Source organism: Carassius carassius, chromosome 27, assembly GCF_963082965.1.
Source record: "Carassius carassius chromosome 27, fCarCar2.1, whole genome shotgun sequence".
NCBI lineage: Eukaryota > Metazoa > Chordata > Actinopteri > Cypriniformes > Cyprinidae > Carassius > Carassius carassius.
Window position 1 is genome coordinate 28,205,917 of NC_081781.1, and position 576,716 is coordinate 28,782,632.

Consider the following 576,716-nt stretch of genomic DNA (forward strand, 5'->3'; position numbering starts at 1 on the left):
TCCTCATTTTTCAATGGCATCATCAGTGTAATGCTAAATCGTCACAGAAGAGAGTTGGAATACAGAGCGCTTTTACTTCTCAGGATTTTAATTTGATAATGCATATCCACACGTGGGAGTAAAATATTTTACATACAACAGAGCTCATTGGTACATTTAAGGCAAAGAGGTACACATTTCACTAATTTCTAGCAATCTGCTTGCATTGTTAACGTGAGAAAACTGATGTTCTACAAAACAAGCTTTAAAAAAACCTTTTTTCCTGCTGCTGAAAATTAGATCACTTAGAGCCAAATCACTTTCCTCTGTTACATCATTTGAGTTTCTCGGTGAATACTTCAACTTCAACCTTTATCAGATTAAGAAACATTTTCAATATTAAAATGTTTATGTAAAAAAAAAAAGTATTGGTTTAATGCTCCCTCAGAAAAAGCTGGCTCTTTCAAAAGGTACAAGTATGTAGCTGCTGCAGCTAATATAAGGTCTAACTTTTTAAAGGGTACCACCCCAGTGACTGCATTTGTACCTTGTTTTCTGCGAGTGCATATATGGATACATTATTTGCAGTTGGTTTAGTTCGAGTCATCAGGGTCACTAACCTTGTCCTCTAGAGTTTGACTCACACTTTAGTGCCCCGATTGTGCAACAGAGGGATACACATCCTTCCCTCACTTCTGTCTAATTCCATTATGACATAACATGTTCAACTTCTTGTCCAGGCCCTTGTTATTTCTAGACTGGACGACTACAATGCTCTTCTGGCTTGACTTCCATCATGCACAATCAATCGTTTACCGCACTTCACAAACCCGAAAGGGCCCACGTCACACCTCTCTTTATCTCACCGGGTGCGGGACATTGATGCTTGTGTATAGAACAGCCTCAGGCTCAGCACCCACCTACTTCCACTCACTTTGACAATCTACACTTCCTCCAGACGTCTGAGATCTATGAGTCACTTTGGGTAAAAGTGTCTGCTAAATGAATAAATGTAAATGTTTGGTGAGCATCAAATCAACATATTAGAATGATTTCTGCAGGATCATGTGACACTGAAGCCTGAAGTAATGATGCTGAAAATTCAGCTTTGAAACCGGAATAAATAGCATTTTTTTCATGTAAACTATGTGTACTGTAATATAAACTGATGGGACTGACGGAGTTGGGGGATTGAGAGGTGGGAATCATGGGTGGGTGAGTTTAACAGATTTAGTGTCATCTTTCAGACTGGAGGGTAAGATAATATGTATCGACCATACTAATCCTCTGATCCCTTACTCCTTCCCCTCTACTTCCCTTCATTTAACCCTCTTTTTACCACTTACTGTCTGCCAGTTCTTGCAGTTTTTTTCTGCATTGGTTTATCCAGATTACAGCTAATGCCCATGTTTGTGTGGTTGTTTTGAGGGTTTCAGGGTCAAACACAGACACTGTCACCAGACGAGCGTAATTAACTCCAGACAAAACATAACAAAACCTTCCAGGACAAGAATGGTGTAATCTTTTCTTTTTTTCATAAATAAGTCTGCATATCTGGAGGTTGGTTGGTCATTCAGTTCTTTTTTTCCCCACTTCAGGTACAATCAGGACCATAAACAGCACACCGAGGAACCACAAATATTTAAATTCAAATTATATTCAGAAAGGATTAATTAATTAATTGTGTTTAATAGTTAAAAAAATGGTTATAGCTTTAGACCACATAAATAGCAATAGCCAATAGTTATTATAAACAGTAAGCCTATAACCATAAAGCTATAATAATGTTTAACTTTAATTTTAAAATCACTTTGCTTGGTGAAAAAAATAACAGAGATGAGACTAAAATAATAAATTCAAAAGATGAGATGATTTCACTCTCTTAAATATCAAACATTTTATTCATGGCTTCTATTTTGACACAACAGGGTTGAACAAAAAGTGCAAAAGAATGTACATTAATGCATGATACTTTAATTTCAGTAAAAGCATATATAGTGTGAGTGTGTGTGTGTGTGTGTGTGTGTGTGTGTGTGTGTGTGTGTGTGTGTGTGTGTGTACATCCTAACACATAAGTGATGGACAGAAACATGAAATTGGCTGTTAATCCAAAGTAAAACAATCATATAAATATCAAATGAATGCTGTATTTTATCAAACACTGTTAATCTGTGGATTAATCTGCAGTAAATGACTGAAAAACATCTTTTGCTCATGTGTGCTTTTCTTCTCTTAAAGCTGCACGTCTTTACGCAGGTGGGAGGTGTGTCTACATTACAGACAGTTTACCAGATCAGTCAAATCTGCTAATCTGACACCAGATTACTGTGGTAGAATCAGCCTCTTAATCCAGTGAGGAGTCTGTTAATCACACACAGACACGGCTGCATGTCCCATGCACAAACACAGACGCATATCTAGATTCACATTCATGCACATGCACATAAAACACACACACACACACACACACACACACACACAATGCTCTTGCACAGCTGCAAAATTGCTGAAGTACACTATTTTTGTAAAAAACCTTATATATTCTTCAAAAAGAGTTGAATGAATTACTAAAAAGTATTAAACGCAACAGACTGTTTGACAATCTGACAGGTCAACTTCTGATTTGACCAATGCATTAGTTTAAGGCAGGACTATCAGTTTCTCTGCTCAGTGACAAAAGAGGGGAGTACTGACAAAACCTGCTCAGTTAGAGTTATTAGTGGTGCTTGTGTCACTATTATCAAGTCACATACTTGTTCATACTCTGTGTCATACTTTGGTCGATGAAGCTTCAAATTGGAGATGTGTTAATATTGCGTTGCTCATGTGTTCCTGTGTAGTTCTTCATTAGCGATGGAACAGCATTCAGAAGTGTTACCGAACAGTTCTTAAAAGCCTCATTGTTTCTTCGTGTGAAGAACAGCGATGCTTGGGCTGGGAAGCGTGTGCATGTAATTCACTCTAGGATGAATCCCTCTTCGGTATTTTCTGGGGATGCTGCAGCGACTGGGAGTGATGGATGAAATAGTTAATCTGTAGCTTGTGACAGTGTTAGAGTGGATTAGGACATGTATCTGCAGGATCAGATGGGGACACAGCGGTGGGGTGCTGGAGGGTCGGCTTGCTCACTTTGGAATATGCATATATATAGTTTTGACATAAGAATGAATTTCTGAATAAAAAACTTTCCATTCTGACTGGCCAAATTTGCTTGGCTTTCTCTCCTTTGCATACCTTATTTTTTCTCATTCCACATGACCTTATCTGAGGTTATGTTTGGGGTAAAATCAGGGCATTTGCAGCTTTTGGTTACTGAATATAAAGTAATCCCAATTCCATTGTATGTATGTATGTGTTACAGATGTGGTGGTGCTAAACGTAAAACAAAGTGCAAGAGGAGGATAAGGAATAAATGAGGAGTTTACTGACGATAACGAAGAATACAGACAATATTAACAAGATAACATTTAGCATACAAGTCACATACTGTGTATCAACAACGATAAACATCGACAATCACGGACAAGGGAGAACTAAACAGACCAGGTATTTAAACACACAGGTGATGAGGGAACTGGGGACAGGTGAGGATCAATCAATAAACTAAAACAAGAAAGGGAAGATGACCAAATAAGGAAACGTGACAGTTTGCCCCCTCCAGGAATGGTGTGTCCTCGCACCGCAAGAGGAATACCAGCGGAGGGAGGGTGGGGGTTCTGGAGGCGGGCAAGGAGCAGGCCAGGAGCAGGTGACGAGGGAGCAAGGAGGTAGGGACCAGGGCGGAGTGGATGGAGGGAGGAGCCAGGGAGGAGCCCGGAGCAGGAGGAGCCAGATGGTCCACCAGAGACCAGCCAGGATGGAGATCCACGGTGGAGTCGATGGCGGGAGGAGCCACGGTGGAGAAGCGGCCGACGACACCAGGGGGCCGACAGGAGGAGACTGCACCGGTGGGTGAGGAGCCCAAGATGGAGCAGCACAGCCGCAGAGCCAGGGTGACGTCGAGGATCCGGAGGGCCTAGGTGGAGCAGAAGGCTCTGGCGACCAAGGCGGAGACGGGGTCCTGGAAGACCGCTGTGGAGCCGGGGTGACGGAGGATGACGGTGGAACCAGAGGGAAGGAGGAGCCTGACAGAGTCGGAGGGATGAAGTGCCGAGGCGGCGGATGGTCGATGACTGACCAAGGTGGAGCCGGAGGGACGAGGGAGCCCGGTGGAGCAGGTGGGATGAAAGGCCACGGTGGAGACGAGGGAGCTAAGAGCCAAGGCAGAGCCGCTGGGTCGAAGGACCGAGGAGGAGTCCAGGGCTCGGAGGCTGGAGGCGGAGACAGGGCCTTAACATGCCAAGGCGGAGCTGGAGACTGGCAGTCCAGCGGCGAACCATCGCGCCCAGATGGCGCGGACTGAGGGTGAGCTGCGGGACTGACTGGCACCAGCAGGGATGACGAGGAACTGGCTGGTCTAGGAGGAGGAGAGAGAGGAAGGATGGGAGGAAACACAGGAGGATCAGGGCTGGACGGAACCAGCGGTAGTGGAGCAGAGGGACTGGCAGGTTTAGGAGGAGGTGGGAGAGGGAGGCTAGGAGGGAGTACAGGAGACACAGAAAATTCAGAGCTGGGCGGAACCAGCGGAGACATAGGAAATTCAGAGCTGGGCGGAACCAGCGGAGACTTAGGAAATTCAGAGCTGGGCGGAACCAGCGGAGACCTAGGAAATTCAGAGCCGGGCGGAACCAGCGGAGAAACTGAAAATTCAGGGCTGGGCGGAACCAGCGGAGAAACAGAAAATTCAGGGCTGGGCGGAACCAGCGGAGAAACATAATTCATAGCTGGGCGGAACCAGCGGAGAAACAGAAAATTCAGGGCTGGACGGAACCAGCGGAAATGGAGCAGGGGAGCTGACTGGAGGAGGTAGGAGAGGGAGACTGAGAGGGTATACAAGGGGATCAGGGCTGGATGGAACCAGCGGAAAAACAGGGGATACAGGAATTACCTCTATAGACCAGTCCATAAGATCCATAAGTTGCTCCATATTTCCCAAGACCGGATACAGCTCACATCAGTCGCAGGAGTGTAGGCAGGGCTTTCCTCCACGCCCTCGATATCCACGAGGACTCCCACGATGCACGGTGTTGCCGGCTCACACACCTGGTCAGTCGCGCTCTTGACGTCCTGAATCGGCTCGGGCTCTGCGGCTGCAGTGGGCTCTGGCTCCGTGTGGCTTGATGGTGGCTGGCTGGTCTCTGGGTCGGGATTGGGGCTGGAGATATCTTCTTCGGCGGTGCTGATGGTCCACGAAGATCCATTTTTCCTCCAGCACCCACTCCACAAAAGCGGCGAAATCCTCTCGGGGACCGTTCGCTGGTAGGCGTTCCTTACTCTGGTGTAGAAAAAGTTAGAGAGCGAGCGGTCGGGGAAGTGAGTAAGGCAAGCCAGATCTAAAAAGTCCCTGGTGTGGTCCTCCAGCGAACGGTCCAGTTGCTCCAGGCACAGGAGACAGACTGCTGGGATGGCTATTCCGGGAGAGGAGGAAAAAAAAGGCAAAAAATAAATGAAAGAAAAAACGCCGCTAATATAACTAAACTGTTGTGGTCCGTGATTCTGTTACAGATGTGGTGGTGTTAAACATAAAACAAAGTGCAATAAGGAATAAATGAGGAGTTTACTGACGATAACGAAGAATACAGACAATATTAACAAGATAACATTTAGCATACAAGTCACATATATCAACAACGATAAACATCGACAATCACGGACAAGGGAGAACTAAACAGACCAGGTATTTAAACACACAGGTGATGAGGGAACTGGGGACAGGTGAGGATCAATCAATAAACTAAAACAAGAAAAGGAAGATGACCAAATAAGGAAACGTGACAGTATGTATGTATCTAAATTTTACAAGAGTACTGCTGATTTGTAGTTCTTTTCCAAAGCTATTATCAAGGGATATATAAGTCACTTAAAGGGACAATAAGTAACTTTTAGGTATTTTATTATCTAAAATCAATATTTTTATTCATAAATATGTCCACAATGGTGTACAAATACCTATGCCAATGTTTAAACTAATCCTCGTAAATGAAGAATTTATTATCTTTATATACATGGGACGGGTAGGTCGACGGAGGCTTCCATGTAGTTCCGCCATCTTGCAAAACTATAATAGCAGAGAGGGACAAAAAGTACTAAGCCAACGCGTTTCCACAACGCGTTTTCGGTCAGAGCCAGAAACGCAGGTGCAGAGCAGTGAGAGACGCTTGAAACTGCACCGGCAAGTTTAAAAGTCTGGATTGCATTCGCGCCACAGGAGAAGAAAACATCGTCGCCAAAACGAAGTGCTATTAGAAGACATCCTGTCAAAGCTTTTTGGTACATATCGCCTACCGTAGATGCAACACGCATTTGAAAAAGCGAGGCGCTGGAGAACAAAATTAGTTTGAATGCAAAATACAATTTCACCACTAGATGAGAGAAATTCCTACTTAGAGTCCCTTTAAAGAAATGTATTTGAAAAATTAGATATCAGATCTAAAGATGTTTTTCTAATAGTTTTTAGCAATCCTTTTCACTGTATGTATAAATTTGATAAACCGTTGGCTATGTCATTTTATTGTAATGTCCGTTTTAAAAGTAGTTTACAAGAACAGGTTAATTGTGTGTGTGTGTGTGTGTGTGTGTGTGTGTGTGTGTGTGTGTGTGTGTGTGTGTCAGAGAGATTACATATCTCACTGTATTACTCCCAGTGTCTAAATCAGATTTACTCAGACATTATTACCACATTGATTCCTCAACGAGACATTATTAGGACCTCAGATTAACAACTTTAGCCCCCCAGGATCACTAAAAGTGCTAGTTTGGCAGTTTTTGCCCACCACTAACCCTCTGCAATTACACTGTGCTTAACAAACCAAACCACAAAAACACAAAAGCTTTGCCATGCACAAGACAGAGTATTATTACTTCTAAATTATTGTGCATTGTATAACATTTTTATTTTTATTAAATTTTATTTTGCTACGATGTGCAGAAGTTGTACTTATATTGGAATAAAGTCATGATGTATGATAGTTTTGACATCTAATAGTTGTATAATATACACTAAGATGATTTACTGTCCTGTGACTGCCATCACATCATACAAGTGGATGCATCATTCATTCATTAAAATTTGGGATTGCTTCAAAATGAAGATATCATTGTACTGCTTATACAGTTTTTGCCTAATCTTCCTGATCCTTTGTAGAATTGTTTACGGCTGTTGTTCTGAAAAGTCTGATGTTTCAGTCGGTGCAGCAGGTGGCAGCATGTAATGACTCCAGGAGCTCATCAGTCTGTCTGTTTGCTCTGTGAATAATCATATAAAAACTGCTTATGTCTGATATACATATATACACATGCAGGTGTGACTGGTCATGTGGCTACAAAAACACCAGTACATTCATGGATAAATTAACTGTACAATTTATTTATGTATTTTTTATTTATTTTTTTAAAGTTGTAAGTTTTGGAAGTCAACATTTTACATCCTAAAGTAATGGTTTTGTAAAAGTCATTGTCTATATGACTGAAAAAAAAAACATTTTTCTATTGTTAGTTTTATAATTAGATTTGCAACGTTTTATTTTAAAACTTTACAGGAGAGATTAAAGAAGTGTGCTGCTCATTTGACAGTTTACCATTTTGAGTATAAGTTGACTGGTGTAAAACGACAGGAGAGAGAGAGAGAGAGAGAGAGAGAGAGAGAGACGGGATGGGGATGGGGATGGGGATGGATGGGGATTTGGTGCGGGGGTCAGATGGGGGGGGGGGGCTCTGTTAGTGGCAATCACACACTCACACCAAACACATGCTCTCACACTGACACACACACTCATATACACACACTGGCAGGAGTCAATCTGTCAGTCAATACCTCAGGATGTGTCCACATGAACACACGGTAAGAAAAATGGGCTTTTTAAAACAAACTTTTTCTTCCGTTGTCTCTCCATTTCTCCCTCTGTCGCTCTGTAGTTGTGCTAGTTTTATCCTGACACTCTTTTGTTCTCTCACTCTTTTATTCCACTCTCAAATCCTCTCTTTTCCCACTCTATCTACTCTTTTAACCTTTCTATAAAACTGAAGACCATCTAAAACAACTGAAAGTAAATCATTCTCTTAGCAGCTATCTAAAATAATGATTTAAATACTGCTTGTTTCGATTTAAAAACGGTTTTATACGTTTATTAATGCTAATATTTCAGTTTAAGATGGAATTACAAATGAATGTTTAATAATTGTTGAAAAAATAATAATTTTAATCTATTAAAACTAAAAATTTCTGATTAAAATTAACTCTTTTTATTCAGGTTTGTAGTTTTAGTAGTTTATATTCTAACCTCTGAATTAAAGGTTGCCTACTTTGCTTAATATTAAGTCAAACAGATTTATTATTCTTCAAATTTTAGCACGTTAATTTCAAATTCTTTATGAAAGGTTTCAGTCATTAAAATGAATTCCTGCCTAATGTCAAGATGTTTCTGTACTAAAATGTTTTTTTATTTTTTATTTTTTTATTTCCTCTAAAGACAAGATATAACAATTGTTTAACGCAACCCTGGGCAATATTGGAATTTAAATTGGGAATTATTTGAAGTTGTAATGACTTTATTATTTATTAATTTGTGTTATCTCAAAATGCCACAGTGTTTGGTTTTTAACACAAAATGCTTCGAATGGTGCTTTATAGAGAAGATGTGTTAGTTGGTCTTTGTCTGTTACCCTATAATGAATACTTTGACCTGTATTTCATCAGTCCTGACAACATTAAATATTGTTTGAGTTGTACATTACACTTGTGTTAAGGAGCAACTGTTCAGTGGAATAACTAGATTGATGGATTAAGATTATGGGATTGGATTTAGGCCTTTCCTCTCTTAATCTGAAACAGTTTGCAACCCATACATCAACAGGATACATAATTATCCAATAAATGAAAAGCTGTTTATCACAAATGTTCTGTAATTTTTCATGATTTTTTTTTCTTAAATTGCTTTTTATGTTTTTATTATTTAATAAAGGTGTCACTATCAGCCTACACTGTAATATCAGGCCAGGCTTGGGAATCTTCTTGTCTAATGTGACATACTGTAACCTTCCAGAACATCAGTCAGTATGTTAGTCATTTCCTGCTAATGTAGTCCTACTATAACTGCTCACAGATTACCATATGTAACCCTGGACCACAAAACCAGTACCTGAATAAATAAGCTTTCCACTGATGTACGGCTTGTTAGGAGGACAATATTTGACAGAGATACAACTATTTGAAAATCTGGAATCCGAGGGTGCAATAAATAAATAAATAAAATAAAAATATTGAAAAAAATCGCCTTTAAAGATGTACAAATGAAGTCCTTAGCAATGCATTTTACTTATCAAAAATTATGTTTTGATATATTTACGGTAGGAAATTTATAAAATATCTTTACTTCATATCCTAATGATTTTTGTCATAAAAGAAAAATCTAACATTTTGACCCATACAATGTATTTTTGGCTATTGCTTCAAATATACCCTTGCTATTTCTGACTGGTTTTGTGCTCCAGGGTCACATAAAGTATCTGCACCGTATAGCTGGAGAAGACTAATGGCTAATCACGATTTTTCTCTCTCTTTTTCTTTGCCAGTTTCAGCTGATAAAACTGGAAGCCTTCAGTTCAAAGGAACAGTTATTTTAACAACTGAGTCTCATTTGCCACATTACTGTTTTTATCTCTGTGTAAAAACTGAAGTCTGTTGTTGTTCGCCTTGAAAACTCAAAGACAACAACTTCCATACTTCCTGTCAACACAGCAATGTCTTCGTCTCTGCCGCTGCCCTCTTTGCCTCCAAGCCCGCTGGCCATGGAGTATCTCAATGACTTCGACCTGCTAAAGTTTGAAGTGAAGCCTGACACCCCTCCTCCGACCTGCCTATACCCCAAACCAGGTGTCCAAGAGACGGCTGGTTCCCCGTATGCTCCTCACCCTCCTCATGACTCCAGCCTCAGCTCCAGTCCCTACACCTCCCTTCCTCCATCACCCACTCTCAGTGACGGACACCCGCCGCCATCTGCATCCTCCTCTTCCTCCTCTCTCTCGTTCCCACTGTCCATCTCCACTGGGTACATGTCAGGCCAGAGCTCCGGATCTCAAGGAAACCTGGACGGGAGCCCAGCGGCTGGAGGCCCCACGCCGTGTTCAAACCCCACCTCCTTGGAGGACCTGCTCTGGTTGGCTGCACTGCAGCAGCAGTTCGGTGGGGAGCCTGGAGGTGCCGCGTCTCTGCTGGGAGCACTTGGAGGAGTGCCGGATCGAGGAGATCGGGATCGAGGAGGATTTCTGGGATGTGAAGATGCAGTGGAGGCCCTGCTGAACTCTGCGGCAGCTGCTGTAACTTCACAGGTATGATCTAAGATATTTGGACCATGTATTTGTTTGTCACAAGAGAGTGAAGAAAATCACTTCTAATTTTGAGCGCCCTCTTACACAACAAGCGCAATTCGGCGCCAGGCGCGACGCGAGTGTTTCTTTCTAATTTCAGCCCAATGCAGTTATCATTTTCATGTCCGGCACGTTGTTTAATTTGCACCTATTTGTTCGCCCGTGGGTGTGCTGGTCTGAAAATGAGATGTATTCAGGTACATTGATGGCGGGGTTGCTATTTAAAGCAATTGAAATAGACTGCTAAAACCTGGTCTAAAGTCAATGACACAGTATTATTATAATGGATAGTCACTGTATTTATCAGAATTAGCCTACCTATTTGCAGTTGCAGATCCATTTCCTTGCTAGAGAAGCACTCCGTTTTTTTGCTTGCAAATTTCGCCATGTAAATAGCTAATCAACCATGGCGCTAGCGCAACTGGCTCTTAAGGGGAATGGGAGATGAGACTCTGATTGGTTAATTGCACGTTATGCCCAAAACATACCCATGACTCATTAAGAGAATAGGGACAACCCCTTCAGACCATGCAATGGGTGCGCCGATAATTTTTCCCATCGTTAAACTAGCAAAAGTGGATTCGGACACGCCCTAAGTGCACTTGCGTCATGCGCTTTAGACCATGCACTTAGATCGTTAAAATAGGGCCCTGAAGCTCAATTTCAGACACCATTCCATTCCAAAATGTGTTGAAAAACACAATACATAAAGCAATGGATGTACATGTTGTATTCTTAAGCCCAAAGTATACTTTGTACGTTTTGTACGTGTATGCTAGCGTATGCGTAAAGTCGAATGCACAGATTTTGAAGTATATTTCATTTGATAGAATGCATGAATGCAGGCAGTCGACACATCTTAGGAGGCAGATGCTGTTTGGGAATGCAATTTTGTGAGACGGTATTTATATACGGTATTTAGGTAGGTAATTATACAAAATCATTTTGATGATGTACTTTTGCTTGGGTTATTAAAACAACATTTGCGATGAGATCAATCCACTGGTTTGTCTAGTTATCCAATCATATGATCTGTTAAGGCAGTATATTTATTGCGTATAAAGGAACTCATTTGGTAAATGTATTTCCATTATAGTTTATGCGCATGATTTCTTATCTTATAGGCCAGGGGTTCTCAATCCTGGTTTAGGAGCCACCATTTCAACCATTTCAGACAATCAACACTTGTTTCATTAGCTGCATACCAAGTTCACATCTTGGAGTCTCTACTAATGATCCCATGACCTGATTCTGGTGTTTTTGATTAGGGAAATACACAAAACTTGCATTTTTTCACTGGTCACAAGAACCACTGGCCAAATGTGCAATTTTTATTGTAAACTCTTTCTAATGTGCTCTTTGTAATATCTTTGCATCTCCTCCGCTCTTTCACAGTTCCCAGTTTTGTCCCAGAGTTCGAGCAGCAGTCACATGGGTGACTCTAGCAGTGACAGCGGTGTTGATGTTGCTCTTAACAAACCGTCAGACATGTGTCACCGGCCTATACTGGTAGTTTCTTCCAACCCTCCATCTCTCTCCAATGTCAACACATCCACCAGTCCCTTCTCACAACCCCTCAGTCCACAGAGCCGCCTCCATCACCCACACCATCCAATGCAAGGCTATTATCATCATCATCATCATCATCATCTGCAAGTCACTCAGGTACTTCCAGTCACTAATTCATCCTCCTAAAATGGTTGTCAGCACAAGTCACATGCATGTACTCAACAGCGATCAGACTTCTTCAGCAGATACGTTCCCAAAATCATTTTCAGCTTTTCAGGAAACACTTCCAAAAGTGTGGAAAAATTAGAAAACTTTTATTTGCAAATGTTTATTAGAGAGTGTTAAGAAATATAGTTCTGAAAGTGTACTTACTTTATTTGCATGTAAGTGGCCTTTACATATTTAGGCATAGTAACACCTCCACCCAAAAAAAAAAAGGATAAGGAAATTCTGTCATCACAAAAGAAGATATTTTGGAAAAGTTGATAACCAAACAGTTGTTGGTGGCCACAAAAATAAATGAAAAATGTATTAAATACTATGGAAGTCAATGGGCTACCAGCAACTGTCTGGAACATTCTTCAACATTTTATTTTGTGTTCAAGAGAAAAAAAGAAATTCATTTTGAACAACATCAGGATGAGTCAATTATATCAGTTTAACATTTAACATTTAATCATTTAGCAGATGCTTTTATCCAAAGCGACTTACAAATCAGAACAAAAGCAACAATCAGACCAACAAGAGAACAACAACAGTATACAAGTGCCATGACAAGACTAGAATAGAATAGAAATTTTTGGGTGAACTATACCAATGCTATCTCACAACTAATTAATACGTATTTTACAAGGTGGCTAATTCATACGAATTCGTATGACCTCACTTGTACGATTCTGTACGATTTGTCTAGACCCCAGTGAAAGGTAGGTTTAGGGGCGGGGTTAGGTGTAGGTCATTTGTACAAATTCATACTATTTAGCCACCTCATTAAAAAGTATGAATTGCCATGAGTTAGGCTGACTATATATTATACGAAAGTATATATATATATTTTTAAATATAGTTTGAAGATCTAAATACAATTAAGCACACTGTTTTTTCACGTTTTGCACAAATTCAGTGAGAATGCTTTACATTTTAAACTATAAATGGTTGGGGTTTTGTTTTGAAGTGTGTTGAAAGCAGTTTGATGGATGTGGATGGTGAATGGCTGTCTCTAAATGTGGAGCAGTGCTATCAGATTATGGTAATATATACTATTAATATGATGTAATCCTGATCACTGTCACTTACACTCAGTCAGATTATGCTGTATGGAAATGTGCAGCCAAAATCACAAACACACACAACACTACACCTCTAGGCCAACCATTTAACATGCATAAACACAAAGCTCATACATTTTAGTTTAATTGTTATGTTATCCAACATGATGTCATGAGAAAACAGTATAGTCCTATAGCATACTAGCATAGTATTTATTATTTAGTTTGGTTGCAAGTGTAGTTTGTTTTGCCTAGTGGCTTTTGTGTCACTGCTAGAGTTGTGTTCAAACCAGTTGATATCAACAACATAAGCAAGTTCATTGATAGTTACTATAGTGTTGATTGATTTTCAGTTAAGTAGTTTTTGTTGCAGTTGAAACATTATTGATAACAAATAAATCCAGTCTGCCACCAATTTGCCAAAACAGTTATGAATTGTGAGTTTGAGAATGACTAATTTTTAAAAGGAATATATCAATAATGCTTCAGTTGCAACCAAAACTACTTCACTAAAAATGCGTGCATGCATACATATATAAATATTGTAGTAAAAAAATAAAAAAAAAGAACTTGCTCAGTTGTATGACTATTGCCATTTTATTTTTTATTATTACTGTTGTGGTTATTATCTTGTCATGTTTTTTACAGTTGTTGATATCAACTGGTTTAAATTCTAATAGCACCACAAAAGAAATGAGGCAATACAAACTACATGAAATAAATAATACCTCTACATGACTGTGATGTTTTCAACTGACTGTTCAGTACATCAAACATTTCTACCGCTGTGTACTAATCATTTATCTGTTATTGTCCACGTGAGTGTTTGATGAAGCTTTGAGTTTCATTATAACACTTTGTGTCCATTCCATAAAAAATATCTCAGACTTACCTCTTCTTGTCTCCTTCTCTTTCAGTGTGGGATGGATGAGCGTTTTTCCGATGAGCAGTTGGTAAATCTGTCAGTGCGAGAGCTGAACAGACATTTGCGTGGGGTAAGCAAAGATGAGGTGGTCCGTTTGAAACAGAAAAGACGGACGCTGAAGAACCGCGGTTATGCCCAGTCCTGCCGTTACAAACGACTCCAGCACCGGCACGCGCTTGAGTCCGAGAAGCACATTCTCACACAGCAGGTACACTCTCAAGCACTGAAATATGACCGGAAATAGACAACACAACACAAACAACAAAAGTCAATTGTAACCAGTGTTGGGGAAAGGTGCTACTAAAAGTAATGCATTACAATATTGTGTTACTCACTAAAAAAGTAACTTTAAATGAAGTTCCAAACGTAGGTTCGGGAGGAGCCTGATCATTCAGTCCTGTCAATCCTCATTACGAGCCTATATAAGCAGCTCTCATTGCGCCACCCAGCTTCAATTCGTCCAGCATCCCTCCACCTCCCCATCTCCACCTCTATTTCTCTTTTTCTCCCTTTAGGTAGTACCTCAATGGGGGGTTGAACTAGGCGCTCAAGCTGAGCCTCGGGTTCAAACCTCCATTGAGGACAGCAAGCCAAGTTCATTTACCATTAACCATCAGGACTGGATGGGCAGGCGAGCTCATGAAAGTAGCATAAAGTAATGCATTACTTGACTAGTTACTTAACAAAAAAGTAATCTGAATACATAACTTGCGTTACTTGTCATGTGTGACCCCCAAAATTATAACATAACTCTCTTAGTAATCTGGAAAACATTTTAAGACTATTTTAAAGTCCCAATGGAATTGTAATGGAATATTGCCTTTTATTTTAAATTATTTATGTGTATGTGTATTTCTTTTTTTATAAACTTTAATCAAAATCATTCAAGTCCAAAACAAAATCAAGTCCCAGTCTAAACTTTTTCGCATTCAAGAAGCTGTTTTACTCAGATATATAACAGTAGTAAAGTTAAATTCGAAAGTTAATATCAGTCAAAATGATTTTAGTTTTTAAAGTCTAGGATTTCTCTCTGTTTTGGTTCCTCTAGCTGGAGCAGCTGCAGTGTGAGCTGTCTCGCGTGTTGAGAGAGCGAGACACATACAAAGCTCGTTACGAGAAGCTCATCAGTTCCAAAGAGACTCAGCCTTCCCATCCCAACACCTCGCCTTCTCCTACTCCTCCGGACTACTTTTTGTGACAACATTAGCATTGTACAGAAGAGAGCTGAAGGAGAGCTGATTATTGTGATGGGTGAAAGTAATTCAAAAGAGCTGTGAATACAACTCAACTTAAAATAAGCTATTAAACCAAAGCAGGTTGATTGTGAGGTGGACCTGGATTGTGACATAATGGCGCTTGTGTCGTGCTACTGCTGATGGGATTGCGTATTTGCCCATCGTTAGCTTGTGTAGCAGCAGCATGATTTCATTAGCATTCATAGCTAATCAGACACAGAAGGGTTCTAGCATATTTTGAGTTTTGGATAGACACTGAAATGTACAGAATAAAAGTAATGACAGCATTTAAAATGTATTTTACGTATTTATAATGAACACTCAGAGAATCATAAACTTTTGAATTAAAGGCATGGGGATAGGTGGATTTATAATAAATAAGATTTATTAAATATGTTGGCTATTTCTTATTTTTTTATTTAACACATTAACCAATTTTGATATTATATTGGTTTCGTTCTATGAATCAATAAATAAGTAATATTTTATATCTTTGATGATTCAGCCATAAACTTAAAGGGACAATTCACCTAAAAATGAAAATTCTGTCAGCATTTACTCACCCTGATGTTTTTCTAAATCCACATGAATTTTTCTCATTGTCAGTATGGAAAACAATACTATAGAAGTGAATCATCAATCATCAAATGTTTGGTTACCCACATTCTTCAAAATATCTTATTTTGTGTTCAGCAGAAGAAAGAAATTCACACAGGTTTAAAACAATGTCGGGGTGAGTAAATAATGGCCGAATTTCCATTTTCCGAGAACTGTCCCTTTAAGCCTTTGAGTTACTTTTATTAGGGCTAATGCAGTGTTCATTTATGAATACATTTGACTTGAAAATAGGATTTTCCATAATTTACCAGTATGTAAAAATCAAACTGGTATACTCATTTGTTAGAGGATAAATCTGGTTTACTTGTGTAAAATAATTTACAGTTTAATTGCTGTTAATATTGATATTGTACAGTTTTAGTATCTAAATGTACAAAAAAAGAAAATGTGTGCACATTTTCTGCTAATACCTATGAATACGAATGAGATCACCCATGGTAGCACAAAAGGCTTGGTATCTCATTGTGTTGAGCTATTTGTCATGATGAGTTTAGTTCTTACGAGAGTTTCATTAGCAAATTTATTTGGCATTCACCAAAATGACTGTTAGAGATATAAATCTATGAAGAACTGCTGAATTTTTGAGCAAGAATGCAACACATGTAGAATCTATGTGTATAAGCCATCTGTGTGATATTTTCATAGTAGCTACTGCAACTCACTGAAAAGTAAAGCAATCAACAAACAAACACAAACCAAACGAAAATCATTACATAACTATGAGTGGCTGTGTCTTTGGAAGTTACATCTTATGATTAAGTTAAGGGTGTAATTTAACTGTGACACCAAATTCATTTAGCAATTCACAGAGCTGGTCACTGTGGGTGTTAGTAGATGACTATTTAGACGCAGACTTTTCTAGGAGGTTTACTTGGCTCGCCATAGGTTTATAAATTAAAATGTATCAGGCTATTTTCATTATTTATTCACAGTATTTATTCATTGTTTGTAATGTGATAATTTTGTTCATTTGATAGTGTGTATTAATTTCATTAATATTTTGTAGCAGGGTAAAACATATTATAAGAAATATTATATTCATTATGCTCTGTTTGTAGTGGTTTCTTATGAAATAAACATACTTTTACCATTAATGATTTCGCCAAGGATTGTGGACTGTACAACTGACTCATTCATCTTATGTGTCACGATGTATTTTATTTTATTTTATTTCATTTTACTTTATTTTACTTTACTGTTTTCCCTGAGGTCCACTCATAATGTTCATGAAGTTGACTGACCAAGACATGACCATTTTCAACGCTTTTGGAGCTTCTTCTCATTTAAAGAAATAGTTCACCCCAAAATAAAAATGTACTCACTCTCAAGCCATCAAAGATGTAAATGAGTTTGTTTATATATAATATTTTAGAAAACATAAACATTGCATCTCTTTGCTCTACAATGGATCCTCTGCAGTGAATGGGTGCCATCAGAATGAGAGTCCAAACAGCTGATAAAAACATCACAATAATCCACAAGTAATCCACACCCCTTAACATCTGGTGAAGTGAAAAACTGCGTGTTTGTTAGAAACCAATCCACCATTAGAGGATTTGGAAAAAGTCCATCTCCTGTTGTCCTCTCTCATCAGATAGGATAGGTCCAAGGTATCTTGGAGAGTTGAGGTGTCCAAGTCGCAAGATCTAACTACTGGGGTGCCTCAGGGCTCAGTACTTGGACCACTTCTCTTCTCTGTCTGCATGGCATCTCTAGGTTCTTTCATTCAGTAAGATGGCTCTCCCTGCAAACAAGCCTGCACTGGCCCTTTAAGGGCCCAGTTAGGGCTGCCAGCACAGGGCCCCTGAGAATTTGCTCATTGGCAAAACGTTGGCCCCTTAGCAATGGCTCACTTAGCCTCCAGGAAGCCTTAGCACTGTTTTATTGAAAATATTAAAGTTTGAAGTCACCGTTATGGAGATAAGCGCTAAGTGGGCCCATCAAGGCTTGTTTGCAGGGTCTTCATATCATATCAGCTATGCTGATGTCACTCAGCTCTACCTCTCATTCCATCCTGATGATCCAGCGATAGCTGCTCGCATCTCAGCTTGACTAACAGACATTTCTTGCTGGACTAAGGGCCATTACCTTCAACTCAACCTTTCCAAGACAGAACTGATTGTTCAAGATCTGGTTCTGTTCTATATTGCAACACCCTCTTGGCAGGCCTTCCAGACAGTTCTATGAAACCACTACCAATAGCTGCTCACATTACCTAAATTCACTACTTCAGACTTACATGCCCTCTAGAAGCTTGTGTTCTGCAGGTGAACGGTGCATTGAAGTGCCATCCCAAAGAGGCACAAAACCGCTTTCAAAGACTTTTACCTTTACTGTTGCCTGCTGGTGGAATGACCTGCACAACTCAATCCAAGCAGCTGAGTCCTTAGCCTTCTTAAAGACACATCTCTTCCATTTACGCTTAACTCTCTACCACTTTTTTATTCTATAAAATCTTTTTTCCATTTTGACTACTTTTTTCTTTTTCTTTATTATTTAAAAAACCTTACTACATGTACTGTGTCAAACTAACTAAGAAGACAAGTCACAGCATTTACATATTATTGCTCTTTTGTTGGTTTAATCGCTTCTATTGTCCTCATTTGCAAGTTGCTTTGGAGAAAAACATCTGCAAAATGACTAAATCAAAATTATGGTGTAACCATTCAAATATGACCAGCCCACCAGATCCCATTATGATATATTATTACCAAATAATGAATCAAATCTTTTTATCAACTTGTTTGTATTCAGTTAGCACAGATTTTGTATTTCTTTTTGAATCTGATTGATTGTTGGTCTGTTTTTTGTGTGAACACTGGTGAAACAATCAACAGATAATGTTTTTTTGTTTTTTTCACTCAAAACCTGAGTTCAGATCAATGAGGCCTACAATCAATAAAATACAAAAAGAAATACAAAACCTGTCCTCACTGAAAGAAAACAAAGTTAATAAAATATTGAATCCAGTATTTCATGGTAATATAGCATAATGAGAGATTCACAAGCATTTTTTTAAAGGCCTGTCCTTTTTTGACCAGGAACATCAAATTCGGTAAAATATTTTCAGCACAGCACAAGGGTTAAAGTATATTATTTACAGAATAAGTACTCTTTTTAAGGTAAGCTAAAGTGAACTTAAATTTAACAAGGGATAACTCGACAGGTCTCAAAAGAAAACCTACTCAAAACAACCTCTGCTCAGCACTACACTGTGTTTTATTACTGCATGTGTCCAAAACCTCTTAAAGAGGTGCTCTTAACCTTCTTAAAGATACACTAATCAGATTAACCACGGCCATAGCATTTATACGCTAAGAAATACAGTATAAGTCGAACTAAATGAATAAATAAGAAAATATTTGGCAATATGTTGGCAAGTAAGATGAGTAAAACCACCCTTTTAAATTTTTTGCAATTCAATGTGAACGAACCACCAGACCAGCCAAGAACACACTAAGATCAATGGTGGCAAGTTTTGCAACAAGCAGCATTTCTATTTTCTTGTGTTTAGTTGGTCAGTTTTTGTAAGCTTAATTTCCTGTCCATCTCTTTAGTTTCAAATGTGTCTCTGCAATTGTTTCTTTTCCACCGCTCTCTCTTTGTGTCTCTCTGTGAATCTGACCCTGGATGAGAGTTGTTTAGGATGAGCTCACGTTTGTCCCTCCTCCCTCTTTCTCTCTTTCTGTCTCTCTCGCTCTCTCTCTCGGCAGAGCACAAAGCCACGGGGATTATGGGTATAATAGAGCACGGGCCGCTCTCTGCCGGGCCTCATTGTCTATGAGAGGGGCTCAACTGTGGACAGAGCATACACACACTCACCCCACTGCTGTGCTATACACACATATCTAAACAACCACACACAAAACACACAAACACAATTTTTTTTCCAAAATTAAGTATACAATAATAATAGACAGCAAAATCTATCAATAGTAAGCTTACAAATAGCTTGTATGCTGTACAGAAAAGGTACAAAGCTGTCAATGGGGCGGTAACCTTAGGTACAAAAGCTATAAAAGGTACATTTTTGCACCTAAATGGTATATATTAGGAAACTTAAAGGTACATATTAGTTCTTTAAAAGTGCATTTTATCTAAAGGGTACCAGCCCTGTGACAGCTTTGAGCCTTTTTCCTGAGAATGTGTCGATAGCAGACTATTGTGGACTTACAAATTTTGAGAATTTATTTCCATTTCAGCCTCTAATTAAACTAATTGTTTTAGGATTTTTAAAAAAAAAGTCAAATATAGATGAAAAAATGAGATATTTAAGATTCTACACTATTTCTTTTCATAATGTAATAATGTAAGATGCTCAGATTGTTTAACTGATACTGATCTAACAATCTTAATGAAAAATAAACATAAAATAGTTCAAATGTTCATGGTTTTCTTCTTTTGTAGCATTTCGTTCCCTTATCACAGTAGCAGCTTGAGGTGACAAGGCAATCTGACCCTTTTGCACAAAAGACTTAATATGGTTAATGCCTCAAATTTGATTGAGTGAATCTGGGATATTTCTTATTCACTTTAATTTTGTATGCACTCATACAATGTCAGGATAATAAGGGATGTTGGAGCTTAAGAAAAGGTATGATATCTTGACCCCCACACAATATGAATGACATTCATGTAGAAATATGATTTGAATGGTTCTCTGCTGCTCCCTGCTGTTAATGTTGATTTAAATCTGCTGAAACTCATCTTATTTGACCGATTTTACTTCAATTTTTGTGGTCATTCTTAGGAATTATCAATAACTGTTTAAAAAAACAAAAACATATATATATATATATATATATATATATATATATATATATATATATATATATATATATATATGCAACTTAGAAGCCAAGAAAATATTTAAATCATAGCTAACTTGTGATTTCTATCATATTATTATGTGTTCGAATAATATATTAGAAAATGTATAATTTATTATCATAAATTTGTTGTTTTTAAATGTGTACTTTTATTTAAAAGGGATCTAAAATAACAGTGACAGTATTTATAATGTTACAAAAGATTTCTGTCAAATAAATGAAAAAAAAAATAATTATGGTAGGGTGCATTTATAAGAAATGTCGAGCAATTAGCCTACAAACAAGCAATATTCATATGTATGCTTACTATATGCATAAAACAGGTTGGACATAATGTTGTTTCTTTCAACTGATAAACTCAATAAATAATAAATATTGTGTGAAGAACATTTTAAAAGTCTGAAGAACCTTTTTTCCACTCTAAAGAACCTTTTGGAAAGATCTTGCGGATGTTAAAGGTTCTTCATGGAACCGCTGATACAAATAAAGAACTTTATTTTTCTTTCCTTTTTTTTTATGTAATATACTTTTGTCTGATTTGTGATTGCACACTGACTTATTTGTCGCATTTTATGAACTGTAAACTAATCTTGCCATTGATGCATTTTTTTCAATGTGCAGAATAAACAGAACCATATTTTGTTTACAAATATATTAAATTAAATGAAAAAAAATGCTGTGCATCCTTTAAAAAAGGCACCTGAGACAGGAGTTTTGACAACTATGCATCCCAAATCATAGCAAGCAATTAGTGAACAGAAATATGCATCCATTATTTATAAGTTAGCATTCTCCAGACTTTCAGATTGTGTTTTACTTTCTACTTACATGACATGCACTTACATGCAATTTATCGTGGTTTATTACCTGTTTTTATACAGTCTATGATAAAAACAAAAATTCTTATAGCCAAATATTTATGATTTCATTTTTTTTTTGTACTTATTCATGAGTTACGAAAAATATCATGGCCATTACAATCTAGATAAATACTGATATTTAAGAAGAATATGCCAAAGCAATCGCATTTACTACGTTTTACTGCACAAAAGTCTTGGCGGAAGTGACTCAATAGCGCTTCATTGTGCAGAATAATTCACTTTTAACCGTTTGGAGTTTCACAAAATCTCATGTTTTACTAAATGCATTTTAGTCGCATAACTATCTTTGAGTTATTAAGCTTTTAATACCGCAGTCAGACGGCTTTTTTTCTTTGAGGCTGTTTGCAGCAGGATTTCTGCTCACTTGGACTGCAGATGGACTAAAAAACACACACACAAGGCGATATCATTTGACATAGATTGAGTTTGAGTTAAACTGGAATGTGAACTCATGAAATCAAATGTGAAATATTAAAGTGTTTTAAGTGTTGAAGTGACAGAAGTCTCTGAAGTGCAGTGCGCGAGATTATACTCGCTTTCAAGGGATGGACCAATATGAATCATAAAAAGAGTCTATTTATTGAAGGTAAGACCGGAGCTTTGTGTATTTGTGTTTAGTTGCACCTTTTATGGTGTTTAAAAGTGCTGTTTTGTCTCGTTTTGGTGTGTAAATATATACATATTATCCGTCAGATGTCATTGTGTTCGCGTTAGCGCATGAGCTAACCGAGCAGCTGCATTCACTCTGCAAAAATATAAACGTCTGACAATATTAAACAATAAATATACTTCAGTTAAAGTGTAGTGTATAACATATGTGTAGTGTAAAGGTCTGTCTCATTGCTAAGGTGTCTGTTTGAGTCTATGGATGCTAAAACAGACTTAGGCCTGACGCTATGCGCCGATATAAACAAACTTAAATCATTGAAATATATCTCAACGTAAAATTACTCATTCCAGCTTGTCATCAACAATAAACATAACTGTATTTATGCATTCGTCTCCGCTGTCTTTAGGTTTCTTAACTGGTGGGCCTTCAACCTCATGCTGTAATGTTCAGTTATTTATTAAAATGTTGTTTTCCTCTCATATGCGAATGACTATATTCACCTGTTTTCCATCATAATGCCATTAAAATACGTAAAAGGAAAGAATTACATTTATGTTGACTACTCTTGCATAATATCCCAAGATATTTTATAGATAATATCAGATATTTTATAGTTTCTAATTTCTATGCAGTTTTCAAGTCTGAAAAGTGGTTTTAGAAAGCCTTGATTTTGTTAGTGTTCATGACAAAATGCGGTTGTTCACCAAAAATAGCGTTTAATTGATTAAAAAAACAGTAATAGTGTAATTGATATTTGACAGAAATAATGTTTCCCATATTAAGAAATATTCTCTGTAGTAGTTCCTTCTGTTTCTCTGGATCTAAGGATTGTCTGATGTGTTCAGAAACAGGGACTTAAATTACTAAAATGTTGCATTTTCTTCTTGGTTTGGTTCACTTTCAAGGTAAAATTTCAGCTGATGCCAAAATGCATGAAACAAGATACTTTATACAAGTCTTGTGTGAGTAAAACGTCCTCTCATTAGTCAGAGTACAACTTTGTTTCTCATGGCATCATCCATCGAAAACTTAGTTTAGAGGGCTTTTTGTGAATGTAGCCATCATTCCCGAAGGCAAATGTTATATAATTAACCAGTTAGAGCCTTCATCGGGACATTATTCTTGATATGCACATTTAATTCCTTATTCAGCTGTTTTCTAAAGATGTGTACTGATGTGTTTGATAGCTCTGGATCAGTATGAGGACAGGGGAGATGGAGGCTTTAAGCAGACCTGGAGGTGTTCTCTCTCAGATGATAGTGAAGACCACAGCAGACACGAGTAAGGTCCTTTAGCACAGTGTCTGAAGTTCACTTGTGAGCGTTTCCACTCCATTTCGTGGTCAGTCTGCATGACGTAGTTTTTATCATCAGCACAGTACTAATACTTTTTTGATACTTTCCTAATAGTAAAAGCATACAGTTGACCAGAAGATAAACACACCATAAAAACATGATGTGAAATGGACTTGCAATATAATAAGTGTTGGGGAAAGTTACTTTTAAAAGTAATGCCTTACAATAATGCGGTACTCCATAAAAAAGTAACGAATTACATTACTTGGTTACATTTTATGGAAAGTAATGCGTTAACGTTACTTTTGCGTTACTTTCGTGTTACCTTTTCAAATATGAGCAGGGCTTAATTGTTTTGAATATAAGAAGTTCTATTTATAACAAATGTAAAAGCCCTCAGTAGAATAAACCTCAGTTAGTTACTTGAAAAAAGTAATCTGCTTACGTAACTCACGTTACTTGTAATGCGTAACCCTCAACACTGAATATGATAATGTGACCGGAGACTCAAATCAAGCACTCCAGGTCAAGCAGTCAAACAATGCAAACTCTTTTGTATGGTTTTTGTATGTAAATACTTTCTGGACAGGCAGAGCTGGGTATTAACCGATTGCATGTGATCTGGATTACATAACCAGATAAAAAAAATGAAGTACTTGTAATTAATTAAATTGCATTTTAAAATACTCAGAATCAGAGTATAGTGACTTTTTTTATTGATTAGCTACAAATTATTCACTCAGTGGCAATACATTATTCAAATTGATTGATGCTGCCTGATTTTTCTTTTTCATCTTTTAAAATGTTTCTTTTAGAAATACCCTTTAATGTATAGACGGTTTCATCGGGCGCACGCGCCTGGACCTAAGTTGACTTCCGGTCTGTGTTGTGTATATCAGTCTGGCTGCAGTACCTTCTACAAACGCAGTTAAAGTCAAGGTGATGAATAGACTGAAGTTGGGCTCAGGTGGTTGTGCTGCGGGATGTGTTTCCCATACATTTATTTATTTTTGGAGACTCACCACAATTTTAAAACTGATCGATTTTCAAAAAGACTTTGTTGAATAAACATGAGTAACATTACGTACTGCACGTTTAATAATAATAATTCCTTACATTTATATGTTTAAATATCAAAACGAGGCACAGGTGTTTTTATATCGCTGTATTTCTGAAGGAAGACTTGCATGTTGTATGCCTGATAAAGCAGCGTGTGAGCATACCAGCTCTGCTTTGTTTACAACTGTTACTGGGGAAACCTCTATTTCTCGCGCTTTATGTCTATGCTTTAAAACATCTCCTGCTGGCAAAGATTGAATTTGCATTTTCATTAAGTCCGCCTGATCCACGCGGCAAACATATTTTGTTTGTTATCAAAAAATATCTACTCTAGAGGGACTTGGCTGTTGTTATTGATTCTATTTGGAAGTCTACCGGAAGTTAAGTTAGGTCCACAAAAGCGTGCATGCGAAGTAACGTTTGTTTATGTTGTTGCCGTTGAAACCGTCTATATACCTTCACAAAGTCTTCCATTTTTTGTGAACGTTAACACAAAGACCTGTCACTACTCAGGTGCATGCAGAGGCCATGCAGCGTTTGACCACTGGATTTGCAAAAATCATTCCAGTTTTAAGAAGTGTTTTCTTTGCATTTCAACACTGCATCAACTACTGATCACTCAGTTGGTTATTTTGACTTTCAAACACATTGAAATGCACAAATTCACCTTATTTCTTATTGCCATGTAATGCAGTGATTTTTGCCAGCCGAATCTCTTTCACCCTTGAGTACCCTTGAGATTTTCAAATAAATATTTTAAGAATTATGTATCACAATTGCACGTTCAAGATTCTCTTTGCATTGGTTATTGTTCACATGACATGCAGGTTAATAAATTAAATATTCACTTTTTTTAGTAAGTGATTTGATGGATGTTATTTTAAAAGATTTTAATTTGACATTTTTTATGATTTTAATTATTTGATTTTTTTAGTAAACTCACAAACCCCCTGCGGTTCCTTTACTAAACCCCATTTTGGGAAACTTTGATAATTAAAATGCCTAATATTTAATGCAATAACAATGAATGGAATATATTTTATCCTATTAAATTCAGTGTTATAAATGAGTTTAGTCCAAAGTAATCAAAAAGTAGTCTGATTATATTAACTGAATTGTGTAATGTAATGTATTGCTTTACTAACCACGGTTTATGTCAGTCAATTTGGAATCAGTAATGGACTACAATTTTTAAGTTATCTCCCCAGCTCTGTGGACACTGGTATCTTAGACCAGGTATCTTGGTATCTAAAAATGCAGCTTTCACCTTATAAAAACACTTCTTGTGTTCCAACCCCACAACTGTCTGTGTGTCTGGTTTTTCATAGCAAATACGTGAATAAATGGCCCCTAAATGTGTCTCTTGTTTTCCACTAGCGCCACCCTTGTGACCATGGAGCGAGTGAGTGGCCAGCAGGAGCTTTCCCCCGAGGGAATGAAGGTATCCACAATCTTCCTATCCCTCTCATATGATCCATTATCTCTCATTTCTTTCAGTTATCTGTCAGTGGTTGAGCTCCGGTCCTTCCTGTTTCTCTTTCCTGATTCACAGAGGGTGCGTGTTGTTTTTCTGCTGTAACAGACTTCTACCATAATTACATCTCATGGTGCAATATGGTGTGGGTGGTCTTCTCAAATTCTCTTATCACACAGAATCACGATCCATGATCTTCCCAGTTTTGAGAGGCACTATCATGACTTAAAACGCAGTACTGCATTAAGCAACCAAAATTACTTTTTACTTAAATGAAGACTTTTGAAAATGATGTGATGGCTGCACACATTCTCTCTGCGTTCCTTGACGACCTGTAAACTAACATCATGCTAATTGTTGTACCCATAGATATGTATAGGTAGATTCCCCTTTCGACCGCTCCAAGACACATCCGCCATCTAAATAATAGGGAATCTACCTATACATATCTATGGTTGTACATTTATTAACGTAATGGTGACATATGTTCTCGTTTCTGAAACGCAGTGAAAACGTCAGTGTAGACCAGGATCGTTTTCATTTTAAAACGCAGTTTTAAAGCTAAAACACACTAATGTAAACAGTAGGGCTGAGACAATAAATCGATGCATTGCAAATCGAGAAATGATTCTGCAGGTTGTTCTCTCTTGAATCCTCTGAGCTTAGTTAGCCATATTCTGCATGCTTCCAGCTCCTTACACACGCACCACTTGAACCTAAAGTAATCAGTCATAAAGTTCGAAAAGGTTGAACGAATTACAAGGATGTTCACAGTGGGCTGTGTTACCTGAATCTCACATCATAAAAGCCAATGTGAAAGTACATTTAAACACAATACTCAGCAAAACGCGCAAGCACTGTTTCTCTTGAAAAGGAGCAATAAGAAAATTTGCAAAAGTGCAGATGAGTGGAGAAACATAGTCCTTGATTTCCCTGTGCCTTCATATAACATCATCACTTTGCGGGATTTTGGGGGGAAAGGACCCAAATTGTTAGCAACAAAGTGTAAAGCAAACAATTTTCTAGAATGTCATTATATGATGTAACATATTTTAACATTTAAAATGACTGCAATAGACCAAGGTTGAATTAAAATGCTAAATGGTATAATACAAGATTCTTTTGCCCATATGAAATAACTGTGGTCAGTTACATGTTAATGAACTCCAGTGTGATGCTTGTTAGGGTTGGTCTGTTATGTTGAGCTGTGACCTTATAACCTCAGCAGTCCGATCTGTCTTTGGCAGACTCCATCCATGAAGCGCTTCAATGCTAATGGGTCAATGGAGACTCATGAACGACGTCCAGATCAATTAAAGCCACTCAACAGAACCGGCAAGCCCAGGTATTGCAATTGTATTGTGTGTGTGTGTGTACATGTATTTGAGTTGCATGATTAATCTTATATAAATGTCTGATTCTCTCAATTATTTAAGGATAACATATTTGCCCTCTGGGTAATATACTAAAAACAATTCATTTTCAGTTGACATTTTTAGTTATCTTGCATTGGTGACAAGCTTTCACTGCCAGATTTCAAGAGTTTACATCCCCCAATTGGTGCTTTTCCCTTAAGAAGATAGCACTTTACTTAAATTCACAACCTGGCAATAATGCACATGAACTAATGAGCTGAAAACAACGGCAAACATTCAAGTTGGAGTTTAGTGATCTGCCCAAATGAAAGTGTAATATGTTTTCTTTCACGTGGTCAATTGCAGTGTTGCGGTGAATAAATCTGTAAGCGAACAACAATTGCAATTGCTTTATGCACATACAATTTTATTTGTGAAAAAAGGTTTGTTTAGCTATTCAGAGAAGCTTCTTGTACCATTTTTCATAATGTAAAGAGTGTGTTAATTTACATGATAAACACAATACTAGGGTTGTGATGGTGAGGAAATTTTCCAACCTGTTAATGGACTTGTGACAACATTAATTGAATGAACAGTGCTCTCTTCCACCCTCAATACCCATGGCTGAAGTGCCCTTGGACAAGGAACTTGGATGGGTTAAATGCAGAGCACCAATTCAGAGTATGGGTTACCATACTTGGCAAATGTCACGACTTTCACTTCCCCTTCTCACTTCACTTTCACTTAGAAGTATATTTCATGTACAAGATCTTTTGAATCTTCATTTGGTTATTACATTTTTTCTTCACAAAAAGATTGTTTTTAATCCTGTTATTTATATTAAATGTATATACTCATGCCCTGTGTTGATGTTGTTGATGGTCCCTCAGTGAAGCAGCTCACTCAGCGAGTGTGTCTCCGCTCCCGAGTCGAACCAGCTATCTGATAATGAGTCCAGCGCCGTCCCAAGGAGTCATGGTTCAGGGGCGGCTCTTCCAGCATGCACAGTTCTCTGCTCCAATCAGAACGCTGGAGCAAAGGTATGGTGCTGGATGAGCTGACTTCACCCAATAAACAGGCTAACTCATCTTCAGATGATTGATATAGATTGAGTGGAAATACATGCATTGGGAGTAATACTGTCTAGTTAACAGTAAGCTGTTAGTAATGCCATTTTCTCAAGAGCAGGTAAAACATAAGACAAGCCTTAGCTTTCTTGGCTGCTCAACAACAACAACAACAACAAAATCAGGTGCATTTGACCTTGCTGTTAGGAAATATAACCCAATCCTGTTCTGAAATGCATTTTGTGGCTTGCCACATACATTATTTTGCATACTCTGTAATGTAATGTAAAGCGTTTTCTCTTACACCCTAAAGGATTCTTCCAGGTTCAGTACGTCAAGCTCTACCCTGAACATTTGCGCTATAATGTTGATTAATAAAATAAAAATTTTCTTTCCCTCCAAAATGATCACAAAAAATGTTAATAGAGCTTCATTTGTTTGGAACCCAGAAGATCGGCTGTGACATTTCTTGAGTGGATCTGATGTATTTCAGAGTCCTTGTGCTGTTTGCCAATGTTTCTCTCCTGCAGATCCGATATGATCCAAAGAGTTGAGCTGGACCGCATTCTTCTCACCTGTCCCCAGACTCCAGGTGAGCAGATAAAGAACTATTGAGTTGTCTGATTTGATTATTTACAGAAAGCAGAAAATATCTAACAGATTAATGTATATCTTCCTATGGCACTGAGAGAATAAGCACGTCAAAATTCAGAAACTGACTGTCTGGTTACTGGAGTTACTTTATGAGCAATCAAGTTAGTACAGTGTTCATTTTGGTCATTTCAGTTAAGTTAGTAGTGATTAATCTGAGATGCCTTGAGTCCTGTGGGGATCTTAGAAGCACTTGATCATATGAAGATGAGTTGAAGTACATGGCTGTTGTTCATCACTAGATTCAGAAGACATCAGTGTTAAGAGGCTCGTCCATCAGAAACGGCGGCCAATGAACGATAGTCCTGTTCCTGTGGGCAAACCAGTTGAGGTGAGACAATAGCTCTGCACATTCACTGCCTCTGCATTCAGATGAGGGTAGTTCAGAAGTCAAATGAGGGTTTCTGAAAGTCTTAATTTGCCCTACCACCAATTAGGGCCCTAAAAAGGTCTTAAATCAGTCTTAAATGAATGACATTCAGGCCAAACGTTGCATGCATTGCAAATTGTCTTTAGTATTTTTGACTTTCTTTTCGAAAAGATACCCAAATAGCTTTTAAACAATGATGCATTTACAAGAGTTGCAAAATGAAGACATTGTCTTGTTTTCTTTGAAACTGAACAAAATCAGCTTATGCTTAAAACAAGAAGGCAACAAATGTCAGTGGGGTATAAAAACCTTTTCATGTGAATGTGAATTTCATGTTGATTTTTCTAAACCCACTGGCAAATGTTTTTGCTTTAATTGTAAACTCTTTTTCTTTTCTTTTTCACATGAAACATTGTTATTTTGCTGCTTAAGTAAATGTATCTTGATTTAAGAATCTTTAGACATTTGCACTTGGCAACAAGACACAAATTCTGAAGAGCATTGCTTTTTTGCTATGTAATCAGAAGACATAGTCAAAGTTATTTGCATATTTTAGCAATTGAGAGCAAGAGGTATTCAAGCCTGAAGTGATTTTTTTGTTAGGGTTAGGATATAAATGAAATGAATGGAGACAGTATTTTCAAGTTTCGAAGGGTTGATTATACAACTTATGGTGTCCTCCTGCTTATATTTAGAGAAAATATAGACCTTAGTCATAGGGCTGGACGATTATGGCCTAAAATCAAAATCTCAAATAATTGAACATTTTATCTCGATTACAAATAATGAACGATTACATTGTTTCTGTTTTGTTTTTTTACCCTCATAGTTCAGTGACAAGGTTTGTACTGTAAATATGATTGACTATCAGCAGTTATTTTATCTATGTTCGTAACATTTCTTACTAGGGTTGGGTATCGTCTGAATTTTATTGATTCCGATTCTTATCGATTCCAAGATAAAAAATCCAATAAAAAAAAAAATTAAGTCAAAGATTTAATGTCAAACATGTAATTCTGTCTTTTTTTTCAAAGCATTCTCTTGCAGCTGAAGAACATGAGCAAAATGCAAGAGGAATTTTGCCTGTGCTTTAAAAAAAATACCATAGCAAAAACAACTGGGTTAATATACATTTCAAATATTAAAGTGTTAAAGACAAGTAAACAGTCAGTAATAAGATAGGAACAAATAAATCAATTAGCAATATCAAAAATAAATACAACTAAACAAAATTTCAGGTACAGAAACTGTATTTAAAAGTTTAAAAGCACTGCATAGTTTTCTTTATATAAAATATATATATATATATATATATATATATATAAAATAAAGATTAATCAAGTAAAGTTATTAAATATATTCAGTCAAGATCAGTGAATGATTTTCTTTTCTTCTTTGATTAACATTAATGACAGGCAGCACGTTTATTAGGCTGTTGTCTATTCCAGTCATTTTAAATGTTAAAATATGTTACATCATATAATGACATTCTAGAAAATTGTTTGCTTTACACTTTGTTGCTAACAATTTGGGTCCTTTCCCCCCAATCCCGCAAAGTGATGATGTTATATGTTTCTCCACTCATCTGCAATTTTGCGAATTTTCTTATTGCTCCTTTTCTTGTTGTCTCTTTAAAGGTCCCATGACATGGATCATTTCCTTTTCTTTAAATGCTTTTTTAATGTTTCCTTAGGTGTACTTATATTGTTAGTATGATTTTTACATTTAAAATTTAGAAATAAAAAGCATTTTTATATCCTGATAATAGCCCTCTGGCTTGAATGCTCTGTTTGAAGGGGCGTGTCTGCTGTGAGACTCTGAGTAAACGACAAGTGTTGTGATTGGCTGACATCTTTGCATTCGAAATGCGCATTACATGTGGACCCCTCTCAAATATATATATATATTTACTATTACAGCGGTCGAGATTAACGAATCGTGGATTTGTTGATTATATAATTATTTTTTCGATCTTTTCCCATCACATGAAAGGCTGCAGTGATGAGCATTGAGCAGACAGAGTCTGTTTATCGCATGAATGCAGTCATCTCGTCATTATTGCAACAAGTTTTCTCTCACAAAATGCTTTCACCACAACTAACAGCAAACACATGAATACAGTAAGAGCTTTGTTGTGCAGCATAACAGCGTCATTCGTTGTAACGGCAGTTTGGGCAAGAGTGCGGATAATATATACTCGCAATGTGTGACAGCTCCGAAAAAAGGGAGCGTTCTTTGATCGCTCTCTGTAGTTAAATTACATTTAAATAACAGATTTGTTTCATGCTACTAAGAGAAACAAGGTGAAGTTGATCGTTTAGTCACTGGCTTGATTCACTGATGCATAAACAGTATTAAACGATTTAGAAAGAAAGTCTGTGTGAACTTGAATGATTAACTACACATCAGAAATCACTGATCACAGATCAGGCATTAATGAACACTGTTACTCACTGTTTGTGGCGGTGCTGTCGAATCCATATCATAAAAGTCTGTTTGTTACGCCTGTGCTGACATTGCGACTGAATTATATGTAAATATTTGGGCGGGCAAAGCAGAGAAAGGGGAGGTAACATCTCTCCTTATAACGTCACAAGGAGGAGATTCAAGATCAGCGCGGTTGAGCTTCCATTTTCTCAAAGGCAGAGAAAGATAGCAAAATCTCGATTTACACCGATTAGAATTTCTAGAAACTTGGGGACCATATACAGGCTAGGGGAACTCAATGTAATGTTAAAAAACCTCAAAAAGTGACATTTTCATGTCATAGGACCTTTAAGCAAAAATGTGTTTTCTTTCTCATCTTTTTATGTTCATGTAAGACAAAAACGGCTGTGTTTATGATGATATACTGACGTAGTTTTTTGTATATTGGTCGAAAAATATGAAAGAAGTCAGTTTCGGTTCGGAACAACCTTTTCTAAAATATGAAATATGCGGAACGGTCCGAGAACGGACACAAACCAGGAACCCACAGCGCGACCGCCGACCGCTGCTCTTTGTGCACGTGCTTGAGCTTCATGTGCGCTGCACACAAACAGGGCACAAATTCTTTCCGTTCCTGCACTTAATCGTTTTTAATCCAATTGAAATGTGAACGTAGGAATCGTTAAGCAGAATCAAAATGCACGCGCCTTATCATCGTCATGTGGCTACACACGGGGTAGTATGCTCTTAAGGGGGAAGTATTAATAGGAATAAAAAAACGAAATAACCGACATGGGAAAATTACGTCGGTTAGAGGTTCTGAATTTCGTTTCGATTAGTTTTCGATTAATCGTCCAGCCCGACTTAGTCAGTTATTCGTCATATTGATAAATACAGATATGAAAACAAAGTGGTGAGGGATCGACAGAGGTTTTTTACCCCCGGAAAGCCATTTCCTCAGGTGAACAATCAGTTTGTTGTTAAACAACAATACAGTAATCTGTTGAACAAACTGTACTTCAGTCCCTCACAGGCTCGTTTTTATTCCTGTCAGAAATTTAAAACTGTATCACCCTGTGTTTTCTTCAATTTATTCCTTAGATTTTTTTTTACTTGTTCTTAAAAAGGCCTTAGTCTTACATTCACCTTCGTAAAACCTGCAAATTTGTTTTTGTGTTATATTAAGAGTAAAAGGTGTTTGCATATTTTCTGGGTCTTTCCAGGTGCAGCAGTTCCTTCAGCCTGATGATTACCTCACAGTTTGTGGTAAATGTAGCCAACCCAGTGAGGACCATGTAAGATGTGACCGCTGTGGATATATCCTACCTGCGGAGACTCTGCCTCTTCCTGCTGTTACATCAGCGCTGCTCCCTCGGCCCTCCATTCACTCGCAGCCGCCCACCCTTCAGATAAGAACCTCTGGGGGCTGCTCTCAACAGATAGATGTTGTAATGAGTCCATCGGTGCGGATCATGCATGGAGGTATGCTGCTTCCTCACAGTGGAAGACTCGTCGTCACTTCTGGAGGCTCGGTGTGTAACGGATTGAAGCAAGCTGGCGGCAAGAAACATCAGATCACCAAACCATGTGAATTAAATGACCCCAGTAAGTCACGCTTTTACATCACAAATCACATTATGGTACAAATTATCAACATTTCAAACATTTGTTGGTTAGGTTTAAAAGTATTGGGACACCCTCTTCTAATGAACAGGTTTGACTGCTTTAGTACCGATCTTAATGTTTAAGCATATAATTATATTCTAGTGAACTGTGTGCTTCTAATTTTATAGCAACAGTTTGGACAGGATCCTTCTCTATTCTAACATGACAATGCCTCTGTGTATAAGGCAAAGTTTAAAAAAAGAAATGATTGATTCAGTTAGTGTGGAAGAACTGGACTGGTCTGCACAAACCCATCTGAACATCTCGGGTGAGAATTTAAATGCTGACCTTGAGCCCAAAACGCCTCACCACACACCAATGTCTTGTACAGATGGATTCAGTCATTTTAGACACTTCCAAAACTGTTTCAACAGAGATGTATAAAAAAAATTTCCATCTTTGTTGCAGCAGTTTTGGAAGTGTCTGAAATAAGATATTAAAATTTGATGACGAGTTTTTGGGATTATGACTTTGCTTTCTGCAGACCAGTTACGTTTTTTTCCAAATTTCAAAAAGGGACAACATTTGGCAGGATATATGATTTCATATATAATAAAAATCTGTCTTTTTATTATTTATCTGATTAATTGAGGAAATAATAGATCAATTGATTAATTGTAATAATTGTTAGTTGTGGCTCTAACATTATGTCCCTCTACAGCTCTCAAATATAATTTGTTCTGCCACATGTGCAACTTTGGATGTCATGAAAAGTAATGGGATGTTATGATTATCAATGAAATTGCAATAGAAATGTCAAATGCAATATTTCTTTGTGCCTTTAGCTGACTTATAACTGTCAAACTAAAGATTTATATAATATAGATTTATATTTTGTTTTTATAGCATATTTCAAGAAACCCAAGCATGAAAAGAAGAGCATACAATTACCGTATTTTCTAGGGATGCACCGAAATAAAAATTCTTGTCCGAAACCGAAAAAGAGCAAACCAAGGCCGAAAACCGAAACCGAAGCACCGAAAGAAATTATGCCAATTATTCCATTGCATTTATTGCTATGACTGTGTACTAACTTTACTAAAATTAAGACATTGCAACTGCATAAATTAATATTAAAGTTTCAAAGATAATTACAATTGCATAAATTATAAAAAAAAACATAAAAATACATAATTACAAATTATGCAAATATTTATTAAGCACATTGCAACAATGCACAGTATAAAATAAAATTCAAACTAAAAATGTATCCCACTCATGTGTATATTAAATAATAATGTACAGGCCTACTGGCCTGCAGAAAGGTTTTAAAATGAACTGTTCTCTCATAAAAACAAAGTGCATTTAGGTGAATTGCATTTGAAATTGTTCTCTGTAGGACTAGAAAGTGCAGTACTTCTCCAGTATAGGCAAGAGGGTTATCACTTCTGGGGATGGGGACTTCAGACAGATAACCATCTAGCTGTTGAGCAGTTGAGCTTGTCATCTGCCTGACATTTGAGAAATATTTGAGAGAGTGTATTTAAATAGGGCCAGGGCATAAATAAACATTTTTATCAAATTAAAGCAGAAATCTAGCAGAAAATCTAGCAGAAATATGGCTACAATCTGATATTATGTATGTATATATATATGTGTGTGTGTGTGTATATATATATATATATATATATATATATATATATATACTGTAAATAAACAATGGCCAACGTCTTATTATTATTTGAGGCAATTTCTTGCAGAATTTCACTGAACATATCAGACAACGAGGGTGCATGCCCAGAGACGAGTCTTTTTTTCTGCGCTCTGATCTCAGTCTCCTGCACTTGGCGCTTCTCCGTCTCCACGCGGGTTCTCCGCATCCAGCGCGGCCTGGATCATTTCATGTGCGCTCTGCCTTATTTCTGCATCCAAGTAATGGTCTTTATAACGTGGATCAAGCACATTCGCGATGAAGTGCAGAGGATCCGAAATAGTGTTGGGCAATATGGTAATTTTTCAAATCGTCATATCGTCGGCCCATGAGATCGACGATACACAATATTATCGAGCATGGGTGGAGCAAGAGAGAGACTCTTTTTTCTTGTCATAGCATAACTATTGGGTATTTTAAACCACGCAGGTGCGAGAGAGAGAGCCTATGGAGTCACCAATAATAAAAAAAAAATTACTTTCAAACATACTGACTGATTTAACTAACGTTAAATATAAAAATACTGTATTTAAAACAGCTAGTTCATACATAGTCGGACGCACCTGTCATATCGCATGTCCGCATCTGCGCACGGAAGTTATCAGTCTAAATGTTCTGCAAAATCAGTCAACGGTGAAAATCAATAGCAGATTTCATTTAAAGTCCAACAGTTTAACACTAATATTGGGCATAAACGAACATTTAAATATAAAGTATTTAAAACAGGTAAGTTGATATATTTGTATTAAAGTTGAATTGAACTGATGCATCAGTCATACAGCTCTCTGGACCGCGCGCCTCATGACGAGTCTGACGCACCGTTACAGAAACAAGAATGAGATGCATTCTAACATAACTGTGGCATTAAACTCAGTTAGTGAGGGCTTGTTTAATATATTGCACATACAGTATATAGGCCGTTTAGATTACTTGTTAAAGTGCAATTAAATACCTTTTATCTGCAGACGATGTACATCTGTTTGTGGATGGAGACTTTGTAACGGCCAAAACTATGTATTTTGCATGCATCACATTATAGTGCGATGTGCATGAAAATAATAACAAGGCGGCAGATTGAACTTATTATCCATAGTGGTTCTCACGTAGTCCTTCTACGTCATCACCACATAGTGCGTGTTATAAGTTAAGTGATCAGTCTTTAAGAGAAGGACTACGTGAGAACCATGCACTATTGATGATAAATTCGCTCTGCCGCCTTGTTAATTATTTTGTCTTTACTTTATTTGTGACACCAAGAAAGAGTTAATCTCTCATGTATGAGAAGAGCGTGTTGCCATTTACCAGCCATTAAATGTGTGGGACACCAACTCTTTGTTTTCTATCTCTTTCATTTCATGGAGTTAACGAATTATCTGAGTCAAAGCGTTACAACTTCACCGACTATATGCTGCAATCCTCCTGCGCGTGCGAGGTGTGTGTGTGAAATGCGGGCAGTGAAATTAAGTGAAATAGTTGGGCAGTTTAAAAGCCGAATTATAATAAGCAGCCTAATAAAAATAAAAATAATAGTTATTATTACTATAATCTAATACATTAAATAGGAAAATGAGCCTAATATCGTCTTGATTGTCGACAGAGAATTCTGCTTATGTCGATATCTCTGACGATCGTCGATACACGATACTATTGTCTATCGGCACAACCCTAATCCGAAAAGATCTCAGTGAGACGTGTGCTAACAGACTCCATAAGACTGTACTTTTCTTTGTTTTCACTTCGTGGTCCGTCTCAATCTCTTTGTTAGGAGACGCTTAAGTTCTGCGAATAAAGGAATAAGAAGAGAGAGAAAATCTTCGGTGGCCGAATATTCGGTGCATCCTTAGTATTTTCCGGACTGTAAGTCGCACTTTTTTTCATAGTTTGGCTGGTCCTGCGACTGATAGTCAGGTGCGACTTATTTTTTCAAAATTAATTTGACATGAACCGAGAGAAATGAACCAAGAGAAATGAACCGAGAGAAAACATTACCGTCTACAGCCGAGAGAGGGTGCTCTATGCTGCTCAGTGCTCCTGTAGTCTACTCTGAAGACATAGAGTGCCCTCTCACGGCTGGAGACGGTAATGTTTTCTCTTGGTTCTAAATAAATGCGACTTATAGTCCAGTGCGACTTATATGTTTTTTTCCCTCATCATGACATATTTTTGGACTGATGCGACTTATAAACATTAAATAAATCCTACTAATATTAACTATCACAACTTAAATATACTATATTAAGATATATCATGTATTGTTTATTTGTGACTATAGTGAGTTAAAAAGCATTTTTGATCATGCTTAGCCAAAAACTGAAGGATATGAGATGACACCAGTAATCCAGAATCTGTTTGCATGTTTTGATGAAAATGCAGTTGTGCTGTCCAGTGACAAGGATGAAGAAAGTGATGATGTCAGCAGCAGGGGGATCGGTAACCGATTGGACAGCGCGTCGCCACGACCTGCGGACTCTGCCCACTCGTCTCCTGCTCCCTCCGGTGGTCGGGTGGAAGCAGCCGTTAAAGCAGCTGGTGAACATGAAGACCCTAGCAGTGACTTTTTCACACAGACAAGCCAGAGAAACCTGGTGCCCAGAAGGAAAAGCATGAGAGATCCAGTAAGCAGTGTTACGTCTTAATGCTGTATTTTGGTCAAGTAAAATCAGGGCTCAGTATTTCAGATTTACACTTGCCCCGCCAACTGCTACTGACCAATTTTTTCAAACATGTGGCACATGAAAAATCAGCAGAATTTGCATTAATTTACTTTATTTATTTAATTAATAATTATATTAGTAGTAGTAGTTCTATCATTATTACATAGTGATATTTCTGTCACAGTTTAAGTTAAATCAAACTTATATTTTGACGGGTTGCTGTGAAGATCTTTAAGTTTCTTTCTGTTTGTATACAGTAGGTGAACAACCTAAATGGGGTTTACCGCCGCGGCGGTAACTGTAATTCAGTCGCGTGTTAAAATCATTTGTGAAACTACCGCTAGGTGGCGCAAAGGGACGGATTGAGAAATTAATGTTATTGTAAAATGAGATAAAAGGACGAAGTAAAACAACAATAACATTAAGATATAACATTGTAACATCTTTAAAAAATATTAAAACATTTACAGTGAGTTCATTTCAAAACGTAGGATAGTCTTAGGCTACAGTCTACTCATCAAAAATTTAAAGAAGACCTTTACACAAAGGATCATATGCATACTATTGTTATTAAACAGTAAATAAATATAAGGCCTATGTATGTATATACACTCACCTAAAAGATTATTAGGAACACCATACTAATACTATGTTTGACTCCCTTTCGCCTTCAGATCTGCCTTAATTCTACGTGGCATTGATTCAACAAGGTGCTGAAAGCATTCTTTAGAAATGTTGGCCCATATTGATAGGATAGCATCTTGCAGTTGATGGAGATTTGTGGGATGCACATCCAGGGCACGAAGCTCCCGTTCCACCACATCCCAAAGATGCTCTATTGGGTTGAGATCTGGTGACTGCGGGGGCCATTTTAGTACAGTGAACTCATTGTCATGTTCAAGAAACGAGTTTAAAATTATTCGAGCTTTGTGACATGGTGCATTATCCTGCTGGAAGTAGCCATCAGAGGATGGGTACATGGTGGTCATAAAGGGATGGACATGGTCAGAAACATTGCTCAGGTAGGCCGTGGCATTTAAACGATGCCCGGTTGGCACTAAGGGGCCTAAAGTGTGCCAAGAAAACATCCCCCACACCATTACACCACCACCACACGCCTGCACAGTGGTAACAAGGCATAATGGATCCATGTTCTCATTCTGATTACACCAAATTCTGACTCTACCATCTGAATGTCTCAACAGAAATCCAGACTCATTAGACCAGGCAACATTTTTCCAGTCTTCAACTGTGGTACTTCTAATTAGTGGTCATATTTGGCAATTTTCAAATATCGCCATTGGCCGATAAGTTTTTCTGCTTGGCCGATGTGTTCGAGGCGGGACTTTTATTTTGATGGCGCTAAGAAAGACAGTGCCCGAGTGCATAGCTCACATTCTCCCTCTTGTTCGCTGTCATGGTTAACAGTTCTGTCTAATACAGACAGAAGTCTGTCTAATAATCAGAGAGAACGCTTAAACAACGGAATTTATGTATACAGAGGAGTATTGTAATGATTGCTTTTATATTATTAGTAATAGAAAGGCACACATTATTAGTATATCGGCCGATATTTGGCATTTTCTAAATATCGGCATCGGCCGATAAGTTGTTCTGCTTGGCCGATGTGTTCGAGGCAAAAAGGATTGTAACGATTGCTTTTATATTAATAATAATGGAAAGGCAAACATTATAATACTTTCTCGTTTGCCGTCAGCACTAAGCAAATAGACATTTATATAATTTAAACAAATCTTTAAATGGCTAATGAACATTTAATATCACAAACTTTGCAAACTTATTTGAATCCAGCTGTGAGATCTTGTGAAGTGTGCATTTTTATCCAGCATGATCATGTATTCTCTGTGTGACGGTCGGTCCGTGTGAATTGAATGTTTTAAATTTTAAAGTCATGATTTAAAATTATGCTGCGCTTTATGCATTTGCCGACTGTCATTCATGTCATTTTCACTGTGTGCTGTATGTAAAATGAGTGTTACCCTGGCTTTATTTGAAAAATATAATTCCCAATTCACCCAAACTTCCAAGAATACTGAGTGCCCTGTTGTTTTCAGTGTTTGCTTCCTTTCTAATTATATTTTTATTAAATAATTATTTATTTGTGAAAAATACTGTCATCTAAAGCATAAGAATGTTTATTTTACACATGTATTTTTTGAATCCATTGTCAAACGATTTCAAATTTCTTAAATACAAGAACATTGTTTTTATAAATAATAATTATATATATATATATATAATTGCTCATGGTATTATCACAGTATACAGTCACATCACAATATTGGTAATTCATAATAATACAGTATAACAGGTAAATAACTTTTTTTCTTATTAAAAAAATAACTGAACATTTAAATAAAGCAATACAGAAAAATAGATAAAGTTAAAAGTTTTACACAGATTAAAGTGTAAAAGAACTATAAAGACCCATAGGTATCACTTTACTATTAGACCTCATTAGTTACCCATTAACTTTAAAAATGAGTAATAGCTACATTTGCTACAGAAGTAATTTATCTTTGTTAAAAAATATAAGTATTAGCTCATGTTAGCTCATTAAATAATACAGTTGCAGCTTAATATTGGAATACCTAAGATTAATGAATGATCAGAAGAATTTTTCATTGGCAGTTTGTTAACTAATGAAGCCCTAATGTAAAGTGTGAATTAACAATAATCAAAACACTTTCAAACAATTTCTTGGGCATGTTAGACAGTCCAGATTAAAATGAAAAAAAAAAAGTTTATAAATAAATAGCCTATTAATTCTAAATATTTAAGTATTAAGCGAATATCACAAATCAGAATGGCTATTTAAAATTATTTAAATATTAGGGATGCACGATCATGATTTTTCATGGCCGATTCCGATACAGATTTCCGATTTTTTTTTTAATAGGCCAAACTGGCTTTTGGCTATTGAAAACAATAACCGTAACCATCTGAAATTAACGGCAGTAACTGCACAGTAAGTAGCCTTCATTCAATACAAACATAGATGCTACAGACATCAGCATTTAGCTTTTGTTTTTGAATTGGGTTGAAACTACAGAGAACTGGCCTTAAATTAAAAGATTAACTGTCTGTAACCAAATTAAAGGCAATAACTGCATAGTTCTAAAGTCCAAAAAACACAATCAACACACATTCAATAAGAGGTTTCTTAATCAGCATTCAGTATTTTAGTTTTTAAATTTGGTTTTAAATTTAAAACAAGGTCTTTACCAGTGAGACTAAATAAAAGTATGCTATATAAATACATTATTCCAAAATGTTAAAATCAAATAATGTTGATGAGAATAAAACAAAGATGCAAAGTTTCATTCATCCAATAAAAAAAAAAAAAAAAAAAAATAGGGAAATGATTCACATCTATATTTTTTTACTTGAGCCAATGAAAAATAAATAAATATTGTCTCAAGTTAAAAAAATATATAGATGTTGTGAATCATTACCCTAAAATGTTTTAATTGGATGAATGAAACACTTCTTTTCAGTGTGCTACAGCAGGTGATTTTTAATCAAATTAAGTCGATGTAATTTTAAGGTAAAATAAAAATAATCATCCTATACAGAACTGATGATTACTTTCTCTCATGTATGTCGTCTATGCAAGTTCTACTTTACAAAAAAAAAATACTTTTCAGTTTTGTCACAGTTTAGTCCTTTTCGTTTCTCATCCAACACGTGAGAAGTTGAGCTGAACATCGCTTCACTGTCTCCGCTTGTGCAGGACAGGTACAGAACACTGGAGGAAAGGGAAAGGGACTCATATTTTATGCGCCAGTACAACAACGGCTGTTCGCTTCCTGCTATTTGTGCCTCAGACATGTAGCTCTGCACTTCCAGTGCTGAACGGCTGCCCGTGTCCTGCGCACAGATTTCGAAATACTTCCACACAAATGACAAAGCGAATGATTACAATGTAGTCTGTGCATGCGGGCGCACTTCCGAAAAAATCGTCCGGAAAAAGATCAAAAACCAGCCGATTACTGATCACGTATTTTAAGCAAAAACCGGCCGGTTCCGATTTATGGCCGGTCAACCGGTGCATCCCTATTAAATATGTTTTAGAAAGTAGTGCAGCTGCTTTATTTATGGGGTTTCCAGGGTAAGGGCTGCATTTTCTGCAGTTAGCGCCACCTGCTGTCAGAGAGTGAATGTGCTTTCATTCAGCACATCTCTCACATGTTCCTCCATGTGCTTCTCATCCGTGCTTGTTTACATCAGAGCACACTCTCTTTCAAGCAGCATACAGCTGTGTTGTACATTTTGACCAGTTGATTTACATTTACTTTTAATCATTTAGCAGACGCTTTTATCCAAAGTGACTTACAAATGAGAGCAATAGAAGCAATCAGATCAACAAGAGAACAACAACAGTATACAAGTGCCATGACAAGTCTCAGTTAGTCTAGTACAGAACGCATAGCCAGGGTTTTTTATATTTATTTTTATATATATATATATATATATATATATATATATATATTAGTATATATATATATATATTAGTATATATATATATATATTAGGGGTGTAACGGTACGTGTATTCGTACCGGACCGTTTCGGTACAGGGCTTTCGGTACGGTGCACGTGTGTACCAAATGACCAAATGCAATATTTTGTTTGCGGAACATATACATTTCCCTGTTTCCAAACAAACATATTAAGTGGCGGAAGTCTCCGCGTTCAGCGCAAATCCCGCCCTGCAGCTGATTCTAAGGACGGTGACACACTGGCTGCGTGGCGTGAGCGTGGCGTTTCTGCTGTTTGTCAGTTGCGTGACACCTGCTTCGCGTTCTCTGTGTCTTTACACACCAGAATCTTGCCTGACGCGCTGCTGCTACTGTAGGTGACAAAGAGGGAGACCGCCGAGGCGCCGACAGACCAGGATCTTGTCTTCACTACAACAATATCTATACTTCATGTTGAGCATAAATATAAAGCCTACTGATAAAGGACACCGTCAACAGTATTGACGGTGTTTGACAGGTGCAATATGCCAGTGTGTCACCGGCCTAAGGTTTTCAAAAGGCATCACGCGAGTGTGAACCACTACAACTAGGAAAAAAACGATTGTAATTCAAACGCAGCTCCCGTCGGCATTTAAACAGACCTTTGCTCTGAATTCTTATCGGTCCAACGCAATAACGAAATATGAGCAGGTCTAAAAACTGAAACTAGTGATGCTGCACTTTACACTTTGGACAAGTTATATATATTTTTTAAATATGAGCAGGCCTACAAGCTGGGATTGGTAATGCTGCACTGTAATCATAGTTATTTATTTATATTTTTCATATTTTATTATATGATATTGGTTTGAGACTGAGAGTATTTTATTTAGTGGAGAACTTTGCAGCAGTATTTTATTTCTTATTCTTTTTTTAATTTATATATATTTTATTAAAAAGTATTTTAAAAAAGTGTAAACAAATTGTTAAAAAAAGTTTATAGTAATAAACAACCTTCAGTTTAATGTTTGTATTTCTTTCCCTTACTGTACCGAAAATGAACCGAACCCTGACTTTAAAACCGAGGTACGTACCGAACCGTGATTTTTGCGTACCGTTACACCCCTAATATATATATGCATGTATGTATTTTTTATTTATTTATTTTATTTTTTTATATGAAAGACAAGAAAAGTGTTAGTATTAGTTGGTAACGTTCCAGCGTTTTTAGATGTTTCTTGAAAATGAGTAAAGACTCGAATGTACGAATCGAATCAAACGAATTGAGATTGGGAAGTCATTCCACCAGCTGGGCACAGTCCTAGAAAAAGGTCTGTGAGAGTGATTTTGAACTTCTTTGGGATTGCATTACAAGGCGTCGTTCACTTGCAGAGTGCAAACTTCTGGAGAGCACATAAGATTGAACTAGTGAGTTTAGGTATGTTGGTGCCATGCCAGTGGTCGTCTTGTAGGCAAGCTTTTAACCTTGAATTTGATGTGAGCGGCTACTGGTAGAGAAGAGTAATGTGAGCTCCTCCAAGACACACTGAAGGATCTGTCAGAGAGGTAGGACTTAAACCACAGGAGTGCGGTTCCAGAGATGCCCATCTTTCTGAGGGTGGACAGGAGTATCTGTTGATTAACGGTGTCAAAAGCAGCGGACGAGTCCAGTAGTGAGTACTGAGGATATTGAAGCTGCTCTTGCCAGTCACAGGGCTTCAGTAACCGAGAGCAGGGCAGTCTCAGTTGAGTGGCCACTTTGGTTGGTTGCTGTCCAGGAGGTAGTTCTGTACAAGGAACATAGAGAGCTGGTTGAACAAGGAAGAAGGGATTGCAGTTTTCTAGAAGTGCTGGATTTAGAGATGGTTTCTTAAGCAGTGGGCTTAACCGAGCCTGCTTAAATGCTGAGGGAAATGTTCCAGAGTGAAGAGAGGAGTTGATAATGTGAGTAAGTGAAGGTATGACTAAAGAGATCGCTTAAAGTGGTAGGATGATTAAACAGGATAAGTTTGGAAATGTCCATCTCTGAAAGTGGAGAGAAGGAGGAGAGAGAGTGTGCATTGGTCGTTGTGAAGTTATCCTCAGTCTACGGTGTGGAGAATTGGTCACTGATGGATCTTGTCTTATATATGAAGAAAACTGCAAAGTCGTCAGCTGTAAGAGTCGATAGAGGAGGAGGTGGAGGCGGATTAAGAAAAGAAGAGAAAGTTTTGAAGAGTGTCCGAGCGTCACAACAGTTGTTAATTTTCTTGCGATAGTAGGATGTTTTAGCAGTGAAGACATTTACAGAGAAGGAAGAAAGGAGAGTCTGATACACACTGAGGTCGGTAGAGTTTGTTGATTTATGCCATTTCCTCTCTACAGCCCTGTGTTTAGAGCGATGTTCACGGAGAACCTCAGACAGCCAGGGGGCAGATAGGGTGGTGTGTGCTGGTCTAGACCACAATGGGCAAAAGTTGTCCAAGCAAGATGTTAAAGTGGAGCAAAGAGTGTCCGTAGCACTGTTCGTGTCCAAAACTGAGAGAGTGCAGGAAGCGAGAATGAAACCACAGAAGATAGGCGAGATGGAGAGAGGGAGCATAGGTTCTGTCGAAAGGTGACCAGCTTTGGAGTGTGTGCCGCTTCAGGAGTAAGTGCTAGGTTAGCAGTAATGAGGAAGTGGTCTGGGGTGTGCAGTGGAGCAACTGAAGAGATCCACAGCGCGTGTAGATGAGGTCCAGTTGGTTGCCTTAGTGGAGAGGGCTGCGGGAGTGGCAGTGTCTTCAGGTTTGATCCAAGTCTCAGTCAGTGCCATGAGGTTGAGACCGGAATAAGTAGCAATAGAAGAAATGAAGTCTGCTCTGTTAACAGCAGACTGGCAGCTCCAGAGACCAACTGGAATAGATAGTGTAGTAGTAGTAGAGGTCAGAGGGACAGGCCGTAGATTTGTCGGATAGCCCTTCCTTCGATGTACATTGTGTCCTCTCTGAGTGTTAGTAGTGATAGTAGGGATCTGAAAGCACATAGTGACTACAAGTGACCTAAATAAGTACAAGCTATACAAAAAGTAAAGAAAGGGGAGAAAAGCAATACTCAAGTGCCTTGTCGGTGTCCTTGCACAGTGGAGTCGCGCAGGTAGAGTCGATTGTTTTTACACTCGTCGGTCTTCACACGAGGGCTGCTGCTGCCATGGTGAAAACTATCGCTTTTATATTTGCCTGATTACCTGTGATTGAAGTCAGCTGGCCACGCCTCACTATTTATCAGACCGAAACTGGGCAGGCCCGCGATGAAACCAAGCCCCACTTCAGCACGTATTTACCAGGGTAAGAGACACAGTAAATAAACCAAATTTTCCTAGCAACGACGATCACGCAGTAGTCTAATGAGAAAACGAGGCAAAACACTTACAAACTCCTGTTCTTATCTGTTGCTCGACTGTTTCCCAGTTGATGGGAATAGTATTCTTAAAATGCATTCCAAATTCTGAATAATTTGTAATGTATAATTATTCACGGTATTTAGAAGTGCCCACGATAATAATATTGTGCATATTCATTACCGTAATATATCACATTACCGAATACCGGCACATGTCTATTGTATGTGGAGTGTGTAGGTATATATTATATTATAAACCTGTGACAAAAATATCAATGACATGTGGCAGATAGAATGGGATAAATGTCATGAAAATAAGTTATATTGAACAAATCCTAGTGTAAGAAATTTCATTCTTTTTTTTTTTTTTACTAATTTTAAATTTAGATAATATGAACAAGTTGTTTTTACAAAGGTGTCTTTTAGGCCATACGGGATTTACACATGGATATTTATCAAAAGGTGAAGAACCACCATCATGCCTTACTTGCCAAACTAAAATGACTGTGAAACATTTGATTGGATTGTACTGTTTTTAATGTAAAAAGACTAAAAGACCGTTTTTTCAGAGGTGTGTATAACTGATTTGTTTATAAATGTATCACCTGAGTGTATTTTAGATTTTTTGTCTAGTGTACATCTGAAATCTCTTTTATAACCTTTTGTTAATTGTATACCTTGTATAATTTATTCAGAGACCACCATGAAAATAGCCTTGATGCTGGCATGGCGTTAAAAAGTGAATAAATAAATAATATATGTAATGTATTATTCTCTTGTAGTTTGGGAACACTGTGTGTGAAGATCCATCTCCTAAGAAGTGGAAAATGGATCAGATGATGAAGCTGAGCAGTATTATTCTGGGCTGCAGGAGCGTAAGGATCGGTACTCTGCGCAGGATGGTCACCAAACCTGTTGTGGTGAGATCAACCAAAAACCTGATTCATATCACCTGCAGGGTCTGCAATTGAGATTTTGTTGTTTAACCATTTTTTTTTTTTTTTGTATACAAAATGATCTTCTTGCCATTTATTGCTGTTAGTTCTTGAACATCTAAATTATTCTGCTAGTTATGCAGCTGATATGTCTGTCAAAAACAATCAGATAAGTTATTTTTTGGATGCTCTCTACATAATTGTCCATAAGTGAGATTGCTTGTTTATAGTTTTACTGGAGGTATGTTATAACTATTCACCTGAATTAGAGTTAAACCAATTGTGGATTTTACAGATACTTGGGGCTTAAAGTTCTCCATCACGGTGACCGATTTCCGGCGTGCAGCGTTTGGCTGTGGAAAAAAATAATCCTACATTAAAAAAAAAAAAATCTTGTTTCGAGTCCATGGGTTCACCTACCAATGGTATGAAAGGAGCAGCTTTCACTCTCAACCAAACTAACACTACTAGCCAATCAGAATGTTTTGCTCTTATAAACATGAGACACACATAATAGTATCACTTGCAGAGTTGCAGCCCTGATGAATGGAGAAGCACGACTTTGTAAATTTTCTGCCCCTATATCTTCAATTTTGTGATCATTCTAAATGCATTTTACAAGACTGAATCACACAGTGAAAGAACGCACTATAGATGCCCTCCTGCCCATTATTTACTGCAGTATTTTCCATGGAGCGATTTTGTTGTATTTCTTTTACTCAGTAATTAATGTGTTTTAAAATGTTGCTAAGTACAATACTTCAAACAAAATATACTTAAGTAAAAGTAAAATTTAATATTTTAAAAATTACTTTAAAAAGTAGAAGTACACAAAAAAGCTACTCAATTACAGTAACGTGAGTAAATGTAATTCGTTACTTTCCACCTCTGGTAATGGATTAAACATAATTTAATCACGCTGTAAAGTTAAATGTCACCAGGCCGTTGGCGCCCTCTACAGGTATTTGGTTTAATACATAATGTAGTTAAGTTGGTTATGTTCATATTATGTATAGGCATATTAAATTATGTATTTTGACAGTGTTGTTCAATACAATCATGTAATTTCTTGGTTTTGATATCATATTTGAGCCAAATATTATTAACTCATCGTTTGTTTAAATATATCTAGTTATACTAAAGTTTTTCACTTAGGTCTGTTTCTTAAAAATAGTATTCAAATATTGACACATTCTGGTGGACCAAGTATCTGTACTTTGTCTCATATCGTGAGCTAAATGTATTGTCACACACATCGTGTCGATGAGCAGTGATATAGCTCATAATTTTCCAAGTGTATGATATAGCTTTCCTTCTTCGGGTCAACCATTTATTCATGATAAAGAAAATCCGTTTGAATAAAGAAAGCAATAACTTTGCCATAGTATCCTTTCAAATGTTAAAGTTGCTGCAGTCATTGCATGTGCTGCCCCGCCGCGCCCTGGAAAAAAGTTAAGGCTCAGGTAACTAATCTGTCTAATATACAGTAGTGATAAATCAGATGATTTTTCAATAATATGAAAGTAAACCATGTAAAATAGTGCATAGAATAGAAAAAAAATAATGTGACCAATAGGTATAAGTAAAAAAAAAAATATATATATATATATAAATGCAGCATTCAAAGAATAATCATTGTAAACTATTGTTAAGATTTTTTTTTCCTGATAACCAATAGTTGCTTTCTGTTTGAGATTAATCGTTAAACCAGTAGGTCAGTCAGCCTCTAACATAAATGTACGTTACATCTAGTGTACGTTTTCTTTGTGAGAATTGTATTAATTGTGGGTTTTTCTCTTCTAGTTTACAGTGGAAAATATACAGCTGGAGACAGAAGGTAAGATGATGCTTTAAAAAAATTCAAGTAGAAAGCAATGTTACACGTGGTTCATTCATTTTGTGTAAAATAAGACCTCTTGAGTTGTGATTTGCTTGCTGTGGTGTTGTGTTTGAAGGTGCTGATGTGAGTATGTTGGAGAGTGTTTTCTTGCGGTCGTCGGAGCTGACCAGATGTGAGTGGTGTACCGTCAAGAAGCTGCCGGTCCTGTTTCTGCAGACCACAGATGAAGAGTGCCAGCGATTACAGACTCAGCTGCAGATGTGTCAGGACGAGGGAGGAGTGTGGTACGACTGCAGCGGCAACAGTGAGTACCAGGACCTTACGTCACGCTACGCTCTGTATAAAGCTAGATCTCCTTAAAAGCAAAGTACTCCCAGTTTAGGAGCACCTTCTAATCAATAATTAAAAATTCTGATCAAAAATGTACCTTCCCATTATGAGGTTATATTTGGCTCCTTTAAATGATTTACAGGCAATTTAGTTTTAACCTTTTGTAATGGCATTTTTCTAACTTTATTGTCATCTTTTATGTCAAATTCAAAATTTTTTTTTTTTTACATTTCTAATTAAAACAACAGAATGAAAACAAGTAGAATAAGATTAAGTTACCAATCAAATGAAATCAGTATTTAAGAAGCCACAGAGTCGGCACAGAAAGGTGGCTTGTAGGTGCTTTTCAGACATTTAATGATTCTCAGAAGGTCGCATGACTGCAATTATATTCATAAATTCATGTTGGGGTTAATGTTTTTAATAATATTTTAATACAGAAATATTAAATGATTGAAATAACTGAAAAAAAAAAAAAAAAAGCATATATTCAAACAATTTTTGAAAACGCCCCTTACACTCAACGTGCCCTTACAATAATTTTCATTCATATAAACTTGTTTTGACCAAAAAAAAAAAAAATCTTAGACTTCATCTTTTAAGTTCATTGGAAAAACGACTCAGAAATTTCTGAGAAAAGCTCAAGCATCATTTCTTTAAAAATGATACTTGCTTAAAGTTTCACCCAATGTAGGGCTGCAGAAAATACTGTTAAATATGACAAATGTTCTGTGCGTCTATGAATGAATGTGTCGTTTACTGCACACATGCTGAAGTATTTTCAGCCTCTGCCGCCTCATTATACACTAAGTAGACAGCCTAAAGGCCCTTTTTACCGCCGCGGGTACCGGCCCCGCAGTGTCTGTAAGGTGCATTTGCAGTTATCAAACAAGCGCATCACAGCACATTTTCATAAATAGACGTCGTTTTTGCCTCGCTGTGTTACATTTGACGGCTTCTGTCACGGAAAATGAAAGAAAAAGACTATAGTTAAAATATTTAATATATTAAAAAAATTTAATATTCACAGATGAAAGTTTGGTATTTATGAAGTTATGTGCATTTATTAGAACGAATTCAAGCAGGATAAATGTCAAGCCTGTGTCTGAGTCTGTGCTTATATTTTCTCTAATCTACATGGTATTAAACCATATTTTAGATTTGATACATTTAAAAGGTGTGCAGTATTATTTATATTGTATGAATTATGTGTTATATTATTCAAAAGAAATTGTGGTTTACTTTGCATCGGAGCATTAAAAGTGGTAGCCTATTTTAGGGGGGTAGGCTACATGGATTAATATGCAATGTCAATATTTTCATATATTATGCCTATATTTTAATTTATATTTTAAAATTCCTTTAATAAAACAACATGCATTTTTGTTATTCGTTACATGTCCTTTATTTTGACAGATAACTTCTTAGAAAAAAGACATTTGTCTGTAAACTGATTAAGAAATTGTTGCATGTTTAAACGTGAAGCGCTGTATAATTTTGTTCACATTAATTATGCCTAATTAGCCTAAAACAAGAAACAAATAAATTAAACCTGCATGATTTAGCTAAATCTTTGAAACTCTAATAAATGGACGGATTAATAAAACGTCCTTATGATTAAACTCAAGTTCTCTCATTATAATCAACAAAATGCACAAAAAAGAGCTTCATTAACTGACTAAAGTGATTTTAAAGGGAGCCTTCTTTACTTGCTTTTAGTGCTGGGCGATAGCATGTGGCCTAAAAAAAAAAATCTGATTTATGATTTAAATCGATTTTAAAATCAATATTCAAATGACAAAGAAATTTTTCAAAACAAGTTTTAATATAGTTATAAACTTATAACTGAGACAAGATGATAAAACAATTGTGATGTTATTACCTTAATGCTGGAAAGAACTTTATTTTATTTTATTATTATTTTTTATTATATATTATTTTTATTATTATTTATTTTTTGTTAATACTAGCCCATCAGCTGTGCAAATTTTGTTTGTGAGGAAAATAACAGTACATTTTTGTCAGTTATTTTATCTATTATGTCTATTGCAGTCATTACAACCTGATCAAGCCATAGCTAAATATTTTTAACATGAATTCTTGCTGAATATGCAGTTGAGCCACTCTGAACTACGGGAGCCTGAGTGGTGCGTCAGTGGATGTTAAAAAGAAAACCGATTTTCATTCAAACAAACCGATGTAAATAACAAATTCGAGTTAATTGATAAAATCGATTTATCACCCAGCTCTACTTGCTTTCATATTATTTAATGAAAAAAAAATGTAGCTGCATTTAAATGCAGGTGTGTAAAATATGTGCAAGATTTGCACTGCACGTGTGATGGTAGATGTGCAGCTTTTATTTTTATTTATTTTATCTTCATTACAAATCTTGTTTGGTTTCATTTTGGATAATTGCATGTAAAAAATAATTTACGTTGTAATGCAAAATGTGAATTAATATCCATATGCAAGTATTTTTGCAAAAATTATTAATGCGCATTAATGACAAATTAACCTCTGATTAGTTGAATATAACAAATGAACGACTAGAACTAGAAAAATCTTACGTGGTGACAGACCATTTTTTAGTCTATAACCAAAACAACAGTCCTATATAATCCGGTTCAGCAACTTTGAAAGCCTCATAAGACACTGTCCATATGAAAGAGCAATTCACACCTTTATCTCGACCCCCACAAGACACACATAACTAACCCCAAAAACCCAACCCCCTCCAGCTGAACAGAATTCGGTCTGTGTTTTGGCTCTGAGGAACGGTGTGTTACTGGGCTGAAACATGCCTGCACTCAGCAGCACTACTCTTTGTATTCATTATATTCTAGCAGCCCATATTATTATTTTCACAAGACCATAATGATAATAACAAATCATCAATTAATAATTAATCATTATTTTACGAAAATCATTGTTATTTGTGATCGTGGATGTTTGCGGAAGGCTTTCAGACCAAGAGGAATCCTCACAGCGCGCGGGACTCTTGCTCAGTGAAGCAGCTTCACTGTCTGCGGTTTGACTTTACTGAATCAGTTTGAGGCGAATACAACTTATTGATCATGAGCCCAACATTTAGCAAGCAGGAAAACATTCATTCTACCTGAAGGGAGACGTATTTCATTGAGCTAATGCTGTTAAATAAAGACAGAGAGAGAGAGAGAACCAGAGAGAACCAGTCTAGGGCTATTCTTAAACTTGGAGCTCATTATATTGAAGTACAAATCCAAACACCAGAAATGTTATGCATTTTATGAATAATGAAATGTTATGAAAAGTATGCATTTTATTTATTCACATGCAGTATGGTTGTTGGTATTTAGCAGTTAAAACCTATTTTTAAACTTGAATTTAAATACTATTAAACTAATTTTAAAATATCAAGGAGTTTATAAATTAAAAAGGATAAAATGTCACAGTGCATGTTAAATAGCCTAAATGAACTTGTGTTAATAATATATTTAGAACTAACAATATAATTTGATTTTTTTACATGAAAAACTCCTGTATAAAATGGGACAGCAACCTTTATATCAAACATTTTTAAATCGTCCACAGCTGAGCAACGCGAGAGGGGGATCTGCGACAGATTGCGTGAAGTGAATGTGATGAATGAAGTCATTTTCAGATGCAATGTAAAAAAAAAAAAAAAGCCTAGATTAGGCCCATGCAGGCTCTGCTCTGAAGTATATAATACTTATAATTACTGTTAACCCAGAGTAACAAATTTTAACGGATTAATCGCCTTTTTTCATTTGCTGCATATTTTCTTTCTTTATTTATTTTTAAACACGCTTAAAAAAATTAAGTTTGTGAGAGAAAAAAAATATATGAGTCGTGTATAGGTTTCATTTTAATGTATTAATCACTTATTTTCATTTTCTGCATTTTTTTTTTTTTGATATTATATAATTAATGTATAAATTGCATTTTATACGTTTAGAAATAATAACGGCTGGCCTAATAATGTTATCATGTACAAACAGGATATATTTAGTTCCCTTCACTATACAACAAATCCTTTAAATTTAACAAATATATCAGAACAAAACAAGAATTAAAAATATAGAATTCTAATGGATAAATATAATTGCAGTATATAATAATATAGGCTTAGCTATAAACAAACAAATAATAATAATAATTTAAAGCTAAGCATAAGGTAAGGTTGGGCTTTCTCATTCTCTCACTCGGGAGAAATCCGTTTCCATATTCGTGATGTTGCCCATTTGAAGCTTAACTATTATTCATGAGGTAAAATAGGCTTTGTAGTTCACGCTTTTCAGCATCGATGGAAATAAAATCATAATTAACAATATTTGGAGTAAGTGGACCGCTGCGAACACTGAAGGTCTGGTGAATGTCTGCTGTTTCCAGTGAATATGTGCACGAGACACCAGCGCAATCAAACAGCTGAAACAGAAAATACTAAATTTTTGGACACACAAAAGGCATAATTAAAAAATGCAAAGTGTTAGTATTTTGAAAAAATCAAGAATAAAAACAGAGTTAATAATAATTATTGCTAAATGCTGGACCGTTCCCATTTCGCTCTGCATATGGAACCTGAAGATAGCCCAATTAGGCTGTCTACCTACTGTAGTAGTACACAAACACAAACTCTAAGAGTCACTTCTTGAGCATTTTACAGTTTCTTAAAAAAAAAAAAAAAAACTATCATGTTCATATATACAAACAGAAAGAAACTTAAAGATCTTCACAGCAACCCGTCAAAATATAAGTTTGGTTTAACTTAAACTGTGACAGAAATATCACTATGTAAAAATGATAGAACTACTACTACTAATACAATTATTAAAAAAGTATTTTTAAGAAATGTTTACCCAACAAATTATTTTAGTAGAAAAATGTAACTATACAGAAAAAAATAAAATGGTAATAAATTCATATTCTTTATTAAATCAATTAAACTGATATTTTTTTTCATTACAATTAAATTAAACCATCAATGGAAACACAGAATTTGGTAAATGTAAAACATTTAAAAGGGCCTTAAAATGTTTTTTTTTTTTGACTAATGAAATCTAATTTAACCATTAAAACTGTTCTGAGTGAATGGGAAAAAACTGAATCCATAAACGGAACTTAAATGGATTTCATTGGGCCCTACTGATGAAGCGAAACTCTGATTTTAAGATCTGACTTGCTGACATAGGACACTGTCCAAAACTCTTTCTTTTGGTAGTGATTTTGTTTCAGTAGCACTTTATGCTCTTGGTTTCTTTTGGTTCTGTTGATTATGTTATTGGTTGTATTTGAACTTGAACATCTTACTACTTTCTTTTTTGTTGATGCTCTCCAGATGATGAGAAGTATATTGTATTGATATTCGAGAGCGGCCCCTCATTGCAAGAGCAGATTATTCTGGAGGATATCCTTGCTGAAATCAGCAGAAACAATAATCTGTCAGATTTCCCCAAGATGATCAGTTTTGAAGAGGCCAACAGTCGACTGCTTGAGTACAATAAAACCTCCGTAGACCAAGAAAAGGTGATTTATGTTGCGCTCAGTCAGGATAATTATGACTTGATGTGTTTTATACTCCTGTATGAAAGGAGCCAATGTTTGTCCTTCACCTCAGGTTAAAGAAGTTGGAGCTGCACCTTGTGCATCGACGGGTGTGCGAACACGCATGTCTGCTCGGCTCCAGGAGTACTGTGAAGAGGACGATGAGATGACAGAGCTCCAGCCAACCTTCACTGGTCCTATCATAAAGTAAGACTAACCCAACACATCAGTTGTATCTTCATGTGTCACATGGCACATTTGTTTTCAATTTTTTTTATGATTTGGCACATTGAATTTTTTTTTGATAGCTTAAAGGTACAATTTGTAAGATATTTGAAGTAAAATATCCAAAAACCACTAGGCTAGTGTTATATATTTTGTCCAGCTGATTACTAATGTTTTCAACTACTTGTAAATCATGAGAAAATCCCCATTCTAAACAGTGACACGGGGCAGTGCAGTCGCCTGTCAATGACGTTAGTTACCCTTTGTTACCGCCTTTAATGACGTAGAAAACACATGACAACAGTGTCCTGGACAAATGCGGAAGTAGCTTCGCGACAAACTTCAACTAGAAAGAGATGCCGATATCGCTTGTGTTTTCCTCGACTGGTGAGTTGTTTCGATTTGTATCTTTACAGAAAACATATGCTATTATAACGATCAACAAGATTAGTTGGGGCATATACGCCAAACGCGGGGCATCGTGTCTCTAGACCCGCGGGAGGACACGTCTGATCCATCGTCCTATCATGTCTTTGCATTGACTTTGTATGTAATCTACTCGCGCAAATCATTGAACTCGTGTTAAATCCATGATTTATCTTTCCGTCTGATTGATGGCTGTCAGCGGTTGGGTAGAAGACAACAAATCCCATTATTCTATGCTCCTCCTTAGCGTCAACAAACCACGCAATTGTTATTGTTTTGGTAGTGCGTCCTCTCGCGGCTGGTCCTACAACCTGTACCTTTAATCAGGCCAGTTGGTCAAATTTTCACTTCCCACTTACTATATTCTCTGGCTTCAACATTTAATTTCAGCTTGGCAAAAAAAAAAAAACATGTTTGATCAAAATGTCTTTATTTGATTTCGTAGTGAAGATGACAGACTTCTCTCTGCATGACTTCTCCAATCAACAACCAACTATTTTTTTTATTGAAAATAATCACAATGCTTGATTATTTCCAACAACCTCAGTATACAGTATATAGTGCATCATCACAAAACTTTAGCATTTGCATGTTTTGAAGTGCATATTTAAAAATTCAAGACATTAACGTTTATAAGACATTAACATTTATTACAATACAAGGTTGCATGGGTGAAAAACAATAAAAGTTATGCTTTTTTTTTATTGTGGGCCATTGACAAGTTTGAGAGGCCAGCGAAAATTTTAGCTGATGTAGAGATGGCCAGTAGAAAAAAAAATCAGGAAATAAAATATTCTATACATATATAGAATGCCAAAGATATGTTGAAGTTTGTGTTGTTTTTGTTTGTTTCTGTAGGTTGTTGGTTTACCCCCCGCCGCCTGCTAAAGGAGGAATCTCTGTAACCAATGAGGACCTCCACTGTCTGAACGATGGAGAGTTTCTCAACGACGTCATCATCGACTTTTATTTAAAGTCATTATCTTTATTTCAGTCAATATTAATTCTTGTGACCAGATATAAAAAATAAAAAAAAATTATAAACCTCATTTTGTAAGTGGGCATAAATTCTGATCTGATAATCATGTACTGTGTGCTCCTAGATATCTGTTTTTGGAGAAGTTAAAGAAGGAAGATGCTATCCGCAGTCATGTGTTTAGCTCGTTCTTCTATAAGAGACTCAATCAGAGAGAGCGGAGAAACACGGTCGACACGTCCAACTTACCGTGAGCTCACATCGTCATCTCAAAGATTCACATTTCCTTGGAGCTCAGTTATTGTGCTGAGATCCATTTCAGACGTGACTTTGTGATGTGTTTCAGCATACAGAAGAGGAAACACAACAGAGTGAAGACATGGACACGTCACGTGGATCTCTTCCAGAAAGACTTCATCTTTGTGCCCATCAATGAGTCGTAAGACACTGTTTATTTATCTCCATTTATCCATTGATCACGTGAGGAATTGGCCATAATAGGGTTAGGTGATATATATACAGGGGTAGACACGATTAACCGGTAGAAATTTGTCGCGGTTATGCACTCATGTCAAGTTGTGATGTGCTGTGGTCACGAAAATGTATCGTTTGCACACATTTTTAAGCATTGCTGTTTAAGCCGTTCAAATGCAAACAATATTGCTGTCTGTGAGATTTGAATCCGCTGCTCAAGTATTTTTGTTGCTTTGTTGGCCTTGAATGGTTAAATACACATATGAATGAACATGCCCATCTTTGCAAGTATCCTCAGAAAAACAGTCATTTAGGTCTTAAGGGAAAGTAAACTTAAAAAAACGTTAAAAGTATTACAATACCAGGAAGGAAGATTGGGTTGTTGATGTATGTCTGCCATTCTAGCTCTGTCTGCATGTACAACCCGAATTCCGGAAAAGTTGGGACGTTTTTTAAATTTTAATAAAATGAAAACTAAAAGACTTTCAAATCACATGAGCCAATATTTTATTCACAATAGAACATAGATAACATAGCAAATGTTTAAACTGAGAAAGTTTACAATTTTATGCACAAAATGAGCTCATTTCAATTTTGATTTCTGCTACAGGTCTCAAAATAGTTGGGACGGGGCATGTTTACCATGGTGTAGCATCTCCTTTTCTTTTCAAAACAGTTTGAAGACGTCTGGGCATTGAGGCTATGAGTCGCTGGAGTTTTACTGTTGGAATTTGGTCCCATTCTTGCCTTATATAGATTTCCAGCTGCTGAAGAGTTCGTGGTCGTCTTTGACGTATTTTTCGTCTAATGATGCGCCAAATGTTCTCTATAGGTGAAAGATCTGGACTGCAGGCAGGCCAGGTTAGCACCCGGACTCTTCTACGACGAAGCCATGCTGTTGTTATAGCTGCAGTATGTGGTTTTGCATTGTCCTGCTGAAATAAACAAGGCCTTCCCTGAAATAGACGTTGTTTGGAGGGAAGCATATGTTGCTCTAAAACCTCTATATACCTTTCAGCATTCACAGAGCCTTCCAAAACATGCAAGCTGCCCATACCGTATGCACTTATGCACCCCCATACCATCAGAGATGCTGGCTTTTGAACTGAACGCTGATAACATGCTGGAAGGTCTCCCTCCTCTTTAGCCCGGAGGACACGGCGTCCGTGATTTCCAACAAGAATGTCAAATTTGGACTCGTCTGACCATAAAACACTATTCCACTTTGAAATAGTCCATTTTAAATGAGCCTTGGCCCACAGGACACAACGGCGCTTCTTTCACAGATTGGAGAGCCTCTGCCCATCTTTACTTCTGAGAGACTCTGCTTCTCTAAGACAAAGCTTTTATAGCTAATCATGTTACAGACCTGATATCAATTAACTTAATTAATCACTAGATGTTCTCCCAGCTGAATCTTTTCAAAACTGCTTGCTTTTTTAGCCATTTGTTGCCCCCGTGCCAACTTTTTTGAGACCTGTAGCAGGCATTAAATTTTAAATGAGCTAATTAAGTGGATAAAAGTGTAAAATTTCTCAGTTTAAACATTTGCTACGTTATCTATGTTCTATTGTGAATAAAATATTGGCTCATGTGATTTGAAATTCCTTTAGTTTTCATTTTTATTAAAATTTAAAAAACGTCCCAACTTTTCCGGAATTCGGGTTGTACGCGATGATGATGTATTCCGTCGGCGGGAACAGGCTGCACAGATGAATGCAGATACACATGTTGACAGGCAGGAAGGAAAGCGGATTAAAATGCTTGGACCGAGCGTTTTGATTGGAAGAACATTTCTCGGTCCTGCACCTTCCACAGAATATAAACATACAGATAAACACATTTAGACCCCATAGTGCTCAGAGCCTCCGTGTGCCACTAACCGTCCCCCAAAGTCTTCTGCCCCAGGCAAATGTGCGAATCAAGTGGCCACAGGCCTGTAAGACAGCTGTCTGGAGGCAGTTCGACGAAGACATCGACAAGGTGCTTGAAGCAACAGAGAAGGGAGATGTGGATCGAAGGCTGCAGGCAATGACGACCATCATCTCCAGCCTAGCTCAGGAGAGGTTCGGTGTCGAGGGGAAGCGATCGACTCCAACCACCTACTCCATAAACCACAGGGCAGCGAAAATCCACAAAATCCGGCAGGAGTTGAAGTCCCTTAAGAAGCAGCACAAGGAAGCCAGTGAGGAGCAACGCCCCCCCCCACCCCCCCCCACCCCCTGAAGGAGTTGAGAGCTGTCTTGAGGAAAAGGCTGATGACCTTGCGCAGGACAGAATGGCACCAAAGGCGCCAAAAGGAGAGATCCAGAATAATAGCTTCGTTCATTGCCAACCCCTTTGGCTTCACTAAACAGCTCCTGGGACAGAAGCATGATGGAAAGTTGCTATGTTCAAAAGAGGAAATTGACCAGCATCTGCGCAGCACTTATAGTGACCATCACCGGGAGGAAGAGTTGGGTCAGTGTAGCATTCTTGTAAATCCACCCCCCCCCCCCCCACCAAGGAGTTTGACAGCAGGGAACCACTGTTAAAAGATGTCCAGGAGGTTGTGCGCAAGGCACGATCTAGCTCTGCCCCTGGACCAAGTGGAATACCTTACCAGGTCTACAAGAACTGCTCCTTGCTACACAGGCGATTCTGGAAAATCATTCGAGTCATTTGGAGAAGAGGAAAGGTGGCACAGCAGTGGAGATTTGCTGAGGGAGTCTGGATCCCCAAGGAAAAAGATTCCAAGAAGATCAATCAATTTAGAATAATCTCATTGTTGAGCGTGGAAGGAAAGATCTTCTTCAGTATAGTAGCAAGGTGTCTGACCAACTTCCTCTTAGCTAACAACTACATAGACACATCTGTGCAAAAGGGAGGAATTGCTGGTGTCCCAGGCTGCTTAGAACACACTGGAGTGGTGACTCGGCTCATCCGGGAAGCACGGGAACATAAGGGAGACCTTACGTTACTGTGGTTAGACCTAGCCAATGCATATGGCTCTATCCCCCACAAGCTGGTCCAGACCACCATGACCAAGCATCATGTGCCACATCACATTGCAGATCTGATCTTGGACTATTACAACCATTTCAGGATGCGAGTCTCTGCAGGAGGTGTGACATCAGATTGGCACAAACTGGAGGTGGGAATAATCACAGGCTGCACCATCTCAGTGATCCTATTTGCGGTGGCGATGAATATGATTGTCAAATCGGCTGAACCTGAGTGTCGAGGGCCCCAAAACAGAGGAGGGGTCCGCCAACCGCCAATTAGAGCATTTATGGATGACTTGACAGTCACCACAGAGTCAGTGCCAGGAGGAAGGTGGATACCCCAAGGACTGGAAAAGCTCATCCGGTGGGCACGGATGGAGTTCAAACCAACCATGTCCCGTTCGCTAGTGCTGAAGAAGGGCAAGGTCACAGAGAAGTTCCATTTCAGCATCAAAGGGGCAAAGATACCATCACTGTCAGAACAGCCAGTGAAAAGCTTGGGCAAGGTTTTTGACAGCAGCCTCAGAGACTCCGCATCAGTCCAGTCAACCTGCCAGGAGCTGGGCAGCTGGTTAAGAGCAATAGACCGTTCTGGCCTCCCCGGCAAGTTTAAAGCATGGATTTACCAACATGGTGTCCTGTCAAGAATACTCTGGCCGCTACTTGTGTATGAAGGTCCCATTTCTACGGTGGAGACCTTGGAAAGAAAGGTCAGCAGCTGTCTCAGGAGATGGTTAGAAATGCCCAGGAGCCTCAGCAACATTGCCCTCTATGGAAACACCACAATGCTCCGGTTGTCTCTGAAATCCCTGGAAGAGGAGTTTAAAGTGACTCGGGCACGCGAGATGGTGATGTATAGAGACTCCAATGACCCAAAGGTGGCCCAGGCAGGAGTGCTGGTGAGGACGGAGAAAGTGGAGTGCCCAAGCCGCTGTGCTGGATGCACAGGCATGTCTGAGGCACAAAGAGCTTGTGGGAGTGATGGCCCGAGGCAGAGCAGGCTTGGGGAAGTTCCCAACACCTCCTCGACATAAAGAATTGAAGGGGAAGGAGAAACGCAGCCGAATACAGGAAGAGGTCAGAGCTGCTGTGGAGGAAGGAAGGATGAGTAGAGTAGCTGGAATTGGGCAACAGGTGACCTGGACAAGGTGGGAGCAGGCCATGGACCGCAAGGTCACCTGGACGGAGCTCTGGCAAAGCGAACACTGGAGCACATTCTGAGTTCCTGCCCAACAGCGCTTGGCCAGGGTCGGTACACTTGGCGTCACAACCAGGTGCTGAAATCTATTGCAGACACCATCAGCAAAGAGATCAGCAATGCGGCCGAGGGAGCAACACCAATTGCTCAATCGCATTTGTTAGGGCAGGAGAACAGCCACAAGCAAGGAGGAAGGCACCAGCAGGGATCCTGGAATCAGCCAAGGACTGGAAACTCTCTGTGGATTTGGAGAAGCTGCTGAAATTCCCCCAGCACATTGTCAGCACAACTATGAGGCCAGATATCATTCTAGTCTCAGAGAGCACCAAGAGATAATCATCATGGAGCTGACTGTGCCATGGGAGGACCGCTTGGGAGAAGCCCACGAAAGAAAGATGACCAAATATGAACATCTGGTCACAGACTGCCGAGCAAAGGGCTGGAAGGCGAGATGCATGCCTATCGAGGTTGGCTGCAGAGGATTTGTGGGGCGCTCCCTTCACAAAGCCTTTACTGCGCTGGGCATTACAGGAACAACAAGGAGCAGGGCCATTAAGAACATCACCGACGCACCCAAGAAAGCCTCGAGATGGCTCTGGATCCGCAGAGGCGCACCATGGGGGCAAGCGAGTGCTACCTGAACACAAGTCGCGGTCTCATCAGCCGCGGCTGGGTCGCCTGGGCGAGGGTGTCTGATGTTGAAAGACTCGAAACACCCGAGGACCTCAGGTAACATCACTGACGATGTGTTCAGGTGCATCTGAAGATGTGAAAAAACACTTAAGGAATGTGAAGAGACTTTCACCCAGCATAATAAAAACTGTTTCTGAAGACAATCACCTACTGCACCTTTAAAGGGGAAGCTGCCTGTTATTCCTCCTGTCTGTCTGAGAAAATCTCTCACTGCTCTTGACTGAATCACTTTTGTAACTTTAATAATAAGAAACTTACTCATTTACACGGTGAAAACTAAGTGTTTTTGATTAGTTTATATTGTAGGTTTTTATTGTCCTGTTGCTTATTAATTAGTTACTTTTTTGTGTGTGATATTGAAACAGAGTGTGAAAATTGACAAGTTCTGAAAATTCTATTGCATCAAAAACTTTATCATAAAAACCTTATTAAAAGCAGAAATAACTATATTATGATTAAATGTCGTTATTGTGATAAAAATGGTCATATCGCCCACCCTGAGGAAGAATGCATGTTAATGTCTTTCATTGTAATTCAAATGAAAGTCTTGACAGTACAAAGTCTTTCATCGGTTGCCTCCTGTGGTTTAGGGAAGGGTGTTGCCTGTAGTATCAGATAGTGTTATTTAAAAACTTGTGGTTTCTTAATAACTTGAATGTTATACTTCAAATGCTCAGATGATAGGAAAATCAGTTATGAAATCAACTTCTGTATGGTTCAGGGGAAAAGAAAATTGAATTAATTTGACTAGTTATTTCACACTAACATGTCAAACTGTCCTTCAAATGCATTGTGATTCATATTAAATCAGCTGCTGAAGTGGTGTGTGTATTGTCATGTTTTTATAATGAGTCTCCTGATCTGTCTTTCTGTGTCCATCTAGTGCACACTGGTATCTTGCCATAATCTGTTTTCCGGGACTGGAGATGGCTCATGTTGAGCCAAACCCACTGTACCAGCCTCAAACTCAAGCCCAGAGCGCTGTTGTCTCCACCAGCCCACCCACTGATGGAGGTTCGGATGAGCTGGATGACGTCAGACAGCACACGGCCGTCCCACACAGATCTGAGGCTGATGTGAACAGACAGCAGCAGTACACAGGTCAGCACGTGAGCCACATGAGTGATTGAATGCAGACTGCTGCTGTGTCACTGCTTGATTTCTGTTTGTCTTATACTCTAGATGGTTTACACCGAATAATCGAGTGTTATGGGACAGATGACTCCCAACACTCAGATGACCAAAGCTCATGTCAGGTAAGTCACTTCAGTTTGGCTAAGTTGACTTTTGTCATGTAGTCATCAAAGTGAGCTTATATTGTAGGGATGTATTTTATCTGTGCAGTGCTAAAAAAGATTTATAATTTAAATAAATGCTGTTCTTTGGAATTTTCAGATACATTTTCAGAGAATTTTCAGAAAATGACCACTGTTAAGCGGCACAAATGTTTTCAACATTGATAATAATAATAAAACGATTCTTAAGCAGCAAATCAGTATATTAGAATGATTTCTGAAGGATCAGTTGACACTGAATACTGTAATGATGCTGAAAATTCAGCATTGATGAGGCTTTAAAAAAAAAAAAAAAAAACCTAATTGACCACAAAATTTTGAATGGTACTTTACATGCTTAAATGTAAATGTAGGTTACACATGCAAACTGCTTGTGACAAGGCAACAATGGAACTATTTAGGGGAGAAAAAAAAAATTTGTTCACGACATTGTGTTTATTTGTTTACATGGAAGGTTGTGAGGTCATTTAAAGCTAACTAAAAGTAGTGAGATTGCATTCAATTGCCGCGTTTCCACTGTCGAGCTTAAACCGGGCATGCTGGTGCGTGCCAGCGCCAGTCGCGTTTCCACTGTCACTTCCGGGGCTTGATCGTGCCTCGTCGGGGCTTCCTCAGGGCCAACGGCCAGGGTTTTTTGGCCTGATGAAAACCTTGGGCCAAAGCGGTCCAGCTGGGGCTAGAGGAGTGGTTATGAACAAAGGCGGAGTTTCTCTGCGTCTGGAGAGCGTCAGCGCGGATCCTTTCAGAAAGATAACCGCTATAACACCAGCGTTAAAGACTTTTTAAACTAATTTGAGCTCAAAACTCTCTTAGAGAGAGTTCAAGTTTAATAACTTGATCCGATTTGGATTATAATCACCATACAACGCATAAATATTTAAAAGCGATGTAAAAGACTATGCACGCTAAACATTAAGAAATCAGACGTCAGCTTCTTATTCTCTATCACAATTGTGTTTTTATTTAGTAGCATATTTTATCTGTCATAAGTCTCGTCTCGAGAGTTTAGCTCCGCGTAGCATATGTCATCAAAATATAACAATGATTTTTGTTCGGGTGCTTTTATAAAAATAGAGAACGTCTGCACTGCGGATCATAACAGAAAGCAGCTATAACACCAGCATTAAAAACTTTTTTTAATAAGTTGAGCTCAAAACTCGCTTTCAGTCGGCAGCGAGTGTTTGAAATAACTTGATCCGATGTGGATTATAATCACCATACAAGGCAAAAATATTTATAAGCGATGCAAAAGACTATGCATGCTAGGCATTAACATTACCATAGTAAACATGGTAAATGTGACCGTTTGAATTATAAATTAATAAAATGATAAATTAATTAATTATGATAAATGTATCACTTATTCTATAGTAAAACATTGATGCTTTTTAAATTTAATATATAACAAAGCATGCAAACAAATGGCCGCTTTTATCATGTTCGTGTGTAATCGCGCATGTTCCAGTGATTTATTTTTTATTAGTTTTCTGATAACTTCTCTGTCGGTGAAATGATGGGTTTGCATGATGTTGTTTCTGAGAGGCGTGTAAAGGGCGTGTTTAAGTGACGCACAGCGGTGCTTCAGGCCCTGACTGTGGAAACCCTGCGCTATTCTGGCCTCTGTGCTACTGGCCCCGCCCGGCCCATTTTAAGCCCTGGCTCGCACTGGCCCGACAGTGGAAATGCGGCTATTTGGTGATATTTCAGTTGGGTTACTGATTTCAGATAACCTTTACTGGAATACACAGTTCAGGTTATCAAAAACAGGATGTTTTTGAAAATACTATTTTCAATTATCAACAACAATGTACTATTATGGTGTAGTGTGTGTATTAGATTTTGACAAGAAATTTAATGTTTGGAAGATTTTGGGGAGTTTTGTCTGTCTCTTTTACATGTTGCTATCTCGGTTTTCAGGACGAGTGTAGTGAAGATGACAGTTTGGTCGATGAGTGTGGGAGCTTTGACAAAGCAGAGTTGACATCCAAACCCACCATCTGCAAACAGTAAGAGCAAATATTCCTCAAATAATTTGCTAATTCATTATATGAAATAATTTGATTCAATATAACTTTTTTGAACAGAGTGAATCAGTTACATCAAATCAGATTAATTGGTTAAAAATAAATTCTTGAACTTTAATTACACGTTAGCTTTGATGACCCGATATTAACCCTGTTTGTTTACCGTTTGAAAGCTACATAAGAGTTTAAACTAGAGATGCACCGTTAAGAAATTTCTCAGCCAATACAGACGGTCATTCAGAATGATATCTGCTGATACCGATGCCAATAATTTAGTTTTATTAAAGTTGTAAGAATAAATCTCTCCCAACTAATGCTGTAAACTATACAGAGAGCCCACCTCCATTTGGTACATTAGAAGTTAAATAGTTCAACCAAAAATTAAAATTTTGTGATCAATTACTTACCCTAAGGTCCTAAAAAAAGTATTCGCCAAACATTTACAGACTCACTTGGATAAAAAATAATCTGTATGAATCATTGGATTTTTACCTCAGTACAGAAATCGCTCTTCTAAGAGTATTAAACAACCTCCTACTTGCTTATGATTCGGGTGCTCTCAACTTTCTGGTTCTTTTAGATCTGAGTGGAGCTTTTGATACTGTTTTCCATTCTGTACTGCAGATCTATCTCGTTTGTTGGAGATTGGTATTACTAATACTGTCTTACAGTGGCTGGGTTCATATATCTTAGACAGGCAACAGTTCATTAGCATTGATAAATCCAAATCTCATTCTGTCACTTTGAGTGCCTCAAGGTTCTGTCCTAGGTCCACTTCTGTTCTTAAACTATGTGCTTCGTCTGAGTCAGCTCATCCGGCGCCATGGTCTGAACTTCCACAGTTACTGATAGTTAATGATATGCAAATCTATTTTACCATACAGCCCAACTCTGTTTTCTTCTTTTACATCTTGCTTACATTATCTCAAAGTATGGATGACACAAAATTACTTAAATACTGAAAAAAACTGAATGTCTGTTAATTTGCCCTGGGTTGTTTACCATTTAGAATTTTATTCCAATACAGTTCCTATTTTTCAGCACTCGTTGTCATGTTATTAAAATCCTCAGGCCTTGTATTCTGATCATGGACTCCCTGCGTGGACCAACCAGGTCGACTGTGGTGAAAACATTACGCGAGTAAGCTATTGCTCTGACACAGACGAGTAAAAATAAAACCTTTAATTTATTATGATTTTCTGATCACAGGTATTTTTGCATGCGCTTATTCAACCAGTAGTTATTTATCAGTGATAATCATGGACAGTCCGCATGAGTTTTTAAACAATAACGAGAGTGGCTGTAAGTTTGCATGTATGCTAGTGAGTGTTTGTCCTGGTGTTTGTGCAGGTATCTAGAGGTGGAGTGGGAGGTAAAGAAAGGCTCCAAGAGGAGTTTTGGGAAGGATGTGATGAAGGGCTCGAGTCCTCGTGTGCCCCAGCAGGATAACTTCAGTGACTGTGGAGTTTATGTGCTGCAGTATGTGGAGAGCTTCTTTGAGGTGAGAGGACTCATGGGAACTGTATATCTAATAGTGGACTGGACAGCATATTCTGGATCCCCCAGAATAGAGTCTGAAAGATTTCAAAAAACTGCCAGAGCTTCCTCATTTTCTACACTTTCGTTGACACACATCCCAGACATCCTGGTAAAGATGAATGACATTGCAGTGTAATAGTTTCACATTAAAGCTGATAGGTAATTCAGGTCTCACTTTAGATTTTGGATCAATTCTAAAGGCTATTGCACAATTAGTCCGAAATCTTTGCATAATTTCAAAAATAAATATGACTTCACTTTGTGTCAATCACTTTTACACACTGCCTCCTAAACTTTCGTCCATTATTTTTTTTTTAAATTGATCGGGTTCCATTTTCTGCATTTTTAGCATCCGTAGCAAGCATTTTTAGGGATGTTTTGACAATTTATAGCCACCGTTCAAGATAACAAAATCCAGAATGGCGATTGTCATCCACCTCAGCTCGCTGCACAAAGCACCGTAAAGATCATTGCACACTGATTTCACAGAAATTGGGGGTCTTCTTTTTATTTAATATGTGGCTCTAGTATCACTAGCAAAGCATCAAAATGAGCCACTGACATCTTGTAAGTGAACTTAAAATCACCCGTGATAATCGCTCTCCTTCTTAATAAGGAGATGGAACTCTCCTAACTCTCTATATATCAGGATTGGATTGAACCAATATGTCCTTTCTTTTTCTCTTTTTAAGACGCGAGAGGACAACAAAATCAACCTCGCTGCTTGAAGACTTGAAGATTTAGCTAATTTTTTACAATGGATAAATAGGCATCGGACTCTGTGTGCAAGGTTTCTGAGCATGACCAATTTTAAGGATGACGAATACGAAAATTTCAGACCTTTTCTATTAACCACGATACAATAGTAATAGTAAGATAGTTGTTACATTTATGTATTGGGTAGGTTTAGTAGATCTAACATATGGTCATCCAGAATAAGACACTAATATGTGCTTCATAAGTACTAATAAACAGTCAATATGTTAGTAATATGCATGCTAGTTAATAGTGAGAATTGGTCCCTAAACTAAAGTGTTACCAGAAGTTTCATAAAACAGTGTCTGTCGCCAGCTGTCAAGTGCAGCTATCGTGGGCTGTGAAATAATAACAATAATTTAAAAAAAAAGTTACAAGCTTGTTTTTTTTTTTTTTGCAATAGCACAGTTTTTAAGGAGTTATCTTAACCAATATCAGAATTTTGGCAGAAGTATCGTTTTTTTTTTTTGTACCAAGATAAAAGATTTTGTAAAAGAGTCATTAAAGGAACCAGTAACCATAGGGGCCGTTTACACAATGTTTTCAGCCAAAAAACTTTGTTTTTTGACTGTTTACACAATTAAGTTTTTGAAAACGGCACTGTTGTCTTTTCTGTGTAAACACCAAAACGGGAATCTTTGAAAACGGATGATGTCATCCTTGTGTGTAGTACGTGTTAGGTATGTAGGCATACACAGTACATGTCGATTTTAAAGGCAAACGCGAACAAACATACACAACAATGGTGGAGTACATGGTACTGTTGTTGCTGATCAAGAGTTTGCTAACCCTTCTTCAGGAAGGTGTTGATTTACTTCATCTATTTTACAACCAACAGAGGAGACTCATCTTATACAACATATAATCATCACTGCCCTACAGGTACTGTTTACTAACAATATGACAGCGCCAACTACTGGCCTGGCATATGTAATACAGCGTTTTGGGCCATTTAAGAGGATGTGTGTAAACATGAATCATTTTGAAAACGCTGTCGTGTATACGTAAAAAAAATTTAAAATGCAAGGGACAAACTTTTCCATTATTTGACTACACTGTTGTCATGTAAACATAGCATCAATCTGAATGGAAACCAGTATTGAATTTATTACAATTTCTGTTCATAATAGCTCTGCACACATGGACAGTGTGTCAGCTGATCAAAATCAGTAATTCAACAGTACAGGGCTGCAACAACTAGTAAAGAAGAAAACTGACAACAAATTTGATTATTGATTGCACTCTGAACATGGAAAACATCTGTCAGCTAAACTACTTTACACCAGTGAAGTTGCGGGAAAAAGTAAATGACACAAGATGTCCTAAACGTGAAGCACTTTGAAAGAGCATAGAGTTTAATATGATGGATGCATGTGTTGTTTCTTGCTTTTGAGGCTTGTTTTCCTCAGCACATTAGCTTGCATTTTAAGCTTGAATCCTTCTCTCTAAATGTAAGAAAGTCACACATTTCTATTTTTGCATAAAGGCTCATCCTGACAGAAAATTTCTGTTAAAAAAGTGATGGCATGCATACAGTATTCACATCAAACAGATGAAGCACAATAATTATTTGTACATTTTTCTAAAGCATTACTAGTTTGACATTTAATGCAGGTCTAAAATTTAGCAAGTAACAAGTAATTACTTTCAAATGGTAAGCAGTCAGTTTAAATTGTAACCGCTATTTATTTCACACAATGATCAGTTGCTCATAGCCGACATGAATACATTCACTATACTTGTTTTCAATCACTTCAAATTGCACATCATTTGGAGGACAACATTGGGCAGAATGTAGAATAATTGTTTTTTTTAATAATGTATTAAACAAAGCAATGTCCTACAGATGAATCAGCTCTACAACAATGCTGTGTAGTACGTTATTGATGACATTTTTCTCCACTCACGTTGACTTGTGTCAGCAATGAAGTTGCTTCAGGGGAAGAGACAATAATGCTGATGAAAGAACATAAGAACAGACACTTTAGTGACCCTCATATAACTGAACTGACTGTTTAGTTGGCAACTAATGCAATAATTTATTCATTTGTTTTTTTCCCCCCAGAAACCAATTCCAAGCTTTCATCTCCCAATTAATTTATTGGATTGGTTTCCCCAGCAACGGATGAAAACCAAGCGGGACGAGATGAAGGAGCTCATTCTGAAGCTTCAGACTCAGCAGCAGCTCAATCTGGATAGCTGTGAGCAGACACACAGCCCCTGTGAGGATACCTTCGAGTCACCTGATCTCATCCCTCCAGTCAGCTCCTGAGCTCCGCCACGCTGCTACGCTTTCACCATCATGACTCAGAAACACTAAAAGCCAATCAGGGCCTTGTGTGATTATACGCTGCTGGACAACTCTGACGTTATTTCTTATGACCTTCTTATAGTTTTGAAATTTAAAAAGAAGAGCGTTTTGTTTTTTATTTGCATCGAATAAATGGTACATATACATAAGCTAGGCTTTTTTCTTTCACTCTGCTGCCTTTTGAGTTTCACATCTCATTTACGGTCGCTTCGTCATTTCAGTTTTGCACCATCTGTAAAATAAAGTTTGTGTTCATCAGTGATTGTTTACTCTAATGTGCCTAGAGGGTTAAAAACCGTATTGTTCAATATTCTGTTAGCACTTCATACCTCTTTTGTGAAAATCAGTATCAAAGCAAACTTTGTATCAACAAGAAGATAGAAATCGTTTTTCAGTGTTCTACCGTTCAAGAGTGCACATTTGTCTTGGTACAGTCTAATACAACAATATGAAGTGTCAAAAAATGTGATGAATATCTTGTTTCCATATTTGAGCTGATTCACAACATTTGAGGTCTCGAGGCACTTTCGCATGATTTGTTTTTACGTTACATAAAGCATACACTGGAGAAGGTCAGGTATTGTAATGCAAAGCTCAAAGTTCAGTGATTTTGAACCTGTTTGCTGTAGACTTGTAGCCAGTGGAAGTCAAGCATTGCATGATGAGTTGAAGCCATGACCCGAGTCATGCTAATGAAGCCATTTTATAAGCATCAGTTCCTTTTTGATAAGTATTTGTGTCCATATAGTCCAAAACTGAAGCATGCCATTTCATTTAAAATACTGGTTGACGTCCTTTATAATGACAACTTTCTGACTGTAGCGCCAACAAAACATCTGTTAGAGTCAAAGAGGACGATAGTATTTCTGGAGAAAGCCATCTTGGTAGCTCATGAGCGCTCACCAGCCTAAATGTTGTTGTCCAATTATATCTGAATAGTAGTTTTCATAATACACATTGTTTCAAAATTGCTTTAGAGAAAATCATGTTAATGTTTATAATAAATCCTTATAGTTGCATTTAGCAGATTAGAGCTGGGAGAGAATATAGTTAACGATTTGCAATGATTCAAGCAATCACAATTTTTTCACAGAACACATGTGATAGCAAGTATATTATGTCAACCTGATCTCATGAAAGTGTGTATCAATAGCATGAGTTTATGTTTCGATTTGGCGTACTGTTTATATGTAGGAATTGACAGAAATTGGATTAGGGTTGTGGTGGAATTGATGCGTATCTTATGCACACACACAAAGTAAATTTTTACCTATCAATATCACAATTTTGTGTTTTTATTTGGCGTACTATTTATATGCATTTTCATGAGACCGGTCTCATTATGTAGCTTAAAGGGGTCATGGGATGCCCATTTTCCACAGGCTGATATGATTCTTTAGGGTTTTAATGAAAAGTCTGTAACATAGTTTGGTTAAAATTTCTCAATGGTAGTGTAAAAAACACCTTTTTTACTAGTTTTTAAGCCGTTTTGTAGCATTTTCCTTTAAATGTTAATGAGCTCTGCTGACCCCGCCCCTCTCCTCCAAGCCACTCTCTGAGCGAGGCCGGTGACACACTGGCTGCGTGGCATCTCTGCTGCGTGTCAGGAGCGTGGCGGCTGCCTCGCGTTTTCTGTGTCTTTACACACCAGAACCATGCCTTACGCAGTGCTTGCATGCTGCTGCTGTAGGTGGATAGAGGGAGGCCGCCAGACCAGGCTCTTGTCTTCATGACAACAATATCAACTTTTCTTTTACACACCTACACCTACGCCTACTGATAAAGGACACCGTCAACAGTATTAACGGTAAAATTATTAATGTTTGACAGGTGCAATATTTGAAAATCGATAATTTATTTTTTTAATTACATTTATATCTGAATTTATGTCAACCTATAGACTTTCAAATATCAAAATGTCATGAATTAATATGTATTTGTGTACTAAATGACATATAAACATATTTTCCTATTATATTTTGCCTGGAAACGCTTCCAACACGCGCGCGTCGCGTGAAAAATAGGCGTCGGTTCTATTTCTAGCATGCACGTGTTTTGCGCGCGGGTAGGGCCGCGCCTCAGACGCGCGTCTCACGCAGGCAGTCTGCAAGCTCTAACCTGTTAACATGGGAGCCGAATTAAAAACGGACACGCCACGCAGCTGAGACGCTTGCGCCACGCCTCCTGAGTTTACTTTAGTCCATTCATCAAGAAGCTTGCTAATTAGCACATTATTAGGAAAGGGGATTTGCAAAGATTCAAGATTGTAAAAAAAAACAAAAAACTTACACTCACTTCTTCTGTAGGTGAAGCTGGATCACGAATGAGTATGTACAGTAGATCGGGGGCGCATTCCCTTCAGAAACAAATGTAATCTATTGTGTCTTCAGCGGATTCAGATGTCGGGAGTAATTGACGACTGCTGTGTTCATTATTACATCCAACAATAGAACACCTCAATAGCTTAGGGTCATTAGTCTCACGTAGCCAGACCTTCAGACTGACGGCTGAAGGTATGGAATCCATCACAGCTTTCATTGGCCAAGGCCCACTCATGAGGCCATTTGACGGACATATCCAACAACCAATCACAGTTTGTTTCATTCATCGTCACGTTTCGCGGCGTGGAAATGTCGCCACAATAGACCAGTGTGTGTCAAACTCTTGAATGTTTTTTAAACATTCTATGCTATGAACTTTAAATATTTCACATACTTTTGAAAATCCAGCGTTTAGTTGATCTTAATAAGCGCTGTTCGTCACAGTAGTAAACACGATGTCTTTCTTCTTTCGTGAGGGGGTTTGGTGCCACAGTATCTTTGTTTCCAGGTGGAACGTTAAAGAATGCGACACACACGTCTCGTGGAAATCCTGTAGAATACAACCAGTCTGATAACGACTTCGACACTCCTGAAGTGTTTGTGTCCCATATGCATCATCCATTTAGCCAGCGGTCCGTGGGCGTGATGTCTGCCCTTATTTTTCGTAAGGGTGAGGCTGAGACTAAGGGGTCATTCTTGTCTACATTTGCTCCAACAGTGAAACAGGACTGGAGGACTGATGACAGTCCCTCAGGGCAGGTCTAAGGTAAGACCAAGCGGCAACCTTGGTCCCAAACCAACATGGAAGTGACTAAAACTGCAAATCATCGATTGGCTCCTGGAGGCTGGCTACAAAAGGGAGTCAATCCCATAGCTTAAATGTTTAAATGCAAATCTTGAATGCCTACTAAGACTTGCATGTTTGTGCATAATGTTTTGACCCTGGATGCTTTACAGATGGATAATCATTTTTCACTTATATGCTGGAAACATCATAAGCATTCAAATTTTTTTGTTGGTCCATACTATAACCATGGAGAGTCATCTCATTTATTACCAGTAGAATATGGAGTGCCACAAGGATCTGTCCTAGGTCCTCTCCTATTTTCAATATACATGTTGCCCCTTGGTAATAATATTAGAAAATACGGGATTAGTTTCCACTGTTATGCTGATGATACTCAACTATATATCTCAACAAGACCAGATGAAACTTCTAAATTATCTAAGCTAACAGAGAGTGTTAAAAAATTTAAAATATTGGATGACAAATAATTTTCTCCTATTAACTTCGGATAAAACAGTTTGCAACTAGACAGATTTATTATTACTTTCTCTACAGTCAAAAATCTGGGTATAATATTAGACAGCAAATTGTCTTTTGAAAAACATATTTCAAAATGTTACAAAAACAGCATTCTTCCATCTTAGAAACATCGCCAAGCTACGAAACAGAGGAGAGCCAGAGCCCCACCCCCCATCGTGTACACCTTCTACAGAGGCACCATCGAGAGCATCCTGTCGAGCTGCATCACTGTGTGGTATGGCGCCTGCAACACATCCTGCCGAAAGACTAAAAAGCATCCACAACGCATAGTGAGAGCAGCTGAGAAGATTATTGGTGTCTCTCTCCCCTCCCTCCAGGACATTTATGGAACCCGTCTCACCCGCAAAGCCCTCTGCATCACAGGTGATCCCACCCACCCGTCACACAGCTTCTTCAGTCTGCTGCTATCAGGGAGGAGACTGCGGAGTCTCCAGGCCAGGACCAGCAGACTGAAAGACAGCTTCATCCACCAGGCTGTCAGGAAGCTGAACTCCCTCCTGAACTTGCCCCCCTCCCCTCTTCTGCCCCAGGCGCCACTGAACTATGTACCTCCCCCCAACTAATATACGATTATATGCACCAGTCACTTTGTGCAGTATTGGTCTGCTCACTACCTCATTCTCCATGGAACTGACATCATTCCACTACCACATCAGTCAGTTAAATAAAATAACTGCTCCTGAGCCCTTTGTCACTGTAATCAGACTTAATAAGCTTTTGTTTTTGCACTAAAAAAAAACTTTTATCTGCACTGTTGTTCACTTCATTGATTTGCACTCTGTCTGCCTTTTGCCTTGCGCTGCTTTATTTAACTTTATTATTAATGTTATTATATGTCTTTTTTAACATTCCCTTATTGTATAGTTGTAACTACATTTTATATTTTGATCTAGATTTTTAGGCTTTAATGTTAATGTTATCTGTGTGCACCGGGGGTCTGACACAGTAACGCAATTTCGATTCTCTGTATGTATGTACTGTACATGTGGAAGAATTTACAATAAAGCAGACTTGAACTTGAAACATGTTACCTGTTTCTGATGCAGAAACATGCATTCATGACCTCTAGACAGGATTATTGTAATGCAGTACTAGGTGGTTGTCCTGATTCTTCAATAAACAAGCTACAGGTAGTACAAAATGCAGCGGCTGGAGTCCTTACCAGGTCAAGAAAATATGATCATATTACCCCAATTTTACAGTCTCTGCACTGGCTACCTATTAAGTTCCGTATCAGTTACAAATTATTATTGCTTACCTACAGTATGGTTTAGCTCCTGTGTACCTAACTACCACGCTACAATCCATCACGCTTCCTAAGGTCACAAAACTCTGGACTTTTGGTAGTTCCTAGGATAGCAAAGTCCACTAAAGGAGGTAGAGCTTTTTCACATTTGGCTCCCAAACTCTGGAATAGCCTTCCTGATTATGTTCGGGGTTCATAAACAATCTCTTTTGCCAAGCATTCAAATAATGCATCTCATAATCTTGTACTGCAGGAATATCTGATCAAATGTGCATTATTATTCTTTAGCTTGGGTTAAACTAATTAATTTTCCTTTGTTGGATCAGCAGCTATGTTAATGATGTCTCTATTTGTTTATCTGTTTCTGCTGGGATTTACATCCCGTGGTAACTAGGATTTACACAAGCTCCAGTCTGGATCCAGAACACCTGAGAAGAGATGATGCTGACCCTCAGATGATGCCAACCCTGAAACAACAACAGAACCAACTAATATTGCTATAAATGTGACTGCATCATATAATTATTGCTGTTAATAGTGTTCATCGTCTGGTATACTATGTGTCTTGTATCAAATTTTCAAAGAATTGCATATGCACCTAAACTGAGTCACCACTGATAATCTAATATTAAATATTGTAGAAAATTTATTATTTGTAAGGTTGCTTTGCAATGATTTGTATAGTAAAAAAGCACTATACAAATAAACTTCAACTGAATAAATGTATCCTTTATAATAATAAGTCAATTTATATTGTCATTATTTTTAAGTTACATTATCTGGAGATTTTTTCAATGTCCAAATTTTGTTTATATTTTATGGGGCAAATTATAATCTATATAAAATGAAAACATTTACATGTGTGGAGATTTAATTTGTTAACATAAAGTTTGAGTACACTGGAATATATTCTATAAAACATGTTTAAGTTTATTTAGATATTGTTTTAAAATATATAAAAATGTATATAAATGTAATATGTTAACAAATATTAGAAATTAATATATGGACATTTATTGCAAATTAATATATTTTACATAGTCTGATATCTATATGTATTTACATGTTAACGAAAAAATATGTAAATATTTCTGAAAAAAATATTTACATATATTTAATATATGTTAAAAAATAAGTGTCTAAAATCTATTAAGTATATTTACATATATTGTATCAAATATATTTTCTTCTATTTGAAAAAAAAAAAATATATATATATATATATATATATATATATATATATTTATATATTATGTGTGTGTGTGTGTGTGTGTGTGTGTGTGTGTGTGACTGTGACTTATGTATGGGTTGCTACTGAGTGACATACTCAGCAGACACACACAAACACACAAAAACGTCGTAACAAGCTTTATCGAATTTTAAGACATGACAAATAACAATTAATTTTATCAAGGCCATTCATGACCTCAAAATGTTTCTCAGTATGCATCTTTCAACTAACACTTCATTTGAACTGTATTCAAATAAAAATATTATTGGACCTTTAAGTTAACAAAAGTAAAAAAAAATACATCATACATCACACAAGTAACTAAATGACACGATTTCCGTGACTTCACCCTACTGGAGATGTACACAGAATGGATGTGACACAAGTGAATTGTGGGTTTGTTACTGATGAATAGCCTCTGAAATCCAATAACACCAAACTCAGTATCAGTTTATAAGAAGGTATGATTTATTTCATAGCATTGAATGTTTAAATAAAGACAACAACAGCATCGATGCAGCTTCAATTCAGTCAGTTTATGTCATCGGATAATAAGGTGCTTTCTAGAGGACCTTATTCTCCATTATCCTTATTACCATATTGGCCCCCTGCAGCCACACACCAGACCTGGCAGGTGCCCAAGCAATTACTGATGGCTTCACACGCTTCCCTCATCTGAACCCCGGATGTGCACGTGAAGAAGTACCATGATTACACTATACACCATTATTCCTAATTTGTTTCGTCATGTTTTTATATGTGAATATTACCAAACACTACTGACTAGTGTGTGTAGATGGGTGACTGTTGTCATTGTTGTAAAAAAATAAATAATAAAATAATAATAATTAATAAAAGCGAAAGAATATGTAGGCTAATTACTTTGGACGTTTTTTGATTAATTTTTCATTTACAGGCAATATTTAATGCACCCAATTTATTACACGTCGTTTTTTTTTCAACTGCTCACAAATAAAATCTTTACGTGTCACACAAAACATTAAACACGATTCTCTATCACGTAACACAAAAAGTGTCTTGACCCTGATCCTGTAAATGTACATAGGAGCTCATGAAAGAAGAGCTTCAGGTTTGGAATAAGTGTGTATATGATATAACCAAAAATAAAAAAAATATGGCAAAGGTGTTTGCAAAGCAAGGCAATAAATGTTTGCTTTTGAGATGTGTTTGTGATCTTTTGAACGCAGTGCTTCATTTCGCAAGAGATGTGAGGTATTTTGCCTTTTTGTGTGTGCAATTCTTGAATTTAAAGTTTAAGGGGAAAAGAGGCAAAGTTTTGAAAATGTGTGAAAGCAGTTGAAAAAAAAACTAGTATCGACTGCATACTTTCTTTTTTAATTGGAAAACACTAGAGTGCGCTGTTTTCCATTAATTTCAACCAACAAACAAGACATTAAAGATCAAAAGCCCTACTGTTTTACATAATTTGTAGTGTCAGATACTCAGAAAATTCTGTATGTTTCATTTAGCAACAGCCTTTTCCTCGCGGAGGTGAATTCACACGGGACGGAGCCCACACCGCAGGCGCGTGACGTCACAGAGGATCAGCATCCGGGACACCGGGACTGAGTTCATCTGAATGCCTACACACTTCACCGACGGACTGCACAGGCGGAGAGCGACAGAGGTGAGTTTCGTCTGTGCACAATGTTCGCTTTCGCTTTTTTTTTTTTTTTTTTTAATTCCTTGGAAGCAAGCGGAAATTGGATAATTGCTGGTTTTGACAACGAAAAATAGCCCAAATATAGTATTGTGAGACAAAGCACAGTAAATCATCCTAGCACTAGTGTATTCTGTGCTGTGTGTGTGTTCATGTGAAAGTGAGCGAGTGCTTTTATGCCACTGTTATGTCACACCACTGTGAACATTTGCTGATGGTCAAGACACCGCCAGCCATCAATGCATCTCTTTACTTTAGTGTTTATGACCATTCATTAGGCCCTTACTTTTAGAAAACAGATAATATTTCCTGCTCCCTCAGAGCTCATTTACCTTGCAAATGTTGTTGCTGTGCTTGTGTAAGGTAATTCAAATGGTCATCCCAAAGCAAACTTTCACTTCCATGCACTGTATTGAATTGTATTGTTTTAAAATTCTATTTTATTCTCCTGAATGTTCATAAAAGCCCGAATGCATCCTTGGACGTTGTTTAGTAGGTCATCTTAACAGTAAATTGCTTCTGCTGTGTCACAAGAAGTTGTAAATGCCCTTTGCTCCTTGGGAACTTTTACATGTTCTGCGTCCCTTAGGTTTGACTGTCACACATCCGTCATTGTGTATGGAATAGATCATTTGGGAACGGCTAAAAGAAAGCAGATATGTTGTTATGCTCTGGTTGTCCATTATAATGAAAGAAATATGAGAAGGACGCACACAAACTGTGTGTGTGTGTGTGTGTGTGTATGAAACGGTCTGACCACAGTGACACACCTACAGGTGCGGCTACCAGAGAGTCATGACTCACTTCACTTGCACTTTAAAGACATTTCTGTCATAAAAGCTCTCGAGGGATTGGCATGGTAATGTACATGACAATGTTAATGTGTTTGGTCTTGGTACCGTGACTTGCTACTGCTAATACATCCACAACATGCTGCTGTGAGCATGTAATAAATACTGCTGCTGTAGATATAATATACATGAAATACCCCCCACCTCGCATACATGCATCACCTCGTAGCAGATCTATACAAGTGGAGCTGGGGAAGGTGGAGGGTTTCTGAAGCAAGCTGCAACTGTTACGGCAAGCACTAGTCTTATATTTGAATTAGAGCTGCATGATAAATGGCATGCGATATTTAATACGCATCTTCTCAGTAAAATCCGGTTCTGCAATCTGCAGTAAATCTCCATCACGTGGGTGGTTTCACATGGTGCAGCATTTACCACACAGAGCCGTTGTTCACTGACAAGCTGCGCAAAACCATGTTCATATATGATCGTGGTTTAGCACAGCTTGTCAGTGAACAGAACCGGCTTTACTGACAAAATGCGCATTAAAGTCCGCTTGAACCGGAAGTTGTTGCCGACTTTATTTCAGTGTATTGACGTATTTCCAGCTGAAACAGAATATTGAATAGAGGGCATGGTTTTATGTTTGCGCTCCTCCTCTCTGTCTCTCAGTCATAGCAAACTAACAGTTGGAGGGGTGTGTTTTAGGATATTCTACCCAAGCAGTCAAACTGACGTCATCAGAAAAGGTATGCCATTCCAGAGCGGAAGTAACTGTTCAGATTTTGATTAAATATTAAGAAGACAATATATTTTTTTCGGACTTTAAGTACCACATGCGATTTATCGTACAGCCCTAATTTGAATGTTGAGCAGCGAAATCATTGGCTACCGATACAGGAGAGAACCAATCAGCTGTGCCATGTGATGATGATGTCATTAGGTCAGATTGAGTTAGACCTATCGGACTGCGCCATCTAGAGTTTCATGCCTATTTCTGTCAGTTTTTGCCATAATTGAATCTGTAGGCCTGTAATCATCTTGGGAATTTCCACATATGAACTGTGTTGTGTTGGTTCTACATATTTGAAGGACTAATAAAGTAAAAAGCCCCTAGAAGCAGTAGTTTACAGTGAATTTATAACAGCTTAGGGCCATTGTCTGCATCGTGCTTAACAGCGCCCCTTAGCTGTTATAAATTCATTCATTCATTTGTGGACACTCTTAATACATCATTAACCCACAAGTGTACCACTTGTCCAAGGATTATGGGACCTCTGCTACTATGATATTACCTTCTTGGGAAGTCGTGGCCTAATGGTTAGAGAGTCGGACTCCCAATCGAAAGGTTGTGAGTTCGAGTCCCGGGCCGGCAGGAATTGTGGGTGGGGGGGAGTGCATGTACAGTTCTCTCTCCACCTTCAATACCACGACTTAGGTGTCCTTGAGCAAGGCACTGAACCCCCAACTGCTCCCCGGGCGCCGCAGCATAAATGGCTGCCCACTGCTCCGGGTGTGTGCTCACAGTGTGTGTGTGTGTTCACTGCTCTGTGTGTGTGCACTTCGGATGGGTTAAATGCAGAGCACAAATTCTGAGTATGGGTCACCATACTTGGCTGAATGTCACGTCACTTTTCTCCTCTGTACTATTGACATTCATTATTCATCTTTGACAGCATTCAAATATATATGCACTCTGGGTAGAAGATAACATAGCAGCTCCCCATTGGTGGCTGCTGTCCTACAGAGTGGTGGGACATTTTTATGACAAGTTTTTGTATGTCTGTAGATCACTAGACACACCTTCACTGAGCCTCAGGGTTAGTACAAACTGAGATGGCTTTTCGTTTCACTGCACTGGTTTCTTATGTCTTATGCTAAAGAGTGGATGTGTTGTCGGAGAACTTGATTTGGGGTACAGATGTAAATTTACTTTCCCTAGCAACAATTTTTTTCTCAGGGTTGCGAGATACACCCTTGCAATTTTGACTTTTTTTCTCGCAATTCTAAATGTATCTCTCATAAATGTGAGATATAAACTCACAATAGCAATTTATCAAGAAGGGAAAAGATACTTATCTTACAATTGCGAGTATGCAATATCAATTTTAAGATTAAACATGTATCCTTTGTGGAAAATAAATCCCAGAATGCATTGTCACAAGATCTGTGTAAAAAAGAAAAAAAGTTGAAGATGGAATGGTGAGAGAATAAATAAAATTACAGGCTACCGATTTCATTCAGTTCAGCAAAGTGAATTGAGTCTGTCGTAAGTTTAGTGTGCCGTACAGACAGGGTTCCTCACGTAGAGTTGCTATCTAAATAGGTCACTTGTGAGCTTCCATGTCAGTGGATGACTACAGCCTGCTCAGGCAGCTTCTGAAACACAGCATTATTAGCTTTTGGAGCAAAGCCACTGTGTGTGAAAAGCTTTGTGTTGTGCTAAGCAGTCCACCTCACTGCCAAATCACATAATGGTGTAGGAAATATTAAATGTGATCTGAAAGGAACTTAAAACTGATGTGGTCATGTCATTGCTAAGATAATTTGCATAATGAATGACGTTCATGTGTTCACAGCTTGGGGACTTTTACTGTATGATTAACTGGAACTGGTTGACCTTAGACAGAAATGACAGCAGTGTTTGTGTAGGTCTCATCAGGCTTTTGTGTGTGTGTGTGTGTGTGTGTGTGTGTGGATGAACAGACCGGTTGCATATGTGACCTTTCTGCTGGGAAACAGGTTTTGGTGCTTCAAACTCTTGATGATTAGTAGAACTTATTATTCTATAGTCTATGTAAAGAAATAAACTCATTAACCATTCTTTGTCAAAAATCTAGCACACTTGATTTAAGAATAGCTTGTCTGTCACGCGTGTATCTTGCGGTGTAGAAACCTCTGCCACTGATTAACTTTTTTACCAGTGCTGTCACACCATGGTCAGGTCTTTTATACTAGTCTGAGAGTTTGACCTGTGATCGCATCGCGGTAAATAGTCAATCTTTAAGCCGGCGTGAAAATCACTGAATATTTCAGCTCAGATTGAACTAATATGGAAGCAGCTAGAAAGTTGAATAATGTTGTGCATTGTGTTGTCTAATGAGCTCCACCTGTTCTGTTGTCATTGTGCTGACTCCACCTGGACCAGCCTTCATATGTGTTCAGTCTGACTCCATCACTGCATGTCTGATAATCAAGTACTGAAGCTCTTCTGATCTTAATGCAGTTACTGGAAAATTAGTATAATATAATGTCAATTCAAAGTCACAAACCCTATTTGTAAGTTATATATTATATTATATTATATTATATTATATTATATTATATTATATTATATTATATTATATTATATTATATTATATTATATTATAAATTTAAATAAATGCAAACAAATTAAATGTATTATTAATAATAATCATATATATATATATATATATATATATTACATAAATTAATAAATTACATTAATTAAATTAAATAATTGTATCATATTATTTATTCTAAAGTTCTAATATTATTCTAATATTCTAATATATCACTGAATTTTTTTTTCTTTTTTCTTTACCATTCTTAAACATATATAATGTAATATACAATATAATTTAATATATTTTTCTTTCACGTTATTTACTGAAAAATATGCAAAAAACTATTTTCTTTACTGTTCTTAGCTGAAAAACTAAAATATGTAATATAATGTAATATAATACAATATAATATAATGTAATAACAGTAAATCACAGAACTACACTTCTAAGAGCTATTATATTTTATAATATAAATTATATTGTGCTGTATATATTATATTGACATTACATTTGAAGTGGATCCAAAAAGTCGATCAAAGTTGTTCTAAGACATTTTGGTTTTAGGTTTTAGGACAACTTTGATGAAAGGTTTTGATCCACTTCAAATGTTGACTACTGTATATTAAAAGTCGTATACTGTAAAATTCAGTTCAGATATAGTTTTCTTAACTTTTTTTTAGGAGAAAAACACAAAAATGTGTTTGGTGCTTTGGTAACATTTTAATTAAAACCTTTATATATAATGCATTGAAAAATAGTTACGTCTTGTCCAATTGCATTAATAATTGTAAATACATTATAAGTTAATAGATTATAACACATCAATTAATTGTTACACTATACATTTTAAATAAGTTTTGACCGATATGTGTTTTTCAAGGCTGATGCGGATACCGATTATTACAGATCAAGTAGACCGATAACCGATATTTTGAACCGATATATATATATTATATATATATATATATATATATATATATATATATATATATATATATATATATATATATATATATATATATATATATATGGCTGCTGTAAAAATTTAAATGAATGTCAGAATTAATAATAACAAGGGCTCTGACAAAAAGTGCCTTCTCTAAGTGTTGATTTTTGTCTTCCTCTGTGCATCTATCTGCAATAAGGGTAATATAAAGAGAGAGGTAAAAGCGGGGCCACTGTATGTTTCATGATTAAGCTTATGAATACTGTACTACAGCTAAACAGCTTGAAGAGATGTTAGTATTTGGCTTCAATAATTTACATGTTAGAAATATGTGTGTAATAGCATAACCTCTAATAATTCCTCATTAATTATTTTCTGATGGCTAAAACATAACCCACAATAGTTGAGCTGAGTATTCAACTCATCATCTAATGCACATCAATGGATTAACTTAAACATTTATATAATAAGTGTAAAAGATTGTCTTCATAGTTATATTGCAGAAGTTGTTAAGAACTATTTCCAGAAACTATAACACTAATAGCTTTTTTACAGGAACACTTTGTTCAATAGTCTTTTAAACTGTCTCAATTTTTGTCACGCTAATCTTGGCCTATGTGACACTAAATTTCAGTTCGTTTTAATTTACTGTACAGTGCAAATGAAGGCATAAATCAGAGCGTCAAACTCTTAATATTTTGGCAAACAAAAAGTTTACTATTAAAATTAAAACAAAAGAAATGGTGAAAATAATAATAAAAATAAAAATTGTGTGATTTATTATTTTAAACAAAAGTTAATAATTGTGGTAGTAGTCAAGGGTTAAAGCAAAAACAACAACAAGCTAAAAACCTTTTGACTGAAGATCTTTCCTCAGCCAAACCCCATTCCAGAGCCATACCTGTGACACACACCCACTTTAAGAGCAGTGTTTTTCTCCTCTTAATTAAAACAAATAAATAAAATTTAAATAGCACCTTTCGATCAATAATCAAAAATTCTGATCAAAAACTAGCCTTCCTAATACGAGGTGACATTTGACTCCTTCAGGTGACTAACAGGTGTACTCTCTTTTTACCTTTGCAATGGCATCATTTTCATCTGTCAAATTAAAAAAATATGTTTATTCTTTTATTTTTATTTTATTTAAAACAAAATAAAAGGAAATAGAATAAGACACTAGTTATAAATCATATGAAATTAGTATATATTTACATTCATACATTTTCCAAAGCGACTTACAGTGCATTTAGGCTATACATTTTTTTTTTTACCAAACAGTATTTGTAATATTAATACTGTCAACGAGTATTTTTTTTTTTTTACCAGTATTAATAATAAAAAAATAATTAGTTCTACAGAGGTGCCACAGACATTTAATGAGGCAGAGTTGGCATGCGTGCAATTCAATTCATAAATTCATGTGGAGATTAATGTTTTAAATATAACATTTTGAATACAGAAATATTAAATTATTTAAATACCTGAAATTATACCTAAAAATGAAACTGAAACCGCCAACAGGTTGCGGCAAGTCACTGATTTCTGATTTCACAGAAATCTTTGATAGCGACAGAAAACTTGAATCCCCGAGTAGTGTTATGTATATCATACTGCACCACAATAATGTATTTCTGATCATTTCTTTAAGCTAACCCAAACTTATATTTTGACGTGTAAATGATATGACGCTACTTTTACTCAATTGAAACTGACAGATGCTCATGAAGTGACTCTTCGAGGTAGTCTGAGCAGTTCAGATGTTGTTCGTGTTTATGTCCTCATGTAGTTAGACAACAGAAGCTGAAATCACTTTTGTATGAGGAGAAAACAAAACCGTGCGTCTGTGCAATTTACATGCACAGAGATACACATAACATGTTGGATTCATATTTAAATTGTATTTTTGCAGCTTCATATTTTCAGATACTAGTCCATATTGCAACTCTAAGTGTACTGACCAACTTTGATTAATTTATCCAAACTTATTCCATTTTATATGACTGGATTCCACATTCTGTTAGTGGCTTGTGATTTATTGCAACTTGAGCATGGTCTGCTGCCTTACCTTTGAGACACAACTGACGCTCGATCACTGAAGCAGCTCCAGGTGCAAGTGCCTTCAGAGTGAGAGTGACTTCAGCATTGATTGGCCAGACTCGTGACTCCCAACAAATCAGATGGGTGGTGGGTGGAGATTGCTTTAGGTCACAGAGTGGTGAGTTCTGTTCTGCATCAGAGTCAAATAGCGCAACTCAAAATTCATCAGAAGTTATTATATCGGCAAATCGGTTTTGAAAATGACCGATACTGATAATCATAAAAATGGCGATAATAAGCCACTAATTTTAAATTTAGTTGTAATTATGTACGACAGGATATAAGCTTTATGTATTAAAACACACGTTATGAATAATTCTAATGCATTATAGCCTTTGATAACCCCTTATAAAACATTATACATATAGGCTTAAATAAAGTTACACCAACTCTTCTTCTAAGATTTTGAATGAGTTTGTTGGAGAAATATTGTTTAGGCACAACAATGTGTAGCACTACTGCGCAGCTATCGGACAATTTTATGTTTTTTAATTTTATGTAATAAGTTATTTTCAGTCAAGTCTTTGTCAGAAGCAGTTTAACTGTCTTTGTTGACTTTGATGGGAGGAGTTCTAAACATTAGCTGGACTTCTTTATTGCTAGTGTTTTTGTGCGGTGGACAGAGTCCTCTCATGATCTCATGCACGGTGACAGTGAGCTCTCAGTCTGCCAGCTTGCTCTCAACAATCCAGATCTGTGTGCTGTGAGAAAGAGTGGGCCTGCAGTCAAATAACTCCAACTCAAACTGTTTCAGAGCAGCAGTTTCTTTCATTTACATTTATGCATTTAGCAGACGCTTTTATCCAAAGCGACTTACAGTGCATTCAGGCTAACGTTTTACCTATCATTCTTCCCTTGCTTTCCCTCTCAGGCCTTGAGACAGTTTGTTTATCTGCTGTCAGATTATTATCATGTTTGAATCATGAATGGAGGAGTTATTAGTTGTTTTAGATATCCATCTTGGTTTAGGAGAGTGATATGTCATTATTTAAAAATTAAAAACCAATGGTTGAATTTATTGGTGACACATTGTAATAATGTTTAATTAACTAACCCTAACAAATTAAATGTTGTTTTTCATTTAAGCTGTATTCATAATATGTGGTTTACCATTAATGTAAATTAATTTACAAATTAGGTCTGCACGATTAATTGAACGTGATCATGCACATCATGTCAGTAAAGCCGGTTCTGTGATCAGTAGTAAATATCCATCACTTGCTTTCAGGTGGAGCAGTGTTTACTACAGCGAGCCCTAGTTCGGTATTCTCACATAGCAAACAACCAATCACAGTTTGTTTAGTTTATTTTTAATTTTCGAGGAGTGGAAATGTCGCCAATAACACACCGATGTGTAAAAATCTCTTACATATTTTAAAGATTCTATGCCACAAACTTTAAATATTTCACATATTTTTGAAAATCCAGTGTTTAGTTGATCCTGATAAGCACTCGTCATCACAGTAGTAAACACGATGGCTTTCTACTTTCGTGAGGGGGTTTGGTGCCACGGTATCTTTGTTTCCAGAGAGAGCGTTAAAGAACACGACACAGACGTCTCACGTGTAGAATTCAACCAATCCAATGACGACTTCGACACTCCTGAAGTCTTTCCACTTTTGGGTCCCATACACATCATACGTTTAGCCAACGGTCCATGGCTGAGACTGAGCCTACTAGTTCACTGACAAGCTACGCAGAAAAATTGCAGACGATATAATCATACAATTATGAAATCGAAGAAATTGTTTGCGATAATGACAGCTGTTTGTGTACCTTCTCTTGAGCTACGGCTCTGTGCAGTGTGAGTAAATGCTGCTTCATCTGAGAGCACGTGAAAAGACTGCATTTAATAACATGTTTTTACTCCAAACTCACTTCACTTCTGAGTGTTTGAAATAAATTCTTCTGTGAGATGATATGTGGCTTCTTACACTGAATAAGGTACACAACATATTTCATAGTTTTCTAAGCAGTTATATAGGCAATGCATTTTAAATATACTTGAAATATACTATGAAAGCAGTTACATTTTCTGTTTATTCAGCTGCAGTAGGGTTTCTTCTTCGGGCGTATTAGGAGTTTTCACCCCGAGAGCGCCCTCTGGCCTTTAGATGGAGATTTACTGCGGATCACAGAACCGTGCTTCTCTGAAAGATATGCACGACAATCGCAGCTTCTGTCTAATCCTGATTTCAGTTTCATTTTTATTAATCAAATTAACCTATCACAAATATAAAAAATAAATAGACTAGTTCTCTCTTGTTGATTCAAGCAGCATTCTAAAAAATGGCCCTAAACAAATGCTCCTTATACGTTTACATTTACATTTACATTAATTTTACTTTTGCTTGATAACCAAATATCTCTTTCGCATGTAGTTTACAAAGCATGAAGGAGTAGTAGTAGTAGTTTTTGGGGCAAACCATACAAATTTATTTATAAATGGTATATATCAGTTTAGAATGATTTCTGAAGGATCATGTGACACTGAAGATTGGAGTAAATTTGCAGAAAATTCAGCTTTGCTTCACAGCAATCAATTACATTTTACAATATATTCACAAAGAAAAGATTACAGTGTTTTAATAAATATTCTATCTAATATATGCAGCCTTTAACAGTCATTTTGCATTATTGACACACTGTTTTCCTAATGAATGTTGTTCAGTTGCTTTGACGCAATGTATTTTGTTTAAAGCGCTATATAAATAAAGGTGACTTGACTTGACTTCACCTTGCTGAGGAACCCTCTATAATGTGAGTAAATCACAGGCATGTGTGAGGAAGTGTTCCTTCTAGGTGTTGCTGTCTGGCCGCTGTCTGGATGGTTGATAGGGCATTGCTGCTTATGTTGCTGGTGCATTTTGGTTGGTGACTAGAGTAAAGTGAGACTGCCAAAGATATTGATCTGGCACTTGTTTAACTTATTCAAACAGTCTGAGAGACTGAGATGTGTGGCTACACTTCTTCCTCTAGTCCTGAGATCATGTTGCACTTCTCATCCTGAATCATTGACTTCCTAATCCATTCTAATAGAGTGACATAACCTGACCGCTTGCAGCTTTCTCTAGTTGCAAACCAGTTAACATCAACAAGGTTTATGATGCATGGAGAAAATTAGGCTTCACATCCATCTTAAAGGTAGTTGCTTGGCTGGAACAAGAACCCTAGAGTTTTACAATCTTTGCTCCTGGGAAAGACAATAGTAGTTTTTTTTGTTTGTTTTTTTATACTAAAAAGCCTTGGGAAAATAACATCATGATAGTGCCCATTGGCTGATGACACCACAAGAACGTCCTCTAGCGGGGTCCCTTGGCAGCAGACAGGGACAAAATGAATCAATCTCAAGCTGTAACATTACCAGTAAATAGTGTTTTCTGTTAGAATGCAAAACAAGATTACATTCTGAAACTGATGACGCTTTTACTAAAGTCCGTACTGTACAGTTTGGTTTGACGTCATCAACGTCCTTGCCTGTGTGAATAGCGCAGTTTTGCATTTACCGGTAAAAACTATATTTTATATTTACCAGTAATTTTACAGGAATTTACTGGTATTACTGCATGAAAGGTGCTAATGTCATTACAATATAGCATAATAGGGTTGAAGATGCCATCATCCACCCCACCCCCACCACCGCTTTTTGAATGTACGATCACTTTTTTAGTTTAACTATCACTTTCGTTTCGTCACTAATTAATTTCGCGTCTCAGTGTGCACGGCATTTTTTTGTAACTTTCCATGCAGCTCCGCATCCGAAGATGCACAAGTTCAGGGCGATTCTAGCAGAACATGTACGTCAGTGTCGGCAATAGTGTGAAAACAGAAGCAGTCTGATGTGAAGCTCAAACTCCATCATGTGCTATTTGACGCTGTCAAATAGTTTTATCCAAGGATTTTTATTTGAAGTACGTTTTCTGTTTATTGTACAAAAATTGAATTCATATTCATTTAGATATTGTTTATTCACTATTTGCTTAAAGTTGTCTTGTGTTTGATGCGAAATAAAGCCAATAGTTTAAGATTGTTTTAAACAGTTTGTACGTAAAGAAATGATTAATTCATCAACTCATTCATCACGCGAGAAGTCTTGTACTGGCAAATGAGTTCTTCTCACCGGTGATTCCCGATGGTTTTAGAGGACAAGCGCACGAAGTCAGCGGAGGCTTGCGGAGCAGAGCCAGACGAAAGTATAAATCCTGCTAACGCTACACGAACTGCCCCCGCGTTTGCCCATCATGGTGATGTTTCACTGTACACATCATCCGATGCCAAATTTGTAGATATCACCCAACTAGGGCTGGGATAAACGATTATTTTTTAAACGATTAATCTAGCGATTATTTTTTCAGACCGATTTGATTTCGATTATCTCCCCATTAATTGACTACTAACAATTTATACATGTTGATTTACATATCTGAATGAAAAAAACATAAATTCCTTAACATTGCAATATATGTTTATTGCTCTTAAAATTACAAAATAAAAGACTGACTAAGAATGCATTACTTTGCACTTGTATAGAGATAGCATTCAATAAAACCTTGAAGCCTTGAAAACACATAGCTTACTGAAACAAGCTTACTGAACACATAGGACCTAGCTTACTGAAAAAAGAAGTTCTTTCAGATGAAAATAACAACAACTTGATGTCTAGCGTTCAATAAAAAAGGTCACCCAAAATACTTGTTTAGAGCAATTGAAAGAATACAGTATGTAAATGTAAACTTGAGGGCTTTAAGCTAATACAGAGAGTGTTTTTACAAAAAAAAAAAAAAATTAACAGTGGGAGCCAGCAGCCTGTCATGGAGAAAAAAAATCTCCGAATGCTCCACGTGAACTTTGGCGTTCCGCCCTTTTTCTATCGTGTCTAATGATTTTGGTTAATATGCACAAGGGAAGGAGAGAGCAAGAAGCGCTCGTGTAGTTTGAAGACTGTGAGTGCGTGAGCGCGCGTGAAACTTTGGCGTTCCGCCCTTTTTCTATCGTGTCTAATGATTTTGATTAATATGCACAAGGGAGGGAGAGAGCAAGAAGCGCTCGTGTTGTTTGAAGACTGTGAGTGCGCGCGCAGCCGGGGCTCTCTCTCGTACGCGCCCTGTCACTGTCACTCACCGATCAAATAAGGCTTTGACAGCCGCCAAAAAAAAAGATCAATGCAGAAAAACCCCTGGATTGGTTATATAACGTTGGACAGAATGTTGATCCGGCCATCGCGTATATTCAGCGCACATAAGGTAAACGTTTTGCAAACGTTTTTTAGAGAAATAAAAACAGGTCGACGAATCGATGCGCATATTTTGCATCGACGTATTTTTTGCGTCGACGTCATCGATGACCTCGACGCGTTGTCCCAGCCCTACACCCAACCCTACTGCATAATCATACAGCATAAGATACTTTTGATTGACGTTTTGAAAAATTGTGAAGTTACAATATTATGTATTTATGATTTTGACTGTCCCTGCTTGTACTTTAAGGAAGCAAAGTGTTTTCATGAATAAATAATTTTTGTTATTCCAGTTATTTATGAGAGAGCAATTGTGACATTGTAAAATTTGTAAATATATATGAAGAGTTCAGATGCAAAAGCCTCTAAATGCTGTTTGAAAGTTTCTTCTAAAATGTATTTTTCTTAGTTATTTCACTTCACCAGAGGGACTCACAGAGAGTCCAGAACAGGAGGGGGGGGGGGGGGGGGGCTCCGTCCCATATCTAGCAGCGTCCGGCGCCCTCCATGCCACTTCCGGCCGAAACGGGTGTGGCCTAGCCCTATAAAGGGAGCTCGAAAAGGCTGACTCACCTGATTTTTCATCTCTTCAGCGAAGCTCATGCATCGTTGGATCACGAGAAGAAGCAAGCGCCGTCAGATAGCATCTCAGCGGGACGAGCTATTCCTGAAGCCGCTGGCCAACGCCGCCTTCCACTGCCGTTCCTGCTGCGCGTTCCGGCGCCCATATCCTTTCTATTATATTCAACTGTTTTTTTATGCGTGTGTGTGTGTGTTCGCCCTGCGACACACACTCGTAAAAGAGCTTGCGTCTTTTTTAAGATGCCTTCTTGTGGTTCGTGCAGAGCCCCACTCAGCGAGCGAGACCGTTACGTCATCTGTGTCTCCTGCCTGGGTGAAGATCATGCAGCGCTCGTGTTCGCTGACGGCAGATGCCCTCACTGCGATCTGTTGCCAATGGTGACTCTGAGGACTCGCTTGCCTTTTTTCTCTGAGCCTGCATTCTCCGCTGCGCTGAGGCGCTGTAAAAAGCGCCGCTTCCACCGGATTCCGGAACCGTCTTCAGCTCACCGAGCTCGCCGGTTCGCCCTGCTTCACCGGCCTCCCCTGCATCGCTTCCCGATGGGCAGCGCCCGCTGTCTGCTGCCGCGTCTTCCGAGGAAGTCGATCTCAGGGCCGCGTCGGGGGAAGAGGACACGTGCTATCTGCTAGCTTCGGGCAGTGAAGGCTGGGCGAGCTCCAGGGATCTCGCGCCTTCTGCTCAGAAGCCCAGCAAACGAGCTGACATCGAGAAGGAGCCGATGCGAGTGCTCACGCTGGCCGCGACGAGCCTCGGCCTCGAGTGGTCTGCACCAGCGCCCCCCCTCTCGTTCCCGGCTGGATGGTAGTTTCCTTCGGATGAGCGTACTTCTCCGAACTCAAAGCCCGCCTCATTTCTTCCTGAGCTTCACAAAGAGGTGGCAAAGGCTTGGAACGCTCCATATTCAGCACGAACTCGTTCGTCTGTCTCACTAGCATTCTCCACACTGGATGATGCTAAAAACAGGAACTACCAGTCACTTCCGCCGGTGGAACAGGCGATAGCGACGCACCTTTGCCCGCCCTCTGCTGGACGGCGGACGAAAGCGGTGTTGCCATCTAAAGCCTGCCGCATGACGTCATCTCTGCTCGCGCGAATCTTTCTGCTGCTGGGCAGGCTGCGTCTACACTACACACGATGGCTGCAGATATTCCAGGGTGATCTCCTCCGTAAGCTGGACGAGATGGGACCTGAGGCTATCTGTCTCACGGATTTGAGGAGTGCTGCGCTACTAAATCCGCTGCACAGGCCATGGGACGAGTTATGGCTTCCGCTACGGTGGCTGAGAGGCATCTATGGCTGACGCTCTCAGACATGGCAAGCGTTCCGGTTCTGCAGCGAGTCGTGCTAGACCGGCCCCGCTAAGCTCTCAGCCACACCCCCCGCCTCCTGCTGCTTCATCGAAGCGCCGGTGTACGAGTTCCGCTGTGGCCGAGCTCTCACCCAAGCGTGCCGCTGTTTCAGTTCCAGGAATGGTGACTGTCTCAGCGTTTTCTGCAACGCGCAAGCCTGCACAGTTGCCCGCTTGCCTGCACACAAAAGCCGTTATCACAACAGAAAAAAAAAAAAAAAAAAACGTCATCACGGCTACCCAGATATTACCCGGAAAAGGTGTCATTTCTGGTGTCCCGGCCACGGCCGATGGTGCTATAAATGTAGTGGCGATGCCCACTGCTCAGTGCCCATCTCCACATATAAGCACAGCCCTTCACACAGGGCTTGCGCCCATAAAAGCGACTTAGGTCGATCGCGCACACTACATATCAACGTGCCCACTCCTCAGTGCCCATAAACACTGTCACACACGTCATGTGGTTTCTGTAAAAACAAAACCCGTGCACGTTCGTTCTGCCCAGGCAGAAAGCGAGTCTAAAGCAGTAAATGTGCACGCTTACAGCCCACAATTACTCACAGACAGCACGAGTCCCACGGGACCCGCTCAGCCCTCCCTCACTCGGTTAAGCACCGTGGAGGGGTCGAGGACGAGCGATCTGCCCGCTGTGATCAGCGCGCTCCCCGCCTCAAATGTCACAGGCTTAACGCCCATGATAGAGCACATCGAAGCGCTGCCTTTGCCCAGCCAACAGAGCGCGCTTCGCATCCAACCCCTAGCCATTCATGCAGACGCATGGTCAGCGCTTCCAGGGGTTTCGGATTGGGTGCTAGACATTATAAAGGGAGGCTACTCGCTACAGTTTTTTCGACGCCCTCCGCGCTTTTTAGCGCGCATCGAGACTACGGTCAAAACAGAAGTAGCACACCTACTTCGAGCCGAAATATCAAAACTGTTGAGCAGAGGGGCTGTAGAGCCTGTATCTCAAGCTCAAAGCGAAGGGGGGCTGTACAGCAAATACTTTCTAGTGCCCAAGAAAGACGGGGGTCTCAGACCCATACTGGATCTAAGACAGCTGAACAAAGCATTGGCGAAACGCAGTTTCAAAATGCTTACAACCAGGAGACTCCTCGCGCATATTCGCAGAGGAGACTGGTTCATGTCGATAGATCTGAAGGATGCGTATTTTCAAATACAGATAGCGTCGCGTCACAGGCGATACTTGAGATTCGCCTTCAAGGGCCAGACATACCAGTATACAGTCCTGCCGTTCGGCTCGTCCATGGCTCCTTGTACGTTTACGAAGTGCATGGACGCAGCGCTCGCTCCTCTCAGACTCAGAGGCATGCGAGTGCTGAACTATTTGGACCACTGGCTGATTCTGGCTCAGTCACGATCAGAGCTCATGGAACACAGGGCCATTTTACTAGATCACCTCGAGAAACTTGGTCTCAGTGTCAACTGGACGATGGGTTCGCTGAACCCCAATCAGACGATACTGGTTTTGGATATAGCTCTGGACTCACGCTCCATGACCGCGCAGCTGTCGCCACAGCGAGCGTTGGGCATTCAGCGCGCAGCGAGCTCTCTCCGCTGCGGCGCGACCTTTCTCGCTCAGAGAATTTCAGAAGATGCTAGGTCTCATGGCCTCAGCATCAACAGTTCTTCAGTTGGGCCTGCTCCGCATGCGCCCCTTGCAGTTCTGGCTGAAAGCGCGAGTACCGCGCAGAGCGTGGATATCCGGTCAGTTGCGTCTCAAGGTCAATCAGAGCTGTGTTGCAGCCTTGAAACCCTGGACAGCGAACGACTGGTACCAATCAGGTGTAAGCCTGGGGACTTCCTCGAATGTGAAAATGGTGTCGACGGACGCCTCCACTTCAGGATGGGGAGCGCTGCTCGAGGGCAGACCGTTCTTTGGCCTGTTGGCAGAACGGGAAAAGCTCCAACATATCAACTGTCTGGAAATACTGGCAGTAGAGAACGCGCTGACGCGCTTTTGTCCCCGAATCAAGGGCCGCCACGTCTTAGTCCGTTCGGACAACATGTCTGTGGTGTCCTACATAAATCGCCAGGGCGGTCTCAGGTCCCGAAACCTGTACAGGTTGGCGGAACGCCTCCTGGTTTGGGCTCAGTGCAACTTGCGCTCGATGAGAGCAGTTCATGTGCCTGAGCTACAGAATCTGGGTCCAGACAGACTGTCCAGAAACAACATTCCCACGGGCGAATGGTCTCTACACCCACAGACAGTCCAGCTTTGGCAGGGCGGAAGTGGACCTCTTCGCGTCCCACGAAAACGCTCACTGCACCGCATTCTTTTCTTAAGAGCGAAAGCAAGCTGTCACAAAGGTGCCCGCGCTGCCCGCTCTATGCTTTTCCCCCCGTCTCCCTCCTTCCGCAGGTGATGGAACGGGTGACGGAAACAAGATGCTCAGTACTGCTTGTAGCACCAGTTTGGAAGAACCAACCATGGTTTCCAGATTTGATGCAGTTAGCAGACACTGCCCTGTGGCCAGTGCCGTTGAGGAGGGACCTCCTCTCGCAAGCCAGGGGCTCGATTTGGCACCCTCAACCGGAGTTGTGGTCCCTCCATGTGTGGGCGCTCATCGGTTACCCGCTGATCTCTCAGTGGGAGTGCTAAATACTATCACTCAGGCTAGAGCTCCGTCGACTCGACGGCTATATGCCTCAAAGTGGTCGGTATTCTCCAGCTGGTGCACAGCTCGGGGACGTTCACCCCTTAGTTGTGAGGTGACGGAGGTTCTCTCCTTCCTACAGGAGCTGTTGGATAAGGGCAGAGCCCCCTCCACGCTCAAAGTTTACGTGGCGGCTATCGCAGCGTTTTCTGAGACAACGCTCGGTCAGTCAATAGGAAGGAATGATTTGGTCATCCGCTTCCTTGGAGGAGCTAGGAGGCTGAATCCTCCCAGACCTCCGTCAGTCCCTGTATGGGACCTCTCGACGGTTTTGGAGGCCATGAAAGGTTCCCCTTTCGAGCCTATCCGAACGATTAGCTTCAAACATCTGTCATTCAAGACAGTGTTCTTGTTGGCTCTCGCTTCAGTGAAGCGTGTGGGTGACCTGCACGCGCTCTCGGTGAGTCCGACGTGCTTGGAGTTTGGGCCTAATGACTCAAGGGTCGAACTCAAACCTAGGCACGGTTATGTGCCGAAATCCCTCAACACGCCGTTTCGGGCTCAGGTTATTTCCCTGTCTGCCCTGTCGGTGTCAGGAGAGGATGGAGACTCGAGTCTTCTTGGCCCCGTTAAGGGCTTTAAGAGCTTATGTGTCTTGCTCCGCTGTCTTTAGACAGACTGAGCAGCTGTTTGTCTCGTTCAGTGGACGTTCCAAAGGAATGGCTGTTTCGAGGCAGAGCCTATCCAGATGGATAGTTGACGCCATAGCGTTAGCTTACGCTTCCAGGGGCCTTCAGTGCCCACTGGGCGTCAGAGCACACTCCACAAGAGGCGTCGCCTAGTGGGATCTCCTTACAGGATATATGTATGGCGGCAGGATGGGCCTCGCCGTCTACATTTATCAGGTTCTATAACCTGGAGGTTCACGCCCTGCAAGGGCTGCTGTCGGTATAGCCGAATCAGGGCCCTGATTGGAACTCTGAGATCGCAAGCGCTATGCTATGCTGCCGACTGTTATATGGGCAGTATTGCGTAAGACCCGCATTACCACATTGGTCAGGCCTTGCCTTGACTGTGTGATGTCATATTGCCGCGCCTACGGACGCTGCTAGATATGGGACGGAGGGCCCCCCCCCCCTCCTGTTCTGGACTCTCTGTGAGTCCCTCTTGTGACTGTGCACTGTAAATCCTGGGCGTTGCTTCCAGGTTTATTGGTGTGTGATCCCTGCGCGCACGGCGCTTTACATGGGGTTCCCGTAGCGTCTTAGCTAAGACGCAGTACGAGAGAACTCCCATAAGAGAACGTACTCGGTTACTAACGTAACCTCGGTTCTCTCTAGAAGAGGGAACGAGTACTGCGTTCTCTGCCGTGCGCACAGTTCACTCTGGTTCGCTTCGACGATTAAATAAATAGGGTGACTCAGCCTTTTCGAGCTCCCTTTATAGGGCTAGGCCACACCTGTTTCGGCGGGAAGTGGCATGGAGGGCGCGAAGCACCCTCATTGGTCTGATGTTGCATCAGCTTGCGCTCGATAGGCTTGTGCAGTTGCCGCAGAGCAGCCAATGAGCGAGCAAGCCGTCTCGCCTATGGCTGTGTGCTGCTGCAAATGCGCTTTACAACAATTCAAAATTAAGGATAATTTTTTGCTTCAGTATTTAGTGAAAAGAGACTTTTCCCATAGCGTCTTAGCTAAGACGCAGTACTCGTTCCCTCTTCTAGAGAGAACCGAGGTTACGTTAGTAACCGAGTACGATCTCTAGCACTAGCTTGCTCTATTCTTTTTTTATTCCATCTGTTTTGTTTTTATTTATTATATTATTTAAAATCCCATGCTACGTGTACTGTGTTAAGCTAACTGAGACTTGTTATAGCACTTATATATCATTGCTATTGTTGTTGTGTTTGATTGCTTCCACTGTCCTCATTTGTAAGTCGCTTTGGTTAAAAGCGTCTGCTAAATGAATAAATGTAAATGTTGCAGCCTTATGTTAAACTGCTTTAAATCACATTTTTTCCCCCACATCAATCAACAATCCATACACCATAATGACAAAGCAAAAACAGAACTGTCAAAACTTTGTAAATTTATATATATATATATATAAAGAAGTACATTGCATAAGTATTCATACCCTTAACTTATTACTTTAGCTGAAGCACCTTTACAGCCTCAAGCTTTTTGGGGTATGACACAACAAGCTTTGCACATAAGAATTAGGCAATTATCTGCCATTATTCACCTCACTTGTTCACTTCTCAAGCTCTGTCAGGTTTGATGGGGGCAGATGCCCATTTTCAGGTTTCTTCAGAAATATTTGATTGGGTTCAAGCCCAGGCTGTGGCTGAGTCACTCACGAACATTCACAGAGGTGTTTATAAGAATCTTGTTTCTCAGAGTCTGAGGGTCCTTTAGGTGCTTTTTTGCAAGTTCCAAGTGTGTTCACTGAGGAGAGGATTGAGTTTGGCCACACCACCATAAAGACTGGATCGGTGGAGTGTTGCAGTGATGGTTGTCCTTCTGTAGGTTTCTCCCATCTGCATACAGTAAATGATCATGGAGCTCGACTAGAGTGACCATCAGGCTCTTGGTCACAGTCTAGACAAGGCCCTTCTCCAACAGTTGCTCAGTTTGTCCAGGAGGCCAGCTCTAGGAAAATTCCTGGTTGTTTCACATGTCTTCCATTATGGATAATGAAGGTTACATGATTCTCTGAACCTCAGAATTTTCACATATATCAATGCTGGACAACGATTATATTTTTTAATCCCGATTAATCGCATTGTTATGCACAAAATTCAATAATTCAAAAGTAGGTCACTGTGCTCTTTTTTCATTTAAAATTACTGTTATATGAACAAAAGCACAAAAACATTTGGTTTGCAAACACTTTAAACAAATAATGTGCTTTTTTACAGCAGTAGGCTATTCCTTTTACGTTGTAGCAGTTAAAATATCTCTTAGAACATTACCTAGAATATTAATGTAATCAAAATAAATATAAAACCAAAGCTATTTGTCACTGACAGCGTCAGTTAAGTTTACTCTCACAGCGTAGGGCACAGTGTCTTCTCCACATGATGTTAACCACACAGAAATTTTACTGTGTTTGTGGGCAGGCAAGTTAGAGACCTAAAAAGTGGGTAGACATTATGCAAAAATGTTACTTTGTGATGTAGAGCCGTAACAAAATAAGATTTTAATTCCTGACGACGCATTTCGGCGATCGTGAGCCGACTCTTTTTTTTTTTTTTTTGACAGACGATAACTTTTATCTATCATGTACTGTTGGCTTCACAACTTTGCAGATAGTTTATGTTCACATCTACATGACACAGTGCATGAAAGGTAATATTTGAAAATGGGGGCACTTTAATGCGTTGCGTGATAACGTTATCTTGCCCAGCCCTAATATATATAGGAGGAAGAACTTCTGTTGCACAAACCCCAGACTTCAACTCAACTAAACAGCTTTGAGATTAATTGTAACGCTGAGTGCAAACCAAAACCGTGGCCTGAATGGAGCAGAGCTCTGCATCCATGTTCAAACATCCGAGTGAAAGGTCTTCCCAGAAGAACAGAAGCTGTTCTAGCGGCGAAGGGAGGATTCATGCTTGTTGCCATGCACACATTTAAATATATCTCCATTGTATTCCATTGTTGACAAAATAGCATAGAATATTACAATGTGTAAATTAGGGGTGCACGATATATATCGGCCGATGATTAATGCGCATCTAGTCAAGCTGATAATGAAGGTGGTATTGCGCAGCTTGTCAGTTAACAACGGCTCTGTGTAGTAGCAGGTGCTCTATGTGCAATCACGCACCTGATGGTATTTACCGCTGATTAGAGAACCGGCTTTACTGACGAGATGCGCATAAATCATCGGCCGATATATCTCGTGCACCCCTAGTGTAAATTACAGAAAATAGACTCCAGTGAATGTCATGCTTTTTGTTTCTGTCCACGGTGTTCATTTTGATGAGTTTCTGTACCTCACAGTTCATGGTGGAGACGTGCTATCAATTTTAAGATATGCTTGGCTGTTTTTATTGATTTATAGGAGCCAAAATCTGTTACAGTCATCTATCTGGGTCAGTTTGATTAGGACTTTCATTTTGAAGCAACAGGATGAAATATATGTTCTTATTAAAGATGCTTTAATGTATGTCAGGTTATAATTTTGTGTAATTTCTGGCATTTGGTAAATGCCATTCAAAGTTGTGAACAAGTTTCTGAATGAAAATGAGTAAACCCAGACATGTAATGTCATTGACCCATGTCGTTTTAGTTGTTCATTCTTATAAGAATCATTGAGACAATGTTCTTCTTTTTTTTCTTTTTTTTTTTGTGAATAACTCTAATATTCAAAAATACTTTTAAAATAAATTTATGCAGTGACATGAAAGCTGTTTTTATGTTTAAAAAAAGCTATGTTAAAATAATTAAATTAGAAATACAATCAAAATTTGTGCACCACATAGTTGTGCGTGTATGTGTATTTCTCATATATATATAAAATAAGTATTGAACACGCCACCATTTTTCCCAGGTAATAGATTTCTAAAGGTGTTGTAGACACAATTTTCATTTTCAATTTATTTGTTTAGTTTTCTTTTTATGTATGGATTACTTGAGTTGATACCAACATCTGGTGAAAATTTCAAGTCAACAACACCTTTAGAAATATATTTACTGAGAAAAATGGTGACGTGTTCACTACTTATTTTACCCGCTGTATGTATGTGTACCTTAAACGTATTTATTTATGTAATGTGTTTTCATTATGTTAAACTTGAAGTACTAAATGAACTAAAACTAATAAATAAAAGTGAATGCAAATCATATAGACATAAAAAACAAAGTAATAAAAATGCCAATCACACAACAAAAATACTGCGTCAAAATACTAAAGTAAAAACTGGTATACTGGTAAAGTAAGACTGGTATATTTGGATATGTTATTATATTTTCTTGTTATTTGAAATGAACATTTGGCACATTTGTGTTAAACTAGATTTTCCCCTTATCTTTATCATGGGCATTTTTAAATGTCATTGACTCATAAATGGAAATGATTATACAGCAACACGAGACCAGGAAGAAATGATGGGTTCAGTTTGCACAGATCCAGTTGAACTCAATAAATTTTACAACATTGACAATAAGTTACTTTGTGAACTTTGGCCGTATTTTTTGTCTTTTTCTAACCTTGAGCTTGAAGAAAAGAGTTGGTCCGGAAACATTTCACAGAGCTTGTGTGACTTTAGTTTTTTAAGTTGAAATGACACAGAGAGTGGATGTTATTGAAGTCTCCAGGTGGCTCTGGACGTTGATGAGGGTGCTGAATACAGTGTGTTGTGGGTCAACAAGTACAGCTGGCGGGTGACTTTGTAGTGATCTTGCTCTGATGTGACATTCACGGACCCTGAGGCTGTTTGCACTGCCAGACTGGTTTCAGGAGAAATGATGGTGGACTTACACAGAAGTGTCTACTCTGCTCACAGTTTGACAGCAGGGATCTAATTTCAGGTCCATGTTTTTGACCTGGATGTGGGCTGATACTCTGGGAATGTGACCTACCTGTTCTGGGTGACCTTCTAGTCCCTGAAGTCATCATACTTTTTAACTGTGAAAACATGGCTAGTTATTGTCTTGACACACCTAAGGACAAACCTAGCCTATATAAATATGCCCCAGCTCTCCCACACTGACATTGCTCAGATCCAGTAGCTGCAATGATTTCTCTGACTGGTCAAGCTGTAGTAAGCAAGGCAGCTGAGTTATACGACACATTATGACAGATCTGGAGTAGATCAGTTAGCTACTTGACTGACGGATCATAAATTAAAAACAGAAATTAAAGCTTTGTGGCTTTTAGTCCATATTTCTTCCAGTCCATATTTTTTCCAAAACATCCAATGGGAGTTTTAAAGATTCATATTTCAACCCTCTACTTTGTGAGTAAATCACTCGCATATGTGAGTAAATCTTCTCTCTGGGCGACTAAATGATGTCTAATATTAGCCAGGGGCTAATAAATTCCAGTTTGTTAGTTGGAGACTAAGTATAAGTTTAGCTCAGATATATTTTCACTCGCTGAACCCTGTCTGACTGAGCGCTTCAGAGTTTCTCTCTCCGTCAAGCTATCTGTGATATGTCTCAGTTCATCTCAATGGATGCACACTGTACCTGTGTTTGACGTACCGTAAACTCTACTCGCCGTCGCTTTGGTGAGAGCGAGAGAGTCTTACATACGTGCAGAATTGAAGCACTACATGTAAATGTTAGGGGAAAAACAATTTCCTACAGACATCAGTGGTATTGGTATCAGTGATACTTGCAGTCAGTCTTGTGATTTGTGATTGGTTGACAGATTTGTGTCCGAGTTATGTGATATCTCATGTGATATCTAACAAGGATAAATTGTAATTAATATTATTAAATAAAATCAATGGTAATTTTCCAGCACTTACCAAAAGCTCAGATTTTTATTTTATTTTTATATTTTTGATGAGGCGCAATTAATTGTATGATACTACAAACACTACATCATTTTTGAATGAAATTTTGCACACAAAAAAAAAAGTTATAATTTCACCTCACAAATGTACATTTCAATGTGTAAGTGCATATATACTATTTTTCCTGGTTCTTTTTTAAACATTTTGATATTTCTAAAAAAAACATATCAAACATATCATCTCCATCGATGCTTCAGGCTAAAATGTTCAGTGTTTGTCAGTATTGTAGACCCAGTCATCCTCTGGCATGTCATGCATTCTGCTGTGTTTCTTCCTCAGCGGTGAAATGGATGATGGGAAGCCGGTGTGGGCGCCTCACCCCGCGGATGGGTTCCAGCTGGGCAGAATTATCGACATCAGTTCTGATAGTCTGACCATCGAACCTCTCAACCAGAAAGGGAAGGTGAGCATGAGCGTCTGCAAAAATACACAGTGTCACCGCACACAAGTACACAAACACACATGCTTCCAGTTACACAAGCTGTTATTATAGTCTTTTGCATTTAATATGTGTCAGAATGTAGGGCTGGGCGATATATCTCACGATATGATCATGCACATGTAGTCAGTAAATCTGGTTCTGTGATTAGCGCTAAATCGCCATCACCTGCTTTTAAATGGAGCGGCACTTAATAGAGCCGTAGATCACTGACAAGCTACACAATATCACATTCATTATCGAACGCGATTCATCTGCGATGATGAACGTGATATTGCGTAGATTGTCAGATTGATTTACCCTATATCCAGGTTATGTTAGTTAATAAAATTTTCAGCATGTAATTTGTAATCGATAATGGACTACTATTTGTAAGTAATTTACCCAGAACTGCCAATCAAAGTCTCTAAAGTCACATGCTCCAAAAATGAAATTATTTGTATTGTGCCTTTTTGGTTAATTATGTTTTTTAAATATCCCTTAACTTAACTTATAGTCACAATGAAATGGAAGCAACCTACAGACCTTTCTGATGTAAATCTGAGAGAAAGAGATTGTTGAAAAAAAGTGAGGCTGGGACCGTATTCTATTAATCTGTTAAAATATTGTAAAGACTTCAGCAATTTGACAACCAAAAGAAGATGAAAATAAATTTGTGACAAACAACTTTTTATAATTATAATGGTATAGCTCTAACCCTAAATGAAAACAAGTGATTAATATCAGTAGTAGTAAGATATTATTAATTGAAGGGTTTTTTGTTTGTTTTTTTGTAGTCTAATGATCAGAAAAAGTTAATAAAACGTATACTGCATTGGTCCATCTCTAGCGTACATGCATAATCAAGTGAAAGTAATTACCTAGAAAATTAAATAGCAAGTTACCTTAAGTATGAAAAATTACAGCAGCTTTTAGATCAAACATCTCCCAACATAACCTCCTGCCAAATCCCTCGGTATGGCTCTGGTCCTTGGCCAAAGCCACCTCAGGTGCAGCTGGTGAGGTGGGAGGCAGCTCAGCACAAATGTCCTTAGAGGAAGAACAAAACACTATTGCACCATGAATTTGGATAAAAAAAAGGAATATATATATATATCACTTACCGCCCAATGTTGTCCAACAAAACAATACATAAAGACTATGAAAACAAATAAAGTGAGTGTAACCATGTAAGCCTTTATATTATGTGCAAAAAAGGTTTAAAATCACATCTCATTCTAACATTGTGATGTTGCAATCTAAAAACTAAAATAGGGGTTTTAAAGTGGAAGTTAAATTCACTAAACTAAAAATGAAAATAAATGAGAACAAAAAAAAAACAGATTTGTGTTAGGCTATTTTGATTACGCCATTACAGTCAGTGCTATCATAAAAATAATGTCTTGTACAGTAGGTTTAAAATTCTACATCACATTTATTGTCCAACTACAAATATTTCAGCGAAATGAATATTTTAATCAGAATTATTGTGCTCCTATTTAATTGAGCTCTGTCTGTTTGCCACACAGCGGCGCTCGTTCACTGAAGTCTATGAAGTTTACCGGAAATTGCCAAATCAAAAGGCTCATGCACTTCTGACAGAATTTTTTTTTTATATTTCAATGGCTTTCTAACATTTACAGATGGAGAATACACCATTATGCATTCATGAAAACAGTATATCTCAAACACATTAAAAAGCGCGAGTAGCCTAGTTTATTTGTCAGTTGCACACGCAGCCTTTCTGTCAGAGCATATGATGGGCAGAGCCACTTAAACTAATATGCGAAACGAAACTATAAACTATGTATTACAAATTTTTAAAGGCCTTAATATGAAGCTTGTCACATGTTTAGAACAAATTGGATTATGCACTTTCTCCGCAGCAGCTCAGTCTGTGTCCTCCACTATATTTTCAGATGCACTCGTATCAAACTACTGTATTACTGTAACTATTGTCCCTGTGGCTCAGTGGTAGAGCATTGCGTTAGCAGCATAAAAGGTTGTGGGTTCCATTCCCAGGGATCACATGTTAGGTAAAAAATGTTAGCCTGAATGCACTGTAAGTCGCTTTGGATAAAAGCGTCTGCTAAATGCATACATTTTTTTTTATCTATATTGATATAAACATAATCGCCTCATATCGAATCGCTTATAAAGAAAATATCGATATAAATATAAATAAATAAATATATGCATTTAGCAGACACTTTTATCCAAAGCGACTTACATTGCATTCAGGCTAACAATTTTCTCCTAACATGTGTTCCTTGGGATTCAGATTATATCAGAGGGTTTAAAACCAGTTTTATTGAAAGATATTCGTAAAACTGGATGGCAGTTATATAACAATATCTGTATTTCTTAGTTTTAATGTAGAGCAGTTGTTCTCTCTTGGTTTTGTTTTAGATTTCAGTAGAGAAAATTGCACAGTGAGTTATGAAGGAATGACAAGATATGACAATTGGTTTCACCTCATTTGATAACATTTATAAGCTTGAGCTTATTGTTTGGCAATTGTAACTTTGCAGAATTACGGCTAGGTGCATCTTACTATTTTCCCTTCTGTGCGAACAGACCTGACTGCCAATTTTGAGCTTTTACCCATTATGAAACACTGAAAACATTTTTTCATGCACAGCTTTGTAAATCTACCGCTCCATGGCATAATTCACATTTTATCTAAATTTGAGAATGTGAATTTGTAAAGAAAGTAAACTTTTCTAAATGTATGGTGGCAAGAAAATAAGATACTGTACCTCAAAATGATGACAAGAAAACATGTCTCTCTTTTTGATTATAAACCAGTACTTATAATAAATCAATTGGCATTTTAAATTACATATTCTAATGAATCCTTCATTCACTGAACTCCCTGAATCCATCAGGACGGTTAATGAATCATTATAAGACTGACATCTGAGCTGAAAGTTGTCATTGCTTATAGCCTTGTCCATCTTGAAATGTTGGAATGCACATCTTGGAGCTTTATAAAACTTTATGTAAAAAAAACTTTAATCATTACTGGCTCATTGTTCATCTGAATGTAGTTTTAATGTTTTATTTGAATATATATCTTAAATAACGTTGTCATATGAACAGTTACTTAATGTTTTACAAACCTTAAGTACACAAAACTTAATTTCAAGACGGTCGCCATAAAAATAATGAGGGAAGGGTTAACGGGAGAGATGGTTCTGTAGAAAACGCAGGAAGACAAACGTGACCTATGCCTCAGGCTGATAATAAAAGTGCTCACTCACTTACTAATTGTCAAGGAACACTAGTGAAAATCGTAATTAAAAACTATATTCCCAAATTAAATTTTGGATGATTTAATAGCTTTTATTAAAATGCTTTTGACTTAAGAACAAGGAACTAATAATATGATCTCATAATGAATTTCCTTTCCTGTTCTGTTTCTGTCAGAAACATTTTTGCACTTCACAGATTCTTTGCAGAATGATTTAAACTCTTCGGATGAATGCTTCTGTTTTCAGAGCCACTGCAAACACATCCTGTTGCCCATATGGAGTCTAGCCTTCTCTGGAGCTTGACAAAGATTACAGTAGCAATAACTCTGTGTGTTTGTGTGTGTGTGTCTTCACATGTGACAACTACAAGACAGTGTTGTGCGCAGCATTACATCTAGCCCATGTGATTTGTGTGCAGTGTGATGTCCCCAGGATGTGAAAGCACAATGGGCCGCCTGTTGACACGCTACAAATGTGTGTGTGTGTGTGTGTGTGTGTGTGTGTGTGTGGTACACACTACTGTCTGATAGTAGAACAGAAGCATGGAGGTGGAATACGTAAAGCAGCAACCTTCACTCTTGTTTTTGACGTGTTTGCTATGTAATTGCTTTTCTCTAATCGCACATATTAAAGGGACACTTCACCCAAAAATTTAAAGTGTCACTCACCCTCATGTTGTTCCAATTCTGTAAGGCTTTTGTCATCTTTAAAAAAAAACAATTGAAGATATTTTTTAAGGAAACCTGAGAGATTATTGCCCCTTTATTGACAGGCCATGCAACCAAAATTTGATGCATCAATAATTCATTAAAAAAATTGTTAATTAAGGTCTTCAGAAGAGACACAATGGCTTTAATGATGAACAGATTTAATTTAATGTATTTAATTATATTTAAATTAAACCACACACATACATAAAGCACATCAAATTAATGCTGTAACCATGGCTTTAACATGGGGGACCAGTGGAGGGTCTCACATGTTGCATTACATATATTACAATATCTTTATTTGAGTTTAGAAAATGAACATGAGTTTTTTGTTCGGAAAGACATGAGGATGAGTAAAGCATGAAACTAACACAAGTTGTCATGTTTTCAGCATGCTGTACGTTTAACATTAATGTCATTGTGTTCCAGAATTTTCAAGCTCCTGTCAATCAAGTCTTCCCTGCTGAAGATGATGTCAACAAACATGTGGAGGACAACTGTAAGTGTTACTGTGTTTGAAATCTTCATGGTATGTTTTGGATAAAATGACTGCATTGACTAATGATTTCATCTGTATGTTACAGGCTCACTGATGTACTTGAATGAAGCCACGCTACTAAATAATGTCCGTGTGCGCTACAGTAAAGATAAGATTTATGTGAGTATTTATTCTGTTGCAAATGTTGTCATGAAGATTCTGTATGTCCCCTGTGCTTCATGTTATTTACCCTATATGGCAAGATGTCTTGAGTACTGTGGCTGAGAGAGCTCAACTCGCTGCAAATGAGAAAAAAGACATGCAAATGGAATAAAAACACCTGCAAATTAAGAAAACATCTTCATCAGTTTGACTAGCAACATAACCAAATACAGAAACGCGCTACAAATGCTCGCAACACAACCAAATACAAAAACATGTTGCAAATACTCAAAACACAACCAAATACAGAAACGCTTTGCAAATACTTGCAACACAACCAGATGCAGAAACTTTCTGTAAATTCTCGCAAAACACAACGAAATACAGAAACATTCTGCAACACAATCAAATATAGAAATGTGCTGCAAATAATCGCAACACAACCAAATACAGAAACATGCTGCAAATACTCACAACACAACCAAATACAGAAACGTGCTGCATATAAAAACGGACTGGTGAGTCTGAATGAACTGTTTCTGTTATAAAAATGTTAGTTACTGTACAAACCAGCTCCTGGCTGGCTCGCCAAGATGTAACGGGTCTTTGGGACCTGTTAGTCAATATTATGTAATTAATATTAGCTATAATAAGTTGAATAGGTAGCTATGGAAATAAACAATATAGGCTAGTTAAACACAGAAGTCTAAATTCAGCTACAGGAGCTGGTGGTCAGTAATACAGAAACATGATTTTAAATTTGGTGCAGCTACCATGTATTGAAAAGTGATTAAACAAAAAAAAATTTATAACCAGAAATAATGAAGGAAAAAACATAGGGAAAACTAAATATTTACAGACTGCAGTTAAACAGAGTATAATCAAGTGCACTTTGAAGTTATTGTTCAAGTAAGATATGACAACAGAAATTACAGCAAATACCACACACAAGAACAAAAAGAAAAAGAGGAAAAAAACTGTCCCAGCGATGTTTGGTTTCTTGAAGACTAACACGACAACCCACAAGAGTTTTATGAGAATTTATATTAATAAGTCCATTGATTATTGTCCAGGGAAAGGATGTGCATGTGGGACGGAAGCGCTAGTCTATGGAGACGTGTGTTGGGGACAGGCTGCAGACAACCTTCCTACCAGACCACTAGGATAGCTGTTCAGTAGATGCTGCTCAGATGTTAGGCTCCTAGCCATAGTAATTCAGCTCGCCATCATTCATCTCTAGACAGAGAGAGAGAGAGAGAACCTGGCCTGAGGCTAATTTGGAACTAAGTTTGCATTAAACTTTAGCCAATTCCACACTCAAATATCATTTCTATGTGTACACAATTCTAAATCATTACAAAATCATTAAATGTACAAGCTACAAATAATAAACATTAAGTGCCTGACAACATAGTCAAAAGTGCAACATTAAAGTTATATTGCCTGCACAAAGTTCAAATAATTAATCCAACAGTACTGTAATCTAATTTTCATAATACATGTTAACACACTTAGTGCAAACAAATATATTTATAAAGCAAAAACAGTGGCAGACTTCACAACAGCATAAAAGGAATCAACTAGAGCAGCCAATGTTAAAGCTAACACTAATGCTAATGTTCAGCTCTGCTAACTTAATATGTTAGCCTCTAGCAAGTGGTTCATTCATTCGTTCAGATTACTCACCAGTTCCTCTATGTAACATAACCTGATGGCGGTGACGAATTCCCTGCAGCCAGTTAAGTTGTTCTAAAAGTTACAATGATATGCTTAACTTAAAAGCATGAATTGAGCACAAGAGTGAATAGTTTGTATGACACAGACCTGTCCACAACTGTCGATAGGCTTCCCCACACCTTTGAGTGAGGAAGACGCCACAGTCTGATTAAACACCTGTGCTCAATTGCGTGATTGGCTAAGCACAGTCAATTGACTGGCACTACTCCACAAAGGCAATTTAAAGGGACAGGGACAGCAAAACCAATATACAAACATTTAATATATATTTTGACAGATTTTAACCTGGGTTACACTCACAACACAACCAAATACAGAAACGCTCTGCAAATACTCGCAACACAACCAAATACAGAAACGCTCTGCAAATACTCGCAACACAACCAAATACAGAAACGCTCTGCAAATAGGTGAGCGCTACCATCAGTCCTGTATCATGCCAACAGTAAAGCATCCTGACACCATTCATGTGTGGGGTTGCTTCTCATCCAAGGGAGTGGACTCGCTCACAATTCTGCCCAAAAACACAGCCATGAATAAAGAATGGTACCAAAACACCCTCCAACAGCAACTTCTTCCAACAATCCAACAACAGTTTGGTGAAGAACAATGCATTTTCCAGCACGATGGTGCACCGTGCCATAAGGCAAAAGTGATAACTAAGTGGCTCGGGGACCAGAATGTTGAAATTTTGGGTCCATGGCCTGGAAACTCCCCAGATCTTAATCACATTGAGAACTTGTGGTCAATCCTCAAGAGGCGGGTGGACAAACAAAAACCCACTAATTCTGACAAACTCCAAGAAGTGATTATGATAGAATGGGTTGCTATCAGTCAGGATTTGGCCCAGAAGTTGATTGAGAGCATGCCCAGTCGAATTGCAGAGGTCCTGAAAAAGCCGGGCCAACACTGCAAATACTGACTCTTTGCATAAATGTCATGTAATTGTCCATAAAAGCCTTTGAAACGTATGAAGGGCTTGTAATTATACTAAACTAATATTTATGTAATTCTCAAAACTTTTGGCCACGACTGTAGATATGCTCTGCAAATACTCGCAACACAACCAAATACAGAAACGTTCTGCAACACAACCAAATACAGAAACGTGCTGCAAATACTCACAACACAACCAAATACAGAAACGTGCTGCAAATACTCGCAACACAACCAAACACAGAAACGTTCTGCAACACAACCAAATACAGAAACGTGCTGCAAATACTCACAACACAACCAAATACAGAAACGTGCTGCAAATACTCACAACACAACCAAATACAGAAATGCTCTGCAAATACTCGCAACACAACCAAATACAGAAACATGCTGCAAATACTCGCAACACAACCAAACACAGAAACGTTCTGCAACACAACCAAATACAACCCGAATTCCGGAAAAGTTGGGACATTTTTTAAATTTTAATAAAATGAAAACTAAAGGAATTTCAAATCACATGAGCCAATATTTTATTCACAATAGAACATAGATAACGTAGCAAATGTTTAAACTGAGAAATTTTACACTTTTATCCACTTAATTAGCTCATTTAAAATTTAATGCCTGCTACAGGTCTCAAAAAAGTTGGCGCGGGGGCAACAAATGGCTAAAAAAGCAAGCAGTTTTGAAAAGATTCAGCTGGGAGAACATCTAGTGATTAATTAAGTTAATTGATATCAGGTCTGTAACATGATTAGCTATAAAAGCTTTGTCTTAGAGAAGCAGAGTCTCTCAGAAGTAAAGATGGGCAGAGGCTCTCCAATCTGTGAAAGACTGCGTAAAAAAATTGTGGAAAACTTTAAAAACAATGTTCCTCAACGTCAAATTGCAAAGGCTTTGCAAATCTCATCATCTACAGTGCATAACATCATCAAAAGATTCAGAGAAACTGGAGAAATCTCTGTGCGTAAGGGACAAGGCCGGAGACCTTTATTGGATCCCCGTGGTCTTCGGGCTCTCTGAGAGACTGCATCACTCATCGGCATGATTGTGTCAATGACATTACTAAATGGGCCCAGGAATACTTTCAGAAACCACTGTCGGTAAACACAATCCGCCGTGCCATCAGCAGACGCCAACTAAAGCTCTATCATGCAAAAAGGAAGCCATATGTGAACATGGTCCAGAAGCGCCGTCGTGTCCTGTGGGCCAAGGCTCATTTAAAATGGACTATTTCAAAGTGGAATAGTGTTTTATGGTCAGACGAGTCCAAATTTGACATTCTTGTTGGAAATCACGGACGCCGTGTCCTCCGGGCTAAAGAGGAGGGAGACCTTCCAGCATGTTATCAGCGTTCAGTTCAAAAGCCAGCATCTCTGATGGTATGGGGGTGCATAAGTGCATACGGTATGGGCAGCTTGCATGTTTTGGAAGGCTCTGTGAATGCTGAAAGGTATATAAAGGTTTTAGAGCAACATATGCTTCCCTCCAAACAATGTCTATTTCAGGGAAGGCCTTGTTTATTTCAGCAGGACAATGCAAAACCACATACTGCAGCTATAACAACAGCATTGCTTCGTCGTAGAAGAGTCCGGGTGCTAACCTGGCCTGCCTGCAGTCCAGATCTTTCACCTATAGAGAACATTTGGCGCATCATTAAATGAAAAATACATCAAAGACGACCACGAACTCTTCTGCAGCTGGAAATCTATATAAGGCAAGAATGGGACCAAATTCCAACAGCAAAACTCCAGCAACTCATAGCCTCAATGCACAGACGTCTTCAAACTGTTTTGAAAATAAAAGGATATGCTACACCATGGTAAACATGCCCCGTCCCAACTATTTTGAGACCTGTAGCAGAAATCAAAATTGAAATGAGCTCATTTTGTGCATAAAAGTGTAAAATTTCTCAGTTTAAACATTTGCTATGTTATCTATGTTCTATTGTGAATAAAATATTGGCTCATGTGATTTGAAAGTCTTTTAGTTTTCATTTTATTAAAATTTAAAAAACGTCCCAACTTTTCCGGAATTCGGGTTGTACAGAAACGTGCTGCAAATACTCACAACACAACCAAATACAGAAATGTGCTGCAAATACTCACAACACAACCAAATACAGAAACGTGCTGCAAATACTCACAACACAACCAAATGCAGAAATGCTCTGCAAATACCCACAACACAACCAAATACAGAAACGCTCTGCAAATACTCGCAACACAACCAAACACAGAAACGTGCTGCATATACTCACAACACAACCAAGTACAGAAAATGCTGCAAATACTCGCAACACAACCAAACACAGAAACGCTCTGCAACACAATCAAATACAGAAACGTTCTGCAAATACTCACAACACAACCAAATACAGAAACGTGCTGCAAATACTCGCAACACAACCAAATACAGAAACGCTCTGCAAATACTCGCAACACAACCAAATACAGAAACGCTCTGCAAATACTCGCAACACAACCAAATACAGAAACATGCTGCAAATACTCGCAACACAACCAAATACAGAAACGTTCTGCAACACAACCAAATACAGAAATGTGCTGCAAATACTCACAACACAACCAAATACAGAAATGTGCTGCAAATACTCACAACACAACCAAATACAGAAACGTGCTGCAAATACTCACAACACAACCAAATACAGAAACGCACTGCAAATACTCGCAACACAACCAAATACAGAAACGCTTTGCAAATACTCGCAACACAACCAAATACAGAAACGCTCTGCAAATACTTGCAACACAACCAAATACAGAAACGCTCTGCAAATACCCACAACACAACCAAATATAGAAACGCTCTGCAAATACTCACATCACAACCAAATACAGAAACGCTCTGCAAATACTCGCAACACAACCAAATACAGAAACGCTCTGCAAATACCCACAACACAACCAAATACAGGAACGCTCTGCAAATACTCGCAACCCAACCAAATACAGAAACATGCTGCAAATACTCACAACACAACCAAATACAGAAACGCTCTGCAAATACTCGCAACACAACCAAATACAGAATAGCTCTGCAAATACTCGCAACACAACCAAACACAGAAACGTTCTGTAACACAACCAAATACAGAAACGTGCTGCATATACTCACAACACAACCAAATACAGAAACGCTCTTCAAATACTCGCAACACAACCAAACACAGAAACGTGCTGCATATACTCACAACACAACCAAATACAGAAAATGCTGCAAATACTCGCAACACAACCAAACACAGAAACGCTCTACAACACAACCAAATACAGAAACGTTCTGCAAATACTCACAACACAATCAAATACAGAAACGTGCTGCAAATACTCACAACACAACCAAATACAGAAACGCTCTGCAAATACTCGCAACACAACCAAATACAGAAACATGCTGCAAATACCCGCAACACAACCAAATACAGAAACGTTCTGCAACACAACCAAATACAGAAACGTGCTGCAAATACTCACAACACAAACAAATACAGAAATGTGCTGCAAATACTCACAACATAACCAAATACAGAAACGTGCTGCAAATACTCACAACACAACCAAATACAGAAACGCACTGCAAATACTCGCAACACAACCAAATACAAAAACGCTTTGCAAATACTCGCAACACAACCAAATACAGAAACGCTCTGCAAATACTTGCAACACAACCAAATACAGAAACGCTCTGCAAATACCCACAACACAACCAAATACAGAAACACTCTGCAAATACTCGCAACACAACCAAATACAGAAACGCTCTGCAAATACCCACAACACAACCAAATACAGAAACGCTCTGCAAATACTCGCAACACAACCAAACACAGAAACGTGCTGCATTCTCACAACACAACCAAATACAGAAACATGCTGCAAATACTCGCAACACAACCAAACACAGAAACGCTCTGCAACACAACCAAATACAGAAACGTGCTGCAAATACTCACAACACAACCTAATACAGAAAAGTGCTGCAAATACTCACAACACAACCATATACAAGAACGCTCTGCAAATACTCGCAACCCAACCAAATACAGAAACATGCTGCAAATACTCACAACACGACCAAATACAGAAACGCTCTGCAAATACTCGCAATAGAACCAAATACAGAATAGCTCTGCAAATACTCGCAACACAACCAAACACAGAACCGTTCTGCAACACAACCAAATACAGAAACGTGCTGCATATACTCACAACACAACCAAATACAGAAACGCTCTGCAAATACTCACAACACAACCAAATACAGAAACTCTCTGCAAATACTCGCAACACAACCAAACACAGAAACGTTCTGCAACACAACCAAATACAGAAACGTGCTGCAAATACTCACAACACAACCAAATACAGAAATGTGCCTCAAATACTCACAACACAACCAAATACAGAAATGCTCTGCAAATACTCGCAACGCAACCAAATACAGAAACGTGCTGCAAATACTCGCAACACAACCAAACACAGAAACGCTCTGCAAATACCCACAACACAACCAAATACAGAAACGTGCTGCAAATACTCACAACACAACCAAATGCAGAAACGCTCTGCAAATACCCACAACACAACCAAATACAGAAACGCTCTGCAAATACTCGCAACACAACCAAACACAGAAACGTGCTGCATATACTCACAACACAACCAAATACAGAAAATGCTGCAAATACTCGCAACACAACCAAACACAGAAACGCTCTGCAACACAACCAAATACAGAAACGTTCTGCAAATACTCACAACACAACCAAATACAGAAACGTGCTGCAAATACTCACAACACAACCAAATACAGAAACGCTCTGCAAATACTCGCAACACAACCAAATACAGAAACATGCTGCAAATACTCGCAACACAACCAAATACAGAAACGTTCTGCAACACAACCAAATACAGAAACGTGCTGCAAATACTCACAACACAACCAAATACAGAAATGTGCTGCAAATACTCACAACACAACCAAATACAGAAACGTGCTGCAAATACTCGCAACACAACCAAACACAGAAACGTTCCACAAAACAACCAAATACAGAAACGTGCTGCATATACTCACAACACAACCACATACAGAAACACGTTGCAAATACTCGCAAAACAACCAAATACAGAAATGTTCTGCAAATACTTTTAACACAGCCAAATACTGAAATTTGTTGCAAATATTTGCAACACAACCCAACATAGAAACACTATGCAAATATGCAGTTTAAGGGAATCGCAACAAGTGACAAACATGGCTGGGACACTTGTGTCGACTCTCAAAGGTGATATTTTGTTTATTTTAACATCCTTATCATGTGATTCCTTCACTTTTTTCGATATTATTAGCCTACATAAGCTGACAAAATACATAATTAGTGTAACTGTGAAACGTTGCATTAAGGTATGTAAGTTGGCTAACTTTTACTTTCCAAAAATTAACCATGGTTTTAATATAAAACCAAAACAAACCATGGTAACCATTTATAAGCTATAGTTTAGTAAAAGTTTACTAACCAAAGGGTTTTTTTTTTTTTGGCGTATTTATTACCATTTGTACACAATAAAATCCTGAGTGTTACTTACTATGGTAAGTGTAGCAAAACCATTCATTTTCGTAAAGGTTCTGATGCATTCTACATTGTGTTTCTGTATTTGTGTGCTGTGAGTATTTGCTGCACATGTGCTATCAAAATGAAGAATGAATGTTTTCTTTATTTCCTGTTGTGTTTTTTTTATTATTATTATTATTATTTGCATTGATTTCTTGAGTTATAGTGTTGAGCTCTCTCGGCCACCGTACTTGAACCCACGGTATAATTTGCTTGTTTTCCTATGAAAAGTAAATTTTATAATCAGCACAGTCCGCTTATATCTGTGTGCTGCCTGATTTTTTTTTTTCTCTTTACATGGATTTGTACATGAACAGCATTGCATGTGCAAGTTATTCAACGCTTCTATGTATAGTTTCACTGTGTATTGCACATACATAATCTAGACGTGTGGTGAATAGCGTATACGTTAAAAGTTTGTGAAACGAAGCAGCATGCAAAACAAACAAACAAACAAAAAGCCTAGGCTTCAATATACCCAGGCCTTTAGTGTCACCAGAAGATCGCTTCAACTTGTGAACAAGTGAATTTACTAAATGAGTAAAAAAAAAAAACACTATTTATATTATTAAATAGGCCAATAAATGCTATTTTTTCTATTAATTTTTATATTCATTTATTAAAAAATACACCACCATTCAAAAGTGTTTATAGGATAATTATTTATTTTTTAATACAATTTGATGCAAAGATTGAAATGTTTAATTTCTACATTAAAATTAAGATGATAGAACAGTCCTGTTATCATAATGAAGAAAAACGCCTTTGTGTTGCAGACGTTTGTTGCCAACATCCTGATTGCTGTGAATCCATATTTTGAGATTCCCAAGCTGTATTCTCCAGAGACCATTAAACAGTACCAGGGCCGATCGCTGGGCACGCTGCCTCCTCACGTCAATGCAATTGGTAAGCAAGGCTGCAAAATAAGCATAGACTGCTTATGTGTGGGTGGGCCTACGTTTATGCTAAATTTAATGCAGAGGCAGTGAAATTAAAGCTTCTCAGTCATGGTCAAAAATATATACTACTAGCTTGTATAAATGTTAATATTCCATGTATCTGTTTGTATTTTTTTGTGTTTTTATTTGTTATATTTAGCGGATAAAGCTTATCGTGACATGAAGGTGTTGAAGATGAGCCAGTCCATCATTGTGTCGGGAGAGTCAGGAGCCGGAAAAACTGAAAACACCAAGTTTGTTCTCAGGTATAGAAAGGTCTCAATATTATATACTGCATCATTAATAAAAAGTTAATAATATAAGTGTCACGATCGGTGATACAGGAAACCAGAAGATAGAACCAAGTGCGGGTAAGTCATTTATTAGGGGTTAATCCACAGAGAATAAACAGTCCAGACATGAGTCGAAAACCAGAAGAGCAATCCAAACATAAACTAAACAAGAAGACAAGACAAGGCAAGGCAAGGCAAGATGACGGACATGAATTAACATCAACATTAAACAAGGACTCCGTAACACAGACTCAGACAGACTGGGTATAAATACACAAAAGGATAATGGGGAAACTGGAGACAGGTGGGGAACAATCAATTAACTAAACAAGGAGGAAGGTGACCAAATAAGGAGACAGGAAGTGATAATATGATACACACCGTGGGAACCGGAGGACACCTAGTGGAAACCCAGGGAACACAACCCAGATACTGTGACAGTACCCCCCCCCTCTACGGAGCAGCTCCCAGATGCTCCAAGACAGACACAGAACAGAGACCAGGAGGGAGGCGGACAGGTGGAGGCTCAGGGGGAGGGACGGAGAGTCAGCAAAGAAAAACATGGGGAACAGGCACCAGAATGTAAACACAAAACAGGAAGACCAGGAGGGAGGAGGACCGGAAGAGGTTCAGGGGGAGGGATGGAGGACCAGACTAACAGAAAGGAACGTAGCAGAAGACCACCACGTCCTTGTGGTCGAGGCCAGAGTCCCCCAGGGCGGAGCAGAAGACCACCATATCCTTGTGGTCAGGGCGGAAGGCCCCCAGGGCGGAGCAGAAGACCACCACACCCCTGTGGTCAGGACGGAAGCCCCTCAGGGCGGAGCAGAAGACCACCACAACCGTGAGGTCAGGAATGAAGCCCCCCAGGGCGGAGCAGAAGGCCACCACCCCAGTGTGGTCAGGGCGGAAGCCCCCCAGGGCGGAGCGGAAGACCCCCACAACCGTGTGGTAAGGTTGGAAGGCCCCCAGGGCGGAGAAGAAGACCACCACAGCCATGCGGTCAGGACCAGAGCCCCCCAAGGTGGAGCAGACCTTCGTGCGGCTGGACCAACAGGACGACGAAACTCTGGTAATCCCCTGGTGTCATTACTGGACTCCAGAAGATTGGTGCTGGCCTGACACTGCTCATGAAGATCATTGGTGACTTGTATTTGTACATGAAGATCATTGGTGACTTGTATTTGCTCATGAAGATCATTGGTGACTTGTCTTTGCTCATGAAGATCAATGGTGACTTGCCTTTGTTCATGAAGATCAGAGGTGACTTGCCTTTGTTCATGAAGATCAGAGGTGACTTGCCTTTGTTCGTGAAGATCACCGGTGACTTGCCTTTGTTCATGAAGATCACCGGTGACTTGACTCAGTCCATGAAGATCACCGGTGACTTGACTCAGTCCATGAAGATCACCGGTGACTTGACTCAGTCCATGAAGATCACCGGTGACTTGACTCAGTCCTTGAAGATCACCGGTGACCAGCCCTGACTCTGGAGGATCCGCGGTGACCAGCCCTGACTCTGGAGGATCCGCGGTGACCATCCCTGACTCTGGAAGGATCACCGGAACCTGACTCGACTCTGGAAGGATCACCGGAACCTGACTCGACTCTGGAAGGATCACCGGAACCTGACTCGACTCTAGAAGGATCAGCGGAACCTGACTCGACTCTGGAAGGATCACCGGAACCTGACTCGACTCTGGAAGGATCACCGGAACCTGACTCGACTCTGGAAGGATCACCGGAACCTGACTCGACTCTGGGGAGTTCACCGGAACCTGACTCGACTCTGGGGAGTTCACCGGAACCTGACTCGACTCTGGGGAGTTCACCGGAACCTGACTCGACTCTGGGGAGTTCACCGGAACCTGACTCGACTCTGGGGAGTTCACCGGCACCTGACTCGACTCTGGGAAGTTCACCGGCACCTGACTCGACTCTGGAGAGTTCACCGGCACCTGACTCGACTCCGGAGGGTCAGCTGTGACTCTCATCCTGTGCAGCGGCGCTGGGCAAGCAGCCATCTTGGGCCATGACTCTGGACAGATGGCCATCTCGTACTGTGGTGCTGGGCTGGCGGCCATCTGGGGTTGTGGCGCTGGACTGGCGGCCATCTTGTACTGTGGCGCTGGATCGGTGGCCAATTTGGGCATTGGCGCTGGGTTAGCGGCCATCTTGTGCTGTGGCGCTAGGCTGACGGCCATCTTGGGCTGTGGCGCTGAACCGGTGGCCAATTTGGGCATTGGCGCTGGGCTGGCGGCCATCTTGTACTGTGGCGCTGGACCGGTGGCCAATTTGGGCATTGGCGCTGGGCTGGCGGCCATCTTGGGCTGTGGCGCTGGAACGTTGGCCAATTTGGGCATTGGCGCTGGGTTAGCGGCCATCTTGTGCTGTGGCACTGGACAGACGGCCATCTTGTGCTGTGGCGCTGGACCGGTGGCCAATTTGGGCATTGGCGCTGGGTTAGCGGCCATCTTGTGCTGTGGCGCTAGGCTGACGGCCATCTTGGGCTGTGGCGCTGGAACATTGGCCAATTTGGGCATTGGCGCTGGGTTAGCGGCCATCTTGTGCTGTGGTGCTGGGCTGGTAGCCAGTTTGGGCAGTGGTGCTGGACTGGCGGCCATCTTGGGTTGTGGCGCTTGGCTGGTTGCCATCCTGGGCAGTGGTGCTGGGCTGACGACCACCCCGCCGGAAGAGACAGAAGTGGCTGGGGCATCCCAACAAAACGGATGCTGCAGTTAGCGCACAAATTCCCAGAATTCCAGTGTCTCTAACTGCGCCATCTCCTCCTGAGACACTGGATCATCCAGCCCGCCATTAAAATAGTCTTTTAGGGCCGAATTGTTGTAACCCATGCCCTCGGCCAGGGACCAGAACACCTGAGCCAGAGTCCCCACTTCATTGCCCTCTTGGCGGAGGGCGATCAACCGAAGATACTTGGCTCGCCGCTCCGCCATCTTGGCTGGGGAATGGAAAAACAACATACCGCTGGTTCCTAGAATGACGGAGTCCTTCTGTCACGATCGGTGATACAGGAAACCAGAAGATAGAACCAAGTGCGGGTAAGTCATTTATAAGGGGTTAATCCACAGAGAATAAACAGTCCAGGCATGAGTCGAAAACCAGAAGAGCAATCCAAACATAAACTAAACAAGAAGACAAGGCAAGGCAAGGCAAGATGACGGACATGAATTAACATCAACATTAAACAAGGACTCCGTAACACAGACTCAGACAGACCGGGTATAAATACACAAAAGGATAATGGGGAAACTGGAGACAGGTGGGGAACAATCAATTAACTAAACAAGGAGGAAGGTGACCAAATAAGGAGACAGGAAGTGATAATATGATACACACCGTGGGAACCGGAGGACACCTAGTGGAAATCCAGGGAACACAACCCAGACACTGTGACAATAAGGCTAAGCATGTCTGTGTAATCCTTTATTCTTTACTTATTTTATTAATTTACGCTTTCCTCTCACAGGTACTTAACTACATCTTATGGTACAGGTCAAGACATTGATGAAAGAATAGTTGAAGGTACGTTTGAAAGACTTTACTATACTAATATACATTTGTACTCCACTATACTGTAATTACAGTAATGGAAAATATAGAAAATAAGGCAAAGAAACAACTATTTTCTGTTTGTTTCTAGCCAACCCTCTGCTCGAGGCATTTGGAAATGCCAAAACTGTCCGAAACAACAACAGCAGTCGCTTTGGGAAGTTTGTGGAGATTCACTTTAATGAAAAGGTTTGTTTTGTACAAAATCCTCACTACAAACACAAAACTGTGAAGCTTTTTAAATAAAAATGTACAATTTTAGCTTATCAATGACTATTACAAAAACACCCATGACTAAAGGATCCCTGGAGTCCCCGCAATAAATGAAATTACAAAAAGCTATCAAACACAAGAGAAAACACTCACATATATAAAAAAGGGCCCCCACCTCTCTATCATGCTCCAACTGCAACAGTTGGTAAAATAGGAGCCAAAATAAGCAGAACACCAACCAAGATCACAAATGAATCAGACTTAAACATAGTATCTACAACAATTGTCTAGTGTACCGATCACCACGTGTAAAGCAATATAGTTAACATTATGCCAGCTCTACGTCAAGGACACCATGAAAGCAGGGATCCCATGAGTACAGGCTTCAGGAGACATAAATACAGCAACAACCACTCTCATGATCAATCATGTCATCCCTCATTAGCCTCTCCACCTGTAATCAATACAGCTAGAGCGTAAAGACGGGGCGGATACACAACAGTTGTACGCAATACACACCCAAAATTACTATTCAAAAACATCCACAAATAACTCTTGAGTTTGGGATGAAATCTCACTATTAACTTACCATCAAAAGATGCTAACAGTTTAGGGGAAGGAAGTGAAGATGAAACCATTGCAGATTGCCCTTAATTATGCAGAACTTTAAGGCTTATTATAATTTAAACGGATGAGTTATAAAAAAAATTCCACCCCCTCACAGTTGTCATGAAGGGCAAAATTAGCTATATAGACCAAAATCATTCTTTGCACCAGGCTGTAAACATGTTTTTTTCTGCTGTAAAGTTGGGCATTTTAACATGAGGAGTCTATGGGATTGACTCCCTTTTGCAGCCAGCCTCAAGCGGCCAGTCGATGAATTACAGTTTTAGTCACTTCCTTGTTGGCTTCACGAGAGAGAGCGGGGGGTTGCCGCTTGGTTTAAACTGATATGGCTTTAAAACAAATGATTTCAACACGATAGACATGATAATTAATACCAATCACATGTTTTTTTAGCAGAGTATCTGAGTGACGACCTGTAAAGGCAGCCCTATTCTGGAAAAGGGGACGGGGACTTGCAGTTCATTTGCATACAAAGAGACATGCTCTAAAACAGCCTGTTTCTGCTTCCACTCAAAATAGACATTTTCAAAATTATATAATAAATGATCTGTGAGGTATTTTGAGCTTAAACTTAACAGACACATTCTGGGAACTCCTGAGACTTATTATTACATTCATATAACATCTTGTAAAAAGGGGCATGATAGGTGCCCTTTAATAGTGAGAACTGGTCCCTAAACTAAGTTTATGTTGTACACAGAATGCAACTCCATATGATGTTGCTGTTGTTGCAATTAATGTGACAAATAGTGATGCTGATGTATGGATTTGTACATTTAACTAGTTACATGTTTACTTGAACGCTGATTTGTTTTCCAGAATGCAGTAGTAGGTGGTTTCGTGTCCCATTACCTGCTGGAGAAGTCCCGTATCTGCACGCAGGGCCAGGAGGAGAGGAACTATCACATCTTCTACAGGCTGTGTGCTGGAGCTCCTGAAGACATCAAGGAGAAGTTTCACCTCAGTTCTCCAGACTGCTTCAGGGTTTGTGAACTCTGTGTCTCATCAGCCTTACACTTTAACTTCTGTAGAATATCCAGTGAGTGCTTTCACAGACTCAGTAAAGACATTAACAAGCACCATGGCATTTACTTTGACATGTTTCAGTTAGGGGTGCTCCGATCAGGATTTTTGAGGCCGATCACAGAAAGTAGTAACTGCCGATACGATCACCGATAGCAATTTTTTAAAGCCTTATTTTTATAATGCCGATTATCGGCCGATAGTGATCGGTTGCTGATCAATCGGAGCATGAGTTTCAATTTAGGTTGACACATTTATGAGTGTGATCATCCAAAGTGCTGAAAAATGTAGATTAATTCTTGACTGCCTGCCAGATGTTCTTTTTCTGAACATTTCTTGTGTACATTTTCTATTTAATCCAGTATCTAAGTCGAGGATGCACAAGGTACTTTTCTACCAAGGATTCAGACAAGCTGGTACCTCAAAACCGCAAGAGTCCAGAGGTAATGCATTTATTTTCAATTCATTCTCTGTATAATCTGAGAGACTGCCACCAATTTGTTTTCATTAGTATGAATAGGGAAGAACTGATTGTGGACATCAGGCAAGACACTACAGACAAAAACATTGTTGGTCACACTTTATTTTAAGGTCCAATTCTTACTACGGTATTAGCAAACCATTAACTGTGACTTTTGCCTCAATAAACTTCTAATTTGCTGCTTATTAAGAGTTAATAAGGTAGTTTTTAAGTTTAGGATTTGGGGAGGATTAGGGATATAGAATATGTTCATTCAGAAAATGTGCTTTATAAGTAATAATAAACAGCAAATATGCTAGTAATATGCAGGCTTCTAAGCAACTAGTTAATATTGAGAATTGGTCCCTCAAGTGTTCCCACATTGTTTTATCATGCATTGGTTAATTTTGAGATTTTGGGCTATTTAGATTTTTATAAACTGTTGTTTCAGGCCACTGGAAAGAAAACACTCAAAATACACATTGCAGTTTATCAATTTGTGCCTGTACAACATGTGTCTTTAAAGGCCGTTTTCTCAAAATGAGTTTTTTTTTTCTCCTGCACAAATCCAGTTTCATTAGTTTTATTCCTGTTTACATTCTGAAGGTTTTTACAGAAGGATTTGTACATATTCATATTTTATACAAAGTTTTTTCTAAAAAATATGGTGATTATTATATTGTATGTTTTTCTGGATGTATTCTGTATAATGTATATATATAATGTATATGTATGTTTTGGATTATGGGACAGTAGGTGATTGGTGTGGTGGTAGAATAGGCTTTGAAGGGTCAGTCAAAGGTCACTGGTTTTATGGCAGCATTAATTCAGCATGAGTGATTCAGATTGTCCTATGCAAGCGTCTACACTTGTGTTTGGTTGCTGGTCTACGGCTTGATTTTAATTCTCTGATACTAGGCCTTTTGTTAATGACTGTATATTGTGTGTAATTCAAGCATGATTGTTCATACTAATCAAATCACTGCACTAATCATTTGTAACGTCATTGTCTGTGGTTGTGTGTTTGTGTGTATCTGATACATCCCAGGATGAGAAGGTGAATATGTGCGCTGTGCAATCAGAGGGGCTTTGCTTTTCTTTTCTACTTTTGTCATATAAATACATGACCTGGGTCCAATGTGTTTCATGGTTTGTTATACTTAACATTCTTAACTTGTGTATTGCATGGAAAGTGTTTTTTATTTAATTTAATCAATCTCTTATAGTTAACAAACCTAAAGGAATATTCTGGTTTCAATACTAGTCAATTTTGTTAAATTTGTCCTTTCCTTAAAAAGAAAGCAAAAAACTGCGTAATGCTGGTTACAAATGAACTCTGTATGAAGTTATATCTTATACTGTAACATTTCTGTGCCATTTCCATGTAACACTTGAAAAAAAGCATATGAAATATATTTGACCCGGATCTTGTAAAAAGAAATAAGAAAATAAAATGGGGGAATTTACTTTCATTTCTTGGGAGCGAAACTGTCATTCCCCTCCACTGTTTTGACTTTTCCTAAGGTAATGGGATATTGTTCTCTTGATATTGCTGTTTTTGTCACAAATAGTAGAATTACAGCAGGCTCTAGTGCTCTTTTAAAATCCACCACATTGAGGTAAAAGATATTAATGGTGTACTGTGACACTCTTGCTATGCTGCAAATTTTTGTGTCCATCATCATTATCTGCTCCTCTCACAAGACACATTTCTCTTTAGCAGCTGCATTTGTGTACCAAAATACCTTCAGCTTCCTTTCAAGTGTTTTTGAACAAAATGCTAACAACTTATCGATTTATTGACTATAGTTTTGGCTCATTTTTATCAAGCATCTGGGGGATTTCTCTGCCATTAAAAAGTATCCACACCGTTACATCAGACTCGTGATTGTTATGAGGAGTTGGGAATTTTGTGAAAACCATGATACTAGTAATAGAGTTTAGCTATGGCTATCACCAAAGGTATCCCACCTAAATGATACAACTCCCAATCCACACGCAGTTTATGATGAGGAACAAACAGTGATAAATCCTTCCAGCATGTCACTGCCACAAAACTACATTTTTATAAGCTGTCGACCCCAAAAAATGGAACTCAAAAGTAAAGCGCAATGTTTCATATTACTCTGAGAACTGCGCCCACTGGAGGGAAACATAATTGCCAACAGGAAGCATTTTTTATTTATAGCAACGTCAAAAGATTAATACCAACATATTTGAACCTGAGAAGTCAGTGAGCATTGGATTGCTTTTCCCGGTGTGGGCATGGCCTAAATGTGCTCTGTCTCCATAGGCGATATTTCCACTGCATGTTACGACTCTGCTCGGGTGGGTTTGCGTTTCCACTGCAGTTTAGTACCGCTTTAGAGTGGGCAGTACTAAGTTGCATTGGATCCTTTGCTGGCTGTGCTGATTTAAATCTAGCGGGTCTGATGTCTCATGTCGCAAGTACAATGACTCAGGTAGTGATGATACTCTCCGGCCAATCAGCAGGGTTTACACATAACATTTTGGTAATGGTACTGAAGAAAGTAGCAGGTACTGTACCCAGTGGAAAGCCCCGCAGAAGTGAACCGGACCGTGCCATAGCATGCAGTGGAAATGAGCTATATCATGAGTTTCACGATGTAGCGTTGTGGATACATTTGAATGATTGTGTTCCCCACCATCAAACTGATGAAGCTGCTTGATACACTACATGGTCAAAATGATGTGCTCATGAACGGGTCATGGTTGCTTTTCCAAAAAGCATCGCAAGCCTCAGTACATCGTAGTTTTACCCATTACCACCAGTGGAGCTACGATCAACTTAAGCTACCCATGCTTTTGGGAAACGCAGCCAAGTTGAGTTTCTTCTAGCAGTCAGGCTCCTGGATGAACTCCCAGGTTTCTCTTCTGAGTCTAACTTGAGCGTTGCTCCTCAGCATCTGAAGGCAGGTCCTCTGAAAGACCCTCTGCTGGACGATCACGCCGACTTTAACAGAATGTGTGTGGCCATGAAGAAGATCGGTCTGGATGACACGGAGAAGCTCAACATGTTCAGGGTGGTGGCTGGGGTTTTGCACCTCGGAAACATTGATTTCGAGGAGGCTGGAAGCACCTCAGGTAAACCGAGAGCTTCAGTTATTAAACACACACACTGTTTTGGTGCTAACAATTAAAATACTCTTGCCAACAACTTGTGTGATTATTCATTTAAAGAAGATGACAGTGAAACTAATCCAGCCTAGAACAGTATCTACAAACTTAGAGGATTTATACATTTATATGCAACTGTTTAGTTTGGAGAAAAATTGTTTTTTTAGCAGTTAGACAAAATATGCTGATGTGGTTATATAAAAAAATGGATGTTATATTTTACATAAAAGCACAAGCTAGATGTGGTTTAGTGGTCTCTAAAACTAAAAAATATAATTTTTGTTAATTGAAATAAAAATAAATAAAATATGAAAGATGAAAAACTTGGGCTTAAAAAATTATTAATTACATTTATTTAATTTTAGTTAGTTGCCAAAGCAACATTTCTAATTTACATTAAAGTTGAAGTATTACAGTACTAAAACTAAAGCTAAATATTAATATAAAAAAAGAATAAAAATTACTCAAAGTGCATAACAACATTACAAAAACAAAAAATTAAAACTGAAAATATGAAATTAATAGCTTACTGATATATACTATAGTATATAAATGACACAATATATTATAAAATAACTAGTGTTACCAAATGTTTCATACTTTAAGAGGACTGTTCACACAACAGCAGCTTATTAAAGGGACTAAATAATACATTGCCTATTTTTATAATACAAAAACATTTCCTTAAGGGTTTGATTTATTAAACACATGTAACATTACTATGGTAATCTAAAACTGCAAGTCAAAGGGAAGTTGTGGTCATGATAGAAATTTAATTTGTGTGGTAGGTTGAGAATGGTTTAAGAAACCCATAAACGTATGCTTTTACATATAGGGTTAAAAAATAAAGCCATTACTCAGCACTGAGCGTAAATCGCATAAAATTTCCTCACTATAAGCATAAGTACACATTAGCCATTAGCTTAGTTATATACCACATGTTGATGAAAATGAAGAAGAAAGATAACATGTTGATATTTACTGACTGGTGTTCAGGAGGCTGTGTCTTGAAGAAGACGTGTGCTCAGCCGTTAGAGTTCTGTGCGGAGCTGTTGGGTCTGGATGAGGAGGATCTGAGGGTCAGTCTGACCACCAGAGTCATGCACACCACTGCAGGGGGCACTAAAGGCACCGCCATCAAGTAAGAGCCGCTCGTGTCGCGCCTTCAGCTGAACTGAGAGTCCAGTGGATAGCCGTTCAGCTTGTTGTCTTCTGTAGGGTTCCTCTGAAGGTGGAGCAGGCCAGCAGTGCTCGTGATGCTCTGGCTAAAGCCATCTACAGCCATCTCTTCGATCACGTGGTCACCAGGATCAACCAGTGCTTCCCCTTCGACTCGTCTGCTCACTTCATCGGTGTGCTGGACATCGCTGGCTTTGGTACAAGACCATCTATGCTCATTAATTCACTTTTTGGAGTCCCCTAAGCCGTAAATGTCATGTAGCTGGACATTCAACCAAGCAAACCCAGACTCCTGCATATACCAAACTCTAATTTTTGTCTTCCTTTTCCTCAGAGTATTTTGAGCACAACAGTTTTGAGCAGTTCTGCATTAACTACTGTAATGAGAAACTCCAGCAGTTCTTCAATGAGCGCATTCTCAAAGAGGTGAGCGCGTGTGTGTGTGTGTGTGTGTGTGTGTGTGTGTGTGTAAATCAGCTCATTTACTGCAGCTTCAGATGCAGCTCATCCAGTCAGAATTTACTGCCCTTTTCAGTTTCAATTTTTTTCCTCAAGCATGTTCAGGTGCAGTATTTTCAAAATGTATATCAACTCATTTATCAACATAAAGTAGAAATCAACAGTTCAATTAAATTGTTCATCAAATTAAACAACAAAAAAAACAAATTGATAATACAGAATCAAATTCAACACATATACAGTGTAGCCATTTATGAATTTTTTATTTATGAAGACAGTTTACACCAATTAATTTTTTCACAGTTGTGGGATTATATTTAGAATTGCTTGTTATAAAGTTAGAATTGCGTGATATAAAGTTGCAGTTACCATATAAATATTTTTAGTAGCGGAAACGGTCTTCCATAGACATTTAGTAAAGCAAAAAAAAAAACTTTCCATTAAATTATTCATTCTTTCATTATTTTTTTTTTACACAATGTTACATGTATTTTAGTTTTTTGGCAAATTAACTTTGTTAACTGTGTTTTGCTGTAAATATATATTTTTTTGCACAGACAGGTTTATCTAAAAAATGTTTTGCTGCTGAAATAATAAATGCTAAGTGTCTTTGTCTCAAAATTGGCCATTGTAAGGCATGAACCCGACTGATATTATGTCTGTTGTTTGTGTCTGGTTAACAGGAGCAGGAATTGTATCAGAGAGAAGGTCTGGGGGTCAATGAGGTCCATTACGTTGATAATCAGGACTGTATAGGTCTGTGTCTCATTAAACATGAATAAACTACACTGATTTGATTGGGCACATAGGGTATAAAAATGATATCTGCACCCTTCTATACACCAAAATGAATCAGAATGCAGAAACTTCTGGCAGCTTGATGATTGAATGAATCTGCCTCTGCATCTTCTCCTGTTCAGACTTGGTGGAGGCGAAGTTAGTTGGCATCTTGGATATCTTGGATGAAGAGAACCGGCTACCTCAACCCAGCGACCAGCACTTCACTGACACCGTCCACAGCAAACACAAGGACCATTTCCGCCTGACTGTGAGTCACGCTTTACTCTATGTCTCATTCTAGTTAAGAGGCTTCATTCTTCAGATCTGTCAACATCCCACAGGTTCCCAGGAAGTCCAAGCTGACAGTGCACAGGAACGTCAGAGACGATGAGGGCTTCATCATTAGACACTTTGCTGGAGCAGTCTGCTATGAAACGGTACACACACACCCCATTTAGGGAGAATCTTCAGTATTTGTTTTGATAACTTGATTGATGAATTCAATGGAAACATTCTAAATTACCTTAAAAGAGTTACAAATAGGGCATCAGTACTTCTGCTTCAGTTCAAAATACATTAAAGTTAGTTCAGCCAAAAATTAAAATTAAGCCATAAATATCTCACCCTTAAGTCATCTAAGGTGTATTTGACTTTCTTCTTTCAGATGAATTTGGTTGGAGTTATTTAAAAAATAGTCTTTGATCTTTCAAGCCGTTTGATGCAACTTAGCAGGTGTTTCACTCCATCGCTCCATGATCAAAAAATAACAGTTTTTTTTCCATTCAAAATGTGTTTATCAATTCAACTCGTTAACTGCTTTATCACCAAAGTATTTTGATGCAAACTTTTTGAAAAAGCTGTTTGTCAGAAATTGATCACTTTGATTTTATTGCCTAAAGTTGATTATGGAAGCCCGTTTTCGCCACTGAATAATAAATAAAAAAGCTAATTGTGATACTTTATCTAAAACTATCTATAAAATCACAATTCTAAGAAAAAAAGTCCGAATTGTGAGTTTATATCTTGCAATTCTGACTTTTTTTCACAACTTTTTTTCTCGCAATTGTGTTTATATCTCACAATTCTGACTTTTCTCCTCAGAATTGTGAGATATAAACACAATTGCAAGAAAAAGTCAGAATTTTGAGATATAAACACAGTTGCGAGAAAAAAGTCAGAATTGTGAGATATAAACACAATTGCACAAAATAGTCAGAATTATGAGATATAAACACAATTGCGTGAAAAAATTACGAATTGTGAGATATAAACACAATTGCGAGAAAAAAGTCAGAATTGTGAGATATAAACACAATTGCGAGAAAAAAGTCTGAATTGTGAGATATAAACACAATTGCAAAAAAAAAGTCAGAATTATGAGATAAAAACACAATTGCGAGAAAAAAATCTGAATTGTGAGATATAAACACAATTGCAAAAAAAAAGTCTGAATTATGAGATATAAACACAATTGCGTGAAAAAATTCCGAATTGTGAGATATAAAAACAATTGCGAGAAAAAAGTCAGAATTGTGAGATATAAACACAATTGCGAGAAAAAAGTCAGAATTGTGAGATATAAACACAATTGCGAGAAAAGTCAGAATTGTGAGATATAAACACAATTGCGAGAAAAAAAATCAGAATTGTGAGATGTATACACAATTGCGAGAAAAAAATCCGAATTGTGAGATATAAACACAATTGCGAGAAAAAAATCCGAATTGTGAGATATAAACACAATTGCAAAAAAAAAAGTCAGAATTATGAGATATAAACAAAATTGCGAGAAAAAAGTCAGAATTATGAGATATAAACAAAATTGCGAGAAAAAAGTCAGAATTGTGAGATATAAACACAAATGCGAGAAAAAATTCAGAATTATGAGATATAAACACAATTGCGAGAAAAAATTCAGAATTATGAGATATAAACACAATTGCGAGAAAAAAGTCAGAATTGTGAGATATAAACACAATTGCAAAAAAAAAGTCAGAATTATGAGATATAAACACAATTGCGAGAAAAAATTCCGAATTTTGAGATATAAACACAATTGCGAGAAAAAAGTCAGAATTGTGAGATATAAACACAATTGCGAGAAAAAAGTCTGAATTGTGAGATATAAACACAATTGCGAGAAAAAAGTCTGAATTGTGAGATATAAACACAATTGCGAGAAAAAAGTCAGAATTGTGAGATATAAACACAATTGCGAGAAAAAAGTCAGAATTGTGAGATATAAACACAATTGCGAGAAAAAAGTCAGAATTGTGAGATATAAACACAATTGCGAGAAAAAAGTCTGAATTGTGAGATATAAACAATTGCAAAAAAAAGTCAGAATTATGAGATATAAACACAATTGCGAGAAAAAAGTCAGAATTGTGAGATATAAACACAATTGCAAAAAAAAGTCAGAGTTATGAGATATAAACACAATTGCGAGAAAAAATTCTGAATTGTGAGATATAAAAACAATTGCGAGAAAAAAATCAGAATTGTGAGATATAAACACAATTGCGAGAAAAAAGTCAGAATTGTGAGATATAAACACAATTGCGAGAAAAAAGTCAGAATTGTGAGATATAAAAACAATTGCGAGAAAAAGTCAGAATTGTGAGATATAAACACAATTGCGAGAAAAAAGTCCGAATTGTGAGATATAAACACATTTGCGAGAAAAAATTCCGAATTGTGAGATATTAACACAATTGGGAGAAAAAGTCCGAATTGTGAGATATAAACACAATTGCGAGAAAAGTCTGAATTGTGAGATATAAACTCGCAATTGTAAGAAAAAGTAAAAATATTGGGATAAAAAGTCACATTAAACTTTTTATTATTTTTTTTTTTTCTTCAGTGGTGGAAACGGGCTTCCAAGTTGATTCTTAAGTTGCTGTTAGAATGCTTTAGAATCAAAACGTGACAGATATACTGAGCTCATATAAATTCAATTTGAAATGTAAAAAATAACTCCTATCATGGCATCTATTCCAAATGCAGCTTCTGTGCCTCCATAAGTGTAAAGAAGGCTTTAAAATATTTTTTTATATAACTGTTATATTCTGTTGATTCCTCAATTTCTGCTTTATCTTTGAATACTAAAACTGATTACTTATTGAAAATGTATTTAATAAATGAAATAAAAATAGATACATGTAACAGAAAAACTACATTGTAACCAGAAAATCCATTGCCGAAGATAATTAACTAAATAAAACTAAACTAAAATGTAAAAATCTAATTGTGTAGTAGGGGGGGGGGGGGGGGGGGGGTTGGGTGTTAACGGTTTAGTTAAAATCTTAACATGCCCAACTGTCAGCCTGGCCAGTGAGTCAGTAGCAGCCTGTTGAGTGAACTGAGTCTGATCGTCGCATTTTGAACCAAACCTTAAAGGAACACTCCGACTTTTTGGGACTTTAGCTTATTCACAGTATCCCCCAGAGTAAGATAAGTCCATAGATACCTTTTTCATTTCTGTGCGTTCTGTAAGTGTTATTTGACGCACCCACCGCTAGCCTAGCTTAGCACAAAGACTGGATGTAAATGGATACTGGTAGCATAGTAATCCCAATAAGTGACAAAAATAATGCAAACATTTTCCTATTTACATGTTGTGATCTGTATAGTCACAGCGTGTACAAATAACAAGGCTATATGAGACAGAGAACATTTTTAATCGTATACATACTGGGAACTATATTCTCACTAGGCGTAGGAGCACAGCTAATGTTACTTGAGCGGTGTGGCTACTTGGGCGGAGAGTGATTAGCGCAGCACCCGAGACGCGCCGTGGTGAGGAGAAGAGAGTTCGCTCAGAGTTGGAGTAATAGAGTCAGCAATTACTAGATAGTAGATTTATAGTGTACTATCATGGGTGTTCGCTGTATTGTAAAGAACTGCGACAATAAACAGGGGAGACCAGGTATTACTACGATGTTTCATAGAATTCCAACCACAAACGCTGACCTGATGAATCGATGGCTACTTGCTCTGGAAATAGATCCAAACACACCTGAAAACACCATCACGAAGTATTTCGTTTGCTCTGAACATTTTACTGTAGACGACTATTTTGAAAAAATGCAAGTTGCCACACGGACCATGAAACATGTGCTAAAGGATACAGCCATCCCATCGATAATAAAGACAGGACAAATTGGATCACCTGTTGCTGCGGTAAGTGTTCCGTTATGTTTTGAGATGACTAACATTAGCCATACTGTAACAATGCCATGCTAATGTAATATAACCTTAGTAGTGACACTATTACGTGAATAGGGGATCCGTGTATCCCCTTTATTGTTATTATTGTGACACACTGTAATCAATGGCTATACTACAATTTCATTGAACTATGAATGATCATTATAACAAAATCACTTACTTGGTGGACAGCTGACCATTAGGTTCACTCGGCATGGGGCGTTTCTTCCAGTTGATCTTGTCACAATGGGAAAAAAAAGAAAACTGCCGGGTGTATTAGGGCAGAGAAATCTTCCGTGGTAGTGACGCAAATATTTTGATTGTCATCAAGCCTTGACATTGATGGCAATACCCGGTCCCATTTATTACAACAAAAACACTCGGTTTCTGTCGGCAAAGGTTGGCATGTTCCACATTTACACCACCAGTCCGTGTTCGTTCTGATTCTCCCTTCGTCTTACAGCTTCCAAAGTTTGTAACTCCTCGTCTGTGTATTCTGGCTCAAAACTATATGGTTCTGGATCTTGGTTTGATACACAGTAAAATTCCTCTGAGTCTGACAATTCCTCAAAGTCAGCCATGATCACGAGTCACGTCTAGCTAGTTAGTCACGTTTGTTTTGTTTACGGTCTCGTGTGCTGCGCTAATCACTCCGCCCAAGTAGCCACTCCGCCCAAGTAACGTTAGCTGTGCTCCTACGCCTAGTGAGAATATAGTTCCCAGTATTTATACGATTAAAAATGTTCTCTGTCTCATATAGCCTTGTTATTTGTACACGCTGTGACTATACAGATCACAACATGTAAATAGGAAAATGTTAGCATTATTTTGTCACTTATTGGGATTACTATGCTACCAGTATCCATTTACATCCAGTCTTTGTGCTAAGCTAGGCTAGCGGTGGGTGCGTCAAATAACACTTACAGAACGCACAGAAATGAAAAAGGTATCTATGGACTTATCTTACTCTGGGGGATACTGTGAATAAGCTAAAGTCCCAAAAAGTCGGAGTGTTCCTTTAAAATCATCTACTTTCTAGAGAAGAAATAAAACATTTAGTTTTATGTGATGTAGACATTTTTCCCATTCTCTTTCAGACTCGGTTTGTGGAGAAGAATAACGATGCTCTTCACACGTCCTTGGCGAGTCTGGTGAGCGAGTCGAAGGATAAATTCATCGGAGAGCTCTTCGAGAACTCCAACCACTCCAAAGACACCAAGAAGAAGGCCGGCAAACTGAGCTTCATCAGCGTAGGCAACAAATTCAAGGTCAGGCTCAAAACCACTTAGTCTGACTGATGTTCAAGCAGGATCCTATTAAAAAATATTAAAAACAGACAAAAACATGGTATAGCATAGGCCTTCATTCCCATTTATGAAGTCTTGGGGATGAAAATACAGGATTGCAATACAGCCTAATGTGAATATTAAACTTCAGAAGACTGTTATTTAATTAAAGGAACGTGCACTGCACATTCAAAGTCAAAACGTGGCACTGTTGCGCACTATTTGTGGTTTCAGAGCAGTTCACATGAGTGTCTGAGTTCACTCTCTGTTTGGCAGTTGAATGTTTGTTGCAGCCTGTTTAATAAAGGAAAAGATTCATGATTCATTTTGAGATCGTATGGAATTGCACTGTACTAAAGTCCCCTATTATGGCTTATGAAAGGTTCATATTTTGGTTTTGGGAGTCCCCAACAACAGGTTGACATGCATGCAAGGTAAAAAAAAATTCTTTAGTTGTCTTATAATATGCATTTATTTTAATCTTACTTGTTCAACGACTCCCAAACGATTCGCTCAACGATTCATTTTTCCAAACCCCTCCTTTTCGTGACACTAATCTGTGGTGATTGGTCAGATTGGATCATGCCTGTAATGCCTGATAAAGCAGCGTTTGTGAGCGCAGTGCTGTTTTGTGTACAGCGTGACCGGGGAAACTTAATCTTGACCGCTCCAAAAGCAGCACCTCGTGACAAAGAATTAATTAGCATTTCCATTCAGACTAAGGTGAAAAGACCAACAAGTGGGCGGGCAATATGCTAATGTTTCATATTGACGTCAACATGATGGACTGGTTTCAGTGATTCAGAGTCGACTCTTTCTTTTGAGAGATAATAACTTTATACACGGTACACTTTCAGATTTAAAACTTTGCAGGATGTATTCATTCACATAAAGGTAATTTTAAACAAATCCATAATAGAGGCACTGTAATGTTACTTGGACAGGCATAAAATGGTTTAGATTTGATACCCAGGTGGTGGTGTTTATTTTTTCATATTTTTCTCTCACAGATGCAGCTGAATATTCTTCTGGAAAAGCTTCACAGTACTGTGAGTCATCAAGCCTTACTTTGATGTTTGGTGTTGTTTTCAGTTTTATCTAAATGCTGAATGTTCCCACATACCTGAGCTGAAAGCAATGACTTGGTCTTTGTGTTTTTTTGGTGTTTCAGGGTTCAAGTTTCGTCCGCTGTGTGAAGCCCAATCTGAAGATGGTCAGCCATCAGTTTGAGGGCGCTCAGATTCTGTCTCAACTACAGTGCTCAGGTGAACACACACACACACACACACACACATTACACAGAGCTGCCAGTGTATCACATTGTTTCCTACAGGATTTTGATTGATGTGTCCTGAGGTGTGTTGTGAAAATGCAGCTAGAACTATTTTAGGTTGCATCAGCAGCTTTTCAGTAGCTATTTATTATGAGTGAAGCTTTTATGACCTCATATTTAGGGCTCCATTGAAGTTTTTAATGTAACATTTATAATGTTGTGGTGAGGGAGGGAAGCTCATGAATTAACTATGATGCCTTTGGTCATCCTGTTGATAACTTTTAGTATAATTGAAAAACCCTTTCACATCGTGGTTCATGTATCTTTTTGCTGAGAAATCTGTACTGATTTTGATACAGAAGTAAACATAAAACAATTCCATTGCTAGTAATATAACAGAATGAAGCAACTTAGGTTTAGTTGTTTTTTTTTGTTTTGTTTTTTTGTCAGTTTTGAGAAATGTTCATTTATTGTTCATTAATGTCTTGATGATCATTGTATTGCACTGCATTATATCCCCCCCTCCCCCCCCTACAGAGATTTGATCACAACTAAGGATTTAAAATATCATCTTACTCAGACATAAATATTGGGAGATTAAGAGTGACCAGCTGATCTTTATGTGCATTTTCTGTATGATACTGTTATGAAGATCTCATTCATTTACAAGCAGTCAGAATTTCATCGTACTTTTTATCCATATAATTATTATCATCTACACCAAATGTCTCAGTCTGTACTCAGTTTGGGCGTCTGGATAACATGGAGGTGTTTTTCCTGATGTATCAAATATGATTTCTAACAAAAACACACATGCAGACTTTCTTTGAAAGATGGTGTCTAAATAATCCATGAACTGTTCTATTTAAAAGAAGAAGAAAAAAATCAATATTTTTTCTGTTATTTCAGATGTCAGGCTTTGCGGAGTTTAAATTCCTCCAGACTGATTATTGAAGTGACAAGGAACAAAGAGTGTTAGCTATCATCCCAGTCTGTTGTCTGACTGTGTGTGTGTGTGTGTGTGTGTGTGTGCTCAGGGATGGTGTCAGTGCTGGATCTGATGCAGGGCGGCTTCCCCTCTCGAGCGCCGTTCCACGAGCTCTACAACATGTACAAGCAGTACATGCCCGCCAAACTGACACGGCTCGACCCCAGACTCTTCTGCAAGGTGTGTGTCACACACAGTCAGTGTGGAAATACATCTGCTGGATGATGTTCCTTCTGTGTGCTGGGAAAGCTTCCCAACAACTACTACAGTGTGTGATAGCCAGTCATATCTTTCAAAAACTTTTTTTCCTTTCCTCAACAGGCTTTGTTCAAAGCTCTCGGCCTGAATGAAAATGATTATAAATTTGGTTTGACAAAAGTTTTCTTCAGACCTGGAAAGGTGATGTATCTTCCTTATGATTTTTCTTTCTGTATCTCATGCAGAAATATGTGCAGATCATATATTACCCCAAGAAAAGTGTAATATCACAGTGTAAAGTATCATTTTGAAGAAAATGTCTCAATTAAAAAATATGAATGGTTCTAATAATATCTCAATGTTTTTTTAAATGAAATATGAGCAACCCATCCGTTAATTCTGATTGAATTCATCCTAATATACCTTTATGTGATGGAAATCTTGTCCTTTTTTTCTGATCGTGATCATAAATTCATGCAGTTTATTGACTGGTTTGATGTTGTCAGTTTGCGGAGTTCGATCAGATCATGAAGTCAGATCCAGATCATCTGGCTGAACTGGTGAAGCGTGTCAATAAATGGCTGATCTGCAGCCGCTGGAAGAAGGTGCAGTGGTGCGCCCTGTCCGTCATTAAACGTACGTCACATACAGAGGAGATCCAGTTCTGCACAAATTAAGAAGGGGAAAAATTAGCCATTGGTCCACACTTAAAGATTCATTCTTTAGACTTACATAGACATCAACAGATGCATCTTGGAATGCTTAATACATTTTGCCTAGAAATGCAGCAGTATGGATGCAAATAAATCAAAGAATAAATACAGAAATAAACTTAAGAATAATTACAAGTAGTAAATAATTACAGAAATGAATAAATGAAGGGCTGAAATAATCTATACCCTCCATTTGAGTTGTTTCATGTTGTTTTCTTGCTCTGTCAGTGAAAAACAAGATGCTGTACCGAGCCAAAGCCTGTATCCAGATGCAGAAGACCGTTCGCATGTGGCTGTGCAAGAGGAAACACAAACCTCGGTGGGCAGCTCTTCCTCTCTTCAGTGTTTCTTAGTGGCTTGCTGTCAGTTACTGCAAGAAATTATTTTGGCTCATGCGGTACAGCATAACATTTCATATAAGTCTGGCACGAAACTTTGTAAATAAACATTTAAAACATGCAAATATCTAGCCGTTTTTATACCTGTAACACTTAAACATGCTGGTATTAGAAACGGTTTCCCTCTAGATGCACATTTTAGTTCAAAACGAAACCGTAACATTTTGTTTGCCCCCACATTAATTACATTAACACGTGTAAGTCAGTAAAGACATTTATAATATTGCAAAAGATTCATATTTCACACAAATATTTATAACAAACATTGATGTTCATCAAAGAATTCATCACAGTTTCCGCAGAAATATTAAGCAGCACAAATGTTTCCATCGTTGATAATAACGAAAAGTTTTCAGAACAGCAAATCAATATATTAGGCTCAGTGGTGGAGCATTGCGTTAGCAGCGCAAAAGGTTGTGGGTTCAATTCCCAGGGAAACAACACACATACTGGTAAAAAAAAGAAATGTATAGCCTGAATGCACTGTAAGTTGTTTTAGATAAAAGCATCTTCTAAATGCATAAATGTAAATTTAAATGATTTAAAACGGAATATTACTGTTTTTACTGCATTCAGTAGGTCACAGATGTAAAACTGTTGAAAGCTCAGGAATAGTCAAGCAGGAGTGAAAAGCATTGATGTGTGTGTGTGTGTGTGTGTGTGTGTGTGTGTGTGTTAGGATCGATGGGCTGGTGAAGGCACGTAACCTGAAGAAGAGGATGGAGAAGCTGAATGAGGTGGTGTCTGGACTAAAGGAGGGAAAACAGGAGATGAGCAAACACATGCAGGAACTCGATTCCTCCATCAACGCACACATACTCAAGATAAAGGTGGGCATCAGAGAGAAAGGCAAAGTCCTGTCATATTCCTGAAAACCCCTGTTCCTGCAGATGAAGACCCATGTCCTGTATGTGTCTTCTCTCTCTAGAGCACTGTAATGAGCCGCATGGACATCGACCACGAGCACCAGGCCCTGGTCACTCGCTCGCAGGAGCTGCTCGGCTCCATGCAGAAGAAGAAGCAGGAGGAGGAGGAGATGGAGCGACTGAGACGAATCCAAGAGGAGATGGAGAGAGAGAGGAAGAGGCGTGAGGAAGACGAGCAGAAGCGCAAACAAGAGGAAGAGGATAGACGCCTGTGAGTAGACGTCCGGATTAACAAATGACAGAAATAATGTCGTTCTTAACCCAGGTTACTAAATGGATTAGGACCATAAAGGACCATCAAACTATTATTAAAGTACATGTGACTCTTACAATAGCCTCCCAATAATAAATCACTAAAAAACTATTTGCTGTAGCTTTCCGATCAGATGTTGGTGCCCTTGCTGAATAAATGAACGGAAACTGTTTTTACTTCTGTGCCTTTAAGACTTCTAGATGCAAAGGACCTGCTATGATTGGCTAATGTTGGCATGAAAGTCAAAGTTAAAAGTTGGCATGAAATTAGCATTCACCTGACTTTCTAAACGCATATTTTAAATAATTTAGTAAATATTAAAAATGCATATTATAAATCTTATTATTTTTATTTTTTAAATGTTCTGATAACTCATTTCACTTAGATACGCAGCACAATGTGGAAGAAAAGATCTGTCACTAATTCTGAGGTAATTGCTCCCAGCTCTGCTGAAGCTTCTGTGTGTCTGTCTGTTTTAGGAAAGCCGAGATGGAGGTGAAGAGGAAACAGGAAGAAGAAGAGCGCAAGAAAAGAGAGGAGGAGGAGAGGAGACTGCAGGTGACCCCAGCTTTATACCTCACATTAATTCTTCTGCATTTTCCCTTCACGTTCATCCCTCAGCAGAGTCTAAAATAAACCTTAAGTCACACCTGCCGATAGGTGAGGATTTCCTTAACAGCTGTCTATTTAAAATAAATGAATAATCTTTTTGCACCTGTGAGAAGAAGATAGACATTGTTTCTTTACATACTATATAGACATTTTTCACATTTCTGAGTTTCTCAGCAGAGGAAGTCGTCCTCGTTGGGTTAACTTCGAGAGCAGTGAATGGGAACGTACCACAAATATTATTATATTTTTTCCATCTCCAGTTGCTCAAATAGCAAAAGAAAAACTCCACCATAGTGTTTCCACGACGATGTTAAATCCCTTCCATAGACGCTGCATTAGAAACACCCTTGCTTTAGCGTTAACTAGTTTCGATGTAGAGTTGATGTAATACAAAGCACAGTTTTATAAATGTACATAATTTATTTTACGATGCTGATGACCATTAAACAGGGTCAATTATAACAGCTGTTTGAAATCCTAAGTGCTGCTTGCGTTGTGTTTGTGTTGGCAGCAGCTGATTGGTTGATATGATGGTGTCTCTGCTGGTGTGTTTCAGGAGGAGATGGAGCTGCAGCTGCAGGCGGAGCGCGAGCAGGATTCGGCCCGACAGGCCGTGCTGGAGCAGGAGCGGCGAGACCGAGAGCTGGCCCTGCGGATCGCCCAGAGCGAGGCTGAGCTCATCCCAGAGGAGACCCCCGTGGAAGCTGGACTGCGCAGGTATTTGTGTCCCTCTGAACGCCGCTGCCAAGGAAATGGCATACCTTCAGGCTGATGATACACAGTGCGGTGTTGCTTGGGCACTTTCCCACTGAGAATGGGTAACAAATTTCTGTCTGGATACCTTACATCAGTCGTGGGCCCCGTGTCTCACCAGGTTACCCACTGAAAGCAACATTGCTCAAAAAGTTGCCCGGTGTATCATCAGCCTCAGATGTTTACCCAGCACACTCCACAGCTAAACATGCCCCATCTTACATGTTAGTGACTCCAGTGGGCTGAGGGAAAAAATGCATTGTACAAATTAGAGCTGTCAAAATAGATAAAAAACTAAATTTGAATTTTGCACTTTTTGAAAATCCTTTGGCTTCTCTCTTGAGGCCACTAGAGGGCGCAACAAGCTAAATATTACTAATGTACGTTAATTAAAGCTAGGGCTGCACGATAAATTGCATCTCGTCAGTAAAGCTGCTTCTGTGATCAGTAATAAATCTCCATCATGTGCTTTCAGATGGAGCAGCATTTAATACACAGAGCCGACGTTCACTGACAAACTATGCAATATCGCGTTCATAATCAAAAGCGATTCATCTGCGATAAGGAAAGCGATATTACGTAGCCTGTCAGTGATCTACAGCTCATCTAGTAAATGCTGCTACATCTGAACGCACATGATGGATATTTATTATTAATAACAGAACCGGCTTTACTGACGAGATGCGCATGATCATATCATGCGATTTATCGTGCAGCACTGATTAAAGCAATAAAATAACACAACTGTTTTTTTGTTTTAAAGCGCATAATGTTTATAAACCAAATGTAATTAGTTGCTTAAACAATTAGAAACAAAACAGCATTTTTCACATATGTATAGTTTGATACAAAGGACCGGAAACCAATAACAAAGAGTACTTTTTATATTTTTATATAAAACGCCATTCAGGCGTTTAATATAAAAATGTCTAAAAGTTTTCAGACATGTTTGTAAAAGTTGAACTTTTACATGGCTTTCTAATCATCTGACTCTCTTGTGCGAGACGCGAGTGCAACATGCTGTTTTGCCATAAGGAAGCATTGATGCTCTGTTTTCCCGCAGTTTTGAATGAACAACCAGCAGTGCCAGATCACTTAGATCAGCCAACGACACTTACATCATCATCGCAACTCGTTTGCCATTAATGAGGCTGCCTGATGCACACCTAAAATTTGGATGCAACGTTTTTGCATTCGAATGTGGATTTTTATTTTAAATTTGACAAATATTCGAAATTTGAAAAATTATTTGACAGCCCTAGCACAAATGAATTACAGTACATGTGCCATTACAAATGCATTCATATGTCCGAGTGTTTCTTGTCTTGCAAACACAGTCAGTCATACAGCTGCAGGTTAAAGGAATGTGCTGGGTTCAATGCAAGTTTAACTTAAAACCACATTTACAGTGCAACCACGTTTTGCTCAATAAAAATCTTCACTTAAGAAATTAATGTAAATTGATCAAAAGTTACCATAAAGACAGTTATGTTTCACAAGATTTGTGTTTCAAATAAATGCTATTCTTTTGAATGGTGTATAAATCAAAGAAAATGTATTAAAATATTAAGCATTTTCAATTTTTATAGCACATAATTTATTTGGTAACACTTTTACAATAAGGTGTCATTTGTTAACATTAGTTAATGTATTTACGAACATGAATGATTAATAAACAATACATTTATTACTCTATTTATTCATCTGTGTTAATGTTACTTAATTTGTTTGTTCATGTTAGTTTACAGTGCATTAACTAATATTAACAAACTAAATTTTTTATTTTAATAATGCATTAGTAAATGCTGAAATTAACATTAACTAATATGAATAAATGCTATAGAAGTGTTGTTCATTCTTGGTTCATATTAATTATTGCACCTTATTGTGAAGTCTTACCATTTATTTGTATAGCATAATAAGCTTGAATATATCAAATCTGGAACATTCTTAGAAAGCATTAATGGTGGTGGGATTTAGTTTAATTGCCGGCAGAGACTTTGATTAGTTTCTCTGTCACTCTGTTTAATGCTCTTCCTGTCTGTTTTTACAGTGCTGCACCACCACCACAAAAACTCAAGAGCTTGACCATGTAGGTTACATTTCTCCAGTTTAAATCTTTATTCTTTACTGATCAGTTCTAGTTTGGTTTAAAAGCGGCTTTTTGACAACTCTTTCCATTAAGCACCATGTCGAGTGTTTAAAATCATAGGTCGAAAGCAGAGTCATTGCAGTCTTAGCAGATAATCACCAGAACATGACATTCTGGCATATTTACATCAAATAGTAACTATGTGGCAGTTTACTGGATCCCTTTAGTCAAATGCACAAATGGAAAATCCTATGAGCAGTTTTCTAATGATGTCAGATACTAACATGTACCATGGTCCAATTATCATGTCCTTTAGGGAGGAAATGGCCAAGGAAATGTCTGATCTTCTGGCTCGGTGGGTAGAAGGGTTTGTTGTTGGCGCTACAGACATACACAACCAAAAATCAAAACATTATCCACTGAAATGAAAACAAAATGACCTCGTTGAAGTCTGAAAATGCATCAGATTTGAATCATTCCGATCATCCAATCTCAATATCTCAGTAATTTCACACAGTATTTTGTAAATCAGAATGAATCCAGAATGAGTCTTTGAATTAATGTGCATTCCTTCTAATTTATTTAATGCTGATTTGTCCTTTTTTTTCTCTTTTTCTGAAATTGATTTCCTGTTATTGCTGTTGTGTAAACCTTTCTTTTCTTCAACGGATCTCTGATGCCATCTGTGACATTTTTGTAGCAATATTTCAAAATCGAAATTGTTTTTTTTTTTAGCATGTGTTTGATTTAGGTTTAAAAATGAAGGGGTTTTGTAAATGTGATCAATTGTATGGAGTGGAAATCTGTCTTTTTACATTTTAATTGGTAAGTTGAGATCCTTGATTCTCAGATGAGCAAAAAGAGTCAGGTCAGTAGGAGATTGTATCTGTTGTGTAACTGTATATGTGTATTTGTTTTTTGTGGATTCAGAGCTCCGCAGATGACTGCCACAAATGCTCAAGCTGATGTGAAGAAATATGAACTCAGCAAGTGGAAATATGCTGAATTACGGGACACCATCAATACATCCTGTGGTAAGACAGTTGTTTTCATGAATGCATATGTAAATGAGACAGATTTGTGTTTTATGTTTGCTTGCTTTTTTACTTATGTTTATGACAGTATACAGCAGCCCAAGTATCCAAACCACACATGAAATTGCTTCGATTTGCATTTCTATATTTTCTTTACAAATTATATTTTCAGCATAACACATCTCACTTTTGCACTCAAGCTGGCACAGACAAATCCTGATGATCATGTGATCTATTACTTGAAGTTTAAAAAAATAAGCTTCAGCATAAGAAAGACAAAAGCTCAGTCACAAACCCCATGTCACAAATTTGCTTTGCATTCTTAAAATCTGAAATTTTAGATTTTACCTTTCGTTTTAAATGTTAAAAATAATGAAAACATTTTTGATTTCCACATTATTTTTTATGCTTATGAACCAGAAACATGGCATATAATCTGCTTGTCTTTTGTGTCTTTATCTGCTTTAAATGAACTTAATTCTGTATTGATGGGTAAAAATGTCTGTTTTGTTTTCTGTTTCCAACTTACTTTTCCAATATCCGTCTAGATATCGAGTTGTTAGCTGCGTGTCGTGAGGAGTTTCACCGCAGACTGAAGGTCTATCACGCATGGAAGTCAAAGAACAAGAAACGCAACACTCAGGATGAGCAGAGAGCACCGAAAGCCGTCACAGACTATGGTACGAAAAATCCCACTGGAGATCTCCTTTAAAAACTGAGATTGGCCGGATCTAGATTTAGGGTGAAATGCAAATAAGATACTGTAGACAGAACTAATTTTTGTGTGGGTTTTTTTTTAATAGTTGACATAATTGCAAGCCATGGCTTCATAGGTGAGTAAGGCCAAAAAATAAACCAACAGCTGACTAACTCCCCAAAACAGAACTAAAGAAACCTAATGTAACAGAAAGAAATCCAGTATTTAGCCTAACTCACTCCCTTAATAAAGCCAATAGAAAACAATATTTACAATAAACAAAATATCCCTTTCCCTGCCGCTTCCTAACTATTTTAAGTATATATGTAATGTTTTAGAAAGAAGAATCCTACACTTACCAAAGATACTGTAGATCTACTTGACCACAAATACAGTAAAAACTGTTACGTATATTGTTTAATATTATTAAAATTGAAAATAAATGTTTTCTATGTGTATTTCTGTTAAAATGTAATTTATTGCTGTGACCAAAGTCGATTTTTCAGCATTATTTCTCCAGTCTTTAGTGTCACATGATCCTTCAAAAGTCATACCAACATGCGTTTCTTTCTTTTTTTTTTTCTTTTTTTTTTTTAACATTTATTATTTTCATCAATGTTGAAAACAGTTGTGCTGCTTAAAATTATTGTGGAATTTTCTACCAAATTTCTTTTGGTTTCTTTATTAGTTTAAATTAAAAAATAGTTTATAAATTTTGCTATGACTGGTTGGCGCCAAATTTAACGCTATTTTCACACACATTATTAATGCTACTGTTGTGATCCCATTGTCCTCCTCCAGCCCAGCAGAACCCGGTTGTGCCTGTCCTGCCCCGGCAGCAAGAGATCGTCATGAACAGAGAGCAGCGCTTCTTTCGCATTCCCTTCATCCGACCAGGAGAGCAATATAACAACAAGAAAGGATGGTGGTACGCACACTTTGATGGGCCTTGGATTGCCAGACAGATGGAGCTGCACCCGGAAAAACACCCCATTCTGCTGGTGGCAGGTCTGATTCACTTTCACTGGCATCTTTTTCACTCATTTGGAGATGTCGGTTCATTGCCATTACCTTCACTTTCTCACAGCATGACATTACATTGTGCTTCTTATAGAGATACTCAATATATTGGTAACTGCATCAGTTTTTCCTAAATTTTCAAATAATAAGATCAGTGGAGAGCAACATCACTTATTACATCTAAGTTTTTGGCTGTATATGCCAACCTTTACAGCTGAGTATACTGAGGAATGTCTTTCAGATCAATCTAAGCATTTTGTATTAACAAATAATTTTATTTAATATAGTAATGTGTAGTTAAATGTAACTCTTCTCAGTTTTAGGTTAATTAAAATGGGCTGTGTTCACCCTGTGAGTGTTAGTGCTCTATTGCCATTTAATTTACAGATATAATTTTTTGTTTGGATGTTCACATTGTCTTTTTTTTTAATATGGCCAATATCAGATTCCATTGAGAATGAATGACGGTCCTGAACTGACCCATATGCACAAAAGAATGATAACAATACGCCATGAAGCACACTTCAGTAAGCGTTTGTGCATTCATTTATAAGCTGATGTGCCGCGAAAGCCAGTCAATCCATTGAAGGACGGCAACGATGATGATAAAGAAATATTTACTGTTCGACCCCTTATGTTTAGCTCGTGGAGCCGTCACTTGTAATACTTATGAGTTTAACACCTCACTGTCTCCACTGAATACATCCACAACTTTCTGTAATATTCACCTTAGTGATCAAAGAACTACCGGTATGTAAAATCATTGGAGTGACTCCCATCAGCAGAATTATGACGAGTGTCGTTCTTAAATGATATGACCATTCATATCAGACCTGAATCTGATTTCTGACCACGTATGAAAGTATCCCAAATCTGAATCAAAAGTCATAAATATATGATAGTAATATAGGAACAGTATCTGTTTAATGCAGTTACTGTTATTGAAATCCTCATTAACTTTTGCCAAAAAAAAAGACTAATTACTAATAAACAATAACATTGTTTAAATGAAAAATTCTATATTCGTGACATTAAATTATATGATGCACATAGAACTTTGGTGTTCACTTTCAGTCGGTCATTTTCACATCGGTGTGACAAACGAAATTGGTCTCTCTAAGCGAGAAGTCTAACTAAACGAGCCAATGCATGCTGACATGTGTTGATTGCATCCAGCTACCGCTGACAGCAGCACAAATATAATTAGGCAGCAGGTGCAACGCATACTCAGCTTTTCGCTTGGAGCCGAGCGATGACATCGTTCTGCCCCTGACTGCTCTACAGAGAAGACTGAATGAGTTCAGCGCACTCTTTTGAGCTTCTTAATGCTGGTGGCATGATTCTTCAGCAGTGATGGTTTCCCATGTTGAGTCTTGCACACATCAGGCTGCACTAACCCCTGTTTGTGTTGCAGGCAGCCACCCCTGTGTACTTCAGCATGCTAAATAAGCTTTTTTCCCTAAAAGAGCATTCATGGGTGTGTCTTTTAAAGCTGTCATTGCATCTGGCAAACTCTACATTTGCATCTTTGTAAAGACAACACTGCATCTTTGTAAAGACGATGTTGCATCTTGCTATAGACAACGTATCACCCGTGGATTTCGTGGATGAGTCATGTTCTCATTGCAGGAAGATGACCATCTCAGAAATGGGGACCAGAGGGCAAATTACAGAAATCATCTGTTTGGTAACCACTGCATTTTCAGTTAGGACCACATTTAGAACAAAAGCGATTACAGAACAGCGTTTCCTAAGTGTGTATTCTTATCTTAACTACAGATAGGAAAGGGGTATTACAGACCTCCTAACTTGTCAAAAAAAACTTAAAAACCGTCTCAACTTTAGGACAACCCCACAGCTGTCCTAATTTCAAAATTATTTGAGAGCTTGCAAAACCTCTTTCTGTCAAATCTGTTTGGAATCGGGAACTATCTGACATTAATTAATCTGTCGACTGGGAGAAGATGTGGTCTGACCTCAGTTTAACTCTCTCAAATCTTGGCTCATAATCTTATACATTTCAAAGTTATTCATAGTATAACTCCTTACAGAAGAATAAAAAAAAAAGAAATTACAACTGCCATATCTGTAAATCTGCATCAGCAGGTACTTTTCTTCATATGTTTTGGGAGTGTCATATTGTCAATAATCTGTGGACACATGTAAACTTAGTTTTATCCTCTTTATTACAAATTAACTACACGGGTAAGCCAAATTTATGTCTTCTTAATTATGATTCTGGCTTCTGTATAAGCTCAATACAAAAAAAGAATGCTGTTTGCTTGTTTTACAGCTGCCAAAAAGACAATAATACAACTGGTTTACCCCACACATGTGTGGGAAAACGTATTGGATCCATAGTCTTCTTGAGGTAGTGGCCTGTGAATGTACAACAGCACAGATTAATAGGGACAAACCTAGAACTATTGATGTTTGGCAGTGTTTTGTTTTGATTTTTTAAATACTGGATTAAAAGAATATTTTTTTTTCTTCTCTCTCATTGGAATATTTCAATTAATTATTGTCTGTTGTTGTTGTTGTTTTTTTGCGTTTTATCCTAAATGGATGTAATTATGTTATTTGTTATATGTAAAAAAAATAAAATAAATAGTTGATCACAAAAAATATATATTTTAAATCTAATGGACAAAACGCTTACAATTGCACTTTCCAGCAATGGTATTACATTTGTTAATTACTGAAAATGAAGAATGGAGATGTTTAATGGTAAAAAAGACTCTTGGAGGACCCTGAAGATGTTAGATTTTGATGACAAAAAACACTTATAAGTAATTACAGACTGCCACGCAACATGATATTTACAGTTAGCACAGGAACTGCAACCAGCATTACAGAGACCATCAAAGCATCACAGAGCATAACTGGTTATAGTGCAAGTGACAAATGCCTTATGGTTTTTGCAAAAGGTGATTTTCAGTGAAGTAGCTTCCATAATTTTGTTTACCTCATCAGCAGCTCGCGCAGTGTTAGTTGTTTGGTAACAGACCTGAGAGTGGATTGTCAAGCTTGATAATGTCATTTCCCTAACTAGAGATAAGATATGATTTTGTAAGGTAGGATAAGAATCCCAAATCAAGTTAAGATTTACTTCTGTAATATGAATTTCTGAAAAATCCTAATTTAACATATGACATCTTAAGTAAAGACCTAAGATAAGAATCTTTCTGTAATACGCCCCCAGGCTTAATTACCTCAAAAGAAGGGGAGCTCCTTAGCCTCCACCTCATTCTAGTTCTCCTGGCGGCAGTCAGGCAAGGACTATTTCAGGGAGTAGCACGGGCTGTCCGAGGGTAACAGTGATGGCAAACCCTCCAGGAAACTAACCCTCGGGGGACCGTCGCTCCTCTTGCACTCCGCAACCAGTTGAGCTGCCAAAGGAACATGTTGGGCCCTCTACAAGTATCATTTGGCACTCCTCCCGGCAGTCAGATGTCCGATTTTGGCGAGGAAGATTTGCCTGCGCTGCTGCCCTCTGGAATGGTAGCAATTCCTGAATCAGTTAACTCCTACTCCCTCACAACTCTCGACGGTGGTGCAGCTTGGGGGTATACGGGACACTTGGTGGAGCTGTCAGTTGCAATGCAGTTGTGTCCTAATAAAGCCTCCACCTGGCAGGGCAAACTGTGGCCTCCCTGGCCTTTAGGAATTTGTCTGGTCTTTCCAGTGATGTCTGTGAAGAACCTGCCTCTGCCTTGCTACTGCTTTACTGTAGGTACATCAGGCTAAAGCACTGAGGAACCTGCACGAGGGTGTTCACGATTCAGAAGTTCTGAAAGTCCAACTCCAACTTTATTTATAAAGCACCTAATAAAACAACTAAGTTGACTAAAGTGCTGTACAGTAAGTTCAATTAAAAGAATATAAATGTAAATAATTAAATCATGAATACACAACATACAAGACAGACCAAAGGGTAACTACAGCGACAATACCTCAGCACTTATTCCTGATCAAAGTCTAATGAAATTTTTTTTTTCTTAAATTCATTTAAATTCTTAGATTAATTCAGAGATGATAATTGTCGCAAAGACACTGGTAAACTGTTCCAAAGCCTTGGGGCAGCTACCGAAAATACACGGACACCTCTGAACTTTAATTTTAATCGAGGAACATGTAGGAGATTTTGTACATTAGATCGTAATGATCTCTTTGACTCTTGAACATGAATAAGATAAGCAATGTACGGAGGGGCTATACCATGCAGGGATTTAAAAACACAAATTTAAATCTTAAAATTAATTCTATAAGATACTGGTAACCAATGTAATGATCTCAAAACAGGAGTAATGTGATCATACTTCCGAGTACCCGTCAGTAGTCTTGCGGCTGCATTTTGAACCATTTGTAATCTGTCCAAAATTGTTGTTTGAGTACCATGATAAAATGATAATCTAATCGATAAAAAAATGAATACGCTTCTCCAAGTTTATACGTGCTAAGAAAGGCTTGATCTTCCTAATCATTCTTAAGTGATAGAAGCTAACTTTGACAACTTCACTAATTGGAGAGTTAAATTTTAAAGCACTATTACAGATCACAAGTTTTTTACTTGATTTTTCCTAAAAGGGCTTTGTGTTCCCAAGTTAACTACAGCCGTATCGCTCATTTCAGAGGGGCAAAATATAATGATCTCTGTTTTCGATTCATTAAGACTCAAAAAGTTAGCTGACATGCGAGACTTCACCTCATCTACACAGGCCAACAGATGCCCCAAGGCAGTGATAGAATCTGGGTTAAAAGACAAATACAACTGAGTGTCATCAGCTTAAGAATGAAATAACACACCATATTTATCCAAAATCAATCCTAACTGTAGCATATACAGAGAAAATAAAAAGGTGCTAAAATAGAGCCTTGTGGGACACCGCAAGAAATGACTGCCATTGCGGATACAAATACAAAAACTCCTATTTTGAAAATATTACTTTATCAATCTTATGGCATTTCCACAGATATCCACAGATGTTTCAAGATGAGATTTAAGTATTTGATGTCACTGCCGTCAGATCTAAAAGTAAAGTAAAATTTCAGAGAAAAATATAATTAAAAACTCTCAGCAAAGCTGATTCAGTGCTGTAATGTTTTTTAAAACCTGATTGAAACACTTCACAGATCTCATTTGTATCAACAAAGGACTGAAGTTGGGTGAGAATGCTCTTCTCCATGATTTTAGCCAAGAATGGAAGTTTTGAGATTGGTCTAAAATGAGCTTTAATGAATGGGTCAGAACAATATCTTGAGGAGAAGTTGTAGACTTTAGTTAGAGTATAATATCATATAAGGATTGAGAGAGAAATTGGCTCGAAATCAGAGAAAGTAACACCAGATACCGATTGCTGAATGCTATAAGAACAATGACTAATGTTATGTAACAAATTAGCTCAAAGTGAGATGTACATAATTAATCATAACAGATTATTATTAACTACATTCATCTTCAGGAATTACTTGTAGCATTATAGCATTAATAGTACAATAAAATTATTTGTTCGTCCGCAGGGCGGACCGTGTTAATCATTTATTAACTCTTAAGTAAAATTATTCCTCTGGCCACGAAAAATTATTTTACTACTAATACATTGCTCCCAGAGCATGTAACGAAACCAGAACATTAAAGTGACCTCGTCCTGTGAGCAGCGAACACAGACAACCAAGTGTGAATACATATGGATGTTTATTAAACCACACTACAGGGGAACATGGAACATCTGACTAAGCACAGTATGGAAGAACCATCACTTCTACCACAAAAGACTGCTTTTTAAGTTATCTTCCTGATGTATCCAAATTCCTTAGCATATCTAAAACCTCAGAACAACTTGATGATGTAACAGAAACTATGGACTCTATCTTTTCTAGCACTTTAAATACAGTTGCTCCTTTACGCTTAAGGAAGGTTAAGGAAAACAGTTTGACACCATGGTATAATGAGCATACTCACACCCTAAAGAGAGCAGCCCGAAAAATGGAGCACAGCTGAAGGAAAACAAAACTAGAGGTATTTCGTATTGCTTGGCGGGAAAGTAACCTATCCTACAGAAAAGCATTAAAAACTGCTAGATCCGATTACTTTTCTTCTCTTTTAGAAGAAAACAAACATAATCCCAGGTATTTATTCAATACAGTGGCTAAATTAACAAAAATAAAGCCTCAACAAGTGTTGACATTTCCCAACACTACAGCAGTAATGACTTTATGAACTAGTTTACTTCTAAAATCTATACTATTAGAGATAAAATTGCAACCATTCAGCCGTCAGTTACCGTATCACATCAGACAGTGCACTATAGACCCACTGAGGAACAGTTCCACTCATTCTCTACTATAGGAGAGGAAGAATTGTATAAACTTGTTAAATCATCTAAACCAACAACATGTATGTAAGACCCTATACCGTCTAAGCTCCTAAAAGAGGTGCTTCCAGAAGTCATAGATCCAATTCTGACTATTATTAATTCCTCATTGTCATTAGGATATGTCCCCAAAACCTTCAAACTGGCTGTTATTAAGCCTCTCATCAAAAAACCACAACTTGACCCCAAAGAACTAGTTAATTAAAGACCAATCTCGAATCTCCCTTTTCCGTCCAATATACTAGAAAAGGTGGTATCCTCACAATTATATTCCTTCTTAGAGAAAAATGGTATATGTGAGGATTTCCAGTCAGGATTTAGACCGTATCATAGATCTGAGACTGCTCTCCTTAGAGTTACAAATGATCTGCTCTTATCATCTGATCGTGGGTGTATCTCTCTATTAGTTTTATTGGATCTTAGTACTGCGTTTGACACAATTGACCACAACATTCTTTTGCATAGGCTTGAACACTTTGTTGGCATCAATGGAAGTGCATTAGCATGGTTTAAATCGTACTTATATGACCGCCATCAGTTCGTAGGAGTGAATGAAGATGTATCATATCAATCACAAGTGCAGTATGGAGTACCTCAAGGCTCAGTACTAGGGCCGCTACTCTTCACGCTTTATATGTTACCCTTGGGAGATATCATCAGGAAACATGGTGTTAGCTTTCACTGTTATGCTGATGATACTCAGCTCTATATTTCTTCACGGCCCGGTGAAACACACCAATTTGAAAAACTAATGGAATGCATAGTCGGTATAAAAAACTGGATGACAAGTAATTTCTTACTGCTAAATTCTGAAAAAAAAACAGAGGTGTTAATTATAGGACCTAAAAACTCTGCTTGTAATAACCTAGAACACTGTCTGAGACTTGATGGTTGCTCTGTCAATTCTTCGTCATCAGTTTGGAACCTAGGTGTGCTATTTGATTGCAATCTTTCCTTAGAAAGCCACGTTTCTAGCATTTGTAAAACTGCATTTTTCCATCTCAAAAATATATCTAAATTACGGCCTATGCTCTCAATGTCAAATGCAGAAATGTTAATCCATGCATTTATGACCTCAAGGTTAGATTATTGTAATGCTTTATTGGGTGGTTGTTCTGCACGCTTAGGAAACAAACTACAGCTAGTCCAAAATGCAGCAGCAAGAGTTCTTACTAGAACCAGGAATTATGATCATATTAGCCCGGTCCTGTCAACACTGCACTGGCTCCCTATCAAACATCGTATAGATTTTAAAATATTGCTTATTACTTATAAAGCCCTGAATGGTTTTGCACCTCAGTATTTGAATGAGCTCCTTTTACATTATAATCCTCTACGTCCGCTACATTCTCAAAACTCAGGCAATTTGATAATACCTAGAATATCAAAATCAACTGCGGGCGGCAGATCCTTTTCTTATTTGGCGCCTAAACTCTGGAATAACCTACCTAACATTGTTCGAGAGGCAGACACACTCTTGCAGCTTAAATCTAGATTAAAGACCCATCTCTTTAACCTGGCTTACACATAACATACTAATATGCTTTTAATATCCAAATCCGTTAAATTATTTTTAGGCTGCATTAATTAGGTAAACCGGAACCGGGAACACTTCCCATAACACCCGATGTACTTGCTACATCATTAGAAGAATGGCATCTACGCTAATATTTGTCTGTTTCTCTCTTATTCCGAGGTCACCGTAGCCACCAGATCCAGTCTGTATCCAGATCAGAGGGCCACTGCAGTCACCCGGATCCAGTACCTATCCAGACCAGATGGTGGATCAGCACCTAGAAAGGACCTCTACTGCCCTGAAAGACAGCCGAGACCAGGACAACTAGAGCCCCAGATACAGATCCCCTGTAAAGACCTTGTCTCAGAGGACCACCAGGACAAGACCACAGGAAACAGATGATTCTTCTGCACAATCTGACTTTGCTGCAGCCTGGAATTGAACTACTGGTTTCGTCTGGTCAGAGGAGAACTGGCCCCCCAACTGAGCCTAGTTTCTCCCAAGGTTTTTTTCTCCATTCTGTCACCGATGGAGTTTCGGTTCCTTGCCGCTGTCACCTCTGGCTTGCTTAGTTGGGGTCTCTTCATCTACAGCTATATCGTTGACTTGATTGCAAATAAATGCACAGACACTATTTAACTGAACAGAGATGACATCACTGAATTGTTGTTCAGTTGCTTTGACGCAATGTATTTTGTTTAAAGCGCTATATAAATAAAGGTGATTTGACTTGACTTGAGATGCCAATGCAAGGAAGGCATGGAGAGAGAGAGAGAGAGAGAGAGAAAGAGAGAGAGCGCACGCAAGAGAGCGCGCGAGAGAGCGAGAGTTCGCGTGCAAGAGATTGGAGAGTCATGGCAGTATTTACTCATAAACCAAATCACAACCTGTTAAGAACCATCAAAGAATCTCATCACCTTAATTAAAAGGAGTCAAAGCCTAGAAGCGCATCTGAATATTTAACAAGAGGATACTTGCATTGGTTCTGTAAAGTGTCTGGTATGTAAAAATAAAGTGTCCCGGTGCATGTATTATGCGTAGATTCCTGTTGAATCCTGTTAGGAGTGAAACTTTCGTCATTTCATCCATGGGTGGAATGCTTCAAAGTGAATCAACAAAGTTGCTGAAAACTGGGAGAAGATCGGACCCCCCCCAAAAGTGTAGTCGCGAGGTTTCCTAGGTGATGGGTGTCTCCAGGGAAATGCAAGTTAAGAGAAGACCTACTTTTTGGGTGAGGAAGAGGTTTTATCTGGTTTCCTGGTAACACCCCTTTTGGTTGGATTGACCATTAACTAGGCATATAGTTTCAGCGGGAAAGTGTTTCTTTGTCAAGTCAAGTCACCTTTATTTATATAGCGCTTTAAACAAAATACATTGCGTCAAAGCAACTGAAAAACATTCATTAGGAAAACAGTGTGTCAATAATGCAAAATGATAGTTAAAGGCAGTTCATCATTGAATTCAGTGATGTCATCTCTGTTCAGTTTAAATAGTGTCTGTGCATTTATTTGCAATCAAGTCAACGATATCGCTGTAGATGAAGTGACCCCAACTAAGCAAGCCAGAGGCGACAGCGGCAAGAGACCGAAACTCCATCGGTGAAAGAATGGAGAAAAAAACCTTGGGAGAAACCAGGCTCAGTTGGGGGGCCAGTTCTCCTCTGACCAGACAAAAACAGTAGTTCAATTCCAGGCTGCAGCAAAGTCAGATTGTGCAGAAGAATCATCCGTTTCCTTTGGTCTTGTCCTGGTGGTCATCTGAGACAAGGTCTTTACAGGGGATCTGTATCAGGGGCTCTAGTTGTCCTGGTCTCCGCTGTCTTTCAGGGATGTAGAGGTCCTTTCTAGGTGCCGATCCACCATCTGGTCTGGATACGTACTGGATCCGGGTGACTGCAGTGACCCTCTGATCTGGATACAGACTGGATCTGGTGGCTACGGTGACCTCGGAATAAGAGAGAAACAGACAAATATTAGCGTAGATGCCATTCTTCTAATGATGTAGCAAGTACATCAGGTGTTATGGGAAGTGTTCCGGGTTCCAGTTTACCTAATTAATGCAACCTAAAAATCCTTCAACGGATTTGGATATTAAAAGCATATTAGTATGTTATGTGTAATCCAGGTTAAAGAGATGGGTCTTTAATCTAGATTTAAACTGCAAGAGTGTGTCTGCCTCCCGAACAATGTTAGGTAGGTTATTCCAGAGTTTAGGCGCCAAATAGGAAAAGGATCTGCCGCCCGCAGTTGATTTTGATATTCTAGGTATTATACAATTGCCTGAGTTTTGAGAACGTAGCGGACGTAGAGGATTATAATGTAAAAGGAGCTCATTCAAATGTCTCAATGACACCTGATTTGCATATTTTATGAATGGCGTGATGAACTGGTTATCTGGTAACACAAACTATGGTACAAATAGTATGATGCATTTTAGGATCACATAGTGTACATAATTGTTTGAGGAATAAAAAGCAGATCATTGTGATACCAAGGATAAAACATGTGGAAGATCTTAAAGCAAAGATACACTAATATACCTGAACATAAGCATTGAGAGTCTAACTAATACAAATAAAGTATTGGAACTAGGCTAATACAATAGTGAAACACACAAACAATACATGCATATACTAGATACATTTGTAACTGATTAATTATATTCTAAATAAACAAAATGTGTGTGTGTTGTGAGAATGTGAGTTGGCTTGTCAGGCAGGCCCATTTGGTGTCTGGCATCGAGGGCTATCTAGTTATCTCTGAATGTGTTTGAAGTTTGATGGGGAGACCCGAGAGTTGGTCTGCTTAGTATCTCCCGGATAATGGGGGTAAACTTTGCCATTAAGCACTCATATAAATTTAAACCATGGGGCCAGGTACTGTAATTTATATGCAAATGTCAAAAGACTAAAGGAATCCCTACAACATAAAGGCCAAACGATCGTACATGATCCTAAGCAGATGCTACAGTTATTACGTACATCTGATGTTCGATTTATGAAAAAAATTGAAAAGGAATTGCATGAATCTGCAGACAGGTCTTTTAGAACCTCTAATCTAGGATTAATAATGGAATCTATCGTAGAAAACAGAACCCTAGGATTATGAAGATTTTTCTCAATAAGATCTGCAAAGTACCTCGATCTAGCATTTCTTACAGCCCTTTAAAATTTGGACAGAGAATCTCTAAACATTTTATAAGAAATTTGTAATTTATCTTTTTCCATTTTCGTTCCGATCGTCTACAACTCCATCTTAACGAAAGAATCTGCTCATTAAACCACAGAGTTAATTTATGCAGTGTATTTCCCTGCTTTAAAAGAGCTACGAACCGCAACTGGTCTTGCGGTCCGAGTGACAAAGGTCACCGCAAGTTCTCTGAGTCATGCAATGTCCACACTTGTGGTCCAGGAGTGCCACCTCTGGGTGTGTGTGGTTGACTAGGGGAGATGCCAACAAAGTTTGTTTCCTCGAGGCTCGCGTGTCCCTCTTCGGTGACACAACTTTGCCCAGCAGTTCTCTGCTGCACAGGAGCAGACTGAGGCGATCTCGTCCTGCCCTGGCGGGCAGCCAAGGCCACCCCACCCATCCCAGAGAGGGAGGGAACTGCTCTTCGGGAGATAGTGAACGCACCTCTACCTCCCATGGAGGATGGCCGGTTGGAGAATCGTTGTTTCCAAAAGTCTCAACAGTACAGCAGTTTTCTATATCTCTGGATCCCAAGAGGACACGGAGAGTCGCGGACGGACCAAACACGGTCCAAACATGGTCCACACTCTTCCTTCTCTGTTCGTGAGTGTCATCAAAGACCCTACTCATGCACTCTCTGCCCGACTGTCGAAACAAGTAAGCGTTGATCGGCACACTCAGACCCCTCTTCGGTCTGCCTACGAGCTGCCCGGGCTGAGTCCCTGCATTCCAGGTACCCCAAGAGGTAATAGACTCCATCACTTCAGCACAAGCACTGTCTACAAGACATGCTTACACCTTGAATTGGAACCTGTTCGTTGAGTGGTATTCTGAAAGACCCCGGGAGATGTCTGAGATATCGGAGTCGTGCTTTCCTTTCTGCAGCAAGGGTTGGAGCAAAGACCGTCTCCCTTCACCCTTAAAGTCTATGTTGCTGCGATTAGAAGGGAAGGAGGAGGAGGAGGCAGACCCAGCCCTAGTTTTGCTCTGTTCCATCCAAGCCTGAGTATGTATTTCACCTGTTGCCTATTTATACTCGCGCAACTGGATGCAGTCATTGAATGCCAATGTGGATAGGCTTGTTTAGTTACACTCGAAGTTCATTGGTCTCTAAGCGAGTTCCCAATTTCATTGATCAATACAAACCGGGAACAAGGGTTACATTCGTAACCAAGACATTTTACATTGTAGCTATTCGAATACTGGCGAGTATAAATAGATAATATTAGCTAGTATATTGCTTCATTTCTAGATTAGTTCCTAATGTGTGACGTCTGTTTTTGTTTTGATAGGTAAGGATGATATGGATATGTGTGAGCTGAGTCTGGAGGAGACCGGTTTGACTCGGAAGCGTGGTGCTGAGATTCTGCCGCGCCAGTTTGAGGAGATCTGGGAACGCTGTGGAGGAATTCAGTACCTTAAAAATGCCATAGAGAGCAGGCAGGCCCGACCCACATACGCCACTGCCATGCTGCAGAGCATGCTCAAATAAACACAAGCACACATATAACAGCTCTAGGTCCATAAGGGAATCTCCCAACTCCTACATAAACAGAACTGACTTTCATTTAGTCCTTTTAATGTTCTTTTCAGTTTTAAGTCTTTTGACATTATTTTTGTTTTGTTCATTTTAAGTGCTTCTTAGTAGCGGTCTCATTTGTTCTGGATTTATTTGAATATTTGGTGTGTGTCGAATCATCTCATTGATCTTTAATTGCTGTACTTGACAGTGTAATTGCCTCTAAACTGCCTCTTAATATAATTTACTTTAAAGTAATATTTTTGCTGTGATTTGTGATGAACGTCAGTAATCCATAAATACTTCACTGGCAATGTTCCCTGAGACAAATTCAACAGTCTCTTCCTAACGTTTGAATCAGTCTTACGTTGAATAAAGACCTCTTTGACTTGCAGATGTAAATACTGATATTGTTCAGCACTTTACAATATTCTGAGTTTTTTTATTCACTGTGAGTTTAACTGCTTGCATAAAGTATTTACAAAAGCTACAATACAGTAAATACAATAACTGGTAATGACAACTAAATTATGACTTTGAATGAAATATGTTTAATAAAAAATAATGATTTTAATAATAAGATTGAGTGTTTTTGTGATATTGTTATTGTCCCTAATGTTGTGTAAATCTACGATGTGTATGTTTTGCAAATTATGCAATATGATACACAAGTCATGGGTTGTAATTGTGATATCAGACCAAATATGTATAAGAGCAATATGCAAATGAGATTTATTTCTATATACAAAATCAAGATTTGTATGAAATGGAACAAGGTACTAATGTAGGCATGAGATCTCCAGCTAAATAAAGTTGTTTGTTTTCTTCCAACAAGCACAGTTTTTCACATTTTTTATAGATATAAACCAGCACAGTTGAAGTACAAAAATACATATAGACGTATTAGAGCTTCGTTTCAGGGATTACCTTCTACAACATTACACAATACAATAACAATGATAATATATATATATATATATGTAGTACAAACAACTGTTAAATGTCACTGTGAAATATGTTTTATGTTTAATGTAGAATAAAGTCAAATAAGTGATGCTACAGTATTTATCATTATTCAGGGCTTCCCAGGGACATCACTAACATAGCTCTAGATTTAATATTAAACTATACTTAAAGACATTTTGCATTGTTGCAGTGCTTTGGGTAAATTTTACAAAAGTGGTTCATATTTTTGAATTTGTTGATCTATAGCATTCAAAGAATATTTCTGACAAAGTTCTCATTTTCACAAGACAACCATGCTAAAAGACAAAAAAAAAAAAATTATTCGCTATGAATGTGAAACTATTAATAATTATTATACACCAAAACAAAATTGTGTTCCATACTTATGAGAATATTTGAACAGTGTGAAACTATTCATTATGATCAAACAGAAGAATAATTTCCTCATTGTGAGGAAACCCATAATGCTTTCTGCCACGTGACAACAATCAACCAGCTCATTTCTTAATGTTCTCATGAGGAGGACATGTTACATAACCATTCAGCTTGGCTCTCCATCTGTTCAGGATGTTTGGCCACTCATTCTACAGCCTTCAGAAGTTGTGGGATCATGGGAAGTCTTTTCAAGCGTCTTTTAATGGCTGGATAAGCACAATCAGAAGACCGCATGACGTGACGTCCCACCTCTATTCAAAGAGAAACAAGTTTTTGCATTGATGTTGTGCAATAGATAAAGGATGTTTAGCTAATAGCTGCATGAATGATTTTGGACTTTTATTTATAATTGAAACCAGAAGGACTGTATAAATGGTTTTGCTTACAAAAGTTATGTAATCTAATATTTTTTATAATCTTTTTAATTGCACTAATGCACAGTCAAGCTTAAAAACCCAGTGACAAATTTAGTCCGTGAAAGTGAAAGTGAAGTGACATTCAGCCAAGTATGGTGACCCATACTTGAATTTGTGCTCTGCATTTAACCCATCCGAAATGCACACACACAGAGCAGTGAACACACACACACACACACACACTGTGAGCACACACCCGGAGCAGTGGGCAGCCATTTATGCTGCGGCGCCCAGGGAGCAGTTGGGGGTTCGATGCCTTGCTCAAGGGCACCTAAGTCGTGGTATTGAAGGTCGATAGAGAACTGTACATGCACTCCCCCCACCCACAATTCCTGCCGGCCCGGGACTCAAACTCACAACCTTTCGATTGGGAGTCCGACTCTCTAACCATTAGGCCACAACTTCCCTTACCCTTCCCTTACATCTGCAAAGTGAGTTATTATTCACCTCAAACATGACATTAAGTGAGACCTGGGGCCAGTTGTGTACATTTAGCTATTATTAAGACAAAAGGGTGATCAATCATACTTTTTGAATTCAAATGAGACCAATCTATGTATTTATAAAATTGACTTAAAAAGTCCAGTCTGGTGAATTGGCTAAGCATTTAATGTCTTATAGTTAGAGATTTATTCTTACAACCACAACAATAGTGGATACCATATGAAATCTGATCTTACCTCATTGACAGTGATTATAATGTGTAAATCTTCTGTGATTAACTCGTCAGGCCTGGTATGGTGGTCTGGTCTCTGCCTCTATAAAACAGGACAGCACATACAGCAATATGAAGCCTGTGTTTTAAAAGGCAAAGAAAAACATCAATATCACCTGAAGGGAAACCAAAAAAAAAAAAAAAAAGTCATATCCCAAGGACAAATTCACAGGTGTGTGATGCATCACAGTTTCTGTAAAAAAGACATATTAGTAGTGAATATATTAATATTAATAGTGAATTCCAGTGCTGCAGAAGTAGAAGCCAAGAATTCAACAAAATGAGTTTACTCCTATGGTAGATGTAAAGGAGATTTTCTAATTAATTAATTAGTAAAGTGAATAAAGACCAAAAATACCCCACCTAATAATGTGTAACAAAAAAAAAAAAAAAGTTTTGCATTTAAAGATTTAAATTTAGGAAATTTTGGAGAAGAAACCGTAATGGGGATTTAAATACAGAGCTGCCTTGCAATCCCAAATTAAATGCCTGACCGCGTCAGTTTTGAAAATTTGAGAACAGCTTGTGCCCTAATCAGATAATCAGATCACTGTTAATCAGGAAGATACATATTAATAATGACTTGATATGCTGGACTCTGCTTTTTATTTTCAGTTTTCTGGAATAATTTGATCAGTATTTCTACTTGTGGAGGCTTCAGTTGTTAATCCAGAGCGGCTGGATGGGGGACATCTGACTGTCCAGTCAAAGAAAAGAGAATATCCCAAAGATAAAAGGCACAAGATGAAAATGATGAATGAGATGTATCTAAAGGGGTACAAAGTGTTCATAAATGTGTTTAGAACAGAATGACATGAAGAATAGACAGGGAAGCATAGTGCCACATTCACTGTAATCCACTGTGAATAGTTATTCTAAGAACAATTACATAGGATAAATGTCTTCAAATGAGCATAATCTCTATGCTCTTTTTTTTCTTAGTTTGTAAAAACAGACATGATGAAATTGGACGTCAATACCATTACCTTCAAAGTCTACATAAACGGAATTCTTTTTTACAAACTTGAGTATAGGACCTGGAACATTCCTTTAAGTAATAAATACTGGTATGCACAGATTGTTCCATTATTTTATTCATTGCTTACATTTGTATATGTTTGACTAATCATCATTTCAGATATATATTTTACTGTATTTTTGCCTTCGTTATCTCTGATAACACGACAAATTATTTGACCAAAAAAATGTCAGAAAATCTGACGGAGAAAAAAAAAAGACCTGCTTACACTAGAGTTAGTGTCTTTCTGGTCCGTACACATTTCCTGCACATAGATAACAAGAGAGAAATGATGGCATAAAGAAAGGTGAGCACCCCCACGAGGCACACTAGGGAAAGAAAGGGGTCTAGTGTCACGGAGACCAGCTCTGCACATCTCTCCCCGATAAATTGCCAGAATTTGCCTACAGGACATCTAAAAGGGTCAAGAGAGACAGTTAGAACATGCACAGTGGAGGATTATTCCTAAAGAGATCCATCAGAGCTACACAACAACATCCATGTGTTTACATGTTTCGCAAGAACAAAGTAATAAAAAAAAAAAAGCTACCAAAAATACTGGAGTGCTGGCAATTTTTTTTTTTTTAATTTGCCAACATTTAGTCAGAAATGTGCATTACCTATAGGTAAAAACCTAGACCTCACATTAGAGACAAGCATTCTATTCAATTCCAAAACAGAATTGAATTTCATTTAGATCATGCAATCTAATTGTTTATAGCTATATGTGACCCTGGACCACAAAACCAGTCTTTTTATTTATATTATTATTATCATCTTAAAACTGAAAAAATAAGCTTCCATTGATGTACGATTTGTCAGGATAGGAAAATATTTGGCAGAGATGCAACTATTTGAAAATCTGGAATCTGAGGGTGCCAAAAAAAAAAACAAATAAATAAATAAATTGAGAAAATCTCCTTTAAAGTTGTGCAAATGAAGTCCTTAGCAATGCATATTACTAATCAAAAATTAAGTTTTAATATATTTATGGTAGGAAATTTACAAAATAAATTCAAGGCACATGATCTTTACTTAATATCCTAATGATTTTTAGCTTAAAAGAAAAAAACGATAATTTTGACCCATACAGTATGTTGTTGGCTATGTCTACAAATACACCCGTGCAACTTAAGACTGCTTTTGTGCTCCAGGGTCACATATGTGATTGTTCTCTGAGGTACCTGCAAGCGGCACCATGCCCTGGTACAATCTCACACTCTGCTCCATTGAGACAGAAGTCAGGCTGGACCACACAGAGGCTCTGACATGGCAGTCCATCCACGGTCACGTAGCCTGGGTCACATAAACATTGTGCTTCCTTTGTCCAGAGGTTAACCAAGCATTTGGAAAACTCGTTGCAGGCAAGAAACTTGCATGGGTCACCTTGATCAGCTAAAATGAAAGAAGAATTGGACTCATCTCAATTGTAGCAATTCTTGACCTTCTGAGAGAAATTCTGTCCATGTTCAGACAGACTGATGCATTTTTTTAAATGAACCAGCCAGCTCATGTATGATGCTTGCAAAGCCCAAGACTCTTACCTGGTTCTATGTCTAGGGAATGGCTGTCAACCTTTATGTCCAAATGCTGGGCTGCAGCATTACAAAACTCCTCCAAGACGTGCTGGACAGCCTGAGTAATGTTGTATGGCACAGACTTGGCAAATTTTGCCTTGCTATTGACCACCACACTTCCGTTTCTGAAGTTTAGGATCTCTAACTTCTTAAAGCCTGTTAGGTTAGACTGTAGATATGGGAGAAGCTGTGCACAGAGAAGACAAAGGCATAGTTTATGTATGCTCACCATTCAAAACCAGTGGACAATTAAAGAAGTTAGCAGAAGGACTCTAAGCACAAATATTATCATACTGCAGAGTGTATGCAGTATACGGTCTCAATTTTAAAGATTGTATAGTCTATAGTATGCAGTGAAAAGCATCAAGACGAAGCAATATGCTGATGTTCACCCATTCACTCATCACTACAATAAACCGCTTTAACGAATTAAGAGAATAAAGGGTATTTTTTCTTACTGTAATATCCCACTACTAATGAGGATGTTAATAAGCCTGCCAACAGAAATTGAAATAGCTGCACTCACCAGTTCAACAAATTTGTTTTCCAACAATTGGTATTCTGCAGAGCTCTTATTGAAAAGATCTTCAGAGAACAGCATGTTTGTGACACGCAAACTGAAAAACACAACTAGTTCTTTGCCTTTGTTAGCTGTGGTCATTGAAGGAGTTGTGAAATACTTTAGTGATGGCACTCTTGTTGTCTCCAAGGGATATCCTTCATTTGGGAAAGAATATGCATTGTCATAACTCAAGAGATCAATGGTCTCAGTACTTACTATATCTATTTGGTCTAACTCTTTTAAATGAATAAATGGGTCTTCAGTTTCCACATCCAGCACTTGGTCATTTTCTGACTCAAATATAACATCCTGGGCAACAGTTGGTTGTACTTTTTCAGTCTGTGAATCATAATCCTTTTCCAGAAATATTGGAGTAACGACTGATACATTTGTTAGAACAACTACCTGAGTTTCTACATTCAACTCTTTGTCATTTTCTTTCTTCGTAAAAGCAACATCCTGGGCAACAGTTGATTGTTGTTGTATTTTTTCAGTTGGTGAATTATAATCCTTTTCTAAAGGTTTTGGCGTAATGACCGATACATCTGTTAGCTCTACTTCAAAAAGTTCAAGTTCTGCAGGTGAATTTGCCAAATGTAGATTAGTTGTGTGTGTCTCCATGGGTTGTGATGCAGTCTCTTTTTCTTGTTCTACAAGGAGATCTTCTGTCAGAGTGTCTTCCTCTGGGAAATCATTAATGATAGGTTATAAATGACATTTATAGTAATTTATAATTTATCTTGTTACAATTTTCAAAATATTTTTTTACATTTCTTTGACCAAGCATGTTTATTGAGAAATACACCTGGCATGGATCTCTTACCCATTTCTGTGAACTTTGGCTCCTCAGTATCTCCAACCACAGATGGTAACTCCTGGGCAAAAGTCGATTGTTCTTTTTCAGTTGGTGAATCATAATCCCCTCCCAAATGGGTTGGCGTTACGACTGATAAATCTGTTAGCACTACTTCAAAAAGTTCAAGGTCTGCAGGTGAAGTTGTCAAAGGTAGATCAGTTGTGAGTGTCTCTGTGGGTTGTGATGTAGTCTTTTCCTCTGGGAAATCATTAAAGATAGGTCATAAATTATATTTCAAGCGCAAAATAGTTCAGTGTTTCAGATGACTGCTAAAACTCATTTTGTGAACATTTTCACAAATTCTAAAAATAATTTAAGTTAATTCTAAAAAAATTTTATTGAGAAACATAACGTAGATCTCTCACCCATATCTTCAAGCTGTGGCTCCTTAGTATCCCCAACAACATATGGTAAGTCCTTATCTTTCTCCGAAACTGATTCTATGATCATTTCAGGTGGAGATTCTGAGGCACTTGATACAGTAGTGAGAACATCAGACTCTTCTGGTCTTAGGGTTTTTTCCTCTGTAACCAGATCTGGTATCTCAAGAACTCCCTTAATAACCTTAGGTCTGGAGAGTTGATCCTCCACCCCAAAGTCTTCCACTATTTTACCAATGTCTGTGCCTCGTTGAACACTGTCAACTGGCACAAAAGGCAAATTGGCACCTTCTTTGGGTTGGTAATAGTCAATACTCTCAACAAGGTAAATTTCTGTGACAGAAATCTCAGGTGGTTTAATCTTAATCATCTCTGCAGGAGGTTTGGTTGAACCGTCAGTAGTTTTTGGGACCTCCCTCGCAATCTCCACAGCAGTTTGTTCAGTTCTAATGCTAACTTCATATTGTACAACTTCATCAGGTTCTGATTCATCAGCTTCTCTTTCAGGTTTCACCACCTCACCCTTTGCTGTTAAATGAAGTTCCTCCTTAGGTTGTCCTGTCTCGGTTTCTGGCCTCCTGGTTGCCTGAATGTCATCCACTTGTTTCACTTTAATCTCCTCAACATATTCATTTAATTCTATAATGACCACTGGATCTGGTTCTAAAAAATTTTCCTCGGGTTCTGCTACTTCATCCTGGTTATTTGATTTTCCAATCTCATCCTCTGGTTCAGGTAGCACAGCTGTTCTCACAGGCTCTAATGTGCCATACTCAGCATACATCTCTGTTACTACAATTACTTCTTCAGGTTGTAATACCTGATCTTCTAAAATGACAGCATCTCCAGTTACATTGGTATCTTTCTTAGGTCTAGATACTTCTGCAAGTTCTTTTGTCACAACTTTTACCTTGGGAAAATCTACCTCAGACTTGGTCTCTACATCTGCTTCAGGCATCACGACTTTTGTCTCTACTTGCTTTACTACCATTCCAGTGTCTATTGGTTGAGGCACCTCTGGAATTCCATTAGAATCTGTCACTTCAGTTATTGGATCAATTGGTTCAGTTGGATGTTGCAGGGTGATTCTAAAGTTAGTTGTGACAGCCAACTTTGGTTGTTCAGACCTAGGACTAACGACTGAACCTTCAGTGGTTTTGGGGACCTCAGTCGTGATCTCCACAGCAGGCTGTTCAGTTTTAATGCGGACTTCATATTCTACAACTTCAGCAGGTTTTGATTCATCAGCTTCTCTTTCAGGTTTCACAACCTCACCCTTTTCTGTTAAATGAATTTCCTCCTTAGGTTGCCCTGTCTCAGTTTCTGGCCTCCCAGTTGCTTGAACATCATCCACTTGTTTCACTTTAATCTCCTTATCAGTTTTATGCTCCTCAACATCTTCTTTTGCTTCTATAATGACCTCTGGATCTGGCTCTAAAACTTTTTCCTCTGGTTCTGCTTCTTCATCCTTGTTAATTGATTTTCCAATCTCATCCTCTGGTTCTGGTAGCACAGCTGTTCCCACAGGCTTTAATGTGCCATATTCAGCAAAAAATTCTGTTACTACAGTCACAGGTTGTAATACCTGATCTTCTAAAATGACAGCATCCACAGTTACATTGGTATCTTTCTCAGGTCCAGAAACCACTACAGTTTCTGTTGTCACAAACTTTTCCTTGGGTAAATCAACCTCAGACTTGGTCTCTACATCTGGTTCAGGCATCACCACTTTGGTCTCCTCTTCCTTTACTACTGTTCCAGTGTCCACTGGTTGAGGCACCTCTGGAATTTCATTAGAATCTGTTACTTCAGTTATTGGATCAATTGGTTCATTTGAAGGTTGCAAGGTGATGCTAAAGTTAGTTGTTACAGCCAACTTTGGTTGTCCAGACCTAGGACTAACAACTGAACCTTCAGTGGTTTTAGGGACCTCACTCGCGATCTCCACAGCAGGCTGTTCAGTTTTGATGCTAACTTCATATTCTACGACTTCAGCAGGTTCTGATTCATCATCTGTTCTTTCAGGTTTCATCACCTCACCCTTTGCTGTTAAATAAAGTTCCTCCTTAGCTTGTCCTGTCCCAGTTTCTGGCCTCCTGGTTGCCTGAACATCATCCACTTGTTTCACTTTAATCTCCTCAACATCTTCTTTTGATTCTATAATGACCACTGGATCTGGCTCTAAAACTTTTTCCTCGGGTTCTGCTACTTCATCCTGGCTAGTTGATTTTCCAATCTCATCCTCTGGATCAGGTAGCACAGCTGTTCTCACAGGCTCTAATGTGCCATACTCAGCATACATTTCTGTTACTACAGTTACTTCTTTAGGTTTTAATACATGATCTTCTAAAATGACAGCATCTCCAGTTACATTGGTATCTTTCTCAGGTCCTGATGCTTCTATAGTTTCTGTTGTCACAACATTTACCTTGGGTAAATCAATCTCAGACTTGGTCTCTACATTTAGTACAGGCATCACCACTTTGGTCTCTTCTTGCTTTACTACCGTTCCAGTGTCCACTGTTTGAAGTGCCTCTGGAATTTCATTAGAATCTGTCACTTCAGTTATTGGATCAATTGGTTCAGTTGAAGGTTGCAGGGTGATGCTAAAGTCAGTTGTGACAGCCAACTTTGGTTGTTCAGACCTAGGACTAATGGTTGTTGCAGTGGTGAACAACATGTGGATGGTGGTTACCTGGTGAAATATGATATCATCCTCTGGTATCGTGTTAAGACTAAAGTCACTATCTGATGTAGGTTTCTCTGTAGTCCTAGGCTGTTCTTCACTCGGGGGTAATGCTGAGACAGCAGCTGAAGATGTTGGAGCCAAATTGTTGTCTTTTTCAGCAATAACAACTGGTTTACTTTTATCCTCACTGGGAGCTTCCTCTACTGGTGGAACTTGAAAAATCTCTGTTTTGAGTTCACCAGTTTCCCCTTGAATAGTTTTAAGCTGGTGTACAATGACTGCGTCACTCTCGGACTCAGCTGTTTCTGTTTCTGATTTAGTTGTTGTCGTGGTGCTGTCTGTGTCCAAAGTTGGGTCTACAATGGTCTCATCATCATCTGATGAAATATGAACTTCAATTTTTGGTCCTTTTGTTGGAAAACTGAGGTCCCCATATGACGCTTGATCGAAGGACTGCAAGTTAACAGTTGTACAATTATGTTATTGCATTCAAAGATTTTATGTTAACACTATCTCTGTTTCATAAACATAAAATAAGTAACAGAGAACAAAAAAACTTTAATATCTTCATAAAAAGTTGTGTCCTTATATATCTTTTTTAATTTGGGAACATTTTTTAAGCAATAAATCTGTGCTGTGTGTCACTATGGAAGGCAACACAGGCATTTCTCTGTGTGCTGTGCCACTTTAGCCATGACTATATTGACAACATAGAATGATCTCTTGGTCTTAATTGCTTAATTATATGACATTAGTTACCTCAGTTATAATGTCTTCAGAAACCTCAGTCAAAGGCATTCTCGTTGAAGACTGGTCTTTGTCTGATGCGAGAAAATGTGTACACAACTTATAAATACTATGGGATGAACTTTTACAAGATAATCAGACAAGACTTTTTTAAATAAATTGTAAATGGAAATATTTATAAATATATACATTTACCTGTCTCAAAGATTAGTGAATTAAGATCAAGAAGAGATGCCTTTTTGCTTAGTGCTTTAACTATCATATCCTTCAGACTTGGTCCTGTAGATGAAACAGCTGTGCCAATGTCCAGAATTCCATCAGCAACGGAAGGTATTGTAGTCTCAAACACTGCTGAGTAAACTGCAGATACTCCTCCAGCTCTAGATAAATAAAAGTGATGTACATTTATATTTATTTGTGTAGTAGACGTTTTATCGAAGCAATAGAAATGAAAGCTGATGTACTGTACACAAAGACTAAACACATTATACAACACACATAAACACATTATGCAATGTTTACCCATTAGGTGCTTCTGCCTCACTTGCATGTATGAAAGAAAACAGAAAATAATCAAATGCAACAAGTAATTAGACATGCACAAACAGCTCATTAGAGAAATATGAATGTTAACGGAAACACATATAGGCTTGTATTTCTGTGTGAATGTAAATCCTTATTTTCACAGCAGTAATCCAGAGCTCAGATGATCAGTTGGTCACTGTTGTTATAATTAAAGTTATATTACAAAAGTACGCCTACCTAATACTTAACACTTGGACATCCATAAATCCAGGTAGGTCATTAAAATCATGTTGCATCTGGAAAAAACAAACAAGTATGATCCTTAATATCTAATGTTGACCATCATATATGGGTGTATAGGCAAATGTATTAACCAGAACTGCACAATCTTTGTCAAGGCAGAATACAACAATCCCCAACAGATTCACAGAACATTTTCTACAACACTGTTGGATAATCTGATCCTCTGATGCACTTCCCAGCATGCTTTGCATAAGAATGGATAAGGTGAGTCATTGTTTTGTGTTGTGGGTGGCTATAAGGACATAGATACTATTTTGACTCTTTATCAGCCTTGTAATCATGTTAATTTACTCTTTCAATTATCATTTTACAGTGATTTTAAGGCGTGCAGGGACAAATTACTCTGAATTTTGGATTATTGTTTGGTCATTTTCACACACCTGATCCTGAAGATGCCTTGACAGGTCATGGTACTGAGGTGAATCAGTGTCTCTCAGTATCTCCTGGTACCCATAGTCCATCAGTTTAACACTGAATTTTATGACCTGATGTACTGGCTGCTCGGGAACTACATTGTGAAGATCCAGCTCCTACAATGAATTACAAGAGCTACTTTATAATAAGTGCAAAAAACATGCAGAATTCCCCAAACAGTTTAAACAAATTTCTAGGCTAAATATTAAATTTTAAACTTTTTTACAAAATGATTCATGCAATTGCTACAATAAAAATACATCCCTTGCCTCCACTAAACACCTACAAACTGTTTAGAACATCCTTCTCTTTACCCCATCCTCCGCCACCACCTTACTGTTCCTCATCTTCTAGATCTGACTCCCACTCACATCAACAACATATCTATCACTACTGAAAGGTTTCCTTTAGTATTTAAGCAGGCTTGGGTTACTCCCATGCTAAAAACCAACAACATTTCATTGTACAGCAGTTGAAAAACTCCAACTTGTCTCTTTCCTTCCTTTTCTTTCAAAACCCTACAAGTTGTGTTCAGTTAGCTACTGTATGCTTTCAACTTCAACTTAAGATGCATGGTTAGGCTAAGCATTCTTAAAAAAGCATTATTAGCCTTAGTGATATTATGATTATGCAAGTTCTATTGTTTCCAACATAAATCTGTGATTCAGTGGCTGCATCCGAAAACTTAAGCGGCTGACTCGCCGACTTGCTGCCTCGCTGCCGTATGGGCCAATGACTTTGCAGGCAGCGTTTTTGCACAAAGGCACCTCATGAAACTGATTATGGACAGACTTCTGAGGTAGCCTAGTCAACAGTTTAATGATCAACAACAAAATAGAATAGAGTTTTTGTGATGACTAAACAAATATTGAATTATTATAATACTGATTTATCGCTAGAACTAACATCAAAAGTGCAAAAGGTTAGTCAGAAATATATAGTTACACACAAACCGTCCACCAAATGCAACTTTCAGATGCCATCCTTGTTTTTTTTTTGTTTTGTTTTGTTTTTTAGCTCAAACATCAAGGAATGGAATGCACAGGATTATGGGACATCAAAGGCAGCAAAGGATACATCTATGCTGCCTTCAAAATTCGATCAGAAGAAGGTACCTCTGGAAACAGGAAGTAAAGCAGAATTTGGATTCGAACATGTCTTGATGCCTTCCTGCCTTGGAATGCTGCCTCCGAAGGCAGCATTTTAGAGTTTTCGGATGCAGCCAGAGTTTCCCAAAATCATAGGTCCAACGCACATCCACAGGCAACATTGCAAAGGTGGGGTTGGACTTACAATTCCTGACTCGTGGTTAGTCTGATATCTAAACTTAAATAGTTTATGCTCTTTGTTTGTTAAAAAAAATTGTTACAAGAATAAAATAGCTGCTTTTTGTGCCTATTAGAGGGAATCTGAGATGTAATCAGTCATCTGGAAATAAAGCAAAACAAAAGAAAGCAATAGCAATGTAGTCCTCCCAAGTTAGTACTCCATGTATGTGACATCATTGCAGAAATGTCTATATTGTTGAACTGCTGTGGTTGAATGATGGATGTCTGACACTGTTACTACAGTTTCATGACCAGCTTTCATTCCAATTCCAATTCTACTCCCCCTTCAACGCTTTAAATCACCAGATTCTCTCTGACTTGGGCATTGCAGAGTCTGGAAAATAGGTGGCTTTAGTCTTACCTAATGAGCTGATCCTTCAAGGTTTCCTGAAGAGGAGAGTTGTCTAAGTCATTCAAGTCACTACTCACTGAGGTGCATAAAGGTTCATTGTTTTGTCCCCTGTGTTCCTCCACATGCATATTCTCACTGGGCTTGATCATTAAGACAAATAGCTTCTCCCATCATTTTTTATGCATATGATATGTAGTCTACCTGTTGTTCCAATCTGACAACTCCACCATCTCAGCTTACGGTATATCTCTGCTTGCTTTTCAGACATCTCAGCCTAGATAAATAAATGTTACCTTCAGCTCAAACTTATGAAAATAGAGCTCCTGTCAGTCATCCACAACATCACTGTTCAATTAGGCTCTACAACAACAACGCCAACAAAGATAACAAGTAACCTGGAGTAAATGTTTGATGACCAGTTGAACTTTGCTAATCATTTTATTATTCATTTGTAAATTTCTGTAGATAAAAGTAAGCCAAGGCTTATTGACCTGGTGGTTGTGGCCTAAAATGAAAGCAGAGCAAAGGCTGCATATACTGTAAACAATAAGTTGTCATTATATTTTAGAAAAATAATTTCTATCAACCACTGCTGCCTGTTTTTAAAGTACATGTATTATGTTATGTAAATTGTGCTCCAGACCTTCGAGGCAGTAGAGGTTTCTGTTGTAGTACTGACTGTACTAGATAGATCTGGGGGAACAAATTCTTCTGTTGCTTCAGTCAGGAATTCCTCTGACAATGAACAACAGAGATTGATCTTAGTTGAACTTTCCAAAATGATTGAAACTGAATACCAAAAACAATTCAAATATACCTTCCGTTCTCGGTGCTCCATCAGTTGTTGGCTCTTCAGTCATATTTCTATGAAATAAAAATGAATATGTATTATGATATTTAAATAATCATGGTTCACCATTTGTTATAGATGATTTGAAGATATTTCCAGAATATGAAACAATAGTCATGATTCCAAGTGCAGTCTCACCGTTCTAATTTTTCAATATTCATATTCACGCTCTGCAAAGGAAAAGCAAACATATTACAAAACAAATTTAACTTAAACATTTGAAGGAATAGTTCAGCCCAAAATAAAATGTGTACTACCCTCAGGCAATCCAAGATGTAGATGGCTTTGTTTATTCACTTTAAGTCATCATATTTCTATAGTGCTTATACAACAGCAAAAGATTTGGAGAAATCATTTGCTCAGCAATCGATGATCTGCAATGAATGGGTGCCGTCAGACTGAGAATCCAAACAGCTGAAAAAAACATCACAATAATCCACAAATGATCCACACCACTTTCAGTTAAAATCTTGAGAAGCAAAAAGATGTGTGTTTACAATTAACAAATCCATCAAGATGTTTTTAACTTCAAACAGTTGCTTCCAGCTAAACTATGAGCATTCCATCAATAATATTGCTTTCTCCTGTGAAACGTTGTCTCGTCTGAATCAGGAGATAAATCTGCACCGATCAAGTACCTTTACAAAAAAAAAACATTCCAAAAAAGTTCTTAATAAATTAGTTGGTGGATTTTGATATGAGAAACAACGGTGGATGGAAATGTGGACCCATATTTGGGCCAGAATGCATTAACGATAGTTCCCTTATCAAAAGCTACTCTCGATGCTGCGCTCAATAGCGCTAATGAGAACATTCTTTGTTCAACCGATTGTGAAGCATGTGTGTCAAACACGGCAAGAATTGGTTTAAATGACATCGGCAGGTGACGTCACTGATAACGTGCACCTGCAGGTTATAGACATGAAACGGAAACATCCTCAGGTTTCTTTGTCTTCAGAGAGTTAAAAAAAAAAAAAAAATAGAGGCTGCTTTCGTGTTCTAGAGTGAAAATATATATTCGAGACTTTTCAAGGGCCCTCTCTTCCTTTGGGGCCCTGGTAATCAGTACTGGTTTTACCCCCAGTCCGATGCCCCTGCCCACGAGGAACGAGCTGCTTCCCGCTCATTAAGATCGTTCTCCAATCTGGAAGATCGGATGGTTCTCGCGCCCACTTCCGAAGCGTGCCCAAGCACTTCTTCGGATTGGGCAGAGGCTGCTGTAGCTCTAGCTTCTGTTGAAATGGACATTGAGAGTGCTCTCTCCTAGCGCTCCTCTCGCGATTATAAGCACATGAGGAGTTACTAGGTGGTGACTCGTGCAGTGACCAGATTAAAGCCTTAAAATTTGATTTTGTACTTACACTAAATTCATGGATGCAGCTCTGGCTCCTCTACGACTCCAGGGCATCCACATTTAAAATGTATATAAACGACTGGCTGAATCTGACCCTGTCTCAAGAGCTTGCGCTTCGACATTAGCATGTCGTTCTAGCTCATCTCGAATCTCTGTGGTTGAGACTCAATGCCAAAAAAAGCGTTCTCTCAACGTATTTGGGTGTGGTATGGGATTCGATCACATTGCGGGCACAGCTGTCTCCTGCACATGTCGAATCCATTCTAAACACCCTAAAGAACATCAAGCTAGGCCAGAAAGTCACTGTTCATCACTTTCAGAAGGTCTCATGGCAGCTGCATCCACGGTGATACCTTTGGGTTAGCGCACCAGTTACATTCCTGGGCATATGAATGTGGGAGCAGACTTGCTTACCAGACAAGCTGTGAAACACGGGAAATGGAGACTCCACCCCGAAGTAGTCAGTCAAATCTGGGAAAGATTTTAAGTAGCAGAAGTGGACCTCTGTGCTTCACAGGAGATGGCACAATGTTCTTTCTACTTCTCTCTGACTCATCCAGCTCCCCTGGGTCTGGACGCTATGGCCCATGCGTGGCCCAGACTGCGTCTTTACGCCTTTCCTCCAATTGCTCTGCTCCCGGGAGTCCTGGCCAAGGTCCGTCAACAGGGGTCTCCCCTCTTACTGATAGCGACTTGTTGGCCGACCAGAGTTTGGTTCTCAGATCTAATATCCCTCCTTGACGGCTCGCCATGGGCGATTCCAGTCAGGAGAGATCTTCTCTTTCAGGCACAGGGGACAGTAGTTCATCCCCGGCCTGAGCTCTGGAACCTCCATGTCTGGCCCCTGAGGGGGACCAACTTAGAGATCCTGGCCTTCCAGCCAATGTAATAGAGACTATTCTAAGTGATAGGACTCCCTTCACTAGAAGAACTTATGCCCTCATATGGAGTTTTTTTGAGGGCTGGTGCATGACACACCATGTAGACCCAGCTCACTTCCAAATTGTTTCAGTACTGGAGTTCCTGCAAGAGAAATTGTCCTCAGGCACATGCCCTAGTACTCTAAGAACTTACATGGCCACTAGTTTGGCTTGCCATGTTTTGATTGCCTAGGTTTCTGTGAGAAAGCACCCTCTAGTCGCCCGCTTCATTCATGGGGCTCAGAGATTGAGGCACCCACTAGAGCTACGGCCCCATCAGGCCGTAGTGCTCGAAGGGCTGGCTGGCACCCCTTTCGAACCATTAAAATCAGCGCCTGCCAGGCTTCTGACTCTAAAGATGTTTTTTCTTATGGCCATTACCTCTATAAGGAGAATTGGGGATTTACAGCCTTTGTCAGTCCTGCCATCCTGTTCCGATTTTGCCCCTGGGCGAGTCAAAGCTATTTTGCATCCTCACCCTAATTATCTTCCAAATGTTACTTACTGTATCCAGTACGTGCTCTTCAGACTTACGTCCACCGCACTAGCCAGTGGCATAAGTCAGAGCAGCTTTTCATATGCTGTGGGGGCCGCAATCAGGGGTGCAGCTGCCACCAGGCAAACAGTTTCACATTGGGTGAGGGTTGCTATTGCCCTAGCCTATGAGGCGCGTGGTCAAACTTCACCTCTAGGAGTTGTTGCCCATTCAACCAGTGGGGTTGCATTTTCAATGGCTTGAGCAAGAGGTGCGCTCTTGCAGCAAGTGTGTGATGTAGCAGGTTGGTCCTCTCCGCACACATTTGTCAGATTCTATAGTTTGGATGTCGATGCTACTCCGGGCTCGCATGCCCTTGAGTCCATATCTCAGAGTCATGTCTGAGACCTCTTCGATGTTTGTGCGCACACACTACACAACCCTGGGGGTCCAGACACTTTCAGTGCGGCGGTGTTGGTATTCTCATTCCCATTAGCGCTATTGAGCACAGCATCGAGAGTAGGTTTTGATAAGGGAACGTCTCGGGTTACTTGACTGTAACCCTGTTCCCTGAAAAAGCTGGAACGAGATGCTGTGCCTCAATGCCGCACTGTCGACGTGTCCGGACGTCTCTTCAGGTGCACGTTATCAGTGACTTCACCTGCCGAGGTTATTTAAGCCAATTCTTCATGTTTGACACACATGCTCCACAACCGGTCGAACAAAGAATGTTCTCATTAGCGCTATTGAGCGCAGCATCTCGTTCCCGCTTTTTCAGGGAACAGGGTTACAGTCAAGTAACCCGAGACGATTTGTTGCATTCAAACATGTAATCATGTAATTGAGGGTTGTATGGATAGCTTGTGGATTATTGTGATGTTTTTTCAGCTGTTCTTATTCTGACGGCACCCTTTCACTGCAGAAGATCCATTGGTGAGCAAGCCATGTAATTGTAAATTTCTCCAAATCAGTTCCGATGATGAAAACAAGCTCCTTTACATCTTGGATGTCCTGGGGTGAGTACATTTTCAGCAAAATTTTCATTTTGTGGTGAACTATTTCTATATTTTCTGGCCATCTGACTAAAAACAGAGTTTGAATTAAGCTGAGATATTCAGGGCAGCTCTTATTTCACATTCACTCATAGACATAGATGCACTGGGAAAAACAAAACAAAACTGGTAACCTAAAAATAGCAACATTTACATACATCAGACATTTGATTTGATATAATTTATACAAACAAAACATATTTACACTGTATTTACACACAAAAAAGTGACATTATGGCATCTTTTGAATGTACAGTATTGTGTGAATTGTTGATTAATTTACCCTGTAGACCATGTCTATGTGTTCCTGTGAATTGCTGAAAGTCATGGCGAGATCTGAGATGCACATAGAGTCATGCTGGCATTTATGGACCCATTTCTGGTACTCTGAGCTGCTGGGAATTCTGTCCAGAAAGATCCTAAAAGCCTCCCATACAGCCTCCTGGCAAACTGACAAGGTCAACAAATAAGTTTTCAGATCCTGTTCATTGGATTACTCTCTTGGATTATTCTTAGATGTTACTGTTTGCTGGTGTTTTACCCTGCCTGTCAGACCATGCTCTTTTTAATAAATCTAGCATTTGGATCCACAACTCTGGTGTCATGATTCCCACATTACAATAGTATTTGACAGGGCTCAACACATTTCATTTTACAAAGTAGTTTTATTTTTCGGTAATTACTTTCTCTCTCTCTCTCTCTCTCTCTCTCTCTCTCTCTAGCACCTACACTTGAAAAGAGCATGTAAATGAATATGTTCATGTTATTCGAGCATAGTTGTAGTGCAAATTTGAACATACCACTTGTTTGATGTACTATTTTTTCGTACTATATGGAAGGCATGTATTTTATTGTGGTTACTTTCAATGTGAAAAAATATGTCTGGCAAGTTTTTGGCCTGTCTAGGTCTATGCTACTTGTTCCCAAATTGTGACTTCAAATTACTGTCCGTTTGATACAGGTATGTCCAGTTTTTGGAGCAAATAACCTAAATATTTATCTTCTCACTTTCACTTTTACCGAAAAGGGAAACTGACAACAACACTTTTGTTTGTTCTTTGTTAATGGCAAATGTATTGACAAATCAAAGCTCAACAAGTATGAAATATCTAATGTAAGTGAAAAACACCATTAAAAACAAGGTCAGCAGTACTACTACTAGCACATGCTACAGGCAAATATTTTCTATTTAATAGTCTTAAAACATTTATTTTCATGTTTAATATAAAATCATGATTTAATTAACTGACGTAAATTTGAATTTAAATGCCTAAGTCGTAGTCTCCTTTATCTGACACACCTATTTCAAGTCTTGGAGTCTTTACTAATGAGCTGATTACCTGAATCAGGTTTGTTTGATTCAGGAGACATACGAAATGCACAAGCAGCTTCCAGGAACTGGGTTGCGAGCCACTGCACTAAACAGAAGCATTGATGCATCTGGATGGTTAAACTTTCTAACACAGAAGTTCCTTGTAGATGTTTTACAGCCATGAGTTACCTCTCAGTGTGTAGTATGCTTGGTGACTTGCTATGACTTCCCTCATTGTCTCCTGTGGACATACTTTCACCTCTGAGTGGAAGAAGTCTGTTCTCTTGATGCGATGCTTTTCCATTTCAAATATAGTCCTGATCCCTGAATTCTGCTTTGGTGGTTTTTGCAGGTTTGTTAAGCTGATATTGTGTAGGTTCTCTGATGGATTTAGCCTGCTTCGGTCTGTGAGAACAACAACAAAATATGTCAAAAATAAAAGGTTACTAACTTTTGTTATAATTTGCTATATTTCTGCTAAAAGAAGGTTGATATTTCACAGCTCTCAAAACCCTTATGTGCTTTCAATTCACAGTCTTTTGGCAAGAATAGGATATTATGCAATGCTAAAATTTGTTTCTTGACTCTGTATGGTTCTACCAATACAAATCCTGCCTTTGTTTTTTGTTGTTGTTGTTGTTTGGTGGTAGAGGGCATTACTGGGGGAAAAATTCAATGGTGCCCACATGATCTAATCTTTCAAATTTATGGTGATTTTCTCCACTCCCCAGTTCTCTTCACCTCTATAGTCATTTGCATGGCTATATTTGAAACTTGTCGTTGTTTTACACTTATAGTAAAGGAAAACAACTTAAAAGACAATTATATGTTACTTAACAAAACAACATTTTGGAACCTTCTACACATTGAAAAAATATATTGGTGTGTCCACTAATTTCATATTCTTTGATAGGTTACAATACTTATCACAATATATGCCCAAAAGAGCGTCCTCCTCATTCTTTATTGTAACACTACACCGTAGAAATCAGTAAACCAAAAATGGTCATCCTCATCTACATCTTATGATAAACGTTAACTTTGTTACCTTGAGTTCCTGTGACGGACACAATGAAGAAGAGGAGTGTGAAGAAATGCCCACATTTTAAAGACATGCTGACTTCAAGTCTTACATCTAGCCCCATGCTGTATTAAGAGATCACAATACTTCAGGTGCTATGTCCTTTTTCGTGGCTGTATCCGTCAAAAGCAGGAAATGCCATAATGGCCCTTGACCTTGGTGCCAAGCACTGAGACCTAAAAATGCAAATGGAAACTGGAAATGAAAATGGATTTTCGGTGTCTGTCAGAAGACAAAACTGTAAACATAAAAAGCAGAACGCAAGAGAAAGCAGGTACTGATAAACAATACTAAGACTACTAAGGTGCAGTCTTGGTGTAGAGGCATGACATTGTGTGACAGATTACGGTGAATGAGTTAAAAAAGCGAGATCTGTTTCTGGAATAATCTGATTATCTGATGCTCAGACATAATCCCCACCCCATCCAATTAGTGGCTTTTCCATTCAAGCATCTGTCACCTGCAGTGCCATTTCAGGCACTCAATTCATCTTGGCTGCTGACCCGTCTCTGACCTCGGGAAGCAGCAGGGCTCATCCCGGTTCTGTTCCAGTCAGGCCTCCCATGTGAGTGCATGTGTGGACAGGGCTAGACATTTTTTCTGACCTTATTGCTGGGTGTCCTTTCTCAAAAATGCTTGCTATTAAAGCCTGTTGAGTTTGAAGGCTTTTGAACTATGACCGGCATGATAGGGATGAGTGGAGGAAAGTAATCACTACAGCCATTGACGGTCCAAAGACTTAGTCTATAAATACTAAAGCCTTGGCAACGGATGAATTGCATGCTAATTCACTGCTGTTTTTTCTTTGTTTATATATATATATATATATATATATATATATATCATGAGATGTTGAGGATGACAACGTGACTCTGACTCCAGGGTTACACTGACTGACCATTTTGGTTTTTACACTGCTTGACTGTTTGAAAATGAAACATTTATTGAAAGCTAGTGTGCAACAGCAAAAATTTCTACCTCATTATTATAGTCCACACAAAGTACATAAATCTTACAATTGACTCTCCGTATTAGCAAAATGAAACAAAGAAAAAATCTGTCTGTTGATTTAATCCCACTGTGTAAAAATAATTCCTGATAAAGGGCTAATGACATTTTGTGAGTAAGTCTAATCAGATTGGACTGCCTTGTTTTGATGAATGGAGAGCTGCTCTCTGTCTGGTCAGTGCTTTATTGCTCAATTCACTTCAGGGATCTCCAAATAGCTTTATGAAGTATTTGTGGTACTTCCTCTAAAATTTGGAATCACTAAGACATTTTTATGTTTTTGGAAACAAACAAACATACAAATGAAAAGAAAGAAAAAAGAGAGAAAAGTTCATCCCTGGAACCAGTATTAATCTAAATAATTAGTACGGTCTTTTTTTTCACTGTTGTTATGTATTCCATTGTTCCATTATGAATTCAATCATTAAGATGAAGCCTTTACTGCAGTCTATTAAGAAAAATGTGTTAATTAAAAACATAAATCCTTACGATTATTCATGCTTTACTGACCTTCTTTGATAAATATAATTCCCCTTTGTTGAATGAAAGTATTTTTTTTAAAAACATAAAAATATGTATTCAAGCAAACCTGTATATTAGATTACCCATTCTGCTGGTTTTCTTTAAAACATTATTATCAACATGTTTTACAACCCAAATTGTATTGAAGAGTTAAGTCACCCAAAAATTAAAATTAGAATGTTGGAGAATTTCTATACAAGCTAAGAGGAGACAGATTTTCCTTTGCTAAAGTAAGGAAACTTGCTTCTTTAGATCCTGTAAACAAACGTTGGTTTTGACGAGACTCACCAGCGCATGCTCAACGCTGGCTTCATACGTCATCCGCCCAGAGCTGCTTCTGTGTATTGTTGGCGCAAGCTAGATTAAAGTAATGATTGCATTCTGAATATGGATATTTTTCTTACAAAAATTAAGGTGTATATTAAATGTTGGTAAACAGGCAATATATTAGTGTTATAAGAATCTTCTGCATCAACACCAAACCAAATTACATATGCAAAATGCATGCTCTAAGACAGAGTCTTAGAAAGAAACTTTCTCTCCAAAGGTGAAAGTCACCATTGGCTCTGTCAAAGTCAAAGTCACCTTTATTTATATAGCGCTTTAAACAAAATACATTGCGTCAAAGCAACTGAACAACATTCATTAGGAAAAACAGTGTCAATAATGCAAAATGATAGTTAAAGGCAGTTCATCATTGAATTCAGTGATGTCATCTCTGTTCAGTTTAAATAGTGTCTGTACATTTATTTGCAATCAAGTCAACGGTATCGCTGTAGATGAAGTGTCCCCAACTTAGCAAGCCAGAGGCGACAGCGGCAAGGAACCGAAACTCCATCGGTGACAGAATGGAGAAAAAAACCTTGGGAGAAACCAGGCTCAGTTGGGGGGCCAGTTCTCCTCTGACCAGATGAAACCAGTAGTTCAATTCCAGGCTGCAGCAAAGTCAGATTGTGCAGAAGAATCATCTGTTTCCTGTGGTCTTGTCCTTGTGCTCCTCTGAGACAAGGTCTTTACAGGGGCTCTGTATCTGGGGCTCTAGTTGTCCTGGTCTCCGCTGTCTTTCAGGGATGTAGAGGTCCTTTCTAGGTGCTGATCCACCATCTGGTCTGGATACGTACTGGATCCGGGTGACTGCAGTGACCCTCTGATCTCAAATTAGGACTGTTACGACCCCTGGCTCAAGGGAAGCAACAAAAGATAAGGGACACACGCAAACCAAATATTTAACTCAAGAAAATGTTTATTTACCAGTTACCACTAAACTAAAGTAATATTAAATAATAAAATGAAAACAATTAAAGGAAATAACAATGTATCTGTAATGACAGTGTGTAAAGCAGAGTGCATGGTTGGAAGTGTAATACAATGCAACAGAACAAGTCAAACAAAACAAAGTCCAAACCCGACAAAGACCAAAGTTCCAATATCCCCAAAAGTTCCTCCTTGGCTCAAGTGGAGATCTCGTTTTAAAGGAGCACCTGAAGCACTGGTCACAGGTGTTTCCAATAGACTGCCAATTTGTGGAAACAAGTACCAAGCTACAATATCCAAGACCAACAGCAGAGTCCAAGTCCAAAACCTTAATACCATCAAGACTTTCATCTGAGACTGTATCCGGCAACTCCTCAATGACCAAGGCACTGCAAGTTACGTACATTTAACGAAACGAAACAGAGGTTTAGTATAAGCTATTATATTTAAGACCCCATTATAAACAATATAAAACTGATGGCTTTAACTCATTGGTTCCCAACCTGGGGTCCGCGCCCCGCCAGAGTTCACAGGGGGGGGCACGGGAGCGGATATGCTTTGAGGTGAATAAAGATGCATAAAATGTTCTACTAATAATTTTATCTAAAAATATTTTTTCAAAGTTTTTAAAAAATCAAATGCTAACAATGCCAATTTCAATCACAATTTCGTTATTTCAAATGTAGGCGCGTTGCGCGTGGCAAGCGCTTATGTAAGAGACGCCGACACGACCACAACAGTGCCCAACATCAAATGGCAAACATAATGCAAGCGGAACGAAACTGCTCGTTATTGTGTGGTTGACGGACCGTTTATCAGTTTGGACCTATTTTTATACAGGTTTGGACATGTGCACTGCAGCGCGAGCCGATCGTTATCATGCGACGCTGTTACTACACAGCGCTAATAAGAGATCCAGTAAAGAAAGCATTTGAATTTGCCACAGAAGTAATAACATCGCTGCGAGATCTAGAGAGAAACATTCACATTTCTCCGTTATTAACGGATCAAACAGCGCGTGGAAACCAGGAAGAAACATTGTGCCGTGAATGAACTATCCAGTGTCCAGATCTGCAACATTCACCATGGATTTACTGTAGTAACACTAACCGAACCATAAAAGTTTGGCAGGAATAGTAGGCTATAATGCCTTCAAGTAACATTACGTAGGTTTTATTTTGACATTATGAATACAATTGCTGCCCTCAAATGTTAATCTGAAATAAAATAAAACTTGGTTTATAACTACTACAATTTCATTTTTTCCAAGAAGCTGTTTTGTTTTATATGCTCATAAGAAGAATCAATTATAGCTCCAGAATTACTCAAAGTAAGAAATATCACACTTTATTATGTTAGTTTTAATATAAAAAAAAAAGAAATCAAGGAAATTTCTCTGGCATTTCTTTCTTTTTGCTGTATCAAAAACGTACTGAACCGTACCGTGACACAAGTGTATCGTATCGAACCGAACCGTGAATTTTGTGAACCGTTACACCCCTATATATATATATATATATATATATTAGTGCTGGGAAAAAAATTAATCGCATCCAAAATAAAAGTTTGTGTTTGCTTAATATATGTGTGTGAACTGTGTATAATTATTTTGTATATAAATACACGCATATGCATGTATTCATTAAATTTTTTTTGCATGTATATACATTTATACATAATTTATATATAAATAAAAATATTAAATATATACATGCATATGTGTGTATTTATATATACAAAATAATTATACACAGTACACACATATATTATGCAATAACAAACTTTTATTTAGGATGCGATTATTTTTTTCCCAGCACTAATATATATATATATATATATATATATATATATATATGGGGGGGGGGGGGTCACGGATTGTTAAATATGTACATAGGGGGGGCCCCAAGGAAAAGGTTGGGAACCACTGCTTTAACTGACTCTTCATAGCTTCATGCTCCGGTTTCACTGATGGTTTCATCCATCAAATCTCATTTTCCCTTACCAATGACTGGTTGTTTTTTGTTAGTTAGACTAGTTTGTGTTAATGTGTTTTATTAAGAAAACTCTTGTGCACAAATTACATGAGTTATGATTCTGCCTTGCAAATGAATTGTCCTTTTACGATTTTGATCCTTGCTACATGCTACAATGCATTTTAAGGCTACTGCAAGAAAGTTGTTTTCTGTGGCCACAAAAATATCCTTTCTTAGCGTTTATATGAAATTACGTTAAATGTTCGCTGGATGAGCAGATGAGTTGATGGCAACTTAATTGTGCTAAAGTTACTACTGGCAACTCATATAAATTATTGTAATTAATCATAATTAATTGTAATTATTTATATACATTTCCCTTTTGAGCTACTTTACGACACTGAGGACAACATAAATTAAGGTATTAAGATATTTGCCAACAAATATCCTGCAATCAACTGCTAAAGCCACACACACACACACACACACAATGTAAATCTACTAAAAATGTTTTTACCAAATATGGATCTATAAAGTGAAACGTGTGTAAAATCCTGATCCCCCCCAAACAACAACGATGAAATAACACAAAATTACCATTACATGTAAGGCAAGGCAAGGCAAGGCAGACCTATGAAAGTTTAAAGGGGTCCTATTACGCTCTTTTACAAAGTCTTGATTTTGTTTTGGGGGTGTACTAGAACAGGCTCTCATAAACAGTATTTTCACATATTTTACATTATAACAACACCTCTCTCCCCAGTCTGGCATGAACAGCTCGAATAGTTCTCCTGTTTCCAGACCCGCCTTCTGAAATACGAAATGGGCTGTGATTGGTTTGCTGAGCCAGTGTGTGCTGTGATTGGCACCTGGTTGAGAAATGTCATGCCCCTTACCATAGCCACCTGCTAGCTTCAGTGCAAATATTGCATCAAAATTTTTTCCATTCAACAATATTTGTGATATCACAAATTCCAAATGAGTCCTTCATTATAGCTTTTAAAAAGTGATCTCTGTTAAATAAAATATCTCATTTGAAGTAAACTTTGAGCTTTGTAACTTTGCAGATCTTTTTTATGCTCACACAGCAACATTACAACTAACTAAAGTTGAAAAAGTGAAAAAGCATAATAAGACCCTTTTAACATACATGGGAAAAAGCAACGTCTAATCATAGATTTCAGCATAACAACACTTGACATGTGTTCTCTCTTGTCTCACACATGGTAATAATGATTGAGTGGTCTACGCATGGATTGTTTACTCAAAGATAATAGGTTACTGTTTAAACCCCCAAAACGCTGAACATTGTGCTTTGACTGTAGAGAAAAGGAACAGCAACCGTTGTAGACAGTAATTTATACCTAAAAACCATCACTGGGAAACTGTAGCAGCCTTTAAATAGTGCACTTTAAATTGTGTTCATTGAAAAGCTATAAACGTGTGAAATATGCTTTGACCCAGTGTGCCTGACCAATTAAATGGCCACACTCTGTCCTCTGTTTCCTCTGTAATGACTATTCATTAGAATGGGTGGGGTATTTTCGAAGGGGCGTGTCTGTTCTTTTGAACGTTGACTGTTTGATTACTTTCTCATCAATTAGAAGTGATTTAACAATGGATTTTCTAGAAAATTACTTTTTTCAATGTTTATTTGACATGTATTAAGTGTCTCAGATTGACATCCAAATGTTTAGAGAAGAATGGAGGAGAAATCTGCTTCACTCATTAAAATAATACACAATACAGGTTCCCGAAATAAAGCTATGAACAGCTCTGTCTCTCTTTTCTCTGTGCTTACAATTTTGTCACGATTCACTCACTCACTGAGTTTTGCAAGTATGAGCAGGAGGGCGGGTTGACCACCTTCTTGTAGCCAATCAATTGAGGCTCTCACTGACTCTCCATTTATTCGTATCCGATTGGTTCAATAATCACATCACACTTCATTTAATTCAGGATTGTTCTCGCTGTCAGAATGGTATTTTTAACATACACACACATTAAAAATAAATAGATAAATAACTTAATTAAAACATGATATTTTATAATTTATGTGCCATTAGGCTGTGTGTTCATACTGAATTCCAAGCTGTGTGCTATCCTTTTCTTTCTCAACAGGCTATATATCATATACTAGTTTATTGTTACATTGTAAATTTGATTATACTTAAAGTCTACTGATCAGGGTTATTTAAAACTTAATTAGTGACTTGAATTTGGAAATATATTTAGACATCATTAAAGACATATTTTTATCAAAGTTTTGTTATGTTGATTTGAAGTGTAGGTTTTTAGTCAAACGTAGATACAATAAAGCATTTTGTTTCTCATACTTGCTTCATATAGTAGCTTTTTCAGTCACATGAAAGTAATCAGAATCAATACAGGAATGTCTAAATATACAATTGAGTGTTAAATACTGTAAACAGAGACATGGTCTGAAAAACTGACAAATTCAGATTTATGTAGTTTTATTGGTATAGTTTAAAGGTTTTAAAAAGTATAGTTCTCTGATACTATAGTGCTGAGCATTGTCACATAACATCATTTTGACTTTAATGTTTAACATCAGCTCAATGGTGTACGGATAATATGATATAAGTAATTTCAATGTAAAGCCAAACCAATCCAATAATGTAAACACCAACTCACCATTCATTATGAACACATGGTAGTCCATGGTACACAACTTATAAAGTATCATGTTTTAATTTAATATATGTATATATTTAATATATGTGTATGTTAAAGTACCATTCTGGCAGCGAAAATGGTTAAATTAAATTAAATTAAATTTTATTTGTATAGCGCTTTTTACGATACAAATCATTGCAAAGCAACTTTACAGAAAATTTATGTTTCTATAATATTTAGTAGTAGGTTATAAGTGGTGACTCATTTTATGTACATATGGCAGAAATGTACGGAAAAATCAATCAAAGATGTAATCAAACAGACGATGAAAAATATTAACAGCAATTATTATGATGTAATCAAACTTATAGGTCTGGTAGTTCTGTATGTTGTTTCAGGGTCAGCATCATCTCTTCTCAGGTGTACTACCCCATATTGTACTGTGGGCATTAAAGTCCCCGCACCACACTAATTTGTGACTACCTGTTCCTTGAATTACCTTCTAGTGTTTCTCCACTCAACCTGTTGCATTTATTGTAATAATTAATTATTCATACATTTTGTGTTCTATTCCAGACTTCTATAACCACTGATTAATGCCACTTATTTATTTCTATTACCCTAAACTCTATTCCTTGTCTTAAAAAAGCTGCTACCCCATTTCCAATTCCATCATTTGTATCACTGTGTATTACATTATATTCCTGTAACATGAACTTTAATTGTGGCTTTAGCCAAGTTTCTTGTATACCCACAACACTAGGTTCATTATCTAATTCATCAATGTATCTTTAAAATTCTTGTCCATTAGCTAATAAACTTCTTGCACTCCATTTTATAATTGTCAGCAACATTAAGATCCACCACATGCTTGTGTGTTTGCAGTTTGTGCCTTGATCTTTTCACTTATCTCATCTATTGTAATTCCCTCAATATCCAAGTATTTTCCAGCTGCTCTAATTATGATCCTTATCCTTTCTGTTCTGCTCTCTGATTGATCTGAACGATTTATTACTTCTGCCATAAATGCAACAAATTTGACTTTATCTGCTATTATATGCTTCTCATAAATTCTGCATTTCTCCAGGCACTTACTCGATAACTCTGTTGGTCACCCTTGCTCACTCTCTTTTTGGACTTGCTTGACTTTTTTTAAGAGCTTCGGCATATGACACTGTCTCCATAATCCTGACATTCTGTATTTCCATAGCATCTTTCCTGATTTTACAACCTCCATACCCAGCACTGTGCTCTTCCCCAAAGTTACAACATTTCTGCTTTACTCCCTGTCCACATTTCCCGTATTCATGATCTGCATTTTGCGCATCTCTGTTTGCCTCTGCACACACCTGCTACATGACCATACATTTAGCATTTGTAGCATCTGAGTGGTGGAGGAATATATGGCTGTACCATATAACTTACAAACCCAAGAAACACTCTAGCTGGTAACTTCTTCTCATCAAATTGCAACATGACTGAAAAACTATCCATTCTTTCCTTATTTCTAACACATTTCAACCTTCTGGCATTGCTCACCGACGACCCCGTTATATTCTTTTTTTATTGTCTCGTCAGATACATCAATCCAGAGGTGGGTAGTAACGAGTTACATTTACTTCGTTACATTTACTTGAGTAATTTTTTGGGGTAACGAATACTTTTCGGAGTATATTTAAAGATGGGTACTTTATACTCTTACTTGAGTAAATTTTTGGGGAAAAATCTGTACTTTTACTTCGTTACTGTGGGCGACGCTCCTCTCGTTACTTTATCTTAATGCAATAAATGCATCAGTTTATTCCAAACGCGCCGTCTACTTTTCTCTGGGCAATGAGCGATGCCCATTCGCGAATGATTCATTCTTTTGAGTCAATTCTGTTCAAAGGCTTGATCAAACCAATTGGCAAACGAGTGAATTGGTTCATGAATCAGTTTGAATGAGTCGTTCAGTTCCCTGCCGCACACGCTGAGCGTCTGAAGCGGTTCACTCAGAGTCAGAGTTGTAACGTTTAAGAACAGAAAGAGCGTTGAAAACGTGGCTGGAACTGCACTGAATGGAAATCTGCAAAAGTTATTGTTTGCTAGCGATGGAGATCCTTATTAGATGAACACCGCGTGTGCTGTCTACTGTTTAACAGGTAATAACTTGGGCTACATTCGATTACAGATACCACTGTGACATTAGTTTGTTGTACGTGTGTGGCTTATAACAGAGGGGAGTCAAGTTGAATGCAGCTTCCAAAAGACAAAAAATAGCCAATTAAGATTTTATTAATTTTAATACAATCACACTGGTGCAAGTACGTTCAGCGAGTCATATTATCAGCTGCTAAATTCAGATCTGTGATTGCTTGCTGGCGCTGAACCAGAGATAGATGTGTTTTTACAGCGCTGCGCATTATAACAAATCACACATGATTCTGTTGAGCTTATTAAAGCATTGGCCAATCAGAGGCGTTCAGATGAGTCATCGCTAAAATGCCGGTGCTTCCTTCACTCGCTCACTGACTGAATACCTCTTTCTGGCGAATTCTCTCGCAGGAACAACAAAGTGCAGATGTGTGTACGAATCTTTAATTAAGATATTGATTTCACAGTGTTAACAGTTTCAGTGATTTTAATGGGAGTTTCTGAGAGTGATTGAAATCTAGACTGTCAGTGAAAATTATCTTTAATAATGTAAATGTTATTTGCTCTCTTTCTGAACAATGAAAGATTAGTAGCAATATTTATATCACATTAACTTTCAATGTTAAACTCACATTTAATATAAAGTCAGTCGTATTAAAAATATGTTATGGCATGACACCTATATCTGTTACTTCAGTAAACAGACAGGGTTTTATAATAAATTACATAAATTGGAGTAAAGGCTGATGAAATATATACATTTATTACCGCACACATACATTACATACATTTTATCTATATATCTAAATAAAAATAGGCTCAGTATATATGACCCAAAGTAGGTAGCAAACAGACGTTGGGCCAATATGGGTTGGTTACGTTGGCCCAACCTATCGGAAAGCAATACAACGTTGGGCCAACGTTGATATGGTCAGCTGCAAGGGCCCCCACTTCTCTCAAATATATACATCATTTCATGTTTATTCTTCCCAGTAAACATGGGGAAAAGAGTGTCTGGCTCCTTTTTATGACGTTGTTTCCAAGCCATACAATGCATCAAATGTGTGAAATCAGAACAATGTATTTATTAAAGATGACAAAGAAATGACAGGACATTACAAGAGACGGTTACATAAAATAAAAACAGTAAAAATCGATACCCTCTACATCTCGGTGAGGGACAGACAGTGTTGGGAAGGTTACTTTGGAAATGTAATAGGTTACAGATTACAAGTTACCCTGTTTAAAATGTAATAGTAGTGTAACTTTTTCAATTACTTTATTAAAGTAATGTAACTAATTACTTTTGAGTACTTTTTGATTACTTTTGTAAATTTGTGAAAATTTAAGAATAATAAATAAAAGCATATACATCAACTTAAATACAGTTATCTAATAAGCATGTGACGTATTCTGTGTAATAAACTCCTGAAACATTGGTGTTTTTTTAAACTGCTGTCTCTGTATATGATGATAGTTTTCTCAAAATAAGTAAAATGCACATGAAGTGACACAGAGCAGTTTTAGGAATTATGTTTATGTGCTCGTGTACTCCTATATTGAGGCGGCAGAGGTTGAAAACACTGCGAGCTTCAGTAGGCCTATGTGTAGAAAATGAAACCATGTCTTTGCCATTAATTTACAGGAGGGGCGGACTGGGAAAAAAAATCAGACTGGAAAATTCAAACTCATACAAACAAATTCATGGACAAAACTATTTTTTATCTATTTTAAATCTTTAATTTGGGGACATGCAAAATAATTAAAAGTTCTCTCCTGAACTGCACCTTCACTTCCATTTTTCTCTTCAGTTTCTTTATTTTGCCCTGTTATCCATCTCTCTCATGACTTTAATACTCAAGATTGAACAAAACTATACTTTACAATACAATACTCTACAATACTACAATATCTTTATAGAAAAATCCTATATATAATCCATATTTTTCCCTTACAAAAATTAACCATGCTTTTATTAGCCTATATAAAAGTAAAATAACCTTGAGTAATTTTTTTTTTTTTTTTTTTGCAAATGGATTTGTATTTATTTATAAATAAATACATTTGTAAAATAATTTTACATTTTTGGTTATCACAGTTAAACAATAGTAACCATTTTCTCTGGATTTATAGTTAAATATTAAAACGTTAATTTTCGTAAGGGTTGTGTTGTTGTCTGTCGTAGCTCCCCCTAAACCTATAAAAAAAATCTGAATTTTTTTCAGCTAAATTACTACTGTAACATTACAACAGATAATAATGATGTCCTTTATAGAGTATTTTGAGTAATGACTGATGAGCAACGTGCTGCTGCTTGATTAAATAAATAAAAAAACAAAGACAAAAAAGCATCTTTACAGATGAAACTGACCTGAAACCCTGAACAGTAGTTCTGCTTGCTCCAGCTGTCCACTCTATTCTTTCTTTCCTTCTTTCTTTCTCTTTCTCTTTCTCTTTCTCTTTCTCTTTCTCTTTCTCTTTCTCTTTCTCTCTCTCTCTCTCTCTCGCATTGATTACTCTGAGTCTGATCCAAACCGTTTGGCGGAGGCGCGGAGAGCGCGCGAGTCATGACTAACAATTCATGACTTATTAGAGATTTAATTATCAAATGACGGATTCGCAAATGATCGCTTTAGTACATTCGGCAGGCAATTATACAATAATGATATTAAATAGTGGGGCAAAATCGGCTGCCAGGCCACAGGGAATTGTCCCGGTTCTCCCGGTGTCCAGTCCGCGCCTGATTTCCACAGACAGCAGAATGTGCAAGTCATATATTGCATTTTTGGGGCTTAATATTCACAGACACTAGTCGATGTCATGTTTTGATTCAAGTGTACTGACCTACTTTTGATTTAGTCATCCAAAATGTGGCATATTCCGTCCGCGTTAGGCATTCCGTTTTTATGACTGGATTCTACGAACCAGACTGTGTTTCCGCATCCCGGAAATTATTAGGGCGGTATGTCTCAGAAAAGTCAGTGCAATTTGGCAAAGAAATCAGTTAAATCTGTATGTGGATGCGTGTAAATATTCAAATGTAATCCCCTTTGTAATCGTTAAAAATTTCATAAGTAACTGTAATTTAATTACTCATTTTTTCGTAGTAACTGTAACTAATTACAGTTACAATAATTTTGTAATTAAATTACGTAACGCCGTTACATGTAACTAGTTACTCCCCAACACTGGGGACAGATGTTGCGCTAGTGCGCTTGACCTAGCGCAGCAGAGAGCGCTCCGGCCGCGCGCGCACTCTCAAGTTAGAAGAGCTGAGGCGCGAGCTCATTCTTCCACGAGAACAGTGAGCGCGTGATTTAGAATTACCGTTATTTTCCGTTATCTTCTAACCGTTGGCCTTCTTCTAGATTTCACTTCAGCCGTTAACTCAGCCAGTCCAAGGTAATCTGGTCGATTCAATATATTGTTTTAATATATAATCAGTCTATTATCTAGTGAGGCATTGTTATGGCTTCACTTTAGCAATCTGATGTAAATGTAGCCTTATAATTTAGCCAGCCGTCAGCCTGCTACATTCTAACATTGTAGCTTTCGTAATCTAGATTAAACAGACGCGAAATCAGCTGTAGTAACTGTAATTAACGTAAATTATTTGTTTGGCAGCATACTATGTCTGCAAACAACATTTATTTTGACAGAACACTTAAACGTCAGGCAAAGCGGAGGGCTTACAATATTCTTAGTGAGGTTTATGTCAATGCTGAATCTGACGCAGCCGACGTAAACATATGCCTGTTAAAAAACGCCCCTGCTGATGATGTGTGGTCAGATGCTGCATCTGATTGGCCTGTGTCCTATGAATCAGACGAGTTAGAGACTGAGTTTAATGTTGACAATAACGTGATTGATGGATTTTGGTCAAATGCTCTGACAGAAACTGACTCAAGTGATGACGAATTTGTTGAGTCTGCAGAGTGTCTTGGGGAGGAGCTCAGAGACTGGGCAATAGACAGCCAAATACCACAATGCCATCTAAATGGGCTGTTGGGCATCCTGAGAAAATATCATCCATATCTCCCAAAGGATGCCCGCACTCTTTTAGGCACTCCAACTAATTATGAGGTCCAGCAGATGGCTGGTGGCACCATGCATTATTTTGGAGTTGAGAAAGGCATTAGGCATGTGTTAAACCAGACAGACCCTCTCCCAAAGGCCATTCATTTACAAGTGAATATTGAATAAAATAAATAAAATGTATGTAACCAAAAATGAGAATAAAACCAACTTCACCTGGCTAAGTTGTACTATTTTCAAATGATAAACCTTTTAAGCCCTGCTTTTAAAAATTAGCCTTAATATCAATGAGCTTTGATTTACAACCACAATAAAAAAAAAAAAAAAAAAAAACTGGGGACGTTATGTAAAATGCAAAATAAAAACAAAGTTCCAAATCTTGTAAAATCATATTTAGCTGAAAAAAACACATAGACAACATATCAAATGTTGAAAATGTCAAATTTTACTATTTTATGGGAATTGTAAGCACATTTTGAATTTAATGCCAGCAATACGTCTAAAAAAAAAAAGCTGGGATAGATTCAACAAAAGGCTGGAAAAGTTATGTTATGATAGACAACTAAAGAAGAGATGCAGACTCTCTCTTTATATGTTCAATTCTGTGTAGTTATAATGTTGCATCGTATGTTTGTCTGATTCAGAAAGAGAACTCCGGCTCTACCAGATGCTGGAAGAGATAAAGGGTCAAGTCAGGCAGAATACGCTCCTCCTTCAGGCCATTATGCGAAGAGAGAATGCAGCTGAAGTTGTAAATGAGGAGTTTCAGTTTCCATTAAGGAGCATGACAGGCATAAAAGATCTGGAGGATAGGCTGTCAAACAGAGACACACAACGTTCTTTAGTAAATTCTAATGATGTTCTGTTACTTCACTTAAAAGAATACTAACATACGTAGAGAGAGATCTAGATTTACTGCTGCTTAACACATGATTTTTTTTCATAAACAAGATATCTTACCAGCTTGGGTGGAACATCGGCCAAAGACATTGTCCACAGAATCATGAGGGAAATAATAACCAATGAGTTGGCCAACAATTTTAATTGGCAAGGGAGAGGACAGAAGAGCCCATTTTCTACACTCTTGCTAGCAAAAGTTGTTATAGGTGATATGTTTTAAAAAAACATTCAAACATTCAAAACTTAGACATAACTTTGAAATAGCAAACGAGGAAACAACCCCTTACAGTCTCACATAATGTGTCATTGAATAAAATACAATGCAAGTCAATGAAAGAATGCCAATTAATCCATTAATCATACAGAACTCTACAAAATACACCTCAGATATGATCTATCTGCTAACCCTTTCTCTGTTCAATTTTCTTTAATTTCATGCTGACAGATGCAGCCAAAAAACAAGGAGCAAAAGTGGTGGAAGCCGAGGAAAAAATAAAAACCTGACTGAAGTATAGTGGAGACCGAAATGGAGGAAGAAAAAAAAGAGCAACAGAAAAAGGTACACAAGCCCTTTTATGCCTGATCAAATATGTTAGAAATTATTATATATATTAATATATAAGTTTTAAGTAATTTACATTTTGATAATTACTATATTTTTTTCTTTAACACAGAAAAGCAGAAGCCTCAAGCAGATTCCAGCAGCTGTGAAAGTGAATGTAAGTGTCTTCCAATGATTGTTTTTTCTTCCTCTGTCTAACCCCACCACTAAACAGAGGTGTATTTCATCTTTACTAGGCGTACACTGCATTATGATGTATAAAAAATTTGCTACCCCAACATGATGAAAATTTTGTGCAGGATTCTTTTTTTCTGTTTTGGGTTGTGTAGTTAAAATAGAACGACAAATCTTAAATGTTCTAAAAAGTTGTTTGTATGTTGTTTTTTTACAGGAGTATGCTGCTACTTCTCCTCCGCTCCGTCTTCATCATCAGAGCCACACACAATCTCTAATTTGCTTCAAAAAACTCTGCAGAATATGGAAGAGAATCTGCACATTTTCTCATTAAACTGCAATAAGTTAATTTTGTTACCAATAAATTCATTTTTATAACCAATTCAGTTTGTCTGTTGTGCCATCTCTTAATGCAATTCAACAATGAATAGGCCATGTCACAATCTTAAAATTTGAGTGTAAGGTAGGTAAAGCCTATTTATTTATAAGTTTGCAGATTTACTATTAATGAAGTTGACAGATGGTTAAAATAGGCTATATTTTTAAATTTGTTAGGTCTGCTGGCTGTCCAGTGACATGGTTGGCCCAATGTTGTTTTTAGTGGTTTTTAAGTTGGCAGAAGGTTGGTAAGGTATTTTTAGGTTGGCAGAAGGTCTGCTGGCCGTCCAATAATATGGTTGGCCCAACGTTGGCCCAACGGACAAAATTACGTTGGGCCAACGTCAGCACCCAACGTTGGCCTAACACAACAACAGTCGTTGGGCCAACGTTGGGCCAACGTCTGTTTGCTACCTGGGTAACTACTTGAGTAGATTTTTTATCCGATACTCTTTTACTCTTACTCAAGTAACTATTCAAGACTAGTACTTTTACTTTTACTTGAGTAAATATTTCTAGAAGTACTTTTACTTTTACTTGAGTACAGTTTTTGGGTACTCTACCCACCTCTGATAGGATCTCCTGAGATTACTCCTCTTATCCACTTCATTTCTTCCACTAAAGAAAAGATGATTTTTTTGACCCATCAAAGATTTTAACAATGTGAAGCAGCGAGACTTAGAGCACAGAGGCACCATCAGATGCTAAAAGCTACCATTCTGCGTACACGTTCATGCAACTGGGTGCTTCTGAGAGAAGAATTCGGATGTTACGAAGACCTCAAGGGGCTGTATCTTGGTCTAATGTCTTCAAACTTCACCGCCGATCAGTGGCGTCAGCACTTTCGCATGTCACGGACCACGTTTGAGTTTGTTCTGCAACTTGTTGAGCGAAGCCTGAGATGAAAGTCTACAAACTGGAGAAAAACCCTTGAACCATGCCGTAGATTGGGTATTGTTCTGTGGAAGTATGCTACCCCTGTCGCATACCGCATAATCAGTTGTCTTTTTGGTGTGGGGCTGTCGACTGTTTGTACGCTGGTTCACGAACTGACAGCGATATTGAAGAGAAAGCTTTTCAAATGTTTCATCTCCTTGCCCAGAGGAGAAGCTCTTCATAACACTATAAATGGATTCACTAAACGTGGGTATCCATTATGTGCCAGTGCAATATACATATCAAGATACATTTGTATGCAACCACATTGCATGATCACAATATCAATTTGCTGTATCTTTTCTTTTTCTTTTAAACAGAACTCAATCATTGTAAACGCGAGGTTCGTTGAGGTTCCTGTCCATTTAATTGGTGATGCTGCATACGCCCTCAAGAACTGGCTTATGAAGGGTTTCACAAACCACCATGCTCTGACCACTCAACAACGACTGTACAACTACTGACTGAGTTCAGCACGAATGGGTGTCGAGAACACCTTCAGGCGCCTCAAAGGGAGTTGGCGGTGCTTACTGAAGTGCAACGATGTCAACACCGCTCTGATGTCGTTGCTGCTTGTTTGTTATGCACAATATTTGTGAGATGGATGAAGAAATTTTTCTGCCTGACTGGAACATCACAGATGTTTTGTAAGAGGAAGCACAAGATGTTTTCCAGGGAGTGGGAGGGCGTAATGCTCAAGCAATTCGGGAGACTATGACGCTCTTCTAACTTGCTTACACTGTTACATGCACATCCATTTCTACCAAATGCTGACAAAGTACGCATGAAAAACTAATTAAACATGTCAACGACTCTCAATAAAAAATTATTTATTTTGGAAATACTATAAAGTGTGTTGTGCCTGTTCAAATGGCTGAAATAAGAGTTTAAACACACAATATGACAAATGAACAATTTAAAAAATTAAGAAAAAGTTTAGTTGAAGAACAAAAAGTAGTAAGATGCACATAAGACATCAAAAATGTGTTGAAATGTACAATAAACCAGAGCAATTACAAAATATATATATAACACAATATGAACAACACTAAACACCATATCAAGTGTTCAAACAGTTAGAAAATAATCTATACTGGGCAAGCAATAGAGTGCCATTATATAATTAAGCACAAATATACAGTAAATACTTTATAATTTGTACTATTAAAATTTATTTTTATATAAATGCTATAACTGCAGTACTATAAATTCTTCAGTAATTGCTATACAATAACAATTAACTCTTTTAACACAATCTTACTCAAGCTAGGATGATGACTAAAGGTTGAACAAACCGTTTTCTTTGTTGTCTGATGTGCCTTTTTGTTGAAAATGGGCATGATGAGCGGGCACATAATGCTCTGCCAAACGGACACGTTCCCTCTTAAAGTCTCGGTCCATTACGAAAAAGAAGTCCTTACAAATAAATCAGTCCTGGACTGGCGTTTTCTAGATTTTTTAGCAGGGGGGGGTTGAGGGGATTCTGAAAAGACAACAATGTGGTTTAATAACCTGAGGTACGCATGCGATGCATGGCAGATAATGTACAATTAGTCCAGCAAGGTACACAATAGCATAGTTATGTAACTCACCTGAATTGCTTTACCTGGAAATGTATTTGACGGTGTCCAAGTTGGATGCAACTGTGGACAACAAGGTGCAAGAAAAAGTGGCAACTATGGCAGAATTATCCAGTTCTGCTGATGTCTCATATTCCTCATTCCTACATAGAGACTATGTCATACTGCCCAGTAATGCTACTTGGTTAGCCGAGAACTGAACCTGGCAATGTAACTAGGTCCCTGACCCGGGTTCAATCCCAGAATCAATCCTGGGATGTGTTTGCGTTCACACAGAAGGTGACCTGGCAATGTTCCGTCAATTTTCCAGGTCCAACGTGCAGTGAAAGGGGCTCTAGAGTCGCGGACACCCAGTCACACCTTCACTCTCTAGTCGTCTTCACCACATCTAGGCCCTGTCCACGCGGAGACACATTTCTGTGAATACGCACACATTTTTTATCGGATAGGTGTTTCATCCACATGGATGGGGCGTTTTTGGAAGGTGAAACCGCTATTTTTTAAAACTAGGTTCCAGAGTGGATAAATCTGAAAACGGCGTCTTTGTGTTTTTGTGTGGACGGGGCCATCCGTATATTTTCTGAAACTATGATGTCATCACCCCACATGTCAACCCTAGTCAGACACCACTACGTCACTTAAGAGCACCAATGCAAGGTTAATGCGCATGCTCCAAGTCTTCTTAATTTTTAGTTTATCTTTGTGGCAAAATTACATCGCCACATACTGATCTGGCATGTATACTACATCGTTTACAGTCGGTTTCACTGGGCTTGTGTGGACACAGATATTTCTTGATACGACGCTGTGTGGATGGGTTTTTTTTTCAAATGTGGGAAAAAATATCGGATTGGGGTAAGCTCCGGCTTCGAGTGGACATAGACCTAGATGCCTAAATGCAATGTGATTGGCTGATTAACAATTTGTGTTACCAAGCAATTGAACAGTTGTACCTAATAAAGTGGCTGGTGAGTGTATATGGGCACTTCTTCTGGAAAAAAAGCACATGCACTCATCGACCATAGTGAGAGCAAGAGCAGCCCATCAACGCACTTCATTCAGCAACACTGCACGGGACTCAATCGGGAAGAAGGTCTCCAAAGAATTGTGTTTTTGGTTGTAAGGGAAAGATAGCATTGTTCAGCTTCCCAAGAACCCAGCGTTATGTGAACAGTGTATGTAGTTTGTTTTACAGGGCAGCAATGGAGTTTCACAAGTGTGCTGTTTGATGTCCGTTTTACACTGAAAGATGGAGCAGTCCCAGCTATAAAAATCCCAGTCATGATTCAGAACTGCAGACGGTAAATTGAACCGCAAACAGCAAATAGGTATAGGACAGGCAAGACAAAAGATTAATCAAGGACAGATGTGATCAGACTCTGGCGAACAATATCCAATAGGGCAAGGCAAACGGGTAATCCACACTGAAAAAAAAGAAAAGTTGACTTAAATTAAAATTACAAGGTAATTTGCTGCACAGCTTTTTTGAGTTTACTCAACTTTTAAACGAATTAGTTCACTTAACTAAGTTCACTGAGTAAGGTCAAATGTCTCCCGACTTAAGATCTTTTGTTCAGCTGATTGAGTTTTTAAAGTTAAAAAAAAAGTTTTGTTACGTAATTTCAACTTTTAATGTTATTTTCACTTGACTAAATAAAGTACGTTCAGTTGACTAAAAATGTGTTTTTAAACAGCATCACAAGGTTAAAAAAAACTACTAAATGCTTGATATTTTGGTCCAGGTTTTATTTCAAACCAGCAGCAACACATTGGTAACTTTAGCCATACTCATTCTTAAAAAAAGTAATTAAATGAGTAGGCAAAAAACAAAACAAAAAAACAACAACATTCAAAGTGCTATGTCATTGAATCGGTCCTAAAAACTTTAAATGTTCTATGTTTAACATTTTAAATCGTTAACATAAAACATTTTACAAAATGAGTAATATAAGTGCAAGTTAAAGGTGTACGCTGACTTTTTGGGGCTTTAGCCTATTCACCGTATCCACCACAGTTAGGGTGAGGCTCCTTTGTCTGTTCGGTTTTGGCGCGCTTCATTGCACATGCACCAATTTCATGGTCATTACAGTGCGCATGCTGAATTTTTACAATCAATTCTAGGTTGGTTCAACGATTGTTGAACTAACGTCTTTTCACTAGTTACGCCAACATTTTTGCATTTAATTGTCCAGTTAACTAAAATATAATCGTTAGTCTAACTTTTTGTGAGTTGAATTTTTTACAGTGCAACAGACAAATAATAATCCATGTGTGGTGCAAACAGAGTCCAAACAACAAGATGAGAGAGAATTCCAAGATGGGCAGTGTATATCGGAGCTTGATTCGTTTTGAGAAAAGCACTTGATCTATGATGTCTGGAGCTTCATTCATCTGAAAACCACATGAATGCTCCAGTATCTGGTTCAAACAAAGCAAACCTCAGCGCTATTTTCTTTACATTATATTACATCAGAATGTATTAGCATTTTTTCCCTTTCTTTTTCTTTCTTTAATCATAAGTTATATATTGAGCTCAAAAATTTATTTTGGCCTTGAAATATCAGTCTAAGCCCAGACAGCAACATGGTGTTGGCCCAGATCCCGCCCAGATCTGGTCTGTGTGAAACCCATGCAGGCCAAAATATGGGCCGGATTCGGGCCGACATTGGTTGCTGTCTGGGAGGACTGAGGCAGAGTTAAAATAAACAGATCATAGATTTAATTCATGAATTTGTTTTAATTATTTTACTTATTTTAGTTGCCAGTACACCGACACAAATGAATGACTTTGACAATAATCATTTTTTATATAAATTATTTATATTCATCAAAAAATCTGTTGTAGCTGGCAACCTCTTATGGAAAGCAGACAGAAGTCCATGGACTGGATTTGTGACATTATGACTTCTGGAAGCACCTCTTTTAAGAGCTTGGAATAGGTTCTAACATAGATGTTCGTTTAGATGACTTAATTTCATGCAATTCTTATTCTCATATAGTATAGAATGAGTGGAAACATTTCCCAGTGCACCTATAGCACACTGACTAACTGACAACTAAAGCAAGCGCTTACTTCCACAATGGTGTTAAGGCTTCCTGGAGGCTAATTGAGGGCTGCTAGTGCAGGGCCAGTTCTAAGGGCCAAACATTTTGCCAATGAATGCAGGGACAAATACATGTGTTATGGGAAGTGTTTCCGATTCTGGCTGACCTAATTAATGCAGCATAACAATCCTTCAACCGATCTGAATATCAGAATTTTTTTTTTTTGTAAGCCAGGTTAAAGAGATTGATCTTTAATCTAGATTTATGTCAAGGGGCCGAGCCGGGGGTGCTGCAACACTCCCTGTCGGCCCCCCCCCCCCCCAAACTACCACATCTTCTTGAGGAGCTACCCCGTACCAGAGAAGAGGCGGACCACAAGAATTCTAAAGTCACCACGTTTATTGATCCATTTAAAATAAATGTCTCTAAAAACGGTATGAGCTACCTCCCTCAAGGTGGAGTGACTGTGTGTGGGCTCTAGTTCCCCCTCCTCTAATACAAACGACGGTAAGGCGAGTACAGCCCGAGTGGCTATGGCGCCAGATGGCAAAGGCTTGGTGATAACTCCGGTCTTTGAGTCCACAGACTAGGTAACATCAGCAGCGGACTCCGTTCGGTGGCTCAGTTCTTTACGTCACAGGGTCCTACAATGACAGCAGACGGACAACAGCGGATAACTCACTTCAGTAACTCTGTGAGGCTTTTCACTAACCTCAGACCAGCTTTAGCAGGTTCTTCACTGGGATCAGACAGAGAGAAGAGAGGTAAATACAATTCACTGCTTTAACAGGTTCTTCACTGAATTCAGACAGAGAATAGAGGTAAATATACTGCACAGCTTTAGCGGGTGCTTCACTCACATCTTTGTCGAGGGATTATAGGCTGGTCGCCCGTACACTCTGCAACATCCCACACTCCTGTATACAGTCGTGGCCAAAAGTTTTGAGAATTACATAAATATTAGTTTTCAAAAGGTTTGCTGCTAAACTGCTTTTAGATCTTTGTTTCAGTTGTTTCTGTGATGTAATGAAATATAATTACAAGCACTTCATATGTTTCAAAGGCTTTTATTGACAATTACATGACATTTATGCAAAGAGTCAGTATTTGCAGTGTTGGGCCTTCTTTTTCAGGACCTCTGCAATTCGACTGGGCATGCTCTCAATCAACTTCTGGGCCAAATCCTGACTGATAGCAACCCATTCTTTCATAATCACTTCTTGGAGTTTGTCAGAATTAGTGGGTTTTTGTTTGTCCACCCGCCTCTTGAGGATTGACCACAAGTTCTCAATGGGATTAAGATCTGGGGAGTTTCCAGGCCATGGATTTCAACATTCTGCTCCCCGAGCCACTTAGTTTTCACTTTTGCCTTATGGCACGGTGCTCCATTGTGCTGGAAAATGCATTGTTCTTCACCAAACTGTTGTTGGATTGTTGGAAGAAGTTGCTGTTGGAGGGTGTTTTGGTACCATTCTTTATTCATGGCTGTGTTTTTGGGCAGAATTGTGAGTGAGCCCACTCCCTTGGATGAGAAGCAACCCCACACATGAATGGTGTCAGGATGCTTTACTGTTGGCATGACACAGGACTGATGGTAGGGCTGACCTTTTCTTCTCCGGACAAGCCTTTTTCCAGATGCCCCAAACAATCGGAAAGGGGCTTCATCAGAGAATATGACTTTTCCCCAGTCCTCAGCAGTCCATTCACTATACTTTCTGCAGAAGATAAATCTGTCCCTGATGTATTTTTTGGAGAGAAGTGGCTTCTTTGCTGCCCTTCTTGACACTAGGCCATCTTCCAAAAGTCTTCGCCTCACTGTGCATGCAGATGCGCTCACACCTGCCTGCTGCCATTCCTGAGCAAGCTCTGCACTGGTGGCACTCCGATCCCGCAGCTGAATCCTCTTTAGGAGACGATCCTGGCGCTTGCTGGACTTTCTTGGACGCCCTGAAGCCTTATTTACAAGAATTGAACCTCTTTCCTTGAAGTTCTTGATGATCCTATAAATTGTTGATTTGGGTGCAATCTTAGTAGCCACAATATCCTTGCCTGTGAAGCCAGTTTTATGCAGTACAATGATGGCTGCACGCGTTTCTTTGCAGGTCACCATGGTTAACAATGGAAGAACAATGATTTCAAGCATCACCCTCCTTTTAACATGTCAAGTCTGCCATTCTAACCCAATCAGCCTGACATAATGATCTCCAGCCTTGTGCTATGTCCTTGTGGACTTTTCTCCCCCACCTTCACCTGAAGTGGAGGATGTCGAGGTGTCTGTTCATATCAATTTGAGCAACTGGCTCAAACTGCGGTCTTAACTCCCCCACCGCGCCGCTTTTCAGCGCGAGCTGTGTGGAGAAACCCATTTCCACCTCCATTGCGTTGGAGAAGCAAGCCCGTGTAAAATGCAGTTTGCACACTTCAGCTCTAGGTGGGAACTCGCGGTCTTCCAGGCCAAGTGCATGCAACCACTGATGCCTAATTTTAAAGTCTGCTGGTAAACTATGCAGTCCAGCAGTGCTGTCGCAACTAGCAACACACCTACGTACCATCCTGACCACTGTACTAAATACAGATAAATCTACGCTAACTTGAAGATCTAAATAACTCTATAATTGATATGCTAAATAGATGCTATAATAGTCTATCCTGATCGTTTTCAATACTCGCAATTCCAACTCCTGACTCACTACATTGATTTTGACGGAACAAGATGGTTTTATACTGCCAAGGCCGTGGTAGCTCGTACCAGGGGGTGTGGTGAGCTGGAAACTGCTTACGTCACCTGCCACCGCTTACGTCACTTGCCACCGCAACATCCAATAAGAAAAATCAACTGCAGTAGCCACCGTTCAACCTGAAGAGGGCAGCACTCAGACGTTTTTACACCATATATTGTAGAATTAAAACACTTTATACTCAAATGTCAAAAAAGTTACTCGAATCAATGAGCAGCACTAATAAAGCCCCATTTTTATAGATCATTAACTAAAAAAAGTTGGTCTAGGGTTTAGTTACTCTTTAAGTTAATTTTCATGGCAAAGAAGGACTATGCAATTCATCTGATCACTCTTCATAACATTCTGGAGTATATGCAAATTGCTATTATAAAAACTTAAGCAGCGACTTTTCCAATTTCCAATATTTATGTAATTCACTAAACTTTTGGCCACCACTGTACAACACACTCAATTCACACGTAATAATTGAAACTCAGCACAGCATGCACGAACCTCAGATCCTTAAGGCAGAGTGCGGGCCCATACGACAGTCTCAACCAATGAACTCTCCGTATGCTGATACAAAACAGGACTCTCACTAATGTGTCATTTCCAAACATCCATCTCCAGTTCCTTCCTCGCTGTGTCACTACTGCGTTTCCACTGATCCTTCCTCTTCTCTTCCTGTGTTTTCACCAATCCTTCCTCTCTCCTTCCTCTATCTTCACCGATCCTTCCTCCTGCGTCTTCCCCAATCCTTCCTCTCTGCTCCCTCCCCAACCCTTCCTCTCATTATCTTATTCTAGCGCATATTTCCTGCTTCCGGGTATCCCCGGAAACTGGCCTTGTGTTACACCGGAAGTGCCCCCTGCCACAACAACTTCCCGGCCTATAGTTCTGGCTTTCATCACCCTGTGACTTTAACTTAAACTTAAAGTGTGTCTGTTTCCCAAACAATGTTAGGTAGATTATTCCAGAGTTTGGCCATTGAAATGGAAAATGATCTGCCACCTGCAGTTGATTTTGATATTCTAGGTATTATCAAATTGCCAGAGTTTTGCAAATGCAGCGGACGTGGAGGATTATAATGTAACAAGAGCTCGTTTTAAGTAATTAGCAAGATTTTAAAATCTATACGATGTTTGATATGGAGCCAGTGCAGTGTTGACAGGACCGGGCTAATATGGTCATACTTCCTGGTTCTAGTAAGAACTCTAGCTGCTGCATTCTGGACTAGCTGGAGTTAGTTTATTAAGCATGCAACTTCCCAATAAAGCATTATAACAATCTAACCTTGTGGTCATGAATGCATGAATTAACGTTTCTGCATTTGATATTGAGAGTATAGGTCATAATTTAGATATACTTTTGAGATGGAAAAATGCAGTTTTACAAATTCTAGAAACGTGACTTTGCTATCAAAATAGCACACTTAGGTTACTAATTTATGTTATTACATGCAGAGGTTTCAGGTCCGATAATTAACGCCTATGTTTTTTCAGAATTTAACATTAAGAAATTGCTTGTCATCCAGTATTTAAATTGACTGTGCATTCTGATAGTTTTTCAAATTGGTATGTTTCGCCGGGTCGCAAAGAAATATAGAGCTAACACTATGTTTCCAGATAATACCCTAGTACTGAGCCTTGAGGTACTACGAATTGATGGTGGTCATATAAGTACGATTTAAACCATGCTAATGCACTTCCATTACTGCCAACAAAGTTTTCTAGTCTATTTAAAAGAATGTTGTGGTCAATATTGTTGAAAACAGGGTTATACCAAAAAGCAGGTTATGTGACTTACCTGGGTATGTTTGAGGATAAGCGAGTGGATAACCTCAACTTTCAGTTCCAAAAGGTTATTTTCAGGGCATTAAAGTAACCATAGTAACTTGCTCTTTGAAGATAACCTGCTCTGGAGCAGGTTATATTCTAGGGTTAGTTTACTTAAGCACATGTGTGATCTACTGACGAGCCTTCAGTGGGCATGACAGATAGCGCAAAACATTCTATAATATTACAATATGTAATATAGCCTATTATACTGTATATATATATATATATATATATATATATATATATATATATATTTGTGTATATATATATTTGTATGATGTTAATGAAGAAGTACTAATTTAAGTAATAAATAAGGTAATATATTATTCTAATATGGTTATTATTTATTTTATTGGTATATAAATTATCTGTATAAATTATAAAACACTATGACAAGGTAATGTTTAATTTATTATTTTATTTTAATATTTATTTATTACATTTTATATCATCTCACACATGGATATACAGTACAGTTTCTATAATGTCTAAATTTGTGAACGCACTCACAACAAACCCGGAGGAGAAGACAATGCTGAATAAAGTCGTAATTTTTGGACCAAAATGTTTTTTCAATGCTTCAACAAATTCTAACTGACCCTCTGATGTCACATGGACTACTTTGATGATGTTTTTCTTACCTTTCTGGACATGGACAGTAGAACGTACACACAGCTTCAATGGAGGAACTGAGAGCTCTCGGACTAAATCTAAAATATCTTAAACTGTGTTCTGAAGATGAACGGAGGTCTTACGGGTTTGGAACGACATGAGGGTGAGTCATTAATGACATAATTTAGATTTTTGGATGAACTAACCCTTTAAAATTTGTTTCCTCCCTCCCATGGAAAAAATACTAAATATCTTTTTGTCTTTTTTAAATTTTATTTTTTAATGTAGAAAATGCATCTTGATTTAAGAATCTTTATATATTTTGACTGGAAACAAGATGAAAATTTTAAGTAAGAAAATATTTTTTGCAGTGCAGGTGCATTTATTCATTGTGCATCATCATCAAGCAGACACTTTGAAAGTGATGAAAATGGGATCTCCTTTTATACAGGATCCTGTAGATAAGGAGGCTACGTTCATAGAGAGTTTTTTATTGTTGTTGTTGCCATATTCAACAATGAAATGAAATGTTTAAACATGTTTTTGTCTGTTTTGCCATGATGAATCATAATTTTCGGAGCTCCATTGATCATGACTTCTCATACGTGCTAAACGGAGAGTCAATCTACTCAGAGTGGATTGAACTAACTCAGTTCAGCTGTTCTGAAACTGAAAATTCAGTTTCTCATCTCAGGGTAAGTCAAATTAGAGTTAAAGTTTCAACTCAGATTTGGTGAAACGGGCCCCATGTGATGGTGACTGTAATCATTGCGAGTTTATTGAAATAATTGCTCACAAGTTATGTTGTGTTTTTATGTGTGATATCACAGTGTGAGTTTAAAGTAGTGGTACAGCTATCATACTTCTGTGAATTAACAAAAAGAAAATAAACTAATAAAAATAACTTGTAAAATTGCTGAATCAATTAGACACCAAGAATCAGCGTATGATACTGAACAATGGTGACAGTCAACAACAAATTAAAATGTTATGCTGAAATGCATGCTGGGTATCAATAAATAAACTGGGTACAAAACTCATTCGCATGCATTGCAGTTGATCTGTTTATCTGAATTAGTTTGATGATTGCTAGCTAGCTATCTAAAGAAGTCGTGGCCTAATGGTTAGAGAGTCAGACTGGCAATCGAAAGGTTGTGAGTTCGAGTCTCGGGCTGACAGGAATTGTAGGTGGGGGGAGTGCATGTACAGTGCTCTCTCCACCTTCAATACCATGATTTAGGTGCCCTTGAGCAAGGCATCGAATCCCCAACTGCTCCCCGGGCGCCGCAGCATAAATGGCTGCCCACTGCTGTGTGTGTGTGTTCACTGCTCTGTGTGTGTGCACTTTGGATGGGTTAAAAGCAGAGCACGAATTCTGAGTATGGGTCACCATACTTGGCTGTATGTCACTTTCACTTTCATCTATGTATTGATTGATCCGTAACATTGTCACTTTTAAAGGAGACCATTGTGAGAGTGTTAGTCTCAGTTTTTTGTCTCAGGAGACAAGTTTGAGAAGAAGGAGACTCGTGTAAAAATCTATTCGATCTTAAAGTAACATAATTTAGTCTAGGAGAAATATTTGAGAAGTTTAAACACGCAGTATGGAATTTTTGGCCACCAGGGGTCATCAATCAAAACAATAACATGAGACGTACTTTGATGACGTCGGGAAAGAGCCTAGGCTCATGGGAGTTGTTGTTCATTGGAACAAGCGCTCTGTCGCTCCCCACATTCCTCACTCATTTTAACTGAGGCCGGCGACACACTGGATGCGTGGCACAAGCGTCTCAGCTGCGTGGCGTGTCAGTTTTTAATTCGGCTCCCATGTTAATAGGTTAGAGCTTGCAGACTGCCTGTGTGAGCCGCGTGTCTCAGGCGCGGCGTGTGCATGCTAGAAATAGAACCGACGCCTATTATTCACGCGACACACACGCGTGTTGGAAGCGTTTCCAGGCAAAATATAATCGGAAAATATGTTTATATGTAATTTTGTACACAAATACATATTAATTCATGACATTTTGATGTTTGAAAGTCTATAGGTTGACATAAATTCAGATACAAATGTAATTTAAAAAATAAATAAATAATTATCGATTTTCAAATATTGCACCTGTCAAACATAAGTCTATTTTGCCGTCAATACTGTTGACGGTGTCCTTTATCAGTAGGCTTTATATTTATGTTCAACATGAAGTATAGATATTGTTGTCATGAAGACAAGAGCCTGGTCTGTCAGCGGTCTCCCTCTATGTCACCTACAGCAGCAGCAGCCGCCACGCTTCTGGCACGCAGCAGAGACGCCACGCATCCAGTGTGTCACCAGCCTTAGTATTTTGACAATCACGTATTTTCGAACGGAGAGATATATGAATTATGAGACCCCTATCAAATCAATATTCCATCTAGCTAGTAGTAATATATGTTTAAAAAAAACGGTTGCCTTTCGTTAATAATTATAATTAGGCTACGTTTATACTATGATATCGAAAAGATAGTGAACTGCATTTGAAGCTACTTTATCCAGCTAGATATAGAACACATGTAGATTTACATTATACTCTACATGAGAGCTAGTCCGTCTGCGTTTTACACAAGACATCATCGTTTCACAAAATATACGGATAGATATAACGTTAGTTAGCTGAATGGATGCATACCTGTTTATTAGAATGCAAGCATCTCTCTGTAGTTTCAGCTTGTCACGAAGCTCTCTCTATCTTGGAAATGCAACTCCAATATTTACCCGTGTCTCGTTTCTTCTTCGTCCCAAAACCTTCTCAGGTCATTTATTTCACCCGTACGTTTGCGCTTCACAGAACATGCAGGCAAAGCATAATCATGATCCATAACTAAGTTATTGATTGAGGTATAAATACGAATATAAACAATATAAATATAAAATATAATAGTCTCGACCAAGGCTAGCCACTACTTTTTCTTCTTCGTTTGGTTTTTGCTTCTGTTCACCTTTGTATTTGGCGGTTCCGCAGGAAGTTAGATAAACTAGAGGGGTCAAAGTTTATATGACGCCATAGACGGGCGACAAAACGGAAATAAAGAAACGTGCCGTGTCTTATAATTAAACTATAATTTTCTCCGGATTTTAAAGTTCGTGGAAACTGTCGGGATAATGTAAGTACACAACAAAAAAATATATATAACATAGATATAGTGATATCTGCTATTTTTAAAGCAGAAAAATTACATATTGTGCCTTTAAGAGATCTCTCTTTTGATTCTTCTTTCCTCTGGAAAGTCTCCATATAGTGTTGAAGTAACCTCATTTCTGACTAGCAGAAACATTCGGGATCCTCAAGAATTTTTTTTCTTTGATTGATTAAGTGATTAAGCGATGGTGTTTACTTGAGGACCGTTCTGTAGCAATACAGAGCCAGTCACATTGGGTGCTGACGTGGAGATAAGCATTTTTTTTTCACTGCTGGCAAAAACGGCAAAGATCTACCTCTGTGCCCAGTGAAAGACTTTTCAGTACTGCTGGGGACATTCGTTCCCACACTCGCAACCGGCTGTCACCTGTTAACCACATCAACTCTGGGGACCCACCGGTGGGTCCAATATTGCATATGCCTAATTCTCAAAAAATCAAAATAACAGCTCAAGTGGTTAATGCAGAGCATCTTGTTTTTTTTTTTAAAGGAAACTCTCATTTCATATGAAAGGTTAGAGGTTTTATATTAATGTAATTATGATGCAGGAGATGTGTGTGATCTTCCGTAATATTTGGCTACTGTTCTAATCGTAGCCTAGTCTACTATTATAAACGAAAACTGCCTACTATCCATGTTTATTGAGTAAATGTTCAATAACATTAATTTAAATTTAAAGTAACCAAACATATTCTGGTTTAAAAAAGAAAAGCAAAACACTTTTCTTTGCATTGTTGCACTTTTATTGAAAGGTTTTGGTTTGTACTTGTGTAAGCGGCTTATGGTAATTGTCAAAATAGTTTTTCCCACTTGTCATCATGGCATAATGTTGCCTATTCTTTAAAATAAAAATGAAATAATAAAAATGAAATAATAAAATGAAAAATACACTGCTGTGGTCCTGTGGACGTTGTTTACTTCATTAATGTGTTTTACTGTGTTAATGGAATAAGGATGAGAGTAGGATTCGGTTTCGGATTCGGCCGAATCTTAAACAGTGGATTCGGTATTCGGCCGAATCCAAAAAATCTGGATTCGGTGCATCCCTAATTTAGACAGTGTTTTTTGCACATTGATTTAACAGAGAAAACCATAACCTTTATTTACATACATGCAAAAATGGGCTGTGCAACAATATTTTAATGCTAAACAAAAGTTGGTGTGGGGGCACTGGTACACTAGGGTTACATTTGTTTAAATGTATGTTTGTTTGTTTGTTTGTTTTTGTTTTTCAGACAGCCAAAGTATACTTTGGCCTTCAGTTGCATGTGTTTCAATGCTCACACTTAGTTTGACCAGCAAAAATTCAACAAGTACTATTATACCAAAATGCTTCAAAACAGCGTCCCCTAAACCTTGAGTTTCCATAAACATCCCCACTTATCTCTTATCATACAGCCCTTGAAATACACTGTCATAAGACTAAACAACAATGGAAAATAGTATAAAAAACCATTAATAAATTATAATAATGACAAATCAATTAATGAATCAATACAATGGGTATACAAATGTCTATAATGACTATTATAAATGATTATGCGCATAAAAGGAACAATTAAATGAATAAATGATAAAGTATTATACATGAATGAAGAATAAATATATGAATATAAAAGAAAGAAATTAAAACAAAATTTTATGGTTGCTCACTTGAAGCAAAACACACACAGGCTATATTTGAGGATCCTCATAGCCCTCATATTAACCCTTGATATTCTGAAATGTATTATCCAATAAATTATAGTTCTAGTATTTCCAATATTAGTAAAAGTGTAATATTTCTCCTACAATGAATGTGAAGACATCTGAAGACAAAGCTGATATCTCAGTGGGACATTATAAGAGAATCAGCCCTTAGTGTCCTGAGCGTAGCGTAACCTCTGTCAGAGTCTTGTGGTCTGCACACTGACGTCAACAACTGTCCCAGCTAAAGGTACTTTCCTATATCTGCTACCTTCTCATCTCTGCCACTGTTTCCTGTTGTGACCATAAACGTTGGAAACCCCCAAAAATTGAACAATGAAACATTTTTTTTAATGCAGTCTTGAAAGAGATTACAGCAAGACAATAAAGAGATCTCCCATTTCTCACGGGTTTCTCATTGTCATTCTGAGCTCTTTTCTCTCATGTCTCAGTTGTATCTACTTCAATTTCTCCTAAGGAATTCACCTCAGCACTTGTCTTAACAACCGAGTTTAACCATGCATCTGGAAAAAAAAAAGTTTGCTGCCACTTGATGCAATCGTTGACTGCAAGGCACTTTTTTATATCATAGATGTATGTAGCAAATGAAGAATCAATCAAATGGTTAGCTAATTAACCATAGGTATTTTGAAACAAAGGTCTTGTTGATGTTTTAAACTTTGTTCAAGGTAATTAAAGCTTATTAATTTATTTATTAACTTCATTTATTTTTAAATTTAATGGAAGAATATTTATTTGGGGTAAATCTTGTGTAATATAACTTGTGTTTGTTTGCTGGTTTTTATTGTACTTGATATACTTGTATATTTTTTTTTATTGTTTTTGCCATGAAAATAGCTTAAGATAATGACATGGCATTAAATAGGATACACTACTACTTCTACTATACTACTCTGCTGCCCTCAGGAAGACGTCTCCGCAGCATCCGATCCCGCACTAGCCGACTGAGGGATAGCTTTTTCCCTCATGCTATCAGACTAATGAACAGTCAGAACTAATACACCCTACAGCAGGGGTTCCCAAACTTTTCCATTCCACGACCCACCTAGACAAGTGTAATCTAATTTTCTCAAATATTTTGGTGGGTTGTGAAATAGTGTCCATAAACATGTGAAACAGGCTCACTCCATTGAAGTGTAATCTTGCTCTGCTCTGTTTTGTTGCAGAAAATGCATTCATGATCCTTCCGTGTGTCGGCGAGAACAGAGCACAACCCAACACTTTTTTAGAAAAGCATAAGAAGCAAAGCAGAACTATCTAAAACAGTTTGGAGATTAAAATAATTGTGAAATATGTAAAAAATAATAATAAACAGATGTGTCTCGTTTTAAACAAAACAAAACTGGATGACATTTAGTTCAGGCAGAAATTTATTTTTGCAAGGGTTAAATGTTCAGCAATATGTTCAAAAGATTTCTGAACTTTGGCAAATTTTTCTCCAAACAGAGATACGTCAAGGAAATATTGCGAAATGTTGTACATTTTGTTATGTGGAAATGTTTAAATCTTGTAGTGTTACAATTAACCCTGCATTTGTGCCCTGCTCACCCTGTACATGTGAAATGCTTTTTACAAACCGTTTCCCGAACGAAAAAAAGTGCAGAGTTCAAACGGACGATAGAAAGGAATGAACACGGCCTACCTGAAACCGTTTTCGTAATATTTGAATTTTCTGATGTTTTCTGATTTCTGCAATCTCATGCAGAATATAGTGTATTGAAGTGAGCAAGTTTTTTTTTCTCTTTAATAATGCGGACCGATTGAACCTTTTAATCACATTGCTCTGAGACCTTCACTGTTATTACAACTCGTGCGCGCCTGCACTTCAAAACACGCGACGCACGCAGACTTAATTGCAATTCAAAAATCAGACTATGGATATTGCAGTTCGTAATTAATGTTGGTGGGCTATATCGTTGTGACAAGTGGGGCGGGTGGAGTGATTGGGAAATGAGCGACACCTGCTCCACTCACCGGTCTCCAGTCCCACGGAGGAGATCGGAAGGATACAAAAGAGGAGCGACGACAGTGAAGGATGAGAGAGGACCAGGCCTGGATTTTATTTTGTGTTTTGCTTTTGTTTGTGTGCGGCAGTCATCCGCAAGGGGCTGTCATGCTGTTTTCTGTTTATTTGGTTATTAAAACTTTGCTTGATTGTCCGCCAGTTCCCGCCTCCTTCCCGAGAGGAGTCTGCCGTTGGGGATGCTGCCTTGAGCATCCTCGGTGGCAGACTCCTTCGCCCTGCTCGATTGCACCACGGATTCACCCCAGCGGCGAGGGATCTTCAGCAGTGCATCCCTCCTTCCTCCCGGGCTTCGGCACCAGTGTAACACATTAAAAAATTTCACAATCACAGGAAGAATGAGGCGGGAACCAGCGGACAATCAAACAAAGCTCACTCCAGTAAATTTGTATCCTTCCAATCTCCTCTGTAGGAGACTGGGACCGGTGAGTGGAGCAGGTGTCGCTCATTTCCAAATCACTCCACCGGCCTCGCTCCGTTCCCACGGCTTTTGGCCGCCCCACTCGTCACATTCGACTGAACTGTGTGAGTGTGTGTCATTGAAACGCAAATTTAGCTGCAGCCAAGTGACTTTGTGCGACCCACCTTGTTCCATTCTGTGACCCACAAGTGGGTCGCGATCCACAGTTTGAAAACCCCTGCTCTACAGCATACTCCCACAAAACGGTATGCCACACACTGCAGACCTCACCGGCAGACCTCAAGTGGTGAAACTAGGGCAGTACACCTCCAGCTCCATCACCCTGAACGTAGGAGCACCGCAGGGCTGTGTCCTGAGTCCCCTGCTCTACTCTCTCTACACACATGACTGCGTGTCTTCGCACAGCTCCACATCTATTATCAAATTTGCTGATGATACTGTGGTTCTGGGCCTCATTCACAACAATAATGAGACCGCATACTTGGATGAGGTAGAGAAATTAACATCATGGTGCCAGGACAACAGTCTCTCTCTGAATGTGAGCAAAACTAAAGAACTGATTGTGGACTTCAGGAAGAGACAGCAGCAGCCCTTTACTCCTCTTATGATCAGCGGGACCCCTGTGGAGAGGGTGAGCAGCTTCAAGTACCTTGGTGTAAACATCTCCGAGGACCTGACTTGGACTTCTCACATTCAAACACAGGTTAATAAAGCCAGGCAAAGACTGTACCATCTGCGACAGCTGAGGAAATTCAGGGTCTCACCAGCAATCCTGAAAACCTTCTATTCCGGGCTATAGAAAGTGCAGTGTATCTCAGTGTGGAATGGGAACAGCTCCAGTCAAGACTGCAAAGCCCTGCAGAGAGTTGTGCGCTTAGCGGAGCGCATTTCAGGATCTGCTCTCCCCTCTCTGCAGGACATCTACCTCAAACGCTGCAGAAGTAGAGCTGCTAAAATCATCAAAGACTCCACCCACCCCAGTAACCATCTTTTCAATTTGCTGCCATCTGGTAAGCGCTACCGTTGCCTGATGGCAAAAACCGAGAGACTCAGGAGGAGTTTCTTCCCCCAGGCCATCAGGCTCCTAAACTCTAAACCAGCCCCTTAACATCCTCATGCCTCCACTTAATGTTCACTTTATTCAGTAAGATATTCATCATTCACTACCTCACATAGACACACTGACAGTGTCACCCTGTTTGCACATTTGCTTCTTGTACATTCCTGTGTATCTTAATATTTAAGACTACAGTAAAATGCACATTTGCACATTGTACATCCCTGTATATCTTAATATTTAAGACTAAAGTTTACTTTCATGCACATTATTTTGCGTTCTATATTTAATTCTACAATATACATCTTTTTAATATTTTATTCTTATATTTTGATTGTTTACTTTTATTTAATTCTTACATAGCTATATTTATGTATATTTTCATCTGTGTTGTTTTCTTTAATAATTGCACTGTCCATGGAGCGGACCTGACTCACATTTCACTGCTGGTTATATATGCTATATATAATTTTGTATGTGACGAATAAAAATCTTGAATCTTGAATCTTGCACTTTAACTTTAACAGTTAAACACTGGACTATACATACAAACTGCATTAAATACAATAACCTACCCGTTACTACTGGATACCATCCGATGCACATTCATGACATTTCTGTATCCAGTTCACGTACACTCTGTTGCATATTTTTATGCGTATATATGTTTACATAATGTAGAATGTGTACATTCTGTGTATAGTGTGTATAATGTGTAGTGTTAACTGTCTAATAGTACAGTACACTGTGTGTACTTACTATATGTATGTGCATATTGCACATTTTCACCTGTTGAAGTCTGTATGGTTATATGTTAATTGTTTCTGCAATTTCTGGAGCAAGCTCCCAAGAATTTCCCTCACCAAGGCACATGTACTGTGGTGATGTGACAATAAAGGTGACTTGACTATACATTTGGGGTAAAAAGCGCCCCTACTGTTGGGGCTAAAGACACAATGAAATAGCTGGCTGACTTTTCAGTTTGCTGACATGACATGGTTAGTTTTCAATAAGGTGGGCATCCACCTTATTGAAAATAATTACAATATTTATAGTGAAATATGTTTAATATCATATAATAAATGGAAAGTAGTTCAAACTTTTGCTTCTGTAAAGTGGTTGTTTTAAGAGTACTAAACTGTTAAAGTGTTTGTATAACTAATAATAATACTAAGACAAAGCCAATACTGTACAAAGCCCCATGCCTGTGAGCTGTGTGGTAAAAGTGCCACCTCATACAGTTAGGAGATTTTTTAAACAATGCAAACAAACCACTTTTATGATTTGCTTAACAAAATGTCTTGCTCAATCAATGTACAATAGAAACATACATACATAGACATACACGTTTCTTCAGTTGTGCCTTTAGCCCGTGGTTCCCTGCATAGCCTATACTGTTGTATAAGATATAAAAACAACTTTTTTTGGTGCTGCCCACTAACCCCGCCTCCAGATTGAAGCCTCTGAACTCCTCTGAATGGACTGTCAGTTCAGAGAGTGCTGAGGAGATGAGGATGCAGTGGCTCAATGCATTATTCTTCATCTGGATCCACTGTCATATGTGCAGGACAGAGTTTGAGCTTACTTTACTCCACACTAATGATGTTCACGCACGAGTGGAGGAGACCAACAAGGACTCGGGGAAATGCACCAAACCGCCTTGTTTCGCTGGAGTCGCGCGGAGGTTTACGAAAATCAAAGAAGTTCGTAGCAAGGAGAAGAATGTGCTGTTACTGGACGCAGGAGATCAGTTTCAGGGGACCGTCTGGTTTAACTTCTACAAAGGCGCAGAAGCGGCACATTTCATGAATAGACTCGGATATGATGCGATGGTAAGAATTATGTCCATTAATTATCGGGTTCACGGTAGACTGAGATAAATGTAAGCTGTTTAAAGAACTTGCATCGAACAGCGATTTATTATAGGGGCCGATCAAAAGTTTGGGAATGGAACAGAACGCTTGACGCTTTTAAAAAAAGCTTTTTTTCACAATGCTGGACTTGGGGGAAAAAAATGGCCCTGGCATTTTTTGGTCCAGGCGGCCCACCAACACTTCGATAGTACCCTATTGCCACCAATCAAAAGTTTTTGAACAGTACGGTTTTTTAATGTTTTTAAAATAATTATTTTCTGCTCATCAAGCCTGTATTAATTTGATCCAAATTGTAAAATATTTTTTCTGATTTTTTTTTTCAGGTCTCTGTGATGAATAGAATGTTCAAAAGGACAGCATTTATCTGAAATAGAAATATATATAAAATATAAAATATATATTTATACTGACTGCAAGCTTTTGAAAGTGTATTTTACAAAAGCTTTTTTTATTTCTGAAAAATGCTTGTCTTTGGATCGTTCCATTGGATCACACTCATATCACATCTAGTTATGGATGAGAATAAAACGTCAGGTCCGACATTATCGTGTTTTGAATTCAAATCTAGATTTATTTACATTGGCCCATGGACACCTCTATGAACGCACTTGACTTGACCTGGCCAAAAAAAAATAAATCGCGGGGGACGAATTTATGTTTCATTAAAAAGTGTTAATGTATTCTACACCTACACGTTGACAGACTCATCCACTCTGTTCTCTTTGGCCCGCATCACTCACCGCAGAGCAAGCCTGTTCTTGATAAAGCTGCTGTGAAGACCTGGGATCTTACGTGTAATACGTAATACGCTATTAAATGCTATTGAACGATTAATGCAAATGAGCCGTCATGTAGCTACTTCTGAGAAGTGGGGAAAAATATTTCTCTTAGTTCTATTTTTTTTTTTTTTTTTTTTGCTGTGTTTAAGTGTTATTTTGGTAAAGTCACTGAGAGCTGCAAGTCAAGATGCCAAAAACAGCATCTGCGTTGAATTAGTGTTTTACACACAGTGAACAGATCCGTTTAGGTTTACAGACATAAAGTTAAACTCTTTACAACTCTTTAGTTGCTCGAAAGAGTGTGCAAAAAACAAAAGCTAGTGACAAATCCTTCCTGAAAGTGTCTCATCACAGTGACTCATGGGATGTCTTTGGTCTAACCAGGTATCAAGAGTGTTGACAGGTTTTCCATCATTATAGATGCCAAAGGGATGTATTCCTCATTTTATCATGGGCGTAATGTACAGTAGAGCAGAAGTGGACAGAGTGTACTGGACAGGGCTCTGTGAGTCACTGGAGTCTTCATTACACTGGACAGAGCACCTGTTCAGGTGTGGTGGGACTCAAACCTGTGGAACATAAACAGAAGAAGTGGTTCCCAAATCAGCCACTGTCAAAGAAAATTAGATATGGTTGGGTGAATTCTTCTATTCTCCATTTAAAGTGCTACAAAAGAGGCAAAAACAGAAAAGTGTTTGGATTTAAGTTGTTGATTGAATATAATTATTAAACTATATATGTTTATATGTTGTTTATATTTAAATACATGTATTTTCCTATTTAATCGTTACACTATAAATAATTTACTGTAAAATGTATACATTTAAAATAGTTCTGTAAGCATTATTTTACTAATTTTACAGAATTCAAATAATACAGAATTCACAGTTCTTTCTTTGCAATATTATCTTGGAAAAATAGAGTAAAACTTGCCATGTTTTTACAGTTCAAGGATACAGTTTTGAAATCTGTATCATATAATTGCAGTTCCTTTTATCGGATATCTAATCAGCTTTTCAATATTATTATCAAATGAAATATTAATAATAAATTAGAGATAAATATTAAATATAAATATTATAATTAAATATAGTTTTCACATGAAACAGATAAAAGGAGTATATTACAGAGTCTTTAAAGGAATTGAATTCAGGAATTCAGATTATTTCTGACCTCTTCCCTCTCAACTTTATGATAAAACACAGTAATTTATAAATAATCATGAAGGCTAATGCTTAAAGCTTCTGACCACATTAGCCTTCATGCTTGTTTAATAAATTCTGCCCTTGAAGCATAAATTGTGCAATCCTCATTTTGTTCTAATGGTTGGTGACATTGGACTCAGCACCTTACGGAAAACAATTTGATGTGCATGTGTTTCCCTTCAGAACATATTCAGCACTGCTCTAACATGCCTTTATCAAAACGCCTTTATTAAAAAATTCAAATGCAATTATAACCAATTACTGGTGCATGCATGCAAATTGTACAAAAATGCTAATACAGACCTATGCCTTGAAACTGATTTTGTATTCATGACATAATATTTGTCATTTTTTACTATATAAAACATTGTTTGTGTGTTTCTTTAGGCCTTAGGAAATCATGAGTTTGACAATGGAGTGGATGGCCTCCTAACCCCTTTCCTTCAAAAAGTGAACTGCACTGTTCTTAGTGCAAATATTAAAGCCGATCAAACGATTGCTTCTCGCATCAGCGGATTCTATCTCCCATATAAGATCTTCACTGTTAACTCAGAGAAAGTAGGTGTTGTTGGTTACACATCAGTTGAGACTCCTGCTTTGTCTCTACCAGGTAAGATACTTTTAGTTTCTTAATAGCCAGACAGGTTTAGACATAATGTTGCAAATCGTACTCTTAAGAACTTCTTATATTATCATGCTTTAAAAAGAGAAAGGCATGTTTAAAAAACAGCATGTAGACTGTTTGCTATTAGGTGAAATGTGTCATTTTAAATGGCTTACTAACAGTTGTCTCTTTGTGTGTTTTGCAAAGTTTGCTGCTTAAGATGTGGTGTTCATTCCGATTGTTTCTAGATTATTGTGAAGAGTGATCAGATGCATTTGAAATAATTCCAAAAAGCTTCATTGGCCCAAAATGAACTTTTCACAAAAAACTAACTTCAATGTTTTTCTTTTTATTTAATTTTTTTTATCCTGACACAAAATGACCAGCTAATTAATTTACCAATCATATCTGCATCACATGTTGAAGTGTGAATGAGTACTAGTCAGGTGATCATACTAAAAGAGCAGACTGATTATTATAAAAGGAGGCAAGAAGCGCTTCCATTCATTGTGTTCATGTTAGCAACGGTTACCTCCAAAGAAACACATGCAGTCATCATCGCTTTGGATCAAAATGGCCTCATAGCAAGGAAATTGCTATGAACAATATTGCACCTAAAAGAACCTGTACCGTATCATCAAGAACTTCAATAAGAGAGGTTTGACTGCAGTGAAGAAGTCTTCAGGACGTCCCAGAGTGTCCAGCAAGTGCCAGGACCGTCTCCTCCTCAGGTGTGTGAGGCCAAGACTTTTGGACAACCGCCTGGTGTCATGAAGGGCAGCAAAGAACCCACTTCTCTCCAAGAAAAACATCAAGAACAGATATCAATTCTGCAGGAAGTACAGGGATTGGACAGCAGAAGACTGGTGAAAAGTTATTTTCTCTGATCAAACTCCCTTCCAACTGTTTGGGACATCCGTAAAATTGACTGTTCGGAGAAGAAAAGGTGAAGTCTACCATGAGTCCCGTGTTGTGCCCAGGGCTGGATTTACCTTTTATCGTGACATAGGCAAAACTATTTTTTGAGCCCCCTTCATATTAATATTACCAATTCAGCAAAAAAAAAAAAATCAGTGGAAACCGTTATAGTGTTTTCTATCACAATAAGCGCTTGCATTCAGTCTGTAAAAATAAAAATGTCTTAATTTGTTTGATAATGGAGAAGGACCATTTCATTAACAGGCTCCAGCATCGTGGCCACATTACCACTTCGGGAATGCTTTATTTCTCAAATAATTTTAACAACCAGGTGATACAACCACACAAGATATTGTTCAGATTATTTATTTTATGGAAGCATATGGGTAGCAATATTCAATTTGGAATGTAATATGCAAAATGACAATGCATTTCTGTATTTACATTTACATATTCCAATACATTTGTGCAACGTTTGGTGCAAAATGAAAATGAAAATTAAATTACATATTTTCATTTGCCATTTCATACACCAGTTTTAATATGTAAAATGAATACTAATTTTAACGCTTTATAAGTTGCAAAATTAAAATGAAAATGTATTACACAAATGATTAGATATGTATAACATGTTCAAGCAAAAACTGTGGCAAAATGATCATTTAAATGCTATTTTTCTTAAATGCATTAACACTCACAGTCAAGACACTTACGATTGCATTTTCATTCAGTGTCCCGCAACGAATGTAGCAAAATTCAATGTGCACATTGAAAATGCATTCCGAGCCGATCACGTGTCCGCCCCCTCCCACCATGTCAATCACTGCGTGAACAAGGCGGAGCTTGCAGAAGGTCAGAGACTCAAATCTCAAGAAGAGGATTCAAGTGAGAGAACATGGACAAGACAGTTGGTCCGTGTACGTTTTGATCATTTCGGTTTATGGCTTCAATATTTCATTCGCACTTGTGGGCGGAGCTGAAACGCTGCTTTCATCTGATTGGTTGAATCACTCCACCTTCAGCTCGGTCTTTTCATTCTTTCAGGCAGAATAAGAGTCAGTGTGAGTGAAGCACTGCAATGTCTGAAACTACACTCACTGTTAATTAGCATAATATTTGAATCAGATGTAGCTGGGCACATAATTCGTGCTGCTGCGACTTGCAAGAGACCCTGATAAATTATTTCTAGGTTATAGTATTGTATAAATATTGTCCCACTGATAAAAACAGTGCAAATAGTTCTGTCTCCTTGGATAACAGTGAAGTGGAAATAAATATAGTTAAATTTATGAAATAAAATTAAATAGGATTTTTTGGGAAGGTAAGTCTGGCCAGTTATACAGCAACACGAGTCAGACGAGTCTGAAGATCTGAGCTGAATTTGGTGAAACATTAAAGTTCTAGTCTGTGTCAATTACTCTCATAATAAATAATAATAATAATAATAATGTTACCCGTATTTTTCGGTATAAGTTGCATCAGTCCAAAAATACGTCATGACGAGGAAAAAAACATATATAAGTCGCACTGGACTATTAAAGGAGCTGTATGTAAGAAATCTATTAAAATTAATCATAAAATGGCCCTGATGTGTCACTAGACATTAAGAAATCATGTTCATTTCAAATACTTATATCACTGACAACAGTAGTCCGGCCAGGATATTATCATTTAAAAAGTGGACTTGCAGCCCTCAACTGATGTTGATGTTGTCATTTTGTGTTTTGGCCTGACGCGCCTCCCTCCACCTATCTACCAATCACGAAGTCAGTAGTGTTTTGGGATCCGTGTTGCCAGCTTTGCTGTAACCTACCCTAACTCCAGTCGGATAAAAATATCTAATGTTACTAAATCAAAAAGACTTCGTCGTGACAAAGTCCGAAATAAAACCAGAATTTGTATTGGAGATGCTTTTGAATGATGGAGACGGCTGAAAACGGAGAAGAATTTGAACACAGACGCCAACATTGCTAATTTTCTCCTGGACAGGTAAGATTCATCTATGCTTGGCTAACTTGTACTTAATGTCAATGGACATTTCATATATTCATGACAGTCGAACAAAGTTATGCATGTTTGTGCAAAGTAGCATAACGTTAGCTCACATGGACGTATGCTAACATTAGCAATGCATAATAGGAGCCCGTTTCTCTGTCATTATGCTGAGACGCTGAGGAAAACAACATTAGCACGCCCATTATGGCAATTTGAAACGTAATTGAGACAGTAGCCTAATGTTACCTCAGTAAAAATGATTCGTCATTTGTTCTTCACGTATAACGTGGACTAAGTTACACATGCTGCAAGTTGACCTGTATGACCATTGCTAATGTAATTTAGTTACTCTAACAATATTTTCTGATGGAACTGATAACAACCCTGTGATAGCCATTGGTGATATTGAATTTGTCCCGCATTATAATTGCTGTGGCAAATGTTTTGGTTATTTGTTAGCCTACTTATGACAAAAACTTTAGTACTTGTAAATCGATTTGTTTTTCTTATTGAAAAATAAGGAATTTTTATTTTGTTGTTTATGTTTTTTGTTTAGTTTTGTCACATACGAGCATAAATCTTTACTATTATAGTTAACTAATGACAATTAGTATTTTTTAAATACATAATTACTTATCAAAATATCTCTCATGAAGCATAAACATAATTAACAGAAAAAAAACTTACTGTGTACGTCTGTTCGTCACTTGCCATTGGAAGCTCATTGAAGCAGCCTACGTTTCTGCTGAATCCTGCAGCTTATCTGGCAACCTCGAGTCAGGGGGTAGGGGGAGGGGATACACCGCTCTACAGTATTTTTATAGTGATTGCAGTACCAGTTTTGGCCACAATCCTACATACGGCTCCTTTAAGTCGCATTTATTCAGAACCAAGAGAAAACATTACCGTCTACAGCCGCGAGAGGGCGCTCTGGGGTAGGGTACAGGAGCACTGAGCAGAATAGAGCTAATTTTACTCTTTTTTTTTTCAGAAATGTAACTATATTAATTTTTACAATTATTTATTAATGTCACACAGACATACCAAGTGCCTTATGATTTAAAATATGAGGGTGGTAAATGTTACAGACATGGAACTGTTCAGTCTATTATTGATTTTTATTTCCACTTCACTTTTATCCAAAGAGACAGAACTATTTGCACTGTATTTATCAGTGGGACATTATTCATACAATACTACAACCTAGAAATAATCTGCAGGTCTCAGCAGCTCGAATTATGTGCCCAGCTACATCTGATTCAAATATTATGCTAATTAACAGTGAGTGTAGTTTCAGACATTGCAGCGCTTCACTCGCACTGACTCTTATTCTGCCAGAAGGAATGAAAAGACCGAGCTGAAGGTGGAGCGATTCGACCAATCAGATGAAAGCAGTGTTTCAGCTCCACCCACAAGTGCGAATGAAATATTGAAACCATAAACCGAAATGATCAAAATGTACACGGGCCAATTGTCCATGTTCTCTCACTTGAATCCTCTTCTTGAGATTTGAGTCTCTGACCTTCTGCAAGCCCCGCCTTGTTCACTCAGTGATTAACGTGTCGGGAGGGGGCGGACACGTGATCGGCTCGGAATGCATTTTCAAATTTCATTGCAACTTATAAAGCGTTAAAATTTGTTTTCATTTTACATATTAAAACTGGTGTTAACTAATGACAATTAGTATTTTTTAAATACATAATTACTTATCAAAATATCTCTCATGAAGCATAAACATAATTAACAGAAAAAAAACTTACTGTGTACGTCTGTTCGTCACTTGCCATTGGAAGCTCATTGAAGCAGCCTACGTTTCTGCTGAATCCTGCAGCTTATCTGGCAACCTCGAGTCAGGGGGTAGGGGGAGGGGATACACCGCTCTACAGTATTTTTATAGTGATTGCAGTACCAGTTTTGGCCACAATCCTACATACGGCTCCTTTAAGTCGCATTTATTCAGAACCAAGAGAAAACATTACCGTCTACAGCCGCGAGAGGGCGCTCTGGGGTAGGGTACAGGAGCACTGAGCAGAATAGAGCTAATTTTACTCTTTTTTTTTTCAGAAATGTAACTATATTAATTTTTACAATTATTTATTAATGTCACACAGACATACCAAGTGCCTTATGATTTAAAATATGAGGGTGGTAAATGTTACAGACATGGAACTGTTCAGTCTATTATTGATTTTTATTTCCACTTCACTTTTATCCAAAGAGACAGAACTATTTGCACTGTATTTATCAGTGGGACATTATTCATACAATACTACAACCTAGAAATAATCTGCAGGTCTCAGCAGCTCGAATTATGTGCCCAGCTACATCTGATTCAAATATTATGCTAATTAACAGTGAGTGTAGTTTCAGACATTGCAGCGCTTCACTCGCACTGACTCTTATTCTGCCAGAAGGAATGAAAAGACCGAGCTGAAGGTGGAGCGATTCGACCAATCAGATGAAAGCAGTGTTTCAGCTCCACCCACAAGTGCGAATGAAATATTGAAACCATAAACCGAAATGATCAAAATGTACACGGGCCAATTGTCCATGTTCTCTCACTTGAATCCTCTTCTTGAGATTTGAGTCTCTGACCTTCTGCAAGCCCCGCCTTGTTCACTCAGTGATTAACGTGTCGGGAGGGGGCGGACACGTGATCGGCTCGGAATGCATTTTCAAATTTCATTGCAACTTATAAAGCGTTAAAATTTGTTTTCATTTTACATATTAAAACTGGTGTATGAAATGGCAAATGAAAATTATGTAATTTCATTTTCATTTTGCACCAAATGTTACACAAATGTATTGGAAAATGTAAATGTAAATACAGAAATGTATTGTCATTTTACATATTGCATTGTCATTTTGCATATTACATCCCAAATTGAATATTGCTACCCATACGCTTCCATATTATAACCTTCCATTGACAATTCCAAAACCTTATTTTAGAGCTATTTACAGATGCTTGGACCATTGATATGCAGGCTAATGCAGTTATTAGAGAGAGAGAAAGATTAAGCGTTGGTGAATACGTACGTCTTTGCGTCTCTCAGAAGTGTTCAGCAGGACTACTAATAGCAAATCTTTAAGTTGAACTGCTTCAAGAACCTCGCTACTGATAAATGTCATGTTGCTTTTCAGCTGCGAAACTATTTTACTGTTGTCTGTGATGCAAAGCCAGGGGGTCCGCAAAATAATTTGCTATACCGTATTTTCCGGATTGCAACTTGCATTTTTTATCTTCTGAAACATGGTACGATTTATATTTCAAAGTGACTTATATAATGCATTAATGTCAAATAAGCAAAGCATAAACACTTAAAACTGATTGCTATATATATTTGATTGCTGTATATATCCGAACTGATTGCTATATATATTTTCACTGTTTTTTAATTTTATTTTATGTAAAATCATTTTCTAACTGTTTTAAATTCATTTTAAATAAGTACAGTTTTAATAATTTTAAAAGTTTTAAAATTGCTTGTTTTATTTTTTGTTATTATTTTTCTTCATTACTATTTTACTTTCTTTTATGTAAAGCACTTTGAATTACCATTGTGTACGAAATGTGCTATATAAATAAACTTGCCTTGCCTTGCCTTGCCTTGCCTAAAAGCGGGCACTTTGAGGTTTATATAGTGTGGCATCGTGAGAGGGTATGTTATAGAGGCAAGGTATGTGCCATCTAGGTGGTTGCAGCATGGGGACTACAAACCAAGATGGCCACCTGTTCCCGGACTACAGTTACCAGGTTTCTCAACTGTGGGGACACAGGTGTTGCAAGTAAAGGAGAAAAGCTGTTAACGAGCTGACACAGAGAGACTGGCTGGTTTTTGGTTGGTAGTGCACACAAAGAGAAGCTGGAAGAGTTTTTTGGTTAAGATCTTTTTGGAGTTTAAGTTGGTTATTAAAAAGAACCCAGTGACTTGATCTCTGCCTGGACTCGATTTGTGAAGCAACCCACACTTTGGTGATACCCTACCTCTCACGATGCCACATATGGTGGAGAATGCAGTTCCAATGCTGTGAGTGCTGATGTCCAACAGAGACTGGGAAGATCTGACTGTGAAATTCGCAAAGCTAAGTACAAGAGACCACTGTATTACAATGGAGGAGTTATTGAAAGCAATTCTAGAAACTAACAAAATCTAACAACAAACTAATGCTGCATTAGTAGAAGAACAAAAACGTGCAAATGAGTTGAAATCAAGGGAGCTTCAATTAAGAATGAGCCAAGAAAGCAACAAAGTCAGAGCTAGTGACTTCATTCCAAAAATGGGGGGCAGCGATGACGTGGAGGCATACTTGTATGCTTTTGAGACCACAGCGCATAGAGAAAAATTGGCCAAAAGAACAATGGGCCAGAATTTTGGCACCATTTTTATCAGGTGAATCACAAAAAGCTTTTTTGGATTTGGACCCTATGACTGCAAATAATTATGATAGCTTAAAAAAAAGAGATCCTCAGCAGAAATGGCCTCACAACATTTGGAATGGCCCAGCGAGTACATGAATGGGGTTTTCAGAAAGACCAACCTCCCCGTGCACAGTTTCATGAACTGATGCGCCTAACAAAGAAATGGCTACAACCTGAAAAGAGCACGGCAGCAGCTGTGGTCGAGAAAGTGGTGGTAGATAAGTGTTTAAGAGCCCTTCCATATGAAGCAAAAAAAGTAGTCACCCAGAGCAACCCAATAACGGCAGAGGAGTTAATAGAGTCAGTTGAAAGATATCAAGCTAATGTAAATATGTTAAGTTACCGGACACAAGCTAACTCTCCTCCACAGACAAGGAAAACACCCAAAGGTTGGTCGACACAGTGGTTTAGCCAGAGGAAGGGAAACAGTAGTCCCTACAAACAACAAAAAGCATTTGCAGATTACAGTCCTCGAACATGTTACAAATGTGGGGAACTTGGTCATATTTCTTGGCAGTGTGACAAACCAGATGAACCCATGCCAACAGCAGATTCTTCAGGGAGCAAACAGACTAACCTCTTTGCTGCATTGATGGGATCCACAAGCTTCCCGGCCATCGCCTGCCCTGTGACGATAAATAGCCAGGATGTGGAGGCCTTATTAGACTCAGGGAGCATGATCACCTTGGTCCACAAGTCACTAGTCAACCCCGCAGAGATCTCTCAAGAAGATACCGTGCCAGTGTCAGAAATACCCAACGGCTGCACTAACCCTCATCACCACCAAAGGGAAATGTGATATAAAAGCAGGAGTAGTGGACAAGTTGCCAGTAAGTGTGCTCATTGGCAGGGATTGCCCAGTGTCCCATGCTTTGTGGCAAGACATATCGGGGAAAAAGATGAGGGATACCCAAAGGCCTAGAGGTAAAACCAAATATAAGGGAGACCCTTCCCAAGGGAATCAGAATGTAAAATATATGACAAAATGTTGTTTTCCAGTTCAGACTCGTGCAGAACCAAGAGATATTCCAGATGAGACTGAGACAGCTTCTGAGAAGGAGTCATCACAGGAGAGCATGGGTGAAACCGGAGTCAAAGCAGAAGCTGTGCCGTTAAGAGGACAATATGGTACGTCACAGTTAAGTGACCAAACATTAACTAACGCGCTGAGAAATGTCAGAGTGGTGGAAGGGGTAGATCAGGAACAGGGACACCTTACATATCCTTACTTTGCAGTAAAAAACGGTCTGCTTTATCGAGTAAACAAAAGTGGAGAGGACATCCAGGAACAGCTTCTAGTACCTAAGTCTCATAGGTCAACAGTGTTGCATCTATCTCACACCCACCAACTTGGAGCCCACTTAGGGGTCAATAAAACTATGGAGAGGATTCTTCAGCGTTTTTTTTTGGCCCGGAATTCACAAAGAGGTAGAAAACTACTGCCGCAGCTGTCCAGAATGTCAACAAGTAGCACCAAAAAACACAGAGCGGAACCCCCTGATTCCCCTGCCAATACTTGAGACCCCGTTTGAAAGAATTTGAATGGATATTGTGGGACCCCTTCCCAAGAGTTCTAGGGGACATCAATACATTTTAGTGATGCTGGATTATGCTACCCGATATCCTGAAGCTGTTCCCCTGCGTAAAGCCACAGCCAAACAGGTGGCCAAAGAGCTCTTCCTCCTCAGTAGTAGGGTAGGGATCCCAAAAGAGATCCTAACAGATCCAGGGAACCCTTTTATGTCAAGGGTTGTTAGGGAGATGAGTAACCTGTTGAAAATCAAACAACTCAGAACCTCAGTTTACCATCCCCAAACAGATGGACTTGTAGAGCGCTTCAATAGAACGCTCAAGCAGATGCTGCGCAAAGTAATCGATAAAGATGGACGAAACTGGGACCAGCTTCTACCCTACCTTCTGTTTTCAATGAGAGAGGTACCCCAGGCCTCTACGGGATTCTCCCCCTTTGAATTGCTCTATCCACACAAGCCAAGAGGTCTTTTAGACATTGCCAAAGAATCTTGGGAAGAACAGCCCTGTCCACACAGGACTCTAATTGAACATGTGGAAACTATGAGAGAGAGGATGGCAGCAGTGTTCCCCATAGTCAAAGAGCACATGGAAAATGCCCAGAGGAAACAACAAGCCACCTACAACCGGACAGCACAGCCTAGGGAGTTCCAAACAGGAGATAAGGTGTTAGTGCTCATACCCACAGTGGAAAGCAAGTTCCTCGCCACCTGGCAAGGGCCATTTGAAGTAGCAGAGCGAGTTGGAGAAGTAAATTATAGAGTGAATCAGCCCGGTAAGAGAAAGTTACAACAAATTTACCATGTTAACCTTCTGAAAAAGTGGCATGCAAGAGATGCATTGTTTGGTGGTGGCCTAACTACAGAGAAGGTTAATGGTCCAAGAGAAGAAGTCCAAGTCAGTCCAGACCTGACACCACAGCAGCTGCAGGAGACTTTGGAGTTGGTAGAACGGAATAGAGATGTTTTTTCTTCTGAACCTGGTCACACCCACGTGATCCAACATGAAATCCGCACGATACCGGGCAAAATCATACACCAACGTCCATACAGAGTCCCTGAAGCCTGGCGAGAAGCTATCAAAGAGGAGGTAAGAAAAATGCTAAAACTAGGGGTCATTGAAGTATCTCAGAGTGCCTGGTCAAGCCCTATTGTGCTGGTTCCCAAGCCAGATGGAACAATAAGATTCTGTAATGACTTCAGGAAACTAAATGAAGTGTCACAGTTTGATTCTTATCCAATGCCACATGTAGATGAGTTGATCGATCGCCTGGGCAAGGCCAGATTTATTACCACCCTTGAGTTAACCAAAGGATACTGGCAGGTTCCTCTTTCTCCAGAATCCAAAGAAAAGACAGCCTTCGCTACCCCAGAGGGGCTATACCATTATGTTTGTCTACCTTTCGGCCTGCATGGGGCCCCAGCGACTTTTCAGAGGCTCCTGGACCGCGTCCTCCAACCTCATCAAAGGTATGCTGCAGCATATTTAGATGATGTGGTGGTGTTTAGCCGGGACTGGGAAACCCACTTAATGCAAGTACAGAAAGTGTTGGATTCAGTAAGAGAGGCGGGCCTCACTGCTAACCCTAAAAAGTGCAAACTAGCCTTCTGTGAAACAAACTACCTGGGATACACCATAGGACGAGGCCTAGTTAAACCCCAAGAGCCCAAAATCAATGCCATTCAGGACTGGCCTAGGCCATCCACAAAGACCCAAGTTAAGTCCTTCCTAGGCCTGGCCAATTACTACAGAAGGTTTGTCCCTAACTTTGCTAGTATGGTTGCTCCCCTCACAGAAATGACCACGAAACAACACTCCAGGATGGTGAAATGGTCCGAAAAGGCAGAGGAATCATTTGCACAACTAAAGAGGGCCCTGACGTCTCATCCTGTCCTGGTGGCACCTGACTTTAAGAAGTCTTTTATAGTACACACGGATGCATCAGAGGTGGGTCTTGGGGCAGTATTATCCCAAATGCAAGAGGGAGAGGAACATCCAGTTTTGTATATAAGCAGGAAGTTAGCAAAGCATGAAAAAAATTACTCCACATTGGAAAAAGAATGTTTAGGAGTCAAATGGGCATTGGAGACCCTTCGGTACTACCTTCTAGGGCGGAAATTTGTCCTGGTAACAGACCATGCCCCGTTACAATGGATGGCAAGGAATAAAGAGACCAATAGGAGGGTAACTCGATGGTTCCTGAGCCTGCAAGCATTTAATTTCTCTGTCATTCACAGGCCCGGACCTTGCCATGGCAACGCTGATGCCCTCTCACGACGAGATGCCCTCTACACTTTCTCCCTGCAACCACGAGCCACAGAGCAGAAAAGGGGGGTGTGTGGCATCGTGAGAGGGTATGTTATAGAGGCAAGGTATGTGCCATCTAGGTGGTTGCAGCATTGGGACTACAAACCAAGATGGCCACCTGTTCCCGGACTACAGTTACCAGGTTTCTCAACTGTGGGGACACAGGTGTTGCAAGTAAAGGAGAAAAGCTGTTAACGAGCTGACACAGAGAGACTGGCTGGTTTTTGGTTGGTAGTGCACACAAAGAGAAGCTGGAAGAGTTTTTTGGTTAAGATCTTTTTGGAGTTTAAGTTGGTTATTAAAAAGAACCCAGTGACTTGATCTCTGCCTGGACTCGATTTGTGAAGCAACCCACACTTTGGTGATACCCTACCTCTCACGATGCCACAATAGCTAAATATCCCTCTTACCTGTTTGACAAGTAGACGTATCGCAGAGTTTTTCTTCATTTTAGGATGTGGTTCACATAGATGACAAGCGCATTTTTTTGTTTTCTTTATTTTACAGAAGCACAACATTTCACTGTCATTTTGAAGGTACACAAATAAAAATAGACTGTTTTGAATGATGTATTTGTCTTATCTGACGGATATCACATCTTTCCGCTGATATAAGGAATCCTCCCACGCGCACACACAACATATCACTTCTAGCATTGCAACTTAACATCACAGCCTCATCATCAGCAAACTAAATGAGATAACCTACAAAAGGTATTTGGTGACTCATTTTAACCTTTCTGTTGTATAATATGTAGGTTTTGCTGGTCAGTGTGAGCCTGCCGTGGTGTTTTTTCAAACACTTTTTTGCATATGTGAAGGATGCTGATATTTATACATGAGAGAAGTACAAAGCCTTCTTTACATAATAAGTACCCTAATAGTTAAGCAACCAAATGTTAGACAGCATAACGACTCATTCATGGAAATGATTCATGCCGAATGAAAGGGCTGCGAGTCCAAGTTTCAATTTTTAGTAAGTAAGTGTAGTTTATGGACATAGCCATAGGCGCTGATTTATGTTTCTGCCAGTGGGTGCAAAAAATTATCTTTTTTTTTTCCGTTGTTAGTTCCATTCCTCTATTCTGATTGGTCAGCAGCTGTGTTTTATTCACAATACAGCACAGCTATGACCACTTCACCCAACATTCTGTGTATCACTCAGCAACACCCTTAGCAACATAAACAATCAATAATCTAGCATTAAAACTGTTCCATGTATTATGTATTTCTGCAGAATTAACCGTTTGTTTTTTTTATTATTTATTTAATGAAGTATTACATTTATTAACATCCACACATACCACAACCCTAAAGCTCTATATGATGATGGATGTTCGGAACATACTTACCTTTTGTGAGTGTGTGTGTGTTTGTGTGTGTGTGTGTGGTAACTGTTTTGTAAAAGAAATAAGGGTACTTGAGGCCATGCTGTATCGTGAATAAATCATGGCTGCTGGGTGTTATTCTTTTCTACTCTGTTCGATGGTGCATTTGATGAATTCACTATACAAAATTTATCTTGCGAAGTGACATATGCAATTACCAACCAAATAATACACACATTCTTTCTCTGAGGGTTGTGCTGCACTAAATAAAATGATTTAATAAATAGGCCTACCTGTTTACAAAAAGCACTTATTCATGCGCACACAGAACAAAGTTTGAGTTAATACCTGACGAGCACAGAGCCATGATCACTATGCATATATTGGAGGCAAGCCTGCTACAAGCCAAGAGATTCATGATGGTACCCTCTCGTGTTACAATAATGCACTCTTGACACTTGTCATTAAAATAATGCCAAAAATGAACTAAAAATACAAGAATAAAGTTGTTAAAGCTGCAATGCTTTTCTTATTGGTTCAAATTAATGAAGACTATCTTGTGTTTTTCACGAGCACCCACGGGATCGGTGCCTATGGCATTTAAAAAAATAAATGTTGTTTTGCAATGATCACCACTATAATTATTTGTTTTAATATACATATATATTCAGTTATTTTTGTTCTGTTATGAATGCCACAAAGTGCTTTAGTGCAACTAACATTAAACTTCCACTAATCCAGTCCATATCATTTGAGATTATATAGATCCTAGAATCAGTCAAGATCAGGTTCAGATGACATTTAAACAGATTAGGGTCAAAAGAAGAATACAGATCTGGTTACAGCCATCATTAACATTGTTTTTTTTTCATATTTATATAATATTACAGGTCCCCATCTCCAGTTTGAGGATGAGGTTACTGCTTTACAGCCTCAAGTGGACAAACTAATTGCTTTGGGTGTAAATAAGATCATCGCCCTTGGACATTCTGGGTTCAAAGTGGACCAATATATAGCAAAGAAAGTTCGAGGAGTGGATGTTGTGATTGGAGGGCACACCAATACATTCCTATACACAGGTATGTATCATTTAATTGGGTTTATATGTATTATTATTAGTGTCACGTTTTGATTTATTTAAATTAATTAGTTTCTATTCCTAAAAAAAGATTTTCCCATCATTTACATGCTTTTTTCTCCCCTTCCGTGTAGCACAGAGGCACCACGTGTCCATTTCCTCACACAGTCAAACACCTTTCATTAAAACTGTAATAATAGGATATTGGCGAAACAAATTTAGTAAAGGCTACAGTATGTATTTGTGTTTGTGCTCTGGAAAGCATTAAAACCTTCTATTTACAATGTGTTTTTGTAGCTTTGAGCATGCAGTGGCCAATCACAGTCATATCTGTTGATTTTTTTACACACCTGTGATTGGCCTTTTACGTTCAAGAGTTCAGAGTAAGAATTCACTCCCCTCTAAACGGATGATTTTAGAGTTCAGAATTACTAACTGATATGAATTTGCAGCTACATTGTGCTGATGATACATTGTTGTTGTCCAGTTAACTGTGAAGCTGCGTAAAATAAGAAAATACAGGTTAAAAAGGGGGTACACTTCAAAGGGGTTCACTCAATGGAATTTAAAATAAGGTGCAGAATAGAGGTAGACTCTTTCACTAGGACCAAAAATAAGAGGTTAATTTGTGAATAATTTTATTTTGTTAAAGATGTGCAATGGACTTTCCATTCCCAACACTTTTCAAAACTCTCTTAATAAGGGCTGTGGTCTCTTGCATGGAAGAGCTCCACAAAAATACATTAAAGTGCTAAATGGTGTATGCAGAGGTGAACTTACCAAAGGACTGTGCTGATCCCATCACAAACAAAGTAACGCCCATACACCTCTAATACCACTCTCATTAAATGTGATTAATCTGTGTTTTAATAAAAGACTTGCGTTTTGTTACATAAAGGGTGTGATTGACTTAAGGTGAAACAGTATTAAGCTTTATTTTAATCCAAACAAACAGCTAACCAGTACAGCACTGACATGAGAGTTTCTTTTGCTTCAGAAACTCTGGTTAGGCTGCCAAATACTACTCATTAGCATGTTACTCACCTCTGCTGCAGCCTTTGAGATTTCTTACCAAGCAGGAATAAAGTACTAACCCCAAGAATTACAGTACACATGGGTGTTTGCTTCTGTCCTCTTGGCATAAATGATGCCATAAAGTATGTGACTTCTTAGGAAGTGGTGTATTCTTATTTTGTGTTATTAAGTGGCCAGATTTACCTGGCTGATAAGATGGGGAAAATGCACTGACGTAAATTAAAGGAAAGACCCAAGCCATATCTACACTTTTGTTGTTATTGTGTAAGAATACTCCTTTTTTATGTGGTTATTGTATGACATTTAACAAATCCACAATTCAATCTTTAAACCATATTGCTTGAAAATATAGTTGAACTTAAAAGTTGTCAAAAGTCAGTAACACTTTATTTTGCAGGGTTTTTTTTACAATTATTCCACATACTTACTATAGTTATAACAGTAAATTATGCATAATTACTAGCAACTATCCCTAAACCAAACCCCAAGCCTTTAGGAAGTACATTGTTGTTTTTAACATTTTTCAACACTTAAATGATTTTTTTATGTGGTTAATAAAACTACAATAAATGGTTTATATACATTATCTTTGGTGCACTTTAATCTTTGAAATTATTTTTGAAAACATCCTCACTTTGGCAAAACCTTCACTGTAGTTTGCAGTTTGGTTGTTCCAAGCACCTTGGAGAAGTCATATCTAGGCCATCTCATTTGTTTCTGTCACTTGATGTAACACCAGACAGACTCGATGATTGTGAGCTCTGAACTCTGTGTGAGCCTGTAACTATTTGTTGCTGGACTCCTTGTCCACCCAAAAATCCTTTCTGGATTATTGCAGTATTCGTAAAAGGAATAAACAAAAACTAAACCAAATGACATTAATAACTACAAAAAGACAAATGGTTTGGGGAAGCATTTTGTGTGCTTAAGACTTTTATTACTGTACTTAAAGTATTTACTCTGTCCATTTATTTTGTGTGCTCATCTCTGTAGGAACTCCACCATCCACAGAAGTTCCTGCAGGCCCATATCCATTCATGGTCCAATCAGATGATGGGCGCCAGGTTCCTGTGGTCCAGGCCTATGCCTTTGGAAAGTATCTGGGATTCCTAAAAGTGACTTTTGATTCAAATGGAAATGTGGTGAAGTCTTCAGGCAATCCAATTCTTCTGGATAACTCAACAGCACCAGGTCAGAAAACTGCAGACATGGAAGCAAATTAGAGAATTTAAAACAAGTCAGTAGAGTTTATAGGACAACAGGCTTCCGGAAGGAAAAATCTCATCTTCACAGTAGGGAAACAGACATTCTGCCATAAAGATTTTTACAATTAATGTGTTCAGTGGTCAAAGTCTGAGCTAAAAATGTCCTCTTATTGTGAAAATGAAATCTGTAACAATGTAGTTGCCCAAGCGATGAAGCTTTGCCAAGGATGTAACTGAGTTGGTTCACAGTAAGAAACAGGAAAATAACAGAATCACTTATGGAAATTTATCTCAGACAATTCAGATTATAAAATACAACAGGGTCACTATTCAGCTCAGTTCAGATATGGCTGCATGATAAATCATATTTTAATTGTGATCAGGACTTCTGCTACTCTCTGTTTATTCATCTGCATGAATTGCCAGCTGGTTTATCTATCCTTAAACAAGCTTTTGTCTTGAATTGATACATTTTCTGCCCAGTGGTTTATTTAATGTTCCAATCTGGCTACCATTAGCATGTGCTCTCTCTACCTTACGGAAGCTGAAAACACTGGCAAACATGGAAAGTTGGAGTTTAGCAATCTCTAATGAGGAATTCTGCTTAAATAAAAGTGTAATACAGCCTGGAACTAAATCTGCGAGCAAATTTTCTTCTTTTCCTGGACTTTTCCAGAATTGCTTCAAGCATGCAATGTTGTGATCTTGGACTGGTTTAATTCAAGTCTTAGAGCTCAATAAACAGGAAAAATACTTAATGAAACCAGGACTTCTGAAACCTTGGTCACTCAGTGGAGATTAGTATAACAACATAACCTATTAGGATGGTGTGTTGGAGCAGGATTGTACACCCCTGTACTACACTGTATCTATCAGATGCGATGCATTTCTATTGTGGATTGCCCTATTGATATGCCAGGTTCAACCTGTGATCTGATTTTGTCTAGATCCAGTCATTCAGACTGAAGTGGACTCTTGGAGGAAGAATCTGGCCAATTACTCTGCTCAGCATGTGGGACAGACTCTAGTCTATCTCAATGGAACCTTTGAGGAATGTCGATTTCGTGAATGTAATTTGGGAAATTTGATCTGTGATGCCATGGTGAGTGAATAAGTCTATGATTTTAAAGATAAATTTGATAACATTATTTTGCATATTGTTTTTCATGGACATGATGACTTCTCTAGATCGAACAAACACCTCACTATGTAGAGCATGATGTATGAATGTGTACAAAATCGTTCAACTTTAACACCTACAAAATGCGTTCAGTGACAATGCATGCTCGGATCTTTTTAAATTTTCAGCCATCCGAATAGGCTAGTGACAGGTAGCACACATGGCACGACTCATGTTTGTCATTAATCTTGTATTTTGTTTTATTTATACAACTGACCACAGGTCATAAACCTGAAATAAGAAATAAAACAGCGTTACAAATATGTCCATTGAATATATAATGCAAACAAACAAACATGAAGTAGTTACAATAAAATAACTAAGCTATTTCTGCTGTAAATAAGAATACACTATCATATAATCTCCTATTCAGTCTTACACAGCTGCATCAGAACACCGCAGAAACTACATTTCCCATCATGCATAGCAGCGCTCCTGCACAGAGTATAACTATCACACAAGACAGCCGGCAAAGTGTATTAATCATTACAACGCTTCAATTCAATGCTCCACCAAATGAATGCAACACTGTCCGCTACACTAGTTTACTTGGTAATTTGTTAATTATCCAGTGTTCGAACATATCACAAACCGAGAGAACTGAACAGTACACACGCTAACTTAACTATAAATTAAGTCTCTCAGACTAAGCATAGCCAATGACAATAATTACACAGGTACGAAAGTTTAAACATTCCTAAATTAAAGTACAGCAAACCGTAACTCATGGTAAACATTTCAAAAGGTTCTAAATTCACTATATACCAACAGGCTGTGTGCTCCTGATGATGATGGGTGGTGAGCCAACAATGCTTTCTACATTTTTTATGAAGCTTACAGCGTAACTGCGCATGCTCACACCTAAGTGACCATCACGCAACAAACTAATCATTGTGAAATAAATATAATTCGCTTGTATAAATCCTACTATTCCCAATATTTTAAGCAGACTTTTTTATAACCATGAATCTTACCAATATATTTTTCCTAGTGATCCAAAGAACCGAACAATGCAGATGTTAATGTTAGGCCCAGTTTACATCTGGTATTATCATTAGTGTAGTGTGATCTGAGAGAAATCTAGGTGTAATTTGCATCCAGAATGCTTTGCAGTTAACACATTTGGAGGAATGTAAATATATCACATTTGTGGGATAATCCAATGATCTCATTAATCAACCATTGCTGGTTACATGCCGCTTTAAAATAAAATTACATTACTATTACATTATACTTGGACAGTGTTTGACTTGGACAGTGTTTACTCTACTTCCTGTTGGCCTTCTGTAGCTAATCGTAGCTCCGTGTAGCTGTTTTTATTTATTTTTTTCTCTAGAATCTTTATCTTACTATCACTCTCTGTTTTTTAAAGTGATAAAATATAACTTAATTCACACCATATTTCTGATATTATCGATCAATCTTATCAGATTAATTTTGATCGTTCACTTTTATTTTATATCCGTGAGTGCAGTACACCTGCAAAGCGTTAGCACTCGTTAGCTTGTCATTAGCGTTTTCATTCGAACCTATCCCCAGAGAGTCCTACATCACAACCCATCGCCACGGCTGCTGTACCACCACTGAGCGGCCAGGTCACCTATATGTTTATTTATACTTGCGCTGCTATCAGCGACAGCTGGATGCAATCATTGCATGCCAATGTGCATTGGTTTGTTTAGTTTACATTGAAGTAGATTCCCAATTCGTCGGCCACAAACATGATGTCTCCGTTCCCTCCTTCAGGTAACAATACCTAATTGAGATATTCTTCAGCATGTTCTTCATTGGATCACTGGATAAAGATATTGATACCAGGTGCAAACAAACACACATTCAGAAAATCTTTGTACCTGAAAAAGTTCAATCAAGCACTTATCCTAATTAATGTTGTTCAGTTGCTTTGACACAAATCTTTTTTGTTTAAAGCGCTATATAAATAATGGTGACTTGACTTGACGCTCAGCCAAAAACAAAAACAAAACGCAAAACCTCAAACCCAAAATAAACTAATTGCAGTCTCAGAAAGCAATTAAATGATCCAAGCAACAAACATTTCAATTTGGTAGATTTGCTCAAAATCGTGCTCATAAGACCCATTTTCATTTCCTTTTCTGCTTATATTTTAGGTCCATAATAATATTAAATATGCTGATGAAATCCAGTGGAACCATGTCAGCTCTTGTATTCTGAACGGTGGAGGCATTCGATCACCTATTGATGAGCGAAACAGAAATGGTATGAGACACTGATTCACAATCACTTAAGATTCCTAACTGGACAGATAGATATCCCTTAAGTTTATTTGACTTGGTGTTATACTGTGATGATTAAGGATTTCCTAAGCAGTAAATATAATACTGAAAAACACCTAATGCATTTTTCGATTGAAGGCTCCATCACAATGGAGGATCTGATCGCCGTGTTGCCATTTGGAGGTACATTTGACCTGGTCCAAATGAATGGATCTACTCTGCGAGAGATCTTTGAGCACTCAATTCGAAGATACGGAGGAAGCACTGGTGAATTCCTACAAGTGTCAGGTACATTTACTTTATAAGTATACTCTATTATTTGAACTAGAGTTCCCCCTCAATTTGAGTACTGGAATAGCATGGGCAAATGTTGCTAAGCTCTCAAAATGAACAAAGCATCATAAAACAAGTCTGTACGACTTGAGTGTTAATTCAGATGAACTAATATTAATTTGATTCTTATAATTCCTCTGCAGGATTTCAGGTGGTGTATGATTTATCAAAATCACCTGGAAACCGTGTTAAAAGCTTGAATGTGCTCTGCACTGAGTGTCGAGTGCCCCGCTATGAACCGCTCAACCCAAAGAAGGTGTATAAAGTGGTGCTGCCCTCTTACCTAGTGGACGGAGGAGATGGATACTCTATGATCAAAGAACAGAAACTCAAACATGACAGTGGTAAGTCATTATATATGCACATTTAACTGCACATTTCATCATACACTTAGCATTACAATATACTGTGTACCATATTCCATAGGCAACCTGGATATAGCAGTTGTTGCCAGCTACATCTCAGAGAGAAAGAGAGTTCATCCAGCTGTGGAAGGACGTATTCAGTTCACAAGCTCTTCTATTGGACATCGAGGATGTATGTCCACTATTCTGCTGGTGTGGGTACTCTGGGTCATGTTTGTTTAGTCATTTATTAAGTATTTGTGAAAAAAAACAAACATGTAGCCATTTGTGTAATTGTACAGTCAGAGAGAAAAAACCTTTAATCCAAAGATTAGTTATTGTCATAGAAACTAACAGATTAACTGGCAACACTGTGATGTAGAAAGGATCAAAGAAAGTCAGTCATCTTTTTACACGTTCTTATTCTATAGGGTTCTTCTTTACAAGCACTTTCTATTACCTCTTTAAAATTCATAGAATTCATTGGGGCTATACTATGCTGAATCTCACGGAGATGTCCAGATCATATTGCACTACACCATTTTTGCTTTAAAAGCTTGTTTTTAGGCCCATTAAGATATTTTGGTAATATTTCATGATAATTCAGCTAACTCGAAGCTCAAATTCTCATGACTGCAATGTATATAAAAAAGTAAAATTTACATTATGCGTCATGGTAGTATGATTTAGTTCACTTTGACTTTAATTGTTTTGTATTACAGTAATAATTTGATCCTCATAGAGACATATTCTTTATTCAAAATATCTTTTCATATTTCTCTTCTCAATTATGAACTGTACATCTTTTCATGAGATTCTTATAAAAAAGGGTAACGTTATTTATCTGTAATTTGTTTCTTGATGATGATTATTGATAGAGGTTTGTCTGGCAAGAAATCTCCATCCTCTTTTTTTTCTAAGGTAGCTATTCATATTTTTATAAAGCATTTATTTTAAATACGTTATATATTAAAAAAAAGAAGATTTATTGTAAAACACATAACCAGGGACAAAGTTGCTGGATATATTAAGATTTTATTTACGGAGCACAAAGCCAGAACATTTACAAAAAAAAAGAAACAAAAATTCAGTACTTTTATTTTGCACATTGCTGTGACACTATGTGAAACGTCTCAGTTCTGTCATAGATTATTTTTTACTTGTCTGTATCTTGTCTTTTTAAATATCTTCACAAACCGCCAAGAGTTTAAAATGGTTTATTTACATCTGATCTGATGTTATCATGCTGATAATGACATTATGCATGTTGAATCACATAATCTACTTGATCCAAACCTTTCGTTTTAATGCTGTTAATATTAGACTGTAAAAATAAGGCAGGCTTCCAATGATTCGATGAATAACCATGGCATACTAACCCCATTTAAGTCAATAAATAATTGTATTTCAGTAGTGCAATAAACGCTTTATAATGTTGATGTTAGGTCCGAAAATGTTTTACATCCATTTAGTGGAGATGGAGAGACCTGCCTTCTGATTCTACAAAAGACAAAACAGCAGAAGCTCCATTAATAACACGATGATCTGCTCGGGGTCACAGTGTGACTATGGTTCAGGAGAGCGTTACCTCACTGAGCTCTGGGAACAGCTCCTGGACAGCGATGTCAAGCAACAAGTACGTCATCTATGAGCAAATGAGAGATCCATGGAAAAGATCAATGAAGGAGAAAAGGCAACTTAGCAGACAGTGAGAGCGTTTTTAGGACGTTAGATGAGTGTTTGCACCTGTTTGTTGAGCAGTGGCTGCTGAATAGCATTGAATAGCATCTTGACGCCCTCATGCTTTGCTTCCTCACCAACACATTTCCCAACCAGATCTGGGAAACACCACACATCAATTAGTCTATCAATGTTCATCTATCAATGTTCATCTAAAACTTTGGTCAACATGATAAGACTACATGATATGCTGATTAAACGAACAACGATATTTGCAGATAACACTTTAGTAAACGGACCAGTTCTCACTATTAACTAGCTGTTTATTAGCATGCCTATGATTAACATATTGGCTGTTTAATAGTACTTATAAAGCACATATTCTACCTTACTTACTATTAATAAGCAGCAAATTAGGAGTCAAAAGTCGTACTTAATGGTTTGTTAATAGACAGAATTGGACCTTAAAATAAAGTGTTGGCAAGTGTTTCTCCTTCCTTTAAAATGCTAATTATACTCCATTAGATGTTATGAGGTACCTGGCAGGTAGTTCATCATCTCCTCAAAGGTCTGCTTGGCTCGTCTCTGTTTGTCCTCAGGAGAGCGTTCCTCTGTGCTCTCACAGAAAACAGCATCTGCAGAGGTGCAGAATCTGATCAGTCGAAGAACACCAATGTACCCATACAATAAACTAAAACACATTGATGTAAAACCCTCATCATACACTAGAGCTGTGTGGGTTAAGCACCATCTGCTGTGACTTCACAAATGTTAATGCATTTTGGGATAGAGAGCGGTCTGAAACATCCCTTGTATTAGGTTGCAGATCAACTGGATCCATTTTGAGTATTGGAAGTTCTTGAGTTGAGCAGTCAGAGAGTGTATGTTTAAGTGAAGTGGAAGGAAGTGCTTGAAATAAGTCAGATAAGGTACAGTACTAATGGCATGCATCCAAGAACAAACTACAACCCCAGTTCCAGAAAAGTCGGGACGTTTTGTGAAATGACTTAAAAGAAACAATTTCCAATTTGTCTTTCTGATCTGAGATCCAGAGAACCCGGCAGCATCGCTGCATAGAATGACGTATAGCTTTCTCAGAGAATAACAGATATTCAAGTTGCATTTTCCTGATGAAGCAGCACTCTGTGTTCAATGACAGCGATTTTCCAAAGTACTCCTGAGCCCATGTGGCTATATTTAACATCACAGCATGACAGTTTCTTGTGCAATGCCATCTGAGGGCTCAAGGTCATGCACATTCACCTGATCTTTCCTGCTTTGCCCTTCACAGACTGAGATTTCTCTGAAACTTTTCACAACATCCTGTACGGTTGGGATTTTGCATTAAGAAATGCAATTTTTTATTTGTTTGACACTTCTCTAGTGAAATTTGGCACAAAGTGATGAGCCATGATCCAGCTTTGCTTGCAAAAACTGAGATGCTCCTTATATACCCAAACATGATACCTTGACCTATTACCAATTCAGATGCTTACTGTGAACCATTTCCAAACAGTTTAACTTGGATATTCTATATCCTTTTCACTTTTATTTTGCCTCTGTACCAACTTTCTTTGGAGTTTGTCGTAGCTGTCAAAAAGGGTTAATATTTACAGTAAGGTCAGTGAAAACTTCAGAAATCTCAATTAAATAAAAGTTAAGAGAATTGTATTGTATTTGCTGGAATTGGGGTTGAAACTGCTATTCTGTCTATGCAGTAGTTGTTTAATGGGTATTAGGTATTGAAGAACTTGAAGATGTGTGATTTTATAAAGTTGGAGCACACAAACCTCGCAACAGAGTGATGAGAGAGACGAGGCGATGCTCTTGCATGATCTGCTCTAGTTTGAACTGGAAATAATGGCCTACATACGCCTCTAGTGTCCTTTTCAAGAGAATACGAGCCCCGCTCAGAAAGTGATGCAGCCAGTCAGGCATATGGAAAACCACCCGACCTGAGTCCAGAAAACAAACGAGTCACATGACTTCAGGAGAGAAAAGCCAGTGGTTTGGACACACTTATTTTCACAATGAGCTGTTACTTTTGTGTTCTTCCGAAACAAAAAAATAACACCAAACAGACAAGTACATTTTCATGTTTTATGAACCTTTCCTTTAATAAGACTTTGAAAAGAAACTTTAGTAATTACTAATTTTAGTAATCATATTTCATATAAAAAAAAACAAAAAAAAAACACATTTTTAAAGTGTTACGATGAAAAAAATAAATAAATCACTTGCCTATGTACATCATGTAGTCATATACTCCATCAACCTCCATCAGCTCCATGAAGTAGTTCTGGTTGTGTTTTCTCTCCAGGCCCTCTGGCAGATTGGCATTGTTTTTGTACAGCTCATTGAATAGCTAAAATGGTATGAGTAGAAACGTTATTTCCATTATTGAAGACAACATGATAGTCATTTCGATTTCTTTCTTTCTTTCTTTCTCTTTCTTTCTTTCTTTCTTTCTTTCTTTCTTTCTTTCGTTTTGAATTATGGGATTTCCAAAACTATTATCTGAGTACGGTTTGTACTGAACATCTTTCAATCACCTGCACTAAACAAGGTTTAGCCCGAAAAATATATTTGAACTACACCTTCGAAGGTTTCAAAACTTCAATATTTCACAATTTAATAAATTCAATAAAAATCCAAAGAAAAATTAAATCATGTTTTTTTTTTCAGTAATAAGGCTAATATAAATATTATCAATGCTGAGAAAATGTAAAGTTATGTAAAGATATAACAGAGTAAACATTTCACTGCCCTTGCTGTAAACTTAAACATTTTTAAGCTTGGGACAAAACTCCTAAGTGATCTTCAATTGAGAGTGCAGGTAATTATGAAAAATTGTGTTTTGAGCATATGTGTTCAGACGTTTTTGTAAGATATACATGTGCTACAATGGTTTTAAATTTACTTTTTAGAGATTAGCAATCAGAAAATAATTTTTGCCCATATCAAATTCTCAAGTGTAAAGGATTCCAATACATTACAAGATAAAAAAAAAAAAAAAAAAAAAAAAACCCGAATTTTTCTAAGAGCTGTTTTGAGTAGTGAACACACCTTTTTATTATTTTCTGCAGTGGGGCTGAGGATGGTGAGCTCAGGTCTGCTGGGTTTGGGTTTGGGGGATTCACAGGAACTGAAGAACGACTGGATGAATGGCTCTAGGTTTTGTCCTTTCTGGAGAAAATCAGCAAGAATAAGCATCAGGTCATATTAAAATCATTCTATTCTTTCAAATTTTGTATAAAAAAAACATCAAACACATCAGTCAATCGCAAATATGAGTAGTTATTTTATTATATTATTTATATTTACACCTGATGTTGAACAATTACAGTTATTTCATTCCTTAAGATACATCAAATCTAAAGAAATCAAGAGACAAACTCTACAGCAAAAATAATGACTGTTGTCTCGTGTAGTCAGACCTTCTGACTGACGGCTGAAGGTCTGGAATTCATGGCAGTTTTCATTGGCCAAGGCCCGCTCATGAGGCTTGACGGACATATCAAACAACCAATCATTCGTTTCGTTCAGCGTCACGTTTCGGGCGTGGAAATGTCGCCACAATAACAGACCAGTGTGTAAAACTCTCGGACGTATTTTAAAGATTCTATGCCGCGAACTTTAAATATTTCACATACTTTTAAAACTTCAGAGTTTAGTTGATCCTGATAAGCACTCGTCGCGTTTCTTCTTTCGTGAGGGGGTTTGGCGGCAACTATCTTTGCTTCCAGGCGGAACGTTAAAGAACGCGACACACATCTCCCAGAAATCTTGTATAATTCAACCAATCTGATGATGACTTTCAAAACTCCTGAAGTTTTTCTACTTTTGTGTGCCACATGCTTCAGACCACAGATACTCAACAGATGATAATCCGTTGGTCGATTAATAAAAAAATAACATTCATGTTTAGTTTAGTGTTTAGTGAGACTTTATATAGCTACTTGATATCTCTGAAATGTACCATTAACTTGCTAAGCGCAACAATAGCAAAACAAGCGGTAAAACTGTCAGGCAACTTTTGTGTGTGGCGCTTTATGCATAGCTCGTGCATTTAGAGCTGCGCACATTCACAGCTGATTCAGGTGATGTTAGAGCTGATCCGCGCATCTCTACTGCAGTGTGTAAATGAGTCGATGATATGCATCTTAACAGCATGAAAAACAAAACTTATTTTCAAATTGTCAATGGGTCAATTGTCGATAAAGGTTTGTGCTTTCTGTTTGAGGTCTCAGTGAAAGTTTGAAAGTCTTTGAGTGCCGCTTTCAGAGCGCTCACGTCCGTATAATGGAGAACTGTCATGTAACTTTGTTTTTTCCTCATAAATGCAAACACGGAAAATAAGACAAAAGACTTTTTAAAAAATGCAAACAAAAAAAGGTTTATAGCATTTGGGGGGGGGGGGTGGATTTATAGCGTTTTGGGGAAAAAATTTCTGGATTTATAGCGTTTTGAAAAGAAAAAAATTACTTTGAATTTATCATCAACAATATTGTTGTTTGATTTAATAATCATTGTTCGACATGTTCAGACTGAGCAAAAAAACAACAACATTTTAACAGGATAAATTGAATATTCACAAAATGTGTGGGTCTAGGTAAAATGTAATTTTCCTGAAAACTATTGAAATGGTTGCATTTTGGAAAAGAGCTCCTCATATATTTAATGCCCCTCAACATCTGCTCATGAAGGCTAACAAAAGTTATGTGAAAACTGGGGAGTGTACCTTTAAGGTTGTGGTGGTAACGGAACCACAAACAACCAAGTGTGTTCTGAAAGACACATACCCTGCATTAATCCAGTGTGCTTAAAAAATCTTGACCTGCTTTGGATCTACGTATGTGTGTGAAAGTGCTTATATATATATATTATATAATAGAAACAATAATTAATATTGCTAGAAAACTATTAATCCACTTTTTGTTCCACATTTTTTATTTTCATGTTCAGTATTAGCCTACTTTAAATAGGACAAAGACTAGCAATACTTACCTAGCAAGGTTTTTTAATACTCCGAGTATGAACTCTCTTTTTTTGCATTAATATCACAAGAAAATTATCCAGATTTACATTTTTCTTTTATGTTCAGTATTACTTTAAATAGAACATAGACTAGCAAGACTTACCTAGCAAGATAGGTAATAAACTGAATTTCTATATAAGTAAAAACTTTAAATATTGTGATAAATAAAGTTTTACTATGCAAGTTGTAATTTGTGGCCCTTCATATTTAATATGGTTTAAATGTGGCCCCCTTGGCATCTGAACTTGAGTACCCCTGCTTCAGACGTTTAGCCAACGGTCCGTGGGCGTGAAGTCTGAGGCTGAGACTAGCCAAACACTCCTCGCATCGGTCCTTTGGTTGAACAAACAGTCTTAAGCAAACGGCAGAATAATGACGCGTTAAAGTGATTCTGGGAGCTCGCACAGGGCAGACCTCAATGGTACAGATGCACTGAAAAACTAATATCACTGGTTTGGCAATAGCAACATAAAAGACGAGCCTGACAGCATTCCTGAACGGGCTGGGATAACTGTCATTTACTGTCACTCTGCATTCGAGTTTCAGGGAGGCAACTCCTAGGATAATAATTTGTGTCAAATGTTACCTGAATATTCTCTACTGAACATAAATACTGAATCAGTAAACTGCAGTGGACTGAAACACCACTGGAACACACTTTTAATAAAGTGAAGAGAGACTGAAGTCCAAGTTTATGATCCAGAACATCGGCATGTGTCACAATTGTCATTTATTATTATTGAACTTAACTGGGATTAAATTATTGAGCGAACTATTGGGAAGATTTTAACTATGGGGTGGGATCAAGTAAAATTTTGGTAAAAGATTACTTTTTTTTTTTATCTTTTGTGTTTTAAACCTCTCCATGTTGGGCTTGAACCAGCGACAGCCAGCATGAAGTGGATGTAAAAATGTAATATTAAGAGTATGTTTCGATTTCATTGTGTCTCAAAAGTGAAAATCCAGAAAACAACTTCCAAATTCTTACCTCTTTGATCAGTTTTCCTGGCACAGACTTAAATATCTTCCCTGTAGAGACAAACAGAAATTCAATGAAGTAAATTCATAATATTTAGAGCCTACTTTTCCCATGCTTTAAAGACTTTTATATTTTATAAACATTTCTGAATGAACTAAAGGGGATTTTAGGCATCCTTCTGTTAAAAAAAACATAATTCGAAGTATTAAAGTGGAATTTCCTCTGTTATTGCAAACATATGTTCTCAAGTTGTGTCAGACTGGATAAGGGATTGTTATTAAGGCTGTTCAGCTGGACACTCTGGCAAGCTCTTCAGAAACTCAATAATGATAATGAAGCAGAGCAGGAGAGTTGCTCCAAGTTAAACACACATGCTTCAGCCTTCTGATGCACAGGAAAGGCAAACAAAATAAGCTCTTTCAGACTTCTCAACGAAGTCAAAGTACTTATTATAACTTTTTAGGTTTGCAATACTTTTAAAAGTAAAGTTGCCATTTAATGCACTAATATGTCATTTTAAATGGTTGTTTATTTTGGTATATTTGTTAAATGTCTATTTAATTACAATTTAAGACAATTTATAACGTTAAAAAAAAAAGATAAACTAGTAGGTTACAGAAATCAGGCTTTATGCAATCTGACTCCACTGCTGCATGACGTCCACATACATGGATAGTTGGTTTTTGGTGAATAAAAACTACATTTTACTCTTAATTTTAGTTTGTGAAATACTAACAATTTTCATCATATTTTATTATATATATATATATATATATATATATATATATATATATATATATATTTTACCTCAATTTACCTCATTGTGTAAAGGTTTTTCACAGTTCTGCCTGGGGCGTTTAGCATATGGCTATCACTGTCAGCCATCTTGGATTAATGATGTCATCAAGCAATGAATATTTCGGAATGCATGATGGTAACACTGTAACAATATTGCTGTCAATCTACTGTCACTGCCCTCAAGTGGTTTAGAAAAAATCTCCATCATAAATGAACCCTAAATAGAGTTAAATTAACTGTCCAAAAATGTGGACACCATCCATGAAAGGGTTAAGTATGTTTCAACAAAAAACAAAGCGATTTCTGTATCATAATCTGGTCATTTATGCTCTGAATCTTTCTGAAAGAATTCCTCTCTTCTCTCTGAGAAACATGCCCACAGCTGTGGCCTCCACAGACAATGTTGAACTCATGTTGTCAGACTGATTTATGGGTTTTCTCACCACTGACTATCTAGTGATTCTACAAACTTCACCAGCCTGGGCAACTTTCAATAAATATCAGATTTCAGATGTGAACATAGGGGCTAAGTAACATTAGATGCAGTTTAAATAGTTAATATACTCTTGCATGTGACAAATCCCCTGAATTCTATAGTAATGCTTTAGGACACAAATGAATGAAATTAGGTCAATGACTTATAGATGCCTCAAAAAGTACTTGAGTTACATTCAGTACATACTCAGTCTTTAGCATCAGAAACGACCACTGTAACACAACATCATTTTAGATTCACCACAGATAAGCTGCTTAAGTTTCCTACGAAAGGCACGGTCACAAACTGATCACAGAAGTGTGTCTGCATAAGGTCATTTGAACCCTCTGCATTAAACACAGTGATGCATGCAAGACCTCCTGCACTGCCCGAAAATAATTGCTAAATTGTACCTTTAGGGGTACAAAAGCTTTCTTAAAGGGACAACGTGTACTTTGTTGTGTCACTGGACACATCTGCATCCTGTCACTAATGGCCAAAGTCACTTGTGTTGCCTAATATTATTTAAGTAGTTGACTTGATCTGCCTGCAACTCTGCAAGTGCAACTGATTGATTCATTTGCACAGTGATTCTGATTTAAAAACTGCTGTTTTAATACTTTCAGCTATTTTTTCATTAGCAATGCCAGTCTGATCGTAATCAGAAGTTGAAGGGTTAACTAATAAGTTCACAACAAAAAGGTGCACTTCTGCATGTATCCATGGCCCTTCAGTTTGATAAGTAACACCAGGCTTCACTTTCTCTGAAGAACCTAGAATGAATTACATTTTCCAGGGCAAATAAAAGAAGGGTTTTTAAAGGAAGAATAAAAAAGGATTAACTGAAATAAAGTTTTTCCAAAATAAGCCAAAGAGCAACAGAGAGAAACACAGCAAGCATGTGAGAAGATCCGTTTACTGAAGCTTCTTTGTTCTGATTCAGGGATTTAAAGGGAATTTGTAAACTGTGCAAAGAGCTATAAATTCAAATTTAACAGCTTAACTTTTGCTGAGCAATTTTCTTGGACCAAAAGTGTCACAACAGTTGTGGGGCAGGAAAACAAAATGTGTGATAGACATTAGCAGGGTAGAACAGAAACCGTCATTATTCACTGTTTTATTGCATGGTGTCTGTTCCTGTCAAAGCTACTGAGCTCAGACCAGACCAGCTGCTAAACACCAGCAACTACACAACACCTCCTGGGACTTTCACACATTTTAAGAGTTTACTCTTTAGTGCCAAACAAGTGAGCAGCACTTCTGCAGGTGGAAATGCCTAGATTAGAGATGTCTATGGAGGTGAGCTGACAGAAAGGCTCATAAGCACTCTGCAGAACCAGCCTGGTCTGAGGAATCTCAAAACTGAACTCATGAATCCATGGATTAACCCTGCCATGTGTGAACAGTTCAGGCTGATAGTGGTGGTCTAATGGTGTGAGGAATAATACCAATAAATCATTTCTTGAAAGCCATATACACACTAATCCGGTTCAGAATTTTTTTTTTTTATGTTTTTATTATTACATTATATATAAAAAAAAGAACAGAAGACATTGGCCTAATAAAACCAAGTCAAATGTGCAGATGTGTTGTGTGTTGTTCAGCAGATTATGTGGCTGTGGTTCAGGGAGGGTAAACTTACCCAGGTTGACATCCAGATGCATTTTGTCATTGAACTGAGACTCAATGCTGTGAGGTGACAGGAAGTCTGCCAGCAGCTGACTGTTACTCAGTTCAGGGTGATGCAGCAGTTTCTTCAGAAAACAAGCAGATACATGTCATTATTTTATGCATCATGTCATCATAACCAAAAATCTAAACATATAGTAAGAGACCGAAGTAAAAAAAAAAAACAGTTTTGATGAGCAGAGTATTGATGATGCACTACACAGGAACATACAGAGGACTGTTTAAGCATAAACTGACAAAAATTCATTAACACAGTTGGAAACTTTGTCTTACTTTATATAAATACTGTAGATCACATTTCTTTCCACATATAAAGTACATTATACATGCAGCAAACCACTGTTAATTTTATTATATATTTCTCTCTAATTCACTGTCTATTCAGCATTTAACTAGTTTCAATAATACACCTACACTGCTAAACAACTTGAACGTGATACATTAAATTTACATTAATAATGTATTTTGATACATTATAAGGCCTGATTTCAAGTAACATTCTGGCAGATTGATGCTGTTTGACTTTTCTTTGCTAATAAAACGAAGCAAGTGTACAAATTACCTGTAAATATTCCTCAAATTCACTTCTTTTGGAGGACAAGAATTCATAATTCTTTGGTCCAATGATTCTTTTGGAAGGGAGTTGAGCATCCTGGAATGGGCCTGTAATAACAAAAACAAACTAGAGATAGAAATAGTCCATAAACATGAAGTCATAAAGAGAGAGACAACAAACCACTTTACCATGAAATTCTGTGAGTTTAGATTCCAGAACATAAAACTCCAGGTATCTTCTGTACACAGACCAGCCCTCAGGCTCATGCCCCACTGTAAAGCAAATAAGCACTTTCTCAAAATGGCTCTGTTCTCACAGGACATCTTTGAAATGAAAAATTGTTGATTCAAATGGAATTTAAATGAGAAGTTAGTTCTGAAACTCACCATTCTTTCTGTCATGGCGCTCCACGTCGATGCAGAAGACTGGAGTGCGCTCTTTCTTAACCTCGTCCTCAAAAAAATCCACATAAGGGATCGAGATGGTCCAAGCAGCAAGGTTGCGCAAGGTTCCTGGAGTTCCAGCTGCCTCAACAGGGCCTGGAGAGTCATCCTCAAACACCATCACTGCTTCCTCCACCTGACCGAAGAGAGCAGCGAATGCTCAGTCATCGTTTCAAACGATTCAGCACCAAGATGGAATTCAGTTCAACTCAAAAAACAGTGGAAATGAAAATGCCTGCATATGTGAAGGGTGTCAAAGGTTTCAATCTCAACATGTTTTTTGAAGGATTGAGTATTTTAGCCAGATATGTCCGCTGAGTGCGAGAATGCAATGACCAAACAGAAGTTTTCAGAATCCACTCAATTCTGTTAAAAATGGCATAAATGCAGACTAATCTGCTACTTAATGCTTTAATGTACTATTTAATTATAATTATTATAATTAGCATTAACAATTTATTTTTAACTTTTTATTTTTGTTAAGTATTATTGATATTATAATTTTTGTATTATTATTCTCGCATAGTTAGTTTAAACAGTTTCAGCAGTTTTTGCTATTGTACCAAAATTGGTACCGAGCACCTTTCATTTGAGCAAATTTCACTGGTATTGGTACGGAGTACTTAAATTTTGGTATTAGTTCTGTAATTTAGGTATGGATTCTAGTAACACTTTAGTTTAGGGACCAATTCTTACTATTTGCTAACTAGTTGCCTATTTTCATGCACATTATTAGCATACTGGCCATTTATTAGTACAGTTAAGCACATATTATCACTTTATTCTCGATGATCATATTTTAGATCCCTTAATTCTAACCAAAACCAACATTTTGAGGTTGGTTCTGATGGTTTGGCACATCAGTTTTGTTGTTGTTATTGTTGTAATTTTTGGCGGTTTTAAAATGCTATATAAAAAAAGAAACACTCCAGTACACTTCTGTACACTGTAGAAAAACATGGATTATCATATGCTCGCTTTAAATTTCTTTTGAGAGATGTATTATTTTTATGGATTGGCCATTATTGAGCTCAATAAACACATCTAATGTCGGTTTCATTCATACTGGACGCTTGAGGGTGCCTTTGTGCAGAAAATCCACATATGCATCACGAAAGTAACAGATCAAGACATTTCAGGAAATTAGTGGTGGGCGATACTGCAAAATTTGGTATCGATCCGATACCAAATACATATAGGGTCAGTATCGCCAATACCGATACAATACTTTTCACTTAAAAAAATAAAATAAAAAACTTTTGTGTAGGGGAGAGCAGTAGGTCTATGTCATTATTTCTGAGGTGGATGAATGATCAATTATTTAGGCAATATTTTTTATTAATGTATTGAAGTCCACAAAATTATTAGTTATTAGGCACTGTAGAATGAATTCTTCACAGCCTTTTAAAATAAAAAAAGCCCTTTTTTCTGGTTTTAAAAGCAAATGAAATAAAGTGCACACAATTATTACTGAAGAACAAACAAAGAACAAATATACTTGTAAAAATTACATTCCCTGAGCCCCCCTTCTGAATGTGCTATCAGCTTCGCTCAATCTGTTCGCTGCTCCTCGGCGCATTGTGTCAGTGAGTCGCGTGACAACACAACAACGAATCACAGCAGAGCAGCAGGAGGGGGAGGAGTAGCAAAGTGGGCCCGGATGTGAAAGCAGCGTTTGCTCAGGATTGTAGAGGTAGAAGACACGAGCAAAGTATAATGAAAGTAGATGAGAGATATTTAAATTAAAATATCAATTCAATTACAATTGTATCGATCCGATACCAATACCAGTGTTGGCATTGATACTATCGATATTTAGATCGATCCACCCACCCCTACAGGAAATCCCTAACATGGTCAAAAGCATCCTGCTATCGCTGTAACTGAATAAAAGAACAGAAACGCTTTGAATGAGGACTTTCAAAAATAATATTAAGACCATAAATACTCGACTGTGACAATGTATAATTTATCTGTTCTTATAACAACCTCGGGTATTTTCATAATAATTAAGCGTACAGTATTTATAATTCATTGCTAATCGACATTTCAGTATAGAAAAATATACATTTCTGCATCCTTCTGTGATAAGGAGCCACATCAGATCAGGAAAGAAGTTATTTCAAACATTTGTCTGATGTAGTGGAGTAAAAGCATGTTGTAATATTCTTTGGACAACAGGTTTAGAAACGCTACACATTACAAGAGAAGATGCTCGACGTATGTTGCTTTTTCAGATACATGTTAAAAGTGGGGACTGGGGAGGCATTTCCTCATCTCAGTGCGCAGACACACAAACAGAGCCAGTTTGGACAGAAATAAAAATGCAAAGAAATTATTTAAACACAAAACCCAATAAAAAACTGTTTAAACTCTTTTATCTTTTTCTGTTGCTTGTTTTGAGTACTGCTTGTGGAAGTAGGCATCACCATAACTATTAATAAGCAGTAAATTAAGTGTTGATTGAGGCTAAAGTTGTGGTTAATAGGGAAAATTGGTCCCCAAACTAAATTGGGACCTGAATTCTGAAACTCACTGTGTCGTCATCTCCTTCAATCATGGCGTATTGTGGTAGCATTGCACCCTCCATCGTGCTACTCTTAAACACCCCTTTTATTTTGCTTCCAATACGGCTGATCCCAAAGGACTCGCCACGCTTTGACGTGTTCCTGTACACAAAAGCACACAGTTATTGTTTTGTCACAAATTCAAAAAGTGTGCCTTAAAAAAAGATTCTACAATGCACCAAAGTCGCATAACCACTGACAAGGCACATAATAAAACGAAAACATAATCACAGGAAATGATGGGTATACCAAAATGCCTTTACAAGAACATAATGAATAGAGGCTCAAACGATGCAAAGCAATGCAGACAGTCCAGTAAACCCATGCATCAATCCTGCTGCCTGTGCTGAACTTGGACCAGTTTTACCTCAAGACAACAACCTTTGCTTTTACAGACATACAGCCAAACTGGTCTAAGATGAGCAACAAGCTGGGAACGTCTTCCACCCCAGACTTACTTCCTGGGGAGAGCTGGTAATACTGTAGGACGACGTATTAAGACAGAAGTGGGTGTGGCTCTGGAATTGACCAATGGGGACCTGTGGCCAGTGATATAATTCCTGGCCAAAGGGAAGCGAATAAGCATGCCAGCACAGATAATGGGAACAAAACGGATAAACATCAGCACTAAAGGACAGCTGGAAATTTCTAGACTTGCATAATGTAAGCCTGCACTCAGTAGGGGTCTTTTGAATTTTTTTTTTTTTTTTTCAAAATACTCAATGTCAAATTGCACATTGTTAAAACAAAGTACGATATTATCGCAGACGTTATATATAGCACACCCCTAATCATTTGTAAACGAACCTGAGGTAAAATTAAGTGAACAAAGGACCAAATTCTTACTGACGCGGCCCGGATCTTTATTACAAATAAAGTTAATCCACTATTTCCTAAAATTCTGATCACAAGGAAGGGAACGCAAAGATTGTTTTTCCTCAGCTTAGCACTGCACAGCGTCTTGTTGTCTTCAGAGCATCTTCGTGGTTTGGTTTCTGCGTGGACCTGTTTATTCGGCTCTTTCAAGAACACTACATGTGTGAATCAGTGGGCGTGGATAAACAGGCAGTGCTGTGGAATTGGTGCGCGGGGCTAAACATGCAGTGATGTAGAATCGGTGGGCTGGGCTAAACATGCAGTGATGTAGAATCGGTGGGCTGGGCTAAACATGCAGTGATGTAGAATCGGTGGGCTGGGCTAAACAGGCAGTGCTGTGGAATTGGTGCGCGGGGCTAAACATGCAGTGATGTAGAATCGGTGGGCTGGGCTAAACATGCAGTGATGTGGAATTGGTGGGCTGGGCTAAACATGCAGTGATGTAGAATCGGTGGGCTGGGCTAAACATGCAGTGATGTAGAATCGGTGGGCTGGGCTAAACATGCAGTGATGTAGAATCGGTGGGCTGGGCTAAACAGGCAGTGCTGTGGAATCGGTGGGCTGGGGTAAACAGGCAGTGTTGCGGAATCGGTGGGCGGGGCTAAACAGGCAGTATTGTGGAATTGGTGGGCTGAGCTAAACAGGCAGTATTGTAGAATTGGTGGGCTGAGCTAAACAGGCAGTGATGTAGAATTGGTGGGCGGGGCTAAACAGGCAGTGATGTAGAATCGGTGGGCGGGGCTAAACAGGCAGTGATGTAGAATCGGTGGGCGGGGATAAACAGGCAGTGCTGTAGAATTGCTGGGCTGGGCTAAACAGGCAGTGCTGTGGAATCGGTGGGCTGGGCTAAACAGGCAGTGCTGTGGAATTGGTGGGCGGGGCTAAACAGGCAGTGATGTGGAATTGGTGGGCTGGGCTAAACAGGCAGTGCTGTGGAATCGGTGGGCTGGGCTAAACAGGCAGTGCTGTGGAATCGGTGGGCTGGGCTAAACAGGCAGTGCTGTGGAATTGGTGGGCTGGGCTAAACAGGCAGTGCTGTGGAATCGGTGGGCTGGGCTAAACAGGCAGTGCTGTGGAATCGGTGGGCTGGGCTAAACAGGCAGTGCTGTGGAATTGGTGGGCTGGGCTAAACAGGCAGTGATGTGGAATTGGTGGGCTGGGCTAAACAGGCAGTGCTGTGGAATTGGTGGGGAGGGCTAAACAGGCAGTGCTGTGGAATTGGTGGGCAGGGCTAAACAGGCAGTGATGTGGAATCGGTGGGCTGGGCTAAACAGGCAGTGATGTAGAATTGGTGGGCGGGGCTAAACAGGCAGTGATGTAGAATTGGTGGGCGGGGCTAAACAGGCAGTGATGTAGAATCGGTGGGCGGGGCTAAACAGGCAGTGATGTAGAATCGGTGGGCGGGGCTAAACAGGCAGTGCTGTAGAATTGCTGGGCTGGGCTAAACAGGCAGTGCTGTGGAATTGGTGGGCTGGGCTAAACAGGCAGTGCTGTGGAATTGGTGGGCTGGGCTAAACAGGCAGTGCTGTGGAATTGGTGGGCTGGGCTAAACAGGCAGTGCTGTGGAATCGGTGAGCTGGGCTAAACAGGCAGTGCTGTGGAATCGGTGGGCTGGGCTAAACAGGCAGTGCTGTAGAATTGGTGGGCTGGGCTAAACAGGCAGTGATGTAGAATCGGTGGGCTGGGCTAAACAGGCAGTGCTGTGGAATTGGTGGGCTGGGCTAAACAGGCAGTGATGTGGAATTGGTGGGCTGGGCTAAACAGGCAGTGCTGTGGAATTGGTGGGGAGGGCTAAACAGGCAGTGCTGTGGAATTGGTGGGCTGGGCTAAACAGGCAGTGCTGTGGAATTGGTGGGGAGGGCTAAACAGGCAGTGCTGTGGAATCGGTGGGCTGGGCTAAACAGGCAGTGATGTGGAATTGGTGGGCTGGGCTAAACAGGCAGTGCTGTGGAATTGGTGGGGAGGGCTAAACAGGCAGTGCTGTGGAATTGGTGGGCTGGGCTAAACAGGCAGTGATGTAGAATCGGTGGGCTGGGCTAAACAGGCAGTGTTGTAGTATTGGTGGGCAGGGCTAAACAGGCAGTGCTGTGGAATTGGTGGGCGGGGCTAAACAGTCAGTGATGTAGAATTAGTAGGAGAGGCTGCTTTTTCTTCTGTTATGGGCGTATTCAAGCCACACGCTTCAGTTTGAATCTGAATAGCGCATTCAGCGCGGGGGCGTGGTCACATTAGAAATAATGAAGGGAGACTTGAAAAACAGACATTGCGTTGTTTTCATATGGATTACTTTATCACAGAATATCTGTTTTCGGCGGCACTTGTTTAGTTTAAAAATAGACATGTAAAGCTTTCTATAGATATCTCTCTCATGTATTTTCGTTGAGTATTCACGGAGTTACAGTTCATTGAAATGACGTGTTTGTAAAAGAAGATCAGCGCAGACAAAGGCTGCAAACAGCACACCTTGTTTGTTATCTTTATTTTATAAGTGCACAAAGTTTGGTTGTTATTATGTCTCTATCCAAAAAAAAGTAGACCCTTTATAGATGTATTGATGTATTGCTCTTATCTGTACGATTAAAACAAAGTGTAATTTAAGTTCTTTTCGGGGTTATCAGGAGAAAATGACTCAAAATGCGTATCCGCGTTAATCGACTCGAGAGGGTTAACAGGCAGTGTTGTAGAATTGGTGGGCAGGGCTAAACAGGCAGTGCTGTGTCGGTGGGCGGGGCTAAACAGGCAGTGATGTAGAATCGGTGGGCGGGGCTAAACAGACAACGATGTAAAAGCAAGCTGTGATCTTCTGCAGAGACATCATCTACACTATTACATCTTAGAGTAGAGCATTCCACATGCTGTCATTTTGGCAGACTGCTGTTTTAAGTTCTAAAACTTTTTTTCAAATTTCATAACCCTTTAAAAACCTTCAAATATAGAAAATGTCAAGTTATCTGACATATATCTGACATATTGCCCAGCTCTCCTTTCAAAGCGGTTTAACTATCCTTCATGACACTGAGGCACTTCTTAAGACTTTCAGGCAGCTTTATATGGCATGCAGTGAGAGCACTGGACAACAGTCACTTAAACCTCAACAATACACTTACCTTAAATCATCCAAACTCAAATTCCTGGAATACAGGCAAAAGGGGATACAATCTGTCTACAGACGTCTCTCACTGCTACACATGCACACGCAACTATATCAAGTGCATAATACTCACTGTGTGATCATGAAGCCCACTCACATTCATGTTGTATGAGTGTTCTATCTCACACAGAATATACAGCAAAGAAAGATTTTACCCGGGTGTAACAAGTCATCAAGTGTTCAATTAACCCCTCCAAATTTTCACACAAAATCAAAATGGAAATTTTTGCTAATTGCTATTATTCTAAATCTGAAATTTGTTTGATTGTGTACTACTATAATACAATAACTATTAAAATCATCTTAAATGAAGGTGGCACAACCAGTACAAAATGTATCAACTGCCCAAACCCAAAATAATTATAATTATTATTATTGTCAAAATATTAAATCAAAAATATTTTTTAAAGACATTTTTACTTTAGTAAAACTACTACTGTACCTCTAAATACTACTAATACTAATAATTATTATTATTTAATTTTTATTTTATTGAACAACAGCAGAATTACTGCAGAATTACTACTTCTGAACAACTGCAGAATTAGCCTTAATATTTAAGGCTGTCTTGAGACAAATGAGGTGTCAGTCTTTTTCATAATCAAACCATGTTAACAGAACCTTCTATAGCAGTCTAAATTGTACTCCGCTGCTGTGTGAGTTTAGCAACAACTCAGACACCCAAATAAGAAGAAAACTCACCTGTTCAGCTTTGAATTTCTAGCAGGAGATTCAGCACCACAGAGCAGATGCCGAAAATACTGAGGAAGAACAGAGACAGACTCATGATGGAGAATTCAAACACACCATCTTCAGCAGCTCTGAAATGGCTTTTCCTGGAAGTTACCTCATCGCTGTGGCAGAACATGGGGGTGAAGACATTCTCCAGCAGAGACAGCACATGTTCATAGGCCTCAAACAGACATGGCATGGTCTGGAGCTTCACCACCCCTGTATACGGCCCCTGAGCGACTGCAGGACGGGACAGAGACAGAATGAGAGACCGTGGCATACCACACATGTGCGGCAGAGAAAACCATAATGAGACTGACTGTTGTGGATTTCCTCTATGATGAAAGGGTCAAAGCTGATCTTGTCGATGCTCTCCTCCAGACAATACGTCTCATAGATCTTCTTCACCTCCTCATGCAAACGCTGCATCTCCGTGTCACTCAGTTCAGGACACAGGATCCGGTCATTAAACTCCTCTACACACAAAAACACAATGATTAATTTATCCTTAGTCAACATTTTAACTTTAAGCAGTGCATACATTCACATCATGCAACGACTGTCCACAATACACGATATACTATTCTTGATCTACTGAATAATATATATACCGTATTTACCGCACTATAAGTCGCAGTTTTTTTCATAGTTTGGCTGGTCCTGCGACTTATAGTCAGGTGCGACTTATTTATCAAAATTAATTTGACGTACCAAGAGAAATGAACCAAGAGAAAACATTACCGTCTCCAGCCGCCAGAGGGCGCTCTATGCTGCTCAGTGCTCCTGTAGTCTACACTGAAGACATAGAGCGCCCTCTCACGGCTGTAGACTGTAATGTTTTCTCTTGGTTCTAAATAAATGCGACTTACAGTCCAGTGCGACTTATATATATGTTTCTTTCCTCATCACGGCGTATTTTTGGACTGATGCGACTTATACTCAGGTGCGACTTAATAGTCAGAAAAATACGGTGTATATATATATATATATATTTACATTAAATGTGTGTATACCTTAGAGATATCAATTTAACATGTTAATTTGGTGCAATTAATTTTGAAAGAAATAACACACCCCGCCCCATTCGTCATTAAAACTGTTTGCAGTTTCTGGTGATCATGATGCAGGATGACGACTGACTGCAAGAAGGAGCCTATTGGAATGCAGTTATATGCCGCTAAAACGTAAGATATGAGGAAGAAAATGTCCCTGTGTGGAGTTTTGTATTTATATCACATGGTATTGGTTTAACAATGTCACAGAAGCAGTAGTGATGTTTTCCCGAATATCTGCACGATAGCAAATGCGAAAATTGATATTGACATGATATTGAAGTAAATTTTGTTACATTTTTGACACAATATTGTTAGTATTTGTCTGTTTTTGCTAAATTTCACCACACAAAAACACCACACACAGTGTATAATCTTTGCAAGAAATAAATATTTTACAGCTAAGGTATTCGTCTGCAAAAAAAGAGAGAAAAAAAAGAAAGAAGAGGACTTCCCATTGGTCCACAAGGAGCTTCTTATAAACTAACTGCCCTTTAATCATCTTGAAACACATTTCTAAAGGCCCTGACACACCAAACTGACGGCGGCAGCAACTCCTCGGTCACCTTCATTGGACTCTGGAGCAGTGGAAACCTGTTCTGTGGAGCGACGAGTGACGCTTCTCTGTTTTTGGCAGCCTGATTGGTGACTCTGGGTTTGGCAGATGCCAGGAGAACATTACCAGCCTGACTGCATTGTGCAGACAGTGTAAAGTTTGTTGGAGAAAGGATAATAGTGTAAAAGCCTCTTATTTCCAGTGAAGGAAAAACTTAATGCTTTAGCACATCAAGACATTTTCGCCAATTCTATGCTTCCATCATTGTGGGAAAAGTTTGGGTAAAGCCCTTGTTTATTCCAGCAAGACTGTGACTCGGAGCACCAAACAAGGTCCATAAGACATAGCTGGATGAGTTTGGTGTGGAAGAACTTGACACACAGAGCCCTGACCTCAATCCCCAAAACACCTTTAAGATGAACTGGATGGAGACCGATTCAAGTCTTCTCATCCAACATTAGAGCTTGACCTCACAAATACTTTACTGGGTGAATGTGCAAAGAGACCCACACAAACACAAAATCTTGTGGGTTCCAACTTGTGGATCTTGAATGGGTTGATCTCCGAATACGCAAATTTAATGCATTAAATAGCATCAAGTGGAACTGTTCTACTCTGACTGCAAATTTTCATTGACGTTTTACTAATGTCTTCTGTCAGTCTTCTGACACTCTCACACTCACACTTTGAATATAACTGGTGCGATGTGAAGTGAGATTCTTTCGAACCCAACTGGACCTGACTTTCTGAGCTGGGTATGACATGGCCCAAAATCAGAGACAACAGATAAGAAATGCCACAGTAGGTGAAGATCTGAAAGTGTGCCCACCTTGTTTGAAGATGAAATTCATTCTCTGATCCTTGTTTGTAATTTGCATATTAACATATGACTGCTATTTAATGCATATACTTGTACATATTCTGGTGACAGAAACCCACATATTTACTAATAAGACCATCATGCATTGTGTGCAGTGAACTGCATGTCCTCACCCACAGTCAGGCAGAACTGCAGGACGTGCACTGCTCCCTCCTCCTTCAGGAAACTCATAAAACGAAACAACAGATCCTGTTGCCCTCTGATCTCCTTCAAATCCAACTTCAACACCTGACAGAAGAACAGACGACAGAAACAACCTGTAAGGATTTGTTTGAGACATTTACTAGACACGAGAACTCAAAAACCTCAAATGATATCGCAAGTAAACTTTGAAACTGATCAACCTTCTCACTCTTTTCTTCAGATGCTTTGATAAATCCTGAAAGCATTATATTAAGTTGATCAAAGTACACACCGAGGACTTCTTGTTGCGTGGGTCTGCAAACTTCTCCAGGAAGGGCACCAGCGCAGATGGAGGGTCAGTAACTGGCTCAGGCTAAAAGAAAAAAAAAACATGTTTAAATGGCAGGAAAAGCTGACTGACCAGACTACAATTAATTTGGTTCAATCACTCACTGGAGTATCATCAATGATAATGAGCACCATGTGATTCACTGTGTCCTGGAATAAAAGATATTCATGAATATGAATAACAACTACAAGATTCCCTCACAGTAATACAACAATTAGCATATTTACATATATATATATGGTGTATCAGATGCAGCTATTGCAAAATTGGGTGTATATACATGCATATACATGTACAACTGTAATCACTTTAATATACTAATAAAGGACAAAGAGAACATCTCTACAGTTTCATGTCCTCATTTATGGTAAGCTGTTACACTCACAGGATCAGCCACAAAGTCCATTATTGGCAGAAAAACAGAACCTGTCATGACCTCTCGAATCAGCAGAGCCAAAGATCTGAGAACAGACCACACAAACATCATCTGATCCTCATCACGCCTTTCACGGAGCAACTCACACTTCCAGATTTGGAAACAGTCATATATCATGGGTAAATGCATGCTTACATCATTAAAGATGTTTAAAGTGGACCTCTTACTGTTCAAAGCTTAAAGCTAATTTGATTAATCCTTTTTTTTTCTTTTTTCTTTGGAGAAACGATGCATTAAATTAATTGAATGACAGCAAGGACTTATACTGCAAAAATAAAAAATAAAATCCGCTTCAAACAAATAAATGCTATTCTTTCGAATTGTCCATATATTAAAGAATCCTGAAAAAAATATGATGATTTCTACAAGCATATGAAGCAGCACAACTGTTTTTAAAACGGAGTATTGAAATGAAATAGTCAGCATATTAGAATTATTTCTCAACGATCATGTGACACTGAAGACTGAAGTAATGTTTCTGAAAACTCGACTCTGATCATAGAGATAAACTACATTTTAAAATATACTAAAATAGAAACCATTATTGTATATTGTATATATTATTTCATAATAAATTATTGTTTTTACTGTATTTTGTTCAACTAAGAAAAGATAAGAAAGAGAAAGAGAAAAAAAAAAAAAAAACATACTGATCCCATGTTTTTGAACAGGAGTGTCCAGTGTGTGTGTGTGTGTGTGTGTGAGCTGTACCTGCAGTCTGTAGCTTTAGGGGGCATGACGTGAGGAAACAGCAGCTCTGTGAGCTTCCTCAGGTACAGCAGCTCATCTTTGCGGCTCCGCAGGGCCACATGCAGATCGGCACCATATTCAGCTAGTGCTGCCTGCTGGAGACCCTCTGTATTCTTCACTGTTCACACAGTTTAAACAAAATGATGGTTAACAAAACTGATGGTGCCATATGAAAGTAAAGTACAACAGAAAAGCTCTATAGGTGACTCTGGGAAAGGAACTTCAAAGAACCAACCGTCTTTTTGATAGTTTGATTATTTAGGGGAATTCTGGACCTAAGCTCCTCTGATACTGAATGAATTCGTCACAGGACGCACCTTTCTGCTGTGCTTTTGCTATGATCTCAATGTGCTTCATAGCTGCCTTCATCATTTTGTCCATCACAACAAAGGGAACATCCAACTACAAGAGAGTTTCAATCAGTATGCCACTATAGAAGTCTGAATGTAAACTGTGATATCAGTGCTGAATTGAAATAAACAGATTGTGTAAAGATGTACGCACTCTTTGTGCTCGGTGAGCCAGAACTGCAGCAAAGAAACGGATTGTTTGTCTCAGTTCATCGACACACGCCTCGTCATCTGTGATATCTCTGATTGCAAAACATAAAAGAACTAAAATAACTGAAAATTCCTTAATAATAATTATATTTCAGCTAAAAAAAACTGTAATAAAAGTAACTTTTGCATTTAAAGCAGCCATACCTGTACCATGGGTAAACAAAGTTCTCTAGAACTAACTCCAAAACCTGAAGATAAGTAGATTTATTAGTTTGATTTATTAATTTACTTATGTATCATTTTACTCAGGACTGGCATTATGAGTCTACCTCTGAAATACTGGCATCCACTTTGGACGGCACTTTTAAGTCCAGCCATGGCTGATAGTTCTCCAGCAGAAGGGTAGGTCTATGGAATAAAAGCACAAATAGTTACATTTACATCCTCATTATTGAAGGAAAAACATTTCCAAATGCAAAACGATTGATATTGTGCTTTAATTATTTATTGCAGAATACTTTGTTTTGGTTTGTCTTTTACAAAACATAATTTTTCTTTGCATTTTAAGTTAACCCAGGATGAATAGTATAAAATGCAAAACTGAAAGAGCGTCTTTAAAACCCTGTATCATGTTCTCAGTCAAACATAGAGATGCTAAGAGATACTACCATTGGTAGATACACTTAAATCATCAAAAAATGAATAATGAACCTTTAAAAAAAAATCTCAAGCGGATATTAATGGTGTACTGTTGTTGTAAAATAAAAAGCAAAAAATATCTTGAGTTTGTTTAAATGGCATTAAACCAAAAAGCCATTTAAAAACTCAAAAGATATTACTGGAAGTGCTCAAATGCTAACACATTCCCAGGTTTTGATCAGCAAAATTACGTCATCCCTGCAGCACTCTATTCTAAATATAATTTCTTATTTCTTTCTTTTGGTTTTGGGTTGACATTTGCCCAAGGCGATCATACCTGTGGCGTTTGCACTGGTTTTTCCCACATACTGCACAACTGTGACCCAGCGGGAACAATTCTTGCTGTTTCTGTGGCTGAGGATACAACAGATATACAGTGTATTAATCATCAATACAGTAAAACAGTTTCAATAGGGTTAAAAATACAATAAATATTCAGTAATATTATCAATTCAACAGTACCGACACTATTGGATGACAACAAAACGTAAATTAATTGAGCTGGATGATGACACTACTGTCTTCGGTAAAGATGCCTTTTAAGTGAAAGTGAAAGTGAAAGTGAAAGTGACGTGACATTCAGCCAAGTATGGTGACCCATACTCAGAATTTGTGCTCTGCGTTTAACCCATCCGAAATGCACACACACAGAGCAGTGAACACACACACACACACACACACTGTGAGCACACACCCGGAGCAGTGGGCAGCCATTTATGCTGCGGCGCCCGGGGAGCAGTTGGGGGTTCGATGCCTTGCTCAAGGGCACCTAAGTCGTGGTATTGAAGGTGGAGAGAGAACTGTACATGCACTCCCCCCACCCACAATTCCTGCCGGCCCGGGACTCGAACTCACAACCTTTCGATTGGGAGTCCGACTCTCTAACCATTAGGCCACGACTTCCCCTAAACTGTAGCTGAATCAGTCTGAATCTTTCATAATCTACAAATCAACATTGTTAACAACTGAACTGAATTAACACCAAACAGACTGGAGCTAAATAATAGCACTCTTAACTTTTTAGAGCTGCTTTTCAGCAGGATTTGAATTAGTATCATATTTAATGAAGCTTGCATCATTGATTGTTATTTAATTACTATAACACCACTTTGAAACAATCGGGACTGTATAATACGTTACATAAATAAAGGTGACTTAATTTATAAGTAAGGTTTTTGGCTAACATCTAGATGCAAGGTATTCTATATACTGCTGATAATACAGTATATTCATAATGCAAACCAAAGTTTCACACAATATTGTTGAAATTACAAATAAACATTTACAACCCGAATTCCGGAAAAGTTGGGACGATTTTTAAATTTTAATAAAATGAAAACTAAAAGACTTTCAAATCACATGAGCCAATATTTTATTCACAATAGAACATAGATAACGTAGCAAATGTTTAAACTGAGAAAGTTTACAATTTTATGCACAAAATGAGCTCATTTCAATTTTGATTTCTGCTACAGGTCTCAAAATAGTTGGGACGGGGCATGTTTACCATGGTGTAGCATCTCCTTTTCTTTTCAAAACAGTTTGAAGACGTCTGGGCATTGAGGCTATGAGTTGCTGGAGTTTTGCTGTTGGAATTTGGTCCCATTCTTGCCTTATATAGATTTCCAGCTGCTGAAGAGTTCGTGGTCGTCTTTGACGTATTTTTCGTTTAATGATGCACCAAATGTTCTCTATAGGTGAAAGATCTGGACTGCAGGCAGGCCAGGTTAGCACCCGGACTCTTCTACGACGAAGCCATGCTGTTGTTATAGCTGCAGTATGTGGTTTTGCATTGTCCTGCTGAAATAAACAAGGCCTTCCCTGAAATAGACGTTGTTTGGAGGGAAGCATATGTTGCTCTAAAACCTTTATATACCTTTCAGCATTCACAGAGCCTTCCAAAACATGCAAGCTGCCCATACCGTATGCACTTATGCACCCCCATACCATCAGAGATGCTGGCTTTTGAACTGAACGCTGATAACATGCTGGAAGGTCTCCCTCCTCTTTAGCCCGGAGGACACGGCGTCCGTGATTTCCAACAAGAATGTCAAATTTGGACTCGTCTGACCATAAAACACTATTCCACTTTGAAATAGTCCATTTTAAATGAGCCTTGGCCCACAGGACACGACGGCGCTTCTGGACCATGTTCACATATGGCTTCCTTTTTGCATGATAGAGCTTTAGTTGGCATCTGCTGATGGCATGGCGGATTGTGTTTACCAACAGTGGTTTCTGAAAGTATTCCTAGGCCCATTTAGTAATGTCATTGACACAATCATGCCGATGAGTGATGCAGTGTCGTCTGAGAGCCCGAAAACCACGGGCATCCAATAAAGGTCTCCGGCCTTGTCCCTTACGCACAGAGATTTCTCCAGTTTCTCTGAATCTTTTGATGATGTTATGCACTGTAGATGATGAGATTTGCAAAGCCTTTGCAATTTGACGTTGAGGAACATTGTTTTTAAAGTTTTCCACAATTTTTTTACGCAGTCTTTCACAGATTGGAGAGCCTCTGCCCATCTTTACTTCTGAGAGACTCTGCTTCTCTAAGACTAAGCTTTTATAGCTAATCATGTTACAGACCTGATATCAATTAACTTAATTAATCACTAGATGTTCTCCCAGCTGAATCTTTTCAAAACTGCTTGCTTTTTTAGCCATTTGTTGCCCCCGTGCCAACTTTTTTGAGACCTGTAGCAGGCATTAAATTTTAAATGAGCTAATTAAGTGGATAAAAGTGTAAAATTTCTCAGTTTAAACATTTGCTACGTTATCTATGTTCTATTGTGAATAAAATATTGGCTCATGTGATTTGAAATTCCTTTAGTTTTCATTTTATTAAAATTTAAAAAACGTCCCAACTTTTCCGGAATTCGGGTTGTATTTACATAAGATACTGAAAATTCACAAAACACAAGATTTTGACAATGGGACAAAAGCAGAGGGGACACCAGTATCATGTTTCCCATTCATCTGTAAACCCATCTCTAGAGTTCACAGAAATTGGTCCGAGACCCAGAGGTCAGACAAGAATGGACAGACTGGTTCCTAAGGCTATGGTAACTCAAATAACAACTTGTTACAACCAAGGTATGCAGAAGAGATTCCCTGAATGCACAACATGTCAAACCCTGAAGCAGATGGTCTACAGCATCAGAAGACCACAGCAGGTGCCACTGCTGCCAGCTAAGAACAGGAAACTGGGACTACAGTTCTCACAGGCTCACCAAATATAGAAGATAAGAAAAAGGCTGCCTAGTCTGATGAGTCTCAATTTCTACAGCGATGTTCAGATGGTAGGGTAGGATTTCGGCGTAAATGGCATGGAAGCATGAATGTTTACTACCGTGTATTAATGGATCATGCTGGTGGTGGTGCTATGGGGGATATTTTCATGGCACATTTTGGGCCCCTTAGTACCAACTGAGCATTGTTTGGAAGCCACAGCCAACCTGAGAACTGCTGACCATGTCAATCCTTTTATGACCACAGTGTACCCATCAGTGTACTTACTGTAGTATAAAGTGCTATGTCATGAAGCTCAAATCATCTCAAACTGGTTTCTTGAACATATTCACTATATACTCAAATAGCCTACATATCCCTTATATACAGTACAGACCAAAAGTTTGGACACACTTTCTCAATCAAAGAGTTTTCTTTATTTTCATGACTATGAAAATTGTAGAGTCACACTGAAGGCATCAAGGGCTATTTGACCAAGAAGGAGAGTGATGGGGTGCTGCGCCAGATGACCTGGCCTCCACAGTCACCGGACCTGAACCCAATCGAGATGGTTTAGGGGTGAGCTGGACCGCAGACAGAAGGCAAAAGGGCCAACAAGTGCTAAGCATCTCTCGGGGAACTCCTTCAAGACTGTTGGAAGACCATTTCAGGTGACTACCTCTTGAAGCTCATCAAGAGAATGCCAAGAGTGTGCAAAGCAGTAATCAAAGCAAAAGGTGGCTACTTTGAAGAACCTAGAATATGTTCAGTATTGGATTCTGCCATGAAAATTAAGATCAATATATCCTTGAATTTATGAATGTCTGAAATGAGGAAATTAAGACCTAAATGATAGTATTGTAGTTGCCTTTGGACGATAAAGTTCTCCAAATTAAAAAAGCTAGTTGATTACATTTTTTGTCCAACCATCTTATATTTAATTTGTTTTATGTCTTAAGGCTATGCAGTTTCTGTGTGAATGATGGGTGGTGGAATTGGCTGGGATGCAAGGGGCACCAGCTAAAATCTTGCCCAGGGCACCAAATTGGTCAGATCCTGGTTAAAGGTTTGAAATGTTGCATAAATCCAATTTGACTGAAATGCTTGTATTGAAACAATTTGCATGCTCCCTATGATAAAAGTTTTGTTAAGAAGGCCCACTGGTAGGAAGCTTTTTAGCTGTGTTTATTATCAGTATGCATAACAGTGACTGTAAAATATGTATATTAGGTATGGAAATTACATTTTGAGTTTTGATATTTAAACATGTGCTACTTTCCAGTAGGCCCTCACTGCAGAACAAGATCCAGTGTGGTTGGATCCACATTTAGGGGGTGGAGATGGGTGGGTTTGGAAAACTAAAATATGGTCACCCTAAATAAACACTGCTGTGTTGCTCAGAGACACACAATAGTTCTGCTGTGGCTTTATATGTAATATTTTTGTTGGCAAAACTGAGCAAAAACAAGACAATCTTGTGTTTAAAATATAACACAATATTACCTTCTTATTTACTGTAATATTACCTTCTTATTTACTGTACTGTTGTATATCATCACATTTGCACTCGGGACAAACAGCACTCGTGTGATATTGCTCTCGCTGCTCTTGTGATACCGCTTATGTGACATAAATATGAGACAAAAACTCATACAGGAGCATTCATGCCACAATATCTTGAATTTGGGGGTATAATTGCATTTATGGAGTTGTCTTGCATTATTTCTTAAAAGACACTGTATGAAATGTAAGATGACGTATAGACAGGTCTGGGGGTGGGGCCAGTGAGCTAACTGCGTTAAAATATTTTAATTTCATAATTTTTCATAACTAATTAATTATGTTAAAGCATTAAACTGACAGCCCTAACACACACACATACACATTAAGAGTTTGGTTTCCACTAAAACATTATTGTATCTTGTCGGAATTGAAAAGGACATTTTTCATTTTGCACAAAATGCAATATTTGCAGAGTTATTAGGTCTTGTTTTCTCCCTTTTTTTTCCAAACCGTGATGCCAATTTCCATTTATTGCAGAATGCGATATATCCGACCAATCACAGCGCACCATTCCACACACTCTAGACAGTAATGGCGGCGCTTTGAATACATCCGGCATCCTAGTTTTCCTCATCTACTTTGTACTTTATCAGCACCAAATAAGGGCTGCTCGAAGAAACTCATGTGATTGTCATGCGCAACTCGTCAGTAAATCTCCATCACGTGCTTTCAGATGGAAATTATTCAGATGCCCAGAGCCGATACGCTATATTGCATTCATTAGATGAATCACATTAGATTATGAACATGATATAGCGTAGCTTGTCAGTGGTAGTGTTTGTATTAATGCCATTTATGTTTTTGTTAATACAGCATATAGCACTAGTCAACTAAATTAATGTAACATGGCAAAGATGAATGCACTTTTAGAAATTGAATGTAGGGAAATGTCATTTTGGAATTTCTGTGGTCTAATGTGATGTTGTTCATGTTCTTGTTCATGATGAAATTTTATTTTATAGCTGTAATTAATTTATAGCATTAACAAGATGACCCGTTGAATTGATTTTGGAAGCATAGAGTAGACTGATGAATATATTTCAAGTCCAGTGCCTGTAGCCTATATAAGATTAGTTTTGACCAAGTTCAGAGGCTGTCATGTGGATCAACTTACTATGTTGTGTATTTTAATCAGTTTCAATATGAAAAATAACTTTCATTTTGATTCAGTTGATTCATTGCATTTTTAGAAAAAAAAAGTACGGTGGATTTATTGCATTTTGGGGGTTTTTAATTTTATTTGTTTTTACAATTTTATAAATCTTTGAAAATCAAAGCCTGGATTTTAATGGCATTATAACCCAAATATGCTATGTGAACGTTTTAAACAGATAATAGTGGTTTTCATCTTGCCACTTTCTTGGTAAAGAAAACAAGTTTTTACTCAAATTAATCAAAATGGATTTATTGCACTTTGGAACCAAACTCTTCATATGATATATGTACTGTATATATAACAATATATACTGCCTTTTATTGGTTGACAAAAGGCATAGGTGTACTTTTATAATTACTGTAGTTCGAAGCGCTGAAGACATAAGACAAAGTAATGTTGTTCAGTTGCTTTGACGCAATGTATTTTGTTTAAAGCGCTATATAAATAAAGGTGACTTGACTTGACTTAATGAAAGACTGGCACACGTTAGGGATTGTTATGACCAGGAATGTATATTTATTTAGTTTTATTTAATTGTGATTAGAGTGTGTTAGTGTCTAGATGGCGCGTTTAGGGTTTTCTCCTGCTATTATGTGCACTTCCCCGGCTCTCTTTTTTCCAATTGACTCTTGGCTCAGACAATTACCATAATTACTGTCCAAGCTGTGAGTGATTCGTGTGGTGTGCATAAAAGAACACTGATGACTTCAGACAAACAAATTCCTTTCTCCCTTCTCAAGATGTTGTAGTTTTCACATTGCTTCAGCCGCTGTTAAAGCTATTGCTCAAAAGTTGTGAAAATCTCTGCAGGGAGCCAATTGTGTTTTTTTTTTCTCTGCTTTAATATTGACTTAGTGCCGTAACAAGATGCAAGTTCTACGGAGCCAACAGTGAACATCTGAAAGTGAGCTGCAGACTTCCAATGGACAATAATCTGTGAGTGAGCTCAGTTAGTTCAGCTGCTGTTGCATATGCTCCCCCAGTTTCCTCTCTGTATCCAGATCTCTGTCACCTCAGAATGCTGGAGGGCAAGTATGTGCAGTCTAAGGCAGACTCAGATACAGACTCTGACACTGATCAGGAAGATTCCTTCCTGCCTGAGACCATCTGGAGGCCAGAAGGCCAGGAGTAAAGGGAGTATGTGGGAAGATATTTGGGAAGATATCTCACAGTTGCAGAAAGACTGTATCAAAAGTAAAACCAATTGGTCCAAGGTAACATCTGTAAATCACAAGGCCAAGAATGATGGGGCAGACTACATCATGAGACTTATGTCAGCATGCATTATGTACTCTGGTATGGTAACGAGAGACAATGACCCTTAGGACTTGCTGAAGCGGCAGGGTAACAAGGGAACATTTGTTGAGATATGGCTATAAGGCCTGAGCCCTGATCTGAAAAAAGCAATAGTGTCAATGGTGACTTCATTATTGGACCCTATGCAAGAGACAAGCAGGTCAGCTTACTCAGCTGCACAGACACTTGGGGTGACCCCTGCTTTTCAGAGGTCCTCATCATGACATCAGCCTGTTATAGATGAGAGCAAGTATTTGTGGGAAAAAGGATAGAATGTAAGAAGAAAAAGAACCAGATCAAACATCAAGCAATGAAAGAAAGAAGCAAAGATTAAGCGAAGTGACCTGTGCCAAAGAAGGTTCCAGATGATTTTGCTATTGTAGTTGTGGGGCTGACCAGTATCCCCTACCATGCTCCCTAGCAGCTGGCTTTGAGAGCGTATCTTACAGTGAGGTCAAATATTCATGAATAATCCCATCTCAAGAAAAAAGGCACACTTTACAGGCACTCTACAGTTGAGAACTCGGAAATACCCACTGAGTGTGGACATGGTCTATTACAACTGTGTGGGCTAAGGATTTTAACGAGGAGGAGCATGTTTTATTTTTGGATCAAGTATGGGGAATGTTTAAATTGTCTTCTAAAAACCCTTACCACCAAATCATGCATTGGAAATTGCTGCATAGGGCTTACTTGACTCCGGTGAAAAGTTTTTATATGAATCTGTCATCTTCTCCTGAGTGCAGTCTCTGTTCACAAGGATCTTTAGGCACGTTTTGCATTTTTTGGGGAGTGCCCCTCTCTTTCACCTTTTTGGACTCTCACATCTTATTTGTTGGATACTGAGAAATGTTTGACTCCACGCCATTTTTTCATGAATGTCTTTTGGGACCTCACCTTGTCCATAAAACAAAGATGATTACTGTTAGCTGCTCTCACAGCAGCAAAAAAGTTGCTAGTCCACTGCCGGAATCCTCCTCTCACAATGCACAGACGAACCTGGACTGTGTATTTGTTGGACATTATCTCGATGGAACTCTCAACTTCTCGCATACATGGAGCTAATGTAAAAACTGTACATTTATGGCTCAAATCCAAAGAGATATTCTTTAAAAAAGTTCAGAGTCAACCACGGTATTCTGTCCTAGATGCGTGTTCCATCTACGCAACATTGACAGATAGCTAACAGGAGTCAGAAAAGGGCAGACGCAGTAGTAAAGTTGAAAGTTTTACTGTTTTGTTCTTTCCTCTTCTTTCTCTTTTTTGTAAAACTGAAATATACAAAGATTACAAATGTCTTGTTACAAAATATTCTCAAAATAAACACAAATTTCCGCTGTTTACAAATATTCTCTGAGCACATATTAAAAGGCTACAATCAGTTCTTCTTAGTGTAATTATAAACAAATTGCCATCACTGTTATATAGTTCGTTTTAAACTCAAACTAATGAATTACAAATATTTATATACACGTTCATGCAAACATTGAAAAAAGATAACAAACTTACAGGCAAAGCCTTTCCGAGGCACAAAAACATAAAGAAAACAGAGAGATGACTTGTTGGCCCACCGCATGGAAAGAAAACTGGAACACAGCGGCTATTTCCTGGTTAACCTCTAACCCAAGAGTCACATGACCTAAACCAACCACTAAGAAAATGGTTTACAATAATCAGTTTCTTTGTTATAACACCAAACTGCCACAAGATGGTGCTAGCAAATAAAAAACAAATGTGTGTCATGACACTCCCCGCCTGGTATTGTTTAGATACCACCATATAACCTGAGAATGTTTACATAAGACCTCACAAATATCAGTCCTCCGTTGGCATGAGCAGAACTGTTTCCGATATAGGTCTGAGGAATGTCTTGATTGTCCCATTCTTTGCAACTCTTAGTTCAACCGTTCTGACTCTTTTGTCACTGCTAGGAAAAATCTTGGTCACAAGAGCCATAGGCCATTCATTGCGCTTACTTTGAGCATCCTTAAGAAGGACAACATCGCCCTCTCTTAGATTTTTTGATTAGGTATTCACGCCTCCATCTATTCCAGAAAGTATTAGCAAGATGTTGCACCCTTCTCCATTGCTGTCTATGGATATTGGTTTCCTTGAAGTCACCTGGAGGTGGGAGGAGTATATAACCCTTTTGAGTTAGGAGCATGGCTGGCGTTAACAAGAAAGGTGAATCTGGGTCTGTTGAAATAGGAACAAGGGGTCTTGAATTGACAATTCCTGTAACCTCTGCCATCAAGGTAGACAACACTTCATGTGTCAAGCGGGAAGGACTGATCTGTTGGAGCATGGAATCTAGTATGCGCCTGGAGACTCCTATCATCCGCTCCCAGGCTCCTCCCATGTGGGATGCGTGAGGTGGATTGAAGACCCATGAACAACCCTCTCCACCCAGGTACTTCCTCACACTAGGCTCTTGAGGATCATTTACCACAATTTCCAGGTCTTTACAGGCTCCTACAAAATTGGTCCCGCAATCAGACCTGATTTGTTTGGCAGGACCTCGTAGAGCAAAAAACCTTCTCAAGGCGTTTATAAAGGTGGATGAGTCCATACTGTCAATCAGCTCAATATGTATGGCACGAATACTCATACAAGTGAAAAGAACAGCCCATCTTTTGCTCTGAGCTTGTCCTCCTCGCGTGCGCCTTGCGACAACTGTCCAAGGTCCAAAAACATCAAGACCGACGTGCGTGAAGGGAGCTTCAGTGCTCAAGCGATCGATAGGCAAGTCCGCCATCTTCTGCTCAGTTACCTTCCCACGAAGCTTGTTGCATACGATGCACTTGTGTACAATGCTGTTGATAAGCTTCCTAACACCAACAATCCAATACCCTGCATTGCGGATAGCTGATTCAGTAAACACACGACCCTGATGCTTGACTCGATCATGGTAATACTCCACAAGTAGCTTCGCAGCATGACTGCGTCCTGGAACAATCAAAGGAAACTTCTCTTGGAGATCCAAAGTTGCATTTTTAAGCCGACCTCCTATCCTGAGAAGACCTCTACTATCTACGTAAGGGTTCAGTTTTTTCAGAGCGCTGTGCCTCGGGATGTCATCTCCTTTGGCGATGCAGGTGAGCTCTTCTTGGTAAGCTTCCCTCTGAACGCTCTTGATTACAACTTCCTCTGCTTGTAACAACTCTTTCACTGTATGAGGCTTAGCACAGTAGTGCCATGAGCTGCAGGCTCTTTCTCTATCAACGACTTGTAAGTCTGGGCGACATGTATGAGAAAAGCTATGGCTCTGACTAATGACCTCCAAGAAGAGAATCGCTCGAATCGTTGACATTCAAGATGAAAATCATCGGATACAGAAGTAGCAAGAGGACGAACTTCTGTGTCCAACTCTGGCCCGAGGAGGTCAAATTCTCTCTCCTCCAGAGACAGATTCTGATCCATTTGCGACAGAAAGGCAGGTCCTGTAAGCCAGGTGGTGGTGCCCAACAGAGCTGCAGGAACGGAGCGGGTGGCATGATCTGCAGGGTTATGCTTAGTAGACACATAGTGCCATTGCATTGGGTTTGACACTCTGTGGATACGCTGCACTCTGTTGGCTACGTATACATAGAACCGTCTTGTCTGGTTATAGATGTACCCCAGGACAACTCTACTATCCGTGTAAAACTCCACAGCATCTAAAGTGAAGTCCAGCTCATTTGTGATTATCTCTGCTATCTCTGCAGCTAAAACCGCAGCTCCTAGTTCCAGCCTGGGAATGGTATGAGCAGCTTGCGGAGCTAATTTGGCCTTCCCCAATACGAACCCAGTGTGGCATGCTCCTTCGCCATTGATGACACGAAGATATGCCACTGCTGCAATCGCTTTGACAGAAGCATCAGAGAATATGTGGAGTTCCTTCCTCAGAGCTGTAGAGAGAGTAGTATAAACATATGTTCTAGGAATCTCCAGCTGTTTGAGATCTTGTAGGGATCTCCTCCATGCATTCCATGCTTCTTCCTTGTCTTCAGGGAGGGGAGAATCCCAGTCACAAGTCTCACCTGAGAGTTCTCGTAGCAGGAATTTCCCTTCAATGATGACCGGGGCAACGAAGCCAAGTGGGTCGAAGAGACTGTTGACAGTAGCCAGTATCCCTCTGCGAGTAAAGGGCTTCTTAATGTCGGTTACATGAAAGGTGAATATGTCCCCCTTCACATCCCAGCTAAGTCCGAGACTACGTTGGATGGGAGTAGGGTCAACTTCCAAGTTGAGATCTTTGAGTCCCTTCGCATGATCTTCGGTCGGAAATGCATTCATTACTTCTTTGCTATTAGAAGCAAACTTGTGCAGTTTTAAATTTGAAGTGGCCAGCATTTTCTTTGTTCGTCTCAACAGATCGATTGTTCCCGCAGCTGTGGGTGTTGACAAAAGTCCATCATCGACGTAGAATTCTCTCTCTACAAAGTGTCTGGCGTCTGAACCATATTCCTCCTCACCATAAGCCGCTGCTCGTCGAAGACCATAAATGGCTACAGCAGGAGATGGACTATTACCGAACACGTGCACCCTCATGCGGTATTCAATAATCCCTTTGCTGGTGTCATTATCTTTGAACCAAAGAAAACGAAGAAAGTCTCTATCTTCCTCTTTCACAATGAAGCTGTGAAACATCTGTTCGATGTCTGCAGTTACAGCTACCAGCTCCCTTCTAAAACGTAGTAAGACTCCCAAGAGGCTATTATTTAAGTCAGGACCAGAGAGAAGAACATCGTTCAAGGAGATGCCCTGTTTTTGCGCGCTGGAGTCGAAGACAACTCTGATCTGACCGGGCTTCTGTGGGTGGTACACCCCAAAGGTAGGTAAATACCAACATTCCTGGCCTTCTCGAAGAGGAGGGGCTACTTCGGCATGGTCACGATCAAAGATGTTCTGCATGAAGGTAACAAAATGAGACTTCATCTCAGCCTTCTTTTCCAATGTGCGCAAAAGGGAGGTTAGGCGTGTAAATACCTGTTCTCTATTATTAGGGAGTCGTTGGCGAGGTGTTCTGAATGGGAGTGGTGCGACCCAACTATTGCTCTCGTCCATGAACATCTCTTTATCAATGATGTCCAAAAAAACGCCTGTCTTCAATAGACAATCCAACTTTATTATCCTCCTTTGTCCTCTCAAAGATGGTATCTCCTATGGCATAGTCATCAAAGATGAAGGTGCCGCGCGCCAGAGATATCTCAGGCGGAGGCTTGATGTCAAACTTCTCCCTAATGCTGAGTTTGTTGGGACATGGAGGAAGTAGAGAAGGACGTCCATTATCAAGTACATGTGTACGGTAAGCACTAAGTGCTGCAGACCTGTGGACAGATCCTAAGCAGACATCTCCGACTACGACCCATCCTAGGTCTAGTCTTTGCGCGTAGGGGGCGTTATTAGGACCATTACGTTGCTCCCGTACTTTATGTACCTGAAGGATGTCACGACCCAAAAGGAGAAGAATTTGGGCTTCTGGATCCAAAGGAGGAATGCAATGAGCGATGGGCTTTAGGTGAGTGTGCCAACGTGCTGCATCAGGTGTTGGTATCTCGGCCCTGTCGTCTGGCATATTGTTGCATTCGATCAACGTTGGAAATTTCACCTTCATTACTCCATCTAAAGACTCTATAATGAAACCAGTAGCTCTTCTTCCCACAGCCTCTGTCACACCTGCACAGGTACGTAGAGTATATGTTGACTTCTCTCCTTTGACATGCAGCAAGAAGAACTTGGTTCTAGCGAGCGATCTATTGCTCTGGTCATCCAGGATCACATAAAGCTTGATTGCTCCTTCTGGGTGGCCTTCTGGGTAAACCTTAGCCAGGCAAATCTTAGAGCATGACCGTGAACATTCACCGTAACCACAGACTTCTGTACACTTGGAAGTTATAGCAGGTTGAGGCGTGTCTATCTCTCCCTCCCCGCCATGATCAAATAAGTTTGAAGGCGGTGGTCCTGGATGAAGCGCTACGATATGAGCATCACTGCCACATTCCTTACATTTAATAGCTGCCTTACAGTCCCTGGCCAGATGAGTGGTTGTTGCACAGCACCTGTAACAAACACCTTTCTCCTTTAGAAAAGTCTTGCGCTCATCCAGAGATTTGATCCTAAACCCTCTGCAACGATTGAGAGGGTGGGGCTTCTTATGAATCGGGCAGATCTTATCCACGTCATCCAACTCATAGTTTGAGCTGCGTGTCTGACTCACAGTCGCTGCTGACACTTCCGTCTTGTGAGTATAGACTGAGCTTTTCATTTGTCGCTTGAATTGCTGCTCTGGTTTCAACACACTATGGATTCCTGAAGACAGAGCAAAACTTGGATCGTTGCGTGTGCGAGCCTCTCTGCAGATGAAATCACAGAAGAATGAGAATGGAGGAAAGGCGACTTGATGTGCTGATTTGTACTGAGAACCTTGAGCCATCCACCTCTCCTGGAGACTGTAAGGTAACTTATCTACGATGGGAGCAACACCACGTGCGGTGTCAAGATAAGTAAGTCCGGGTAGGTAGCCTTCATGTTTCGCAGACTCCACTTCCTGTAGAAGATCTCCAAGTTCTCTAAGCTTTTTCACATCTTTGTTGCTGATTTTTGGAAAGCTATCAATCCTGTCAAAGAGGGATTTCTCAATAATCTCTGGAGAGCCATAGCAATCTTCCAAGCGCTCCCATGCTTTTCCCAAGCCTGCGTTTGGATTACCTGTGTGCACAGCTCTGATCCTTCGCACATGTTGTGAAGACTGTTCTCCCAACCATTTAGACAGAAGGTCTAACTGCTCAGCAGCTGACAGGTGCAAACCTTCAATTGCGTTGATGAAAGAGGACTTCCACACCCAATAATTTTCCGGACGATCGTCAAACTTGAAGAGACCTGAATTAACAAGCTCTCGGCGTGCTAAGTACCTGGCGACCTCACTCACATTAGTGTCGTTGTTGAACGATGGTTGTGGTGTTGTCTTATATGGAGAAGAAGTGAACGGTGGAATTTGGTATTTTTGACTAGTTGTTTGCACTGACTTCTGAGGATGCTGCGTTATACTCTCAGTATCAGGTTTATTGTTGGAATCTCTGACATCCCAAGATGCTAAGCGATGATGCCTTGGAGGTGTCTCAGGCCTCAACACATGGACAATGGGCTTTAGAGGTAGTTGACATGGCTCATCTCCAGCTGGAGACAATAACCTCAGTTGAGACTGATTCATGACGTAATCACAAGTGCGATCAGAAACTTCTCTCACATCAGAAATCCTTTCTCCAAGTTCACTATCTGCTGCTGCCTCCAAAACCTTTGTCTCAGCAATGGCTGCTGCCACCTCACTTTCATGCTTTATAGCTGCCAGAGACGCTTCCATGCATGCCTCTGTAACTTTCAGTTGAGCTTTCTCAATCAAGATTTCGGATTCTTTTTTAAGGAATTCAGTCCTGGCCCGTGCAGCTTCCAGTTTAGCGCAAGCCTTGGCAGCAGCTGCGCTAGCTGATGAGCTTCTAGATCTATTAGTCGAAGCAGAAGCTATAGATCTTGTTTCAAATGCTTGACTTCGCTCTGTAGCTTCCCCAGCCTCCATAACTTTCTCAGCTTCCGTAGATTTCTCAGCCATCATGAATTGCTAATACGGCCTAGGAGTACAGGGCGTGATGATGAACGAGGAATGATGGAGGTGAAGCTTGCTTTCCTTGAACTTCAGTACCTACTGAGCGGTTGCCTTTTTACTATTCTGTCCTAGATGCGTGTTCCATCTACGCAACATTGACAGATAGCTAACAGGAGTCAGAAAAGGGCAGACGCAGTAGTAAAGTTGAAAGTTTTACTGTTTTGTTCTTTCCTCTTCTTTCTCTTTTTTGTAAAACTGAAATATACAAAGATTACAAATGTCTTGTTACAAAATATTCTCAAAATAAACACAAATGAATTTCCGCTGTTTACAAATATTCTCTGAGCACATATTAAAAGGCTACAATCAGTTCTTCTTAGTGTAATTATAAACAAATTGCCATCACTGTTATATAGTTCGTTTTAAACTCAAACTAATGAATTACAAATATTTATATACACGTTCATGCAAACATTGAAAAAAGATAACAAACTTACAGGCAAAGCCTTTCCGAGGCACAAAAACATAAAGAAAACAGAGAGATGACTTGTTGGCCCACCGCATGGAAAGAAAACTGGAACACAGCGGCTATTTCCTGGTTAACCTCTAACCCAAGAGTCACATGACCTAAACCAACCACTAAGAAAATGGTTTACAATAATCAGTTTCTTTGTTATAACACCAAACTGCCACAAGATGGTGCTAGCAAATAAAAAACAAATGTGTGTCATGACACACGGCCTCCTAAAACGGCTCATTCTAACACGCCCCCATATGTCCACATCGAGATGTGGGAAGATTTGCATAACACCGTGAAAGAAAGAAGGCGTAACCTTTATTCTCATGGATGCCACCGCCGCCCTGTTGTGGAGATGCTGTGTGCTTCATTGAGAAAGCGACACTACTTTGTTTGGTCTTCCAAAAGAGGACACGACTAGAAATCAGTGGTTAAGTTGTATTTACAACACTGTTCCAGAACAGTTCAACCTAAGTATTAAGATGTGTGAAGCACATTTTATGGACGGGGACTGTTTATAATGGGTTTTATTGGTTTTGTCTCATCACGCCAGTGTTCTGACAAATAATTGACATGTCATCACAGTATAGTAAGGGGCGTAACATTTCCATCACACGCTTGAGGTATTCAGCCAATCACAATGCACTGGATAGCTGGCCAATCAGAGCACACCTCGCTTTTCAGACCAATGAGCTTTGTAAAAATGTACGCGTTTCAGAAGGCGAGGCATAGAGGAGCAACAATAATGTACATTATGTGGAAAATAATGTTTTTTTAACCTTAAACCACATAAGCACATTACATTACATCAAATACACAACATAATGCTCTTTTTAGCAACATCATATGATCCCTTTAATTAAATCTCCAGGTGGAGGGTTGCCAAGTATTACAAAAAGAGCAAAACAAGCGCCTTAAAAATGCAGTATAATAAGCAAACACCAGGAACACGTATAAGCAATATATGACTAGTATTAATAGTATTAATATAAATTGGTGGAACCAAACATTCTCTTAAAACAGACTCATGATTGCACTCCTGGATTCTGACTAGACATTTCTCAATTCCTTATGGCCACAACAGTGGTTTTAAAGTTAGACCTATCTGTTTTCACTAATACTTACTTTCCTCTTGGTCTTGATTGAGGTGAGAATATTCGGCAGCAGATATTCAGGGCTGAGGGAGCAGTAGAATGTGATCGCTCCAGCCAGAAATGACCAGAATATCATGAGAATATGGAGATATCTTTGGAAAAAAAGTGGAAAGGGGTAGAGATTTGTTAATTACCAATCATAATGGGGATCATTAACATATACAGCTCTTAAAGGTAGACTAATCAGCCTGTTCAACTGAAAGAGTCAGAGAGAGGGTGGAAAATGATCATGACAAACTAATCCAGTACAAAAGTTTTGGTCCAAAAACCTTGATTGACAGGAAAATATTTTATGGTGCAGAATATGTCTCGATTATATGTGTGTAAAGATACTCACTGGTTGAGGATGACGGTGGAGGTGATCATAAAGGTGAAGATACAGAAAATAACTGGATATTGACGAGCAACATCCTTAAACACATCTAACCGCAGACCTCTCCTCACAAACCCCAGAACGGAGTAAGGGTCTGACATTATATCTAAAACAGAGAATCAAACCAAAAGTATCACACTATAAATCATGTTTCCTATTTGGGTACAACAGACAGGTACTGTGCAGATATTTTGTGTACATCATGGCACTAAATTACCATATTCATGTATTTACATGGTGCATAATTCCTAAACAATTATAATATAACCATGGTACCATTTGCAGAACAGAGTAATAACATAGTACAATACCAATTTACACACACAGTACGTAAAAAATAACTAATGTTATCATATCCTCAAGGAATTTATATGATTATAAAGTACCTGCCACCTTAACTTTTTGTTCCTGTCGCTAAGTATTATATTTTTTTCTAACAGTAGCGGATGATGATAGTGTGATAACCTGCATTTGTGTAAACTGTGTAAATAACACTCAACTATTTGCTCTTAGATGACCGTTTATGTGCGATTTTACAGTTCCCTCACCTCACAGACGAAGCGCAGGTCTGATATAAACTCTGAAAACATATCAACGGATCCTGACACCAATGTTTTGATAATTCAGCTGATTGTTTCACATGATCAGATTACCGATCATTACGCGAGCTGCACTTCCGGGTTTAACATGACGACAAAACAGCGTTTCAAAATAAAAGTCCGGTCACTCACTGACAGCCCTTACAAAATAAAGGTGAGGTACGATGCCATAGTTAGCCTAACATTCGAAACGAAAAAATACAAAAAAATTTATCCCACAGAGTGTTGCGTTCACGGGGTCAGATATTATAATTCACTAATATAATCATAACGTAATCATAATTGTTGATTGTGGAAGTCTGAGAGTGATCCAAAAGGACCTGTGGTTCATGTTGTGTTTATCCAATGTGTATCTGCTTCCTGAGGGTCGATCCATAAAGCATTAATGTACCCTCATCATGAGACGGTCACATTGCCATAGACATGATATCTCTTACACATAAGAAAATTCTTCACCATTTTTAACAACTTTTGGGGCACTATTCAACAAATAGTAAAAAAAAATGTGAGTTTTTGCTTCAGAAAATGGGATTTGTCCACAGCACTAAATAGCCTACAGAATTTGCATATAACAGATTTTAAATGTTTTTTTTTCTTTTTTTATTAAAACCATCATTTGTGTATCCAAACATATTATTATATTATATAATATATAAAAACACATTAATGAAATCCTTAAAAATCTGAATAAAATAGAAATATGTCAAAATTGGTAACATGGTTCATTAACAGGGCTGTAGATTTAGCCTAAATTAACCTGTGTTAGCATAGGTAGTTTAATTGGTCCAAAACGTTGGTTTATGTTAAACCAGGGGTGTCAGACTCAATTCCTGGAGGGCCAGAGCCTTGCATATATTAAATTCAACCCAAATTAAACAAATTAAACACGCCTGATCCAACTAATAAAGTCTGTCAGGCTTGTTTGAAAGCTACATGTTATGTGTGTTGGAGCAGAACTAAACTCTGCAGGGCTCCAGTCCTCCAGGAACTGAGTTTAAACCCTATGTTAAACCTATGCATAAAATGGTTACAGTGAATTAATGATTGAGGTAGACATATGGGATTTCAGACTTGTGCTTTAAAATATTCTGTATCCCAGTGATTCTCAATAACCACACAAGGGGAACTCAGCAAACCTCTAATCTGATGAAAAGCATGAGAGAAATTCGGTTCTGCCGTGGCTGTTCTAGTTCATTAAACATCAAGCTACGGGTTTTTCAAATGAAGTGCGTTGTGCACAGTCACTGGCCCTGGAGCCAACATCACCTGCTGTTACATGGACTGAAGTTTAGGAGATAAATATGCTTTTTGTTAACTTGCTACATCATCAGACCCAAAACAGTAGCTCTCAGATTCCATCGAACATGGATTAGCATTAGCATTATTAGCATTCTTTTATTTTATTTTATTTTTTTAAATGAAAAACAGCACAATCATGCTTTAAAATTCAAAATGTTTATCTTAAAACATTTCTTTGTCTTATTTTTAGTGATGATATGTCTTCATTATCCTTTATAGAAATAGTGATAAAAAAACCTAAAATGTTCACAAAACAAATGCATTGCCTCTATGCCTCTTATTGCCTGTAACTATCCACTAGAGGGAACCAGAGACAATATCAACATGTGCAACATGACCAGGGACTGACTCTATAATGATTTGCAGATTTAAATAAAAGTAGCCCAATACACAGTTTAGGTCAGTACTGACTTTATTTATTACAAAAAAATAAAATAAAACCTTGAAATGGACTAAATTGTGATACATAGGTGTGCAAACAGCTTCTGTATTTTAAGACATCATTGCGAGACAGACTTTCAAGAACTACTGTGGGACAAAAGCCACTGTGACATTTTATGATTTTAAGCTTCAATACTTAAGTAGATACGTTTCATGTAAGGAATGCACCTATACTTTTGAACAGTGCAAACAAAAAAGCACCACCACACCATTGCACGGTTTAAGGAATATTACTAAACAATCATGATATGTACATTTCAATTGTTTGTTCATTAACTACAAGATTAAATACAAATGTTCTATTAACAAATTTTATTTTTATTTTATTTGTCTCTGGTCTTTGTGCATATTGTAAAATGAATTTTACTTTACATCTCAGAGAATGATTTTTTTATTTATTTATGAACAATCAGATTCATATCCAACAGAAATTTCAGTCACTGTATTATCTGTGACCAAAAAACACAATTACAAGCCATCTTGTAAAAAAAAAAAAATAATAATAATTCTGATCCTCACAACAAAAACACTAAAGCATCATGTAACGGACCAAATATATCTTAGTAAACGAGATTGAATACATCTGTTAACCGGACCAAACCGATGTCCTCACTTTTGCTGCTCTCATTATTCATGTACCTGAGGAGCGACAGAACGTGCTCCTCTTACAATACTTTCAATTCAAAACATTTACTTCATTGGCAAAACAAGACATCTCCAAAACAGAGACTCTTATCTTTTGTCGTTTATCACAATGATGTTGGATACACTAAATCTCCACAGAGTTTGACACATATTTACATAGATACCAATGTATATATATATATATATATATATATATTAATATATATATTTGAATTCATACTTACACGGTTTTATTAAAAAGACCATTAGCCCCTTATTCCCATGTGAGAAGATATCATTGTTCAAAAAACACAAATTCAAAGTATAAAAATATAGTAAACTTTCATAAAGCACGCACAACATCCACACGTTACAATTAAATGCGAGGGCAAACAACAACAACAAAAAGCCCCAACAAATTCATTTACTGGATGACAACCTTTTCTGAGAGGGGAAAACAAATCTAACTTGGCACTTAAGCGATGAAATGTCATAGTGAATGTCTCATCAAACCAGTGATAACTGAAGCAGCTTTGTATTTTGAACTTTCTGTGACGAGGTGCATCTGTACATCCCCCGGCCGGCGGTACAATCAAACGGCTTCAGCCGATGTCTCCGCTGAGACAGACATTGTCAATTTGGCTATTTTCACAGTGGTCTTGACGCAGCTCTCAGCCGCTCGTTTGGCGGCGATGTGCTGATTCCTCTGACAGTCTGACTCCAGGCTGTTGTCCAGCTGCAGGGACGTGCTGGAGGTGCTCCTGCAGCCCCGGCAGGCGGCGAGGAAGGCCCTCCGCAGGTCTTTACTCCTCAGAGCGTAGATTATTGGGTTAACGGTGGAGTTGAGCAGGCAGAGCATTGTACAGAAGGCAAACACTGTCTTAATGTTGTCGTCCATCCGCCAGAACAGATCATACACCATGATGGCCAGCAGAGGCCCCCAGCAGATCACCAGCACCGCCAGGATCAGAACCAGCGTTTTGGCCAAGCGGATGTCCATGCGGACCTGATCCGGTCTGGCGGTCTGGACCTTGGTGCCGTCCGAGGAGTGGACCACCAGGCTCTTCTGAGACGTGCGCCGCAGCATCCTCACCGCGTGGTGGTGGGCCTTCCAGAGGATGTACATGTACGCGTAAATAATGAAGATGACCAGAATGGTGGTCACACTGATCCAGAACATCAGGTAGTTCTCGTCGATGAGCGGAAAGATGTCGGAGCAGACCGAGTTGAGCTGCTTGCAGTTCCAGCCCAGCAGCGGCAGCACGGCGATGATGATAGAGATCGCCCACATCATGCAGAAGGCGATCACGGCTTTGGTGCGCGTCACAATGCGTCTGTACGCCAGCGGACGGTGGATGGAAACATATCGATCGATGGCGGTGAGAAACAGGCTTCCCACAGACGCGGTGAACGACGCCGTCACGCCCCCTAACTTGAACAGAAACACGTTCGGACTGTCTTTGCGGTGAAAGATGTGGAAGTCCAAGAAGCTGTAGACGAAGATGACACTGCCAAGCAGGTCTGCGATGGCCAAGCTGCCAATGAAGTGATAGGAGGGCCTGCAGCGCAGGGTGCGTGACTGCAGTATCACGCACAGGACCACCAGGTTCTCCAGTACTGTAAAAGTCCCCAGTGTCAGAGACAACACGGCTATGGCCAGCTGCTGGCTAGGAGTCAGTATCATGAAGCATTCCATGTCCATAAAGTTCTCCCCGCACTGCACACTGCTCCCTTCATCTCCGAGACTGAAGTTCCCAAACACATCGGAGCTGTTCGTGGGGTAAAAGGGGATACCTTTTATGATGAGCTCCTCATCTGGTCCCACTTTATCAGTGAAAGAGCTTCTGCGGTAGGCTGCGAACGGCTTCGGCAGAGGGTATCCTCCACCTTTGCTGAAGTCGCCGTCGATGATGTGGTCTTCGTAGCCGACATCGTTATTACCAATGTACTGCAGTCCAGAAGTGATGGTTCTGAACGTGGTTTCTGCCACTCCGTCCAGAACAGATTTAACATGGGACTTTGAGGCAGGGAACAGCATGGTCACAGATGCTCTGGAGGAAACCTGTTGGATGACATTGAGAGAACGTTTGTTAAAAAAGACGCATGGATCCTCATCATTCAGAGATTACAGAGAACACTGAGCTCTCAGAAGAGCGATCGATGCATCACTGAGCACAGAAATAAATGCCCTCTCATACGAGCCATCATACAGCTCTTGTATTTGGTGCTTGTTGTTTTTCTTGCATGGATGGGCACCTAGGGATTATTACTCTAAGAGACAGGCTTTGAATAATTGATGCCTGCAGGTTCAACCTAAAACACCATACTACAGTTATACAGCAGCGGGCAACTTTATAGACACAACTTTACACTGGTGAGGAAAAAGCTCTTTTTTAAATCTCATTTATATATATATATATATATATATATATATATATATATATATATATATATATGTTGTTGATTTTGATTGCTTCTATTATCCTCATCTATAAGTCACTTTCGATAAAAGCGTCTGCTAAGTGATTAAATGCAAATATATAACTAAAGACTGAAATGAAATATTAATTAAATGTAGCCTATGACATATAGTTAGAAATTCGAATGTAGGCTATTATAAACTAAAACTAATAAAACAAATTAGGACAGTTTACTTTGTTTATGCTACTGTGTCTGCTAAAAAAGTGCAAAGAGCCTAATATTAAACTCTAATGTACACTATCACCTGTGTGCTCTTATCGGTGTTTTGAATCATTACTCGGCATCTCATCGCAATTTTTTTTCAGTGTGTATCGCAGAGTCACGGAGAACTTTGCGATTAATTTACTGTAACATTACGGTATTTAATAGCCTATTTAATAGGCTAGCGCTTGAACATATCGTAGTTTAAAACAACTAACTCTTCTGTTTGTGCTGAAATAAGCAGTGCCACAGAGTTCACCTAAAGCGTTATAAATGCAGTTTAGTTTAATAAAAGATGAAGTGCATCAGGTCGACAGAGTGGAGAAATGCAGTTTTACCTTCACATAGTTCGCACGCGCAGGTGTTGCTCGCTGGATGAACAGATGAGACGCTCTGCTCTCGCGACTGAGTGCGAGTCCGGACGCGCGCGCTGGCTCTGGGTTCGCAGGTTTGATGGGAATGAGTCTCTCTTCTCCTCAGTGCGCATCATATACTGTATGACGCATCCCATGTCACGTGACCACCCACATACACGAGCATCTTTAATGTCAAAGATGAAAATGTAATGTGTAATGTATGCATAGGGTTGGTTGATAAATCGCCTGTTCGTCTAGTTCCCAATGGCAAAAGTTAGGACATTTTTAGATAAAATTGGAAAATGAAAAACGGCTACTTTTCATAAGAACTGTACACATTTATCCTTGTGTCGTATGTAGTAGAGAGTACATTAGCACTCACAAGTCTATGCCAAAGATACATAAATATAGCCCATCATTTAGTGATCCACCTAATGAATACCAAAAGCTTATTTTTTAAACCTTGCTCCTAGGCTGATTATTTTAATTCATAATCTCACATCATTATAAACTAAAAAAAAAAAAAAAAAGGAAAAAGAAGACTGTTTTTAATCTTTCAAGGAAAATAATTACAATATCATGAATCATTGATGATACAATCCGATTTACAGGGTTAGAAAAATATAAAACTGTTGATTATATACTTAGAAATATAATATTTTACTTCTATTACTATATGTGCATATTATTATTATAGTAGTGATCCTGTGGCTCAGTGGTAGAGCATTGTGTTAGCTGTGCAAAAGGTTGTGTGTTCAATTCCTAAGAAACACGCATACTGTACTGATAAACAAACAAATGTATAGCCTGAATGCACTGTAAGTCGCTTTGGATAAAAGTGTCTGCTGAATGCATTAATGTAAATATTGAAGATGGTTGGGAAACTGGTTATATATCTTTTGCAATGCTTCATGGGAGCCGGCATAGGAAATAAAGTTTTCTTTTAGCATGAATTAATCCCATTATTCACGGTTCTCTGAATGATGGAGATTCTCTGCAGAATAATATATGATGTAGTTTTTTCACAAACGAGTCTGCTGTTAAACTCGATCATTTAATAGAACATTGAAATAAAGCAAACCAATGCGATTTTTACCTGAACTGGAACCTGCCAGTTGCACTCTATTTTCTTATAGTTTGATATCTTCACCCAGCAGTGCTTTGGTGATGAGCACATCACCCAACACCCACACCCCATCCTTAGCCCTAAATCTGTTTCTTCATCCTACACACAGATCCGACGCTGGAAACAAGCCATGAACAATAACATGAATCTCACTTGTCAAGACGACGCCACAGTGTGTAATTGTTGTTTGTCACAACATTTTAAGCAAAATAAATGAGTCAAAGTTCCCACATAATGTGATAAAAAATTGTTCAGCAAATGTTTGCAAAGATAACAAAGCTGACATTAGCTTCTGAAGAAACCTCAACCCACCAGAGAAAACTTGTGTTTTCAGAGATTGTGAGTTGACAAGTATTTCCAAACTCATCCCTATTTTCTTATTTGTTTCAGCAGATGTTTTTCTGAGCCACTGCAGGAGACATGATGGTTTTATCAAGGGAGAACCACAGCGATTACTTCTGCTCCCCTCCTTGAACCACTGTATCAAACACCTGTATTTGCTGCATGTCCTCAAGGGTCAGCGGAAAGCAGACAGACTGACTTATTGCAAGATCATTTGACTGAAGCTCAGCATACACAGTATAAGACAGCATATGAAATTCAACTTGGTGTCTACTGTGAGTCTTATTCTGGATATCTAAATGTAAAACCGCAAGGTTAGTGTGCTGCTGAGTCATCATCTCCAGACATTTGCAGCAAGGGTGTCCTGCGGGTATTGACAGATTAGCCAATACAATGACGTCGTCACAAACAAACCAGAGCACAAAATCCTCACCCTTCATCTGATAATAACCCTGCTGAGCACCAGATGCCTACTGAGACAAGGATGCTACAAATGGACATTACTTAATAATCTCCAAGTAACTCATGAATCAGCCACATTTGTCTCGACTAAAGGTTATTTTAAATTACTGGTTAACAGTAGCAGATTCTACCATTTAGAAAGCATGCCTGTAACCTTTCTGAGCATACTGTGTGATTCTTCAAACCCGTCAGTAGCTCGCAGAGTCGCAGGAACACGAGTTCTACTGACTGCACCCTTTGCATGGCTTTATTCCCAATCTTGTAGACTGGTGGCATGACAAATCACATCCGATGGCAAATTAAAAGGCTGTGAGGGCATTTGCGTAGTCTTATAACACTCCTTTCCATCATTTAATCTTTATACTGTGTTTGGTTCAAATGAATTAGAGGTGATTAGTCAATAAAACTAGGAGTTTTGCACTGAAATATCACACACACACACAAGTGGTTGAATGCCACCTAGGACTCTCCACACTTTACTTGAGTTGTGACCAAAAGAAAGAGGCATAATAAAACCACAGGTATAAATAAAATTAGAAGCTCTCTGGAAAGTTCCCCAGCCCTAAACAAAAAAAAAAAGAAAATCCAGCCCCCTCACCAACCCGACAAGCACAGCCAGAGACGTCTCAATCTGGTGCTACAACAGTGCCGTTTATTCTCTGAGTGGGTAACAGCTTTACCAATCAAACGCTGACTCACCAGCTCCCTGCTGTTTGGGTCTCTCTGGACGTACATCCTGTTTTATGGAGGATCCTACTCACAGTCCCTTCGTTCATTTGTTTTGGTGAACAGAGCTTTACTGAACTGAAATGTGCAGTCTTTTTGAGAGTGTGGACAGGGATTACGTTTCGTAAGTTATGCTTTGGCATTGCTCTTTATAGAACCATATCTATTCTAATCATATATTTTGTAGATGAAATACCACTCTGAGTGTGAATTCCAACACACTCCATGTCTTGTAGATTACCGTGACCTGGCTTTACTGGAACTGTACTGCATTGCTTCATCACTACAATACAGACACACCTGAATCGATTGGCTCGACTGCTGAAAGTGCATTTGACTAGATGCCACATCTCAAAATATGTCTGGTCATAACACACTTGATCATTTGATCATCAGATTGTACCTGGATGAAGTGGACTGTGAGTGTTTGGTCAGTAAAATGCAGGTTTTTGTGCTGAAACATCACACTAAAGGTCTGCACTCCTGGGTTTTGATTTTTGAAGATATTGTTCTCTTTCATCATCTCGTGTTTGGGAAGGGTGCCCTTCCCAAATGTGGATCTCTCCACTCCATGCTTCAGAGAAACAGGGTTACGAACAGCAACCTATTGATGTGTGTGTGGGAAGCAAGAGAAAAACCATTTGTGCGAAAATATACATATCATATCTATCTACTTGTCTATTGAGCAACAAAAAATGGTTTATAGGTGCATTGATATTCTTAATGTTTATTTGTACACTGAAAACACGGTAACACTTTAATATAAGGACCAATTCTCTGCATATTATTAACCTTATTTGCTGTTTATTAGTACTCATAAAGCACATATTCTGCATGAGTATATTATACAGTACATCCCTAATCCTCCCCAATGCTTAAAACCTCACAAACACCTTACTAACTACTAATGGTAAATGGTAAATGGACTGCATTTATATAGCACTTCCAACAGACCACATGGCCATCCAAAGCGCTTTACAATTTTGCCTCACATTCACCCATTCACACACCCATTCACACACCGACTGCGGTGTCTGCCATTCAAGGCGCCATCCAGCTCATCAGGAGCAGCTGGAGTTAGATGTCTTGCTCAAGGACACCTCGACACTTGGTCAGGTGGAGCTGGGGATTGAACCACCAACCTTCCGGTTTGTAGACAACCTACATGAACCACTGAACCACTGCCGCCCTACTAATAATCATTGAATTAAGAGTTTATTGAGTCAAAAGTCATAGTTAATGGTTTGTTAATGACAAGAACGGGACTGAAAACGTCTTCTTTTTGCCTGCTGCAACAAATCCAAGCAGATAAAGTGTGTGAGGGGTAATTGGAAAAAACAACCCATGAGAGAATCTTACGGGAAAAGGACTTCTTGTGTGCTTTTGTAGATGGCAGTGGAACAAAACATGAAAGTGGCAGACGGGAACGAGACAAAATATGATATGAAATTCCATATACCACAGATCTCTGCATCGCGCACAGAAGTGTTACAAATGCGCAGTGAATTTGCTCCATAATTGTGGTGGTCGATTTGTGAAGAGGGATTGTTTTCTTCAGTCAAGCTTGTTCCTGTAGTTCTACATAGAAAACACCACTGAAAATTTGAGCTGGGGAGTATGATCAATAAGTCTTAAAATGCTTTTATATGTCTCATCTCATCTGGCATTATAAAAGACTCAAAGGGAGTGTGCACAAAGTCCTAATTGCAGGGTTTTTGCCTTTTGAGAAAAATGTTCTCTCAAATAATTTTTTTTTTCTTTGAATATTTTACCTTGCTGCAAGGTTATATTCCTCGCATTCAAACAAATAAACATATTGTGTCTTTTGTTCTCCGTTACCTTCAGTATTGTTCTGAAAGGCGCTGTAGATGCTGTACTTTGAGTTTTGTACTTTTGTCTATGCCTGGCTTGTGAGCAAAGAAAACCTGCGGCAGGATTCATTTAAATAGACCATGATTACAATATGTGCACAGGCAGTGGAGGAGTGTGTGTATGGAGACAACTGAGAAAAAAATAAAATCTTAGCCCATCTGCCTCCCAGAAGACCACATTCTCACCTACTGTGCTGCGATTCTGTCTAAATCACTGCAGAACTATCCATTTCTCTTTCTCTCAATCTAAAATACATACACGGCATGACAATAGTCATCAGATAGTTGCTGTCATGGCAACCAGGCTGTTATTAATGAGATGTACTTCATCTTTGTACCAAACGGCTGAGAATGAGATGGGAACGGTGTTCTTTGATGCAGTGAAATTAGCCGTCTCTGTCTCATAATGATGCTGTGATGCTTTACAAATCCATTAATCATACACACACAGACATTACAAACAAATATTAACACACCTTTTGGCATATTCACTCTCTCCCTCGCTGTGTCACTCTTTCACACACGTACAAATGATTCAGTGTTCCCTGATGACTGGTGTTGTTCTCCCTAGAGCTGGGTAGATTACTGCTTCCAAATTACATGACAATACTTGTAGTTAGTAACATAATCCATCACATTACGTGTTTTAGGTAATATAATCAGCCTAGTTTTTGTTTTCATTTTTATACCATTTTTGACCTAAAACGTTTATCACATTTAAGATCATCTTGTTCCATATTAATATAAAAATACAGAGAGAAGAAAAATATATTCCTTTCATTGTTATTAACAACACCAAGTGCATTAAACATTGCATCACATCAAGATTTCCAACATTGGAGTTGGTAAATTTAATGAAAAGCTAATAATCCAATAAATCATAAATGTACGATTAAAATTAGAAATTTTAAACAGCAATGAAAAATAAGGTGAATTTGTGCATTTAAATGTTTTTTAAAGACAAAAGCCTTCCAATGATATACAGGTGCTTCTCAATCAATTAGAATGTTGTGGAAAAGTTCATTTATTTCAGTAATTCAACTCACATTGTGAATCTCGTTCAATGCACACAGCCTGAAGTAGTTCAAGTCTTTGGTTCCTTAAATTGTGATGATTTTGGCTCATATGCAACAAAACCCCACCAATTCACTATTTCAACAAATTGGAATACTTCATAAGACCAAAAAAATTAATAAAAAATATTTTTAGTGAATTGTTGGCCTTCTGGAAAGTGTTCATTTACTGTACATGTACTCAATACTTGTTAGGGGCTCCTTTTGCTTTAATGACTGCCTCAATTCGGCATGGTATGGAGGGGATCAGTTTGTGGCACTGCTGAGGTGGTCTGGAAGCCCAGGTTTCTTTGACAGTGGCCTTCAGCTCATCTGCATTTTTTGGTCTCTTGTTTCTCATTTTCCTCTTGACTATAGCCCATAGATTCTCTCTGGGGTTCAGGTCTGGTGAGTTTGCTGGCCAGTCAAGAACACCAACACCATGGTCATTTAACCAACTTTTGGTGCTTTTGTCAGTGTGGGTAGGTGCCAAATCCTGCTGGAAAATGAAATCGTCATCTTCAAAAAGCTGGTCAGCAGAAGGAAGCATGAAGTGCTCCGATATTTCTTGATAAACAGGTGCAGTGACTTTGGTTTTCAAAAAACACATTGGACCAACACCAGCAGATGACATTGCACCCAAAATCATCTCAGACTGTGGAAACTTAACACTGGACTTCAAGCAGCTTGGGCTTTGAGCTTCTCCAACCTTACTCCAGACTCTAGGACCTTGGTTTCCAAATGAAATACAAAACTTGCTCTCATCTGAAAAGAGGACTTTGGACCACTAGGCAACAGTCCAGTTCTTCTTCTCCTGAGCCCAGGTAAGACGCCTCTGACGTTGTCTGTGGTTCAGTAAATCTCTTGACACGTCTGTGTGTGGTGGCTCTTGATGCCTTGACTCCAGCCTCAGTCCATTCCTTCTGAAGTTCACTCAAATTTTTGAATTTATTTTTCTTGACAATCCTCTTAAGGCTGTGGTTGTGCATCTTTTTCTTCCACACTTTTTCCCTCCACTCAACTTTCTGTTAACATGCTTGGATACAGCACTCTGTGAACAGCCAGCTTCTTTGGCAATGAATGATTGTGGCTTACCCTCCTTGTGTAGGGTGTCAATGATTGTCTTCTGGACAACTCTCAGATCAGCAGTCTTCCCCATGATTGTGTAGCCCAGTGAACCAAACTGAGAGACCATTTTGAAGGCTTTTGAATTGTTGTGTTTTTGTTAAATGTGAACCAAAATCCTCACAATTAAAATAACCAAAAACTGAAACTGCTTCAGTCTGTGTGCATTGAATTTATTTAATACACAAGTTTCACAATTTAAGTTGAATTCCTGAATTAAATGAATTTTCCACAATATTCTAGTTTATTGAGATGCACCTGTAAGTGGTAGGCTACTTTAGAAGGTAAAATTTAAAAGATGAAAAAGATGAATTGGGGAGAATCACCAAATTATGAAGAATTTATTGATATTGTGTGAATAATTTGTAGTCATGTAATCAAAAAAGTAATCGTGGTTGTTTTAAATGTGATATAATTGATAAATAATTGAATTACAAGTAATGATTTTAAAATAATAATAATACTAATCTGATTATGTAGCCAGATTACATGTAATCAGTTACTACCCAGCACTGGTCCTCAGACCCAGACTATCAGGTAAACCAGAAACTAATATAAAATACAACACTCTATAATAGTGTTCATTACCATACAAAGTACTGTAGATATAAACATTGAAACAAGATATATTTTTTTATTATCAGACCACATACAAACCCTGCAAAGACATGCAGACAAAATGTCTATTCTCATACTCCATGAAATAAAGTGAATGGAGAAAAGGCAAGTGAGAACATGAGATTGGCACTTTCACACAAATGTGTTCAGTAGCTGAAGTTCACTGGTCATCCGTTAACTCAAAATCTCACTCGCGCTCCTCGGGTGAGACGGGCCATAAAGCACAGTGAGTGCTTTCACCTCCACTGCTCCATACAGAAAAGACAACATTATCCACCTCATTTTTACTGTAAGAGTGGATGTAGCCAACTTCACTGTCATCCAGTTATGCTATTTGATATCGCAAACCGCTATCTGTTATCATTTTTTTTAATTTTATTATTGTAACCATGAACACTGGTTTGCAATGCAATAAATAAATCCCTTTTAGTGCACTTTGTTATTCTTCCAGTTATTTTGCAGCTAACACAGTGGAAGTCTTTCAAAGTATTTCAAAGAAAATATATGTTAACTCAAGTTTTGTTTGGTATAACAATCTCATAGCTGATATGCACTTTAAATGCTAAATCAAACTAGGCTGGATACTTTTATTATACTAAATGAAAGGTGCTTTAAGTAAATTACTTTAAATTGCACACACAAAATGTCCCTAGAACCTGATAGATAGCACTGAAATAGGTGTCCTGAGAAATCCCAACTGTGTGTGCGACAGCTCCAACCTTCAGCATGGGATGCCTCCATTTGTCCCACATCTCAGAGCAACATTTCATTGCTCAGAAGGTGCCCAGGAGATCCCCAAAACTGTCGCAATCTCTTCTGAAATTCTAGACCTTGGATGAGGTTAAACATCTGGGTACGATCATTATGGTCAGTGTCAAATTGACCCTAATCTGACAAAATCAATAAAAATAAAATAAAAATATATTTTTAAAAATATTTTTTAAATACAATTCAAAAGGTGGCATGTTAGCTTAGTTGATAGCACTTTCACCTCACAGCAAGAAAGTCCCGGGTTGAGGCAGGAAAACCTTCTGTGTGGCTCATTTGAGTTGAATTGGAGACACTAAATTATCTCAGTGAACAAAAGTGTGTGTGTCTGTGTGCCCTGTGATGGACTGGCCATCCGTCCAGTGTCTCTGGCCTGGGGCCTGAATGCTGGGACAGACTCCAGACCCCAGTGACCATTCAGAGGATGAGCGGTTTGGAGAATGGATGGATGCAACGATGAAAAAAACCTAAGAAGAGCACGCATCTTTCTGCTTTCATGATTCTTCAACAGTACAGCATGGTATTTGCTATTAAAGAACATGGGTATGATTCCCAGCAAACTGAACATGCATGAATTGAGAAAAAGTATTTAAAATCCACAACACAGGAGCATTTTGACAATTTGTAGGCATGTTCATGACTCGGAATGAGAACGATTTCAAGAAAAACATCACAGGTTAACCAGCAAAAAAAAGAAAAATAAATATGGCAAGAAATAGCCATGAAAAACATGAGATCACTGTTCTTATAATGCACAGATTAAAGTAAAGCATTGGTGACATCTGACATGTTTGTCTGCATTGGTATAAAAAAGATGCTTGAATGAATGAAGTGCTAAAGAGCATTTGAAATACCATCACTTAGATTTTTGCTCATACTGTATGTTCATTTTTGGACATCACTGCATCTGTTATACAAACAGATGAACTGAATGTACTGCAGTGTCCCACATCATTACACACATCTCATAAACTGCCAGTTTTTATAAATATTTCAAGGTGCAGAGCTTCACAGCTGCACTTTTTCTCACCTCTTCCAGCAGCAAGAACGTGTTTGTCCTTCAGTACAGTTCTGAAAACACGCTTTATTAAAGTTCACAGTGACCGCAGAGCATCTGCGCTTGTTTTTCTTTACGGTGAATTTCATGCCCATGTAGCCTGAGATCATGCTGTTGAGATGTTGAGAAGATCTGCTGCTTGGAGCACTTTCATCCTTTCATCCATTCAGGCATCCTTTCATCTTCCTTCATCCATCCCATGCTTTCACCAGCATCCGTGTAACGCTGGACCAGTCAGAGTCAGGGCTCTCACACAAATCACAGAAAGTGTCTTTCTGTCACATCGGTAGTTTTATGCCAAACCGATCCCAGAGCAATACATACTAAAGCATCCTGTTTACTTGAAACACAATGTAATGAAATAATAACACTGTTACACTACTGTTCAAAAGATTAGGGTAGGTAGATTTAAAATATTATTTTATACTCATCAAGACTAATTTATTTGATACAAATATGGTCACTTTATTTTAAGGTCCAATTCTTTCCATTAACAAACCATTAAACAAACCCCTAATTTGCTGTTTATTAATAGTTAGTAAGGTAGTTGTTAAGTTCAGGTATTGGGGAGGATTAGGGATATAGATTATTCTCACACAGAATAAGTGCTTTATAAATACTTATGCACAGCCAATATGTTAATAATAGACATGCTAATAAGAAACTAGCTGATAGTGAGAATTGGTCCTTATACTAAAGTGTAATTCAAAAATACTATAAAACCATACGGTAAAATATAAGTACAATGTAAATAACAGTTTCTATGTGAATATCTGTTAAAATGTCATTTATTGCTGCAATCAAAGCGGAATTTTCAAAATCATTACTCTGCATCAGAAACATTTCTGAAGTCACCATTTATTTGAAATAAATATTTTGTAGCATAAAAATAGAGTCTACTTTGATCAACTTAAATCATCACTGCTGACTAAAAGCATTACTTTCTTAAATAATAATAATCTTACTGACCCCAGACTTTTGAACGTTAGTTTATTTTGCGAAATAATTCATTTAGTCATAAATATTACAGCATTTCTATGTGTCAAAGGACTGCTAGCTGGACTGTACTAGTTAGCAAATCATCCTCACATAGTTAACCTTAAAGTAAAGAGTTTCCACAATGGGTTGGTTTACATCTCTTTTTAATAAATAAATTAGGATTTATTATACGTGGCACATTAAAAACAATAACAAACCTAAAGATAGTTTAGTGATATGAAGGTTTGTGAGGAGCCTAATCATTCAGTCCTGTCAATCATCATTGCAAGCCGATGTAAGTAGCAGTCGTTGCGCGGTCCAGCGATAATTCTTCCAGCACCCCTCCACCTCCCCATCTCCATCTTTAGTTCTGCTATTTATCTTCTATGTAGTATCACATTTGGGGGAAAGAATTCGGAGCTCAAGCCGAGCCTCGGGCTTGAACCTCTGTTGAGGAAAGCAAGCCTGGATCTGGATGGACAGGTGAACTCATGAAATGAAAGTGTGATCATTCAGACAGTTTACGGACACAAACACACTCAAGCTAATAGAACATATGAGTCACAAATGTGCTTAAAGAGTTGCGATTTAATAATCTTTAGGATGTCACAAAGATATGACTTGACACTAACAACATGAAACCAGTGGCTGAAGCATCACTTCCATCAGCATTAAAGGTGGTGTGTGTGTTTGTGTCAGGACAGAAACGCCTGTGACCTCGAGCTGCGCCGCAGAAACGTTACATGATGTTAATTACTGGAGAGCTCAAGGCATCTACTGCCTCACCGAGTGATGTATAAAACATGCATTACTTTTACAGCATGCATAATATGCAGAGTTTTGTATTTATGGAATGCCTGTGTATCCCTGGGCGGAATGTGATATCCCACAATGCAATGGGCTCCACTCAACCTTTCATTTTCATATAAAACATGAAAGCAGTATCAGATGACTAATCTCTTTGACTGTCCCCCACAAATTTGTAATAATACTGTCAAAAACTGTATTTGAGTCCAAATAATGCCAATGAATGATGTTCTCTTAAACACACGACATAAAAATAATATAAAAATTCTCATTTTATTTTAGAAAAAGACTAGTTTGAGTAAATAATGATTTTATTTACATTTTTGGGTGAACCATCAATTTGAGTTCCCCAACAGTCACTGTGTATATGATCTGAGTCCGTGCAGTTTTAACATACTATGTCATTTAAGAAAAGTCTTAGGAAGTCATTGCCTAGTGGTTAGAGAGTTTGACTCCTAACCCTAGGGTTGTGGTTTCGAGTCTCGGGCCAGCAATACCATGACTAAGGTGTCCTTGAGCAAGGCACTGAACCCTAAACTGCTCCCCGGGCGCCGCAGCATAAATGGCTGCCCACTGCTCCGGGTGTGTGTGTGTGTGCACTTCGGATGGGTTAAATGCAGAGCACAAATTCTGAGTATGGGTCACCATAATTGGCTGTATGTCACGTGAAGGTCTGGAATTCATGGCAGGTTTCATTGGCCAAGGCCCGCCCATGAGGCCGTTTGACCAACGTGTCAAACAACCAATCAAAGTTCTTTCGTTCATCATCACGTTTCGGGAAGTGGAAATGTCGCTACAATAACAGACTTTCGGACGTATTTTAAAGATTCTATAGAGATTTCATATACTTTTGAAAATCCAGTGTTTAGTTGATCCTGATAAGCGCTGTTCGTCACAGTTGTAAACACAACATTTTCTTCTTTCGTGAGGGGGTTTGGTGCCACAGTATCTTTGTTTCCAGGCGGAACGTTATAAAACGTGACACACACGTCTCCCAGAAATCATGTAGAATTCAACCAAACCGATGACGGCTTCGACACTCTTGAAGTGTTTCCACTTTTGTGTGCCATGTGCATCAGACGTTTAGCCAACGGTCCGTGTGACGTCTGAGGCTGAGACCAGCTGAACAGCATTTTGTTTAATATGTCAGAGCTTGAATTAAATTTAAATTGTTCATAATTATATTTCTGAAAAAAAAAAATACAAAACAAAAAATTAAATAAAAGAAAATAATAAAAGTTAAGTTAAACGTCACACTGCTAACTCCTTTGAGATGCTTGGTTCACCTTTTTCTTTGTCTGCTGGCGTGTGGAGTTACTGACTCCAGATATTTGTTTTTTGGTTGTTGTTGTGGTGTGGGAGTTTGCTGGAAGTCTTTGAGCCTCCTGAACATCTATTTGCACTCACACATGTGAATGAAATGACATGATTTGGGTATTTCTTGTTCAATAGAAATGTCTTGAGATCCAAATTTGTTGAACCACTTTATTTGTTAGTATTTTTTTGTATTCCCAAATTATTCTGTGAAATATAATTACAATTCCTTCTGAAACTGTGTTTTGATGATTTGATGAGAAAAAAGGTTTTGTGTTATCACTGACAGAGTTTGAAAGTAGCATTTTGCATCAGATTTGGTTGAAGTTTTTCATTTTTCAAAGATGTGTCACATGACTAAAGTTCAGGTTTAGCCAGAAGGGCTTCTCCACATAATCCAGAGCTGATGATGCCTTTTTTTTTTTTTTAATCAAACTGTTTAATTTGATATTATTGCTGTCACTTTTATTAAACAGTATCAAATGACTGCAATTCATTATTGTCAAGATTTTAGAAAGGCTGTTTAATCTACAACAGCAACCTAAACCAATGTCTAAATAGATATTAGGCTGTTGGGGAACAACAACCCTAACACTATTTAAGTGTCATTGTATGTACTGTACTTACTATAGTAATGAATCAGTAAGTTGTGCAGAAATTTAAAGCAACTACTAACCTTAAACCAAACCCTAACCCTACAGTACATATTGTTAATTAGTATTACAAGGACACATTTTCCCCTTTGAATAACATTAATGCATAAGACCAGAGACATTTATTAATAGGGCCAGTTTCATGAATGTCTATGTGCTGCATTATTCAGCATCACTCAAATGCCATATGAAGCGTGTCTTCTTCGGTCCTCCGTTCTCATCTCTCTGTACGTCTCTCAGTCAACTCTATGAGCCTTCTGAGGCATCATAAACCCGTAAGAAGAACAATATGGGATGCAATCAAGGTCTAATCACTTCAGCATGCAGATGAGCTCAGCGCAGCCTCACAGTATCACATTTCAGGGACTTTAGCCTTCATTTGTCTTACGAGGAAACAATTCCAGATGAGAGGAGGACATGAATGTCAGGTGTGACTCACTCCTCAGGATTTCATCTCTTCTCAGGCATATGTATCTGCTCTTTGCACACCAGGTCTCAATACTGTAAACGCCAGATGAGAAATGTGACAGCAAAAAAGAACGCCATTAACTTCAGCTGTGACACTTCAATTATGAGTGACAACAGCCGAAATGTTCACGCATCCTTAAGTTATAAATTACAAAATCAAAATTAGACAAATCCAAAGTTCTTCAGCTAAAATGATCATGTATTGCATGTGAAGGCATGTGTGAAATAGCTGGCAATCTTTATTTTGGAATTATTGCTTTAATCCCCCCCCCCCCCAAAAAAAAAACAATGAGACAAAAGAACCAGGAAAACTTTTAACAATAAAACCTGAGAAAAAAGGGTTGGGGCAACATTCTCAAATCAGCATAATGACATACAAAACACTGTAATCTAACAAACACCATCATATGATGCACACCGCCTATCAGTATTTAGATGAAACGCCACCAGACCTGTTTCAGTGTTTCATGATTGGGTCTAAATCTAGACAGTCTAGCACACTTTACTGTTCTGTTTAGTAAAAAAGTAACTGTAAAACAAACGGTGAAGCGACAGTAACAAATATAAAACTTAAAAAAAAAAAAATAAACAAACAATGCAATTCATTTTTATTTTTATTCTTTTAAATAAGAATGTGCCTCAGCACTCAATGTTCAAACAAGCTCTCATAGCATTGTCTTTAAATAGATCATCAACAACTTCAAGAACAGAAGCCAAAGTGAGGCCAAAAAGCTAAATGTTCTCCAGAAGTCTCTTCTCTTTGCGGTGTGCACCGGCAGAGCTGCTGAACATTTAGGGAATAAAAAAAAACAAAAAAACAAATCTAACTGCTTGCATTCTGCTCCGAACCGATGACTTGTGCTACTGCGGGATGGTGTGGTTCGCTCTCTTTGCTGCAGGCGGTGGCATGAGATCAGAGTCGCCTGGGTGTTTGCGGGACTGCGTCTGGGCGCACCGGTCCAAAAACTCAAAGAGAATTTCCTTTGTGACGGGATGCTGGATACTGTTGCACACAGCTGTCAGGACGACACGAGACAAAGTGAGAACAAATAATAGATGCTGGACTTTCAGCACAGTTGGGCTGCAAGCTCAGGTGGAGTTAGCTAGCTATTTGAATTATAACATTCGGATTAATGGTGCAAACATTTTAAAGCTGGGGTGGGCAAATCTGACTGCTTACAGTACATTTACACAACAGCAACTATGTTTTGCATACAGATAACAATGTTTTCAAAATGATTCCCATTAACATGGACCTTCGAAAATGACTAAAATGCTGTCTTATCCAGATCAGCCCCTTAGTTGGTGATGTGAATTTGTAAAGAAACGCTAAGCATTTATGCATTCCTGAAGGCTGAACATGCAAGATGCATAAAAATGATGTCACTATTTTCACAAACTGGTGCATTTTTTTTTTTTTGGTGCACTTTGTGTTTTCAGTCCCCCAAAACACTGATGTCATGTAAATGAACCGACAAAACACATTTTGAGTTTTAGATGACAAGAGTCTACTATAAAGTTCCATGCAGATGAGTTTGATCAGGGTTGGTTCTCAAAGGCCTGAGTTGCCCAGCCTTGTTTTAAGATAATGTTATGCACAATGAAAATACATGTAAAAATGCTCTTAGCCTTAGGAGTTTGGTTTTCATCTAGTCAACTAAACAGAATCTAATCCCGACCCTGGCTATAGTAGAGCACATGCATCCTTACCCATTGCTGTGTCATATGAGTTGGGGAAGCTCTTGTCCGTCCTCTGTCGCATGAACACCCAGGTGTTATTGACGAACGTACACTCAATTATTTTATTATCATACTGCTTCAGGTCCTTTGTTATCTGGGGTGCAAAAGAATAATAGCGTAATAAGCACTTGTGTGAATTTAAAGAAATAAATTACAGCTGCATCATTCAAACCAAACAGCATTCTTGTAAACATGTACAAACCACTTTAAAAAAAAAAAAAAAATGTTAGTATTATTTGGGATTTTTTCGTGTTTACTTCATGTTCTGAAAGTAGCCAGATGAAGAAAAAATATCAATATATCAGCAAAGCTTGTCTGAAAACCACCAATTAACACGTGTCTTCAATCCTGTCCTGCAGAGTTTAGCTTCAACCCCAGTTCAACACACCTGAACCTGCCAATCAAGTTCTTCAGGGTTACTACAATCTTTCTGGCAGGTGTGTTGGGTTATGTTTGAGCTAACCTCTGCGGGATGTTGGTCCTCCATATGCAGAAGAGTTCATTCCTTCTTGCATCTGTTACAAATCTTCTGACAGCTTTGTCAACCTGGTTTGCAACCATTTTTGCACATTTAGAGTTAATGTTCTGTAAAATAATTTCAGGATTTTTTCAGCAGTGGTCATCCTTAAATTGCATAATGTCTTGGTACGTTTTACACTGGATGCTCTTCCTGCCGTAACCAGGCCCTGAGAGTGCACTAACTCCCAGTTCTGGGACACACTCACTAACTTTGTCCAATTCACCTATACTGCAATGTAGGGGAAACCCCAGCACCCGGAGGAAACCCACGCAGACACGGGGAGAACATGCAAACCCACACAGAAAGCCATCCTGGCTTATACAGTATATATAAGTTTGTTTTAATATGTCCGCATTGCCAGGACCTGAAACAGACGGGATACGAACCAAAATCTCTCTGTTAAATGTGCCTGGAGCTTCTGTGCTCACCACTAGTATGTGGTTCAGACAAATTGTTAGTACTTCTTGTAGGTTGTAAAGTAAGTGCCAGCGCGTAATGTGTAATTACAGCCACAACACAGATGTCCCGATACATGACAGTTGTATAAAGGCCTTAAGAAAACAGGAGCGTGTTTGGCCCAAGTAAGCGAGAGAAAGAAATATCTCAAAGATAAAGAGACTGGATCCTCGCTAAACCATGGCAGGTTGGTGTGTGGGGGAGGAAGTGAGCTGGCAGTAAAGCCGCCCCCTTCTGGGCCTATTGGCATGATGGGATGAGTAAATACCCTCACCATCCAACAGTGAAGGGCATCTGTCAGCACAGAGAGGAAGCTGAACATTTCAAGACTGACATACAGGACAATATTCCAAGGATTAATTAACCTAAGGTGGTACGGTAACTTTCCCGACCACTTAAAAGAACACAGCCAAATATAATAGAGGCGGCAGGCCAAAGATTCTGCGCACGCGCTTTCACACCCCACACAACCACATACACACGACCATGGCAGAGATCCAGGGATGTTGTTCGGCTTTCGTCTGGCACGGTACATGATGCTCCTGTTAGTTTTGGATCGGCCCATCATGACACTCCGGTCACCCTCTTGAAGTCCTGGCAGCCATTTACAAACACCACACGGTGCCTAAAGCAGCCAAATCCACTCCATTACAGCTAAAGCTTGCCAAAAACCTTCTTAGTTTGTAATGATAATATGGCAGTCAACAATAAAAAAAATACTAAATCAATTTAATGAAAGCAACAATCAGGGGCATAACAGCCCCTCCAAAAACATCCTGCCAAATAATCATTGCATTTTAAGAGTGCAAAGAATACACTCCAAACAGACACAAAATGGTAAGCGACCACCCTACTATGGCTGCTCCCTATTCACCAACATCCGGCTTTCAGCAAATCAGGTGTGACTATCATGTGATTATTACTCATGGAGTCAAGCACCAACCAACAATTCTGCAACAAGAATGTTGAAAAATAATCTCTCTATATAACAGGTCAATTAGTGATGTTGACTATTTTTGCATTCTGACCCATTTTTTCCCAAGAAACAGAGCTTGTTTTGACCAGTGCATGTTTTTGATCAGGCAGGTGACAGGTCCAAACATTGGGCTGCTTGTTGGAAATCAATGTTTTTGGAGTTGTGAAGAACCTTTTAAGCAGCTTTATTTTTAAGAGAGCATGTAAATTATGTGAGCTGTGACTATTTAGCAATTGTGTTTAATTTCCAGCCATTAGTACATTCCTGCATCTCGATTGATTGAGTGGAGCAGTGGCTCGTCACTAATGTGGCCTCTTTATTGCCTTCAGTCTACTGCAGCACTTCAGCACAATGAAAACGACTTCTTCTCTCGTCTATAAAAATTCCATATCTATCTGTGGAAATTGCACCACATATTTATTTGCTAAATAAACAGAATCATTTAATAATCATAGTCAACAGCATATCATATGTGGTTTAGAGTGAAAGAAAACAATTAACAGTTACCATAGTTACCCATTATTTTACAACTGAGTGTGTGTTTCAGAAAACTAGCCTAAATGTTTTTTAGTGGGTTTCTTGCCAAAATAAAAAAAACTACTTCCAAAAGAGAAGTCACACTTAGATTCATGACAAAATAGATTTGTGAACACAGACAGCAACTCCAAAAGGCACATCAGCCTTACAAGATAGTGCTCTTCATGTGAAGCGTACGGGAGATGTAACGCACAATCGATTCCAATGGAGTTTGCATCAACATGCTGCTAAAATAATTCTCAACATCCACAATATAATACAGATAATCCACAACATTTCTGCACTAATGTACTTATAATCAATGTTTCTCTCACTCCATCTATCTTTTTGTTAATTTATTCATTATTTTATTCAGGGACATTAATAATGCAGAATCGGTGGAAAATGTGCTGGATTTAACTAGAATACTTAAGGTAATCTGTAGTTAAAATAATAATGCAAAATTATTACACTAATCCCTATAAATATTCAGAATTTTGATTTGACAACCAAATGTTTTCATTTCTTAGAGAAACCACAATGATTGTTTTCTTCTGGTTGTAAGTTCTGCCAAGATCTATATGCTATACGCGTCGCTTAGTTCATGTGTTTTGGAGGAGGCTTGGATTCGGAGAGTGATTTGCAGGGAGGGTGGGATCTTATGCTTTCAAATCTAACTTGCTATTGCTTGCCTCTACGAAATCACCTACCCTACATTTAAATGTGTTCCCAGTGTATAACAGCATCCACACCAGAGGATGATAACATTCTGTTTATTATAAGTGTGCATTGCTGTTATGTGGCTTGACGCTTTAAATTCTTGACTAAAATGGATTCTCATTAGCTGTCAAAGTTTTTACAGTTCATCAGCTAGAATTTATTTTTAAGTGATACCAATGATTGTATTCCTCTGTTCTGTTGTTGTTATAGTTGTGGTATCCATCGATTCACATCGAGAGCAATCCTCAAGCGGCTGTCTAGACAGGCCGATCGCTGGGTCTCAGATCGGAGCTCTTGTGTGACCCAGCATTCACCTGTCTGACTCAATTAATTAAAAGCACATCATGTAAAGAGCATTTGACAATGACAGGACTATCTTTAGCGGCGTCTGTATTTGCAGGGAATCAGACTGAGGGATCGCTGACAGAAGGAATCATCAGACATGTGAACCCATGTTTCTCTCACCTTCATTTGTGCAAAGGGCCTGTCATAGCTCCCCACGTACAGGAGACCCACCGTCTGCGGGATCAATCTGGAGAAAGAGCGAAAATAAAGATCTAAATTAAATTTCACATCTGGACAAGCAAGCGGAAGTCAGGGAAATAACAGCAGCTCTGCCATGGAGGATGTCCTCCGATACTGCCGTGTAATTATTCTGGGCTTCATAATAAATGCCTATAAGACTTTCACAGTCAGGATGAGGTTCCTAAATACAAAGACGCCAAGGCCTTTGAGGTGTAGACTTGAAGGGGAATGTTCGAAAGGGAGGCTTTTTAAAGACAAGGATCAAGGAATTTAAAATCAATATTAAAATAAATTTTGAATGAGATGCTGGTAAATGATGCACTGGCCTGTGTGGCTCACTGAAATAAATGCAATAAACAGCACATAAATATATATGTAATATACACAATATAGTTATAATTTAGAAGAAGTGTCTTAGGCATTATGATTGAGGAAGTACTGTAAAAGTACTGTAAAAATTGAAATATTGAAAATATTAATACGCATTAAAATGACTGTTTTCTATTGAATATGTAGTAAAATGTAACTTACTGCTGTGATCATATCTGACATTTCAGCACTGGGGGTGTGGGGGGTCATTAAAAATTAACCAAATTTTCTTTTGGTATCTTCATTTTTAATGCCTTATTTGGTCAATTTCTAGAGATATTAGTATCTAAATATTGAGATTGAAATCTTCTGCAACATTATAAATGTCTTTACTGTCAAACAAACCTTTTGAATGGTTGAATGGTAGGTGAGAATAATAACATACAGCTTAATAAACAATACTATATTTACTGTATATTAACAGTTTGACTGACCCATATCTAACTTGGACTGGAAGATCAATAGTTTGATTTGGCATGTAATATCTCTGAATTATATTTATTTGGGAGCTTTTCTCAGCAAATACTGTTTCAGCAAAATATTAATTAACTCTTCATATTGTAATAAATTCCATTAGAAATTTAATTTTACTTTTAATTTTATTAATCTCGGCTGAAAAAGAAATAATCAGTGATCACTGCAAATGCTTCCTAACAAACAGACAGTAAGACACTGTAACCCTCTCCTCTCTATAATTGTCCCAGCTGTTCACACGTACACACCCACTGAAATGTGTTACCATCCAAAATAGTGGTGAATCACCGGGGAGGAGACCGGATCCCAACCCTGACACTGAGGGCTAAAGAACACCCTGCCAGTCAAGCTAATGGTGCTGTATATTTGGAGACCACTGTGTTCAGCCTCTGTTACTGTGTGTCCTGTGCATGTGTTTTATCACTTCGAATGCAGACATTTTTGTCAAATAATGAAACCAATGAACTGTTTAGACACCCGTGTGATTCATTTCAGTGTGGACCAGATCTCAGCACCAGTTGTGCAGTGATGAGCCTGAGTGTCCACTGAAGCTGAGCTACTGGTGACGGTCCGGGACTAACATTGAGACGTCTCTTTAGCAGCAGGCTAAGTCATTACGGTTTCCATAATTGGTATAGCAATGTGTGAACTGCTGAAACGTGCATTTCTCTCTTTCTAGTGTAATTAAGACCATCAAGCTCAACCATCTGTTGACTGCTCAAAAATTCATTTAGGACTATATGGACCTCTTTATTCATTTGATGACAATGTTTCAGAGGAGATTCTGTGAAATGTATTCTCGTGAAACACTGTGGTGAACAGACTGGATGACTACATGTCAAACGCAATCTGTGAAACCTGCAGATCAAATCGTAAAGCCGCATTTACACTGTCAGTTATTAAATGGTTACCACGGTATCCAGCTTTATCAGCCAGCAGATCACTCTCTGCGCTGTCATTGGTAGACGCTGTAGTGCGTCACTGCTCATTTGCATAAGAGTCCTTGATAAAGAAAAGGAAAAACGTAAAAAGCCAAATTTTAAAACTATTTACTCTACTCTGTGAGCTCTAATCATCAAAGTTAAAACAAAAACAAACTTTTTAAATGTTTTATTTTACATGTAATGCATCTACAATATATGAAAGTTTAACTTTTTGAAATAAGTTACAAAACGTTTTCACGATATAACTTTTTTTTTAGATGCACCTGTATATTATTGTTTTTCCTCATTATGAAATCAAAACAGGTGTGTCATCTTAAAAAAATTGTCTCAATGTCAGAATAATGCAAAAAAAAAAAAATTATATATATATATTTGTCTTGTTTTCTAGTAAAATCATCTAAAAATTATTGAATCTGCATTCATTTACTTGACAAGTAAAAAACTTAAGATATGGTCTTATTTTCTTAAATTTTGTTATCTACCAAAGGGGTAAAAATAATAATAATCTTAATTCAAAGGCTAAACAAGATGATTCTTCTTGCCCCATTGGCAGATATTTTTGCTTGTTTTAACCAAAAACTAACAAAATTTTGATTTTTTTCCCCCTCAGAAAATAAGACCTTATATCTTAAGTAATTTTACTTGTCAAGTAAATGCATCTTGATTAAAGAATGTGTAGATATTTGTGACCCTTCTGGTAAAATGAGTAGTAATGCACACAGACTAATTTTGAGCTACAGGCAAAAAAAAAAAAAAAAAAAAATGTGCAAAATTATGATGTTTCAGATTTTCACAAAAATGAACCCTTGTCTAGTGAGACGTCCCAGTGCTCCAAATAGTAATTAAACACCTAAAAGTATCTTTATTTGTACATTTTCTGAGAAGCAAACTTTTTCCTCGGCTCTATTCTCGTGCTGCTTCTCATCTGAAGCAACTGCATCAAGACGACAGACACCAATGGTGCTCTATCCCCATACACATACATACATTTAAAGTACCTGTAGGCTAAATATTCTGAAGTATTCATGCAAACATAATCTGTTATATCTTAAGTGAACGTCTGGGGAACTTTGGGGAAAAACATACTGTGTGTAACTATATTACAGTAGATCTGTGCATTATACTATGTCTTAATAGCCTACATTTATGCAGGTTTTTTCTGGTTTACTGGCTGCTCACGAATTTCCACAAATTCATTAATATTTAGGCATTGTTTCTTTTCCTAAATTTCCTCACCATCTAACCCTCTAAATGATTCATGATATGAAACAATTATCTGGGAAAATGACTTGGTTAGCTACTACATTTCTATTGATTTCCATGTCGAAGAACTTACTGTTGATTATATTTTAATGTAGTTTTAAATTTTAAACCACATTAAAAGCTTAATTTGTAAATTATGAATGAATGATGATGCATTTATATATCGTAAGCCCACGCAGGCCCAATATATATATATATATATATATATATATATATATATATATATATATATATATGCATGCGTGTGTTTGTGTCTGGGCCCTATCATACACCTGGTGCAATGCGATGCAAGGCGCAGCGCAAGTGTGTTTGCTCTTTTCAGTCCCGCGCCGTTCGCATGTCCCCATCCAGACCTACGTCTTTTAATTAGCAAATGCATTTCCGTTCATTTGTGCGCCCATGGGCGTGCTGGTCTAAAAAAGAGGTGTGTTCAGGCGCATTGCTGCCACATTGCTATTTTAAAGAGCTGAAAATAGACTGCGCCATAGACCAACTCAAACCTGGTCTAAAGTCAATGGCACAATATTTTTTTTTGTTAGTTAAAGAGTGCGTTGGCAGAAAATGTGCCTCTGGGCGGATCCACAGTGCGCGTTGACTTTGCTTACTACACACAGGGATGTGCATCACACAAACATGCCAAATATTAAAAACAAAATGATTACAGTGTACAGTAATATTATTGTGTAGGCTACATAACAACCTGTCCTCCAACAAATACGCTTGTATAGGTCGTTTGTACATATCCCTGAAATACGACCCATCAGAGCGTATACTACAATTGTGCCCCTATCGGCAAAAGGTCGTTTTCATATTAATGTTTTGTACTCTTTTATTTGCCCTCTGGTTTGTGTTTCGTGTAGCTCCTAATTCAGCATAAATCATAATTTAGCAAGATTTCTGTGAGGTTTAGGTTTAGGGGTGGGGTTAGGTGTGGTCATTCGAACGAATAAGCCACCTAGTAAAATATGTAGGAAATACTGTGATATCGGTGTAAAACGGCCACACACTGCATTTAAATAAACGTGCATTTTGATTGGTAATGACGGTATACGTCAATTCATGACGACAGACGCAACGCGATACTGTCATTATATTTACGCCCGCTAGAGGGCGCTTAACTTTAAAACGTAAATATAGGTCGTAATAAATGCTTGCACAAACGACCTTGAGAAGCGTTCAGCTTTTCCGCCAATAAATTCAGCCATGTAAATAGCGATCCACCCTGGCGTGAGCGCATCTCGCTCTTAAAGGGAATGGGAGATGACACTCTGATTGGTGTATTGAACATTACACCCATTACTCATTAAGAGAAAAGGGACAACCCATTCAAAAAATGTGCCCTGGCGAATGGACCGTTTTTCCGTCGTTAAAATAGCAAAAGTGGATTTGGACACGCCCTGAGTGCACCTGCGTCGTGCGCTATACACTTTGTGTTTAGATCGTTAAAATAGTGTCCTCTGTGTATTTATTTTTTTTTTGCATCAGTTATTATTTATAACAACAAAGATTTTAAAAAAACTGCTATATTATGATTATTAATCTAATACTATTAAGAAAAGAAGTGTGGGGGGGGATGTAACATTGCTAGGTAATTTTGCTTTGGAATCTTCAGAAATCAGTTTTTCTCTAAATTTACTTTGCTAATTCAATCAACTTTCAACAGGTTCAGCTCAGTCATTTTTCATCATACATCATTTTCAAGGTCTTTTTAAATAGAGAAAATAACTTTTTTGAAAATGTGCTCATTGTGACTCATTTTGCTAGCATGGGTCACAGGTTTTTTTTTTGCAGTGAAGTAAAAAATCGTTGTATGTATAGATTGCATTTTATATGTATTTTTGAATAAATCATTGGATCTGGACAAAAGAAAAACAGTCAAGCCGATTGCAAAATGGGTACTATAATGGCTAGGTCAGCCAAAAAAATAAAAAATAAAGAACACCCCGGGCAAGAATGGTCTTCAACACATCTGATAGTGTTTGTCTTGCACTGGGAATAGGACACTTGTCAGAGGAAGGGAAAATGGAGGGTGGCCAAGCTGAAAATGGGAAGGTAGTTCACCTATTATCAAGTCCAGAGCTCCAAAGGAGAGTGTTAGAGAAGTCCAGATGTCTTGCCATTGAAAGCCTGCTGAAAATCACTTTTGAATGGTTGTGAATCAAATCATCTCTGGTCAATGACACATGGAAAAAGATTATATCCATGTTTTGCAGTGCGTGGTTTAACAGTCCGGCAGAGATTTCTCTTCACAAGTACTCCCTCTCTCTCTTGAAACTGAGCTGGGAACTGGCAGCTTTCATGATATAGGTGTTCAAGGTCAGTAAAGATGTGTCCAAACAGACTCACGCCTGTAGTATGAATTCAGAAAGCTCTAATCCAGTTTCTAAGGTTTAGTTTCTATACACTACAGAGTCTGTACATTCAACAGGTGAAGGTTTGATTTTTACTTTACCCTTTTAGTTTTCAAAGCAACAAAGGCTTCTAATAAAAATGTTACTACAGTAGACTATTGAGAGGCGCTCTAAAAGAATTCATTCCACTGCTTTTAACAGATGGAGCGTGTTTGCAGAGCAGCCTGACTAATGAAATGTTTATCTGTTTTCAAATCGCACAAATTTGAAGTACAAATTCATTTCCTTAAAAATTGCACCAATTTAACCCAAGGTCTTCTCATTACCGCTCTTCATCATTCAGTGTCATCTATGCAAAGAGTTAGGGGTTCTTTTATTATTTTACCCATCTCATTTCAAAGCTCTCTGCAAATAAAGAGGGCATGGTGAGAGGGAAAAACACTCACAGATAAAGAGTGTGTGAGAGAGAGAGAGAGAGAGAGAGAGAGAGAGCTGTGTGGGAGGAGAGTGGAGATGTCATCTTTCTCTGTTTCCTGGCAGTGAAATAACCCCGCTAATAACCTCAGCCACTCGCTGACACATCTGCTGTAGAAAAGCCAGGCCTCTATGATGCTTCGATGACACTCACTGACCATTGGCTCATAAAATAGCTATTTATTTTTTGCCTCGTCAATTCGGAATAAAAACAAAATTGAAACATGTTAATCAAAGCTTAGAGCAAAACAGCCACTGGGTATAATCCGACTGATAATGTAGAAACGTTTATGTGCACAGTTATTGGGACATTAGAATCAATGCATTCCCAGTGGACATTCAGTATACATGCTCACGACTTATTAAATATTTTAGATTTATTTTTAGATTTATTTTAAATCTCACGTCAGGTTCTTTCGCAATGCTTTTTAATGTGACACAACGCGTTTACGTCACCCACAAAGCGGAAGGAGACAAGCGCGGAGTCTGAAATCTCATTCTGCAAGGAGTCAGCAGTGTTTTGATTTGAGGGCGCGGGCAAGCGTGAAGAGAATGTCGTGGCGTGTGTCCATTGCAAGATAGAGCTGGCATACCACAACTAGGGCCCTATGATTTCCCCGATGCAGAAAACGCGGAGGGAATCGCTGAATCCAGTCATAAAAACGGAATTTACAGTTTAACGCGGAATGGCACGGAATTTGCCGAATTTTGAATTAATCAAAAATAGGTCATTGCACTTACATCAAATCACGATATGGACTAATATCTGTAAATATTAAGCCGGAACAGTCTATTTAAATATCAATCCTGCATGTTCTGCATGTCTCTGTTAATGAATGGAGCAGAAGTGCGAGTTCCTTTATCACACACACTGAAGCGCGCGTGCTGTCTCACTAAATAAGGACGTGAACACATGCACAACATCTCCAGAACTGCTCTGACAGTCACCAAGAGCATTTGACCGTTGTCACATCACAATACACAGAACTGTAAAGGTACGTCAACCCGTCAAAATAAAAGTCCGTTTTTTAAAGGTTTAATTACACAACATTTCTTTCATGTTTTATTTTTAATAGTAAATTCCCTTTGTTTACCAAAAAGTTAAGTTTGCTTAATTTTTAATAATTAAAAGATAAATTAAATTAATGTTTTATGTGTTTAATGTGCATCTCAGAAAATGCTTTATTTAAAACCCCAACTGAATGGCACTTAAATGCACTTAATTCATCTGTCAACTTTATTGTTATTGTTCACAGTACAAGTACAGACAGAGAAACAATGGGTAACAATTAAATGTTTATTTTTGATGTATGCATTGCATTTTATGCATTTAAAATGAAAAAAAAAAAATTTCTAAAAAAGGAAACTTAGTTGTTCATTGTAAGAGACCCAGGAGCCTTATTTTCTTATAATTAAGCAAAAACACATTTTATCCGATTACTCGATTAATCGATGGAATTTTTGGTAGAATACTCGATTCCTAAAATATTCGATAGCTACAGCCCTAATGTCTACTAACTCTCAGAGTAGACTGTTAGGGTAGGTTTAGGGTTAGTGTTAGAGGTAGGTTTAGGCTTAGTATAAGTTGACAATAAGTTGACAAAGAAAGTGTTAGAAGATATTAAGCAGACAGTCTACTAATACTCTACTAACTGCTAGTTGACATGTAGTTGCAAAGTTACTTACTGCTAGTAGAATGTCTAAAGTGGACTATCAAAATAAAGTGTTACCAAATTGCCTAATAACATCAACACATGGATGTAGATCTCAATGGATCGTAACACATAATTACAAAAACAGAGCCTCCCGGGTGCAAAATCCACCACCAGTGAACTGTGAACTCTTTCCTTCATAATGTAAGAGCATGATGGAAAGCACACAGAATGATTTTTTGCATTCCAGTGCATTGATTTTTAATTGTTTTTCTATTTAAACGTGGAAAACAGACACCTTGTACATCTGAGAAGCATCTTGTCGTTCTCTGCGTTCATTTACATCGCTGTGTCTTGTGTATTAAATGCAAGAACAAGTTCTGCAAGATTGGTTACTTTATGTACTACATGTACTTACTGAATGTACTTATTTAAAAGTTAATAAAATGGAGAACAAAAACATTTGCACTTAGACGCATATCCAGTCATTTGTGTGGAGAGTGGAAACTAAAGTGCTCTTTACAGGACATAGAGGCGCCAACTTATAACTTAATACACTCAGTAGACATCCAAAAGGCCCTTTTTACCGCCGCACGTACTGCGGCGGCGGCGGTATAAAGTGCATTTGCAACCTTTGACCGCTGAGTGGCGCTTTAACCACAAGTTATCAAACAAGCGCATCAAAGCACATTTTTGCTAATAGACGTCAGTTTTGCCTCGCTGATGTGTTAGATTTGATGGCTTCAGTCAGGGAGAATGAAAGAAAAACACTGTAGTTAAAATATTTAATATTTAATATGCACAGACGAAAGTTTGGTACTTATGAAGTTATGTGCATTTATTAGAACAAATTCAAGCAGGATAAATGTCAAGCCTGTGACTGAACCTGTGATTATATTTTCTCTAATCTACATGGTATTAAACCATATTTTAGATTTGACACATTTAAAAGGTGTGCAGTATTATTTATATTATATTAATTATGTGTTATATTATTCAAAAGAAATTGTGGTTTACTTTGCATCGGAGCATTAAAAGTGGTAGCCTATTTTAGGGGGGTAGGCTACATGGATTAATATACAAAATGTCAATATTTTCATATATTATGCCTATATTTTAATTTATATTTTCAATATAAATATATTTGTTCCTTTAATAAAACAACATGCATTTGTGTTATTTGTTACCTGTCCTTTAACTTATTGGGGAAAAGACATTTGTCTGTAAACTAATTAAGAAATGGTTGCATGTTTAAACATGAAGCACTGTATAATTTCGTTCCCATTATTTAGGCCTAATTAGCCTAAAACAATAAACGAATAAAATTAAACCTGCACGATTAAATCTTTGAAACTCTAATAAATGGACGGATTAATAAACCGTCCTCACGATTAAACTCAAGTTCTCTCATTATAATCAATATAATGCACACAATGTAAAAAAGAGCTTCATTAACTGACAACATAAGTGATTTTAAAGGGAGCCTTCTTTACTTGCTTTTAGTGCTGGGCGATAGCATATGGCCTAAAAAAAATCCGATTTATGATTTAAATTGATTTTAAAATCAATATTCAAATGACAAAGAAATTTTTCAAAACAAGTTTTAATATAGTTAATATAACTTATAACTGAGACAAGATGATAAAACAACTGTGATGTTATTACCTTAATGCTGGAAAGGCCTTTATTTTATTTTATTATTATTATTTATTATATATTATTTTTTATTATTATTTATTTTTTGTTAATACTAGCCCATCAGCTGTGCAAATTTTGTTTGTGAGGAAAATAACAGTACATTTTTGTCAGTTATTTTATCTAAACAGATCGATTAATTTCTTCAAGATTTCAAATTCAAATAGCCTACAGATAATGTAGTAGCACTGTAAGATTACATTTGTTTGAATGCATTATTGCTAAAGCGATTGGGTGTGAATGTGCTTTATCTGTTTAATTCATGCTTTAACCCGAAAATAATTAGTAAAAGAAACAGACAAACTCATATAGCCTTTAACACCCCGCTCGACTATTGCAGTCATTATAACCTGATCAAGCCATAGCTAAATATGTTTAACATGAATTCTTGCTGAATATGCAGTTATGTAATGGGTTGTTGGCATGAATTGTACTCGTGATGGAGGCTCCAGTCAGAATCACACCGCTCCGCTCATCCTTTGCTCGGCGGCGTGTCTATGTCGGACTCGCGGGGGAGGGTTGAGCCACTCTGAACTATGGGAGAACTGAGTGGTGCGTCGGTGGATGTTAAAAAGAAAACCGATTTTCATTCAAACAAACCGATGTAAATTACAAATTCGAGTTAATTGATAAAATCTATTTATCACCCAGCCCTACTTTGCTTTCATATTATTTAATGAAAAAAAAAAAAAATGCAGCTGCATTTAAATGCAGGTGTGTAAAATATGTGCAAGATTTGCACTGCATGTGTGATGGTAGATGTGCAGCTTTTATTCTTATTTATTCTATCTTCATTACAAATCTTGTTTGGTTTCATTTTGGATAATTGCATGTAAAAATAATTAATTATTATTCATATTCATATTAATATTCATATGCAAGTATTTGTGCAAAAATTATTAATTCGCATTAATGACAGGGTGCATTAATATTCAACATTCAACAATCTGTGAATGTTGCATTTCTCTGTCGGAGAGAGCCAGCACTGTGAATTTCATCTTGCAGAAGACAAGAAAACATTTGTTTATTAATAAATAATTAAAATGTCACATTTTTCACAATTATTAGGCTACTCATGTACTTTGTGGCAAACTTAATGGATGTGCTTGAGCGCGGAATATATTAAGATTTGATTATGTAAATTTAATATAAACCTCTGATTAGTTGGATATAACAAATGAACGACTAGAACTAGAAAAATCTTATGTGATGACAGACCATTTTTTTGTCTGTAACCAAAACAACAGTCCTATATAAAGCGGTTCAGCAACTTTGAAAGCCTCATAAGACACTGTCCATATGAAAGAGCAATTCACACCTTTATCTCGACCCCCACAAGACACACATAACTAACCCCAAAAACCCAACCCCCTCCAGCTGAACAGAATTCGGTCTGTGTTTTGGCTCTGAGGAACGGTGTGTTACTGGGCTGAAACATGCCTGCACTCAGCAGCACTACTCTTTGTATTCATTATATTCTCACAGCTCATATTATTATAGAATAAAACTAAACATATGCACACAACTTTTTAGCTCATAAGTACTGTAGGTTTCGATTTTTTCTTGACTGATACACACAAACTCACATTCACACAACAAGCCGGGTCAGGCTTTCGCAGGACAAACGCGTCCTCGAGTTTAACTTGTACGTCGGAGATAATTTTTTTTATCAGTTTAAGCTTTGAGAAACCGCGTTCTCCAGAGATCACAGTGACAGTGAGAAGCACTCTCAATACTACAAAAACATTTGGAAAAATTTATTCCATTCCTTTTTCACAGATGAATTTAAACGCATCCAGTGGTTTAGCAACCAGGCTCCAGCAACCAGGCGTCTGCCCAAAGTCAGCTCTTCGAACAATTCATGCCCATCAACATCCCGCGAGTCTCCATGAGTCAGGGCCTTTTCCAGTCTTAAGCAATCCTGAAGAGTCTTAAACAATCCTGAAGAACTATTGTATTCTCCTTTTCTTTGAGAGATGCATGTCATTTTAAAATCCAAATCCAAAAATCGCTCTTTCACAGAACGGAGGCGATGAATTTAAAAAAGGAGCCTCATTGTTTCTCATTTAAAAGCGGTCATCTTTTTTACTCATGACCAGATAGCCTAATTTTATTCATTTTGACATTTTTGAATATAGATTAAAATATTTTGCACGCATATACTAATAGAGCGCGGCCGAGCGGGAATTTTTATTCTAAATTTAAAGTGAATTCAAATGTATACTAATGGAGTGGGTAAAAAAATGCTTTTGATATAAGTGCGATAACTGTAACCTAATGTAAAACAAACAAATAAATTAATAATTTTCTCTTTCTCTCTCTCTCTCTCTCTCTCTCTCTCGCATTCTCTCTTTCTTGCCGCCCTGGCTGAGCACGAGACACCATCGCGAACAAACAGCTGAAACAGAAAATACTCAATTTTTGGACACACAGAAGGCATAATTCAAAAATGTAAAGTGTTAGTAGTTTGAAAAAATCAAGAATAAAAACAGAGTTAATAATAATTATTGCTAAATGCTGGACCGTTCCCATTTCGCTCTGCATTTACATACAGTCGCAATCTAGTCTTAGCTGGGGGCGCGGCGAGGGCGGAGTTGGCGTGGGGGAAAACACTGCGAACATCGTGTGTATCTGAATGACAAAAATGCACATATTGAGCGCTCTTTTAACTTTAATATTCATATACACAAGTCCATATCGATATTTGATTCATTTTACAGCCCTAATATAGATGTATTCTTTCAAAAATAGCCAAATTTCGTGACGTTCTGCATTATACAGCAAGTTCTATTTTTGACTGGATTCTGCTATTCAATCGTTTCGCAAACACAGACGGGGTGAATTTCTGAATGAAAGTGTAGAAAGTTCTGACACAAAACTAAGTTGTTACGTGTCCACACGCTTTTTTAAGTGGGTAAACGGGTTTATGTTCGACACTAGGCTAACGTTACATAGTTTTGCTTAAGGTAGAATGATAAGGCTAACGTTAATTATATATACATGCCACTTTCAGAAACAACCTTACACAGTTTTGATAGCGTTAATAATGAACACAATGTTAACGTAGCCTGCCTGTGATGAATGCCGACTGCACACATTTCACAACAACTCTTCGGCATGATTGTCCCGTGTATTTCAATTGGCGCCAACGCAATGTTTTCCCCCACAGGCTAAATTCACATCATGTGACGGGGCGTTCCCGGGGGCGTTCCCAGACCAACTGTCTGTATCTATTGAACCTGAAGATTTTTTTAAACCAAGAATGAACCGAAATGAAAATGAAAAACATTTAGCTTTTTATCCATATATATATATTTTTTCACAAGACCATAATGATAATAACAAATCATCAATTAATAATTATTTTATGAAAATCATTGTTATTTGTGATCGTGGATGTTTGCAGAAGGCTTTAAGACCAAGCGGAATCCTCTGTTCCCGCCTCACAGCGCGCGGGACTCTTGCTCAGTGAGGCAGCTTCACTGTCTGCGGTTTGACTTTACTAAATCAGATTGAGGCGAATACAACTTATTGATCATGAGCCCAACATTTAGCAAGCAGGAAAACATTCATTCTACCTGAAGGAAGACGTATTTCATTGAGCTAATGCTGTTAAATAGAGAGAGAGAGAAAGAGAGAGAGAGAGAGAGAGAGAGAGAGAGAGAGAGAGAGAGAGAGAACCAGTCTATTAAACTTAGAGCTCATTATATTGAAGTACAAATCCAAACACCAGAAACGTTATGCATTTTATGAATAATGAAATGTTATGAAAAGTATGCATTTTATTTATTCACATGCAGTATGGTTGTTGGTATTTAGCAGTTAAAACCTATTTTTAAACTTGAATTTAAATACTATTAAACTAACTTTAAATTCTCAAGGAGTTTATAAGTAAAAAATGGTAAAATGTCACTAAATAGCCTAAATGAACTTGTGTTAACAATATAGAACTAACAATATAATTAGATTTTTTTAAATGAACAATTCCTGTATAAAATGGGACAGCAACCTTTATATCAAACATTTTTAAATCGTCCACAGCTGAGCATCGTGGGAGGCTGATCAAGTCATTTTCAGATGCAATGAAAAAAAAAAAAAAAAACCCTGGATAGCCTACATTAGGCCCAGGCTCTGCTCTGAAGTATAAAATTGTAACGGATTAATCGCCTATTTTCATTTGCTGCATGTCTATTTTATTTTTTATTTTTTAAACACGCTAAAAAATAAATTAGGTTTGTCAGAGGAAAAAATATATAAGTCGTCTATAGTTGCATTTTAACGGATTCATCACCTATTCTCTGTTTGCTGCATGTTTTTTTTGTTTTTTTTTTACACTAAAAAATAAATCAGAGTTTGTGAGAGGAAAAATATAAGTCAGGTATAAGTAGGGATGTGTACCGAAACCCGGTATTAAACTGGCCCCGGGGCTAAATTATGAAAGACCGTATCAGTAGGCTAAGATCTGACCCTATCGGTTCTGCTTTCAGTACTGGAACAAGGGAAAAAAAATAACGTACTATGTATTTTTGCTTAATAATGTTATCATGCACATCTTATCTCACTAAACATATCTAATGTGCGACATATCTAAGACGTTTGTCTTTGAGATCTGCGAGATCTCTAATGCGCGCCGCGGAGACTGTCTGTCAGTCACACACACACACACACACCACAACGAGCGCGGCACACTCACACGCATTAACTGTACGTAAACTCCTGCTTAATAATAAAGAGTGACGATGGCGAAGAGATTTGCTTAATGTTATCGTGCACATTTTATCTCACCAAACATTTCTAATGTGCGATCATATTAAGACTAGAGCCCGACCGATATGGATTTTTGGGGGCCGATGCCGATATTAACTCAAAAAGAGCCGATTTATAAGCCGATATTTTGATTTGAAAAATAATCTGGATATTAGACCCATTTCCTATAAACTGCATTTACACAACATTCAATAGCAAAATATCTGCCTGTTCTATGTATGTGGGCTGTATAAACCATTTTCCAGAATGGACTATGTTAAAAAAAAAAGCCTTAGATTACAGTCTCAATGACTAAACAATTGCACATCAAAAGTATATATTTTTTAATGATCAAAAAACAGTCTGGTTTTAAACATTTAACACTTTTACTTTCTTCCAGTTGAAGCTGGTTTTAACAGTCTGTGTGTTTACTGTAAATAAATTATAATACTAAAGTTAAAGTATTTGCAGAAGTAGTCCCACACTTTGCTGCTACAGCATTCACCTTTTTCAGCCATCTGTAGGCAGAAAGAGAGACGGAGAAAGAATAAGCATGTGTATTAATAATATCACCATGTATCATTACTCATGTCATCATTAGAATTATAATAATAATAAACTGGGATCTCCTACATAGGCAAAAATGAGAAATATATATATATTTTTTTATTTGTCAAGCAATAGGTATTACCTACTTATATTTAACAATATTATTTCAACATTTTCCTGTTATGTCTGTAAAGCTGCTTTGAAACTATGTAAAAAAAAAAAAAAAAAAGCGCTTGTTCAGCTCACATTTATTTACATGTCCCCTCTGGTTTAATCATTTCTGACGCACCTACTGTAGTTACTGTAACTACACTATATTTGCTCTCACAGACACATTCACAACAGACCCGTATATCTTCTCCTCTTCTCTTTGTGCAGTCTGAATCAAAACATCGTCTTGCCTACTATTACCGGAAGATTACGGAATCAATTCGAAGTTGAATGGTTAACGTTAGTGTCATGAACACACCGCTGTCAATTTTGAGAAGAACCAGCTTCAAACAAGTTAATAGCAAGCATTTCACAGGCCTGCTAAAAAGGAAGCTATTAGCGTTAGAGTAACGTAACCAGCCTGAATTCACCAAATTGTTCTCTGGACCTGAGGGTAGCCTCTTCTTCCTTGCTTCTCTCTTAATTCTCATCAGCAGGACTAGCGCTATCGCTCGCTTCTTACAACGGGACAGATACATGTTTGCTGCTGACCGAAAGGAGGAGGAACAGACTATGAAAGAGCTCCCGCTAAACGTTTTTAAAACTCCGCCTACACCATAGCGCAGCGCAAATCGCGTTGTATCTGAAGGGCAACGCTGAGCCCAGCGGCAAGCGCCGTGCATACCGCGTCCTGTGTGAAAGGCCCAATTACGCGGTCATTATGTGGGAAACACACCGCAATAGAATAAGAATAAGTTAAACGCTAACGTTATAGTTTGACCTCCTATTAACGTTCGCGCTCTTCCACTGATAAACATGGTATTAGCTTTGTGGCTAATCTAATATAGCAATGCATTAGCGGCTGTAAGTGATGTTACAGAATATTTAGAAGTGATAATGATAGGACCGTTAGCTAGAACTACCACACAGTTATTATATACAGGGTTTGAACTAAATCTACAATCATTTCACATGACGAACGACAGACTCACCGTCAAAACAGTTGATCGCTTTCTTCTGTAGTGGACTTCTGGCGCTGTTGTTAACTCTGGAGCTGCAGAGCTCCCTCTGGTGGGCACACTGTGCAACACTCATAACATGAGTGAAGCATGAGACTCTGTTTCTCATGTTTCATCGGCCGTTATAAATGCCGATGCCGATTTAAATGCAATTAGCTTATATCGGCCGATAATATCGGCCGGCCGATATATCGGTCGGGCTCTAATTAAGACGTTCGTCTGTGAGATCTGCGATTGATAAAAATAATAAAACCTATATTTCCCTCAAGACTAGTCATGTTTTTGTGGTTGTTTTAATTTAAACATGTCTGCTTCTATTTTAGCCAATTTATTTTCAATAAACTAAAACAAAAATAATAATTAAAAAAGGAAAACGAATACAGCTTGTTATCAGACTGTAAAAAAAAATAGGCCTAAATATAAAATTATTATTATTATTTTTCTATTTAAATTGATTATTTTAAAAGTAGACATGTCCAGCTAGACATGGTTCGTCTGATGCATGAGCCTGGTTCATTTCTGACGTTTCAGAAAGAAGTTAATGTAGACCGAAATAGCAGAAAGCACATCCTGTTGAGTTTTGTAAGGTTTTCATGTTATTTAGGGTGTCTCACGATCCAAACTGACGGAGCTGAAGCTCTTTCCCCTGTTATCGGAATGGAAGGTGTGGACCGGGATCCGCCGATCGGAGAAGTGCAGCAGACTACACTCTACAAGATAAAGCTTCAGTTGCTGTTGTTTGTAATAGCAAATGAAAACATGTTAGGCTACCTGTGAGGTTTTTCTTAAATAGGCATAGAATAACATTAGTAGGCTAAAAATCCGCATATTTCATGCCATAGATCATAGGCCTACAGTAAAATTCAAATGTCATTGAATAAATTAATTTGTTTGTTCAAAGATAGATAAATAAATAAATAAATAAATAAATACATTTACCACTAGCAAAGAATCCGCAGGATTAATCAACTCTGCTGTCTGCCGCTTCTGTCCTGGTGAAAATGAACTGAGCTCTCGTTGCCGCATGTCGGTGCAGAACAGAAGGATGAAAGGGGCGTTTCAGCGCCGCCCACACATTCAAACAAAAATACGAAAAATCCAGCTACAACCCGAATTCCGAAAAAGTTGGGACGTTTTTTAAATTTTAATAAAATGAAAACTAAAACACTTTCAAATCACATGAGCCAATATTTTATTCACAATAGAACATAGATAACATAGCAAATGTTTAAACTGAGAAAGTTTACAATTTTATGCACAAAATGAGCTCATTTCAATTTTGATTTCTGCTACAGGTCTCAAAATAGTTGGGACGGGGCATGTTTACCATGGTGTAGCATCTCCTTTTCTTTTCAAAACAGTTTGAAGACGTCTGGGCATTGAGGCTATGAGTTGCTGGAGTTTTGCTGTTGGAATTTGGTCCCATTCTTGCCTTATATAGATTTCCAGCTGCTGAAGAGTTCGTGGTCGTCTTTGACATATTTTTCGTTTAATGATGCGACAAATGTTCTCTATAGGTGAAACATCTGGACTGCAGGCAGGCCAGGTTAGCACCCGGACTCTTCTACGACAAAGCCATGCTGTTGTTATAGCTTCAGTATGTGGTTTTGCATTGTCCTGCTGAAATAAACAAGGCTTTCCCTGAAATAGACGTTGTTTGGAGGGAAGCATATGTTGCTCTAAAACCTTTATATACCTTTCAGCATTCACAGAGCCTTCCAAAACATGCAAGCTGTATCCATACCTAATGCACTTATGCACCCCCATACCATCAGAGATGCTGGCTTTTGAACTGAACGCTGATAACATGCTGGAAGGTCTCCCTCCTCTTTAGCCCGGAGGACACGGCGTCCGTGATTTCCAACAAGAATGTCAAATTTGGACTCGTCTGACCATAAAACACTATTCCACTTTGAAATAGTCAATTTTAAATGAGCCTTGGCCCACAGGACACGACGGCACTTCTGGACCATGTTCACATATGGCTTCCTTTTTGCATGATAGAGCTTTAGTTGGCATCTGCTGATGGCATGGCGGATTGTGTTTACCGACAGTGGTTTCTGAAAGTATTCCTGGGCCCATTTAGTAATGTCATTGACACAATCATGGCGATGAGTGATGCAGTGTCGTCTGAGAGCCCGAAGACCACGGGCATCCAATAAAGGTCTCCGGCCTTGTCCCTTACGCACAGAGATTTCTCCAGTTTCTCTGAATCTTTTGATGATGTTATGCACTGTAGATGATGAGATTTGCAAAGCCTTTGCAATTTGACGTTGAGGAACATTGTTTTTAAAGTTTTCCAAAAAAATTTTACGCAGTCTTTCACAGATTGGAGAGCCTCTGCCCATCTTTACTTCTGAGAGACTCTGCTTCTCTAAGACAAAGCTTTTATAGCTAATCATGTTACAGACCTGATATCAATTAACTTAATTAATCACTAGATGTTCTCCCAGCTGAATCTTTTCAAAACTGCTTGCTTTTTTAGCCATTTGTTGCCCCCGTGCCAACTTTTTTGAGACCTGTAGCAGGCATTAAATTTTAAATGAGCTAATTAAGTGGATAAAAGTGTAAAATTTCTCAGTTTAAACATTTGCTACGTTATCTATGTTCTATTGTGAATAAAATATTGGCTCATGTGATTTGAAATTCCTTTAGTTTTCATTTTATTAAAATTTAAAAAACGTCCCAACTTTTTCGGAATTCGGGTTGTAAATTTTCGTTTTCCGTTTCTTAAACAAAACGAAAAAACGAAAATCAAACCGTTTCTCATTTATCTTTATTTATTTATAAATAGAAAATCAAATGACCAAAATATACACGGACCCACAGGATACATTTTTTCGTTTAAAAACATGAGATGCGCGAAATATGCGTTCTGTGTGAACGGCTTGGTTTCAGTTTTGATGTAAACAAGATCTTCTCCACATTGATTTTTTTTTTTAAGTGGCTTCAACTGGATAGGCTAACATAACCTTATAATGCAATGACACATATATTGTCATCGCATCTCGTGCGCGTACACGAGGTGAAAGATGAGAAAGCAGATAGGCTACTGCGTGTCGAGCTCGTCCGCCTTTGAAAGTTGTGTAGACACAGCTGTGCGCGGCGAGGTGGAATGGAACACAGACCGGGGCTCATAAGGCAGCTTCCTTAATGCACACCTAAAATTCATATGCGCATTCGAATGTGGATTTTTATTTCAAATTCGACGAATATTCGAAAAAATATTTTTTTTGATAGCCTAAGAAAATCACCTATGCGATTTTTTTTGTTGTTGTTGAAATTTAATCGTAAACACAGCCATGTTGAAGCCTGCAGTAAATGTTTTGCATTATGGCAGTCCACTCTGCTTATTGTTTTTCGAAAATGTTGCACTCCTGTTTGTCATTTTGCACGTAACTTCACGCCAATAAATCATCAGAAATATTGGTCTTTACCAATATACTGAATCTTTACATTCCTCCTGCCTGTTGTCCGTGGATTTACCTATATTTGGTGTTATTTGCCGTATAAAACTTTAGACATGCAAAATCGATTTTACAATCGATTCAATGAACACTCGTCACTCAAATCAAACAGGATTTTTTTCACAGAAGTGACAACCCATGAAAGCAAAGTAAACGTTCTCTAATTTGTAGGTTGCATTGATACGTAGCGGTGGATGCAAGTATAACAGTTCCTCATTTTTTTTCTCACCTGAAATTCATGCAATAAACATGTTTTTGACAAATATTTAAATTTGTTTGTGGTCTATATAGCCTGCATCAAAATGAGGTTTGCAATGATGCGCCCGAAGGCACGGTTTGAAGACCCAGTCAGTGACGTCACGATATGCTAATTTGTTTAAATTCATACCGACGTCATCACCATCACAAAAATGTACTTTTTTTTTTTACATTGAAACTTGGAAAAAAAAATATAGACCGACCTACCGACCCTTTTTTTTTTTTTTAAATTACTGTTACTGCAAACCAAGATATTTTTAAGGATGGCCTTATAATGAGCAAAAATATGCCACAGTAGACCGCTGCTAATGCTGAACTTCACTGTAACAATGAACATGTGCGCGTGAGGCACCAGCGCATAAAACAGCTGAAATATACCATACTCAATTTTTGCTCACACAGTTAAGGCATAATTGGAGACAGTTTGAAAAATCAAGAACAATAGCAGTTAATAAGAATTATTGCTGTTAGTGCGGTCTTAATGCTGGACCGTTCTCATTTCGTTCCTCATATAGAACTTTAAGAATTGTATTTATTTATTTTTGCTAAGAGCAAACCAGAATGAATATATATATATATATATTTTTTAATCCTTGTGTGTGTGTTCCTATATATATATATAGGAACACACACACGGATTATAGGAACACACACACGGATTAGAACATTTAATATTTTTATTCTGGTTTGTTTATATATATATATATATATATATATATATATATATATATATATATATATATATATAGTAATGACTGTTTAATGACAATAGCATGCAGTAAGGCTTTGTGTAAAGGTCTTTCTTTTACATTTTTACTGCAGCTTAAAACTATCCCACGTTTTTAAATTAACTCTTACTTTAAATTTTATAATGGTTTTTAAGGATGTTAAAATGTTATAATATAATGCTATTGATGCCTCATTTTATTATTACAGTCAGTTCAAAATTCGTCCCTTTGCGCCACCTGGCGGTAGTTAAGCGAATTATTTTAACACGCGACTGAATTCAGTTAATGCCGCGGCACCGCCGCGCGTAATGCCCAAATAGGCTGTCAACCTACTGTATATGCCATCATTTTTACTCATAAAGGTGGTAATCCATCAATTGAAATGGTAAAGGGTCAAATCTTTTATTTGTGTGCACTCACAATATCAACAAAATATTGTGCTTTTGTAAAATCAAGAAAACAAATAGGATTTTTCCCCGTTTTTCTGCCATCTCAGTCTTGAACAGGATCACTTCACAATGATGAACAGAAACTCAGCGAATACTTACCTCAAATACATGATAAATATATCTATATTATTACTTTAAAATGAAATAATTCAAATCAAAACAAAATCTGCATGTAATAACTTAGAACGCTGTCTAAGACTTGATGGCTGCTCTGTCGATTCTTCGTCATCAGTTGGATTTTGTGAAGAGAGAACTGAAGATGAACACCGAGCCGAGCCAGATAACGAACAAAAGACTGACTCGTTCACGAGTCAAGAACCGGTTGCATCAGTTTTCGGATCACCAGTAGTTCTTTCTGACAGTTCGATTCAATAAACCGGTTGAAGAAAATGCTTCACCGGTTCTTTTGCGCTCGACGTAATGGCGTCATTTGCGATGATTGCCCTTGATTCAAGCCTTCGATTTACCCGCGCTCATAACACTATGTTGGTGTTCATCTTCAGTTCTCTCTTCACAGCAGTTCAGTCAGTGTACTGTTTGAGTGCATGCATTACTCCGGGATATTGGTTTGTTTAAACTCAGAGGGAGTGTCAGCCACATTAAAAAAGTTAACAGCTTAAGTTAAGTTTGTGGATTAATGCGTATTAGAGATGCGAACCGTTTAAAACGATTCAGTTCGATTTGGTGAACTGAATGATTCGTTCGCGAACCGGATATCCAGACTGCTTTGTTTTGAACTCTCTCACACAACAGACACGGAAGAGAAGACAATGCTGAATAAAGTCGTCGTTTTTGCTATTTTTGGACCAAAATGTATTTTCGATGCTTCCAAAAATTCTAACTGACCCTCTGATGTCACATGGACTACTTTGATGATGTTTTTCTTACCTTTCTGGATATGGACAGTATACCGTACACACAGCTTCAATGGAGGGACTGAGAGCTCTCGGACTAAATCTAAAATATCTTAAACTGTGTTCCAAAGATAAACGGAGGTCTTACGGGTTTGAAACAACATGAGGGTAAGTTATTAATTACACAATTTTGCTATCTGGGTGAACAAACCCTTTAACAATGGCTCTGTGTAGTAGCAGGTGCTCTATGTGAAATCATGCACCTGATGGAATTTACCGCTGATTAGAGAACCGGCTTTACTGACGAGATGCGCATTAATGATCGGCCGATCTTGATCAGTGCACCCCTAATTTGAAGCATTTGTAAAACTGCATTTTTCCATCTCAAAAATATATCTAAGTTACAACCTATGCTCTCAATGTTAAATGCGGAAACATTAATTCATGCATTTATGACCTCAAGGTTAGATTATTGTAATGCTTTACTGGGTGGTTGTTCTGCACGCTTAATAAACAAACTCCACCTGGTTCAAAATACAGCAGCTAATGTTCTTACTAGAACCAGGAAGTATGACCATATTAGCCCGGTCCTGTCAACACTGCACTGGCTCCCTGTCAAACATTGTATAGATTTTAAAATATTGCTTATTATTTATAAAGCCCTAATTGGTTTAGCACCTCAGTATTTGAAAGAGCTCTTGTTACATTATAGTCCTCCACATTCACATCAACCTAACTAACATGGTTCAGGAGGCAGACACACTCTGTCATGTTTATATCAAGATTAAAGACCCATCTCTTAAACCTCTTAATCTCTTAAATATCCAAATCCGTTAAAGGATTTTTAGGCTGCATTAATTAGGTAAACCGGAACCGGGAACACTTCCCATAACACCCGATGTACTTGCTACATCATTAGAAGAATGGCATCTACGCTAATATTAGTCTGTTTCTCTCTTATTCCGAGGTCACCATAGCCACTAGATCCAGTCTGTATCCAGATCAGAGGGTCACTGCAGTCACCCGGATCCAGTACGTATCCAGACCAGATGGTGGATCAGCACCTAGAAAGTACCTCTACTGCCCTGAAAGACAGCGGAGACCAGGACAACTAGAGCCCCAGATCCCCTGTAAAGACCTCGTCTCAGAGGACCACCAGGACAAGACCACAGGAAACCGATGATTCTTCTGCACAATCTGACTTTGCTGCAGCCTGGAATTGAACTACTGGTTTCGTCTGGCCAGAGGAGAACTGACCTCCGACTGAGCCTGGTTTCTCCCAAGGTTTGTTCTTGTTTTTGTTCCTTGCCGCTGTCGCCTCTGGCTTGCTTAGTTGGGGACACTTCATTTACAGCGATTTCGTTGACTTGATTGCACAGATATTATTTAAACTGAACTGAGCTGGATGATGAGATCACTGAATTCAATGATGAACTGCCTTTTTGCTTTATTGACACACTATTTTTCTTTTTGCTGCTGTTCAGTTGCTTTGTTACAATCTGTATTGTTAAAAGCACTATATAAATACAGGTGACTTGACAGTAAGGTATAAATTTGTGACAGGAAAATCCATGTTCAATGGAGTTTGGGTATCAATTTTTTGGTATATTTGTGATTCAGATTTAAAACATAAATATTACTGTGATTTTATAGCAAATTTAGATTCCAAAATATTTTATATATATATATATTAGGGGTGTAACGGTTCACAAAATTCACGGATCGGTTCGATACGATACACTGGTGTCACGGTTCGGTTCGGTACGGTTCGGTACATTTTAGATACAGCAAAAAGAAAAAATTGGCAGATAAATTTCCTTGATTTTTAAAAAATGTTTTATTTATTAAAACTAACAAAGTATGTTTTTTTTTTTTTTACATTGAACAATGATGGAGCTATTCTTTACCCATCTTCTATGGTGTTTTCTTAGCAGCATACTGTATAAAACAAAAACAGCTCCTTATAAAAAAAAAATGAAAATGTTATATTAGTTATGAATAAAAAAAGATGTAACTTTTTATATGGAACTCTATAACTCTTTATATTGAGTGTGTTTTTACTCAATTGGTTCTCTATAGGGCTTATGTTTTTTGGAACAAAGCAGGAGTTACGGTCTGTCTGAAATGGGCTCGTGAAGGAATATTGTAACGGGGCTCAATTACATTAAGCATGTTCTTAAAACCTACGTTTTCCACTACAGAGTAAGGCGCTCGCTCACTCAGTACGCGCTGAGGGCTCGTTGCAAAATGGCTAATGCGTTTAACAGACCAGAAATAGAAGATCCTCCAATAACCAACAGGTACAGGGAATCCAAAGTGCACCCAAACACCAGACCTGTTGGTTATAGGAGGATCTTCTATTTCTGGTCTGTTAAACGCATTGGCCATTTTGCAACGAGCCTTCAGCTGAAGCATGTAGTCTCTGTTACCCTTAATTGAAACAACCAGGACTCTTCCTAGAGATGGCCTCCTGGCCAAACTGAGCAACTAATGGAGAAGGGCTTTGGTTAGTGTGGGGACCAAGAAACTGATAGTCACTTTAGTTGAGCTCCATGATCATATGTGGAGATACTGTAGGAGAAACCTACAGAAGGACGAACATCACTCCAACACTCCGCTGATCCAGTCTTTATGGCGGTGTGACCAAACTCAATCCTCTCTTCAGTTAAGTCACATGAAAAACATGCTTGGAATTTACAATAAAAAGCCCCAAAAGGACACCCAGACTCTGAGAAACAAGATTCTCTGGTCTGATGAACCTCAGTACTAAGCATGTTTGAAGGAAACCAGCTCTGCTCATCACCTGCACAGTAGCATCCCAAAAGTAAAGTGTGCTGGGACCAGCCTAATGCTGAGAGGCTGTTTTTCAGCGGCAGGGACTGAGGGACTCATCAGAGTAGAAGAAAAGCTCAATGCACCAAAATATTGAGATAACCTTAATGAAATCCCAGTCCAGATTTTTCAGAACCCCAGAATGGGCAGAAGTGTCATCTTCCAACAGGACAGCGACAGACAGCAAGAACGGCTTATAGACAACTCTGTAAATGTCCTTGAGTGGCTCAGCCACAGCCTGAGCTTGGTCCCAATCAAATATTTCTGGAGAAACCTGAAGATGTGCATCTGCCCCCATCAAACATGACAGAGCTTGAGAAGTGAAGAGGTGAGATGAAGAATAATTGACACATTCTGATGAGAAAAGCTTGTTGTATCAAACAAAAAAGACTTGAGACTGTAAAGGTGCTTCAGCGAAATATTTAGTTATGGGTATGGATACTTATTTCAGTTTTTTTATTTTTAATAAATGTACGAAGTTGTGACAGTTCTGTTTGTGCTTTGTCATTATGGTGTATGGAGTGTAGATTGATGTGGGGGGAAAAAAAGCAGCAACATAAAATGTGAGAAAAATTAGGGGGTATGAATACTTTCGCAAGGCATATATATTTATGTAAATATTTTTTTTTAGTACAGTTAATTTTATTTATGGTAAACTTAAACTTCTATAACTTTTTTTTACACTTGCATTAAAAAACAAACAAAAAAAATTACTAAATCTATAGATTGTCTTCTTTAAAAAGATACCAACCTTAGGACTGTATTTCAAAGCATTCATGAATTACAACCATTTATGTTTGTATAGTGCATTTTCATGTCTATTTTTAAAAAAGGGGGTATTTTCAGTGTAATGCTGCTCAGTGTAAAAACCTGTATTTGCCATTTCATTCTCCTACCCACAGAGAGTATTATATAAATAATATAGTATAAAGTATATAGTATAAATATATAGTATAAAAATAAATAAGCTTAAAAAAATTTGGTCTCTCAATACTACTGACATTATACAAAATAAAGCTTGCATCATGTGCGAAAAAGCTTATTGTATCTATATTTTTTTTTTGCTGCGGCTCACGGTGGTGTTGTCGTATTGGAAGTGAATAGCGTTCATGACAAGGGAGGTGTGAAAAATTGGAAATAGATGTTATGATAATGTATCAGGGTTGACAAATGGATTTTGTGTCTGTTTTCTAAAACGTTCTGCTGTTTGTTGCGTTTTCATTCCTGGAGTCTCATGTCTTAATAATATCGCAATTAAGCACAAAATAATGGCGATGACAAGCCTGGTTCCTAAAACATGTCGCGAAGCCGTGGTGTTCTGCTCAGTTCCATTGCACTCCGTCTAGCTGCTTAGCAGAAACATCTTGTGTGTACCTTCCCCAAGGCAGAAAATTATTCACAAGGATGATCCGATACCAAACACAAACAAGCACTACAATATATGGGTGAACCTAATGAAAATGTCCCAGTCATATTTAAAAAATGGAATGAGATTTTGCACTACTACAATTATGCAAATTTCTTTTTTTTTTTTTTTACTGTATTGTATCCAGACGTTTTTCTTTCTTATCATAAGTAAGGACACAATGAAGTTCCACTCATGCAGTGATTTAAACACCGTATTTGTTCGATACACATGCATACCGAAACGGAAGTCCCATACCGAAAATGTTCTGTACAAATATGTGTACAGTTAAAATCCCTAATCATAAAGGAATAAGTTATAATTTATTAAAAGTGCCTAATCGTCAAGAAAATGAAAAAAAATATTTGCATTAAATACTTTTTTCTTTCTTTCGAATATGGGGTGAAATATAACCTGGACACATTCATAAAGAGATTTACACACATGGAAACAAAAAACAATTGCTTTATAAATGAATTTCCTTGCAGAAGGGTCAGCACTCTCCCTCTGGACTGCCTGCATTTAAAAGATAAGCCAGGCTCATTTGAGGACAGTCAAATCTCGAGTCTGGACAGAGTGGACAGATGGGTTGAGAGAGGCGTAAATGAGGAACTCACACTTTATGCTCCGCTACGTTTCTTCGGAGAGAAATGTCAAGCTGCACATAATCAAAGCCACCAGTCTGTTCAGGAACGGGCCTCACGAATCACATTTTGGTGCATATTAAGTTCTGAAAAGTAGCGACTCAAAAAGTTGCTAATGCTGCAACCACCTGCGTCTGACTCAGAGCTGTATGTTTCATAATCACTCGCACATTAGCGCATACATAGAGATAAAGACAGACACAGGAGAAATATGTCTCTCATCTCCGTGCAAGTTGTGGGACGTTTGTACGGATGTGTACTGATGTTCAGCATTGATTTGAGCGTAGTGGATGCAGTTTCCATGGCGATCATGACTCACCCCTCCCCGCCGACTTTGGTGATCTTGAGTCTGAAATCGACCGAGTTGTGGCTGGGCGGCTTCCACTTCAGAATTTCATCACATCTGCCCGGCTTATATTTCTACAGGGACGCCAAAAACACAGAGACAAATCACATTATGACAAAGCAATGCAGGAGAAAAACAATACTCCTTTATTAGCTATAAAAAATATGAATGCTACATATTATCAACAGTAACGCATCACCAATTTGTAGGGCACCCTAAAAAACAATGAGACCCAAAAGAGTGACTTTATGCATCAGCATTCATAACGTATCTTGACGAAATTGTTGCTAATGTACTGTCTTAACCCTACTTGATCATCCTTAACCTCATCAAAATGTATGAAAATCCTGTTGCACACAATATACTTTGCCTTCTGTCATCTGATTGATAGTTTTACTTTAAAGATCTTGCTTTAAAGAATAAAAGTTTTTTTTTTACTTGATAATCCATGCATCATTTTTAGAAACATGATTTTATTTGTTCATCCTCTCAGTGCCAGTGTTTTGCATTGCATTATACATTCTGTGGGGGGCACAATAAAAACTACAGAGCTTGGATTATAAACCTAAGTTTACGTGTAAATGTCATACTAATAAGGCATATTATTAGGAGATAAAGAGTTGATATTTGTATCATAATGATATTTGTATGCATTTTATCTAAGTTTGTTTGTTTGTGTTTAACTCCATTCCAGAAATATTACGGCTGAATTATATCATGTTTTTATAATTTATTTTTGCTAAAATCTCCAAAACTGTATTTGGCTTAACTCTGTTAAAAATCTCTTCAAAAGAGTTAACTGAATAAAAAAAAGTTTTCTTAAAGAGTACCAAGAAGCCAGCACAATCTAATAAAACATGCTTAATGGATAAAGGGATTTCGGAAGAGAGAACATGTTGTAGGATCTTCTCCAAGTATTAAAAACTTAGATCATTGTAATAACATATCATCCTGGGATGACCTGACTTAATCTACAGCGGGAACAAACAGTCTGGTCCCATCAGTTAGAAAATTTATAGAAATGTCTTTTTCCAACATTGGAACTTATTTCATGTAGTTCATTCATTGTATACAGATCCCATTCTGTTTGCCATTTGATATTACCATAGGAACAAATCATTGGTTTTAAATCCATAGGAGGTACTGCACACATTTTGAGATCCCCCAATAATGCTCGACTTCCTCATTTCCTTTGATCCCACAATGCCCAGGTACCCAACAAAACCAGATCTTAAAATTATGATCATTTAATCGAAGTATTTATTTATTTTTTATTGATTTACATTACAAGCTATAAGAATGTCTTTTTACTTTCTTTTTTTTGCCCATGTAAGAATCTGCATCTGCACCAAGTTGCATATTTTTGCTTAGTTTGGGCCTCTGAATAAAACCAAGGTGATTTTTCTTCTGAACTCCCTATTCTCAATATATGAGCCATGAAAGCCTGATGAATCAAATGTGATACTTAACAACAACAACAAAAAAACTGTGACAGGCTTTAAAGGTGTAAGGCATCAGAGGAGTGTTCAAAGGTTTAACCACCTTGCATTGCGTTTCATTTCACGAAGGGTCTAAAAGCACAATTCTACTGTAGGAAGTGGTAAAATGAAGATATTTTTATAGAAACCTGAGAAATTTCTGTCCCTCTACTCCTCGAGTCCATTTGAAACAACATGAGGGTTGGTAACTGATGACACAACTGACATTTTTGGCTGAGCTATCCCTTTAAGATGCAGTCTATGTAGGCAGCTCTCTAGGTTTTGGAACAGAGCCATATAATTAAATTGCTGATGGAAATAGTTATGTTATGGTGAGCAATGTAGTCCATTTTCACTGATCCACTACAATACTTTCCGTTCATCTTTCGATCTAGAAAATTTTGTGAAAACCTGGTGAGCTACCATGAGTGTACTGCATTTTAGCACATCTAGACCAATCAGCAAACATTTGTCTGTGATGTAAATGAGATGTAAAGCAATTAAATTATGGAGCTCTGATCACAGTAAAGCACCAGTTGTTTTGTTCTTTATATTGTGTCATCATTGCTAGCTGTACTCAACAAATTAACAAGGTCTCTGTACACTGAGTCCGAAATTTTCATATTCTAAACCCTAAATATTCGTCATGCACAGAAACCTTGCACACTGAGTCTGATGCGTATTAATTAATATGCTGCAAAAAGAGCAGCAAAACAGCGCTAAATGGAGTTTTCAAGCAGTGAGGATTTGTTGTTCTCGTTTCTTGAAAAAAAAAAAGAAAGAAAGGAAATATTGGGCGATTCAAAGCTTACTCCAGGATGTCAGTGGCTCAGTTTGATGCTTTTGCTAGCGATACTAGAGCCACATATTAAATATACCACCAATTTCTGTGAACTCTGTGTGCAAGGATTTATAGATGAAGTGGATGAACTTGACATTCGGCAATCTGGATTTTGGCATTCGCTTGTACGGTGGCTCTGAACTGTCAAAACACCTATCAAAATGCTTGCTACAGAATGCGGAAAAAAACTGAAAAACTTAACCTGATCCAAACTGCTCAACATGACTCTATAGTTGTACATTTGAATCAGTTGACTGTTTAGCAGAGCTCTGCAACAAAAACTTAATTCTGTCCAGTTAATAGCTACATGCTATGGATTTAAAGCACTATATATTTCATTGTCTTACTCTACAAGCTGTTTTGTGAAATGACTGTCCTTCAACTACTCAATATCTCCTTATATAATTATAAACCTCAGTGAGAATATATTTGTAACAGTTAATACTAAACTTAATAAATAAGATAAATAGCTCTTCCAGTCATCAGGATGTGTTGGCTTCCAGCACTCATTCGCATTAATGACTACATTTACATTTAAATTACAGTCATTCATTTATAGCAGACGCTTCTATCCAAAGCTACTTACAAGTGAGGGAGGCTTTTTTTTAATCTAGATGTTTGTTCATCATCTAATAATACTTTAAAAAAAATAACAACAATAATACATTGTGTGGGACCTAAATGAATTTAGTTTGGCTGGTGTGAAAATTCAGAAAATTAGGGAGTACAGTACATTCTGGAATTTGGAAATAGTAAGCTTATTATAAGAGCTGTAAAATCACATAAAAAGAAAACAAGTTCAGTAAAAAGAGATCAAACAAAATGTCCTTCACAACACTAATATGTGGCATGTGACCATGAGAACATTCATTATACATTCATGTCAACATTCTGGATGTGATGAATCAAATCTGGAGAAACCAAAAATGAGGCAAAGTAACAGATGCGTTGCCAGGAAACAGGATTTGAGCCAGCAGGACGGTTACATGGTGGGAGGTTGTACCTCTTAAAAAGCTCAGTGCAAGATTGGGGATGAAAGTTCGGTTGTATCCAAACAGCCCTCTCACTTTCCACCGTATTGGTCTCTGCAATAATCAAAGCTGTTTACCAGCGGCAACACTAATGATGAGGAGAGGATACAAACACTAGAGCCTAGTAACTGTAAGAGCATCATCTCAGGAGAACCAGCAACTTCTCACAATATAACAGCAACGTGCGGATATTGCATTTCTAAATGGCCTGAAAACAACTCAATAACTGATGCTGAAAGCTGAATGGTTGTTACAAAATTCAAGACATTATAATATTAAAGGAAAAGTTCACCCAAAAATGAAGGTACTAAATTTGCTGAAGGTACTTTATTAAGTATGCCTGAAATTTTGAACATTTAACCCTCAGGCCATTCCAGACATCGATGAGCTTGTTTTTTTTTTTTAATTGGAATATATTTTGACAAATGTATCAATCCATCAAGTTGCATGTTTTTAATAAACTAAAGTGACTTCAAAGTTCAAACCATCGCTTATAGTTAAAATATGGGTCCATAATCCATAATAACACTTGCTCCAGTGGAAAATGATTGTGATGTTTTTATCAGCAGTTTGGACTTCATTCTGACCGCACCCATTCACTGCAGAGCATCCATTGGTGAACAAGTGATGGAATTAGATGGTAATTCCTCGTCTTGAATGGCCTGAGGGTACTTCTATTTCTTTGGCTCCAAATCATCAAAGGGCCCTGCTGACTACATTATAGCCTTGATATTGTTTAATTGCTGTCAGTTACAGCCAATCAATGGCTGCATCCGAAAACCTAGGCAAATGACTTGTTGCCTTATCCAGCAATGATTCACAGGCAGCTCAAATGGAGAAACAAAGACTTAAACACCAGGTGAAGCTGCATTATGCGAATAGGGTTTAATTAACATAGACCTCCAACCCATCACTCTTACTAATGGCCTCTGTGTCTTGATTGACAGGCCTCCACCAGTCAGGCAGAGCTGAAAGGGGTGTAGATGTAACATGCCCAGTCTGACCACAGGTGTTGCTGTGGCTAAAATGCCTCCAGGACTTAACAGTGTGATATATTGGACAAGTTTGACTGGCAGGAGCCAAGTTATTGTGTGTCTAATACATTGTGCTGTGACAGTGGTGAGAGAAGCTGACATGCTGTTAGTCTAACTGAAAGAGATATATTGGAGAGTCTGCAAAAGAATGGCACTTGTCACGATTGAGCATAAAACCCAGCTTTGTGACATGAGTTACGGAGGCGCCGCACCATGTCTGTCAACAGCTGGGAATGAAAGCATGAGATTCGCCTTGATGCTGCAGGGAAGCGAGAGCTGACAGCACGCACCTTGTAAACAGCCCTGAAGCCAAAGGTAATCCAAAAGGGAGACCGTTTGAAATGAGAGTAAAGAGAAACTGGTAATGAAGCTGGATGGGGAGATCTTTAACAGAGAGATTGTGGATTATGCCATGGCAGACCACAGTTTCAGTTAGAGGTGCACAATTAATCGAAATCAAAATGAAATTGCGATAAAATTGTTCTGTTTAGTGCGATTATGAAATCGTGAAAGCTGTTATGTGCAGCTTGTCAGTGAGGTAGAGCTCTGATCAGTAGTAAATGATCAACACGTGTCGAACATCTTTCCAAATATGAGAAGCAATTATGAACATCTTGTCCAAAAGACAACATTTAATAACAAATGTTTATTTGATACAAATACAAATCTTTATTCTAGAGATACAAAACTTTATTCTTAAACATGTGTAACAGTCTGAAGTTCAAGGACGGGCAGTTCTCATAAAATATGGTGAGGAAGAAAGATCTTTCTGAAGATGAAAAGTATGAAACAATGCAATGTCTTGCATTTTCCTAAGAAGACCTGGCAAACTATTGACCAAACCAGTCTGAGATTAATACAGTTACCTGAAATGATGAGAAAAACAACACAAACAAAAATCTGACTCTTTATTGTACGGAAATCCTATTGATATGTAACTTGCATAATAATTTAGAACACGGTGTATTATTTCATGGCATTCTACACAGTGATAATGTTGATTAGCATTGAATTATAACTGCACTTTATTCTAAAGAAAATACATGAAAAGGCTTGAAGAATTCAGTTAAACTAGTGCTGGGCGGTAAACCGGTTCATACCGAAAACCGGTGTATATATTCGTTACGATGTTAATTTTGAATATACCGCCATAACGATGTATTTAATTACTCAGCGCTGCGCCGCGGCCGCGCGACACTGTTTCAGACGGACCCTTTACAATGTTGCACTTCTAAGCAGCGACTGCGAGGCGTGGTGAGGGTACACACTGCAGTGCTCTGGTGTTACGTTATAACGCCTGTTTAAGACAGTCCGTCTGCAGTGTGTATTAACGGATTCCAGCTGCACGAGGTGTCAAGGAGCGGTGCTCTGCAGCAGTGCACCGATTGTTAACATACTGAGTCTATTTTTGCTGTGCTGCAGGCGCTGAATTAAAGTGAAAGCGCATTGTTCGCGGGAAAAATGAACATGGGTTTTTGGCTAGGTTTAAAACAAGAAAAAGAGTAACAACAATATCAACCAGCAGAAAATGCATTGTACACCTGATTATGCATGAAAAAAAACGTCATAAACCGGAAAACCGGTTAATTTCGGAAAAAAAAAAAAACGTGATATAAATTTTTGGTCAAACCGCAAAGCACTAAGTTAAACCATATATTGCCTTAGTCATTTAATTAATGTTTGTTTTTTTGTGTTTAACGCCATGTCAGCTCCTGTGGCTATTTTCATGCATTGAATGTGAAGTTCAATCTTCTGTTTATTCAGATACTGCTATATGGGATTTCCTGGAACAAAGTGCATTACCTTACATTGCATATTTGAAGTTTCAACACAAGAGCGCCCTCTGGCCTTCAGATGAAAATTTACTACTAATCATAGAACGGTGCTTTACTGACAAGCTGCGCTTCATAACCTTTTGTCGAAACGCAACTCAAGATTCAGTTCCACTTCCCAATTTACATTCAGAGTATGAGTAACAGCAGGTATTTTAACACAAGTCTAAAATGGGAATTCACCAGCTGGAAATACACCTTCTAATGCAGCGGTTCCCAACCGTGTTCTTGGAGCCATCCCAACAATGCACATTTTGCACATTGTCTTTCTCTGACAGACCCATTTCAGCTCTTGGAATCAGGTGTGTTTGATTAGGTAGACATGTTGGGATGGATCCAGAAATGTGGTTTTTTATATGCATATATTTTCAGGACTGCACTGAGTGCTTTGAACGAAACCTTGCTCACCCTGAACAGAGACAGTAATGCGGTCAATAGCTGGAAGCATAGAGCCGAGACAGTAAAGTCACTATCTAACAAGTTGCAGGAATACAGACATGCTGTCATAAATCAAAATCCTAATAGCTGCACTCACCCCACTGCAGATACTCAGCATGAGGAACAAGATGAAAGAGGAAGTGATGATGTGCTCTCAGAGTCTATATGCGAGCCACATCATCAACACGCCAAAGGTGGCAACTTTGATATTAGGTTCTCGGCAAGAAGAGCACGTCATTTCTGTGGCAGACTACTGCTATTATCAATTATTTACAGTTATTAAATACATATTATGACAGTTATTAACAGTGATTTGCAAATGTTACATCCTTACTGTTGTTAAACATCATCTGGGAATAAGGGCTGGTATAATACACAGCATGCACTTCTAAAAATCTGAGGGGGAAAAAGCACTTCATGTGTACACCATGTATTTATTAAGTGCGATTTTTAAGTTATGTTTTAAGCCAATTTTGCCTTTACTTTGACAAGATGGTGAACAAGAAGTGATGGGACAGAAGAGAGGGGAAAGGGATCGGGAAAAGACCTCTAGGGAACACTGATGGAATTTTGTGCATTTCGTTTAAATTCCATTTAAAACTAATCAAATATATAAGATATACAGACATGCCTTTGGATGGAGCGAAAGCTTGTCTGACTATATGGGCAGTTGGCAATGGTTTGTGATTGGAAAATTCCAAAGGCGGAGCTCAGTGAAGGGTCAAACTGAGGTTATCCTCTAAAAGTTTCAACATCTTTCACAATACAAACAGTCAAGGATGAAGACACACTCAGTGGAAGGTAAATCAAAAGCACAATTTTGAAAGCACTCGAGTTATGCAGAAGATTGTCAGCCTTGAACATGTAACTCATATTTTCTGAAACTGAAAGGCGTCTGGAACAATAATGCTTTTATGGGGATTGAGTTACTGCTGCAGCTCAAATGCCCAAAGGTTTAGCATTTGAACACCATATTGTATTAAAGCATGGAAGACCAAGGTCAGCCTGTAGCAGCTAAGATCTTTTGGGTTGTCAAAACATTATGAAAGTCAGTTAGATTGTGTTCCCTAATCAAGTCATTGAGACACACAGTTATTCACTCATGCGGTCTCAAAAGCAGAGCATCGTTAGTCCTTGATAAAGTCATACACAATGAATGCAGGGGTGAAAATCAATCAAGAGTGCAACACAAAACCAAAGAATCACCATGGAAACAAGTGCGACCCTGTTAATGTTCCTTCATGCCAGACTAACCCGTTTACCTGGGGCTTTTCACTTCGCTCCTAATGCATGATGTTGCTGTATGCTTTGTCTGTTAGCGTGCTTTCAACCACTGTAAAAATGTACATCTCATTTACCCGAAAGCTCTTCTGCTTCATTTGCATTTGGTAATTAGAAGATGGACATGGAGAAATGTGAAGGAGTGTGGGAGACTGTCTAGAATAATGCCACCATCTGTCTCGGAGATGAACATTTCTGAAATCGTTCTCTTTCTTCGTTTTCAGCATCAACTAATTTGCTTGTCTTTATGAAAACGGAAACTCGGCATGACACGACTCGACCACAGCCAATAAGAGCACAGCTGATGTGTAAATTACAGTTATGCAGAGTCAGATTTTGGATGAATGAGATTTCCTGGCAGGCCACAGTACTACAAGCCAAGTGCCTCCAAAAGATGTCCTGTCGCTCATCACAGCTGGTTAGGACAGAAACTCTGATTTAACATGAATCATTTATCACTCGGTGCATTATTGCATTGCACCTGGTTAGGAAATGGTCTGATGGTGTCTCCTTCTGGTCTTAAAAGCACAAAGCCATGGCATTCACCACAGAATGACAGAATGGTCCTCCCAAAACACAACAACTGATCGCAGTCATCAAGAAATTCAGAGATATGATTAGCGAACAGAACTGAGGGGAGTTTCTCTCAAAAGTTTTGGTGTCAGTGTTTTCTATGGTTTACTTTCAAAAAGCACAGCCCAGGACAGTTTACTGTGTAGGTTTGTTATTTGCCCTTTTTGTTAAAAGGTATGGGCACCTACGGTCTAGATACTGACAGGGGGCATATATCACACAGTGACAAAACAATTAGCAGTGACATGTGGCGCTTCAGCTATTAAGATGTGAGCATAATAACCAGGATTCTTGTTCAAAAATACAATAAGTATGATACATACAGTATCACGCCCCAAATACTTTAACACTGGTAATCTTCGGAAGGAGCTGAAGAAAATTTACAAGCTGTAATTGTTCCTTGTGGGAGTAATAAAGTAGTAAACTAAACAGGCTTTACGACATTTAACTGAGTTTTTCTGATGTTTAGGAATAATAGCACCTACTTCACTTCTTTATTACATCTGGCAAGTTTATTTATGGAAATGCGGACGGTATTGTGTTGATGTATTCTGATGTTTCTGACATCAAAGCTCAGGAGAAGTAATTTTCACAGTTTCATTTCAATAAATTATTATTTTTCTAACTGGTGAGGAAGTTCTATGTTTTGCATATAACAATGAACTCTCATTTCCAAAGATCAAGAAAATTGTTTTCCACATAATATGATGTATTTAAGACAAAGCTAACAATGTAGTTTTAGTTGTTATCATAATAATAGAATAATAGAATAGCCCATAATTTAGGGTAAACATGTTTTGAAAGCACAGAGACAATGCTCTAAGCTGGCTGGCTGTTGCAGACTCTGAAGAAAACAAGCACTGCGTGGGAGAACTTCCACAAAGGGCCTTGTATAATGCAACATTAGTAAGATTACAAAGACCCTACATTCATCCCTTGTAAAGTACTGCCACTACAGCCATCAAAGCAGAGCCCCTGCAACAAATTCATCACCTGTAGTAATCTTACAATTACTGTTGAATTCAAATCATCAATGTTTCCTTTGTAATGAATAACCTGCTGTTCATCTGTGATGACTATAACCCTTGAGACCTAAATAAATGCATGAAATAAAATAAACAATTTATACGTTACAGTATTTATTCACCTTTGTTAACATTAGTCAATATAAATACAATTGTTCGTGTTAATTCATTTCCTGCCAGTGGGTGGTGTTTATGGAAAGGCAGAAATATTACCCTAGTAATGCTTTATCCAAACTTCACTGTGCTTATAAAGACTACCTTATTGGGCGTTATTCAGAGGTAAGATGAAATGAAAAAAAAATAATTGTTCCCTTCAGAGATACATTCAGCACTCATATTTAATTAAATCATAGGTCTAACCTTTTTTTTGTTCACAAATTTAAGATCTCTTGAAATTAAAATTAAGACTCATCTTTCACCATTTAAACCTTTTTATGGCTTCAAATTTGATAAAACCGAATTTAAGAAACCACAATGACCTTGCAATAAGTTTTGTTATTGAACAGATATGCTTAGCCTCCATATTCGGTTGAATGTCTTTACACGTAGGAATGGCATCTGGTAGACACTGGCCTCATTTTGCAAGGCCTACTCCATTAGTCATTCAGAAAACCCACTGACTAATAGGTGTTTGACTGTGCAGTTCTGCATATCCCTATTTTGTAATGAAAGAGTAATATCGGTTCATAAAGATTAAGAGACGCTTGACCAACTCTTCTGACCTTAATGAAACACTTGAAGAACAAGAGCATGTGAATAAATGACAGGTCACAGACCAGCACAAAGCCAGCAGAGCCTTTACCTCCATACAGACTGATATCAAATGCCACAGGCAAAAGGTGATATTAAGTACATCTATCTCTGTCAAAGATATTCAATTACCAATGGGCTATTTCCTTATGCACGCTGTAGAATCGGTCTGGTTGTCTGGTCACGTAATTAAGTTATTTATCTGATATACAGCTTTCATAAAACAAACGATAAGGATATGTTGATGAATTTTCATCATGACACTAAGGGGCTGTTTACATGACAACGTTTTCATCCAAAAATGGGAAACTTTGGTAAAACTTTCTATGAAGCCTGTATTTATAATACATAATAATTGTATTCCTAAGGCATGATAATGAATGCATAATGCATTATATAAAAAATTAAAAAACATATGTTATATCAACTCATGAATAATCATAACAACAATTATATAATACGTATCTGTGGTTATTACATTTACATTTATTCATTTAGCTGACGCTTTTATCCAAAGCGACTTACAATTGCTATATATATGTCAGAGGTCGCACGCCTCTGGAGCAACTAGGGGTTAAGTGTCTTGCTCAGGGACACATTGGTGTCACACAGTGGATTCGAACCCGGGTCTCTCACACCAAAGGCATGTGTCTTATCCACTGCGCCAACACCACCCTCTTTATAAGTTTAAGTTATAAGTTTAAGAAGGAAGGAGGGACTTTGTAGAAAACAACATGTTTAAGAGAGGCTGGGCATAGGGGACATACAATAATGTACAGTATTTGAAAAAATTGTGTTTTTTGAACATTTAAGCATGTCAACATATTCTATTACACCAAATACACAAAATAATGATGTTTAAAAAAGCAAAAAGGCAAGCGCGAACAAACATACAGGTACACAACAGTGGCGGAGTACATGGTACTGTTGTTCCTGCTCAAGAGTTTGCTAACACTTCTTCAGCAAAGTGTGGATTTACTTCACCAATATTACAACCAACAGCAGAGATACATCATATACATCATATAATCATTCTTTCATATAATGAAAATATAATCATATAATCATTCATGTTCTCTCGATGATTAGAAGTCAACACAAGATACTATTCGCAAACTATGTTAATCCCTAATGTGACAAATAAGAGCATATTTAATGACAAAACAGTGTAAAGCAGGACTTGAATTTGTCTGGGGTGGAACTGATGCCTAAATTATTATTTGGCATTTAGTCAACATTATTCAGTTAGTGTTAGTCAAAATGGAGATCGGTTTCACCAGATTTCATCCATTCTTCAGCCTCCTAATAAACAAGGTAATTGTAACGGAGTCAACAGAACAGGAAACGTGCGGATCCAAATGCAAAGCTTTATTAGACCACATGGTAAGACAGGCTAAGATCAGACACCGGCAAACAGGAACAGATGATACAAGACGAAGAGTGATGCATAGCCGAGCGTGGATGTGCGATCTGCGAACAATATCCAACAGGGTAGTCCAATGGGGTCATCCGTATACAGGCGATGATCAGGCAAGGGGCAGACAATCTCCAACAGGGGCAAGACTAGAGAGGTAAAACTAAGACAGACAGAAGGTCGAGGCACGGGATGAAACTAGAATGATTAAACTAAAGCTAAGACAAGAAATAACTAGAATATTAGAACTAAGACTAGGAACTAAGAACTAAGGCACGGAGCTATAATGATAGAACTAAAGCTAAGAGACAGAATGAAACTCAGACAGGGAAACTGCTCTGTAAAGTAGCTAATGCTCTCGAGCACTAAACGCTAACAACACTCGACCCAGATGAGCAAGAGAGCGAGCCTTTTGTAGAGCGTGTGAATTGACCTCAGATGTGCATGTAATCAGTGAGATGCATTGTGGGAACTGTAAATGTAAAGAGTCAATGTAAAGCACAGGCAAATTCTGGTGGTGATCGAACAGAAGACTAAAAACCAGGTTCGTTACAGTAATGACAGAATTCAAACCTCTCTGAATAAATGTCTGATGTGAACTGCACTCTATTAGTCTGTACATGTGTGTTTCAGATATTGTAGCACACCGGATGGCTGCTGGATGAGCAGGCACATAAGCATATGTGTGTAAGAGCAGCTCAGGTGCTAAAGTAACCTGGTACACATCAAAGATAGAAGGATCAAAAACGACTTAGTTTAGCTTGTTTATCAGGGGGTGGAGAGAGAGAGAGAGAGAGAGAGAGAGAGAGAGAGAGAGAGAGAGAGAGAGAGAGAGAGAGAGAGAGAGAGAGAGAGTGTGTGTGTGTGTGTGCATCAGTGCGTTTCTACAACCTTAATATGACTCCTTGACATTTTCCTGAAAATGTCATTAACAGCAAAAAGAGATGTGTGATGGGTTGGTGTGTAAAGGGGTTATTATAAACTCTGTAAACACAGCTGTCATTTCTCTATTGTCTCTGTGTGTGTTTTAGAGTAGACGGTTTCATTCATTATAATGGGAGCGATTGAGTTTTGACACATTATAAACATTCCACTTTCCAAGGTCCAAAATAAACGTGTGGCCAACTGAGAAAATTTGCCAGCCATGAAACTTTTTTTCTCCATTATTTTTAGAAGAAAAAAAAACATTTTTAGCACTGTGACAATGGAATTATTTGGCTTCTTTTTTTCCATTTATATTCACATGAACAGTGCAGGCAATTATGTTATATGCCATATCTACAATGAGATAAGCCGTTTTCCTTGTGTAAAACTGTACCAGTCACAAAGACATTAAGATTAACACAACATTCAAGGTTTACAAGCAGTCCTGACAAATTACATTCCTCACCAAATAAATGGCTTTGCAGCAGATGCCCATAAGAAACTTTTTATAAAACAATATAACAAGTTGTTAACAAATAGAGCTGATGAAAGTTACAAAAGCTAAAATAAAGTTTCTACGACCAAGGGGATAAAGCAGAAGGATTGTTTGCACCTGGCAAATTAAACCGCCGCCTTTCTGAGCCTGAAATGGGAATCAATTCTGCACTTGACAGAGGTAGATAATGTAGAGTTTCACATTAGTTGAAATGTGCATTAAAATTATGCTGCTTTAAATTGTATTCACACTCACAATGACGCGTTTTTACCATTTGGCTGCCAATATGCTCATCGGTCAATTTAGGTGTGAAAGCTTGATGTGACTGGATCAATGAAAGGCTTAAACATAAATATTGTGCTAGTAAGACAAAAACATTTCATCACACTTCACCCACAGCTCGCCATTAAAGTGGGTCCTTGCAATCTGCCACAGCTGCACACCCAGGTAAATGGAGGCTGGTGATAGCCATCTGTGCCATCATTATGTCAGCTAATGCAGCTTTTATGCAACATCTTCCTCCTGACAGCATCTAATACCAATGTACCAATGTATAACTGCTCTAATAGAGTAAATACCCCTTCCCCGCACCGAACATCCTGACTTCGCCCATTCTGATGAAAGTGACGTTTAAATGAATATGTAAATATGTGCTGCGCACTTTTTCCTCTCAGTAACAAAATAAACACAACAAAAAATTGAGAAAAAAATGATTTTCTTTTCTTAATAAAAAGCATTGGTTCATAGCAACATGGGTATGCTTGCATGAGTTCTGCAAATTAGCAGTCCCGTGAAGTCATGTCAAATGTGTTTACATGGCACTTTATTCAAATATATTGCTTAAAAGCAGAATTAAACAAAAAAACGTCAGCATCTCATTTAATCAAAAGCACAACCTAATTTGCTACTATAAAGAATTTTTTCTGCATTAGTTAGGCTGCATTAATTAGGTAAACCGGAACCGGGAACACTTCCCATAACACCCGATGTATTTGCTACATCATTAGAAGAATGGCATCTACGCTAATATTAGTCTGTTTCTCTCTTATTCCGAGGTCACCGTAGCCACCAGATCCAGTCTGTGTCCAGATCAGAGGGTCACTGCAGTCACCCGGATCCAGTACGTATCCAGACCAGATGGTGGATCAGCACCTAGAAAGGACCTCTACATCCCTGAAAGACAGCGGAGACCAGGACAACTAGAGCCCCAGATACTGATCCACAGTCAAGACTTTGTCTCCTAGATTGCCACCGGGACAAGACCTACAGGAAACAGCCGGGACAAACTCTTCCAGAAAGTCCGCTTTGGGAAGCCATTCTGAACTCCCAAAACAAACCCAAAACAAACTTTGTTTTGGCCGGATTTTGTTCAAAATGAAACCACATCAGTTCATTCTTCGATTTTGCTTGAAGTATATTGGGGCCTCTAGCGGTCTTTACTTGCATCTACAAATAATTTTCCTAATTATTATAAATTGCTTTTAAAATTCTTATTAATAATTCTAAATATAAGTGAAAAATGAATTATTTGAACAAAGTCAAATGTATGTATGGGACAGAAATAATTGTTTTTGCTATAATTCTCATTTGCATCCTTATTTTCTGAAAGTACAGTATCAATCTATTTTGAAACTCACTGTGTTTCTATTTAAGTTATAACGGTTTAAAAAAAAAGAACTTTTTTTCTTTCATCTTTACAGAGAGAGAAGCAACATGCATGGACTGCAAATATTAGAGGATTTCACGCCGAAAGATCATTAACATAAATGTGTACAGCTCTGTAGAGATGCTAAAGTGGTACTACCACTGTCATTATGTCTCACAGCCCAGTTGCAGAACAGAGAAAACTGTGTACAGATTCAGGCGGGAAGACTCGCTGCTCTAATACTTTACATAACAGCGAATGATCAGATGGACTGGATATTGTTCAGCATCAAAGAGGGATGTCTGACACGGCTCTGCTATCAGCGAATGCACACAAGGGTTTTAGAAAGGGTTGAATGGGCCTATCTTTTTGAAATGCTAAACAGATTTGGATGCGGTGGAATGGCTTGTTCTATAAAAATCTTATATAGCTGCCAGGCTGATCAACAACATGGTGTCATTCAACATTTCCAGAGGCAGGGCTCTGTCCTCTGTATAATTGCCACCAAACCTTTTGTAGAGCATAAAATAGCCTTTGTGCTATTGATGTCTTACTCTATCTAAACTGCCTTGACACATTTAATCATGCTTTACTAAGTCGTATTGACACATTTAGGAAAGCATTAGGCTGCAAGATTAATTAGCTGCATGATTCTTCAATACTCATACAGAATTATTATTCTGAAAATGAACCCTCTAATAATAAACATGGAGGATTTTAACATCTTAAAATTGTAAAAAATGTTGCTCACTGCACAACAAAGAAAAATAAGCGCACAAAAACCTTCCTCTGTGGCTAGACACAGTAAGAATGTTGTGAAATCAAGATAAAATTGACATCACTGGAATCCACACTGTGCAAAAGTCTTAGTATTTCCACAAACAAAAAAGCAATTTATTATATATATATATATATATTTTGTAGTTATCAGTTTACATTTCTAAACATTTCTTTTGCCATTAATTGTGATAATCCAGTGAGATTTTTTGTCATACAGCAGCCAGTGCACCACACAGAGATGTGATCTGATCTCATCATCAGTCTGTCTGGAATAACATAAAGAAGCAGAACAAACTGAGACGGACTCAATCCAGAAGAACTGTGACAACGTCTCAAAGTGACACACTACAGCAAAAGACAAAAATAACTTAAAATCCATTTTTATTTTTTCTCTGTATTTGTACAATAAGTACAGATGTGTATGTAGATCCTAATACTCTTAATGACCCACTTCACATGTATTACATGTGTATATTCTGTTTTGCTCCGCTTTGGTTTAGTTTCCTGTTTCTGTCTGCCTGACTGATTTCCTAGTTTGTCTCTTTGGTTACTAATTAGTCTGCTGATTATTACAACTGTTACATGTTTCACTGATTATCATCCCAGTATATAAGCCCTCAGTTGCCTCAGTTTTTTTATGGCTTGGCAAGTTAATGCATTATTATTGCGTTAACGCATTGATTGATTAAGGCTGACAATTATTTTATCGTGCGTCAATGCAGTTTATTATTATTATGAAAGTCCGTTGCTTACTGGCTCTGAATACACGTACAGACAAACCATGGGTCACAAGAGAGCGGAATTGGGCTACTTTAACACCGTTGCCGTGGGTTGTTTTTCATGTCTGCCGGTTGAAGCGACTTCAATAACATGATATTTATTAGAGCTGAAACAACGAATCGATTTAATCGATTAAAATCGATTATTAAAATAGTTGTCAACTAATTTAGTCATCGATTCGTTGCTAAATAACTTTTATTTGCCGTAAGCGGCTCATTTCGTGCATATTTCAAATCTGCGGTGACCAAAGTGTGGCAGTAATGAGCCACCGGAGGTTTTACTCAGCCAGTACAACAGGAGAAGTAGCGAATAGCCAATAGCTGGCCTTGTTTTATGTCACGTGCTTCCCGAGCAGCGTCTCTGCAGCCATAGACATCATATGATGTCTATATGTCTGCAGCATTCAGCGTGATGTGGGAGTACTTTACATTGAGCCTTTAAAAAAGAAGAGTAACCTGTAAACTCTGCTCTACTGCACTGTTTAGGGGACGTTCACATATCGCGTCTTTTGCGCGCTCAAGTTCGTTATTTCCAACACCGCATCGCATCGAGTTAAAAACATTTAAACTTTTCAGAATGCCGCAACCGCACCGCGGGTCATGTGACAAGAACTAACCAATCAGCTTCATCCTTTCCCGTAACAACGTTAAAAGCTCAGTCAAGATGAAAGGAACAGCTGATCATAGTTGTATATGGATTTCCATTTTGAAATAAACTTAGTAGCAGAGCTACTGCAAGCGATTTATTTGAGCTGCAAATCCATTTATCCTTTGCTGAAATTTCCGCGTCTTCAAGGAGAGAGCACGTCATGGTTGCTTAGCAAAGGCAGACGCCTCAGGGGCGCTTCTGTGCGAGCGCTTTGGAAAGAAGGAGAAAGCGGTGCGCCTAGCGTTTTCCACGCGTTTTTAGGCGCGATTTGTGAACGGCCCCTAAGACTTTCATTTGTGCAGATTATCCAGTACAATATTGTTTGCAAATGTTTAGTCGTAAAAGCTGATAACATTGCTTTTTAACAGTTAACATTTAAAGCTTTACAAACATGTTCTGTGATCAGTTTGTCGTTTACCAGTTCAAAATTCAGTCGTGCAGCCTAATTATGACTGAATGAGAGAGGTAAATGTAGATATTTGAAATGCACTTTTTTTTCTAAGTATTCACTACTCTTTTTCACACAGCAGGTTTTTTGTGTGTGTCCTATTTTTTTTTCTGGACAACCTTCTGATGGATTTTACTTTAAATTGTGAGTTCCATTCAGGTTTCATGCCATTGGCACTTTTTTTGAAGGATTGTTTACAATTTCACAGCAAAAGCTATAAAGCTGTTTCCCAGTAAATAATAAAATACAATGCACTGCAATTTTATTCTGTTTTATCCTTATTCTTCGTGAAAATATGTTCTGAAAGATTCCTTAATAAGCTTTGTTCAGGATGTTAAACTACTTTAGGAGCTCTAAGGACTGCCATGGTGAAAACATTATTTGAAATCTCCTTGTGAAATTTGCTAGAGTATGGGTCAGTGTTCTGATTGCAGAAGAGTTCGACAAAGGATTACTAACACAATAAAACAACTCCAGGTATATTTTTGATGGGGATATGACAGTGCAAAATGGTTAAAATCTCTTAAATCTATGCTGAATGATAAAGACCATTTATTAATAATTTACTTGGGGAAAAAATGGGAAAAACTAAAATATAAGTACATAAACCGATTAATCAATTAATCGTAAAAATAATCGACAGATTAATCGATTATCAAAATAATCGTTAGTTGCAGCCCTAATATTTATTCCCTGGAATACGAAGAGCCCCGCCAAAAAAAACTATTTTACCCCCCATAATGTGATTTTTAACTGGAGACCCCCTCAAAATGTGATTGGCCTAGTTTTGGACTAGTTTTGAGTAGCGATTGGGGGGGGGGGGTTTCTTGTGAAAACCTGGCAACCCTGACATGAAGACAGCAGAGCAGTGTTCTTGCTCAGCACAGTGGAGTGCATATTTGTTAACATTGTGGTTTACTGAGTCATTTGGGATGTGGTAACACACACATCCCTCTCACAATAAATTGCTTTACAGACCTATCACCAAATTGCCGCTTAGAAATGTTCACGCAATCATGCTAGGTATCAGAAGTTCTGCTATCTGCTAACTACATGCGTACCATGCTCTGGCCCACCTCTTCCAATCATGCCAGGTCTGGCTAAATGAACCACGTCCTTAACACAGCACGTAGCAAATCACACTAGCCAAACAAACCGGGCTTTGGGGGTCAAACGCGCTCAGGCACAGTTAAAATGGCCTAGTGTGAGTAAACCCTCACTCTACCGCATCTCGCATAAATGTATAAATTAAAAAAACTTTTTGCATCATTGCCCAGCACTAATATATGAAGAGTTTGGTTCCAAAACACAATAAACGGCATTTAAAAAAAAAAAAATTTAAGTTTCCGCCAAAATTTTTGTATCTGTATTGTATCTGGTCGGTATTTAAAAGTAAATTTTTTATTTTACACAAAATCCAATATCCACAGAGTTATATTGTCATCATGTTTTCTCCTTTTCTTCCCAAACAGCGACAAACACCAGTCTCTCTTCTCTGCAGAATGCAATATATCTGCTCAACCAATCACAGCGCACCATTCCACACACTCTAGACAGTAATGGCGGTGCTTTAAATACATCCGGCATCCTAGTTTTCCTCATCTACTTTGTAATTTGTAATCCACAAAAAAAGGGCTGCACGATAAATCGCATGTGATTGTCATGCGCATCTCATCATTAAATCTCCATCAAGTGCTTTCAGATGGAGCAGAATACACAGAGCTGTAGATCACTGACAAGCTACACAATATTGCATTCATTAGATGAATTACATTCTATTATGAACATGATATAGCGTAGCTTGTCAGTGCTAGTGTTTGTATTAATGCCATTTATGTTTTTGTTAATACAGCATATAGCACTAGTCAAATAAAAAAATGTAACATGGCAAAGATGAATGCATTTTGCATTTGGAAGTTGAATGTAAGGGAAATGTCATTTTGGGATGTCTGTGGTCTAATGTGATGTTGTTCATGCTCTTGTTCATGGTGAAATTTTCTTTTATTGTTTTAATTATATAACATTTTATGATAGAATTTTTTATGTTATTATAACCTAAAGATGTAATGTGAAAGTTTGAAACAGAAAATAGCGGTTCTCTTACGAGAGCTCTCTCGTACTGCGTCTTAGCTAAGACGCTACGGGAAAAGTCTCTTTTCACGAAATACTGAAGCAAAAAATTATCCTTAATTTTGTATTTTTGTAAAGCGCATTTGCAGCCATACATGCAGTACACAGCCATAGGCGAGACGGCTCGTTCGCTTCGCGCCCTTCTTGCCACTTCCCGCCGAAACGGGTGTGGCCCAACCTATAAAAGGAGCTCGAAAAGGCTGACTCACCTGATTTTTCATCTCTTCAGCGAAGCTCACGCATCGCTGGATCACGGAGGAAGCAAGTGCCGTCTGAGAAGCATATCAGCGGGACGAGCCATTCTAAAGCTGCAGGCCTCGCCGCCTTCCACTGCCGTTCCTGCTGCGCTGTCCGGCGCCTATATCCTTTGTATCCTTATATCATTATATCCTGTGTGTGTTCGCCCTGTGACGCACACTCACAAAAGAGCTGCGTCTTTTTAAAGATGCCCGACGCGTCTGCCGACGCGTCATCTGAGGAAGTGGATCTCAGGCCCGCGTCGGAGGAAGAGGACACGTGCTCTCTGCTTGCTTCGGCCAGTGAGGGTTGGGCGAGCTCCGTGGATCTCGCGCCCTCTGCTCAGAGGCCCAGCAGACGGGCGGATATCGATAAGGAGCTGACGCGAGTGCTCGCGCTGGCCGCGGCGAGCCTCGGCCTCGAGTGGTCTGCACCAGCGCCCCCTTCTCGTTCCCGGCTGGATGGTAGCTTTCTCGCGGATGAGCGTTTTTCTCCAAACTCAAAGCACGCCCCCTTTCTTCCTGAGTTCACGAAGAAGTGGCGAAAGCTTAGAACGCTCCATATTCGGCGAGAGTCCGTTCATCTGTTTCACCAGCATTCTCCACACTGGACGGTGCTAAAAACAGAGGCTACCTGTCACTTCCGCCGGTGGAACAGGCTATAGCAGCGCACCTTTGCCCGCCCTCTGCTGGACGGCGGACTAAGGCAGCGTTGCCATCCAAAGCCTGCCGCATGACGTCATCGCTGCTCGCACGGATCTTCTCTGCTGCTGGGCAGGCTGCATCTGCGCTGCACACCATGGCCACGCTGCAGTGAACACGCTGCACGAAAACGCTCACTGCCCCGCCTTCTTTTCCAAGAACGAAAGCGCGCTGTCACGGAAATGGCCGTGCTGCCCGCTTTATGCTTTCCCTCCCGTCTCCCTCCTTCCGTAGGTGATAGAACGGGTGAAAGAAACGAGATGTTCAATACTGCTTGTAGCACCTCTTTGGAAGAACCAACCATGGTTCCCAGATTTGATGCAGTTAGCAGATGTCGCCCCGTGGCCAGTACCGTTGAGGAGGGACCTCCTCTCGCAGGCCAGGGGCTCGACTTGGCACCCTCAACCGGAGTTGTGGTCCCTCCATGTGTGGGCGCTCAACAGTTACCTGCTGATCTCGCAGTGGGAGTGCTAAATACCATCACTCAGGCTAGAGCTCCGTCGACACGACGTCTGTATGCCTCGAAGTGGTCGGTGTTCTCCAGCTGGTGCACAGCTCGGGGATGTTCACCCCTTAGTTGTGAGGTGACGGAGGTTCTTTCCTTCCTACAGGAGCTGTTGGATAAGGGCAGAGCCCCATCCACGCTCAAAGTTTATGTGGCGGCCATCGCAGCATTTTCTGAAACAGCGCTCGGTCAGTCAATAGGAAGGAATGATTTGGTCATCCGCTTCCTTAGAGGTGCTAGGAGGCTGAATCCTCCCAGACCTCCGTCAGTCCCTATGTGGGACCTCGCGGCGGTTTTGGAGGCCATGAAGGGTCCCCCTTTTGAGCCTATCCAATCAGTTAGCCTTCAGCATCTGTCGTTCAAGACAGTATTCTTGTTGGCTCTTGCTTCAGTGAAGCGTGTGGGTGATCTGCACGCATTCTCTGTGAGCCAGTCGTGCTTGGAGTTTGGGCCTAATGACTCAAAGGTCATACTCAAACCTAGGCACGGTTATGTGCCGAAATCCCTCAACACGCCGTTTCGGGCTCAGGTTATTGCCCTGTCTGCCCTGCCGGTGTCAGGAGAGGATAGAGACTCGAGTCTTCTTTGCCCTGTCAGGGTTTTAAGAGCTTATGTGTCTCGCTCTGCTGCCTTTCGGCAGACGGAGCAGCTGTTTGTCTCGTTCAGTGGACGTTCCAAGGGAATGGCTGTCTCGAGACAGACTCTATCCAGATGGATAGTTGACGCCATAGCATTAGCTTACGCTTCCAGGGGCCTTCAGTGCCCGTTGGGCGTCAGAGCACACTCCACAAGGGGCGTCGCCTCGTCGTGGGCATGGTCTACTGGGATCTCCTTGCAGGATATATGTATGGCGGCAGGTTGGGCCTCGCCGTCTACATTTATAGAGCACAAAGCTCTATAACCTGGAGGTTCCCGCCTTGCAAGCAAGGCTGCTGTCGGTATAGTCGAATCAGGGCCCTGAGGGGAACTCTGAGTTCGTGAGCGTTATGCGCTGCCGACTGTTATATGGGCAGTATTGCGTAAGACCCGCATTGCCACATTGGTCAGGCTTTGCCTCGGCTGTGTGATGTCATATTGCCGCATCTACGGATGTTGCTAGATATGGGACGGAGGGCTTCCCAACTTCCTGTCCTGGAATCTCTGCGAGTCCCTCAGGTGACTGTAAATCCTGGGCGTTGCTTCAGGTTTATTGGTGTGTGATCCCTGCGTGCACGGCGTTTTACATGGGGTTCCCGTAGCGTCTTAGCTAAGACGCAGTACGAGAGAGCTCTCTTAGAGAACGTACTCGGTTACTAAACGTAACCTCGGTTCTCTCTAGAAGAGCGAACGAGTACTGCGTTCTCTGCCGTGCGTACGAGTCAGCCTTTTCGAGCTCCTTTTATAGGTTGGGCCACACCCGTTTCGGCGGGAAGTGGCAAGAAGGGCGCGAAGCGCCCTTATTGGTCTGATGTTGCATCAGCCTGCACTCGATAGGCTGTGCAGTTGCCGCAGAACAAGCCAATGAGCGAACGAGCCATCTCGCCTATGGCTGTGTACTGCTGCAAATGCGCTTTACAAAAATACAAAATTAAGGATAATTTTTTGCTTCAGTATTTCGTGAAAAGAGACTTTTCCCGTAGCGTCTTAGCTAAGACGCAGTACTCGTTCGCTCTTCTAGAGAGAACCGAGGTAACGTTTAGTAACCGAGTACGTTTTCATCTTGCCACTTTCTTGGTAAAGAAAACATTTTTACTCAAATTAAACAATTCATATATAAAAATTTTAAGTAATTAAATAAAGATATCCCACAAAGCACACTTGTCAAGTGTGTATAACAACAACATTTCAAATTTTCCATTCATTCTGTTTGGAACAGGTAATCTGTAATGACCGATTTCATTGTCGTACATTACACTGGTTTCAGGGTCGCAGGAGTCCTCTTTTAAAATGAGAGACTGGAGGACATGTGGAAATGAGGATAGCAGAGCATGTGAGGGACGCTCAGATGCCCAAAGCAAACACAAGACTGGAATTATTAAATATACCTGGCTAACGTGCACCAGCAGTGTTACACTATCACAACATTCTGGAGATCTGTGTGTGATGCACAAAGCTCAGAGGTTCTGAGTCACTGTACAGAAAATGTCTCATTGCATTACAGTGAAAAAAAAGTCCATATCAGGGCAGCTATGAAAGACGCTTATAGAAAGCACAAACATCATGTCAGCAGAGAAATTACATTATGCCGTTTAAATAGAGGGCTACTGAGGACACTTACTTTAATACATTTTTTTAAACATACTGATGTGACTGATTGGTTGTCATGCAGGAACGTGGTGTGTGTGACCTTTAGCTTGCATTTGCAGAAAGATTGAACAATATTGGAAAAATGGAAATAACCTGATGGGTATTTTTATGATTTCTGCAGCTTTTATGATGCAATTGTAAGCGCCTCTCTCTTCAGTTTTGTTTCTAATCAGTCAATGGCACATTGAAGCCCAGCTTGTGTTTTCAATCCGGCACACCAGCGGGGGACCTCTTGTGTGTTTATCCTCCTGGGACCATATACTGTATGCCACATATTTACAGCCGCATGCCTGGTGCATTCTGAGCTTTTAGAGAAAACAAATGTTGGGGGGGATTGAATTTTTAAAAGATGCACAGTCCATTTTATCTGGGGTTCTGCAGGTTTTATGAGATAAATTTAAGACCTTTTTAAGACCAAGTAAAGAAAATCAATATGGTCTCTAAATGTATGTTTTTTTAAGTCTTGTATTTTCCAGTGCAAATGTCTGAAGATTCTTAAATCAAGGTACTACTCGAGAAGCAAAATTATACAGTCTTAATAGACTTAAGTGGTCTTAGCTGAGCGAGTGATTATTTGTAAACTCACATTATTTGTAAAATCTTGAATTAAGGTTCTTTAAGATAATACATATTGGAAAAGAAGAAGCTTTTTGTTTGTTTGTTTGTTTTTGCAGTGCATGCAACATTTAATGCCATGGCTCTATAAATGTAAGACTTTCTGCAATGTGATTTAACAAATTGTTAGGCCTAAATTTGCAGAAGGATTAATTAAGACTCTTTACCTTGAGTTTAAGAAGTGTATGATTATATGCATTTTTCTTACTGTCATATTTCTTGTAGATAAAGGTCAGTCTAAAAATTCAGTGACTGTTTAAAAGCATCTTTTTTATTATTATTTAATATATATTAAAAAAAAATGGAAATGAAAATGCAAATCACTGCTTACTCAGATCTGAATGATCTAGAGTGTATAAAGGACTTACTATCATTTTTATTTATGGGACAAATAAGAAATTTGGTGCAGTTATTGATATTTCTATGATGTAAATATGTAATGTAACAGACTACTTACATAAAACACATAAATATCAGTTCTCGCTATATCTCCCAATATTATATCTCAGTAAGATGATATTTTAAATGTTTAGTTTGATGATCAGAGCTGTAGTTTTTATTATGAAGGCAATGCAACACGATGATTGAGAGATCAAATAAACCTTGCTCAAAAGTCTGACGATCAAATACTCAACATTTTTGATCATGTTGATAATTTAGTGACCTTAGAAATTTGTGTATAAAGAATAATACAGTACAGGGATAATTATAATGTTATGACATAATAATAAAATTATTTTTCTGCTTTATACCTTATTATGAATTTTTAAAATGTTTTGTAGCTTAGCAGCAATATTTGAGCATAATTCATGTTGACTTCATACAAAACAAAACGTGTGCTATTAAATGAGAATTGTGTCTAGATTTGAGGCTCATAATGACACCATATAATACCACATTAACCATGGATTATTACTGCCATTAACTGAAATGCTTATGAGCAAGCCTGAAAGAATCTAAAACAAACCCTCTTATTTACTCTTCAGCTCACTGCAGGTCATACATCCCCAGACCTTGCATTTGCAGTCATAGTCTATTTCTCTTCTATCAGTTTGTGTTTGTGTCAGACTCACCCCTATAGGCTGGAAGATAAGACCGTCAACTTCATGGCTGACCTGCGAGGTGAAACTGCCCTCCAGGAGCTGTGAACAAAACAAAAGACACTGAGAACATATCATGTGTATATAGCACAAAGAACAAGAGACGCTCTCCTGGAAAGAGCAAAACTTGCCCTTGTTAAACTTTGAAAGAACAATGCCTTCCAAACAAAGTTTCCAAAGCAGATTTCCCAAACACTCTCTCCATCTACCTATAGTATGTTTGGAAAAAAGGTATCACAGTGCCAAAACTCAAGCCACTGAGCCAGAAGTTGACATGTCAGACTGCTTCCACAAACACAGAGGCGTTTCGAAAGAGCCACTGAGCAACAGTGTTGAGTCTTTTAGAGGAACCCAACATATGAACGGTTCATTGCTTGCATATTAAACAGGGATTTGTGAAAAAATATAATTTAAAAAAGTCCAATTGAAGACAAAATTATGAGTTATATAGTTTATTTAGCAAGCTTGGAATACAAATAGAAACAAAATTATAACCAAGAATAAAAAAAGTCAACAGGTCAAAATGATTAGCCCTCTGATGTTAGTTGTCAATGGTGTATCATTTTTGCTTGATAACAGCCTTTAGTTGGTTTGTTGTAGTTCTCAACAAGTTTCAGGCATGTCTTCTGAGGAGTCCTCCATAGCATATCTCTCAGGCTCCTCCAGATTTGTTGGACTCTGGTCTTCAGTGTGACCCACAGATTTTCTATTAGATTCAAGTCTGAGCTTTGTGCAGGCCAGTCAAGGACGTTCACTCTGCACATTTAGAGGTAGTTCTACACCAGAAATGAGGTATGCTTTGAGTCGCTATCATGCTGGAAGACAAAATGTTGACCCAAAGCATCTTTTGTTGCAGATTGCCTGAGGTTGTCTTCCAAAATCTTCCCATAGTCTTCCGTTTTCAGAGCTTTGCGTCTAACTCCTAATTTGCGTATTGATAGTAAGTTATTGTAGCAGTTACAGTGGCCAAAATTTTAAGGACACTAGTTTTTTCACCAGTTAAAAATGTTTTTTAATAATGTTTTTTTAACTACAAAAATTTTTATTAAAGTGCCCCTATTATTCCATTTTAAGGTTGCTAATATTGTTTTATGAGTCTCTTAAAACAGGTTTACACGCATGCAAGGTCCAAAAACATGTTAGTATTCACTTTTTTTTTTTTTTACCTCATTTCTAAAAATTCATAAACGACTCAAAGAATCAGTTTCTCTAAACCCCTCCTTTCCCATGATCCCTCACTGCTGTGATTGGTCAGACGGCACCATCCTTTGTGATTTGGTCCAGAGCCGTAGAGACTGATCAAACAAGTTTACTCTCACAGCGTAGGGCACAGTATCTTCTCCACATGATGTTAACCACACCGAAATTTTACTGTGTTTGTGGGCAGGAAAGTTGGAGACGTAGAATGTGTGCAGACATTATGCAAATATGTTACTTTGTGATGTAGAGCCGTAACAGAATAAGATTAGAATTTCTGACGACTAGTTTCGGAGATCGTGATCAGACTTTTTTTTATAGACAATAAATTTAAGTATCTTGCGCTGTCGGCTTCACAACTTTGCAAATAGTTTATGTTCACATACAGCTACATGACAGTGCATGAAAGGTAAAATATAATAGGAGTACTTTAAGTAAGTTATTTCTATCTTTTGCTGTAGTGTGTCAGTAGGAAATATCAGTTTACGGACTTTTAAAGCCAATTTTAGCTGGTGAAAATACTAGCGTTCTATTAAATTTTGGCCACCACTACATGTTTAGGTCCTGGTTAGGAATAATGTATGTAGAATACGATGCAGAATAAGAAATTAATATGTGCTTTATATTTACTAATAAACAGCCAATACTACTTAATAGTACATAGCTGAGTAGAGACAAAAAAAATGGTTTCAGAGGTGAAGCATGCAATTAAATATTTACTTAAAGATACAAAGTCTTTTTAATCATTTAAATAATGTGCACTGATGAATCAACAATAACTCTAGAAACACATAAGAAAGTAAACAAGGTCCGTTTTGATTTCACTTTGACTTTGCGGAACATCCTTGAGAAATAGCCACCAATGACATGTGTAAACAACACATTATTCAAGTGAAGTGTACAGAAATCAAAAATGCATATCTCAAACATCAGAGTTTGAGTGAGAGTCGACGGAGCAATGAATTAATTCTAATAAATGTTTCAAGACCTTGAGCCTGTTTGCTTTTAGAAGGGATCTCTGCCATCAATGTTCGCTACACGACGCCCAGATATCCTGCTGAACTGAACACTGCTCAACAGAAAGACTCTTGACTTCTTTCATTAGCGATAATCTGTCCTCAGCTGAACGTGGCTCTCTTCGACCTTACCCACAATCCACAGGGACTGTGTATTATATTAGGGCAGCACACAGGGTTACAGCGGCAGTCTTATCAGAGATTTCCTTTCCATTTAATCTCTCAGAAACACGTCTGCGCTGCTGCTGAAAGAGCCATGGATGGTGTATTAAAATTCTAGTCAGTCAGGCAGTCTGCTGCAAACAGCATCTTTCATGCCTTATACAGCTCACCCTCAAAGCTCCGAGGAGCAGAGCCTCGACCTGCAGGATTCACAGAGAAGTGGCTAGTTAAAGGCTCGTTTCCATATCCAACCCCGTTTAATGAGGACATTATGGCTTAATGAGATCATTAACTCCCGTTAAACTCTTTCAAAGTCGCGTTTGAGATGAAACACTTGTGGTGCAAACCTGTGGGAAGAGTCTAAAGCGCTGAGGAACAGGTTGTTCACGTCGAAACCACTGACGTCGTTCTTTTGTTCTCTTTCATTTTGCTTCTTATCCCTTTCATTCTTTTTTTTTTTTTGTTCACTCACTCTTTTATATTAGATTGTTCTTTTTATTGTTCTTTCATTCATTTGTAGGTCCTGTATTCATTTTTTGCTCATCCATTCTCTTCCTCTTATATCTTTTTTTCAATCTTTCTTTTTTTCCTGTCATTTTCTTTCATTGTGTCATATTGTTTTGGTTATCATTGGTTCCTTTTTTCTTTCATTCTTGAACCATTTTCAAGGGTTGTCATTCTCTTTCATTAGTTCCTCCTTTCTTTTCTTTAAGCATTTTTGCTCTCATTCTTTCTCTCATTTCATCTCAAGTCTTTCTTTTAGTCATTTGCAATCTTTTATTATTATGTCTTGCTCATTTATTTGCATTCTCTGTTCTTTCTCTTTTCTGAAATCTTTCTATTGTGCCATCTTCATGAGCTGCATTCAAAACAAACACACCCTGCTTCACAATTTGCATACTAACCATCCTCTGGAAACAGGGAATGGAGACGAGTCAGAGATGAAGCAGACTGGGATATGAAAGCGATGGTGCTTAGTCCGTTTTGAATTGTTTTGAAATGACATATAATTTTTAATGGTTGAAAATAAAACTGCTTCATTCTAAAGTGGATAATGTCAGAACAAAGGAAGGAAGAACACTATATTATCTGAATAACAATAATGTGAGAAGGATGAATGGAGAAGTATCAAAATGCTGACAGGATGATTGACAGGCCAGTTTATGCTGACATGATGCATGTAATTATAACTCAATTAGTGATTGGATATTTATGTCTAACTCACAGATGAGTTTTGTTGTAATAAATGGCATTTTAATGAAAAACATTGTTCGTGCTGCCTGGGCTTTATTGCAACAAACACAATGGCAGAAAAATGTCAACAAAAAAAGCCATGCATTTGTATTCATCAGACTCCTATATGATATAAATATATGATAAAGAAAACAAATCAGTTCACTAATGCACAAATAATTAGCAAACAAACATGCAATTTTGTATTTGTAACTGAATGCACAATAAACGCACAGCAGTTTGCATTTCTGTTCAAATTCCACTTTTAAATGAGCTTTTTAAATCATGTTTTGTTAGTTTGTTTTGGTTTTATTTATACTTTCAATCATGCAGTTCCTTCTTCATTTCTCTTTCACTCTTTTTTGTTCTTTCCTTTTGTGTATTTTGTTTTATTTCATTAGTACCTTTTTCATTATTTATTCATTTTTTTATTTTGTTTTTTACATTTTTTACATCTCTAAATGTAAAGCCATTTTCATCTGAACTTTGTTTTATATTTGCCTCTCAAGTTTTTAAAACAGTGTGCATTTCATACGTGCATCATATCTTTATAACATTGACCACAGCACATTCATTATCATTCACAAGCTGCCATTTTTGACCTAGATATCGGCGTAAATGAAACGTGCCCTGCATATTACTGGCCAGTTCATGTTTTGAGAGTCAGTCCTAATGCTGAGGAGGCCGCTGAAGGTTTTCAAGAGGGATGAAGACAAGAAGTGACACGGCTGTAGATGATAAGCTGGTGGAGGCACTGTAGTCTGCAGTTGAGATGTCATTCTCTACCGATTACTGATGGGAATCTCTCTCCACTACTCTATTTTCCACTTCCTGTCTGCACATCAGATGGCTGGAGACCTCAACAATGACACCCTCTCAATTCTCAACAGCCTGTTATTATGACTTCATTCTCAAAGACTTCATGCTCAGATCAGACCCCAAACAAGACAAAGCCAAGTCACACACACACACACAAGCTTGGAGGTTCAGGGCATAGTGGAACCAGACTAGAGAAAAACAGACTTATTCATGGTGAACAATGAACAGAGAATCAAATGTGGTTATAAAGCTGCTACTGATGACATGGGGTGAACCTCTTCTTGCTGGAAATTTCTCAGAAACGATCAAGCATGTTAATTTCACAAAAAATGATCCCACTTATCGTTCACAGACATGGAGCGGAAGAGCACAGCTCTTTGGCTGATGTTCCTGATATTGAACTGTAAGGGTCTTTGTATGAGAGCAGGAATATTTATTAAGGAATATCTTATTGTGGGGGCTCATACAGTATCTGGAACTTACAGGTCTGAACAGCGATGTCTAATTAAACCATAAAAAAATGGTCCTGACATTTTGCATGACATATTTACAATCTTACAAATATAAATGAGCTCTGTAAAATAAGCTATATATTATTTCAGGAAAACCAATGAATGAATGTATTCATGTATGGGTTTGTGTGTCTGTCTATCTTTCCATCCCCTCCACAAATAGTTTTCTGCTTATTTTTTTCTGAATTCTGTTTTATAATTTAAAGGGGTCATCGGATGCCCATTTCCACAAGTTGATACTGTATCATTCTTTAGGGTCTTCATGAAAAGTCTTTATCAATTTCTCAATGGTAGTGTAAAAAACACCCCTTTTACCCCGTCAAAAACAGCTCTTGTCAGAGCAAGCCTTTTCAGTGTGTGTCCCTTTAAATGTTAATGAGCTTTGCTATCCCCATCCTCTCCCTCTGTGGGGTGAAGCGCAGTTCTCTGAGGCTGTAAACTCTAGCCGTGGAACTTGCTATCTAGCACATTATAAGAAATGGCGATTTGCAAAGATTCATAAAAAACCCTTATACTCACTTCTTCTGTAGCTAAAGCTGGATCATGAATGATTCGCACAAACATAAATGCATTTGGGTAGATCGGGAGCACATTCCTTTCAGAAACAAAAGCTGTGTCTTCAGCGGCTCAGATGTCAGGAGTAAATAATGACTGCTACGTTCCTTATTACATAAAAAAAACCTTGAAAGGATAGTTCACCCAAATAGCAAAATTATGTAATTAATAACTCACCCTCATGTTGTTCCAAACCTGTAAGACCTCCATTTATCTTTGGAAAACAGTTTAAGATATTTTAGATTTAGTCCGAGAGCTCTCAGTCCTTCCATTGAAGCTGTGTGTACGGTATACTGTCCATGTCCAGAAAGGTAAGAAACCCATTATCAAAGTAGTCCATGTGACATCAGAGGGTCTTTAGATTTTTTTGAAGCATCGAAAATACATTTTGGTCCAAAAATAGCAAACACTACCACTTTATTCAGCATTGTCTTCTCTTCTGTGTCTGTTGTGAGAGAAAACAAAGCTGTTTGTGATATCCGATTCGCCAACGAATTATTCGATGTAACCGGATCTTTTTGAACCGACGCGAACTGTTTAAAACGACTCAGTTCGATTTGGTGAACTGAATGATTCGTACGCGAACCAGATATCACAAACAGCTTTGTTTTGAACTCTCTCACACAACAGACACGGAAGAGAAGACAATGCTGAATAAAGTCGTCGTTTTTGCTATTTTTGGACCAAAATGTATTTTCGATGCTTCAAAAAATTCTAACTGACCCCCTGATGTCACATGGACTACTTTGATGATGTTTTTCTTACCTTTCTGAACATGGACAGTATACTGTACACACAGCTTCAATGGAGGAACTGAGAGCTCTCGGACTAAATCTAAAATATCTTAAACTGTGTTCCAAAGATAAACGGAGGTCTCACGGGGTTGGAACAACCTGAGGGTGTTATTAATTACATAATTTTGCTATTTGGGTGAACTAACCCTTTAATTGTTACGCCTGCCTGCTGCCTCTTCCTGGCTCTGCTGTGTATTGCAGGTGCTGGCTGGTGAAATTAATTCCTAATCAGCCTTTTTGAACAGAAAGACTACAAAATGATCCGTGTGTTTTGTGTGGAGAGGTCCTGGCTTTTTTTTTTCTATTGCATTTGGAGTTTTCCCCCTTACGTTTTTTTTTTTAATTAATACCCACACACGCATGTTTTCCCATAGAGGTTTGTTTAATTATTTGATTTATATATTTTGATAATAAATTGGCTTATTGTTGAAATATTGGGTTTGGTCTTTTTTATGTTGCAGTTAACGAGCCAGCTATAACATAAAATTGGGGTTCTCGTCTAGGATTTTTGAGGTTGATTGGGGAGTTTTTTTCTATCTATTCTGGATTTCCATATGAATGGCTTGTTCCATATGAATGGCTTGTGCTTAGTTAGAGCAGCGTATCTCAATTCCAGTCCTTGCCCCCCTGTGTTTCACATTTTGTATGTTTCTCTTATCGCTTCAGACATTTGTTCTATTCGAACATAAATGTCCTGTGAAGTGGACATCACAGGATATCCCACCATGATTCCAGTTCCAAGCGAACGTCTATGTTCCATTCAAAGTGAATTTGAAAACTTCTAATTGAAGTGTGCGAGACGTGAATTTAAATTTTATTTATTTACAGAGGTATATGATGTCACACTTCTCTGTGTGTGAAGACGTTGCGCAGCGCAAATCCGTGAATGAATGTTCTGAAGTGAAGTAAACTTCAACAGATTTTCCCGGCTCAGGGAGTAGGGAGCAATGAACAATGTGTAGGGACCATGTCAATCGGAACACAGACAGGTGCCAAATCCTGCTGGAAATAGAAATCAGCATCTTCCAAAAGCTGGTCAGCAGAAGGAAGCATTAAGTGCTCAGAAATTTATTGGTAAACGAGAGCAGTGAATTTGGTTTTCAAAAAACACAATGGACCAACACCAGCAGATGACACTGCAACCCAAATCATCACAGACTGTGGAAACCTAACACTGGACTTGGGCTATGATCTTCTCCAACCTTCCTCCAGACTCTAGGACCTTGGTTTCCAAATGAAATACAAAACTTGCTTTCATCTGAAAAGAAGACTTTGGACCACTAGGCAACAGTCCAGTTCTTATCCTTAGCCCAGGTAAGACGCCTCTGACATTTTCTGTGGTTCAGGAGTGGCTTAACAAGAGGAATACAACAACTGAGTTGTGTGTGTGGTGGCTCTTGATGCCTTGACCCCAGCATCAGTTCATTCCTTGTGAAGTTCACTCAAATTCTTGAATCCATTTTTCTTGACAATCCTCTTAAGGCGGAGGTTCTCTCAGTTGATTGTGCATCTTTTTCTTCCACACTTTTTCCCTCCACTCAACTTTCTGTTAACATGCTTGGATACAGCACTCTGTGAACAGCCAGCTTCTTTGGCAATGAATGTTTGTGGCTTACCCTCCTTGTGTAGGGTGTCAATGATTGTCTATTGGACAACTGTCAGATCAGCAGTCTTCCCCATGATTGTGTAGCCTAGAGAACCAAACTGAGAGACCATTTTGAAGGCTCAGGAAACCCTTGTAGGTGTTTTGAGTTGATTAGCTGATTGGCATGTCACCATATTCTAATTTGTTGAAATTGTGAATTGGGAGTCAAAATCATCACAATTAAAAGAAACAAAAACTGAAACTACTTCAGTCCGTGTGCACTGATTTTATTTAATACACAAGTTTCACAATTTGAGTTGAATTACTGAAATAAATTAACTTTTCCATGACATTCTAATTTATTGAGAAGCACCTGTATATCAGAGGCACGATAAAACGGTAGTCTACCTTGTTGATTTTTTTAGTTTTACTGCTGTAGTGTGTTGATCGAAGCTGTGTTAATGGTATATCAGTTAGGGAGGTACTTAGTAATTCAAGCCTGGAGATAAAAGGTGGTGGGCTTTTTAACTATCACTGTGTTGAGTAGTTGCTAGTTAAAAATTACTTCTATTGGGGAGTATAATATTGAACTTTCTGAGATTTTCATAGAAAGGTGCACTAAAGAACCAGTCTTAGAACTTATTCTATTAATAGAAGTATTCTATTACTTTAATTAGTAATTATAAAAAATGCAAGGAGGATATGTTGAGAGCCGTTAAAAGCCAAAACAAAGGAAATTTGTGTGATTGAAAGAGGAACTAGTAGTGCTAGTGAATTGTCTCTTGCATGTGAGTGAACGTGAGAAGAGGGAATATGAAATTAGGAAACTGGAACTTGAACTAGAAGCTAAGAAAGTTGAAGCTTCTATATTTGTTCAGGTAATGCAATCTTTTGATGTAGGTCGAAATATTAAGATGGTCCCTCCATTTTGTGAGCACGATGTAGATAATTATTTTGCCATTTTTGAAAGAGTTGCTTCTTCTTTAAAGTCTGGTCTTCACATTTGCAGTGTGTTCTGGTAGGGACAGCTCAGGTGGTGTTTGTGTTTTTTCCAGAAGACGAGAGTGTAGATTTTAGAAAGGTAAAAGCAGCCATCTTGAAAGCATATGATTACTGCCCAGAGGCTTATTGCCAACGATTTCAGGGTTATAAAAAAAAACTTGAGAAACAAACTTATGTGGAGTTTACTTGCGAAAAAGAAATTGTTTACAAGATGGTGTCAGTCTCAAAAAGCAGGAACTTTGAACCATTTAAGAGAACTGATTCTTGCTGAAGAATTTAAAAACTGTGTACCAGCATCAATGTCTACTTATCTAAATGAACAAAAGGCCCTTACCTTAGCCAATGTGGCTGTATTGGCTGATGAATTTGTTTTGACTCAGAGTTTCTTTTCATAGTAAAGTGTCAGGTGATCAGAATAAGAGGTCTGGTCAAAATCGGTGGACATTTCCAACAATGACACTGGGCACCGTTTCAACTGTCCGAACACTTCATCAGAGATACTGGAGCGGCCCAGTCTTTTCTGTTAGAGGGAGTACTTCCACTATCAGGTCAAACTGCGACGGTAAAGCAAGTATTGATTAGGGGTATATAAACTACCTTTTCAAAAGTTCCTTTGCATAAAATACATCTTACATCTGAACTTGTAGATGGAGAGGCGATTGTAGGGGTTCAATCTTCTCTTCCTGTACCAGGTGTGACTTTTATTTTGGGCAATGATCTTGCTCAAGGTAATGTCTGGGAAACACAAAAACCTGTGACATCAACAGTGATAGTTTATACACTTGTGTGTGCTGATATCCCTGATGAATACGGTCAAAATTTGCCTCGTGTTTCCATCCTGTGCTGTCACCCAAGCCAGAGGAAAACTACTTAGAGCAGGTACATGTGTAGGGGAGATTTCTTCTCACCCTGACAATGAGAATAATGGAGATGAGAGTATTTTGAGTAAGAAGAATGGTAAAATTAAGGATGAGTCTGTTTCTGATGTGTTTGTGGAGGAGTCTCTTTTGCAGGAGAAAACGGAGTTGTCCCCCAAAGTTCGAGAGAATTTGGTTCAAGAACAGTCAGTTGGTGAAACACTAAAACCTTTGTTGCCAATGATATGTAGTGAGGATCATGAGACCAAGTTACCCTTTTGTACATTTTTTCAAATCCCTCGATTGTAACTTCGGCGCTGGATTAGTAAATCTGAGCCCATCATTAAAGACTACGTTCAAGTGGTTGTTCCTCTTAAATTTAGGTTTTCTGTGATTAGGTTAGAGTGAGGAAAATTTACGATCGATTGCAACAAAAATTCTATTGGCCTGGATTAAAAAGAGGCATTTCAAAGTTTATTAAAACTCGTCATGTGTGCCAATTGACTGGTAAGTCAAACCAGAAAATTCCTGTGGCTCCTCTTCAAACTATTCCAGCTATGAGCTAACCTTTTTAGTATTTGCTGGTTGATTTTGTGGGTCCTCTACACAGATTAAAGACAGGTCATATGTATTTATTGACCATTATGTGCTTATTCACTCGATATCCAGCTGCATATCCTGTAAGATATATTACTACCAAATCTATTCTCAAATCTATTCTTTAACTGATTATGTCAATATTTGGCATTCCTAGAGTTATCCAGAGTGATCAAGGCTCTAATTTTATGAGTCGTCAACTTGCTAAGGCTTTTACGACAATTAAAAATCAGTCATAACATTTCTAGTGCATATCACCCTCAAAGTCAAGGGGCCCTTGAAAGATTTCATCAGACCTTGAAGTCCATGTTGCGATCATATTGTGTGGAACATGGTTCTGATTGGGAACGGGGGTTGCCTTGGTTGCTTGTAGGAGTTCAAGAGGTTGTTCAGGAAAGTCTTGTATAGAGTCCAAATGAGTTGGTATTGGGACATGAAGTTCGAGGGCCTATTCCTGTTATTGCTGATAATTGGGTTCCTCCTGAATCTTTGAATGTTTTGGGCTATGTTCGTGGTTTTCGATATCGGTTGTGTGAGGCTCGTGCAATTGCCCAGAGGAAACTGGGGAAAGCCCAAAACAAAATGGAGCATTTGTTTAATAAAGTAAGGTGTCCAGGTTTGTCACATAAACCTCCTCGAGCCTTATTTTCCTTCAGCATCATCGGTAGCATTGATAACCCCTGTGTTGAATAACTCTGCACACTAGAGTGAGGATGAGGATTCTCGTCTTGAATTTCGTATAGGATGACTGTGTTCATTATCCTTCTCATGTGGTCATCGAAGGAATTACTCTGTAATGTATGTTAAATTGGCTCAGTATTTACCACATCTTTCTCAATCGGAGAAAAATTATGTTCTTCAGTTAGTTAAGTCTTTCCCTAACTTGTTTACTCATATACCTGGTTGTACTACCTAATTGAGCATGACACTGATGTGGGTACTGCGTTGCCGTTTAAACAACATCCATATAGAGTAAAACCAATGAAACATGAATTGTTGAAAATAGAAGTGAGGTACTTGTTAGATAATCACTTGGCTGAACACAGTTTTAGGGCTTGAAATTCACCATGCCTACTTGTAAATAAACCAGATAGATTATTAGATAGATATACCGATTTTAAACTGACAAGCTAAATTCTGTCATTAAACCTGATTGCTACCCTTTGCCCCACATAGATTACTGTGTGGATAGAATGGGGTCTGCAACTTTTGTAAGCAAGTTTGATCTTTTAGAAGAAAATTGGCAGGTTCCATTGACTGCTAGAGCAAGAGAACTCTCTGCATTTGTGACCCCTAATGACTTCCTCCAATACCGGGTTATGCGTTTTGGGGTTCTAAATGCTCTGTCTATCTTTAAACGACTTATAAATAAGGTACTGTCTGGATTCTCTGGCTGTGAGGGTTATTTAGATGATGTGATTCTGTATAGTTCATCTTCATACATGCATTTGTGTAGATCAGAAACAAAAGTAATCCACTGTGTCTTCAGTGGCTCAGATGCAGGGAGTAAATAATGACTGCTACGTTCATTATTACATCCAACATCAAAACCCCTTAATAACTTAGGAGACATTCTTGTCTATGTCCCTGCTCTGGTGGTGAAACAATGGCAGCGTGATGACAGTTCACTCAGGGCAGGTTTGTGTCAGTCAGTAGTTGTGGGAGGGGCCTGTGCAGAACTACGTCACTATGCCAAGAATCTCAGAACAGCCTGATCTGAGAAAGTGATCATTATTATTGGGGATTTTAAAAAAGTACTGGGCAGATTGATGTAAATATTAACAGTTACTCAAAACTTTATTATTGATGGTACGGATTTATTTTTTCAACAAATATCAATAACTATTTATCGCCCATTAGCAATGAGCCCTAGTATCGGGGAAAGACGAGTGTGTGTCAAATGAGCTGAATCTTTTCTCCTGGGAAATGAGGCTAGAAATGTTCAATAGTTTTTGAAGCCACAGTTACACCAATTAGAGCTGAAGTCAAGACCAGACCCAGATCAATAACTGATCCCCTAAGTCTGTCAACAAAACTAGACTCCTTAGAGACTACATACAGAACCAGACCAAGAACTGTCAATCCAAATACAAGGCTGTCCATTTTAATGAACAGAAATGGATGCACTGTAGAATAAATAGTCAATATCTAGTATATATTTGTCAATTGCCTGGAACCTTGAACTGTCTATATGTGGTGAAATAACTACACAGACTAATGCTTGGTGTAATTATCATCACCAGCACATTGGATATAGACTGTGATCACGGAGTAGCCCTCGTTCCAGAGCTGCTCACAAACATCAGAAGCATCTTGCATTTAAACATGGAGCCTGTTGATTAACCAGACAAGTGTTTTCATGTTTTACAGAAGCTTGATTCATTTGATTCTTTTGTGTTTCCTGAGATGCAACCTTCAAAGTTTCAGATAACTTCTGAAAGAGCATCAGAAGGACGCTTTCATTGAACAACACCTTTGCACTGGTACTGTGCGTTCTACCTCATAAATGGATTAAAAGCAGCTTCACAGAGAATACAGTTTTACAAAGTGACTGTAGTAGTGGAGAACTGCAGGAGATGCGTAGATAGGATTACTAGTAGTTGCTAGTTTAAAGAGGTTACTAAAGTGAATAAACATTGCAAATGATATGTTTTCAAGTCATTTACCTGGCCTTTAAGTGACATTTACATGTCCTTTCACAACACACAGCCATAGACATTTACAGATAAATACCTTGCGTGCAGCGTGGATGTCGAAGAAAGGCTTGTTTCTGACGCTGAAGGGCTCCTTGGATTTATCAATCTGGCCCAGCCTCATTTTCTCGAATCGTGGGGAGATGATCTCCTTCTCGATACACAGCAGGCGTCTGTTGAAGTCACACTGACCCACAGGCTGACCCTGCAAAACAAACCACACAGCCACAATTCACACACACACACACACACACACATCTCAGATTCAACATGACTAGATCCACACCTCAAATAAATCTCCAGTTTGTCTTTTCCAGTTGTCATTTGCAATGCTGGAAGATAACAAGATGTATTGTAACTTTGTTATGCAAATTGCTTGTGATTTTACCTTGGCATGTCATTCAGACTTTGTGTTTGAATAATTACTTGTCTATATTAATATTAGTGCTGTCAAATGATTAACTGAGATTAATCGCATCCAAAATAAAAGTTTTGGTTTACAAAATATATGTGTGTGTACTGTGTATATTTATTATGTATATAAATACACACATGCATGTATATATTTAAGAAAAATGTTACATTTATATATTCAATATATTTATAAAATAAATAGTTTATATGAATATAAATCTATACATGTAAATATTTTCAAAATATATGCTGTATGTCTGTGTCTTTATATATAGGCTACATAATAAATATACACAGTACACACACGTATATATTGTGTAAACAAAAACTCTTATTTTGGATCTGATTAATCACGATTAATCGTTTGACAGCACTCATTCATATATTTGACAATTTCTCTTTAAAGGTGTTTTGTTGTACTGTTTTGCTCGAACAAAATTGAAATACTAATACTTAATCTTTAAGATGTGCACATGTGAATGATCTTCATGATAACTGGCAAAGCTCTGTGTGTAGTTTACAGTGTTATAAATCATGTCACTTCATGCTGAGCAAGTCCTGATGTGTAAATGTGGTTGAGATGATACATTTCAGAATGAGATGGGGTTTTTTCAGCCTTCATCATGTTCTAAACAGGCATGAGATCTTAATCAGCCACAACAGAGACAAGTAACAAATGACAATTCATTGGTCTTTTAGAACCTATTACTGTCACCCACGGAGACATTTTATTTGTCCAAGGAGCTGAATTCCCGAAACATTGTCAAAAATAGAATTTTTAACTGCTGTTTTCTATAGTAACAAACATTTTGCATGTAGTGTTGTCAAAAGACACGGTACTTCGGTACCAAGAAAAAATGTAAATGTGACGGTACCAGGTTTCTTTAAGTACCGGTAGTACCGAGGTCCCGTTCAAACCCGGTTCAGCCATAGACAATAAAAGAAAGGGTTCAGCGCTATGATTTCCGCGAAGCAGAAAACGAGGATGGAATTTCAAAATCCAGTCATGAAAATGAAACTTACATTTTAATATGGACAGTCATGGAATTTGTCAAAGTTAGCATAAATTAATCAAATCAAATCTCCATATGGACCAGTATCTGTAAATGTTAAGCCGCAAAAGTTGTTTGAAATATGAATCCGTGTTCAGCGCGTCTCTGTGTGAATTAATGAATGACAGAGACGTGCGGGTTTGTTTACTACATAGAGCGCATGACACTTGCATTAATTTCATCATCTGAGCTTCAGAGTTCTCTCTCCATCAAGCGATCTGAACTTTTCAGTTCATCTCAATGGACGCACAGCGCACCTGTATTTGATGCTCTGTAAACTCTTTGTGAAGGAGCACGACTCACCGTCGCTTTACTGATAGCGCTGTTTCTCACACATGCAAAGAGAGAGAAAGCGAGAGTCTTACCACGCTGAATCGACACGCTATATGTAAACTATTCTTTGTTGTCTTCTCCTGTCAAAATAATGGAGTTCATTTAGAATTATTCATATTCATTTTCGAACAAGCAGAAGACATACCGGTTTCTCCGGTAGTGGGCGGAGCTAATGCACAAATGGCAATTTCATTGGCTGGCGCTGATCTCTTACCGTCCCTGTTTTGATTTCAGCAAATCATTTTGACCGAACGCAGACAACGTGATTAATATTCATGAACCCAGCAGCTCATCAATTCATAGTGCATTTAGAATTAGTAGTAGTATTATCTTTTAATAATAATTAATATGATCCATTACTATTTTTTTACAGAAACCCTCAATGACCAAAAATATCTTAAGCATCACCACCAGTCTTAAGTTCAGTTAAAATGACAAATATGCATTCATTAGGCCTAAAAGTTAATTTTTACATGAAGGCATTGTGCTAGAAATATTACTATTATTTAGTAAAATGTATGTGATACTGCTACTACTGTTGAAAAAATGTATAAAACTTTATTTTTTAAAGAAATAAATCACAATATTTCTTCCATGTTTTAATTTTAATAGCAAATCCCCTTTATTTACCAAAAATAAAATGTGTTTAAATTTCATAAATTAAAAGACAAATTAAATTTGGGTGAAACTTGTTTACTGTTTTTCATAATTATATAACTTGTAGAAAAACTTTTACACAATTGAAAATAAGTATAAAGAATGGCATTGGTTTTATTTTTAGTGCTAAAAAGTTATTTTTTTTTAATTAGCATATTTTTGTGTTTTGCTTTGGTACCGAAATTGGTAACAAGAACCGTGGATTTTCACTGGTATCGGTACCGAATACTGAAATTTTGGTACCGTGACAACACTATTTGCATGATCAAAACAATTGTAAAAAAAGAAAAATAATAATTTTATATATATATATATATATATATATATACACAGTACTGTTCATAGTCATGTTCATAGTCATGAAAATAAAGAAAACTCTTTGAATGAGAAGGTGTGTCCAAACTTTTGGTCTGTACTATATATACAGAATAGGACGATTAATCGGACGATTTTTTGCATTTTTTAACATAATCGGCATCGGCCAATATCCACCTATATCAAGCCGAATATTATGCAGGCGCACATGTGTATGACGCACGCTGCCCCTAGAGTCATTTTCCAGCAGAGTGAGCAGACCGCAGACCTTCAGCTTCCAGTGCCTAAGGAAAACGGTAAGGATTAAATTCTTATAACTCCTTTATATTTAATTAAAAACTTTTGATATGTTACTGCCAACTTTGAGAAAAAACATGACATGACGTTCGGCTACTTTGGATATTGATAGCGTAGTTGAGGTTGCATTATCACAGCAGAAGGGTTGCTATCATGTCACAATAATTAAGCAAGAATTTTGCAATTACAGACAGTGAATTTGAGACTTTTATTTTTTCTGTTTGTGTCTGTTGTCACTCAATGCAGAGAAATAAGTAATAAAAAAAGAGACCAATGCACTATAAGCTAGTGAAGGACTGGCTTTGCTTTGCTAGCGTTGTCGTTGCGGCACTGGTGCCTTAACGACCGTTATCTACCGGACCGAATATCAACACGGATTTCTGTGCTTCATTTTGGTGCTACTGTTATGCCTTTGTTTCTCTTGGATGCTCTGAAAACGGACGTTAGAATAACAGAAACATCGCATCGCTGCATGTGACACTAGTCAGCAGCTAACTTTAGCATAACTTTAGCATAGGATTAAATACAGTTAAAATGCTGGCCAAACAGTGTAATGTTGTGTGACTGTGTATTTCACTGTAGACTAGGGGTGGAGCGGGACATGTATACATATTGAACGATCGAGAAGTCGCAGAGTGTTTACTTATATTTGTGTGTGTGAGAGAGAGAGGGAGAGGGAGAGGCGCGGGAGCGATCGAGAAGTTGCAGAGTGTTTACTTATATTATTTGTGTGTAGAGATGAACCGGATATTCGGCCACCGAAAATTTTCGGCCGAAAATAGCATTTTCGGTTTTCGGCTGATAGACTTTTATCACCGAAACAACACGGCCGAAATGTTGTGATGATGCAAACAGAAACCGCAACCTGCACGTGCACCTGCATAGCGCAGACCACGAGCTCCCCGCAACATTCACTTCACACCAGTGAGAACATTCTCTCTCTTCTTATTCCTTTATTCGCAGCACTAAAGCGTCTCCTAACAAAGAGATTAAGACGGACCACGAAGTGAAAACAAAGAAAAGTACAGTTTTATAGAGTCTGTTAGCACACGTCTCACTGAGATCTTTTCGGATCCTCTGCACTTCATCGCGAATGTGCTTGATCCGCGTTATAAAGACCATTACTTGGATGCGGAAATAAGGCAGCGCGCACAAGAAATGATCCAGGCCGTGCTGGATGCGGAGAAGCGCCAAGCGCAGGAGACAGATCAGAGCTCAGAAAAAAAGACTCGTCTCTGCACCAGATGAGGGGCATGCACCCTCGTTGTCTGATGTGTTCTTAGGCTACTATATATGTGACATATTATATATATATATATATATATATATATATATATATATATATATATACACACACACACACACACACATGCATAATATCAGATTGTAGCCGATTTTCTGCTAGATTTCTGCTTTAATTTGATAAAAATATTTATTTATGCCCTGTCCCTATTTAAATACACTCTCTCAAATATTTCTCAAATGTCAGGCAGATGACAAGCTCAACTGCTCAACAGCTAGATGGTTATCTGTCTGAAGTCCCCATCCCCAGAAGTGATAACAGTCTTGCCTACTGGAGAAGTAATGCACTTCCTAGTCCTACAGAGAAAAATTTCAATTTGTGTGTGTGTGTGTGTGTGTGTGTGAGAGAGAGAGGCGCGGGCTCGATCGAACAATGGAAACATGTACAATTTACTAGTGAAATACGTTATTACTACTTCTATATTATTAAATAATTCAATTTTGACCATATGGCCTAAAGGTTTTTTTTCCCCTTTTTTGCGACAATTAGGTTATGTCCATTTAGCTTTGTCCGTCAAACAAAACAAACAAACCATAAAAACATGTTTCAGGAAAGTTTTTGGGAAGAGGATAGAAATGTTTTTAGCCTTGTATTACTTACAATGCACTGAATTATTAGCTGAATTATGAAACATTTTTTAGATTTTATATCTATACCTATCTATAAAATGACTTGATGACTAGGGCTGTCGCGATAACCGCAATATTGTAATACCGCGCTATTGACAAGCAAACCGCAGAGGAAAGATAGCAACCGCAGAAACCGCAGCAAACGCAGTGTTCAGTTTTTTTTTTTTTTTATGAGGCTGTGGCCGCCTTGTTTTTTTTTCTCAATTTGTCACTGTGCATTCAATGTTACATAAATTAATGATACAATATGGTCACGACTGTAATTTTCTCGCGAGCCGTTGTAGCTTTATGGTGCTTCGTTTGTTTTGAATAGGCCGACTGAAACGATGGGAGGCGCTCGATCTCGTCCCAAAACCTAATGTCACGTCGCCAGTTTGGGAACATTTTGGCTTTCAACCCAATGAAAAGGGCGAGCCAGCGAATATACATGAGCCGATATGCAAAATTTGCTGCAAAAAGGTTCCTGTGACGCGGCAATACATCTAATTTGAGGTCATCGGGACATTCTAAAACGCTTAACGTGAAAAACGCTTAACGTGGTTTAATGTACCAATACAGTGATATTAACAGACCAAACTCACTAAACATCATACTAATAAAGTATATTATCTACAAAAAAATCAGATGATCCCTGAATATGAATTCAACGCGTTTAATAACACGTTAAGCCTTTTCCTCTCATAGAAAACCATCATAAGGCTTAACGTGCTATTAAACGACTTGCATTCATATTCAGGGATCAACAGGTTTTTCTTTTTTTTTTTATACATCGTATACTACTTTATTAGTATAATGTTTAGTGAGTTTGGTTTTTAAAAATCACTGTCTTTGTACATTAAGCGTTTTTATTATAACGGTTTTTCTTTGGGAGGAAAATGCTTAACGTGTTATTAAACGAGTTGCATTCATATTCAGGGCTCATCTGTTTTTTTTTTTAGATAGTATACTTTATTAGTATGATTTTTAGTGAGTTTGGTCTGTTAATATCACTGTCTTAGTACATTAAGCCATGTTAAGCGTTTTAGAGTGTCCCCTGTCATCCAGCGCAGCTGCCCCCTCAAGCATCAGATCGCGGAGCAACATCAAAAAGAACAGCTGAGAACGGCCGACAGTTAAGAGTAGCTGAAGCCTTTGCGAAATCTGTAAAATACAGCCGTGAAAGTAACAGGCATACCTGCTGAAGTCACGGACAACCTCAGCGTCAGTGCCCATATCCAAGAGAGCGTCAGCAGATAACGAGCTCACACACGCTATCTGCATGAGGAGTGCATCGACTCCAGCGCGAATCCACTGTCCTGGTGGGCCAGTGGTGACGCGATAATCAGTCTAGATTTCCGCTGCTGTCCAAAGTCACGCGCAAATACATTTAATACATGTTAAAACTCTTTGATTTCTTAAAAAAATGTATTGGAAAACGCATGTTCTTGTTGCTGTTTGGCATTTAACAATAAACAAAAATGTTTTAAAACGTCTCTCTGTCAGTTAAAAAAGCAACAATATATGCTACATAACTCAACGATAGAGCTTTGTATGCAGCAAAATCAGGATAAATTATGTAAAAAAAAAAAACGGCGGTAATACCGCATATCGCGCTATTGAGGCACCTATAATAACCGCAGGGGAAATTTCTTAACCGCGACAGCCCTATTGATGACATCAAGATACTATACAAAAAATACTAACATAACCTTGTATTTTTCCCCTGTTTTAGTCATTACAGTCTGATGGCTGAAAAGAAAACCACCCCCTTATGGCAGCGCTTCACCCAGCCAACACCAGGGAAGGCCAAATGCAATATATGCAGCAAGTTGGTAAGCATGGGGGCTGAGAAAGGCAAAAGTAAAAATACTACAAACATGTGGAATCACCTGAAGGCAAACCACATCCAGGATTACAAAGAGGCAGTAAAAGAAAAAGATGCAGCGGCTGCTGCTTCCGCCAATCTCAGTCAGCCTACTGTAGCACAAATGTTCGAATCGCAAAGAAAATGGCAAAATTCTGACCCGAGGTCAAAAAAGATTGATACACAAATACTTGAAATGATTGCTACAGACAACCAGCCATTTACAGTGGTCTCGGATGTTGGCTTTCGGCGTTTAATTGCAAAACTGGAACCCCGGTATAGTCTCAAGACTGAAAAATATTACCGCACAGACATGCTGGAAAACATAATGAAAGGTGTGGAGAGGAAAATCAAAACACTGATCACCTCAGAGAATGCTGGCCCTCATTTGGCGTTCACGACAGACTGTTGGTCTGGGGAGACGGAGTGATTGATGAGTCTTACATGCCATTTCATTAATAGTGACTGGGAAAGAAAACAAGTGGTACTAAATGTTAAGGCCATGTCTGGCTCCCACACTGGAGAATACATCAGCAAGATGTTCCTGAGCATGCTGAAACATTGGGACATCACTCCCGACAGAGTTGTGCTGGTGCTCCGAGACAGTGGTGCTAATATGATTAAAGGCCTCAGATTGGCAGAAATACCAGCTCTCAGCTGCAGTGCACACACATTACAACTTGTGGTAAATGAGGGCATCAGCAGTCAGAGAGCAGTGGGGGACATTATCGCCAAGTTAAAGACATGTGCTACACACTTCAGCCACTCTGTGCTCACAAAACAGCGTCTGAGTGACATTCAAGAAGAACTTGACCTCCCCCGGCACAGCATAATTCAGGTTGTTCCCACCTGTTGGAACTCCACGTTACACATGTTGCAGAGGATGCTGGAGCAGAAGCGTGCTCTGAACATTTATGCTGGAGAACATGGAAAGTTTACAACCCCAACTGCAAACCAGTGGGCCCTCATCTCAAATTTGATCGAGACACTGAAGGTGCCATAAGCCATGTATTATTATTACTATGAATTAAGCTATTATTGCTATCTTATGAACTGCTATAAACATATACTCAAACTCTCTTCTATGAGATTAAGGGGAAAATAAGAAAAAGAAAATATGGCATCATATCGGCCATCGGCTGCCCTGATTTCTAAGTATCGGCAGCGGCATCAGCCAGAGAAAAACCCATATCTGTCGACCTCTACCCTCAAGCATTATTAACTGTACTTATGTGTCTGGTTTTTTATTTTATTTTATTTTATTCTATTAGTATTCTCTCTGTCATTTCAAAATGTAAAAAGTGTGCAAATGAATGTAACAGAGTACTTCATTTAGTGTGCTGAACTGCCTTCAAGTTGTAATGAAAAAAGTGGACATGCCTATTATGATAAGCCCAAGAATTACACAGTGCGAAATGCCTGGCTGAGACTGTCATTTTGCAGAACATCTTTCACCATCAGGATAGACAGACATTTTAGAATGATCCCACTTCTAAGACGACGCCTTAAGAAACTTAATCTGGAGTTTATGCTGCAAATTCACTGATTTCAATCAGGATGCACATCAATGAAAAGGATGTGGAAAAGGTGATGTCCAATTAGATGAGAACTTCTGGATCAACAGACTCTGGAATAGACATCTTTTGACCAATGACAATTTCACAATTTGGAATACAATTTGCTGTATTCCCACTTGACCCGACTCTTCCCAGACACTCATAACTGATTTCCCCGTATTTCTCTCCATCAAACTCAAATGTCAAGCTGTCTCTCGTGAGCAGGTCTCTGGGTGGACTGGGTTGTTTAAACACTAGAGTATGTCTACACTGCACAAAAACCTCTTATTTGAAAAGATCAGATCAGATCAAATTGTGTTTAATCTTGATTTGTTCCCGTTAGGAGTGATGAGGGAACGTGCTGAAGGAACAGACGCGGTGTGTATATGTGCATCAGAGCGGCTGTGAGGAGCTCTGGAAATAATCCACCTTACTCTCTCTCCATCACGACCGCAGCGGCGTCTCCATGGTAACATCTCCACATCCCGCTGTATGGCAGCGCTCCGATGGGACCGCCGATCCACGTCACTACGACCGAATCAAAGCTTCACCTCCTCACTTAACACCTCAGAAAAGGCTGTGACTCGCCTAACAAAATGGATTTGAAGCAATCTATAGAAGACATCTCCAGACGAGTTAAACGCAATCCACTGCAGCTCTCCGTGGACAAAACGGCCCTGAAGCTCTGCTTCCCGCTCCCAAGGGGCCTGTTCCTAAACCATTCATCCTCATGTAGACAGAAGACTCATGTATTACACCATGACAACACTCGTATCTCTTTAGGAAGCTCCTTTCGGGTCACTTCTGCATTGGAACGAGTGTCTGGTTTGATGCACCACAGACTGTATTTCTACAAATAAATAAATGAAGTCCTGCTATTGATGTGTTTATGTGCATGCACGTTTTATGACGCTACAGTGTTCCAACATTAAAAGTGACAAGGGTGTCTAGGAGCTGGATTATTTCATCACTACCAGTGAATGCTTACTTGAAGATCAAAACCAAGCCAAACTCGTTGTGAAATCTGTGTGGGGGAATCTTTCGCCCTCACACTAAATTCACAACTGTGTTGTCTCCTATGGAAATGATTGCACTTAGTCCTGTGAAAATTAGATTTAAAAACATCTATGATATTCAATAAACCATTTACACTTAAAATTTCGGGTTTAATGTACAAGGGCTAAAACATGTAAGTAATGTTTAAAAATAAGCAGTGTTCAAAGAGTTTCCAAGGTGGGTTATTGAGGCAGAGATGAGAGTAGAAGGAGAGACACCCGAGAAAGAGATACAATTTAAAAGCAGACATCTTCCAAAACCAACCTCTATAAATTTTACATCTTATTTGCAGTTTTCCAATTTCCTAGTTTCCTATCACAAGAGCAGACACACCAGAAGCCTCACTCTCTACGGGCAACTTTCAAGCACAAATTGAGGAATAAAACGCTCATCTATATTTAAGAGACTCTCCAGACTTACACATTCCATATCAAAAAGCAATGAAAGCTTCTATAAATCCAGGGCCTGACAGAATTATGGAAACATTACATGAAAAGGGAATTCAAAGGTGAATCATATTAGATAAGCAGAAAGAGTCGGCATTAAAGACAGCCTGCATTGCTGTTTCCAGTGACAATGTTACTAATATTGTTAAACGCAAATGCAATTTTTAATAATGGATTAAAGTGGTATTTGCAAAGAAAAAAAAAGTGTTTTACACAGATAAGGAAAGTGACTGCAACAGCTATTCAAATGATATATATATATATATATATATATATATATATATATATATATATATATATATATTTTGAATGACAAATAGAAATAGGTGTATGTCATCTGCATGTTGTAAGGGATTTAGCAATCTAGTTTGTGCTGACTGGGCTATTCTCTTTGATTATAAACTACATGAATTATGTATTATCCAATCCCCTGGTTCAGCTTTGTCACCACACAAATACATTTCTAGGGCTCTCTTTATTTAATGTCAGCTATCATGCCGGTGACATGCAGTAGGTAGCAGTATTAACTTTCCAGTAGATTTGTCAAACGCCATTAAAAGAAAAAGAACTGCGCAAACGTGCTATCAGCCACTATTAAAACCAAAATTAGAAAAAATATGTGTAACGTGAGAACCAGCGAGATCTGTTCTAATGCCTCACACACACACGTTTTAGCATCTGTGTTCAGAATTTGATTTTGATGCATACTTTTGTAACGATCACTTATTCATTTCCTGTTTATTTGTATTTGCCGTAACACGCTGCTGTGGGCTGCATCTTTCTTTAGATTTGACTGACAGACTGACATTCTGACAACGTGAGCTTCATGCTTTCTAACCTTATCTCCACATTTTTATGTTGCCATTATTTTTTTTATTGTACAAATAAAATGCAATATGTTTACATCAGTAGTTATGCATTACAAGTAATGGGTGTTATGTAATAAAATGACTTTTTTCAAGTAACTTATTTAGTAACAAATTATTTTTAATTAACTTAAAAGTTTCTTTGTTATTTTTCCCATGCATTTACTAACAGCTCTCCAGTCCCCATATTGAGAGAAATCGGGAGTAAATGCAGAGGCACTCTTGCTGTAGTTCTAGGCTAAATGTGAACATGCACTCATCTTACATGCATTTTTATATTAACCTAGGCCCAGCCCAAATGAGCACAACTCATGCAAAAATAATATAATGCATTATTTTCCATAAAAAGTTTTTTAGGGAGCAATGCAATATTGTAACGCATTATTTTTAAAAGTAACTTTTCCTAACACTGACCAGTATTGTATGCCAGATGTGGCAAACTGTGGTCAGAATTTAAGCTTGCCTTTAGCGAGGGACGCACAGAGATCTGCTAAATGTAAAAAATAAAGCTTCTACCAAAAAACAAAAAAGAAGAAGAAAACAACAACAACAACTCCATAATTTAATCAACACCTCTGACAAAAGACAAAAGTAAAAAAAAAAAAAAACTTGAGCTTCATGAAACCAAAATCATTCAGTCATGAGTCAGCATACAAGGACATATCCTGGTTTGAAGTGAACAGAGTTTGGAGAAATCAAAGGATGTCTTCAACCCATCAGATTTGAAGACTAGTTTTGAAGACTAGAACTCTCCTGAAAGCCTTTGCATCGACTTGATATTCTGTATTTTTTATGTTATTATTACATGATATTCTGTTTTATATGTTCTTCAGTATGTTTAATTTGTTTCTGAACAAACATCTTTTTTAAATTCAAAGCAGTTGGAATTGAAATGGCCATGTTACTGTGGCTCTGCCAGGTTTCAGAGAATGACAGAGGCTCTGACTCACTGTGATTTGGTCTGTTCGGCGTCTGGCCAGAGCTCTGGAGCGCCATATTGAACATTTGGTTAATCCAACACACAGAACAGACAAGAGAAAACATTTTATTCCCATACAGGGAAAATTAACAGCCAATTATGACCTTTTTTAATTATTTTTTTATAGAAACTGGTGCTTGTCCATGACAAAAGCATTGCAATGTGGTTACTAAGGTGCTGACTGAGTGGTTGCTAGGTCGATACTTTTTGGCTCAGTGGAGTTCAGGTGTCTGGATGTGGTCCAGTTCTCCAGTGTCTGAAATCTAGGGTATTTCTGCCCATGTACCAATCAGGCAGGTGAAAAGTAATAGCACAATTCTCTGCAAATGCACGGATGAAAGAGTGATTCAAATCCACTGAGCCAGTTCTACAGGGGTGACTGTGGCAAGAAATGAAGCAGCATAATGCAAAAGGTAAGAGGTTTTTTTTTTTTTTTTTTTTTGGTAAAAGAATAAAACATCTTTGACATACATTGACATTAAAAGGTTTGGGGTCTATAAGATTGTTTTTAATGTTTTTTTAAATACCGTATTTTCCGGAATATAAGTCACACTTTTTTTCATAGTTTGGCTGGTCCTGCGACTTATAGTCAGGTGCGACTTATCAAAATTTATTTGACATGAACCGAGAGAAATGAACCAAGAGAAATGAACCAAGATAAAACTTTACCGTCTACAGCCGCGAGAGGGCGCTCTATGCTGCTCAGTGCTCCTGTAGTCTACACTGAAGACATGGAGCGCCCTCTCGCGGCTGTAGACGGTAATGTTTTATCTTGGTTCTAAATAAATGCGACATATAGTCCAGTGCGACTTATATGTTTTTTCCCACATCATGACGTATTTTTGGACTGATGCGACTTATACTAAGGTGCGACTTATAGTCCGAAAAATACGGTAGGTCTCCACTACTCACCAAGGCAGCTTTTATTAGAACAAAAATAAAGTAAAACAGTAACATTAGTGTAATATTATTATAGTTTCAATTTACTTTCTATTATAATATAGTATAAAATAAAAATAGTATAAAATCACATGATCCTTACTGTCACTTTTAATCAATTTAATATGTCCTTGCTGAAAAAATAAATAATTATAATAATAAAAAATCATACCAACTAGTGTTGTCAAAAGACCCGGTACTTCGGTACCAAGTCGGTACTAAAAAAATGTAAAAGTGACGGTACCAGGTTTCTTTAAGTGCTGGTAGTACCGAGGTCCCGTTCAAACGCGGTTCAACGCTATGATTTCCGCAAAGCAGAAAACGAGGATGGAATATCAAAATCCAGTCATGAAAATGAAACTTACATTTTAATATGGACAGTCATGGAATTTGTCAAAGTTAGCATAAATTAATCAAATCAAATCTCCATATGGACCAGTATCTGTAAATGTTAAGCCGCAAAAGTTGTTTGAAATATGAATCCGTGTTCAGCGCGTCTCTGTGTGAATTAATGAATGGCAGAGATGTGCAGGTTTGTTTACTACATAGAGCGCATGACACTTGCATTAATTTCATCATCTGAGCTTCAGAGTTCTCTCTCCATCAAGCGATCTGAACTTTTCAGTTCATCTCAATGGACGCACAGCGCACCTGTATTTGATGCTCTGTAAACTCTTTGTGAAGGAGCACGACTCACCGTCGCTTTACTGATAGCGCTGTTTCTCACACATGCAAAGAGAGAGAAAGCGAGAGTCTTACCACGCTGAATCGACACGCTATATGTAAACTATTCTTTGTTGTCTTCTCCTGTCAAAATAATGGAGTTCATTTAGAATTATTCATATTCATTTTCGAACAAGCAGAAGACATACCGGTTTCTCCGGTAGTGGGCGGAGCTAATGCGCAAATGGCAATTTCATTGGCTGGCGCTGATCTCTTATCGTCCCTGTTTTGATTTCAGCAAACCATTTTGACCGAACGCAGACAACGTGATTAATATTCATGAACCCAGCAGCTCATCAATTCATAGTGCATTTAGAATTAGTAGTAGTATTATCTTTTAATAATAATTAATATGATCTATTACTATTTTTTTACAGAAACCCTCAATGACCAAAAATATATTAAGCATCACCACCAGTCTTAAGTTCAGATAAAAGGACAAATATGCATTAATTAGGCCTAAAAGTGAATTTTTACATGAAGGCATTGTGCTAGAAATATTACTATTATTTAGTAAAATGTATGTGATACTGCTACTACTGTTGAAAAAATTTATAAAACTTTATTTTTTAAAGAAATAAATCACAATATTTCTTCCATGTTTTAATTTTAATATCAAATCCCCTTTATTTCCCAAAAATAAAATGTGTTTAAATTTCATAAATTAAAAGACAAATTAAATTTGGGTGAAACTTGTTTACTGTTTTTCATAATTATATAACTTGTAGAAAAACTTTTACACAATTGAAAATAAGTATAAAGAATGGCATTGGTTTTATTTGTAGTGCTAAAAAGTTTTTTTTTTAATTAGCATATTTTTGTGTTTTGCTTTGGTACCGAAATTGGTATCGAGAACCGTGGATTTTCACTGGTATCGGTACCGAATACTGAAACTTTGGTACCGTGACAACACTATTACCAACCCTAAACTTTGAAGGACTGTTTATATAACCACATTTAAATAATAAAAAAAGGAAGGAAAAACATATTTAAATGTTAACTTAATTTTGAAAGTGTTTTGTTAGAATTCAATTATATTTTATCTGGCTAAAACTATTTTCATGAATTGTTGCAGTTAATGAATATGAAATGAAATGTTGACACAAAGTCTTGTCATATATATATACACATATATATAAACAATGACTAAATGTAAAATCTGCAAACAAATTAACAAGAAAAATTACACATCTTGATGTTTTTTTTCTGTGATGTATTTTCAAGTGTAAAATATGTTCAGAGATTTGGCATTGTTTAGAATGACTTCATACCACTGAACTTCATATACTGAAGTGTTTTATGTATTAAAACTTCAACCTCTTCCTACTCCACACTGATTGTCAAATCCTAGTGTTTCTATTTTTAATGAACAACCCAGGGTGAGCTACCCTGTTTAATATATATGGTTAGTGGTTTGTTCTAGTCATTAAATCTTGAGTAATAGTTATAGTAATACATGAAGCGTAAAAGAACATTTAAATGAGCATCAAAGTTAAATAATCAATAAACTGAAAGTGCTGTTTCTTCTTTAATTGGTTGTAAACAGCAGTAGGCAGCAGTAAAAGCAGGTTTCAGACGTCACATTATCTGATGATAGCGCTGCAAACCCATCCTTCATGACTGCAGAGAACATCTAATATAGGAGCATTTTGCTGCAAACACAAAGGCGCTGCAAACCATATACTGACATCTGACTTATCCACACATGATCTCACTGACCTTCTTCAATATATTCTGAGGTAAAGCTGAACTGAAAGCCTCTCAGAAACATCAAGCTGTCTGGAAAGTTAGTATGCAGCATCCTCCACGACCTAATACTCAGAATCCATCAGCAAGACGGGGGATTGTGTTGTGCAATTTACGCTCAGCACTAATTTCTTGGGCGTGTTTGCACTGTTGCTTCATTTGCATATTTCCTTTAATGAACCAGGAGCTAAAACAACTCCAACAGTGCATGAAAACAATGCTAACAGCAGGAACAATCCATCCTGTTGAGTTAAATGAAAAATAAAAGACCAATTTTCATTTCTTCTACATCCCAGAGTCCACAAATCATCACTATAGGTGGAGAATGTAAGAACCGGTAGGAAATCTTGAGCCTTCATCTCAAAGACAACACAAAGTGCTTGAGCAGTTTAAAATAAGTGCTTTTCATTCGGTTCTGCTGGGAGCCTCCAAAGCCTCATGTCGCATGGCCCAAGACTGCCAAATGAAGCATAACACCAAGGCCTCCACAGTAAAGCAGAGTGCTTGGGCACCAGAAGCCTTGGTGTATTTTGCGCGTGCTGACCACTGAAGCATTGAGCGCACTTCCCCCAGAGACCCCACTACTATTTTCAGACATCGGTGCCTCCCAAATCAGCTTTTCCTCAGCTTCTTCTTCTAAAACCTGTGACTTAACATACAGTAGGATGAGGGGTGTTTGCAGGCAAAGATGTTGTGTTTGAGCACCAGAATGGAAAGCATCCCTGAGCTTTACAAGATTAGATGCCAGATGGCAAATCACGGCCAAAGCTGAGCTATATCTCTGCCTTGCTAGCTGTCCAATAAAATCCATGAGGGTAAAATTCTCAATTTAAGAAGGTGGAAGTGTTGGAAGACTCTAGTCCAGGCCAAAATATCAAGGGGTGCTGAGGTGCTCAGTAGATATTATATATCAACAAACGCTGTATACTGTGCTTTGCATTCTAAAAATGTCTGTAAAATCATAAGTTTATTATATTTTATTTTATTATATTAACAAGTATACACTCTGTCATTGGTACACATCAGTCTGTTATTGCAGTGTTATTAATATCAGATTAATTCATCCCTAAAAGTCAAAAAGCTAATTTTGGTTGGTTGAGTTATGAATGAATGAATGAATGATGCATTTATATAGCGCATTATTGTGTATTGTTGTACAACCAAAGTGCTTTACAATCATGTGTGGGGGTCTCACTCAACCACCACCTGTGTGTAGCATCCACCTGGATGATGCGCCGGCAGCCACGGGACAACGGCGCCAGTGCACTCACCACACACCAGGTACAGGTGGAGAGGAGAAAGAGTCATAGGGCCAATCAAGAGGTTGGGGATAATTAGGAGGCCATAACTGACAAAGGACAGTGGGGTAATTTGGCCAGGACACCAGGGTTACACCCCTACTCCTTACAAGAAGTGCCATGGGATTTTTTTTAATGACCACAGAGAGTAAGGACTTCAGTTTAACATCTCATCCAAAAGTGATTTTTTCTGTATAGTGTCCCCTTCACTACAATTGGGCGTAAGGACCCACACAGACCGCAGGGTGAGCACCACCTGCTGGCCTCACTAATATCTCTTCCAACAGCAACCTAAGCCGCGTTTCCACCGAAATTACCCAGAACATTTGTACCAGGAACTCCCATCCAGGTACTGACCAGGCTCAACCCTGCTTAGCTTCAGTGGGCAACCAGTCTTGGGCTGCAGGCCGATATGGCTGTGGCATGCCAAGGTTACAGTAAAGTGAGGGGGAAGTCATGGCCTAGTGGTTAGAGAGTTTGACTCCTAACCCTAAGGTTAGCGGTTCGAGTCTTTGGCCGGCAATACCACGACCGAACCCCCAACTGCTCCCCGGGCGCCGCAGCATAAATGGCTGCCCACTGCTCCGGGTGTGTGTTCACAGTGTGTGTGTGTTTATACTGCTGTGTGTGTGCTCACTTTGGATGGGTTAAATGCAGAGCACAAATTCTGAGTCACCATACTTGGCTGTATGTCACATCACTTACATGTCAATTTTGACTTCCCGTCTAACAGGGCAGTCATCAGCCTGATAAGCTACAAAATACTAGAAGGTGGTCGAGTTTGAGTCAAAGCAGACTGCAAAAGAGGGTTAAGACAGAGTCAAAACCAAGACCAGAAAAAGGTGTGTTCAAGTCAAGACAGAGACCAGAGGAGGGTCAAGCCCAAGTCAAGATTAAGATCAGTGGCTGGTTACATTGCTTAGACTAGTCTTAAAAAATGTAGCTAAATGTTCAAGACTGGTCAGAATGTTAGATTGGCCTAATTTAAATCAGAAAAGTAATACTAAATACCCCTTGTTTATCTGGTAGTTAGTCAAACTAGTTTTTAGTTCTTAGTAAAAAATAAAGTGGCTATTTTTATGCAGAAGAGGGAGGAGTCCAAGTCAAGACCAGGAACAGCGGAAGGTTGAGTCCTAATTGAAACCTAGACCAAGACCAGAAGAGGGTTAAGACTGAGTCATGAAAGAGCCAAGAAGAAGGTCAAGTCTGGGACAAAACTGACACCAGAAAAGGGACAAGTCTGAGTCAAGACCGTTCTTTTTTTTTTTTTTTTTTTGATGTATTAGACAGTCTAGAATATGTAATATATGTGCTCCCATGGGTAACAACAAGGTTTAACAAATAAATCAAATTAAAGAGTCAGTCTGTGTGTCCAACGTGTGCATTTTTTTCTATAATCTGAAGTTTGATCTCAACAATAGGATGCTATATTAAAGATTGGGAACACTGTGTTTTAGTGACATCAGCAGCAGCAATCAGAGATATTTTAGTAGCTTAATTCATCTGGAATTTTCCCATCTCCAACAGTGACCCAGTGCAACAATAATTGTTTGTACCAAATCCATCAAATTCATTAGCAAGAGCACAAATTATTACTTGCACTAAGTTGAACAAATTGTTCCCAAAAGCTGTAAAATGTTACTTTAGTTTTTTTGTTGGTTTGTTAAAAAAACATGTTATTTTCTCTATTCCAATATTTCCTATTTATTCAAAGGTTCAAGTTTAGAATCACTATGAAATTGTCTGAGTAGGCGTCATGAAACTGATTAAAATCAGAGACTGATAACAAATGACTATTTCAAAAAGATCCTCTTGTGATGCACAGTCATCCTCAACTGTGCTAATTTTAAGCACCACAGTACCAAATTACCATATTTTAATGATTCCTTAAGGGTGAGATGATACACTGTTTTCTTAAGAGACTAGAGTAACGGCTGCTACAAATGATGATTCGCCATCACAGGGAAAGATTGGATTATATATATATATATATATATATATATATATATATATATATATATATATATATATATATATAAAATGGTTGCACTTTATTTTACAGTACGTGTACTTATAGTATACTTATCTAAGAAAGTTCTGGTAATACAAGGTAACTACATGGGGTAGGGTTAGATTTAGGGGTAGGTTTAGGGTAAGTACCTAGTTATTACCAGAGACAGTTTATAAGAGACATGTCACTTCCTCAATCCTCAATACAACTCTATATGGAAAACCCGTAATGGCAAAGATTGGCGGTTGTGTGCACAGGTCCCGCCCCTCCTGCTGGAAAGCCAATCATCTGCTTTTAACAGTCAAGGCGGGAAACATTTAAGCCTATCGTCTGGTTCCACTGCACAGTTGAGGAACCCTTGCGCATGCATAGTAAAGGTATAACCTGTGGGGAAAAAGGCATTTTAAACCTTATTTTGGGGCAAAGTCATCAAAGATTTTCAGCGATTTTTATCATATTTCACTGCTGTTTCTATACATGCTGTATTTATGTCCCGGTGACCAGTGAAAGTGCAGTTCTGACTCTCTGCCCATTCATTTAGATAGGAGCCTAGGAGATAGGAGAAAATTTTCGGCCGAAATGGCATTATCGGTTTCGGGCCGAAATAAAAAAAACAGCCGAAAACGTAAACTGAAAATGAATGTCACCCGCCCCTCCCATCCGTGCGCAAGCGCTTAGGTTTCACTCACGGTAGAGCCGTTATCACGCGTCTGCCTATCAAGCATGTCAAAGGGCTGTCACAATCAAAAAAGGCTTGTCACAAAAGCTGCACAATCGATCGGACCAACCAACACAAGTTTCGAAAACGAAAACAGGGAATCGATTTTAACGGCCTTCTCTCGGAGCGCGTCCAGCTCGTCACTATACGCTCGCAGCGAACGCGCGTCACACAGCAACTGCAGGTTCTGACACACACACACACACACACACACACACACACACACACACACACACACACACACAGAGCCTATTAGTGCATAATATCAATGTAGCCTTCAGTAATGTTTTTCATTGATGTTATGGCAGTCCACATTGCTGACTTGTGCGCGTCTCAAGCGCCCTCTTTACGTTCGCCCTAATGCCTGTTTAGTTGTCGGTGGATTTGCCTATATTTGGCGTTGAAAAACGGATCAACGCCAAATATAGGCAATTTACTAACGATTCAATGAACACTTTGCCTATGTCTCAAAAATCGAACAGGATATTTTTTTCACAAAAGTGACAGCCCTATATGAGAGGACACCAAAGTTGCAATATGTAGCATTTGTTCTGCAAAAATCTCCAAAATTGTGGATTTTTTTGCACAATTTTTAAAAAACTATTTTATTTGATGGAACATAAAACTTGAAGAATAATTATTATTTATATTTATTGTTAAAAATATTTTATGTTTTGTTATGTAACTGTTAATAAAAGTTTGATTATTATATTGTGATTTTTTAATTCAGATCTATTAAATCCAAGCAATATATATATACGTTTTTAAAAGAAGCCATTTTCGGCTTCAGTTTCGGTTTTCGGCCAAGTGCATCCTAAATTTTCGGTTTCGGCGCAGAATTTTCATTTCGGTGCATCACTAATTACATAGTTATTGTAATTACTATAATAAGTACATAGTACGTACATAAGGAACAGGACTGTAAAATAAAGTGCTACCAAAAAAAAAAAAAAAAAAAAAGAGTATTTTAAACAGTAATAATCTTATCCTTCAAAAATATAAAAGTGTTTTAATGAGTTTTGAGACGTTTAGTATTCCACTGCTTTTGCATCGCTTTCAATTAATATTTCGATTCAGTGGTGACTGAAAGCAGTAATTTCCAAGTGTTTTAAGTTTTCCATTCATTTCCAAAGATGTGTTCAGTTTGACCCATTCAGGACAATTTACGGACCATTAGCAAACAAGATCATGGCAGCCATTACTCCACTGAGAGCCAATCACAGCAGAGTGTAAGCGTCGCTTCCTATAAAGTCATTTCAGTTACAGGACCTCAATGAGAATGCAGACTGCTGTTGAAAAATGACTACTTTACACACTATTTGATCTCTTATTTTTTATATTTGTTTTTCATAGTGTCAATTATTTTCTCATTTAAATTTTCCTCATGCACCGCTGCCTCCTGGGAGAAAACACCCCTACTCAGAAGGCAGCTTAACTTTGTGTCACATGATCCCGAAGCCTTAAAATGCCGTCTAGAGAAGCAGCTCACTAAGTTTCAGAAAAGAGTCATAGAGACAGATCTGTCAGTTCTGGCAAGGTAACCTGGTACATAAGATTATCGAGAAGACGTGTGAAAACAAATGTGATATCAAATGCAATATGCCTAAAGAATAAGCAAAGCGAGGTGCAACTATCATTTTGAAAACACTGATTCATGAGGAAGCAGAGGTGAGGCAGTGTCTGCCAAGCCCAACAGGACAGACCTTCAACAGGCCAAAAAAACAGCAGGGGGCTTCATGGCACCTACAGGACGTCTTGGCCAAGGAAAGAGACAATCCTTTGTTTCATACCATATGCCAAACAGGTCCAAGAAAGCAAGCTCTTCACATTACAGGAACTGTTCTCTTCAAAAGCTATATTGATCAGTGACAGTAAAGACATTTATAATATTACTAAAGATGTCAAAAACTGCTGTTCCTTTGAACTTTGTATTCATCAAATAATCCTAAGAAATGTATCAGTCAGATACACAGGCCACAGCTGCCCCATATACATATACATATATATATTATATTTTTACTGAAAATTTCCAGACCGAGTCTTTCGGTTTGGTACGTATGTGTACTGAACATTTCGTTCATTTTTTTTCATTTAATTCAGACAATAAATGGCATGATCATCCCTTCCTCTTTCCTACTAGTTTTACACAAAGTAAACATGAACGAACATCTCAAGCTTCATGTAATCGCTCAATTAGTGTTTCAAAGACGTCTTTAAAACCACTTGTAAATAAAAGGTCACATAGCATTTCATTTACCTCAGGCTAGTCATCAGTGTCTACAGCTCGTTATTTGTTAGAGAAATTAAGCCTAGAGAAGAGCATATACTTCATTATATTTAACGTTACCTGTTAGTGATATCTTACTTATTTAGTGTACGTTTAAAATAGAGTATGAAAAAAGTTATGACATCATATTACAACAACAAATGCTATAACGAAACCATAGCGAATGTATATATACATATACATATACATATATATATATATAAAATCTGTTGCACAGGAGAATTAAGAGAAGAGCATGTGGAGGGACATGGGTCACTTCTAGTTCACAAATCGATTCACAACACACTCAGAACAAGGACAGGCCGCATTACCAAAGCTGAGAGCAGCTAAACCCCGCAAACTCTAGGATCTCCAACATGCTGCTTGACTGTCGATGAAAACTCCTGCTGTGCTCCACAAAACAGTACTTTAGAAAACATATCTGCATTAGTCTCTAATATACTCATATTTTAAATACAAATGTAATAACTACATCTGATGACACATGCAAAAGTGCTATAACTGAACATCAGTCTTTCGACACATCATCAGACAGGCTCAATTAATGTGCCATCTATATTTATTCACTGCTTGCCTAAGGCATCAATTTTAAAAATGACGGATCAGAGCTGCATTCTGGAAAAAAGTTCCTTTCAGTATGGTAACCAAGCAAGACAAATCCAAGCATCCCGTCTCAAATGCAGACTGTGTACCATGTGATTGCCTGGATTTATTTGATGGATTCTGCACTTCAAGAAGCAGAAAATGATGCATGAAAACTCAGATTTACTCTTTTCCCCCCAAAACTAAGATGAATGTGAATTATGACTCAAAAGCATAATTTATTAGCATCCAGTCAATGTGAAATCAATGCAGACCTTATGTTGTCCTAATACACATTTCTTACTGTGAATGATTCAAAATCCAGCTTAATATAAATCTTTTCTAATGTACTGTAAAAAAGTGTGATACAAAATGAATTTACTTCAACAGATTTCAATTTTGGATGATGCTACCGAGCAGTTTGTTGAAATATCTCACTGCACAAGGAAATATGTAGAATTATAGAGGCAAAATGGGACCTATATGACTTTCTTTCCTCTGTGCACAAAAAAAGAACAGATAGTGATTTATATAGACAAACTTTAAAAAGGACAAAAGATGCACCTGATTTATGTGCTATATTCCACATATTCAGAGGAATGTGAATTAAATCTGAGAGCTGCAATGAAGGGGAAGATGAGTCAGAGAGGCATTAACTTTTATTATATTTTTATGGTTCTTTTTTGTTCTTTCTTGAGCTGACAGTATCTGACAGTTAACCTTTCCTTTTGTGATCCACATAAGATGTTTGTAGAGATCTGGAGAGATATGCTAGGTAATAAAAGATGGCATGATTTGAAATGTTGGCTGAAAAACCTCATGGTCATTTAGCATGTGCTAACGCCAAAAGCATTTCTCAAACAGGACTGTGTTTGTGTTATTGTTACTCAAAGGCACTCACGTTAAATTTAATGATGTCATAGATGAGGTATCGCGGGACGGGCTGCCCATTCACTTTGTCGATAATCATCTCCTGCAAGACAAGATGATGACGATAAGAAATGCAGATGTATTGCCCATAAATCAAGTCTATGAACACCAACATGATTGAACAATGTAATAAAAAATAAAAAAATAAACAAGATATTTAACATAAAAGCTCAAGCGCAGACACAAGTTAAAGAATAGTAGTGTTCATTTAATACATGGAGTCCAATTAAATCAGTATTTTTTTTTCCATTTAAACTTGTATACTAAAAGATTTAGGATTTAGAAAAATGTTAAACAGAAAGGTGCAAAGAGTAATCGAAATAATCAATAAAGAATCAACATTGATCTGTGAGCTGTACTCAGGCAATGCTGATCCGTGACCTACACACTGGTCAAAAGCAGATTTTATGGAAAACCCCTTTATAAATCCAGTGGGAACATGGATTGCTCTTGTGTTTGTTCAGTCACACAGCAGAGCAGCTAAAGGTGTGTTTGGGCATCCATCAGCGCGATCCATTTTACCAACGTTAATTTGTTTTTCAAATATTCGTCTTGTTCTCAAGGTGAACACATAATTCACCTGCTGTTTTGACATCACTGTTAGGACTCGAGTAAGCACCAATGATACATCCAAGAGATATCATTTCTATTCAGATCAGCTCAACAAAATCAGGGACTTTAGAGGGGCTTGGCTTATGTGTGCCCTCGGACCACAAAAACAGTCTTAAGGGTCAATTTATAAAATTGAGATTTATACAATATTTGGAAGCTGAATAAACAAGCTTTCCATTGATGTAAGGTTTGTTAGGATAGGACTATATTTGGCACGAGATACAACTTCTTGAATATCTGGAATCTGAGGGCGCAAAAAAAATCGAAAGAGTCGTCCAAATTAAGACCTTAGCTATGAATATTACCAATCAGAAATTACGTTTTGATATATTTATGGTAGGAAATGTACAAAATGTCTACATGGAATATGATATTTACTTAATAATCGAATGATTTTTGGCATAAAAGAAAAATCGATAATTTGCTACAAATATACCCCAGCGTCACATATACTACCAAACTACTCTCAGGGCGGCCTGCACCAACAAAGATTGATCTTAAACACAGATTTATCTAATAATTAAAATAATCAGGTTCACATTAAACCCCTCATTTAAATTTTACGATAAATCTAAACTAACTTTAAATTCATTACGGATGAACTTGAATCCTTCTGTTTTCACTCAGATTGAAATCTCAGTGAGGGATTAACTTCAAACTCGCTGCTGTGGAGGTTTAAATCATAAAAAAAGGACATTACTGCACAATTAAAAGTGGCAGACAGAGCAGGCCTCTGAGATATATTCCATTCATAATAAATAAATGTGTGCATAAATGATTAAAAGGATGGATCGTGACAGCGGATCATTACTGCACTATGGGAACATGCAGGACAGAGGTCACAGCTGATCCGTCAACCTCGCCACATGCTCATCATACTATATCTGCTATTTCAACTTTGATTCCACTCTTTGCTTGTTGATGTGCTCACCAGTACGCTCTTTTTTCTCAGAATGTACCAAACTGTTGATTTGGCCATATCTCTGATGGATTTGTTTAGTTTTTGAAGACTAACATTTGTCTTTTTCACTTGTATGAAGAGATACTTTGACTGCATGATGTGGTTCACAGCAACAGCTTCCAAATGCCAATGGCACACTTAGAATCAACTCCAGACCTTTAACCTGCTTAATTGATGTAGAAATAATGAAGGAATAGCCCACATCTGTCCATGAAGTGGCTTTTAAGTCAGCTGTGCAATTACGTAAGGTCCCTTGAAAAATGGGGAGGCACATATTAAATTTTGATGTTAAATACTCTCAAATTAACGCTCAGAGTGTGCACTTTTAAATGGCAATATACATTAATATGATTGTTTAACCCACTTATAGGCACTCATTAATGAAACGAAATGATAACATTTCTACTGTTAACTGCAATAGTGATTCCATCATGGCATCATTTCAATCACAATCATTTTTAAAATTAAGTGAAACAGCACAACTCAAATTAAAGTAAAACCTGGACCAAACTGTTTAATTAAACCTTTAATTGAGAACCCCATCCTTTCTAATTGTGCATTTCAACCCATGATGTTGTGAGCTGATAAATGCTCTGAGAGCAAGATCCATGTAAGAAAGATACATTAGCTCACAAAACTGCCTTATTTTTGACCAAACCTGTGAGCATCCATTAAATGTAGGACTAGAGCGCATCCATTCTCTCTCAAACCATGCAATAACTCACCCCATCCAGAAGCGTGTTGGAAAGGTGGACGCGAAGATCCTTCCGGAAAGGAAACTCCAGGTTGGCTATGTGAAAGACTGAATTGTCTCTGTCAATCATATAGACGTCATCTTTTCCATCTATCAACATCATGTACCTGTAAAAACACAAGAGACACATTGAGATGACTGAGTTTAATTTACCCCTACCGCAAATATACACATATAGGCTTATGTGTTCCTGCTTTTGGCTGTCCTTGTTAAAGGTTGCATAACTGTAAATTTATAACGGTGGCAAAAATTGATTGCATGGTACTTTTTGCATGACTTTGTATTAATAATTTTGTCAAAAACTGGGCAAGATTTACTGTACAAGTCAAATTTCGTATTGAGATTACGCAAAAGGGTTGGCATAGAGATTATATTATGGAGCCCTTGAGGATCCTAACAAAGACCACCAAAACAAAATAAGAAAAATCTTCCTCCAATTCGAAAGGTTCCCAAACTTTCGCAAGCTACTCTACAAACAGGACACCAAGCAAAAGAGGGATCTGAGAGAGCTGGCAGCTGACAGAGAGGAATATAAGCTGCATCAGGATGTAAAATAACTTTAAATCCATCCAGAGCAAACTGAATGCATGACGGATGTACCGATAGAGCGTGAACATCACTAGCGCTTGGATGAAGCTGCAGTTAAGAGGTTTGTACCATAAAACCCTTACTTCCAAAGTTTCCATAGCCTCAAATGGAGGCTTGACCTAGGGCTGGATGATATGGGCAAAATCTATAATCACAATATATTTCTTAATATCGGTCGATACGATATACTTTAGATATAGATATGAAAACCATTTTAAAACACCTCGTAAGAACTGCCAAGAATGCAAACAACAGATGTCTGTGCATACAAACTTATGATTAATTTACTTGCCAAGTCTGACACTTATAATAGTGAATATAAAACCATGTAATATAAAAAAAACTGCACAAATAAAGTTCTACTTTTATTTATATTAAGCCTTCATACAAATAAGAAATGTGAAATCACTGTCAAATAATCGTCTCAGGCTCACATAATTAATATTAATATCTTTAACTAATATAGCTAATATACACTACCAGTCAAAAGTGTTTTAACAGTAACATTTTTAATGTTTTTTGAAGAATACTCTTCTGCTCAGAGCTCACAGCTATCACAGAAGTCATATCAAACCAGCAGATATCTGTTAATGCATCAAATTTGCATGTCGAAACAAAATCATTCAACCTCAAGCTAAAGCCCTCAATGCATGGATTCCTATTGAAATCACGGAATTTGGAAAATGTACTTAATTCACCCAAGGAGCCATATGACACATGTTTTATTATGGATGCACGCACTTTATTTAATGTGTTTTGGACTGTTGAACAGAAACACCTGCCCACTGCCATTATAAAGCTTAGAAAAGCTTTTTTGTAACACAATATCTGAAGATCACATTCATATTCTGTGTGTGCTTCCACGTCATTATGCACTATTGGCCTTTTAGATGTATATAAAGGTGTCTTCAATATTTAATGCAATAGAGTGGTATATCCCGGTCACATATTGTACCGAAACTACAGACCTCTAAAATCTCTGCTTTTGGAGATATTCCGAAATATTTAATGATAAAATTTTTAAAAATGGCTATTAGACACAACAACGCGCCAAATACAAATATCCATGAAAATGATTTGAGAGCTACAGCCGAGGGAAAGATTTTCAGTAGTTGTGTTTCCATTAGCCTTCAAATGGTGTAAATTGAAATTGCAAATTAAAAAATATGCCTTGCGGAAATGTGTCACTTTCACAAAACCCCCCATATGTTGCAAAAAAAGTTTTTACGCTCGCATGAGGTGGTTTTTCAAGAAATGCCAAAAAGGAATAATTTGCACATGGTTTCCATTGATGTATGGTTTGTTAGGAGGACAATATTTGGCCGAGATACAACTATTTGAAAATCTGGATTCTGAGGGTGCACATATTGAGAAAATCACCTTTAAAGTTGTCCAAATTAAGTTCTTAGCAATGCATATTATTAATCAAAAATAAAGTTTTAATTTATTTACTGTAGGAAATTTACAAAATATCTTCATGTAACATGATCTTTACTTAATAATATAATCATTTTTTGCATCAAATATAATCTACAATGTACAGTACCCTTGGCTATTGCTTCAAATATACCCCAGAGACTTAAGACTGGTTTTGTAGAAGTGAGGGATAATGAGCATCAGGCCAGTTTTTAATTGCAAAATAAACCCCTAGAGATTTATCAAGACCCCACAGTGAAGCAAAGGGGGTTAATTTGTGATAAAAACAATTAAATCAACATCATCTTGCTTAATTAACAGCTACTTGGCACTTAAGTGAATAACTGGAAACAAAATATTGATTTGAGTTTATTTAGTTTCCTAGCTCACTAAGCGCAAAGCTCTTTTGCAAAGGAAACAGCTTTGAGTCAAGACAAGTGACCAACTTCAAACAAGACTTCACACCAGTCATATCACTTATTACACAGCTGTCACTACATTAATTATTACAGGGTCACAAAATATCTATTTGTAATGAAACAGATTTAGAAAATATACCTGGCCAGAAGACATTACGATGACGTCCATTCATTTTTTTTTCTAATACTATCAATGGCACCAGAGAGCCAGAGAAATGGCATGACATGAATTTCAGAGAGCCACGCAATAATGTTGATAATGAATTGAAAATTAACTTATTTCACACATGTAATCTAAAAGCAGGGTTATAACACTCTGCTCTGGAGGACTTTTGCAGCGTTAACCTCCCATTGCAGTGCCAACCTTGTACAGTCTGAAATGAAGCAGCGTTAAAATGTTACGACTTCACGCTTAACTACACACAATCAATCAGAAACTGAACAACGGGCTCATGTCACTGTGCTTGGTGTGAGCAGAACAGCATTTATAAGAAATGTCAAACGACAGAAAACAAGTCAACTGGAGTGAAGAGTCAAAAAAGTCTGTTCAACACAATTTGAGTATTTAAGGAACTGACAGACAAATTAGCTAAGGCTGGATATCAACAAACTCTTTTAACTGACAGGATAAGTGATGCCAGAAAAGTCTTTAGGCTTAACCATTTCTCAGGTGAAAAGCCCTAAATATTCTCTATAGATGGATTATTCAGTATATTCAAACGTATTATTAGAATTACAGATGAAAATTGAATTACTCATTAGCCAAGCTGCAAAATTAACCCACAACGAGCATTAAATCAGTCAAGCCCAGAACTCATCGTCTGTCTGCTAACTTCACAGGAACCTTTAACATTACGTGGTTTACATCAAACTGTGAGAACGCCAGTCTGACGTAAATGACATGAATAATGCATATCGGCCATGACTCACACTTATTTGGAAAACTATCAGAAGGTTTTTTCTCTCTCAAGCTTGATGTGACACATTTACATGAATCCATTATATGTTCATCATAAAGCGATCCGAGTCTCTTCAGATAAATTTGGCCTAAACTGCTACACTGAATGTTTTGAAGTGTCAGTGGAGGACAGACAGAACTATCTCAGAGTTAATACAAATATCTTCATTTGTGTTCTGAAGATAAATGAGAGTCTAACAGGTTTGGAAAAACATGAGGCTGAGCAAATTATGTTTTTATTTAAATAACAACAACAAAATAAAATAACAACAACAGAATTTAAAAATTTTGGGTGAACTATCCCTTTAAATAAATAAAATACAGTTTCAGGGATAGTTTATGGTTATTCAATTTGGTCACACTTTATTTTAAGGTCCAATTCTTGTAGGGCTGTGACGGTGGCTGATTTTTACCACCGCTGTAGTCATGGACCAACAACCGCCGGTGGCGCGGTGTTTGAAAAAAAAAAAAAATTATATATATATTAGTGTCAAAATTTGCTCGTTAACCAAGGCGATAATTTTTTTCCAGTTTAACGTATTCAAATTATTTTACGTAGGGGCAGGGATGGCCACCCAATCACAACTGCTGCTTCTGTCACTTTTTCTCAAGACAAGAAGTGAATTTATTCAGTCGCAGACTCGCAGAATGACTGAACAGGAAACGTTTCAGACACGTGCTCCACTCACTTTATTATCAGGTGTAAGTTAAGCGAGCGCGGACGGTCCTGTGCTCAAAGTCGCCGGTGCGCGCTTCCTTTGTGCATATCCTTTCATATCAAACTGTGAAATAAACTATGTGCAAGCAGTGTCGTGGTCAGTTAATTCATGGAATTACCAAAAAAGGTGATTAAAGCTGACTTAAACTGTGCATGCATGTGATATATTTTATATATATTATATACAGGATATATTTATATGCACGTCTAGAAATCAGCCCAGCACTGTCTCACTCATCTAACACATCCTATTTAACTTGTCAGTTCGTGTTTATTTGAGCACTTCTGTCAGTGAACGCTGCCTGCAAAACACTAAAATAAATATCAAAGAAATAATGTTTATTTAGGCTACAAGAAAGTAGCCTAAATAAGAAAGTTAAATACACCCTATCTAACGGACGCGAGCGACGCAACACGAGAAAATACTCATTATAATCAGTGATGCTACACTGGATGTAGCACAACATGACATGATAAATCCCCGTCCGGTCTGTGAGGTAGGCTACTGACACAGAGTTCAAATGTCCTGTATAGATACTAAACAGACTAAACCTGTCGCAACGCGGTTGTTGCGTCTGGTTTACTTTTCCGCCACAAAGCAAGCTCAGTAACTCCTCATCTGCACGTGCTCTCTTTGAAATAGGAATCGTTGCCATATTTCTTGTTACCATCGTTTATTGATCGCTGTCTCGTTTGTATGTGGCCAGTTTGGAGAAAGCCTCACCAAACCTTACCAGCCAGCGTTTGCGATCACGAGAACTTGTGTAAACGCCGATGGGTGACATGAATGCAGATGACTCCAGATCGGCGATGTGGTATTTGCTTTCCCAACAAGATCCATCGCCCAACACTAAATTAATTTGCTGAATGTATAAACTGTATTTTCCCGCGCTCAAATCTGCCAATCTAAAGGAAACGCTGTGTTTGAGGTAATTTGTTAATTACCATACACTTAGAATTTGCAACTATTACAGTTATTACACTTATATACAAAACTTTGTATTATGTTTGTGACGTCACGTGCACTACCGCCGGTGGCAGTAGACAACCGCGGTAGCAACCGACCACCGCGGTGACGCGGTTGTCACGGCAACCGTCACAGCCCTAAATTCTTGCCATCAACAAACCATCAACTATGACTTTTGCCTCAAACTACTAATAATTTGCTGCTTATTAATAGTTAGCAAGTGCAGGTATTGGGGAGGATTAGGGATGTTGAATATGCTCATGTAGAATATGTGCTTTATAAATATTAATAAAACTGTCAATATGTTAATAATAGGCATGCTAATAAGCTAATGATTAATAGTGAGAACTGCTCCCTGTACAATTATTCACCACATATTGAAAATTGGTGTGATATCAGAGCCCTCAAAAAAACAACCAAAAAAAAGAAACCCATCAGTCCTCGTCATTGCTCTAAGTTTCTTTAATTCCCTGCCATTTGGTCATTATTAAAGTGCGCTCAAACACATCACACAATGATTCTCTGTAAGCCCCGAGTGGAGTGGCCAAAGCACAGATCTCCAGTTAAAGAGATCACCACGTCTTTGTAACGTCTCAGTGACGGAGAGCCGTGACTGTTCTGCTCACCTCTAAACTGAGTTTGGATTGCTATAGATGACACATCACCCCCGCTCATTCACTTCTGCCAAGACAGAGCACATGCCGTGGTCCTTCTGAGCTGATCTGTCTTATGGACGAGTGTTTAATGATGTTCATGCAGACGTTTGAGCACATGAGCCAGCAGGGGCGCAGAGAAATGCTTCACATCATTACAGCAGACAAGCTCATGCAGAGCTGCCATAAAATGACCTGGACCTTCATTAAATGGCCCTCTATTGGGCCTTTCGCACCACTTCAGTTCCAGAACTAAATGTACAGTGCTAAAGTACTGGGACGATTTTGCGTAAACTTTTTCCCAGTACCATTTAAAGGGTTGCATTCGCACAGACAGTGTGTACTAGTAAATGATGTAAGCCGTTCGACAGTGATGTCATCTGTGCGCAAAGAAGAATAACGTTAAAAACAGGAGGATGGAGGATGCTGTTATCGGAGCTGTGGTTTTGTTGTGTCTCGCGGGTTTCACAATAATGGACAGGGAATGTCGACGTATACGTAAAGTGATTGAAAGAATGGAAAGGAGGACTAAGAATCTCCAAAGACAACTGGCAGTGCTACATTTGATACAAGTGCCTGCACTTCAGCATCCGTCCATCTATCACTGTTCATCATACTTGCGAAATAAGTTGACACAATGTTTACAGTATGTTACACAGTGTTTTTAATCATGGCGGGTGAGGGCATTTTCGATTGTGCCTGGCCAATCGATGTCTACTTACATCACGGGTAGTAGACCCTGCTCCGGAGTAAGAGCTAATTTGGTTCTCAAAAAAGGCAGTACCGTCCGAAAATCGCACCCAGTTCCGGCGGTGCGAAAACACACAAAAGAGGGTAGATCTAGGCCTGTCGCGATAGTTGATAAATCAAACTGAGCTCGATAATATTTTCGGCCACGATAATTTTTTAAAAATTTTTATTTAAATAATGTAGCATGTCATGATGTGATGTGGGGTTAGTCTGGAGAGCAGCCTGTGCAGCCCGCGGCAGAAAACACCCTCTCCGATGGCACAGATGTGCCGGGAATAAAGAGATAATGTCTCGCTAGAGTGACCGGCTTTGGGAAGAGCCTTGCATTTGCTTGTGGATGATTGCGTCTCAAGTGATACAGCATTGTACTTGCACAACTATTGTACTTTACTTTAATACAGCATAGCATATTTTGCAAATATCTTCGTTGCCCTTTCTGTCGAAATGGGCCTACTTTTCGCTCGCTTCATTTGGCTTGCTTGGCTAAATATATCTGTAGGCGTGTGGTTGCGTGTGTTAACGCGCCCAGTGATTTCACACACACAAACACACAGATGTGCACGCGTTGTTTTCTCCTTCTTTCCAGTTGCGCCCCTGAGGCGTCTGTCATTGCTAAGCATCCATCAGCTGCAATCTCCGTTACAACAAGGAAATTTCAGTAATGGATTTGTGTGTGTGTGCACCCCATTTTTCAAAAACAACGGGGAATTTCACCCCGAAGGAAGCTGATTGAGTCGGTTCTTTTCACATGACCTGGTGCGTCATTCTGAACAGCTGAGATGTTTTTAACTAGATGTGGTGGGACGCCCTCCAGCAATTTAATCGGTCTAAATGTTTACTTTCGGTTAACGGTTAAACGGTCAATATGAGCATACCTAACTGGCATATAACATACAAAATTAATAAATTTTAAGCCACACAAAGTCAACATGTTGATATTTCTTGCTCTGAAACTGCCCTAAAATAAAATAAAAGTTTATTGATCTTTGAAAAGGTGTAGCTGCGTTATTATGCCATTTATCATTATATTAGTTGAAACTGGTCTTAGAACGACAATATTATCATTTATCGCGATAATTTCTTGGACAATTTATCGTCTGGCAAAATTTGTTATCGTGACAGGCCTAGGTAGATCCACAATTAGTTCTGGTACTATGAAAAGGTTCCCGTGGGCCAAAGACCCTTATGAGCACTAGACTTCAACGTTATAGAAACAGCACAAGAAAAGTACACTCAAGGTCCTTTGAAGATCATCAAAAGAATCATTTTTGCTATTAATGTTATCATTGCTAGCTAAAATCTTTTTAATTTAAAGATAAAAAAAAAATAATTAAATAACTTGACCAGTTCTAAATGGTCAGATATCGTTTATCTCGTCGAAGTCTGACTTCTGGCTTCTGGAAAAGTGTCTGAATAACACACACAACCTGCCAAAGCTCACTATGACCTTTAGATCTGGGTGTGGACTTACTAAAAAGGCACTGTAAAAGCATGAAAGGCGCACTGAGATTGTTTGTATGTGCCATTAAGGCTTGTGTTTTACAGCATATAAAAGTGCATTCATCTACATGAAACGTTCCACTTCTTTAGTTGGTCCAAACAAAAACCTTCAGATATTAATAATTAAGTGAATAACAATAAAAAGAACTGGTCACTCCAAACCATAAGTGTCATCAAGTTCAACAAGGCTGCATTTATTTAATCAAAAACACATATATATTGTGAAATAGTTTTTACAATTTAAAATACCTGTTTTCTGATTTAATTTATTTTTAAAACGTAATTTATTAATGTGATGCAAAGCCTTCAGAAATCATTCTAACATGCTCATGTGATGCTCAAGAAACAATTCTGATTATTATTATTATCAGTGTTGAAAATTGCTAAATATTTTTGTGGAAACTGGATCGATTTTTTCCAGGATGAATAGAAAGTTCCAAAGAATAACATTTATTTGAAATAAGAATCCTTTGTAACATTATAAACGTCTTTAATGTCAGGTTTGATTAATTTAATGCACCCTTGTAGAGAAACACTTTGAATATGTAATTATTATGACTAAAAACATCTCCTCAAAATGAAAGCGCTATTTAATCCAAGCTGCAAAAACTACTTAAACCTTAAATTATACTTAACAACACAACTATGATCTCATTAACATATGACCTCTCAAATTTACATATCATCTACTCCGTAATCAGCAAATTCATGCACTTAATTTGCACACTGAAAAATACAACAGCAAAAATAGCCTGTTTAATTATAAGCGTAAGAGAGCAGGTGGTCAAAAACAGCCACAAAACTAATCGTGAACTAATCTTTTCTTTAGGAAAAATCTTAAGGACAGTGGGAGAGAGTAATATGGCTATAAAAATGAAGATAGTTGTAATCATTTTGTGTAGTGAGATGAGATGCCACAGTGGTTCTGGATCACAGCAGCATGTGTATTAGAGCGCAGTACTTCAGTGGCTGGACTCACCGCGTGCCGTCTGCTTTCCAGCTGACTTTATAAACGTTCTGCTCCAACAGACGAATGTTCCTGCGGTCCATCGATACGGGCTGAGCACCGGGAAACCCCGATCTGAAAAATAAACACATTACGGGACACATTGCTGGCTCGTCTTAATTGATCTCGTCTCATCAGTGAAAGTAATCACGTCTGTGGTTTCATCAGGCAGACTTCAGCACTTTCCATTAATAGGGTACAGAAAATTGTTTTCCGTTACTTATTATGCACAAAAACCACGTTCTCCAGATGTTCACCATATCTATTTTCTAAAGTTTTCGACTGGCACCTGATCCATGCATGCGCTTCTTTTATTTTGTATTAAAAAAATAAAATAAAAACACTTTAGAACCGGGGACACTTATTCACTATTAACTATGACTTTTACCTTAACAAATTCCTAATTTGCTGCTTATTAATAGTTAGTAAGTTGTTAAGTTTATTTAGGATTAAATGGCTAATATTCTATTAATATGCATGCTAATAAGCAACTAGTTAAATAAAGCGATTTTGTTTTTTGTTTTGTTGTTATTTTGCCTTTATTTGGAGAGGATGGTGTAGAGTAGACATTAGGTGAAGTGTGGTGGGATCGGGAAAGCTCCTTGAACCGGGATTTGAACTTGGGATGCCTGTAACCCAACAACATTATATGTCTGCGCACTTCCCCCTAGGCTATCAGCGCCGAAAACTACTGAATATTTAATCTAAAAATATCACTCTGTCTTCCAGTGAAAGGACAGATTTCTCTCTGATCACTAGGGATGTAACGATGAACCACGAGCCGGTCGAAAAATCATATTTATGGCGATTAAAATCGGTTGAGATGCTAAACAAATTATAAAGAATGTTTCAATTTCTTTTTTACAGTTTATCTGAATGCATCTCTGAGGGGAACTGACTGTTTATAGAAGTTTTCTTTTAATCTTTATTTTCTTTATTTTATCTAGGAGTACACGAGATATATTGGCCAATGATTAATTAAATTAAATTAAATTTATGCATTTAGCAGACGCTTTTATCCAAAGTGACTTACAGTGCATTCAGGCTATCAATTTTTGCCTATCATGTGTTCCCAGGGGAATCGAACCCCCAACCTTGCGCTTTATAGCGCGATGCTCTACCAACTGAGCTACAGGAACACTAACATTAATGCGCATCTCGTCAGTAAAGCCGGCCAGCCAGTGCTGCTTTGTTCAAAGCGGTAACCTAAGAATCGCTGCATTGTCGCTGCAAGAAAAGATTCAGTTTCAGCAGATCTTTCAATATTATCCAACAAAAAAATAAATCTAGCATGTTAAAGCAGGTTGTTTTATATATTGTATTAATACATTTAAGGTAGTATACATTGATTTTACATCAGTAATTTAAGCTTAATAATTCAACGGTTACCAGAGGCAAAAAATTTAAAATATTGCCAAATATTGTTACTAAATATTACCAAATTATTTTTATTTTTTTACACTGTAGTAATATTTTAATTTAATTTAGAGTGTTTATTTAATGCTTATTGCTAGGAAAACATTACATTTGGTAAAAGGGCTGCAAACATTTCAAGCCATAAATAAAATAAATAAAATATTTATTTGACATAATTCGACATCCTGAGGTTGACGAGCAGCATTTCCTGAAGGCTAAGCAAATTATTTCATTGTGCCTTTTTCCGAGAAATAAAAGTATGATGTCTGAGTATTAATTTGTTCCCTGTTTGTGTCCCTCACAAATTTACGGTCCTCACAATCTGAATAGTTTCCATTACTAGGCATATCAGTCACACGGACTGAGAGCTGGAAACCATCTGGAGGGGTTTAAAGCACACACACACAGACACAGACTCACACACAGACTCACTTGTCCCACTCAGAGAACTCCTGACACTTCCTCTGGATCAGGCCGAGCTTGGGTTGTGACGTGACTTGAGTGACTCCTCTGACAGACACTCCCTCCAGAAACACAGCGTGCTGAGACACAAACACACAAACACTCAGAAGAAAGGAAGTTATACCCGGGACACTAACAGACCAGTCACACGGTCAGAGAGGAGTCTTGTTAATGACACCAGGCTTTTGTCCTTCAAGACTATGAGCTGAGCTGAGTTTCTCTCACCAGTTTTAGCCGTTCTTTCTTCTTCTTGCCCTGACTGGAGTGAGAGGAGCTGGGCTCGGAGCCCTGAGCGACGGCATTCCCATCATCGTCCACATCTTCATCCTCCTCCTCGTCATCGAAGCACCACTCGGGGAGAGCAGGAGCAGGCGGCGCATCCTCCACGTCCCCGTAGCGGCGGAAGAGCTCCTTCAGATAGTCAGCTTTATAGATGCCCGGGGGCCGAGCCTGAGCGAACGCTGCCACAGCGGCCTCGATACTGACACACACAACACACACCAGAGCTCGCTGTAAACATCTGCATCTAATGTCTTGATTACTTCCAGTAAAATTCTAACAAAGAATTTAAAACTATTATCTTTGTTTTAATGTTTGATATTTAATATATTTTAAATGTGTGTGTTTATCTTATTTTAACTAAATTAAATATTTATGTAATTCACGTGTACTTATCTTAAGTAATTACACTACCATTCAGAAGTTTGGGGTCAGTAAATTTTTTTAAAGCAATTAATACTTTAATTCAGCAAGGATGCATTAAATTGATCAAGTGATGATTTATAAGTTCATCACTTGATTTATAAGATTTCCAGTTTTGTTTTAAAATCCTAAAATGTATTACAGTTTTCACTATAATATATGTTTTCTTGAGCAGCAAATTTAACATTAAAACGATTTCTGAAGATCATGTGACACTGGAGCAATGATGCTGAAAATACAGCTTTGATCACAATAATAAACTATGTTTTACAACATATTAAAAAAAGTTTTAGGTCATTCAAGAGGTTACAATAAATTTTAATATAATTTTTCAATATTACTGTTTATTATGGAAGTCCGTTTCTGCTACTGAATAAAAAAGTTATTGTGACTTTTTATCTCACAATTCTGACTTTATAACTCACAATTGTGTTTATATCACACAATTCTGATGAAAAAAAGTCAGAATTGCGAGAAAAAAAAGTCAGAAATGTGAGGAAATATAAAGTCAGAAATGTGAGTTTATATCTTGCAGTTCTGAATTTATTTCTCAGAAGGAAGGGAGAGAGAGGGAGAGAAGGGGATAGGGAGAGGGAGAGGGAGAGAGAGGGATAGGCATAGGGAGAGGGTAGAAAGAGGGAGAGAGAGGGTTAGGGATAGGGAGAGGGGGAGGGAGAGAGAGGGATAGGGAGAGGAGGAGGGAGAGAGAAGGATAGGGATAGGGAGAGAAAGGGATAGGGAGAGGGATAGGGAGAGAGAGGGATAGCGATAGGGAGAGGAGGAGGGAGAGAGAAGGATAGGGATAGGGAGAGAAAGAGATAGGGATAGGGAGAGGGTAGAAAGAGGGAGAGAGAGGGTTAGGGATAGGGTGAGGGGGAGGGAGAGAGAGGGATAGGGATAGGGAGAGGGTAGAAAGAGGGAGAGAGAGGGATAGGGATAGGGAGAGGGAGAGGGTAGAAAGAGGGAGAGAGAGGGTTAGGGATAGGGTGAGGGGGAGGGAGAGAGAGGGATAGGGATAGGGAGAGGGTAGAAAGAGGGAGAGAGAGGGATAGGGATAGGGAGAGGGTAGAAAGAGGGAGAGAGAGGGATAGGGATAGGGAGAGGGTAGAAAGAGGGAGAGAGAGGGATAGGGATAGGGAGAGGGTAGAAAGAGGGAGAGAGAAGGATAAGGATAGGGAGAGAAAGGGATAGGGAGAGGGTAGAAAGAGGGAGAGAGAGGGTTAGGGATAGGGAGAGGGGGAGGGAGAGAGAGGGATAGGGATAGGGAGAGGGTAGAAAGAGGGAGAGAAAGGGATAGGGATAGGGAGAGGGTAGAAAGAGGGAGAGAGAGGGTTAGGGATAGGGTGAGGGGGAGGGAGAGAGAGGGATAGGGATAGGGAGAGGGTAGAAAGAGGGAGAGAGAGGGATAGGGATAGGGAGAGGGTAGAAAGAGGGAGAGAGAGGGATAGGGATAGGGAGAGGGTAGAAAGAGGGAGAGAGAGGGATAGGGATAGGGAGAGGGTAGAAAGAGGGAGAGAGAAGGATAGGGATAGGGAGAGAAAGGGATAGGGATAGGGAGAGGGTAGAAAGAGGGAGAGAGAGGGTTAGGGATAGGGAGAGGGGGAGGGAGAGAGAGGGATAGGGATAGGGAGAGGGAGAGGGGGAGGGAGAGAGAGGGATAGGGATAGGGAGAGGGAGGGAGTGAGAGGGATAGGGATAGGGTAGAAAGAGGGAGAGAGAGGGATAGGGAGAGGGAGGGAGTGAGAGGGATAGGGTAGAAAGAGGGAGAGAGAGGGATAGGGATAGGGAGAGGGTAGAAAGAGGGAGATAGAGGGATAGGGATAGGGAGAGGGTAGAAAGAGGGAGAGAGAGGGATAGGGATAGGGAGAGGGAGAGGGGGAGGGAGAGAGAGGGATAGGGATAGGGAGAGGGGGAGGGAGAGAGAGGGAATTGTGCTCAGATCTCAACTGGATTTTAGACATCTAATTTTTAAGTTGCCGAATCATCCACTTATAATGAAGCTCAAAGTCTACTGAATAAACATTATAAAGACAGGTAACTGCCTGCCAGATATCAAGTTTATATTCATGCGTCACTACAAAAGCAAACTGAAGGAATCTGCTTCTCTCTTATAAAATATGACATAATATGTCCTTCATGGCAGATGAATTTCTTTAAGCTACAGCAGTATGTCTTCACTAACTTGGGGGGGAAACAACCACATGGCATCAAAATAAAAACTAAAGAATAAAGAAAGATATTTTTAATAACACAATTAAAACCTATATATATTAGGGGTGACCCCGAATAATAGATGAATCGATGCTTTGATTCAAGGAGCCTGATTCAACTACCAATCTAACAGTCGAATATTCAAGGGGTGTTATTGATTACGGCATTTTGACTATTAATTAATTAAAACTACTGTTTTTCTCCCAATAAGTTAATATGCAGCCTATTATGATAAAGCTGTAAGAATCTGAAAAGAAAGAAGCTTTAAAGTAATATTTTAAAGTGCGTGTATAAATCCAACCATCCCTATAGATTTGTTTCACTTTCCATAATCCGGACCGACAGAGGAGCATCTTGGGGGCAGGGATTTAAAACTTTACCAAGACTCAAACTGGCACAGGCAGACTGGATTGTTTTGAAGAGGTAAAGTACAAGTGATTTCAAAACATGTCAGCCGGTGTATATCATGGATATATTATTTTCCTTGATATAAGATGCATTTGGTTTTGAGTCAAGTGCTTCATTGTAGTACTACAGTGATATCTTTTCAGAACACAGCGTGAGAAGGACAAACTACAAAGCAGAATATTAATAACTATGACTGGACTGTCACACACATACCATTATAATGAGAACACCATTATAATGAATACACGATTCATAGGTTTTCAAATCGATTCAAGAACAATTTTAGCAAATTTAGAAAGATTCAATTCGATTTGATTCACAATAAAATTTGATTCGATTGTATTATAACGATTAGATTCTGCATTATTTAAGTGCACTCACAGGATTATTTAAATGCTTCCTCTAAATTAGTTAAATGCTTAGTCAGGGGGCAAATTACAGCAGCTTTTATGGTTGGAGAACCAAAGGTTAAAAAAAAAACTTTTGTCCATTGTTACATGCTCGTTTAATGATGCTATGGCATGACATGGCATATGTAAAAATGTATGTAAGCCAAGACTTAAAAAAAGAGCTTTAAGAGTATTATGTATAAGCTAACATTTTGTCACACCAGGGGCATAGACATCATTTCAGAAGTGACAGAAATGTCAAATACAATAATTTTATGTATGTAGCCTATATATTATCATAATTATTATTATTTATTTTTGTTACAAGGAATTATCTTCTTTTTTTATTAATTTTAATTAACTAAGAAATCAAATACACTCCTGGACAATAATCAGTCATTTGTAATCTATTTTTTTTTTTCCTAATGGCAATTTTATGATTGTTTTATTTACTAGGCTACATTTAATTAGCAATTATTTTAATTTTCTGCACAAAGGTAGAAAATATACTTTATAGTTTCTGTACTGTAACAAATGATATGTCAATTACCACTGCATCATTCATAAATTGTATTTATTGTGGTTTTTTTTAATGTTTCATCATTTCATTCTGCTTTTATTCAGTTTAGCTGCATGTCTATGAGAGCAAGATAACTTCTCTTTCAGTGTGAAAACTTCTTAATCTCATTTTCACAAAATAAAATGCTATAGAAGCTATTTAACCATTCCTCTCCATCGGCGAATGATGATTCTGAGAGAAAACGCACCCGATGTCTGTTTGCTAAAAGCATCAAACGCTACTTCCATGCATCTGATTATCAGATAAACCTTGCGCTCTTATTTCAAGGTCATTGTTAATGCTGTGATTATTTTAACAGTTTCCTTCGAACATTCGGTTCATCCGCATTGTTTAAACACATTTATCATTCAATGGAACTGTGCTATGATTTAGACAATTACATTTCTGCTCCGTCCATGCAATAAATACAGCTTTGACTGCTCAGGTAACGCAGTCGGTAAAATGCAGAGAGCCATTGACAAACTACAGAAAAGTAAAGCTACTTGACTTTAGTATCACTGGCCACGAGTCCTATAGATCGCACGTCAGCGGCGTCAGAGACGAACGGAGCGCGAGCGCAATCCTGTGACAGTCACAGGTGATAAACAGTGGAGCGCGTGAAAGACAGATTAGAGGCACGATTCACAAACACTCTTTTAGGTCTCCATTAATTTGTGCGTGTAGTAATTTAATGTGTATATATTTTGAAAGCATTGAATTGCAATAGAAATCGCGATTCATTCGATTCTTAACATTTTGAATCGATTACTGTCCGAGATCGGCGATTCACGATTAAAAAAATCATGTTTCAAGATCGATTCATAGGAATCGTCAGGGTTTGTAATCGATGCATCGAGAAAACAAGTGAATCGTTACACCCCTAAAACGCTATGAATGTTTAGAGTTTAGCTGCCATGTTTCTGCACATTGATTCGTGAAGAACGCATCCACAAAAGGAGCCCCGCAGATATGTTTATGTGCATTCAGGCCCTTTTTGCAAATAGCCTTTAAGTCTTAGTATTAACGTTATGTTGTATAAATAATGAAGCGTATGCTATATGAAATTATGAGTTGAATCCCATTGATTAAAAACTTGCTATCAAATGCTCACTCTACTGGTCATCTTCAGCTCAAAACAGAAATGCAGAACATTAACTGCTAACGTTTTAGACTAACGTTATAATGAGAGCACTATTGTAAAAAATAAAATAAAATTGTTAATTGTTATGGTTTCGCCGACGTTGTGTTAGCTATCTGTTCATCAAAACATAAAACATTATTTACCCCGTTTATATCTGCAAGTTGTTTGTTACACATTTTCCCTGTGTGTTAACATCAGTAATTATTTTAGTCGAATGTCTGACTTGACTCTTGTTAATGTATTTTGTCCCTCCCCCAAATATATGATTCGAATCGCCAAATATCGCCAAGATTCGACTATGAAAATCCTTAGTCGGAGACACCCCTAATATATATATATCATTACTCCAGTCTTCAGAGTCATTTTCTGCTCAAGAAACATTTCTGATTATCATTAATGTTAAAAACAGCTGTGCGGGCCAATATTTTTGTAGAAAACATTTGCAAAAAATTTTTTTTCAAGATTCTTTGATAAATAGAAGGTTAAAAAGAACAGAATGTTTCTAATTTCTAGAACTAGAGTTTCTAGTTTCTAATTTTTTTTTTTGTAAAATATATAAACAGTTACTTTTGATCTATTTCATGCATCCTGCTTAATAAAAGTATTAATTTGTTAAAAAGAAAAGAAAGTAGAGAAAACAAAGCCTTACTGAATAGTAAAAAAAATAAAAACCTGATTCTGGCTAATTCTTATGATGTGTTTAGCTAGAAACAATACAAATCACTAAAATAAAAAGAATACTACATCAAATGCCTTGTTTTGTTGTTTTTATGATGAAAATACACAATTTATGCCAATTATGTTTTTAAATGATCAACCATATTTAATAACAATGTAGTTAAATACATATATTTAAAGTCTTCATTTAAATATTTAACTGAAAACAATGGCATATTTCCTTCAAGTACTTGCATCGTTATTTGACGGGCAGATTGCTTCCTTGTACATGAATATTAATTGATTGCTTAGCAAGTTTCCCCAGAGCATCTAGTCCGGTCACAAGAAATCAATATTCATGTGCCAAACCCTGGCTGTCAGCTAATCAAGCAGGCCTACAGAGCAAACTCAATTAATATTCATGAGCCAAGCCTTCGCCGTGGCAACTTTTGTGAACTCACACCCAGTCTGTGCTACGGATGGAAGAGAAAGACTCCCATTTCATCTTTTTTCAGTTGTGATACTAGCCTTAAACTGTTTGTTTGAATGTGGATTTCGATCAGTTGAATATGTTGAACAGTACTGGCTAGCACTGCAGGATATTCTCCACGTCCCTCTGACTGTACGATCACCAACACCGACCGAAGGTGACAGACGTAAAGCCTTCACTTCCAAGCATGTTTTTTTAATGCGCTCTCATTGAAATTTCAGCAGATGGCTCTGAGGAAGACCTACTAGTGGTCCAAGCCATTTATAGATTACAACGTGACAACTGCTGGAGACTCAGAGACTTAGAAATTACTTTTAACTTCTTCCAAAGTGAAAGACGTCAGCAGCGTTTTTCTGATCTCTTCTGGAAAAAGAAGACCATTTTTTGCTGTAAGAGTGACTCTGATTGTCATATTTCTTCATTTATGGCCAAAGACAGGGAACACTGGATCACCAGAACAACAACACAATATGTGATGTTTTAACACTTCAAGAGTAGTTAGTTAACACTGGCTGAGTGTTAATAATGTCAACTCTTTCAAAAGAAACATACTCTGGGTGAGTGTTCATTTGAACTCTGAGGGAACCTTACAGCAAACATTTCTTAAAGAAGTCATGAAGTGCCTCCTTTTTGATTTTGCACTGTTCTCTGAAGTCCACTTCTAATGTTACCAAGATTTTAACATCAAAACATCATAATTTAGTAATAAACTATTTTCTTCTGTCGTATCAAGCAACGAAAGACTCACTGCTCTTGACTACAGCACGAAGCCATTTGTTTTGAGAATAATGGCTGGCTGATGAAGTTATTGGCTGGCTAGCCGGCTCAGCCAAAACCTAAATGGCTGCTGCAGCCGCCAAACTTTTCATAGCTGCAAATGGCTGAAGCTGCCATTTCATGTCTACAGATTTCTATGTTATAGTGATTAACTTAATCTCAATCTTTCCAAGCATTGCATGGCTTACACTATATTTCTACAAAATGCAATACAATGTAATAAAAAAACACCAGATTTTACTTTCACAACGTATGCACATATTTATTTTGTAGTCTGTATGCTACTAAAAATTTTCAAATAGCCTACAATTGATGGGAAAAAAATTACAGAGGGGTTTATGGATATCTACTTTTGTTATCCTGTAAATCAGAATATACTGTGTCAATAGCCTTAAAAAATGATTTTCGCCATGTTTTTTGGAATAAAATGTTATATATCAGGCTAGGAATAATATATTTACAAATCCCTCTGTAAATGTCTTCATAATATAACTAGGTACTACTGAAGTGGAGATTTCGGACTTGGAGTATGAGAGAAAGGTCATTTTGAGAAAACGGGCTTTAAAGATTTATCATCAGCCAATGAGATCGCGCATTCAGTCTTTTTACTTTCACGATTGGTTTCTGATAAAAAGGAAATGACCATATTTGGATCCAACAGGATTGTACAGAAGAGAGAGAGCTAAACGGTGCATGATTGAGAGGGTGACGGCAGAGATCGCGGAGAAGTATGTTGATTAAGAATGCAAACTTTTGTTGAATTTATGAGAAATCTACAGACGCAAACAGACGAAGTGTAGTAAAATAAAGACCTAAATGTGTATTTCGGACTTTTTTTCACCACAAGTCTGAAAGAAATGTTATTGAAGACAAATATCCAAAAATCTCCAAATTTACCAGGAAAAAAAACAATGTTTTTGCCTGCCGTGTCTCGCCTTAATATAAACACACACTGTTATCAGTATTATTTTGGACAAAGTTTTGCACATTTCACTTCAATGTACACTGAACCATGCGTTGTGAATTAGCAATGTGGAAACGGTGGTTTGTTACTGCAGTAATATCACGTTCAGTGCTATAAATCTCTCCGTTCCAGAATATTTGGTTCATAACAGCAATCTTTGATTCAGGTGTTTGTGCAACCGTGCCCTGAAGATTTAACAAAAGTCTGGGTAGGCCTAAGTAAAAAAAAAAGTAAGTTGGAATTAGGAAAGTATGTGAGAAGTGAGATCAAAATTACCTTGCTTGCTTCTTTCCGCCATTTCACCTCAGTGCGAGAAAAAAAATGCATCACTTCTTCTGTACGGAAAACGAGCAATTTTAATTGGTCGTCAATTCACTGTGAGTCTGTGTATCGTAGCAACGAGCACAAGACTGTGCTGTTATGAAACCAGTGGGAAAATAGATCTTGTGTATTGTTTATATATTTCGTGTGTGTATGTCTCTATGTGATAGAATTATTATTTGATGCAAATAATTCTAGCCGGCGGATGGCGGCTCAATTTGCCTTAGGAAATTATTGGCTGGCGGCGGCTGAAATTCTAAATGGCGGCGCCTGGCGGCGGCCTCGGGGTCTACTCTTGACTGAAGGACTTCGCTAACTTTAATAAGAAACAAAGCAAGATTAATTCTTACGGTGAAGACTATGCTGTTTTATTTTACGGTTGATTATTCAATTTCTGTAGTATTCTTGTTAGCTGAATACTTTAGACTTCCATAAAATACTTAAACAGTTTATGTCATTTGTATCTTTTTTATTGTCTTTGACCGTTTGTTTTGATTGTATTAATAATAATTTAATTATTTTCCAATTTTGAGGAATTTTATCACTAATATGTGTCCCATGTGTCTTCAGTCTCTGGGGTATATTTGTAGCAGTAGACAACTACATCGTATGGGTCAAAATTATTGCTTTTTCTTTTATGCCAAACATTATAAGGACATTAAGTAAAGATCATGTTCCATGAAGATATTTAGTAAACTTCCTACCATAAATGTATCAAAACATTTCTGATTAGTAATATGCAGTGCTAAGAACTTCATTTGGACAACTTTTAAAGACAATTTCCTCAATATTAATGTTTTTTTTTTGCAACCTCAGATTCCAGATTTTCAAACAGTTGCATCTCAGCCAAATATTGCCCTCCTAACAAACCTTACATCAATGGAAAGCTTATTTATTCAGCTTTCATATTATGTATAAACCTCAATTTTTTTTATAAAAAATGGTCACAAATATAAATTTGTGTTTGCCAGATTCCTCACAGTGCTCGTCTGTGTGTGTTCTGATTGGCTGAGTGCTCGTCTGTGTGTGTTCTGATTGGCTGAGTGCTCGTCTGTGTGTGTTCTGATTGGCTGAGTGCTCGTCTGTGTGTGTTCTGATTGGCTGAATGCTCGTGTGTGTGTGTGTGCTGGTTGGCTGAATGCTCGTGTGCGTGTGTGTGTGTGCTGATTGGCTGAGTGCTCGTGTGTGTGCTGATTGGCTGAGTGCTCGTCTGTGTGTGTTCTGATTGGCTGAGTGCTCGTCTGTGTGTGTTCTGATTGGCTGAGTGCTCGTCTGTGTGTGTTCTGATTGGCTGAGTGCTCGTCTGTGTGTGTTCTGATTGGCTGAATGCTCGTGTGCGTGTGTGTGCTGATTGGCTGAATGCTCGTGTGCGTGTGCGTGTGTGTGTGTGCTGATTGGCTGAGTGCTCATGTGTGTGTGCTGATTGGCTGAATGCTCGTGTGTGTGTGTGTGCTGATTGGCTGAATGCTCGTGTGCGTGTGTGTGTTTGCTGATTGGCTGAGTGCTCATGTGTGTGTGCTGATTGGCTGAGTGCTCGTCTGTGTGTGTTCTGATTGGCTGAGTGCTCGTCTGTGTGTGTTCTGATTGGCTGAGTGCTCGTCTGTGTGTGTTCTGATTGGCTGAGTGCTCGTCTGTGTGTGTTCTGATTGGCTGAGTGCTCGTCTGTGTGTGTTCTGATTGGCTGAGTGCTCGTCTGTGTGTGTTCTGATTGGCTGAGTGCTCGTCTGTGTGTTTGTGTGCTGATTAGCTGAATGCTCGTGTGTGTGTGTGTGTGCTGATTGGCTGAATGCTCGTGTGCGTGTGTGTGTGTGTGTGCTGATTGGCTGAGTGCTCGTCTGTGTGTGTTCTGATTGGCTGAGTGCTCATGTGTGTTATCTAACCTCCAGTCCATTTTCTCCACCAGGTAGGCACATATTAAAAAGCCTGTGCGGTTGAAGCCATGCGTACAGTGAACGCCTGCGGGAGACAGAACACAACAGTATCACACATTACTCACACGGACCAAAAGAACAATCAGTCTGGACACACGAACCAAGTCTATCTCATCATTTCTGGTAATTTATGCGGTCTGTGACCACTGATGACAGAAGCAAGCCCTTCATCTGTGGACTCACTGATACATGTATTAAATATGCAGCGCTCAGTGCTGAACTCTGGTCAAGCCAGCCGCAGCTTGCAAATAGCTGCGTGAACTTATTAAGATAATTACAGTCATCAGCAGGAAGTGCGGAGAGATGTGCTTCTCAAGTGTTTCTTTCACAGAGCTGGCCTTTTGTTTTCAGTTTGCCGCTTTTGCAACAGGGTAATAATCACAGAGTGATGAAAAACAGCAAGACGCAAAGGCCAAAGTCGTCCATATAGAGCCGCAATATACTGGAACTGATGATAAACATGATAAAAAATCAAAATGAAAGCATGCAGTTTTGTGTATTTTTGATTTAGAGTTCATTCAGTTGAGTGGATTTATATATTGTAAATATACGTGTCACTGGATCAACCGAAAACATCGAGTGGTCGACCGATATTGATTTCCAACAATTATAACTGGACTTTTTACTTGATCAGTACATTTTCAGAAGCTGCAAAAGATGTGAGATGAGAGCAAGCAACAGCCAGTTACATCTGTCTAGAGCATGTTTACTTGCTGCAAAAAAACACTGCAAAAGCAACACAGTGAAATGCAAAAACAGGTGCTTCCACAGACGCTGATAAATGAAGCTAGAGTTAAGCACGAGGAGTTCCTGACATTAACCCCGTCTACACCGGTGTCACAGCAGAGCACACAAAGCCCATTCAGATCAATGATGCAGTCTGCTGTGGATGTGAACACCACGCTATTTCTGACACACAGGCAAACGATCAGATGTTTTTGGAAAAGGCTGCTGTGTTCAGCGCAGACAGCACCAGTCCTGATCCTGTCCTTCTCATCCTAACAGACTATCAGGAGAAGTGTTGATGACAGCTGACTGAGGAGATAAACACAGACAGATTTAAACAGCGGCGAAAGACGTGGTAAAGCAACATCTCTGGTCCTGATCACTGCTCGCTAAAGACACGGCTCAAGCAGTGCTATCTAGTATCACTGAGATGCTGTTATACACTGTTGGGTGCAAGGCTTTCCTAAGCAATTCATTACTGGAATTTAATTATGAAGGGATACTCTGATACTTCTGATGTAATTAAATTAAATACTGATTGGAACAATTCGGAAAAAAACAACAGTGATTTAACATCTAATGTTAAAAAGTCTATGTTTTTAGTGTAATCTCCAATAAAATACTGTCCTTCGCTCAGTTGAAGAATAACTGATGCAATGTTGTATTATTTCTCTCAAAGAATCAATTAAAGTAATGCAATACTCTTCAGAGAGAGTATTTAGTACAATAATCTAATTACACTGTTGAAGATTTAATCAGCAGCTAGAAACTATTTACTTTTTTTTATGTAAGAGTAATCTACCCAATATTGTTTATATATATATATATTTATATATTTTTTTACTTAATTTTTCTTTCAATTTTAGCTTCATTTATATTTATTGTAATATTTATTTTAGTACATTAAATCAAATTAAATGAAAATAACAAATGCTGCCTTGGCAACAATCTAAAATGTATATAATAAAATACAATTATCTAAATATATATATATATATATATATATATATATATATATATATATTTTTTTTTTTTTTTTATGTAACAATTTTTTATGTCTGTACTTTTAGTTTTATTTAGCTAAATGTTACAATATTTTAGTCAGTAACAAATTTGGATGGGTTGTACTGTTCTGTTCGTGTGTGTGTGTGTGTGTGTGTGTGTGTGTGTGTGTGTGTGTGGTCTTTGTCAGGAGAGATTCTTTATGAAAAAGCATCCATCAATTGTAATGCGTGTGTTCAGTCATCAATCTGCGAGCTGCGTTCAGCCCACTGTCAGCCCAAACTATTACAAACAAAAACACAAAGCTTGTTCAAAACCATATGCAAATGAGTTGTGCAAAGCTTCCTGCTTCCTGCACTGCAGCGTGAAAGACTCGACCTGGATTTCTGCACACAGCGATCAACACATTTAATTTCACATCTTAGCCAAATTGAACACATCATGAATTAAAAAAAAAAATAGATCAGGAAATGTATGAGGCAAATGTAAAATCAACTGGATTTGAGTGACGTGACAGGACAGAAACCAGCAGAAGAAAGCACACCTTCTGGAGTCACGCTCCTGACCTCAACACGGACTCGGCCTGAACTCAAGAGAGCAATTCTGTCCAAAGAATATTGCAGAAGAAAGGGTCTGTAATAAGAAAGGGTGCAAGAGTCCATGTCTGAGCTGCAATTACAGGAAACGATTGGTGGAGGTTATTACTGTCAAAAGAACCAGCAATAATTGATTAAATCTTTTTAATCTTTTTTTATTTTTATGCATTTCTTAATGCACACTCAAGGATGCATTGAATCAAAGAGATTGTTCTATTATTCACCAAAGAAAGAAAGAAAGAAAGAAAGAAAGAAAGAAAGAAAGAAATCCTATCAGAATGATTTCTGAAGATCATGTGACACTGAAGACTGGAGAAATGATGCTGAAAATTTAATTTTACAGTATAATCAAAAAATATACATTTTAAATTGTAATAATATTTCAGAGTATTTCTGCTTTTACTGTATTTTTGATCAAATAAACTATTGTTGTCAAAACTATTAATCACATCCAAAAAAGAGTTTTTGTTTACACATGTATGTGTGCCATGTATATTTATTTAAGTATATATAAAAATACACGCATTCAGAGCATATTCTGAAAACATTTACATGTATACACATCTTTACAGTAAGTGTTTTGAACAGTGAGCTCAATAAAGATGTAAAGACAATATTTGAGCAGACTGTCTGAATGTTTATAGTTGTGACTCAAGACACACAACATCTTATCACCAATTTATGCAGAATTCCACATAAAGGGTTTTTTTCCTCCTCCAACTCTATTTATCTGCTGGTGGACATTAACCAACAGCCAACACAGTCTAGGAAAGGTCAGATGAAAAGAAGAGGTAGTGCGAGTTATTACATTTCAAAGAGAAATTACAAAGACAAACACTTTGCAATAATGTTCACTGATGAAACGTTTCCAATAACACCAGAAGCATACATCATATTCAACAGGTTTTCTCTATATATTCCCCCAGGAGTGAAACTCTGGATGAAATTAATTTCATACATTTTCCTCATAACCTGATAAAGTGTCTTTATTAGTAAATCATAGCCAATGGTTTTTTTAAAAGTGGACACAAGCCAGATGTTAAACGATGACAAGGTGAACAAACTCCAGCGAGCGTCAGGTCTGTTAGCCTTCACCTGAACATCACATTTATACTTTATGACTAAATGAACTTTCTTATCAAAGCGTTCTCACGTGGACGCCGCTGTATCAGGTATTTTTGGGATTATGTCCTCTGGCAATACAAAAATAAAGATTTCATCAGAGGCAAACGTGATAAACGGCACACATTCTTCTTCATGGTGATTTTACATCCCAGCCCACAGCGGTCCGAGTCTCTAGAAACCTGAACGCTGCACTGATGACGCTCGACTCCACTGATGTCTGAGCCTCGACGGACCGCTTGCAACTGTTATTTATACATGGGAAGATCTACTTCAGCACCTCTGAGGGGGTTTACATGCAGTGTCATGATGTGGCATGAGAAAACTACCAAACACAACAAAACTGCGCTGAAAGAGCTGAGGGAACGCCACTGGGGATGGGATGATTTGACTTTAGATCTTTTTCCACGCCAAACATAAAAACCATTCAGCTTCCTAAGAATAAACCACCTGGTGTTCAATCATCACGGATGTACAATTACTGTGGAACGATCCTGGTGTCACTAATTCAGCAGAAATGTGACTGCATCTTCACACACATTAAACTAGGACACAACCTGATGGCCTGATGGACAACAGGAAAGAAAAGTACCAGGATGCACCTCAACAAGCTGGATTTGAAACAAAAGAGAGCGATTCATGTATAAGATACAGATTTACATTTCTTGCTCACGCCATAAATCTCTTAATTCATTTGTGTTTTTTCTTTGTTTTGATGACTTCACTATTCTTAAACAATTTGGAAAACAACATCAGAAATAACGTTCACATTTGGCAAGCGTCCAGTGCGAGTAAAAATGGGTTCGGTCGGTGTGTAAATAAACTACTGTCTGCTAATGAAACATCTGTTGTGACTAGCATCAGACGTCTTTCTCTCTCAATGTGGCGACAGATGTGTGGAGTATTCCTGAAATTAAGGCACCAAAACTAAAACCTGAGGAAGAAAACACTGTGTATTTTCAGGCTTTTACGACAGACGCAGAAGCAGAGACTCCCTGGCTGTAGCATATGATGTTCTGTCCTTGATAGAAAACGGTTTTATTGTAATTGATTGCTGTGCTCGAAACTGAATTTTCAGCCTCATTACTGCAGTCTTCAGGTTCCTATGATCCTTCAGAAATCATTCTAAAGTGCTGATTTAATATCATTATTAGTGTAAACAATACTAAATTTAGATATTTAACAACATTTAAAAACAACAGAAAACAACATTCACTTGAAACAGAAATGTTAAGTAACATTATAAAACTCACCTTTGATCAATTTAATGCATCCTTGCTAATTATTAACAAATAAAAATGTACTGACCCTGAGGTTTTCAAGGGTAGTGTGTGTGTGTGTATATATATATATATATATATATACATATACATATACATATACATCCATATTCATCTATATTGAGACAAACAACTCGCTCTAAAATTTTAGCAATAAAAGCTTGATCTAATGTAACTTTAACTAAGATCTATTGCGTGTAAAGGAGAGTATGACAGTAGAAATCAACAGTGATTTAGTGTGCTTGCAGACCGTCACACGACAGTGCAGCTAATTTAGTTTATTTAATTTAGCTAATTTAATTTGATTTGGTTAATGCTCCGAGGACAAGTAACAGAGATCTAGGGCTCTCTCCCTGTGACCCTGTGCTGTCAATCACACTGTTGCCGTGGTGATAAGGATGACGTCACAGAGTCCATCTCTTCCAGCAGCAGTGTATTAAACACGACTCAAGAGCGCCTCCAGCAGGACAAACTCACCCTCGCGGACCAGAGTGTGGGGCAACCATTTCTTTAGTGCCATGTCAGCATCGTAGGCTATTTTCACGGCAAACACCATTCAAATAAGGGCTAGTTAGATATTTGAAAGAAACAGTAAGGACGCATTAAATTGATCAACAGTGACAGCAAAGTGTTTTATAATGTAGATTTTAAAAGAAGACACTTCTGAAAACAGGTTTTATTTATACAGTGCTGATTTTAATTAATTTTAATTAATAACTAAAAAACCATTTATATTTTCTTTGCGATAAGAAAATTGATTTTTTTTGTGCTGTCAAAAACACTTTGTTTACATAATATGGGTGTGTGCTGTGTGTACTTATGATGTTAATATATACATGCAAATATTTTCTAAATATATGCTGTATGTGCGTGTATTTATATAGACATAATAAATATACAAAATGCACACACGTATATAACGCAAACCAAAACGTTTATTTTGGACGCGATTAATCATTTGACGGCACTAGTATAAGTCTTCGAACCAGACGTGATCTGAAACATCATCAAAAGAAGAGTACATTTGCAAAAACAAACAGCTCAAAAAAAAAACTATTGTGCATCCCAATTAATCTCAATCAGACTGCAACTAGTTGGCTCATTTTGAATAGAAAACTGAATAAAAACATAAATGATGTGTTATCTGTTTTTGCAAATAACCTCTTCAAATGATAACCAGATGCAGGAGAAACTTTGGTTGGTGGTTTGGGTTTCTAATAGTGATCAGATCTCATCGCTCCAGCATCCTGCATCCATATAACTGCATATTATACGACTAGCACATCAGGCCTGGACAGGACTCAGCGTACAGGTATTGTTGGGATCAGGTTTAAGGTGCTTCACTGCTCTTACCGATGAGCTCTGTGGGCGTCTTCTGGATGAAGTGCTCACACAGCCTGATGAACTTCTCCGTCGTCTCCGCTGCGGGACATTCGGCATGACTGAACGAGACACAAACACAGCCATATGAACTGAACTGCTCTCGTTCACACAGAACAACGTTACCATTTCAATGCACCAAAATACATTCAACAAAGCTCTTTTTCATTCTTCTTGCAGGGGTAAAAGGACACATTTTGTGCTAAGTTTCTTCATTCCAATGCACTCTTTCATTTCAGGCCCTAAATTCACTCAACAGTATTTTTTCAGAGCACGCTGTCCGATTGGTTGTGTTTAACATCTTAGCAAGTGAAAAACATCTGTATTGTCTGATAAATGTTGTCATTTTATATTTATGCCCTACCCTTATATATCAATCATTGAGCATCATTAGCATAGCTACCTTCACTGTAGAAATAAAGATCATCTGATATATATATATATATATTCATATCGTGGTGTCAAATCATTAATCGAATCAAAAATAAGTTTTAGTTTACATAATATATGCATATATACTGTGTATATTTATTATGTACATATAAATACACACATACATGTATATTTCAGAAGAATATTTTATGTTTATTAAATATATTTTTGAAATATAAATGATATGAATATAAATATAGACGTAAATACATGTAAATATTTTCTAAATGTATACTGTATGTGTGTGTATTTATACATACATAATAATATACACAGAACACACATATTATGCAAACAAAAACGTATTTTAGATAATATTTAGATGTTATAATGACAAATCCTAGCTGTGACAAAACCTAATGCAAAGCAAAAGTAAGTTCTGAAATGAGTAATGCTTGCTGGGATCTTTCTGCTATTCGCTTGTTAAGACTCGTGTCACCATTTCCAGATCCAAACGCTCTATCAGATGACAAAAGCTAACAACAAATGTTGCTAATATACACTCACGCTGTGATATATATGTAGAAAATCACATGATCCTTACCTTGATCTCCGTAAGAGAAGGCCAGACAGTGATTGATCTTTGACAAATCAATAAAATACTGATCTCTAGTATGCCCTAAACCGAAGACTGTAGTGTACAAAAGCATATCTTAAATGTGTGATACAAGTAGACAGTTCTCGACTGAAACGAGTAACTTAACAAGCGGATAATGCTTCAAATGCAAGAAAAGCAACACAGCTTTCGGTTTGTATAAGCCACATACCCTTTGCAGGCAAGTTTGACGTATTTGATTCCTTCTTGTTCTATCTCTGCTCGGTCGTAGAAGCGGCTGGTGTTCGTCAGGTCCACGAGCAGACCCATCTTCACCTGGCCACAGCGTCACGTTAACATTAATCAGTCAGAAGAGCAGTACATACACGCTTACAGGGAGCGTTAGCACAACGAGGAAAATTACAGTTGTTCCAAAGTGTCTTTCGTCTGTTGAACACTACAGAAGATATTTTAAAACATGAGGGTAACCAAAACAGTTGACGGTAGCCATTGCCTTCCATAGTATTTTTTGTATACACCATGGAAGTCAGTGGCTGCCACCTACTGTTTGATTACCATCATTCTTCTGTGCTCAACAGAGTTGGTTTGGAACAACTTATGGGTGAGAGAATGAAGACAACATTTTTCATTTTGGGTGAACTGTCCCTTTAAGAGGATGTCCATGTACCTTTAAGCTTTTGAGATAGTTGGACAGCATGCTGGGATGAAACCGGTTCTCCTCCGGGACTTTATCATCATAGCGTGGTCCCAGCATGGTTTTCATGGGCAGAAATTTGCCTGCAGAGAGAAATCATCATGACATGTCCTTTAACTTAATGAACACTCACAATGATGACTTGGTACAGGAAACATTTACAAAGACTATTCCTGAGATACAATGACAGTCATGTAGCAATTTTTATTTTAAAAAGGCAATAATAGTTTACTCTGATTTTAGATGCAAAAATTAGTCATAAAACATACTATATTTATTTTAGAAAATAATAATAATTTCAGGGAATAAAATAATTGAAATGTTTTATTTATTAAGTCCGCACTCATGAATATTAATTAGGTCACAACCTCCAATAAGGTCGAGTCTTCTCATTAATATTCCTTAACTATGCCTTCATCATAGTACTATTCGTTAATCGCGTATGCCTCTCAGCAAATCAGCAGATCGAACGTAAAATGACGCGATTAATATTCATGAATCAAGACCACGCCGATCCCGCCTTTTACCCGGTGACGTACTTGTGTTGACCTGCGCGTAGTGAAGCTAATCTGGCTAGCCACTCAGCTTAAAACCATACAAAACAAGTTTAGAGAGGTCCTTGTGTCTACTTTGTCGTCGTACATGATCATAATTAAAAATACACGTAGTTAAGTTAACACTGGTTTATTTTGGCACATGACGCAGTGCAATGTTAGCCCTGTAAATCAGTGCTATGAACAAGCACAGGCTAATGGCTGCTAAATGAAAGCATTGGGTTTTAATCAGGTTTACTGAAGCTGCACTCACACAGCTCAGCGCTTGGGTACATTAATGCTCTCTAATAATTCTCCTAACTCTAAGAACACAACTCATTTTTTCGTAAAGAGCGAGTGTGGGTTAGCAGAGCAGCGTTGTTGACAGCGGTCTAATATCTCAGAAGCTCACCAGCCACAGGTTGTCCTCTTCTGGGACAGTTCTTCCATCGCGGAGGCGCTCCGGTTTGAGCCATGCTCCCGCTGAGAGCGAGCTCGAGTCTGCTGTGAGGATCCTCGCTGATCCGCTGATGCTCGGGCCCTTCGGTTCACACACACCCAACACTGTTAGCGGCGCACAGCTTTATCAAGAGACTCTTACTCGGTCATCAGTCATGAGACGAGCTCCATGAGGCGTCCGCTTCTCAAAGATGCTCAGAAGTAAACAGTTATTCTCCACGGAGCCCCGCACTTCTGTGCCTTTACCACAGACTGTAGTGTATGTTTAACTGAAACCGGCAGAAGTGACCGCAGGCGGCCTGCAGGGGGCGCTAAACACAGATAGATAGATAGATAGATAGATAGATAGATAGATAGATGGATGGATGGATGGATGGATGGATGGATGGATGGATGGATGGATGGATGGATGGATGGATGGATGGATGGATGGATAGATAGATAGATAGATAGATAGATAGATAGATAGATAGATAGATAGATAGATAGGTAGAGCTGGTGAGTAACTAGTTACATTTAACAGAATTGCATAATTGAATTGCAAAATAGGCTTAAATGTAACCTTACATAGTTAATGAGAAAAAAAGTGTAATTAAATTAGTTACAATGAAAATGTTAACGCACCTTATTTTATTTTGTGTGTGTTTCTTGTGTTTACTTGTTTTGTGTATTGTTGTATATTAATAATAAAATTGTAAAATTATTACACTGATATTGTAATATTACGTAATATTGCATCATGTAGCTAAATGTTTTATGTTAACAATCATGCAATAGATAGATAGATAGATAATTTGGCGAAAAGATTTGTTTCAGTTTCTAGAAGACTGACTATAGAAAATGATCTCACGATCGATTGGTATCCTACTTGTTTGTAAAACGTAGAATCCTTTGTTATGAATAATTTTGACACTATTTTTTACTACAGTATTACTCTATAGTTCATTCTGTATTATTTGCAGTATGTATTATAACGTCCTCGAATGTTTTCAAACAGATGTTATGTAATAGAGTGCGCATGCGCAGTGTGCAGCGCACAGCCATTAACGAGAGAAAGATGATGTGTCTGCTCTGAAACGCGTTATGTTCGACTATTTTAATGATATCCGCGAAGACAGAGATCAAGACATTTGACTGTCACCTTCTGCTCTCCTCGGGACCCGACCGAGCTCCACACGTTTACATCACCATCAGAGTCTGTTTACATCTGGACGTGTTTGAGATATGTATATAAAAGTTGTCTAGATTGTTAAGTTGATATCATGCTGGGCGATGCTCTTGGACATCGTGTTGAATCCAGCGTGAAGATAAGCAGATCCAGACAAGCGCTCTTGAAGAATAGAGGACGAAACGTTCACAACACACCCAACAAAGCGTCAGGAAACATCAACAAAAGCTGCTTTAAACCTTCATTAACCACCAATGAAGAGCTCAAACCAGCTCAGTCTAAACCAGCCACTAATAAACAGGTAACGGGCTTCACTGCTGTGCTTACACCAGGTTTTGTGCATTTCCGTTGCATTCTTCATCTTGGACAAAAGAGGAAAATAATCTATTTAGTCAGTTGTTAGTTGGATAGTGTGTTTATTATTTTTTTAAATGAATAGTCTGACAGTAAATAGTCTTGTGTTGGTTTAGTGTTTAAAGATATGGGCAAATTAATGAAAGGTTGTGGGTTTGAATCCCGGAAGTGTTGATCCGTGAACCATCACCATGTGCTCCTGAAACCTGACAGACACTTCAGCATCACAAACACAGACTTATGACCTCTATAACTAGGGCTTCAAGCACTAAAACTGCTATGTGTGCTATTTATAAGCTGTAGGAAATCAGACACGGTTTTTAAGATAACTTTTTTATGTATTCATGACAGGAAGGTGTAAAACGTTTTAAGTGATTTTCAAGTTCAGGCAAGTAAACCCAACCATTTTTTAACAAAATGTATAACTTGGAAGACCAAAGTGTCAGCCCTGTTTTGGACAAATGAACAGTTTAAAAGACTTGGGGGTTTTAACGATTGTGCACTATTTACATTATGAAATTATTGTTAAAGTGCTTACCAAGGTGGACAGAATTATTTTTGTTAGAACTGAAGACTGGAAGTTCACCTTCCACTCTGTTAAAGGTAGGGTAGGAGATTTCAGAGAGGCTAGCAATATCAAGCTAGCTTTGAAACCATAAGATCCCACCCTTCCTGCAAAACACTCTCCAAAGCCACGCCTCCTCTAAAACACATGACCGGGCTCAGACAGACCGGAGGCTAGCGAGAGGCGCATCAACGCTGTCAGGTTACCTCATGTCTCATTCACCGGTGAGAAAACTTTACAGTACAAAGCGCATCGTATTGCAATAATTACATCTTCCATTCCCGCTCGGTCTACGATAGCGTAATGAACGCGCTGGTGTCGTATCATGTCTGCGCAAACAGGATGCACAGAGAGCCTATCGTAGCCCTCGGACCGAGGAATGTGATTGGACAAACATTTTATGATCCTACAGACGCTATAATTACATTTAGACCACTTAACTTAGTGATTGCTATCTGGATGTGAAGAGACATGTGTTTGAACCAAATTACCTACCCTGCCTTTAAGTCTTTTGATTATATGTTTTAGATTAAGGGAGGCACTTCCGGTTTGGATAGACTGAAACAAAGCTTTTTCAAAGATTACAAGATTGCACGACTAATATTAACCCAATTATGAACCTGTAAAGCTATTTACAAAACATAAATTTATCAAAAGGGTCATTGATGAACACAATATATATATACATACACACACACACACACACATTTTAGCCAAATAAAAATACATTTTTTAGAATTTTTTTCTCTATCTTTTAAAATCTTTTTACATTAATTATAATGTCTCCTATTATAAAGTTTAAAAACATGACATACATTTTATCTATATATTAGAAATTATCTTTTTCTTTTTTCTTTTTAATGGACACCACCTATTTTGTCATGTCCCTCATGGCCTTCTATGAAAGTGTTCTTGGGATATGAATAATAAAATTAGAAAAAAGTCCATAAATTTTTCTTTTCCCATTAATCTCTATCTGTACTTTTTTGCTAGTAATGTTTTTTTTTTTTCTCTAAGTAAATTCATGATTGTTCAATAAAATCATATTATTTAGTTCTGTACCTCAGTAACCCCTCAAATCATTCTCCAGCCATAAACATAATAAACTGATCCTTATATGATTAATAGAAAGTGACACCATATAACTCTTGTAAACAACATTGTGAGCAGACATAGTCAAGTTACTGTACCACCTTCTTTTATAACTATAACATTATTAATATTGTGATATTGTGATTGTCAAGCTTAGCGACTAAACCCTGTTACATCAAATAAAGATAGAAAATGATTACTTTTGAAAATGATCTTTGTTTTTTTAACAATATACATGATTTCTTAATATTATGCATATCATGTGCTCTCCTGTTATTCACTTAATTAATTTAGGGCAGGGGCTGTTTTGAGAAAAAAATCTCAACACCATTATTTATTTATTTATCTATCATAACAAGGTTGTGAGATTGTGATGGAGTTGTTTTTAAACGCTTTGGTTCTGAAGTTATCCAGTAATTTAAATGAATTATTATATTTGATCAAGAATCTTATACCACATGCATATGTTGAATGTAGTAATGTCCATGTCAGAGCTCTGTGTGTGTGTGTGTGTGTGTGTGTGTGTGTGTGTGTGTGCGCACACTAGGGGTTGCACAGACTTATCGACTAGTCGACTTCAATGCTCTGCCATGACGCTGGTCCTATAGAGCAGTGTTTCCCGAACTTTTTTTCTGGGGATCCACATTTTAAAGTCGATAAATCCTTGTGACCCAATAAACATTAGGCCCATATAGTTCATATATCACAAAGAGAATTTATGCATTAACAAAATATGTATGACCATTTTCAGGTCAGTTAAGCTTTCACTTAACTATTTAAAAGAGATACAGATATTTGACAAAGCACAATTATTTTTTATTTACCTGTTGTTGACAATAAGTAAAATGCAGAGGTGAAATGAGAAAGGAAGAGTTGACAGGGCATCTCATTGTTTTCATATTTTCATCATTACAGTGTACACAATTTATACTTTATGAGACAAAGTGCAAAATAGGGCAGTTAATCATTTATTTTTCTTCCTATCATCAATAAAACCAGACAGAATCAATGCATGCCTTTTATATAACATTCAATGCTTTGCACATCTACCAGAATAATATAAACAAATTTCTTACTGAAATATTTTTTGAGAACTTTTTTATGCATCCACTGTAATATACACATTTTATAAAGTGCACAGTATGACAGGCTCTCATTTTTTTGTACATGAGGAGAGTGCAACACGCATATCAGGTGCAGCATTCAGTCTATTCCTGTATTTTGTCTTTATTTTTGTGCGAACTGAGAACCCAACTTCACATTTGTATGTAGTTGTAAAAGGAATAAGCAACAGTATGCTTGCCTTGCTTAAGACAAGGTATTCAGATGAAATGCTTACCCAAAATGATGATAATGTCATTTTTATGGCTGGTTGCCGAGTGCAGAGCGCAGCTAAAGAAACATATTTCAACAACAAAAAAAAAAAAACGGAAGAAAACGACGAGCTCCCTCGTGCGGCTAATTGGTGAACTACACATATAAATTTTTAATCAAGAGTATATAGCACACTGAAAAATAGTGCTCGACTTGGCGACCCATACAAAATCTCCCGCGACCCACTTGTGGGTCGGGACCCCGCCTTTGGGAATGACTGCTATAGAGGGCGCAACAGGATAAGAAATCTCTGAAGGACTTCCACATTTACGCTCCGTTTCCAAATAGTTAAAATGACAAATACATGTTTACTCCGAAAGCTCCACAAGACATGTTTGATTATTATGTTACTGGATGTGTCATATGCCATAGCCATGCACAAGGGGTTTTGTCACATCTCCAGACTTATTTGTTTATTAATGATGTCATCAGCAACAAGTCGACATCGACTACACTTTAAAAAAAAAAAATCAAAAGTCTTTCAAGCCCTTGTGTGTGCATACGTGTGTTCTGCCTAGATTTCCACATCTCAGTGTTCAGTAAATTCTACAAATAATTCGCCATAATGAAAACGTGAGCAAAGTTTGTTTTAAATATTTGCAAATTTATATTTATAAACATGTACATAAGTATCCACAGCCTTTACTCAATACTTTGTTGAAGCAGCTCTGGGAGCAATTACAGCCTCAAGTCTTTGAGTATGATGCTACAAGCTTGGTCGATCTATTTTTGGACGGTTACTCCCATTCTCCCTTGCATGACCTCTCAAGCTCCATCAGGTTGGATGGGAAGTGATGGTGCGTCGGTTTTCAGATCTCTCCAGAGTCGTCCAGTCAGGTTCACAGAGCTGTCCCGTAGCCACTCCTTCGTTATCTTGACTGTGTGCTTAGGGTTGTTGTCCTGTTGGAAGATGAACTTTCTGCCCGGTCTGAGATTCTGAATCATTACCATCAATGCCATCTCAATATTTTGCTGCACTTATCTTTTTTTCTATTCTGACGAGTCCCTCAGTCCCTTTGGCTGAAAAACAGTCCCACAGCACGAGGCTGTTTCCAGCACACTTTACTTTTGGGATGGTAGAGGTTGATGAGCAGAGCTGGTTTCCTTCAAACATGACATGATGCTTGAAATGGAGGTTTATCAGAAATCTCGCCTGAGGTAGTCGGAGGGTTCTTATGGGTCTTCACTTGCCACATTATCATAAAGCTCAGATCGGTGGAGTGTTGCAGTGATGATTGTCCTTCTGTAGGTTTCTCCCATCTTCACGTATGATCATGGAGGTGGAGGATGATCAGGCTCTTGGTCACCGTCTAGACAAGGCCCTTCTCCAACAGTTGCTCAGTTTGGCCAGGGGGCCAGCTCTAGGAAGAGTCCTGGTTTTTCAAACTTCTTCCATTAAGGGTAACAGAGACTACATGCATCTGTGAGCCTTCAGTGCTGCAGATTTTTTTCTGTACCCTGATACAATCCTGTCTCAGAGGTCTACAGACAATTCCTTGAACTTCATGCCTTGGTTTGGGCTCTGACATGCACTGTTACCTCAGGGGCCTTATATAGACAGATTGCCTTTCCAAATCTTTTCCAGTCAACCCAATTTACCACAGAAGGACTCCAATCAAGTTGTAGAAACATCTCAAGGATGATCAGTGGAAACAGGATGCACCTGAGCTCAATTTTTTTTATATATAAATTGGCAAAGATTTCAAACAACCTACTTTCACTTTTTCATTATGGGGTATTGTTTTCAGAATTTTGTGGAAAATAATTTAATCCATTCTGGAACAAGGTTGTAACATAACAAAAAGTGCTGCGAATACTTTCCGGATGCTCTGTACAGGGGTATTGTATGTTGGTGGAAAACCAGAGACTGTGTGCTTGATGTGCTTCTCCATGTGGAGATCTTGAAAGAGGTGTGGGCCAGATACTGAATAACACACTAGTTATATGTTTTATTTTGATGACCTAACCAGTCAGTTTATAATCTTCTAATGTATACGATGTTATTGTTGTTTTTCCTGCAGTCGGGTTAATAAAACTCAGTTCAGTTGGAATTTATATCTGTTGTCTTTCTTGATAACATAATGAAATACAGTGTTATATAGAAAATCTTAAAAAATCTTACAGGGAATTTAAGTAAAAAAAACAACTACTTATATGTTAAGCTGTATTTGTCTCTTCAACCCTGTTACCATCTTCAGCCCCGTCACACCTACATTTTTATTATTTATTTTTAAAAGTTTATGAAAAAGTAATTTAATGTTTGTTGATCTCAGTCTGAGATGTTTAGAGCAATCATAAGAAAACTGATTTTAGTTCAAAGTTTTTAGTTTAGTTCAAATTCTGAAGGTAACCCACTTGATCAAAAATGAGGTTGCCGTCACAAAAAATATAATTTCAGGCTTTAATGTTGGAAAAGTGTGAGATTTTCTGTAGCTTTTATATTTGCAAATACTGAATTAGTGTGAGGGACATATGATTAATAGGGAAAATGTTGATTTCATTACAAATACATTTTATGATCATATTCAGAGAGCTCCTATAGTGTCCATAACAGGGTTGAAGATTAATAGTGCCTTAAAATAAGGACCAATAATAATAATAGGGATTTGACGCCAGAGGTGCGAAAATATGTTTTTCACAAAGATAAATATGTCATTAATGCTGTGGGGTGTTCAGAAAAGTATTATTTGTTAGTAAAAAAATCTAAAAATGTGTAAGTCCAAATCGTACTGGTTTCGTGGATGATTAAGACATTTCTTCTTCTTCTATTGTTATGTTGTACATTAGCAACATATTAGTTCACTGCTGCCTCTCACTGGTTTATTAATGTCATTGGTTCCTTTGTGGCTACTTGAATATTTTATGTAAGTGTCATTCAAAGGAGTGAGTAAATTGTTTTATTTGCCTTGAAAGTAGCTGTAACTTAATAAAAACTAGTAAGTATAACAACTAAGTAAAGATGACTAATTCAATCCAATGAAGGTTAACTGTTGGATTTTACAGTGTGGCAGTTTACAGTTTACTCCCGTAATTTGCACAAAGTGTGGACATACAGTGTGGACATTCACCAAAAATAAGCTAACATAGGTTTATCAAATAAGGAATGTCATGTCTTTTTGGATTTTAATTTTAAAATGATTATTTTCTAGTTTTACATTACTCTGGAACGCTAAGGGGTAGATTTCTTTTCACCTAAATCCTTGAGACTGCTTTCATTTCCTTCTATAATTATTTTCATCCAAATTTTGCAGACCAGAAGCCAGGGATGCTGGCAAAAAGTTTGGATTCGTCAATATGAAGATATTAAGTAATATAAATGTCACACATTTTTAATGAATTACCCTGTACTTTCTGAAAGCAATGTTCAAACCTAAAGGGAGAAATATTCAGTTACTGGATAATGTACAATTATCTGTAAAATATTTGTATTTTATTTATTTTGTGTACCAACAATAATTTTATACAAAATTCTGCTTCACTTTTTAACTTAGTTACTGGTTCAAAGTTTTAGTTAAGAAACAGCATGTTTCCATCCAAAGATTCAACTTGAATTACTGGAAAACTGGAATAGCACATTAATAAAACGTTTGCAAATAAAGCATCGTATGTTATGTTTGCTGAAATCATGTTATAGGTCCAAAACCAATGATGAAAGGATTCAAATCTCTGTGAAGAAGTGTTCTTTGTGTCAGAGAGAACATCAGCAGTGGGGACTGGGTGTCTTACATGATCCTAAGTGTTTCCTGTTTGTCTTCAGCAGCTGAAGTTAAAATCTGAAAGTGTTGAACGAGGAATCCTGCCCACCAGACCGTCTGTCCACAGCTCGAGCCGTCTTGAGAAAACCACCGACAACCTGAACAAACGGAGAGTGTGGAGCAAGCTAAGAAACGCGTCCGACGACTCTCAGCTTCCCAAAAGACAGGAGACCCCCACACACATGGGGAATAGCACGGCTGAGGGCCTCAGGAGGGGGAGCGTTGGCCCTCCTGAGCTCTCGTTGGAGGCAGAGAAGAATTACGCTGGAGCAAAGTTCAGCGAGCCGCCCTCGCCCAGCGTCCTCCCCAAACCGCCCAGCCACTGGGTGGGACAAGGTGCTCTTCAGCATACAGCCGTACAGATGTCTGTGCACCTCAAAACCCTGCTGAAGGTCCGAGCAGAACCCTGAGCTCATTAATGGGACACTTCAGAAAGTAGTTCGGACTGGTAACATCCCGTTCAAGAACTACTGAACTCTCCAGTTGTTTATGAAAGCTAATGTGAGTTAAAGGGAAAGTTCAGCCCAGAATGAAAGTATTTACTAGGGCTGGGAAAATAAATCAATGCATCGCGAATCGAGAAATGATTCAGAACTTTTCCAAAAGCATCACGATTCTTTCTGGAGTCAATTCTGAGCTCAGTTTTGAGCAGAAGATGATGCTTTAGAAACAGCTGTGAAAAATAATCCACACCCGAGGTGTAATGGCGAGGTGTTTTCTAATAACTCAACGGCCCGAGTCAATTATTCCTTGCGTATTCTAGGCAGTGATAAAGGCTATGTCGATTAGCATTGAATTATTATATACTTCAATGAAAATTATAATAATAATAATTATAATATAAACTCAGATAAATCCTATATTGTCAAAGTCATCAGTGAAAGCAATTGAATCTTCTGTTTATTCAGTTCTGCGGGGCGTATAGTTTCTCTGGCCCTCAGATGAAGATTTACTACTTATCACAGAACCGCTTCACTGACAAAAAGCACATGACAATCACAGCTTTTGTCTAATCGTGATTTGTCGTGCAGCCCTAATAGATTAGAGCGTCATCTGCTATTAACATCGTAACTCAAGAGTCGATTCCAGAGAAAATCGAGATGCATTCAGAAGATCTCAGAATCGATTCATGCATCGATTAATTGTCCCAGCTAGATTATTTACTGAGCCAGCTTCATGTCCTTCCAAACCTGTGTGATTTACTTTCTTCTGTGGAACACAAAAGATGATGTTCTGATGAATGTTAATAACCAAACCGTTTTGGTTACCATTGACTTGCACTGTATGGACAAACTCTTGAAATGTTCCACAGAAGAAAGAAAGTCGTTTGAAACAGAAAATGATGACTGAATTTACATTTTTGGGTGAACTTTTCCTTTAAATACGACAACATGTGGAAGTGAAAACACAGAGACATTGAATTTGTGTATATTTTTTCATGTTAATTTACCTGAAAAAGTCAAATTAGTTTTGTTACTGAAGCTTATAATCTGTCTCACGATGTCTTTACGTTCATGTAACACCAGTATGTGTAACGTTTTGCACAAGAATGAAAATATTGTGAGATATTTAAGAAAGTGTGGGGCAGATTCCCAAGAGGTCAGCACACAGACAATCAGCCTGAAGAACTGGGCCGCTAATGACAAGAAACTGGCGTTTATTTTTTAGTTACATTTTTTTTTACCTTATATTGAAGCACTGTGGACCGACCATAAGTAACTGCATATGTCAGTCTTTGAGTAATGATGTTTTTTATTTCAGTTGAACAATTTGTTTTTAATTGTTTGAATAATGTACCATTTTTTTGTACAGAGTCCCACGCATGACATATGGGAAATATATCAATTGTTGCCACAAATTAAGACATTTTCACACTTTCATTTAAAAGTACTGCAATATGAACAAAAGTACAATAACATTTTGTCTGCAAACATTTTAAACAAATGGGTTTTTTTTTGTTTGTTTTTTTCTCCGCAGTATTTCTTTTAGATAGACAGGTTAAAATATTTCTTGTAAATCTCAATTTAAACATTAATGTAATCAGATTACATTAAATATAAAACCAAAGCTATTTGTCACTAGCTGGGCATTAACATTTTTCTAGAAAATATTTTATAGTTTGTTATAGAAAAACAAGTTATGCTCAGAGTCCAGAGCGTCGATCATAACATTATAACAGGCATCTTCTGAGTAGAGACCTGCACGATCACTGACCCAACACTGTGTGTGTGTGTGTGTGTGTGTGTGTGTGTGTGTGGGTGGGTGGAAGAACACACACTAGGCAGTCTTAACCATGCCCAAGCGTGTTTGACTCCAAACCCTGGTTCGTTTGACTAGTGTGATCGCTCCTGGCTCGGTTGGTTGGTTTAGCCGTCCCTGGTTCGGTTGGAAGATGTGGGCCAGAGCGCGGTTCAGTTCTAGATAGATCAGTGAGTGTGAGCGCTAACACTGAACTTCTGATACACGCCGCATGATAGCGTGAACATTTCTGAGTGGCAAGAGTGATAGATCTGTAAAGCAATATATTGTGAGTTACCACGTTCCAAATGACTCAAAATAATAAACCACAAAATTAACAAACGATTCACTCCACTGTGTTGAGCACAGTCTTCACGTGCTATCAGAAACTTCCTGTTTCACACTTGTGAAGTCGTGATTACGACTCATTGCATTCTTACCTGTTAAAAACGAATAATTGTTGGTGTTAATTAATGTGTTAACACGATAATAACGCGTTAACTTGCCCAGCCCATATATATATATATATATATATGATTTTCTTTTTTGTGTTGCCATGTCATGCGCAGGGCTCTGTAAATTTTGCACGTGTAAATGTTGGGATGTTGCACTTGATTTTAAATTCTTTCAAACTAATTTCCTCACTGCCTTTCAACGTCATTATTTGTTATCATCTGCATCAGTTCAAAAAGAAAACACAAGTGGATACAATAATCATTTGTATATTTTATTTCCACACATGATGAAATAAAGGGTTTTGGCCCCATCATTTGTGTGTGTGTTTGGAGACTTGAGGTTCATTATTCATATTGTTCTGCTGATGTAAGTGTTAACTGTTCAGTATTTCTGCAGGCTTATGGAGTATAACTAATGTATGAATTTACTTACAATAACAAACCAGCCTCCTAATCATTGACGTCAGCATGAAACAAAGTTACATCATTTATAATAAACTGCAATACTTAAAGAAAAAAAAGAACTGCTAACTTTGATTTAGACTAAATCATGCAAGCAGTTCAGAAATGTAAATTTGATATATTTAAATTCAATATAGAATAATTGCGTAAGATTTCAAATGACTTAGTTCAGAATTAGGCTCAGTTTGAGAACATGTTACATTCTTAATCTTAGTGTCCTCCTTTCCCACCTAAAGCCAATATCTTCAAGCAAATGGAGATGAATGCAAAATTTATTAATAACATCCACAAATCTGACTTGTGATGCATCCTAGATTGATAAATCACAGCATGTTCGTTCATTTAGGCCAGAAGAAATCTGGTCCCCGACTGAGCCTGGGTTCTCTGTATCTTTTCTTTTTTTTCTGTTTATTGACATTCGGTTGCTTTGAACATCTGTGTTGCATAAAGCTTTCTAAGTAAAGGGGAGGTGACTTGAGTCAAATAAAAGCTTAAGCTTTAAAACAAGAATACGCTGTTTGACGTGAGCAATGTGGTCAGGCAAATCTTTATTTCCCCAAAACACTGTAATTGAAAATACTCAGGGGATTCAAGAAAATCATCAACCACAAGTTCATATCATATATTGTATTGATGTCTTGATCCATAATGCATAAATATATTCATAAAAATAAATAATCTCAAAAGTAATTTGGAGAACATGAAATGCTTCCTTTAACAGAAACAGAACTGACTGGACAAAAACTCTTATTCCACAGTAAGCATAAAAATGGTTTTCCACCTTAACTTTTTTAATTATTTGTATTAAATCACTGATTCGTAATGCACATCATCAATATAGTTATTAAATGTCTTTGTGGAAAAAAATCTGAAAATAACTTTCTATTAGTAAGGCTTAAAAATGTTCTAAAAAAATATATTTTAAATGTCTTTGTTTTCGCCAAAGAAAGTTTTTTTTTCTTTGCAGTCTAATCTTCACTGAACAGGATTGGGCAATGGGTTAGCACTCAGAAATTAGCAAATTTCATAAATAATTACAAAGAAACACAATGAATTAAACATAAAATATTTTAAAATAGACTTTTCACTTTTTAAATCATATTTTTGCCTTTACTAGTTCATTTCAGTGGTTCTGAGATCTTAAATTACAAATATTCCATGTAGTTCATAAAATAATATTCACTCAGTAACATTTAAATAACATGCACAGTAATAAAAAGTTGTTTATTACTAGTTTATTACAATCGAGTTTATTCAGCTATTTTGACACTATGAGATCATGACACATAATGCCAATAAACACAAAACTTACTGTATTTTTTGCTTAAACATGCTGAAGATCTAATGTTAGTGTATGAAATTGTATGAATGAATAAATAAACTTAAAATTTGTTGCATATAAAAGTTATTACTGATTTAATACATTGTATGAGGGCAAATGGAAATCTTCCCTAAATTGATATATTTTCAATGCTCCCAAGATATTAAAATAGTTTTTTTTTAGTTACTCACTGTTTTCTTTTCATCCACAGTTTTTCAGGATCGAAAAATGCATAACCATCAATTAAAAAAAAAAAACGCCATAAATACTGTAATAATAACATTAAAGTTGTTTATAAATAATATTTTGATCTATGTTGCTCATCATACATTTATGTATTTCAAAGTTCATGCGGTGGACAATCACATCAGTACAATTAACAGATTTTACTTGAAACTGCTAAATCTGAATAAGCAATTTGATATTTATTGACAAAATTCTATGTACTTTGCTATTCAACCTACAGATTAAAATACATAATAAAAAATGAAAAAAGAAACCTTTTTTTGAGGAGAGCAAACCAGTGCATCATGTCAACTGCCGACATATAGTCATATGTATTCTTTTATTGCTGAGAAGCAAGCATAATAAAAAAAAGAGACAGATTTTCATAGGTAATCTGTATTTCCAAGACTAACACAAATGTCATATAATGTAAAGGAGCAGCAGTCATTGTGAGTAGCTGGACCAGTATATGATGTTGAAGAGTGTGTAAGCTCCAGGAAAGATGACCCTTGAGTATTTGTCTATGGCATGGGTGTCTATAAATACACTGCTGCTTGATCTTACAGCAGGTCTTTGAGCTCCTTGTTCATTATCCAGGACCAGATGAACCAGGAACTGCTCCGGTTTGTCTCCGTTCAGCTCCGACATGCCGTAGTTCCCTGTGGTCATCATGTCCATGTCGCTGTAGCTGTTGCTCATCATCATCTGACCAGGATGGGTCATTCCACACATACACGGCAACTGCTGGATCACAAAGTCACACGTTACTTGTAACATCACATGATCTGAATTAAAAGGGGTCATGAACATCTTTTGACAGATAAGAGGCCATTGTACTATAAAAACATCCTGTAGGTTTCAGAACTCAAAACTTTCTTGTTAGTCTAAAAACAGATTATATTGAAGGCAGTCTGCCAAAATAGCAGCTTTTGTAATGTTCTACTCTATGATGGATAAGCACTGCCTCTGCAGTAGACCAACACCTGCTTCAACATCGTTGTCTCTTTAGCCCCGCCCACACATCCCACACCGCTGCCTGTTTGGCATGACCATCAGAGTGGCAGGAAAGTACGTCTGAAGCAGGAAGAAGAAGATATGACGACGCAGAGTGAAGTTGATGTAAAGACGATTGTACCAACCTGCAGAGAAGATTGAAAAAAAACCTAGCCAGCAAGGCAAGACACTTATTTATAGAGCACATTTCAAACAGCCACTGCTGACCAAAGTGCTGTACAATCAGTTCAGACAATATAAGATATATGAATACGTCAGCAGACACAATCACATCGTAACCCACCATAAAAACACCATAAAATTACATTTAACCAAAAGCCAAAGAGAAAAAATAAGTCTTTAGTGCAGATTTAAAACTATCAACAGTGGAAGACAACCTTAGGTGTTCCGGCAAATCATTCCACAGACGCGGAGCAGCAACAGAAAAGGCAAGATCATCTTTTAATTTCAGTCTAGATCGTGGCACAGTATCAACTTGTTCGAGGACCTTAAGGATCTAGGAACATTTCCAGTGGAGAAGGTCTGTAATGTATTGTGGAGCTTGGCCATTTAACCCCTTAAACACATACAACAATACCTTGAACTTGACATGGTATTCAACCGGCAGCCAATGAAGAGAAGCAAGAATAGGTGAAATATGTTCCCTCTTTCGAGTCCCAGTAAGAAGCCTGGCGGCAGCGTTTTGTACCATTTGTAGGCGGGATAAGGAAGACTTAGCCACCCCAAGGTACAGCGAGTTACAATTATCCAGCCTGGATGAAATAAAGGCGAGATTCACTGTCTCCAAATCTTTACTGTTAAAAATGCTTTTAATTTTGCAATAGATCTCAAATGATAAAAGCTACTCCTCACCACGGAGTTAATTTGTTTGTCAAATTTAAGGCCGTTATCAAAAATCACTCCTAGATTTTTGGTGTAAGCATGAGAATTCTCACTTAAAGGACCCAGTTGTTTTTTAATCTGTATATTAGAAGCTGGTGATCCAAAAACTACAATTTTGGTTTTAGAGTTAAAAAATTAGCTGCCAGCCAGCCTCTTACCTCCTCGAGACAGTTCAACAAAGACGTTATGTCATGATTATCCCCATTTTTCAAAGGGAGATACACCTGTGTATCATCCGCATAAAAGTAATATGGAATATTGTGTTTTTTGAAAAAAAAAAAATCGAGCCTAAAGGGAGCAAATACAGTGAAAACAACAGCGGGCCCAAAATAGACCCCTGAGTTACACCACATTAATGGTACAGAAGAGGAAGAAAAATTCCCAATCTCCACAGAAAACGTTCTATCAGAAAGATATGATTTAAACCAATTCAATGCGGTACCTTGAATTCCTACGCAATTACTCAACTGCTCAAGCAAGATAGCATGATCAATGGTATCAAATGCAGCGCTGAGGTCCAAAAGGAACAAAATTGCACAGTTACCCGAATCCACAACCAGCAAAAGATCATTCAACACCTTCAGCAAAGCTGACTCTGTACTGAAATTTGTCTAACAAATTATTCTCAATTAAAATACCGTCAATTGATGGAAAACAGCCTTTTCCATTACTTTTGATGAAAATGGTAATTTTGAAATTGGATGATAGTTATTTAAAATATAAGGATCTGAACTGGCCTTTTTGCAGAGTGGATTCACTACTGCATGTTTCAGAACTGACGGAACAGTACCTTGAGATAGGCTGCTATTTATAATGGTTAAAACAAAAAGGTTCAAGTACACATAACACTTCCCTAAAAAGATGTGGAGGCACCACATCCAAGGAGCAAGAGGAAAGCTTCATTTTATTGAAAAGCTCAACAAGTAGAAGAAATAGGCTCAAACTCATTTAAACAGGCTGAACATGGGTCATTAACAGGTGCATTCAAATCAGACTTGGGGATACAAGAACGAATAGTATTAATTTTATCCACAAAAAAATGAATCGCAAATTGTAGGTGTAGCATCAGGAAATGAGAGTGAATTTGGATTTAGTTCATTATGTATTGTACTAAACCGAGTCTTTGGACTGTGAGCATGCTTTGCTTTAAGGTTAGAAAAATATTTTTCCCTAGCAGCCTTAACGGAGTGCTGGTAGCTCACCATGCAATGTTTCATAATTTCATAGGATACTTGGCTTTGTAACCAGCTTAAATTTCTTCCACTTTCTTTCAGCTTTCCTCCATTCCTGTCTGGAGGCACGAGTATCCTTGTTAAGCCAAGGTCTCGACCTTAACTTAGGTTTCTTAGTTTTAAATGGAGCAACTACATCCAAAACATTACCAAACAGAGTGTTAAAATAATTAAGTTGATCATCAATAGACATCTCTGAAAATGAAGACACAGTACGGCAAGAATCACAAAAAAAATGCATCTTCGAAATGTTTAGATGTAGCAGAATTAACAGACCGGATTGGACGATCACAAGACTTAACATTAACCTTTGAAGTATTGAGTACAGTGTTAAACAATACTGGCTTATGATCTGATAGACAGATTTCAATCTTCTTCAATGTTCTTAAAAATTTTAGCTACCCCCCACCACCATGACCTGATGTCCTAGGAGAACTAACAAAATTACATTCATCAGGTGCCGCTTCGGCAAGAGGGCCAAGTTCATCACATTTTAACCAAGTTTCAGTTATAAACAAAAAATGCCCGTTTAGTCTGCGGGCCTGATTTTAAAAATGCTCGATCCGGTAACAGTCTGCATGCCAAATGCAAGTACTGTGGCCAGAGAGGTACAAGGCACGAAGGTCTTAGCTCGGATGTATTAAGGTAATAAAGTAATCCATCGTTTGAGACGTAGGCGAGAGAAGTAGCAGAGAGAGATTCCACTGATTCAACACGATTGCGACTAGCTTTCCTTAATCACACCATAGTGCCATCAGGCTTCCCGCGTCTTCTCGCCGTCTCCTTCTGTGCAAAGAACAGCCTAGGACTCGACAAATGTCCGATGGAAGCCGGGCTAAGAATGGCGGATTAGAAGATCCGCGTTCTTGTTCATCATAACCATCGCGGCGAATGTCAATAAGAAATTGGCGATCATATGTAATTAAAGATGTAGCCTTATGTGCTGACAGGCACATAAACAACACAGTTACGAACAGAAACAGCGGGACACACTGCACACACATAGAGTGACGGCCTGCTGATAAACACACTGGTGCCATATTTCCCTTTTCGACCTCATATAGTCATTACAAAGCGCCAGTGATCAAATTGTACAGCAGGGTTATTGAATTCTGCTCCTGGAGGGAACCTTAGTCAAAAATATCTGCCTGTGATAATCAAGTAATACTTAAGATCTTAATTAGCTGCTCCTGATGTGTTTAATTAGAGTTGGAACTAAACTCTACAGGTTGTGGCCCTGCGGGAACAGACCTGAATATCCAAGCTAGAGACTGAATGAACTCAAACTCAAAAACTGCACATACATTTCTCTTTTCTTTTCTGTAAAGCAGGTCTGAACATCTTTAGCAGTTTATTTACCCTGTAGTTATGGTGTCATATACCCAGGATTAATTCTGCTACTGCTGCTATTGATAATATTCACTAACATTTCCATACTGAGTTGAAGTAGTACGGTTGCTGTTAATGATATTCACAGTGTAGTAGGAATTCATAGTGTGAGCTGTTGGGGTTGTAATATTTAATCAGAATTTACAAAGTATAATTTACTGCTGCTGCCTGATTTCTGCGGTAAGCCTTGTTGAATAAGTAATAAATACCTATTGCACTTTAAAGAGTTACTTACCCCATGCGTTATCAATGAAATTTCATGGAACTAAAGTACTTTCTGCTGCCACTGCTATATTAGCAACAATAATCGGACTTCCTGCTGCTAATATCATTTCTAACATGAATTTGCCATGCATGCTGCTGCTATTAAATTCACCATGTGCGATCTGAATACTATGCGTACTGCTGCTACAGCTGCACAAAGGCACTTTGATTTTCTATAAGCCTCTTTTAAATAAACAAAATGCAAGTGATGCCTATTCGCTTGAAGAATTCACATACCATCCATTTATAGTCACTAAACATCAGCAGTTGAAGTCTGCAAAATGAATAAATGTAAATTAACTACGTTCTACCTACTGCATTACAATAATCAGAAATGTTTCTTAATCAGTAAATCATCATATTAGAATGATTTCTGAAGATTATGTGACACTGAAAACTGGAGGAATGATGCTGAAAATACAGCTTTGATCATAGGAATAAACTACATTTTAAAATATATTCAAATAGAAAGCAAATATTTTAAATAGTGAACATTTTAGTCTGCGGGCCTGATTTTAAAAATGCTCGATCCGGTAACAGTCTGCATGCCAAGTCCAAGTACTGTGGCCAGAGAGGTACAAGGCACGAAGGTCTTAGCTCGGATGTATTAAGGTAATGAAGTAATCCATCGTTTGAGACGTAGGCGAGAGAAGTAGCAGAGAGAGATTCCACTGATTCAACACGATTGCGACGAGCTTTCCTTTTGAATTTAAATCTAGATTTATTTGCATTGGCCCATGGAAACCTCTATGAACGCACTTGACTTGGTCAAAAAAGAAAAGAAAAAACGCGGGGGATGAAGTTGTTTTATTAAAAAGTGTTTAGTATTGTACACCTATGATGCGCACACACAGTAGGATAGTTTAGATGTCTGCCTCTGCTGCGAGTCCATATCAAGCACTTTACAGACTCATCCACTCTGTTCTCTTTGGCCCGCATCACTCACCGCAGAGCAAGCCTGTTCTTGGTAAAGCTGCTGTGAAGACGGTTGGGGTGAAGTGATCTTTATAAAGGCTGAGCAAAATATTTCATCGCTCCATCTATAGCGCATTGTGATTTGATAGTTACACTGTCTTCAGAATTCAATAACTCTTCACTATTGCTGAACCAAGGCAACAAGTGAAATAGGGATGCGGCCCCTTTAAGAGTGAGCGCTCCCTCTTCTGACTAAGTGGAATGTTGCACGAATACACGTATGATCAAGTATATTATTTTCTGCTGCTGATTAAGTTATGGTTAAATAAGTAAGGCTGTTGACAGTATGACATTTATGAAAGACAGTTATACATGTTCACCTCGACTAGTGAGGTATGCATCAGAAAGCGATCCGTTCACAGTTAATGTAGAAATGAATGTCCACAGAAGATATTAAAAGCATTGGAGGTTTTGGACAAATAAGGTAATTACTGTTCTAAAATCCACACTGCGTGACGTTGCATTCTTATACTCAGTTAATTAGATTAATTTAATGTGTTGGGGAAAGATAATATGTATGTATCCTTCTAGATAGGCCTACATTTTACCTTTACTTTACCTTTTACTGAACTATCTTTACCTGTTGAGGCCATGCCGTTTTGGTCATTTTTACATTGCATCAAAAATGCCAAATAGCTGCTTCATCAGTCTTTATTTGTCAGGATTTATGTTTATATATGAAACTATACAGAGAATGGTAATGACTGTCACATACCGGTGCTGCTGTAGAAGGCTAGTTTTGTGGTGGTGTGAAACTCCTGGATGAGGAACTGAGACAGAGAGATCTTCTCATCCGTCTGCAGAGATTTGTTTCCTCTCTTCCAGTACAGCATGAGGTCATCGTCAGTATAAGCATCTCCAAACAAAATAACACAAATACATATGAACTCACAAACACTAAACACGAAAAAAAAAAAAAAACACTGAATATCCTGCTTTACTCAAAATGACATCACATGAAAATGTTTCCATCAGGTGTGTTGTTTAGACTCACAGCTCTCAATCTCCAGTGAGCATGTCTGGGTGTCCAGGGGAAAGTGGCTGAGATCCATATTGCACATCGCTGTGACTGTAACCCTGCTCAATGTGTTTGGATTAATAAAATAATGAGTCACAAATCCACAATATATATATATATATATATATATACACACACACTCACCTAAAGGATTATTAGGAACACCATACTAATACTGTGTTTGACCCCCTTTCTCATTTAGAACTGCCCTAATTCTACGTGGCATTGATTCAACAAGGTGCTGAAAGCATTCTTTAGAAATGTTGGCCCATATTGATAGGATAGCATCTTGCAGTTGATGGAGATTTGTGGGATGCACATCCAGGGCACGAAGCTCCCGTTCCACCACATCCCAAAGATGCTCTATTGGGTTGAGATCTGGTGACTGCGGGGGCCATTTTAGTACAGTGAACTCATTGTCATGTTCAAGAAACGAGTTTGAAATTATTCGAGCCATCTGAATGTCTCAACAGAAATCAAGACTCATCAGACCAGGCAACATTTTTCCAGTCTTCAACTGTCCAATTTTGGTGAGCTCGTGCAAATTGTAGCCTCTTTTACCTATTTGTAGTGGAGATGAGTGGTACCCGGTGAGGTCTTCTGCTCTTGTAGGTCATCCGCCTCAAGGTCGTGCGTGTTGTGGCTTCACAAATGCTTTGCTGCATACCTCGGTTGTAACGAGTGGTTATTTCAGTCAAAGTTGCTCTTCTATCAGCTTGAATCAGTCGGCCCATTCTCCTCTGACCTCTAGCATCAACAAGGCATTTTCACCCACAGGACTGCTGCATACTGGATGTTTTTCCCTTTTCACACCATTCTTTGTAAACCCTAGAAATGGTTGTGCGTGAAAATCCCAGTAACTGAGTAGATTGTGAAATCGCTCAAAATTGCTTAAATCACCTTTCTTTCCCATTCTGACATTCAGTTTGGAGTTCAGGAGATTGTCTTCACCAGGACCACAGCCCTAAATGCATTGAAGCAACTGCCATGTGATTGGTTGATTAGATAATTGCATTAGTGAGAAATTGAACAGGTGTTCCTAATAATCCTTTAGGTGAGTCTATGTCTCCTTTATTTTAGAATTTTCAACTGAAAATGATTGTATTAAGGGGTCTGTAACCCCACGAGGAGTTAATAAGTAAATAAAATATAAATAATCAAATGTTTTTTCATCATTTCATTCATAATAATCTTATTTTTTTAAGTGGGATGGATCTTGTTAACAAATATGCTTTGAACTGATTTGGGACGCTGCATTTTTGCTATAATTTTCAATATGCTATATTTTAAATAACCTTTTAATCAGCCATTAACACTTACACCAAACAAGCAGCATAGGCTCATTAGAAAAATATGCTTCTACCTACATTTTTGCAAAACTTCAAAAAATACCTATACATACAATTCACTGCACAACTTTATTTCCTTTTACACAAATTACACTGTCATATACTGTAAACTTGCTTGGTAGCTCATCTTGTACAGCACTGCACTTACATTGTGAAGTGCTCGACTTCAAGTCCCATCAAACATGATTTAAATATAAAAGAGCTCATTGACTTGTAGAAGTGGGCTAAAATGGTATGGTTACTTTAGAAAATGTATGGGATTTAGTGTAGGCGGTATGTACAGTGCCTTGTGAAAATATTCATACCCCTTCGTTTTTCACATTTTTTATTTTTTTCAACATCAATCTACACTCCATACACCATACTGACAAAGCAAAAACAGAATTGTCACAACTTCGTAAATTTATTCAAAATAAAAAAACTGAAATAAGTAAATTGCATAAGTATCCATTCGCTTGACTCAAAATCTGTTCTCAAATCTTTCCTGGAGGACCCCTAGCCCTGCACATTAATCTTGTTATATATAATAATATATATAATAATTTCAAATGAGCATTCAACATTTTATGTCTTATATCAAAACATTATTTCTGTATTTGTAACTGCAGGTTAAATGCATTCATGTCCTGCATTTAACAGTGTGTAAATACATCTAAATGCCACTTCCGATGACACTTTAGTGTTTCCTCTGCATTGAAAAAGTTTATTTTGTTAATACTGTTTTCATTTGCCTGGTAACAGCCCAAATGTCTTCTTATTCTAAAGGACTGATTCCTTTAATTAAAAACAACTGGTTTGAGATTTCAGGTTTGAGACAGGCCTATGAGGGGTGTCAAGCTCAGTTCCTGGAGGAATGAAGAGTTTAGCTCCAACCCTGCTCCAGCACACATATCATGTAGTTTTCAAATAAGCCTAAATTATTAGATTAGCTGGATCAAATGTGTTTAATTATGGTTATCTAAACTGTGCAGGACTGTGGCCCTCCAGGCACTGAGTTTGACACCCTTGGTAATTTTTACTCTGAGTAAATTTTAAAACAAGCTACTTTTTACTGGTAATTTTACTAATCAAAATTTCACGGATGTAATGGTGCTTTTACTTGAGTAGAATATTTTCGTAGTCTTTCCACCTCTGCTAAATAATAATTAGTTGAAACAGCTTAACATTTTTTACAGTGTATGACAAAACCTGAAACAAGAAAACTGAACCAGGATGTTCTTGACATCTCTATGGACAACGTTCCTGTGTACACAGTCAGAAAACACATATCCTGGCCAATGTTATAACAGTTTAAACATCTTAAACCATCGGTTTCTAAGACAAATTTGTTTAATGTACACAGAAATTCTTCACATCTATAATGAAACACTACATAATAGCATCTCTGAGAGAAACTGTTGCACAACTGATCTGAGGACATGAAGAGAACTCTGTCGCACAAATAAATAATGGAAACTGCAATCATGGTGTTTTGGCTGTTGTGGAGATAACACACACACACACACACAGCTAAGAAGCCTTTGAAGAAAAAAAATGAGAAAAATGGTAGGGGAAAAAATCCATGTTTTGGGCACAATCTCCACTTTACTGTGAACGAAGCATTAGGAGTAAACAGGGTGTCTGCAGTGCTTTCAAGGCTTTGGAAATCCATATCTGCATTCACCAGATAACCAGTGCTTTCACGTCAGCTGGCTAAGAAACTGAAAGACTCATACCTTTCAGACCACAAGCTCAAAAACATGATGAACCCAATTCATCTTATGATATGGTGGAACAGTTTTTGCAGCTGCTGCATGCTGTGTGCTGAGCTGGCGGGAAAACAAAATAAACGGCATTGGATGCCAAAAGCTCTGACGGTTTTAGAAACTCTGAAAGTACTTCTTCAACCTCTGAATTGTTTTACTAATGCACTTAAGACTGAGAAACATACCCTGTTCTTAGCCTTTCCATTTATTTGGGAAATGCAGCCAATGCTACAGTCATGATGAACATGGTGACCAGGGCTGGAGTGGGACTTAGACCGGCCCACTTTAGTTCACGATTGACTATATATAAAAAAAAATTTTTTTTATTAAAACGTCAGTATGCTAAATCTCACTGTTCTATACGGCCTTGTAATTCATTGTATTTTTCTAAAGCTTCCAAAAAAAATTCCAAAAAAAACTACAGATCAGTCATCCGGTCTTGGATTAAATTACAGATACTAGATGAACTAGTTGAGAGGCTGTAGAGAGGAGCTGGCCTTGACATAACAGATCGACTTATAGATTGTAAGTCGAGATGTACATAGAAGAATAAAGTCATTTTGTCCACCAGACTGGGCATGGGAGGGTTCTAAGATTAAAACTCACCAATGAACCAGGTTTGTGTCCGAATATACATTTGGCTTGAATTAATCCCACAGATTCCCACATATTAATCACTCATCTATAGCAAAAACCAAGATCGTCTCCTCCTAGATATGATAGATCTTAGTCAACCTAGAACGTAATTGCAAAAATGGAGATACTAAATGTCAAAAAAGTCATTGTTGGATTATATTAAAGGAAAATGGAAAAACAAGATATTTTTGTTTATTGAGCAAATCTGAGTCTCTATGTCATACACCTATAGCAAAGCTGGATGTATAAACTTTTCTGATGTGCTGGCAATCTATTTCTCAGGCTTAAACTGAGCGTTTCCACTGTTCAGAGAGGTCAATTATTAGAAAGAAAAAGCAAAGCCTGAATAAAATGTGAAATGTACGATCCTCAGAATGTATGTGGGTGTGTGTAATCAGTGACACTTACCTCAAGCTGTAGAGCACTTTGCCATCAGGATGCACTCGGAGCATGACGTTCTCCATGGTGGTGTCATGGATGAAGGATCGTTTGGAATGGACAAAAAATATGTCAGGTACCCAGATTTTCTTCACCAGGCGGCTATCAAAGGTCATGCTCTGGTTGGTGTTGCTGGGAAAGGACAATCTCTCGTCCTTCCAGTAATGTCTCAGGTACAGGGTCATGGTGAAGTCCTGAACCATACGATCCAATCAGCCATACATCTTAACATAAACCATTTAAACAGTAGCCTCATTTCTATGCCAAAAGCCCTCTTTATAAGAAAAAAAAACAGGCTATTTGTCAACACATCTAGGATGCTTGGAAAGGTTACTGGTTGCTGAATTTGAGCTTTTGCCCTAATCCAAATCCTGTGGCACAATATCAGAGTGGAAAAGATCATGATAGCACTGAAGCATTCATGATGCACTCTGAAATCTGTAAGCCATATTTAAAAACACACGTGTCAGTCTCCTACCATATCTACTTCAGAGATGGTGTCCAGACTTTCAAGCTGAACATCAACACCCACAGGAATCGCAGGCCCTAAAATGAAGAACGATGAGATGTAAATAGACTTCCAATGCACTAGTTGTAAAAATATGATAGATTTAAACATAAAGGGTTCATATTATGCAATTTCAAGTTTTCCTTTCTCTTTAGAGTGTTACAAGCTTTTCATGCATAGATAAGATTCGTAAAGTTGAAAAGAATAAAGTCTCAAACCCAAAATAGATATTTTTTATAAAAGTTAAACGGCTTCCTAAAATGCTTCATTCAAACACACCCCGACATGTCTACATCACTGTGTTGCAAGATTTGCATAAAACCACCCAAATGTTTACACAAAGAAAGAATGAGTAATGCTACAATATGGCTTGTGACTAAATGTTATGTGACATGTATGGTGATTTTGGATTGTGACGTCGGAGCATGCTCTGTTATCTCCGCCTACTAGAAACTTTTTCAGGCTTCTGATTGGCCAACACGGCTTTAAGGTTGAGTTTATATCGCCACCTGTTGGCTTAGCATGCTCTTGACACTTCATAGCATGCGTTTTCAATATCGTGTGGACGGAGATTTTGTTTAAAATGGAAGAAGGAAAAACTCTGTTTATAAAAATACCAGTGTATGTGTGGACATGACCTAAATCTGAGTTTAGCACTCGGCAGTGTAAAAACTTGCATGAAACTTGAAAAAAGCAAAAGAAATGCATGAAAACTTGAAATGTCCTTTCTTCACCTTAGGACAATATTTTCATAACCTTTAATCTGGGTTTGATCTGACCGTAGTATTTACAGTAGTGTGAACTTTAGTGAAGATACGGGCAGATGAGTGAATGCTCGTGGCACAGAGCCACAGTAAATCAGTGTCATAATCTGGCCTGAGCTTATGTAAAGCTGATTGTCTGTGATCTCAGTTCAAATCCTACACAAATATGAGTCTTGTGGTGTTTCATATCACTCATTCATGTATTAATAAAAAAAGACTGAATATTAATCCATATGCACCACAAATAAAGCCAATAAAGTAATGCTAAGAGCAAGTAGAAATCATCAACAACAACAGCAACAAAATATAGTAATCGCTGATTTATTTTGATTTAACATAAGTGCAACAATAAAAATAAATGATTACATTTATGTATTCATTTATATGTTCTTTAGTATAACCAACAATAAACTTTATTATTTATATCTGTTATGATTAAAATAATAAAACTAGAATACATATATTGTTTTAGACGACTTTTCTGCATAGCCCATCATTTATAGCTCTATAGGGAGCCTGGAAACTCTTCAAAAGTGCTTTCTATCTTATGTTTTTGGGACTCAACGCATTCTTCTCATCTTACCTCCAAAGCCAGGCCTCATGGTGAAGTCATGGCCATCTAACTTGAGGAGCTGTTCTGATTTCGTAACAGGGGCTTTAGTGACATCTGGACTTCTCATTAGTAAAGTACTGTTAAACACAAAGAGGTCACACAAATGTCAAAACATTGATTGATTGATTTATTGGTTAATTCATATTTTTGAAACACAGAAAATTGACAAAACCATATCAAATATATTTGTATTATATAATTATATTTAAAATTCAAGTCTGTAAACCACCATCTCATTTTTGCATGATATCATCCAGTAGCTGTTGAAAAATCACTTTTCAAATATTACATTAATGTTCTCTCAACCATCTAGAAGTTGCAACAGGACTGGGAGCTTGAAACTGAGACCTCTCCCAAATCTTAGCAACATAGTTATATAGATAATATATTTTTTAAAAGGGTGAGCAAATTAAATGAGCTGTATATTTGTGCTACCTGCCAGGATTGCGTGCTTCTCTCTCTGTTCTGGTGGTTTCTCGTTTGGATCTGTTAGGATTTAGGATTTGACATTATTAGATATCAGAACATAACAAGTCAGCAAATTAGTTAGACACTTTAATGGTTATGCTGAATGAATAAATACATAAATGCATAAATAAATAGCAAGCAAGAAAATTGTTTTTATATTAATACTCTTGAGGGAAGATCCATAAAGGGACGAATTATATTCTGTATAAAAACAACATCAAAAATAATCATTGTAACAATCGAGTGAGAAAAAAAAAATGTCTTTGTGTTTGTTATTTCCCTTTTTTGCTTTAATGATGCTAGTACTCCTATTTTGAGAATGTTCCAAACAGCATCTTGTTGTTACGATAGGACACAGGAAACGAGACCCTCCTCTACGGAGCAGCTACCAGATGCTCCTCCTGAACACCAGAACAGACCAAGGAACACAGAGACCAGGAGGGAGGTGGACCGGCGGAGGAACAGGGGGAGGGACGGAGGGCCAGGTAATAGAGGGAAACAGAGACAGGAAGTGAAAAAACAAAACAACAACCACAAGGAGACCAGGAGGGAGGTGGACCGGCGGAGGATCAGGGGGAGGGACGGAGGGCCAGGTCCATAGAGGGAAACAGAGACAGGAAGTGCAAAAAAAAAAAAAAACAACAACAAGGAGACCAGGAGGGAGGAGAACCGGCGGAGGATAAGGGGGCGGGGGGGCGGCAAGTATCCGAGCCGACAGGGCAAGTATCCAGGGTGGATCAGGTGGAACTGGAGCCGTGTGGTCGAGACAGAAGCCCACCAGGGCGGCGCAGAAAACCACCCCAGCCATGCAGTCAAGACAGAAGCCCACCAGGGCGGCGCAGAAGACCACCACAGCCATGCAGTCGAGACAGAAGCCCACCAGGGCGGCGCAGAAGACCACCATAGCCGTGCGATCGAGACATAAGCCCACCAGGGCAGCGCAGAAGACCACCACAGCCGTGCGGTCGAGACAATAGCCCACCAGGGCGGCGCAGAAGACCACCACAGCCGTGCGGTCGAGACATAAGCCTACCAGGGCAGCGCAGAAGACCACCACAGCCGTGCGGTCGAGACAGTAGCCCACCTGGGCGGCGCAGAAGACCACCACAGCCGTGCGGTCATGACAGAAGCCCACCAGAGCAGTGCAGAAGACCACCACAGCCGTGCGCTCGAGACAGGAGCCCACCAGAGTGGCGCCGAAGACCACCACAGTGGGATCGATGGCACAGGAGAGCAAGTCTGGTTAGATAAGTCTGAAATAGAGAACATGAACAGGTTAAGGGTGGCCTCCGTGGCCCTGAGGAGATGGTAGATGGTCTCCATAGCCATGACAGGGCAGGCGGTGAGTTCCTGGACCACCACAGCCGTGCGGTCGAGACATAAGCCCACCAGGGCGGCGCAGAAGACCACCACAGCCGTGCGGTCGAGACAGTAGCCCACCAGGGCGGCGCAGAAGACCACCACAGCCGTGCGGTCGAGACAGAAGCCCACCAGGGCAGTGCAGAAGACCACCACAGCCGTGCGGTCGAGACAGAAGCCCACCAGGGCAGTGCAGAAGACCACCACAGCCGTGCGCTCGAGACAGGAGCCCACCAGGGCGGCGCCGAAGACCAATACAGTGGGATCGATGGCACAGGAGAGCAAGTCTGGTTAGATAAGTCTGAAATAGAGAACATGAACAGGTTAAGGGTGGCCTCCGTGGCCCTGAGGAGATGGTAGATGGTATCCATAGCCATGACAGGGCAGGCGGTGAGTTCCTGGATGGCCTCCGTGGCCACGACAGGATAAGTCGAGCGCTCAGAGAGTTCGGCTGAGACGTTACGAGTCTCTGGTAGTTCAGCAGAGACGTGGAGAGGCTCTGGTAGATCCGTGGTGTCTTGACTGGATTCAGGAAGATCAACGGTGACTTGACTTGACTCCTGAGGTCTAACTGTGGTAGTGCTTAACTCATGAGTGTTAATGGTGACCTGACCCATCTCTGGAGGGTCAATGGTGACCTGACCCGACCCTGGAGGGTCAACGGTGACCTGACCCGACTCTGGAGGGTCACCGGTGGCTGTCATCTTGTGCAGAGACGCTGGGCCTGCGGCCATCTTGTGCCATGGCTCTGGACCGCTGGCCATCTTGCGCAGTGGCGCTGGACCGGCGGCATATTGTGCAGTGGCGCTGGGCTGGCGGCCATATTGTGCAGTGGTGCTGGACCGGCGGCCATAATGTGCAGTGGCGCAGGGCTGGCGGCCATATTGTGCAGTGGTGCTGGGCTGGCGGCCATCTTGTGCAGTGGTGCTGGGCTGGGGGCCACATTGTGCAATGGTGCTGGGCTGGCGGCCACATTGTGCAGTGGCGCTGGGCTGGCGGTCCTCCTGTCTGTAGACCCCTGTCTAGAGTCGGCCATCCCACCTGGAGAGACAGGTGTGGCTGGGGTATCCCACTGAGACCGATGTTGCAGGTACAGGATGAACCCCCAAAAATCAAAGCGCATTCATTTCACTCTCCGGCAAAGGGTTGTCCAAACAGACGTTAAAAAAGTATTTCAAGGCCGCATCATTATATCGCAACCCCACCGCCAAGGTCCAGAACTTTTGTGCCACACCACCCACCTCATTCCCCCTTTGACTGAAGGTGGTTAATTTAAGGAATCTTCTCCTTCGCTCCTCCATGCTGGCTGGGGAACGGACACAAATTCCCACACCGCTGGATCTGATCAAGATGGAGTCTTTCTGTTACGATAGGACACAGGAGATGAGGGATCCAATTGCAGTGTATTTTATTGGGTAATCCAAAATTCAAAATCCAAAACAAGCAGGGGGTCAAAACCATGAAATCAGTCAGGAACAAAACAAACAGTAAACAAGAAACTAGAAAACACAAGGAACGCGAGAAAACTGGGTGACGGAAATTAAGGACTCCATGACACAGACAGACCGGTTTATATAGACAGGATAACGAAGGAAGTGGAGACAGCTGAGTGCAATGGCAGGTGTGCAATTAACTGTGATGAAGGGACAAAGCTATGTGGGAAATGTAGTGCCTGTGGTGAGGTGCCTATGGGGAAGTGAGACCACTAGTGGACACCCAGGGAAACACAGACCGGACACCGTGACACTTGTGTTTTAGCAGAAGCAAGAAAATCTGACCATCTGTGTGAAGGATTTCACATAATCAGTGACACACTACTCCAAGAGCTAGAAATTGTTCATTATGTCATGTTTCATTGTTCTTTTTTTTTCACAGTTGTATTTATCTTTTTATAGAACGGTAGTGTCTGCATGAATTCAGCTGAAACGAAGTTGTGCAGACACATTAGTCAAGTCAAGTCAAGTCTGCTTTATTGTCAATTTCCACATGTACAGTACATACATACAGAGAATCGAAATTGCGTTACTCTCAGACCCCGGTGCATACAGATAAAAGTAACATTAAAGCCTTAAAATCTATAAAATGTAGATACAACTATACAATAAGGGAAGGTAAAAAAAAAAGGCATATAATAAATTTAAAAATAAAGTTAAATAAAGCAGCACAAGGCAAATGACAGATATAGTGCAAATCAATGAAGTGAACAACAGTGCAGATAAAAGATTTTTAGTGCAAAAAAATCCCTTATTAAAAATACCTTATTAAGTCTGATTAAAGTGACAAGTGACAAAGGGCTCAAGAGCAGTTATTTAATTTAACTGACTGATGAGGTAGTGGAATGACGTCAGTTCCATGCTGAATGAGGTAGTGAGCAGACCAATGCTGCACAAAGTGACTAGTGCATGCCATCATATAATTAGTGTGTGTGTGGGGGGAGGGGGGGCTCATAGTTCAGTGGTGCCTGGGGCAGAAGAGGAGGGGGGGCAAGTTTGGGAGGGAGTTCAGCTTCCTGACAGCCTGGTGGATGGAGCTGTCCTTCAGTCTGCTGGTCCTGGCCTGGAGACTCCACAATCTCCTCCCTGATGGCAGCAGACTGAAGAAGCTGTGTGATGGGTGGGTGGGATCACCTGTGATGCAGAGGGCTTTGCTGGTGAGACGGGTTCCATAAATGTCCTGGAGGGAGGGGAGAGAGACACCAATGATCTTCTCAGCTGCTCTCATTATGCGTTGCAGAGTCTTTCGGCAGGACGCGTTGCAGGCGCCATACCACACAGTGATGCAGCTCGTCAGGATGCTCTCGATGGTGCCTTTGTAGAAGGTGTAAATGATGGGGGCCGGGGCTCTGGCTCTCCTCAGTTTGCGAAGGAAGTAGAGACGCTGTTGTGATTTCTTGGCCAGTGCTGTGGTGTTTTCAGTCCAGGAGAGGTCCTCTGTGATGTGCACACCCAGGAACTTGGTGCTGCTCACTCTCTCCACAGTCGCACCACTGATGGTCAGAGGAACGTGCTGAGTGTGTGCTCTCCTGAAGTCTACAACAATCCCCTTTGTCTTCTCCACGTTCAGAGAGAGATTGTTGTCACTGCACCACTTGGCCAGGCGGCTCACCTCACTCCTGTAGTTTGTCTCATCTTTGTTGCTAATGAGACCCACCACAGTCGTGTCATCTGCAAACTTAATAAAGAGGTTGGAGTTGTGTGAAGGTGTGCAGTCATGGGTCAGCAGAGTGAAGAGGAGAGGGCTCAGCACACATCCTTGGGGGGCCCCAGTGTTCAGTGTGATGATGCTGGATGTGTTGCTGCCGACCCGTACTGCCTGAGGTCTTCCAGTCAGAAAGTCCAACAGCCATTTGTGAATCAGTTTGTAAATGAGCTGTTGAGGGATGATTGTGTTGAATGCTGAACTGAAGTCTATGAACAGCATTCTGACATATGAGTCCTTTTTGTCCAGATGTGTGAGTGCTGAGTGGAAGGTAGTGGCGATGGCATCATCGGTCGACCGGTTGGACTGATATGCAAACTTGAAGTGGTACAGGGAGGGGGGGGAGGGCTGACTTGATGTGGTGCATGACTAGCCGTTCAAAGCACTTCATGAGGATGGGGGTAAGTGCAACAGGACGGTAGTCATTGAAGCAGGATAGAGATGGCTTCTTCGGAACTGGAATGATGGTTGTAGTTTTGAAGCATGTGGGAACAACAGCCTGACTCAGTGAGATGTTGAAAATGTCTGTGAAGACATCAGTGAGTTCTGCTGCACAGTCTTTCAGTACACGCCCAGGGATGTTGTAAGGACCCGGAGCTTTGCGTGCATTGATCCTGCTGAAGGATCTCCTCATGCTGTCTGAGGTCAGCGTCATCACCTGGTCGCTGGGAGGAGGTGGAGTCTTCTGTGCAGTGGTGCTGTTTTGTTGCTCAAAGCGAGTGAAGAAGGTGTTCAGCTCGTTCAGTAGAGAGATGTTGCTGTCAGAGGTTCGTGGTGGGGGCTTGTAGTTCGTAATGGTCTGTATCCCCTGCCACAGGTTCCTAGTGTCTCTGCTGCCGCTGAATTGGTGAGCTATCCTCCTGGGTTGCTGTCTCTTAGCCTCTCTGATGCCACGGGACAGGTTGGCCCTAGCTGTTCTCAGGCCCACCTCATCTCCAGCTCTGAAAGCAGCGTTCCGTGTCTTCAGGAGTCTGTAGACCTCCCCTGTCATCCATGGCTTCTGGTTGGCTCGAACAGTGATGGTTTTTGTGACCGTTACATCATCAATACACTTGTTGATGTAGGCAGTGACAGTCTCTGAGTACTCCTGGAGGTTAGTGGTGTTATTGCATGTGGCAGCCTGCTTAAACATGTCCCAGTCAGTTGTGTTGAAGCAGTCTTGAAGAACCTCTGATGATCCTTCTGGCCACACTTTAATCTGTTTGTAAACAGGTTTGGCGACTTTAATGAGTGGTCTGTATGCAGGCATTAGCATGACAGTGATGTGGTCTGAGGCTCCGAGGTGGGGGAGGGGGAGGGCTTTGTAAGCTACTCTCTGTGTGGTGTAAACAAAGTTCAAAATGTTATTACCTCGTGTTGGAAAGTTAATGTGTTGGTGTATTTTTGGAAACACACTCTTTAGGTCCGCATGGTTGAAATCCCCAGCTATGATGAGAAAAGCATCGGGGTGTGCTGTCTGCTGCTCACTGATGTGCTGGTACAGTTCATTTAGTGCGTCGTTCCTGTTGCTGATGATGTTGAACGGGGGAATATACACCGAAATGAGCAGTATAGCAGTATATTCCCTCGGCAGATAGAACGGCCGGCACTTAATAATCATAAACTCCACCAGGGGTGAACAGTGTTTGCTGATCACAACAGTATCGCGGCACCACGCGTCATTCATGTAAACACAAAGCCCGCCGCCGCCGAGAGCTCTATCCGCTTGATAGCACGTCAGCTGGTCGAGCTGAATATCGCAGTCTGGAACGCTGTTGCTGAGCCATGTTTCCATGAACACAAAAACACAACAGTCTTTACAGTCCTCTGAGTTGAGCGTAGTAATCAAATGTAGTCCAGTTTATTGTCCAACGAGCGTACGTTAGCGAGTACGATGGTGGGGATAGATGGCTTGTGTGGGTTAGCCGTTAGCCTAGCCCGGATACCTCCGCGTTTACCCCTCTTCTGCTTCCTCTCACACCGCTTGTGGCGCCTCAGCTGTGGGCGAGATGCAGTAGTGGGGGTCGGTGATGGTGAAGGCCTCCTTAGCAGACCGAGATCCCGAAGCTGTTCATGCGCGCGCAGAGTTTAACTGTAAAAATGCGGTTCTGCCGGCATCGAGCAGAAACTCGCGACTGTATTTGCGCTTACAGACAGGTAGATGCGACGACGACGTACAAAAACACTGCGACTCACAAGACAAAAAACACGAAAACACCGTTCTGTCGGGACAGAGAGAAGCCGCTGCGTTTGGACGCGCCGCCATCTTGGTTCTATCATTAATATGAAGTAGGCTATATTTTGCACTTTTTTGTATTACAATATATTGTGTTATAGATTGTTCCTTTTCCGATATTTACTTTTATAAAAATCACAACTATGGCATAGAGAAAAAAGAAAAAAAGAGAGATTTTTTAAAGGTTTAGTTTACCCAAAAATGAAAATTAGCTTGTAATTTATTCACCCTCAAGCCATCCTAGGTGTATATGACATAACAAACACTTTTCTATCTCTTCCGTCATCTGTCATATGGCAGAAGCAGTTGCAGCGGATGACGTAGGACGTTGGTGTTGCGTGATTAGTGACGAATGTGCAGAGAGAACAACACAAAACTCCAGTCACGAATTAGAAGTACAAACCGAGGATTTGTAAAAAAAAAAAAAAAAAAAAATAAATAAATAAATAAATAAATATATTGTAGGAGGATTTCAAAATAAACCCAGACAAGACTGGTTTAGTAACGTATCTTTGCTTGTTTTGCTCCTGTAAACAAACTCGCGAGACTAGCATATCTCAGAGGCACATCCTACGTCATCTGCCGAAACGCTTCTGCATACAACAGTCAGCAGAGGTTAGAGAGAGGTGTTTATTACATTTGAAATATGGATATTTTTCTTACAAAAATGCATGGAATGGCTATAGGAAGCTTTTATTAACCCCCCGGAGCTATGTGAGGCACTTTTTATTATGGATGCGCACTTTATTTAACATGCTTAGGGCTGTTAAAGAGAAACATCCGCCTACTATAATAATAATGCTTGGAATAGCCAGAACAAATTTTAATAGAACTCCGACTGGATTCATCTGAAACAAGAAAGTCATATACACCTAGGATGTCGCAAGGGTGAGTAAAACAGGCTAATTTTAATTTTGGGTGAACTAACCCAAATTAATAACTAATTCATGCAAAACTCATCACTCACTCTAAATGGCAAACTGATATCCCATCTATCCTTAAGCAGGCATCTACACCTTTTTCCTCAGGTATTTTATTTTATTTTTTTCACGTTTGTCATGAAGAATGGTTGAATGTATGTGTGAGGTGATGCACTCACCTGGTTTGGCTGCATGTCTGTCCGTGTAGCTGCAGCGCTCCAGTGGAGAAAAAACATGTGCAAAGCAGAAAGCAGATATCAGTGTGCATGATGCCCACATCAACCTACAGCCATGCAAATCCCCTTAAAACTTATTAAAACAGCACTGCAGGACTCTTAAAGACGATCCATTGCATCGGTGCAGAATGTGAGGACATGCCATGCACCGCACTCAGATGTGTTTAATCTGCACGTGAAGGTCAGATCTGCTGTTTGCTGCAGCCTTGCTGTCTCGCATCCATGAGGAGCTTTCGCAGGTTAGAGGGTGAAACAGACATTTGCTGGCTTAATATTATGTAATGTTCGGTGGGTATTACGTGCTATCTGAATTACACTTACATAATCGAGTGGTATAGTCCCTCAACATTGTTCTAATTTCTTCCAGATGGTGTTTCTGAAATTATTTTTAAAGGCGTTAAAATTAAACATTTTGACAAAAAAAGTGATTCCAAGGGCCCGACGTCAGAGGGTGCCCCCAAGGGGGAAACACCATTTATGAGGGGTTTCTAACGATGCTGCATGCTTAAACTTGTTTTTTCTTCAGCATTCACATGAATTACATGTCCCATTTGTTCTAATGGATCAGCTGATAGATTCTCCATTGATCAGTCCAATTCCAATAAGAGTGCACTGTCACTGTGTGACATCAGTCCTAATGATTGTGACATTGTCTAGGGCTGATGCTAAAGCTTTGCTATTAGAAAGGGCAGTTTGTTTGAAACATTTAAATCCTTGACCAACAATCATAAAAAAACTATGCCCAGTTTAGAGTGTATTCTGCAGTCATGTCCTACATTTACCAGTGTTTATGGAATACTGAATGATACAGAATTATGCCAGATAATGTTATTTTCTACTGAGGTTGTTAATAGAGTGCAAAATCGTAATTGTAATTTAAGTAGACACAGATAAAATTGAATGCAATTCATACAACTGTAGATGGCTGTATTTACGTAATATATAATGTATAATAAAGCAATTTTAAAAAGGTTTTGTCAGGGTTCTGTCACTCCAGTCTAGTGTTATTCATGGTTTTGTGACAGAGCCCTGATACTCTCCTCATGTCATTGTTTTCATGTGAGTGCGCGGCTTAGTTTTTACTGGCTGCGTGCCGTCTCGTGTGAACACGAGGTTTATGAGCTTGCTCATTAGCTGCGTGTTTGTGTCTATTCAAGCACATGGCTAGTGATTGGTTTGCTGGCCATGTGCTTGTGTTTTTTTGTTTTGTGTGAGCACATGGCTTTTGTCTTAGTTCCTATGTGCCATGTGCTCTCGTCAATTGTCTTGACCCCACCCATCTTGTTACCTGATTATTGATGTAATTTTCCCCACATGTGTTCCCTCGTTATCCTCCTCATTAGCTCCCTATTTATTGTCCTTGTGTTTGCAGTCTGGTTGCTAGTTCGGTGTCAAATATTTGTCTGTGCACATCGTGCCTTGCCTTGCCAGTCAAGTTTAGTCTGTTTTCCCCTACGGGGTAGTTTTTGTTTGTTTATTTTATTATTACTACTATTAAAGAGCCCTTCTCTCTGCATCATTGAGTCCTCGCCTCATCCCTCTACCCAAACCCTGACAGTACGAACTAGCCAGTATGAGGACTCAGCGGAAGAAGGGTTTGCACCGTCCACCAGCCTCCACTCTCTCCAGCCCCCACTACCAGCGCATGCTCCAGTTTAAGACCTTGATCTCGCTCCATCAACAAGGGACTGGTGTGAGGGATTTTGCCCTGGAGTTCAGTGGTACTGCAGAGGGATTGGAGTTTAATGATGCGGCCCTCAAGGACCTCTTCAATTATGCCCTTAATGAGCCTCTCAGCTGGTGGGGAATGAGGGGGCTGGACCACCTGTCGTTTGGGGAATTTGTGGAGTTCGTGGCACGTTTCCCAGCTAAGGAGGCTGCAGTGCTGCCTGTGGTGCCCGTCAAAGCTGCAGTTCCCCCCATGGTGGATGAAGGAGCTGCAGTACCCCCAGAGGTGACTTGTGACATTGCAGAACCCCTAGAGGTGGCCGGAGAGACTGCAGCACCTCACTCTCGTAGGCGGAGGAGGGGAAAGAAGAGGAATGGCTCTGCCCCGCCAATGCCAGAGGTGCCTGATGAGGCTGCAGCGCCCCCAGAGGTGCCTGATGAGGCTGTATCGCCCCCAGAGGTGCCTGATGAGGCTGCAGCGCCTGCCCCCAGTGGTGCCTGATGAGGCTGCAGTGCCCCCAGAGGTGCCTGATGAGGCTGCAGCGCCCCCAGAGGTGCCGGATGAGGCTGCAGCGCCCCCAGTGTTGGCCGACGACATTGCACTGCCCCAGTCTCGGAGACGGAGGAGGAGGAGGAGGAGGAGAAAGGCTTCCTCCATCCCTCATGGCCCGGTGGCCATTCAGGAGGCCAATCCAGTCATGCCCAAGCCCCTTGCCCTGCCGGCGCCGCCCAAGCCCCTTGCCCTACCGGTGCCGCCCAAGCCCCTTGCCCTGCCGGCGCCGCCCAAGCCCCTTGCCCTGATGCCGGCTCTGTCTAAGCTCCCTGCCCTGATGCCGGCCCACACCGGAGGCATGTAGTGCCATCTCCTTCGGTTGTGGACGCCATGATGACAACGTTTTATCCACCGCGGCCTCGGAGTCTGAGGACTTCGCGGCCGACACTAGCCCTTTCCCTCCTAGTGGACAGGAGAGGAGTGTTTCCCCCTCCTACAGCGAGCTGTTGGACGTGGTTTCTCGTGCGGTGGGTAAATTGGGGCTGGAGTGGGAGGTTGAGAAGGCCGAGGCCCAACCTTCTTCTGAGCTGGACGACCGTTTTCCACCAGGAGGTTTTGAGGTCCTGGAAACAGCCGTTCTCGGCACAGATTACAAATGCTGTGGCTGCGGATTTCGCCACCATTTCCGACATGGCGAACCATGGCTATGCAGCAATACCGCCGGTGGAAGAGACTCTCGCCGAGCACCTCGCGCCTAATTCGGCCGCGGCGTGGAAGTCTCACCCCCTTCTTCCCTCTAAGGCGTGTCGAGTCACGTCCAGTTTAGTTTGGAAATCCTACATGGCCGCTGGCCAGGTGGCTGCTTCGCTCCACTCTATGACGGTCCTTCAGGCCTACCAAGCGGAGCTATTAAAGGAATTAGATGAAGGGGAGGGTATCACATCCGAGGCGGTAAAGGAATTACGGCGGGCAACGGATTTGGAGCTACGTGCTACCCAACATACTGCTCGAGCAGTGGGCCGTTCCATGGCCGGTTTGATCATGGTTGAGCGCCACCTCTGGCTTAATCTCACCGACATCAAGGAAAAGGACAAATCTTTTCTCATGGACGCCCCTGTTTCCAAGGACGGTTTGTTCGGAGAGGCTGTCACTTCAGTGGTGGAGAAATTCGGGGCAGCGAAACAGCAATCAGCCGCTTTCCGCCAGCTGATTCCCCGCAGACCCAGGGAGGTTGAACGCTGACAGGCGCCCGCGCGTTCTCGCTCAACGTCAGCGAAAGAGGTTGAACCTGAGTTTGACGGCTAATGCCTCTCGTTCTTGGGCACCGAATAGCAGCTCCTGATCTTTTCGCTGCTTGCCAGGGACTGTGCCCTCCGCTAGATAGCGCTGTTGGACCGCTTTCGCGCATCCAACACTCTCATTGCAGTCCCCATGCTCAGACTCTGACTGTCTCGCCGCAAACAGCGCCTCGAACAGCATTGGATCGAGCTGTAACGCCAAACGCTCCCTCAGACAGTCTGCGCAATCCAGCTTTCAGAATTCGAGGGGCGATTCAAAGGGTCCTGCACAGACGGCCCGTTATGACGGCTCGCACAGCCGCCGCTTTTTCGCTAGCGGCAAAGCCCGATGTTCAATCTGTTGGCCTAATTCCTGCCGTGGACACGTTTCAGGATTATGCACAACGAGATGCAATGACTCTTATGCATACACTTCCCCTGTGCACGAATGCCACGAGTTTTTCGTGCCCGGACTATTTTATGTGTGTGACAGCGTTGCAGGAAACGGACATTTTGAGACCGCTAATATTGTTTCCGGCCGAGTGGGAATGCTTGCCCGGCATTTCTCAATGGGTGTTATGCACAATTTGTCACGGATACACCATTCAGTTTCGGAAAGGCCCACCCCCTTTCCGCGGAATTCTTTCCATGGTGGTGAAACCGATGGACATAGCGGTGCTGCGACGAGAGATGTCGGCTCTGCTGAACAAAGGGGCTATAGAAGAAGTACACCCCTGTCATATGGAGTCAGGGTTTTACAGCCGTTATTTTGTGGTACCAAAAAAAGAGGGCGGATTACGACCCATTCTGGATTTACGCCGTCTGAATCTTGCACTCAGGCTGAGCAAATTCAAGATGTTGACGGTAAAGTCTATTTTGTCTCAGATTCAACCAAACGACTGGTTTGTCACGATCGATCTGAAGGATGCATACTTCCATATTCAGATCATCAAGAGACACAGGAAGTTCCTCAGATTCGCTTTAGAGGGCAAAGCGTATCAGTACCGCGTTCTTCCCTTTGGCTTAGCTCTAGCTCCCCGTACTTTCTCAAAATGCATGGACGCAGCTCTGGCCCCGTTGCGGCTCCAGGGCGTCCGTGTTTTGAACTATTTGGACGATTGGCTGGTGTTAGCGCAATCGCAGACTCAAGCACACTCTCATCGGGATCTTGTGCTGAATCATTTAAACAGCCTGGGTTTACGCACACATTTCCAGAAAAGTGTTTTAATCCCCTCTCAACGGATTACCTTTCTGGGAATAGACTTGGACTCTCGTGCGATGACAGTGAAGCTTTCTCTCCCGCGCGCTCAGTCGATTGCGTCATGCGTGGGGCGCTTCAAAGCGGGTCGCGCAGTGACAGTGAGATTGTGCCTCAGACTTTTAGGTCTAATGGCAGCGGCTATTCCCGTAATTCATCTGGGATTACTTCACATGTGCCCTTTTCAGTGGTGGACGAAACGACGAAATATTTCACCCCGTTGTCTTCCGCATCGAACGATCTCGGTGACACGGAGGTGTGTGATGTCGTTAAAACTATGGATGTCAGCCGAATTTCTCCGAACCGGGGTTCGGCTGGGGATCTGTGCTTCCCGAGAGACTGTCATGACAGATGCGTCTTTGACCGGTTGGGGAGCTGTTTGTCAAGGGCGCCCAGCCCACGGAGTGTGGACAGCGACACAACGCAGTTGACACATAAACAGGTTGGAATTACTGGCGGTTTTTCTGGCTCTCCAGTATTTCTCGAGTCTGGTGATCGGCCCTCATGTACTGCTCAGATCGGACAACACAGCGGTTGTGTCATACCTGAATCATCAGGGAGGATTATGCTCTCGCCCCCTGTGCAGGCTGGCGAGACATATTCTTCTTTGGTCTCACAACAAATTTCTGTCGATCCGGGCTGTTCATATCCCCGGACGAATGAACTTCAGAGCGGATTTGCTATCCAGACAGACTCTGGAGCAAGGGGAATGGAGATTGCACCCCCAAACGGTGAATCTCCTATGGCAGATTTTCGGAGAAGCGAAAGTGGATTTATTCGCGTCGAGCATGACTACGCATTGCCCGCTATGGTTCTCCCTATGCCCTCCATCGCCCCTGGGCTTGGATGCGTTAGCTCACAACTGGCCCAGGACCAGTTTGTATGCGTTTCCCCCAATTTGTCTGATCCCAGCGGTATTATGCAGAATACGGCTGGACAAAGTGGAACAGTTGCTGTTGGTGGCTCCGCGGTGGCACACACAGCCATGGTTTGCGGATCTGATCAATCTGTTAGCGGGCTCTCCATGGCAGATTCCCCTCAGACAGGATTTATTATCGCAAGCAAGGGGACTGATTTGGTACCCGAGGCCAGATCTTTGGAAACTGTGGGCGTGCCCTCTGAGCGGTGTGAGTTAATATGTTCCGGTCTTTCTGTTGAAACTACGGAGACTATACTGAATTCTAGAGCAGCTTCTACGAGACGCTTATATGCTTTCAAGTGGAGACTGTTTACGACCTGGTGCGAAACTCATAATATGGATCCAGTTTGCTGCCCAGTGGCTTCAGTACTGGAGTTCCTTCAGGACCGTTTTTCGGATGGAGTGACACCAGCCACCCTGAAGGTTTACGTGGCAGCCATTTCAGCTTACCACGAATATACTGTATAGATGGTGCCTCAGTGGGCCATCATCCACTGGTTTCTCATACAGGGTGCGCGACGGCTGAGGCCTTTCCGCCCCGTGCGAGTTCCTTCATGGGATTTATCCATTGTGTTGCATGGTTTATCAGGGCATCCGTTTGAGCCCTTGGAAACTGTACAGGATAAAATCTTGACTCTGAAGACAATTCTTCTTATGGCTTTATCCTCCCTCAAGAGAGTTGGGGATTTACAGGCTCTCTCTGTCTCACCCTCGTGCATGGAGTTTGCACAGGGCTCTGTGAAAGTGTTGTTGCGACCTAGGCCTAATTATGTCCCTAAGGTCGCATCTAATCCCTTTCGCATTTCAGCAGGTGGTCCTGGAGGCTTTATCCCCTGCTGTGGCGGAGTCTGGAGATCTAAGTATTTGCCCTGTGAGAGCTTTAAAGACTTGTGGATCGTACTGCCCCATGGCGTGAGTCTGACCAGCTGTTTGTCTGTTTTGGACATAAGAATAAAGGCCATGCGGTTACAAAACAGCGCATGTCCCATTGGCTGGTGGAGGCAATATCCTTAGCCTATGAGGCGCGCGGGCTCGCTTCGCCCTTAGGAGTTAAAGCTCATTCCACGAGAGCAGTGGCTTCTTCTCAAGCTTTTCTCAGTGGATCTTCTATGGATGATATCTGTGCTGCGGCAGGTTGGTCCTCACCGAGCACTTTTATCAAGTCTTACAGTCTGGATGTGAGGATGGCTCCTGGCCCCCGGGTTCTCTCCACTTGAGCAGATTCTTCCTTGGATCCCAGCTATCAGGTACGTCAGGCGTTATGGTATAGCGTTCCCATACGTGGTGACGTCACCGCAGCATCGAAGTGACCTATGAAAGGGAACATATCGGTTACGTATGTAACCTTGGTTCCCTGAATAGGGAACGAGATGCTGCAGTCCTGGCCGTGCCATACCTTGATAGCATTCTTCTTCTTCAGTCATGAAATCTGAGTTAAATGGACATGGCGACATGGCGAACCATGGCTATGCAGCAATACCGCCGGTGGAAGAGACTCTCGCCGAGCACCTCGCGCCTAATTCGGCCGCGGCGTGGAAGTCTCACCCCCTTCTTCCCTCTAAGGCGTGTCGAGTCACGTCCAGTTTAGTTTGGAAATCCTACATGGCCGCTGGCCAGGTGGCTGCTTCGCTCCACTCTATGACGGTCCTTCAGGCCTACCAAGCGGAGCTATTAAAGGAATTAGATGAAGGGGAGGGTATCACATCCGAGGCGGTAAAGGAATTACGGCGGGCAACGGATTTGGAGCTACGTGCTACCCAACATACTGCTCGAGCAGTGGGCCGTTCCATGGCCGGTTTGATCATGGTTGAGCGCCACCTCTGGCTTAATCTCACCGACATCAAGGAAAAGGACAAATCTTTTCTCATGGACGCCCCTGTTTCCAAGGACGGTTTGTTCGGAGAGGCTGTCACTTCAGTGGTGGAGAAATTCGGGGCAGCGAAACAGCAATCAGCCGCTTTCCGCCAGCTGATTCCCCGCAGACCCAGGGAGGTTGAACGGGCAAAGCGTATCAGTACCGCGTTCTTCCCTTTGGCTTAGCTCTAGCTCCCCGTACTTTCTCAAAATGCATGGACGCAGCTCTGGCCCCGTTGCGGCTCCAGGGCGTCCGTGTTTTGAACTATTTGGACGATTGGCTGGTGTTAGCGCAATTTCAGCCATTTCAGCTTACCACGAATATACTGTATAGATGGTGCCTCAGTGGGCCATCATCCACTGGTTTCTCATACAGGGTGCGCGACGGCTGAGGCCTTTCCGCCCCGTTCGAGTTCCTTCATGGGATTTATCCATTGTGTTGCATGGTTTATCAGGGCATCCGTTTGAGCCCTTGGAAACTGTACAGGATAAAATCTTGACTCTGAAGACACTTCTTCTTATGGCTTTATCCTCCCTCAAGAGAGTTGGGGATTTACAGGCTCTCTCTGTCTCACCCTCGTGCATGGAGTTTGCACAGGGCTCTGTGAAAGTGTTGTTGCGACCTAGGCCTAATTATGTCCCTAAGGTCGCATCTAATCCCTTTCGCATTTCAGCAGGTGGTCCTGGAGGCTTTATCCCCTGCTGTGGCGGAGTCTGGAGATCTAAGTATTTGCCCTGTGAGAGCTTTAAAGACTTGTGGATCGTACTGCCCCATGGCGTGAGTCTGACCAGCTGTTTGTCTGTTTTGGACATAAGAATAAAGGCCATGCGGTTACAAAACAGCGCATGTCCCATTGGCTGGTGGAGGCAATATCCTTAGCCTATGAGGCGCGCGGGCTCGCTTCGCCCTTAGGAGTTAAAGCTCATTCCACGAGAGCAGTGGCTTCTTCTCAAGCTTTTCTCAGTGGATCTTCTATGGATGATATCTGTGCTGCGGCAGGTTGGTCCTCACCGAGCACTTTTATCAAGTCTTACAGTCTGGATGTGAGGATGGCTCCTGGCCCCCGGGTTCTCTCCACTTGAGCAGATTCTTCCTTGGATCCCAGCTATCAGGTACGTCAGGCGTTATGGTATAGCGTTCCCATACGTGGTGACGTCACCGCAGCATCGAAGTGACCTATGAAAGGGAACATATCGGTTACGTATGTAACCTTGGTTCCCTGAATAGGGAACGAGATGCTGCAGTCCTGGCCGTGCCATACCTTGATAGCATTCTTCTTCTTCAGTCATGAAATCTGAGTTAAATGGCACGCAGCACCAGGTATATATGCGTACGCATGCGTGGGGCGGTGCCAAGCGCTATTTGGCCAATAGGATTGGCGGGATGGTATAGGGCTTCAGACATTCGTCACACCGAAGGTGTTCACATACGTGGTGACGTCACCGCAGCATCTCGTTCCCTATTCAGGGAACCAAGGTTACATACGTAACCGAGATGTTTTGATGAATGTGTTATAGGTTTCAGGAAGTACAGTACTGTATGTTTTGCAACTGGGAAAAAACTGTATTATATGAGAAGAGAGTAATCCTGGAGTGACATGAGAGACCACACAATAGGAAAGACAAGCGTGGGAGTAGCGGATGTGGTTGAAACCAGTTTGTGGTACTTCATAATACAATCAGTTAAGACTCAACATATCCTTTACATAAAGAACCCAGGGTAAAGGCTTGAGCTGCTTGATTTGAGTTTTTTAATCAAATGCACATCAAGCAGCATGTAATAATAATCACCGCAATTAAACACACTTTCCACAGGAGTCGCAGGGTCTGGTTTGGGTCTCTGTGTCAGAATCCAATAGCTTCATGATATCTACCTTGTTGTTGTAGTTTTCTTCTATCATGGGGTGTTTTTGTTTTTAGTTCGTTTGGCTGTAGTCTGGCTTCTCTTGTGATTTTGCCTGGACAAATTTAGATTTGTATTTTTCCATTTTATTCTTAAAGAGTTTTGTTCAGACAGCCTGTGCCTGAGTTCTGTTATCAATCAGCACAGTGTGAGTACAATGCATGTTCATATTTGATTACTTAGTTGTCATTTGGTTATTGACTATGTGTATTGATGCAGTCTACAAGTGCAATAAGTGAGGTCAATGTAGCTAGACCTGACCTTCTGATGACACCTGAGTGTATGTACATGATATCTGGTAGCCCACAATGAATAATGTGCTGCAATGCCTTGCATAACTGTAGAAAATCAAGCTACTATGTGGAGTTACTTCCATAACAGGCTATTATGCAATTATTTGGCAATTGTCGGTAGGTACACTGGCCAAGATATTTAATGTCATGTAGCCATCTTTAATATTTGAAAAAAGAAGGCTCTAACACTGCAGGTGTATGTAGGTGTGTGTTTCATGGTGTCCTTTAATCCGTGATTATCTCCATAGTTTTGCAATTGTTCAGTCAGAGGTTGTTGTCTTGATGCACCGTCCTTGTTTCAACTTTCTCTCTTTATACATCCTCCGCACCATCTGTGATCAGGCCAATGACCATTGTGTCATCCACAAACTTCAATGACTTGAGTTTTGTAACACAATCATAGGTGCATACACAAAACAGAATTGGGCCACACACAGAGCCTTGGGGGGCTCCATTGTTGGGTGAGCCTCAATGGAGTATATTCAGTTAAAAATGAATAATTTCTGGGTGACATGATGCTGGATTTACATTCTTATTGGTTCTGTAAGAACATTACAATCAACCAATCAAATTTTAGGAACATAGAAAAGAGCTTGAAAATCATTCTGTCATTTCATTAAGATTTTAGAGATACATTCATGTTTTACAATAATGCATTAGTCTTATGGATGGGGTAGGGCTATGTTTGCCTCATAGAAATATTGTTCCAGGGCCAAAGAATCTGTCCTTCTAGTATAAAGTATGTTCACCTGATGTCAATCTGGCTCTATGGCATTACAGTTTAAAGTAGTACATTTTAAAAACTCTTGATGATCTCACAACCGATTCTCGAAATGTAATTTTTTTCCAGAATTTTAGCATATTGTCAATTTTGTTAGTACAATGAACTACAGTATTTGCTGTGAGAGGTTTTAGTCATGATAGAACAATGCTAAAAATATCCCAATTATTAATTTCTTTTATCTGGTGATCACAATTGGATACCATATTCATACAAATGTCTGTGAGCATTTGCAATATGCAAACATGAAGCAGGTTAGACTGGAATACTTGCTGCAGATCAAAGAGGTAAACATGGACCCAGCTAAACAGGTATGTATGGGACTAGATAAAGTGGTGCTCATCAGAGAAACATAGGCAGAAGACAGCAGCTACAATCATTTTGTCTCTATTTGCTTCTCTGATTCTGCCACGGGATTGGTACCCAGAGGTAACTTGGAATTACAGAAGCTTTAGGCTGGACCCAACTCTTACAAAGACCTGGATGACCGAACACTTGGAAAGAGATGATGCCAACCCCTCAGAGGACCTCAGATGATGCCAACCCTGAAACAACATACAGCACTACCAAATTTGCTATAAGTTTGATCACAACAAATTGTTGTTATTAGTGTAACGGTCTATTTGATTACATGTCATTAACTAACTGCATGACTTCTACTGTACATTTATGCCATATGGACATCAACTTGACAGTCACTATTGATACTACTAAATATAATGTAGAAACCATTTTGAAATGTTGTTTCAGGCTTATCCTTGGTTTGTGTTCCTATATCTTCCACCATATTTCCCTTTCCCCAACCCAAACTCTTTGCTGCATGGAGGTGGAAGGTGTAAAATTACCATCCCCATAAGCATGTCACTGTTCACGCCTTGCAATGACATAACTGCACCGTTATGCCCGAAGGTTTTTCCCATGATGCTTGAACAAAGAAGATATTCACTGATCTTGACAAAAATGTATGGACAAATGTTTAGGGCAGGCTTTATGTTAGTTAATTTGAGATTCTCTATTTAAAGTAAAGTGTTTAGATTTAATGTTTGACAATGCAACCACTGTAGTGTTGTAAAGAATATTGTAAAATAAAATGCTTTCCTGTATACATGACTTTTGATTTGTTCTTTCAACATTATTTACTTTTATAAATATGTTTTATTACGGCTTTTGTACATGTAATCTCTATTCTAATGACTGTGTCTACTGTTTTACAGTACAGTAACATTCATTCAGCTCCAAGTAATTTCAGACTGAATATGTAAAACAAAGACTTGATGTACCACTTACTTTTGAAAAAAGTATGAAAGTAATACAATAAAAAAAGTGTAAATGCAATCAACAAATAGGATTCTCACATTTAAATTTTTCTTATCCTAGAATGTATATTGTCATGTCATGATCTTGTTTACCTGTGCTGTCCCTTTCAATCTATAACAAATAACAATTTTACTTTTGTTAATACATAAGTGTTTCAATATGCTACGACCACAATCTCTTTGTAAGGCAATTCAGCAGTATACAGACCAATAGATAAGATTGAAGAATATAAAGGCCCCTGGGAAGATCATGCGAGAGTAGGCATCAATGATGTGAGTGTTTTGGATGATACGGAAGCTTCGAAGGCTCTTCTTCTTGGCTGCTGTGGCCTCATTTGCCAAAGACAGGCACACCACCATGTGGTCCTGTTTATCTGCAGCCTTCTCAGAGGAGACAGGAGCCTGTGTATATCCTGTCAGGCCATTAGTATCAGGCTTACTGTATGCTTCATCCAGAATCATAGTCCTTGCTTGAGATATGTCACATGTGCAAGGTAAAGGCTAAAACGAAAAAACACAAACACTTCCATTAACATTTAGTGAACTTTAAACTTGCTTCCAGTTGCTGATTCCATGGTTACCTCACGTAATTATTAAGTCCACCCCTGCATATACTGTACAAAACTGTATGTGTTGTCAAGCCCACATAATGAAGGTGATGGTGAAAATGATAGTTAGCAATATAAAGAGATTAACTGAATACACTTAAATATCAGATGTGTATTTACCTTCTCCTTTGATTTGCGATCTGTCCCATCATGCACTGTGGTCAGGTAGTTTACGGCAGCATACTCAAGTACTGATAAAAAGACGAAGACGAAGCTGACCCACAGGTAAATGTCCACAGCTTTGATGTAGGAGACTCTGGGCATGGAGGCGTTCACTCCAGTGATGATGGTGGACATGGTGAGCACCGTCGTGATGCCTATAAGAAATGACATTGAAACACGAATGAAACACAATTGTAGTCACATTATATTTGGATCTAGAACTGCTTACATCAAGAATAACTGGTTGTGAAATCCTGCACCCATTTAGGCATTCAGCTAAACAATCCCACTGGTTTCCCCGTTTAATTCACCTAATGAGACTCGAGCGGGAACAGCTCGCCGGTCGATCCAGAAGGACACCCATGACAGCATGACCATCAGAGTGGCAGGAAAGTACGTCTGAAGCAGGAAGAAGAAGATATGACGACGCAGAGTGAAGTTGATGTAAAGACGATTGTACCAACCTGAAGGAGATATGAATTGAGAACAAATACTAGTTAAAGAAAATGCAAAGATTTGACAAAGGACTGAACTTAAATCTTATTTCTTAAGGGTACCCAAATCTTGAAAAATGAAACTTTAATGCATCATTTATATCAAAACTCTCATCACATAATGATTTATCTGATTGTGTGGTTTTGACATTTCTTGATTTCCTGAACAGTTAGCTTTCTTAGTTAACTTTGAAATTGAAGATAAAATTGAAATTCTCCAACACGGACCACATTTGGTGATACAAAAAAACAAACATTACAAACATAAATAATAAATAAACCTATGAAATATCTTTAAAAAAGCTACTCTCAAATTTTTTAGTTAAGTAAATTTTTGTAAATGGTCGCTCTTTTCTGTTCTTTATGCTTGATAACAGCAGGAGTCATCACTAATGGTCAATCAGCACTTGAAGATTGAACCTGTTTTATTAATTAACAGCAACACTATTTTCCTTTTTACTCTCTATATAGAAGGGACATATAAACATTGAACTATGCTGATTTAACACTGAGGATTTTGCGGTGTAATAAGCATAATCACACTACCATAATTACTGTATTCTGTTTCCATGAGCTTCAACTTCATCACTGCCTTAATCGCATTATGCATAAATAATGCAAAAAGAAAAGAAGCCACTCACGACAAAGTCCAAAGTTGCTCAAATCCTCAAACCTTTATATGCATAAAGCAAAATGGGATTTGTGCAAGATGTCTGGCAAACTAACCTTAAAGGTGCAAAGTGACAGCACGTCATGCACTAATAGACAGCCTGAAATGGAAACAGAGCTGCCTATAGTTTGCTATTTAAAACAAGGCATGTGCACCTGTGCTGCTGTAGAAGGCCAGTCTGGAGGTGGTGTGAAACTCCTGAATGAGGAACTGAGACAGAGAGATCTTGTCATCTGTGCTCAGTGATTCATCTCCACTCTTCCAGTAGAGCATCAGGTCTTCATCAGTGTAAGCATCTGCACACACAGCAGATGAACCAATGTTTGCAGAGACGGATGTGATATTTGACATTAAAGGAATAGTTCATACAAAAATGTAATTTAGCTGAGAATGTGCTCGCCTTCAGGCCATCCAAGATGTAGATGAGTTTGTTTCTTCACCAGACTTGAAGCCTTCAATCACTTGCTCAGCAATGGATCCTCTGCAGTGAATGGGTGCCGTCAAAATGAGAGTCCAAACAGCTGATAAAAACATCACAATAATCCACAGCACTCCAGTCCATCAGTTAACATCTTGTGACAAGAAAAGCTGTGTGTTTGTAAGAAACAAATCCATCATTAAGATATTGCAACCCTAAAAATTTCAAAATAAGATGTCTGTAATTCATAATAACGCTTACTCTATGAAAAGTCCATCCCCTGTAGTCCCCTCACATCAAAATCCACCCACCTGTTTGTTTAGGACTCTTTTTGTTTTTAAATGGTGCTTGAGCTGTGCATATTTCTCTCCTGATTCAGATGAGACGGACCTACTTTATATAAAGTGTCCTTAATTACTATGTATTTACATTTAAATGAATTATTTAATACAATGTACTGTACTTCTTGTGTACATCCATTTTTACATTGTACTTGAAAATCCCATCCTGTCATGACCATAACTCAACCCAAAAGAAAAGATTCAATTCAACATGAACACAATAGGTGAACTGTACCAAACAATTTATTATTTTATTATTAGGTACACATTATTTTAAGACACTGGCTGTAATTTAAAGTGGGACCACTTAAAGCCATATTATAGATTGATGGGAAGCAACAGTTAGTATTTAATAATGTGTTATTGATGGATTTGTGGTCTTTTTAACACTTTTGGTTTCTCCAGATGTTAACTGATGGACTGGAGTGGTGTGGATTGCTTGTGATATTTTTATCAGATGTTTGGATGGCACCCATTCACTGCAGAGCATCCATGGATGAGACACTGATGCAATGCTACATTTCTCCAAATCTGATGAAGAAACTAACTCTTCTACTTCTTGGATGGCCTGAGGCCGTGTACATTCAGCTAATTTTCATTTTTGGGTGAACTACTCCTTTAAATTCAGGAGAATTGCGTCACTCACAGCTCTCCAGCTCTAATGTGCAGGTCTGCGTGTCCAGTGGGAATCGACTGAAGTCCATATTACATGCTGAAGTTACAGTCACCCTGAAACACCAAAAAAATAGAAAATAAATAAGCTCTGTCAAACATGATTATGACAGCATGAAGGTTAAGCTGTGCCATGCTTTGTCCTAGCATCTGTGTTGGTATTCTTGTGTAAATGATGTTTGTTGTCCAAACCTGAGGCTGTAGAGCACATGTCCATCAGGATATACCCTGATCATGATGTTCTCCGTGGTGGTGTCGTGGATGAAGGAGCGTTTGGAATGCACAAAGAACACATCAGGAACCCAGATTTTCTTCACTAATCGACCATCAAAAGTCATGCTTTTATTGGTTTTACTGGGAAAAGACAATCGTTCGTCCTTCCAGTAGTGTCTCAGGTATAGCGTCATGGTGAAGTCCTGTATGAAAAGTATCCCAGGGATTGATTTTCAAGATCACCATGTATATTTTTGCTTGTTAAAATAATAAATGTTAAAATACGTTCTCCTATCCCATCTTAGCATGCAGAGTAAACTGAAATTAAGCAACTCTAAAGCGCTATCAATACATTGATCTGTTAATATGTTCTACTAATCTTTACCAGCCTTCTGAGAAACTATTGTATACTGCATCTATTGTATAATTAAGCAAGAAGGTTTGAGAAGTTGTGCAATATTGTGCAAAATCACAGGGAGCAGTGGACCTCTTTAGTCCCACTACCCACTATAGTATATAAAAAACATCTGAAATCAATGAAAAACCTAGAAAGAGACAAACTAGCTGACATTACAGTGGTCTTTTTACAAACAGCATCTGATCAGGTGATCTCAACTAAGACAGATGTAGAATAAAACAGCTTAGTGCACCTTTAACAGTACAGTTACCACTGATGTTGTGGTTACAAAACTAATTTGCTTAGTCCGATTTAAACTAGGGAAGAAAAAAAAACCTGTATGCAAGGTGTTGACATTCATTACTAAACTGCTTAAAGTCCTGTGAAATTTTATCATCTGTTAGCATTACTGCAGGATGTCAGCACTTTTACCAGTCTTTATCAAATGAGATGGGCTGATCATGATTGGCTGATTTACTGTGATGTCACTGGATTATCTTCTAGCACATTATTTAAAATGAAATCCACACTCAAATGTAAACACTGGCACTGATATGATAAAAAAAGCATATCTAGATACATCTCTGGTGCTTTCAGAAGTAAAGGTTAATCACAAACACTGAGATACATATACAGTATAATCCATGCAATCTCCTTGATGATATTTGGACTGCAAGTAGCCTACTTTAATGTTAAGAATCACATTCTCAATACAGCAATGTACTGTGATTAGTTAATGCTGATTTAATTTTAGAATGTACAGAAAGGAAGACTTCACTTTTTATTATTATTATTTTTTTTTTTTTTCTGTGTGGACAACAGTGCAAAGCAAATGGAGTATGGGTTGCTGGAGTGTGTCTTTGAATTATAAATTAAATTAATGATTCATAACATTCATTGACAAAACTTTTCTTACCATATCTACTTCTGAGATACTGTCCAAACTCTCTACCTGTACATCCACACCTACTGGTACTGCTGGACCTGAAGAGAAGAGAACAGTATTAGTTTCAAGTTTGTTTGTTTGTTTGTTTGTTTAACCTGAGATGGATATTTTCACATTTAAAGACACTTTTAAAAATCAGGAATTATTTACACACCCATCAAATAAATGACATACGGAAGTCCTAAGAGGACATGGATTATTATTATTATTTTGTTTCTTTCTTGCTTTGATAACGATCTATATAACAAGTTATTTTTTCATGATCTTGTTACCACAAATTAATATTTTCTTGAGATCTCGACATAACGAAAGTTTTTTTTATTTTTTATTATCATGACTTAATATATCTCGTGATCTCAACATAACGAAAGTTGTTTTCTCGTTAATACAATTTAATATTTTCTTGTGATCTCGAAATAACGAAAGATGTTTTCTCATTATCAGGACTTAATTTTGTAATGATCTCGACATAATGAAAGTTGGTTTCTCTGTATCATGACTTAATATTGTCTTGTGATCTCGAAATAACAAAAGTTATTGTCTTGTTATCATGAATTAATTTTCTCGTGATCTGGACATAACAAAAGTTGTTCTCTAAGTTACACAACTACACCAACAGGTGGCACTATAGACCTAAATATAACTGATGGGGTGTTGTATATCCACTTCACACATTTGGGACAGAATAAGAACCTTATTTGCTATAATTTGTGCAGTATAGTTCAGACATTTAATTAATGCTTGAATTCAACTTACTTTATTTTTTTTTTATTTGAAATAAAAGTATAATTTGTAATTTTTAGTAGTCATGTAGGTGCTGTGACTGATATCATGTGCGTTACAAGCTTGGGATGCTGTTTGAAAAGAGTGTTTATGTGTGTGTGTGTGTGTGTGTGTGTGTGGTTTCGACAAAAAAAAATACAAAAGATTACAACACTGTAGAGAGTGCGCAAGAGAGAGAGAGAGAGAGAGAGCGCGCGAGAGAGAGGGAGAGAGAGCGCGAGAGAGAGAGAGAGAGAGAGAGAGAGAGAGCGCGAGAGAGAGAGAGAGAGAGAGAGAGCGCGAGAGAGAGCGCGAGAGAGAGCGCCGCCCGCATGCTCACCGTCTTCAAACAACTCGAGCGCTGTCTTGCTCTCTCTCCCTCGTGCATATTAATCAATTGACACGATGGTGTTGATGTTTAAATCATTTAAAATGAGAATGTAAATCTGCTCACCCCATTTTTGTTTGTAAGAAAAAAAATTCATATTGCAATATATCGCAGAAAAATAAAATATCTCAATGTCATTTTTTCCCAATATCGTGCAGCCCTAATAGCAACCCATGGAACGCACTGGGCCCTCTTCAATAAGTGTTCCAGTGGGCCTCCCCCCAATCAGATGTCGATCTCAGCATCAGAGAGAGAGCTTTCCGATGAAGATTGGGCAGCGCTGCCACACTACGGGAAAGTAGCAAAGCTTGAATCGGATCCGGAGATGATTGCTATGCTTTCTCAGGCCACCGATGGGCTCCTCCTCCCTCACCACCCTCACCGGCGGTGTAGCGAAGGGGTATTCGGCAAACCCCCAGGTGGAGCAGGCGGTAGCGATGCAATTGTGCCCTAAATCTGCCTCCTCCTGGTGGGGAGACCTGGTGTTTCCTTTCTGGGTCTGCAGGCACTCCTCTGGTATAACTGCAGTGCCTATATGGCTGGCAGGAAGCTGCTTCTGCCTTACACACTATGGCGTTGCTGAAGGACCTGCATGAGGGTGGTCACGATCCAGAAGTTCGGAAGGAACTCCAAACCGCCACTGACCTCGCGCTCCCAGTGATGAAGTCACTTTGAGTACTCTGGGTCGTGCGATGCCCTCACTTGTGGTCCAGACGCAGGGCCTATGCAAATATGCGTTTCTCCCAGTGAGCCTTCTTGCACAGACACTGTGCAAAGTCCAGGAGGACAAGGAGCAAGTCTTGTTAGTAGTGACGTATTGGCCCACTCGGACCCTGGTTCCCTGAACTAGTGCTCCTCGCGACAGCCCCTACTTGTCCGATTCCTCTGAGGAAGGATCTACTGACTCAGAGACGGGCACCCACCTTTTGGCACCCACGTCCAGACCTTCAGAAACTACATGTTTGGCCCTTGAACGTGGATGGGACGTGGAGGTTCTAGGTGACCTACCCCAGGAGGTAGCGAACACAATCACTTTGGTGAGAGCACCATCTATGAGACCATCTAAGCCTTGAAGTGGAACTGTTTGTTGAGTGGTGTTCTTCTCCCTGAGAAGAACCTCGGAGATGCCCGATTGCAGTTGTGCTTTCCTTTCTGCAGCTAGGGCTGGAGTGAAAGCTGTCTTCCTCCACCCTCAAAGTCCAGGTTGGTGCTATTGCTGCATATCATGACCCTGTGAATGGGAAGTCTTTAGGTAAGCATGACCTCATCATCTACTGCTAAAATCACTACAGCAGGTGCCAATCTAGCCTTTGCATTCTGTTGAGCTAAAGTTTCTTTCATTTAAAACTCTGCTCCTGCTTGCACTGGCCTCCAGCAAGAGGGTAGGGGACCTGCACGCATTTTCTGTCGACGATTCGTGCATAGAGCTTGTACAGGCTGACTCCTAGGTAGTCCTGAGGCCCCAGCCTGGCTACGTGCCCAAGGTTCCTACTACACCCTTTAAAGACCAAGTGGTGAACCTACAAACGATGTCTCTGGAGGAGCCAGACCCAGCCCTGGCTTTGTTCTGTTCCATCCGAGCATTAAGATGCTACTTCAGGACCTCAGACCAGCTCTTTGACTGTTACGGAGGCCGGCAGAAGGGGAGTGCCGTCTCTAAGCAGAGGATAGCCTACTGGATTGTGGATGCCATCACCCTGGCTTATCAGGCACAGGGTGTGCCATGCTAACCTTAACGTTTCATTATGTCGAGATCACAAGAAAATGAAGTTGTGATAATGAGAAAACAACTTTGGTTATGTCAAGATTACAAGATAATTAAGCTGTGAGAAACCAACTTTAGTTATGTCGAGATCACAAGATAATTAAGTCATGATCACAAGAAAACAAGTTCTGTTATGTTGAAATCATGAGAAAATTAAGTCGTGATAACATGAAAACAACTTTTGTTATGTCTAGATCACGAGGAAATTAAGTTGGGATAACAAGAAACCAAGAAAGAAAAAATAATAATAATCCATGGCCTCTTAGGACTTCTGTAATGACAACATATACAGTAGGTAAAATAAGTATTGAACACATCACCATTTGTCTCAGTTAATATATTTCTAAAGGTGCTGCTGACTTGAAATTGTCACCAGATGTTGGGAATGACTTACGTAATCCATACATACAAATAAAACAAAACAAATAAGTTCAGATTCAAATTAAGTTATGTGTAATAAAATAGAATCACAGGGAAAAAGTACTGAACCCATGAAGAAAGGGAGGTGCAAAAAGGCATGGTAAGCCAAGACACCAGCTGAAATATATCAGTAATTGGAAAGCAATCCTGGCCCTCATCAGTGAAAATTAATATTAGTTGGTTTAGTCCCAACACCTACTGTACCAGGATGATGAAGATGAAACAAGGTTGGAGTTTCCAGCGAGACAGGAAACTCTCGGTTGGTTTCAGAGAAAGAAAATAAAGCTGCTAGAATGACCAGCCAATCACCTGACTTGAATCCAATAGAAAATAAGAACTAAAGATCAGAGCTCATAGAAGAGCCCCACAGAACCTTCTAGATTTGAAGAATGTTTGTGTGGAAGAATGGGCCAAAATCACACCTGAGCAATGCATGCCACTAGTTTCTCCTACAGGAGTCGTCTTGAAGCTGTCATTACCAACAAAGGCTTTTGTACAAAGAAAGTATTAAAGTATTTAGTAGTTCAATACTTTTTCCCTGTGTCTTTCCATTTTATTACACGGATCTTAATTTCTGAACTTATTTGTTTTGTTTTCTTTGTATGTATGGGTTACTTGGGTTGTTACTGACATCTGGTGAAAATTTCATGTCAAAAGCACCTTTAAAAATAAGAAACATTTTATGAGAAAAATGTCATTTAATTATTCTAGTAAATAAACTAAACTTTAGTTATTCTAGTATATAATCTAATTGTATTTTATTTTAAGTTATAAGTTATAAGTTACAAAAATGCCTTTTTATGGTTTTAGTCAACTATAATAACCCTGCTTTAAGGTGCTAATATGCACCTTATATGGGGTAAATAAGACACAAAATGTATCACAACAATATAACAATTATGCCACATAGCAAATGTAAAAGTATTGAAATGAAAAGAGTGTCAAAAGAACCACCCTCCAGGCCACGTCTTCAACATCTATAGTTATTTTGTCATAGTCTTGGCCTTCTCCACCTGACCTTTGATGCACAAAGATCTGTGAATATTGCTTGTTCTGCATAAATGGATGGACAACATAAATATCCAGTGCTTGGACGCCTCTTTGGCTGAGTGGAAGACTTATATGTGTGAAAAATTACTGTATTCAAATGTGTCTAAACTACATTTGAAACTAACTAGGACTAAAAACGTAAGTCATTGCTCGTCTCTAAGCACCTGTCTGTTTCTGATGGTCTCAGATGAGGCCTTTGTGCAGCCTCTCTGTAGGCATGAGTAAAACAGAAGCAGGAGCTCATACTAAAGAGCCATCGCTGTGTCTTCTTCACCACCTCTGTGTGCACTGACCATCTGAAGACTGCAGTTATTTAATCACCAAGAAATGTGATGCTCCAGATACTGGGCTTCCATTGATGGGAGTGCTCTCTGTATTGTCTCCTGAAGTTTAACACAAACTCCTTGGTTTATCTCCAGACTGATTTGATCAATTTGGGGTACGGGGTGAATTCTGTGGGCTCTAGAGTTGAGGGTCAGTGAAGATGAGATCTGACCTCCAGTTTTGATCACATATCCCTGTTGAAAAACAGCATATGTTTGTTAGGTATGTTTTGAAGCATGGTTTCATCTGGTTATGAGCTGGTCCCGAGCAGAAGCTAGTTGCTTAGGACCAGTTCAGGACCAGCTTAAACCAGCTGTCATGCTTCAAAACATACCTAACAAACATATGCTGTTTTTTATAAAAAGGTTCATAAAATCGAACAGAACTTTCCACTCCTGCGCTCTCAGGCTAATTTGACCTGTTTAGTAAATCTGGTCCTTGATGTTTTAAAACATGCTGGACCACAGACAGGGAGAGGAAGTGACTGGATGTATTAGAAATTACCAAACAATATAGTGTACAATCTCCCAGTCACACCAGAAACGACCAAAAAACACCGCTCTTCTGCTTTTTCCTGGAAGGTGTTTGGCTTGATGATGGAGTTCTCTGCACATATTCAGGCACACTGCAGCAACTTGGTTCTCGTTGACAAGAGATTTGCAACCTTTAATTGCAAAGCTTGTTATCTAGTGAATGCACATTTGCTGGAAGAATTTTCTGGCTGTGCTTTTGTAGTCACGACCAGCAGTCCAGAAAATGAGCTCCAATTCCATCTTTGCAAACAATAGATCGATATCGGGGGAACTTGTTTGCTATTTCCAAAAGTGTTTGTCAGTCGTAGATGATATCCAGCACAAAAGCCACACAAATTAAACACAAGAACTAAATTAAGTCAGAACATGCAGTCGCACTCAGTGTTATCATCGCCCTCCTGAGAAACAACTACATTTTCGTGATTAAACCCCCACTGGGACTGACGCTCAGGTTGTGAATTTGAATCTGTCTGCTGTGATAATGAAGACTGAGAAACATTCTGAAGAAGTCAGACGCAAAAGCAATGTGTAAATTAGAAAAGCCTTCGTAACATCAGTGAGTAATTGAACAGTCCAGTGAGCGCTGGTTCAATTAACAGTAAGTGTAGCTTCCAGCCATCCAGACACTGCCTAGAAGAGGTCAATCGTCAAATCGCTGCAAGAACAATGAGACTCGAGCGAGAAGCAAGATATCAGCGTGAGCTCCAGACATCAGCAGAATGTGTAATAGTGATGCAGATGAGACGTGGGTAAGGATTTGGACAACAAATGAGGCCGAGAAAGACTTTAATTATAAAGTGATGCGTGTGGCACTGATCAAACTACAGTATATAACACACCAGCCTGGGTAATTTATAAAAAAATATTCATTATTATTGGTTTAAAAATATGATAATCTAATCAAAGGCAGTTAGGGATTGTCAAAAGTGTCACGTCACTTTTTATTCACATTCACAACTTTATTGTGATGTACACACACACACACACACACACACACACAGATTTTACCCGCAAATGCTGGTCTCATAGTGAAGTCATGATCATCAACACGCAGAAGATGGTCTGATTTCAGCTGATGTGTCTTAGTTTCATCCAGCATCTTCTTGAAAAGTGAACTGCAAAAGAACATCTCAACTCTTCAGCGCAATCTCATACACACACAGACGTCTCATTATTCACCACTCGATCTTCAAGTTTTGAGGTAAAAACTACCTATTTAACTGTAATAAAATAAAAACTTTGAATTAACTGCACTAAACATTTTTAAATGCACACTAGTATATATTAGCAGTTTTAACAAAATGGATTAGTATTTCCAATAAATGATAAAAGGCATTTATTAATAGAAATATTAAGATTTAGAATTTTAACATCATCAACATATCATGAACTCCATTCTCTTCAGTAAAACATTTGTTCCTGAAATGTGAAATGAGTTCAGATTGGCTTTTCCACACAGAATTTCTTAGGTTCAGTTTTGAAAAGTAAAAAAAAAGAAAGAAAGAAAGAAAAAAATTACAAACTACATAACGTTAAGTGGTTTGCTGTAAATTACAGTTTATTCTGGTTTTGCTGTCACATATAGTTTTTACAATGACAATTTTTTAAACCCTTAAACCGCATATTGAACTGCTTATTTTGTTAGTTTTCTGAGCAGAATTTAAACTAAAACAATAATGCAGAATTTAATTTATGAAAAGGCAACATAAGGACACCATTACCATTATTTTCTCAGCCTAGACAGTAATTTGCCTAATGTACATTTACTTCACTATATTACAATCAAATCTAATCTAATCTTGACAAACTATATACAGTATATCGTTGGAAAGGTCTACGACTCCCAAATATATATTTTACCAATGTTTTTTGTTAAAAATGATGTAGGAAAAGTAATAGATTAATTTATGACAAGAGTGCACCCTCAAAAATCTACACTATAACAGGAGTTTTGACCTTCGTTTAAAAAAAAAAGACTTCTTCGTTGCCTTTTTCTCTATCACATTTTAGAAATCATCAGAAATTATATATCGACTGAAGACTTAAAATCTCAAAATTCATCCTTTAAAAACCATTTTAAAATCAGACATTGCATTACCATGTAAATGGTACATCAATATCATGTTACAAAATGTTTTCATTCATGAATTCTACAAATTTAAGTTTGAATCGTGCACTATAAAGTCTATGTTCAAAAATGTGAGTAACAGTTAAGGGGTTAAGAAAATTAATCACAATTTACAAAACCACAAGCATTTTTATAATTAGATTGTTTGTGCAAAGATAATGCAGTATCCTTTGTGACAACTATCCCAGCTCTCCATGGTGTCTATTTGCATATTAACTTGTTAAAACTAAACTAATAAGAGCGGGACACTTACGTTCCGTGTTTGTGATGTTGTTCAGATGTTCTCCTGAGGCTGTGCTTCATCTTCCCGCACTGACCGCACACACTGGCGCACAGCAGAAGAAAGACAGCTGTTATGAAGCGAGACATGGTGAAGGAGAGATGAGACGGTCATCTCGTCTTCCAGTCAGCCTCCGTTCATCAGATCAGACTGAAGTCAGCTCTGCAGGCGCTGAACGCTCGAGCTCACGCGCGCACTGATTGGTCAAGACATCGCGATTACCACGACGCGTCGAGTCATACTATTGTAACCTATTTGTTACATTTGAACTTTTAATTTAGTGCAATATTTGGTCATTGCAACATTTTCTGTGCAGTTTTCACTAACAACTGCCACTTTTTAATCTTTTTTTATTGCATTATTTGTCCTTTTAAATAGAACAGATGAAGATGTTTTAGTTGTCTATCATTGGGCCAACATTTATTTTATCTACAGTACTGATTCACATATATGATGTTACTCTATTTAAATTCCAAACTCTGAAATTAATCAAATTATTAATTGCATCAACTTTTCGTTTGCATAATACATGTGTGTAATGTGTATATTTATTATGTATATACACACACATACAAGCATATATATATATTTAGAAAATATTGACTACTATATTTATGTTCATAATATATATATATATATATATATATATATATATAAACATAACTTATTTTATATATGCATGTGTGTATTTATATATACATAAAAACATAGACAGTACACATAAATATATTATGTAATCAAACTTATTTTGGATACGATTAATCGTTTGACAGATGTATATAATGTATATATAGATTTTTTTTTGTGAAAAAGCAGCTCATCTGCACACATTACAGTAATGAGATTGTATTATATGAACATAAATATATATATATAATTGTTAAAAATAAAAACTTAAGAGTCTTAAATGGTTGAAAGTTTTCTGAAAATTAGCAGATGATTCATTGACATTCATCATTGCTCTATGTGCATATGCTTTTAACTGTTAAACATTATTACAACCATTACTACAGCCGGTATGTAAATGTTTAATTTTGGGATAGACAAACACACAACAGAAGCAATTCCATTTCTACAGGTTTCAGTTTTTTTTTTTTTTTTTTTTTTTTTTCAGTCGAAGACCAAATTTTGTACAATTTGTAACAACAGCCTTTCTTTAATGCATTATTTGGGACACCGTATACAAACAATAAATCGCAGGATCTGAAAACAAGCCACTTGTATTGATCATATTTCACCCCAAAAAAATTTTATGAATTAGATTGATTTTGCATTAAGAAAGCAGGAACATTATGCCCAAATTCTTAATACATGCAACACAATCTCATTACTGTAATGTGTGCAGAGAAGCTGCTTTTTCACAAAAAAAGTCTTTAAAAAAATCTTAAATTAAAAGGCAGTACAATTACTACCATGATGCATAAATACTTTACAGTTAAAATAGTACGTATATAATAACAGTATTAAGAACACATAACAGTAATAAGAATTGAATTTTTGAGTGGAATAATTGTCATGAAACATTAGAATGCAAACAAACAAAAAAATCTTAATGGTCCAAATACAGACTTGACTGTCTTCTTGTGAAATATACTTTAGCATTTTTGGGGGTGAAATCAGACCATGACGTGTTCTTGACCAGCGTACTGAGATTTGCCCCTCCAGTTTTTGTTCTGTGAATATATCCAGATATCTTCTCCCCTCCTGAAACACGAAGCTCTGTCCAGGAAGGACAAACATGAGACCGAGGATGAGCTGGACCTGGACGAGGGCAGAAGTAGGAAGAGTTCATAGTTCATAATCAAACTTATACTCATGAGCCAAATAGATCCTGCGGAAAATGAGCGCAGCTAGAGCGAGTGTGAGGAGGACGATGAGGACGGCCGAGCCCGTGTGACCGGGGTCCTGCGGGGGGAGCTGATCAGCGGGGGACGCCGGGGATCTCGGGGACTGGCTCTGGTTCTGCGAGCGCCGCTGACGTGGACTCGGAGCCGCTGGAACAGACAGACCCTCGCTTGATGTCTGAGGAGCAACAGCTGATGATGATGATGATGATTCAGTCTAGACCAGAAAAAAGACACTGAAGCTGATTACATCACATTTTCACACTACAGCTCTGGAGCCACTGAAAAACTAGCGTTTCATCAGCGTAGTGTTTCCCAATCCTCCCCGACAGCAGAGGGAACAGGAAATGATGCAGGCTAACACTGTGAGAGTGCAGGGGTGTTTGTCGCACCTGCTCAGAGGATGCTGTGTCTTCTGCGTCTCTCTCTTCTGTAGCTGAGCTCTCGCTGTTACTCGAAGCCGCTGCCACTGAACTGCCACTGTCTGCAGAGGAGCTGGATTCAGCCTGACGGACGAGATTTTTCACAATACAGTCATGAGAATTAGGCGGTAAATGTGCTTAGGATTAAAACTGTCACAATGCAAAAAGTCTTAACGTACCTATACTAGCTTGAGGCAATAACATTACAGGGAATAACATCCTGCAGTGGTCAGTTTTGAGATGTAGATGTTTATTTCACTGCACTTTATCTGTTTGCATCTGTAGATTGAATTTAAACATACCGCACCAGTTGCACCCCACTAAGGACGGCCCTCATCGAAACCTATTTTTCTCCTGCATTGAGCAGGACATCTCTACTTCAGCGGCACTTTGAAAGATCGGAGGATATTATATTTTGCAAAACTTTTTTTTATTGAAATTGTAATATTTCACCTTTATACTAGACACTAAAAAGCAGTTACACCCAGGACCTTAAGCGCAGAAATGAAAAATGTCCACCATTGAAAACCATTAAAACTACAGAATATAACCCCAGTTCCATTTTAGCATATGCATTCCTAGTTGATATGCTTTCATAATATGCCTATGCTCACTTTTTTCTGTTTTCTTTGGTGAATTTAAAGTGAATTTAAATAACAATCATAATTGTGTGGGTGCATTGGTATGAATATCTGTGTGTGGTTTGTATGTGTGTTCTGAGAAATGTATGTACAGTCGTGGCCAAAGTTTTGAGAATTACATAAATATTGGAAATTGGAAAAGTTGCTGCTTAAGTTTTTATAATAGCAATTTGCATATACTCCAGAATGTTATGAAGAGTGATCAGATGAATTGCATAGTCCTTCTTTGCCATGGAAATTAACTTAATCCCAAAAAAACCTTTCCACTGCATTTCATTGCTGTCATTAAAGGACCTGCTGAGATCATTTCAGTAATCATCTTGTTAACTCAGGTGAGAATGTTGACGAGCACAAGGCTGGAGATCATTATGTCAGGCTGATTGGGTTAGAATGGCAGACTTGACATGTTAAAAGGAGGGTGATGCTTGAAATCATTGTTCTTCCATTGTTAACCATGGTGACCTGCAAAGAAACGCGTGCAGCCATCATTGCGTTGCATAAAAATGGCTTCACTGGCAAGGATATTGTGGCTACTAAGATTGCACCTAAATCAACAATTTATAGGATCATCAAGAACTTCAAGGAAAGAGGTTCAATTCTTGTAAAGAAGGCTTCAGGGCGTCCAAGAAAGTCCAGCAAGCGCCAGGATCGTCTCCTAAAGAGGATTCAGCTGCGGGATCGGAGTGCCACCAGTGCAGAGCTTGCTCAGGAATGGCAGCAGGCAGGTGTGAGTGCATCTGCATGCACAGTGAGGCGAAGACTTTTGGAAGATGACCTGGTGTCAAGAAGGGCAGCAAAGAAGCCACTTCTCTCCAAAAAAAAACATCAGGGACAGATTGATCTTCTGCAGAACGTATAGTGAATGGACTGCTGAGGACTGGGGCAAAGTCATATTCTCCGATGAAGCCCCTTTCCGATTGTTTGGGGCATCTGGAAAAAGGCTTGTCCGGAGAAGAAAAGGTGAGCGCTACCATCAGTCCTGTGTCATGCCAACAGTAAAGCATCCTGACACCATTCATGTGTGGGGTTGCTTCTCATCCAAGGGAGTGGGCTCCCTCACAATTCTGCCCAAAAACACAGCCATGAATAAAGAATGGTACCAAAACACCCTCCAACAGCAACTTCTTCCAACAATCCAACAACAGTTTGGTGAAGAACAATGCATTTTCCAGCACAATGGAGCACCGTGCCATAAGGCAAAAGTGATAACTAAGTGGCTCGGGGACCAGAATGTTGAAATTTTGGGTCCATGGCCTGGAAACTCCCCAGATCTTAATCACATTGAGAACTTGTGGTCAATCCTCAAGAGGCGGGTGGACAAACAAAAACCCACTAATTCTGACAAACTCCAAGAAGTGATTATGAAAGAATGGGTTGCTATCAGTCAGGATTTGGCCCAGAAGTTGATTGAGAGCATGCCCAGTCGAATTGCAGAGGTCCTGAAAAAGAAGGGCCAACACTGCAAATACTGACTCTTTGCATAAATGTCATGTAATTGTCGATAAAAGCCTTTGAAACGTATGAAGTGCTTGTAATTATATTTCAGTACATCACAGAAACAACTGAAACAAAGATCTAAAAGCAGTTTAGCAGCAAACTTTTGAAAACTAATATTTATGTAATTCTCAAAACTTTTGGCCACGACTGTATGTATTTTTATTTTGCATGAAAAAAATAATGCTACAAAAAAATGTATGTTGTTTCTAATCATTGACACTGGAAAGAAATGTAAGGGGGAAAAAAATTATGTATAATTTTATGATATTTTAAATTTAGACACAAGGGTTAATTTAATCAATCAACAAAGGAAGTATGCGGTGATACTTTTTTTTTTTAACCCTACTCACCAGTGATGTCTTGATCTCTAAAAAACATATAATATTTTTTGATGTTTTGATCATAAAAGAGCCTGACCTTGAAGTTGATCTGCCGTGCCAGTCTATGTGCCTGAGGGTCAACAGGTCGGAGGTCACTGTCAGGAGAGAGCGCCAGCAGAGCGGACCGCATACAGCTGCCACATGAATCACAGCAGAAATCCAGAGACCTGCCAAACACACACACACACACACACAGAAGAAAAACTTAAACAAACATCACTAGAAACGAAAGAAACCTCATCACAACCCTTCACAAACTAATGACCTCCACATAGTAGGGAGTTTCACACCCATTCAATTATGCTAATGAGAAATAAGGATATTAAAAATATGAACTGTACTCCTGGATGCTGATTGATCAATACAGCATTCAACCTTAATTGTTCACTGTATGTCTGCTCAACACACATAGAGCCACCACATGTACATCTTCCTGCAATGGACTGGTCAATTATCACATTACGTCCTAAGCAGGAACAACTTAAAAACTGAAAGTGAAAATGGTGTGAGTTACAGTCCAATCACAGCCAGAACATATCTGATGTTTAACAAACAGCTGTGTGAATCAGGAACTACAAGAAGTTGATTGTACTTCTGGATGGCCTTGATAAGGATCCAGGTTTGATGGCAGTGATGCATAGACATGAGTCGGAGTGATCTGTTGTCTTGAGTGTATGTGTGATGGGCGTGGATGTTTAATCAGCATGTGTTGATTGCAGATACAGCCATCAGAACAACAATCTGTCGCCCATCTCCTTGGGTCTTTTTGAAAGGACACAGCATGTCCACACATGCTAAAATGTGGCTTCAGCTGGATTTGATAATGGCTTTTAAGTCTCTAGGGCAATTCGTATTTGTCATCCTTCCCTATAAAAATGCTTGCTACCGATGCAAAACCGCTGAAAATCAATCCTGGTCCAAATGTTTGTATGACGAAGGAAAGTTTTCGGAGGCAATGTGTAAATGTGATTGACACAACGTGAGGTCATATAAATTGTTTTACGTGCAAAATTTTCACAGGAGAGTTCCGGATGTGCAAGGAACTTAAACTGAAGAGCTATTGTTAAATAAATTACAAATTATTAAATAAAAATGTTCAATGTCACTAAAATAGTGAAAACCTTCAGTAAAACAGTCAATGTAATCTACGTTTTACACTATATGAGTGAATTTGATATTTACATCACTTATTTCTATGCACCTATACAACAACAGATTGCAATAAATAGCTATGAGACACAGGATGAACATCTTACTTTTTAGCGAGAGCTCTTCTCTCCTCAGGAGTGTAATCCAGAGATCCTATCGCTCCTTCACCTTTAGTTGGCATGAATCCAATGATCGCTATCAAGGCTGTCCGAACTGACACACACAATAAAAAAAAGAGAGAAACATACAGCTTAATGCTGAATAACAGAGGAAGCTACAGAATCAACACTGGATGCACTGTAAAACTACAGTAGGTGTGTCACACAGCAACAAGTGGTTTCATTTCATGTTGAGAGCATGTTTACATTTAGCATTCAGGAAAAGAAGACTATATTAATTCAACTGCATGGAGATACCCACTACTCCATGATGGCTGCCATGTTTCTGGATGGTGACCAGAAATGCTCAGACAGATCTTCTTCCCAACTTCAAACCGTCCATTGGGCTGGGGATGAGAGAAAGTATTGTATTATTTCAAGGAGAAACAAAAGGACAACAGAAAATTATTAGGAGAAGAGGAAGTCAGCAGATGACTAGAAGGACACTTATAAGCCATGGCATTAAAACCATCACTCAGAACCCCTTCACAAATATGCCACCTAATAGAAGGATGTGCAAAACTACATACTGTCGAAAAATCAAGTCAGGTTTACAGTGCAGACAGAATTGCAAAAGGACAGTTTAGCTTTCATGATTTCAAATGAAGCTGGATTGAAAAGTTCTGTTTTTGACTTTTAGTGTGTTTGATATGTTTGAGATTCTGAGGAACATTGGTTATCCAACAGTTGACGGAAGCCACTGATTATCATAGTGGGGTGGGGGGGGGGGTGTGCTACAACCCCAATTCCAGACTTTTTGTAAAATGATTTTGTAAAATGCAATAAAATCAAGAATCTGTGATTTGTTAATTCTTTAAAAAAAAAAAATGAAAAATTGCAAAGAATTTTGCTCTTTCACCAAGTACTATACATGATATTGCGAAAAGATTCAAGGAATCCAGAGAAATCCCAGTACATGTAGAGCAAGGCAGGAAGCCTCAGTTGAAGGTTCTTGCCCTTTGAGCCATCAGATGGCATTGCATAAGAAACTGTCATGATGCAGTGTTAAATATAGCCACAAGGGCTCAGGAGTACTTCAGAAAACCACTGTCATTTACCACAGTCTGCTGCTGCATCAAGAAATGCAACTTGAATATCTGTTACTCTAGGAGAAAGCAATACTCAATTCTATGTAGCGATGCTGCCGGGTTCTCTGGGCCAGAGCTCATCTCAGGTAGTCAAGAAGACATTGGAAATGTGTGCTGGGCTCAGATGAGTCCACATTTAAACTTGTTTCCAAGAAAAATGTTTTCAAAGACCAAAGGGGCCATCTAGACTTTCATTAGCGACAGAAACAAAAGGAAATGTCTGTCATGGTATGAGAATGCACCAGATCAAACGGCATGGGTGACTGAAATATCACTGTAACGGGTTAAAAACTTCACAGTCACGGGAAGGAGAAGGCGGGAACCAGCAGACCTTTAAATCAAACTTTAATAACCAAAATAAACACAAAACAGCGTGACAGCCCCTCGCGGACGACTGTCGCACACAAAATAAAACCCAGGCCTGGTCCTCTCTCGTCCTTCACTGTCGTCGCTCCTCTTTTGTATCCTTCCAATCTCCTCCGTGGGACTCCAGACCGGTGAGTGGAGCAGGTGTCGCTCATTTCCAATCATTCCACCGGCCTCACTCCGTTCCCATGGCTATCGGGCCCGCCCCGCTCGTAACATACCCCCATCGCCCCTCGCAGGCCGGGGGGTACTCCCGAGACTGCGCTCTACTGCCCCCCTCCAACCTCCAGGGGGACCACTCACGGTGGCTGCGGGAACCTGAGGGTAAGGACAGACAGACGAGGCAAGAGAAAAGGAGATGGAAGGATGAGGAGCGAAAAGACGAGAGAGGGGAGAGAGGAGAAAAAAAATAGAAATAATTGTTCCGGTTCCCAGACACGCTGCTGCTTGGCCCTCCACCAGCTGGGTGAAGTCTTCCACGGTGCCCGGTGGTGGCACTGGATGGCTCTCGGTAGACGGCACGACACTCCTCCACCGCCCGGTGGACGGCGATGGCTCCTCTGCTTTCGGGCAGCCGGCAGGAGTCCCCCGTTCCCTGCTCCTCCCCATTCAGGTGGATGGCAGTAGGCTCCGGCCCCCTGGCGAAGGGCGCTGACTCCTCTGCTCCCTCACGGACGGCAGCGAGTTCGTCCGTCCCTGTAACTCACTCCAGCCCACCGCCTCAAGCGTCCACAGCGGCAGACTGCTCTCGGCCCGCCCCACTCGTCACAATCACCCAATGGATAAGTTGTGGCCTAATGGTTAGAGAGTTTGACTCCTATGCCCTTGAGCCCCCAACTGCTTCCCGGGCGCCCGGTTAAATGCAGAGCACGATTTCTGAGTATGGGTCACCATACTTGGCCGTATGTCACATTCACAAATATGTCCAAAGGTAATATGTGACTCGGAGGATTGGTTTCGTAGACAGAGTGAATGAGCTAGACTAGCCCTAGTCTCCAGTCCTACTGAAAATGTATTGCTGATCTTGAAAATGGGAATCAGACAGCAACAATCACAGGCATCGGAAGTCTTGATTAAATCAAGATTGGACAATTATTTTGCTTGCAGAACTTTAACAACTAGTATCCTCACTTCCTAAATAACAAAACATTGTAATTAAAATGCCCGTTGATGTGACACAGTGTTAAACATGTCTCTGTCCCAACTTTTTTGGATCGTGTTGCAGCAAAATCAAAATGTGTTCATATTTACAAACATTGGGAATCTTTTCTTTGTACTTTTGTCAATAAAATAAAAGTTTAAAGAGAATGAACAATGAATGCCCCAACTTGGGGAATTGGGGGGAATTGGGGTTGTATTTTTGAATAACTATTCCTTTAAGTTTCATTTAAGCTTTGTTTAAAAGAACCAACTTATAAACAACTCAACTTAATAAAACCACACTGGTCACAATCCATGCGAGAGAATGATGCAATAGAATGGTGTGCCATCTATTTATTTGTATTTTACTAGTATTACTAATATTAGCCTGGTGTATTACCCAGTATTTGGCCATACACAAAGAACATTTTCTGACAATTTTCAAGTGATAGCGAAAAACTAATCTCTTTATACGACACTTGACTTCACCCTAAATTAAAAATATTTATTTACCTTTCTCTTTAATCTTCCCTTTATAATAACTGAAACTCTGTATTACAAGCACTTCCTGTGTCTGTTTGCCTCTTTAAAAAGTATCGCTTTATGTAAACGCCAACTGAAAGTTACTTTGGATAAAAGCGTCTGCAAATGACTAAAGGTAAATGTAACATTACTTGCCCACCACAGTACCAGCCACACGTTCGTTTGCTTTTTTATAGAATTAAAAACCGTTTAGTTCGGTTGGACACAACGCTAAACTGAAAGCATCTGCTTTATACAGTACAAGCTGCAGAACTCACAGTGCAGCAGGAGTCAGGTCTAAAGGTCTTTTCTTTTAAATGTCATACCAACATCTCAAATGTAAAAGGGAAAGTGAAAGAGTCTAAAGTTTCGCCCACCCCCAATGTTACCAGTAATACTGGTTTTGTTGGCCAACTATTTACTGTCATTGCCATGGAGGTACGCAGTTATACAGGTACACATAGGAGCTACAGTTTGAGAAGAAAACTGTAATTTAGCAGATGTCTGTTTTTTTACTTCATCCTACAAGTAAGATGTGTGAAGGACCATTATATTCTAGAGAAAGGGAGTGCGATATGTGATGTCTACGATAATATCATAATCCATTTTAATTATGCATAAGCAAGCACTATTGACCATATCACTGACTTTGCCAAAAAAAAAACACCCAAAAGCACTGCATGATGTGGGATGTGGTATAATGACCCCAAAATGTAATATGTGGGGTCAAAAACACTCCTGGCCTGTATCAAATTGTCTGATATTTCTATACGATACAGTTAAGCAGTATCACAAGAAAAAAAGCAAATATCTGCATGATTGCAAACTTAATAATGATTTTATCCAGTAGTTCAATAAAGAATAAATTAATATTGTGAGTCGTGATTTGTGATCTTGCAGCTTTTTTTAACTGCTTTCACATATTTTCAAAACCTTGCCTATTTTTTTCAAAACTTTACACACAAATCCAAGAATTGCACACACAAAATGCAAAATGCACTCGATTCAAAATATCACAAACACATCTCAAAAGGCAACATTTGTAAACACCTTTGCCATCATATTAATTCCTGTTAGATTTTTGTGTGTTACACAGAGAATTGTGTTGTGTTTTGCAAAGTGTTTTCTGAAATTGAAAACGGAGTCAAAGGCCGAGAATTAGCGTATGATTTTGCAGATTTGGTGTGTGCTTCTGATGTCAGCTTTCAGAAACTGTCTAACAAGTAAAGATTTTGTGTAAGCAGCTGAAAAAAAGCTATGAACACAATATTGTAGTTTAAAACAAAACCAGAACAGAACCATTACACATAATGCATTGATATTTTTTTTTTATCTTCTTTTAAGGAATCATTGATTCAGTCACTTGATTCGTTCCTGAATGAATGATTTAATGACTCACTCATTAACCTGCCCACACCTACAGGAGGTTTTAGCTTCATATTTAAATATTACTTAATTTAAAACAACAACAAAATGTCATATTTCAATTTTCAAAATATTATTTTTAAAACATGAATCTGATTACTCCGAATCTAAAGCAGCATTCAGATGTATTAACATAAATAATGCAGCTTCTGCGCCACTCCTGCAGTGCAAAAAAATGTGTTGAACTGATTCGATTGGTAATGACCCTAAAGGGACTTATTATTCTAACTGAACTTTAATGTAAGAAATTGACAGAAACATGAAAACTGTCAAAATGCCCCTGGAAATCAGTTAAAGAGGCAAATATCGCAACTTAATAAAAACGTTTCTATCACTGCTGTGAACTGACCACTGCGCAGGACATGATGTACATGAAAAGCTTCAGGAGTCAGCTGTCACTAACCAGTGTACCAGCACAAAAACACACTCCTCAAGATACTGTCTCATTCTCACAGCGGAGGCATTAAGAGCTGAGCTGGTTTAAGCAGTACAGAAGTGGTCTTACAGTGAGCAGAATGATGCTGGGGGGCTTCATGGGGTACTCAGGGGGCAGCACAATCCGACCGTGATACACTCCACCATCAAAATCAGAGTCTGGAGGTCCTCGAACGGAGAAGTGCCACTCAAACAGGTTATCCTGATGAACAAAGGACACTCACATCAGACACTCACTCCATGAGAAGTATAAAAACAACATCAAAACTAGCACATTCTGATCATATACTTCAAAAAATGAAACATTAATAAGACAATAATAACAATATTAAATGATATTAGCAGTGTCTCACCTCCAGTGGCTGAGCGTGATAATGTTCTGTTGGGTCCCGGAGCTCTGCTGCCTCTTTCATCAGCCTCTTCACAGCTAAGAAACGGTAAAAACAGACAAAAGACTGCTGCTGATCCTGCCACACTCATCTGTCCTTCAACTGTGCTCTTAACAAAAATTCAATATACTGACTCCATGGGCTCTGAATGGACTAAAAACAGAAGTTTAGTGCTGGCGAATTTTAGTTTAAAATGTCAATGTTTTATAGTAGAGCTCTACTAGATTGGTTTGTATATTAGCCTCTTGGGAAATTATGTGAAGACAAAACTGAATTATTCATTTGTAGTGTATGCAAAGGTAAGTTTGACTGAAAATATATGCATTCAGTTTTGTGCATCACTCATGCTGATTGCACTGCACACATGAATGATTTCTCAAATCATACGCGCTTTCGCTCTTCTAAGTGATCAGACTTAGACGACAAATCTAAAGGGCACAAATCCCACAAAACATCAGAGACTTAAGGGTGGACATTTTTGACTTGGGATCATAAGTAACCACTAGAGATTCAACCCATGCAAAAGCCCAAATAATTACCAAAACAAAGCCTATCGCAAATGACTCGAACTAAAATTATTGCAAGACAACTATGCACTAAAAAAAAAGAACGAAAGAAATAGGTGTAATCAATAAAAAACCCAACAATTAATAACAATTAGCACAATAGCAAAAAGCACTAGTCTAAAAAAACTAATAGCAAACAAAATAGAAACACATACTGCAGAGACCTAATGACTATTTTTTTTTTAACTAGAAAATGTGTAAAAATCAAGAATATAATGTAAAAAAATATTAGCATATTGTTGGGCATATGGGGTTTATAATAATGTTATTGCATTCCAAAGTTTGAGCTCAATGATATTTATTATTATTTTTACAATTACGGTCTCAACGTTTGCTTTTTCTTCCCAAACACTGTTACTGTGGTAGCACAGTGATGGTACCATGAATACCATGGTGTTTTACTATTATAATATTCGCGTACCATTGTGTTTAAATGGCATAGGATTTTGTTTGATCTCCATAGCAAACAGTTAGACGCATTCCAGCACAGTATGGACACATGAATGAGCTCTGACTGAGGCTATCATCGAGATCATAGCATTTAAAGAGTCCAGTGTGTCTCATATAAAGCACATAACACATGAAATTAAAGGCGTAACTGATTTATTGTTTATAATGCAGGAAAGATGTGATGGCATACCTGGACTCTTCAAGTTATATTTGCTCTCCATGTCTGAAGAAAACTCACGCTGAGCTGATATCTTCTGCTCTGGTTATTCAGTGATGTCTTTAGGATTACAGCCAGGTGTTTATCTAGCGCTATAATCCTGACGTGGCGACACTGAAGTTTTCTTTCCTACTTTCGAGATTAATTTTCTCAGATGTCACATGAGAAAAAAAATGAAAACAGGAAGTAAAATGACACTTTGAATCGCAGAACTTTATTGATGTGCATCACACGAACAGCACCCTGTGACGTCATTCGCTGAAAACGAAATATGGCCAGATATGGCAAGCTGTATTAACATGATGAGCTCCAAGATGGCGCCGTGGATAGTAGTGGTTTTCTAAGCTGAGAAACAAATTGGGTATTTCTCACAAATGTTCGTATACATTCTGTAAAGTTGCTAGCTACTATTGATAGATTGTTAATAGTTGCCAAGATTGAATAAATATTGAAGTTGGAGTGCTGCATCGAGACTACTGAATTACGAAATCATCAGATTCACTGCACAAATACGAAAAATGGCTGAGGATCTTGGCGCAGAGATGGAGGTTGATACTATAAAAGAGAAGAGAAGTTTTAACGAAACTCACTCGTATGCATGTAAAGTGAAAAGTGGAGGAAGTTGTCAGTCTTGTCCGAACACACCAAGCAAAAATCAACCTCCCAAAAGACATAAAAATATCGTTGACTCCTCTGCCAAACAAACTGAACTTTCTTTGAATGATGTGCAGGAAAATATTATCCGAATTCTCTCTGAGAATATCAATGAACGATCCGACCAGCTAGAAAGAATGGTTAAAGAGAATTCTTCCAACATTGAAGCTTTGGGCAAATCTCTCACCTCAGTGCATGATGATGTGATGGTCCTGCAGAAAGATAACGAAATGCTGAAAAATGCAAATGCTTTTCTGGAAAAAAAGGTGAAGGAGATGAACACAAAAATTAATGATCAGGAACGTTACAGCCGCAGATGGTGCCTGCGTTTGTATGGGCTATCCGAACAAACTAATGAAAACGTGAAAATGAGAGTCATGGAAGTTTGCAAAGCAGTGGTAACGGACGGGGATAAACGGGTGGTAGCAGATGGTTTGGATGTGGCACATTGGCTTGGCAGGCTTAAAACTTCGGATGATGGCAGAAGAGTGAAACCAAGATCGGTGATCATGAATTTCGTTTCCCGTACAGCCAGAGATTTAATCTGGAAAAACTCAAAAAACAACGAGTGTCTGACTACCAAGGGGCTGCGATTCAAGGAGGACTCGACATCTTTTGACATGGAAGCACGGAATCGTCTTTGGCCGACTGTGGAGAGAGCAAGGAAAGAAGGCAGAAATGCATACTTCAGCGGAGCGAGGGCTTTCGTCGACGGTAAAGAGATTTGTCTTGAAGAAGGCAACGGTACTACATAGACTTATGATCGTCTTGTTGCAGTCTGCAATTGGCGGTGTTTTGTAAGATATGTTAATCTTTGTTTGGGAAAGGAAAAAAAGAAAATAAGAAATGTATGCTTTTGGAACTGGGTGCTCGTTAATTTTTTACTTTCCCTAATGTTTGCAACTGTAAAATACTAATAATAATTTTGCCGAACATTTGTGAGGATCCCATTATATAAAAGTCTAAAGTTTAAGGTTTATTTACTCTTGTGGTTCTCAATTAATCGTTGAACGTTTATGTCTCTTTCTTTATTTTCTATCAATGCCAGAGGTATTCGTGATCTTCTGAAGAGAAAAGCTTTATTTTTGTATTGCAAAGGGAAAAGTGTAGATTTTTGTTTAATTCAGGAAACGCACGCATGTTCTTCAGATGCTGTGTTTTGGAAAAATCAGTGGGGAAAAGAGATTTGGTTGTCATTTGGCAGCAACCGCTCAGCGTGGGTCTCTATTTTACAAGATAAATTTACAGGGCAAATATTAAACTATGAAGAAGATGACTGTGGTAGATGGATATTGCTTGTGTTAAATAAGGATAACGAACATTTTGTAGTAGTCAATTGTTATGCCACCAATAACAAAGTAAACAACGGAATCCTTTTTTCAAATATTGAATCTAGGATTCAGCATTTTATTTCCCTTTATCCTTCAGCCCAAGTTATTTGGGGAGGAGATTTCAATACTGTGTTTAATGAAACCATTGATAGATGGCCTCCTACAACGTACTCGGTTACTAAACGTAACCTCGGTTCTCTCTAGAAGAGCGAACGAGTACTGCGTCTTAGCTAAGACGCTACGGGAAAAGTCTCTTTTCACGAAATACTGAAGCAAAAAATTATCCTTAATTTTGTATTTTTGTAAAGCGCATTTGCAGCAGTACACAGCCATAGGCGAGACGGCTCGTTCGCTCATTGGCTTGTTCTGCGGCAACTGCACAGCCTATCGAGCGCAGGCTGATGCAACATCAGACCAATAAGGGCGCTTCGCGCCCTTCTTGCCACTTCCCTCCGAAACGGGTGTGGCTCAACCTATAAAAGGAGCTCGAAAAGGCTGACTCACCTGATTTATTTCATCGCCGAAGCGAGCCAAAGTGAATCGTACGCACGGCAGAGAACGCAGTACTCGTTCGCTCTTCTAGAGAGAACCGAGGTTACGTTTAGTAACCGAGTACGTTCTCTTACGAGAGCTCTCTCGTACTGCGTCTTAGCTAAGATGCTACGAGAACCCGATGTAAAACGCCGTGCGCGCAGGGATCACACACCAATAAACCTGAAGCAACGCCCAGGATTTACAGTGCACAGTCACCTGAGGGACTCACAGAGAGTCCGGGACAGAAAAGGGGGAAAGCCCTCCGTCCCATATCTAGCAGCATCCGTAGATGCGGCAATATGACATCACACAGCCGAGGCAAGGCCTGACCAATGTGGCAATGCGGGTCTTACGCAATACTGCCCATATAACAGTCGGCAGCGCATAGCGCTCATGAACTCAGAATTCCCCTCAGGGCCCTGATTCTATAGAACCTGATAAATGTAGACGGCGAGGCCCAACCCGCCGCCATACATATATCCTGCAAGGAGATCCCAGTAGACCACGCCCACGACGAGGCGACGCCTCTTGTGGAGTGTGCTCTGACGCCCAACGGGCACTGAAGGCCCCTGGAAGCGTAAGCTAACGCTATGGCGTCAACTATCCATCTGGATAGAGTCTGTCTCGAAACAGCCATTCCCTTGGAACGTCCACCGAACGAGACAAATAGCTGCTCCGTCTGCCGAAAGGCAGCAGAGCGAGACACATAAGCTCTTAAAACCCTGACAGGGCAAAGAAGACTCGAGTCTCCATCCTCCCCTGACACCGGCAGGGCAGACAGGGCAATAACCTGAGCCCGAAACGGTGTGTTGAGGGATTTCGGCACATAACCGTGCCTAGGTTTGAGTATGACCCTTGAGTCATTGGGCCCAAACTCCAAGCACGACTGGCTCACCGAGAGCGCGTGCAAATCACCCACACGCTTCACAGAAGCGATAGCCAACAAGAATACTGTCTTGAACGACAGATGCTGAAGGCTAACCGATTGGATAGGCTCAAAAGGGGGACCCTTCAAGGCCTCCAAAACCGCCGCGAGGTCCCACATAGGGACTGACGGAGGTCTGGGAGGATTCAGCCTCCTAGCTCCTCTATGGAACCGGATGACTAAATCGTTCCTTCCTATTGACTGACCGGACGCCGTTTCAGAAAACGCCGCGATGGCCGCCACATAAACTTTGAGCGTGGATGGGGCTCTGCCCTTATCCAACAGCTCCTGTAGGAAGGAGAGGACCTCCGTCACCTCACAACTAAGGGGTGAATAACCTCGAGCTGTGCACCAGCTGGAGAACACCGACCACTTCGAGGCATACAGACGTCGTGTCGACGGAGCTCTAGCCTGAGTGATGGTATTTAGCACTCCCACTGCGAGATCAGCGGGTAACCGTTGAGTGCCCATACATGGAGGGACCACAACTCCGGTTGAGGGTGCCAAATCGAGCCCTTTGCCTGCGAGAGGAGATCTCTCCTCAACGGTACCTGCCATGGGGCGACATCTGCTAATTGCATCAAATCTGGGAACCATGGTTGGTTCTTCCAAAGAGGTGCCACAAGCAGTATTGAACATCTCGTTTCTCTCACCCGTTCTATCACCTGCGGAAGGAGGGAGACGGGAGGGAACACATAAAGCAGGCAGCACGGCCATTTCCGTGACAGCGCGCTTTCGTTCTTGGAAAAGAACGTGGGGCAGTGAGCGTTTTCGTGGGACGCAAAGAGGTCCACCTCCGCCATGCCAAATCTCTCCCACAACAGCTGGACTGTTTGCGGGTGTAGAGACCATTCGCCCGTAGGGACATTGCCTCTGGACAGCCTGTCTGGACCCAGATTCTGCAGTCCAGGCACATGCACTGCTCTCAGCGAGCGCACATTGCGTTGAGCCCAAATCAGGAGGCGTTCTGTCAGCCTGCACAGGTTTCGGGACCCGAGACCGCCCTGGCGATTTATGTAGGATACCACGGACATGTTTCCGAGCAGCGCTCCCCATCCCGAAGTGGAGGCGTCCGTCGACACCATTTTCACACTCGGGGAAGTCCCCAGGCTTACACCTGATCGGTACCTGCCGTTCGCTGTCCAATGTGCTAGAGCCGCAACACAGCCCTGATCGACCTTGAAATGCAGCCGGCCAGACGCCCACGCTCTGCGCGGCACCCAAGCCTTCAGCCAGAACTGCAGGGGGCGCATGCGGAGCAGGCCCAGCCGCAGAACCGGAGATGCTGAGGCCATGAGACCCAGCATCTTTTGACAGTGTTTGAGCGACACAGTCGCGCCGCAGCGGAAAGAACTCGCTGCGCGCTGAATGCCCATCGTGCGCTGTGGTGACAGTCGCGCCGTCATGGAACACGAGTTCAGAACTATACCCAGAAACAGGATCGTCTGACTGGGGTTCAGCGAACTCTTCGCCCAATTGACACTGAGGCCGAGCTTCTCGAGGTGATCGAGTAAAATGGCCCTGTGGTCCACGAGCTCCACTCGTGATCGGGCCAGCACCAGCCAGTCGTCCAAATAATTCAGCACTCGTATGCCTCTGAGTCTGAGAGGAGCGAGCGCTGCATCCATGCACCTCGTAAACGTACGAGGAGCTACGGACAAGCCAAATGGCAGGACTGCAAACTGGTATGCCTGGCCCTCGAAGGCGAATCTCAAAAACCGCCTGTGGTTTGACGCTATCTGTATTTAAAAATACGCGTCCTTTAGATCTATTGACATGAACCAGTCCCCTCTGCGAATCTGCGCGAGGAGCTTCCTGGTCGTGAGCATTTTGAAACTGCGTTTCATCAATGCCTTGTTCAGCTGTCTTAGATCCAGTATGGGCCTGAGACCCCCGTCTCTCTTGGGCATCAGAAAGTATCTGCTGTACAGCCCCCCCTCGCTTTGAGCTTGAGACACAGGCTCTACAGCCCCTTTGCTCAACAGTTTTGATATTTCGGCCCGAAGTATGTGTGCTACTTCTGTTTTGACCATAGTTTCGACGCGCGCTGAAAAGCGCGGTGGGCGTCGAGAAAACTGTAGCGAGTAGCCTCTCTTTATAATGCCTAGCACCCAATCCGAAACCCCTGGAAGCGCTGACCATGCATCTGCATGAATGGCTAAGGGCTGGATGCGACACGCGCTCTGTTGACTGGGCAACGGCGGCGCTCGAGTGTGCTGCGCATCTGAGGCGGGGAGCGCGCTGATCACAGCGGGCAGATCGCTCATCCTCGACCCCGTTCCGGCGCTTAACCGACTGGAGGGAGGCTGAGCGGGTCCCGTGGGACTCGATATATCTGCGAGTAACTGTGGGCTGCATGTGTGCACTTTTACCACTTTCAACTCGCCGTCTGCCTGTGCAGAATGAACGTGCACGGGCCTCGTTTTTACAGAAGCCCCGCGCCGTAAGTGACATAGTGTATGTGGGCACTGGGAAGTGGGCATGTTTACTATGTGGCGCGCTCGACCGATCTGTGTCGATCTTATGTGCGCTAGCCCTGTGTGCAGGGCTGTGCTTACATGCGGGGATGGGAACTGGGTAGTGGGCATCGTCACTGCATTTAAAGCACTATCGGCCGTGGCCGGACGAGCGTGCACGGGTTTCGTTTTTACAGAAACCACATGACGCGTGTGACATAGTAATTGTGGGCACTGAGGGGTGGGCACGTTTACTATGTAGTGTGCACGACCGACTTGAGTCGACATTATGGGCGCAGGCCCTGTGTGTAGGGCTGTGCTTACATACGGAGATGGGCACTGAGGAGTGGGCATCGTCACAACATTTATAGCACCATCGGCCGTGGCCGGAACACCAGAAAAAACACTCTTTTTGTGAAACATCTGGGTAGCCGTGATAACGGCTTTTGTGTGCAGGCAAGCGGGCACTCGTGCAGGCTTGCGCATTGCAGAAGACACTGAGGCAGCACAACTCTTGGAACTGCAACAGCGGCGCGCTTGGGTGAGAGCTCGGCCGCAGCGGAACTCGAACACCGGCGCTTTCCCAGCAGTGCTAGGATGCTTTCGGGGCTTCTAGCTTCACCGCAATCCTCTGCCGCGGCTCCCGCGGCGCGGGGCGACGGTTCGAAGAGCGAGAACGGGGTCCCAAGCTGCGTTGCTGACGCTGTCGTGATGGCGCAGCAGGAGGCAGTGGGCGTGACTGAGAGCTCTGTGGGGCCGGTCTAGAGCGGCTAGCTGCAGAACTGGAGCGCTTCGGCAAGAAGTGCTTGAACGCCTGTGAAGCTTTCTGGTCCTCGGCGAATCTCTCCACAAACTCGTTGACGGAAGATCCAAAGAGGCCGGCAGGAGTTAGCGGAGCGTCAAGAAACGCAGCGCGCTCAGACTCCTTGATGTCAGAAAGCGTCAGCCACAAATGCCTCTCAGCCACCGTAGCGGAAGCCATAACCCGTCCCATGGCCTGTGCAGCGGACTTAGACTTCGAGAAGAATGCCAGGTGAGTCCTCAGAGTCACCATAGGCATCAACTCTCAATGAGGGCATCCGCCATCAGCGAGCGCGAGCGCTGCATGGTCTTCACCCAGACAGGAGACGCAGATGACGTGACGATCTCCTTCGCTGAGCGGGGTTCTGCACGAGCCGCACGAAGGCATCTTTAAAAAGACGCAGCTCTTTTGTGAATGTGCGTCGCAGGGCGAACACACACACAGAATATTACAGAACAAGGATTGTAAAGGATATGGGCGCCGGATAGCGCAGCAGGAACGGCAGTGGAAGGCGGTGGTGCCAGCGGCTTCAGGATGGCTCGTCCTGCTGATATGCTCTTCCAGACGGCGCTTGCTTCCTCGTGATCCAGCGATGCGTGAGCTTCGCTGAAGAGATGAAAAATCAGGTGAGTCAGCCTTTTCGAGCTCCTTTTATAGGATGAGCCACACCCGTTTCGGCGGGAAGTGGCAAGAAGGTCTGATTGGTCTGATGTTGCATCAGCCTGCGCTCGATAGGCTGTGCAGTTGCCGCAGAACAAGCCAATTAGCGAACGAGCCGTCTCACCTATGGCTGTGTACTGCTGCAAATGCGCTTTACAAAAATACAAAATTAAGGATAATTTTTTGCTTCAGTATTTCGTGAAAAGAGACTTTTCCCGTAGCGTCTTAGCTAAGACGCAGTACGAGAGAGCACTCTTAAGAGAACTAGACCAGGCCCTTCTAGTGAATTGGATAATGTATGTTTAAGATTGGGTCTTATTGATGTGTGGCAAAGCAAAAATCCAGACAAGGAAGAATATACATGGAGTAATAAGGACTCATCTCTTCATTCTCGATTTGACTATTGGTTAGTGTCTAATGATTTAACTAATAATGTGACCTCTGTATTGATAGAACCTTGCATAATGACAGATCATAAAGGAATTTTTATAAAAATAAATATAGTACAAGAAAAATTAGTTAAAAAGCATGCCAGCTATTGGAAATTGAATAACAAATTTCTTGAAAATGAATGTTTAAAGGAAAAAATTAAAAGTATTATTGAAAAATATAAAGACATTGCAGAGTTAGAAAAATCATATGGAAAGTATTGGGAATTAATGAAGTTTGATATTAGAAAGGCATTTATTAATCAAGGAAAATTAGAAACAAAGAATACAAATATTAAGGAAAAATCTATTATTGAGGATATTTTTAATTTGTGTAAAAAGAAGAAGGACATGTTAACTGATTGTGAGTTACAAAAATTGGATTTATTGCAAATTGAATTAGATAAGATCTATGAGGATAAAGCAAGAGGAGCATTTGTTAGAACTAGACTTAAATGGTTAGAAAAAGGGGAAAAAAAATACAAAATATTTTTTTGGCCTTGAAAAAAGAAACCATGATTTTGCCTCAATTTCTAAATTAATGATTAACAACATACTAGTAGATAATTCTTCAGTTATTTCAAAATATGTTGCTCATTTTTTTAGTAATTTGTATTCTCCTATATCAGCTACTTCAAATATGGATACCTTTTTAAATAATTTAGTGAGTGATACCAAAAAAATAGACCAGAACTTTCAGAATAATTGTGATAAAGAAATAGATAGTGAAGAGTTGAGAGAGTGCATTAACTTATTAAAGAATAACAAATCTCCAGGCAATGACGGGCTAACCAGTGAGTTTTATAAGACTTTTTCTAAAGAACTTTCACCTTTTGTATTGTTAGTATTTGTGGAAGCTATACGAAATGGACAATTGCCTGCTTCATTAAAACAAGGAATTATAACATTGATTCCCAAACCTAAAAAAGACAAGTTATTCATTGAAAATTGGAGGCCTATTAGTTTATTAAATAATGACAGTAAATTGTATGCAATGATTTTTGCTAGAAGATTGAAGCAAGGTTTAGACAAAATAATTGATATAGAACAGTCTGGGTTTATGAAAGGCCGTCATATCAGGGATAATATTAGGCTAGTATTAGATATGATTGATTATAATCACTTTATCGAGGATGATAGTTTTATTTTATTTATTGATTTTTATAAAGCATTTGATACAGTGATTCATAATTTTATTTTCAAAGTGATTAAATTGTTTGGTTTTGGAGATATGTTTTTGAAAGCAGTCAAAACATTGTATAGTGGGTGTAATAGTTCTGTCAAACTTGCGCATGGCACCTCACAAAGATTTGATATTCATCGTGGTATTAGGCAAGGATGCCCTCTCTCTCCTTTTTTATTTTTGTTAGTTACTCAGGTTTTAGCATTACATATAAAACGAAATCAGTTTAATGGTACCACAGCTTTAGGTGTACAATTCAAACTTAGCCAGTTTGCTGATGACACTGCAGTGTTTCTGAAAAACAAATTTGAAGTACCAAAGATAATAAGATACATTGAGGAATTCACTGGTGTTTCAGACCTTAAAATGAATTTAGATAAATCTGTATTATTTCCCCTTAAAGATTGCTCCTCTTCAGAAATAGAAAATATTCCAGTTAAACATAAATTAACATATTTAGGTGTAATAATTTGTAAAAATGAAAAACAAAGGAGTCAGTTAAACTTTGAACCAATTATTGAAAAAAACTAAAAAGAAAAAAAATTTAATTTATGGTTATTGAGGGACATTTCGATATTTGGGAGGGTTTTATTGTCAAAGGCGGAAGGTATATCTAGATCTGTTTATACGTCATTATCATTAGATGTGCCTCCCAAGATTATTAAAGATCTAGATCAGATTCTTTATAATTTTATTTGGAGGAAAAAACTGCATTATTTAAAAAAGGAGGTAATTTGTAATCCTAAAGAGCAAGGCGGACTGGAGGTCTTAGATTATAATAGTCTCAATGACACTTTTAAAATTAAGTGGTTGATAGAGTTTATGAAGAATAGAGAAAGTCCTTGGAATGCATTTCCTAATTATATATTTAATACTCTTGGAGGCATAGACTTTTTGTTAAAATGTAATTTTTCTGTTGACAAAATTCCTGTTAAATTGGCCGGTTTTCACAGACAAGCCCTGTTAGCGTGAAAGTTGGTTTATAAGCACAATTTTTCACCCCACAGCTATTTCATATGGAACAACAAAGACATATTATTTAAAAACAAATCTTTATTCTATCATACTTGGTTCAAGGAAGGTATTATTTTAGTAAGACAGTTAGTTAATTCCCATGGATACTTGTTATCGTATACTGAATTTCTTCAGAAATTCCAATTACCAGTTAAACCAAGAGAATTTGCGATTGTTTTTGATGCAATTCCAAAGACACTCTGTTGTTACTTTTAAAAAACTGTAACTTAGAAGAAATCAGCATGGTTAATCCTTTTGGTAACATTTTCATTGAAAAGACTGATGTTTTAAAACAACAGTGTAGCAACAAGATTATAAGAAATGCTCTTTGCTCTGTCTCCTTACCTGCAGCAAGATTTTTTTGGTCATCTTTATTTGGTAATATCTCTTGGGTTAAAGCGTGGAAACTGCCAAATAAGTTTTGTATCAATAACAAAATTAAGGAAGTGTCTTACAAAATACTCCATAGAATTTATCCTGCTAAGCATGTTTTGGAAAGAATTAAGCTTAATATTTCACATTCTTGTGAATTTTGTGGTCAAGAAAAAGAAACTATCTTACATCTTTTTTTTCATTGTATTTACTCAAGATTATTTTGGAAAGATTTGGAATTCTATATTAACAGAAAAATTGAAGGTATGATAGAAATTTGTATATTTGATGTAATTTTTTATACAGAAAACAAAAAATTGAATAGTAAAGAACAACATATTATACAATTGTTTATTTTGTTAGGAAAATTCCATATACATAAGAAAAAGTGGGCTCAATGTTTTGTACAACCAAATTTTGTACATTTTATAAATGACTTCAAATTATATATCAATCTCTTGGAACAAACAGTAAAACAAAAAAGCACTGAAAACATGTAATGCTCTGAAATCATTGAAATGTATGTAACTTTATTTCTCTCTCTTTTTCTCTCTCGCTCTCTTTTCTCTGGTAGCTAATGTTAATTTGATTATGTGAATATGTAATTGTCACGTTCGGTGTTATGGAAAACACAGGAGAGAGAACCAATTGCGAGTATGTCTTTAATAAGGGGTAATCCAAAGAGAATACACAGTCCAGGCAGGGTCAAAACCGGTAAATCCAAACATAACATAAACGAGGCAAGGCAAGGCAAGACAAGGCATTGACGGACATGAATTAACGTTTAACACTAAACAAGGACTCCGTGACTAAGACTCAGACAGACCAGGTATAAATACACAAAAGGATGATGGGGAAACAGGAGACAGGTGGGGAACAATCAATTAACTAAACAAGGAGGAAGGTGACCAAATAAGGAGACAGGAAGTGATAAATGATAAACACTGTGGGAACTGAGGACACCTAGTGGAAACCCAGGGAACACAACCCAGACACTGTGACAGTACCCCCTTACTAAGGAGCGGCTCCCAGACGCTCCAAGACAGACACAAAACAGAGACCAGGAGGGAGGCGGACAGGTGGAGGCTCAGGGGGAGGGACGGAGGGCCAGACTAACAGAAAGGAACAGGGACCGACATTAACACAAAAACAAAAGGAGAAAAAAAAAAAAACATGAAGCCCCCCAGGGCGGAGCAGAAGACCACCACACCCTTGTGGTCAAGGCCAGAGTCCTCCAGGGCGGAGCGGAAGACCACCACAACCGTGTAGTCAGGGCAAACGCCCCCCAGGGCGGAACGGAAGACCACCACGTCCGTGTGGTCAGAGCGGAAGCCCCCCAGGGCGGAGCGGAAGACCACCACACCCTTGTGGTCAAGGCCAGAGTCCTCCAGGGTGGAGCAGATGACCACCACGCCCCTGTGGTCGATGCCGGAGTCCAACAGGGCGGAGCAGCAGACCACCCAGTGACTTGACTTAACTCTGAAAGTTCAACGGTGACTGGCCCTGACTCTGGAGAGGTCACTGGCACCTGACTCGACTCTGGAGAGTTCACTGGCCCCTGACTCGCCTCTGGAGGGTCAACTGGAACCTGACTCGACTCTGGACTGCCTGTGGAGACTTGAGACGCCTCGGCTTCGGGCACCGCCTCTGGAACGGACTCGGGCACTGCCTCGGTCACGGCCTCGGGAGCGGCCTCGGGCACCGCATCGGGAGCGGCCTCGGGCACCACATCGGGAATGGCCTCCACCTCGGCATCGGGCACCGCCTCGGCCTCCACCTCGGCATCGGGCACCGCCTCGGCCTCCGGAACAGCATCGGGCACCGCCTCGGCATCGGGCACCGCCTCGGCATCGGGCACCGCCTCGGCCTCCGGAACAGCATCGGGCACCGCCTCGGCCTCCGGAACCGCATCGGGCACCGCCTCGGCCTCCGGAACCGCATCGGGCCCCGCCTCGGCATCGGGCACCGCCTCGGCCTCCGGAACAGCATCGGGCACCGCCTCGGCATCGGGCACCGCCTCGGCCTCCGGAACAGCATCGGGCACCGCCTCGGCCTCCGGAACAGCATCGGGCACCGCCTCGGCATCGGGCACCGCCTCGGCCTCCGGAACAGCATCGGGCACCGCCTCGGCCTCCGGAACAGCATCGGGCACCGCCTCGGCCTCCGGAACAGCATCGGGCACCGCCTCGGCCTCCGGAACAGCATCGGGCACCGCCTCGGTCTCCGGAACAGCATCGGGCACCGCCTCGGGAACGTCCTCTGGGCTTTGAGGAACGGTAGACGCCTGTCTCCTCCTCCTCCGCCCTCTCTCTTGGCGAGTCGGTGACACCTTGTCTGGAGACTCAGGCGTTGAGTCGGCCATCTTGTGCTGTGGCGCTGGGCTGGCGGCCATCTTGTGCTGTGGTGCTGGGCTGGCGGCCATCTTGTGCTGTGGCGCTGGGCTGGCGGCCATCTTGTGCTGTGGCGCTGGGCTGGCGGCCATCTTGTGCTGTGGCTCTGGGCTGGCGGCCATCTTGTGCTGTGGCTCTGGGCTGGCGGCCATCTTGTGCTGTGGCGCTGGCTCAGCAGCCATGACGTCAACCGTCTTGGGAATCTCTAGGATCTTGGACAGCGTAGCGAAATAGTCCAAGAATGAGTCAGCGGCCCTCTTGGGCGTTGGCGCTGAGCTGGCGGCCATCTTGCACCGTGGCGCTGGACTAGCGGCCATCATGGGCAGTGACGCCACTGTGGCGGACGTGCGCTTCCTCTCTCCTCTCCGTCCGCCATGGTGAGACGGTGGTTCTAATCCATCCCACACGAGCCCCGGGTCGAAGGGCGGCCCTGGTTGAGAGCGGTGCTGAGTATCCTCTCGACCACTCCCTCCTCGGCGACCTCCTCTGGTTCCCCGGAAAACCACCAGGCGAGTTCCTTCAAATCCACTCCTCTCCCGCACTGTGGCTGGGGAGGAGACATAAGCCGACATACCGCTGGCTCTTGTAGGGACGGAGTCCTTCTGTCACGTTCGGTGTTATGGAAAACACAGGAGAGAGAACCAATTGCGAGTATGTCTTTAATAAGGGGTAATCCAAAGAGAATACACAGTCCAGGCAGGGTCAAAACCGGTAAATCCAAACATAACATAAACGAGGCAAGGCAAGGCAAGACAAGGCATTGACGGACATGAATTAACGTTTAACACTAAACAAGGACTCCGTGACTAAGACTCAGACAGACCAGGTATAAATACACAAAAGGATGATGGGGAAACAGGAGACAGGTGGGGAACAATCAATTAACTAAACAAGGAGGAAGGTGACCAAATAAGGAGACAGGAAGTGATAAATGATAAACACTGTGGGAACTGAGGACACCTAGTGGAAACCCAGGGAACACAACCCAGACACTGTGACAGTAATACCTCATGTTCTTGTGGCATTGAATTAATAAAGCATTAAAAAAAAAAATAAAGCATTAAAAAAAAAAAAAGAAAAAAAAAAAGAAAAAAAAAAAGAAGCTGTATTAACATTGGTGGATTGGAAGTTTTGGATTTCAAAGAATTTGTTTATTTAGAATTAATTGTTTGGTACTATATCCCCAATGCTATATTTTGTAGATTAGGTGGTCTAGATTATCTTTTTAAAATGCAATTTCATCCCTTCTAATTTACAGATTTATCTCTCTAATTTTCACAAACAAACTTTACTTGCTTGGAAAATGTTTTATGTGCACAACTTTTCTCCACACAACGAAATTCTTTGGAATAATTCCAATATTTGAATCCTTTGTGAATCTCATTTTCTTGACAAGTGGTATGGTATTATTTTTGTTTTGGATGTATTTTTAAATGATTGTACTATACTGGAGTATGGAAATTGTTCGATTTTGTGTGGTTTTCCTCTTCCAGCTAGATCTTTGAATTCTGTTTAAAAAAAAAAAAAGTAGTCTCCTCATTACTGATCCGGTAAACACTGGGATCGAGGAGCAAGGAGACACAGGAGATTTCTTCAACATGCAATTTTGATTAAAAGACAGTGGAACTCTCACGAACTCAAGACATTTAACAGCTGACAAAGGAACTCTAAACTGGAACACTATTTATACACAGGACAAGACAATGGGATGATGAGACACACTTGGGGCCCAGTTCAATAAGGAGGTTCAACCAACTCTGAGTTAAAACTTGAACTCTGAGTTGACTTACTCTGAGATGGGAAACTCTTGAGTTTTCAGGTTCAGAACAGCTGAACTGTGTAACTCTGAGTAGGCTGACTATGAAAAGCCATGATCAATGGAGCTCTGATATTACCATGGCAGCAGCTCCCGCCAAAAATACATCTGTTTGTCTTTGTGATAAAAAAATTTGTAGATATATAAATGGATTGTTACATTATTATATAGTATATACATCCCCCAGATGTAAATCTTTCTGGACAATTTATTTTTTATTTTGATAGCATTCCTTGGAAGAAAGCATGGTTCTTCCTTTGACTCAGATTTCAATTTCATAAAATTCTTTTTGCAAAACACAACACAACACAATGCACAATTCTCTATGTAAAATTTTACATTTTTGTTTACCTCTTTTGTAAAGTTTAATTTAATATTTTCACTTAAAGATATGCTTCAGTATTTTTCTAGCAGTTACCATGCTATTAATCCTGTTGTTAATTTCTTTGTGTTGCACTGTAAAACAAAAAAAAAGAAATTCGAAAGATGTTACCTACACTTAAAAAAAAATTGTGATTTTAACGGTAAAAGACTGTAAAAATGAAACAGTAAGAACCTTTTAAATGATTAACAGTAAGTTTCCTTACAATATCTTGTGAATAACTGTATTAGATCTAATCTTTGTTTTTTGAGAAAGTAGCCTCAGATTCGACACACTGAGATTGTGTCTGAAATCACAGCCCACACCCTCATTCACTAGTACTTACATTAGTTTATAATATAGTCTTTTAGAGAGAGTAATTGAAAACTAATGAGAGAACTCAGACACTTATGAACACCTGCTGTTAACAAGCAAAATCACTGAAGGAGTGAACAAGAAACAAAACTACAACTGACTTCGAGTCACAGCCTTAGATGAAATTAACTGAAATAAAACAGCAGAGGAGGATTAAACAACTCCACAAACAGCATTACCAGCTTCTCTCATGACAAACCGGTTTGACTTTAAAAATTCTTTATGAATTAACATAGGTTTATATATATCCTAAGGTCACAAAATGCTGGACTTTGGTAGTTCCTAGGATAGCAAAGTCTACTAAAGGAGGTAGAGCTTTTTCACATTTGGAATAGCCTTCCTGATAATGTTCGGGGTTCAGGCAAACTTTTCTGTTTAAATCTAAATTAAAAACGCATCTCTTTTGCCAAGCATTCAAATAATGCATCTCATAAATTGTGACTGCAGTTGCATCTGATCAATTGCGCATTCTTACTCTTTATCTTTGGTTAAACTAATTAATTTTAATTTGTTGGGACAGCAGCTGCACTAGTTATGTCTCTATTTGTTTCTCTGTTTTGCCACGGGATTTACATAGATTTACATACTAGAATTTACACAAGCTCCAGTCTGGATCCAGAACACCTGAGAAGAGATGATGCTGATCCCTCAGTGGACCCCAGATGATGCTAACCCTGAAACAACATACAGAACTAACAAATATTGCTACAAGTGTGATTACATCATATAATAATTGCTGTTAATAATGTTCATCATCTGGTTGACTATGTCTTGTATAAATTTTGAATTGAATTGAATTGAATTATATTGTATTGAAAATGTTTTGTTTGACCTCAACATTTTGGCAATCAGTGGTTGTTTTAGCACCGTAATGCGTCTCTTATGGACGGTTTACTTAGTTGAATGAATCAACTTTTTGAATGAATCAGTTGAATAAATGATTCAGTGATTCACTTATTAACACAGTCAAATGCTTTGTTTCTGAATAAATCAGCCGTTTGAATGAATCGGTTGAATCTCAATGACTCACTCATTAACATTCACTTGCTGTCACCTGGTGGCTGTTTTAATTTCATTTACTTGTACTTTTACTTTCAATACTTAAGTACATTTAAGATTTTAAAAATACCTTTTGTACTTAAGTACAATAAATATCACATACTTTTAAGACTTTTACTCAAGTAATATAATATTTTATATTACATTATAATATAATATAACTCTATCATATAAATTAGATATAAAGAAAAAATGTATACATAGAGTATAAATTTTACTCTATCTATTTTACGCTTGCTTAGACCTTTGTTGTGATAAACAGTAAAGTGCGTTCAGCTGAATTCAATTTCCGTTTTGTCAGGTTCAAAAAAGATCACTATACCACGGCAGCGGTCGCGGCAGCCCTCCAGTTAGGCCTCCTCGTGTGAAGACCGAAGAGTGTAAAGACCATCGACTCTACCGTGCGACTCCACCGGGCAGGGACACCGGCAGGGAATATAAGTATTGTTTTGATTAATCTCTTTTTCTTTCTCTTGTTTCATTTCTGTTTGAGTTGTTTTTTGTTTATAACCAAATCTTACTATGTGTTTCCAGATCCCAACTATCACTACCACTCGCAAACCACACATCACACAATGTAGACAGCGCAATCTTAACAATCTGCACACTTTGCCTATATCTGCTAATACACTACTTTCTTTTTCTATTGGTCCCTGGAATTGCCAGTCTGCTGTAAACAAAGCCGATTTCATTACTTCTATTATTAGTCATTCAAAGCTTAATCTCATGGCCCTAACAGAGACCTGGATCAAACCAGAGGACACTGCTACACCTGCAGCACTCTCCAATAATTTCTCATTTTCCCACTTCCCCCGTTTGACTGGAAGAGGTGGAGGTACTGGTCTGCTCATCTCTAATGATTCGAAATTTAATTCTTTACCACCTTTAGGTATCAACAGCTCCTTTGAATCTCATTCAGTTACTGTTACCTACCCTTTTAAAATACATTTTGTAGTTGTCTATCGACCCCCAGGACCACTGGGTCCAACTTTTTGGATAAATTAGATGTCTTGCTCTCAACCTTTTCTGAGGATGGTACTCCCCTAGTTATGCTTGGAGATTTCAACATCCACCTAGATAAACCTCTGATTGCTGATTTCCACACTCTGCTTGCCTCTTTTGATCTCAACCGAGAGTCAACTACTGCTACTCACAAATCAGGCAACCAACTGGACCTTATTTATACACGACACTGCTCTACTGATCATGTTCTGGTTACTCCACTGCACACGTCGGATCACTTCCTCCTCACTCTTAACCTCAACATGGTCCCTGACACATCACTTACCCCTCCACATGTCATCTTTCGACGTAACCTACGCACACTTTCACCCTCCCAGCTATCTGCAATGGTTTCATCTTCACTTCCTTCACCTAAACTGTTTGCATCTTTGGATGCTAACAGTGCTACTGATACTTTCTGCTCCACGCTTACATCTTGTTTAGACACTGTTTGCCCCTTATCTTCCAGGCCAGCCCGTAACACCCCTTCTGCCCCTTGGTTATCTGATGTTCTACGCGAACACCGTTCTAAGCTTAGAGCTGCTGAAAGGGTGTGGCGCAAGTCTAAAAATACAACTGACCTTAATGTGTATAGGACACTCCTATCTTCTTTCTCTGCTAAGGTCTCCACTGCTAAAATGACATACTACCATAACAAAATTAACAATTCATCTAACTCTCGCATGCTTTTTAAAACATTTTCCTCACTTCTTTGTCCTCCTCCTCACCCTCCTGCTTCATCTCTAATAGCTGACGACTTTGCAACGTTTTTCATTAATAAAATTAAACACATTAGTGCACAATTTTCCACACCACAATCAGTCAAGCTCATCTCACCAGCAAACTTACACTCATTTACATCTTTCTCTTCACTCTCTGAGGCAGAAGTCTCAAAGCTCATCCTTTCTAATCACCCTACTACTTGCCCGCTTGATCCTATTCCATCTCATCTCCTTCAAGCCATTTCTCCTGCAGTTGTACCTGCACTCACTCACATCATCAACACATCCCTCCACACTGGTGTTTTTCCCTCATCATTTAGACAGGCACGTATAACGCCACTACTTAAGAAACCCAACCTCAACCCATCTCTTTTAGAGAACTACAGACGAGTTTCCCTTCTTCCTTTCATTGCAAAAACACTTGAACGAGCTGTGTTCAACCAAGTCTCTACATTTCTCACACACAACAACCTCCTTGACAGCAACCAATCTGGCTTCAGAAGTGGACATTCAACTGAGACGGCCTTGCTCTCAGTTGTTGAAGCTCTGAGACTGGCAAGAGCAGAATCCAAATCTTCATTACTTATCCTGCTTGATCTGTCCGCTGCTTTTGACACGGTTAACCACCAGATCCTCCTATCAACCCTACTGGCAAAAGGCTTCTCAGGAACCACACTTCAATGGTTTGAGTCTTACCTATCAGATAGGTCCTTCAAAGTATCTTGGAGAGGTGAGGTGTCCAAGTCACAACATCTAACTACTGGGGTGCCTCAGGGCTCAGTTCTCGGACCACTTCTCTTCTCTGTCTACATGGCATCATTAGGTTCTGTCATTCAGAAACATGGCTTTTCCTACCACTGCTATGCTGATGACACTCAACTCTCCCTCTCATTCCATCCTGATGATCCGACGGTAGCTATTCGCATCTCAGCTTGTCTAACAGACATTTCTTCCTGGATGATGGACCATCACCTTCAACTCAACCTTGCCAAGACAGGACTGCTTGTGATTCCAGCAAACCCATCGTTTCATCACAATTTCACCATCAAGTTAGGCACATCAACCATAACTCCTTCAAAAACAGCTAGAAGCCTTGGAGTTATGATTGATGATCAGCTGACTTTCTGAGACCACATTGCTAAAACTGTCCGATCCTGCAGATTTGCTTTATTCAACATTAAGAAGATCAAGCCCTTTCTTTTGAAACATGCAGCACAACTCCTTGTTCAAGCTCTTGTTCTGTCCAGGCTGGACTAATGCAATGCCCTCTTGGCAGGTCTTCCAGCCAATTCTATCTAACCTTTACAATTAATTAAGAATGCGGCAGCAAGATTAATTTTTAATGTGCCAAAAAGAATACACGTCACACCTCTGTTTATCAATTTGCACTGGCTTCCAATAGCTGCTCGCATAAAATTCAAGGCATTGATGTTTGCCTACAAAACTACCACTGGCTCTGCACCCATTTACCTAAATTTGTTACTTCAGACTTATGTGCGCTCTAGAAGCTTGCATTCTGCAAGTGAATGTCGCTTGATTGTGCCATCCCAAAGAAGCACAAAGTCACTTTTACGGACTTTTAAATTAAATGTTCCCTCCTGGTGGAATGACCTCCCCAACTCAATCCGGGCAGCTGAGTCCTTAGCCATCTTCAAGAATCGGCATAAAACACATCTCTTACATCTATGTGTGTGTGTGTATGTGTAAAGATCTCTAACACTAGCTTGCTCTATTCTTTTTTTATTCTATCTGTTTTCTTTTTATTTATTATATTATTGAAAATCCCATGCTACGTGTACTGTGTTAACTTAACTGAGACTTGTTATAGCACTTATATATCATTGCTCTTTTGTTGTTTTTGATTGCTTTCACTGTCCCCATCTGTAAGTCGCTTTGGATAAAAGCATCTGCTAAATTAATAAATGTAAATGAATAAATGTAATATTCTAAACGATGACTTCAACTACCAAAGTCCTTTTAAGATATCTGTACTTTTACCTGAGTATGACTTTCAGGTACTTTATACACCACTGATTGTCTGTAGCCTTAGTTATCCTGAAGATTTTGATTAGCTTATTCAGGTGTGTTGAATTAGGGTTAGAGCTAAACTCTGCAGGATAGAGGTACTCCAGGACCAACGTAACTGCGGAGGCAAATCCTTTTCCCATTTAGTTCCCAAACTTTGGATCAATCTACTTAACATTGTTCGGGAGGTAGAAACACTCTGTCAGTTTCAATCTAGATTAAAGACCCATCTATTTAACCTGGTTTACAAATAACACACTAACACATGTCTAATATTAAAATCAAAGGATTGTTAGGCTGCATTAATTAGGTCAACTGTAACTGGGAACACTTCTCATAACACCCGATGTACTTGCTACATCATTAGAAGAATGGCATCTACGTCAATATTAGTCTGTTTCTCTCTTATTCCGAGGTCACCGTAGCCACCAGATCCAGTCTGTATTCAGATCAGAGGGTCACTGCAGTCACCCGGATCCAGTACGTATCCAGACCAGATGTTGGATCAGCACCTAGAAAGGACCTCTATAGCCCTGAAAGACAGAGGAGACCAGGACAACTAGATGATCACAAGTGCAGTATATCGATCACAAGTGCAGTATATCGATCACAAGTGCAGTATGGAGTACCTCAAGGCTCAGTACTAGGGCCGCTACTCTTCACGCTTTATATGTTACCCTTGGGAGATATCATCAGGAAACATGGTGTTAGCTTTCACTGTTATGCTGATGATACTCAGCTCTATATTTCTTCGCAGCCCGGTGAAACACACCAATTTGAAAAACTAATGGATTGCATAGTCGATATAAAAAACTGGATGACGAGTAATTTCTTACTGCTAACTTCTGAAAAAACAGAGGTGTTAATTATAGGACCTAAAAACTCTGCTTGTAATAACCTAGAACACTGTCTAAGACTTGATGGTTGCTCTGTCAATTCTTCGTCATCAGTTAGGAACCTAGGTGTGCTACTTGATCGCAATCTTTCCTTAGAAAGCCACGTTTCTAGCATTTCTAAAACTGCATTTTTCCATCTCAAAAATATATCTAAATTACGGCCTATGCTCTCAATGTCAAATGCAGAAATGTTAATCCATGCTTTTATGACCTCAAGGTTAGATTATTGTAATGCTTTATTGGGTGGTTGTTCTGCACGCTTAGTAAACAAACTACAGCTAGTCCAAAATGCAGCAGCAAGAGTTCTTACTAGAACCAGGAAGTATGACCATATTAGCCCGGTCCTGTCAACACTGCACTGGCTCCCTATCAAGCATCGCATAGATTTTAAAATATTGCTTATTACTTATAAAGCCCTGAATGGTTTAGCACCTCAGTATTTGAATGAGCTCCTTTTACATTATAATCCTCTACGTCCGCTACGTTCTCAAAACTCAGGCAATTTGATAATACCTAGAATATCAAAATCAACTGCAGGCGGCAGATCCTTTTCCTATTTGGCGCCCAAACTCTGGAATAACCTACCTAACATTGTTCGGGAGGCAGACACACTCTTGCAGTTTAAATCTAGATTAAAGACCCATCTCTTTAACCTGGCATACACATAACATACTAATATGCTTTTATTATCCAAATCCGTTAAAGGATTTTTAGGCTGCATTAATTAGGTAAACCGGAACCATAAAACACTTCCCATAACAACCTATGTACTTGCTACATCATTAGAAGAATGGCATCTACGCTAATATTTGTCTGTTTCTCTCTTGTTCCGAGGTCACCGTGGCCACCAGATCCAGTCTGTGTCCAGATCAGAGGGTCACTGCAGTCACCCGGATCCAGTACGTATCCAGACCAGATGCTGGATCAGCACCTAGAAAGGACCTCTACATCCCTGAAAGACAGCGGAGACCAGGACAACTAGAGCCCCAGATACAGATCCCCTGTAAAGACCTTGTCTCAGAGGAGCACCAGGACAAGACCACAGGAAACAGATGATTCTTCTGCACAATCTGACTTTGCTGCAGCCTGGAATTGAACTACTGGTTTCATCTGGTCAGAGGAGAACTGGTCCCCCAACTGAGCCTGGTTTCTCCCAAGGTTTTTTTCTCCATTCTGTCACCGATGGAGTTTCGGTTCCTTGCCGCTGTCGCCTCTGGCTTGCTTAGTTGGGGACACTTCATCTACAGCGATATCGTTGACTTGATTGCAAATAAATGCACAGACACTATTTAACTGAACAGAGATGACATAACTGAATCCAATGATGAACTGCCTTTAACTATCATTTTTGCATTATTGACACTGTTTTCCTAATGAATGTTGTTCAGTTGCTTTGACGCAATGTATTTTGTTTAAAGCGCTATATAAATAAAGGTGACATGAGCCCCAGATACAGATCCCCTGTGAAGACCTTGTCTCCTAGACGGCCACTGCACAGTATGACTTTGTTGCAACCTAGAATTAAACTGCTGGTCTCGTCTGGCCAGAGGTGAAGGGCACTCTATTTCCCTTTTTTAATGCTGTAAATATACTTTGGCACAATCTGCACTGTAAAAAAGGACCATACAGGTGCATGTCAATAAAAAAATGTCATGGAAAAGTTTTATTTCAGTAATTAAATTCAAATTGTGAAACTCGTGTATGTTAAATTTTTTGTTCTTTTAATTGTGATGATTTTGGCTCACATCTTAGTGAAATATTGGCCTTTTGGAAAGTACAGGTGCTGGTCATATAATTAGAATATCATCAAAAAGTTGATTTATTTCACTAATTCCATTCAAAAAGTGAAACTTGTATATTATATTTAATCATTACACACAGACTGATATATTTCAAATGTTTATTTCTTTTAATTTCGATGATTATATCTGACAACTAAGGAAAATCCCAAATTCGGTATCTCAGAAAATTAGAATATTGTGAAAAGGTTCAATATTGAAGACACCTGTTGCCACACTCTAATCAGATAATTAACTCAAAACACCTGCAAAGGCCTTTAAATGGTCTCTCAGTCTAGTTCTGTAGGCTACACAATCATGGGGAAGACTGCTGACTTGACAGTTGTCCAAAAGACGACCATTGACACCTTGCACAAGGAGGGCAAGACACAAAAGGTCATTGCAAAATAGGCTGGCTGTTCACAGAGCTCAGTCCAAGCACATTAATAGAGAGGCGAAGGGAAGGAAAAGATGTGATAGAAAAAGTTTACAGGCAATAGGGGTAACCGCACCTGGAGAGGATAGTGAAACAAAGCCCATTCAAAAATGTGGGGGACATTCACAAAGAGTGGACTGCAGCTGGAGTCAGTGCTTCAAGAACCACTACACACAGACGTATGCAAGACATGGGTTTCAGCTGTCGCATTCCTTTTGTCAGGCTACTCTGGAACAACAGAAGTGTCTCGCCTGGGCTAAAGACAAAAAGGACTGGACTGCTGCTGAGTGGTCCAAAGTTATGTTTCTTTGATGAAAGTAAATTTTGCATTTCCTTTGGAAATCAGGGTCCCAGAGTCTGGAGGAAGAGAGGAGAGGCACATGTCATGGAGTGACTTTGTAAGGGCGGAACTAACAGGACGGAGATTGGTTCCGCCCGGACCATAATCCTCAAACACCGGTTACTTCCGGGAACTCCGGGGAAGGAAATCAGGGTTTCATTGATCGCAGGTGGATAGATGAGCGGGGCGATCGCGGATTGGGCAGTGTGAAGAGAAGGAGGAGTATAAAGAGGACTTCAGAAACTGCAGAGGGAGGTTGTTTATTCTAGCCGATACGGCGAGTGAGTTGGAGTGTTTGGGCGAGTGCAGCGGAAAGAAGGCGGAGGAATATTGTTGGCTGGTCGAAGACGGAGACAAGGGTTTGGCAGAAATAGAAACTGGGCTGAGTATATTGGGATGTCTACCTAACTGTGAAATGCTCTATGGACATGTGTAACTAATCCTGAGTGGTTGAGAACAGGAAGACTCACCGGAAGTATCGCCGAAGGAGGCCCTTTTCGACAGGTCACGTGGCAGCAGGAGAAGTATCCAGGAGCTGGAAAGAAGAGGGAAAAGAGACCTCGTGTTAGTAAAGGTGTGAGTACCCTAAACCATCATACAGCAGCATAATTATCTGGAGTGAACTATCTGTGAGCCTTTTTGTGAGTTTTTGGCATAGTAAGTGAGCGGCCCCACCGTGGAGGAGGATTGTGGGTGAGCCGGGACCAGTGAGTGAGAGAAGACGTTGGGGTGTCGTGGCGGCGACGTTTAAATCTGAATATTCGTTGCATCAGTGTTCTCACGATTTCCAGGTCGACTCTTTGGTCAGACGGGGGGTTTAACCCTAAATTCACCAAGAGTGTGTGGAGTGCAGTGGGTGAGCCTTTATCCTTTGCTGTGAGTGTATACACTTGAAAATTTCAGTGTTGTGCTGTGTTTGTGTCGTCAAAAACCACCTTTCAGGCCTGACGAAATCGTGTGGAGGAAGTGAGTACTGAGGCGGGCGAAGAAAAACATCTCTAATTATATGCCGTTGATGACATCCTGACCCTTCTACCCCAAGTAACGGTGGCGGGAAACAAATTCAAGTAAGAACAGTGTGGATATAGTGGGAAGTATTAACGGTGAGGAGTTGGCTGCTGGAGGAGGAAATCAGCTGTGCGTGTATTATTACCTGCTGTGGAGTTCTTCAAAGGTTCGCCCCTGTCTAGATCTCTCATCCTATTGTTTGGAAGAAAGGAGAGGGAAGCGTCCGACCCACCCAGTGTAGCACACCCTGGGTGAAACAACTTACCTGTGTGTGACATTAGCGGAGGCCGTGTTCGGCCCAACGCAGCAGCAGCTTTCGACCCGCATCTCTATCAGCAGTTGGTTTAAACCTCAGAAAAGGAACGCCTGACATCTATTTCCCCAAAAGGTGTGAGTAACATCACTTCCTGTTTCCCTGTATATTCACCGTATGCTATTGCCCAAAGCTAAAGCCAGCATATTGTGTTGTACATTCGCCTGTATGCCCAGAGTGAAGTCCCAGTTACATTTGATGTACTTACCTTATGCCCAAAGCTAAAGCCAGCATATTGTGTTTTACACTCGCCTGTATGCCCCAGTGAAATCCTAGTTACATTTGAGGGCTTGAGACGAAGAACCATATAAGTCCATATTTTAAATTTTTGAATAATACATTTTTTTTTAATTTGGACTCTGAATATTATATTACTTTTTTTTTTTAATTGAAGATAGACAACAAAAGCTTCCCAATTCTAATGAGATAGGATTTTTTGGTATCAATCTTAAAAATAAAAAGTTAGAGTAATTTACATTTCTGGAATGTGGAAGAACAGTATATGTCCAGTTAATGTGGAATAACAGTATAAGTCCAATTAATCATATCAATTTAAACCACTGGAGATTTAATTCTTTTATCTTAGTTTTAATACAGTAACAGAACCTTAAAGAAAATATTAAGCAATTATTTCTTTCAATTTCTTTTATTTTTTGCCAACGTAAATCACAAAACAAAAACGCGGACAATACGGTACGAACAATGAACAATACATAGGCCTACTTATAGTACAGAAAATAAACGTCAGTACAAACAAACTGTACATACTTACAATAAACAATACATACAAACAATAAACAGTAATAACGGTAAACAATACATATTTACAATACAGACATACATCATCTTCATTCCATGCTGGTTCCATATGCTAGTTTACCATATATGTCTTCCTTTTTTTGGTTCTAAATAAAATAAAATAAATACCTATATATTACTATTATACAACATAAGATAAGGCATACAAGATAAGCTACAGCTACTTTTATGATTCATTTCACACAATATACACAATATATCCCACCTTTCCCTGCACATGACCTACACATACCAGGCTACTCTTCACATTCTAGTGTCCCATAAAATGCTTGGGCCTCCGCTGGCATGTAGGCTAGCATTTTCATAAGGTCACGGTGCTTCTCCTTCTTGATGGGCAGAGGGTCCTCGTAAGCACGAGCATACGTGGTGGAAAACAAGGGAGCTTGAGGTGGTTGATTCTTCCTCTGTTTGGTAATCAGCCAATGCTTCCATCCCTCGTAGAGGCTGTGGCTCCCTTTTGTGTGGACACACCATGGATCAGTAGCTGAAATCATGATTCAACAAGAAATTCAATAAAGATTCTTCCTTCACGCACATATCCCCAACACTGTTAATCTCAGAAAACCAGTTTAGTTTTAGTCTAGTTCTTTAGTTCTTTGGTTTTTTACCTGTCACTTTCAACCACATCATGGATGTGATTAGGAAGCCAGGTGGATGCTTTAATGTTGCATCAGGGAGCTGCCTGAAGTCCCACATTTCATCTCAATTACTTTAAATGGATGCAGCTGCCTGGCTCCACGGATCATCTCAGCGACATCGCTGGGGGTGTGGAGTGTGGACACCTTACGCCTCTTGTCCAGCGTGGCAAATGAACGGTCACAGGGAAGGAAGGAGTGACCAGACACCATGAACTAGGACTAGGGGACTAGGCCTGGACTAGGGGAGCGAAAGATGTTTCTGCCCACTTCAAAAGACAGCTTGCCACCTCGATGGAACCTCTGTGAGCGATGCCCTCATGCCAGAGGCACATTGTAGGAGGTTTGTCAATGCCCATCTCCTGGATACAGAGGTTGTAGTTGGTCAGCTGCCGTTGATAGTAGACGTTGGAGTGTGTCAGGTTTGGCGTGAACACTACCCCTTGCATGTCGATACAAATGACATGGCAGTCATCATTGGCTTTGGCCCACTCTGTGTCAGCCTGCAACTGGGTGTACACTTTTTCGGCTTTCCGGTGGTGAAGCTTACTCTCGGCTGCGATCTTCAACCTTTCTCCATCTGTTGTAGCAGCTACTAATTTTGAGAACAGGGCGTCACATTTTGCACAAGTATCACTTCTTGGCTGCCCAAAACTGAGGTTTTGCTGCTTGAAGATGTCCCTATAGAGCCAGAAGTTTGCAGTGGATGCTGGATTGTTTTCCTTGTACAGGCAGAACATGCGGAGCAGGTTTAAATCAGGGCTCAGGTACTCCCTCTCCACATCTCCCTTCATCCGTGAGTAGTGGTTCAGTTGGCGTGGGAAGCTCAGGATGTGCTCTCTTATCCCCTCTCTCACTGCAGGATGAATGCTATGAGGCCTAAAAAATAAACAACACAACTCATGAACAAGGGAAATATAATAAACTGGTCTGTTTTGCACAATTGCATTGTTTCTGTGACAATAAAATTTAATATAATTGTAAACTTTTCTCTAAACTATAGGATTTTGTTTTTCACAAACAATCATTAAAGGGATACTTCAGGATTTAGCATTTAGCTTTGTATTAGTAGAAAACCAGTAGTATTTTCGAATTACCATGCTTTCCTCCCTCATATCCCCCTTAGATGAGAGATTTATGTATTTTTTGTCTGGAAAAAATCCTCAGATGATGCAAAAATTGTCGTTGTTTACATGCACACCTTTTGTTTCAATCTAACTGAATTCATTCTGATTGGTGAATCTAAATGTAATGTTTACATGAACGCTAAACATGTGATCGATTGATGTGTGCGTTTTAACATTGCTAAGAAAATTCCCGCTCCTCCGTGAGAGACACGAGACCGGTGCGTCTCACAGGTGTTGCTCACCAGTAATCACGCCACCGGCCTCGCGGCGTTCTCCCGCGGCCCTCAGTCTCGTCCTGCTTGCCACAGTAAACACAGTGAATGGCAACTGTAGAACGCAAAAGCGAATCCCGGACATTTTGGCCGATCTCGAAATCCTGGGATCATACATTACATTTGCATAGCACTTTACCTCTGATATCGATCTCAAAGTGCAAGAATATGTTTCCTGACTGGGCAACAACAGTGAGCTGAATCCTAACCATTACAGTTTGTGCATGCTGGCGTTATAGGGTGTCAAGGCACCCGACGCCCTATAATGCCAGCGTCCAGTGCACCATTAGATCAGGCAATGTTGTAGGGCAACTGATGCTGACATTGGTGCAGCTTTAAAAACTAACAGGACGAGAGCATGAGGTCCTTCAAGATTTTTTTTTTTTACCTGTTCTTATGTTTTCCTCTGAAGTCCTCTAATGGAGACCTGACTACCTGCTCTGTTCCCTCAGACTGACTGCCTAACTTTTCTTGAATAACCTTTTCAAAGATAAGTAACTTTAAATAAATATGTTATGGACAATGTATCTAATTAAAATCATGCATGTAATAAAAAGTTAACAAATCGAAAAAGCTAGGCTGTATAAAACTTGCCTGTAGGCGACTGTTGGTCAGTTGAAAGACTGACATAAATGTGAGCTTACAAACAGCAAGTCTTTGGCCTCCTTGTTGCACATGGTACTTGAAGGTGTACTTCCTCTTAGTATTCTCAGTGTCAGGCCCACGTGGTCGTCTGCGACTCACCTTGTGCTAGAAGTAAAAAGACATATTGGGATGATCAGTGATCAGGCACATATGCAGTCTTAGTGAATTAAAGGCATACAGTAGTATTCAATTCACTGGTTATTTCATGGGCCTACATTGTAATGCATTGCATACTGTTGACATGATATGGTCATGAATTGCTTAAGTTAGCATACCTGCTCTAAACCAGAGAGAATGATAGCCTGCTGCCTCTCATAAGAGACAGCATAAAACTCTGTGAAGAGCTGGAGTTTTCTTTGGTCTGTTAGGCTTGAACACTGCCTGGGACATGTCTCCTTGCACGCCTTTCCCTTAACAGAAACAAAGTCACATTAGCGTTTTTTTGTTTTTTGAGCTATAAAACACTAGAGCTATTAGCAGCTATTAAGGTTACTAGCTAGAATATATAACAGCTTACACAATCAATGCATTTTTTTTTTTTACCTTTTTTTATTTATTTTTATTATTTATTAAATAACAAGTAACAAACATAGCATAGCATACAATATTACAAAAACAAAGTGTTGCATTAAATGGTAACAGGGATCCAAAAATTATATCAAATTATTTTAAACACGTCAATGACTTTTCCTTTTTTTTTTTTTTTTTTTTTTTTTTTTTTTACCAATTTCAGTGAAGTCATAAAGCAATCAAATTCTACTCTAAACATCTTAAAGATTGGGGATGAATTTACATATGTTTGTTTATGTATATAAAATTCTGCCAGCAGTCCTTATAACACAATCAATGAATGGTAAAAAAAAAAAAAAAACCTTCCAGCCTAACATTAGACGCAGCTGGGCTGCACCTAAAGCGTTTCGATTCATTTCTCCGTGGTTATAAGGAGTAACTTAGAGACATGTTTAAAACGTCCCCTGAATCCTAATTTTCTCAGCTTTCATATCGACCCATTCATGACTTGAGCCTTTAAACAGAGTGAGCTATATGAATGAACTGTAGTAGATGACGCCCAGTAGCCTACACGCCCCTCTGACTGTAACCGCTAACTTTATGTAGATACTTTGTATACGGTTTTTCACTCACCTCTTTTGGTGGACATTTTCCTCGTTTTTCCTCTCCTCTCCGGTTCACATATGGTTTCCCAGCATCCCTCAAAGACTTCCTTGCTCTGTCCTTCCATTCATTCATGTTCGCTCTCCTTTTTTTGCAGACGTTTTGTCTATTAATGTCCGCAGCGGACATGAAAGCAACCGGCGTCTCCATTTTTCGTTAGTGGACATAAACGGTTTTTCCGCGTGAGACTATTTTAAAATTTTAAATTCAGAGTTTTGGTCGCGCGAACAGCCCCCAAAGTGATTCTGTATACAAAGTGGCACACATACATTGAAGTCACATGGTTATCTCAATTTTTGTTTTTTTGGACTTATACGGTTGTTCGTCGCATGTACTCATTTGATGTACTTACCTTCTGCCCAAAGCTAAAGCCAGCATATTGTGTTGTACATTCCCCTGTATGCCCAGAGTGAAGTCCTAGTTACATTTGATGTACTTACCTTCTGCCCAAAGCTAAAGCCAGCATAGCATGGGAAGTCGTGGCCTAATGGTTAGAGAGTCGGACTCCCAATCGAAAGGTTGTGAGTTCGAGTCCCGGGCCGGCAGGAATTGTGGGTGGGGGGAGTACATGTACAGTTCTCTCTCCACTTTCAATACCACGACTTAGGTGCCCTTGAGCAAGGCATCAAACCCCCAACTGCTCCCCGGGCGCCGCAGCATAAATGGCTGCCCACTGCTCCGGGTGTGTGCTCACAGTGTGTGTGTGTGTGTTCACTGCTCTGTGTGTGTGCATTTCAGATGGGTTAAATGCAGAGCACAAATTCTGAGTATGGGACACCATACTTGGCTGAATGTCACTTCACTTCACTTCATATTGTGTTGTACATTCGCCTGTATGCCCAGAGTGAAGTCCCAGCTACCTTTGATGTACTTACCTTATGCCCAAAGCTAAAGCCAGCATATTGTGTTGTACATTCGCCTGGATGGCCAGAGTGAAGTCTCAGTTACCTTTGATGTACTTAACTTATGCCCAAAGCTAAAGCCAGCATATTGTGTTGTACATTCGCCTGTATGCCCAGAGTGAAGTCCCAGCTACCTTTGAGGTACTTACCTTATACCCAAAGCTAAAGCCAGCATATTGTGTTGTACGTTCGCCTGTATGCCCAAGTGAAGCCTCAGTTGTCTTTCCTACAGACTTACCTGTGCCCCGAGTGAAGAGCCAGCGGCCCCTCTGTCCACCGTCCGTGTCCAGTCCTGTCATACTTACTTGTATGTTCTTGTGCAGATCTAGCGGGTCCCTTTGAAGCGTCTACCTGCACGTCGACCCGTTACTCAGGATACAGAAACCGCGAACACCTCCCGTACACTTACCAGTACGGTTTCAGTCGGGTCCCGGCAGCCATTGTGCAGCTCCACCAGCATCTGGACGACCGGGAGTCCAACCCGCTGGGCCGCCTCGGAGTTCGCCACGAGAAGCAGCAGGTATCCATCGTGCATTCAAACTCTCAATACTTACCACTTGTATCTGATACGTCCAGGAAAAGGAGAGGGCCCTGGACAGTCATCCTGCAAGCTAGAACAAAGGGGCACTTGTGAATAAGCTGATTGTCGTCGCATAGCCAGAAGGAAAGAGGAGTATACTTACCACTTGTATCTGATACGTCCAGGAAAAGGAGAGGGCCCTGGACAGTCGTCCTGCAAGCTAGAACAAAGGTGCACTTGTGAATAAGCTGATTGTCGTCACATAGCCAGAAGGAAAGAGGAGTGAAGGACTTACCTGAGATCTCCCGTGACGGATTCTAAGAGACTCGAGACTGTTACTCCCCAATTGGAGAGTTGGATTTTAGCCTCCCTCTCCCTCCCTTCCCTATACCCTTTTTTTTAGTAATTTAATAAAGTTTGTTTTAATATTTATTTACCGTCTCTCGTGTGTCTGGTCATTGGGGTGTTCTTGGGACCTCCTCGAGGTGGAAACTAGGAAGGGGTGTGACTCACGACATCTGTGGTCCGCTCCGACCTGTGACACACACAATGCACGTTGCTTGAGGTCCAGTGTAAAGTTTCCACAGTCAGTGATGGTTTGGGGTGCCATGTCGTCTGCTGGTGTTGGTTCACTGTGTTTTCTGAGGTCTAAGGTCAACACAGCCGTATCCAAGGAAGTTTTAGATCACTTCATGGTTCCTGCTGCTGACAAACCTTATGGAGATGCAGATTTCATTTTCAACAGGACTTGGCACCTGCACACAGTGCCAAAGCTACCGGTACCTGGTTTAACGACCATGGTATCCCTGTTATTAATTGGCCAGCAAACTCGCATGACCTCATCCCCATAGAAAATCTATGGGGTATTGTGAAGAGGAAGATGTGATATGCCAGACCCAAGAATGCAGAAGAGCTGAAGGCCACTATCAGAGCAACCTGGGCTCTCATAACACCTGAGCAGTGCCACAGACTGATCGACTCCTTGCCATGCCGCATTGCTGCAGTAATTCAGGCAAAAGGATTTCCAACTAAGTATTGAGTGCTGTACATGCTCATATTTTCCATGTTCATTCTGTTCAGTTGGCCAAGATTTCTAAAAATCCTTTCTTTGTATTGGTCTTAAGTAATATTCAAATATTCTGAGATAGTGAGTTTGGGATTTTCCTTAGTTGTCAGTTATAATAATCAAAATTAAAAGAAATAAACACTTGAAATATATCAGTCTGTGTGTAATGAATGAATATAATATACAAGTTTCACTTTTTGAATGGAATGTACTCAAAACCTGGTAGGGGATTCTTTTGCTTTAATGACTGCCTATATTCGACGTGGCATGGAGGTGATCAGTTTGTGGCACTGCTGAGGTGGTATGGAAGCACAGGTTTCTTTGACAGTGGCCTTCAGCTCATCTGCATTTTTTTGGTCTCTTGTTTCTAATTTTCCTCTTGACTATACCCCATAGATTCTCTCTGGGGTTCAGGTCTGGTGAGTTCGCTGGCCAGTCAAGCACACCAACACCATGGTCATTTAACCAACTTGTGATGCTTTTGGCAGGGTGGGCAGGTGCCAAATCCTGCTGGAAAATGAAATCAGCATCTTCAAAAAGCTGGTCACCAGAAGAAAGCATGAAGTGCTCCAAAATTTCTTGATAAATGGGTGCAGTGACTTTGGTTTCCAAAAAACACAGTTGGTAACCAGCAGATGACATTGCACCCCATCACAGACTGTGGAAACTTAACACTGGACTTCAAGCAACTTGGGCTATGAGCTTCTCCACCCTTTCTCCAGACTCTAGAACCTTGGTTTCCAAATGAAATACAAAACTTGCTCTCATCTGAAAAGAGGACTTTGGGCCACTGGGTAGCAGTCCAGTTCTTCTCCTTAGCCCAGGTAAGATGCCTCTGACGTTGTCTGTGGTTGAGCAAATTCCTTGACACGTCTGTGTCTGGTGGCTCTTGATGCCTTGACTCCAGCCTCAGTCCATTCCTTGTGAATGTCACTCAAATTCTTGAATTGATTTTGCTTGACAATCCTTATAAGGCTGTGGTTCTCTTGGTTGGTTGTGCATCTTTTTCTTCCACACTTTTTCCTTCCACTCACTGAACAGCCAGCTTCTTTACAACAAATGTTTGTGGCTTACCCTCCTTGTGAAGGGTGTCAATGATTGTCTTCTGGACGACTGTCGGATCAGCAGTCTTCCCCATGATTGTGTAGCCTAGTGAACCAAACTGAGAGACCATTTTGAAGGCTCAGGAAACCTTTGCAGGTATTTTGAGTTGATTAGCTGATTTGCATGTCACCATATTCCAATTTGTTGTGAATTGGTGGGTTTTTGTTAAATGTGAGCCAAAATCATCACAATTAAAAGAACCAAAGACTTAAACTGCTTCAGTCTGTGTGCATTAAATTTATTTATTAAAAGAGTTTCACAATTTGAGTTGAATTACTGAAATAAATGAACTTTTCCACGACATTCTAATTTGAATTCTAATTTTCCTCTTGACTATACCCCATAGATTCTCTCTGGGGTTCAGGTCTGGTGAGTTCGCTGGCCAGTCAAGCACACCAACACCATGGTCATTTAACCAACTTGTGATGCTTTTGGCAGGGTGGGCAGGTGCCAAATCCTGCTGGAAAATGAAATCAGCATCTTCAAAAAGCTGGTCACCAGAAGAAAGCATGAAGTGCTCCAAAATTTCTTGATAAATGGGTGCAGTGACTTTGGTTTCCAAAAAACACAGTTGGTAACCAGCAGATGACATTGCACCCCATCACAGACTGTGGAAACTTAACACTGGACTTCAAGCAACTTGGGCTATGAGCTTCTCCACCCTTCCTCCAGACTCTAGAACCTTGGTTTCCAAATGAAATACAAAACTTGCTCTCATCTGAAAAGAGGACTTTGGACCACTGGGTAGCAGTCCAGTTCTTCTCCTTAGCCCAGGTAAGATGCCTCTGACGTTGTCTGTGGTTGAGCAAATTCCTTGACACGTCTGTGTCTGGTGGCTCTTGATGCCTTGACTCCAGCCTCAGTCCATTCCTTGTGAATGTCACTCAAATTCTTGAATTGATTTTGCTTGACAATCCTTATAAGGCTGTGGTTCTCTTGGTTGGTTGTGCATCTTTTTCTTCCACACTTTTTCCTTCCACTCACTGAACAGCCAGCTTCTTTACAACAAATGTTTGTGGCTTACCCTCCTTGTGAAGGGTGTCAATGATTGTCTTCTGGACGACTGTCGGATCAGCAGTCTTCCCCATGATTGTGTAGCCTAGTGAACCAAACTGAGAGACCATTTTGAAGGCTCAGGAAACCTTTGCAGGTATTTTGAGTTGATTAGCTGATTTGCATGTCACCATATTCCAATTTGTTGTGAATTGGTGGGTTTTTGTTAAATGTGAGCCAAAATCATCACAATTAAAAGAACCAAAGACTTAAACTGCTTCAGTCTGTGTGCATTAAATTTATTTATTAAAAGAGTTTCACAATTTGAGTTGAATTACTGAAATAAATGAACTTTTCCACGACATTCTAATTTGAGATACACCTGTATAAATAAGAGTGACTTGACTTTAGCTTTTAGAAGAGTGCTCGCAAGCCCTCTCTTTACTGTTGCTACTCTATGTGCCCTCGATGTGGGGAAAAATTATGTGACCCACTGAATTATAGGGACTGTAGTTATGATAAGGATAGGATTGAGATTAGGTCAAAACAGCGCCTACTATGGTCACAGAATTTGGTGTAACACCAGTAATGAAGTGAGCCCTGAAGCACACTTCCATTTGGGACAGATGAGGAGTGTTGTAAAAAAGAGGTTAAATGAATGTACTACATTTGTCATATTGTCATTATCATGTGACCGACCAAATTCTGTTGCATCGCTTCCCTGCAAACAAGCCTGCACTGGCCCTTTAGAACTCACCTACGGCTGCCAGTGCAGGGCCCCTGAGATTTTGCTTATTGGCAAAACCCCTTAGCACTGGCCATGCATGGGAAGCCCTCACTTAGCCTCCAGGAAGCCTTAGAGCAGTTTTATTGAAAAGTTTGAAGTCACAATTTTGGTAAGCACTTGCTTTAGTTTGGATACTGACCCTTGACTTTGTTTTTCTGGCTGCCCTGCTTGTGTGTTTCTGAAGTTCATTTTTTGTAGTTAATGTTGGGAAAAAACAAACTGATCAGATGGTGATGTTTACTTATTATCATGTAGTGTCCTGGTTCACTGATCTCATCCAGAGTCTGATCTCTGAACGCCAGGGCAGGCTTGTTTGCAGTGATTCTTAACTCCTCTCCCGTGGCCTCATGAGATAGTAAAGTGTTCACAGGATGTGTATTTTAAATATAGTTTGTTGCTAGTACAAAATTTATGAAAATTATAAAGCAGTGTAATTTACATTTGAATCAAAGTGGTGCAGCAAGCTGATGTACTCCATGGTTAATTATAGTTTTTGTTTATTTATTTATACACTATTTACATTTACATACAAATAATTAAATAATTAAAACAAGACTATACTAATACTGAAAAAACTAATAAAAAAATCTTAATATGTATTGGGACAGACTCATTCTCTGTTTAAAGGAAAGGATGACATTTATACCCAGAATGCTTACTGACACCTTGTGGTGAAAAATCAACATTGCTGAAAAAACAATCAATGGCACAGAATCAAGAAATGACTGCGACTCAGAAGTATGAGCTAATAATGTATTATGGTTTCATGGGCCAATTACAGAAATATTCACTGTTTAAAGTTACAATAAGTAATTTTTTAAGCCTTCCAGTTGCTGTTCTTTCACAGTCAGTGTCTGTTGAATTTTTAGAGTTTATTGGCTTGAAATGTCACCTTGTTAGTTGTAAATTACAGTAGACCGACCATGACATTACTGTTAAAATAATATTTTTTTCAGCTCTTTATCTTTTTCAGTCCTTGCATGGGCCCATGGAAAGAAGTATGAACATGAAGCCAATTTGTCTGTTCACAAACTTCTTCCAAGTTTATTACGTCCGTACATTATATAGTTGCATTGCAAGGGTTGGTGTAGTGGTTTATCCAGTGAGAATAGTACACTAAATCATATAGGAATGTCTAGCAAAGAAATGGTTTTCCTTCCTGCTACCTCTAGAGCCCATATGATGTACAGTAGATTACATCTGTATGTAATATAAAATGGAAGTATGGCCTGGAAGTTCTGGACATATTACGAGCACACTTGACCAAGGATACCTTTTCTCAACTGAACAATACAGTTTGGTCAGTCTAAACTCAATAACCCTTATAGCCCTCTTCCTCCTCTGAACATCTGAACTCCTGAAGACATGTACATGTGTGCACATTTGTGTAGACATTGAGATAGAGAGAGGTAAGACTACGATCATAACATACTACTAGAGAGACTGGAAAACTGGGTCGGGCTTTCTGGGATGGTACTCAAATGGTTCAGGTCATACTTAGAAGGGAGAGGCTATTATGTGAGTCTAGGAGAGCATAAGTCTAAGTGGACGTCCATGACATGCTGAGTCCCACAAGGGTCAATTCTTGCACCGCTCTTGTTTAGCCTGTATATGCTCCCACTAAGTCAAATAATGAGAAAGAACCAAACTGCCTATCACAGCTATGCTGATGATACCCAGATTTACCTAGCATTATCTCCAAATGACTACAGCCCCATTGACTCCCTCTGCCAATGCATTGATTAAATTAATAGTTGGATGTGCCATAACTTTCTTCAGTTAAACAAGGAAAAAACTGAAGTCATTGCATTTGGAAACAAAGATGAAGTTTTCAAGGTGAATGCATACCTTGACTCTAGGGGTCAAACAACTAAAAATCAAGTCAGGAATCTTGGTGTAATTCTGGACACAGACCTTAGTTTCCATAGTCATGTCAAAGCAGTAACTAAATACTATCATTTAAAAAACATTGCAAGAATTAGATGTTTTGTTTCCAGCCAAGACTTGGAGAAACTTGTTCATGCCTTTATCATCAGCAGGGTGGACTATTGTAATGGGCTCCTCACCGGCCTTCCCAAAAAGACCATTAGAGAGCTGCAGCTCATCCAGAACGCTGCTGCCAGGATTCTGACTAGAACCAGAAAAGCTGAGCATATCACACCAGTCCTCAGGTCCTTACACTGGCTTCCAGGTACATTTAGGATTGATTTAAAAGTACTTTTACTCGTATATAAATCACTCAATGACCTAGGACCGAAATACAGACCACTCAGATCATTAGGATCGAGTCAGTTAGAAATACCAAGGGTTCACACAAAACAAGGGGAGTCCTCCTTTAGTTACTATGCCGCCCGCAGTTGGAATCAGCTTCCAGAAGAGATCAGATGTGCTAAAACACTAGTCACATTTAAATCTAGACTCAAAACCCATCTGTTTAGCTGTGCATTTATTGAATGAGCACTGTGCAATGTCCGAACAGATTGCACTATATTTTCACAGTTTTTTTTTGTTTTATTTTATGTAAAATCATTTTCTAACTGTTTTAAATTGATTTTAAATAAGTACATTTTTTTATCATTTTAAAAGTTTTAAAATTGCTTGTTTTATTCTTATTATTTTTCTTCATTATTATTTTACTTTCTTTTATGTAAAGCATTTTGAATTACCATTGTGTACGAAATGTGCTATATAAATAAACTTGCCTTGCCTTGTCTTGCCTACTGAGAGTAGAGAGAGAGAGGGAGGGAGGGAGAGAGAGAGAGAGAGAGAGAGAGAGAACACAAAAGGGAGGAGGTAGCGAGACAGAAGAATAGGAGTGAGAAGGGATTACAGAGAGGCACACTTACAGAAACATAAGGCAGAGAGCATGCTATATATGGAGGCATATGGGTAGCAATATTCAATTTGGGATGTAATATGCAAAATGACAATGCAATATGTAAAATGACAATGCATTTCTGTATTCACATTTACATATTCCAATACATTTGTGCAATGTTTGGTGAAAAAATGAAAATGACAATGAAATTACATAATTTTCATTTGCCATTTCATACTCCAGTTTTAATATGTAAAATGAATACTAATTTTAACGCTTTATAAGTTGTGCACATTGAATTTTGCTACATTCATTGCGGGACATTGAATGAAAATGCAATCGTAAGTGTCTTGACTGTGAGTGTTAATGCATTTAAGAAAAATAGCATTTAAATGATAATTTTGCCACAGTTTTAGCTTGAACATGTTAGACATATCTAATCATTTCTGTAATACATTTTCATTTTAATTTTACAACTTATAAAGCGTTAAAATTAGTATTCATTTTAACATTTAAGTATTTTAATTTTAGTATTCATGACTCTGAAAGACAAACACACAGAACGCTCCAGTTTTACGGGTTATCAAATTATTATGCCAATCAATCATCACTGCATAGACACTGTGAGATCAAATATACTGTAGTTATTAACAGCTCCAGTATGGGGTTTCAATTGACTAATCTAGGGGACTGAAATAATTATGTACACTTGACTAAAGTTTTACTACTCTTTGCTATGAAATACTTAATTTGGTATCACATAATTGCAGTGTTTGGAATAACGGCGTTTAAAAGAACGGCGTTAGGTAACAACGTTATTTTTTCAGTAACGGGGTAATCTAACTAATTACTTTTCCCGTCGTTACAACGCCGTTAACGTTACTAAACATTAAATGCAGTGCGTTACTATGCATTGATTTAATATGCAATCCGAACGCACCCCTGGCTCACACAGCGAGTGAGCAGGTGGGTTAACACTGAGATAACCGATTATGATTGGCTAAGGCAGAGTCATGTGTTTCATGGTAGCCAATCAGAGCCAGTGTTTTTACACACACGCGCCAGCGGCGCCAAACACACACACAGTCACACACACGCAACAGCTACACAAAGATTCGCAGCAGCAGCAGAAATGGCGAGTCAGGAGCAATCCGATGAAAAGTTGGCATTTTCAAGGTGGAGATATAAGCACTACTTCAAATTCATTGTAGTCAAAGGCAAGAACGTGCATGTAATGTGTGACACACGCATCTACAAAGCTAGTGGCCAAAATCACTTTTCTTACAAAGAGTGCAGGATAAAACTCTTGCTGTTTGTTGACGTGCAATAAATCTCGAAAGTTATGTACGAACACCTGTCTGTTTATAAATTTCATTTGCCATTTCATACTCCAGTTTTAATATGTAAAATGAATACTAATTTTAACGCTTTATAAGTTGCAAAATTAAAATGAAAATGTATTACAGAAATGATTAGATATGTATAACATGTTCAAGCAAAAACTGTGGCAAAATGATCATTTAAATGCTATTTTTCTTAAATGCATTAACACTCACAGTCAAGACACTTACGATTGCATTTTCATTCAATGTCCCACAATGAATGTAGCAAAATTCAATGTGCACATTGAAAATGCATTCCGAGCCAATCACGTCTCCGCCCCCTCCCACATTGTCAATCACTGCGTGAACAAGGCGGGGCTTGCAGAAGGTCAAGAGACTCAAATCTCAAGAAGAGGATTCAAGTGAGAGAACATGGACAAGACAGTTGGTCCGTGTACGTTTTGATCATTTCGGTTTATGGCTTTCATTCACACTTGTGGGCGGAGCTGAAATGCTGCTTTCATCTGATTGGTTGAATCGCTCCACCTTCAACTCGGTCTTTTCATTCTTTCAGGCAGAATAAGAGTCAATAAGAGTGAAGCACTGCAATGTCTGAAACTACACTCACTGTTAATTAGAATAATTTTTGAATCAGATGTAGCTGGGCACATAATTCGTGCTGCTGAGACTTGCAAATTATTTCTAGGTTGTAGTATTGTATGAATATTGTCCCACTGGTAAATACAGTGCAAATAGTTCTGTCTCTTTGGATAAAAGTGAAGTGGAAATAAAAATCAATAATAGACTGAACAGTTCCATGTCTGTAACATTTACCACTCTCATATTTTAAGTCATAAGGCACTAGGTATGTGTGTGTGACATTAATAAATAATTGTAAAAATTAATATAGTTACATTTCTAAATAAAAATAGTAAAATTAGCTCTATGCTGCTCAGTGCTCCTGTAGCCTTCCCCAGAGCGCCCTCTCGCGGCTGTAGACGGTAATGTTTTCTCTTGGTTCTGAATAAATGCGACTTAATAGTCCAGTGCAACTTATATATGTTTTTTTCCTCGTCATGACGTATTTTTGGACTGATGCAACTTATACCGAAAAATACGGGTAACATTATTATTATTATTATTTATTATGAGAGTAATTGACACAGACTAGAACCTTAATGTTTCACCAAATTCAGCTCAGATTTATGTGACCAGCTACATCTGATTCAAATATTATGCTAATTAACAGTGAGCGGTGGTTTCAGACATTATAGTACTTCACTCGCACTGACTCTTATTCTGCCTGAAAGAATTAAAAGACCGAGCTGAAGGTGGAGCGATTCGACCAATCAGATGAAAGCAGCGTTTCAGCTCCGCCCACAAGTGTGAATGAAATATTGAAGCCATAAACCGAAATGATCAAAACTTACACAGGCCAACTGTCTTGTCCATGTTTTCTCACTTGAATCCTCTTCTTGAGATTTGAGTCTCTTGACCTTCTGCAAGCTCCACCTTGTTCACGCAGTGATTGACATGGCGCGAGGGGGCGGAGACGTGATTGGCTCGGAATGCATTTTCAATGTGCACATTGAATTTTGCTACATTCATTGCGGGACATTGAATGAAAATGCAATCGTAAGTGTCTTGACTGTGAGTGTTAATGCATTTAAGAAAAATAGCATTTAAATGATAATTTTGCCACAGTTTTTGCTTGAACATGTTAGACATATCTAATCATTTCTGTAATACATTTTCATTTTAATTTTACAACTTATAAAGCATTAAAATTAGTATTCATTTTACATATTAAAACTGGTGTATGAAATGGCAAATGAAAATTATGTAATTTAATTTGAATTTTGCACCAAACGTTGCACAAATGTATTGGAAAATGTAAATGTAAATACAGAAATGCATCGTCATTTTACATAGTGCATTGTCATTTTGCATATTACATCCCAAATTGAATATTGCTACCCATATGCTTCCATAGCTATAATCTAACAATTACTGTGATCTATCTGAACTCTGAAGAAGAAGAAAAATCAAGTCTGCAGGGTAAAAGTTGGTGTCTGACATAATATATAAACATTTTACTTCCTGTATTTACCATATGTATTATACAATTTATGTAATTTATAACAGAAATAGTGAGTTTTGAACATTAATCATATGAAACTATTCTAGTAGACGTCCTAAGAAAAATTATGGACCTGTAAATGAACATAATATGGGAACCTTTATGTCAGCAATGTACAAAAAAAAAAAAAAAAGACAACTACAGAACTATTTAGAACCATAAGGTTTATTAAAAGTTATTTTATTAAAGCTAGACAACTCTAAAATGAAGAATGACTAAATTAATAAGACAGACAAAGGAAAAACTATTAGTCTGCTTAAAGAAAATTTATTGGTGATTCTTGAAGAATTTTGTGATCAGAAAGCAAGAAATGACACACTGGTTTACATATAATTCATTCATTTTGTATTACTGAGCTTGCCTAACATTTCTTTTCATCTGAGAGTAAAGTGCAGGGATTCACAAGTGCTTGGATTTCTGCTACTTCATGATGACTATAGACGTCATTAATCAAGGTTCTGCGTATTTCATTGTTGTTGTATATTCTAGTGAGCTGGCCAGTGTACGGGACTTCAGCTGTGAAGGTATTGCTTTTAATGTCGATGCTGCAAATCTGGTAGGCAGGAACCTGCACCTCCATACTCACTGAATGCAGACTTTTCTCAACTGTGGATGTAGTCTTAGAACTGAGGCGGCTATAGTCATATTTCAAGCCAAGCTTTCCTGCTATACTTGCTAAAAGTGGAACCTTACCACTGAACGTGGTCTCCCCTGTTCCTCCAACTGTATGTGTGTGGGTCTTTAGGAAAGAAACTGTTTTATCGATGCCTTGGTCCAGCTTCACCTGATGTTTGGCTGGTTCACAGTTCCTGTTGGAAGCTGTGAAATGTTTCAGTACTTCTGTGTTTTCTGATGTCACCTGTGCTGCAATATTATACTCAGTAATGGTTAAATGGTGCCCTTTAATATCATGATTTAGGGTGAGAACCTCATTTTCTGTGGTGCCAAGCACCATTAGACTGTTCTCGGTCATATAGCCTAACCCCAAATCATCTCTAGCAATAAAGTAACCATTACAAGTCTCCACTGCCAAAGGTGGAATCTCTCCATATGAAGATTTCTTCCACTGAAGTAATTCAAAGTTATCCTTATTCACTAGAAATGAAACTTTTGCATTCGGGATAGCACTTCCTAATTTGAATTCCTCATGAGATTTAATATCCCAACATGTTTTTTTAGCACTGTCATAGAAGCAAGGTTTACAGTCTTCAAACTTAGCAACATGAAAAGTTTGCTTTGATTTCTTGTCAAAGACAGTGACCGCATCCTTAGGCACATCTTTAGGTAGATTCGTTTCTGTCCATTCCAAGAAACTCTGAAACTCAGTTGCACTCTGTTGTTTGTCTTTTGAACTGCGAGGAAGAAGATGATGAACACGAGAGGACTCTGAAAGACAAACACACAGAACGCACCAGTTTTACGGGTTATCAAATTATTATGCCAATCAATCATCACTACATAGAGACTGTGAGATCAAATATACTGTAGTTATTAACAGCTCCAGTATGGGGTGTCAATTGACTAATCTAGGGGACTGAAATAATTATGTACACTTGACTAAAGTTTTACTACTCTTTGCCATGAAATACTTAATTTGGTATCACATAATTGCAGTGTTTGGAATAACGGCGTTTAAAAGAACGGCTTTAGGTAACGACGTTATTTTTTCAGTAACGGGGTAATCTAACTAATTACTTTTCCCGTCGTTACAACGCCATTAACGTTACTAAACGTTAAATGCGGTGCGTTACTATGCAATCCGAACGCACCCCTGGCTCACACAGCGAGTGAGCAGGTGGGTTAATAACGAGATAAGCGATTATGATTGGCTAAGGCAGAGTCATGTGTTTCATGGTAGCCAATCAGAGCCAGTGTTTTTACACACACGCGCCAGCGGCGCCAAACACACACACAGTCACACACACGCAACAGTTACACAGAGATTCGCAGCTGCAGCAGAAATGGCGAGTCAGGAGCAATCCGATGAAAAGTTGGCATTTTCAAGGTGGAGATATAAGCACTACTTCAAATTCATTGTAGTCAAAGGCAAGAACTTGCATGTAATGTGTGACACACGCATCTACAAAGCTAGTGGCCAAAATCGCTTTTCTTACAAAGAGTGCAGGATAAAACTCTTGCTGTTTGTTGACGTGCAATAAATCGCGAAAGTTATGTACGAACACCTGTCTGTTCTACTTATTTCAACTGACTTGTGAAAACTGCTAAAAAAAAAAAAAATTCTTTGACATAGCAACTTTTTTTTTTTTTTTTACAGTAACGCAAATAGTTACTTTCCCTGGTAACGAGTTACCTTTATTATAGAGTAATTCAGTTACTAACTCAGTTACTTTTTGGAACAAGTAGTGAGTAACTATAACTAATTACTTTTTTAAAGTAACGTTCCCAACAGTGCATAATTGATTGGTTTGGCAATGTGTTTTCAGTCAGGTGGGGAGGCAGAGGTGAGCCAGTGAGCAGGACGAGAAAACCTGCACAGAAAGTATTGTAAAAAAAAAAAAAAAACATTTGACTTTATTGGTCAAAACAATGAGGCTGAGATGCCTGCAGAACATTTAACAGTCTAAACTGAATCCATACAGTTCATAACCAATGACCTTTCTCAGGTGTTTGCATCTGGCTCCTCTTGTTTTATTTACAATATCTATACACCATATACTTCATGACTGTTATTTTACTTTAAAGATTAAAGATAAAGAATATACTCTTTTCTTGAGCTAAAATACAAGCTGAAAGAATATATAGTCAAACCAAACATTATTCAGATACCATATGTAAATGTTTTATATTTTTTACTTGCGAGTGCAGTTCATTTATGTGAGTGAAGATAGCAAAATAAAGTAAACTATAACATATTATACTCAAAAAAAAATTCAAACAGTGGACTACCAGTAAAATTGATAATAATTTGCGATGAAAAATTATACAGACACTTTGACCTGACTATGTTTTGGTTAAGTGTTTTTCTTTAATTGCTAATGCAACCTTTTTTTTCACCACAGACTGAACAAAAAGAAGCATTGCTTGGTAATTGGTTGACCTAAAATGTTGTTTTCTAATTGTGTACTTAAATTTAAATGATGACAGCTATTCAGTCGAATTCATCATTACATACCTTTGTATCAATGTTATCAAGATTAATTTATTTAGTTTTACTCTGACTTCTTATCATATTTTATAACCATTTTCTAAGCAATAGTGAATAAACTGTGATGATGTGAATAATGATGAAGTTGTCTGAATACATTTTGGTTTGACTGTATGTAGCTTTGTACAGACATAGGCAAAGTATGAACGTAGCTTGCAATAGATGCTGGCATATGTTCAGTAATTAACTAAACAGTGAGATTGCATAGACCTTTAGTGTCTTAGTCCTTTTCACAGTGCTTCCACAACAATTATACTGTATATCTTATAAAAAGTATACTATAAAAGCAAACAAACCAGCTCTTTCAGTCATAGAAGAGTCTTCTGCTGGAATGGCTTGGCTGGAATCCGCTCTAGCTGTCTGTAGACTGATCTGCAGCACAGCAAAGGCCATCACCACACCGATATCCATCATCCCCTGCTGCCACGTTATCTACAGCTATAAAATGCCACATATTTCATAAATAATGAAAGCATCTAACCCGATGTATAGACAACCTGTGATTAGCCACATTTTACAAGAACAATTGTAGAATATATGCATACAACACAGAACTGTGACAGCAAACCTAAATATTAATTATGTAAGTAGATGGTGACCAGTGACTAATTGTTTTCTCATCACTTACAGTTGGCTTTGTCATAAAAAAGGAACTTATTTGTATTCCAGTCAACTTTAGACAGATGTAAAAACTTTTATTTGGTATCATTATATATAACTAATAGCTAAAGATGTGAAACCTTGTGGCGTGTCTTACCTGTGAATGTTGACCTGCTATGAGTTTGTGTTGTTGCTGAGACTGAGATTCTTTACGAGTAACCGTCCCTGGCATCAGTCCAGCAGCCTTCCACTCAAATATATGCCTTCTTTCATGCAAATGAAGTTTTGCATATCAGCATACGCGGTTACGTTAATTCTTGAAATGATCTGATTACAATTCTGATGGGTCTCAGTCTTTTGAAACATTGAGTTCCTATAATAACTAACATGCAAGTAAAACCATAAATTAGACTGCATGAAATAAGATAATCAGACTGCTACACGGTGTCTTAATTATCAGCAAGCAACCAGCATCATCTTAGCTTCTTTTGTTCAGACATGGTGCAATGGCTGACTTTAGCTCAGAATGTCCTCTGTTTGTACAAATGATATCTATATGTTAAGTAAACATTTTTGGCAACTGGCTTTATACATCATCTGTTAATTCTTTATACTTACCTTGGGTCAGGTGGTGCGCTATCTCATGCTGGTTTCAGTTCCACTTTGCATGTAAGTAAATCTTATGATCACCATCCTTGTCCACACTGTTATTCAAAAGTGGACAGCTGAAGAAGCTGTGTATTTAAACTTTTAAAGTAAAGTTTTATATATTATGTTCTATCAAAACCCAGTTCAGACCAAACTAATTTTGTCCATCCTATTCTTATTATATATATATAAATAATTCTGTGTCAATGAACATTTATTGGAATAATAAATGTATTACTTTATAAAGTTAAAAAAAATCTACACATCTAAAAAAACTTGTCATGTTCTGGGAATGTTTTCAGCAGCAAGTTTTATTTTAGTTTCCAGAATGTTCTGCTAAAAGATAATATAACATCCTCTAAAAACATTAAAAAAGTGTATTGATAATGTTGTTATTATAACATTATCCTCGAACATTCTAATAAAGCACTCATGAAAATGGGTTAAAAAGGGACAAACCCAGCGGTTGGGTTGTTTTGACCCAGCAGTTGGCAGAGGTACAGTATAAAGTCCAGGGATAAGAATGTAAAAGTCCTGCAAGATGTTTATTCCACCCATGAACTCAGACTGCTGATTTCAGCAGAAGAGGAACAAAGTCATTCCTTTCAAATCACAAGCAAGTCAAATCCTAAGTAAGAGTTAAAGATCACGTTTTTAATGTTTTTTGAAGCTTTGATTGTGTTTACAGTGTGCAATATAACATGTGTTCATGTTTTGCGTGTAAAAAAACGCAGTATTTTTCACACAATTCACCTATCTGTATACCGCTGTTTTCACTGTCATAAAAACGGGCTGATGACTTCCTTGTTCTATGAAGTCCCTCCTTCAGAAATACGTAATGAGTTCTGATTGTGCCACCGGTTCCTGTGTTGTGATTCGACAGCAGCTGAGCACAGGCTGCCCTCCTGGAAATGTGATTGGGCTAGTTTTGGAGTAGCTTTGAGAAGTGGGCAGGATTTGTTTTGAAAACCTGGCAATCATGATCTGAACACACGTGAAGTACGAGATGTACTTCTAATCACAGAACGCCTGTGATGCGCATGAAAATCGCATTTGATTTTTTTTGCACAGCCCTAACATCTAGTTAACAAAGCTAAACAGCGTTGCCCTTTGTGTAATAAGTTACAGAAACTGTTAAACGCACCAACTTAAATAATAAAACACACTTACCGGTTGTGGTCCATAAACAACGCCTTCTCCAGACAAAGAGGGAACTGCTCCATCTTTCAAGAATAATCTTTGTGCGAATCCGGCATTAAACTGATTGAGATTTAGGAAGCTGTCCTCAGCAAAACATGCTGCACATAGTTTTACATGTGGATTATAATTTTCGGTTACCGAGTTAAACATAAATTGTAACCATTAATCTTCAAGTACAGCATCCCGGGGAACCCCAAACAAAGATGATTGGACTCCAAGATGAAAATAACAGCGTTTCGATGACATGGCGACAAAAGCACTCCATCGGAGTGCAACAAGACCACGCCCCCTTTTTGTGTATTCCTGTGGATGGAGGTTAGTAAAAAAACTGTTTTAGTGTTTTAGCTAGTTCATGGGCACTCCAGCTGATGATCATAACAATACCATGATTTCTTGTTTATTTTATGGATTTATGGAGTTATTATATTATGATACTTATACCCAATAATTACTCAACATTCCTAGGAACCAGGTTTAATTGCAATAAAGAAAGTAGTATTTGGGTGAAATAAACATTTTAAAACCTCTAAAACTCTCAAGTAGTTAAAACTGAGTGAAAATACTGCCTTGGTGGCACTTTTTTCCGTTCTCCTCACAGGGACACCGGCCTCACCTGACTGGTCATCTGGCAACCTAGCAGTCTCATGCAATAACCCAGTTATAAAATCAGGTACCTCATGGCTCCTATCAACTGGGGCCTCCCCATCAGACTCCACTAGCACTCTCTGTGGGGTAGAAAGATCCAGAGAAACCAGCACCTGAGGCACTGGCCCCTGACTCACCAGAGAGGTTGCTTGGACAAACATAAGCAGATCAACTTCTTTTGATGTGTCTTCTGCTGGAGGCACCTCCTCTTCTAAAACAGGTGGATTTACCATGGCCGGAACTGGACCATCTTTCTGGATCCGGGCCTTCAAGGCAGAGCGGTGAATGCACCTAGTCTTTCCCAACTCATCCACTGGTGCAACAGTATAAACCGCCCCGCCGTCCTTGGGTGCCTTTACGACCTGATGCACCACTGGGCTCCACGGGTCCTGTATTTTATGGCGGCCTCTCCTGCCATACTCACATACATAAACTAACTGGCCCTCCCCGAGTGGTGCTTCACGGACGTGGGCATCATAAATCACCTTACGCCGACCAGCAGCAGCTTCCAGTCGGCCCCGTGCCCCCTCAAACACCACCTGAAACCTAGCCTGATTTTCTCTCACCCACTCATGCACACTACCAACTCCGACCTCCTGGACTCTTCCCAACAGAAAATCTACTGGGAGTCTTGGCTCTTGCCCGAACATTAAAAAGTATGGGGTTTCGCCGGTCGCCTGATGAGGGGTAGTATTGTAGCAAAACAGCACTTGTGGAAGGCATGAGGCCCAGTCCATCTTCCTGGACACAGGCAGGGCACGCAGAAGATTATGCAATGTCCTGTTAAAGCGCTCGCACTGCCCATTCCCTGCTGGGTGATAGGGAGTAGTGCGAGATTTTTCCCCCTATACAGAGCACAAAGTTGCTGTACTAGGTAAGACTCAAAATTACGGCCCTGGTCAGAATGGATCCTACTGGGCACACCAAACTTGTAAAACCATTCTACCACCAAAACTTGTGACACGGTTTCTGCCCGTTGATCTCGTGTAGGCACTGCCATGGTGTACTTCGTAAAGACATCCGTCATTACCAGCACATTCTCTAGCCCCAAACATGTGGGCTCCAAGACCGTAAAGTCTATGGCCAATATTTCATTTGGCCTCGATGCCGCAAGATGTTGTGTCACAGAGGAGGAAACCACTACTATGTCGTCCAAATACAAAAGAAGGGACTGACACTGCTGATCCCCAAACAACCTCTCCATCAACCTCTGAAAGGTGCTTGGGGCATTGCAGAGCCCAAATGGCATTTGATTCCATTCAAAAAGACCAAAAGGTGTGCAGAAGGCGGTCTTGTGTTTATCCCCCTCTGTGACCGGAACCTGGTTGTACCCACTGGCGAGGTCCATAGTGGAAAACCACCGGGCCCCCGTCAGTGAGCCCCCGTCATCTTTTCGAGTTTTTGCGTTCAGTTGGCGGTAATCTACACACATACGCAGCATGCCATCCTTCTTTTTGACCAACACAATTGGGGAGGCGCAAGGACTACAGCTCTCTCTAACAATATCTGCTTCCAGCAAATGATTTATGTGTGTTTTTACTACATCATACTCAGACGACGGTATTTGGCGGTACCGTTGTCGAACTGGGACAGAGTCTGTCAAAGGGATGTCGTGAGAAAGAAGTCGAGTACATCCCAAATCACCTTCATGTGCCGAGAACACTGTATGAAACTTCAACAATAGAGACCTTACCTGCTCCTGCTCAGTCTCTGTCAATACTGACAAATCAAGACTCTTGATTTGTTCCTGCACGGAGGGGCGAACAGTCGGAATCTGGAGATTTATTGACGCTGACACGGATTTAACCTCAGAGACGCCGTGTGGCAAACTCACAATAAATACACTACTCAAAGTACTCAGAATAACATTGCGAAAAAGCATTACATCAGTCTTACCTACATTAATGACAGGTACATAGACGGTGCCCCGATTCACACTCGTTAAGGCGGGTGATGCTAACAGACCTGCAGGCAACCCATTTTCTGATGAAAAATGAAAAGGTGGTTTTCTGGTGAAAAGTTTCCCCAGCAAAGTGCCCAGAGCAAGTAGCAGCCACAAGTTTTATTGCACCACCTGGAACACGACATGCATTAGGTCCCCGCATTCGCACCCTGCCTATCCGACTACCTGTGGGAACATCACTTCTCTGACGACAGTGTTGTAATGCTTGAAACACTGGCTTAGAGGCCCCTGACACAGAAGGTGCCTCAAAAAGGGCGGTACTGTGCTGCCCAAAACACATTAATTCCCAAAATACCAGGGACTTGGGCACCGGTGCCATCAGGAGGGTCCCCAACAACCAGCACGCCACACCCTGCAATTGTCTGACCGCAGAGCTCAACGTCCAACTCAATATAGCCAACATACGGTATCAATGACCCATTGGCCGCACGAAGCTGTAACCACTGACATGCCCGGAGACGATCCTGGCCTCATGGTGCAAACTGCTCTAAAAAACAACTTTCTGTAATGGTAGACACCATTGAGCCAGTATCGATCAAACAGGGCACCTGTACCCCTCCCATACAAACCATGAGGTGAGGGCAGGATGCCATTAAATGCGGCAACGGACTTACCCTAGAGTCATGATCTTTCCCTACCGAACTGTGACTCTGCAGTTCGGCGGGACCTAGTTTTCCGACGGCTGCGAAAAAGGCTGTTGAGCCCTCATTGTGGAAGGGGACTCACGGCGAGCACGAGATGAATGAGGAATAACACGTTCTCCATCACATTCATGGGCAAAATGGCCTGGTCTTTGACATCGACGACAGATTAAACCCTCAGTACGGGAGGGCTGACGAACATGCTGAGAAAACCGCATGCCAGCAACACTCTGAGTGAGCTGATCCAATTGTTTCTGCTGTAGTTTTAACATCTCCCTCAGCCCTCTCAACTCCGACTGAGAATGCCCTTGCACCCCGTACTGAATCTCATAGGCCATTGGAACTGACTGACTCCTACCCCTCGCGCCCCCTGGCACTCCCTCCCACTCCCATCTGATTGCCTCCCCATGTACTTCCAAAAGGTTGGAGGCGGGCTGGCGGCGAACTAATTGCTTCAGTTCCCTGCGAAGGGCGCTATCAGCAAACTGAACGCGCAATACAATTTCAGCATTAGGAATGGCATTTGGTGATTGCTGTTTAACCCTCTCCAGGAGAGTCATACAAGACCAGGGAAAACTCTAACAGAGATTCCCCCTCTTGCTGCCTCCTGGAGAAAAAGGCTTCTTGGAGTGCTACATATGATTGAGAGCAACCATACAACTTATGTAAAATGGAAACAACTTTATCTGGATCACCCCGTTCCCCACTTGGACGATGTCTAATTTCTTCAAGAGCTTCACCTTCTAAATGGTCAAAGAAAAAAAAGGCTTTATCAGCTTTGGACAAATAACGAGGCTGCATACATGCCTTAGCCTCCTCCACCCACTCATCAATACGAGTGCCCACTTTGCCACAAAATTTTGGACACCGTCTGTCCCTGGGCACAAAAACAAACTGGTCCGGCACAACAGTATCAGTCTCGACTGGCTGGGGAGGATCAGGCATTGCTGCAGAGCCAACAACCGGGGCAATACTAGGACCAGGTAACTCACCTGGCGCCTGCTCACGGCGCATTCGCTCATTATCCGCTCGCAACTGTGCCACTAATTCTCGCAACTCTTGCATCTCTTCCTCCATACTGGTTATCACTACACTCACCCCAAACACAGAGCCACTGGAGGAGAAATACAACCTGTCCAAAAGATCAAAAACACACGCTGCTGTTTTGCTCTGAGGGAAAAAAACTAAAATAAATCACAACCAATATCAAAACACAATTTTCACTCACGTCTTACCAAAAAAAGAAATCCTTGCCTTACCAGGTGAACCCTGCCGACTACGCCAAAATGTGGCGATATCACATGAAAGAAAAGGTTAATCAGTGAATTTATCCGACTACGCCACCCTGGTGGGAAGCCAGAGAATTTATTCCCAATAAAGGACACAGGTAAGTTTCACCAAATGAAGGCAAAGTAGGGGAGACGGGTGTGATAATACAAAAGATTGGATTTTATTATAAAAAAAAACACACACATAGATTTAAAACTCAAACCACATCCACAATAATGGAGGTAATTCCCAGGGCCAGGATTAGTGGGAACCAGGCAGGCCGGCTGCAACTCAGAATGGTTATCCAAAAACCAACCTAAATTCACACCAAAGCAACCATCACACACACCCACCAATGGGAAGTTGTATCCACTCACACCGCACACTGTGACACACTGTAGAATGACAGCAGCTAGCCTCCCCAGTTCCACCCGATCCTCACTGGCCCTGGAGAAACAGAGAAAACAACATTAAAGAAGAAATTCAACAAAACAATATGTAAAAATGAAAACAAATAAAAATACAAAAAAAAAGAAACTTATAAACACTTTGTAGCAACTCTGGCACTCGAGCATCCAGAGAACACCACGCACAAAACAAACGTAAATCAAATTCAATAAATAAATACTCAAAAAGAAATAACCCTTGCAGCACGCAATATGCTTACAACGAAAAATGCAGGGTAAACATAATAAATCAATACAAAAAAAAACAGACAACCAAATATAAACAAACAAACAAAACAGTTATGGTTAGAAGAAAAAACCAATCCAGAACCTCAACTGGTAGATAGTCCATGCAGAGAAAATACTCAGTCTTTACAGCTCCGTAAACTCTCAAAGTATTAAAGCACAAAAGACCGTAAAGTAGAGATCGGACTCCAAAATGCGTCCCTAAGCAAAACAGCAGCTGTGTTGCCTGAAATCATTGGCCAGGATGAGGACTAAAATGTTTTCATTTCCCCTTAACTAAAGAATAAAAAAAAACTAATTATTATAACGATTAAAACAAGATAACCACCAATATGAAGAAATAAGTGGCATACTTATGATTGTTATTGAATAAATGTAATTTTATTAATAAGATTCGGGAGGAGCGCGTCAGATACTTAGCCTAATCAACACAGGTGGACCATAATCAAGTAATCAATCCCATAGTATAAATATCGCTGACTTACCTCTATCCATTGACGGTTTATCAGCATCCCTCCTCCACCCCATCTCCTCACTTCAAGTTCACTTTATAAATAGACGGGGAAGGGGGGGGTACTCTAGGTTCGGGCCATTCCCGAGCTCGGAGCCCTTCCCCGGACAGCACGCCAAATACGCATTCCATACCTCAGCTAATTATATGTAAGCGTGAACTATTGAAACATTAGATACAACGCTGTATGGTTACTCACAACCGGTGTCATAGCTCAGTCTACCAGCCAGCATTCACTGCTCTCGCTGCGATTACTGAGAGCAACATACAGTAAATATTACAGATGAGACGGTAAGCAAACTAAGCACCTAAACATACCTGCAGCCGAAATACGCCGCGAGTTGCCGCACTGCCAACGCCACCAGACGCGCTCTAAATGAAACTATAAATAGGGCATATTAGACTCGCAACATGCACATCGTTACACCGCCAACAAACAACCAAACATACCTGAGGAAGGAATCAGAATGGAAACGGAAATGCCAGGGAGAGAGAGAAGCACCCCAGGTCACAAACATACCCACCTGCCATAATAAAGGTCCTTAAATAGTATAGATACTATCGTTTCATTGGTCAAAGTCAAAGTCAAAGTCACCTTTATTTATATAGCGCTTTAAACAAAATACATTGCGTCAAAGCAACTGAACAACATTCATTAGGAAAACAGTGTCAATAATGAAAAAATGATAGTTAAAGGCAGTTCATCATTGAATTCAGTTATGTCATCTCTGTTCAATTAAATAGTGTCTGTGCATTTATTTGCAATCAAGTCAACGATATCGCTGTAGATGAAGTGTCCCCAACTAAGCAAGCCAGAGGCGACAGCGGCAAGGAACCGAAACTCCATCGGTGACAGAATGGAGAAAAAAACCATGGGAGAAACCAGGCTCAGTTGGGGGGCCAGTTCTCCTCTGAACAGACGAAACCAGTAGTTCAATTCCAGGCTGCAGCAAAGTCAGATTGTGCAGAAGAATAATCTGTTTCCTGTGGTCTTGTCCTGGTGCTCCTTTGAGACAAGGTCTTTACAGGGGATCTGTATCTGGGGCTCTAGTTGTCCTGGTCTCCGCTGTCTTTAAGGGATGTAGAGGTCCTTTCTAGGTGCTGATCCAGCATCTGGTCTGGATACGTACTGGATCCGGGTGACTGCAGTGACCCTCTGATCTGGACACAGACTGGATCTGGTGGCCACGGTGACCTTGGAACAAGAGAGAAACAGACAAATATTAGCGTAGATGCCATTCTTCTAATGATGTAGCAAGTACATAGGGTGTTATGGGAAGTGTTTCCCATAACAGGGCTTACCTAATTAATGCAGCCTAAAAATCCTTTAACGGATTTGATAATAAAAGCATATTAGTATGTTATGTGTATGCCAGGTTAAAGAGATGGGTCTTTAATCTAGATTTAAACTGCAAGAGTGTGTCTGCCTCCCAAACAATGTTAGGTAGGTTATTCCAGAGTTTAGGCGCCAAATAGGAAAAGGATCTGCCGCCCGCAGTTGATTTTGATATTCTAGGTATTATCAAATTGCCTGAGTTTTGAGAACGTAGCGGACGTAGAGGATTATAATGTAAAAGGAGCTCATTCAAATACTGAGGTGCTAAACCATTCAGGGCTTTATAGGTAATAAGCAATATTTTAAAATCTATACGATGCTTGATAGGGAGCCAGTGCAGTGTTGACAGGACCGGGCTAATATGGTCATACTTCCTGGTTCTAGTAAGAACTCTTGCTGCTGCATTTTGGACTAGCTGTAGTTTGTTTACTAAGCGTGCAGAACAACCACCCAATAAAGCATTACAATAATCTAACCTTGAGGTCATAAAAGCATGGATTAACATTTCTGCATTTGACATTGAGAGCATAGGCCGTAATTTAGATATATTTTTGAGATGGAAAAATGCAGTTTTACAAATGCTAGAAACGTGGCTTTCTAAGGAAAGATTGCGATCAAATAGCACACCTAGGTTCCTAACTGATGACGAAGAATTGACAGAGCAACCATCAAGTCTTAGACAGTGTTCTAGGTTATTACAAGCGGAGTTTTTAGGTCCTATAATTAACACCTTTGTTTTTTCAGAATTTAGCAGTAAGAAATTACTCGTAATCCAGTTTTTTATATCGACTATGCAATCCATTAGTTTTTTCAAATTGGTGTGTTTCACCGGGCTGCGAAGAAATATAGAGTTGAGTATCATCAGCATAACAGTGAAAGCTAACACCATGTTTCCTGATGATATCTCCCAAGGGTAACATATAAAGCGTGAAGAGTAGCGGCCCTAGTACTGAGCCTTGAGGTACTCCATACTGCACTTGTGATCGATAGGATACATCTTCATTCACTGCTACGAACTGATGGCGGTCATATATGTACGATTTAAACCATGCTAATGCACTTCCATTAATGCCAACAAAGTGTTCAAGTCTATGCAAAAGAATGTTGTGGTCAATTGTGTCAAACGCAGCACTAAGATCCAATAAAACTAATAGAGATACACCCACGATCAGATGATAAGAGCAGATCATTTGTAACTCTAAGGAGAGCAGTCTCAGTACTATGATACGGTCTAAATCCTGACTGGAAATCCTCACATATACCATTTTTCTCTAAGAAGGAATATAATTGTGAGGATACCACCTTTTCTAGTATCTTGGACAGAAAAGGGAGATTCGAGATTGGTCTATAATTAACTAGTTCTTTGGGGTCAAGCTGTGGTTTTTTGATGAGAGGCTTAATAACAGCCAGTTTGAAGGTTTTGGGGACATATCCTAATGACAATGAGGAATTAATAATAGTCAGAAGAGGATCTATGACTTCTGGAAGCACCTCTTTTAGGAGCTTAGATGGTATAGGGTCTAACATACATGTTGTTGGTTTAGATGATTTTACAAGTTTATACAATTCTTCCTCACCTATAGTAGAGAATGAGTGGAACTGTTCCTCAGGGGGTCTATAGTGCACTGTCTGATGTGATACTGTAGCTGACGGCTGAATGGTTGCAATTTTATCTCTAATAGTATCGATTTTAGAAGTAAAGTAGTTCATAAAGTCATTACTGCTGTGATGTTGGGAAATGTCAACACTTGTTGAGGCTTTATTTTTCGTTAATTTAGCCACTGTATTGAATAAATACCTGGGGTTATGTTTGTTTTCTTCTCTTGCGAGATGAGTAGGGCTCCAGCCACCAAGGCCAGAGCGGAGGCTGCAATGCCCTTCTGAACTGCCTGCTCAACCATGGCATTTGGTCCTTCCTGTTCCTGTCCCTATTTAGTTCTATAAATTCCAGTTGTTACTAGTTATTATTTATGCTCCTCACCTGTCTGCCCCTCGTTATCTGCCGTATTTGAGTTCTGGCCCATTCTGTTCTCCCTTCTCCAGAATTGTATGTCTACCCCTTGCTACCTGTGTTTGCCTTGTTCCCTTGATGTGATTAAAATCTATATGTTTGAATTCCACTCCTTGTCTCCTCACTCCTTCGTCTCCGTGCTCCTCACAATAGCAAACTGTGACACTCGCATTCCTTTTGAAAAACATTTGTCATGACTGAATGTATTACTTTCCATTTAAAACAAGGAAACAATATTATTTTCTATTTTAAAATTGTATAGAGAATAATACTTCCATAAAGACATACATAAATTGAAAAGAGACATGAATGTTGTTTTACAGTCTACAAGATCCTTTGATGCTCAGAGCTCTATAATCAATGTTTGATGGTATATTTTCCATATTACACTTTTATGACTTTGGAGATAAGATGATTTAAACTGTCCATAGTCCAACAGAACAAATTGAGATAGACTCAGTCCAGAAGAATTGTGGCAATGTCTCCAAAATGCTTCAAGAACCCTACCTGCAATGCCACAGTTCTTTTAAATGTTTAGGCACTTGGGTAAAAATGCTGTAAAATGATCATTGCAATTAATGGCAAAATGAATGTCTGGAAATGTACATTGATATTTCCTTCTGACACACTACAGTAAAAGATAGAAATAACTGACTTAAAACCATTTTTTAGCTGCTGATAATACTAGTGTTCTTATAATTCTGGCCACTGTATAATGTAATGGCAGTACTCCCCCTTCCCCATATATACATATATATGCAAATTAATTTTCTGCCAGCAGGAGGCACTTTAATGGGGGGAGAGATAGAGGTTTCTCCGGTAACGGCTGCAAAGCAGCGCGGAGCTCACAAACGCTGCCTTATCAAGCATTACATGCAAGATGAAATGAAAATGAAATAGAAAATTTTCTAAATACAATCGGCTTCCTTTTGACATACAGGGATATAAAAACACCCGCACTGGTTTTTGATTTTGAAACGTGCAGTGCTCATGTTTATTCGATGAAGTCAAAGCCTTTTGGAAATTCTATTTGTAGGGGTCAGTTTTGATATTGTGGCAGCCTGCCACAAATAAACCAATGTGTGGGAAACTCTGATGTTATTAATGGGGTTTCATGCCAAAACAATGATAAATTTTGTTTTCATGACCATTTAGATGACCCAATAAAATTAAACGTTCTTTTACATAACAAAAACTCTACAAAGTCCCACCTTGCACATGAAACAAGTAAAAAGCTCCACTATGTTTGCTGTTACATCTAATATAGTTTTTAACTGCACCACCCGTCAATATCACTCTCTTTGTTAAAATCTATTGCACTGTTGACTCAAATTTATTTATACACAATACACATTCTATTAAAGTATCTTTCCAGAAAATCACGGTTTAAATATTTCGAATATCTTAATATCTTCATGCCTTTTAGTCACATTTGGTCTACTAGAGCTAAGCAATACAATTTGCGATGATACAAGCAATTAAGCAGTTGAGATTTGTTGTCTATTATATATGGCTTTACGGGAGTGTTATGTGGATTAAGTTAAACATAATTCTGTCAGGTCCATTAAGTCAAGAAAAAACAGACAATAAAAATTGTTTAAGAATTTTTATTAAATAGATTGCAAACAAGTTGATGTTCCTGAATTGAAATTTGGTGGTATGGCTCTGTTCAGGGAGTCCTCTGACCTTTCATGAGCAGCATGAAATAGCAGAGAGTCAGCAGCAGCAGCATAAGGGAACGCTCACACATTTTAGGACTGTGGGAGCTAAAATATCCCCCTTGTGAACAAAGCAGGCAACATGACATAAAGCAAATGCCACGTTATTCATAAGGAGGAGCTGGGGAGGTGGCGGGCAGCAGAAGCGAGCAGCACCCTGTATGAGCAAACTGTATGTGCATAAAATAAGGCGCCTTGTTTGAGCTTTGGCCATTGAGCAGCGAGTGGAGTTAACCAGCTAATGCAGCTCAGCTGACGGGACAGTGTTGTTAGCAAATAGCATTAGCAGCGTCTTGACTACCTGGCCTGCCAGAACTGACGCTGATGCTCAATTTATATAATCAAACTTTATATAAAGAGCTAGGTGATAATATGGTCACATTTTGCAACAAAATAAAGTCAGGTAGTAGAGATAGCATATAGCTTTATGTGAGTGTACTGTAAGCATGTGAATAAAGGTGGATATACAAACAAAAAAGTTGGGACACTGTACAAATTGTGAGTAAAAAAATCACAACATGGGCTCAGGAATACTTCCAGAAAACATTGTCGTGAACACAATCGACCGTGCCATTCACCGTTGCCGGCTAAAACTCTATAGGGCAAAAAAGAAGCCATATCTAAACATGATCCAGAAGCGCAGGCATTTTTCTGGGCCAAGGCTCATTTAAAATGGAAAACTGTTCTGTGGTCAGACGAATCAAAATTTGAAGTTCTTTTTGGAAAACTGGGATGTGTCATCCGGACTAAAGAGGACAAGGACAACTCAAGTTGTTATAAGGTGAAAGGTATATCCAAGTTCTAGAACAACATATGCTCCCATCCAGACGGCGTCTCTTTCAGGGAAGACCTTTTTTTACAACATGACAATGCCAGACCACATACTGCATCAATTACAACATCATGGCTGTGTAGAAGGATCCGGGTACTGAAATGGCCAGCCTGCAGTCCAGATGTTTCACCCATAGAAAACATTTGGTGCATCATAAAGAGGAAGATGCGACAAAGAAGACCTAAGACAGTTGAGCAACTACAAACCTGTATTTGACAAGAATGGGACAACATTCCTATTCCTAAACTTGAGCAACTTGTCTCCTCAGTCCCCAGATGTTTGCAGATGTAAGGAAAACAGGTCAATTTAGCTCAAAGGGAATCATTTAAGATTTTAAAGGGAATTTGAACAGAATCACTGTTTCACGGCTGATCACTGGGACGCCCTGCGATTCACTGAACGAGCCGTTTAACATCAAATCTGTGCTGGATATTAATATCCAAACTATAGTGAAAACACTATCAATTAGCACAGTAACAAGATCGGCAGTTTAAGACATTAACTTGTAAGCACAAAACACAAGATACTTCTCTTTTCAATATGAATAAGGTTTTATTAGATAAATCTAAGACATATAAACTAATCTAACACATAAACGCACGCACTCACAAATTCACACAAGTTGCAGGAAGATCGAAAGTTAGGGAAAGATGAGTTTAAGAGAATGGAAATGTGGAATCCCAAGTTTACAGAAATACGTGAAATTGCATAGACATGAACAACCATCAATCACTTAACCCTCGCATTGAGTTCCTCAATGAGGTTAAAATTATATTAGATACACCAGTATAGATCAGTCTGGAGGTACATTGCCTGTGTAAAGGTGTTCCCTTTGTTGTCATTGAAAGGGGGTTTCCCAATGTCGCCGATTGGCTGGAAGTTCTGTAGTCGCTGAAGTGACGTGGCTGGGCGTTGGCTGACGATGCAGAGTTGTGTGGCTGGTTGAAGTTAAACGGGCACTCAAGGTCAGACTCGGAGACACGGCATTACAAAACTTAACTCAGAACACGAAACTCTCAAACGGAAAAGAAAAGAAGTAAAGTTTGACGAGACTAGGAACTAAGTGATGACTAAAAGCATGGCTAAAAGCTAAAGCTAAAAGTATGACTAAAAGCTAAAGCTAAAAGCAAAGCTAGAAGCTAAAAGCTAAAAGCAAACTAAAAGCAGGCATGACTAATAGCAGAAGTAAAGCTAAAAGCTAAAGCAGACATGACTGATAGCAAAAGCTAAACGCAAGCTAAAAGCAAAATTTTATGGTGTCCTGAGTATTTAAACTGGCCTGTTGGCCACACCTCAAATGTTGTCTTGACCAATCAGATATTGTCTTTGCTCGGGGTATCATAAATCATGTTATCTTATCAAGCATGTGGTCTGAATTTTCCCACTCTTGCAGGGTATAATTTTGGACATCATTCCTATAACAAGAATATGGTAGCACTTTATTTTACAGTCTTGTTTCTCATGTACACACTATGTACTTACTTCTGTTCCATGGACTGGTGCCTTGTCGTGGCGGAACAGCTTGTGAGTCCCAATGACCCTGAGAGCTAAGCTGGCAGGGGCCTTGTACCCCTGGTAGCTTCAAGCAAGCCAGACAGGTCAAAGGCGAGAGACCAGACAAAACCCAGTCCAACCTGCTAGCCCGGCAGCAGGGGCTGGTATGCTGAGTATCAGAGCGCGTTTGCTATCACAGCACAGTCGGTCTGTCTCAGCCGCCTGGTGAGCAGAAGAGCATCTCGCCAATGGTCACGGGACAATAGACCTAGTCAGTTGGTCACTGCGGGGCAACTCATAACTACACCAACCGTCACACACCTGTGTTCCGTTGGAATCTGTAGCATTGAGTCCAGAGGTGGAAGTTTGACCTGGGCATGCATGCTTTCACTTATATTGCCTGGGCGCTCTCTACTATGAGCATCTTATCTCTCCATTATGATCTCTAACATGATCTCGGGAGCACTCTGTCATTAAGAGATCTGTCGTTGCTCAGCAAGGTTCGCGTGTATGGCAGGCGCGACCTGGTCGTCATCCTGCTACTGTCGTGTACACTTCCATCGCATGCTGGAATGTGCGTTCTCTTGTCGTTAGTTCTGACATGGACTGCATCTCACCTCGTAAATCAGCTCTGATTGACGCAGAATTACTCCGACTGAACATCTCCATCACTGCCCTGAGTGAAACCTGGCTGACCGGTGTTGGATCTGTCCAGGAAAAAAACTATACTTTATTCTGGAACGGATACCCAGATGGTGACAGACCAATGCTCGGTGTTGGCTTTGCAATCCTAAAAAAGCTACTGTCCTCAGTGGAAAAACCTGTGCCCATCTCCTCACGTCTCTCCTTACTGTGCCTGCACACAAACTGTGGCCCAGTTACAATCATAGCCACTTATGCCCCTACACTAACTTCTTATCTACAACCCGAATTCCGGAAAAGTTGGGACGTTTTTTAAATTTTAATAAAATGAAAACTAAAAGACTTTCAAATCACATGAGCCAATATTTTATTCACAATAGAACATAGATAACATAGCAAATGTTTAAACTGAGAAAGTTTACAATTTTATGAACAAAATGAGCTCATTTCAATTTTGATTTCTGCTACAGGTCTCAAAATAGTTGAGACGGGGCATGTTTACCATGGTGTAGCATCTCCTTTTCTTTTCAAAACAGTTTGAAGACGTCTGGGCATTGAGGCTATGAGTTGCTGGAGTTTTGCTGTTGGAATTTGGTCCCATTCTTGCCTTATATAGATTTCCAGCTGCTGAAGAGTTCGTGGTCGTCTTTGACGTATTTTTCGTTTAATGATGCGCCAAATGTTCTCTATAGGTGAAAGATCTGGACTGCAGGCAGGCCAGGTTAGCACCCGGACTCTTCTACGACGAAGCCATGCTGTTGTTATAGCTGCAGTATGTGGTTTTGCATTGTCCTGCTGAAATAAACAAGGCCTTCCCTGAAATAGATGTTGTTTGGAGGGAAGCATATGTTGCTCTAAAACCTTTATATACCTTTCAGCATTCACAGAGCCTTCCAAAACATGCAAGCTGCCCATACCGTATGCACTTATGCACCCCCATACCATCAGAGATGCTGGCTTTTGAACTGAACGCTGATAACATGCTGGAAGGTCTCCCTCCTCTTTAGCCCGGAGGACACGGCGTCCGTGATTTCCAACAAGAATGTCAAATTTGGACTCGTCTGACCATAAAACACTATTCCACTTTGAAATAGTCCATTTTAAATGAGCCTTGGCCCACAGGACACGACGGCGCGTCTGGACCATGTTCACATATGGCTTCCTTTTTGCATGATAGAGCTTTAGTTGGCATCTGCTGATGGCACGGTGGATTGTGTTTACCAACAGTGGTTTCTGAAAGTATTCCTGGGCCCATTTAGTAATGTCATTGACACAATCATGCCGATGAGTGATGCAGTGTCGTCTGAGAGCCCGAAAACCACGGGCATCCAATAAAGGTCTCCGGCCTTGTCCCTTACGCACAGAGATTTCTCCAGTTTCTCTGAATCTTTTGATGATGTTATGCACTGTATATGATGAGATTTGCAAAGCCTTTGCAATTTGACGTTGAGGAACATTGTTTTTAAAGTTTTCCACAATTTTTTTAAGCAGTCTTTCACAGATTGGAGAGCCTCTGCCCATCTTTACTTCTGAGAGACTCTGCTTCTCTAAGACAAAGCTTTTATAGCTAATCATGTTACAGACCTGATATCAATTAACTAGATGTTCTCCCAGCTGAATCTTTTCAAAACTGCTTGCTTTTTTAGCCATTTGTTGCCCCTGTGCCAACTTTTTTGAGACCTGTAGCAGGCATTAAATTTTAAGTGAGCTAATTAAGTGGATAAAAGTGTAAAATTTCTCAGTTTAAACATTTGCTACGTTATCTATGTTCTATTGTGAATAAAATATTGGCTCATGTGATTTGAAATTCCTTTAGTTTTCATTTTATTAAAATTTATAAAACGTCCCAACTTTTCCGGAATTCGGGTTGTAGATGTAAAGGAATCATTCTACAATCAACTTAGCGCCATTGTTCAGAAGACCCCCTCAAATGAACGTTTGATGATCCTTGGTGACTTTAATGCCCGAGTGGGTGCTAACTCTTGTGCATGGCCTAACATTCTGGGAAACCATGAATATGGCAACATGAATGACAACGGTCAGCACTTACTGGAACTTTGTAGCACCCACAAACTTTGTGTCCCCTCCTCATTCTTTCAGGGCTCAAGCTCCTCCAAGGTCACCTGGTGTCATCCACGTTCTAAGCGCTGGCACCAACTTGACCATGTTTTGGTGAAGCGTGAGCATTTGAAGGAAGTATCACACTGCAGATCACTGCATTCAGCAGATTGTGACACTGATCACGCCCTTCTATGTTGCAAACTAAGGATGGTCCTAAGCAAGTTTCATTACGGCTGGCCCAAGCCTACTCCTCGTCTGGATGTGTCTGCAACCCATGCTCCTGCGTTGCAGTATGCGTTCCAGGAACTACTTGCTTCCAGCTTTGACTCCTCACCTCCTCATGCAGACATCACGGCTGCCTGGCAGCACTTCCACTCTGTTACCACAAAGGCTGCATTCTCCATCTTTGGAAAGAGATCCAGATCCCAACCTGACTGGTTCAAAACCCATGCCAGCCTGCTCCTACCTGCAATTGATTCGAAGCGTTCAGCCAGAATGTCCTATATGCAGCATAACACTCGCTCAAATAAGGCAGCACTGAAGCAGGCATGCCGCAATGTCCAACGGGTCACTCGCATAGCCATGCAGACTTACTGGAGCACACTGTGTGACCGTATTGAGTCAAGTGCATCCATTGGAAACATCCGAGGAGTCTTTGAAGGTCTGAAAAAAGCCTTGGGCCCAGTCCCTAAAAAATCCTCTCCACTCTGTTCCCCTTCTGACTGATTTGGAATCTCAATTGGCAAGATGGGCAGAGCACTACAGCCTTCTCTATGCTCAGCCTGTCACAACCAACACACTGGCAATAACTGCTGCTGTTCCCTGAACTCCCCCCTATGTCTGACCTGGATGCAGATATTACCATTGAGGAAGTCAAATTTGCAATAAAAGCACTGAAAAATAATAAGTCTCCCGGAGCTGACGACCTCCCCCCTTAGGCTTATAAGGCAGGTGGTGATGTAATTCCCTTTGTCCTACATCATCTGGTTGTGATGTGCTGGAATAGTGGATATCTCCCAGATGTCCTTAGAGATGCCAACATCATCACCATCTATAAGAACAAGGGGGACCGTGCAGACTGTAACAACTTCAGAGGAATATCTCTGCTCAGTCTTGCTGGCAAGATATTTGCTCGCACTATTCTACCACGTCTGCAAATCCTTGCTGACCGTATCCTCCCCGAAAGCCAGTGTGGGTTTCGTGCTGGCCACTCCATAGCAGACATGGTGTTCTGTGTTCGACAACCACAGGAAAAGTGTATTGAACAGCATAAACCTCTGTTCTTGGTGTTTGTAGATTTGACCAAGGCCTTTGACTACGTTAGTCAATCTGGACTTTTCCTTATCCTAAAGACTTGGTTGCCCTCCAAAGCTACTGAAGGTGGTCACTGAGTTTCATGAGGGCATGAACGCAACCGTACAGTCTGAAGGCACTCACTCTGAACAGTTCCAGATAAGGTGTGGGGTAAATTAGGGATGTGTCCTTGCTCCTACCCTCTTCGGAATTTTCTTCTCTGCCCTACTATGCCGTGCCTTCCTTGATGACTCCGGTATACTTCTACACCCCCGAAGCTCAGGAAAACTGTTTAATCTGGCCAGACTGCGGGCGAAGACCAAAGTACGCCATGTTCTGGCACGTGAGCTGCTGTATGCTGATGATGCTGCCTTTGTTGCCCACTCAGAGGCAGATCTACAACTACTCTGTTCATCTTTTGCTGCTGCATGTCTAGAGTTTGGTTTGCAGATTAGTCTTAAAAAGACAGTTATTCTTGCCCAACCTGCAACCCTGAACCCTACAGTATACATTAATAACACATGTCAATCTGTTGTAGACAAATTCACCTACCTGGGTTCCACAGTATCAAACAACAATATCCTTGACGCAGAGCTTGAAATGCGCATTGGGAGGGCATCATCAATATTTGGAAAATTGAGCAAACATGTCTGGCACAACAAGTACCTCTCATTGCTCCTCAAAGTCCGTGTATACCATGCATGTGTACTTAGCACCTTACTATATGCAAGTGAGACATGGACAACATACAGGAGGCACATACATCGCCTCAACGCCTTCCAGGCACTTGCAAATAACAGACCCAACTGGCGCACAGCGATTGACAATGGCCGTAGGGACTCTCAGGAGGCCTACAAGTCATTTCTGGAGGAGAGACGCTCAAAACGAGAAGCAGTTCGTCGTACTCGACATGAACGGCCATAGTAGTAGTACTATGTACTTATTATAGTAATTACAATAACTATGTAATAACTAGGTACTAACCCTGAACCTACCCCTAAACCTAACCCTACACCATGTAGTTACCTTAAATTACCAAAACTCTCTTAGATAAATACACTGTAAGTACACTATAAGTACATGTTAGTACACGTACTGTAAAATAAAGTGCAACCAAAAATATGATACATTTGACAAATAACTGATGGTCAGGACTGTTTCAAGCTAACAGATTCAAACACATACACACTAAACATGAATATGTATCCTTAAGCTATCCAATAGTTATTAAAAGACATACACAATAAGTGATTATAAACATGATAGTCAAATGTGTGGGTTACATATGAATGAATATGGAGTGAAGCGATGGACTGATATTCATTTATAAGTCTTTTTGAGTTCACTTTGGTCCATATATATGTAGAAAATACAGTTTTCTGTGCCATTATCTGACAAAAATTTCTGTGGAGACCAGAGGTTCAAATGCCCCCCTTAGGAATTTCAGTCGGGTTCTGCTAGGTGGGGGGAAGTCAATCCAAGAATCTTGTTTATTACTTTAATGGGTTAACATGTGATGTCCGGCGTTGCATCTCAATTACTTGCCCCAAATTTGACAATCTCTTCTCCGAATTGAAATTGTCAATGATTGTTCTAGTGGTGTTAATGTTGAAAGCTGTTCTGTGAAAGAGCTGGTTGGTTGGATATCTTGCTTGGGACTTGGGGCACAGAATGATTTATGACTTCCTGTTGCCTTTCTGAGGAATTCGACTCGTGTTTCAACCATAGTCCTGATCGACTCATTGTCTGGTTCGGGTCAGATCTGCTACACCAGGGGTGCCCAACCCTGCTCCTGGCGATCAACTTTCCTGCAAAGTTTGGCTCCAACCCTAATCAAACACACCTGCCTTTAATTTTTAAGTGAGCGTGAAGACCTTAATTAGTTGCTTCAGGTGTGTTTAATTAGGATTTGAGCTAACCTTTGCAGGACAGTCGATAACCAGGAGCAGGGTTGCCACACAGTGGTAAACATGGCCTTGTCCCAACTTTTTTGAGATGTGTTGATGCCATGAAATGTAGAATCAACTTATTTTTCCCTTAAAATAATACATTTCCTAAGTTTACACATTTAATGTTTCATCTATGTTCTATTCTGAATAAAATATTGAAACTTGAAACTTCCACATCATTGCATTCTGTTTTTATTCACAATTTGTACAGTGTCCCAACTTTTTTGGAATCAGGTTTGGTATATTCATTGAACATTATATACAGAGTTTAACACAGTCTACATTATGTGATGATATAAACAATCGTGTAGCCAAAATGTGCTGCATAGGATCACTATTGTGATTCATCGCAATCTGCACTGAAATATATTAAATTATCTGATGGAAATGATTAGGACTTGTGTGTTTTTCTAATTTTATGATTCTTAAGAAGGCTTTGCAAAAGGCCAGCTGCTACATGTATTGTGTGCTTACACTGACCCTGTTTATATTAAATTGAATTTTATTGAAAGGATAGCCCCTTGAGATGTAACATCTCATTTTCAAGGGGGTCCTAAGAACATGAGCAAAATATACAGCACAAATAATAATAATACTACTACTAAAAATAATAATACAACACCAAACCAAACAACTTTACAAACAAAACTACAAAAAACAAGACAAGACAAAACAAATGCTCAACCTGCTTCCCGCACCAACAAATCAGTTGGGATACAGTCTAAACATCATACATCATCAACATAAAGCCGAATAGTAATCGAAAATCATCAAATTTATCTCAAGAAAAAAAATAATAATAAAATAAATAAATAAATAAATAAAAAATAAAAATAAAAATATATATCAAAAATCAAAAACATGAACAAGTTATTTTAAAATAAGAAAATAAAGATAACCTAAAGTGATAAAGGGAGGTAATAGATTTCAAAGAATCAGGAAGATTATTCCAATCAAAAGGGGCTTTATACTGAAATGACCTACGTCCGGCTACACTGAAAATTCTAGGAACAAGAAAAAAAGGTTATTGTGTATGCCTAAGTGAGTAAGATGATCTATATGGAATCAAAATTTCACTCAAATAAAAAGGACAAACCAAATAAACACATTTAAAAATCAACAGAAACCAATGGAATTGTCTTCTAGATTTAAGATACAACCAATTAAGCAAATCATACATATGACAATGATGAATGCGATATGGACACCTTAACACAAATCTGCACAAAGAATTGTTAACAACATTAAGAGGCTTAAGATGAATATCATGGGTATTTTGATAAACAATATCACCATAATCAATAAGAGGTAATATTAACTGAGAAACAATTCTTTTCCTATCCTGAAATGTAAAACAGTTAATTGAACGATAAAGTGAACGTAGGCAATAATGTGTTCTATTAACAATAGAATCTATATGGGGCTTAAAAGAAAGTTCAGAGTCAATCCAGAGGCCAAGATATTTAAATGAATCAACATTCATAAGAGATAGGCCATCACCAAAAATAATATTCAAATCAAAAGTGTTGAAATGACAACGATGCGTCCCAAAAATCATGCAACAAGATTTCCTCTTATTTAACATAAGCATATTGTTATGACACCATTTTTGAACCACATTAAAATCAGATTGCAGAGAGTTCTGGATTTGAAACAGATCAGAGTTAGTCGTATAAATTACAGTGTCGTCAGCATAAAGATGTACAGAACAATTTAAGCATAACTGAGGTAAATCATTGATAAAGATAGAGAAAAGCAATGGTCCAAGAGTGGAACCTTGTGGAACACCTTTTTCAACAAATACATAATCTGACTGATAACCCTGGAAAACAACACATTGACGTCTATTATGAAGATAAGCATTAAACCAAAGGAGAGCATCTCTAACTAAACCAATAGAATACAATTTGTCAAGAAGAAGATAATGATTGACCATATCAAAAGCCTTAGAAAAATCAATGAAAATGGCACCTGTTGCTTGGCCTTTGTCAAAGGATGAAAACACATCATTTGTGAATTTTAAAAGAGCAGTTGTAGTAGAAAAATTAGGTCTGAAGCCTGACTGTACCGGAGATAGAATATTTAATGAATTAATAAATGATGATAATTGATTAAAAAATTAGTTTCTCAAAATTTTTTGCAATAGAGCAAATAATAGAGATTGGACGATAATTATTGACATCAGATGAGTCTCCGCTTTTGAACAAAGGAGTAACTCTCGCACATTTCCATATAGACGGAACAGAGCAAGTAGACAATGACAAATTAAATAAATCTGAAAGAGGATACATTAATACATGAGCAGCAGATTTAATAAATTTAGGAAAATTGAGGAAAAATGTTGATTAAAAGCTTGAGAAATAAGTGAAGGGTCAGAAATAGTTTCATTATTAAATGTAATATTTTTAATCAAACTTTTTTCAGATTTATTCAAAAGATTATTCAACTGATTCCAAAACTGTTTAGGGTTATGAAAGTCCTGAGAAAAACGGTCTTTATAATAATTGGCTTTTGCATTCCTTGTTTCCAACTTACATAAATTCCTCAAATATCTATAGTTTTTTCCAATCGATGGGATCCCTAGATGACCGGTGTTTAGCCCATGCTTTATCCCTTTGCTTAAGTTTAATAAGATTAGCACTGATCCACGGTAAATGTCTGCCTCTGACTCTAACAGTTTTCATCGGAGCATGTTTATTTATTATATTTGTAACCTCAGAATGAAAAAAATTCAGAGCATCCTCAACAAAAGGAATTAACTGAAACCTATCCCAATTTATATCAATTAGGTCTTGAATAAAATGATCAACGTTCATATTTTTACACTGTCTCAATCTTATGTATTTAGGTGGAGAACTTGGAGTTTTAATTTTCCAGACACAATATATAATCAAGTGATCACTTAAACAGTCTGACAGTACACCAGATTTAATTATCCTTTCAGGATTAGTAACAAGTATCCAATCCAGCAAAGATGAAGAACGAGAATCAACTCTGGTGGGCTTATTAATTAACTGACTCAGATTTATACTACCAAACAAATTTCTATCATTAACAGAGGAACGGTCCAACCAATTTTTATTAAAGTCACCCAAAATAATCAATTCATTGTGTTTCTCAAGAGAATTAATAGTTGACAGAATACACATCATAGACTCAGACGGAGCAGAGGGTGGCCTATAAATATTACCAATAGTTAATTTTTTGTTAACATGAAAAGTAACTTTCACAAAAAGACACTCAAAATTAACAGGATCAATGTTCGGAATGACACATTCTGAAACTAAGTTTACAGAAACATAAGTTGCCACCCCACCACCTCTAGAGGCTCTATCAGATCTATACAAAATCGAAAAAATAAAGCATAGGCACATGCCCAAGATTCAAACTGCAGCGAGAATATTATGAAAGAGGACCAAACATTTTTAAATTCGAATAAACAAAATATACATAATACATCACACCAAATTTAATTTAATTCCATAGATTTTACCATTCTGTAACGAATAATTAGACCAAATAAATAGTCTATTTTTCTAGAAGAAGAAAAAAGAAAAAAGAGATAATAGTAAAAAGAAGAAAAAAAGTTAGCTACTTACAGAGCAGAGAATAGGCTACAATAATCATGGAGATGAGACGGAGAGATCTCGAAAGAAAGTCTCTGCTTCCTCAGAGCAACGGAATATTTTAGGTTTTCCATGTACCATCACCCTCAACGTACAGGGATACAACAAAGAGTATTTAATGTCCGCAGCACGGAGTTTCTTCTTCACAACATCAAACTGCCGACGCTTCTTGATCAGACCAGCACTGAAGTCCGGATAAATATGCACTCGAGTACCTTTGTAAAGGAGTTCTTTCTTCTCCCTGGCCAAACGTAAAATCTTTACTTTGTCCTGGAAATGCAGAAACTTGACCAGAATTGGTCTGGGTGCAGCCCTGGATCCAGAACTAAATGTAGGAGAGCGATGGGCCATCTCAATAACCGGTGCAGCAGAGAATTGATCTCTGCCAAGAAGAAGCGGAATCAGCTGATTCATAAAGATCACATCACTGCCTTCACTCTTTTCGGGCACATTGATAAAACGAAGATTACATGAACGACTTCTGTTCTCAGCGTCATCAACTCTGTCCTTCAGGTAGGCATTCTCTTTTTCAAGATTTTGCACGCGTTTCGACAAGTCTTCAAAGTTATCTTCGTTAGAGCTCACCCTGTGTTCGAGCTCCGAAATTTGTTCGCACAGTGAAGATAAAGATCCATGAATGCTAGTAAGGCTAGCTTGAATAGTCTCAGTTTTGGAATCAAGATGAGCAGTCATTTCAACTTTAATCAGCTAAATTGCGTCCCAAATTGTTTGTAAGGAGACCTCGGCCTGATCCATTACTGAAAAAAGTTGCGATGGTAAAAATAAAAAATAAAATAGCCTACTATAGTAAAGAAAAAATACTCAAACTTAAGTAGGCCTAATTAAAGATAAATGTAGAATGGTTGATGATGAGTTATACCAAGCCCAATTTACAGAGCAGTCGAATCAAACAGCAGACGCTCAAGCTCAAGCTAGCGCGGCCATCTTGAATTGCAATTCATCCGTATTAGCAAAGACTTATGTCATCTTATGTTTAGTTTGGTTCAGGGGCACATGCAATGTGTTTCCTTCTCTGCCCACGAAATTTCTTGCAACTTTCTCTTGATGTACACAACATATAATGATGTAAAACACACCAAAGGTGAACTTATGACAAAAGTTACATAGTTTCAGCTTAACAGACGTACAACTATTTGATCTTATTCCTTAAAATGCATTGCGTTTTGCATTAAAGCACAGCACCACAAGTAGAGACAAAAGGCTAATGACAGACACAAACAGTGGAAATGAAATTCAGTTATGCTCTCCCTCTTAAATAATAATAAAAAAGTCTAACCCCAAAACCATGTGAGGCACTATGATAGTGATGTCACATCTGTGAAATGTGAGCCATTGCATCATAGTCATGTTCTTGAGGTATTTAATTTTAAACAGTAGTTACGTTCACGGTAAACACCTTGACAGTAAGCCCTACAATCAACCGTCAGTCAAATCTCACTCCGTAATGGCATGTTATACACTGCACTAGCATGACAGGCTAGAATTTCCCTCAAATGTGAAGAGAAAGACAACTGCTATTATACACTTTTTGTTTGAATGTGATTGATATAATGGTTTGTTGTCACTATTGTGTAAACAAACCTGATTAAATAAGCGCTTTGAAATCTGCAAAAAATATTTGACTGTAGGATAGACACTAAACAGGTCTTGAGCAGGATTTACACACTGCTCAGTTCATACCATGAGACAAGTCTGGACATTCTGAAACACAGGTGGGAATCTGACTTGGATGAAGACATATCGGACGTGGTCTGGCAAAAGGTCATACGGAACATTCACTCATCTTCGGTGTGTCTGAGACATGCATTATTCAGTTTAAAGTAGTACACCGTCTGCATTGGTCCAAAGACAAACTGTCCAAGATAAAGTTGGACTTGGATCCTGCATGTGATCATTGCAAACAAACCCCTGCTACACTTGTCCACATGTTTTGGACTTATTTAAAATTTCATGGATATTGGCTATCTATTTTTGATGCATTTTCCAAAATATGTGGAAAAACTGTGCACCCATGCCCTTTGACTGCATTATTTGGGGTGATCAAGGTGGATGCTTCTTTTAGCAGGTACCAGGTGAACATGATCGCTTTTTGCTCTTTGCTAGCTAGAAGACTCATTTTGTGCAGGTGGAAGGATTCATGCCCACCAACATATGGACTCTGGATTAGAGAGGTCATGTGTCATATACATTTGGAAAAGATTAGATACAGTGTAAAAGGGTCGGTTGAGAAGTTTTATAACATGTGGATGCCATTTATGTCTTATTTTGAAAGTGTGTCAACTGACAATTTTGTATAACTGTTTACACAAACCTGTGTTAAGAATTGTATGATGTTACCTAGAGGCCTGACTACTGTTTACATCTCTTATTGATCCAGTATGGGGAGGGGGAGGGGTGTTCTTTGTTGCTGTGTTAATTTAAATGTGAAACTGAAACTAAAACAATAAAAAGACTTTGTTCAAAAAAAAACCCTGATCCAACTCTCTCAACGTATCTTTGAAGACTTGGTGAATTTTAGTAGCTGTCTTTGATTAGCATGATCTGTAGTCATTTACAAATTACTTGAAGTTGTCAAATGTCGCATTTTGTCAAATAAGTGAGAATCTGGATGCAGGTAACACTGAGAATTAGTACACACACACTGTAAAAAAATGCCAGGAAGTTACATGATTAAAGAGTATTATTTTAAAACAAATGACTGTAGTCAGAAATGTACTATGAAATCAATGCATGCTAGGTTTTTTTCTTACAAAAGACAGTGAATGAATCGCAGAATGAAGCCAGCATCACTAATTTACTGCTCTTGTTTTACTGTGAATTCACATTATAATGTTTGTCTTTAACTGTGCCACTGTGAGAAATGTTGTTGTTTACTGCTGTAATTGTTCTGGAGTCACCATAATGCTGATAAGTGTATATATTTAAATTTCTGATCTAGTCATGTCTAGATAAATAAAAAAATTATTTCATAAGCAACTGCTGAGATGCGTTTTTGAAAGATGGGACATCAATACTTGACATACAAAACACAACAATGGTAACATTCAACAAATAAAAACCCCACAACAAAAGAATCCAACAACATAGACTGCTAAAAGTGAACCAAAAACAAGGTAAATAGCACAAATAAAACCAACAAGAATTAAAACACAGTATGCTGTTTGTTTACAAGAAATTTCTGAAAGTGCAGTTAAAAACAAGAGAAGCCCCTCTGTGAAATTACTGTGAAAGTAATTAAATTATAAATTTTTATATTTAAATTATTATTATTATTGTTATTCAGGCACTGCAACAATTAAAGTTGATTGAAAAATAGAACTTAAAATTAAATAAAATGTTCTGAATGTTACAAAACTAGTAATGAAAAGTGATGACATAAACAACAGCACATAAGCCGGATAATATCAAACTGAAATGTATTTTTTTATTCAGGTTGTAATGCATGCTGGATATCTACAAAGGCAACAGAGCTTTTAAATTCAAGATAAGTCAGAAAGACTATACTAACAAAATCTTATTTTAAATTGGAATTGAAAAGTCTCAGATGTTTCAAATATAGCTACCCAACAAAGATTTTTCAGATTAGAGTGAAGCTTATTTATCTATTAACTTTACACAAGGCATGCTTTTTTCAGATTAAAGTAAATTTATCATACCTGTAACTTGCAATGTACATAATCTGTAAACTTCCTGGAATATTTAACCAGAATATGAAATCTCTCAAATGTCATGAAGAAAATAACAGTAAATATCTCTTCAGCATCTGTACAACCCCTGGAGTTTGTCCATTAAGAGAAAAATCCGACACACATCTGGTTGCAAGTTAATTTCGTTATGGTCCTGGTTGAGAGAAACATGAGATATGCAGAGAAAGGTTCAGGGCATAAAAGTGTATTTACTGAATTTAATTTTCATGACATCATTTTCTGATGTGCAACTAAAAGCCCTGAAAACCATTTAACTCTAAAGAATGAAATATACTATTATGATGTCTTTTTTTTTTTTTTTTTTTAAGTTTTAACCATTGCTATTTTTATATCATTGTGGTATTTTAATGGATTTCTGAAGATTCATATTTTTTTTTTTTTTTTTTTTTATAATATAGAAAAAATAATATCAAATAATAAAAACTACACACACACACACAAACACACACACACACACACACACACACACATATGTGAATATATAAGAATAACAACTTCGTTAGCTTAAGTAAAAAAAATAAAATAAAAAAAGCCCATAACTGCTTTTCTGACTGATTTGAGTCATGACACAATGTTAACCATTTACATTCTCTAAAACGCATATTTTAGATTCACAATTCTTTTTAAAAGCCTTTTGTGTGTAAAAATAGTTGATAGCATCATTTTTTACCCTAATAAAAGTTATAGGACCATTAAATAGTTAATAAAGAAAATTAATTCTAATGCTCATTATATTAGCGTTAGCCGCACTTATGCTAACAATTAACAATTAACTATTCTAATAACAGCATTCATTTCAATCCGACATTCAAATTAAAATAATGAATAATATTCATTACAGAAGCGGTGTTTCCCACAGACTCTATTTATCTCGGCATATGCAAAGTCATTCTCTGCCAGCAGGAGGCACTTGTAGAGCGGGAGAGAGAGGTTTTCCAGGTAATGGCTGTAATCAAATAAACGTTGAGCCTTTGATTACAGAGGGTGCTCAGGTATTACCGAGAGCCAACCTCCCGCTCTCTCTCGTGAGGCCAATAAGGAAGTGACTAAAACTGCAATTCATCGACTGGTCGCTTGAGGCTGGCTGCAAAAGGGAGTCAGTTCCATAGACTCCCCATGTAAAAATGCCCAACTTTACAGCAGGAAAAAACATGTTTACAGCCTGGTTCAAAAAATGATTTTGGTCTAAATAGCTAATTTTGCCCTTCATGACAACTGTGAGGGGGGTGAATTTTTTTATAATTCATCTGTTTAAATTATTAAAGACTTAAAATTCTGCATAATTAAGGGCGTAGCCACTTGAGTGACAGGTGGATTGCCGCTGCTGACACTGCCGTCGTGCTAGGTGGGTGTGGCTTCAGCAACTAGCTCCTTTTTGCCCATTTTTGATTGTCCGGCAGAGTTGCGCGGTGACGCGCTGCCAAGATGGCGACGGCCCGCTCTACACACTTTAGGCTTCAAAAACACACTTCAGGAGACTACGGGTGACGTCACGGACACCACGTCCATGTTTTTATACAGTCTATGGGTATTACAGGCAAGATGAAATTAATATGACATAATTTTCTGAAGAGAGTCAGTTTCCTTCAGATACACAGTAATTTAAAAACATGTTTATTCAGTGAAGTCAAAGCCTTTTGGAAAATCTATTTGTGGCAGTCAGTTTTGATATCGGGCTGCCACAAAAAAATCAATGTATGGGAAACACAATAAAGAAATGTAACTGCTTAACTCTTTCATTTGATCTGGGTGTCTGTCTCTAAAGTGTTTTGTTAGTTTGATGTGTTTCCTCCTTTTGATGTTAACATCTCTCAGTTATTTTATGAAGAGAGCGCATCTGCGCACCTTTCGGATAGTGCATCAAGAACCAGGTTGACCGAGTACTCAGTACCACCGTTACCTAAAAAAACCTGTTTATCAATTTATACAATGATCCCACCAGTGTGATTTGAACATTTACATTTATGCTGCCATTGACCTAAAGAGAGCAGCTGTCATCTTTCATGGATTAAATTATTGGTCAAGCTAAAAGTGTTTTTTATAAACACAGTTACAACAACAAGCGTAACATTATCACCAAAACATCAATTGTCAAAAGCCCAACAAAAACAAACACTTATCTCCTTGACGGTGATTTAAAATGAATCAATACATCTAAACCTCTGTTAATTCTCATAAAGAGCTTCTCTAGACGTCTGAGAGAAATAAAGTCAGCCTGGCTAATACTGAGAAGCTGGTAAAGCTGTTTTATTAGTTGTTTAAACAGATCTTGAGAGATTGAATGTATTTTATTTCAGATGATTTCATCTTCGTCTGTGACTAAGGTCAGTTGTAGTTCTTGTGTTTCTCTTTTCTTCAGTGATTATTCTTGTTAACAGCAGCTGTTCATCACTAATGGTCAATCCTCACATAATTATCTTCTTAACTCCAGCACTGCTTCAATGTTTCTTCAACACTCTGTAGTGTGGACTTCGCAGTGAACTATTACATAAAATTTACCCGTTTCATTCACATATGACTGATGCATATGAGTCACATTAAGTGGTTTTATGTTAAAACTATGTAATCTAAATGGATGGAAAATTTTTATGTAATTGAATTACAAGTTAAAGAAGAGAATTTTACTTACCCGACCAGAAAACTAATCGGATTAAAACATCTAATTAGGGAAGCGCCAAAATTTTGGCGAGAATATTTCTTTTATTATTACATCGGTGTAAACAGCAATTGATAATGCATAATCAATGTAACAAAATCACAACAGTTGAGGTTCACGCAGCTTGTTAACCATGGTATTTGTAGTAAGACTGTGGTTAAGACTTGAGACACAAACAACGCTGGGAGGAATTTACAGTCCAAGATGGTGGTGAGGAATGACGAATCCGGAAGGCGGAGGTGAGTAGGCAGCAGGAGAGGGTGACACAGGAACTGCGGGGAAGTGAGCCGAAGGTAAGTGGTGTTGCTTGGTGGTGGGTTGCGTAGAGTGGACGGGGTTCCGGGGAGAGACGGATATCCAACGCAGAAACACACAAGAAAGCAAAGCATAGGTCATAAACATGAAACAACGCTGTCACGAACACAAGACGCTAGACAAGCCATATATATAGGGATGAGTAATGAGTGACAGCTGTTGCTGATGACAATTAACGGAGACACCCAAAAACTAATCAGTGCTGACGCGTAACACACAGACTTCACCCACAAAGTGCAAAACCCAGAGATCACAGTTTACCAACCATGACAATATGCCAAAAAAACATGATTACTACAGTTTTACTACAATAAAACCATGGTTAATTTTTATCATTTTTTTAAAACAGCAGACTGACAACATTATTTATGCTGTTATAATTTTGTAATCTAAATACATTTGTGCTATATTTCATCTCCATTGAACTGTCTGTGTCAATGCATCTGAATGCAGTATATTGTTGATACTGATTTAATTTAATTGGTAACAGCCCTCCGTTGTCTTACATTAAGTGAAATCATTAATAAAATGTAAGAATTTGATATGAAAGATGATGCGTGCATTTAGGCATTAGGCATTTAGGTGCAGTTAGGGAAAAATGCCCTTCACATAGTCCAAAAATTACCTGGAAATCAATTTTAAATACATCTTTGTAAATACGTTTTTGCATGCATTTAAAAAGTAATTTCCCAACAACAAAATTGTGGCCAATGATAATGCTGTGGCTAGTAAATTTCTCTATTAAAAATGAGTATTTCTCTATTTCTCTCTCTCTCTCTCTGTGTGTGTGTGTGTGTGTGTGTGAGTAAAGCCCAAGACACACTGCACGATTTTCGGCTGTCCCCGACAAAAGATCGGCATCATGAAATCAGAAATTGCCAGGATACTTTTAGGATGCCGGTCTTTCGTCTGGTACAGCCGAGAATCGTGCAGTGTTTCTGGGCTTCAGAGAGATCCAGTGTGAATGCTCTGGAGCACATTCTTGTGAAGGATTGTCCCAGTAACCACAGCACTGCAGACTGATTGTTATTCCAAAGCTTGTGAGAGAGGAGAGCAATGCTCCTAACAGCTACCCAAATGAGCACTTTAAAGTTAATATTACAGGAATGAGTTAGAAACAAAAACAAATCAAACAAGGCAAAACTCTGTTAATACTCATTAAAACCTACCTTACACACAGAGGAAATTCACGTGAATTCTTCCTTGTAAAGCTGCTATAAAGATTTCCCCTGAAACTCCGCAAAGTGTTGCATGGGAAAAGAAGAGCGCTTGATAAACCTGATCCACTAAGAAATGAATTGAGGAGGAGGAGTAATTGTTCTTCATGTGCCGTTAGGCAGCGAAGAGAGAAAAACCAATAAACAATAAAAAACAATAAATATAGAGAGATAGAGAGAGAGAAAAAGAGAGAGAGAGAGAGAGAGGTCATTTTACAATGCAGATTTAACCTTTGTTTCATTTACTTCTTATTCTGTCTAGCTGTTTAACAGAATACATTTTATTCATCCCCAAATTCACAAATACTTGTGTATGAAGCATCTTCTTTGAAAACAATCCTGATCCTCCCATGCAATTAAATTATAGATATCTATCTGTCATTTGCTGTGCTTAATAAAATGTTAAAATAGCTTGTGGTATATCCAGCAAATTATTACATTTATTAAAATGATAGGAGCAGGTACAATTCATGTGATTTTGAGTCACAGAGTTAGGAGATTGACCCTATCTCTTATTTTGTGACAGTGTTGTGATGTATTAACAGATATCTAGTCAGGCTATCAATATTATAATTTTTTACAATTATTATTAAATTGATTTGATGACAGATATAGTAACCAAAAAAAGAGAGAGAGAGAGATAATCAGTGTATAACAGTTTAGATATCTGCTATTTTCATTCAGCAAAATACTTATTTTAATTGTTCAAAATGCTTAACTTTGTTATGATATTTAATTGTATCATATGTGGTTATATTTAAGTTTAAGTTTATTTGTATAGTGCCTTTTACAATTCAAATCGTTACAAAGCAACTTTACAGAAAATTATTGTAAAGATAAAAACTCCGTAATCTTCGGGAAGAAGGAGGCGGGAACCGGCAGACAATCAACTGAAACTTTAATACTCAAAATAAACCCAAAACAGCGCAACAGCCCCTTGCGGACGACTGTTGCGCACAAATAAAAAACAAACACAAAATAAAGTCCAGGCCTGTTCCTCTCTCGTCCTTCACTGTCGTCGCTCCAGTTTTATATCCTTCCATCTCCTTCGTGGGACTCGAGACCGGTGGGTCGAACAGGTGTCGCTCATCTCCAATCACTCCACCGGCTTCGCTCCTGTTCCCACGTCTCTCGGCCCCGCCCCACTCGTCACAATTATGTTTCTACAATATTTAGTAGTAGCTTATAAGTGGTCCAACAAAGTTAAATTAATTAGTTTAACCCAATCTAAAGAATAAGAATGCGCATTTGAATTTGATCAGATGCAACTACACTCACAATTTAAGAGATACATTATTTGAATGCTTGGCAAAAGAGATGTGTTTTTAATCTAGATTTAAACAGAGACAGTGTGTCTGAACCCCCGAACATTATCAGGAAGGCTATCCCAGAGTTTGGGAGCCAAATGTGAAAAATCTCTACCTCCTTTAGTGGACTTTGCTATCCTAGGAACTAGCAAAAGTCCAGCGTTTTGTGACCTTAGGGACCGTGATGGATTGTAACATGGTAGAAGGCTAGTTAGGTACGCAGGAGCTAGACCATTTAGGGCCTTATAGGTAAGTAATGATCATTTATAACTGATACGGAACTTAATAGGTAGCCAGTGCAGAGACTGTAAAATTGGGGTAATACACAGCAAAATCTCCAGTGTTAATTTAATCCTCTGAGTGTGGACACATATAAACTTTGAAGCAGTGTTAAAAGTAACACTGAAGCAGAGTTGAAGTTAATGAGATAATTAAGAAGTTAATTGAGTTATGATTGACCATTATTGAAGACACCTGATGTTAACAAGCAGAATCATGAAACGAGAAAATCACAATTTGTGTGTCACCATTGTAGTGGTCAGTGTTTGCTTTAGTTGGGATCTTGGCTTGTGACTTTTTCATTTTCAAATAAGTGTGTCAAGCAAAGAGCAAAAATCATCGGGTGTTGATGATTATGTTTTAATGTAATTGTTGCTTGACCTTAATCACTGAACTCATTTACAGTCTCTTATCTAAGATTAACGATCATTATTGATTGTAACAGCTTTGATTCCACAATGAAAGAGTCTGTATTTTCTATAAATTTCGTAGGCATCTCTTGCAAGTGATTCTGATTTTTTTTTTTTTTTATTAAAGTTTTTAATTTTAGGCACACAAAGAAAACAAGAATCAGGGTATGAATCTCAACAACCGTGACAAACAGCATATTCAGATAAACAGATCTACTCTGAACATCACAAAACTAGATACAAAATAATACACATAAAAACAGGGAAGATAAAATATAGTTAGAATAAAAAGTTAAAAAGACAGTTCAGCTCATCATTTATTCATGCCGCAATGCATGATGGGAGCCATGGATGAGTTTTTATTGGCTACAACATGCTTTTTTGATGGTCACCGTTGTTGTGATGCTCACGCTGATTCTTCATGTCGGTGTGTCTAAACTAAATAATTTTTTTCATTATGTAGAACTAACTTTTAAAAACATGTCATATTATGGCATTCAGGTCACTCCATGACAATTAGTCCAAACCACAATCAATACCATAAGATTGCCTTTGCTGTGGTCTGTCTGTATGTTATAACTCAGTTACCACAGCCACACAAAATCTAAAGTTAATAACTGAAGGGTCAAGATCCCAACTATAGCAAACACTGACCACTATAATGGTGACACACAAATTGTGATTTTTCTCGGTTGGTGATTCTGCTTGTTAACATCAGGTGACTTCAATAATGGTCAATCATAACTCAATTAACTTCTTAATTATCTCATTAACTTCAACTCTGCTTCTGTGTTACTTTTAACACTGCTTCAGTGTTTATATGTGTCCACACTCAGAGTGTTAAATTAACACTGGGATTTTGCTGTGTATGATCATATTTTCATGACCTGGTAAAGACTCTAGCTGCATTTTGGACTACCTGTAGCTTGTTTATTGAAGAAGCAGGACAACCAACTAGAAGTACATTACAATAGTCCAGTCTAGAGTTCAGCTTCAGAAACAGGTAACATGTTTCGTAGCTTGGCAATGTTTCTAAGATGGAAGAATGCGGTTTTTGTAACATGGGAAATATGATTTTCAAAAGACAAGTTGCTGTCTAATATAACACCCAGATTTTTGACTGTAGAGGAAGTAACAGTACATCCGTCTAGTTGCAAATTGTAACTGCAAATTATCCGAATTTAATTAGAGAAAATTATTGGTCATCCAATCTTTTACATTTTTAACACACTCTGTTAGCTTAGATAATTTAGAAGTTTCATCAGGTCTCGTTGAGATATATAGCTGAGTATCATCAGCATAACAGTGGAAGCTAATTCCGTATTTTCTAATAATATTACCAAGGGACAACATGTATATTGAAAATAGAAGGGGACCTAGGACGGATCCCTGTGGCACTCAGAGATGACTCCCCATTTAAATAAACAAAATGGTAGCGATCAGACAGGTAGGATCTAAACCATCTTAGAGCCTTCCCTTGAATACCTGTATAGTTTTGTAATCGATCTATGAGTATGTCATGATCTATGGTGTCGAACGCAGCACTAAGATCAAGTAAGACTAGAAATGAGATGCAGCCTTGATCTGACGCAAGAAGCAGATCATTTGTAATTTTAACAAACGATCCTTTAAATTATTTAAATGATCATTATTACAATGATTCACTCAAAACATTCAACTTTGTGGTTGAAAGACTTGAAACAATACACATAATGTTAATTGTAACTGCTGCACCTCACACCCATCAGCTGTTTCTGCAGTTTAGAAGGGTTATGCTGCTGTGAGTGTGAGTTCAGATCACCTTTGACTTTGGATTTGTGTGTTCATCACTTTCATAGCACCTCAGTCTATGTTAGTAAGATATGCATCAAGCAAAGAGAAACACATTTCCATCCTCATCTCCTAATCCTATATTCTTACACCTTGTCATTCATGTTCAAAATGTGTATAAGACCGTACAGTCTCTTAATTTTACTATTACTTAAGTTACAAATATTGTGTATGCATTTGCATTGATGTAAAAATATGTTATTGCTCTGTGTTATTTTAACATGAATCATTTTAATTTATCAGGTTAAGAAATGCACATTACTAAAATGAGTAGCTGGGACTAATATCTCAATACTACAGTTGCTTTTTCAAAACTCTTCTCACAGTTATCCTAACCATTTTTCAACTTGACAAAGCAGTTCATTTTACATTCAAATTGCACTCAAACTAACAAAATTTATTACAGTTTTTAAACTACTTACTTTTTAAACTTTACACTCAATTACATGAAATGCCCACACAAAATGCAAAATGCCTCTTATCATTTGAGAAATGAAGCACTGCATTCAAAATATCACAAACACATCTGAAAAGCAAACATCTTCACCTTCACCATAATATTATATTTTATACACTCACAGCTATTCAAAAGCTAAAGCTCTTCTTTCATGAGCTCCTATTCTTTAGAAGATTGAAAGTATCTGGCAGAGAGATGCTGAAAAATTAACGGTAAACACAAAGGCGAGACTGAAAGCAATCTTACATTTATTCATTTAGCTGACGCTTTTATCCAAAGCGACTTACAATTGCTATATATATGTCAGAGGTTGCACGCCTCTGGAGCAACTGGGGGTTAAGTGTCTTGCTCAGGGACACATTAGTTCATTCAATTCATTCACTTCTTACAGTGCTTAATGGGAGCAGCATCATACGCAGAGTGCAGAGTGTCCCATTATTTAAAGGGGAAGTTAAAGCATTAGTAAAAGTAAGTAGCTTTTATTGTCATTCAACTGTACATACAGAGTGCACATATGAATGAAATTCCGTTCCACTGGCTCATAAATATTGCACTAAACTAAACACATACCATAAAATCAGTATAAAAATATAGACCGTATTGGGGGTAACGAGTTACAAAGTAATGGATTACAGTAACTATATTACTTTTTTGGGTAATGAAGTAAAGTAACGCATAACACTAATAATATTGGTAACTACACTACTTTACTAGACTATAGGAATGCGCTTTCCTGCATTACACCTGCCGTGTTTGCCTGTGTGTAAAGTTCTGGGCCGGGTTTCCCAAAAACGATTGATCTTAGCGCTTAAGAACGTTTTCTATGAGTAATTTTATGATCGTCCCCTATTGTTTGACATGCGTTTCCCAACATTGCACGTAAAGCAATCGCACATAGCTGTGCTTCAAGTGCTACCTAAGAGTCGCTCTCCGTTTGTTAAGTGCTGAAATGTCATCTTATAGACTGTTTCATCGGGCACATGCGCCTGACCCCAAGTTAACTTCCGGTCTGTGTTTTGTATATCAGTCTGGCTGCGGTGCCATCTACAAATGCAGTTAAAGTTAAGGTGATGAGTAGACTGAAGTTGGGCTCAGGTGGTTGTGCTGTGGGATGTGTTTCCAATATATTTATTTATTTTTGGAGACTCGCCACGATTTTAAAACTAAACGATTCTCCAAAAGGCTTTGTTGAATAAACATGAGAATGTGCTGCATGTTTAGTAATAATAATAATTCCTTACATTTTATATGTTTAAATATCAAAACGAGGCACAGGTATTTTTATATCACTGTATTTCTGAAGGAAGACTTGCATGTTATATGCCTGATAAAGCAATTCAATTCAATTCAAGTTTATTTGTATAGCGCTTTTTACAATACAAATCGTTACAAAGCAACTTTACAGAAAATTATGTTTCTACAATATTTAGTAGTAGCTAGTAGTTTGTGCACGTTTGACAGGATTTTAGAAAAATAAAAATAATAATAATAATAATAATACAAGACGTAGTCAGCTAGATGATGAACTATCAATATTATTAATTAATAGTAATTATAGGATGCAGTCACACATGTAGCAATAATTGTTAGTTCTGTTTGTTGATTCAAGGTTAGGATCATCTGGGGTCCTCTGAGGGTCAGCATCATCTCTTCTCAGGTGTTCTGGATCCAGACTGGAGCTTGTGTAAATCCTAGTTACCACGGGATGTAAATCCCGTGGCAAAACATAGAAACAAAATAGAGACATCATTAGCATAGCTGCTGATCCAACAAAGTAAAATTAGTTTAACCCAAGCTAAAGAATAAAAATGCAGATGCAACTACACTCACAATTTAAGAGATACATTATTCGAATGCTTGGCGAAAGAGATGCGTTTTTAATCTAGATTTAAACAGAGAGAGTGTGTCTGAACCCCGAACATTATCAGGAAGGCTATTCCAGAGTTTGGGAGCCAAATGTGAAAAAGCTCTACCTCCTTTAGTGGACTTTGCTATCCTAGGAACTACCAAAAGTCCAGCGTTTTGTGACCTTAGGGTGCGTGATGGGTTGTAGCGTGGTAGAAGGCTAGTTAGGTACGCAGGAGCTAAACCATTTAGGGCCTTATAGGTAAGTAATGATAATTTGTAACTGATACGGAACTTAATAGGTAGCCAGTGCAGAGACTGTAAAATAGGGGTAATATGATCATATTTTCTTGACCTGGTAAGGACTCTAGCTGCTGCATTTTGGACGACCTGTAGCTTGTTTATTGACGAAGCAGGACAACCACCTAGAAGTCCATTACAATAGTCCAGTCTAGAGGTCATGAAAGCATGAACTAGCTTTTCTGCATCAGAAACAGATAACATGTTTCGTAGCTTGGCAATGTTTCTAAGATGGAAGAATGCGGTTTTTGTAACATTGGAAATATGATTTTCAAAAGACAAATTGCTGTCCAATATAACA

General features: G+C 38.9%; 13 protein-coding genes, 3 long non-coding RNA genes and 1 pseudogene across 26 annotated transcripts; 7 read left to right on the forward strand and 10 right to left on the reverse strand.

The window, feature by feature from the left end:
- Positions 1-7,805: 7,805 nt before the first annotated feature.
- LOC132107113 (transcription factor MafA-like) lies at positions 7,806-15,898 on the forward strand. The gene is made up of 5 exons (XM_059513312.1): positions 7,806-7,918; positions 9,649-10,404; positions 11,839-12,108; positions 14,138-14,353; positions 15,194-15,898. The coding sequence occupies exons 2-5, from the start codon at positions 9,817-9,819 to the stop codon at positions 15,341-15,343; spliced, it is 1,224 nt and encodes a 407-aa protein (XP_059369295.1). The 5' UTR covers positions 7,806-7,918; positions 9,649-9,816; the 3' UTR covers positions 15,344-15,898.
- A 5,996-nt stretch (positions 15,899-21,894) lies between these two features.
- On the forward strand, positions 21,895-69,525 carry LOC132107114 (sentrin-specific protease 6-like). Of its 3 annotated transcripts, none has more exons than XM_059513313.1 (23): positions 21,895-22,294; positions 23,506-23,599; positions 26,050-26,113; positions 27,394-27,491; positions 28,392-28,541; positions 29,099-29,160; positions 29,462-29,550; positions 33,246-33,621; positions 37,706-37,947; positions 46,609-46,746; positions 48,565-48,598; positions 48,717-48,905; positions 54,270-54,457; positions 54,549-54,682; positions 55,985-56,101; positions 56,230-56,352; positions 56,449-56,541; positions 62,335-62,552; positions 62,634-62,707; positions 64,664-64,752; positions 65,842-65,910; positions 66,121-66,271; positions 69,131-69,525. In XM_059513313.1, exons 1-23 carry the CDS (start codon positions 22,264-22,266, stop codon positions 69,335-69,337), a joined length of 3,030 nt encoding a protein of 1,009 aa, XP_059369296.1. In that variant the 5' UTR covers positions 21,895-22,263; the 3' UTR covers positions 69,338-69,525. The 3 variants fall into 3 exon arrangements, with proteins under 3 accessions (XP_059369296.1, XP_059369297.1, XP_059369298.1); XM_059513314.1 differs by having other exon boundaries at positions 33,249-33,621; XM_059513315.1 differs by lacking the exon at positions 23,506-23,599.
- A 7,517-nt stretch (positions 69,526-77,042) lies between these two features.
- LOC132107118 (unconventional myosin-VI-like) lies at positions 77,043-155,780 on the forward strand. 5 transcript variants are annotated; one of them, XM_059513318.1, is made up of 35 exons: positions 77,043-77,149; positions 100,915-101,038; positions 105,447-105,516; positions 105,602-105,675; positions 114,760-114,889; positions 115,082-115,187; positions 118,705-118,760; positions 118,879-118,976; positions 120,447-120,611; positions 121,013-121,093; positions 124,035-124,215; positions 125,245-125,389; positions 125,467-125,624; positions 125,762-125,853; positions 126,570-126,642; positions 126,807-126,934; positions 127,008-127,103; positions 131,973-132,143; positions 133,172-133,210; positions 133,333-133,426; positions 134,472-134,602; positions 134,744-134,821; positions 135,127-135,256; positions 135,562-135,652; positions 136,411-136,561; positions 136,660-136,868; positions 137,390-137,468; positions 138,079-138,239; positions 140,329-140,367; positions 140,684-140,722; positions 141,298-141,401; positions 141,950-142,081; positions 142,205-142,234; positions 142,900-143,106; positions 155,489-155,780. In XM_059513318.1, the coding sequence occupies exons 2-35, from the start codon at positions 100,922-100,924 to the stop codon at positions 155,686-155,688; spliced, it is 3,855 nt and encodes a 1,284-aa protein (XP_059369301.1). In that variant the 5' UTR covers positions 77,043-77,149; positions 100,915-100,921; the 3' UTR covers positions 155,689-155,780. The 5 variants fall into 5 exon arrangements, with proteins under 5 accessions (XP_059369301.1, XP_059369302.1, XP_059369303.1 ...); XM_059513319.1 differs by lacking the exon at positions 142,205-142,234; XM_059513320.1 differs by lacking the exon at positions 140,684-140,722.
- A 916-nt stretch (positions 155,781-156,696) lies between these two features.
- LOC132107115 (interphotoreceptor matrix proteoglycan 2-like) lies at positions 156,697-176,279 on the reverse strand. 2 transcript variants are annotated; one of them, XM_059513317.1, is made up of 19 exons: positions 176,010-176,279; positions 175,151-175,366; positions 173,933-174,099; positions 169,987-170,018; positions 169,816-169,862; positions 169,642-169,733; positions 167,285-167,434; positions 166,839-166,897; positions 166,599-166,619; positions 166,272-166,456; positions 166,089-166,150; positions 165,174-165,782; positions 162,626-165,137; positions 162,228-162,458; positions 161,369-162,087; positions 160,810-161,029; positions 160,450-160,660; positions 158,213-158,290; positions 156,697-157,322 (listed from the first exon to the last, which is right to left on the reverse strand). In XM_059513317.1, exons 1-18 carry the CDS (start codon positions 176,104-176,106, stop codon positions 158,251-158,253), a joined length of 5,670 nt encoding a protein of 1,889 aa, XP_059369300.1. In that variant the 5' UTR covers positions 176,107-176,279; the 3' UTR covers positions 156,697-157,322; positions 158,213-158,250. The 2 variants fall into 2 exon arrangements, with proteins under 2 accessions (XP_059369300.1, XP_059369299.1); XM_059513316.1 differs by having other exon boundaries at positions 156,697-157,367.
- A 14,269-nt stretch (positions 176,280-190,548) lies between these two features.
- On the forward strand, positions 190,549-191,622 carry LOC132107343 (uncharacterized). The gene is made up of 4 exons (XR_009424283.1): positions 190,549-190,710; positions 190,950-191,063; positions 191,179-191,223; positions 191,458-191,622. It is a non-coding gene; the product is annotated as an uncharacterized LOC132107343 (long non-coding RNA).
- A 20,577-nt stretch (positions 191,623-212,199) lies between these two features.
- On the forward strand, positions 212,200-235,396 carry LOC132107121 (snake venom 5'-nucleotidase-like). The gene is made up of 9 exons (XM_059513327.1): positions 212,200-212,562; positions 214,976-215,198; positions 228,583-228,771; positions 230,799-230,996; positions 231,958-232,112; positions 234,320-234,428; positions 234,584-234,733; positions 234,922-235,122; positions 235,205-235,396. The coding sequence occupies exons 1-9, from the start codon at positions 212,239-212,241 to the stop codon at positions 235,363-235,365; spliced, it is 1,710 nt and encodes a 569-aa protein (XP_059369310.1). The 5' UTR covers positions 212,200-212,238; the 3' UTR covers positions 235,366-235,396.
- Positions 235,397-236,137: 741 nt separating this feature from the next.
- On the reverse strand, positions 236,138-277,011 carry LOC132107120 (sorting nexin-14-like). 2 transcript variants are annotated; one of them, XM_059513326.1, is made up of 30 exons: positions 276,872-277,011; positions 276,288-276,429; positions 275,922-276,042; positions 259,729-259,805; positions 259,082-259,160; positions 258,957-259,000; positions 258,757-258,844; positions 258,570-258,654; positions 258,214-258,370; positions 257,452-257,527; positions 257,171-257,215; positions 257,010-257,090; positions 256,708-256,822; positions 254,427-254,582; positions 254,222-254,346; positions 254,077-254,135; positions 253,331-253,354; positions 249,317-249,449; positions 246,724-246,916; positions 246,526-246,609; positions 246,344-246,444; positions 245,735-245,846; positions 242,829-242,869; positions 239,869-239,988; positions 239,044-239,167; positions 238,593-238,757; positions 237,342-237,437; positions 236,869-236,960; positions 236,711-236,767; positions 236,138-236,622 (listed from the first exon to the last, which is right to left on the reverse strand). In XM_059513326.1, the coding sequence occupies exons 2-30, from the start codon at positions 276,422-276,424 to the stop codon at positions 236,581-236,583; spliced, it is 2,829 nt and encodes a 942-aa protein (XP_059369309.1). In that variant the 5' UTR covers positions 276,425-276,429; positions 276,872-277,011; the 3' UTR covers positions 236,138-236,580. The 2 variants fall into 2 exon arrangements, with proteins under 2 accessions (XP_059369309.1, XP_059369308.1); XM_059513325.1 differs by lacking the exons at positions 236,138-236,622; positions 236,711-236,767; positions 236,869-236,960; ... (1 more) ...; positions 238,593-238,757; positions 253,331-253,354 and having other exon boundaries at positions 239,036-239,167.
- On the reverse strand, positions 267,913-268,282 carry LOC132107389 (uncharacterized). Its single transcript, XR_009424294.1, has 2 exons — positions 268,207-268,282; positions 267,913-267,968 (listed from the first exon to the last, which is right to left on the reverse strand). It is a non-coding gene; the product is annotated as an uncharacterized LOC132107389 (long non-coding RNA).
- On the reverse strand, positions 274,479-274,854 carry LOC132107344 (uncharacterized). The gene is made up of 2 exons (XR_009424284.1): positions 274,777-274,854; positions 274,479-274,534 (listed from the first exon to the last, which is right to left on the reverse strand). It is a non-coding gene; the product is annotated as an uncharacterized LOC132107344 (long non-coding RNA).
- Positions 277,012-279,370: 2,359 nt separating the features above from the next.
- Positions 279,371-282,356, reverse strand: LOC132107119 (cannabinoid receptor type 1A-like). Its single transcript, XM_059513324.1, has 2 exons — positions 282,307-282,356; positions 279,371-281,348 (listed from the first exon to the last, which is right to left on the reverse strand). The coding sequence occupies exon 2, from the start codon at positions 281,322-281,324 to the stop codon at positions 279,879-279,881; it is 1,446 nt and encodes a 481-aa protein (XP_059369307.1). The 5' UTR covers positions 281,325-281,348; positions 282,307-282,356; the 3' UTR covers positions 279,371-279,878.
- A 13,637-nt stretch (positions 282,357-295,993) lies between these two features.
- On the reverse strand, positions 295,994-421,608 carry rngtt (RNA guanylyltransferase and 5'-phosphatase). The gene is made up of 16 exons (XM_059513328.1): positions 421,271-421,608; positions 420,299-420,408; positions 419,843-419,946; positions 418,617-418,705; positions 412,487-412,562; positions 402,213-402,468; positions 401,958-402,067; positions 400,083-400,184; positions 391,106-391,241; positions 388,779-388,850; positions 365,868-366,032; positions 352,779-352,847; positions 327,787-327,887; positions 301,085-301,151; positions 297,402-297,525; positions 295,994-296,707 (listed from the first exon to the last, which is right to left on the reverse strand). Exons 1-16 carry the CDS (start codon positions 421,332-421,334, stop codon positions 296,553-296,555), a joined length of 1,800 nt encoding a protein of 599 aa, XP_059369311.1. The 5' UTR covers positions 421,335-421,608; the 3' UTR covers positions 295,994-296,552.
- LOC132107371 (zinc finger BED domain-containing protein 4-like) lies at positions 372,645-373,673 on the forward strand (annotated as a pseudogene).
- A 746-nt stretch (positions 421,609-422,354) lies between the features above and the next one.
- Positions 422,355-430,282, forward strand: pnrc1 (proline-rich nuclear receptor coactivator 1). Of its 2 annotated transcripts, none has more exons than XM_059513329.1 (2): positions 422,355-422,786; positions 429,628-430,282. In XM_059513329.1, exons 1-2 carry the CDS (start codon positions 422,580-422,582, stop codon positions 430,033-430,035), a joined length of 615 nt encoding a protein of 204 aa, XP_059369312.1. In that variant the 5' UTR covers positions 422,355-422,579; the 3' UTR covers positions 430,036-430,282. The 2 variants fall into 2 exon arrangements, with proteins under 2 accessions (XP_059369312.1, XP_059369313.1); XM_059513330.1 differs by having other exon boundaries at positions 429,631-430,282.
- A 4,143-nt stretch (positions 430,283-434,425) lies between these two features.
- LOC132107345 (gamma-aminobutyric acid receptor subunit rho-1-like) lies at positions 434,426-447,636 on the reverse strand. Of its 2 annotated transcripts, none has more exons than XM_059513575.1 (7): positions 447,589-447,636; positions 447,124-447,230; positions 445,747-445,814; positions 445,239-445,462; positions 441,077-441,159; positions 440,798-440,938; positions 434,426-435,067 (listed from the first exon to the last, which is right to left on the reverse strand). In XM_059513575.1, exons 2-7 carry the CDS (start codon positions 447,218-447,220, stop codon positions 434,916-434,918), a joined length of 765 nt encoding a protein of 254 aa, XP_059369558.1. In that variant the 5' UTR covers positions 447,221-447,230; positions 447,589-447,636; the 3' UTR covers positions 434,426-434,915. The 2 variants fall into 2 exon arrangements, with proteins under 2 accessions (XP_059369558.1, XP_059369557.1); XM_059513574.1 differs by having other exon boundaries at positions 434,426-435,070.
- A 19,755-nt stretch (positions 447,637-467,391) lies between these two features.
- Positions 467,392-480,039, reverse strand: LOC132107346 (gamma-aminobutyric acid receptor subunit rho-2-like). The gene is made up of 9 exons (XM_059513576.1): positions 479,856-480,039; positions 478,483-478,589; positions 472,203-472,270; positions 470,869-471,092; positions 470,651-470,733; positions 469,401-469,541; positions 468,393-468,545; positions 468,040-468,236; positions 467,392-467,812 (listed from the first exon to the last, which is right to left on the reverse strand). The coding sequence occupies exons 1-9, from the start codon at positions 479,969-479,971 to the stop codon at positions 467,504-467,506; spliced, it is 1,398 nt and encodes a 465-aa protein (XP_059369559.1). The 5' UTR covers positions 479,972-480,039; the 3' UTR covers positions 467,392-467,503.
- A 1,583-nt stretch (positions 480,040-481,622) lies between these two features.
- On the reverse strand, positions 481,623-492,762 carry LOC132107125 (ubiquitin-conjugating enzyme E2 J1-like). Its single transcript, XM_059513331.1, has 8 exons — positions 492,545-492,762; positions 491,303-491,376; positions 491,020-491,151; positions 486,236-486,320; positions 485,923-486,028; positions 484,704-484,833; positions 482,119-482,232; positions 481,623-481,943 (listed from the first exon to the last, which is right to left on the reverse strand). Exons 1-8 carry the CDS (start codon positions 492,573-492,575, stop codon positions 481,671-481,673), a joined length of 945 nt encoding a protein of 314 aa, XP_059369314.1. The 5' UTR covers positions 492,576-492,762; the 3' UTR covers positions 481,623-481,670.
- A 41,287-nt stretch (positions 492,763-534,049) lies between these two features.
- Positions 534,050-537,769, reverse strand: LOC132107347 (natterin-3). Its single transcript, XM_059513577.1, has 3 exons — positions 537,698-537,769; positions 537,237-537,378; positions 534,050-535,160 (listed from the first exon to the last, which is right to left on the reverse strand). Exons 2-3 carry the CDS (start codon positions 537,352-537,354, stop codon positions 534,136-534,138), a joined length of 1,143 nt encoding a protein of 380 aa, XP_059369560.1. The 5' UTR covers positions 537,355-537,378; positions 537,698-537,769; the 3' UTR covers positions 534,050-534,135.
- Between the last annotated feature and the right edge of the window lie 38,947 nt (positions 537,770-576,716).

Coding starts and splice junctions, on each gene's coding strand:
- LOC132107113 (XM_059513312.1), top strand. CDS start 9,817: ATGTCTTCGTCTCTGCCGCTGCCCTCTTTGCCTCCAAGCCCGCTGGCC. Junction 10,405..11,838: donor CAGCTGCTGTAACTTCACAG/GTATGATCTAAG, acceptor GCTCTTTCACAG/TTCCCAGTTTTGTCCCAGAG. Junction 14,354..15,193: donor AGCACATTCTCACACAGCAG/GTACACTCTCAA, acceptor TGGTTCCTCTAG/CTGGAGCAGCTGCAGTGTGA.
- LOC132107114 (XM_059513313.1), top strand. CDS start 22,264: ATGAATCATAAAAAGAGTCTATTTATTGAAG. Junction 29,551..33,245: donor CTGTGGGCAAACCAGTTGAG/GTGAGACAATAG, acceptor TTCCAGGTGCAG/CAGTTCCTTCAGCCTGATGA. Junction 37,948..46,608: donor GGAAAAGCATGAGAGATCCA/GTAAGCAGTGTT, acceptor ATTCTCTTGTAG/TTTGGGAACACTGTGTGTGA.
- LOC132107118 (XM_059513318.1), top strand. CDS start 100,922: ATGGATGATGGGAAGCCGGTGTGGGCGCCTCACCCCGCGGATGGGTTC. Junction 125,854..126,569: donor ATGAGCGCATTCTCAAAGAG/GTGAGCGCGTGT, acceptor TCTGGTTAACAG/GAGCAGGAATTGTATCAGAG. Junction 134,603..134,743: donor ACCCCAGACTCTTCTGCAAG/GTGTGTGTCACA, acceptor TTTCCTCAACAG/GCTTTGTTCAAAGCTCTCGG.
- LOC132107115 (XM_059513317.1), bottom strand. CDS start 176,106: ATGGGGCTAGATGTAAGACTTGAAGTCAGCATGTCTTTAAAATGTGGG. Junction 166,457..166,598: donor GAGGCAGAAGCACCTAATGG/GTAAACATTGCA, acceptor TTATTTATCTAG/AGCTGGAGGAGTATCTGCAG. Junction 165,783..166,088: donor CTGAAGACATTATAACTGAG/GTAACTAATGTC, acceptor GTTAACTTGCAG/TCCTTCGATCAAGCGTCATA.
- LOC132107121 (XM_059513327.1), top strand. CDS start 212,239: ATGAGGATGCAGTGGCTCAATGCATTATTCTTCATCTGGATCCACTGT. Junction 215,199..228,582: donor TCCTGCTTTGTCTCTACCAG/GTAAGATACTTT, acceptor ATAATATTACAG/GTCCCCATCTCCAGTTTGAG. Junction 232,113..234,319: donor ATTTGATCTGTGATGCCATG/GTGAGTGAATAA, acceptor CTTATATTTTAG/GTCCATAATAATATTAAATA.
- LOC132107120 (XM_059513326.1), bottom strand. CDS start 276,424: ATGTCAGACCCTTACTCCGTTCTGGGGTTTGTGAGGAGAGGTCTGCGG. Junction 239,989..242,828: donor CAGGAAAACTGATCAAAGAG/GTAAGAATTTGG, acceptor GATTTTCTCCAG/AAAGGACAAAACCTAGAGCC. Junction 238,758..239,043: donor TGACTACATGATGTACATAG/GCAAGTGATTTA, acceptor TTCTGGACTCAG/GTCGGGTGGTTTTCCATATG.
- LOC132107119 (XM_059513324.1), bottom strand. CDS start 281,324: ATGCTGTTCCCTGCCTCAAAGTCCCATGTTAAATCTGTTCTGGACGGA.
- rngtt (XM_059513328.1), bottom strand. CDS start 421,334: ATGGCTCAAACCGGAGCGCCTCCGCGATGGAAGAACTGTCCCAGAAGA. Junction 419,947..420,298: donor ACTATCTCAAAAGCTTAAAG/GTACATGGACAT, acceptor CGCTGTGGCCAG/GTGAAGATGGGTCTGCTCGT. Junction 388,851..391,105: donor CCAACACGCTTCTGGATGGG/GTGAGTTATTGC, acceptor CTTGTCTTGCAG/GAGATGATTATCGACAAAGT.
- pnrc1 (XM_059513329.1), top strand. CDS start 422,580: ATGCTGGGCGATGCTCTTGGACATCGTGTTGAATCCAGCGTGAAGATA. Junction 422,787..429,627: donor AACCAGCCACTAATAAACAG/GTAACGGGCTTC, acceptor GTTTGTCTTCAG/CAGCTGAAGTTAAAATCTGA.
- LOC132107345 (XM_059513574.1), bottom strand. CDS start 447,220: ATGAGAAGTCCAGATGTCACTAAAGCCCCTGTTACGAAATCAGAACAG. Junction 441,160..445,238: donor AAAGTGCTCTACAGCTTGAG/GTAAGTGTCACT, acceptor CACATTGAGCAG/GGTTACAGTCACAGCGATGT. Junction 440,939..441,076: donor CTCACTGGAGATTGAGAGCT/GTGAGTCTAAAC, acceptor TTTTGTTTGGAG/ATGCTTATACTGACGATGAC.
- LOC132107346 (XM_059513576.1), bottom strand. CDS start 479,971: ATGTCTCGCTTCATAACAGCTGTCTTTCTTCTGCTGTGCGCCAGTGTG. Junction 468,237..468,392: donor TCCCGCTCGAGTCTCATTAG/GTGAATTAAACG, acceptor CATTTCTTATAG/GCATCACGACGGTGCTCACC. Junction 467,813..468,039: donor ATCGCAAATCAAAGGAGAAG/GTAAATACACAT, acceptor TTTTCGTTTTAG/CCTTTACCTTGCACATGTGA.
- LOC132107125 (XM_059513331.1), bottom strand. CDS start 492,575: ATGGAGAGCAAATATAACTTGAAGAGTCCAG. Junction 486,321..491,019: donor CCAGCATCATTCTGCTCACT/GTAAGACCACTT, acceptor TCTCATCCCCAG/CCCAATGGACGGTTTGAAGT. Junction 481,944..482,118: donor ACACAGCATCCTCTGAGCAG/GTGCGACAAACA, acceptor TTTCTGGTCTAG/ACTGAATCATCATCATCATC.
- LOC132107347 (XM_059513577.1), bottom strand. CDS start 537,354: ATGATGGATATCGGTGTGGTGATGGCCTTTGCTGTGCTGCAGATCAGT. Junction 535,161..537,236: donor TTCTATGACTGAAAGAGCTG/GTTTGTTTGCTT, acceptor TTTGTCTTTCAG/AGTCCTCTCGTGTTCATCAT.